Source organism: Eubalaena glacialis, chromosome 1 (genome assembly GCF_028564815.1).
Source record: "Eubalaena glacialis isolate mEubGla1 chromosome 1, mEubGla1.1.hap2.+ XY, whole genome shotgun sequence".
NCBI classification, from domain to species: Eukaryota; Metazoa; Chordata; class Mammalia; order Artiodactyla; family Balaenidae; genus Eubalaena; species Eubalaena glacialis.
The window spans coordinates 25515503-26090004 of NC_083716.1; the positions used below are offsets into that span (position 1 = coordinate 25515503).

A 574502-nucleotide genomic window follows, 5' to 3' on the forward strand; every position below is an offset into this window, starting at 1 on the left:
GATAGGAAGGCAGATCCCATGAATGAATGAATGAATGAATGCATGCATCCATGCTATCTGGAGCAGAGGCCATTTTGCTATCTAGGTACCCCTACCAAATCATTTTGTCCTCCAGCCCCAAAATGACATAACAAAACCCCTCTTGTAGTAAGAGGGATATGATGATCTTGTTTCTCAAGACTCTCTATTTTTTAATAGTTTTATTGAGGTATAACTGATATACAATAAAATGTACATATTTAAAATATATACTTTTAGGTAACTATACTCAGTATCTTGTAATAACCTATAATGGAAAAGAATCTAAAAAAGAATATGTATATATATGGTCTGAATCACTTTCCTGTACACCTGAAACTAACACAACATTGTAAATCAACTACGTTTCAATAAAAATTAAAATTTTTTAAATGAGAAAATAAGTTATTGTAAAAATAAATAAAATAAAATATATACTTTTATGTTTTGACGAATGGAAACACCTGTGGAAACAATACCATAGTTAATCTATTTTTAATTAGTATCATTTATGTAGTTGGCTTTAGATGTAAAGATAATACATACTCATTGTGGAAAATGAAGAAATGCACAAAAAAATTTAAAGTGCTATAATTCCACCATCCAGAGATAACCATTGGCAAGATTTCATTATATTTCCAAACAGGACTTTCTGGCTGTGCATTAACTTTTTTTACATGGATAAATTATAAAGATTGCATATAAATGTTTGCATCCTGTACCTTTCATATTTCAGTGTGATTAGTAATTGTTTTCTTCCATCATGAGATATTTAGATTGCTTAACAACTTTTCTCTGTTTCAGATAAAACATTGATAAATATCTTTGTTCACAGATCCTTTTCCACATATTTGATTATTTCCTTAGGATAAATTACCAGAAGTAGATTTGGGTCAAAGGGTATAAGTCTGTTTCCTTTTTTTGTTCTTCTCAAAATAGAAAAACCTTTACTGTTTTCTCAATTAAAAGATAGTATATCCTTGTCGTAAATTAATTCAAATGAGACAGAAATGATAAACTAGGAAGCTGTCTATAATTCTCCCCTCCTGCCTTCACCCTCCCAGACTTCACCCCCAACCTAACCACTGTTAAGAGTTAAGCCTTAATGAGCAGGCGGGAACTTTGGATGGTAACAAAAAAGTTCTAAAACTGGATTGTGGTAATGCTTGCAAAACTGTATGCATTTACCAAAAGTCATTGGATTGTAGACTTACAATGGGTGAATTATATGGTATGTAAATTATACCACAATAAAGCTGCTTTTAAAAAGTTATAGGTGACCAAATTTTTTTCTATGCATATACCTTTTCAATATAAAAATGGTATCTGATATGGATCATGGACATCTTTCATGTCAACACAAATAGATCTTATCTTTTTAATAGCTGCATAGAGTCCCAGTGTATAGCTCTACCATCATTTATTTAAGCATTTCTCTACTGGCAGGCATTTAAGTGGTTTCCAATTTTTTGTCATCATAAACAACACTGCAGTGAGCATGCATATACAAGCATTTTTGTGTATTTGTCTGATTATATTCCTTCAAGATAAAATTCAAGAAGTGGAACTGCTGAATCAAAGAACATATTTTTAAATGTTTTTACTTGTATTGCCAAATTGGCCTCTAGAAAGGTTGTACTAATCTCTGCTCCTACTAACAATGTATGTATGAGAATGCCAGTGTCACCAGCCCCTCAATAGCACCCTATCCATCTTTTTAAACTTTGCCAAAATAGTCCAAAATAATCTCTCATTTACAATTCTCTGATTGTTGGTGATGTAACACCTTTTCAGATGTATACTGGCCACCTTTATTTCTTATTTTATAAATTGCCTCATCATATCAATGAATAATAACAAATGACATTGTCAGTAGTGTATAAATGAGGTGATCAAGTCCAACATACTTTGGTGAAATGACTGTGGAGTTAATAATAGCTTATATAGTTTTTCCATGAAGTTACAGCCACAGAAATTACTTAATAATACCAGGTGAGATGATATATAGTCAGATTCAGATTTTCCCAATAATGACCATGATATCTAGATGTTTGTGTTATATGTAAATAATAGTTTGCCTTCCTTGAATTTTTAATCCTTTAAAAATTAAGTTTAAACAGTGGCCACGTAAAGTATTCATTTAATACACAATGTTTTGTCTCCACTCACTAACAGATTGGTGAGGGGATAACTGTCTTCACAATTTACCAGATCACTAACCTTCACTGATAATAATAAGGATATCATTAAAAATTAAAAACTGAATATGTATGGAGTGCTTACTACATGCCAGGCACTGTGCTAAGTGGTTTACATGTATCATCTCATTTAAACCTCATATAAACCCTTTGAGGTAGGTTCTGTGATAGCTCCCAAGTAAAAGTGAGGAAAACTGAGACAGCATTAAATATAAATAACATACTCATGACCTCAGAGATAGTAATGGAGGATCTGAACTTGAATCTAGATCTTGGTAAACCAGTTCCTTAGCATTTGACAACTCCACTATGACTAGCTCCTTAGCCGTACTGAACTTCTGTAATAGCTGTCTCACAGGATTGTTGCCACTGTTATTTCTTTCTCCCTCCCTTTGTAACTTGAAAACATACTCCACTCATGGTCTCCACTTTGTGAGCTCCCAAATGTATGTGTGTGTGTATGTGTAAACATGTTTATACGTGAATGTGTGTGAGTGTGTGAAAGTGTATGGGTGTTGGGTGTGTTTGTGTATGAGCAATGAATATATATGTGAATATATGTGTATGGGGGTATATGTGGGTCTGTTTGTGTGTGTGAGCATGTGTATATCTGAGCATGTGTCTGACAGTATGTGTATGTTTCTCCCTCTAGACTTTGAGGGCAGGGACTGTGTCTTGCTCATCCTTACACCCCCTGCATCTAGCCCAATGTCTTTGTCGTAGTCCATAAATTTTTGTTGGATAATGAATGAAAATAAAAGAATTTTATACCTAGTGAAATCAAATTACATGTCAATTCCTTTTCCCTTCCATATTTCTAATTTAGGCAGTAAATTTGCTAATAAGTTCTTTAAATGCTACTGTGGAGGTTACATGGAAGGAGCAAATTCCTTTGGTGTACGAGCACCCTGTGGTGTAAATATATTTTTCTATCCTTGTGAAGTTACATTTTTAGGAAGGAATTTTTTCAGGTATTTTAAGAAAGTAACCTGCAATTATGACAATTATTCTCCTGAAATAGGATTTGTGTGTCATTCAGGAAACTACAGATTTTTGGTCATTTTCTCCTGTTTTAAAAGTAAACAAATTACTTGATTTAAGCTATTTTTGATTCAAAAAGGGAATCCAAAAATATCCTCCCTTCTACTTCATCTCCCTTTCTGCGTCATACAGAACTGTTACACTCACACTCCCACCCTCTCCTCACCCCTAGCTGCTTCTGTTCAAATGAATCATAAGCATTTCACAGTGTAATGACAAGTCTTAACATACTCAGATCTTAGGAAATTAAAAAGAACAAAACTGTACAGACATACTTCTTTTATAAGTTGTATTCAAATTCCAGTTTAAAAATCTAGACGCCATAACATCTTTTGAACTTTAAGGATTTGAATGATCCAGATCAAATTTATTTCATTCAGACACTAACTAGCCACAGCATTCAGGCAACCAAGCCTGTGAAGTTGATAGAAACCTTTGTGCTAATATGGCTCCATAGAGTTGTATGTATTATATTTCTTCTGTCTTTGTTACATAAGACATATGTTGGATGTGATCGTTTTGAGCACTGGCTCAAAATTACTTGTCCTGTGATTAACCAGCTCTGTGGGCAAGTCACTATTCTACACCCTGAGGATTACACATGAGTTTCACTTTTAACAGAGGTGTCTTCAAGGAGATGAAACAATTCAGAATGACCCAGAAAACAGGATAACTGCTAAGGTAAAATTTTTGTAGTAGTTTGCCCTTTCAGAATGATCGTATGATCTCTAAGAGTCCTGGCAACTATAAAATTCTGTTTTCATGGTGCCCCTGACTTTAGTTGCCTTATCTACTAGTAACTGTGTCCATTTTTCTGACACAGTTTTGACTGAAGAGTAATAAATGCAGTTAGGAATTTCAAAAAGAAGGGCATGTCTGCTGAAATTCATTGATAATCCCGTTTCCACTGAAAACTATTCTTGGGATAACCCTTAAAAAATCTACCTAGTGAGATGTCACACTGTCACATGTGCTGGGGGGAGGGAGGGATATTTTCAGAGTAAGGTCAGTGGCTATCTTCCAAAAGAAATTTTTAGATTTCTTTTCCAAGCCCTTGTTACCATCTTGTACTTCTTCCTCCTCCCCTTCTAATCTTTTAGAACCTAGTGCCTCACCCAGGTTTTTAACGAAAACTTTATTACTGCAAATTCCTGTTTCACGAAGCTGTCACAGCAATTACAAACCACAGTTTGTGGCTTATTACAGTAAATCATTAACACTATCATGGGATACTTCCTATTTGTCTGGGTGATCACAGTTTTTTTTCTATTTCCGTGGCTTGTATTTTACGTTGCTGCAGGAAGAAATTAACCAATATATATTTCTATTTACACGCATATATATTCTCGAGTTTTTAAATCCATGTGAACTTCATAAAATGGCATTTCTCACAAAAACGAACAAATTATTTGTGATTGAGGGTTCAGCTGCGTAATTATATAGAGAGTTGAGTCTTTAAATACCTATTTAGAATTGCTACCTTTCATTCACTCCTTCATTCAATAGATAGTCTCAATTTGCTACTATATGCCAGTCATATATTCTAGGAACTTATATTCTAGATGGTTAAGTGGGATTTAGACAAACAATAAAGGAGAGATATTATCTTCTAACCCAGTGATTCTCAGCTGGGGGTGATCTTGCTTGCCCCCGTCCCAGATATTTGGCAATTTTTGCAGACATTTTTGGTTGTCAAAACTAGGGGAGAGGGTGCTTCTGGCATCTGGTGGGTAGAGGCCAGAGATTCTGCTAAACATCCTGCAATGCACAGGGCAGTTCCCCACCTAACCTCCAACAAGGAATTATCCAGCTGAGGTTGAGAAACCCTGTACTAACCTTTAGTATTATAGTCCTGGATGTTGGTTACCCTTGAGGGAGTAGTGACTGGAAGAGGACAATGGGGTGGGAGCAGAGCGGGGGTGGAGGGAGGTTTCTGGATGCTGATTACATGGGTGCATTTATTATGCAAAATTTCTCTAAACTCTGCTATTATGGTTTGTGCATTTTTCTATGTGTATAATTTTAACATATATCCACTACATTTTTTGAAACTCCTTCCACCAAGAGAAGTATCTATGTTCCCTCCCCATGAATCTTAGATCTGTGACTGCTTAACCAATATAATACAGCAGAAGTGACACTGTGCCAGTTTCCAGACCCAGACTTTAAGAAATTGGCAATTTCCACTTCCTGTCATTTGGAACGCTCACTCTTGGAACCCAGCCATCATGCTCTAAGGGAGCCCAAAATAACCCACGGAGAGGCCCATGTGGAGGAAACTGTGTGGAAGGAAACAGAGGCCCCAGGCCCTCAGTCCTGGTTGAGCTCCCACCTGACAGCCAGCATCAACCTGCCAGCCAGGCGAGTGAACCATCTTGAAGTAGATCCTCCTGCCTTTATTCAAACTACCCCAGCTGACATCCAGTGGAGAAGAGCCAAACCTTCCCCACTGAGCCCTGCCCAAATTGCAGATTCATGAACTAAATAAACAACTGCTGTTAATTTAAGTGACTACATTTTAGAAAAGTTTGTTAAGCAGCAATCTGTAACTGGAACAAGGTTAAGTAAATCAAAACGTTACTTTAAAAAGGAGTACTACAGCCATATAACTTTGGGAAACTCTTGGTTAAATCAAGTTTTAAAATTTCTCTTACTGCAGAACTTTTAATGGGCTAACGTGTTTTGTGTTTCCGCACAAGATTATCCAGTGTTTCTCAAACATTTTTAACCGTAGAATCTGTATTTTAAAGTGCCATCTTGCAAGAAAGGTGCTCAATAGACCAGACTTTAAGAAAACCAGACTAACCTTTCAGTAATTCAGTAATTGAAATGCTAACCCTTAAAATTGAAGAGTTAATATCAAGATAGTTTTAACTAGAAAATTCATATGTAATCCAGTTAATTCTGGTAATAAAGTGAAATACCTTAAATTTGCCTAACAAAATTTTAAATTATTTTAATGGCAGTTAAAATGTGTAGATGGCATCTCAGTAGCTATTTCAAAGTCCCTGGGGTCATAATCAAAGGCTACATAAGTTTTAAAAAGAAATAACTCTACATTCTGTTTCTGCTTGGAAAGTAATAGTAGCAATGTGTACTTCAATTTATTTTTTTTTTAATTGAAGTATAGTTGATTTACAATGTTGTGTTAGTTTCAGGTGTATCTATACTTCAATTTAGGTGTTGAATGTTATAGAGTGCTTTCCAGGTTTCCTAAAATTCTCACCTGATCTTTTTTTTTTTTTAATCAGTCATCAATTTTATACACATCAGTGTATACATGTCAATCCCAATCGTCCAATTCTCACCTGATCTTAAATTGAACTACACAACATACTTCTAATATACTGATACAAAGTTCTCTATTTATTTGTCCTTAAAGACAACATTGGGGACTTCCCTGGTGGCGCAGTGGTTGAGAATCTGCCTGCCAATGCAGGGGACACGGGTTCGAGCCCTGGTCGGGGAAGATCCCACATGCCACGGAGCAACTAAGCCCGTGTGCTGCAAATACTGAGCCCGCGTGCCACAACTACTGAGCCCGCGTGCCACAACTACTGAAGCCCGCACACCTAGAGCCCGTGCTCCGCAACAAGAGAAGCCACTGCAATGAGAAGCCCACGCACCGCAACGAAGAGTAGCCCCTGCTCGCCGCAACTAGAAAAGGCCCGCGCGCAGCAACGAAGACCCAACACGGCCAAAAATACATGAATTAATTAATTTTTTTAAAAAAGAAAACATTGGACTGAAGTGGATAAATTTAGAAATTATATCCTGTTTCATGTCTAGTGGAACTCAAGTTTATTCATTATTGTCATCATCCAAAATCAAATGGAGGTTTTGTTTTGGTTTTCTTATCAAAGACCAATTCACAGTCCCCACACACATTCAGTTTCCCCATGTCTCAGCTCAGATGTATCACTTCAGCATGAGGGAACTTTGGAATAAAAACTAGAGCATCAAAGTATAGCATTGTACCTAGTAGGATATTGACCAACTTCACAAATACCCCTGTCATCATTCTCCTTTAGCCTTTCAGATCCTCCACTAGAACCTGACCTCTGCAGATAGAGTTCTCCAATCAGTCCTTAGTCCCCTCTTATCCTGGATCCACAGCGCCTTGATTTCCATCCCCTGGCCTTATTATTAATTCTTAGCCACCCTGATCTATACTTGATTGCCGGAAAAGTTATTTTGTTTGAACCTTCGTGTTCAAACTGTGCTGACTCTAATCAGCTCCTTCTCAAACCAACTGAGTTAGAAATTCTGGTTTCTAGATTCCTCTCTGGCTTGGGGAAAGACACTTGTTTGGCTTTTGTGCCAAAACACAAAAGCACACCGCCAAAGGGGTCTGGGAAGGCTGAAATCCAGCACACGTTTCATTAATCAGGCTGAGAGCCTGTGAGTCTGTCAGCCCAAAGGGACATCTTTTCTGGTTTTAACAAAGGCGATTCATAAAGTGGTGGTACCACTGGCCTCTAACATAGACCTCAGTGTCATCATTTAAACCTCTGGGATATTCTCTTTCCATCTTTTCTATTGCCTTAGGCTCTGTGCTATTCCATGGCATTTCAGCAAGGTCTTTTAAATATGAGACATTCGACGGGGTGACCTCTAAAGAATTTTGTGCCCTCAAGTTCTATGACTCTATATTCTGTTCTTCCTGTCTCCCCTCTTCTTATGGACTTAGTGCCCTGTCCCTCCACCTGAGAAGCTGTCATCTACCTACTGCTGAAGCAGAAGTTTCGGTTCTTCCAAACCCACCCCAAATTATCCCTTTTTCCAGCAGCCTTACGTATAGATATGCAGACATCCGATTAAATTGTAAAGGTAAATCCTATTGACTTCTATTACAACTTTTAAAATAATTGAAAACTATGGTTACTTTTTTTTTTTAAACATCTTTATTGAAGTATAATTGCTTTACAATGGTGTGTTAGCTTCTGCTTTATAACAAAGTGAATCAGTTATACATATACATATGTCCCCATATCTCTTCCCTCTTGCATCTCCCTCCCTCCCACCCTCCCTATCCCACCCCTCTAGGTGGTCACAAAGCACCGAGCTGATCTCCCTGTGCTATGCGGCTGCTTCCCACTAGCTATCTATTTTACATTTGGTAGTGTATATATGTCCATGACACTCTCTCACCCTGTCACATCTCACCCCTCCCCCTCCCCATATCCTCAAGTCCATTCTCTAGTAGGTCTGTATCTTTATTCCCATCTTGCCACTAGGTTCTTCATGACCTTTTTTTTTTTTTTTTCCTTAGATTCCATATATATGTGTTAGCATACTGTATTTCTTTTTCTCTTTCTGACTTACTTCACTCTGTATGACAGACTCTAACTCCATCCACCTCATTACAAACACCTCCATTTCATTTCTTTTTATGGCTGAGTAATATTCCATTGTATATATGTGCCACATCTTCTTTATCCATTCATCCGATGATGGACACCTAGGTTGCTTCCATGTCCTGGCTATTGTAAACAGAGCTGCAATGAATATTTTGGTACATGACTCTTTCTGAATTATGGTTTTCTCAGGGTATATGCCCAGTAGTGGGATTGCTGGGTCGCATGGTAGTTCTATTTTTAGTTTTTTAAGGAACCTCCATACTGTTCTCCATAGTGGCTGTATCAATTTACATTCCCACCAACAGTGCAAGAGTGTTCCCTTTTCTCCACACCCTCTCCAGCATTTATTGTTTCTAGATTTTTTGATGATGGCCATTCTGACCGGTGTGAGATGATACCTCATTGTAGTTTTGATTTGCATTTCTCTAATGATTAATGATGTTGAGCATTCTTTCATGTGTCTGTTGGCAATCTGTATATCTTCTTTGGAGAAATGTCTATTTAGGTCTTCTGCCCATTTTTGGATTGGGTTGTTTGTTTTTTTGTTATTGAGCTGCATGAGCTGCTTGTAAATCTTGGAGATGAATCCTTTGTCCGTTGCTTCATTTGCAAATATTTTCTCCCATTCTGAGGGTTGTCTTTTGGTCTTGTTTATGGTTTCCTTTGCTGTGCAAAAGCTTTTAAGTTTCATTAGGTCCCATTTGTTTATTTGTGTTTTTATTTCCATTTCTCTGGGACCTGCGTCAAAAAGGATCTTGCTGTGATTTATGTCATAGAGTGTTCTGCCTATGTTTTCCTCTAAGAGTTTGATAGTGTCTGGCCTTACACTTAGGTCTTTAATCCATTTTGAGTTTATTTTTGTGTATGGTGTCAGGGAGTGTTCTAATTTCATACTTTTACATGTAGCTGTCCAATTTTCCCAGCACCACTTATTGAAGAGGCTGTCTTTTCTCCACTGTATATGTTTGCCTCCTTTATCAAAGCTATGGTTACTTTTTAATGGGTTTTTTTTTTTTCAGAGAAAACCAAAAATAATTGTAACATGTTGTGTTCCTTACCGAGGGCAGGAGAATATGCATGTCCTTGCTCAGAGAGCAAATTCACCCTTGCTTTGCCTTTTAGTTCTATTCAGGCCCTTTACAGATGGATGATACCCACCTACACTGGTGAGAGTGGATCTTCTTAACTCAGTCTACCAATTCAAATGCTAATCTCTTCTGAAACACCCCTACAGACATATACCCAGAAACGATGTTTTACCAGCTTTCTGGGCATCCCTTAGCCCAGTCAAGTTGACACATAAAATCAACCATCACACCATACAATGGAACACTACTTAGCAACAAAAAGGAATGAACTATTAGATGTGCGCAATAACATGGATGAATCTCAAAAACCGTGTTGAGTGAAAGAAGCCAGACAAAAAGGAGTACATGGAAACTAAAAGGCAAACTAAACTATAATGATAAAAATCATGCCAATGGTTGCTGGGAATGAAGAGGGAGAGGACTTAGTGGCACATGGAAACTTGGAGGGGTGGTGATAAATGTGTTCATTATTTTGATTATGGTGATGGATTCATAGGTGAATATTTATGTCAAAACTTACCAAATTGTACACTTTATTTTTTTTTAATTTTTAATTAATTTATTTATTTTTATTTTTGGCTGCGTTGGGTCTTCGTTGCGGTGCGCGGGCTTCTCATTGCGGCGTCTTCTCTTGTTGCGGAGCACGGGCTCTAGGCATGCGGGCTTCAGTAGTTGTGGCTCGCGGACTGTAGAGCACAGGCTCAGTAGTCGTGGCGCACGGGCTTAGTTGCTCCACGACATGTGGGATCTTCCCAGACCAGGGATCGAACCTGTGTCCCCTGCAGTGGCAGGCAGATTCTTATCCACTGTGCCACCAGGGAAGCCCAAATTGTACACTTTAAATACGTGCTATTTACTGTGTTAATTACACCTCAGTGAAACTGAAAAATACATTTTAATGATGTTATCTAATCAATTAATAGTTATAATCAATTATTGTGACCTTGTATCTTATTCAAAGGCAACTCATAGGCTTCTCCTTAGTAATTGGTAATAATAAATCCAGGTTTATATTACGGATATGCAGCTAACTTAAGTTTACAGTCAGGGTCCCTAAGCAAAACATTAAGAAATGGTCCTTTGATAACTTTGTTTATTGAAAATTTATTTTCATAGGAAAGAAAAATGGTAGTATGCAGGGGTGACCTGAGTGGGCTTTGGCCCCCCCATCATCTCTGTTGGCAATGACCCCCTCCATTCTTTGAGATGGACCAATATTATAGACATAGTTTTTCTCAATGTTATGTAAATGGTTAGAGGTAAATCCAAACCAATAAGCTTCCAGACATACAAGTCTGGGCCACCACTGGGAGAGATCTCCCATTTAAGTGACTCTTCCTACAATGTGGAAGCCACTTTTGTGGTTTTTATGCCTGTGATTAGCACCAATAATTATACTGAGATTTGTAGAACATTTTGTTTCTAATTGGTATTCACTGAATTTCTCAAAATGTAGACTTCCAGTGGAAACCTGCAAGTTCTTTGCTCCCCTTTAACCTTTCTGCCTCATTCAGGAAACCATCTTAATTCCATTCTACAGCTTTGCCTTTCAAACGTTTGCTGGTTCACATAACAACAAGGATTAGGGAATTATTAAAGGATAAAGACTGCTTTGAAGCCAGTATTATTGCCATCCAACCCCAGAACCGATCTTGCTAAACCCACAAACTCAGAAGCACAAGCTCTCTTCCAGAGCTTTCCTTTGTCTTCCTCTCAAGCCACATGATTTACTTTCCCAAAGGGAGGTTATGTTCCATTATGTTTTGATAGCATCCAGATTCTCCAGATAAACTCATTTACAAGGTGGTACACTCCTGTAAACCAGGCCAACTTAATTATTTTCAAATTACTCACCCCTTTATTAAACTGGCAAAAGAAGCTAGCTTGATTATTAATATAAAAGCACTGTAAGTGCACTGATGTGCTTCTTCAGCTTCAATAAAACATCATTTTTATTAAAGAATGAGGGTTTCTGTGTAGTTAAAGTATTACTTATATATGTACTACACAGAAGGAAAAATTCAGTGTTCCCTTAATTCCCGAGAGCAGGTAGCAAATTCACCAGAGGATTTAAAACCACTGCAATAAGAGTCAAACAATGAGTGAGTGGAAGTAGGGTTTAAAAAAAGAAAAAATGATGTTTCTGATATAGAAGACATTTCATCTTTTACAATTTGCTTAATATGAGAAGTTAAGAGCTCAAGACCAGCAATTAAATGGTGTTGGTTGATATTTTAATATGAGGAGGCAATGTTTTAGGATCAATAGCCAAAAGCCAATGCTGTTCTTAGCTGTATCAGCTGTCTTTTTTTTTTTTTTTGGCTGTGTTGGGTGTTCGTTGCTGTGCGCGGGCTTTCTTTAGTTGTAGCGAGCGCGGGGCTACTCTTCGTTGTGGTGTGCGGGCTTCTCATTGCAGTGGCTTCTCTTTTTGCGGAGCACAGGCTCTATGTGCGCAGGCTTCAGTAGTTGTGGCACACGGACTCAGTAGTTGTGGCTCGCGGGCTCTAGAGCACAGGCTCAGTAGTTGTGGTGCATGGGCTTAGTTGCTCCGCAGCGTGTGGGACCTTCCCGGACCAGGGCTCGAACCCGGGACCCTGCATTGGCAGGTGGATTCTTAACCACTGTGCCACCAGGGAAGCCCTCAGCTGTCTTTTAAAGGGCTAACCATGTGGGGTTCTCCTGACAAATTTAAAATGTTATTGAGCCTGCAGGAAAATGGGCTTTGCAACAGAAGTGGTGTTAAATAGGCCACCCAGTTCCCTCTTCAGAACTGAAGGACTTATTCCTTTTGGGGGATGGGAGACCAGAACTGACTAGCTCAATAGTCTCCTCCCCCGAGGTCACATCTTCCTGTGACAGCCTCACCCATTGACTGGTTGATGCCAGGGTACATCAAGACCTGGCCCTCTCACCCCGATGCAGGACAGCTCTGAAGAGCCATCCCAGCTCCAGAGATCTCAATAGGCTTCACTGAGGCCATTGTTGAGACTACTTCACAGCCCACCTTCTTCCTGCCCAATCCTGCTTCCTTCCCTTCCCTTCCACAGGTGTTGAACCCAAGCATGCGCAAGTAATAAACTTGCAGCACAGTTATCTCTGTCTCAGAGCTGGGTTCCCTCAAATCCCCTGTTATTCCCAGCTGTAGTGAGATATAATTGACATACGGTGTAAATCTGAGGTGTACAACGTATTGATTTGTTACATTTATATATTGCAAAATGATTACCATCATAGCATTAGCTAACACTTCCATCATGCAACATAATTACCATTTCTTTGTTTGTGGTGAGAACATTTAAGATCTATTCTCTTAGCAAGTTTCAAGTATATAATATAGTATTATTAACTATAATCACAATGCTGTACATTAGGTCCTCAGAACTTATTCATCCTATAGCTGAAAGTGTGCACACTGACCAATATCTCCCATTTCCCCACACACCCCCAACCCCTGGTAACAATCATTCTAGTCTCTTTTTCTGTGAGTTCAGCTTTTCTAGATTCCATTTGTAAGTGATATCATACAGTATTTGTCTTTCTCTGACTTGTTTCACTTAGCTTAATACCCTCAAGGTCTATCCACAAACGGCAGAATGTCTTTTCTCATAGCTGAATAATATTCCATTGTGTGTATGTAAGTGTGTGTATTTAAGTATGTGTATATGTATCTCATCTTCTTTATCCATTCATCCAATTATGGACACCTAGATTGTTTCCATATCTTGACTGTTGTAAATAATGCTACGATGAACGTGGGATCCAAAACCCCTCTTGTTTGTTTTCATCTTATTTTTTAGAAAAATAGTTAAACAACAAAACAGGATATAAAATGGAAGATTAAAATCATACCCCTACTCTCCTAGCTTCCCAGAAGGAACCACTGTTAACTATTGCTTGTATACCCTTCCAGAGATGTCCTATAAATCCATAACCCTATACACATGTATGTCCCTTTTTTCACACAAATGAGAGCATAATATCTAAAATGTTGTGCAATCTGATTGGTTTCATTTAGATATATTCTGTATATCTTTTCATATGAGTACATACAGATTTCCTCCTAGTGGCTCCATATTATACCATTATATAGGTACACCATAATTTTTTAATCAGACTTTCCTACACAAATATGTAGGTAGTTTTTTGGTTTTTCTTTTCACAAATAATATTGCAAGGAGCATCCTGTAATGTTACCTTTGCCTATTTGTGTAGTATATCTAAAGCATAGATTCACAGAAGTAGAATTCTTAGATCAAATGCTGTGAGAATTTAAAAAAAAAAAAAAATTTAAGGTATTGCTAAATTGTTTCCCTAAAAGGCAGTCCCAAGTTAAATTCCAAAAATTCCCAAAATCAATGCAAGAGAGTGCCTCTTTCCCTTGTACTCTCACCAGTTGTGAGCTTAACAAAAAGGTTTTCATCTTTGCCAATAATAATAGGTGAGAAATATTACTTCACACCCCTGCGAACCTATAGAATGCCTTTGTTTAAATTTTTTAAAGGTGTCCCCTCTGGGTGAATGAATTTTAAAAGTTCCCTCCCCACTCCCAACTTTCTAGATGGACACAGACCATGCCAGAATGTGGAATTTTCCATTCAGAACTCCATTTCCACACTGCTCTTCCCTTGGCCAGTCACCTTTGCACGTTGCCCAAGCTGAACAACTCCACATGGCAGCCCTGGAACCTCACTGTTTGAAATTGCATTTCTTTAACTATGCATTATGGCCATACAACCGTTGGTACTTTTCTTGGTCTTTTTTTTTTTTTCATTTTTCTTTACAGAGAAAACTGTTCTAAGTAGCTCAAAACCCATCAAGGTGATATTTTCATGAATCTGTATAATACCCCAACAGAACAGATGAATTGTAAATAATGATATCATTTGGTACCTTATTTACTGTACTGAAACCAGTTGACTTTATTTTCATTTTATTTATTTATTTTTAAAGTTTTGGCCTCACCACATGGCATGAGGGATCTTAGTTCCCCAACCAGGGATTGAACCTGTGCCCCCTTCCATGGGAGCACAGAGTCTTAACCACTGGACCACCAGGGAAGTCCCAAATTGTCTTTAAATTTAGTGATTCTGGGCCATTAGCTCATCTGCCTCAACTAAAATTATATATATCCAAATGTATGAAGCAATTCCTAGACCCTTGTCCTCTTTTAAGAGCACTAGAGCAGCTCTATTTACAATAGCCAGGACATGGAAGCAACCTAAGTGTCCATCATCGGATGAATGGATAAAGAGGATGTGGCACATATATATGATGGAATATTACTCAGCCATAAAAAGAAACGAAATGGAGTTATTTGTAGTGAGGTGGATGGAGTTAGAGTCTGTCATACAGAGTGAAGTAAGTCTGAAAGAGAAAAACAAATACAGTATGCTAACACATATATATGGAATCTAAGGAAAAAAAAAAAAAGGTCATGAGGAACCTAGTGGCAAGACGGGAATAAAGACACAGATCTACTAGAGAATGGACTTGAGGATATGGGGAGGGGGAAGGGTAAGATGTGACAAAGAGAGAGAGTGGCATGGACATATATACACTACTAAACGTAAAATAGATAGCTAGTGGGAAGCAACCGCATAGCACAGGGAGATCAGCTCGGTGCTTTGTGACCACCTAGAGGGGTGGGATAGGGAGGGTGGGAGGGAGGGAGATGCAAGAGGGAAGAGATATGGGGACATATGTATATGTATAACTGATTCACTTTGTTATAAAGCAGAAACTAACACACCATTGTAAAGCAATTATACTCCAATAAAGATGTTAAAAAAAAAAAAAGAGCACTAGAAATAATGATAATACTAATAGATACCATTAATCAAGTGTCTGGTATGAGCTGAGCAGATTAGAAGGCAGTATAGCTTAGAGGCTTCACACCCTCCCAGCCGTGCCTAACCTATGACACAGACTCTGAGGTCTCATTGACTCCACTCTGGCCACTGTACACCTTGGATAATTTACCTAATCTCTCTGAAAACACCCCTCCCCTCTAAAACGGGAATAATAATAATAATAATAGTACCAACCTGATGTTCGAAAACACTTAATATGATACTTGCTTCCTAGTAATTGCTCAACAATTGTGATCTATTTTGACTGGACGTCTTACATACATTATGTGACTCTCCTGATTTTAACCAAAAAGCTTCAATAAGCCCCTATTGCCAGCACAATAATATTGTTTTTGAAACTGTGTTCTCTGGGACTGTAGAGGAACCCTGGGGCTGCCATAGGGAAAAGGACTGAGAGAGAATAGTTCCATTCTTATCTGTCTATTATACTGTTCCAAAGAAAGCTTAATATGAAAAAATTTTTTTTTCTTTTTTTTTTTAAAGTGGAAATTTCTCTGAACCATACGGGGGAAATCTTGGCTTTCAAGGTCTTCCAATAGTTTGGCCTCAACCTACTTTTCCAGACTTATCTTCCTTGATACTCAGCCACAAACTTATCATCCTATCCACTACAATGGTGTATTTGCTGCCGGCACACTAGATTACTCATTCCTTAGAAATGGGTCCTCTGTCATTTATCTCAATATTTTCGGAGACTAGCAGAGAGTCTGACACCCAGCAGGCATTCAGAAAATATTTGTTTCATTTATTTCAGTAAATGAACCCTCCACTTCAGTTAAATTTGTCTCCTGGACACCTCTCAAATGTGTCTTGTATCTCCTTCCTGCCCTTTGTTCATGAATATTCCCTTGTCCGGATGGCCTTTCACCATCTCACCTCCACCAAATGCTTAATTCAATCTTTAAGGCTAAAATCAAATTGCGTGTTTCCTATAAACCCAATCCTGACCCTTCTAATTGGAAGGCCTTCTTCCCCTAAACTCATTTGGTTTATGAGTTGTCCGGAATTCACTCAGTGACTTAGCATGGATTACTTTCTATTGACGTTATCTGCATGTCTTATCTTCCTGTCTTGGAGAGCAGTGACCATGTCTTAAAGTCATCTGCTTTCTTTTATTGCTTAGCCCGGTCTCAATAAACATTTAAGAAGCAGATTAACGAATGAATGAATGTTTTGTCCCTTGATGTCCCAACCAGGGTAGCCCCAGAAAATGGGGGACACACAATAGGTAAATAAGAGTGAGACAATGCTTCTCAAAAGTTTCAAACAGGGACTCCTGGAAATGAGCACTCTTGCCCCTGGGGTAGGTGATTGAGGAAATCCTCAATTCCATATCCACCAAGGGACAACTGTATAGATTTACAACAGCGTAAGGTTAAGTTCAGGTAACAAAGCAAAGATAAAAAGAAGACTTTTTTTACTCTCTACAACTGTACAATAAATTAATATGTTTGGAGAGAAATCCCTTCTTTCTGCAGCATCCCCTGTGAAGTTGAAGCTGTTTGGACAGTCTAGGTATTTATGAAGTGCAGTGTTTCAGATATCCATTGCTGTGTAACAAACCAACCCAACACATGGTAATTTAAAATATCAATGTTATATTATGTCTCACAATCTTGTGTATTGAACCTCTAGGCATCTCCTTTGCAGGCTCAGCTGGGGTCACTTATGTGGCTGTAGTCATCTTACCACTTGCCTGGAGCTGGAGGGTCCAAGATGGTCTCACTCACATGTCTGGCAGCTGGTGCTGGCTGTCTTTTGGGACCCAAAAGCTATCCTTCAGGTATGCTAAACTGGGCTTCCACACAGCATGAAGCATCTCAGGATTGCAAGATGGCAAAAGCAGAAGCTGCAAGGTCTCTTTTTTTTTTTTTAATTTATTTATTTATTTATTTTTGGCTGCATTGAGTCTTTGTTGCTGCGCACGGGATTTCTCTAGTTGTGGCGAGTGGGGGATACTCTTCGCTCAGTAATTGCGGCTCACGGTCTCTAGAGCGCAGGCTCAGTAGTTGTGGCGCACGGGCTTAGTTGCTCCATGGCATGTGGGATCTTCCTGAACCAGGGCTCAAACCCATGTCTCCTGCATTGGCAGGCGGATTTTTAACCACTGCACTAACAGGGAAGTGCAGAAGCTGCAAGATCTCTTACGGTCTAGGTCCTGAAATTCACATAGCATCACTTCTGTCACATTCTATTAGTCAAAGCAAGTCACAAAGCCAGCCCAGTTTCAAGTGGTGGAAAATTAGACTCTGTTTGTTGATGGGAGGAGTGGCAAAGTCACATTTCAAAGGGGCGTGGACACTGGGAGCTGGGATTCATTGGGGACCATTATCATGACCTAACACAGGCAGCTCCAGACATTCATTTATATGCCCCATGATTCTGGTGAGTGAGAACCACCTGACTACTTTTGGTCAAGGGACACTGACTTCTTACTGAAGAAAAAAGTAATATAGAGACTTCCCTGGTGGCGCAGTGGTTAAGAATCCACCTGCCAATGCAGCGGGCACAGATTCGATCCCTGGTCCAGGAAGATCCCACATGCCACGGAACAACTAAGCCTGTGTGCCACAACTACTGAGCCTGCGTGCCACAACTACTGAAGCTCGTGCGCCTAGAGCCTGTGCTCCGCAACAAGAGAAAGCAAGACAATGAAAAGACCACACACTGCAATGAAGAGTAGCCCCTGCTCACCGCAACTAGAGAAAGCCCATGCGCAGCAACAAAGACCCAAAGCAGCCAAAACTAAAAATAAATAAAATAAAATAAATTTATTTTTAAAAAAAGTAATATAGACTCATGGGAGAAAATTTAGAAATACTGTCAAAGCAAAGGAAAGAAAAAAGCAATCACCTATAATACCACCACCCCAAAATAACCATTGTTAAGATTTAGGTTTATATCCATCCAACCTTTGTTTTAAAATATGGATAATAATACATAGTCTACATAAGCTATATATTATTGTACACATTCTTACCAGGTGCTGTGCTATGTACTTTGCATAGATTATCTTATTTAACACTTACCATAATCCTATGAGATAGATACTATTATCTCCATTTTTCAGAAGAGGAAATTTGAGGACTTAGCTAACTTGCCTAATGTCATATATATACACATATTTATGTATATATATCAACCATACTACTGTGAACTCTCTTTTTTCCTATAATATTTTATCATGCAAATTTCCTTACTTGTTAGCTTTTGTATGGGCTACATCAAAATTGAAAAGCAACAATGACTTTACAATATCTGAAATCTGGTTCCTGGCCATGATTGCTTCTTGAGCCTGTCAGGTGGCTGCAGATTAGAACGAAATAATGATGTATGCCCTTCTCTACAAAGTACTAGCTTTGAAATTTTAATCTTTCATAAGAGCCTCAAGGCTTGATTTAGGCAAAGTTGGTTAGTAGAGAAAATAGCATCTGAATTTTTTTGAATGTTATGACACATTTCTTAAAAGCTCAGCAGCAGGAGTGCAAAGTTGGAACACGTTCATTTCCCCAGGAAGCCAAGAAGTGAGAAATGACAGGCATCAGGGACCACAGGGAAATCACAGATCTTCCCAGGTGTAAGGTGTTTGTGGTTTGATACAAGATACTATGTTTCATTGATCACCTACCTCTCAGTAAATGAACGTGTCCTTCCAGTGCGCACACCTTACATTTCTATTTTTAATCACTAAATTTTGTACATTCTAGGGCAAAAATTGGCAGGTGTTTGTGATAAGTGGGAGGGAAGTGACAGGTGGAAATGTTTGGGAAGAGAAACACACAAGGTCCCTTTTTACATGAAAACTGCAGATTAATAACATGAGAAGATGTGAAAATGGCAAATGTAATATGAGAAGCAATATAAACGTACAAAATAAAATTATGTTCTTAACAATTACTTTGGAAATTTAATGCTTATTTGTTCTTGTATGTGAGAGGATGACTTATTATGATTCACCTCAATTTTTACCTATCAGAAATAGAAGATTCAGTAAGCTTTGCTGGAAAAAAATCTTTTTTAAATTAAGCCCTTTAACCAATTATTAAAATCATGCTCACAATTCATTTCCAGCTAGCAATATAATAATAAAGATAAATTTATGAACGAAGCATTTTACTAATAAAAAGGAAAATTTTGTGTAGGCCTAATGTTGCTTTTAACTTAACAGATATCTTTTTGTTTTCAACTTTTGAAGAACTATATGAGAAAAATAAGCCAACTAAACAGAATGGAATTTCTATGTGCCGGTTGTTATGTAACGCTCCTGTGGATATTTACCTTTGTAAATACTAAGCTCTCAATTTCAAACAGTACCATATGCCCAATCAAGTAGAGATTAAATGATATTGGTTTGGTTAAATTTTAAGGCACATTGGTAAACAAGTTCTTTTTCATATGCCAACTACAATAAGTTGCAAATGGCTGACTAGAACACTGAGTTGAAAAAGGTTCTGAGTTTGAGCGTTCAAGTTCAGAAGGGGTTCTGAGATAATTTAGTGGCTTCTGCCACTGGTAGGTGATACAGGGAATGGCAGCATGCATGCCCTTGTTGTCATCTCTGCTAAGATGTAAGGAAATATTACTTTACATGAAACATTTGTTTATTATTAGTACTCTCTTCACAGTCATTTGACACATATTTATTGAGCACCAACTTTGTCCCAGAAAATGTTTTAGGTACTGAGGATACAGCAGTGAACAAAAAAATATACACACACACAAACTGACATTTGAATATAGTACTTTGCTATTTTCAGAGGTTTTTCTAGAAGATATCTCATTTAATCCTCACTATAGCCTAGCAAAATAGGTTAAACAGGTGGTGATATCTACATACTACAAATGAGGAGAATGAAGCATAAAAAGTTTGAATATACTTCTTTAGCTTAAGTATATTCACCAGAAAAGCATAGAGAGAAAAAACAAGAGCAAACAAATACTTAATGGTGAATCTTTAAAGGCATTTTTATTAAAATAAAGAGTAAGATTAACCATTTCCTTTTAACACTGTACAGGAGCAATATAAGATTTGGAAAGGAAGAACCAAAGCTGTTCTTATTTACAGTCTATAGGTTATCTATAAATTCCAAAAAGTCTACATACAATTAATATTAGGGCACAAGATTTCTGGGTACAAAATCAAAATATGAAAATCAATAGAATTTCTATGCATCATTAGTACTAACCAGAAAATGTAATAGTAAAAAATCTCAGCTTTAGCTATTTGTAGAGTTTGACAAGCTCAACCCAAAGTTTTCATTGAAATACAAAGGGTCAGCAGTACACGAGACGATAATGAAAATCAAGATAGAGGAATATTCATACTACCAGATATCAAGACCTATAAAATTATAGCAATTAAGACAGCATAGCTTTGACCCAGGGACAGAAAAATAACCAATGAAACAGATTAAAGAACCTATAAACAGAACCCAGCATAAATGGAAATTTGATATATGGCAAAGTGCTATTACCATCAATTGAAAAGATAGGGCTTCCCTGGTGGTGCAGTGGTTGAGAGTCTGCCTGCCAATGCAGGGGACACGGGTTCGAGCCCTGGTCTGGGAAGATCCCGCATGCCGCGGAGCAACTGAGCCCGTGAGCCACAGTTGCTGAGCCTGCGCGTCTGGAGCCTGTGCTCCGCAACAAGAGAGGCCGCGATGGTGAGAGGTCCGCGCACCGCGATGAAGGTGGCCCCTACTTGCCGCAACTGGAGAAAGCCCTCGCGCAGAAAAGAAGACCCAACACAGCCATAAATAAAAAAATAAATTTAAAAAAAAAGAAAAAAAAAGAAAAGACAGACTAGTCAGTAAATGGTCTTGGAGGGAGTTCCCTGTTTGCCTAGTGGTTAGGATTCCAGGCTTTCAGTGCCGTGGCCCGGGTTCAATCCCTGGTCGGGGAACTAGTTCCCACAAGTCGTGTGTCTTGGCCAAAAAATAAATAAATAATAAATGGTCTTGGGACATTGACTGTTTTTATGGAAAAAAATAACATTCATACCGTACTACACACACACACACACACATGCATACACACACGCATACACACATGCACACACACGCATACACACATGCATACACACACGCATACACACACGCATACACACACGCATACACACATGCATACGGGCTCAGAAACTTTTACAGATGGATTAAAGACTTAAAATGAGAAGTTTTTAAAACTTTCAAAAAGAAATACAGAAAAATATCTTTACGACCATGAGATAGGAAAGAATTCTTACACAAAGCAGAAGAAGGAGAATAATAAATTAAACTTCTTTCTTTTTTAATTTTTATTTTATAATAAATTAAACTTCTATCTAACAAAGATACTTTAAACAAAGTAAAAAAGATAAGCTACAGATTTGGAGAAAGTATTATAGTGAACGTAACTGACAAAAGATTAATTTCCAAAATAAAAAAGTATTCCTACAAAACACTAGGATAAGGAAACCCACCACCATCATGGGTGAAGGGACAGGCACTCACAGAACTCAGTGACAAACAAGCATTTGAAAAGATGCTCAGGATCACTCATAATCAGCAAAACAAAAATTAAGGACTTCCCTGGTGGCTCAGCGGTTAAGAATCTGCCTGCCGATGCAGGGGACACGGGTTTGTGCCCTGGTCCGGGAAGATCCCACATACCACAGAGTAACTAAGCCCGTGAGTCACAACTACTGAGCCTGCACGCTGCAACTACTGAAGCCCACGTGCTTAGAGCCGGTGCTCCACAACAAGAGAAGCCATGCAATGAGAAGCCCGCGCATGTCAAGGAAGAGTATCCCGCGCTCGCCGCAACTAGAGAAAGCCCGCGTGCAGCAACGAAGACCCAACACAGCCAAAAAATAAACAAATAAAATAAGGAAAGAAATAGAAAAATATTTTAAACACACACACACACACACAAATTAAAACACTGATTTCACACCTTCAAACTGGCAGAAAAGTTTTAAAAGCTAACAAAATTCAGTGTTGATGAAGATGTAGAGCAAGGGATATTCTCAAACACTGATCCATATAGTCATTCAGGGATACATCAGTCGTTCAGGCTGATGGAGGTTCCAGATCTTCCAATACCGCCATTTTAAAACATGCTTCCATGGTCTCTGCAGCAGGGAAGAGATCCCAGAGAATTCATTCTTCTATGCTTACTTTGGAACTTACACACACACACCACATCTGCTTACAGCCCATTGACACAACTAGTCTCATGGTACCAACCTGCCTGCAAAGGAGGCTGGGGGATGCAATCATTTTGTGTGCCCAGGGAAGAGGGAAATGAAATAGGATTTGATGAACACATGGCATTCTCTCTGCCATAATTGATGAAATATTAAAATTTTATAAAACTGGGTGGTAGGTAGATGTTAATTTTATTATTCTTTATGTTTACATTTTTCATAATTATTTAAAAGGGAGGAAAATGAAGAAAGATTAAATGATCTGTCCAGAGTTACAGTGCTAGTAAGTGGTGAACTGCACTAGAACTGTTCTCTCTCTAATAAAATTTTCCTCCAAGAGGCAAATCCAGGTACTGAATTCAGATTATTCATTTAAGACGTATTTATTGAGTTCCGATTATATTCCTGTCCTTGAGAAGGGCACATTACAAAGGCAGAAGAAACAGACACATAAATTATTGCAATACATTAGAATTATCACAATGGAACATGAAAAAAAAGTATGTACAGAGTACTTTTGGTCATTAAAACCTGGTAACATAATCACTGGAAACTTCTTCATAGTGGTCTTGATTCCCACGAAATTTTTAAATGTGCACTAGCAGTGCATGAGGTCAATGTAATCTTCAATTATGAGAGCCGAACTTTTGTGGAGAGTTATTTCAGGAAATTCCTGAAGCAAAACTTTGCCATGAACTCCATCCAGTTCATACTCAGCCTGTACAGACTTGCTAGGGAGGTGCTGCTAAAACAATATATAGTCTTCTTTGACCTCACGTCTTCAAATAAGAAGCTCTTTGCTCTACACAAAAGTAGAGTGAAACAGTGAAAAAGAGAATTGTTCAATTTACTAGTATTGAAGTCTTATGCCTTGCTGAAGCATCTAGGAAGACAGCTCTCAAAGCATGGCACACTTGTGGAGGTCAGAGACTGAAAAAACCTAGTGTATTTTCTAGACCATCCTCCATGACCAAGTACATAGCTGCTTCTGATAATTTATCTCCTTATATTCTCCTCAATACAGTTTTAAACTATTCTCCTTATGTATACAGCTATGTTTATCAAACGAATTCCATAATCTAGTTCATTCATGTATTCAACACAAAGTTTGGAGTTGGGGATATAGTGATTAGCAAAACAGACATGGTCTCTGACTTCTTGGAGCTTATCGTCCAGTTGGGGAAAGAGACATTAATCAAACAAGTACACCAATAAGTATTCTCATATATGGACAAGACTTATGAAGACAAATAAAGGGTTCTGTGAAAGAGAATAGAGACTACTAAGGATTCTAATTTAGAATGAAGGGATTCAGGACTGCCAGTCTGGGGTAGGGACTAGAGGCAGATTAGACTAGGGAAGTGGTAGAGGAAAGCTGAGATATTTGTGATATCTTTTAGTGGTTAAATTGCTAGGATTTGATGATTCATAGATATGTAGATGGAGGGAGAGGGAAGGTCCAGGATGACTCTCAGGACCAATCCTCAATATAAAAATTCCCCTCATATTCTCAGAATGCTTTTTCTCATCCAGTTTTACAAAAACACTCATATTCATCTATGTACTATTGCATTCCTTGCATAAGCATTTTATCCTTAGATACAGATGTTTTCTTATCTGGCAGGGGAATCACTGCGATACTGGCCACATTTAAGCCTGCTGCACTCAATGCCATTCATCTTCTTTCTTTTTTCTGTCACCAAGATGATGCTAAATCCAGAGCTATAGGCTCTCACTCCCCTACTACTCTCTGCAGTTATTTTATACTCTTCAAGGATTTTTAATTCACATTTAATTTATTATATCACATTTACATGTACATTAACATGGTACAAGTTTTACAAGGACAAAGGGTACACAATGAAAAGTAGGTCTCCTTCCACCCTGCAGCCCAGTTGTCTACCTTCTCTCCCTCAAATCAGCCACCATTACAAATTTCTTGAGTATCCTTCAAGAGATAAGCTTTGTATATGCAAGCAAATGTTTTGTAAATAAATGGAAGGATACTATGATGGTTAATTTTATGTGTCAACTTGACTGGGCTAAGGATGCCCCAAATAGATAATAAACATTATTTCTGGGTGTGTCTGTGAGGGTGTTTGTGGAAGAGATTAGCATTTGAATCAGTAGACTGAGTAAAGGAGTAGACTGAGTAAAGGATGCCCAATTCAGGTGGGCATCATCCAATCCTCTGAGGGCCTGAATAGAACAGAAAGGCTGGAAAAGGGTAAATCTTCAAAAAAAGGTAAAGCTGGGAGAGACATCCATCTTCTCCTGCGCTCAGACTTTGGTGCTCTTGGTTCTCAGGCTTTCAGACTCAGACTGGGCCTTACATCGTCAGCCCCAGATTCTAGGGCCTTTGGACTTGGACTTACATCATCAGCTCCCATGGTTCTCAGGCCTCTGTTCTCAGACTGAATCACACCACTGGCTTTCCTGGTTCTCCAGGTTACAGATGGCAGATTGTAGGACTTCATGCCCTCCATAAGCCCATGAGTCAATTCCTATAATCTTCTCCTATCTATCTATCTGTCTATCTATCTATCTGTCTATCTATCCATCCATCCATTAATCCTATTTGTTCTGTTTCTCTAAAAAGCCCTAATACAGATACTATACTCACTGCTCTGTACCTTGCATTCTTCACTTATTATATCTTTTCACATAGGCTTTTTAATGACAGTGTACAATTTAAATTGACTTGATTTAATTTGATTAATCTGTCCTTTATTGATGGACATTTATGTTGTTTCTAATTACAGGCCATTACAAACAATGCTGCAGTAAATAATCTTTACATACCTCATTTCACACATATGTAAGCTCCTCTACAGAAAAAAATCCTGTAAGTAGAATGCAGAACCAAAAGGCATGCGCATTTGTAATTTTTATAGCTATTGCCATAATTTTAAAGGATACTCCAATTTACACTTCTATCTGCAATATATTGGAGTTCCTCCTATCTCACATTCTCATCCACATATCATGTCATCAAACTCTTTGATCTTTGACAAAATAAGTGTAAATATTACTGCATAATTCTAATTTGCATTTCTCTTAGAGTGAAATTGAACATCTTTTCCTACAGCTCTAACAGTGGTAAGGTTTTACTGTGAAATTTGCACATCTGTTACTTCATGTGAAAGAAACTTTTCAAAGTTAAAATGAATAAAAAGCATTCTTTGATCAACTATGAGTAGATTGTCAAATCTGGTTATACTGTCCTTTAAATATGAAGATGCACAGATCAATTTTGATGAAGTCATTAACTAATTTGCAGACATTAAGTCTTGAAATGTTATTACTCATTATTGAGATTGAAATAAAATTGGCATATGTTCTTTCCATTTTTTCAAAAGGAACAAGCATTCATCCATGTAACAACATGGGTGAATCTTAAATGCATATTGCAAAGTGAAAGAAGGCAGAAAGATAGTCTACATTCTGGGAAAGGCAAAACTCATTAGAGATGGAGAACTGATCAGCCAGTCATTGCTAGGGATTTGGGGAGAGAGAAGGACTGACTAGGTTAAGCACAGGGGACTTATAGGGCCATGAAACTATTCTGCATATTACTGTAGCGGTAGCTACACAACATTATCCATTTGTAGAAACCCATAGAACTTTACAGAACATGTGTGAACCTTAATTATGCAAAATTTTTAAAAAATCAACTAGGAGGGTGGGGGAATCCTGGGATGGAATACAGCCTGTGACAAAAGAATCTAACTATATTATTAATGTGCAACATGACCTCACTAAGGGAAATAGGGAAAAGAGATGCTGACCTACCTAACTCTGGAAATGTCTGGAAACTGTAAGACTAAAGACAAAAGAAAGAGTACATCAGACTATACTCTGGTTGGTAAAGGTGTTTCTCCAGGGGGACAAGTTAACAATTCTGAAATATGTGTATGCCAGGAGTGAGCAAATAAGTAAATGGCTGGTGGATAGCCAGGTTTCCTACTATCAGTGAGAGAGGTTACAGATCAGCAAAAGGAAGAGGCTAGAATGAGCCTTGTGGTTCTGGATTAGAATGGAAGAACTAGTATGAACTCATGTTAATCTTAATGCAGATATTGATGGATATAGACATAATCTGCATCCTTACATAGATATAGATTACATAACCTATAAAAATCTATATCTAAGTATCTATATATGTTCTTATACACAGGTTAGTATACATGCATATATTTCTTAGCTCTATCTGCTGAGAGGGCTTGGAAACAACAATACTCTAGTAGCAACAAGCACCCCTTGTGCCCAGATCTTGGTTTCTGACACCATTGTCCAATAAAAGGAACCAGGGCTCCTTGGAGAAATGGCTGATTCTAGGACTGGGTCTGGGAATATACAAGATGAATCTGGAGCATCTTGTAGTGCTAGAAAGTAAGGAAGTGCTCAAAAAATAAAACTATGAGGTATATCAAAGGGATACCAGAGCTAATTGGAAGAGCTCCCAAACGCCAAAGCCGGAAATATTGGGGCAAAAAAAAAGACTGGATTTTAGTCCAAAGTATAAAATAAATACCCAAGAGTCTATTTTGATATAAATAAATGATTAAATAAATAAATAAATGGATGAGAAGAGACAAATCTCCCCATATAAAAGAACCCCAAATAATCCCCCCTCCACTACCTAAGGGTGGGTTACACTTAGTGATTTGCTTCCAAAGAGCACAGTATGAAAAGGAGAGGGAAAGGTAGCCTTTACAATGAAGAAACCTGGCAAACACTACCTTGGCGAGGTGACCAAGGTGAACATCCTCAGTAATAAATCATGTGGATAGCATGGACCTTTGATAATTATGCGTTGAAAATGGCTTAATTTCTGTGGTCTTCTTCCCCAGAACCTGTAACACCAGGATAACCGTGAGAAAAACATCAAATGAAGGGACATTCTACAAAATACCTGACCAGTACTCCTCAAAACTGTCAAGGTCATCAAAAACGAGGAAAGTCTGAGAAACTGTTATATCCCAGAGGAGCCTAGGGAGACATGGCAACTAAATGTAATGTGATATCCTGGAGAAGATCTTGGAACAGAGAAAGGATATTATGAAAAAACTACAGAAATCTGAATAAAGTATGAGTTTAGTTTAAAAAGATGTATCAATATTGTTTCATTAGTTGTAACAAATGTACCACACTAATGTAAGCTGTTAATAATAGGGAAAACTAGGTGCAGGGTATGTGGGAAAGCTCTGTACTTATCTTTGCAACTTTTCTATAAATCTAACACCATTTTAAAATAGTTTATTTAAATATGAAAGATAAGATTGACAGGTAGATAGAGGAATGGATAGGTGGGTAATTATCTGATAAGGCAACTATAGTAAAATATTACTGGTAAAATCTACGTGCTGGGCATATGTTATCATTAAAACTTCTTCAACTTTGCTGTATGCGAGAAAAATTCATAATAAAATGGCAAAAATACATTCATGGAATTAAAAGCAATTTTATTAACTTCTTCCTTTTTGTACTACAAGCTTTCCTTCTGCTTTCCTTTCTTATTTATTTACAGGCCTGATTACCCATACAAAATTCAAAAAAAGAAAATTTTCACTGCTGCATTTCTCTTCTGGCCATTCTCACTATTCATTTTTTCATGATTATTACGGAAAATAATTTATCAGATGGAAGTGTGTTTAAAAATTATCCCTGGGCTTCCCTGGTGGCGCAGTGGTTGAGAATCTGCTTGCCAATGCAGGGGACATGGGTTCGAGCCCTGGTCTGGGAGGATCCCACATGCCACGGAGCAACTAGTCCCGTGAGCCACAACTACTGAGCCTGCGCGTCTGGAGCCTGTGCTCCGCAACAAGAGAGGCCGTGACAGTGAGAGGCCCGCGCACCGCGATGAAGAGTGGCCCCCACTCGCCATAACTAGAGAAAGCCCTCGCACAGAAACGAAGACCCAACACAGCCAAAAATAAATAAATAAATAAAATAAATTTATAAAAATTATCCCTTCTGGGTATCAAATCACTAAATATGGCACTGCTGAGTACAAGTGAGAGTGGGTTACCCATGGTATCCCCCCGCCCAGCTCTGGTTTTGGGGAAAGGCAGTGATGGAGGGAGGTCAAGGCCATGAAGGCAATTTGGCTGGGTTGTCTGTGGGGCACTGAGAGCCCAAAGGGCAGCACCTGCAGTGGTCGTGTGGGGACTGGCAGCCTGGCAGGGGACAGCAAGGGCATCTGTAGGAGAAATCGGGCACTTTTGGCCCAGGCATTGGCTGCCTTGGCCACAGACAGAATCCCAGGGAGCTGGAACAGAGTCAGAGGAGGGAAATGGTGATGCCACCTGGTATCTGGGGGAAGAGCCAGAGAAACATGATTTTATATCGGGATCCCAATTTTATCCCCTAGTCAGGAAACATGGGTTAAAGCTTCAGCAGCACCTTTCTATTTTCTATGCAAATTGTTGGAGAACAATTGTGGAAAGCATTAATATTTTGCTGCCTTTTATAACTCATTTGGCTCCTTTTTAACAGTTCCTCCCCACCTTCCTAATTTGTATAACGATGAATTAGATGTGCAACGCAGTTGTCAGCTGGGGTCTCTCTGCCAATCCATTTTTGGCTCAATTTCCCTGGTTTTCTGAAAATTTCCAGGGTAATTAGGTTCTCTGTTGCCTGGGGTTTTAACTTCCATATTAGAGTCTCTGTTTTGCAGCAAAAGAATCTGAACGTGAAACTCCACTGCCTCTCACACCCACGGTGGGAGGTACCACTTCACTGAAGACTTTAGGGGGTGATGGAGAGGGAGTTTACAAGGCAATGCAAACGACTTCAAATGCACTGGTCTGCTGGCTAGAAAGGCCCAACTGGCAGGGCTGCTGTCACCACATCCTGGACTTACTTCAAAACCCCATTCAAAGCTAGAAGTCTTCTTAGTTACCAGCAAAAGGACCAAAGCAGTATTCACAAGTGTGGAAAATGCTGACTGCAGAACCCTAAGGGCCTACCACACATTGTGCTCCCTTCTTAGTAGTGGAAGGCATGAAATGCAAATTTGTCCTTTACTTTGGAGGGGATGTCCCAGTATAGGCCAGCCTCTACACCCCTAAAAACTTCACTGATGTACAAGAGCCCTGGACTTTTGTAGGGTTTAACTCCCACCCTCTGATGCACAAGTATCTCACCAAAGCCTTCAACTTATTGGCACTTCCCGCTCACCTAATGTGATTAATATGATATCATTGATACAGCAGACCGATTTGATATGATGTTTTCTCCAAGCTTCCAAGAGTCATCTTAGCAGTGTGATGGCAACATCTCCTGAGGTCCTTGCCAGGGTGAACTCCTATATCATAGGTGAATGCTCTCTTAGAAATGAGTTCTTCCTTATCCAGCTTTACGTTCTTCCCTGCCTTGACCACGTATACCCAAGATCTACATGTACTCTTCCAGCTTCCGCCAACACAGCTTTTCTGAGACACAGTCTCTTTTTTTCCCATTGCTTATGTTGTGACTTAAACCTAGTTGTTGGTTTTGGGGTTGGGGAGTGGAGGTGGCAGAGTACCTTAAGATCCTTTGAGGAAAGGAAGTATTTTTTAAAAATTTTATTTATTAAACTTTAGTTGATTTCAAGTATTGTGTTAGTTTCAGGTGTACAGCTTCAGATTCTTTTCCATTATAGGTTATTACAAGATACTGAATATAGTTCCATGTGCTATATAGTACATTTTTATTGTTTATCTATTTTATATAAAGTGGTGTGTATCTATAGGAAGTGTTTTCTTATAAGGCAAAAATCTCTGTATAAACTTCAAAAGCGAAGAGTGCTAACTTTTAACCTGGAGAGTAGGTCCCTTCTATAGCCCAAAGGATTCAGAGGAAATCTGGAGAGATTTACGAGGACATCGACCCACGTGTCCTCATCCCATATCTCAGGATCTCGTTCTTTCTCAATTAAGGCCATGATTTTGACATAGCCGACTTGTTAGGATTGAGAATTCTGTCTTCACTGGAGCTCTGCTACCTTATGATTTAAGTTCTGGGCCTCAACCTCAGGAGGTTCAGCCTCTCAAATTGGTGATTAATCACTGTCAGCCTTTCTTGTCTCTCCCCAATACATAGACAGTGGCCAGTAATACCCATTCCGTTGTCCTTAAATTACTACTCTCCCTGAACCTCTGGGTGCCCAGGATGCTGCACCCTCCAGTACATTCCCTTACGCTGGCATCCCGCCCCAGTTTGCTGCTGGTGAATGTTTTACAATTGCACTGCTACTTTGTCAGGGCCTCCACCTACCACTAGTGAGGAGTTTTCATTACCAGCCAGTCAGCAGGTAACCCAGCTCCAAAATCTTATTCCAGAATCTCTTTCCTAGGACCACCCCAATTCTGTGCCAGCTATTGGAGGGCAGATTTCTCCAGACTCTCAAACTCTGAGATTTGCCTGTAGGGGTATATTAGGGAGTGCCCTCAGGAGCTGCCTCTGCGAGGGAGCAAGGGAAGCAGGATTGGGTAGTGGGAGAAGTTGAATTGCAAGGCAGTTGTAACAGAGGCCTCAGCTGTCCCCACGGGGAGCTCTATGGCTGGGATGGCCAATCAGAGACATCCTGAATTGAGGATTGGGGCTACATCAATGGCTTACAGCTCCTGGAAGCAGGGCATAATTTGGAGTGAGGCAGTTGCCTGAGTAGGGTCTCAACTGTGAGCTGACACTACCAGCAGCTGGTGAAAAGAGTGCCTTGGTCCTGAAGTGGGGATCTGGGTGGTTTACCGAGAACATTTACTACAGGTAGGGCGGCCCGGGCAACCAGGACTGAGGGACAGCACAAGACATATGAATATCAGTGCTGAAACTGGAACAGTCTCAAGCAAATCAGGATGTTTTGTTACCCTAAAATCCCTTAAAATACTAAAGGGAGCTGCAAATTTGCCAACTACTACTTCTCATAACAATGAATAAATATTAGTACAATATAAATTAGTAGTTAAGATGCTGGGCTATTGGATGAATATTCAAGGGGGAACTTTTACTACAAAAGGCAAATAGAATATTTGTGACAGTATTTGACTTGTAAACTTTAGTGGGTGAGTCGTGGAACAAGAATATTTACATCTCTTCAGTGAAGTCTCTGATATAAAAACAGAGTAGAAGTTGCTTAAATAAGGCCACCATAAGGAAATAAAAGATCATATCAGAAAAACTAAAAACATAGACATCAGGTTGGCTAGCAACAGCATCAGAATCATCTGGGATCTTGTTGCAAGTGCAGAGTCCCACCAGCAGAAATACTGATTTGGCACCTCTGGGGCAGAGTAGGGGAGCATAGGAAGCTGCCTTTTTAACAGGTAAGTGACACCAGATCACACTCTAAGAGAAAAGGCACTGTTTCTACCATCTACTTTCTCTGAGCCCATGGATTAATCACCAATTATGTTTTTAAGTTTCTAGCAAGTCAGGTTGCTAGATAAAATACAGGACACCCAGTTAAATTTGCATTTCAGATAAATAAGAAATAATGTTTTGGTAAAAATATGTCCCATAGGAACATAAAATAGTAATACAAAAATATAATATAATATTAATATAATGTTTTAATAAAATATATACATGAATATATTATTATAAATTATATGATTAAATTAAATGGTATGAAAAATTATGGGTGATATATCAAAATATAATACAAATTATTAATAATAAGAAATTATTCATTGTTTATCTGAAATTCAAATTTAACAGGGCATCCCCTGCATGATTATTTGCTAAATCTGCCAACCCTGCTATCAACGGAATTTCCAAGCACACAAAAGTAGAAAGAATAGTAGCAGAAACCCACATGTAACCATTCCTCTGCTTGAACAATTATCAATATTTTGCCCCAATTATTTTTTATTTAAATTTTGTGCCTACCATTAGGTTCTATGCAGTGAGAGATACAGAAAAAATTATGTCCTTAGTAGCTTCTGGTCAAGTTGAAGGTACATGATAAACATTCAAGAAGTAAGTGCTAAAGCATATAATTCTGACTGTAAGTTCCACAGGAGTTCATGGAAGGGAGCATCAGTGTTGACCGAAGTGGTTTTGGATAAAGTGAGCCTGGAGTTGAGGCTGTGTTAAGCCTGGTAAAATCTGTATACATAAGGAAGAAGTGAGCAGGCTTTCTAGGTAGGGTAACCAGCATGACCAGGTTTATTCACTTGGCTCTATAAAAGTCTCTCTCCATTTGAAAGCACTCACCCCTCATGCTTCACACTTTAATCCTCGGGGCCCACAGCAGCTGTCACACATCAGGCGAATAGACATCAAGCACTACTGCAAATTACATCATCAGAACCGATTAGCTCTTGAACATGTCAGCACAATGGCTGTTCAGTCTTCTCTGGGTGATTCGTTAGTTAACCTCTGCAATATGCTGTCTTTGACATCATTGGGGAGTTCAATTTTTCCTTGATTGAAAGTAGCCCTGGGGAGAATTATAAATTGGTAAGAGAAATAAAATTCTATTCCATTGGCCAGCTTTATGCTAATGCTTGTGAAATGCTATGGCTACTTGAGCCTATAGGCACATGTCAAATAATTAAGAAAAATGAAGGATGATGCTGTATCTTATCTCTTGAATTACATTAACATTAAAATGGTCTATGCAAGTGACAATAACACAAAATGTGGGGTCTTATAATTTAATAAGTTTTCAATTTTTAATTCCTCTCAACTTTAAATGCAACTAATTCAAATACTAAGGATGAAAAAAATTTAAATATTTTATTGAAATAAAATATAGATACAGATGAAGAAACATTAAATGACCAGTATCCTCAGAAACCCCCTTCATGCTCCCTTCTGGAAAGTCACCACCCCCAACAAAAAAGTAACCAGTATCCTGACTTCAAACACCATAGAATACTTTTGCCTGGTTTGCATTTTATGTAAACACAGTCATACAGTATGTACTCTCTTCTGTGTATGGCTTGTTTCACTCAACATCACATTTGTGAAATTCAAGGGATGCTAATTTTAAAATGACTTTTGTTATTAAATAAGTAATATCTAGTCAACATTAAAAAATTGGAAAACACACCATCATTTTTAATTAGTTTAATGTCTGTACATAATTTATTTGATCAAGATTATAAGCTTTTACAAAGGTCCTGCATAAAAAGTTCTCATCTTTTTTTTAATTCTAAAGAGAGCAAATATCCATTTCTTTTTTTTTTAATTGAAGTATAGTTGATTTACAGTGTTGTTTTAGTTTCAGGTATACAGCAAAGTAATTCAGTTATATATATAATAAATACATTCTTTTTCAGATACTTTTCCATTATAGATTATTACAAGATATAGAATATATCATTAATTCCCTGTGCTATACAGTAGGTCCTTGTTGTTTATCTATTTTATATATAGTAGTGTGTATCTGTTAATCCCAATTCCTAATTTACCCCTCCCTCCCGCCTCCTTCCCCAGAAAAGTTCTCATTCCTTTTTGACCTTTTTATTAATCCTTTTATCCTGGCCTATTATTATGACTATTAATCTCATTTCTCCAAAACTTAATCCTTAGTCAGCTCCTAGGGCTTTACAATCCTTGCAGCATGTTTATAATAAGAAGAGGAATATAAGAATAAGACACAGAAGTTTATTTTCCAGCTGGTGTGCTCACTGGTAGCTGGTAGCCACTAGGGAAGCAGTTGTGTTGCCAGCTCTGCCCCTGTAAGGACATCTGTCATCTGTCAGAGTAACACTCTAGGGCTTGCTCAGAAGAGTGGGTGTGCATCTAAGACTTAAAGTCAAGAATCAAGGTTTGATTGTGTCCACTCACCTCATTATAAGCATTACTCCAATTCAAAATTGTCCATCTATCTCATAAACTACCCAGTAAGCACAGGAACCTCCACCCTTGGCAAGACATTGTGTAGATTTGTGGCTTAATTGACCAGGCATAATGTAGTGCACAGGTGCCTGTCACATAAGTTAACTCACCGTGAACCACAACCGTGCCCAGCATTGCCCTAAGATACAAGTTTTTTTTCCAATTTTTAAAATTGTGGTAACATACACATATAAAATTTACCATCTTAATCATTTTTAAATGGTACTAAGTGGTACTAAGTGGTACTAAGTACATTCATGTTGTTGTGCAACCATCACCACCATCTATCCCCAGAACACTTTTCATCTTGCAAAACTGAAACACTGTGCTCGCTGACTAATAACTCCCCATTTGCTCCTCACCCCAGCTCCTGGAAACCACCATTCTTCTTTCTTTGAGATACGGACTTTTAAAATATAAAATGCAAAATTCTTTCTCATGCACTCAAGCCAGGCTCCTGGGACACAAGTTTTCCTTATGGGAAGTTGCTCTCTGCCCTCCAGGATGAACCCCAGCTCATTACCTCCTGCTGTCTTCACCTTTACAGAGGTCATCATCCTAATGTCTGGATCCCCTTTAGTGAGATCAGACCACTTAGGCAGGAAGGAGAGGTTACTTCATTTAAATTTAAGGACCTAGACAGTATCTCACCCTCAGCCATCTCTTAATGTCCATTCCAGTTCTTCCCATTCCAGAAAGTGCTCCAGTGGATTGCACTGGTTCACAGAGTGCCTTCTGCTGACTTAGGAATCTTCTCAAACTCCATGTGGCAGGATGGGCTGTGAGTAACTGCTTTCTCCAACTAGGTAATTTCTGACCTTGTTCTAAGATTCAGTCCTTTACTTCTTATTTCTTGGCTACCTTATCCTGCCTGACCCAATGGATCTGCTGTTAACTAAAAGCCCTGCCATCAGAGACTTCCAGCCATAGCTGGTTGAGAAGATCAGCAATGATCTCCCCAAAATGCAATCATAAAACTGGACAAAACTGACCAAAATGCAACTTCCCTGGCGGTCCAGTGGTTAAGACTCTGCGTTCCCAATGCAGGGGGCACAGGTTCAATCCCTGGCCAGGGAACTAAGATCCCGCATGCTGCAGGTCTTAAAAAAAAAAAGACCAAAATAACCATTTCAGCCTTCTGAGAATAGATCAAAGACACACAACAATCTGAAAAGTGCTCATGCTTGAACTTCAGGTAAGAACAGTGGGAGTCTGTGGCATTCTGGCCCCTCCCATTCTCCACCCTGCCCCTGCCCCAGGTTGGCCAATGTAGCTGTTCTGTCAGGGCAGAGCAGGCTGTCAGTACCAACAGTACCTCTGCCACAGTTGAAGGGGCTCATTCAATTTGGAGTGCCCATACCAACAGGGAGAAATGAAGATTACCAGAGATGATAATTATATGGGCTAGTATAAAAGACTGCAGTTATCTATTTCTCATTTCTTAACTTCTTTAAATACATACAATTATTTAAAGCAATAATCACAACATTGTGTTGTTGGTTTTATAGCATATATAGATGTCATATACGACAATAATAGCACGAAAGGGGAGAAGGGAATAGAAGGGAATAGAGATATATTGAAGCAAAGTTTCTATATTTTTCTAGAATTAAATTAGTATTAATCTGAAGTAAATTGTGATAAATTAAGATGCATATTGCAGGGGCTTCCCTGGTGGCACAGTGGTTGAGAATCTGCCTGCCAGTGCAGGGGACACGGGTTCGAGCCCTGGTCTGGGAAGATCCCACATGCCGCGGAGCAACTAGGCCCGTGAGCCACAACTACTGAGCCTGCACGTCTGGAGCTTGTGCTCGGCAACAAGAGAGGCCGCGATAGTGAGAGGCCCGCGCACTGCGATGAAGAGTGGCCCCCGCTTGCCACAGCTAGAGAAAGCCCTCGCACAGAAACGAAGACCCAACACAGCCAAAAAAAAAAAAAAAAAGATGCATATTGTAATCCTTAGATTATAATCCCTAAAAAAAACTAAATTATTTTTCAAAATTAACAGAATAATTTAAATGTTACACTGAAAATATTTAACACAAAAGAAGCCAGTCAAGGCAGAGAAGAAGAATGAAAAAGAGAATTGAGCTATAGAAAACAAAGAGATAAATGGCAAATATAAGTCCAACCATATCAATAATTACATTAAATGTGAAGAGTCTAAACACCCCAATCAAAATGCGGAGATTGTCAGACTGGATAAAATGGCAAGATCCAACTATATGCTGTCTACAAGAGACACATCTTAGATTCAAAGACGTAAATAGGTTGAAAGTGAAAGGATGGAAAAAGATATTCCATTCAAACAGTAACCATTAGAGAACTGAAGTGGTTATATTAATATTAGACAAAACAGACTTTAAGACAAGAAATATTACTAGAGACTAAGAGGGACATTTCATAAAGATAAGAGTCAATAAATCAGGAAAATTTAACAATTATAAATATATGTGCACTTAACAACTAGGACTCAAAATACACAAAGTGAAAACTGACACCTATCTCAGGGATAACCCAGGTGAAAAAAGGGGAGGTAAAGTTACTGTTTCCTGATCCCACCAACTCTGTCAGGTCCCCCACCTTATTCTGCCAAGTTACATAGCATTTATCGTGACATGTTGTAATCATGGGTTTACTTATTTAGCTTACTTAGAGCCTTTTTGCCATTTGTATTCCCAGTATATTGCACTCTTTAGGACATACAGTTTGTTTTTAAAAATTAATTGATTAAAAAAAAAATTAATTGATTAATAAGCGAATGACAACCCAGGCAGAGTGGGGAGAAATGAAAGAGAGTATGGCATATTCCAGGAACTCTGATGCCTTCAGTAGCATTTCCCAAATTGAATTCCTTGAGATATTAATAGAGTTTGGTGCTCAAACTTGACCCACTCTGTTCATTTCTTAGACATTCTCAATGCATATTACTGTATTGAAATGTGTTTTCATCCTTTCTCAAACTCATTTGCCCAGACTTTTATTAATATCTTGAGGAAGTGCAGCTCAGAACAGCACTGGGGATGCTGACCTAGAGAGTAGGATAGCTATGAGGGGTTGGTGGGAGAAGAGCCCACAGAGTTGGGTCGTGGCCAGGCCATGAGGAACCTGGTATGAAATACAAGGAAACTTGAACTTTATTTTGCAGACTACATATAGTCATTGAAAGATTTTAGACAAGGGAGTAACATTGTCTAAATTACATTTTATAAGGATCATCCTGGCAGTAACATAGATGATAAATTGGAGAGAGGCCCAACTAGAGGCAGAAGGACTGGTTGGAAGGTGACGGCAGTGATCCAGGCAATAAATGATGAAAGTCTGGACTATGGCAAATGGGAGCAGGGAGGAGGGACTAAACTAAGAAAACATATTTAGGAAGCAGAGTTGACAGGTCTTTGTGATTAATTGTATCTAAGGGTGAGAGAGAGAGGGAGATATCCGTGAAACATTCCAGTTTTCTGACTTGGCGGGTGGTGGTAATGTTCACGAGACAGGGAAGAGAGGGACAGAACTATGGAGGAAGAGGTTTAGTTTGCAGTACCCAGGAGTGTCCAGCTGGAACTTCAGATGTGGAGCTCAGGGGAAAGTTCTGGGCTAAATGTGAAGAGGGGAGAGTCCCTGGAATATTGGTTCAGTTGAAGCCATAGGTTTGGATTAGGCTACTCAGTAACAGTACATGGGATGAGAAGGAAGTGGGCAGGAGATTGAACTTTGGGGAACATCAATATGTAAGAGATTAACAGAGGAAGAGGACATTGCAAAGGAAGAAATGGAAAGTTAGAAGGGAAACCCAAAAGGATAACAGGAAACCAAGGTGGGTAGGAAGAGAATATGATCAGATCAACATCTAAAGCTAGAAAATCAGAAAAAAAGATGAAGCATGATAAGGAAAGGAAAGTACCATTGTATTTGAGACTTTGAATGTAATTGTTAACTTTAGGAGAGAAGTTTCAGTGGAGTCGTGGACTGGGGTAGAGATAGTTGAAAGTTAAGTTAGGGTGAGCCAAATGATGATAGATCGAATTAGAGATGAGGAAGTGTGGATGAGGAATGCATATAACTCTTCCAAGAAATTTAACTTTGAACAAAGAGCAAGAGAGCGAAAGAACAGTAGTTCAAGGGCTGGGGTTTTCAGAGACGCTGTTTTCTTAAAGTTGAATGACATTTAAAAAGAGGGGGGGCTTCCCTGGTGGCGCAGTGGTTGGGAGTCTGCCTGTCAATGCAGGGGACATGGGTTTGAGCCCTGGTCTGGGAGGATTCCACATGCCGCAGAGCAGGTGGGCCCGTGAGCCACAACTACTGAGCCTGCACGTCTGGAGCTTGTGCTCTGCAACAAGAGAGGCCGCAACAGTGAGAGGCCCGCGCACCGCGATGAAGAGTGGCCCCTGCTCGCCGCAACTGGAGAAAGCCCTCGCACAGAAACGAAGACCCAACACAGCCAAAAATAAATAAATAAATAAATAAATAAATAAGCTTTCATTTTAAAAAAAAAAGAAAAAAAGAAAGAAGGGGGTCTTCCCTGGTGGCGCAGTGGTTGGGAATCTGCCTGCTAATGCAGGGGACACGGGTTCGAGTCCTGGTCTGGGAAGATCCTACATGCCGCAGAGCAGCTAGGCCCGTGAGCCACAATTACTGAGCCTGTGCGTCTGGAGCCTGTGCTCCGCAACAAGAGAGGCCGCGATAGTGAGAGGCCTGCGCACCGCGATGAAGAGTGGCCCTCGCTTGCCACAACTAGAGAAAGCCCTCGCACAGAAACGAAGACCCAACACAGCCATAAATAAATAAATTAATTAATTAATTTAAAAAAAAAAAAAAAAAGAGGGGAAAGCCTGCAGATATGCCCAGGGGAAGCCAGAGAGTGGGAGCGGGTGACATCGCAGGGGACAGAGCAACACCGCTGAGGCAGGAGAAGTGGTACAGGTGAGGCCCCTGCAATAGACCCAGCAGTATTTTCTTACACTAGTCTTTTCACCGTCATTTGGTGAATATCCCTAGACACAATTTTTAGAATAGATTCAGTAAATTGGGTAGAGAAGTCTTCTTATATATTTTTGGATTCCCTACCATAGTATGTTAGATGCAGCAGGTATCCCTGAAATTTTTTAAATTCATTAAATCATTCCTCTGATCAGTAATCAACAACGCCCTATTGCTTACAGGGAATAAAAATAAAAACTAATTCAAGCCATTCAGAATCTAGCTAAAATCTTGGTCTCCAGCCTGCTTCTGCTGCAGCTGCCCTCCCCAGCCAGGCCGCTGTGTTGGCTTGCCCACAGACATGCCTTGCTCATCCTGCTCCTTTGCCCTGCTCTCACCCCATCACAATATTATCCCTCTCTTTACTTATAGGGAGACTGAGAATAAAATTCCAACCTGTCATGGCCTACGAGGTCCTCTGGGATCTGCCTTCTGCTTATGTCTCCAATTACGAACGCAACCACTCTCGCCTTGCTCTCTTCTGTTCCTCCAATAGGGAAGTATTTTCTTGCCTCCAGATATTCACGCTTACTCTGACCGCTGCCTGGAATGCTCTTTCCTTAGCACTTTTCGTGGCTGGCTCCTTCCCATCTTCGGGTCTCATCTCATCCGATCAAAGTAGATCTGTATAAAGTAGATCCCCCACCCCATTATGAGTGATCATAATATACTTTTAATTCCTTCAAAGCACTAAGAACAATCTGTACTTATTTTATTCATTTATTTGTCTACTGTCTTTTCTCTTTCCCCCCAACAGAATGGAAGCTCCATGAGGGCTGTACTTGATCTGTCTTATCTCCTCTTTACCCCGCAGTGTCCAGTACAGCGTTTGACAAGTGCTTGACAAATACGTTTCATGAATGAACGAATGAATGAATGAATAGTTCCTCCATAGTTTCAAACTCCAGCTTAAATCCCCACTCCATAGTGAATGATGATAATAGCTTATATGTACTGAGTGCTTACCTTGTTCCAGTGGTTACATATATTATCTTACTTGATGAGCCCCCTTCTCTTCCCTCCCAACTTACCTCCTGTAATCCACATAGTTATTATTCAGGCCATGCAATTTAGCCTCTTGTTTTGTTATTTAATATATTCCTCTTTTTGCTCCAGTGAAATAAAAATTCTTAGTGCTCCCCCATAGCATACAGAGAGTGCCCAAAGTATGCTGAGCAGCTGAAAATGGCCCCCCAGGGTTATAACATTAACATAATAAGAATGTTGATAAGTTGTCTTTATTATAAACTTCAAACTACTCATCCCCTAATTTAAACTTCAAATCTAACTCAGCTTGCAAGTGGACAAACTCTATCCTACCTGTAAAATGTCAAAAATGGTTAAGGCAAGACAGCTTGCGTTTTGAGGTAGAAGATATGCAGTTCAACACCTCATTTTCCAGAAGAATTTCCTAAAGTCTTAACGTTCTAGAAAGGATTGTCTAGTCTGTCAAAAATGCTTGCAAAACCAAGTTATTTCACATTGAGAAGCCATAAGAAAGGTTCCTAGCATTGTGTTGACTGCTGGGTTTTGAAATACCTGCTTTGCAGTGTTGTGGAATCCCCAGCTGAAAAGCCCTCCAGTCCTTTGCACATCTAGGCAGTGGCCTGGGGAGACTGGAATCTATCCTGATGGAGATGACAGGGAAGAAGATCCTCCCAAACGCCTCTAGATGCTTCAGCAGTCTAGAAAATTCCATTCCACACCCTACTCCACATTTTGAGCTCAGATCAAAAGGAGCATCCCGGGCTTCCCTGGTGGCGCAGTGGTTGGGAATCCGCCTGCCAATGCAGGGGACACGGGTTCGTGCCCCGGTCCGGGAAGATCCCACATGCCACGGAGCGGCTGGGCCCGTGAGCCACAACTACTGAGCCTGCGCGTCTGGACCCTGTGCTCCGCAACAGGAGAGGCCGCGACAGTGAGAGGCCCGCGCACCGCGATGAAGAGTGGCCCCCGCTCGCCGCAACTAGAGAAAGCCCTCGCACAGAAACGAAGACCCAACACAGCCAAAAATAAATAAATAAATTTATAAAAAAAAGGAGCATCCCTAGACTCCAAAGAGTCCTCCCTTCACTGTAAATGATGACTTCAGGGGCAGTCTGCTCTGGTCACCCCAACTGGGTGTGACCCTCCCCAAGGCCAGCAGTAAGCTTGGAGTCCCCAAGGGCCCTTGTTTCTAGCACTCTACCATTGAGAGTCGTAAGAGTCATTGCTGAAAACTTCTCAGGTTCTGCGTACACCCAGTAGTGATTTTCTTCTTGAGTTCCACCCTGGAGCAGATGTGTACAGTCAAAAAATGTCACCCAACCTGTCTTCCCCCATCTTACAAGTCAGCTGGAAGCACTCATCCTACTGGGTGTCATACTGGGTGTCCTTCCTTGAAGAGAACCTCCCCCTATTAGAAAGGTGTCTTCTCTTAATTAAATCTTAAACTTGACAGATCCAACTGTTCATCGCAGCAGAGTCTGGGCAATGCTTTACCAAGGATTCTGTTTTTTAGCTTCTTCAGTGGCCAGAGATGTAATTAAATGCCATCGTTCTAATGACATACATTTTCTGTTCCAGCTGCTTGGAGTTCCTTCTCTGCTAAATAGTTTAGCAATTATCTCTTTGGCCACCACTTACCTCCCCTGGGAATGGCCTGCCAGCATGACCTGTACTCCTTCTGCAATTTTACAGAGTCCCTGTAAATTAGGAAGAACTCCTGCCATCTCAAGTAATGTCATGATGTGGCTTATTTATTTATTTATGAGAGTGCAACATGGCTATCTCTTCTCACTTTAAATTAGGACTACTGGGGACAGGCACCATCAAGGTGGCCATAATTTACCAGAATGCCAGTTTTCAAAATTCTTAAATGTACAACATTCCGTAGTATAGACAGAGTAAGAGGAAAGGAGACAAACTTTGTCATCATCTTGCAAAGAAGGCTAGTCTTGGGCAGAGCAAAGGCCTCGCATTCCCTCAAGGGCTCAAATTTAGATGCTGACATTATCTAAAGTGAGACTGTACAGTACCAGAGATTGTGTGTGTTAATAAATCATTTATCAAGTGTAAATAAACATTTAAAATACGCCACAATGTAATCCTGCTTTTGTATTGCTTTGTTTATTTGTTCATTTACAATATCAGGGACGGAAAAAAAAAAAGTCTGAACCAGTCCCAACCTCTCGGAGGTCATGGCTCAGGGTCCCACGACTAGTAGGGTCCGGATGAAAGGGGGATTTGGAAGGCGCGGTTTGGGCAGCAGGAGTTTCAGGGCCAGCTCCCAGGCCTCGGTGATTTGGGCTCTGCGCTCCCGCGGAGGCTCAGGGAGGGCGCTGCTAGAGTCAAACGGACCCCGCGTAGCCCCGCCAACCCCCCCAACCCCGCCACCACCTGGAACAGAGCACCCGGCGAAGCCGCTGCAAGACGCAAAATGGGGCGTGGCCGCGGGCGGAGTGGGGCGTGGCCTCGTGGGGATGGGGCGGGGCCGCGGGCGGCGCGAAGGAAAGGCTGGGGTGGGGACACAGTGGTTGGTCTGGCGCGAGGGATGGTGTCAGGCCCTACCCCCACCCCCCGCTGGGAGCACCAGAGGTGACCTCGGCCTAGCGCTCCTGCTCCGGGCGGGGCCGGCGGCGGCGCCTCCAGGCCGTGGGCGCCAGTGGCCTCCTAGAGCCGGAAGGGCCGGGCCTGCGCGCTCCGGTGACTTGCGGGCCGACGGCGCGGGCGCGGACCCGGCGGGAGGGGCTACGGCTGATCTGTTTTTCGTTTCCTTTTCCACCCTTTCTCAGTGTCATCCTGAACACCGGAAGGTGCAGCGGCAGGGCTACGGACAGACCCACCCACTCTGCCCCTCTGTTGTGTGGCCACGAGGACGCCCATTCCTCTCTGGACTCCACCCATTAAAGCGGTTTCAGGGTACGCATATATGGCCATCTGTCCCCAGAGTGAAAAGTTGGTGTTTAACCGTTTAGAAATTGGTACTTTTGGAGAAGGAGAAACACTCCCGTGGGGCAGAGGAGTTTCCTGGGAAGAGCCATAAGGAACTCACGGGTCGTCACTCGAGAGACACCTCTTCCCAGGCCCCCGGAGCGCGCAGGCCCGGCCCTTCTGGCGCTAGGAGGCCACCGGCTCTAGGAGGCCCCTGACGTGCAGTTTGACAGGCCCCGGACCCCTGGATTTACCCCTTCCCGAGTTCGGGATGCCCGTCCGGGAACAGCTTAGGGGCCGTGCGGATTTCATCCACTTTAACAGCTTTGCGTCCTGATTTTTGTCTCCCATCTAGCTCTTCGGCTCTAGATGCAGAGCTTTTCAGGGTTGGCTGGAAGCCACAGCCCAGCCTCCTGATGCAGTCTGAATCCAGCCGGTGTGAAGAGGAAACTCCTTCCCTCTTGTGGGGTTTGGATCCTGTGTTTCTAGCCTTCGCAAAACTCTACATCAGGGATATCCTGGACTTGAAGGAGTCCCGCCAGGTGCCAGGTATGTGGCTGGTCGGCCTGGTGACTGCTCTGTGCTGCATCTGCACCCCACCCTCCCTTCCCCAAAGCTACAGAAATCTGGGGCTTAGGGGCTTAGCAGAGCCTTTCCAGCTGCAGGCTTTGAAATTGACATAACGTGGATCCTAAAACAAGTTCATTTCTGTGCAAGTTAAAAACAGTCTCTTTTTTATTTTTATTTTTTAAATAGATGCTTGGGGGAGTAACTTTGTACTGAAGAATGTTTTTTACCTGGGTTTGAGGTCTTTCATATTTAAAAATACTCAGTTTTTCTCTGGGCCTGCTTGTGGTGGAAAGCTCAGGCCTTGCTCCCTTTCCTAACTTCACCACTTACCTGGCCTGGGCATGTGACTCACCTGTAAAGTTTAGGTGTCTTCTTTGTAAAATGAGGATTAACCGTGCCTGATTTTCTTGTGGGGTTTGGTTTTATTTTGAATAGATGAGAATCAAAATAAAATAAACTCCCTGAGAGGAAGGACATCATGTGCCTTGTTCATCTATGTAATCCCAGCACTTAAACAGTGCCTGGCCTCTGGTGGGCTCTCAAGTAGTAGTAATTGGGGCAACAAAGCATTATAAATGTAAAGTTAAAGAAATCATTTTTTTAAATTAGAGTGATGGTCACTAAAGATAGGATCTTCATACCCCCAAATATAGCAAATATAGTTTAGGGTAAATTTAAGTAATTTACATAGTTGTGGATGGATCTTCATGTGTTTACTGTGCTATATGAGAAGTATGGTTAAACTCTCTTTGCTATTTTGAATGAATAGAAAGCTATGAGTCAGAAGTAGTTAAGAATCTCAAGCATGCAGTTTTAATGAGACCACGTTTTGTGTGTTTCCCGTTCTATGTACAGATATATTTGGATGACCTTATACTAAAGCCTTTTGTACAGATTTTTCACCACACCTTCATTTTCTAAGTATTGTTGGAAATGATCTGGTTTTTTCCTTGGAAGGCAGCCATCCTCCCCCACTGTTGTCTGTTTTCCAGAACAGTCTGGTAGTCTTCATAGCTCATCTCCTCAGGAAGAAATTAATTCACACCAAATGCCAGGCTTGCTTAAAGATCTTCTGTAGGTACTCAAGGAAGTATCAGGGATGCTATAGGAGCTTAACTCTTCCTGTGGGTGAAGAACTGTATAATGTATTAACAACAAACCAAGGAAAACTTCTCCCAGTGATCTTTGTTATGTCACTGGTGGTAATGTTTCAGATGTAGTTTTTAAAATGAAAGTGTTGTCAAACCCAAGTTTGTGTGCCTGACACACAGTGAGACCAAACAAACCAAAACGTTGGAGTTTGGAGCAGAGAGAGGTTTATTGCAAGGGCCAAGCAAGGAGAACAGGCAGCTCAGGCTCAAAAAACCCAAACTCCCTCATGGTTTTCAGGGAAGAGTTTTTATTTATTTATTTATTTATTTATTTATGGCTGCGTTGGGTCTTCATTGCTGTGCGTGGGCTTTCTCTAGTTGCAGCAAGCGGGGGCTACTCTTTGTTGCGTTGCACAGGCTCCTCATTGTGGTGGCTTTTCTTGTTGCGGAGCATGGGCTCTAGGCGCACGGGCTTCAGTAGTTGTGGCACGTGGGCTTGGTAGTTGTGGCACACAGGCTTAGTTACTCCACGGCATGTGGGATCTTCCTGGACCAGGGCTCGAACCCATGTCCCCTGCATTGGCAGGCGGATTCTTAACCACTGCGCCACCAGGGAAGTCCCCTCAGGGAAGAGTTTTTAAAAGCAACATTTGGGGTGAGGGCTACAGGGTTTATGACTTTCTGCTGATTGGTTGGTGGTGAGGTAACAGGGTGGTATTCCAGGAATCTCAATCATCAACCTGGTTCTGACCAGTCTGGGGTCTCAGCTTGTAGTTGCCATCCTCCACCTGGGTGAGGGTCTTAGTTCCTGCAGAACAACTCAAAGATGTATATCAGATTATTAGGTATATCCCTTGAGGGGGAACTAGGACTCTGTTTTATTGCTGCACTATTGTTTCTTGACTGCTTTTTCTTTGTTTCTGCATTCCCTCACTCCCCTAATTAGTAACTACTTGAATCTGCCCTTTGGAACTCAGGGAAGGTCTAGGATCCTGAAGCCTTTTTCCTACAAAAAAGAAACGAGGGACACGGAAATGCTTTTGTATCCAGGAGGGCCCTGCTTGGTTTCAAAACCTCATGGTTGAAGAAGACATTAACCATAATTTCATAGAGTGATCTTCTTTAGGCTATACTCTATGGTTCTGAGGGGTGGGAAATGCTACTAGTCTAGGTTTTTATTTTTGTATTGTTTTGTTGTTTTGTTTGGTTTGGTTGTCATAAAAAAATAAATAAACCTTTTATTTTGACTGCATAAAATTTAGAAATGTTTAAACAGCAAAGAATATCTTACACACACAAAAAGAAACAAATGTGTAATGAAGAATTTGGCTGGCCTGTGTTCGAGGTTCCTGGAAGATCTTTGGATTTCTGGAATGATAGGAGTGTTTTTGTTATTCATGGTGGACCCCTTGAACCACATCTGAGTTTATGCTGATGAGGTGCCTCATGCTGGGCCCCTAGGTAGTTTCAGGGTTGGGGCCTTTCAGGCCTGAAAAACTAACCATGTGATTAGAGGGTTGGTTTTGAGCCAGCTGACATCAACCCAACCCCACAGGAGGGGAGGGGGACTGGAGATTGAATTGTCAAGTGGGCAGTGATTCAGTCAATTTTGCCTATGTAATGAAACCCTAATTAAAACTCTGGACATTGAGGCTTAGATGAGCTTTCCTGGTTGGTAATCATACTTGATGTGTGAGGGTGATGTGTCCTGAGGACATGGCAGCTTTATGCTTAGACTCTCCTAGACCTTGTCCTATGCATCTCTTCATTTGGCTAGTCCTGGTTTGTCCTCTTCATTATAAAACTGTAATCTTAAGTATAACACCTTCCTGAGTTCTGTGTGTCATTCTATTAAAGTATCAAACCTGAGGTTGTTGTGGAGGGTGTTTGTAGCCAGTTGCTCAGAAGTGTGCATGGCCCGAGGACCCTCAAACTTGGGGCTGATGCTTGAAGTGAGAGTCTCTTGTGAGAGACAGTGTCCTTAACCTGTGAAATTCAACCTTACTCTGGCTGGTTAGTGTCTGAATTGCCTTGCAAAGTGGTTGTAGAATGTCAACTCCCTGAAATTAACCTGTGAATTTAGAGTTAAACTAATAGAATATCATGAAGTTTGACTGTGGTGGTTTGGTTTGGGATGTGTCTCCCGTGTCCCCTGCACTAGCAGGCGGATTCTTAACCACCTCGCCACCAGGAAAGTCCCAAAAGTACTTTTAAAAAAGAGAAAAAAGGCAGATGTCTTGCTGTGGGTGTGGCTGTCACTGCTGTGAAAGCTGAATCAAAGCTACCTGTGACCCTGGGTCCCTGAGCCCTTCCAGAGTGACCCTCCTCCTTCCTGGGGACCTGATGATCCAGGGGATGGATCCCCTGATATGGTTGGAGCTCTGTGGGCTACATGTAGAACAAAGGCAGCAGGAGTGAAAGGACCACTTGGGAAAGGCTGCAAGTTAAACTCAGCATTAGCCAGTATCTGTTGTTGTTATTTTCTTTTCTTAGCTCATCAAGCTTTCTCTCAGTTGATAGAGCTGCCATCCAGCTTTCTCAAGTTCTTTTCTCATAGAGGAGATTCTAGTGTTAATAGAAGGAAGTGGTTCTCTCCATTGCTTTTTCCATGTCCTCCTTCTTTTTTATTTTTATTTTTTTTACTTTTTGGCCACACTGTGCAGCATGTGGGATCTCAGTTCCCTGACCAGGGATCAAACCTGCACCCCCTGCATTGGAAGCGTGGAGTCTTAATCAGTGGACCACCAGGGAAGTCCCATCCATGTCCTCCTTCTTCTCGTTGAGGTTGTGCTTCTGACATGTATAGTTCAAGTTTCTATACACTGGGGCAACTTTCTTCTCTATTTCCAAGCAGTTTATATCCTCCTCAATCAATTTTCTCTTTGTGATTTTATTCAAACCATCTGTTATTTTCTGCTAATTTGTCCTCCATTGTTCTTTTTGTGTTGCTTTTATGATGTTTTTCCTTGTTTTTTTGCATCTTTGAGCGACTCTGTCCTTGAAGACGAGCATTGTCAGTCTATGAGATGAAAGTTTAGGGACTTCCTTGGTGGCGCAGTGGTTAAGAATCTGCCTGCCAATGCAAGGCACACAGGTTCGAGCCCTGGTCCGGGAGGATCCCACATGCCGCAGAGCAACTACGGCCGTGTGCCACGACTACTGAGCCTGTGCTCTGGAGCCCGTGAGCCACAACTACTGAGCCCACATGCCACAACTACTGAAGCCTATGTGCCTAGAGCCCATGCTCCACAGCAAGGGAAGCCACCACAATGAGAAGCCTGTGCACCGCAACGAGGAGTGGCCCCCGCTCGCCGCAGCTAGAGAAAGCCCGCACGCAGCAGTGAAGACCCAATGCAGCCAAAAATAAATAAATAAATAATAAAATAAATTAAAAAAAAAAAAAGAAAGAAAGTTTAGGGGGCTCCCTTTTCTGTCTTTTTTCAAGAAAGTCTACTGTGTCCTCCAGTGGAGACCTGTCCAGGTTTTTTCAAGTGTTGCCCAGTGCAGAGTTGGTAATGTTGGAGGACCGGCATCTACCACAGGTGACTTGAGGACTTTGTTGGCTTGTGTCATCAGTCCAGTCTTCTCTGTATACTTGCCTTTTCTGTATACTTCAGCCCAGGCAGAACACCTTTTGGCTGGCTCTGTTCCCCTTCTTAAAGTGTGTCGGCTCTTCATTATAAAAACCACCATAGCGGCACATACCAGGGTGTCCCAGGAAGACCCAAAGAATCCTGGGGCTTGTCTCAAGCTTTCAACATCACCAGCAGAGCACCCCACAGTGGCTTCTGGACCAGCTGGAAAGACTCTTCAGGGGCAGGCAGCAGGCCCTCCATGGGTCCACAGGGCCTCCCACTGCCGGTGTCCTGGGAGCCACACCAACCACGCAGAGCCCTGGGGGGTGTACCGTCTCTGATGGCACCAGGAGCACACTGACTCTAATGCCCGGCAACCAGGACAGACCATCAGTTAGGCTGGGGGAGACAGAGGCCAGTCAGGTTCTAGGAAAGAGCTCTCTCTAACTTGGCTCTGCTCAGCGCACAGATAGAAAGTCCAGCGCATTTGGGGAAGCAGAAAGGGCTGACTGCAGCCAGAGACCAGTCTGGAGCTCAGGCCACCCTCATCCCCCTGCCCCAGCCCTACAGCAAAGCTGGACGAAAGCAGGGCCATACCATAGCCCGTCTCTGCACACAAGCGTGTCAGGGCATGATGGTGGGGCACACTTCAGCAGAGGATGCCATGCCCCTGACCCTGGGGTAGGCTCATTCTCCCCATTTAAACTTCCCTTCTGCTGCAGGAAGCCCGAGTCTGCCAGCAAAGGTCCTATGGGGGTCACCCTCCTCTGAAGGTGCCCTCTCTCCTTTGTGTCTGATCGGTGCAGGCAGGCAGGGCTGGAGGACTGAGGGTCTTCACACAGGTCATCACTGGGTTTCCATGGTAAGAACTCAGGAGAAGTCAGTCAGAACTGTCCTGCTCTTAAGATTTCATGGATCTTCTGTGGAGCCAGTTTGACCCTATTCAGGCCAAGTGTTCCTGGAGGGAAGCGACTCTGCTCCGGGGATGACACAGGGACCCAGGCTCCTTCCCTCATGTGGCCCTGCCATTTCAGCTCTTGGCCCCCAAGGTTGCCCTCTGCACGGTCTCCAGTCCACTGAGTCATCTTTAGGAGTATGCCTCTGCTAGGGGGAGGGCCCTTCTTTTGGCTGAATTTGACATCTTCAAACCACATCTCACTCCCCTGGAATCTCTGGCTAACTGAGGCTCAGAAGCTCCTTGTCCATCCCCTGGGGACTCGGCCATGGGCGATTGGTCCCCAGCCCCCTTATCCACATGGGAAACAAGAGAACCATCAGTGGAGGCCATTCTGGGGGTTCTGAAGGGCTTCAGGGTTCAGGCTGTGGGGTCCCCTCCCCCCATGGATGTGGAGAAGACAGACTCTGACCAGGCTTGGCGAGGACCAGAGAGGGTGAGGGTGGCCAAATGCCTGAAGTGACGACTGATTCTTTGTTTACAATTCTTGTATTTATTTGAAAAGGAAGTCTCCATTTAAAAGTTTATAGCCTCTTTCTGAAAGTAAAGAATTCGGTCATCGTAGGGAGAAAAAAAAAGGCTGGAGAGGATTTTAGTCCAGACTCTTTAGCTGCAGGTGACAGGAACACAATGCAAGTAGCTTAAGCCCAAATAGGCAGTTCAGATAAGGATGTTGGGGGCCCCACAGGAGCAGGGACAGCGCTGGGGTCTCGGGTGGGAATCAAGGGCTCACCGCTGCCAGGAGTCCCTCTCTCTGTTCCATCTCCATCACGGAGACCAAAAAAGGCCTCTGGGTGTCGGTGGGTAGGGTTCTTCCTCTCACGCTTCTCCTCTGGCGGGAACCTGCCTGCTGGCGTCTGTTGCCTAGACTTTGAAAATAGAATTTTAAAAAGAGAAGTTTTTGAGTTGTAATCTGCTGGCCCCAAAGGTTAGTGTTTTGTAACCTAATTATCTTCTCTTTTTCTTAAAGAAAAAAAAAGTGCTACTGCTAATTCGTAGAAATGATGACTGGTTTCCTAGAAAAGCCAGAGAAGACTTTCTCGTGGTTTCCTCTCTCTTTCCTTTTCCAGTCCCTCAAAATATAGTACTGTGTTGTGTCTCATAATACTGCGGCTGTTTTTAGGCCCCTTTTGAGAGTTCTACAGGCAGGTGCATTTCATTCTCACAAGTGAAAAGAAGATTAACCAGATCTAGTTGGACAATACTGGTTTTCTCTTTTCTGTGCTAGCACAAGCTTCTTTAAAGCCACACTTTCTACTTATAACCCTCGAGGAAAAGACATCTGAATTTCTTGGGGCTTGGCATTTGTCAAGAGCTGATTCTTAAGTCTGAAATTTTAGCAAGCAGCATGCCACTGATTTTTGACACAGTTAACATTTACTGAAGCAGAAAACGTCATCATACGTTATATGGACTTTGCCTTTTTTTCCCTTTAATTTCAGGTGTATTTTTTTACAGTGGGCATCCAATAAAACAGGTAGATATCTTGGGAACTGTAATTGGAGTGAGAGAAAGAGATGCTTTCTACAGTTATGGAGGTAAGAACAATTGTGTCTGACGTTGAGTTTATGTGGAAGGACCCCACTTAGCTGGACATTGAATTTGAAGCAACCCCAGCCTTTCAGAGCAGCTGGGGCCTCTCATAACCCCCATGCACTTCCCCCATGTCCTCTATTGGGAACCATTTGCAGCCACCAACATGGACTAAGTGTAAAATGAGGCAACGGGTGGGAATGATACTGATGAATATTGTCAGGTGACAGCTGCTGGGGAGCTAGGAGGCAGAAGAATTAAACTACAGTCTAGGGTCACTGGTTGATCAGGGACAGATACCTGATACCTAGGGCATAGCTATAAATAGCAAAGGATGGTAATATATGTTTATATTGATACCTTTAAAATAAAAAGGCCAGATTAACATTAAAGTAGACTCTTTAAGAAGACAGGGAGATATGAAAAATAATTCATAAGATTTATATCCAGAACAGTTAAAAAAAATGCTTTTTGGTACCCAAAGGGGTAAATATCCATTATCAGAAAATTTCCCTTCCCGTATGATGATAGAAACTAAATAAAGGGTTTCTGTAGTTTGGACACCAGCGAACTGTTAGAATATGATTTTAGTGTCATGGGTCTTGACTTTTTCTTTTGCATTGAGCTTAATGTAATCATTTTGATATATTGCCTAAGATTCTCTGTAGTTAAGAGGCCAAGCTGGATATTTAGTGGGAAGCTTAACTTTGAATTCCAACCTTTGCTATAATTGACATTGTCACTTTTTGTTGTATTCACTTGGATTTGTATTCTTGTTCTACTTGGGGAAAAACAGAAGGCATTTGAACTAGGTGACCAAGAACATTTCATTGGCAGTCTGTGCATGATTGATAATTTACAGATGCAATTTCTTCAACATATATTCATTTTCCTGGGGCTGATTGTCTTGTGCTTATAAAATAACATGTGAGAGATGAGATTTCTCATGCCCTCTGCTTTTTCCCAGCTTATATTTTTTTAAAACTCTGAAATAGATCATCTTGTCATGCATCCCCATACTGGATCTCTTCTCTGCTTTATTTTACCAAAGATACTAGTTCTCTTTTTCTCCAGACAGTTCAACAAACATTCACTAAGTTCCTACAGCATACCCAGCTGCTGGCAAGTACGTTATCTGTAGTACATTATAGTACTTCCTCTCCAAGTACCAGTGATGAAATGATAGTATCCGTCAGTTTACAGAGCACTTCTGCATGCATAATTTCATGTTATTCTCCTCCTAATCTTTTGAAATGGAAAAGACAGATATTATTTCCATTTTATAGATGAGAAAACTAAGGCTCAGTTACTTGCTCAAAGTTCCACTGATGGGTCCGATCTCTTTACTGACTCCAGTGTGCTGTGTAGTTCTCCATATAACTCAAATTCTAAAAGAAAAAGAGATTTTTCTATCAGTGTTAATCAGGGGCTAGGGGGCAGGGAGGGATGAATAGGTGGAGCACAGAGGAATTTTAGGGCAATGAAACTATTCTGTATGATTCTATAATGGTGGATGTATGTCATTATACGTTTGACCAAACCCACAGGATATACAACACAAAGCGTGAACCCTAATGTAAACTATGGACTTTGAGTGAGAATGATGTGTCAATGTAGATTCATCAATTGAAACCAATGTACCACTCTGGTGGGGATGTTGGTAATGCGGAAGCTATATGTGTGAGGGGGCAGGGGATGATGGGAAACCTCGCTATCTTCTGCTCACTTTTGCTGTGAACCTAAAGCTGCTCTAAAAATAAAGTCTATTAAAAAATTTAAAAAAAAAAAAGAAAAAGAGATTTTTCTCTGTCCCATGCCCCTCTTCCCACCCCCCCAAAAATCAGCTGCATCTGGTTTTTAATTTTCTGGTTTTTAGATCAGAATGAGGCTATTTGAGGACATCAGTCCTGGCTGTAGAACCAGGCCAGATATAATGCCTCTGACCTAAAGGGGTTTCATTTAACCCCTTTTCCCATCATAAAGAGATGAAGGCAATATGGCTGACTCTTCCCCAATAAACATTTCTCTTAGACTGGATGTCGTGAGAGCATGGCACATCTGTGGTTTGTGGGGAAATGAAAATCATCTGAAGGCTGAAGTAATTGAGAGTATAAACACTTGGGACTTTAATTCCTGTGAGACCTGTTCAAGGGAGAGCTGCACATATCCTGATGTTCTCAGGCCCAGCTTGGCTCTCGGGCCACCTGCCAGGTGGCTACTCCTGCTGTCCCAGGTCCTGTTCCTCCTGACTCACTACAGGCCTATATGCTGGGGTTGCTTCCTGCTCACCCTGATTCGTCCCATGGCTGAAACAAAAGGCCGGCAGCCCAGGCCATGCTGCCCAGCTAGGGAGGACACTGCCCAGCACGGCAAGGACTCTCCCCTTCCAGGGCCTTCCAGTAGCCAGGCCTCAGGATGCCAGGGCGGTGTCTGCTGGGAGAGGTTACCAACCAGGAAGTCAGAGAGTTTGGTGGCAGTGCCCTGAGCACACAGAGCACCTGGCAGCAACTCAAGCTCAGACCTAGAATCCTGGGAGACTACAGTCAAGACCAGAATGACCTCACGTTTTCTAGAACAAATGCTCATGTGCTAATATTTTTTGACTTAGAATTATAAGGCAAAATTTTAAACTGGCCAGAGAAGTAGTGTGCCTAGAAGTGTCATACATTATTTTTTAACTCAAAATGTCCTTACTGATTTTTTTTTTTTGCTTCTTAAAATGATACTCACTATAAAATAAAATTTAAAGCTAGAGAAAATTTTAATGAAGTACATAAAGCTCATGTGAAATGCTGTAAATCAGATAAAAACAATATCAGTGTTTAGGTGAACATCCTTCCTAGTTTTTCTAACATGTTCCTAATATGAAGAAATATAGATATGCCTATTTCTTTCTGTTTTTAATGTTTCTGGAATTAGGCTTACAGTCAATGTATACATTGAATATGGGGTTCCTTCTACATACTCCAAAAGAAACTGTTATTAGCATTTTAATGTCTTAAGAGCATTTCTGTCAAAACACACTGTTTAATGTTTTACATAAATTAGATTATATATAAGATATATATGACTATATATATACAGTTTCTGTTTTACAATGAGATTAATAGCAATGACCGTGGATCTTCATTATAACTTTGTATTCTCATATGCCATGCCATTGTAATTTATTTAACCACTTATATATTTATAAACATTTAGGTTATTTCCAACTTCCAGTACTATAAACAATATTACAATGAACAGCCTTATACAAAATGTATATATCTGTGCATTTGTTCCGTTTTTCTCTTTAGGATAAATTACTGGAAGTAAATACTAAGTCAAAGGATATAAACATTTCAAAATTTGATACACATTTCCAAACTTCATCTTTAGAAATTTGGTATGAATTTACACTCCTGCTAACAGCATATGAGGGTATCAGTATTTTTAATATTTGTCATTCTAGTAGTTAAGAAGTTATTTAAATTTGCTTCTTTTTTTCTGGTAACTAGTGATTTAGCATACTGACATATGTCTGCTGGTCATTTTTATACCTTCCATGAATGGCGTATTCTTTTTCTTTGCCACTTTTTCTCTTATAGTTTTGGTCTTTTCCTTATTAATTTGTATGAGTTCTTTATATATTAAGTTATTAACTCCATTATTTGGAAAATTGCTATACAGTGTTAGTTTTTAGTTGGTCAAATATATCAAACTTTTAGAATGAGTTGTGATTTTCAGGTCTGTTTAAAGAAGTCTCCCCCCACCAACTCTAAGCCCAGGATTGAAAGTACTCACCCATATTTTTTTATCATCTTCTTAAGTTTACCTATATTGTATTTAATAAAATAAAATTCATCTAGAATTTATTTTAGTATAAGAAGTATTCTTCTCAGTTTCTGCTTTAAACACAGATTTAAACAAGCAATAAAGAAATTTTGCCATATGTTTCTTCTATATTACATGTGTTTTTACAACAGTCTGGCTGATGATTTTTTAAAAATCATTAAGCCCACTGAACCCATGTTGATCAACCTCTGTTCTGAGAGTGTCAGAAATTAGGCAAAGAGAAACACCTCTCATCCTTGATCCTATCATCCTTGAAACATCTGCAAATTTTTCTGCAGTTATAAATCCAAGTACAATGGAAATTCTTTTTTTTTTTCTTGCACTGCAGCTAAAATAAGCCAGACCAGTACTGCTTGTGTGACCAAGGTATAATTATTTTTTATCATGAAAATAAAACTTTGCCCTTCTGTGATATGCCTAGCTTTCCTTACATCCCCTGCAGTGGTAAGGACTGGGCAGAAGCTCTTTCAAAGAGAAGCCCAGGCCAAAAGACTTGGGATGCTTTGTCTTGGTAAGTCAGCAAGCTAGCGAGAGAGCACATGGTGACAGATGGCTGTGCTCTGAGTGCCTCTAACCACAGATCAGGCAATGGTCTCTGGTTGCAGGGTAGGAGGAGTACAAGGCTGATTTTACATGTTAGCAGATATTGAGATCTTCGCACTTAACTTCCTGAGGACACCATTTTTAGGAGAGGTTAATACCCTTGAGATAGGGTAAGAGAAACGCTGACTACATTCTGCTGGGCTCATGTATTACACTGACATTGCAGACAAGCAATTCCCACTGGAGTGAGGTGAGAGATTATTTCTAAGGGTGGAAGAAAAGTTTGGTCAGGGATTTGCCCAACCAGGCTATTGAAAATGTCATCTTCCAGTTAGGCTGAATGCAATGGCAATGTGCTAATTCACCTGTAATGCCCATATCTCTGTTCTACACTTTTACACTTCTCTTGCAGTGGATGATAGCACTGGAGTTATAAACTGCATCTGCTGGAAGAAATTGAATAATAGCAAATCCTCATCAGGTAATTTTATTTGCCACGCTTCTTTACCTTTACAGCTAACCAGTAGATTTTACTCAGGGTAGCTCAGCAGAGCAGCTGTAGTACTAATTTTCACATTTATTCATTGGTGAATTACATTGATCAACTTGAAGCACTACACCCAGAACTTTGGCTGCTCTGCAAACTGATATTAGTGGGGAACCAGTTGCTTTTCTTGCTCTCATTTCTTTGGTGCTCACTTCCTCCTAAGCCTACAGGAATGTGAATAGGTTACTAGAAGTTTCAGCGTTTCATTTTTACCATGCCAGTTATTCCACAAGTCAAGATAGTTTAGCCTAATTGCTGGTCAGGTGAGAATCCCCTTGCTCTGGGCATATCACTTGACCAAAGCTTTTTTAAATTTTTTTTAATTTTTTTATTTTTTTATTTTTTTATTTTTTTTTGGCTGTGTTGGGTCTTCGTTGCTGTGCGAGGGCTTTCTCTAGTTGTGGCAAACGAGGGCCACTCTTCATCGCGGTGCACGGGCCTCTCACTGTCGCGGCCTCTCTTGTTGTGGAGCACAGGCTCCAGACGCGCAGGCTCAGTAGTTGTGGCACACGGGCCTAGTTGCTCTGCGGCATGTGGGATCTTCCCAGACCAGGGCTCGAACCCGTGTCCCCTGCATCGGCAGGCAGACTTTCAACCACTGCGCCACCAGGGAAGCCCCCCAAAGCTTTTTTGAAAGCTTTTGCCCTGACATGGTTGCCACTAACATCTATGCTTCCATGATCTAAATTTTCTGAAATCTCTAGCTTGTTCAAACAAATATGCCACGAGTTCTAAGACTGATGAGAAGGTAAGATAGGATTCCCTTGAAGTTAGCCATTAAATAATATAAACTAAAAAAGAACTTTAAAATAGTATATTGAACTCATTGACTATAACTGAAACAGCATTTGGAATTTCTTGAGTCTGTTTTAATAGTCCTTAGGTAGTTTTTTGAGTTGCATAAGTTCATAATATTAAAAATATATATATTGTGCAATAGTGGTGATCATTTTTGGTTCTAGAGAAGCTATGGAAACTGGGGCCTTGTTTTTCTCTGTTTTATAGCATATGCATTATGATGCCATATACACTGGGGTTATTCGGTAAATATTACCTGCTCTGATATCTAACATCTACTATCTATGTCCTCCTGTTATACACGTGGTAAGAATGTGTAACACTTGGAGTAGTTTCTTCTTTTTTTTTTTTGACATTACCTGTCAGAATCTCAACTTCCTACTTTGACTCTACTGACCAGTGAGATGCTCCTTTGCTTAAGTTTCTGATGTATTTATATTTAGAATTTGGCCATCACTTTCATATAACTTCGGTATTCCTATTTCCTAATTTGGGAACATCTATATCAGTGGTACTACTTAGCTTAGGAAGCTTTGTAGATTAGAAAAAACTTAAGGCAGACAACAGGTTTTTGTGCAGATATCGCAGAGGTAAGAAATAAACCTATAAGACAATCAGATATTTGAACTTTCATATATGTCCAGGGTATTAAAATTATTTTCAGATTTATGGTTGTGGTATTGTCACAATCTTCAATCAGAAGGTGTAGTTTCAATATGCATACTTGTTTTAAACCAAGGGTCAGCGGACTTTTTCTGTACAGGGCCAGACAATAATTGTCTTCTGGTTTGTGGGCCATATGGTCTGCATCTCAGCTATTCAACACTACCATTGTTAACACCAAAGCAACTATAGACAGTACCTAAACAAACAAGCATGGTTGTGTTCCAATAAAACTTTATTTACAAAAACAGATTGTGGGTAGATTTGGTCCATGGGCTGTAGCTTATCGACTGTTGTTTTCGACATTGTTTTAATTTTCAAAATCAGCTTTTTTTTAAAATAAATAGCAGCAGGCATATTATATGGCTCAGTAATTTTTTAGATAAAATGTCTATTAATACTAAAAGTGAGATTTTTAAAATATCTGTAAGTAGATGAATAGATGAACAGTCACAGTTGGTAGCCTTAATCAGAAATTGCTTTGAGAATAAAAAGTGAGGGTAAGGGTACAAGGAGAAAGCCTGAAAGTGATTCTCATCATGTTATCTATGAAGTGATATTTTAAAATTGTTCCCAGCTAGCCCATTCTCTCCTTTTAATTTAATCGCCCTCGGTTTTAAAACTTTCCACTGGAAAGTGGCCATTGAAGACTAATTTTTTTAAACAAAATTTAGTCTGAGTCAAAATCATGTTCTAGTCAGTTACAGTATAAAAATATAATATTAACTCCTATAAATGTCACACTGAATGTACCATTTGGACTTAGCTTATGAGAAAAGTTAAGAAAGCTTGGAGCTTAATATTAGAATTTTAAAGAGGATTTATCTTTCAGCGTGGAATAGGCTACTTAAAATGAAATTCTGTCAGGCTCCAACTATCTCATTATACTCATTAAATTACACAGCTTGAGCCCTTCTTTTGGCAGTTTGGTTCACCCTTTAAATGAAAGCTGAGCCTCTTTTTCTCAGACCAGCCCTCAGTCTGATCATTTCAGCAGTGCTATATGAAGTATTTATTATCACCTATAATGTCTGAATTATGGCAGTGAAATTTATAAATACTTTTAAAATTCAGCCTAAATGGAAGAGGACTTAGGGATAGGAACCCAGACAGAATAACCTTCTAAAAAGTAATACTTGGGTATTTTCTGAAGAAACCCAGTAAGTTGAGTAACATTAATGCTGATTGTGTCTAGATTCCAAGCTATTGGTCACTGGTCTATGCAAAGTTCTCCGAGCTCCTTAGGTTGCTGTTTCCCTTACTATAGTCAGTGTGTTAAAAGTAATAATGCCTTTGCACATTACAGAGCCATGGTTATCTAAGTTGTATTACATTAAGAAGCACAAAATTTGATCAATAGACCATTATTCATTCCATTATAGGAACCCTAGTATATGACAAAGCAGAAATAATACAACGGCAGGAAATAAGTAAGCATTTAACAGATGTTGTTGGCTCAAGTAGATAACAATATTAAAAAAGAGGTAACTGTGATCACTGTCTTGCAACTTACATAAAATAACCCAAAGAAGATAGAGTTGTGTATTTATCACAATAAATATGGGGGTATCTATGTTAAGCTCTTATATGTTAAGCTGTTAAAGAAATGAAAGCTATCATCAGTGACAAGAGGGATAAACTAAAACATTTTTTTCAAACGTTTATGTGTTAAAATGAAATCAAATAAACATAAAAAAGAATGGAATGGGGAGTGGAATGGGGAGAGTGGATGTTATAAGCATAACTGATAAAGCTTCCCTGCATTTTTTTCAGAAATGAACATAAAGTGTTCAAAAGAGATGAAGGGCTTATACATAAAGAAATGCAGAGAGCAGATCATCTTATATAAAAACACATGGTCTCTCTGGCAATTTAAAAGCAAAAATAAAACATTATAGAATCATTATGTATTTTTTAAGGTGTTAAAAATCCAAATGACTGAAGCCAGTATAGGAGCTGCAAGCCTACACACATTGCTGGTGACACCTTGTAAAAAGAGAATGGTTTGATTGGGGTTTTTTGGCAAACATTCTGATAATATGTAAGGAACTCTAAACCTGTTTGTACTTTTCTATCCAGTAATCCCCAATGAAAGACCCCAAAGAAAACAAAATTTTTGTCTTGAGGGCTTAATTGTTCATTTTCACAAGTAGCTGACATTTATTGAATGTTTCCTCTAGATCTGGTATTGCACTAAGCTCATGATGTAAGGGTTAACTAAGTTCATACACAACAGCTCCATATGTGAGGCGACTGTTAAATCCGCATCATAACTGAGGAAACAGGCACAGCGAGGTTAAGCAGTCTGCCCAAGGTCACACAGCTAATAAGAAGTGACCTGACATTCAAGCCAGGTCTGTCTGACTCCCATTACCCAAGTGCTGACCTCTCAGCCCCATACAGTGCTAGTGATAAAAACCAAAATAAAAAATTATGAAAGAAGGAAGAAATATTTAACGAGACTAGCTAGACAAACTGTGGCATATGAACATGACAGAATGCTATTTTGTTATTTAAAATGCTGAGTTGTATAGATTCTGTGGACACATATGTGTATTTGAAGTGATGCTAGACAGAAAAACAACACAAAATTGTTTATACACATGAGCTATAACCATGGAAAATATAAGTATACTCATGGGGCAGGCAGCAGAGAATAAAGAATAAGCAGGAAGGCTCTGGAGTCAGAGACTGCCAGGGTTTGAACTCCAGCTTTGTTGCTAACTAGTTGTTTTACTGTGGGCAAGTTGCTTGACCTCTCTGTGACTCAGTTTCCTCATCTGAAAAATGGGGCTAATAATAAATAAGAGTGGTTGTGAGGATTAGATGCACTGATAGGTTATAAAGTCCTTAGAACAGAGAGAGAGAGAAAGAGGTTAGCCTAGTTACTCAACAAAGAAAAGTGAGAGAGATTAGGGTGTTGAGCACCTTGGTGGAAAATCAACCTCTGGCCAATTTGCCTTCCCCATAAACAACCACAAATGGAGACTCTTGGGCACCTTTCCCCTCCGGCCAGGCCTCTATCTCCAGCAAGGACACTTTAAAGGGTTGTTTAGAGCTATTGCCACCAAACCCGGCTGAACTCACACAGAATTCAGCTCAGGCAGGCGTAGAGCCCTTTGCACAGGCAATGCAGGGGTAGGAGAGAAGACATTGGAACTCACCCACTGGGTTGTCAAGCCTTATGCCTTTTATCCAGTAGAGGATTTCGAAAGATTACGCAGATTTCCTACAGTAGAGCAACCAATCAGAAGTAGAATAAATAAATGTCTCATGTCTGTCTTACCACAGACTCTCTCTCAAATGTGGTGGAGTGATTGTGTTATGCATTTCTCTCCTTCCTTCTGGCCCCAACAACTACAGCTGCTCCGAGTGCAAGAGAGCTGAGCTTAACCTCACAGCTTAAGAAGCTGCAAGAGACCATTGCGCAGAGAACAAAGGTAGAAATTGGGGACATTATCCGGATCAGAGGTCACGTCCGCATGTACAGAGGAGAGCGAGAAATTCATGCCACTGCTTATTGTAAGCACAAGATATCTCTGCCAAATTGGTTGTTATTCTGTGCGTGTGTCCAGTAAACTCATTTAGTGAAAAGTCGAACTTCTAAAAAGTTCAAATAAAAAGATTTAACTCTAATGAAGGAACAACATACTTTCTTTAGGAAAGTAGCATTTCTTAATTTTATTTTGAAGAGAGGTAACTATAAATAAATTGGGAAAGAAAACAAGTGATTTATTGTATATGGCTGACAAATTTTATTCAATATTTGGACAACATAGTAGAGTCTCTGAGTGTGAATCCATTTAGGGAAGAGTGTTCATAGTCTTCAAAATGATGGAAATTTCTTGAACACCATTGAGTCCATTAACTTTGAAAGAAAACAGCTAATCAAAAGTGTGACAGTTCTCTGTCATCTGAGTGGTGGCCTTTGCACCACTCTGGCTGGTTTGCACTTGGAAATCTCAAGGAGAGCCCAGTTGTCCACCATTGTACCAGATCAGTGAATACACTCATGCGCTTTCCCTAGCCCTGGTCTACTCTGTCCATGCCTGTGTCACTTAGGGTAGCGCATCCCCTCTCGCAGGATGACTGGGAACCATTCAGTGCATTTAGACTGTGATCCTGGGCATCCATGAAGAAGGAGACCCACCAAGTGCTCCGTTTACTGTTGTCCTAGCAGCAATCTGGACATGGGAATGAACTAATCTCAGTGTAATTTCTGTGGCATGTTTTCCCCTGTGGCTTGTTAGATAAAGTGGATGATCCAGTGTGCAACATTCAAATCGCAAGGATGCTTGAGCTGCCCACCATCTACAGGAAAGTTTATGACCAGCCTTTCCGCAGCCCAGCCCTAGAGAAAGAAGAGACACTGAGGTAAGTTCTGGACTATGACTGCCGAGGATGCGACCACAGCAATGAGGCCAACCAGTGGGATCCCAGATTCTGGGGTGGGCCTGGGTCCGAATCCTGAACCGTCCACTCACCCACTGTGGGGCTCCGGGCAAGTCTGTCCCCCTCTGGGTGCCTCAGTGTCCTCACCTGTAAAGTGAAGGTGTTAATAGTGCAGGTGTTCTAAGGTTTGGTAAGGAAGATATATGTGTAATTGGAGTCTCTGAAGGAGTGGAGGGGGGAGCAGAGAAAAAATATTTGAAGAAATCATGGGTGAAAATTTTCCAAGTTTGACGAGAACTGTAAACTCACAGATCCAAGAAGCTCAATGAACCCCAAGGCAAGAAACCTGAAGAAAACTGCACCAAGGCACATCATAATCAAAGAAACAATACCAGTCGCTCTCAACCAGGGATGATTTTATTCTCTTTCAGGGATGGAAAAATAAACAGGAGGAGTAAGAATATATGTATATTTGTTACTATATGCCTCAAATAACTCAGAGGAGACAGAAATAATCATAGCGGCTGCCGGGGGGGTGGGGTGGGAGGGGGACTGGAAGGAGGATAGAAAGGAGACTCTTCACCATGTACCCTTTCATTTTTTAAACATATTCAATATTTATAGATTACATATTCCAAAAAATTATATTTAAAAAACCCCAAACTGTAGACCTGTATAAAGTAAAAAGTGGAAGTTCTCCATTTTCCTGTCTCCCGCCTCAGTACCATTCCCCAGAGGTTACCACTGTGCAGAGGTTGATGTGTGTATCCTGTTAGACGTTTTTCTTCGGTTGCATACACAAGCATGAATATCCACCCGCATATTTTGTGGCTTGTCATTTGCTTCCTTACAAAAATGGCACCATCCCTTACATACTATTCTGCAGCTTGACTTTTTTCTAAATCTATCACGAGTATCAGTTCCTGTAGTTCTGCCTCATCCTTTTAAACAACCACACAGTGTTCACTGGGTGAATTGCTCCTTATGTCAAAAACCTGCATCAGTATAGTATTGCACTTGCTAGCTGTTGCAGTTTTACATGCGTCCAAAAGGAACAAAAGTAATAGTTTTCTGCAGGGCTTGTTAAAACTCTCCCCCAGCAGCAATCCAGGCGCCCTGGACCTTGACAGTCTCACGTATCTGCTGAGTGAAAAAGTCAAAGAATTCCTTGTGGAGAACAGAGTGCAAACCTTTTACCAGCAGGAGTTGGAAACGGTGGAGTCCCTGCTGTCCCTTGCCAACCAGCCTGTGATTCACAGCGCCTGCTCCGGGCGAGTAAGTGCGGCATGCCCATGTGAGAATTCGAGGCCCCTGCCCCAAATCTGCAGCTGGAGGGTGTGGGTGGACATGACTGTGGCATTGAGACTCACAGGGTGTACCCGGGGTGTAGAGGTTATGTTGATTCTATTCTGGAAAAGTCACTGACCACTGAGAATTTGAAAGGAGAATGGACATGCCCTTTTCCCCTCCTTAATCTCATAAAGCTTAATCTTCGGGTAGAAAAAAAAATAGTCTAAGGTTCATAGCACTTAGTACTCACTGAGATGGGTATTTAATGTCAGCAGGAACCAACTGAGGGGGAAATAGATGAGAAGAGCTAAAATTATCCTTCCAAGATTATTTTTTGATCAGCAAGATGATTCTTGAACTCGAACCAAGGTTTTTAATGACTTGTTCTGTCTTCTCCAGAATAAGGTTGATCTATCGTGTCTTAGGAGTTTGAATAAAGATCAAGTTGTATTCAGTCTGGTTTATAAGTAAAAATTGCAGGGCATACTCAAGTAATTTTTTATTCACCCTAGAAAGAGCTGTCCTCATTTTTTAACACCCATAGTGTTAGAGGTGAACTTAAGTTGTTTGGTGTTTACTTATTTGCTTGGAATGAAGAATTATCTGAGACTTTGGTTTTAGGCTTTCCTTTTCATTGCAATTCCTTAGTTTTTTTGTTGCTGTAACACGACTCGTATTTATTTATTTCATTTATTCCACTGGGAGTGATCTCTGCTTGAATGTCACCTTCTTGCCCTCCCTGACCTTCTGCTCTGATAGCCACCATCTTCCTCACTGTGTTATCGCTCTGTTTCCACATTTCATGATAGCACTGGTATTATTTGTTTGTGTGCCTATTCCCCCCACCAGAATTTAAGTTCTCTAAGAGCAGAGGCTTTGTCTGTCTCATTCTTTGCTCTCTAGAACAGGGCCTAGAACAGGGTTGGCATAAAGTATGCTCTCCACAGTTATTTGTTGATTGAAGGAATGAATGGTTTTAAAAATTCAAATAGTCCGGGAGTTCCCTGGTGGTCCAGTGGTTAGGACTCGGTGCTTTCAGTGCTTTCGGGGAACTAAGATCGTGCAAGCTGTGCGGCACAGCCAAAAAACAAAACGAGAAAACAAAAATAGGTAAATAAAAAATAAAAATTCGAATAGTCCAGGAAACTGTCTAGTTTTTAAGTTTCCTTCCCATCCTCCTTCCTCCTCCCCTTTCTACAGAGTCGAGCACCATTACTAGTCTCATGAGTAGCCTTCTGGAGATAATTTGCATATATAAACTAGAAGTAGTTGTATCCCCTTTTTTACACAAATGGTATCATACTAAACACTATATCTACCTAGGTTTTCATGGGACAGCATGTCTTATAGGTCCTTTCCTAGCCATACTTACATATTTGCCACTCTATAATAATCTTTTACTGTGTGTATCATAATTTCCTTAAGGGGTCTCTCCATTCCTGGACTGTTGAGATGTTTTCTAGTCTTTTGCCATTACCACCAGGGCTGCCATGAGTACGCTTGTGAGGTAACATGATTATTCTTTGTGATTCTGGTGGAACAGATTCCAGGTCCCTGTCCCGACCTCTTAAGCATGACCACTGCTTCTCAGTTTCGTTCGTGAACTTGATTATCTCTTCCTGTCACCAGGCTGTGAGCCCAGTGACCCGCAATTTCATACATGGAGATGAGGGATATTGTTTCAGGAAACACCGAGGTGGGGAGGGTCAGGACTGGCCGCTTTGTTCTGTGCCACCGTTGTTTCTGCACAGTTGTAGCTCCCCAGCTGTCCACTGACAGCAGGAGTGACCTTCTTCCCATTTAATCATTTAGAGGAGGCTCAATGCCAACTTGGCCTCCCAGGACTTCTGACCACTCTCTTGGCATGTTTAGAAGGAAACTTTGAAGCTTAGCAAAGACCACATTCTTCCTGTGAGCCAGCTCTTCTGCGATAATTAAGTAGGGAGAATTGAGGACTAAAAGGCCCCTCCATTCAGAACATTCCAGGGAGGACTTTTGGTGTGATATCTTTTTGAGAATGCTTAGAGCAGAAATTTGTGTCTGCCCGGTGCTATATGTTTAAAAAGAAATGAATATGGCAGTATATCTGTTTTGTCTTTGGAAACTACTTTTCCATCAGTTATGAATTATTCCCTCACATGGCTCTGGTTGGGGAGGTCAGTGTCATTAAGTTGAATTCTGTTTAATAGAGCCTGGGAGACCCAGGATGCTTTACAATGATGGTGAAACCTTAGATCCTTTGGCACTTTCTGTAGTCATACAGATGAAAGCTTAACAAAAAAAATCATTGTGATGGTGTCTTAGCTTAGAGGCTGGGGAGAGTGGGTTTGAATGTCTTCCCCCTTTCTTTTTTTCCACGGTGGCCCTTTTTAGCAAATCCAGGAACATGATAAACAAACCTTGCAAAACCATTGTTTCTTTGACAGCTCGATAAATGCTGAGTTTGTTTGGGAATGAAGACTATATATATATTGCAGAGATCCACCCAGTTCCTGACGTGCCACAGGGAGAGGCCTGCTAAGGCTCAGCCTGTTCAGCCGGTCACTGTTTTCGTTTCTGAACAGTTTCGGTTTCCTGAATGGGATGAGTCTGCCGTTGCTCTTTAGAAAAAGACAAGAAAGACACACATGTCAGGCCAGGAAAAGCTGCTAGCTAGAGGGACGATTGGAGGCTTTGTCCTTGAGACTGGGTCTTTATAACCAGCAGGGAATTATGTCCTGAGGTCAGCTGAGGCAAATGTTTTTGGAAAGGAAGCTTCACATACTGTTTATATTTACAGAGAGCCTTTTCGGCTGGGTCCTCCTTGTTCACAGCTGAAACTGCTTTTACTCTCCCAGGCCTCACACCCTGTCTTCCTGCTGCTTGATCTGACTGTAATCTGGGAGGAGGAACCGGGCTTTCTGTATGGTCTGAGGATAACCGAGAGTCATTTTTAATGACAGGAATAATCGTGCAACAACATTTCTAGTCAGTTTCCAATTTATTTCTATATTGGTAAGGGACATAATAAACCCGCCCCTTAGGATCCTTATGTTAAATTGACCAGAGAAGACGAATCTCCTGAGAATTATGAAGATGAAGTAGTTATAAAGTCATGTAGGGGAGCCTGTGTTGGGTTGAGCGTTCTTTTCCTAAGTGAGAGCACTCACGTATGAAATTAAAAACAGCTTTGCCTCAAGCCCCCCTGAATAAAAAGATATGTGGCTGAGGATCGCTGGGTGAGGTGTTTATTCTAAACACACCCAGATAGCTTTTCTGCCCGTGGGAGTCATCAAATATTTCTCAACTTATTCTCCCTTCAGAGAATGGGTGCTGTCGTAACCTCGAGTGCTTGTCGACTCTCAGGCCCTCCTGTTCTACTGGCCAGGTTCTCCAGGCCTGTTCTGTTGAGGAAAAACCTAGGCTATTAATTAAGAATGTTAGTCTCTCCTGTTCAGCTCAGGAGAGCACATTTGTGAAACATCACCAATCTGTTAGATTCAAACAGTGCCTGTCTGGGAGGCCTCGTCTAGAAAGCGAAGGTTTCTTTTGGGATGGAATTGTCAATACTTGAGGCCATTTGGGAGTTCCTTTCCTCTCCCTGTCACTTTGTGGGAATGTCATCAGCAAATCCAAGGCCCGCTCTCTGTTTCAGCATCTGTGGGTGCTGCCCCAGACAGCCTCCATAAGGGCCTTCCATTAGAGAAGTAGGACTGTGCCTTCAAACACTCTTTTGGAAGCTTTGCCACGTTTCTTTGGCACTCTGATCTTGATATATTTCTGTCACATTATAAATGGATCTGTACCTTGAAGGACAATTATTACTTACCACTTCCTTTGTTTTAGGAATGAACTGAAAATCCCTAATGGAATAATTAGAAGGATACCGCCTACCTATGTGGGGTATTTCCCCTGATTGCACACATATTTTCTCCGTCACCCACTATATGTCAGGGAGCAGGTGGCCGATATGAGTCCCCAACTCAAGAAGCACACAGTCTGGTTAAGCATGGTAGGACATAGCTGAAAACCTGGCCTCCTTGAAATAAGAAGTAGGATGACCTGGTAACCTCTCTAGGCAAACTTGACTCTTAGAGAAGGGAAGGGATACTGAAATTGAGGAGAGAGCAAAGTGACAGCAGCAGAAGGTCCTTCCTCATGGTGTTCTTGCTTCCCCTAGGGCCCGGTCCACCTTCAGCCCATGGACCCTCCCCTTTGACAGATCTCTGCACAGCTGTTTGTCTCCACTGCCCTCCATTTAAAATAAGGAGTCTATTTAATACTCTCTATGTGCTGGAATCCCCAACTTATTATTTCAATGTGTGTAAAATTCTTTGATGTCCGTAGGAAGAAGTTGTATATATGGCCACAATTTTAATGAAAAAAGGGAGCCAGTAGGTATAGAATTTTTGGCTCTGTATAAAAAATAAATCAAAGATTGTCATTTTTATATTTCCATTTTATATCATTGAGTTAAATGAATTAAACAAACAAAAAATCATAACCAAGGTGTGGAACAGTTATCGAGTGTGATTCTGCCAGAGCAAACTTCCCAATCCTCCTTAAATACCATTCTGCTAGGCCCATGCATACCTGAATCTTTTTGACTCAGCAGATAAAAAGCCTGTTGGGTGAATTTATAACCAGTTGGTCTAGGGAGTTGCCCTCAAGTGCTGTAAGATAGGACTTATTTCTTTTCTTCTTTTTTTTTTTCCTTTTTTTCTTCCTACAGGTGGATTTTAAGAATGACACCACTTCCAAGGCAATTCATAGTATATTTAGGAATGCTATAAAGCTGCTGCAGGAAAAAGGACTTGTTTTCCAGAAAGATGGTGGTTTTGATAACCTATTCTATGTAAGAGACCTGCAACTTAATTTTTTTTCTTAGCTTCAATTGCAAATATATTCATTACTTAGGATTGTTTATTTACTGTTTTTTAAAAATCAATCATTATGAGGTACATAAAGGAGTGAAAGTTGGCCCTTATCTTTCCTCAAGATACCGCTTTTAACAGTACAGCCTTCTGCACACATATAAATATATGCTTCTGTTACCAAAAAAATGTGATCATCCTCTAAATCAGGATTTCTCAACTTCAGCACTGTTTGAGCCAGATGATTCTGTGTTGTGGGGTGTTGTCCTTTGCATTGTAGGATGTTTGGCACATCCTTGGCCTTCACCTACTAGATGCCGGTAGCAGCACCCCCAATTGTGGCAACCTAAACGTCTCCAGACATTGCCAAGTGTTCCCTGGCACAGTTGAGAACCACTGCTCTAAATAGTGCTCAGCAACTTTTTGGGATACCAAAATAGCACATCACAGTCATCTTTCCATATTAGTCCTTATAAATCTATCTCATTCTTTTTGACATCTGCATGGTTTTCCATATTGTGGGAACTTGCCATAAATTGTTTAACCACTTATCTCTGATGGACATTTATATTGTTTCCAACTCTTGTCCTCACATATAGTGTTGCTGAGTCTGTTTTTTTGTGGACTTATGTATTTCCGTAAGATTGACTCTTAAAAGAGGAATTGCTGGAGTAAAGGGCATGTACCTTTAAGCTTTTGATTGCCTCCTCCAAAGGTGGTACCAATTAACATTCCCACCAGGGGTACAAGTGCTTGCCTACCTCATACTTTGAGTTAAAAGTTCACCTCTCAGTGCCTACCTTTAATATTGGAGGAACCAAGCTGATACTGATGTTGTTATCGATATTGATGTCCACTTTAGTAGCATAGATGTAGCTTCAGCTGCGAGCGATTCTCCTGAAGACAGATCAGAACTCTGAGAGATCCCAGAAGCCTCATTCTTTACAGGCATGATTCCTGAGGGGAAGCTTTCCTTAATAGGACATTTTCTTGATGTTGATTAGTGATTCCCCATTTTAGAACATTTTAAAAAATTAAGATTTGTTTTAAATACTATTTAAATAACTTCTGAAAAGGGTATTCCATTCTGTATAAGGGTGAGGGCAGCCCACCCCCTCCCAGGATGGGCAGGCCTGGTGGAAGTTGGTTGCTTCTTGGGGGTTGGAGAAGCTCATGCTGGGCAACTCACCGTAACACCCTCCCACCCCCACCCACACCCTCACATCCCTCCCCCCGGGAGGCTCTGCATGGCCTCCTGGGTCAGTAGGAAGCCGCTCTTCCTGAGGAACAGCAGACTATGGGCAGCAGTCCAGGGATGAGGTGTGGCAGGGCTGGGGCACTTCCTCCTGTGAATCAGTCTGAGCTGGAATGGGGTGATCCAGCTCTAATAGCTCTGTTTTCCTCAGCAGAGCCACCCCCCTTCTCTGACTTCACTCCCCCCTCTACCTCAACCCTGGCTCCTAGGTTTCTGTTTTCCTGAGGGCATTGCCTCGGGGACATAGTTATCTTCTCTCTGTATAGTGCTTTCCAGCTTTCAGCAGCTCTCCCACATCACCTTACTTAATCTTCCCTACACCCTGTTAAGTCCAGAGAAGGGTCCGTATCAGAATCCCCATTCTTAAATCTGCTCATTCCAAGTCGTCAGTCCAAGGAGCGTTCCTGACATATGTGTTTGTTTGCATACTTTTTTTTTCTCCTTCCGTTCTTCCTTTTCTCCCCTTCCTTTCTTCCTCTTTTTTCCTTTCTTTCTCTTTGATTTTAGATTTACTGTTGAACATGAAGGTGAAACCCATTTGATGGCTGCTTCCCTCTTACCGGAGCTGGCTGAGAAAGGAACCTTGGTTATGTTTGCCTTTGAGAACAGACAGTGTTTCCATTTATAAGCTAGATTTACTCTCTTGCTAGCTTTGCCTTACAGTTTTATTTCTTTTGTTTTTTTTCCCTGTGGTTGGGTGAAGGAATGTGAAACCCAAGACAGAAAAGAAGAAACACAAGAGGAAAGAGTCCTCGGGTTTGATCACTTGTGCCTCCCTCAAGAATATAATGAATAAGAGAAATTTTATGAATGTGTTATGAATATTTAAGAAGAAAGTTGCTCCTTGAAAGCAAGGGATTCCAGCTTTTCTTTCTATCATGGCCCCAGTAAACCACCTCCCGAGGGAATATGCCTGTGGGTGGACTTCAGAGCAGTGAGCTACTTAGGGACAGAACTGGTTTGACAACTGGCCAGGTATCAAAAACGACGCTCATTGTTGGTGTAGGGATGAGGATTGTTATGAAATCTTTAGAAACTATCCTAAAGACTAATTTGGGAGTCTGGATGACACAACCTCTGTTTTACTTAACATTTCTTTCCGAACTGTTTTTCCTATTTAGGTAACCAGAGAAGACAAGGAATTGCACAGAAAGATCCACCAGATCATTCAAGAAGACTGCCAGAAACCAAATCGTAAGTGGTGTAATGTACATGTGTCTCAGTGCCCTGGAGGGGGCTGTTCCCTCCCGGAGAGCACTAGATGGAGAGTCAGGAAACCTGGGGCCTTTCCCAGTAACGACCTGGAAGCATGACTGGTCAAGATACCTGCCCTCTCTGAGCCTCAAGACTCCTCCTTTCTAAAGTGAGCGTTAGCCTTGCACAGTTGTTCTGACATGGGCCACACGTAAGAGTCAACCTTGGAGCTTTTTTGAACATACAACACTCAGGTCCCACCCCTAGGGATTCTGATTCACTAGGGGCTGGGATGGGGGCTAGACAGGTGAGCTCCTCAAGTGATTCTGATACAGCAAGGTAAGCTGTTAGGCTAGGACTTTTTAACATCCTTCTGGTTTTGTGTCCTCTGTAATTTGTGTTATTTCTTGTTCCACTCTTCCTTCTTGTCTCTGAACCGAAACCTGACATTTTCCTCTCTTCTAACATCAAGCCCTTCAAGGTTGGGAGGAATGGTTCTAGACATTACAGTTTGTGAACAGTGTAATTCAGTCATCTTGAAACCTGATAATTTGCAAAAGAAATGGTTGAGAAAATAGTTGGTTTTAGTGGAGTTAGGTCAGCCCCTAGTGGTTAGAAACTCAAACTGTAGATAGTCTGACACAGACATTACCATTTTCATAATAGTTATAGAAAGAGAAGAAAGCATTAGTCCTATGTTTAAATCCTGTGTAAAGGTGACTTTTCAAAGTCTACCTTTTGCAAACATGCGCTATTAACTCTTAAAGGTGACTTTTCAAAGTCTACCTTTTGCAAACATGTGCTATTAACAAATGTTGGCATATGTCAACAAATGACGCCAGAAGAAAATTGGAAAGGCTTGTTAATGAGCACAGGCCTCCTCATTCTGCTTTCTTTCTCTCCCGGGAGGTGCACCTCCAGTCCTTAAAGCCCATATGTCCCTGGGGCCTGGAACTGTTCCAGGCTGAGTCAGCAGGTGGAGCTGGACCAGATCTCCAGCCCTGGTGTTTATGGTATGCAGCCCTATTTAGCTTTTAAGGACCCATGAAGTCACCTCCCAGAGTGGTGTGACAACAGCTCTTAAAATAAACTGAAAGCAATCTATTATTTTAATGCAAGGTTTCTAACTATTGTTCACTTCATTCAGAACAAGAAGGATAAATATCCTTTAGTTGGGGGAAAAACCACCTCTCCACAATTTAAGGAGCTTTTTAGAGCTGTGAAATGTGGGATTCTTCAACCAAGAAGGGATGAGAGGAGAGGCTGGTCCCCAGGTGACATTCCTGCACTCATGCTAGTCCCACGCCATCTGGCTAGATTCTTATTTTGATGTGTATTAGGAACAGGGTGGATTAAAGTAATCCTAGGTCCTGCTGAAGCAAATGAAAGCAATTCACACTTCATTTCTTAGGAGAACCAAACAGCCTTGGTGACCTGAAGGTCTATAAAGTGGCAGGTTTTATATCCACTTCTAATCCACAGGCCAGCTCCTGCTTTGGTGAGTGTGTGTGTCAAGGTGGACAGGCTCTGCTACTCAGTCTGTAAACGGGAGCCTCTAAAAAGCATAAGCCAATTCCCTGGAACTAGTAAACTCCCAGGAGACAAATTCTGGAGCATGAGTAACTGAGAATACCAGTAAACATACCTTGTAGGAACTGTCAGAGTCTGTTGCAACCACCCCTTTTCATAAGAAATACCTATGACATTAAAAAATTATTGTGAGTAATGTATGCACAGGGTAAAAAGTCAAAAAGTACAAAAACACACACAGAAAAAGTGAGACTCCCTCCCAACACTGAGCCCCAGGCTCTGTGTTCCACTTTCCAAAGGCAGTGGATGTTACTAGTTTCTGGCATATCCTTCTAGAGATGTTATATGCACTTATAAACATGTTTGTATAGTTTATCCTTTCTAAAAAACGTAAGTAAAGCTTAGCATACAATACTCAGTGTTTTATACCTTGTATTTTAAATCTAACATTGGCTTCTAGCGGTCATTCAGCAACAGTATGTGTAAAAGTACCTGTCTTTTTAATGGCTGCACAGTATTCCACTATATGTATTGGTACATATTCGACCATTTATTTAATTATTCCTACTGAACCTTTAGTTTGTTTCTAACCTTTCAGTACGAAACATAGCATTGAGTTTTCCTTGGCAGGATGATTGGTAGGAGAACTTAAAACCTTTAGTCACTTATGAATATTTCAGCAGAGGGTAAACCTACAATAATGAAAGGATTATAAACATGGGCCAGTTTTAGGTCCCTAAAGCACTGATACAGGGTTTGTCTGAAGATGGGCCGCATGGCATAGTTGTGAAGAGCTGGGCTCTGGAGCCACCTTGCTTGGGTTTAAATCCCAGCTCTGCCACTTTGTAGCTGTGTGGCCTTGAGCAAGTCTGTGCCTCAGTTTCTTTACACGCAAAGCAGGGATAATAATTGTACCTACATCGTGGGTTGTTATGAGGATGGAATAAATTGGTGTTTTATGAAACTCTTAGGAATATGGCAGAGTAAGAACACCAAGAATCCTTCCCTCCACTTAGACAACAATTGCATCTGTCTGATGTAGCTGTTTTGGAACTCTGGAGTCTATCAAGGCTAGCAACTTCCAGAGGAAGGTTTGGACAATAAATTGGGGTTAATTTCAGTCAATTTTCAGATCTTAGTAGCAGCTACTCATCCCCTATCCCCAGCTACATGGCAGGAGGCTGTGCATGTGTTTCTGGAGCAGCTTGTACAGAGCTTGTGGGAGCTAGCGGGGGCAAAAAGGACCCAGTCCTCCATGTATCAGGGATTTGTGCTCTGATCACCAATTGCTGCTTCTGATCACAGAGGTACAGGCAGAGAGGTGGGTGGCCATTGTTGTACCTCCTCCCATTGTTGTAAGCTCCTCACCCAACAGCTGAAGTGACCTCCAGGGGATTTAAAAGACTGGCACTCTTTTTTTTTTTAAACCCCTTCATTTCTCTTTTTTACCCCTTTTGGAGCCAGAAAAGAAAGTCTAGAACATTCAAAAGCAACTGCATATATGGGGAAAATTAGAAAGCTACCACACATGCCCAGGGAAAGGCACAGGCTCAGAAATAGACCTGAGAAGACCTTAGGTTTCCATCTCAGGCTGCTCCTTGGCACAGAGACAGCCTACAACAACCAAAAATAAAAATAAAAACAATAACAAAAAGCAGCAAACACCACAGAAGGTGAAGAATCTAATCTCCAGAGTTACCACATTATTAGATTCAAATGTCCAGTTTTCAACTAAAAACGAAAGACATTCAAAGAGACAGGAAACTATGGCCCATTCAAAGGAAAAAAAAAGCAACAGAAACTGTCCCTGAAAAAGACCTGATGGCAGATTTATTACCCAAAGACTTTGAAACAGTTGTCTTAAAGATGCTCAAGAAAATGATGGGTGAACAAAATAGAAAATATCAATAAAGAGATACAAAAACTAAAAAGAAACCAAAAAGAAATTCTGAAAAGTACAGTAACTGAAGTGAAAAGTTTACCAGTGATTCAAAGGCAGATTTGAGCAGGAAGAATCTGAAGAAAAGTGAACAGAACCTAAAGAACCTATGGGACATCATCAAATGGACCAACATATGCATTGTGGGAGTCCCAGAAGAAGAGAGAAAGGGGCAGAGAGAATATTTGAAGAAATAATGGCTGAAAACGTCCCTAATAGGATGAAGGACATGAATATAAACATCCAAGAAGCTCAGTGAACTCCAATTAAGATGAACTCAAAGAGACCACACCAAGACACATTATAATCAAACTTTTGAGAGTCAAAAACAAAGAAAGAATCTTGAAAGCTACAAGAGTAAAACAACTTGTCACATCAGTAAGATGATCAGATTTCTTATCTGAAACTTTGGAGGCTGGAAGGCAGTAGGCTGATATATTCAAAATGCTAAAAGAAAAAAAACCTGTAAACCAAGAATCTTAGGAGCCTAATACATTTAAAAGAATTATTAGTCTGTGTTCTTGGGCACAGTGTATAAAGTTGTGGTTTTGTGATATCAACAACTGAAAGGGGTGGGGACAGAGCTGCAAAGGAGAAGGAACAGAGGTTTTATATATTATTGAAGTTAAACTAGAATAAATTCAAATTAGAGTGTTATAACTATAGGATGCTAAATGTAATCCCTGTGGTAACCACAAAGAAAATAGCTCTAGAATATACACAAAAGGAAATTTTAAACATTTCACTATTAAAAAAATCAACTAAACACAAAAGAAGACAGTAATGCAGGAATTGAGGGACCAAAAGCTATAAGGCATATAGAAAACAAATAGCAAAATGACAGAAGCAAGTCCCTCTTATCAGTAATTAGGTTAAATGTAAATGGATTGAACTCTCCAATCAAAAGACAGAGATTGGCAGAATGGATTGAAAAAAAAAACCCGAGAACTCCAACTATATGCCAACTACAAGAAACTCACTTTAGATCCAAAAGCACAGAAAGGTTGAAAGTGAAAAGACAGAAAAATATATCCCATGCAAATAGTAACCAAAAGAGAACAGGGGCAGTTATACTAATATCAGACAAAATAAACTTTAAATCAAAAATGTTGCAAGAGGGCTTCCTTGGTGGCGCAGTGGTTAAGAATCCGCCTGCCAATGCAGGGGACACGGGTTCGATCCCTGGTCTGGGAAGATCCCACATGCCGTGGAGCAACTAAGCCCGTGCACCACAACTACTGAGCCTGCGCTCTAGAGCCCACGAGCCACAACTACTGAGGCTGCAAGCCACAACTACTGAGGCTGCAAGCCACAACTACTGAGCCCACGTGCCACAACTACTGAAGCCCACGCGGCTAGAGCCCATGCTCTGCAACAAGAGAAGCCACGACAATGAGAAGCTTGCACACCCCAACGAAGAGTAGCCCCCGCTCACCGCAACTAGAGAAAGCCGGCGCACAGCAACGAAGACCCAACACAGCCAATAAATAAATAAATAAATTTTAAAAAAAATGTTGCAGGAGACAAAGAAGGACATTATATATTAATAAAAGGTTCAATACAGCCAGAAGACATAGTAATTTTAAACATTTTGTACCTAATGACAGACCATCAAAATATATGAAGCAAAAACTGATGGAATTGAAAGAAGTAAATGGTTCTATGATAATAGTTGGAGATTTCAGTATCCCACTGTCAATAATGGATAGAACAACTAGACAGAAGATAAGGAAATAAAGGACTTAAATAACACAACAAATCAGCTAGATCTAACAGACGCACACAGAAGACTACCTGACAACAGCATACATACAGCATACAACATGTACATGGGACCTTTTCCAGGATAGACCACTAATTAAGTCTCAATAGATTTTAAAAGGTAGATATCATACAAAGTATCTTCTCCGACCAGCATCTTCTGAAGTTAAAAGTCAATAACAGAAGTAAAACTGAAAAATTAACAAATTTGTGGGAATTAAACAACACACTCTTCACCAGTAGACTAAAGAAGAAATCATATGGGAAATTAGAAAATACTTAGAGATGAATGAAAACAAAAACACAAAGTACCAAAACTTCTAGGACACAGAAAAGCTTTGTATGAAGGGGAACTTTATAGCTAAGAACACTTATATAACTTTACAATTTAAGGAACTAGAAAAAGAAGAAGAAAGTAACTCAAAGCTAGCAGAAGGAAGGAAATAATAAAGATTAGAGCACAAATAAATGAAATAGAGAATAGAAAAACAATAGAGAAAATCAATGAAACCAAAAGTTGGTTCTTTTAGGAAAAGATCCCTAAAATTGCCAAACATTTAGCTAGGTAGACCAAGAAAAAAGAGAGAAAACTCCAGTTACTAAAATCAGAAATGAAAATGAGGACATTAGTACTGATCCTACAGAAATAAAAAGGATTATAACAAAGTACTGTAAACAATTGTATGCCAACAAATTGGATAACCAGGTGAAGTGGAAATTCCTAGAAACACAAAACCTACCAAGACTAAATCCTGAAGAAATAGAAAATCTGAATAGATATATAGTAAGGAGATTGAATCAATAATCAAAAATCTCCCAACAAAGAAAAGCCTTGGACCTGATGGCTTCACTGGTGAATTCCAAACATTTAAAGAACTAACACCTGTCCTTCTCCCCACGTGAATGGAAGGTCACTTTGTGAACAGCCTTACCAGACAACCCTCGGACGGCAGAATGGCCTTTGTGAAGAAGTAGTTTAAGGCCTTTGGGGCAGTCAGCACTGCTGACCACATACGCCTGTAAGTCACCTTGAGCCCTGAGCCTGAGCACCCAGGTCTTAAAAGAACTAAGATCACAAGCCGAGCAGTGCGGAAATTCCCAGTGCTTCCTCTCTGCCGTGTGCAAGCCCAGTTTGGTCGGAGTCCTTCACCCTCCGTCGCCAACCCTTCCTCTCAGGAAGAGCCAAAGCTTCTTTAGAGCAGGGACAAGTTTATGTGCATCTTCTTAGGTTATGGAGATGACGATAGAATCATAGTAATTCTCCATGGAAGAAGCCCCCACCATGGGTCTCCTTTCACCCACACAACCACGAGTGAAGTGGGTGCTTTTCTTCCCATTTAACAGATGATGCGGACTGAGAGACCTGGACCACTTTGCCCCAGTCATAGAGCCAGCATTTTTATTCGGGTCCTTTGGACTCCAGAGTCAGCTCTCTGTCTGCACTCTGTACTTGCTCCTCCTTGCTCAGCGCTGCACATGTAGTAGGTGTTCAGGAAATCTTGATCGAATGAATGTTGAAGAAATAGCCTGGAAGTGTGGAGACCAGGGGAGGTGGCGAGTTTCCCAACAGTAACCCAGTCGGGTGGAATAATGAGTTGACTAGCCACTAGAGGTCAGAATTTGCAAGTCTTTGTTAGCCCAGGACCACTGCCTGTGAGCATCCCTGACCCTTAGCGCTGGGAAGGACCTCAGAGGTGCCCCCCAGCCCCACTCCCCATGGGTCAGAAAACTGAGGCTTAAAGATGCAGTGACTTGCCCAAAGCCACAAAGGTGCACAGAATCCCAACCATGCTTTGCCCATCACCACAACCCCTCTTTGAGGACTTTCCTGGAGCCTAAAGCATTTTATCATCTGAAAACAACATTCAGTGACTGTGCAGAGCACTAGTGGGCCAGATGCTGGGGATACGGCGGTGAGAGGCCTGGCCCTGTCAATGGGGCTTTGGTGGAAACTGAGGAGGGTTTGTTTCCAGGAATGAGGTTTGACTTTGACTCGATGTTACAGATAAATTTTACATCATCACCTAGTAAATTATATAATTTTATTATAAATTTTATTTCAACTATACATATACATATGTAGTTGAATATAAAGTTTCTCAATATTTATCGTACCTAAAATGCAATACATTCTGTAATCTCATACTCTAGTCTGTTTGGTAAGAAAAGAATGCTAACCACAACCCACTAAATTGATTTCATGATCCTCTAATGGTCATAACTTCAGTGTGAATACCACTACTCCAAATCATTGATTTCAACTAGGAGAGCGGTCACTCGTCCTGAACTGCTACGAATGGTCTCATTTGTTTTGGATAGAGGGTGAGAGGTTCCTAGAATACAGCCGTCACAGGCAGACTTTTTGGAAGCCTAGGCAGAGAGGAGTGAGAACAGGCCAAAGGTCACCACCGCAGTCCCACCGTCCAGGATTTACAGAAGGAATATGGAGGCTGCTGCAAGCCGGCTCTGCTGTCAGCCACAAGAGGGCTCTGCTGTCAGCCACAAGAGGGCTCCCGCCTGGGAAGCTAGGGGGTTAGAACTGAATGCATGCGCTCGTGCATGTAACTTCATTAGAGAAAAAAGCCTATCAAGCACTAAATCCCCACTGGGTTATGAGTATAAAATTATTGATTGGGAATCCTGGAAGGTTGAAGGCCTGCATCCCCGAGCAGTGGTCCATGGCACAGACCTGAGAACCAGTGTTTTGGTTCGTTCTCACTGATAAGCTAGGCCAGTGCGTCTCCTGCTTTAATGTGCATAAGAATCATCTGGGGCTCTTATTAAGCTGCAGGTTCTGACCCAGGAAATATGAAGAAGGACTTCCATTTAGAGGAGAGGACAGGAGAGAGAGAGGAGGGTCTGACAGGTGTGTCCAAGCTTAGCCAACTCCCTTTTTCCTGCAGACGTGGAGAAGGGCTGCCACTTCCTGCACATCCTGGCCTGTGCTCACCTGAGCCTCAGCCCAGGCCTGAGTGAAACTGTGCTGCGGCAGGTGCTGGAGCTCTTGGAGGACCAGAGTGACATCGTCAGCACCACAGAGAACTACTACACTGCGTTCTGAGGAGAGGCCGGCAGGCAGCACGAGTGGAGCGGGGGAGGAGGAGAAAACAGGTGGCGTTCACTCCCGGGCTCTGATCTTAACATCGTGCTGAGGCTTATAGGTCTGGTGGCAATTATCTCATAATAAACTATGAAATATGGTAATTTGAAGAATGGAATTTGGCATGAATTCTGGAGGCTGCCTTCTGCCTGCTGTATCCTGGGATAAAAGACTTATCTCAGCCATGACATACAAGAAAACCCTCCTCATTGGCCTCCTGGCTGGACCAAGCATCACTCACAGAGCAGAAGAGGAAGAAACAGTGTTGATAGCTGAACTGGTTGGAGGCTCTGTTGTGGTAAAGGGGCATCCTGTGGAAAAGGCGCTTGTACTGCGGGAGCTGAAGAGCATACAGATCACCAGTTCAGACACTTTTTAAAACTTCAGACTATCAGGTACTTTCTTGGTGTATCTTGATGGTTAAGAACCTGGTGTAGAGGACTAGTTTTCCCTGGATGAGTGTCGCTGACCTACAATTTCTGTGGGTCAAACACTAGTGATGGGTCCAGAGTCTTGGGTTGAATTCTGTCTACAGACCAACGCATCGATGGGAATAAACAGGATCCAAGGCATGGCTCTGTATTTGTCGTTTTCCTTATTTTCCTTCTGAATCAAAAGGTGTTTCAGTACATTTCCCTGTGCTTGAGGACACTGTGACTAAATACATTGTCCCTTAATACCCTGAAGTTCTTGGCAGAGGCTGCTGACCAATTACTTGGCAGTGGTAGATGTTATTGTCAAGGTTACCATTGAACGTGCAGGACGTCCTGACACCATCCAAACACTCGGTATTTGCCCAGACAGGTGATGGGTCATGCTTTTGCTCGGAATGACAAGGTAAAGGGAAAAAATCTGAGGTATGTAATAGGCTTGTTCTTACAGGACGATGACAAATCCAGCCAGCGAAAAGAAAGTTCGGAGAAAGATTTGGCATTAATTACAGTCATTTCACAAAAGGCACATCTGCCTTTGGCTGCTGCATTTGCACTTGATGTAATAAGCTTTTAGTGGCTCTGCTGGAGAGCCTGCAGGCCTGGCACATTGTTCTGCTCTGTGTGGAAATGGAGTGGCTTTACACTTAGAGATTGGCTGTAGCTCCATATGTCAGACCAAAAGCTAGTACCGACAGATTGCTTCCTGTCTTGGACTTTTCTGACTTGACCTAAACCTCTGTGCCTTGTTGCTAACAGCGATTATCCAGAAAGCTGCCCCGTGTTGAGAAGGGTCCCTGTAGAACAGAGTTTACCTGGAATGACATCCCAGTAGTTCTTCCGTAAGGTCGGCAGCTGATCCATATTGAACACATCTCAGATGACTGGAGCTGCCCGGAAGGAGTCTTGCATCAGAACATAAAAAGGGCACATCCTTGCCCACAGCCACCCCACTTCTAGGGTTTATCCCAAGGAGATGATCATATAGGTGGGAGAGGATGAATGCACATGATGCCCATTGCTGTGTAATTTAAAATTCTGTAATTGGGAAAAATATTTATCTATGGAGGAAAATTAATTTTGGTAATGTATACTATGAAATACTATGCAGCCACTAATTTAATGGAGCAGACAGATATTTTCACCATGGAGCAGTATTCCCAGTAGATTTAGTGGGAAGAAAATTGAGTTTTAGTGGGAAGAAAATTGAGATCTGTTTATATTATACCACTGATCTGAAACTACCTGTGTGTGTATGTATATATCTAAACAGAGAGCGTGTTTCTGCATATCCATCTGTATAAATGTAGTGTGTATACACGTACGTACAATTGACCACTCCACTCCTAGGGTTTGGTCCCAGGCCTCTTTTCTGTTTAGCTTGCTCCCATGGGGATCTCAACCAGTCTCAGATCATCTGTACGCTGACAAACTCCCCAGTTTACATCCAGTTCGGACCTCTTCGAACTTCTGGCCTACACTCAGCCTTCTGCTGAAAGTTCCACTTAGGTGTCCAACAGACATGACAAACATAAGATGCCCAAAGCCAGGCCCCCAACCACCCCTGACCCCACATGTGCTGCTTCTGAAGTTTTCCCTGATTCAGGAAAAGGCAGCTCCATTTTTCAAGCTGCTCAGGCCAAACCTGTGGACTCCTTTCTCTCACATCCCACATCCGACCTGCGCACGATGGCGGCAGCATCTCACTCCTCCACCGCCACCACCTGGAGTATTGTGGGGCCTCCTACTGCCCTCCCTGCTCCCCTGGCCCCTCTTCAGTTCACTGTCAGCACAGCTTGACTCAGACTCTGCCGTCCTCTGCTTCCGGCACCTGAGGCAGCACAGTGTCACCAGGGCTCTGCTCTGCAGGGCCTCCCCTCCTGCCATTTCCCCTTCACCTCTGCTCAGCTTCTCAGGCCCTGCTGTTCCTCACACACACCAGGGACATTCCTGACTCAGGGCCTTTGGACTTGCTGTTTCCTCTGCCTGGAATGTTTTTCACCTGGATAACCATGTGGTGGGCTTCCCCCTCCCCTCCTTTGGGTCATTCCATGAGTGTCACCTTTTCAGTGAGGCCTGCCCTGATCCCTCTTTTGCTGATTGCAGCCAACCCATTCTCCCTCCTCCCCAGAACTCCACAGTACTTATTTTTCTCCACATTCCTTGTCACCGTGGAACACACTCTGTATGTTTCTTACTTACCCTGCTTATTATTCAATATTTATTCTCCCCAATAGAAAAAATACTCCATGAGGGCAGGACTTTTTCTCTGTTTTGTTTCCTGCTGTGTCCCAGCACCTAGAACAGTGCCTGGCACATCTTCCAAGCAATACCACTTCTATATGTGTGTCTGGCTGCCCTCCACCTGCTAATAGCTGCCTGTCTTTCCTGGGGGACTTTCTCCAATGTCTTGGAAGGCTGTTCAGGCTGGAAGTACTCAGAATTAACACCCACCAGGGGCAGCCTCAGCCAGTGGAACCTGGGGTATAAATACTTCTGCTCCCTCACACTTCCATTGAGATATCTCTGAGGCTCGTGTTCTGGAGCACTTTCCAGAGTTTCTCTGTGGGATTAAGCTCCATCCACCCACAGCAGCAGCTAACTTGATAATCACCCTTAATTGGCTACCTTACCCTCCTGTCTTACTTTCCCACTCTCCATTACCTTTTACTGCACCTTGCAAATGAATTGCTTCCTTTCTGATCCTTGTCTCAGGGTCAGCTTCTGGATGAACACAACACTATGTTCACAAATATATTTGATAAATTCTTATGAATAGTGACTTCCCTGGTGGCGCAGTGGTTGAGAATCTGCCTGCCAATGCAGGGGACACGGGTTCGAGCCCTGGTCTGGGAAGATCCCACATGCCGCGGAGCAACTGGGCCCGTGAGCCACAACTACTGAGCCTGCGCGTCTGGAGCCTGTGCTCCGCAACAAGAGAGGCCGCGATAGTGAGAGGCCCGCGCACCGCGATGAAGAGTGGCCCCCGCTTGCCGCAACTAGAGAAAGCCCTTGCACAGAAACGAAGACCCAACACAGCCAAAAATAAATAAATAAATAAATAAATTAATTAATTTTTAAAAATTCTTATGAATAATTATGCACATCAAACAGAGATTACCAGAAATGCTCACCAAAGTGACACACTTGTTACCCCTGAAAGGTGAGATGTCAGATGCTTTTTAAGCTACATATCTATACTTTGATAGTTTTGCAATTAGCAAGTGTCATTATACAGAAATAACAAAGCCGTCTCTCACTTCCCACCCCCCACTCACATAACCTAAATCATGAGTGAACCAAGAACGCGATGAGACTCTTTCCTCCACAGCAACAGAAGAACTATAAGAAGTTGAGGGAAGCTCTTGGAAAACTCTCTGGGGCTACAGTTGGGTCACTGCTCATGTACCGAAGAGCAACCAAGGGGTCCCCCTGAAAAGGAGGGAAACTGAGCAGACATCCTCCCCCTCTCTTGGTGTGTACATGTTTCAGGAGCTGTGAACACTGTGTATAGTTAATGTAGGCGAGAAGACAAATAGTGCTCTGTCTGGTCGAGGGTCTGTTTGAAGATCCATGATTATCCCCATCTGGTAAGCTACCAGTGCTTCTCATCCCTATAAGACACTTCTTTCTAATTACTTCCCCCTCTGATAGTGTGCCAGGACCCTGGCTGGGAGAAAGCCGAGCGGAAAGGAGTCTATTCCGTGATGAGGAACCCAAGACTTGGTGCCAAGGATGAAAACCAAGCAAACTTGTAATTTTCCACTGGAGAAAACATCCACACTTTTTTATTAGCTTGGTCTCTTCTCTACAAGTGGCCTCTAGAGCAACTGCCCCCAGAAAAGCACCTCATTGTTTCCTTACTAGATTTACATGAAGCACACAGGCAAACTCAGGAAGACGATGGTGAGGCTTGCTGGAGAAACCAGCCGCAGGCACCGGGAAGAGAGGCAGGACCAACCTGAAGGGAAATCATGTCTGTGGACGAAGAACCTTGCAATAGAGTTTTTGTTTGCATAACAGTCTACTGATTGAAGCTCTAAATGTGATCCCAAACTCCCACATAAGTGAGCTTTTATTTAATCCAGAATTTAAAAACAAAAACAAAAAACAGCCTATTTTTATTGAACTTTTATTAGGTAAACCCAAACAGATCAGTCCCAGGTTTTACGTGTTCACAAGAATTCTAAATCAAACCCCAAATTCCTGAAGAGACTCCAGCCTCTCCCTGTATGTCAAATTAAAAAGATAGGTTTTACTTTGAAACATCAAAAGAGGAATTTTGAAGACTGCATAATAGCCCTAGTTTTTTTTTTAGATAGAAACAGTAAAGTGGTGTCTCATTAATTCAGACTGATGTGGTGAAAGGTTTGTGTAAACTAGTGAAAGACCTGGGTTTGAAATAGTGCCATTTTATGACTTTCCGTCTACCCAGTGTTTCATATTATGTCTGAATTACTATAAGGGAAGAGGTTTGCTGCTCTGAGGAAAGCTGCTTTAATGAATAAGAATTATTTAAATTATATATCATTTGTTATTTAGTATCATTTAATTTTTATGTATTATGTACCATTTAATATTAATAGGTGATTTTAAAATACTTGAATTTAAGAGATTTGAAAACATACATCCATACAAAAACTTGTACACAAATGTTCACAGCAGTATTATTCCTAATAACCAAAAAGTGGAAACTACCCAAATGTCCAACTACTAATGAACGGATAAAGAGATGTGGTATATTCATACAATGGAACATTATTCAGCCATAAAAAGGAATGAGGTACTGATACATGTTACAGCATGGATGAACCTTGAAAACAGTATGCTAAGTGAAAGAAGTCAGATACAAGAGGCCACATATTGTGTGATTCCATTTATATGAAATGTGCAGAATAGGCAAATCCATGAAGACAAAAAATAGACTAGTAGGGGCAGGAGGAGAGTTGGTGGTACAGGGTTTCTTTTTGGGGTGACAGAAATTTTCTGGAATTAGGTAGTGATGATGTATGCACGACCCTGAATATACCCAAAACCACTGAAATGTGGGTTAGGTTGGGATTCCTCACAGTGTGCCCTGTTCCCAGGGCGGGCATCCCAAGGAAGAGCACACCCCGGACGGAAGCTGCATGGCCATTTTGTGCAGAGCCCCAGAAGCCACGCAGTGTCACTTCCATGGCATTCTGATTGTCAGGGCTGTCACAAAGTTACAAGCTCACCCACACTTTGTGTTATCAACAGTTTTCATCAGTGTCCATCTGATAGGTAAAAACAATTTCTGGGTTTTGTTTACATTTTTACTTCTTTAGGTATGAGTGGCGTCAAGCATCAGTTCATTCCAGGCAACCTTTGGACAGATGCATTATGCCCTGGACATTAGCCGTTGCTTCCAGCAGAGGCTGAGGGAGGCCCGGGTCATATGTTCTAGCAGCGGTGTCAGCTGCAGAAACAGTCCAAGGCCGGACACTGAGGTCCTAGCTAATACACAGCTGGAATAAACATCCTGAAGAACTCAAACCTCAGTGTTCCCAATTTGCTACTTCAAGTGCTTGGACACATGCCTGCCCAAATGTTATATAATACACGAAGGCAGCAATCTTTTAAAAACCAATCACCATATTATTAACTGAGACCTCTCATAAACCAGACGCCATTCAGCTCTGGTTCAGTGACTCTGTCCCCAGTCAGATAAATGTGAAAAACTAAGGATGTTTTTAAGAAAGTGCTAATTAAGTGGAGAAGATAGTTTTAGTAATAGAAATGGTCTTAACGCTGCTTCCACTTTAATCAACATAGCCTAATTATCATAATAAGGCGATGCTTGCATTTTCATCATTGACTGGGGTTTGGTACAGTTAATTGGGGCATTGGGCAACACCCATTTTGATAATCTTCTTGGCTAGAAATTGCATCCTCAGGGAGAAGCTTTTTCATTTTTGTTCTGAGGACAATCAGTGAATGGAGGAAGTAAAGTAGGGGTGAGGACAGAGCATCCTTCCATTTTTTTTAGCTCTACTTTAGAGCAAAGCAACAGCAGTGTCACATAAGCTGTGATACATGGTGCAGTTAACTTGTGATAAGTACTAAGTTTTCTCATGTACTGAAATTTGTGAATGATTAGTCTATTCTAATATAAATTTGGTGGCAGAATAATATATTGAGCTGTTAGCATGGGATTTGTTTTTCCTGTCTTTTACTTCTTCCGAGCAAGAAGCCAGCCTTGCCTCCGGGAGGTTTGGTTTGGAGGCCAAATCCAGAAGTTGTTTGTGCAGACAAGCTGGCTTATGTTTTCTGGAAGCCTGGAGCCTGGGAGGGATTGGAGATTAGTGGGCTTCAGGCATTGCAGACCAGAATGTGCTGCCCATGGTGCCTGCAGCAGGTGGGAGGTTGGCAGGACTTCTGTGGAGAGGTTTTGCAGTGTCTCTTGCAGACTTAAAGCCTTGGCCTATGATCCCCAGCTTCAGCCGAGATTCCCAAGCTTGGAACGGAAGCTTCTGCAAGCCTCCTTCTCTAAAGGGACACACTGGGGATATCAGCAGAAGACTTGGTCTCAGAAGAGTGGACACATCACCCATTTTCCAGGCACCACGTACCCTCTTATGTGATGGTTTTTCACGCATCTCTAGAGAAGGGGAGAGCCTGCTGCACCCAACTACTACCAAAATTATTTTCTTTCCAGCACAGAGAATGAAGGCACCAAGCCCCAGCTAACTTGAAATAAAAAAAGGAATATGGGGCTTCCCTGGTGGTGCAGTGGTTGAGAATCTGCCTGCTAATGCAGGGGACACGGGTTCGAGCCCTGGTCTGGGAAGATCCCACATGCCGCGGAGCAGCTGGGCCCGTGAGCCACAATTACTGAGCTTGCGCATCTGGAGCCTGTGCTCCGCAACAAGAGAGGCCACGATAGTGAGAGGCCACGATAGTGAGAGGCCCGCGCACCGTGATGAAGAGTGGCCCCCGCTTGCCGCAACTAGAGAAAGCCCTCGCACAGAAACGAAGACCCAACACAGCCAAAAATAAATAAATAAATAAAATTAAAAAAAAAAAAAAAAGGAATATGATGTCTCACCCATCTGAGTTTTGGGAGTAGGATTCATATCACTACAATGAGAATCAAGTCAAGGTGAATTTTTGAACAAGGTCACATTCCCACCCACTTGCATTCCAGAATGGTCTCTTAGTGGTAAAGAAAGGTACAGTGTCACGGTAAGGTTCCAGGGAAATTGCTCATGACCCTCCCACAGAGCACACTACGCACGAAAACCACCAGTCCTGCGTCACTGTGGAAACAATTGGAAATCACCGCCTCAGTGGATGGGGGAGGGCAATGTGATAAGAATTTGTTATGCTTCCTCAGTGAGGCCCACCTTATCATGAACTGAAAATATCACCGTGTCCTGCAACACGTATGCTGATCAGCCAGAGGTGACCTGGACCACAGGCAAGTGAGCAAAGAGGATCTAACTTAGGAGAAAGCTCCAAACCACCTGAACAGTGAGTCTTCTCCCAACATGAAGAAGCTTGAAAAGACCTGACTCATCCAGCAGCCAGCCCAGCCCAGCCCAGCCCAGCCCAGCCCAGCCCAGCCCAGCACCTCAGGAAGAGTCAGCAAGCAGCCTGTGTGGTTTCCGTCCAGTCCCAGCTTGCCTTGACCTGGTGGAGGGCAAGAAATAGAAACGCCGCTCCTGAGCATGGCAGCCGGCTTGAGAATGCTGGTATCAGCACTCTGTCGGGGGCTGGGCTGTCAGCCCAAGCACACACCCCGTTGGGGTGAGCCTGAGAGTGGGAATGATCTGCCTTTTCTGTCCATTTCTTGTGGACCCAGGTAACCAGGAAAAATGGGAGGTGGGCGTGTTCTGAACCTATAGCCAGCTGAGTTCTGGGACTTAGCTAGACTTAACTAGCTGTTCCCATGTGTTCCCTCAGAGGTTGCCCACATCACAGTTCACCTGGAATTCTGTGACGGACCCAGCAGTAGGCACAGAGCGGTGCTTGATAAATGTTTCAGAGGATGGGCAGTGTACTTATTGAGTGCCAACTGTGTGCAAGGCATTGTGCCAGGTGTAGAGGGGATGCCAAGACAAAGCTCCAACCCTGTCTCCAGGGAACTTTCAGTCAAGTGGATCATAAGCACATGCCTACATGACTTAAAACCCATGGATGCACATGGTCTTGTTTGACCCTTGGAGTTTAAAAATCTTAAAACTATTATGGTTAAAAATATTAAACCAACATAAAAAAAATTAGCTACCATCTGTATTTTTTTAAAAAATGTAGTGTGCGTGTGTGTTTGAAAGACCACAGAAGAAACTGGTATCAGGGTTGGCCTCTTCAGATAGGGAATTGGGAGCAGGGAGTGGGTAGCAGATTTATTGCAATGTTTTGTAATTTTTTTACTGTGTAAAATGCTATACCTCTACAAATAAACAAACAAAAAAGGGATGGGGAATTCACACCAAAATCCAGCTTTCTGGATTTTTTTTTAGAGCATTTTTTAAATGTTTTATTTATTTTATTATACTTTTGGCTGTGCTGGGTCTTCGTTGCTGCGCGTGGGGTTTCTCTAGTTGCGGCGAGCGGGGGCTACTCTTCATTGCGGTGTGCGGGCTTCTCATTGCAGTGGCTTCTCTTGTCGTGGAGCACAGGCTCTAGGCGCACGGGCTTCAGTAGTTGTGGCATGTGGGCTCAGTAGTTGTGGCTCACAGGCTCTAGAATGCAGGCTCAGTAGTTGTGGCGCATGGGCTTAGTTGCTCCGCAGCGTGTGGGATATTCCTGGACCAGGGCTCGAACCCATGTCCCCTGCATTGGCAGGCAGATTCTTAACCACTGTGCCACCAGGGAAGTCCTGGATTTTTCTTGGCAACTCAGAATTCTGACAGTACTGGGAACATTTAGTCTGGAAACAGTGTGTAGGCGGGCAGAAGGGCAGCATTAAAAGATTTTAAGCTGAAAGCTGGCATCAGATTTACATTTTGGAAAGAATATTTTGGCAGCAGAGTAGAGGAGCATGGCTCAGGGGCAGGTAGACTAGAGAGACGTGACTGCAGTGATCCGGGGAAGGGTAGTGAGGACCTAAACTGGGACGGTGGCAGGGAGACAGATGACAGAGACATTAATGAAACAGACCTGAGGTGGGTAACTGATTTAGGAGTGAAGGAGTGTGGAAAAGGCCAGGGTAACTCCCAGGTCTGCAAGACACACCATGGTGACTGCCACAGCAGCCTTAAACTAATGGAAGGGAGAGAGGGCTCAGGAGATCTGTGGGCCTTCTCAACTGGACTCAGGAGAAATCCTGAAAGAGCGCACCTCCTGAAATGCAAGGAAAAGCCCACATAGGAAGCGCACTCTCAGAGGCAAATAGCTCCTGTCCCCCATTCCAGGCACCAGTAGTGTCTCAGTGATTTTCCAGAGAAAACAGCATCTCTGGAGAACGCAGCATGGGAGAACTAGAATTTCAAACAGAGGAACTTAATGCTTGTGGTTAACAAGACAAAGAAGCACCAACTGAGAAGTAGTTTAAATCATATTCCTTCAGGGAATGGATTTTCTTGGATCTGTGTGCATCCTTTACAGCTTTATTAGTCACTGCTAAAGCCCTTTTTGGGTCACAGAGCCACCGGCAGGGTGCTGTTCCTGCGAGGATTATCTTGAGCAACCAGCCCCAAACAGCACCCCTGCAAGTCAACAAGCCGGGTTGCCCTGGCAACATCACCATCCAAGAGGAGGGGCAAGTGCCCCAGCCCTGAGGTTTGAGGCAACCAGTAAATGAACTCGCCTAGAGCCTCTGTGATTCTCTTTCCCTATGCATGACAAAATTTTATCTCATTTGCTACTTGAATCAGAGTTGAAAATATTTTCCCTTTGAGACTCTGCGGTCAGATATCAATTTATTAACACTGTGGCCTCACCTCAGACTTAGTCCAAGAGGTTTAAAGTAAAATCAGGGGCTTCCCTGGTGGCGCAGTGGTTAAGAATCTGCCTGCCAGTGCAAGGGACATGGGTTCGATCCCTGGTCCGGGAAGATCCCACATGCGGCGGAGCAACTAAGCCCGTGAGCCACAACTACTGAGCCTGCGCTCTAGAGCCCGCAAGCCACAACTACTGAAGCCCACGCCTAGAGCCCGTGCTCTGCAACAAGAAAAGCCACCACAATGAGAAGCCCGCGCACCGCAACAGAGTAGCCCCCGCTCACCGCAACTAGAGAAAGCCTGCGCACAGCAACAAAGACCCAACACAGCAATAAATAAATAAATAAATAAATTTATTTTTAAAAAAAAGTAAAATCTCACTAATGTTAAGTACTTAATAATATCTAATGATTATTGAACAGTTATGTACCAATCACCCAACCAACTTAAATCTTCACATAAACCTAAATAGGTAGGTACTATTATCATTCCCACTCTACAGATGAAGAAATTGAGGCCAAGACTATCTTGCCCAAGTATATGCGACTAGTAAGTGGAAGAGCCAGGTTTCTACCCAGTGAGCTTAACCACTAGGCTGTATTGCTTTCATGATCAGAGAAGCCTATTCTCTGGTGCCTCTGAACTGTGAACTCAACACAGTGTCTTCAAATTTAGGCTGATGTATAGATTTTATTTTTGCTACAGCTGAGCCTGCACTAAGAACACCACTTCTGATGATAAAGGTTATATGGGACGCTGGGCTGAGTGGGTGGGGTGATATCATGTCACACTGGTGGCAAGGAGGGAGCAGGTATTTACTGAAGCATGTAGGAAATCTGGGGCAAGGCAGCAAACATTCCTATCTAAACAGCAATATGGTCCCAGAGGAAGACCAAGAGAATATGGTTCAGTAACCTCCAAGGTATTTGGTTTAGCCCATGCAGTATTGGTATTCTCAGGTTTTGTTTTGTTTTTTTTTTAAATATTAAAGATGTTTAATGATGAAATATTTCAAACATACAGAAAATAATGAAACAGAAAACCTAGATACCACTGAGATGAGGCAGCTGATTAATGCTTTCCCATCTCTGCTTCAGTTCTCTCTCTTGAAAGAAACATAATGTTAGAGATACAGATAAAGCCAAACCCATTCCTTCCTTGCCTCCACTCCCACAGGTAACAACTACCTTGAGGTTGATGTGCATCATTCCAATGCAGGTATTTTATTGTGGCATAGCTTACAAGTAGTAAATTGTACAAGTCTTAATCATACAGCTTGATGAATTTTTACACATGTAAATAAGACAAGACCCAACACAAGATCTAGATCAATAACATGTCCAGGACCTCAGGGGACTTCTTTGCCTCACATTTCAAAAATAAATTGACAGAGTTGCCAACATTAAAAAAAATTTTTTAAATCCTTGTAAAGCAACTATACTCCAATAAAAATTAATTTTAAAAATAAAATAAAATTCATTTACTCAAAATAAATGAATAAATAAAAGTTTAAAAATCTAGAGATTTAATATAGAAATCCAAATTTCTAGCTTCTCTTGAAATTTTGGGAAATCTGACCACATTAAGCTCATATTCTGGCTTGCAGACAGAGTAGATCTGCCCACTTTAGATGAGGTGTGAGCTCCCTAGTTTACCTACTGCATCCATCATGTCTTATTGTTTATCCAGCCCACTTCATTCGTTTGCATAAGCTAACCTGAGACTCATCCCCTGAAAGGTGCCACCATATTTATATTTCAAAAATACTGCAAATATAAAAAGGCTGAGAACAATTGCCTCATCCATCCTAAAGAAAGCAGAGTTAGAGAAAAAGTGTCCTCCTCTCCAACCTGCTAGGTGATTTGGGAAGCTGCTGACCATGCCATAAAACAAAAAGGAATCTGGTTCTCCAGTTCTTTGCTACTCAAAGTGTGGTCCTTGGACCAGCAGCGTCGGCATCATCCAGGAGCATGTTAGAAATACGAAATCTCAGTTCCCTCCCCAGAGCTACTATATTAGTCTGCTAGGGCTGCCATAACAAAGTACCACAGACTGGGTGGCTTAAACAATGGAAATTTATTTTTCATAGTTCTGGAGGCCTGAAGTCCAAGATCAAGGTGTCATCAGGCTCGGTTTCTTCTGAGGTCTCTCTCTTTGATTTCTCCCTGTGTCTTCACATGGTCTTTCCTCTGTCTGTCTGTGTTCTCTTCTTACAAGTCATATTAGATTAGAGCCCACTTCAGTGACCTCATTTTACCTTAATTACCTCTTTAAAGACTGTATCTCCAAATGCAGTCACATTCTAAGGTAATGGGGGTTAGGACTTCGACATATGAAATTTGAGGAGACACAGTTCAGCCCATAATACCTACTAAATCAGGATTTATATTTTAACAAGATCCCCAGGGCACCTGTGTACACATTAAAGTTGGAAAAGTACTAACCAGTGCCTGCTCCCCAGTGGATAAAACACAAGTGGGTCTGTCGGGGTGGAGGCAGGGAAAGGAGGAGAAGCTGGGGTGAGTTTTTAGATGAACTTTCTCTCCATTCTACACGTCTGGTAGGGTGAGAATACTGTAAAGGTATTCCCTCTTCTTGAAGTTGAAAGAAGTCAATTCGCTCTTGAGGGGGAGTCCCTTCCTCTCATTGAGGAACAGAGACCCTCTGCACTTTGGGGAAGGTGAGCAGGTAAGGTTAACATGTGAGGCTTGATGAATCAAAGCTGATATGAATCTGACCCATGGGAGTTTAGAAGAGCCTCATTCTGAAAACAGGTTGGAATGCTGGAAATGTGACTGCTCTTAGTAGAGAGGTCATTTTCATCTGGTCATTACCTGCAGGCTTCCTCTATCAAGGTGCAAGACATGTCTTTGGGATTTCCTGGAAGGGGGACCAGGAAGATACCACACTGCATTCCTCCCCACTCTGTACAAGTTCATTTACCACCTCTGTCATAGGCCTGATGCTATGGTGACAGTTGCCATGGAGACACTGCTATGCATGGTTGAAGCTAATCCTGACCCATACTGTCAATCACATGGTTTAAACTAGAGATTTTCAAGCTGTGTTCCATAAAACTATAAGGTGCTTTCAGGGTTTCACAAATATTTTATTCAAATCTCAATTTAAAATAATTTAAATTTATTTTTTAAATTACAAAGAGTTTATATGCTTGGGTGGGGGGGATCAAACAGTATATAGAATGAAATATATACTACAAAGTGAATGCCCAAATTCCCATCTGACAGAGTAGCTCTTTTAAGGCTAATCCTTTCTACAAATAATAATAATAAATTCTGGACCCCCTCCTCAAAAAAAACCCTACTTAATGGCACTGAAAGGCATCCAGACAGTAAAGGAAGGGAACCACTCTGGTGAGACCCACATTTTTATAGCTTTACCGCTAAGGCAGTCAGTCTCAAACTAGAGTTTGTTAAAATACAGATTGCTAGTTTCCACCTTGAGTTTCTAATTCACTAGGTCTGGGATGGGGCCCCAAATTTTGCATTTCTAACCATTCCCCATGTGATGCTAATTACTGGTCCAAGGACCACACTTTGAGAACCACTGTCAGCTCACACAGGGTAGAGGTCATTGAAGGACTAAAGCCACAGACTTAGTGGCCTGATGATTCTAAGAAGGAGTTTGCAAATAGAGTGGCTGAAAACTATGGTGAAAATTCTGGAGAGGAGAGAGTCACAGAGGGGGAAACCCCAAAATATGTGTATAAATTCTCCTCAAATCCTTGGCTGACTCTTGAACTGTACATGTCCAAGTGAGACTCCAGGGGATCCATGGAAAAAACAACAGCTGATGGCTGAAAGAGATTGAGCAGAGATTTCAGCCATTGCCCATCACGGGGGTGACAAAGTTTGGATGTGAAAGTCTCACCAAGTGATAGGGGTTTGGTAAACAACTGCAGCTTTCAACTGAAACCATGGAAGGGCTACACTCTAAGAGTAAAAGCTACATCTCTGACTATGTTGACCAAGAAGGCTGCAAGTAAGAAAATAATTTATTTGGGGTCTTATGAATTGCAATTCAGGAGACACTGATTTGGGTAAAACAGTAAGAGTGTTCCAGAGAAGAGAAGGAGTCTGGGGCTTATACAGGCAAAAGCCACAAGGTTGTTAAAGTTGCTTGGCAAGAATTATGATTGATCCTGATGCAAGAAAGGAAACATTTGTCCTCAAGGGATAGGTTGTGCACAAGTTATTTAGGGTCGAATAAGTAGGTAGGCTGTCATGAGTTATCTTAGGGTAGGGGTCCAATAAGTATCTTGAGTTTCTGGAACATTGGGCAGACATTCTGGAAGCCTTCATTAAGACAATAAGTGGTCAAAGTTCACATTCCACCTGGGCTGAGAGATGCATCAGTCACACTTCTTCAGTGGCCTCCCAGCTCCATTTTAGAGAGCTCTCTTAACAATACCATTCCATTTTGATTTTTTTTTCCACAACTAAGTCATTAACCCTAGCACTAAGGTTAAAACTAAAATAGACCCATCCTAACCAAACCTACAAGCAAGTTTCAAGTGATGTGATCCACCACTCGAAGAAAATGCTCATCAGAGGAAGATAACAGAATCCAGTCTCTAGAACATGTTCACAATGTTCACTCTACAAAAATTATTAGACATGTGAAGAAAAAGAAAAATGTGACCCATAACCAAGAGATAAATCAGTCAATAGAAACAGACTCACACAACCCAGATGTCAGAATTAGCAGACAAGGACTTTATAATAGTTTTGATTAATATGTTAAAGAGTCTACAGTAAAAGATGCATATACTTGGTGAAGAGATGAGAAATTCCAGAGAGATCTGGAAACTGTATAAAAGAGTCAAATGGAAATTGTAGACCTGAAAAGCACAGGATCTGAAAAATGATCCTCCTGTTCCACATCCTCATTCCCAATCCAACTTTCTGCCCCAGAGTTAAACATCCACAGCAGGGTTCTTTGCTTATACGTGATAAAGACTTTAGCTAGCTTATGCCCATGTGATGAGGTGTAGGGCAGCCTACATAGCCAAACTGTGGTGAGGGGCAGAGTGGAGCTGGTTTAGGATCATCTACCCTAAGGATTCAAATGCCATGAAGATGCTCTTGTCACTCATCCCTCGCCTCTGCCTGAGAATTAGCTCTATACATTCTCACTGTGAGCAGACTTCTCTATGTGGTGACAGAGATGGCTGAAGTGAGCTGTGGGCTCATAGCTTCTAGCTCTGAGAAGAAGGGGGATCTCTTCCCATAGCACCAGTTAGAAAATCTCAGGAGAGGTCTCTGATTTGTCCAGTGTGGGTTACATTCTCTCCATAGACCAATCACAGTTGCCAGGTATTGGGTATTGTTAATAGCTTCGGTCAGATCCCCAACCCCAACCAATAACTATGGCCAAAGGAGACAGTTCCCTTTGGAAGGAGAACAATTCTTCAAAAGGAAAGAGGTAGCATATATGTGGTAAGTGGAACAACTATTGTGAGCTGGACAGCCATTTCAAATTGTGCTGACTACACCGTTATCAGTTAGGTGTGACTCCACATCATTTAATATGTATTACATAGTGTCTCACTGTGGGTTCCCCTCAAAGCAGCCCATGTCGGTGATCTGGATGCAAGTAATTTTGGAGGGACATGATCCACAGAGCATGGTGAGGAAGTGGGAAAGTGAGACAGGAAAGGGAGAAAGCCAATGAAGGTGTGTTAATGAACAGATTAGCACTTTGGGCAAGTGGTCTCAATTCCACTATGCCCCTTGAGAGACTGTGTAGAACACACCGCAGAACTGTCCAAGGGACAAGGAAGTTAGGGAATTTACCCACCACTCCCATCCCTCATGGTTGTAAGTTGCTCCTGTGGGGCTAGAGTTTCTGGAGCATACAGCCAGAGAAAGCTCTCAAACAGAGAGACACAGGTGCTTGAAGGCGGAGGCTGCAATTGTATGAGGAAAGTCCGCTGAAGCTGCACATCTCTGCAGTGGCTGAGGGGAAATGGGCAGGGCACTGATAGTGCCTGATACACATCTATAAATCCCTTTACATAAACAGGATTCTGTTACACATGATTCTGTAAAAATTGAAACTTCAAAACTATGTTTTAACTATGTTTAAAACTCACACAACAATATCCACATCCCAATGAGCTATAATTCCACATGGGAATCCTGGTGACCACAGGGCTAATGCCTTCATTATAGTTCAATAGTCAGTCCTGCAATAACTAGTTTATATGTTACACCTCTCACGGAGGCACTATCCTACTCTAGCTATTAGATATGAGTACCTGAGTAACTAATGTATATTAATGTAAGATTTTCTTCAAGCAGACTTAAACAACTACCCTAAAACTGAAAATGGATTTCACAGGTGAAAAACAGGACATTTAAGAAGAAAATTTGGTTGTGATGAGTTCAGTCAGGACCAAGATACCAAATATCCCACCTTAGACCAATTCTTCAAAGCATCAGCCTCACTGACAATAGCTGATGAAAGCAACATGCTGAAAATGCTCATGCAAAAAAAAAAAAAAAAAAAAAGCCACTCGAAGACAAGAGAGAATGTTAATATTTAGTTGTTTGGGAAAGTCACCTTTTTTGGCAGTAAAAATTACCCAAGTCCTAAATATGTTTTGTGTAGTAAATTTTGCACATTAGTTTTATAGACCCTGCCAAGCAGCAATGCCATTTTGAGACTAAACACAGTGGAACATAAAAACAAAGCTTTCCGTTTCATTCCACGGAAAATGAACAGCTTAATGTTTTTGTAAAAACATACACAAAGTCTGGCGATGAAAATGCACGTACAGTGCCACACATAAACAACACATTGCACATGAAGGAGAAGAACATAACCGTTAAGGAAAAGCTTAGGAAATCTCGAGCTCTTGTTAATAAGACCTATTAGTAATCAGGCAACAAGAACATGGAAAGAGCAGACTGCTGGGAAAGAGCGATAACTGCTGCCAGATCATTCTGCCCAGAGAGAAATTTGCAAATGCACAAATTGCACTAGAAATGCAAGTTCCCTGAGGGCAGGGCTCTGGTCTATCTTATTCACAGAGTAAATACTATGGTCCCTCGTTATCCATGAGGAATTGGTTTCAGGACACCCAGATGATACCAAAATCCACAGATGCTCAAGTGCTGTATGTAAAATGGCGCACTAGAGTCGGCCCTCTGTCCCTGTGGATGCGGAACCCCGACTGTACTCAATGTTGAATGAATGAACGAATCCAACTTGCTTGATGTTTGAAGATTAAAGTTATGTACGATCTGTACAGACCAGCAGGACCAGAGAACAAATGGTGCTTCTTTTAGTAAGTGATGATAATAATAGTAATGATAATGACTAACAGTTACCGAGGATTTACCATGTGCCCACAGTGTGCTGACCATTCTATGTGACTGACCTCATGTTCACCTGACAATGACTCCATAAGGTAAGCATTATTATCTCCACTTTACAGACAAGAAACAGAAGCTTAGAAAGGTGAAACAGCTTTCAAAGTTGCACAAAAAATAACAGTAGAGCAAGAATCCAAACCTAGACTCACACTTTCTCCTCACCTCACTTCTCTGCCATATATGCAATTCAGAAAAGCTATCAAGGGCTTCCCTGGTGGCGCAGTGGTTAAGAATCCGCCTGCCAGTGCAGGAGACATGGGTTCGAGCCCTGGTCTGGGAAGATCCCACATGCCACGGAGCAACCAAGCCCGTGCGCCACAACTACTGAAGCCCGCGCCTAGAGCCCGTGCTCCGCAACAAGAGAAGCCACCGCAATGAGAAGACCACACACCGCAACAAAGAGTAGCCCCCGCTCGCCACAACTAGAGAAAGCCCGCACGCAGCAACAAAGACCCAATGCAGCCAAAAATAAATAAATAAATTTAAAAGAAAGAAAGAAAGCTATCAAGAGAAATATGTTTGTTTTTTTTTTAACCTGCCATGAAATGTTGGCAAAAATGTAGTAGTGACATTCAGATGGGGAGAAAACAATGATGGGGGGAAAGTGAGGAAGCAGTGGCTTCTATGAAGTTGTGCCTGTACCAGGGCTAAGCCATCATTATATGATGCACACATCAAGCGTTAACCATCATCAAGAATACAGCATCTTAATATGCATTTCATGTGGCATCTCAGTGATGCTGAGGTGCTGTCTTCACACTGAAAACTTTTCAGACATTTCTGGGTTACTGTAATAAAATGGGTGGTGAGATCCAGAATTTACTTTTTACTTTTCAGGCCAGAGCAAGATGCTGGTATGACCGTTTCAATTGAGAAAAGAAATTACTGCAAGAAATTACTCTCTATCTGATTCAAGAAAAGCTGTTATTAGCTAAATCCTTCTTTTATTTAAATGAACATATGAACTTGGCGGGGACACAAACAGTCAGTCCATAGCAAGCTGTAACATACATACACTGAAGTGCACAACTCTGGTGCACAGCTAAAACTTCCACTCAGATCAAGATAGAAACCACTGCCAGCACCCCACAGTTCTCTGTGCCCCCTCTCAGTTCGTACTTCTCGGAGGCAACCACTAATATAGCCTCTAGCACTATAAATTAATTTGGGCTGTTTTGAACTTTATGTAAATGAAATCATACAGTATGTACCCTTTGTGTCTGCCTTTATTTGCTCAACATTGTGTCTGTGAGCTTCAACCAGTTTGCTGCAGGAAGCTGTTGTTTGCTCTTTATCATTGGTATATAGTATTCTATCGTATGAATGCAACACCACTACTGACCCACTCAGCATTGGTGGACATTAGGGTGGCTTTCAGTTTTGAGTTATTATGAATAGTGCTGCTATAAATACTTTCACACATTTTTTTTTGGTGGACGTATGTACTGATTTCTCTTGGATCTATATCTAGGAAGGAAATTGCCAGGTCATAGTATAGGTATACTAGACAGAGTTGAGTAGTTGCAACAGAGATTATATGGCCCCCAAAGTTGAAAATATTTACTGTTATTCGTTTAACAAATATTTAGTGAAAACTTGTCATGTGTCAGCCGTTGTTCTCAGCTCTGGGGGTGCGTCATGGTGAGAAAACAGACCAACATCCCTGTGCTTATAGAGCTGGCATTTTTATATTTCAGTAATATCATGAATTAATATTCAGACATTATGGAGACTTCCCTGGCGGTCCAGTGGTTAAGAATCTGCACTTCCACTGCAGGGGGCACAGGTTCGATCCCTAAATCGGGGAACTAAGATCCCACATGCCTTGCAGTGCAGCCACACAAAAAAAGAAATCAGACATTATCTACATGGTTTCTTAATTGTCCATAGGTGAGATTTTTCTGTTTTGTTTTTAAAGGTCTGAGCAGTGATGATCCCTCATGTGTTAGGCAGGGTAGACAAACTGGCCTGAAAGAGTGGGATTTTCCAAGGCTCTCCTGGCACAAATGGTCCAGTTCCTACCACAGTAAACAGCATCCTCAAGTGGAAATTCGAAATCCCTCCTCACTAGCACGTCCCATCTCTGTGGAGTATTCCTGCAGGGTGCTGGTGCAGGATGCTTTGCCCTTGTGGGCTGGGCTGGGCCAGCTCTGACTCCGGCCAGCAGACAGCCCAGTGTGTCAGCAGTAGTCACCCCCAGCTGCAAGGTCAAGGTCAACGTGCAGTAGTGCAGGCCTAGTGCTGTTTTCTTGGAAGGAATGATTTGTTTTAAGTAACTTCAAACCTTTTAATATGCTTCCCAAGAAGTTAACTATTCATAAACTTCCTCCTCTTCCCCCCACCCCCCCCAGATTAAAGGGAAAACAAGAACTCCAGAAAAATAGGAAACATCTGACCTCCATTAAAGTGAAAACAAACAAGCAAACTCTTAAAACATCTCTTAAGAGTTTAAAGCTGTATCCACGTAAGTTACTTTTACTCATAGCAAGCATGTGAGTGACATTATCCAGGTATGAAAAAACCATGAAATAAAAGACGGCTTAGAAAATACTGCTTTCAGCCCATGTAATAAATACCTTACTTTGAATGTAGGGAAAGAAGTGCACACTTAATAAAAAATTTATTTCTTCCAGCCCTCATTAAATAAATGCTGAACAAATATTTTAAAAATACTAGAGAGTCGAAGGGGCCCAAAGTCTTGTGGTTTTTTGTTTTTTTTTTCTTATCTAATTCATCATTTCTTCCACCTAGACTGTGAGCTCCACAAGGGAGGGCATTCTTGTTTGTGACTAAATTCCCATTTATGGAATAAATGCACGAACATAGTGCTTACTCTGCACAATGCCTGGTACAACACATAAGGGCTTAATAAACAATTGCTGATATCACTATTGTTATTGTTACTATTATTATGATGATGATCATTATTATAGCTAAAGGGAACTTTTAATATTGACTAGAAAAGCTCCCGTATATTACAGGCTAAAAAAAATTAGAAAACTAAGTAGCACCATCATCCCTCCAGGTATGCAGGCCAAGAAACTATGATTGTCCTTAGCACCTCCATCTACCTCATCCCTGACACACATCACCAAACAGAAGCCACTTCACCTTCTAAAGTTCCCTTCGCTCTACCCAGGACCATCAGCCTAGTCTAAGCTATCGTCACCTCTTTTTTTTTTTTTTTTTAAATTAGGTCAACACTTTATTTTATTTTTTTAATTATTTAAAAAAATTTTTATTGGAGTATAGTTGATTTACAGTGTTGTATTACTTTCTGCTGTCCAGCAAAGTGAATCAGTTATACATATACATATATCCACTCTCTTTTAGATTCTTTTCCCATATAGGTTATTACAGAGTATTGAGTAGAGTTCCCTGTGCTATACAGTAGGTCCTTATTAGTTACCTATTTTATATATAGTAGTGTGTATACATCAATGTCGTCACCTCTTGTATCCTACTGCAGATCTACTAAATGCCCCCCCTCATCCTCCAGGCAGGCCCCTTCACCAGGGGACCATCCTGATCCTTTTAAAATACAAATTAAAAAAAACCCCAAACAATCCTTTTATGATTACAGAAGGACATGTATACAGTACTATAGAATTTTTTAAGATTTAAATAAATTAATCTTAAAAATTTTTAAACTTATATCTCTACCCCCAGAGATTACCACCATTCATACTTTAGTATATGTTTGCTCCACCTTGACAATATTGGTCACAATTATAATTTTACATTTATTTGGATGATTTGTAAAGCAATGTGTATCTTCCCCAAAGGTGATAAAACTACCTAAGGACAAGAACCTTGTCTGGTTTGCCCCAAGTGTAGCCCCAGTTCCTAATAAAGTGGGTGACACAGGTTGGTAACTTAACAAATAGTCATTGAGTGGATAAATAAATGAATAATGTCCTTGAAAAAGTAAACAATAATTTGGTAGGTGTGTTTTGGGGTGTGTAAGCCACTCACACCAGCCCTCTTTCTTAGAATTAATTCCCCAGCCCAGTGAGTTAGCTCTGATAGTCACCTTTGTGCTACATGACTCCACCCCCTGATAATTGACTGGATCAGGGTGGACACATGACCCAAGCTGGGCCAATCAGATTGTTTTTCCTGGGAACTGGGATCTAGACTGCAGAGGCAACCAGTCTCAGGTGTGTCTGGAATTGAGGGACTGGTAGACATTTGGGCAGAAGGGGACTCCTGCTATGTGGGTGAAGAAGCAGAGAAAAACAATCTGCAGATCGAGAAGAATAAAACAGAAACATAATGCTAAGCAGAGATAAGAGATGGAGAAAAGCATCATGTTCTCAAAGATTTGCTACTTCCTGGTTCTGCTCTGAGAAGCCCAAGTATCCATGGATAATGAGACACCACGGTACATTGGAAATAGAGCCCCTTCTCTTTTTTTCCAGCTGGCTCAGCTCCATTTCTAGCACTTGTAAACCAAAGAGTCTCAACTGAAACGTGCTATTTATATATTAGGCAGTAAGATTAATCAAAGTGATCATAGTAATCTGCCTAGGGCCACACCTTATGGATGACAGTCAGAATCCCAGTCAGATTCACCGAGGTGGGAAAACCCAGCCTACTAAATCTTCCTCTACCTGCCCTAGCCTATTGGGTAAGAAATGAACCAACTATGGGGATATCTTCTGCTTGAGACAGAGAGAGCAGGACGTGAGCTGGAGCCAGACTTGACTTTTGAGAGTCTTGACTCTTTCACCTGAAATAGACATGTGGATTCAAACAGGATGAAGAACAGTAATTTCTAACATTTCTGAATAGAGAACTGGGGGAAAAAAAAAAAAAGCGATCAAACCAAAACCAGACTCATAATTTTGGTTATTGGTGGCTTCAGGCTATTTTAAGAAACTGCCTTTGAATTCCCCAAGGGATTTTTTTTTCCTGTTCTTTTTGTCATCCAGTGGACAACTCAGGGTTTACTGGCTCCTGGAAAATCCAGGGGATTTTGCAAAAGAAAATCTGTGGCGGCTTATGGTTAAAATGGAACTATGCACACTGATCTTTTGTACCAAAATGATCTTGGTAAGCCCCTACCAGGCAGAAATACACTTGAAGGCATGTTCAGTAGTTGAGATAGATGTGTGAAACCATCCACACCCTCATCCTTGAAGTTCTTAAAGCACAGTGTGCTAGTTTGGGGACCAGATGTCCCATCAGTGTTAGGGATGCAGCCTGGAATTATGGAATAATATATTTTTTGCTCTGTGACTCTAATTGTGTCCTTGGCTTCTTTGGCCATGCACGTTAGCAGATTTCCCTCTGGTATTCCAGGGCCATGGTCATTTGCTAAGGCTGGAACTTGACATGGTTCTATCAAAAAGTTCTGCTGCATAAGGACCCTCACCAGAGTCAAGGCTAAGACAGGAGGCTAAGACTCTCAATGGCGTCTTGTATAGAAGCCCGTTGAGATTTTGCTGATGAACTTACTGTGTTGGGAGTCAGAGAAAGGTGGTTTCCACCACCTGGTGGTTTGGCAAGCAGAGGGACCTGTTATTATGGCTGCAATTAGCAAACAATGGGGCTAAGCAGACAGGGCAATTCTGGTGTCTCATCCTGGTCCCATTCCCCAGCAATCAAGGAGAGGAGAAGTCTGGCCAGTAATTTACTTCCCTCTGGAGAAAACGGAAGTTGATCTTACTGTCTACTCCAAATTCAGGAAAGACCATTCTCAAGACACTCGCCAAACATTTGTTTATTAGGGCTGATTTGAAAGAGAGAGAAAGGAGAAGAAAGAGAGATGCATGTACACCCTGGACTGCTTATAATCTGTAAACTGGCAGGTTATTGGTACCAGGCCCTCCTGCTTTTTCCTGCCAGAGGTCAGCCAGGGATGGAAAGGGATACAAAGCAGGGCCAGCTGCTTTGAGTTAAAGGTGCTAAAACAACTTTGGCCAGGAGGGGGCTCCAAATCTCATGCAAATTTGTACATTTCTGGGTAACAGACCCATTAGACTTCATTATATATAATAGTTATCCAGTATCTTAGAGCGTGCATGGGACCAGAAAATCACCAGAGACCCAGAGATGGGAAGTGACTTCAAGATCACAAGGCTGGGTTGTGGTTGAGCGGGACTAGAACCTAGGTTGGGTAACTCTCCAACTCTTAGGCATCACTTTCGTCAGCAGCATCAACAAATATCTAATTTTAAAAGACAATCATTTATTGAATGCCTGGCATGTATAAAGCTCTGTGCTGGGTGGGGTGTGTGTGGCAGGTGGTCGAGGTGCTATGGTCAGGGTGGGGAGGGAAAGGGTGGTGCCAGAGTCCAAGTTCATGGTCCTCAAGACCTTCACCAGCTTCTTACTGGTTTAGAAGGCACAACCTAAGCACAGCAAAGTTAAAAAAACAATAAAGATGTAAATAAGCGTTCAATACAGTAGCGGCTGAACTGTCATAGGGCAATGTATGATTAGTAACCAAATGAATGTTTAGTAATCTGTTTTCACTGCTTTCCTGTATGCTGTTGTCTTTGAGGTGGTCATGAAGACTACATGGGAGAGGAGGTGAGGTGGGCTCTGCATATGGGAGCTGATAGGATTTGCATGTGCACAGAGGGACTGTGGAGACACACGCGGTCCCTGCCCTTGAGGAGCATCCTGCCTGGGTGGGGTGGGGGGTTGTTTGTAGGCAGCCTGTGATGCTTATGTGAATGGAGAATTGGAACAAGGGACTCTGAGGGTCAATGGAGAGCAACATTCTGGATCTGCAGGTATCTGTAATGCTCTTTAAATGAACTCTTCTCATGTGGGAATAGGCTCATACAAGTAGTGGAGGACAAAGATGGCAAGTCTAGGACTCCCTAGCTGTGTGGCATTGGGCAGCTTGCTTAGTTTCTCTTGGCCTCGGTTTGCTCCTCTGTAAAATTAAGTAATAAATAACCTCTCTGGTCCCTTCCAGTTGGAAAATTCTATGGTTCTAAGTATGCTACAATTCTCTGTTTTTGAAAAATCAGATTTCCAGGTATCAGTCAGTTTGCATCTTTATTTTAGGTCCTCTTTCCCTTATTTATCCTAAACTTAAAAAAAAATTGCAATTATATTTTGTCATTCGAACTAACACAGTGTCCTTGGATTAGAGTCGCCTGCAATTCATGGATGGAGGTGGCAAAATAGGGGTTTACCTAATCCTCTCCAGCACTACTAGCTCCTTGATCAGATGTTTTCAATATAGGCCACCCAATGTACCTACTATGTGCCAGGCATGCTGGGTACTGAACAAATGAGACACAGTCGTGTCTCCAAGGAGCCTTCAGCCAGTTTCAGTCATTGCTGGGAAAGTGCCAGGCACATGTGAGGCACTCAGTAAATGTGTGTAGAGCAGAAAGGCATGCCTAAGGCACTGTTGGGAAGGAAATCTGCATGAGGTTGAAATGTACCCAGGGAAGAAGGGAGAGCCTGTACCATTTTATACTTAAAGTCTCTTGGCTACATGGCCCCAGGAGAGAAAGGAGACTTTCTCCCATAGGTATTAATAACTTCTACCCAACTAATTCCCAGACACCTTGGCACCATGGGGTTGGGTGGGGGCTGGTGCTCGGTTGCTCCCTCCAACTGAGGTAATTCGGGAGCGCAGGGGAAGTTGGGGATCCTCGAGTTGTGCTTCAAGACCCTGAATTTAGGAGATGTCAGGTTGTCTGGGGTTTCTTAGACCAGAAGAAGGCCATCAGCTTGTAGGCAATCACCCTCCCTCTCTCCTCCGGATCTCTTATCCTCAGGTCCATGTTCAGATCCTGATCCAGAAGAAGGAGGGTGAGTGGGAAACCACCGGTGCCTATTGGGCGAGTGCTCTGACTCATAAGGTGACCCAGTGCAAGCCAACCCCCTTCCTCTTCTTTCTCTCCAACAGCTAAACCCCGGCTCCCCTCACCAGGGGTTTCTCCGGCTTAATTAGCACTTCCAGAACACCTTGCAGCCCACAGAGGAAGAGTGGGCGAGTGCCATTAGGAATCTTCTTGCCATGAACCCACAGCCTGTCTTGATTTTTCACCAAAGGTGCTCCCAGATTCCCACAGCCCAGCCCTTCCCTGAGGAGCTCAGTGCTGAGGGTCTATCCAGGTCTTCCTCCTACTCCCACGAGGAACAGGCCTTGCTCAAGGCAGTGATGCCCTGTCTCCTCCTTTTCGCATCACTGAGCATCACTCTCAGATCATCTTCTCCCAGGACAATGGTTTTCTGTAATCTTCTCTGATAGAGAAGCCCTGTGCCTAGTGTCAAGATCTCTCACAGTCTGGACCCCCAACACCCATCCTTCTCCTTATTTCCTTTTCCTGTGTCTCACCCCCTTGCCTGACTCTTCCCCAGGTGGACACTGTCCTCCTGGCCCTCTGCCTGTCACCTGCAGGTTCAGGCTTCAGTGTCCTCACTCCACCTTTTCTTTTCCCCCGATCATTCATTCAACAGATTCTCATACAGTGAGTGACTACTACTGTGGATAAGGTACGGTATTTGCTATATGAGGAGTGCAAAGAAGTATAAGATAACTTAAGCCAGTCCTTGTGTACCAGGTGCTCTCAGGGGAGAGGAACTGTGTTATGGACAAATACACACAAGTCAAAGCAGCTCAGGGCAAAAGCACCTGGCTTGGAGGAGTTCAGAGGAGGCAGAGTGTTCCAAGGTACTCCACTCAGCCCATCCTCCAGTCCCTAGCAGAGGGACAGCCTCCTCCAGGAAGTTCTCCTGGATTACTCCAGGCCTCCATTTTTCTGGAATCCTAATGCCTATTTTATTAGATACAGTCTTAATGGTGTCTCTGTTTCTCAACTGTACTCTCTTCTGGAAGGGAAGAGACAAGCATTTGTCAATTGGATTCAGTTTTCAGGTCCACATCAACTGAATTCTCTCTCTCTTCTGTTCCTTAAAGCCTTGTAAATGAGCATAGATTAGGTGCTCAATCAAGCCTAAAATTCTAGAGTTTTAGAGAAGAAAATTTTTAAAATATTTTTTAAATGTCAATATCCATACATGCTAATTATGAAAAACAAAGAACTCAAAATTGTCTCCAACAGGAGTAACTACTGCTAGGAGTTTGGAATGTATGTAGGGAGGAATCTTTTTTTTTTTAATAAATTTTTATTTATTTTATTTATTTTTGGCGGCGTTGGGTCTTTGTTGCCACGGGCCGGCTTTCTCTAGTTGCAGTGAGCGGGGGCTACTCTTGGTTGCGGTGCGTGGGCTTCTCTTGTTGTGAAGCGTGGGCTCTAGGCACACAGGCTTCAGTAGTCGTGGCACGAGGGCTCAGTAATTGTGGCGCATGGGCTTAGTTGCTCCGCAGCATGTGGGATCTTCCCGGACCAGGGCTCGAACCTGTGTCCCCTCCTTTGGCAGGTGTATTCTTAACCACTGCACCACCACGGAAGCCCCTATAGGGAGGAATCTTAAAAGACCATCTAGTTCAGCACCCACATTTCACAGAGAACTTTAAGGTGATTCTAATGCCTATGGTATTAAGTGATTTGCGGCAGGTCAAATATTTAGATAGCAGCAGCATTTGGTGTTCTAGCATCCTTCTCCAAGAAAGTTGGAGGGGTTAGTATGGTACTCTGTACCAGGCAAATGTGTGAACAGCCTTAGATAGCTACATGGGTTCTGACAGTGCAGAGAAAAAAAGTATTAACACAATTAGATTGTAAAACTCTTGGCCTCCATTTCACATGCTTCACGTTGGTCCACAGTCACAAAGCTTATTGTGACTGTGAAACAATAGGATTAATTGTGAAAACAGTACTTCTTTAAATATTTGAAATTAGAATGGAAAATACGTTGAAATAGATGAGGGGGTGTAAATTGAATTAAATAGTAACTGTGTTCCAAGTCCAGGGACAGACAAGTGGCTTGGAAAGTCGGTTTTCCATATCAGAGGGACAGGTGGTGAGAAAGCCAGAGCCTGGGCCAGTGATGAGACAGTCCCCAACCCAGTGGTGGATTTTCTCACCATTGTGTGCTCCCTTCCCTCCTAGCCTGCCTGGGGAGGGTCCCAGGGAAGCCCTAGGCTTAAGGCAGTGGTGTTACAATCTTGAAACCTCACTGGTAAATGATATCACAGGTTGGTTACCCAGACCCAGATCGATAAACGACTCAGGCAGCGGATCGATCACATTTCCGGGGAGGATTTACCCTTTGTAACCCGCAGGGGGGCAGGTGGTTTATCAAAAGATAAGGCTCTGGCTTGAAGGATTTAATGCCGGCTCTTTGCCCATTCCTGTCTCCTGCTCGGTGGGCCTGGGCCGTAACAGCGGGGTAATAAACTACTTTTCATTAAAGAGATCTGGGGGATAGGAGTGGGAGGGGGCCGTAAAGGTGGGGACAGAAGGCACAAATCCGCTCCAAGACGGAAAGCCAGGGTGAGGGCGCGCTGGGTTCACTTCCCCCCGCCCCTCCCCCTTCCGAAGCCAGCCTTAGTTTCCGTGCCCGGCGAAGCGGCCCAGCGCCGCGCCAGGCCGCTGGCCGAGCTCTTGGCGCTCCGGCCGGGCTGCAGCCCCCTCCCCGTCGCCCCGGGCCCGGAGCCCCTCCCAGCGCGCTTCCCCTCTTTCCCTTCCCTTCCCTTCCCTTCCCTTCCCGGCCCGGCCCTGCCTCCGCCTCCTGCGCCCACAGCCTCCGCCAGCGCCGAGCCCCTCAGAGCCGGAGCGCGGCGAAGGGGCGCCGCCGGCCCCTCCCCAGCGCGCTGACAGCAGGCTCCGGGGCCCCCGCCCCGTCCCCTCGCCGGCGGGACACACCCCCGCCCCTCCTCTGCTCCGCCAGTTCCCGCCGGACCCACCGGGCGGCGGAGAGAGCTGGCGGGCGAGCCGGAGAGCGGCGGAGGCGGCGCTGGAGGGAAGGGGCGCGCGGCAGGCCCACGGGGAGCCGCCCGGGCGCACGGAGTCCGCGTCCCCTCCGGACCGTCCCCGCTCCGCGGCCGTACCTGAGGGCGCCGGGAGCCCGGGCAGCGGCGCGCCGGACCGGGGTGGCGGGGGGGCCGGGGACCTGGGAAGCGGGTGAAGGAGCCGGAGCTCGACCAGGATGAGAAGGTGACGCCGCCGGGGGGCGCCACTCGCTTTGTGGGGGAAGATGCTCGCCTACTGCGTGCAAGATGCCACCGTGGTGGACGTGGAGAAACGGAGGAACCCCTCCAAGCACTATGTGAGTATCGCCCCTAAGACCCCCGCGGGGGGGCTGGCCAGGAACCCCCGAGGGCCCTGGGTGGCCCCTTGCCCTACCCGCGCTGTTGAGTCCCGGGGCTAAGTGCCCACAGGGCAGCCCTCGGCGGTGGAGTTTCTTCGCAGGGCTGTGATCTCCAGGGAAGCCTTTTCTGACCTTCCTCCACTCCCCCCACGCCCGTTTTCTTTTTTTGGCATTGGAATTGGCAAGTGGCTGCCCTTGTCTGTTACAACGGTGAAGTCATCTGTCCGCCTAAGCTTTGAAGGATGGTGGGGGAAGCGTTCGTCAAACCCTCGCTGGGAAGCTCCGTTGGGAAAGAGCATCTTCCCGGCCCTCCCTGGGGACTCGGGTCGCTCACGCTCACACAGACCGAGATGCTTTCAGAGGCTTGACCTGGGGAAGGAAGCCTCACGCGAGCCTCCCACTTTTGCTCCGTTCTCTGCCTCCATAGGCCTGGGTCTGGGGGCAGAGGGATGACGCCGCACCCCTGCCCCACCTCCACCTTCAGCCCTGAGCTTTGATTTCCTTCTTAAAGTCCTTGTGTCCGTCGGTGTGAGGAGAATTGTGGCTTTTCCTTTTATCCCTCCTCTGGACATGACCCTTAACTGGGTTCATTTCCTCTTAAGAGATGCTCCATCTCCAGACACGAGGAGGCAAATGTTTGCTGTGGTCTCCGAGGAACAGCCCGCTGCCCCTCCCCCTTCCTTCTCCAAACTTAATGAGAAGGGGCTAAGGTTGATTGAGCCGAGCTCCTGGCCTGTGGGACGCGTCCCCCTTTCATCTCAGCCCCTCCTGTCTTCCCATCCTTCCCACCTTAGGAAGTAAACTGTGTCCTTGATGCCTGAGAATGCCAGTCCTAGCGGCTTTGCTCCTGTTCTTGAGATAGGAGAGACAGACAGCAGGGCATCCAAAGCTGGAGGACTGCATCTTATTTGCAAATTAGTCATTTAAAGGAGCATTTAGAATGCTCAAAGCATTCATTTTAACAATTAAAACAGGCTGTTGGTTGCTGCCCTGGACAGCACATTGATCTCTGAAATTCCTTTTATTTCCTTGTTGGAAGGGGACTGGGATTTGTGCAAATGTCAGCCTCAGGCTACTCTTTCTGTCTTTATCCGCAATAGCTCTGATCTTTGGGTTTCTTTATAGTAGAATAAATGGGCCTGGGCTCAGGTTGGGGAGGAGGTAAACCAAGGAGTCTGGTTCCTGACGGGACAGAGACGTGGGTGCTGGTGGGAGAGCTGTTCCTTTTGTGTTACTGGCTCAGCAAGCATCTTGCCCTGCCATTTCAAGAAAGCTCTTTTTGGAGGACTTGGGTCACCATGTGGTCACCCTCCCCTGGGGACAGATGTCCATTTGCATATCCCAGCACTTATTACGAAGACAGCCTTCCTAAGTTCTTTTCTCAAATGTTGCAGGCTAAGTTTTAGGGGTTCTTTTCTAGTCCTCAGTTAAGGTAGGCACTGCTTTCAACAGATGGCACTCTGTTCTGAGACCCAGGCAGGTGCCGGCTCTGGATTTTAGGTGAAACATCAAACTTAGCTTTGACCAACGATGTCCAAGATTACAGATGTAGGATGCACTCCTGGTCAGGAGCGCTGCTAAAGCGACCGGGGGCCCGCTGCAGACAGTATTGAGAGGTGGTTAGTGCTGAGGCTCTGAGTTACAGGCTCTTGTTCAAAGCCTGGCTCAGATACTGACTAGCTATGCAACTTTGGGCAAATTATTTAACCTCCGTGGGCCTCAATTTCCTCATTTTTAAAGTGAGTATAATAATAGTATCTACTTCATAGGGTTGTCTGGAGAATTAAATGAGATCATACTTGCAAAGCACTTAGCACAGTTCCTGGCACAAAACAAGCACTCATTAAATGGTAGCTTGGCGTGATTCTGACTAAGAAAGCACTTTTGAAAAGCAGCTATTAATGGTCTGGCAAGAAGGAAGAAAGGTTTGGGGTTTTAAGATTGATAATAACTTGTTCTGTGTGAAAAATACAAAAGAAGTCCTGTCCAATTCCCTCGAAATGATCATTTCCTCCCTTTTTATGGACGTCCCCTTTTCTGGGACGTCTCCACTTCCCGTGTAAGAATCAATGACATTATGTTTGGGGCCGGGAGTGATGTCACTGAGCAGATGGGGCCATACAGAGCCCTGAACCCAGGTTGTGGAAAACAGTTAAAGGAGAGAGTATTGTGTGTTATGGAATTGTGGAGCTGGCAGGGACCTGAGGACTCATGAGGCTCCACCCCCTAATTTTAACCGATGAGGAAACTGAGAACCAGATGGGGTAAAGTCACTTGTGACACAGCTAGTCACAGCACCTGGGTCTAACTGGCCTTCTGCCCATGTCATGGGTTGGGTTCATCGAAATACCGTAAAAGGCTGGTTGGAGTTGACGAGCCCAAATATCTGGTGATAGCAAGAGTTTCCTGCACATTCGGGGCATCAGTGCATAACATAAGGAGAGGGAGCCAATAATAGAAGGTATCGGCAGGGCCAACAGGGCAGGAGGAGCATGCTGGGGAGGCTGTGCCTCTGAAGTTTAGGATCGCCTCCTCTCTTGGCCTTTACGTGGCGGACACCACACACCAGAAGGTCAGGTGTTCTGGGCAAGGTGTGCTGGTGTGGGTAGCTGGCAGGACACACTGCACCCAAGTCACGTATGTTCTGGAAGCCCTCTATGCTGCAGAAGCATGCCTTCTTCCCGCCTTTCCTCCACTGATGGTGAATTCTGAGTCTGCGGTTTGGCAAATTGCAGAGCAGAGCAGCTTTATGGGACGTGCACGTTAGCTGGAGCTAGCTGATGAGAGGCCTTGGGCCCAAGCAGGAGGGGCCCTGCTGGCCCCAGAATGCTGGGAACATACTGCAAAGGTCTTCTCAGGACATCCAGCCAAAGGCATGCTTGTCCCCGTGATGAGGGGGAGCTGCCTGGACACTGAGGGTCTTGTGTTTTGGTCTGTTTATGAAAGGCAGGCAAGTGACCTCCATCATTTGAGTGGTGCTGTCAGCCCTTGGCTTCCTTCCCCTCTGTCAAGCCCCTGCTTGGGGTGGGTTTGGGGAAGATGGGCAGCTGCTGCTTAGGCCAGGCTCCCTGCATGGAGTTGGGCTCCTCTCTTAGCTTTTATGAGCTGCCCCTGGGGAGACCTTTAGGTAAACTGTCTTTGGCCTCAGACCACTTGTCTTTCAAATGATCCTGATGATGCTGGTTGCAAACTGCAGATAGCTTTGAAAACTTTCCATAAGGATGTGAGTTCCAGTTCCCATAATCCTTTGTACCCACAAGCATGTGTAGGTGTATGTCAAGTCATTTGGTGTTGGAGAGGAGCTCGTGCATCTAAAACAAACAAGAAATTACTTGTTTGGATTTGGGAGGCGTTGTGCTTTCACAGTCTTTTCCTTTCCTGATTGTTTATTTCAGACAAATACCAGTCATGAATGTTCTGATCCTCTACAGGACTCTTCAGGGAATGCAAATAATAGCCAGTGTTAGCAGTTACCATCAATGGTGCCAAATGCTTAACGTGCATGATTTCATGTAATTCCTACAGTTCATCGAATGTCTTTGATTCCTTTATACAGATGGGTGAACTGAGAGATTAGAGGTTGCTCAAGGTCTCCCAGTTAGTACAAGGCAGATCTGGGTCAACTCAGGTCACTTTACCTCCAGAGGAAGCTATGAACCTACAGTGAGGCCCTTCTCCTCCACTGGAGTCTGGTTGGGGAGACCAGGCTCAGGTTTACATGATGAGAGAGCAATGCCACGTGGTATTTGAGGACTGGCTCGCTGTGTGGGACGTTCACCTTGTGTCCTGGAGGTGAGTGTGTGACGGGTGATGGAGGAGGTCACTGTGAGGCAGGAGGAGTGGAACAAATCCAAGATGATATGTGCTCCCCAGTGATGCTTGAGGTGATAGATGAAGGAGCCACCCTGTAGAAATAATACATTCTCCTGTGTGTTTAGAGCATTGCAGATTTTGGTCTTGGTCCTGGGAGCTACATTTTTAGGAATTGGCCCCAGACCCATTCTTTTCTCTGCCCCTCATTTTTTCTTAAGCCCTTAGACTGTGGATCCAGCCCCATGAGAGGAAGGGTGTGCAGCTGCAGTACGGAAAGGATCTTCTCAGGCCAGTCCCACTGTGGAATGAGTGGTGGTGGGCAGATCAGGGTTTGAATCCCACCTCTGACTCTTCCTAGGTGTGCAACCTGCAGCCAGTCACTGTGGGTCTCAGTTTCCTCACCTGTAACGTCGCAGGGATTTGGGGAAATTGAGATAATTTTGGGCAAAGCTTCTACTTAGTACCTGGCCTCCATCATGGGTACTCAACATATACTAGCTTCCATGTGGTGCTCCTTATCACCAAAACACTTGAGTACATTTAGGATCTAATAGGTGAAGCTGTGAGAGAAGGAAAGACTAAGGCAAAAAAGGAAGGCCCAGCTGTTCATAGTCTGATGGGAAAGTGGGCTACATGCCTCGTGGAAAACACCCAACATACGAGAGAAACACATAAACAAGGAGCAGCTGTTCAGACCTGGAGAGCTTCCTGGAGCTGCCCTAGTGATGGCTTCCTGGTAGGCTGGGAAGGAGAAGGGAAGGAACATGTGTTGGGGGAGAAGAGTAGAGAGGTGCTGCAGGTAAGGGCAAGGTCAAATAGTATCCCAAGGTCAGTGCCACACATGGGTTAGCACTCTTGCCTGCTTTCTTTCTCTCTGTCTCTGTCTGCCTCTCACACGCAAGAACAGTTTCTTCTTCTCCAAGGAGGGAAGTGATCTAGGGGTGATTCACAGGTCTGACAAGGATTCCTGCTTATTGAACAACCGACCACATCCTTCAAGGCTGTTGGAAGAGGGAGCACAGCCAGCCATTTATCATGGCCCTCTTTAGAGCCAAGTGAGGGTTTGGGGGGACAAATCAGGATTGGAATCACCATGTGTGGTGGCAGGCAGAGGGGAGGCGAAGGGAAGGGAAAAATAAACCTATTTGATGTCATAGGAGACCGGTTCCAGCTCCAGAAATATAAGCGCCAGCTGCTGCATTTTCCAAAGAGATATTCCGAGGCCAGCATGAGTTAATCGCCAATGGAGACAGTGAATTAGAGCAGTGTTGTTAGGACTTCTGACTTGGGGGTTTGCACAGCGGTCCCTGGAAATTGCCTTCTGATTTCCTCAGCCTGAGTCACTGACCAGACTATTTCTTGGCCAGAAAAAGTCTAACAGGCAACTCTGTTCTCTTTTGCCTCTTTATTAAATAAAATAAAACAAATAATAGAGTTATACATACGGTAGTCACACTTCTTTTGAGTTCTGAGAATCCAGGAAAGGGATCATGGGTTAGGACAGGGAGCCAGGGAGAAGGAAGGACAAGGGGTGTGTGTGGGAAACGAGGTGGAGATACTGGCTTTGGAAAGAGGTTCTGAGCCAGGGCCAGAGGTGCTCTCTGCCATGGCCATTGCCAAAAATAATGCAAGAGTCCAGGAGAGTGATGAGCGTTTGAAGTGGCGATTCCCAGAGCTGTGAGTGACTTCTTGCCCGGGCCGGGCTGCTGCTACCTGTAGTGGAGTCAGGGGGGGAAGGGGGGACTGGGGGAGGGGAGGGGGAGGGGAGACTGGGGGAGGGGGAGGAGACGGGGAGGGGGAGGGGGGACGGGGGAGGGGGGACGGTGAGCCACAAGAAAGCCCCTCTCATGCCCCCGAGTAACCTCCAGGCAGGTCACATCAGCAGCAGGTGCTGAGCAGAGTCCAGCGAGGATGTCGAGGTGCAGGGAGAAGGCGAAGAACCCATCTGTGAGTACCTACTGTGTGCCAGGCAGTGCAGAAGAGACCCTTCAGAGGGGATTTTACTTAAGCGTCATAGCAATCCCATGAAGTAGGTAGGTGTTTTTATCCCCACTTTACAGGTGTGGAAATTGAGGCCCAGAGAGTTTATGTGACTCTCACTCGGAGTAATTCAGTGGCAAGGCTGGGATTCTTACCCTGGCCTCTGACACCCGAGTCTGTGAGCTTGTCACTTTCTTCCCCATTAGAGCTGGGTCAGTGAGAGAGGGGCATGAAAATAACTGAGGAGTCCGGGCAGCACCTCCTGAGAGGATGACGTGTATCTGGAAGGCTGTGTTGTTGGAGAGACCCTGGGCTCTGGTATCCCTGGGCCAGAATCCTGTCTCTACCACTTACTACGTGGGACCCGGTGCAAGTTACTTCTCTCTCTGTGCCTCAGTTTCCTCGTCTGTTAAAAACAAACAAAACAAAATGAGGGGAAAATAGGACCTAGCTCAAAGGGTTGTGCCGAAGGGTAAATGAGTTAATAAATGTCAAGACCTTAGAACAGTACCTGGCACATATTAGGTGCAACATAGGGATTTGTTCTAATACTGATTAAGTCCTAAAGCTTCAGAAGGGGGGGCTCTCTGTGAACTGGAGTTTTCAGGGAAGACTGGCTGGCGAAGGCAGGCTTCATGCTAGGCCTTGAGGAGTAATTAGGATTTGGATGGGAAAGAGTAGGATTTAGGTGGGAAAAAGAGGAGAAGGGCATTCCAAGAAAGGGAAAAGCAAAGGTGCCGGAGGCGGGACGTGCAAAGAAAACGCTGACAAAACCCAGGTGGGGCAGAAGGATGGGGAGGAAGGGTGGGCCGGCTTCTGAGGGTCTCACGTGCCAGCCGAGGGAATTCAGAGTTTATTGTTACACCTCCGCACTTCTGCTCCTGCCAAGGATCGCAGGGGAAGGGGGGCTGCTTGTCACTGTGGGTCCCTTCTGGTGGGCCCCAGAGCTGGCTCTAGGATTGTTGTTGCAGCCGTGGTGGGAACAGAGCTACATGGAACCGTTTCTGTAGCTCTGCATTGGGGACTCTTTTTTTTTTTTTAACATCTTCATTGGAGTATAATTGCTTTACAATGGTGTGTTAGTTTCTGCTTTATAACAAAGTGAATCAGTTATACATATACATATGTTCCCATATCTCTTCCCTCTTGCGTCTCCCTCCCTCCCACCCTCCCTATCCCACCCCTCTAGGTGGTCACAAAGCCCATTTGCACTGGGGACTCTTTAGCTGCAGGCCGAGCCCAGCCCCTCTCTGTTTATAGCTCTTACTCCGAGGGGTCAGGCTGCCTCATAAAAGTTGATTGCACCCCAGAGGTCTTGGGGAGGGAGGGTGGAGGAGGGGGAGGGGAATGGCAAGGAGTGAGGCGTCAGCTGCTTTGGCCCGCATCCGTGGAGGGCCCCGCCGGCAGGGCCTGAGGTCACGGTGCAGTCATTTCCATCCCCAACCGCAGCGCTGCTGCTGAAGCACCCCAGTGGCAAGAGAGAGGAGACCCTGTCCTTGGAGGGTCTGGAGGCTAATACTAAACAGCTTGCTGGGAGCCCCGGATGAAGTCTCAGTGTTACCTGAAACTTTCAGGCCAACGTTGTCTTCTATTTCAGCATCTCTCTGAACCTGTTTTAGTTATAAAGACAGTGCTTCAAACTACCTCTTCATTTATTTAACCCTCACCCCGCTGCCAGATATTCCAGTAAGCCTGATTCTTTAGGGAAAATGTAATAATAAAAATAACAGCTGACAGTTCTGAATGCTTTCTACGTGCTGAGTTTTACACGGAAACTCTCAAAGCAGCCCGCCGAAGCGTGTAGTTACTGCTGGCATCTATGTCGTGCACGTGAGGACGCTGAGGCCCAGAGAGCTTAAGGGAGTTGCCAGACACCACACAGCTAAGAAGCTGCGTGTGGAGAGGCGCCTGCAATGACCCAGGCCTGCTGACTCCAAAGCTGGCCTTGTCCCCATAGAAGCCTCGCAGCCAGCCCTCCATCACATGCCACACCTGGGGAGACTGGGCCCCAAGGAGATTCCACCTGAGGCCTGGCTGGTTGGCTTCTCAAGATGTGAGACCTTCCACATGTCACCTTCCCCACTTGATCTCCATTTGCCCATCTAGTAAATGGGCTGACTGCTTCCTTTCTGCCTTGTAGAGGGGAGGGTGTATAGGAAAGCTGCTTTGGAAAACGCTGAGCCCAGAGAAAATAGCTACGTGAAGGGGTCCTAGGTCCCTCAGTCTGGTTTCTTAATCGTTTGTGAAGGGGATGCTTTACAAAAAGAAGCTTTTCCTGATGCCAGGGAATTTTTAAACAAGGTTTCCTTGCCATACTACCTCCCCTGAGAAGCCTATAGCCAGGGTTGACTCAGGACCACTTTAGGCCCTCAGTGAAGATGTTTTTCTAGAAAACCACCTCTGGGAACTACGCTTTGCTTCTTTCCAAGCCTATCACTTTTGTGAATGGAAGAGACAGAGCTATTTCCAGTCCCATCTCTCCCGGCTGTTACCTGAGGGGAGGAAGTGACATCCAGGGGGCTGAGCTAGCAAAGGGGAAACAGCTGTGCTTTCTGCCCCTCCCTCGGCTGCTTTCTCTGGCCCTTTGCTGTCATTTCCCTTTGCCTGTGAGGAAGCCACCCTCCCTAGGCCTGGGTGGAGGCGCGCGGTAGGGTTGGGGCAGGATTCTTTCCTCTGTGTGTGTCAGTGCAGCATAAATTATGCAGTGGGACGTTTTGGGCCCTCCGGTCTGTCTCTGGACTCCCTGGAGTGTGAACCAGACCTGACAGAAATTGATCACTCAGGGAGTGGGGGTGGGGTGCTGCCCAATGCTGATAGTGAACTTGCAGGGTCAGGGATGGCGTGGGTGTGGGCCAGTCTGTATTTCTGCCTATCACTGCGTGGTCCCCAGTAGAGAGCCCTGGCTGTTTTCCTTTTTCCAGGACTATTCTCACTCAGTAACAAAGGAGACCTTGACCTCTATTACATGGGCACCGTCATCATAACAGCTACCACGTATTGAATCCCTATTTTGTGCCAGGCACTGCCAGGCCTCTTGCTTATAATCTCTGGTCCTGACACAGCCCTGAAGGTATGCATTTTTAACCCCATTTTACGCATATGGAGACTGAGGTTCAGAAAGTTGAGGTTGCATTGTTAGTCAAGCACAAAGCCAGGTGTGTTTGGGCCCCTACCCCCAGGCGGTGCCTGTTTCACACTGTCACTGTGACTTGCACATTGGTCCCTCTCCTGGGCTGCCCCAGGTTGGGGGTTGGGGAGCTTCTGCCGGCCCAGCGCATTGTCCTCCTGGGGAATAGTGTTCTTTGTGGAGAGAGCCTGCCTTGCTGGCTTTGCCCACCTAAGGGTTCTGAGCGTGAAGGGATTGTCTCTGCTGTTTGAAGCGGCTGCTTTGTAAACTCTTTCATGGTAGGCCCCATTCTGACCCAGCTTTATTCCATTTCCTGATGGCCCAGACCCAAAGGGCTATTTTAAGGGCCTTGCCTGTGTGGGAGAATTTCTCTTTGTAGCAACAGAGAGGGAGGCCTGGCTGGCCTGGCATGGTGCTGGCAGTGGGGCTCCGAGAGAGCGAAACTCTTTCCTGAATTCTGCCTCCTGGGCAGAATTCATCGGGCTCTCAGCACAGGGCCTGGCACCCGGAAGGGACACGGTCACTTGTCAGTGAGGGTAGGGCTTCCAGAGGTGGCTGCCCAGGGATTTCTGCTGGTCTAAGCCCCGGTGGCGTGGCAAACTGATCCTTCTCTCGCAGAGTTAAGGCCTGTAATAGGACAATGTCTGGACTTCGGTTTCAAGCCGGGGTTAATTATTTACTTTAGTCATCGCTCATTGGCAACTGGAGAAAAGCAGCCTCATTTTCCCCATGATTGCTGGATGTGGCAGCTCCTGGGCAGGGATAGTGGGGAAGTTGAGTCAGAGAATGTGTGAGTAGAGCCCTTCTAGGTGCAGGCACGGGGCTAGGGCTTCTCATCCACCGTCTTCTTTAATCCCCACTGCCACCCTGAGCATCACCCCTGTTGCACAGCCAAAGAAGCAGGGGCTCAGGGAGGTGCAGCATCTTGCCCTGCATCACATGGCCATGAACGGTGAAAGCCAGGGTTTGAACCCAGATCTCTGCAGTGATGAAAGCCCGTGATGGTTCCACTGTGGTCCCTGCAGATTTGATGGATTACCCACCCCACAAAGGTTAGGTTGCTAGGTAGGAGTACTTCTCTTTTTTCCCTGCCCTCAGCTGGAGGCATCCACACATATCAAAACTAGCTGCACTGGGTTTTTCTCTACACCCTCTGCCCTCCCTCAGACTCTGGTCTCCGCGGCTGTATTTCTCCCTCTGCTGCACGCGCCCATGGGAGTCTCGTCCCTGATCTGTGGCTGTGCTAGGGTATGGAACGCTGAGAGCACTGCCCTGGGCTTAAGAAAGGAAGTCAGCCCAAAAGGCATATGCACAGTGGGCCTTCCCTTGGAAGGCTGGGGCCCTGCAGCTTTATAGTGGCTTTGTCTCCCGAGAGCTTCCCGAGAGGCTGGGAGACTAGGAAGCACATCACGTGGGTCCCTGATAAAACTTCAAGGGTCTGGATTAAACCCTGGTCATCTGCCCACTCTGACCTTCCCCCAGAGCCCCTCCATTAACATGTGATGTGGTTGGAGCTGGTATTTGGGATCAGATAACAAACCTCTTGCTACCTAGAATGGACCCCTAGCAAGGTCTGGCCTCTATTTTGGGATTCAAATTTTTATTCCCCTTGAACTCATGTCCGGAGGCACTTTTAAAAGCCTGGTCCTTCAGAAGCTCCAGCTGCTAGGGGTTCTACATCCTGTCCTCAAGGATGGCGGCTAGCATGGCACTGTGGTTGGGAGCAGGGAGCAGTTTATTTCCCAGGCACTTTCAGCCTGCTGCTTGCTCAGGCTGAACTAGGCTCTGGCAACTGGAGCTAGCCCCAGAGAGGGCCTCAGGTGGCAGCAGTTGGAAGTTGAGGGCAAGAGGATGGGGGCAGAGCACCGACTCCCCTGATACATGGGCTCAGGCTCTGAAGCCCTTACTACCTTGTTTCACTTGTTCAAATTTCTTCCCTGCCATGGGCCTCAACTTTCTAATCTGTAAAATGAGAATAATAGTAGTAATAATAACAACACTCAGCCCATTTGGTTGTCACTCCACATAGTGCTGGGGACATGACTGTTGTTCAATAGATGGCAGCTGTTGTTATTATTATCTTGGTCATCCTTCATGGTTTTGCTTAGTTTCTGCCACCTCCCAGAAGCTTCCAAGACTTCTCATCTTACAATGTTTTCTGTCTGTGAATTTTTGCAAAGTTTATTGTTTTAACCTCTCCTGTAACTCTTACCAAGAATGGCCTTGGGTTGCTCAGCTTGGGGCAAGCCTATGTATGTCTCCTGTGCCTGATTGATGGAAAAGTCCATTGTGGGGTGGACCTTAACCTGATGCTTATTTGTATTCATTCATTCATTCATTCAATCAATCAATCAACATTTGAATGTTTACTATGTGCCAGGCACTGGGAACACAGCAGGACAGATAAAAATCCCTGCCCTTTTGGAGCTCACATTCTGATAGGGGGAGGGAAATAATAAACAAAACTGGTGAAATATGTAGTGTGCTAGATGGGGGATAAATGCTGTAGAGAAAACTAAGCGAGGTGAGGGAGACAGGGAATCGCAGTGGTGATGGGAGTTGCTGTGCTATTTTATAGAGTGTGGCCAGAGACAGCTCCCCTGTATAGTGACTTTTAAGTAAGATCTGAAGGAGGAGAGGGAGTGAGGCCTGTGGATATTTGGAGCAAAAATGGTTGAGAGAGAGGGAACAGCAAGTGCTAAGGCCCTGAGGTAGGACTATGCCTAGCCTTTTCAGAGAAGAGCAAGAGGCTGGTGTGGCCCAGTGGCATGAGCAAGAGGGAGAGCAGTGGGCAGTGAGGTCAGACAGCTGAAGAGCTCAAGTTGTGCCTGTATCCCTCCCAGCACCAAGCCGGGGGCTCTGCTCAGCAATGAGGCATCCTCTTGACTTGCTGAAGCCAGAAACTGGTCAAACCACGGCTGGAGAGCTCACTCTGGGGACTGTTTGGGGTTTGACCCTGACCCCCCAAGAGGGATTCTGTGGGGAAATACAGCCTCCGTCAGCAACGTCTTGGATAGCAACTCAGAACCCCGAAGGTAGTGCACGTCTTAGGGAGTTTCACTAACTGAACATTAGTTTTGTACCTACTGTGTGCAAGGCACCATGCTGAAAGCAATCCCTCCAGCTGGGAGCTAGAGGCTGGGGAGCTCCTGCAAAGGCAGCAGCCTCCACATCCTTTCATCTTTAAACTCCCTCCCTCATGCTAGCTGATGGTCTGGATCACAGCAGGTCCTTGAGCAGTGAAATAAATCTGTAGATGAAGGCTTTATCCTATTAAACCCCCTTCCTCCTACCCCACTCCTATTTTTTAAAGAACCACAGCTTTTAACTTACAATTGTGGCTATCGGTCATTTGAAATGTAGAATATATATTCCTATCGTTATAATACTGTAAATGGTGGTAAGATTCTCAGGCCATTCCACCAAAACCTTACTCATCCATGGAGTAGATGGAATTATAGCACCAAGAACCAGATGTCTCTAGTTCACCTATATCACGGGCCAGCCTGGGAACTTAAATTCCATGTGTATTAGCCAGGGGAACTGTCCTCCAGTGTCCATAGTGACAAGGAAACTTCCAGGCTAACTGATGATGGTGATGATGATGATGATAGTAATAATATTAGGAGCACGAATTATGTGCCAGCCATTCTTCTAAGCGCTTTAGTCTTTACAACAACCTGATGAGAAGAGCACTCTTATGGTCCTTACTTTATTGATGAGAGAACAGAGACACAGAGAGGTTAATTTACCAATGGTCATAAGCTAGGAGGAGGCAGGGCTGGGGTTCAGAGCCAGGCAATGGGGCTCCGAAGTCCTTCGGGAAACCTCTTATGTCCTGGCCTTCCAGGGAGTCCTGCCAGCCAGGCTGCCACAGCCTAGCCTGGCCGTCCAGAGACCTTAGTTAACAAGTGTCAGAGTTGGGAACCGAAGCCACTGGTGGCAGGCAGGAGCAGCCCCTCTTTGTTCCTGAGACAGGAAAAGCCATTTGTTCCTGGAGCCTGACACTGCAGGGGGTGGGTTTGCTGGGCATGGTTGTCTTCCTGGGCCATTTACAAGTCCAGCACTTGGGGCTGGGGTGGGGAGCACTGTATCTGTTGGTGGAGAGGCCAGATTAGAGCGTCTGGCAAGAGGTTTCTGACACCTAGGCCATTCAGCTCAGCCAAGCTCAGCAGGTGACCAGGGATGTTGCTTTAGCTGGGAGGGGGCACCCTCCCCATTCTGCCCTGTTCAGTTTATTGTTAGAATGAGCTGGGCCTTAAGCAGTCCTTCCTCTCTCCCTGGGCCCCAAAATAAACAGCAGCTGTTGGCTGCATCGTCTCTGTCGGCTGCCAGTCTGTCAACAGCCCCTAGCTCTCGTTTGCTCCCCTCTTTGGGTTTAATGCCACGGGGCATTGGGGACCCTACAGAGCCTGCCTTGCTGGCCAGCTGGTGTGCCCTGGCATGCCCTCTCCCAGGCAGTGCTGGCCTGTTGGCCGCACACTGGCATTGTCGCCTCGTGCCCTGCAGGGAGGCAGGTCCTCATGGTGGTCACAAACTCAGGCTTCAGAGTCTGACATCGGTTCTGCTCCTGGCTCTGCCATTTAGCTGGTGACCTTGGGCAGGTAGCCTAACTCTGAGCCTGTTTCCTTCTCTGTAAAATCCGGCCATGGGTTCTAGATCCTAGTATCCTGTGAGGATTGAGACCAGTGCTATCAAGGCAGTGCTGTCTGGCTTCTGCCGTTGAAGCCAGACTGGCTGATCTGAGTCCTTGCTTTGGCACTCAGGAGCTTTGTGCCCTCGGGGCAGGTGCTGGAGTTCTCCTCACCTAGGTTTTCTCATCTGTACAACGTGGATAATAAAAGCATCTCCCAGGCTGGTGGTGAGGATTAAATGAGCTGTGCCAAGCACAGGGTAGGAGCTCAATGAATGGAATAACATGTGCTCCCTTTGACAGATAAGGCAGCATCCCCTAAAAGAGTCGTCCACAGGCGCACATCCGAGCGCTAACAGGATTACTCCTCCCCTAACCGTTGTATCTGCGTGGCTGTGCCGATTTGCTTGGCTTTGTTTCTACCCTGCGTTCAGAACTTCCACTTGAGGGGCTGGGGGTTGGGGGGCGGTGCGGTAGAACTGGTTATAAAGCAGGACGGAGGCATGAGAAAGGAGAGCTGGGATTTCTGTTCTACTTGGCAGTGGTTCTGCTGATGTAACATAAGAAATGGGAAGTAGACCGGGTCCGAGGCCATGGACTGCCTTCAGCTGCTGGGCAGATCCCCCGTGGTGTTGACCAGTTTTCTCTGCTGACGTGCGAGCCCCAAGATGTTCTTTCATGTGATCTCCGCAACCTCCCCGTGGGCCAGCCTGCCTTGGCTCCGTACTCTGGGAAACTCTTGTGTTCTTTGGCTGTTCCTTGCAATTACCCTCCCTTGTGGAAAGCTTGTACTGGGAACCCCCATTAGAGCATCCAGACCCAAAAGTCATCATTCTCAAAAAGAAACAAAAAGGCACTTGACCCCAATTGTGTTGAGCTTCAGTGCTACGTGCCGCTGTGGGCACACCAACCCCCCAGTAAAGAGACCCTCACTCAGCGGGGAGCATTTGCACTGTCTCCCCAGGAGCCTGGTCCTTAAAGAGGTGGCTGGGCCGGCTGTCTTGTCTCCTCCATGCTGCTCTTGCCAGTTCTCGTCCCAGGAGAGAGGTCAATGGCAGTTCCATTCCCAACATTCAGGGATGACCCTTTCTGATAGACTGGTGAGGAGAATGAGTCTGCACTTTCGAGAGGAATGTGGCAAAGTAGTTTAGAGCAGGGGCTCTGGGACCAGATTGCCTAAATCCAAGTTTCTCCTCTCCCATTTACTTCTGTGTGACCTTGGGCAAGTTACTTAACCTCTCTGTGCTTCAGTTTCCTGTTCTGTAAAATGGGGATAATAATAGTACCTTCCTCATAGGATTGTTGGGAGGATTAAATGAGATAATGATGATAAAAGCACTTATAACAGTGCCTGGGGCAGAGTTAGTGCTACCTAAGGGTTACTGTTGTTATCTGAGCTGGCAGGGCAGGTGCAGTCTGCTTCCTATCAGCCCAGGCCTGACGGATATATATATAGAAGCCTTGAGAAGATGCCTGGGGTTTGTGACAGAGGCATCTGGAATGGAGCTTATGGCATGTTCTAGAAGAAGAGGGTGTAAAGATTCAGACAAGTGTTCCAAAGCTGACTCCACCATTTCCTAGCTGAGTGCCACCAGCGAGTTGCTCACCCCTCTCAGCTCAGTTTTCTCAGCTGACTGTGCCCACGCCTTCCTCGCAGGGTCATTGTAAGAACCCAAGACAGGGTAAAGCATCTAGTAGTCACTCTCCTTTCCTTTAAATGGTGGCCATTTAAACACCTTTGTGGTTTTGCAAGGGGACCAGGGGGATGGTCAGTGGGCTCCAGCCTGACCTTTCTGGCTGGGAGCCTTGAATTACACTCTTTCCACACCTCTCCCCTCATGAGCAGCCTCTGGGTGTTTATTGCAGCAGGGCTGCCCATGCAGAAGGTGACGGTGCCTCCTGCCGGTACCGTCAGTATCCCAGGTTGTCAATCTCCTCGCAAACAGTCTTGCTGCCTCTGAGGGACCTGCTAGGAAGGGCTGTAGGTCTCCTTCCTGTTTCACAGATAGGAAAGGATCAGAGAGGCACATGACTTCTGTGATTGTGGAGGACACCGTTGATGCCCCGCCCCATATGCCCTGGGCTCACCTGAGTTCACCTGCAGCGGTTTCCAGTGTGCTGGCAGCTCCCCTCCTCGAGTTTTCCCCGCTGTCGCCTCTCCCCGCCTCACTTCTCTGGGCGAGGGCTCCCTCCAGCAAGGACACCACGGGAACTTGCTCTACCCAAGCAGGTGCAGCTGAGGAAGGCCAGGGGAGGGGGCGGAGGCGAGGTGTCATTCCGTCATCCCATCATCCCAGGGAGTTGATATCTCAGCTGCCTGCTCTCCACTGGGACAATTCGGAGGCGATTTCCAGCCAGAACCTCAGAGGATCCTCAGCAGGACTGAGCCCCAATGCCCACAGCAGTAAATTGGCCATTAAGTACCCTTTATCGGCCTTTATCCTTTCCTGGTCTCGCTCTCCATACTTCCTCACTTGGGATTCCGGGAATCATCTCCCTAATAAACAGCCTGTACCCAAGGCCTTGTCTCAGGGTCTGCTTTGGAATGAACCCAAACTATGAGAGCAAACTCCTCCTTCTAGCAAATGGTGGAGCGAGGACTGAGAACCTCTGTCCGTGACTCAGTTCCCCAGGCCGTGCTGTCTTTCTGGAGGTTCCTGGGGTTCTTGTTATAGAGGAGTCAGGATCCTTGTTTGATACAGGTTTTTTTAAGCTAATAAGAGGCAGTGAGTCATTGTGGACAGGGCTGAAGAATACTTGATCAATACAGCAGCTTCTGGGGGCCTCATCAGAGAAGGAGCCCAGTCAATGCAAACATGACCGAGAGAAGCTGGGCCTTGGACACGTGGGAATCTGACCTTGTATAAACTTGCCTCAGGAAAGAAATAAACAAACAAGGGACTTATGGATAAATAGAAATCTAGTATCTTTATCCATCATAGGTCAGGCTGGGAGGAGCAGTGTAAGTGTCTGAGGAAATGAGGTCGGGGGCTGCTGACCTCTGTGCCCAGGTACAAGGTGACATAATGTGAGCAAGACACTCTGTCATTTGTATCTGCTGTAATCTGGCTAGTTGGCGGGGAGTTAGGCATTACGAACATTAAAGCTTCTTGTGATAGTGTTTGAAATTGTGGTGAGACTGGGTGTCCTGATAGAGGGTGAAAGCATCTTTAAGAAAATAGAAAAAAGGAGGAGAGAGAGTGTGTGTGTGTGTTTGAGTGTGGAATGCATGTGTATTTGGGGATGTGTAATGTCTGTGTGTGTGTTTGGGTGTGGTATGTTATGGGGGTGTATTTGGGGATATCTTGTGTATATGTTGCAGGGTGTTTGGGGATTATGCCTGGGTGGTGTATTAGCATATGTCTGTTTGGGAGTGTGTGTTTATGTGTGTGCATTTTGTGTGTGGTATGTTTGTGTGTGTGTGTGTGTGTGTGTGTAGTACAAGCTGTTGGGTCATTGTCCATCAGGCATATTCCTGGGGCCATCTTTTATCCTTGAGAACTCCTTACGGTCAGGCTAGAGGGTCCCAAAATACTTAGATTTTAGTATAAAATGGAATCATAGACCCTCACATATACTTACCCTAACTCCCTTTTCTCCTTTTCTCCAGTGCCTCTTCTGAGTCAGGCAGGTTTACACAGACCTCATTTCACTCTCACAAAAGAAAGATGGTATTACTCCCATTGTTATAGGCAAGGAAACCGGGAATTGGGAAGGTTAAGTCACTCGCTCCAGGTGACACAGCTAGGAAGTAGCAGAACTGGGATCTGACCGACCTCTGAACTTCCACCCCCCCGCCCCCTCCACCCGTGTGGGGTGAGCTGGTGGGTGGGATTCTGCCGTGACTTTGCACGTGCAGAAAGGGCCCTCTTCTCCATCCAGGGCACTTGCTCTAGAAACATGACTTCTAGCTTCAGAGGAGGCCCCGGAAGAAGACTTGCGGGAGCAGGAAGGCTGTGAGGCAGGGCTGTGTGAACTAGGCTGGTGTAGACGTGCCAGAGGACCTGATCCCAGGAAAGAGTTGTGACCCAGAGCAGGGGGGAGATGGAGGAGAGACTCTAGAAGCAACGGGGGAATTGAGAAGGGAAGCTAGAAGAGGCCTTGAGTTCCTCCCCAGGGCCTCAAGGAGAGGGTATGTACACATTTTTGCTGGGTAAGGAATCTTATGCCTGGTTTTATCCTCCAAGAGCAAACGTCCATCTCTCTCCTGTTTTACCGTGAGCCGGTTACGTGTCCAGGTGTGTGGGGCTGGGGCAATGCGGACCTGTCCGTGTTATCTGTTATGTGGCCTAACCCCTAATAAGGGGACACACAGAGAAACAGGCCTTCCCTACCTGGATTCCTGGAAGGAAGAGAGGGTGGCCATTTCGTCAGTGTGCGTTCTTGGCAGACAGAGGCAGTGGGGCCCCTGGGCTTGCCTGGCTGCTCCCACCCACAGGAGCTCACATCAGACAGTAGGGAATCCCATGGAAGCTTCGGTCCCAGATGTGAGTCTGGGTGGGGCATTTGGGACTTATTCATGGGGTTCAGATACCCTTGGGTTCCCAGAGCTGCTGGGAGAGGGCCCCCTGGTACCCAGCCAGCTCAGTGACTCCAAACAACTCCTCAGGAGCAGACAGTTCCTGCCACTGTCCCTGAGAACCTTAAAGGGCCACCTCTGCCCCACCCACATCCCCCGAACATCAGCCAGGATGAACCCAGGGAAGCAGGTGCATTCACGCAAGGCAGCCTGAGCAGCCCAAATTTTCAAAAGCCATCCTCTAATAAGTTCCCAGCCCCAATGCTATTAATATTAGGCGTTAACCTAATACAGTGTTAACCCTGTGGACTTGTTTGGCTCTCTGCTGACGTGGATTAGGATGGGTTAGAGTGCAGCGGTTACAGGCAAGGCCGAGTCCCTCACAAGCCACGTGACTTTGGGCAAATTATTTAATCTCCCCGAGCCTCAGTTTCCTTATCTGTAAAATAGGGATAATAAAAGTACCACAAACTCATAGAGCTGGTGGCTGGCATCGAAGCATTATGAATGATAAAAATATAGGAACCAGTGGGAGCTGGGCATCCTCGTGTAGCTCCCCGCGTTAAGGCAGTAGAGAGCCCACATTGATGCTCTTAGCCCCCCTCCCTTTTTGGGAACAGCTTTATTGAGATATAATTCTCATACCATACAACCAACCCATTTAAAGTATACATTTTAGTATATTCATAGAATTGTGCAACCACTACCACAGTCAATTTTAGAACATTTTTATTACTCCAAGAAGCAAGTATGCTTTAGCCATCACTTCCAACCTCCCTACCCACACCCCCACTGGTCCCAAGCCCTTGGAAACCACTAATTTTCTTTCTATCCTTATGGATTTACCTATTCTGGACATTTTATATAAATGGAACCATCAACTACGTGGTCTTTTGTGACTGGCTTTCTTTCACTAATATAACGTTTTCAAAGTTCATCCACCATCAGCCCTTTTGATGGCTTATAGCGTGAGCTTGATTCATTCCCTGTGCTGGCCCAGGAGCCCTGGACACAAACCCTCACCGTGACTTTGGCAGGGCTGGCCTGTGGTCCTGAGTGCAGGTTCCACTGGAGCATTTCCTCTCTCTGCCCTTTGGAGCATGTGGATTTTTCTCTCCTACTCTACTGTTTTGAAACTGGTCGAGGCTGGATCTGGTAGGAAATGTTGAATGCGCCTGCAGTTTATTACCATTACTTCCTCTGGCCTGGTCAGCAACTTGGGGGCAGGGTGGAAACTGTGCAAAGTCTTTACTCATCTGTTCCCCGGGGACTCTCTTTCCGGGAGGGGATGGGGAGAGAGACAACAAAGCGTCTTTATTTGTTTTTAGTGTTGACTAACTTCCCAGCCCCCTTACCAAGTTCTGGTGAAAGTTGCTGGGTTCCTGGTCAGGCTCTCTTCCCTAGAGACACAGGGTCATGGGACTTCTCTCTTGGGGGCAGCTGATGGGGAAGTCGCCAAGTGTTTTGGAGTTCTCTGTGTGTGGAGTCAGACTGCATTTGTTTCTCCTCTAGCTAGAGCTGGTCCAGTGCAAAACTGGGAATCCGTTAGGAGGCAAGTAACAAAATCCCATCTAAAACTATCTTAAACCATACGGAAATTTATCATCTTACTTTGATGTAAGATGTAGATAGAAAGTAGAAGTAGATATTAAAAAATTATAATTAAAAATACTATCCTATTAATGAACATTTAGATTGTTTTCAACTTTTTTATTTTTGCCATTATAAACAGTGCTGCCCTAAACATCCATATATATATGTGTGTATATATATATATATATATATATATATGGGCTACTATTTTTGTAGGATAAATTATCAAAGCGACATTGATAGGTTAAGAGTGTCTGGGGTTTATGTTAGGTAGGTCAGTCCACATTTAATCCATTTTCCTATTCCGTCTGTGTCTAAATCCATACAATGAGAACTGATACTTCCAATGAAGACCCTTGTGAATCCCTGATGTTTGTGGAATCAATTTAGGAACACTGTATTATCTTGCATCCCCGTCCTTCCCAATCTATGGCTGAGCATCAGGCTAAAGTAATGTTTAAAAGCAAAAGACACAACGTAAAGGACTTTTTGGTCAACAAGAGTATTTCATATATTCTATACCCTTGAGTATACTACTTAGCAGTTTTGTTCAAGAGATTATGTGATTCCCCATTGGAACGCACAGGGTGAAATGTCTTAACAATGCCAAGTGTTGGTTAGACTATGAGGAAGTGGGGAACCTCATATGCTGCTGATGGAAGCACAGTCCTACCATGTGCCTGAGAAGGAAGAGAACTGGAATATTCTGTGAACTATGGCTACCACTTGGAATAATACAAATGCCCAGGAGAAGAAGATGGATAAATAAATACGGTATATTCATATGATGGAATTCTGTGCAGTTAAGGTGAATAAGATTTATAAGTTTCAACCTGGAATGATCCCCAAAACAACATTGAGTGAAAAAGGCAAGCAATAGAATATTATCTATTATACCATTTATGTAATTATTATTTATCTAAATTTCATACTGTTTCTATAAATTAAAAATTATTCACAAAATAATAGTGTATTATATATATTTACATACGTTTGTGGAAAAAGTATAAAAACACAGACCAGAAGGATACACACAAAAAATTCATGACACTGGCTGCTTCTGGATGGAGAGAGAGAAATGGGCCTGGGAGGAGAATAAGGGATTTAAACTTTATCCATAATGTTTCTGTTTCTCTTATTTAAAAAATGATAGAATTTTAGCATTTATTTATTTTGAATGGAGTGTGGAAGGATTTGTTACATGTTACATGTAGTCTTCATTTGTTCATTTATTCATTCAGCAAAGATTTGTTAAATGCCTTCTACATGCCAGGCATTGTTCTAGGTTTGAGACTGTATTAGTACACAAAAACAGACAAAAATCCTTGTCCTGGGGAGTTTATATTCTGGTGAAACGTATTGATAAAAAAACAAAATAGAACTTCCCTGGCGGTCCAGTGATTAAGACTTCACCTTCCAATGAAGGGGGTGCGAGTTTGATCCCTGGTTGGGGAGCTGAGATCCCACATGCCTCTCTGCCAGAAAACCAAAACATAAAACGAAGCAATATTGTAACAAATTCAATAAAGACTTTAAAAATGGTCCACGTAAAAAAAAAAAAACTTAAAACAAAATTTCAAAGTAAAAAATGATACAATTCCCAAATTAAAAAGTAAGTTAATAAAAATTTAAAAAATTTTAATGTTTAAATGTTTGCATTCCTTCCTTATATGTTTATTTAATGATTTTGCAAATTTAGAGTAAAGCAGTAATTCATATCAATAAAAATTCATTTTATATTTATTGAGATATGTAAAAAGGAGGCTCAGGATGAGGTGCCTTGGTTCATTGGTACAGAAGTTGGGTCTAAATCTGAATTTTAAAAGGCAAGAAAGACAGGGGCATCTTAACATAGGTTTGAGTCCAGCACAGAATTTGACTGAGTGACTCTTGAAAGAGCAAAAGTAACAATTAGATGCAAATTAGCCCAGAGCCCACCACACTGGGTGAGCCCCACCTGGGAGTAGAGCTTATCTGTTCAGTGCCTTGGGTGGGATTTATCATGTATTAGGAAGAGCAGAGCCTCGAGCATGAAATGAATGCTTTACGGAGATACAATAGCAGACGTGCACATGAGTGCGTGTGCATGCGTGTGTACCCATGAGCACCATGTATATATCTGATGGACTGTTTACTCTGCCCCGCACTGTTGAGGGCTTTCTGAGTGTTATCTCATTTAATCCTCACAACCCTGTGAGGTAGGTGCGTTAACTCATCCCCATCTTACCGAAGAGGAAAGAGACTTAGCCAGGGTGGCAGAGCCAGTGATTGGTGCACTGGGAATCAGAGTCAGGCGCCCTGGCCTCTGTAGCTTGTGCTCTTAATTTTAGGTCACTAGAGGGGGAACGAGAGAAAGACAGGTCCTCCCCGGGAGAGGCAGCGGTAGAGCAGCCGACAGATGATGGGGAGCCATGAGGAGACCAGAAGTGGGAACTTGGGGTGTGAAGAGAAACTGGGGTCTGGGGCTGGAACATCACACTTGGGAGTTCAGACTTCCCTGCAAGCAAGAGAAGCCCCTGGAGGTGTTGCTTGACACGACCCAGTGTGTGTTTAAAGATGTAACCGTGCACGTGGTGTGAAGGATTGATTGGACTCCAGAGACCGGAGGAGCTGGAAGACCAGTTGGGAGGGGACGGCAGTGTGGTGTAACCTCATCCGATGTCCGGGTCAGGCTCTCAAGCCAACAAGGAGGGTCAAAATTACCTTTGAACATCCGTTAAATTGCCCATCCAATTCAGTGTCGAGGGCACTTTGTACGCAATTTGTGCAGCGTCAGAACCACTGAACTAGAGTAAAAGAAACAAAAGGCAAATCAATAGCCCTTGTTGGGCGTCCAGACCAGTCACCTGTAACATAAGGGCGGTGGGAGGTGGCTGCAGGCTGTCCGCAAGGCTGACTCCATTCTGCTTTAAGATTAAGCCTCTATAACCTACAGCCTCTTTAGGGGATTTGTAGTCAGGAAGATGGACCCAGAGAGTGAAGGTAGCACCAGAGGGCTGTGATTCCACCGCTGCTGCTGGCTTCGTGGTCTTTCTCTGTCCTGGTTTTCCTTACTTTTCATCATTCCTCTTATCTCCTGCGATAATCCCTTTCCACTTCCTAAACAAAGGTGTTTCCCTAGATTCTGTCCAGTTACTAAGCCTTGTGCTTCCATTTTCTTCTCTCCATACTCTTTGGTTCTGGACCTTCTTTTCCACTTAATCTATGACCTCTGGGCAGATCTGTGTCCGCAGGAGGACCTTCTCCTGTCCCCAGCCAGCCAGCACCTACTCACCTGTCCTCCGCCACCCACCTTATCCTACTCCCTGACTGCCTAGTACTTAAATTAATGGCACCACCATTTTTCTAGTCCCCATAGTCAAAATCTGGGAGTGACATTTGACTTCTCCTCCCCTGACATCCAGATTCTGTGATCTGCTGATGAGTGGTTCCCAGATCTGCCTGGGAAGCTGGTGAAGAATTTCTTCCTTCGGGATCACCCGCTACAAGCCCGGAGGCTGATTCAGTATTCAGGTAGCCTGGCGCAAGGGCAGGACCCAAAGTTCATGTCTTTTTCAAAGCTCCACAGGAGCATCTGATGATGAGCCAAGTGCTGGAACTACTGCCCTGGGTCTGCTTCTGCCCTGTCTCATCGATTCATTAGCCTTTCACTTCCATCTTGCACTCCTCTCTCTATCACCCTAATTCTAGGCCACATGGCAGCTTAGATGGGCTTCTGCAGGTCACTGCAGCCAGCCTAGACCAGAGTGGTCACCTTGCGGTCACCCAGCATCTCTCTCTGCACCCTTGCCCCAAAGCCATGTTCATTGCCTGGAACTTGCCCCCTCCCCTGCTGAAATCCTTTAAGGCTCATCTCAGATGTGTCTTCTAAAGGGCCTTCCAGGTCCACCTGAGACAGATGGGCTTCCTCCACTCCTAGCTTGTAATAATTACTGGTTTACATATTTCTTTCCTCTGCAGGATTAATTGAACAAGCATATGTGAAGCACTGACCCAGACACTTAGGATGAGGAGGGACAGATAGGGGCCCATCCTTAAGCTCCAGGCTACTTACCAGATGCTAAACTCCTTAGGGCCAGGGCTCTGGTGGACCTCGAGTGTGCACTCCACAATATTTGTTGATGCTGCTCTGTATCATGCATTTCCCTCCCAAAAGAGTAGGTCACATGCTGGTTTTTCTACCCTCAGGTGCAGCAAGTTAAGTTAATCATATTTTTCAGTTCATTGTACATTATCACATTGCAAAGGCCTCCTCCTGCTTTATTTTTATTTTTCCCCTTCAATCCTATTCTTCACTCCTATCCCTTTTCCCCTTATGCATCCCCTCTAACCTGTTTAACATAAACCCATGTATCCTCAGAAAATAAGTTGTGCTGTTCGTGAGCGTGGTTCGTAATCTACATAAATGGTATTGTGCTATAGGTTTGGTTTGGTGATTTCCCTTTTTACTCAATACTGTGTTTATAAGATCTATTTACGTTGTTGTATGCAGCCACTTTATTGCTTCTGACTGTTGCATGGTGTTCCATGCTGGCAGCCACCACATTTTACTTATTTGCTGCCCACTGTTAATGGGCCCTGAAGTTGCCTCCAAGACTTTCTCCTGCAAACATTGTTGCAGAAAAACGTCCCTGTAGGCTGCAGCCCTTACAGTCTGCAGCGATTTCCCCAGTACGTACACCCAGGAGTGGGATCACTAGGGCACAGGGCTTATACAGACTGAGTTTAAGTAAATACTACCCTATTGCTTTTCAGAAGAGCTGTACAATTTATAAGCCTACGAGCAGTGAACCACGGTTCTCATCTCCCTACACCGTCACCAACACTTGGTGTTATCCAGAAGAGTAGGTCATTTTCCTCTCTCCTTTCCAGAGAGGGCCTTCTAGGCTGTTGGCATTTCTCCCCATGGACCAATCCAACCAAGATTGGAAGACGTAGTGAGTTTTATTGTCTTCATACCATTCCTTCCTGGCCCGTCTCCCTTGCCTGTAATGAAAGTTCTTTTTGTAATTCCCCACCCAGTTCTCACTAATGGGACCAGAAACCTAAAACCTTTCTCCATTATCTTAAAAACTCAGCCAGCTTTTCAAAGCTAAACCTCCTTTGTTTTTCAAGTTAATCTGAAATAAGCGCTTCTTATCTTGTTTTCCCCCTTTGCTCAGTGCCTCCGAGCCTCACCGGCCATTCTTGTGAATGCCCCAGAAATGGCCTCTGAAAGGTACTGCTTCACCTGTGTGTGCCCATGGTTGGAGGTGGGCTGCAGACCCTCCCCGGATGTTGCTCTCTTCACAGAAGCCAGGTTTGGGATTTAACTCTGTTTAAATGCCTGCAGCCTTGTTTGCAAACGGAAATGAGTTGGGCTTATTTGCTGGGGATAATTATAGGGAAAAGACTCCTACCTGATACTATCCAACTTCTGGCCTGAACGTTTCAATGGGTAATTAATCATAACTGTTCTTTGACATCTTATCTTTTTTTTTTTTTTGGCCACGCTGCACGGCTTGTGAGATCTTAGTTCCCTGACCTGGGATGGAACCCGGGCCCTCAGCGGTGAGAGTGCCGAGTCTTAACCACTGGACCACCGGGGAATTCCCTGTTCTGTGACATCTTAGGTCGCTGGAGTGGACTATTACTGAAGTCTTAAACCTTGCCTGGTTCCAGCAGAGCATAAATGTGGCTTTAGGTCCTATGTTAGATACGCGTTATATGCTTGCCTGATTTCTCCAAGTACACTGTGAGGGTAGTGATTAGGGTCTTCCTTACCCTTCTACCTAGAGCCTGCCCCCCACTGCCCCTCCCCACCCCTGCCTTTTTCCCCGCTTTGCACTTAGCAGGTGCTCAGTAAATACTTGTTGGGTGGTTGACACAGGATTACATGTTAATCCATCTTTTTTTTTTTTTGAAGAATCTTTTTATTTATTTATGAATTTATTTATTTATTTTTGGCTGCGTTGGGTCTTCGTTGCTGCGTGCAGGCTTTCTCTAGTTGCGGTGAGCGGGGGCTGCTCTTCGTTGCGGCGCGCGGGCTTCTCACTGTGGTGGCTTCTCTTGTTGCGGAGCACGGGCTCTAGGCCCGTGGGCTTCAGTAGTCATGGCACGCGGGCTCAGTAGTTGTGGCTCACGGGCTTCGTTGCTCCGCGGCATGTGGGATCTTCCCGGACCAGGGCTCAAACCCGTGTCCCCTGCATTGGCAGGCGGATTCTTAACCACTGCGCCACCAGGGAACTCCCTAATCCATCATTTTCAAAGTCTAGATCCAGACCTATTTTAAAAAACAAACAGAATCCTTCCTTTAAAAAGTGGCATTACCTTCTTACCCTCACACATGTTCATTTTAGTCTCATTTATTGCTCTTTGGAGTGGGGGGTCTTGGAGAAGCGACTCTGAGAGCCTCTTAAACTTAAAAGAGACATAATAAATTACACTCTTTAGAGAAGCTTGGATAGCTGCTTGTGTCCCAGAAGTGGGATGGGAGCACAACATTCTAGATGGTTCCTCTGCTCACACCCCCCGCCCCTCCCCCCGCCTACAGGGCTTACCTCCCAGAGCAGTGTGTGGTACCCTACAGATCGCCATTAAGTAAACAGTCCCTTGAAAACACAACGTAAAAAAAAGTGCTGTCTATGTATTGCATCAGGAGAGCTAACTATTATGGAAAAGGCCAAATATTTCCACTGTGTTAAGAAAATAAGAACCCGGCAGCGTGGAACGTCCCAGTCAGTGGGCAAAAGATGTGGAGACTTCAAAAGGAAGAACTGTCAAGACAGCATGAAGGGCAACGGGCGACTGCCCCGTTGAGAAAAGAAAGCGTGCTAGGGTGTGTGTGTGTGTGTGTTTCCATATACAGCGGCAGAAGTCGCGACAGTGCCTTTCACCTGGGAAATAAATTAACGAATGCACCAGTGTCTGTATCACGGCTCACCCAAGCAGTGGGCCAACTGTGACTCGGCCTGGGGGTGAGGTTAGGAGGAGGAGGGCAGAAGTGCAGAACAGAAACAGTCTTTGTTCTCACAAGACCCAAAAGGCAGATTTGCAGGAAGAGACTCCTCATCGTGGGTCTGAAATGAAGATGGACACTCGAAGATAGTGCTGATGGCTCTAGCAGAGGCCCTGCCCTGGGGCTCTCAGCCAGGGAGGGCCCCCGACCCTGAAGTGGAATATCTGAGTGATGAGATTCCTGCTAGCTTCTCCAGCCCACCTCCCTTCGCCAGCTTGCGCTTGTGGAGCTGGGGGAACGCCGTAGGGCCAGGCGGCCTGACTTTAATTGGAAAGAGACCAGGAATCATCTTGCTTTTATTAAAAAGTTAGGCTGGGTTATCTCAGGGCCGCCCCCAGGGTGGGAGATCCTTCAAAGCTGACCAAGTTCTGAGCTGCTGGCCTGCCTACTTTAATGAGCTGGGGGAAGCTCATTTGAGGAGTGGCAATAAAGTCGCTCACCGGACTTGCGACATGAGAATGTTGTTCTTAAACCTGAGAATGTCGTCCCTGAATCATCGGGAAGAACTCCCAGGTGTGAAGAATGGACTCTTGTTCCTTAGGCTGATTTGGGACCTGGCACTCTCACTAGCTTCCTGGCTCCCTCTCCTGAGCACAAGCCTCCCCTCCCCGGCCAGGTGTGGCCACCTAGATGAACCTGTCCGCCTAGATGACGATACATCAGCTCAGCGGGCCCCTCCCTTACTCGAAACGGAGAATCATAACAACATCTTGTTACAAAGTCTTCCCTCCCTCCCTCCCCAAAGATGCCAGTGCCCTGTGCCACCATGCTGGGCCCTGCCCGGCTGATATCACTATCTCCAGCCCTTGTTGAATTCTATGCCAAGGACTGTGTAAAACTCAGTACACATAGGCCCTCCTGTAAGCCTCACACCAGCCCTCTACAAAGGCAGAACTATTACCATCCACTCTTGTTACCCCCATTTTACAGATGAGGAAACAGAGGCTCCAGCAGGCATAGGACTATTTGCCTGTGGTCACGCGGACAGTACGTGGCAGGGCTGAAATCTACACCAAGGCCCATGCTTTTCAACACTGCCCTCTCTCTCTGAGGACTGTGCAGAGGTGGCCAGGACACAGCCTTGCCCTCAAAAAACCTTACAGTTTAGGTGGAAAGAGAACACTTCCTCCTGTGGAAAGATAATTAGCTACCAAAAACTCCAGGGGAGTTCTAGGGAGAGGCTGCAAGGAATTCAAGGTGCATACAGCGTGCCAGGCTTTGTGCTATGGGCCTTGTGTCCATGACCTCTTTAATTTTCACAGCAACCCAGTGAGGTTCACTTTACAAACACAAGACCAAGGCTCAGAGAAGTTTTGTTACTTGCCCAACAACACACAGCTCATGGGTAGTGGATCTGGGCTCAAACTCACATGTTAATATTTTATAATAACTATAAACAGAGTATAACTGTAAAAAATTATGAATCACCATTGTACACCTGTACCTTATATAATATTGTACAGCAACTATACTTCAATTAAAAAACCCTCACATGTTGAACTCCAAAGCACATTCTCTTTGCCTGATACTGTGGTAGAGACTCAGTTTTAGTAGGGTTGTCAGGGAGGGAGGGCCTGGGAGGGAAGGGGGAGGTGGGGAGGGAGATGGGAGGGGGTGAGCACTCCAGGCTGCGGGAGCAGAAGAGAAGGAGGGCCCGGGAACAGCAGGAATTCCACCAGCCCCTCCTGAGAGCGAGCCAGCGACCCAGTCTTCATCACTGCCCCAAAGCCATGGCCCCCGGGTCACAGCTAATGACATGTAGTGACCGCTGAGGGCCAAGTTTCCTTGGTTCCATGGAGGCAACGTCCCCTACCCATCCCTCCTCCACCTCGAGCTCCCAGGGTGATTCATTAGTGTGGTCACCACAATGGGTGTGGACCTGTCAGGATAATGGATTACCTGAGGGACATCCTTGTTTGGAAGGAAATGGATTCATCCCTTGATCACGTCCGTGCTCTCTGCTTCTCCTCCCATCCTGCCCAAATGGAAACACACCTTTCCTTGGCTCCCAGCCCCCTCCAGGCAGCATCTTCTAGTTCCCTAAGGTGGGCCATGCAGAACCCTTGCACTGGTTCAGCCATGCTGGCCTTGAGAAAAGCAGGCCTGTGTCTATTTTCTCATCTGACCTTTCATTCATCAACAAGCATTTATTAGATGCCAGCTGTGTGCCAGGCACCATGTCAGATGCTGCAGATTCCTGGTTGAATCAAAATGATTACAAGTCAGAAGAGGAGGGAGCTTACAGACTGGCTGGGATGACCAACTTTCACCAGTCTTGTGCGTGGATGTGCAGCGACAGACTGAGATCAGGAAAGGAACAGGACACGCTGAAGCATGAACAGGACGCCTCTCTGTAAATTTGGAAGGAAGGAGAAGGGTGTTCCGAGCAGAGGGTAAAGGCTCAGTGGTGGGAGGGAGGGAGGTGTTTCAGGATCCTCACGACAACCCTGTGAAGGCAGTTCCCTGTTACCGTTGTGATACCCATTTTATAGGTAGTTAGGTGAGGCCCAGGAATGCCATTTTCTCCTAACCTAGGGCTGGACCTGGGTTGCTGCCAGGTTCTAAATTGTGCCTGGGGCACCAGAAAGAATTGGGCTCACTAAGAAGAAAATCCCAGCATTGGGAGACAGTTCCACCCAAATCATGGGCTCCTGTTTCCCAAGGCCGGCCATGTTCCCAGTAGGTCTGAAGCTCTCTGATCACAGGAAGGAGTTGGAGAGCACACTGAGGGCCTGGGATGGGGGGTTCTGGGCTCAGTCCAGAGGAAGGACAGAACCAAGTGGAGCCTTCTTTAGGGAAACCTGAGAGACAGCATCACTCAGTGGAAAGAGGAGAAGTTTTAGAGTTCAACAGACATGGCCGGGCATCCGGGTTTCCATCTGTGTGACCTTAGGTGAGTCATGTGACCTCTTAGAGCCCTTGCTTGCAAAATGGGAGTGATGATGCCACTGACAGGCCTTCGTGCCTGAAATGCTCAGCCGGGAGTCCGGCACGTGGTGAGCACCGTGCACGTGCAGGTGTCTTTATCAGCTGGAGTTCATGAAATGCTGGATGTGCACAAGAGGTCAGTTTGTGATTTATTTAATTTACAAGAGGACTTCTTGTTTTATGTACAAACTTGCTGACGAATCTTTTGTATAGGGAGTTCCTCTTATGGTTTGAAAAATAAAAGAATTTGTTACATACAACTGTGGTTTATCTGGGAGCCCCCCTGTTCTCAGCTTCATACAGAACTGAGCTAAGCGTTGACCTGAAGGAGGGTCTCTAGGGATGTGCCACAGGGCTCTGTTCTCTGTCTCTGACCAAAAATGTTTGTCGATGACTTCAGTGGGATTTTGAGGTCATCCTGCTCACATTCACAGGTGACACAGGGAGGAAGGAGAAAGAGTGTGTTAGGCAACAAGCCAGCTTCCAAAAATGCCTTGAAGAAGATTGGGATTGCCTAGGCATAAATGTAATGTGTTTTTATTCAAGAGACCAGTGACCCAAGTGTTGGCAGCAGCAGGTTTGGTTTTCGTGGAAGCGGGAGTGTAAGGTGTCAGGGTTTGGGTCTCTTGGGAGGTCAGCAGACGTCAGCAGTATGACTCTCCAACCCTGGGTATGCGTTCACAGAATTCACAGTTCTTAGGCTGTGCTCAGAAAGTCAGGGTTTAGAACGTTTAGAGGAGGGAGGTGGTAAGAATCTGCTTCTGTTCTGCCCTGTCAGTCTGTCTGCACCTGGGAGGCCCAGTGCACGCTGTTTGAGGGCAGAGTACACGGAGGACAGCATGGTGGAGGAAGATGCAAGACTGGTCATGGCAGCAACAAGAGGAAGTGGGGAGGTTAGCCCGCAGCAGAGGAGACGCCTGGAGAGGGGTCGTGCGAAATGCCCTCCTTCAGGAGAGGAGTTTGGTCTGTGCTCTGTGGCCTCAGGGGCGGAACTAGTGGGTATGGATAGCAGTTAGCAGGAAGGAGATTCAGCTCAGTATAAGGAAGAACGTTCTGATGGTCAGATGCCCAGAGGTTGCACGGACTGCCTTGCGTGCAGCCTCCCCATCGCCGCTGGACCTATGCAAACACAGGGCAGGGCTCAGTGACCTTTCAGGTCCCCTTCTGGTCCTGAGAGTCCAATTCTCTGATTGGTTGACCCTGGCCCTTTCCAGGTGTGGTCAGAACTCAGGGAACATGGCTCTTGCTCCCTCGGTTCCTCTCTTGAGACTCCCATTTGTGTCCGTGAAAGTGATGGTGTCAGGGCCTCAGGGCCTGGGGCTGCAGACAGGGTGGGTGGTCGTCCCCCACACTAGCAGCCTGTTCTCAGCCTCGCTGAATGTTCGCTTGATACCCAGAACCTCCTCCAGAACCTGAGCACTTCTGGACCCAAGGTCACAGAGCCCATGGTGACCAAGCTGGACGCTAACCCCAGCCTCCGACTCCAGGTCCCCTTCCCCTCGCACTTGACCCAGCCTATGCACTGGCAGCCTCCCCCAGCCATGGAAGAGCCCAGAGAACAGAGAATGTTAGAAGCTGGACGGGGGACACCAACAGTCATATCCCAACTCTGCCCTTTTTCTTGTCTTCCCATTTCAAAGACAAGGAAACTGAGGCCCACGGGGGGTGAAATGAGTTGGCCAAAGCCACTGACAGAACCAAACTCCACCCCTTCCCTCTGTGCCCTCGGCACCTGCTGGATGTCTCCTCTGTCTCTGCAGGATACCACAGAAGGAGGCGGGAGTCTGGTCCTTGAGGGTCAATGGGAGAGGGCCATAGTAGGCACATTCCACAGGCTTCAGGCTTTCAAAATAGCCTGGCAGGCCTGTGAGCTTCCTCCTAGGGGCCAGGGGGTGGCCACCAGCTGGCAGGGGACAGCCTGGGGTAGCAGTCCCATGTAGAGGGTGGTGGTGTGGTACTGAGATGCCTTTTCTCATCAGCAAGGAGTAAGGCCTTGGCAAGCTGACTGGCCTGACTTGGCTGTCCCAGCCCAGGCCTGGCCCCTGCCCGCTGGCCCTCCTTCCCTCAGCTCAGCTGCTTCTGCAGGCTCCTCCCTGCCTCCCATCCCCAAACTCCATCAACTTTCTAAGAGTCCCATGAGTTGTAGTGTAAGGCCTGAGGCTGTCACAAGGTGGGAAAGAACACAGGGGTTGGAATCCAACCCTAGTACATGCTGGCTGTGTGACCTTGGACAAGTCACTTACCCTCTCGGAACCTTAGCATCTTCTTCTGTAAGATGGGGACACTACTCGTGCCCATCCCCAGGGTTGGTGTATGGGTCCCCTGAGCTTGTGTATGTATGGCTGCCTCCAGCATAGAGCCTGCTTGGAACTTGCTAGTGTGGCTCCTGTCCCTTCCTTGGGTGCCATGAAAGTTGCAGTGCTCTGTGACTTGGCTGACCGGGACCAGGCTTTCAGTTCACTGGAAGGGAAGTGCTTAAAGCCAGGCCAGTAAAGGCAGAGTAAGGAATGACACCTTCTTAGACAAAGCCAGCACTGCCTTAAAGAGTATTTATGCAAAAGGATTGATTCTTCCAGAGCTTTCTCTTACTTCTTTCATGGCATAACCTCCCTGTGGGCAAAACTAGAAGACCTTACTCTTGGGATAGTTGCAAACTATTTAATTCTGAGGATGTCCTGGAACAATTTGACGGATATTGCCCAAAACATCCTTGAACATAAAACTTGACACACTTCTGTGAGTTTATCCCCAGGATAAATTTCTAGCAGGGGAATTGGTAAGTCAAAGAATTTGCATTTCTCATTTTGATATATACTGGCAAATGGCCCTCCTAAAAGAATTCACATCCCTCCTACAGTGTGTGAGACATGTCTGTTTCCTCATACCTTCATCAGCACTGGGACCTACCAAACTTGAATGTTTTGCCAGTCAGCTAAAGAAAAAGAGCTCTGATTTCTTTTTTAGTTATGCATGAGTTTGAGTGTCTTTCCATGGATGGATTGGTCACTTGTATTTCTTTTTTGGTAAATGCCTTTTTACATTCTTGGCCCATTAAATATTTTTCTGTTGGGTGGTTCAACTCATTAGTTTGGATTTAGAGGGTTGTTCTCCAGGCAGGTGGGTGGGAAGTCTCCAAGGGGGCTTGGTGGTGTTTAGATCACTTTCCTCTGGGGCTGTGAGTTGGAAGTGAGCTTCTTTGCTGCCTACACCCAAGGGGCTGCTCTGGGCTTGCTCTGAGCTTCCTGGGGTTCTCATTGTTAACAGGCATGAAAGTGCTATTCCCCTCTTCATCCCAATGCCAGGCAGTACATCAGGGCAGAACTTGTGATTGGACAGCTGTGGGGGGGGCTTGATGTTGGACACACAGCTTCTGGGATTAGGGGAGTAGAGGGCAAGGCGGGATGCCAAGGAAGAACCTACGTGTGTGTGCGCGTGTGCGCGCAGCTGTGAGAGTGTGTGTGTGTGTGCCTGCGTGCAGCTGTGAGAGAGCCCCAGGATTTCTGTGGGGGCTTCGGCTGCTAGGGGTTATATCTGTGTAGGAAGCATCCTATTAGAGAGTGTATTCCAAATAACAAATTTACTAAAGTTGCTTTTGTGCACAGTATGTAAAACACCCAGAAAAGGTCAGTTTTCTATTTCCCAGGATAAGTAGCTATCAAAATAAATAAGAAAGATGAAGTCAATAATAATATAACAATTATTGGAAGTCCGTTAATTTTGGACTTCCCTGGTGGCGCAGTGGTTAAGAATCCGCCTGCCAATGCAGGGGACATGGGTTCGAGCCCTGGTCTGGGAAGATCCCACATGCCGTGAAGCAACTAAGCCCGTGCGCCACAACTACTGAGCCTGTGCTCTAGAGCCCGCGAGCCACAACTACTGAGCCTGAGTGCCACCACTACTGAAGCCCGCATGCCCTAGAGCCCGTGCTCCGCAACAAGAGAAGCCACCACAGTGAGAAGCCCGCGCGCCGCAACGAAGAGTAGCCCCCGCTTGCCACAACTAGAGAAAGCCTGCGCACAGCAACGGAGACCCAACGCAGCCAAAAATAAATAAATAAATAAATAAATATTTTTTAAAAAAAATAATAATATAACAATAACAGATTTACCACTTGTATTTGGAGCTGGCCACTGGCAGTTGTGCAGGTGGGACTGAGCCTTCTCTGGCACTGCCACTGGAGGAAGCCAGGAAATAAAAGAGCGACCATACGCTGGGTGTTTGCTGAGGGCCAGGCACGTGCTAAGCACTTTGCATACATTTTAGTCATCACTCAAACTGTCCAAGGCCTGTCCTCTTATTACCCTCAGTTTACAGGCAAGGAAATGGAGGCTCAGAGAAATGAGATAATTTGTCCACCAAATTTTCTTACACCACACAAGAGGCAAAGCTAGGATTTAGTACTGGAAGCTGTTGGACACCACCCATTGGACTTGCCTGTCTTTTCTTGCCAGCCTGACCCCCCCTTGGTTAAAGCTGGAGGGAGATTCCACGTAGAGGCTGGAAGAGGACAAGCCCGCAGTGTTCTGGCCGAGCGTCCCAGCCCCCCGGCCCCCCTCTGCAGCCCAGCTGGCATCTCGGAAGACAGGGCTGGGAGGGGTGGGTCCTTATTTGGGGCTTTGGTGTGCGGCCTGGGAGGGCTGGAATCTATAGCTCACGCCTTTCCCTGCATGGGCCTGGGTGTGAGCTAGGGTGTGTGGGGGGGGGCCTGCTCTCCGGGGGTGGGCTCTGGCCAAGTGAAACAGGCTGAGGTCACAGGGAGGGGGCAGCCCTCCCGGAGGGAATGCCTGGATGACGTGACTTTGGGGGCGCTGGGGGAGGAGGCCGGTTGTGTGTTTCTCGTCTCACCTCCATGCCTCGGCCAGATGGGAATCGGTGCGGGAAGCCAAGCCAGATGCAGCCTCTGGCAGTCTACCCTGGCCGCGTGCGCGGCTCTTCTCCAGCCGCCTTGGCAGTCCTCTCCACCGCCTCCCCGAGGGGCCCAGCCAGCAAATGACGTCCTGCAGTCGGCTGTGGCAGAGCAGGGGTCTCCTCTGGCCATGCAGCTTGCAGAGGCAGGGAGAAGCGGGTCAGGGGCCCAAAAGACGTGACCTGGTACCCCCTTCCCTCATCCCAAATGGCTCTGTCTTCTGAGCCAAGTTTTGGGGAGGGAGGGGATGTTTATAAGGTTTGCTGTCAGATCTGGAGCCTGGGAGCTAAGAGAACATAAAACAAAGCCTCTGACTTCGACTGCTTGGTCCCTCTCCTTTTGCAAAGCTGCTTATGCTTTCTCTGCATCGACAGTCTCTAGGTGACAGTCATTCTTTGCACTGTCCACCAGTGAGCAGCAAAGCACCCAGTGCCCTGCCAGGGCCTGGGGTCTACCCGCTCCCAATTCTAAGCTCTGTCCCAGTCATCCCATGTCATCCTGACTGTGGGCCATCTGGGGTCCCAGAAGCTTTGGGGCGGGATTTCTCAGTCTCCAAGTGTCCCTTCCCAGACCCCATTTCCCTGCCCTGGTTCTCATCACCAACCTGCTGGTGCCTGCCCCTGGTTCAGGGACCCCTCTGCTCTCCTGGCCTCCTCCATCCTCATCTCTTCCTCCCTCCCTCCTTAGATCTCCCCACACCTGTCCTTCCGTCCTTCTCCAATCCCCAAACCATTCCAAGTTTCTCACCCAAAAAACACTTCAGCTTGCCCTCCGTTTCTCTGCCTTCCTCCCTTCCGATGCTCTCCCGCCCCCATCTTTCCCTCCAGCCTCAGAGCCAGGGACTCTTCACTCATGTCCTGCCATCACTGCCTTGGACTTCAGGCTGCAGCCACCCCTGCTGCTCCTGGTTCTCTACCCAGCTCAGGCCATTGTACACCACCCCTCCCAACTTTTGTCTGTGCCCTTTCTTCTGCTTAAGATTCCCTTCCGCCACCACCGCCCTTGCCCTCACCTCTTTGCTCAGCTTACCTTCTTCATCTTTCACTCTTCACCCCACCTTCAGGATCACCTCCTCCAGGAAGCTGGCTTGGCTTGTTGCCTCTCCTCTGCGTTCCCCCAGGGTCATGTACATTTCTCAGTCTAGCCTCCATAGCAAATTAGCCATTAGTGCCGCTCTTTCTCACAGTCCGGGAGCTTTCTGGGGCCAGGACAATATTTTATTTGACTTTGGGTTGCCAGTGTCTAGTGAGGAGCTTAGCACACAGTAAGCACTTGATACTTCCTTACAGGACTGAACAGAATTTTATCAGACAGAAACGACGTCTTTATTGAGGATCTCCCACGTGCCCAATATCCTCAGGTATTATAGGGAAAACAAGGGAAGTCAGGATAAAACACTTGCTTTCAAGGAGTTTGTGACCCAGTTGAGGGCAGATCTGGGAACAGGTTCGGGGAATGGCCACATATGAAATTGGCAATCTGGGCCTCTGGTGCTGAAGTGGACGCTGTAGCTACGGGGTGCCCTTAAGAGTTTTGGAAAAGGGGGAGAAGACTGTGGGCAGAGAGGCTATGAGGCCTGGAGTGGGGCAAGGGCTGGGTGGGATCAGATGAAAGGAGGCTGGGCCAAACTCTGGGGTCAGGACCGTGAGCAAACGGAGAAACATGTTCCTAGAGAAGGTGAGCAGATTCACCTAGTTCTGCGATTACTCTCTGTGGGCGCTTCCAACGTCGGAGTTTAAGTGCAGTTTTAAGCGCAGTTTCCTTATTCTGGAAGCCAAACAGGAGCTGATGGCGTTCCCAGTTTTGCTGCTTGACTGGGAAAGTTTTACTGCACGCCAGGCTCTGCTGGGGCCAGCGAACTCTCCAGGCAAAGAGAGGAGGATGTTTCTGGCTTTGGGTCTATCTAGTCGTCATTGGAAGAGAACTCAGTCTCTTCTTGCTGAGCCTGGGAAACCAGGTGCATTTTAAACTAGACTTTCTCCTTAATCAGCCAGGTACACCTACTATGTGCCAGTGTTGGTGATCTGCACCATGGGGGTCACAGAGGCCCAGGATTCGTTTCCTCCAAGACTAATGGATGTGACATGACCCCTACCTACGCAAGCCTGCTGTGTGCCAGATGAAGGGGCAGAGGGGGCACCAGGGCTGAGGCAGTCCAGGGAGGCTTCTAGGAGATGGTGGGTCTTAATTGAACCTTGGAGAAATTAGACAGGCTGAAAGGATAGAGAGATGGAGCCTTTTCTGGCAAGATCTTCTTAACTGAGAGTGACATCTTTTCCCTTCTAATATTTTAAAAACTGCTTTATTGAGATATAATTCGCATACCATACAATTTACCCATTTAAAGCATACAATTCAGTGGTTTTTAGTATATTCCCAGATAATGGGTAACCATCACCACAGTCAACTTTAGAACATTTTCACCATCCCCAAAAGTAACCCCATTAGCAGTTACTCCCCATTTCCCCCAGTGTTGCCACCCCCAGCCCTCAGCAACCACTAATCTAGTTCTGTCTCTATAGATTTGTCTATTCTGGGAATTTCGTATAAATGGAATCATATAATACGTGGTCTTTTGTGTCTGGCTTCTTTCACTTAGTGTGATGTTTTCAAGGTTCATCCATGTTGTAGCATATATTGGTACTTTATTCCTTTTTATTATTGAATAATATTTCATCGTATGGCTATAATACATCATTTTGTTTATCCATTCATTAGTCGCAGAACATTTGGGTTGTTTCCACTTTTGGGTTATTATGTAATATATATACGTATAATATTTTGTAATACAATGCTGCTATGAACATTCACGTAGAAGTTTTGGTGTGGACGTGAGTTTTCATTTCTCTTGGGTACATACTTTGGAATACAATTGCTGGGTCATATGGTAACTCTATGTTTAACCATTTGAGGAACTGCCAGACTGTTTTCCAAAGCAGCTGCACTATTTTACATTCCCACCAGCAATGTATGGAGGTTTTAATTTCTCTACATCCTTGCCAACACTTACTATTATCTGTCTGTTTGATTATAGCCATCCTAGTGGATGTGAAATGGTACTTCGTTATAGTTTTGATTTGCATTTCCCTGATGGCTAACGCTGTTGAGCATCTCTTCTTGTGCTTATTGGCCATTTGTATATCTTCTTTGGAGAAAAGTCTATTTGGATCCTTTGCACATTTTTAAGTTGTGTTATTTGTCTTTTATAGTTAAAAGAGTTCTTTATATATTCTAGACACAAGTCCCTTATCATATACATGGATTGCAAATATTTTCTCCCATTCTGTAGACTGTCTTTTCACTTTCTTGCTGGTGTCTTTTGAAGCACAAAAGTATTTAATCTTGATGAAGTCCAATTTATCTATTTCTTTTTTTTTTTTTTGATTGCTATAATTTTAGTGTCATATCTTAGAAACCATTGACTAGTCCAAGGTCATAAAGATTTGCACCTATGTTTTCTTCTAAGGCTTTTATAGTTTTATCACTCACATTGAGGTATTTGATCCATTTTGGGTTAATTTTTGTATATGATGTGAGGTAGGGCTCCTTTCCAATTTTGGACTGAGTCAAACTGAGATCCCACCCACCTCCCCAGCTGGTGAGTAGTACTTTGCTCTTTGCATTTAGATCTCAGCTCAAACATTTTCTCCGGAGAGAAGCCTTCCCTGACCATCTGTCTGAATTAGCCACCTCCCCTGCAGTTAGTTTTGGTCACTGCACTCCATTTTATTGGACCATCAGAAACAATCATATGTGTGTCTGATGCTCCATGAAGACAGACTGTCTGGCTCACTGCTGGTGTGTCCAGCACCTAGTGCAGAGCCTGACACTCAGCTGGTGCTCAGGACGATTTTTTGTGAGTGGAAGACTTTTTGGTAAAGGAGCTGTATTCCCAGTGGATTTTGCTAACTTTCTAAGTGTTTCTGGCCTCCTGGAGTTGGAAGTTAGAGGGCTGAGTGGAAACGGGTTTCCCAGCAATATCACAGCAGACAGGTGGTCACTCATCTCCTGTCCTGATGGTCCCATTACTTCACAAGACAGCCCCTTCCATCCTTGGGCAGCTCTGGTTGACAAGTTCTTCCTGACTTTGGGCAAGACCTGCTTTTCCATCATTTACACTCACTGTCCGCTACCTTCCTTTGGGTACAACTGGAGCTGACCCTCCCGTCAGCTGATAGTCCTTTAAATATTTGAAACCAGCTGTAGTGTGTCCCTTAAATGCCTTCTCTGGGTTCAGCACCTCTAATTCTTTCCGCTCTTCCTCCTGGAGGTGAAAAGGGCTGGACTCTGACCCCTGAGTCACTGATATAGTCCCCATGGAGGTGGGGACAGCCACAGGCTGCCGAAGAAAGTGAAGGCACAGCCACAGCTCACAACAAATGAACCCCCGTCTCCTTGTTTTCTTTTCCCCATTTGAGCTGGTGAATTCCAAAACTGGAGGCAGAATTTTGAGAAAAAGCACTGAATACAAACTCCCTAACCAGACCTCTTGAAGGCAGAGCTGACTCTTACTAGCACAAATTACACTATAATACTGCTTTCTACTTAAAGAGTATTTTTTTCAGCTAGTCCAGTGGTCTTTTTGGTATTGGTCCACCTTGAGTGGTTCTCAACCTGTAACAACCTGTACACTTACCTGGGAGCTCTGAAAACTACCAATGTCCACCCCAACTTCCTGGATTCTAATTTAAATGGTATACAGTAGGGTTGGCAGGCAGTATTTTTTTTATATATAAATTTATTTATCTATTTTTGGCTGCATTTGGTCTTCGTTGCTGCTCGCAGGCTTTCTCTCTAGTTCTGTGAGCAGGGGCTACTCTTCGTTGCGGTGCGCGGGCTCTAGGTGCACGGGCTTCAGTAGTTGTGGCTCGCGGGCTCTAGAGCGCAGGCTCAGTAGTTGCGGCACGCGGGCTTAGTTGCTTCGCGGCATGTGGGATCTTCCCGGACCAGGGCTTGAACCTCTGTCCCCTGCATTGACAGGCAGATTCTTAACCACTGCACCACCAGGGAAGTCCCAGCTGGCAGTATTTTTAAAGCACTCCAGGTGATGGTATATGTAGACAGAGTTGCAGACCTTGGCTTCAAGAGCTCAACATTGAACTTGAAATCCCCTACAGCTACCCAAGAATGAGCACATATTGGATGTTGGCGGAATATCTAGGAGCTGGCACTAGCCAGAGAACAGGCTAAGAGAACACAATTGTTTTGTAAGATGGAAATCTTATTTTAAATTTTGAAAGCCAGGGCTCCCCTGGTGGCTCAGTGGTTAAGCCAATGCAGGGGACACAGGTTCAAGCCCTGGTCTGGGAAGATCCTACATGCCGTGGAGCAACTAAGCCCATGCGCCACAACTACTGAGCCTGTGCTCTAGAGCCCGCGAGCCACAACTACTGAGCCCGTGTGCCACAACTACTGAAGCCCGCATGCCTAGAGCCCGTGCTCCACAGCAAGAGAAGCCACCACAATGAGCAGCTCGTGCACCACAACGAAGAGTAGCCCCCACTCGCTGCAACTAGAGAAAGCCCGCGCGCAGCAACGAAGACCCAACACAGCCAAAAATAAATAAATAAAACAGATACAACATTAAAGAAATAAAAAATGTTTAAAAAAAAAAAATTCTGAAAGCCAGACATAGTCAAAAGAAATAAAATAATAGAGAAATGTATAAAGTGAAACTATTCGGTTTCTCCTTAACCCAAGTAACCACGATTATCAGTCTGTTACATTTTTCCAGATATGTAAAATGTACACGTATGTGCTCATGCACAAACCCCCATACACACCTCCCCCGAAATCTAATTGTATTGTATACATACTGTTTTGTAATCTGTTTTTTTCTTTTCTCGATATACTGTGAACATTTTCCCTTAATGACACAGAAAGAGCCCCCTTATCTTTAACAGGTGTATGAATCATAATTTATTTGACCATTTTTTAAATCGATAGACAGTCAACATTCCTTATTTTTTGCTGTTCCAAACAGCACTGCATGAACATCTTTATGTATATAAACACACACACACACACATAGACACACACATCCACACACACACATAGACACACATATCCACACACTTGTGTGGATAAATTCTTAGAGGTAAAATTGCTGAGTCAAAGGGAATGCTGGTTTGGGGCAGATATTGCCAAAATGCTCTCCAAAAAGATTGTTCCAGTCTACCCCATGCAACAAAATTCCTAGTGACAGCAATTCTCCTTGTGTCAAAAGTCGAGCTTTGCTGAGCACAGCAGAGAGGAAGGTGTGAGTGTGTCTGATGGCGGGGAGGAAAAGGTGGGGTCACTTCCCCTGCAGGCTGTGTGTGAAGGAGGCCGCTGGCCTCTGGCCTTGCCTGCCTGCTGTGTTTCCCAGGAAGAGGAAACCAAGCTGTGTGTGTTAACCTTTGCCTTGCTCCCCAGGGTGTGACGGGGGAACGGGGCATGGTCACAGGATGTGTGTGTCCAGGTCAGCAGGCCTGGGTCAGTCATTGATTTGGGAGTGTGTGGGGCTAGAATCCTTCTTTCCAACCCTTTCCTAGATCCGCTGGGCTGCGTCCATGCCCCCTTGGAAGCCCAGGAGCGTGATCCTTTCTGTGGTTCGGGAGAGCATACGTTTGTTTAAGGTTTCCAGGACTCTAGCTCCTGAATGTCAATATGCATCTAGAGTTTTTCTCAATTTCCACAGTAGGGAGAGCCTCCTTCCTCTAGCCTGGACACCCCGCCACCCTCTCTGGGCTCCCGGGCATTACCCAAGACATCCATGCCCACCGATTGCTGGGCCTCTCCATTGGAGCACCTGCTGATTCAAGGTGGTCAGACACATTTTCTCTGATAAGCTGGCTTGGGAACAGAGGGAGGTGGCAGGGCTGGAGGGAGGGAGGTACAGAGGTTCAACCACATGCCCTCAGGTACTCTAGAGAGCGAGCAGTGGGGACCACACCCAGAGCCCTAGAAACCACAATGCCTTCCTTTCTTGACTCTGGGCTCATTGGTGTCTCCAGAAACTTCTAGGGAAGAGGCTAAAACTCCAAGAGCGCAGAAGACTGTGCTAGGCACTTTGAAGGCGATGGTGGGAAAGAGAGGTGACGTTTATTGAGCAGCTACAGTGTCCCAGGCACCGTGGTTGTGCTTTGCTTGTGTTCTCATTAATCTTCACAGTGAAGCAGGTGTTACCACCCCCATTTTATAGATGGCGAGTGGAGGCTCAGACAGAGTAACAGCTTTTCATGTAGTCAATCGGATTTTTTTTTTTTTTTTTTTTTGGCCACACCATGAGGCATGTGGGATCTTAGTTCCCCCACCAGGGATCAAACCCATGCCCCCTGCAGTGGAAGGGCGGAGTCTTAACCACTGGACCGCCAAGGAAGTCCCTAGCCAATCAGATTGATTCTAAACTGTGCAAAATAGAGTGCTGGTCCCCGTAGAGGGCTCCTTACCCCCCTGCCTCAGGGTGGCCTCAGTACTGACTGATGGGTCACCTACACGTGGAGCAGCCAACTGACAGAGCAAATCCTTGTGGCAGGGGCTCTGCCTGGCTCCAGGCAGTCTGGTGTAGTTATCAAAGAGGACGAAGTGGTCAGGCTACAGCAGTCAACACTGCATTTGGACCTGAGCTCCATCACCTGCCATGGGACCTCAGGTAGATGAGTTATTTCTCGAGGTCTCTTCATTTGTCAACTGGAGACAATAACAACACTTTCCTCACAGAATCAATGTAAAGATTAAGTGAGATCATCTGGATAAAGTGCTTAGCAAGGCCTGGAATGCAATAAGTGATCAATAAAGGGACGTGGCTATTATTTTTGTTCCTAATGAAACCACTAGTTCCTGCATTTAAGAAAAAGGTTTGTAAAAAACTGGCTCTTCCTGCTGTTTCTGTCCTAGTTCTGGTGACTGTAAGGACAGAGCTTCGACAGCTGAATCTTTTTTAAGGTCCACATAGGGTTTGTAAATCCTGGGAGCTCCTACTTTGCACATTCATTTCCTGTCCAGGAAACATGAAAAAAAAAAAAGAAGAAAAAAAGCCTCCGACCCCGAGGGGCTTGCTACAGCCCGTCCATCCTTTCAGCGGGGTGCTCCTGAGGATGGCCATTGTTTTCCCAGCCCTGGGCAGCACAGTTATTTTTGCTCTTCTACTTTCCCAGGCCAGGCTTGTTATTAGTAGTGGGATGTGTGTGTGTGTGTGTGTGTGTGTGTGTGTGTGTTACCCTGCCCGTCTGTGTCCCTGTTTCTCACATCCTGCTCCCCTCCTACTCCTATTCCTGGTGTCATGATCCAAGTCTCAGGGCAAATGGAAAGAAGTCAGTTCACCCCCTCCCTCTTCCTGAGTATCTAAATAGCAAAGGTCCACTGGGCGCTTCCCATGTGCCAGGCCCTGTGCTGGGCGCCCCCATGTGCTTCATCACATTTAACGGGAAGATCCCTTTATAAACCACACTTTGCAGCTAAGGAGACCCTGACTCAGAAAGGCTAAGACACATGCCCAAGCCCACACAGCAGAGAACTGTTGAAGCTAAAATTTAAATCCATCAAATGCTTTCAAAGCCATCTTCCTCCTCCACGATGCCAATGCTGCCTTTGGTCCTTTCTGAGCCTCACTTTTTGGCATCCCATCACTCCATCTTATACTATTTCCCTACTTGGTTTGTCAGTGTGAGTCTGGCTGCCGCAGCTGAGCTGTAAGGGCCTGGAGGTCGAGGACTTTGCCTCATCTTTAGAGTGGCACAAAACCAGGCACCAGGCAAGCACTCACTCGACATTAGCTGGTTACTTCGTTCCTTCACTTACTTAGGGGACATTAAATGAGTGCGTCTTAGGTGTAAAGTGTCTTGCTGGGTGTTAGGATGCCATAATCTGCCTTCAGGGAGCTTGTGTTCTAATGGGGAGATACAGGGTTAGATCACAAATCCTCACAACAGCCCCAAAGTGAAGTAACCACTGTTATCCCCATCTTGCAGAGGAATAAATGGAGACACCAGCAATATGGAAGCTTCCTCCAAACCCTCTTGCCTATGCATTGCCCTCCAAATTAAATCGAGGCCCATGATTCATGCAAACGATGGCAGGCACTGAGTGTGATGAGACTAACACTCTTGAAGGTGTTTGATACAGTTTAAGAGCCTGCTGAGTATCCCCTCCTCCAAATCCCCTTAAAAGCCCTTTTTCCAAATGCAAATCAGAACCACAATGAGGTATCACTTCACACCTGTCAGAATGGCTATTATCAAAAAGACAACAAATAAGTGTTGGCGAGGATGTGGAGAAAAGGGAACACCTCATGCATCGTTGGTGGGGATGTAAATTGGTGCAGACACTTTGGAAAGCAGTGTGGAGGTTCCTCAAAATATTAAAAATAGAGCTACCATATGATCCAGCAATTCCACTTCTGGGTATTTATCTGAAGAAAACGAAAACAGTAATTAGAAAAGATACATGCACCCTTATGTTCATTGCAGCATTATTTACAATAGCCAAGATAGGGAAGCAACCTAAGTGCCTATCAACAGATGACTAGATAAAGAATATGTTTTATATATAAATACACACACACACACACATATATATAAAATGGAATGTTACTCAGCCATAAAGAGAATGAAAAAATATATAATATATAAATATAATATATAATATAAATAAATATATAATGTAAATTAATGTAATATATATTGGATTTCCATATGATGTTATGGAAGAACCCGAACGAACCCTTTGGCCAACCCAGTATTTACTCAGCCATAAAGAGGATGAAAATGAAATCTTACCATTCGTGACAACATGGATGGACCTAGTGGGTATTATGCTAAGTGAAATAAGATGGAGAAAGACAAATACTGTATGATTTCACTTATATGTGGAATCTAAAAAACAAACAAAACAATGAACAAACAACAGAAACAGAGTCATAGATACAGAAAACAAACAGGTGGTTGCCAGAGGGGAGGGGATGGGGGGAGGAGAAAAATAGGTGAGAGAGATTAAGAAGTACAAACTTTCAGCTACAAAATAAATGAGTCACAGGTATGAAATTACAGCATAGTAAATATAGTCAATAATTGTGTAATACCTTTGTATGCTGACAGATGGTAACTAGACTTATCGTGGTGATAATTTTGAAATGTGTAGAAATATCGAATCACTGTACTGTGTACCAGGAAGTAAAATAGTGTTGTAGGTCAATTATACTTCATAAACAAACAAACTCATAGAAAAAGAGATCAGATTTCTGGTTACCAGAGGAGGGTAGGTGGAGGGGGAATTGGATGAAAGGTACAAATTCCCAGTTATAAGATAAATAAGTACTAGTGAAATAATGTGCAACATGATAAATATAATTAACACAGCTGTACGTTTTATATGAAGGTTGTTAAGAATAAATCCTAAGAGTTCTCATCACAAGGAAAAGCATTTTCTATTTCTTTGATGTTATATCCATATTACATGATGGATGTTCACTACACTTACTGTGGCAGTCATTTCATGATGTATCTAAGTCAAATCATTAGGCCGTACACCTTAAATTTATACCGTGTTGTATGTCCATTACATCTCAATGAAACTGGAAGGAAAAAAGCTCTTTTCCCAGATGAGAACCATTTGACGCAGACCTGCAGTGACGGCATCTGTGTTTGGAGGTGATTGGTGGATCGTGGTTCTGGGAGGAGCCCTCTGCTGGCCACACACCCTGTCTCTGGCAGAGCCTTTCTGAGGTTTGCTTCTGCTGTGTTTGCTGTGACTGCTCCATAAACATGAGGTCCAGAGGGAGCCTGAATGGGGTGCTCTGAGGTCTGAAAGGCTCTATCTACCACCTGGTCATTAACCCTGTAGTGAATCTGTGTGTGTGTGTGCTGGGGTGGAGGTTACCCCCCAAGTCCAGACTTCTAAGTGCTGCTTGTTCCCCAAATTTGCAGTGTCACTACCCTTCCCACCCCAAGAACAATCACCCACCCCAGAGGAAGTGTCAGAATTTTAAAGGACCACACCCCGAGGGTGCTCAGAAACTTTATCCAGGTGGCCACAGGCCATTGAACTTAATTTTGCTGGCAGGGTTTTGGGTTGGCAAAGACCTTTGCACTGAACCGGATGTATTTTATATTCTGCCCCTTGGCCACTGGGGGTTTGCTTCTGGAGTGGGGCTCAGTCCCCAAGTGTTGCTGCTAGCGACATCTTTGGTTCTTCAAACCCAATGGATTTTCACTCATTAGCCAGCCAGTCGTATTTCAGTGTGCCCAGCGGACGGGCAGGCCCAGGGCACCTCAGGGGGTCGGGGAACACAGTTGCTGCCCATGGGGAGACCTGGGAGGACATAGTCACCCATGTGAAATAGACAGGGACACAGCATGTGTCCAGTGCTGGGTCATTCTGAGCCAACAATTAGTAAACAAAGGCAGATCTAATAACTGGCTAGTTGTGAAAAACAGACTATGAGCACCACAAGAGATGGCCCCAGACTTGCTAGGCTGGTGGGCCCAGGTCAGATGATGAAATCTGGGGAGCTTTCAATTTGGGTGCAGCCAAGTGTTGTCAAGATGGGTCTTTGATACCGGGGCCCCTGCTGCTTATCAGTGGGGGGTCAGTGGGCCCCAGCAGGGAGGAGAAGGGGCATCAGCCCAGCATTTGGTGGAGCCACTTGCTCTGGGAGCAGCAGCCCTGGGATCCTCTGCCCTGCTGGGTGGTCTGCATCTTGAGGATCAGCCCAGCCTAATTTGGGACTCCCCTGCCCGTGATAGGACTTAGTACATGGGGCCCTTTGAATAGAAGGTTAGAGCCTATTGGTACCTTAGGGCTGCCATCATCTTCTTGGGGAAGAACGTGATGAACTTCTCTAGTAGGAAGCCAGAGCAGAGATCATGTCCCTAAATGTAAACTCCCCTTTACTGGCTGTTGGAATGTGTTCATTCAGACTTCTGAACAGTCCATCTCAAACATTAAGCATCCCTCCATCTAGAAGATTTGGGGAAGTTGAGGAGCTGGGTCCTGAGAAGATACCGTAACCTCAAGGGCCCTGGAAAGCACTGACAACCTACCCAGGGGACAAGGTGCTGTGTCCTGGCCAGAAACATTCTGTATGCATTAGAAGGAGGTGCTCCTTTATCTGTGTGCCTGCAGCCTGGAGCCAGGGTGCACGGTTTGGGATGCAGAGGATAGGCTAGATTTCGACCCCCTACTTGTCCCGGGCAGTCTTTGGACAGTGAGCAACTTATACAACTGTACGCGATGGCCCTAGTCCTAGCCAACTGGTCCCACCCTGTGTTGCTGTGAGCCGGTGAAGGAAGATTGTCATTGAGTTTCCATTTAGCCTGGGGCCAGGGGCAGCTGGCAGGTGTCCAGGGGAAAAAGGCCTCCTTAGTAAACTGAGCCACAGTGCCACCAAGATAGAGGATTTCCCCCACGGTTCCTAACTCCTTGTCTCTAACTGTACTTTTCATCAGTACAGGGAGCAATGGGTACTTACTGGCACTTTCTAATTAAACAGGGGCAGGTCCCAGGCCTTCTAGGAATGATTAGGCAGTAACTCTGGGTCGTTAATTGGTCACAGCCCAGGTCTGATCATGGACCTCCCTCCATGGAAACTGGGCTGGGCTTCATTTTCAGTGCTCTGGCGTTGAGCTGCGGGTCTGATTTGCATCAAGGCCATTTCCTTGTTGAAAGGAGCAGGACTTGGAAGTCTCAGAAGCCTCAGACATTTCTGGGCCTAATGAGCTGAGCAGTTGGAAGGCAGCCCAAGATGGCCTTGGGGTGGGTGGGCTGGCGGGACCGAGGCGTCGTGGAGTTTCTGTAGTTGTGTCTGTGGTGGAGATCCTCCTCGGAAGAGGGTGAGCGTGGCAGGTGAACTTGAGACTCGGGGGCTTCCTCTCCGGGGGAGGCTGGATGCAATTTCTAGATGCTTGCCATCTGCCTGAAATGACCAGAGATGGGGTAATAGAATCCATGAGTTTTTAAAATCCAGAAGGAAGGGAAACTCCACCCGGGAAACATAACTCCAAGTAACGTGTGTGGAAGCAGGATGTTTAATTGCAAACCTTTCTTGGAACCAGCTGCTGGGTAACGTTATCTTGGTCGCTCCTGCAGCCAGAGGAGAGTTTATCTGGGCCCCTGACGTAGCCCGGTAAACAGAGCTGGCTTTCTCCAGTGACCTCTGCCCTGTCCCCCTTGCCCTCCACCTGCTCTTTCTCTGCGGTTTATCGCTAGGGGCTCCAGCACAGCCAGCTCAGGGAGGCTTGAGAAACTCTGATGTGGGGATGGGGGAGTGTGAGTCGAGCTGGAATTTTGTGTATCCATTGCTCATCTGGAGTGATCATCTAGGATGGTCAAGGTTTGGAAGAAAGCAGACAAGCGTACAGCCCAGATGAGGGAAAGGGGCCTGGAGGTTGTCCACAGATCCTCTGGGCTTACCTCCGGGGAAGTCTCTGACCGTTTCCTCAGCTCAGGCTTTACACTGTTTTTCCAGGAGGGTAGGCTGGGGGTGGGGCTGGGGGTGGGAGGCTCTGGCAAGTCGCAGAGGTTTGGGAGAACCAGGGGGTGGAGGCTCATTTCCCCACCCCCACATGTAAGTCACCAGAGGCCTGTCTTCCTTGTGGGTTCAGGTCAAGTGTTAGATAGCGACAATGCCCCGTTGTGACTCTTCAACTGTTTTGAATAGTAAAGGAAGAAGGACTTTTCTAGGGCAGGTGTACGCTGGTCATGTGCTGATTAGTCCTAGACTAGGAATTAGGAGGTCTGGGTTCCTGTCTCAGCTCCACCACTAACGGGGTGAGCACACCTGCAATGAAACCAACATAGTGGATCAGGCCCGGTAGCCCTGAAGGCTGTGCCTGTAGAATAGAGGAAGAGCCTGAGGGTCTGAGAGGCTGGGCTGAGGTCTCACAGCCAATGATAAGGAAGGTCCTAAGAGTGAAACCCGGGAGTGGCTGACTCCAGGCTCTGTGCCTTTTCCTTGGCAAATTGCCATCCTCGGTCCTAGGTTCCTCCTCTGCAAAAGGAGAGGCCTCCCAGCTGCCAGAGGCAGTGAGCCTGTGATTAATTCTCCCTGGGAGGTGAAGGGAAGCCCCTAATTACTAGAGAGGATGGAGCATGGGTCATGTTAAGCCCCAGTTAAGCCCTTCCTCTGGGTCCCACTTGGTTGGCCAGGGAGAAAGACTGCTGTCTAATGGCCTGCGAGCGAGTGCAGGCTCTCTCCCGAGAGGGCCCGGTCACTTGGGGCCTCCCTACGGTGCATCTGCCTGGGCAGAGGTCAGGAAGGCAGCACCTGTCGTGCACAGCATCTGTGGGAAGGGGAGATGCAGGTGGGAGGGGAGATGTAGCTGGCAGGAGCTGGGGGTCAGCAGGGGGGATGGGGTGGGCTATAACCCCTGTGAGAAACCCCAGAGCATCCTGCCACAGTCGGTGAAGCCAGTTGTGTATGAGAGTTTCCTCTGTGCCTGTCTGGTTTTGTAGCATTCTTAACCGTTGACCTCTGTCTGGGACAAGTTCTGTCTCTTCTTGGTCTCAGGCTCTCAGAATTAGCCTTCCTCCCCCATGTTCCTCAAGGGTTGTACAGACTTTTCAGATTACCCAAAACTTTATTTAAAAAATTGCCATTTAGTCCTCATCAAGTAGTTTGATTAAATATCCCCACTCCTGAATTTACATATAGGGAGACAGTCCAGTGTGGTTAAGAGCATAGGGATTAGACTCAGCTGGACCTAGGTTCAATCCTTTGCTCTGTATTTTCCTAGCTGTGTGACTTTGGGCAAGTTATTTGGCTTCTCTGAACCTCAACTTCCTCTTGTGCAAAATGGGGATCACAATGGTAGCTACCTCTTGGGCTGAAGATTAAATGAGCTAATGCATATGAGTGCTTTACACTGTGCTGGCACATAGTAACCATTACCTAAATGGTTTCTACAATTTATTGTGTGGGATATATGTTTATATATGATATAAAGCAAAGCATATCCCTATGTATTTATTTATGTCAGTTTATTTTGGGCTTGTGAGGATAGGGATGGCCTTTTCACTTTATGGTCTTTCTTAATTGGGATCACATAAAACATGTCATATCGTAAATACCCCATTTCAGGGTGGCAACATTCAGCTGTATTTGCTTTGCTTTATGGCGCTCTCCTTGGGTGTGTTTCAGAACAAACACTCCACACGGCAAGAGGCTGACTCTGTGATTTAGAGATCGGAGGGGAGAAGGGACTAGATTCAGAGCTCATTTCTTTGGCTGTTAACTGAGCAGCCAAACATAAAGCCTCATACTTCTGTGTGCAGAACACTTGCTATGAAGTAAATGTTTGTGCCTTCCCCCTCCCCTCTCCCCAAATCCACATGTTAAAGCCCAGATCCCCAGTATGATGGTGTCTGAGGTGGGGCCTTTGGGAAGTAATTAGGTTCAGGTGAGGTCACAAGGATGGAGCCCCAATGATGGGATTAGTGCCCTTATAAGAAGAGGAAGGGACTAGAGTTCACTCTGTCTTCAGCATGTGAAGACACAATAGAAGGCAGCCATCTGCAAGCCAGGAGGAAGGTTCCATCAGGAACCTTGATCTGGGACTTCCAGCTTCCATGACTGTGGGAAATAAATGTTGTTGTCTAAGTCACCCATCTATGGAATTATGTTTTAGCAGCCTGAGCAGACCAAGAGAGCCCTGCTCCAGGCATGTGGTGAAGTCAGCCACTCTGATGCCAAGGTGTCCAAATGCTCCTTCTCTTTGCTAATAATATTCCCTCCTTCTCACAGTGGCTGCGACCCTGACCTCTCTGGCCACTTTGTTCTCGTCTCTGATGGAGTCCCCTCAGACCTCCTGAATCAGAATTGCTAGGCAGAGTCCCGGGAATATGGGTTTTTAGGGAGGTCCGCAGGTAATTCTGGTGGACGGGGCATCCTGGCCGGGGAACCAGTGCTGTGACCTACAGCAGCTCATTCTCCTCTGAGGGAGGAAGCAGGTGGAGGTCTCGCCCACGTCTTAACCCTGGGTCGCCCTCCCTTAACGCTGTGCTTGGAGACATCACAACAGGCACTGTGGGGAATTTCAGCGGAGTAGCCCTGAGGTTGTGTGAGGGGACCCTCCCTCTAACTGAAGCCTCTCCCAGGAAGGCATGTCTTTGGTGTGGGTTCAGATAAGAGGGACAGAAATGGTGGGAAAAATAGGACAGATTGTGTGGGCCTGGGACTTTCTCTCCTTCTCCAGTTTGGAGTCCCACCCACCTCCTGGGCTAGGTGAGCCTTCCAGAGTGGCCTGAGGCAGTAGTCCAGAGCCTGATTGAGTACTGGGAACTGGGGTGACATTGGGAATGGGGTCCTGAAATGCCTTCATTTCAAAAAAGTTTACAAATCTTCCATATGCTAATTTCTCTCCTGTAAGTCTACCTCTCATCCAGAAGGTCAGTTTGGTTGTTCAATGGAGCAGAATGGTTTCTGAGCACCCACTCAGTGCCAGACACAGAGCTAAGACTTAGGGATACTGGGATGAACCACACATCTCTGAAATGCTTACAGTCTCCTGAAGTGGGTTCAGAGTGTGTTCTGAGGATCAACTGTGGCAGAATAACCTGGAGTGGTTTGTTTAAAACATAGATGCCCAATTTCAACAAATGTACCACTCTGGTGAGGGATCTTAGTAATGGGAGAGGCTGTGCATGTGTGGGGGCAGGGATATATGGGAACCCTCTGTACCTTCTGCTCAGTTTTTCTGTGAACCTAAAACTGCTCTATAAAAATTGTTAAAAAAAATAAAATGTAGATGCCTGATCCTCCAAAACCCAGGTCTACTTATGCAGAATTTCAGAGGGTGGGGTCCTGACATCTGCAGTTTTGGAAGGCCTTTTGCAGAATCTCATTCACCGTAAAGTTTGAGAACCAGTGGAAAAAAGCTACTTACATTTTTAAACAACCCCAAATTTATGTTCATTGTATAAAATACACATAAACAAGAAGAAGAAAATTAAAACCACTTGTAACCCTACCCTCCTAAGATAATCATCCTTAGCATTTTATTGAATACCCTTCTAGATGTGTGTGTGTGTGTGTGTGTGTGTATTTAGACACATGTGTAGCATCCATGTGTACCTGACACTGTGCTAAAGCCCTGGGGACAACGATGAGAAAAAGAATGGTCCTGGCGTGGAACACCCACAGTCATGTTAAATGATGCCTGGCACAGCTTGAGGCCCTGCTTTAGTCACCCACTCACCTGCTCTTACCTTTTCCCCACAGGTATACATCATTAACGTGACCTGGTCCGACTCCACGTCCCAGACCATCTACCGGAGGTACAGCAAGTTCTTTGACCTGCAGGTGAGTGGGTCTGAGCTCAGATGGTGCCTGGTTCCACATGAAGTGGCCTGAGTGTCTGGTGGGTTGTCCCCTCTCATGTCCTCACTCATCCAGAGAATCCCCTTCCCAAGCTCTCAGGGTCAGAGTCTAGGCAGAGCAGAGGGACAGAGGAGGGAACCTCGGTGGTCAAGCTGGGTTGGGCTCAGTCTTGGATGATGCAGGCAGATACTTGGGGCTTTGTTGGCTTCCTCAGATGGTCTTAACAGTCATGCTTTGTCACCCTCCTTCATCTGGAGGGTGGGAAACCAGGGCGGAAAGATGGGAGGTTGGCCGTGGGTGCTGTGTACTTGAGCAGACATGTGTCTATAAACATCCAGGGTGAGACACAAGCCACCACATCATTGCAGACAAAGAAAAGCAAACACACAGAAAAGACTGAAACAGAAAATAAGCAGTTTCTTGAACTACAGACACAAATGGGGCATACCACTGTGTCTGTCTAACCAAATAAGGCTCTTATCTCCCTGTTTGTACAAGTGTATGATATGTGTGTCTCTCTAACATACCCAGGCATGTCAAACAGGGGGATGGTAGCATGGACCCACAACTCCATTGTAGACACCTCCCTTGATGCCAACTAATTTGATTAGGCCTCTTTAGGTTACAAGTAATAGTTTTACACTCATACGGGCTTAGACAAAAAGGAGACTTGGTTGGAAGGATATACCAGGGAAGCTTATGCAGTCAACCAGATGGTGGAAAGGGGAGAGAGGCAGTGGCTTCAGGAACACCTGAAACCAGGGCTGCTCTCCCTCTATCTTGTCTTGGCATCTCTCTGGGTACTGTCATCAGTAGTTTGGCTGTCAGTAGCTCCCAAATTTCATATCTTGTGGTTCCCAACAGCAGAGAGACTGACTCTCTCCCAGGTCCAAATTGAAAAATCCCAGGCAAGACTCTGATAGGCCTGACTTGGGTCAGGTGCCCTCTCTGTACTAATCACTACGGTCTAGGGTAGACAGACATGAACACAGACATGGCCACTAGGGGGCTCACCCCTGTTTATCAGAGGCAGGCACCAGACAAGGCAGAATCATTGAGAGTTGGGCAGCAACCCTTCCTATACCAGGAAGGGAAAGCTGAGAGGTTCTAGATTCTTCCTTAGGGCTATGAGCCTGGTTTAGGCCTATAAAAACACAAAGAAGAGACATCCACTGCTGGCCCTCACAACCAAGGTCCACTCCTTCCTTTGCAGGCCTCTGGTGGTGAGTCATCTTGGAGAGGCCAGGCTAGCATGTTTGCCTCCAAGTACCTGACTTTATCCCACTGTCCTTATGGCTCTATCTATGAGATGAGCCAAAGGTGAGCCAGCTCCCTGCATTACAGATCCTCTCTTAATCTAACGATATGGGATTGAAAGCCACACCTTACCCTCCTGCCTTCTTCCTCTTCCCCCATCAACTCCTGTCCAGTCTCCTCGTGTCCTTCCGGCGTAAACTGTTGGGATTTGCTGATACCCCATCAATGAGTGTAGTGTGCTGGACAGGAAATTATCACTTAGTTGGGGAGAGGGAACCCTGAAAGGGCTCATTGATGAGCCAGAGGGAAACTCTCAAATCAGAACTTTTCTCCCCCCTCTTTTCTGTTCTATTCCCCTACCCCCTCCCTAGTTACAGAATCTCACAGGAAAGGAATGCTGCTCCCCCAACTTCTCCCTTGCCTGGAGGGCTCATTTCCTGTGTGTTGAGAGGGGACACATGGCATGAAGCAGCTTGTACGATGCGCTGGCCCTAGTCATGAGCATGGCCAGGCCTGTCCATGTGGGTCATTGTTACCCTGTAGAGGCAGTTTGGAAAGGGGTTGGGATGGTTCTTTGGAATTTAACCTTTCAACCAAGCATTTTTGGGAACCCATTTTTCAGAACTTGACATGATGACTTGTAGTGGCCTTCATTTTAGAAAGCCTTTCTTATTTATCAGGATCTCTGATTTTAATATGGCATTCCTATAGAGGAAGAACAAATGGCATTGCTAATTCAGTCTCTGGTCACTGGTGGCCCTCAGAACTCAGCTTGGAGCTTAGGCACTGGGGACTCATTGCCTGGGACCAGTTACTGGCTCTGTCACTCTGTAACTCCAGAGAGGTTCCTTCCTTAGCGTCTCCATTTTCTCATCTGTAGAATGAAGGTTCAAATGGTACCCACCCAGTAGGGTTGTTGTGAGGATGAAATGAGCAAATCCATGTTTTCCCCGACACATGGTTGTCTAGTGAGTTACTTGGTGTTAACAGGTGACAAGGATGCTGGGCTGCCTGGCTGAAGGGTCTGGGGGCTTAGTACCGTCTGTCATGGTGTTGCTTTCTTGTTTTCATCCCTTGGCTTCACTCTGCTGAGTTGCTGCTCAGTACCCAGGCCTGTGTCAGAGTGTTCAGAGTCCCACCGGCTCTCTCTGGAGCTTGCCACTGGGACAGGACGGAGTGAGTTGGGAGTAGGGGTGTGACCCGTAGAGCGCTATTCTCAGAATCCTTTTGCTCCTCCCGTTTCGGGCTGAGGCCCACCTTGGAACCCTGGAAGTACTGCGCCGACTAAGCCAGCCCGGGGAAAGCTGCCTAACTGGCTTTACTAACTCATGGTTCTGGGCTTTCTGGGGACTGTATACTTTTTTAAAGTATAAGTATATCCTACATATTGCAGGAGATATACTAAAAAGTTATTCATTCGGACTTCCTTGGCAGTCCAGTGGTTAAGAATCTGCACTTCCACTGCAGGGAGCACGGGTTTGATCCCTGGTCAGGGGAACTAAGATCCCGTATGCCACATGGTGCAGCCAAAAACAAATTTTTTTAAGTTATTCATTGTTTATTTGAAATTCATGTTTTATTCTTTGTTCTGTATTTTTCACTTGCTAAATCTGGCAGCCTTAGCCTGGCTGTGCATGGCAAGGGTGGAAGTATAAAGATGAGGAAGCCAGGCTGGCTCGCAGTAAGAGTGAACTGGCCTTTGCCAAGGCCTCCACCACATTTGCACTTTTGCAGGGCAGAAGTGGCACAGGCTGAGGGACACTCATTTGAGAAGGACAAGGTCCCTTCCTCCTAGGAGTCTGTATCTAGTGGGGAAAATAGACTTTTAAGCAATTTAGTCCACTGTAGATGAAATAAATACTAGATTGAGGTACAAGTAACATGCCAGGGGATGAAGAGGAAGGAAAGAGCATCCTTCTTGGGAGGGGGCAACTAAGAAGATGCCCATATGGTTTTTTTAAATTAATTAAGTTATTTATTTTTATTTATTTTTGGCTGCACTGGATCTTTGTTACTGCGCACGGGCTTTCTCTAGTTGCGGCGAGTGGGGGCTCCTCTTCGTTGCAGAGCGCGGGCTTCTCATTGCGGTGGCTTCTCTTGTTGCGGAGCACGGGCTCTAGGCACATGGGCTTCAGTAGTTGTGGCACGCGGGCTCAGTAGTTGTGGCTCGCGGGCTCTTGAGCGCAGGCTCAGTAGTTGTGAGGCACGGGCTTAGTTGCTCTGCGGCATGTGGGATCTTCCCGGACCAGGGCTCGAACCCGTGTCCCCAGCCTTGGCAGGTGTATTCTTAACCACTGCGCCACCAGGGAAGCCCTGCCCATATGGTTTTGATTGGTGACAGCGGCCTAGAGTGATATAGCCACCACCCCCACTCCAGTTTGAGGGGATTTGGTTGCTTTTTGAGATTTATAGTTATCAAGGTAAAGTATGTCCCTAACTTATTTCTTAGTTTGTTCGTTCATTTATGCGTGCTTGTCTGCCTCCTCTCCATCTGTCCATCCATCTGTCCATCTGCCCATCTATCCATCCATCCATCTATCCCAATCTATCCAGTCTTAAGTGCCTGCCTTCTGTGTCCCAGGAAGGATGCCAGGCTCTGGGTGGGGATTTATTGGTGAGCAAAAGCAGATCTGGTTACTGCTTTTATGGGACTTACAGCTTAATGAGGAAAGACAGATTTTAGTTTAAAAATGTATATGCATATTATTTTATATGATTCCAAATGCTACAGAGAGAAGCACCATAGACATATTATAGGAAAACGTTATACTCTGGTATCAGAGCAGACTTCCCTGAAGAAGTAAGTTTATCTGACAGACCAATGAGTTATTGTGTTTTATTTTGGGGGCTCAGGGTTTCTTTTGTGCATCTTTCCAGACAAGCATGAATGTACATATACAATTCTAATAACCCGCTTGGTCATTCACACCCCCCTGAAATCCTTCCAAGGGCACTAGGATAAGACCCTCTACTCCGCCCAAAACCTTCTTCTCTCCCCATGTTTCTTCCTTGAGCCTTCAGACCCAGTGGTTCTGCCACCTTCTCATTCAAGGGGCTGTGAACCCAGCCCCTCTTCCCACCCACTGGGAAGCACCAGGTATGGAACCTTTAGACTTGTGCTGTCCAGTGCAGTAAGCCACCAGCCACATGCGGCTAGTTACATTTAAATTTAAGTTAATTTAAAAGCTTAAAGATTAAATTTTAAAATTCAATTAAGTTCAATTAATTTTTTTTAAATGAAATGAAATTTAGTTTCTTGGTCATACTTGCTGCATTGCAAGTGCCCAAGAGCCACAGTGGCTAATGGCTACATACTGAGCAGATACAGAACATTTCTACCATCACAGGAAGTTCTATTGGACTGTGCTGCCTCTGACCACCGGGGACACACAGCAGGCTCGATCTGGCTTTATGCCCACCCCAGTGCGCTCTGCTACCTCCCAGGCCCTCCCCAGGTGTCCTCTAACATCTTCCAGGGCCCCTGCGGCAGGAGGGGGACTGTATTCCACCATGATTTGCCCCATCCATAGAGCAATTCAAATTCAACAGCTCTTCCAAACACCTCTTCCGGAAACCAGGTCAGTTACTAGAAAGGGCTTCTAAGGGCATTTCAGATGTCAAGCTGGGAACAGGGAAAGGAGAGGCTCTAGGTCTTCAAGTGGAAATTGGTTTCTTCTAAAAATAATCCACCACTCAGCCCTATCTGACCAAGAAAGGGACCTATCCCAGAGGGAGCTGGCAGGGACAAGGCCTGATATTGAGGCCTGTTTAGTTATAAAGAGCTTGGATTACTTGGAGGTGGAGTTAAGGGGAGAAGGAGCAGGGAAAAGGACCACAGATGCTCTTAAGTTGCCTTCTCTTTGGCGCTGGACCACATTTCCAGCCTCTGTAAATTTCCTTGCACAGGTCCTTCACTGTTAAGTGTCTCCCCCAAGGCCTGGCCCCACCAAGGAAGGACCGGAAGGCTCTCTGAAGCTCCAGCTCCATCAAAGGTTGTTTCACAATCTGACCTACAAGGCGCTGGGATGCAGTAATTGCTCTGCAAACATTGGCTCCATAGTGCTGCTGGCCCTTTAGTCTGAACTCTGGCCAGTGAGTGCACAGGGTCAATATTTGATCAGAGCTGGGAGAGGCCCTTTAGCCTCCCCCATGCTGCTTGGAAGATAGAGTTAAGAAGGCTGTTCAGGTTTGCTCATTTGTTCTAAAGGGCTTAACCTATTTTGAAGAGCTTTTATCTCTCTTCCTTATTCATCTCTCCAGCATCTCCACCCACTTACCCACCCAGAGTCACACTCACTTTTCAGCTCTCAAATAGCCGGGCTTATGATGGGTGAACAAAACTATAATCTGTGAATTGTTAATAACCAACCTTAGGAGGGATGTGTATGTGTATGTGGGCGTGTTCTAATGTAATATATGGAGAGTTACAGGATCACAGCATTTTTATAATTAGAAGAGTTCTACTCCCAGTCCCTCATTGCAGGTAAACATCTGTGTTCATTTTTCTATTCCTTAAATTTATATGAGCTTTAGTTTGGTTTGATGTCCAGAGCAGGCCTCGGCTCAGGTCAAACTGGGGTGATCCTGGTGTGTGCAGGGATCAACCTGAGAGTAGAAGAGGGGTCTGGGGGAGGTGTCTTTCCTGCAAGGTCTGTCTTTTAATCATCAAGGCAAGCTCTGTGTTGTTTGAGATCATTGACTAAAGCCTGGGGGAGGTAACTTGCCAAGTTCGAAGAACGATTTTGTACCAAGGATTCTAGAGTCCCAGCACATGGTGTGGCAGTTCTAGTGCCAGCAGTGCGATAAGCTGAGGGTCACTGTGATTGCTCACATGCCCTGGACAGACAAGAACATTGGCCTTAACTGAGGTCAGTCCCCAGTCCCAGGAAGCCTCCTATTGTTTGCCGTGGCAAAAATGGGAAACATAGAGGATGGCTAAGTAAGCTGTTGTCTCATACCGCTTTGTACAACAGTCAAAACCATAGAGACTGATCTGTCCCATGGATGGAGCACTAAGAAATGTTAATGAATGGCCAATGCGAGTTTCAAAAAATTGTATGATAGCAATTATGCAAAAACAACAAGATACATCTTTTATAAGTACATGCACAGCATAAGTACATAATTATTTTTAAAAGGTCTGGAAGGATACACTCCAAATTGGTAAAAGAGTTATCTCTGGAAGAGGGTTGGGGACATGGATGGGAGGGAGGGCTTGGTCAAAGGGGGACCTTAGCCTTATTTGTAATGCCTTACTTTTTTTAAAAAGGAGAATGTATTCATGTATTATTTACAACATTTATATATAATAATTAAAAGATACCTGTGGGAGGAGGTGGGAAAAGTGGGAGGTCTAAAATAAACTGTGCTCCTCCCGGTCATTACAGCATAATGGGACAGAAAACACACAGGTTAAAAAAATAGACATTAATAACATATCTAACAAGAGAAAGAAAATGAAAATGATTATTAAAATCACATTACCTCATATTTCCTGAATCACCATTCTAGATCATTCCTACGGAATGTAACTGGTTAGAATCCATTACAGCAAACCCCAGAGACCTGTCCAAATTATCTTGTCAAACTGGAATCTTATATTCCAATATTGCCTACAACACATGAACTGTGTATTGGGCCAAGAAGCACTTGGGTGGTGGTTCTTGTGTCATGATGAACCACGCTGAGAGCTTCTTGGCTGTGGAGTGCAGTGGTTAAGGGCAGGTACTCCAGGGTCAGGATGATTGGATTCCAAGACCAGCTCCGGCACTTACTAGCTGTATATAACCTTTGGTGAGTTCTTTAACCTCTCTGTACCTCGGTTTTCTCATCTGTGTAATGGGGATAATAAAAATACCTGCCTCATGGGGTGATAGTAAGAATGAAATGAGACAATCCATGTAAAGAAAGCCCTGAGAATAGTGACTGGCGTGGAGTCCCTAGACAGGGAAGCTGAGAACTCACCAGTTAGGTCCTCAGAAACTTAACTTCAAGAGAAAATAGCTGGACATCCCTACTCCAGCTGGAGGCCGAGGTTTCTTCCTGTGCCCCATTTATACAGACTTCACTTTCACCACATAGCTCTGTCTGCCCCAGGTGGGAGAGGCAGGTGGTGGTGGTTAGGTCTTCCCAGATAAACTGTTTCACCTCCAAAGTGTAATTACCAATCCACCATCCTCTGTTAGGAAAACACTGCTGTTTAGAAAGTTGCTATTTGTTGACAGTTTTTCCTTGCTCTTGGAAAGAAACATCTTTCAGATTCCTGATGGAACACAGGGGGATTCCAGGGGAGCCCTGTGGGGATTCCAGTAGCTCCTGGGAATTCTGTGGCTGGCTTCCCCTCCCCCAGGAGCTGGCTCTGCCTCAGCCGCTCCCTTTCATCTGCCCCCATGGCCTGAGGGTGAACTCCAGTTTCCTCTCTGTCTACTGATATCCCCTCTGGCAGGTTCTGCCTAGCATTGGAGTGAGGAGGGGAGAGGGCCGTGGGGTGTCTGTTCTCCAGGGAGTGTTGGGTGGGGAAGGCCTGGGGAAATGGTACCTCCAGGTCGGCTCAGGTTGGAAAGCTGTTCACTGAGTTGGAATCCTGAGTTGCTTGGTGCCCGGCTAGCGTGCACTTGAAGGTGGGTTTATTTTTTTTCCGCTCCAAGCAGATGAAGTTTGCAGTTTGTACAGTGACTCCTTCTTGTGCAGTTTCCCCAGCCCCACGGGCTTAGGAATGACCTTGTACATGAGGGGTTTTGCAGGTCCAGAATAGATGGAGAGAGGTGACCATGGGCATCGCACACGGGGCAGGGTCTCCACACGTCTGTGCCAGATGCATACTGTGGCAGGGTCTGCTGTCAGCCATCCCCACCGTCTGCCCCGGGCAGAGCTTAAGGATGCAAAGAGAGTAGAGGAGCTTGTCCGACGGTCTGAAGCAGCCAGAGCTGTGGGATCCTTGTCATGCTGCAGGTGCACTTGGGAAATTAATCTTTTCCTATACAGATGAGTACCTGGTCTGTGAGCACCTGTTTTGGTACCTGCGTGCATTTGGTGCATGTGGTCTTCCTGGCAAATGGTCTGTAGGTGATCCTGGCACACATCTCCCAAGGAGTTCCTCAGGGACCAAGCCGTGTCTGACGAGACCCTCACTTGTGACCACCAGGAAGTCAGGAGCCACCTCTGCCTTTTTCTGCTCGCTCATCCTCCCTCAGGGGCAAGGTGGGATTGTCACACAGTGGGGGAAGCCCCTTTGTAGACATTGGGGAAAATTGTAAGAAAAGGTGGAATGTCCTCTGGGTAGTAAACCTTGGCACTATTCATTGGCTCTAAGCTTCTGGGTGAAGTCTGGTGGGTGTGGGCACTGGGGACTTAGCGGCCTGCCTGCTCCCCCAGTAACTGTCCTGCAGGGCGGACGAGAGCACATCTTTCAGGGAGAGAAATCAGCTGTGTGCAAATATCTCAATATGGGAGGTACATGCTTGCCGACCAGCATTAACCAGATCTGCTGGAGAATTGGGGTGGAATTGTGAGTTTCACGACCAGAAGGCCCTTAGAAATCATCTATCAGGACGATAACATATCTGGCACTCATGCTGCCACTATCTGGTCTTGTGTCCACAACAGGCATCACTAATTGATCACAGCACATTCCCATCCCATGCCCGTGGCTGACACTGTTCCATGGGTCCTGAGCCCAGACATGGTCTCAGAGTCTTTCTGAAAAAACAAACCCAGATATCTTCAGGAAGACACTACCTATCAATTGGCAATGGTACCTTGAGATAAAACTTATTGGCCACCCTCTGATGTAGTCCATTTCCTTTATTTGACAGATGAGGAAACGAGGCCCTAAGAGGGGAAGTGACTCGTCTACATTACAGGGCCAGCAAGTGACAGCAGAACTAGAACTCAGGCACTCTAGCTTTAGTTTATTCCGATCTGGAATTCTAGCCTCCCCTCCAGAAGTCTTCTTTCTGTTTTTGGTTGAGGAGGGCAGGAAGCCCCTGTTGCATCACCAAGAGAGCTCCTGGGGGGAGGGGGCAATCATTCACCCTTCCTGGAGAGAAGGGGCCTGTGCAGAGCAGAAGACTTCTCTCCGGCTCCCAGAAAGGTCTGCCCAGCTGCTGCCTGCAGCTCAGCCCAAGTGTCCTGCTTACCACTGCCCACTTCTCTCATTGGATAATAAATCTCAGCTTTGCCAGAGGTGGCATCTGAGTCAGGCCACACCACCTGCCTGACTGCTCCGAGCTGCACACCTTGTTTTCCCGGCATGAGGGTGTCACATCAGGGTGTGTTTGGGTGTTAGGTCAGTGAGGCCCTGCTGCCGTCACCTCGCTCTTCCTCTGGTCTCAGGCCCCAAGGTCCGACCTAGCAAACTCAGCTCTGCCCCCACCGGGCCCCCATCTACCCCTCTTTGGATAACAAATGGAAAGTTGGCTGCAAAGTGCATGGGGGCACAGTGTCCCCTCCAAACTGGAGAATGAAGGGAAGGAAGATCTATGGTGGTGGCCAGGTGAGTGGTGTGTGTGTGTGCGTGTGTGTGTGTGTGTGTGTGTGTGTGTGTATGCTCCGTGAAGCCTTCAACTGTGACCAAGTCACTCCCTTCCCACAGGAAGGAATTTCAAGTCAATCCTGGCACCTTGGAGGAGTGCCAGCTACATGCCTGGCACTAGGCTTGGTAATGGGGACCCCGAGGGGAGAAGTCAGGGTCATCCTGGGCGGAAAAGCCAGGCTGACAGCCTTGGCCTGAGCCAGAGCCGCCAACTGGTGGGAGAATCAGGGTAGGGGCAGAAGGCATAGAATGGGTGAGCAATCAGGGCATAGACCACTGCCATCAGCCCTGCTGCTTGGGCATCCCAGCCTGCTTGTTGAGGTCTTGGCATCCTTGCATCCCCTCCCCCACAGCAGCAACAATTGGTTTTGCTTTTGACTCTTGTAGACCTGAGACAGCCAGGGTGAACTGTGGGAGCCTGAGTTGTGGGCTTGTTTGAAGGAAGACAGCCACAAGCCAGGTGACCCGGAGATGCAGTGATTTCCCTCACTGGCACCCCGCCACCCCTGGGCATCAGCCCCCATGTGATTTTGGGGGCTGCAATTACTGCATCTCCGAGACATTTCCTCAGGCCAGGCCGTTGTAGGAGTTATCGGAGAAGTGTAGTTCTTTCCTTTATATCCAAAATTTAGCTAGAGCCAAGGAAAAAAGATTTTAGATTCCTCAGAGACCTCCACAGTTGGGTGACAGCAGGCTTTCCAAAAGAGCTTGTGGGATTCCTGGTACCAACTTCCCAACTTTCCGAGTGGAGTAGTTTGCTCTCGGTGATGGGAAGCTCAAGCTTTGTTGTCAGGCAGACTTACATGAATGTGACCTCCTCCCTACTACCTCTTATCAGCTGTGTGACCCTGGGCCATTACCTAACCTCCAAGAGACTCAGCCTTATCATCTGCTAAATGACTCTAATTGCAGAAGCTGCTTCATAGAGTCCTTGTGAGATTTCTAGGAGACAAGGCACAGGAAACCTTTCCCACTGAGACTAAAGCAGCTATGGAGAGTCATTAGGATGGCGATCACTGCCCTGTGGACACGGTGTCTGTCCAGCCTGAACTAGGGAAACATTCCCAGCCACGAAAGGGTCTTAGGCACCCCCAAGCTGCAGTAAATGAATGCTCCAGGGCTGGCCAGGAGACAGCCCCAAATGCCAGCCAGGGTTTGGCTCCGTCTGCTAATTAGGGAGCATTTATCTGGTGCCCAGCAGAACAAAGTGGCCAGTTCAGCCATGCTGGAAGGCTGAGCTCAGTGCTGGCTGGGGGCTGGGGAGGAGGCTCGGAATGGGGCGGGCATGGGGGCATCCCTGGGGCTAAATGGACCACATTCAGAAATGGCTTAAAAAAAAACCCACCCAAACAGGAAGCATGAGGCTGGTGTACAGGCTGGAGCTGCGATGCTGGCAGAGAGGGTGGCTCTGGTGCACAACAAGCAGCCATTCTTCCCACTGAGACAGTGCCGACCCGGTCTCCTCGGGGCATCTCTGGTGAAGGCCGGCCTGGCTGGCTCCCCAAGGAAACGAGCTTGTTTCTATCCTGAGATTCCCAGGGCTCCACCCCTCATCTTGGAAGCTTGTGAGGAGGATCCCCCAGTGGGAGGGCAGAAAGGAACCCCTCTCTGTGTGCCCCCCCGGGGTGCTGGGCCCCACCTGCTGCTCCCTCCATCCTACAGTGCAGTGGGGTGGGGACCCGGATGGCACGGGGGGTGGAGGGGAGGGATGGGCTGAGAAATCGACCACATGTAGGAGGGCTCAAAACTGAGATTTTATCCATCGTATTATGTACTTGGGGGACACTTTGGGCCAGTTTGGAATACGTAGGTTTCTTGGCTGTGTAGTTGAGAAACGAGGTGAGGGAGGGTAGAGCTGCAGAAGCACCCTTTCTGCAGGTGGGGGGCCAGGATCCAGACCGGCCGTCTGGCTCTGGAATCCACAGGCTAAACCCTTCTGTTCACTCTCACCTGTAACTTTGATGTGGCCCCTGCATGGGCCAGAGCACTGCAGAGCCAGCCTGGGAGATCCCAGCACCTCAGAGAGGAGGGGGGTCCTTTCCCTCCCTTGCCAGGAAGGCGTCAGCTGCAGAGCAGGTGGGGCTGGGCTGGCCACTGGAGGCGGGTACTGCCCTGACCCACTGCGCAGGCTGGGGAGGGTTTGGGCTGGGCTGATAGAGAAATTGTCAGTTTCTGTATGTTCATTTCCTTTTCTCTGCCCTTGAGTCTTGGATTCTCCCTATGATGTTCTCTCTGTGTCTCTCTCTTTCCCCAGTTTCTTGTTATCTCTATCTCCCAAGGGTCTCTGAGTCTGGGCCTGTCTCTGGGCATAGCTCTGTTCATTCCTGTGGCCTTTCCCCAGCCTCCTTTCTGGAGGTGTTTTCTCTGGCTCTGCTATGTCTTTGTCAGCCTCTGGGTCTCTTTTGTCTGTATGTCTTCCCCCGGGATGCTGCTATGTCCCTAGCAGGAGTCTGGGAGAAGGGCAGGTGAGGGCCTGAATGTGACCTGTATGGAGGGTCGCTGACTGTGATGAGCGAGGGGCTTGGCAAGTCTGCACCCTCAAAGGCAAAAGCCCCGATGGGGAGTGGGGCTGCTTCCCCTTCTCAGGGGAAATTAACCTTTTTCCTGACAATGGCTTATGTGTAGAGATTCCTTTTGGAATCCAGTGACGGTCTTGGCACCCTGGTGGGGAGCCTGCCCTGCCTCCAGAGGGCACCCATGTTGGCCAGCCGTTGGCTCTTCCCCCTCCCAGAAGAGACGTGACTGCAGTCCCCCTGCCCCGGGCCTGGCAGTGCTCTCAGCCCTTACCCAGGCTGCCCCAGAGAGTCGGGCTCGGGGCTCCTGTGGGTAAGGTGGGGACAGCAGGCTGGCTCTTCCCCTTCTGTAGCTGGACAGAGGGTCTCATCTATCTGTTCCATCACCTAATCCCTTCCTGCCCCATGCTAGCTGTTCCTCCAGGGCCACGCCTGCCCCGCTGCTGTCCCCACTAGAAATAGCTGAGCAGTAAGCTTTCGCCCAGATGAGGGAGTGGCCCTTGCAGGGTAGGCTAGCCCCCAAAATATGCCACCAGCTGTCGGGGATCTGGGTCAGGTAGGGCACCAGGAATAGACTTGGGGTGGGGTTCTGTTCTCCTTGGGCATCTTCTCAATGGGGGCTAGTTCTCTGGGCCCAGACTCTGTCGTCAGCTAGAAGGCGGGTGGGGGTGAGCACCTGACCATGTTTGTTGAACACCTGCTATGGGCGAGTCACTGGGTCTAGGGTGGGGCTGAGCGGTGGAGACAGATGCACCATGAACTGACCGCAGGCTGACCCTTCAAGGCATCTCCACTTAAAAGTCACACGTATGCCTGCACCTCAACGTGTTCCAAACCCGGCCCCTATCTAGACCCTCCCTCCTCCTTCCCCTCCTCCCTCCTTCCCTCTCTCAGTCACTACACCATCTCTTACCCCTGCAGATCCCTCCCCTCTGCCCCAGGCCCCTTGGCCAAGCCCTCCTGATTCCTCCCTTGCATCTACTGCCTTGTTACCAGGCCTCCCAATGCTCCAGTCCGGCCCCTTCCAGCTGCTTCTGTGCATTGCAGCCAGTCAGCTTTCCTTTTCTAGTGTTTATTTTGAATTATGAATTTTTTTAATCCTACAGAAAATAATATAATGCATCTGTAGACCTACTGATTTAACAAATGTTCACATTTTGCTACACTTTATTCACATGCTTATTTTAAAGTGAAGTATAATTGACATCAGAGAATTTTTTTTTAAGAAATAAATGGATGCCGATAGAGGAGGTGTCTGATAAATGCTAGATTCCCTTCCTCCTGCCTCAGGTTTTACCGAGAAGGTGGAACTGGAGGTGGGCCTAGGGGAAGGGCTGGGTTTGGTGGACTGAGAAGGCGCCCAGGCAGGGAGACTGCATGTGTGAAGGTGTGGAGGCAGGACTGCCTGGCACGGCCAAGGTCAGGGGATCCCTGCTTCTGTGGATGATGGAGCCCCGCAGGGAGGAGCACAGGTGCCGGCGGTCCTCCAGCGGCCAAGCCCTTTCCCGCCTTGCCCTTCCTCCTCCTCCCGCACCTCGTCCTAGGTGGGTAGCTGCCGTGTTTATGGGGTCGCGAGGGGAAGCCATCACCTGGGTCTGCATCAGTGCTGTCACCTGGACAGGCAACCTGCAGCTGGGCGCCAGGGTGGGCTCCGCGGGGAGCTTTTCCGCTTGTGTTCCCTGCTTCCCTGGCAGGAGTCAGGTTCTCCCCTCCAGGAAAGCCTCGTGAAACCAGCTGGCCTGGCCGCAGAGCCTGGGGAGGGGGAGGGTGGCCAGCCTCACTGCATGGGCTGCTTGACTAGGCTCCCCTGGCAACTCTGCCTGAGTTTTAGTTTTTGCTTCAGGGATTTTTCTCTTTTTCTTCTGGGCTCCACCTTGCCTTCCCCGTCCATGAATTGTGAACAGACACTGGGACACCCTTGGCCTAAAGGGCTTCCAGAAAGCAGAAATTACAAGAAAAGCCTCCTGTGGGCCAAATGGCTGACCTCAGTGACCAGGAAGGGAGCCATCAAGGCAGGGATGCAGTGTCAGCCCTTGATGTCATCAGGCCAGGTCGGGGCACTTGGGCTGCCCAGGTCAGCTGTTAGGAACGCCTGAGGTGCCAAAGGGATTCAAACCCTTTGAATGCAGCCAAGCTCTGCCCTCTTCCTCTCCATCTGCTCTGCCCCCACCCTGGTCCAGCCCCATCACCTCCCACCTGGGCAGCTGAGCAGGCCTCCTGGGGGACCTCCCCTCACATTCTTGTCTTCCCACCAACCAGTGATCCTTCTAAAAATAAATCAGGTTGTATCACACCCCCCTTTTATAACCTTTCTGAAAGCCTTCCTTTCTTTTGGGAATGAACCCCCAGTTCCTTACCCCACCCCCAGGCCCTGTGTGGTGGGTCCCCACCTGCCCTTCTAGACCTGTCCCCTGCCATCCTCCTTTCCTGTCTCTCAGCTCACCCCCTTGACCCTGGGGCACCAAATGCAGTACTCTCTCAGTGCCTTTGCCATTGCTGTCCCCTCTGCCTGGAACTCCATTCCGCCAGGTCTTCAAGCAGCTGGCTCCTTCTGGGCACTCGGGCCTCACGTGACACCTCCCAGAGAGGCCTTCCTTGATCACTTCCTCAGAGAGCCCCCCAGCCCTGTCACATTGTCACATTCTGTTGTCTTCCTCAATCTATCATTATCTTATTTAACTCTTTGTCTATTGGTTATGTCTGATCCCTGCTGGAATGTGAGCTTTAGGAGAGCAAAATCTTGCTTGTTCATTAACTTCTGTTTTCCCAGTGCCTAGAACAGTGCCTGACAGAGCAGGTGCTCAGCAAATTGTTTTCGAATGAATGGATGGGTGCATGGCGAGCTGGCACTGAGTGTAGGAAATGGGGAGAGAGAGGCCCACAACCTCCTTCTCCACGCCAAAGACAAGGTCTGCTGCGTAGCTCCTGTTCCTCCTCCTGGATGCCCATCTTTGCTTATAGGCTGGACTTGCCATTAGGGACACTTGTAAGGATTAGCTGGAATAGAAAGTAACTTTCAACTTTAAAAATATTAGAGAACGAGGTGCATCTGGAAAACAAGAATACAATGCTGAGAAAAATATGCAAAGAACACTAAAAGTTATGAGAAATTAAAAATGCCATTGCAAAATAAGAAATTCAATAGACGGTCTGGGGGAAAAATAAAGAAATCTTCTAAAAGATTAAAAAACAGAACTTGAAAGAAAAGTTAAGACAAAGAAGATCAACCCAGAGGGTTCAATATCTGTTGAACAGGAGCTCCTACATGAGAGAACAGAAAATATAGCAGAATATAACAGAGAGGGAGAGAAATTAATGAAAGCAAATTTTCTAATAATGAAAATAATATGTCTTTGGATTGAAAATTCTTATAAATGCTTCAGGTTGATTATTTCCAAAGATGGCCACAACATCTCCTGTACCACGTGACTTTTGCAATAAGACTTTATTACTTCTTTCATTAAAAAGAGTTTCCTCAGTCTAAAGGTCTCCCAACTGAGCTGTTTCAGCAATTATACTCCAATAAGGATGTTAAAAACAAGACAAAACAAAACAATATGATTGTTATCCATTTGGGCCAGATTAATAAGAAAAACAGAAACCACATTGTTTCAACAGAAAGATTACGATGTAGGTAATTGGTGATCTAACTCTGGCCAACTAGGAAGCAACTAGTCACTCACTGGCAGTGAAAAAACCCCTAGAGTCTTGGCCACTGGACTAGCCCCTCCACTCGGCCCCTGTACTAGGTTGTCTCCCCTGTAGTATTTGTTGTATTGTCATCTCCCACCACGATCACAGTGGTGGCATCCATGGCAGCTCTGTTGGTTCACTCTCAACTCAGTGTGTTCTGTAACCCCTTTCCTCTGGGATAGTCAGATATGTGATTCCCTTCGTACCTCATAGAAGCCAAGAGAAGCTTAGGTGCACTTAAGTCCTTCTTATGCCTAACCATAATGGGTGCATAGTTTCCCAACATGCATCTCCTAATGAGTGTGAAACCATCCTGTTAAACAGTCTCCATTTAGATTCCCAAATGTGATTGTGGAACAAGTTCCTCACTGCCATTTCAAGCCGCTTCAATCAAATTCACCTCCTACCTCTGGGCATCTGTCTAGAGAGGAGATCAAGACATACATTCTACTGGCAGCCTCACTTATCTGCTGTCTTCCTTATCATTGAAATCCCTCAAGACTCTGAGGGGCAGGCTTCTGTTTTGCTCTGTACCTCTCTATGTTGAATTCTATGATATAGCTCACCAGGTCTGTAGGTCAATATATTCAATGTATGCAAGCCAGTATTTAGGAAAGTATTCCTAGATAAAGCTTTGTTGGTTTTTGTTTTTGGTTTTTGTTTTTGTTTTTTTTTTTTGCTTCCAATACTTTAATTCTTTTAAAAGGCATTTCTTTTTTCTTTTTTTTTTTCTGTTTTAAGTATAGTTGTCTGTCTTTAAAAAATAAGAAATATCCTATTATGAAGATCAGAAAAAAAAAAAAGTTTCCTCTATTCTTAATCCTGTGCTTATCCTGAATCACAGGCTCCAACGAGAATATCTTCCCCTTGAAAATATTCTTATTTGTAAGAAATAGATGATTAAATAGCTAATTATCTTTGTAAAAGAGACAAAATTATGCTCTAATAAAGAGAGGATGAGAATGAGGTTTGAAGTACCTCTTTCTCTCTTTCCCTTCTTGTTTTTAGTAACATTTTCTTTGGGATAGCACAAATTTAGTGACATAAGAATACATGTCATATTTTTCAGGGGAAAATTTTATTTTCCATTTTGAACTCTCCTATATTGTTTGAAATTTTGTTACCATGTATGTATGTTACTTACACAAAATGTTTTTGTATATTGCTGTAAAATATTTATAATTATTGCTATAGAAGAAGATTTTTATCTTGGGAGAAATATACCATTTTTTAATGAAAGAAAAGTCTATGCATAGAAGTAAAGAATTTTACTGTGCACACGAACTACTTAGCATCTTGTTAAAAAGCAGATTCTGATTCAGCAGGTCTGCCTGGGGCTTGAGATTTTGCCTTTCCACCACACTCTCAGGTGATGATATGGTTAGTCTCAGGATCATACCTTGAGTAGTGAGGGCATAGAGTACTGGAAAGATACATTTGAAGCCCTTCTCCATTCCTTTCTTTTTCTTCCTTCTGTCCAAATGTGATCTTTCTCCCCTTTGGCCATGGCCCTTTGTGACCAGGTGGGAATCTGGCCTGGTGACTCCGGTGAGGAACGCTGTTCCAGCACTTCCCAGAAGCTGCCAAGGGTAGTGCGGGCTGCCTCAGAGGGATGGTATGCTCTGTCATTGGAGGTGTTCCTGTGAGCTTGAATGGTCATGTGTCAGGGGTGTTGATCCCTGTGTGGGGAGGAGGAGGCGCCTCGCTACAATTCCACCTTGTGCCTCTGTGTGCCTTCTACAAACTTGTGGAACCAGGATCTCAGGTTGGGGCTCATTCACCTGTGCTGACTTTTATGGGTCATCTGGTAAATCCTCAATCCCCACCCTTCTCAGTCCTTCCAGGGGAACACTTGGTATTCTAAATACTGTGTGTGTGATTTGGTGGATAGGACGGGGATGGGGAGGAGGGGTGATGGCTTGGCTTTAGAAATAGTTCAATCACGTAGGAATGTGATGCCTGACTTGATTGGATCTCGGGATGGAGGGTTCTGCCTTTTAGATTGTCTTCCCTCTTTCAATTTGGTTCAACAGACCTTGACTAAGAGCTCCTTTGTATTAGTCAGGACAGGTTAATTGCCGTGTAACAAACTCTCAGGGACTCAATACAATAGAGGTTTAATTCCTGCTCATGTCATAGACCAAAACAAGTTACTAGAGAGCTCTACTCCAGGTAGTCATTCAGGGAACCCAGACTCTCCCATCTGGTGACTCCATTCCCCATGAACCTCTGTTTCCACCCAGCAAGGGAGGGAAGAGAGAATGTGAAAGATTGCAGGGAGATTTTATGGGTTGCCTGGAGGAGGCACACATCACCCCTGCTCATATTCCATTGGTCAGAATTCAGTCACACGACTGCACCTCCCAGCAAAGGAGGCTAGGAAATGTAGTCTAGCTGTGTGCCCAGCTACATGTCAGACACTGTGATGGACGTTGGGCGTACTGAGACACAGTTGCTTACAAGAGGCTCACAGGCTTTTGAAAGGAGGCAGGTGTATAAACAAATAATTATGATATAGTAGTAAGTGTGGTTCTAGAAGTGTGACCAAACCACAGAAGCGATCTAGAGAAGGGAGTCAATGAGGGCTAAACCTGTGCAAAGGCCTCAGAGGTGGTGGCAGCAAGAGATCGCATGGGGTGGGGCATTCCAAGTAAAAGGAACAGAATGTGCAAAGGCACAGAGCTGTGGAACAGCATGTGATGTCCAGGGAGGATGCAGGCAGGCTGTGCAGTACGTGGGGACATGCAGTAGTGGCAGGACATGCGACTGCAGAGGTCAGTCGGGGCAGAGGTCATGAATGGGCTTGTGTCCCGTGGGAGGCAGAGAGCCAACAAAAGGCTCGAAGCCGAAATGAAACCATCAGATGGGGGCAGATTGCAGCAGCGTCAGAGATGGTACGTACTTAGTGCTCTCCTCACCAGTACCTTCAAAGAGGTTTCAAGTGTGTTTTGGTCTCTTGTGCTGTGGAGTGTCTGACAGGGGACGATGTGGGAGGGTGGGCAGGTGACCTACCCAAGTCACCTGCTGCAGCAGCGCTCCCGGTGGGAACTCCCTGGGCCTGTGTGGCTTTTGCCAGTTTCACCTGACAGTCAGGTCTCACTAGCAACTTCCAGCAGCTCCCAAGCAGGGGAGAGGCAAGATACAGGAGACAGGAAGATACATACCACCGGAGCCTCTTCACCTTGAAAAAGGTGACCCCATTTATCAAGCACTTAGGTAAGCCAAGCACCGTGCTCACCTGTGTAAACTCATTCAATCCATACACCACCATGGGGAGGCTCTTCTCACTTACTGCCGCCTTACAGATGAGAAAACTGGATCCCAGAGAGGTTAAGTGACTTGGCCAAGGTCACATAGCCAGGAGGGAATAAACTGGGATTCTGACTTCAGAGCCCAGGCATTCCATCACTAACCAGAGTTCTAAAATAATGGTAGAACAGTGCTAAGAGAGGTGACTGCTTCTGATGGCTCCCTCCACTCCTGGCATGCTTTAAAGCGCTTTACGTGTACATTTTCTCTTTTCAACTTTGCGTTAGCCCTCAGAGAGGAGAAAAACAGGCTTGACACCATTTCACAGATGAGCAGACTGAGGCTCAGAGAAATTACACAGGAATCATTGCATCTCGCAGTTGGTAGCACTTTCTCACGCGTCTTCTCCTTGGGTCTTCGACACCCACGGAGGCAGGAGCAGTATTTCGCAGATGAGGCCACTGCCACTCAGAGAGGCCAAGTCTCCTGCCCCAGTTGCCTAGCAAGCCTTGGCAGGCTGGAACTGGAACCCTCCGCTCTTGACTCCCACCCAGTGCGCTTTCTCCAAAGGCTGTGGGTCTGCATGGTGGGGGGGTGTATGGAATGAGCCCCCTAGGGAGTTTCAGGGGGAGGCAGGGTAGCCACTGGTTTGGACGCCTTCTAGGCTTGAGGAGGTCCCCTGGGATAAGGCCATCCTGCACATCCCTGCTTTCTTCCTTCTACATCTCACTGCGGGTGTTGCAGGCTCCACCACGTTAATGTCACTCATGTCCCAGCCAGCTCCCACACACCTAATGAGCTGCTGGGAAAGCCAGAGGCCTCCTCCCCAAGCCCAGCCCATGAACACCAGCTGGGCAGCTCCCCCGGGGCCCCTAGACACTCACAGCGGGGCGGGGCCTGGCCAAGGCACCTCCCAGACCCGTCCGTCCCTCATGGTCTCCCTGCCTTTCTGACCTCAGGGCTGTGGGTTCCCAAGCACTTTCCCTGGCCCTGGGGGCACAGGCTAGTGCCATAGCAAGAGTGATGCTGATGACAGCAGTGACAATAATAGCTCACGTGTGGGGCACTTAGTCTGTGCCAAGCACTTTATACCCGTTATCTCACTGAATCCTCTCACCCATCCTATCAGGCAGGTTCTATCACTGTCCTCATTTTGCAGACGAGGACACTGTTGAATCCAGATCTGACTAGCTATTATCCAAAATGTTGTGCAGGCACCGCTGTGAGTTCAGGAAGAGGCTTTTGGGTGGTATATGGGCAAATACTTTATCTTTTAATAGTGATGTATTGTTTCAGTGTGTGTCGGTGTTAGGGGTTGAAGTCTTATGTTTCCCCCAAATGCATATGTTGAAGCTCTAATCCCCAGTACCTCAGAATGTGACCTTATTTGGAAATAGGGTTGTTGTAGATGTAATTAGTTAAGATGAGGTCATACTGGTGGGCCCCTAATCCAGTGACTGATATCCTTATAAAAAGGAGAAATCTGGACACAGACATGCACACAGGGAGAACACCATGTGAAGATGAAGCGAGGGATGGGGTGATGCTTCCACAAGCCAAGGAACACTGAAGATTGCCAGCAAATCACAGAAACTAGGAGAGAGGCATGGAACAGATTCTTCCTCACAGACCTCAGAAGGAACCAACCCTGCCAACACCTTGTTCTCAGACTTCTGGACTCCAGAACTGGGAGACAGTATATTTCCATTGTGTAAGCCATTCAGTTTGTGGTCTTTTGTTATGGCGACCCTAGCAAATTAACACAGTTAGAATATGTGTATATATAATGTGTGTATACACACACACCAATACACTTATGATTTCATAGATATTATTGCTTTGGATGTGGCGTTTGATAGGCTGAATAATGCTCTGCCACAGAGATAGCCACAATCTAATTCCTGGAACCTGAGATTGTTACTTTATGTGGTGAAAGGGGCTTTTTAGATTTGATTAAGGATCTTAAAAAGGGGAGATTATCCTGGATTATCCAGGTGAGCCTAATGTGATCACTAGGATCCCTTATAAGAAGGAGGCAGGAGAGTCAGAGAAGCAATGAGAGAGTCAATGGAAGCAGAGATTAATGTGCTTTGAAGATGGAGGAGGAGGCCATGAGCCAAGGAGTATGGGTGGCCTCTGGAAGCTGAAAACGGCAAGGAAACCAAGTCTCCCCCAGAGCTTCAGGAAGGAAATGGCTCTGCTGACACCTGGAATTTTAGTCCCTTAGGACTCGTTTTGGACTTCTGACCCCCGGCATGCTAAGAAAATTAATTTGTGTTGTTTTAAGGCACCAAGCTGTAGTAATTTGTTATAGCAGTAATAGGAAACTAATAATCAACAAAAATAAGTATTTAAGTTTTTCCAGAAAGGGACTCAAAGAAAAGTAATAGATAAATCATAGTAGTGATATTGATACCATGTAGGTAAGGGGGCTTGTACATATATTTGGGGGACCCTGTCTGTACTGCCCTGCCTTCAAGGGGGAATTGCATCATTTTGGGAAGCCCTGTGTGACCTGAGCTTCACTCTTGCCTGTCACTCCCTTGCTCTGTGTTGTTGAGCAGGTTACCTAACTTCTCTGTGTACCTGCCTCCTCGTCTATAAAACACAGGGCGAATCACACCTACCTTGTGGGCAGCACATAGTAATTGCTCAGTTTTTGCCTCAATCATTGCTCAATATTCTAATCCTCTTTGATTCTCTTAATAGCCCTGAGAGGCAGGCAGGGGAGGATCAATTCACTGATCTTTTTTGAGTGCCCATCTCCTGCTAGTCACTTGTCTCTGCGTGGTTGGTCATGGTGGGTGCAGAGGCCGGGGCACTTGTGAGCGTGTGACCCATCCCACCCTCGGGTCTCCTTAGTCATGAGATCTCGGCTCTGAGAGGGCAGGAACGCTCCTAGCACAGGGGTTGCAGAGTCAGACTCAGAGTCAAGGAACCCTTGCTCGAAAGTATGTGCCCTGATTGCATTTGTGCACAAGATGCCAGGCTGGTGCTTCCTGGAGAGGTGCCCTTGGGATAAGCAAGGCCAAACTGAGGTGCATGGGCTCCCTGGGGAGGATAATAATTTGTTTGACGTTCCCTTCAAACCAGTGGTTTTTAAATATGTGTTCAGAATGTCTTCAGCATCTGTGGCAGGGTGTCGGGGGAGAGTGGAGAAGGACCCTGGTGGTACCCAAAGCCTCCTCTGTTGCCCTGAGTTGTTCATCTCAGACCCTCAGCAAAGCAAAGCACCCACCCATCACCGGACCCAGCACTTAGACAGCAGTTTAGAGAGTAAAGGTTATTACTCGAGCAGGCATCTGAGGCATCTCACCTGCCATCCCCCACCCCAGAGACTCCATCCACACGCAGTGCCATCCTTGAGCTGAGCTCTGGAACTGACTCTTTCTCCATGTTGTCACATTTCCGGTGATGCTTTAGGATGCCCTAACTCCCCCTGTGGAGCGGCACATCAGGCCTCTGCCCTTCTCCTGCTCTGGTGCCAACTGCGTGGTCATCCCCAAATCACTGGAATAAATGATCAGGGGCCTCCACCCTGGATCCCACCACTTTCTCCAACACATGGCAGCGTTTCATGGAATTCATAAGCAAGTCAATTCACTCCAATCTGTTTCATCTAGCAGGCCTAACACTCCCGCTGCCGAGCCTTTGTATTCACCATTCCACCCTCTGGAATGCCCTCTTCCCCTTTCTCCAGCTCTCCTTTACGCAAGGCCCACATGTAACGTGACCTCCTCTGAGAAGTCTGCTTTGCTTACGCCAGCCACACCAATCTTGTCCTTTCCTGAACCCCCATCACATGCTTTTTATGCCTCTCAGCAGACTGACCCTCAAACTAACACTACTACGTAAACCCCTTGTGCCCATTGGCTCTCCCAGCTCCCAGTCACGTCATGGACCATGACTTACACTCTCCCTGAATCCCACTCATTCAGTGCGTGGAACATCATAGCAATGGCTTGATTGGGAAGGGATTGGAAGTAGTGAAAGCTTGCATGTTTTCCAGAAAATAGTCAAGGAAGACTTCTTTGGCTTGTTAAGGACTTAGGAACCCAGGATGGGCTCCCTCACAAAGCTAGAATATATACCAGCACCGTGAGTCAGCTTCAGTATGGCGTGTGCCCATGCCCCAGCCACCAAATGCATCCAAGGCAGGAAGCTCCTTGCCAGGATGGACGGGTCCTCTCTACCCTCTGTCTCTCTCCTCAGCTGCTGCTTCAGGGACACTTAGGGTGTTGAGTCTGTTCCCTGAAGCTTCTAGTGGTTTTGGCAAGAGAGCCTGTATCCCTCCTGTCCAGCCACCCTCAACCTCGCCTCATCCTGGGAACTCTCTGAGCAGCTGCCCTGCTGCCTCATGGCTGCGCTGCCCTGTTCTGTGTACAGAACACATCCACCGCAGCATCTTCTCTGGGTCTCCTATCTTCCCTGTGAGTTGCATCATCTTCCCCCAATGTGCAGACGAGAATAAGTGCCTTGCAAAGGGTCACTGGTCAGCCAGTGCAGCTTGGAGCCCAGGCTCCAGACTCGAGTGCTCTGCTCAGTGCTCTTTGAATGGCTGCTCCCGTGGTGACAAGGAGAGAATTGCAGTGACTCCTCTCTAATCCATGTCCCTGCTCCGCAGGTTCTCCATACTGTAGAGCCCTAGTATCTTATTCTCTCTTTTTTTATTGTGCTAAAAAATGCATAACATCAAACTTACCATTTTGTATTGTGGTAAAATGCACGTAACATAAAATTTACTATTTTAACCTTTTTTAACTGTACAGTTCATTGGCATCAAGTACATTCACACTGATGTGCAACCATCACCACCACCCTTGTCCACAACTTTTTCATCTTATTTTCTCCTTTAAAGCCTAGTGTCTTATACCTTCTAGGGGTTAATTCCTTTTTAATAAAGGTGTCAGAACCCTTCAAGGGCCAAAGGTGTGCATCTCTTGAGGGTTCCCTTTTTCTGAAAAAATTTTGAATTGAAGTCTAGTTGATTTACAATGTTGTGTTAGTTTCAAGTGTGTAACAAAGTGACTCAGTTATATAGATATATATAGATATGTATATATTCTTTTTCAGATTCTTTTCCATTATAGTTTATTATAAGATATTGAAGATAGTTCCCTGTGCTATATAATAGGTCCTTGTTGTTTACCTATTTTATATATAGTAGTGTGCATCTGTTAATCCCAAACTCCTAATTTATCCCTCCCCCACCCCCCCTTTCCCCTTTGGTAACCATAAGTTTGTTTTCTATGTCTGTGAGTCTGTTTCTGTTTTGTAAATAAGTTCATTTGTATCATATTTTAGATTCCACATATAAGTGGTATCATATGATATTTGTCTTTCTCTGACTTACTTTAGTTAGTATGATAATCTCTAGGTCCATCCATGTTACTGCAAATGGCATTATTTCAGTCTTCTTTATGGCTGAGTAGTATTCCATGGTATATATGTATATATATATATATATATATATATACCACACCTTCTTTATCCATTCATCTGTTGATGGACATTTAGGTTGCTTCCATGTCTTGGCTATTGTAAACAGCGCTGCAATGAACATTGGGGTGCATGTATCCTTTTGAATTAGAGTTTTCATCTTTTCCGGCTATATACCCAGGAATGGAATTGCTGGATCTTATGGTAACTCTCTATTTTTTTTTTTTTAAGGAACCTCCATACTGTTTTCCATAGTGTCTGCGCCAATTTACATTTCCACCAACAGTGTAAGAGGGTTCCCTTTTCTCCACAATTGAGGGTTCTTTTTGATTCTGTACATAACTTGCTATTGGTTGTGAATACTGACTTTTTTTTTCCTTCTGTCTTTATGCCTTTCATTTCTTTCTCTTGTGTTAATACCTTGGGAAGGATCATTAATACAATAATGGATGGAAGTAGTGACAGTGGGCAGCGTCCTTGTTTTGTTCCAGTGTTTCTTCACTGAGGTTTGCTATGGGTAAACATTTTCAGGTTAAGAAAGTTTACTCCTATTTCTTGTTTGCTAAATTTTTAAAAAATCGTAAATAGGTGTTGAGTTTTATCAAATACTTCATCTGCCTATGTGAGAATGATCATATAGTTTTTATCCTTTATTTGATAATGTGCTAAATTACATTAATAGATTGTCTAGTGATGCACCATTCTTACACCTTGAATGAAATTTAATAGAAATGTAACCCTAATGGTAGAATGTCTTTCATTCATTTTATTCATTCAGACTGTGGTAGTCAAGAGACCAGGGTCTGGAGCCAGATTACCTGGGTTCGAATCCCAGTTCCACACCTTGATTGTGTGGGCAAGTTATTTAATCTCTCTGTATGTTGGTTTCTTTCTCTGGAAAATAGGGTATTAATAGTACCTACTTCAAAGAGTTGATATGAGAATTAATTGAGATAAGCCAGTGCCTAACACAAACTAAGTTCTCAGTAAATGTTATTTTCACCATCAAACATTTATTGAGCACCTGTTTTATACCAGGACCTGTGCTAGGTGCTGGGAACTCATGGTTAGGGTAACCACATGACCCCATTAACCAGTACAGTCCTGGAAGTCCTGTTTTGTACCTTTTATCCTGATGGAATTATTACCAGCACTCCCTTTCACTCTTAGTAGTTTCCCAATTTAGATGATAAATTATTTGATCACCAACTGATAGATGAAGAGATCTATATAATGTGGATGTGGAGGACCTGGCTGGACTTGATTCATAGCTGAGGTTCACTAATGTAAAGCATAATTGTGGTTGGGGTCAAGGTAGAAGATCTTCAGGGCCCCACAGGCATCATAAGCCTTTCCCCTGTCTTCTTGTTTGCATTTTTTTCCAACAGGAAATCTGCTGTCATCATTGTCTTTGTTCCTCTGAATGTAAAAACGTCTTTTTCCTATGGCTGCTTTTAAGATTTTTTTCTTTCTTACTGATTTTGAGTAACCTGCTTATGATGTGCCTTGGTATAGATTTCTTTATGTTTCTAGTCTTTGGAGTTGAATTTTGGGGGTCTGCGGGTCCATAGAAGAAATCACAAATGGAATTTAAAAAAAATTTTTTTGAGCATTGAACATAGTGAAAACGCAGCATATGAAAATTTGCGGGTCACGCTAAAGCACTGTTTAGAGAGCAAAGTATATCATTACATGCCTAAATTTTAAAAGAAGGTTTAAAATCAATAATCTAAATTTTCACTTTAAGGAAAAACCCCCTAAGCCTAAATTAAGTAGAAGGAAAGAAATTATACAGAAACAATAACGTAAAAAGCAGAAAACAGTAAAGAAAACTAACAGAACCAAAAGTTGGCTGTTTGAAAAGATTGATAAAATTGATAAACTCCTACTAAGAATAACCAAAGAGAGAGAGAGAAAACACAAATTACCCATATCAGGAGAAAGAGAAGATATTACTTCAGGTAAAATAATAATAAGGGAGTGTTAGTAACAATTTTCTGTCAATAAATTCAATAAGACAACATGGACAAATTCTTTGAAAAACTCAGCTTTCCAAAGCTGACTCAAGGAGAAAAAGAAAAATGTTAAGTGCCTTTACACCTATTAAAGAAATTGAATCCATAATCAAATACCTTCCTGCAAGGAAAGCTCCAAACCCAAATAGTTTCTCTGGTGAATTCTATCCAACATTCAGGGATGAAATAATACCGTTCTTACACACAGGGGGAAGGAATAGTTTCCAACTCACTGCATGAAATCAGCATAATCCTGATATCAAAACCTGATGAGGACATTATAAGAAAGGAAAATATCAGAATACCATGAACATGGATGCAAAATTTTTCATAAAAATATTAGCAAATCAAGTCTAGCAGTATATAAAAAGGATAATACACCAGAACCAAGTAGGATTTATCTAAAAAATGCAACTTGGTTCAACATTTCAAAACTAATGAGTGTATTTCACCACATTAGCAGAATATAGGAGAAAAAAAATGCATCAATAGATTCAGTAAAAGCATTTGACAAAATTCAGCACTGTTTATAATAATAATTTTTTTTAAATCCTCAGTAAACTAGAAATCAAAGGAAACTTTCTCATCTTGAGCATCTACATAAAACCTACCACTATCATCATAGTTCATGGTGAAAGTCTGAATACTTTGCTCTTAAGATTGGAATAAAGCAAGAATGTTCTCTCTTACCTCTTTTCTTCAACATTGTATTGGACATTCTAGCTAGTGAAATAAGGAAAGAAAAGGCATACTTATTGGAAAAAGGAAGATGTATAATGACCTTTTTTTTTTCTGACGTTATTGTCTATGTAGAGAATACTAAGAAATCTGCAAAAGACAAAAATACCTACTAGAATTAATAAGTAATTTTAACAAAGTTGCAGGATACAAATTCAACATACAAAAACCAATTGTATTTCTGTATACTAGCAGCAAACAATTGGAAAATGAAGATTTAAAACACCATTAATAATAGCTTCAAAACACATAAAACACGAATGAATTCAATGAAAAATGTGTAAGACCTCTACATTGAAAACTATAATGCATTGCTGAGTGAATTAAAAGAAGGTCTAACTAAACAGAAAGATTTACCATGTTCATGGATTGAAAGTCTCAATATTGTTAAGGTAGCTTCTCTCCCTAAATTGATCTATCAAGTCAATGCAATCTCAATTTTAAAAAAATCCCAGGAGGCTTTTAATGTAGAAATTAACCACTTCATTCTAAACCGGGTCTGAAAGTGCAAGGGATCTAGAATGACCAAAACAGTTTTGAAAAAGAAGAAAAATTTTGATTTTAAGACGTAACTAAAAACCTACAGTAATCAAGAAAGGATGGTGTTTGTGTCAGGAGATATCTATCTATCAGTGGAACAACACAGAGGGTCCAGAAATAGTAAATCCACACATACGTAGTTAATTTATTTTTGACAAAGGAGTTAATGTAATTCAATGGGAAAAGAATAGTCTTTTCAACAAGTTGTTCTGGAATGATAGGCTATCTACACCCCCAAAAATTATGAATGGAAGTTTGATATTAAATTTCATTTGAACAGAGAATTCTGCTGAACCCCTCCCCCAAAAAAGATCTACTAATAAGTGTTTTAGAGGTGCTGTCCAGTCACTCCCAAATCTATTATTTTTATGTCTTCATGGGAAAGTTCAGAGTTGTGCCACCATTCTGAGAATCACTAGACCCCAAAGGTATGATGACCCCTGACCGAGGTGGGCAACTAGCACATGGGCCGGGTACATGCGCAAGGTTGAGAGGCCCATGGAACATAAAAAATAACTTCATTAGGGACTAGGGTACATGATGGTGAATCCTCTCACACAGATCATGACTATGTTCTTAGCTGTACTTTATTTAATTTATTAATTTATTTATTTTTGGCTGCATTGGGTCGTCATTACTGCGCGCGGGCTTTTCTCTAGTTGTGGCGAGTGGGGGCTACTCTTCGTTGTGGTGCGCTGGCTTCTCATTGCGGTGGCTTCTCTTGTTGCGGAGCACGGGCTCTTGGCACGCGGGCTTGAGTAGTTGTGGCACGTGGGCTCAGTATTTGTGGCTTGCAGGCTCTAGAGCACAGGCTCAGTAGTTGTGGCTCGTGGGCTCTAGAGCACAGGCTCAGTAGTTGTGGTGCACGGGCTTAGTTGCTCCGAGGCATGTGGGATCTTCCTGGACCACGGCTCGAACCCGTGTCCCCTGCATTGGCAGGCGGATTCTTAACCACTGCACCACCAGGGAAGCCCCGGTACAGCCACTTTGGAAGACAGTTTGGCAGTTTTTTACAAAACTAAACGTACTCCAACCATACAATTCAGCAATCATCCTCCTTGGTGTTTAACCAAATGAGTTGAAAACTATGTCTACACAAAAACTTGCACATGGATGTTTACAACAGCATTATTCATAATTGCCAAAACTTGGATGCAACCAAGATGTCCTTCAGTAGGTGAATAGATAAATAAGCTGTAGCACATCTACATAATGGAATATTATTCAGTGCTAAAAAGAAGTGAGCTATCAAGCCATGAAAAGACATGGAGGAACCTTAAATGCATATTGTGCATTTTAAAAAGTAAAGAGTCTATTTTGAAAAGGCTATATACTGTATGATTCCAACTATATGATATTCTAGTAAAGGCAAAACTAGTAAAGTATCAGTGGTTACTCAGGTTAGTGGGAAGAGGACAAATAGGTGGAACACAGAGGTTTTTTAGGGCAGTGAAACTATTTTGTGTGATACTGTCATGGTGGACACATGTGATACATTTGTCCAAACCCCTAGAATGTACAATACCAAACATGAACCTTAATGTAAACTATGGACTTTGGGTGATAGTTATCTGTCAATGTAGCTTCATCAGTTGCAACAAAGTGCTGGTTTGGGATTCTGATCGGGGGAGACCAGGAATGTGTGGGTTCAGGGAGTATATGAGAACTCTCTGTACTCTCTGCTCAATTTTGCTGTGAACCTAAAACTTCTCTTTAAAAAGTCTATTAAAGAAAAGAAAACAACTTATACAAAGCTACAGTAATCAAGATGGCATCCTACAGACCTAGGATAGACATATAGACCAAAGGAATAGAATTGAGAGTCCAGGAATAAACCCGTACATTTATCCTGAACTGGTTTTCTGCAAGGGCACCAAGACCATTCAAAGGGAAGGATGCCTCCTCTTGTGGGCAATGAGATGAACATGTACAAAAAATTTTCAAAAGACTATGTGAAATACTGAAATAGGGATACCAACCAGGAGTGCTGTTGGAATTCAAAGAGAGGTGGTGTGACCTTAGGCTGGGACAGTCAAAGGCTTCCCAGAGTAGATGTCGCCTGATAAGGCCATCAAAGAAGGAAGGGAATGGGGAAGTACATTTCAGACCACAAAGGATGAGAACTTTAAGAAAAGTCACATGTATCGTTATTGTCCCTCTCTGTTTCTGTGATTCTCCCTGCTGTGTCCCCGCATCTAACACAGGGCCTGGTGAGCCCTAAGTCAGTAGGATGGACAAACCAATTCTGAGGTTTCCCATGATCTCTCAGAGTTCTCAGGGAGATGGAGTGACCTTGCCTCTTTGTAAGGGGAATCTCTAGATCAGGGAACCCACCAGCCTCTTGTAGTAACTAACGTTCCCTTTGTTCCTGAGCTGGAAATGGTCACAAGCATTGGGGCCCCAAAACTGGAGTTGCTGGGAACTCCACCCTCTCAGAAGGGCGAGGAGTTGGCCTCTTGGGTTACAGATGTGCCGCAGCTGGGCCCGGGGTCCACCCTTCTCTCTCCCCAGTGTTTATTGCTGCTCAGCCCTGCCCACGAAGAGCTGCCGAATCAGCTTTCTCTGGCTGGGGCCAGCTCTTGAAGCCGAGCTGTCCTGTATCTCTTGCACTATCCACCCCTTAGATAAACAGCCTGGCGTCCTCCACACGCTGCAGAGTTCTCATGTGCTTGCCGAGGGCTCCCTTAGCCAAATGCCTCTCACTCTAAGAAGGACCCTGGCAATGGGCCCTGCTTTTCCTCCAGCCTGACTCAGGCCCTTGCTGGAGTGACAGGAGAATCCACTTCCTGCCCAAAAATGTGGCTGCAGCAGAATTCTCTGCGGGGCGGAGCTTCCTTCCTCACTGCCCACACACCCAGGCTTCCTCCTCAGGGAAGGCCTGGGCAGCCTCTTCATCAGACAGCCTCCCTGAGCCTTTCATGTGACTTTTCTCTATCAGACCCAGTCCTGCAAATTAGGTGCCCACCAGGTTACAGAACCCACTTCACAGCCTGCCTGGCCTCCCAGGTGGGGTGACACTTGGACTGTGTATCACACGTGGCCACATATGTTTATCCCACCGCCCACCACTCTGCCATACTGCGCTCGGGCCACTTCGCTGAATGGGGCAGATTTGCGAGCCCCCCGACTGAGTAAACTCAGCTGGCCGCCTGTATTTGGTTTGCTCTGGAGTCTGAGCCAGGGGATTGGCTTTTTTTGAAATGTCACCTGTGGGCAGAGAAAATGTCACCAACATCTGGTTAGCAGTGCATCGTCTTCCTGTGGCCAGTGGGCCCTGGAGATAACAGGGAAGACAGATGCCGAGGCTCGGCGGTAGCGGGGGGGATCAGGTGACAGGTGTGCTGAGATCAGCACCTGAAGGCCCAGGGGGGAGGGTGGCAGGTCAGCTGGGCGCTCACGGCTCTGGAGAGAGCCCGTTGACCCAGTACTTTTAGCAGATGGGCTTGTCGTGGCCTCAGGGGGCCCAGACTAAGGCAGAGGTGGGAGAAGAGGAATATCTGTTACAGAAGGAGGAGGTGGGAGAGAGCCCAGCTGCAAACCATCCTCAAAAGGCCTTTTGAGGAAAAACTCAAATCCACAGGGCTATCAGATAACCCTTGCCTTCCAGGAGGCACGTGAACCCACGGAGAGGGTTCAGACTGCTCTTGGCAGGGAAGGTACAGGGAACGTGACCGTCCCTCTGCCAAGACAGAGCTAGCTTCACCTCCTACAGGAAGTCTTCCCAGACCTCTCCCTTCAGGTCCCACAGAATCCTTTTCATACAGCCTCACCATTCCCCAACACTCTGAAACTTGCTTGTCAGTCTCTAGCACCAAAACAAAGCTTCACAGACTTCTGGGTAGGGCCCAGGAAACTGCATTTTTAACAAACACCTCCCCTCCCCCAAGGTGTCAGGTATGGGCAGACTTAAAACTACATTTTGAGAACCATCTTGCTCTAGAGCAGCCTGTCCAATAGAAATATAATATGAACCATATATATAATTTAAATTCTTCTAGTAGCTACATAAAAACATAAAACAGGTAAAATTATTTTTAAAGTATTTTTACTTAACCTGATATATCCAAAATATTATCATTCCAACATGCAATCAATACAAAAATTGTTAATGAGATGTTTCACTTTTTTTGGTTTGTACTAAGTCTTCAACACCTGGTGCATATTTTAAACTTACAGCACATCTCTGTTTGGACAGGCCACATTTCAAGTGCTTAATAGCCACGTGTGGGTAGTGACTGCCATATGAGACAGCTCTAGGGCTTTGCTACTGTGGTCCATAGACCAGCGGTTTAAATTATTTCTAGCCCCTAACAGAGGGCTGACATCTAGAAGGCACATAGCAAATGTTTTGGGAGGAAAGGAAGGAATGCATGAATCTTACGTGCCCCTGTCCACTTCTCTGGGCACCACCATCCCTATGCACTGTTAGAATCTCAGAATCTTATGTCAGAAAAGGAATTCAGGAGTCAGAGAACAAATGCATGTCAGAGCTGATAAGAAACTTAAAGTTTCTTTTTTTATATAACTTTTTTTAAAAAGGCTTACCATTTATTTATTTATATATATATTATATATATGTATTTTGGCTGAGTCGGGTCTTAGTTGCGGCACGCGGGGTCTTCGTTGAGGCATGCGGGATCTGTCATTGCAGCACACGGGCTCTTCATTGCGGCACGCGGGCTTCTCTCTAGCTGTGGCGCACGAGCTCCACGGTGCATGGGCTCTGTAGTTTGCAACACGCGGGTTCTGTCGTTGAGGCAGGTGAGTTCAGTAGTTGTGGCGCGCAGGCTTATTTGCCCCGCAGCATGTGGGATCTTAGTTCCCCGACCAGGGATCAAACCCGCATCCCCTGCATTGGAAGGCGGATTCTTTACCACTGGACCACCAGGAAAGCCCCAGAAACTTAAAGTTTCTATAGCCTAACTCCTGCCAGCCCCAAAGAGATAGGGCAATTTGGGTAAGTCCCTCAGCTTGCCGGGCACAGCAAGCCACTTTCTTTCAGGAGAAAAGGGATCTGATGAGGGCAGATCACTCTACACGGGGCATGAGCTGGGCCTGCCTTTCTCCTCATCGTCTCTGTGTTCTTCCTCAGAAATTCTATGAAGCTGCTTCTCCAAGGCCTCAGGCCTGGCCTTCAACGTATTAGTTATATCCATGTATTTGTCTTCAATCTTCTTCCAGAAAAGATTTAAGACACCTATAAATTTGCATAGGTTTCAATGAGATGAAACAAAAAATAGAAAAAATGTTAAGAAAGGTTCATAGGTACATGGAAAGGGTGTTCACTCTGATATTACATGTAGTAGCGAATATCCAACAGTAGAGAGTAGGTAAATCAACCATGACCCATTCAAACCTTGAAACATTCTGCCTCACAGTTAAGAATGCTGATATGGATCAGTGGCTGTTCATTGACCACAGAAGGAACTAAATCTTTGGGGGATGACATACAAGGCTCCCCACAATTCATCCCAACCCACCTTTGTAGCTTGGTCTTCCACAAGTCCCCCCAACTCTCCACACTGAAGCTCTTATGTTTCCTAAGCAGGAGAACATCTCACATATTTGTGATTTTATATGAGCTGTTCTTGAGCTTCAAATGCTTTCTTCATCCAGTCTCCTGGTGAATTCATATCCATTCCTTAAGATCGACTTCAAGTGTCACCTCCTCTGTGAAGTCTGCCCAGATATTCTCAGGCAGAGTTGGACATTCACCTTGCCTAGAACTCCCTGCTAGTTTGGCTATCATAGGTCATTAGTATTATTGTTCATGACTCTGCCTCCTGCCTCAGTCTGTGACTACCCCAGGGGCAATGGCTCTGCCTAATTCATCTTTCATTCCCTTTGGGATAAGATGTGGGACAGGACGCAAATGTTCCTTGAATGAATGGATAATGAATTAATGAACAGACCCCTCTTGTGGCACCTATCGCTTTCTACCTTGTATTGTCTTTGTTTGGATACCTCATCTCTGTTCCTGGATTGACAAATCTTCCAGGACAAGAACAATGTGATCCATTTTTGCATCCTCTACCACAGCCTGCCCTAATGCCTACTGTTTGAATAAATGAGCAAAACTCTCGTTAAAAAAAAACAAACAAAAAAACAGTGCCAATATGGAAGTAGTCACTGACGTGGGACAATGTCATTACACACTGTAATGAGAGTACTTGATGAGCTTATTTTATCTACATACATGTAAGAACATCTGGAAAGGATATATATCCCAAATATTAATGCTTCTTTTTCAGGGGGAAGGATTATGAGTGATTCTTGCTCTCTTTTTGACCACCTACTGCTTCTATAATTTCTAGTTTTTCCCCTCAATGAACATCAATTTCTTACGTAATATAGAAATAAAATTTACAAAATAGAATATGGGTGAGGAAAATGGGGAGAGGAGAAAATAAGAGTTCTACTCCATGTAGAATTTATTTGAAAATCTATTGATTAAAAAAAAATCCTAAGTACAGGTTTATAGTGCTATGGCCCATTGTCCATATTTACACGTAGCAGGCAATTATTAAAGGTTGGAGAGGTGGACTTATAACATTGGGGTTTGAAAACTCATGAGCCAGCTTTTGCTGAATCTTAGACTGTGTTCAGGGAAGTGAAAGTTAATAACAGTGCAGTCACTGTCTTGTTTTGAACGGAATCTGACAATGACCCGCCCTTCACGTGTGGGCTGTAAATAGCTTGTGTATGTTGGATCTTGATTGTGCAAGAGAGGATCCTAAAATCATGCTGTAGAGCTGGGTGAGTGGGTGGGTAGATGGGAATATGCACACGTGTGCACACGTACATACACTACACGTGTCAAATCTAGTGTAGGACCACATTTCACCACCTCCAAGTCAGCACTTTGGTCCAAGCCAATAAATAGGCTCCTGACTGGTCTCCCTGCTTCTTCGCTGTGGCCCAGTCACTTCCCTGTAGCTTGAGCCATCCTCTCCATGACCCGGGCCCCACCTGGATCTCATTGCCTATACCCCGGCCCCTGCTTACTCGACTCCAGCCTCCACTCCACCGGCCCTTCCCCTGCCTGGAACATTCTCCCCCTCCACTGTGGCTCGCTTCCTCACCTCCTGCCGGTCTCTGCCGAATTGCCATTGATTTGTGAGGCCTTCCACACCACTCTATATAAAATAACTGTTCCTTCCTGTTCTGCCCCACCACCTTATCCTACTTCATTTTTCTTCATAGCATGTATCCCCCCAACACAGTACATATTTGTTTACTGTGTGTCTCCCCGCAACTAGAATGTAAACTCCCTGAGGGCAGGGACTTCGTCTCTTCTCTTTACTGCTATTTTCTTAGTGCTGTATGTAGATGCTCAATTAGTATTAATTAATATTCAGAAGAAGGAATGGACTGCAGATGTCATGTGATGGATCTTCCTCATTTTACTGATGAGGCGCCTGAAGCCCAACTGAGAAAGCTTGCAGCCCGGCCCAGGGTCACACAGCTGGGTCCGCGGGGCTAGATCCCACTCTCCATTCCGCTCCACCTCCTGCCCGCCCACTCCTTGGAAGGGAGACTAACCACACACACACACAGGGGCTGTGGCTTCGTCCATCCTGTCTCCTGTGTGTTTTTCCAGTTTATACAGAATTTCAGCCCAGAATAGCAGAAGAAAAAACAGCTGTTCTTCCAGAACCCTGGAAACTCTTCCAATGGGTCTGTCCCTGGAAAAACAGCAGCAATCTCAGGGTGGGAAGGTAGGAAACGGAGGAGGGGGTCTTCCAGCAGTGGGGGCAATGGGCTGGATTTGGTTTTGCAATTAAAATAACATCTGGGTCTGTTTCCGCAGAGCGGTTCTGGAAGGTGGGTGGTCTGTCTGAAGCATCAGGTGGGGCCTTCCCCATCCTGGCCCCGGGAGGGATTAGGATGGCGGGTGACTGAAGGGCTCACCCAGCATATGACGTATGAAAACAACTGGGTCCGGAGAAGTCTCTGGAAACCCCACCTGCAGCCTGGCCTGAAATCTTGCTGGTCCCTACCCTGGCCTCACTCCGGGTCATCTCTGGACACCTCCCTCTACACCCTCAGGCCTCCTTGAGATTGTTCAGACTCCCCCTTTGATGCGTAGAGAGCTCCGGCATCCTCCCACTCATGCCCCATGTGGTTTGTTAATTGTCTGTGAAATGAGGGATTTGAGGCGTCGCTCATCCGTGTGAGGACAGTGGGGCCCTGGAGCAGTGGAGCGGAGTGGGGAAGGGACACTGAGGGCCGTTCCAGTCTCCTGAATCCTGTTCCTCTGTCTGGCTCCTCAGATGCAGCTTTTGGATAAGTTTCCCATCGAAGGTGGCCAGAAGGACCCCAAGCAGAGAATCATCCCCTTCCTCCCAGGTAAGCTTTTCATAGCCTCACTAATGGGATGGGGGACACCCTGAAGAGGGACATTCTGTAGGCCAAGAAAAGGCTGACTACTACACCAGAAATTCTGGGCCAGGTGGGCCTAGCAATCTGCATGTTAACAACTCCCAGGGGATCGGAAGCCCCTGATTTTGAAGGCCATTGTCTTCGTAGGGGCCTCTCCCACCACTCCAGGGCCACCTCTGCTCACCCCGGGCCGTGTAACTTAGGAGGAGTTTCTCAGGCTCTGGGACTTTGGTTTCCTTTTTACAAAAAGCATGGAGAGATCAAGTTCTCCTATGAAAGGATGAAAAACTGCAGGCTGAACTCCTTCCACTGGCTACCGTTGTAATCACAGGTAACCTTAAATCAAGCACACTTCCCCCTCAACCTGCTCGAGTCCTCCTGGCACCATTATCCAGCTGAGGCTCTGACAGCTTAGGTAACACGGCCTGTGAGTTGGCAGAGTTAGGATTTGAACCCGGGTCTGTCTGGTCATAAAGGCCATTAACTATCACACCATTTTGGAACATGTTTAAGGCAATTGATTATGTTGTGTAATCTAGAGGGAATCTTCTCAGGTGTGTCATAACCTGCTATTACTGTGACGTCTTCAATCGGTGTTGGAATTTATAGCTTACAAAGTGCTTTTTAATTTGTGATCGTATACAAATCTCCACACTGAGGCATGCATTATGATTTCTGCTTGAGGGATAAAGATGTTGAGGTTCAGAGATGTTAAGTAACTGCCCATAAAAGTGGCAGAGCCGAGGTGTGAACTTGGTCTCCTGCTCCAGACTGGGCTCTTTGCCCTGAGCCATGTGGGTGGTGCTGCTTCCTGGGTCGCCGCATCCCCTACCTTTCCCCAGGCTAGTGATTTGGGCTGGTTCCCAGGGGACCTTCCCTCACAGTGGTGTTCACCCTCCATTCCTGCTGGGCCTGGACCTCCCCGGACTTCAGCTATCAGTGGGACCATCGCAAGAAGCAGGTCTGCATCTCATTAATCCCTGGCATGCAGCCAGCGCATGGTTAGTACCTGCTTGTTGACTTGCAAACCTACCTACGGGCAGCCCCCCCAGAGAGTGGTTCTTCTCTGAAAGGTACTCCTCGTGCACCCCCATCCTCAAAAACAGTGAAAGACAAGAGAAGGCATTGCCGCCTGCCCTCCGAGTCTTATGCTAAAGTTGGAGAGAATCAATTTAGCTACAAAGAACTTCTAAATCCTCCAGTTTAGATAAGACCAGAATGAGTCAGTGAGGGTGTAGGGAATCTCGGCCCTGGACCCCTTCCATGGAGGCAGAGGACTGCCTCTCTGTTCCTGGCCTAGGAGTTAACGTGGGGGACTTTTGCACCCCTGCCTGGCTTTTTGCTGAGTCTCAAGGGAATTTGGAACGACCAACACCCAGGTTTGTAATGACCTTAGATGTTGCTCCAGTACAGTCCAGATGGTCCTCCACCAAGGACCCGGGAGCCCAGCTAGGATGCTGTGGACACAAGTGTCCGAGAGCCAAGGACGCCAGTGCCCGGCCCTGGGTGGACTTGGCCTCGGGGTGTGAAGGCTGCCTGTTGCTCTAAAAGAACCAGCTTTCCCCCCATTCGTGGCCAGCGCTCCAGGGAGAGACTGCCTCACTATCATTCACTCAGCAGGTGTTTATGAGGGGCTCAGCCTGTGCCAGGCCCAGGAATAAGTGCCCGGGGCCAGGGACTGTGGTGGCCTGGAGAGTCCAGGGAGATCTGGATTTGTTTCCTTCATCTAAAGGAACCCTCGGGCTAGTGAGAGAGACAAGACCTACTCCCTAATCAGAGAAGCTCTTAAGGCAAAATGTGACCTGCTCTACCACTGTGAAATTCCAATTTTGATGGAGAAGGAGCTCATTGTGAGCCCAAGGCAACAAAAGCCTCCTGAATGAGGGGGACCTGGAGCTGACCTCGAAAGATGGGTGGGGTTGGGTGGGGTGAAGTGCAAGGCTCATGTCCTGCTGCTACCACAGTCCAAAGTCACAAGAGTCAGACTGTATGGCTTCACCCCGGAAACTCTGACTCTGTTGGTTACCAATTGTATTGCCTTCTCTGTGCCTCAGTTTTCTCATCTGGAAAATAAGGATGAAAACATATCTGCTTCATGAGGCAGGACTGAGACCTCTCTGAACTTCAGTTTCCTCTTCTAGGATTGTGGTGGGGATTAAAAGAGTTCATGTAAAGTGCTTTGCACAGTGCCTGTCCCATAGTAAAAGCTCAATAAATGGCAGGTGTTAATAAAGAAAGTGCCGCCCCACCCTGCCATCCCTAACTCCTGGGAAAAGGCACAGGACCCTGCCCCCATAGAGATGTGATATTGTGCATAGTGGGTGATATTGTCTAGAGGACTGCCCCCCCTCCAGTCCCATCCTAAAGGAGGTTTCCTTTTCCCCTGCTTTTCTGTGTTTCTCCCCTTCCTTCAGTGGGGCTCTCTCTCCAAAGCTTCCCTTTTGATCACTTGCTCTCCAAGACTTCAGAATGGACATTGCTGGCCATTTGGAATCCTACCCTGAGACTCCCAGGCCCTGTTCCTGGCTTTCCCCTCACCCACTAGGAAATACCAAACCCTTTCATACTTTAGTCCTTAGCTTGGACAAGAAGGAAAAATATTGAAGAAAAACAACCCAATATAAGCAGAGCCAAGCAAGCAAGGGCTGAGTGAGCATGAGGGTTCCCAAGCCACCCCACAACCCTGAATCAAAGGGGCTCCCCCAGGAGGGGAGGGTTTTAGAGAAGGGCAGTGATGAATGTTGCCTGTCTTAGGTCGGGTTCCAAAAAGCAGAGCCTGAGACAAGGACTCTTAGGCAAGTTGACTTTTGAGGGCTGCTCTCCAGTGAACATCCTAGGGCAGTGAGGGACGCAGCACAGGGAAGGGGAAGACACTGGGCCGAGATGTGGGTTCACCTAAGTCTGGCCTCAGCCTGACCCCATGAGGAGCTCTGGAGGGCAGACGGCACCACAGAGTTGTCCCTTCTTAGGGGACAACTTTTATACTCCCCATAGCAGTATGATCTGTGATCAGCCCCCTCTCCCAGAAGTGTGAAATATGGGCAGGTGCTCCTGAGGGCTGAGGGCGTGTCCCTGGAGAAGGGGCAGCTGTGACCCCTTAGTAGCCAACACCCACAGAGCACGGGGTGGGAGCGTCAATGGTAAGGGGCTCCAGACAGGGCACCTACAGGTATACTGTATTACCTAACACCAGCTTGAGTCTCTGTTTCCACCTCCCTGCCTTTGGAGAGGCTGTCTGCAGGCACCTGCTGATTCCCCTAGGCTAAGCCCTGGCAGCAATGACTTTGGCAGAACCTCAGAGAGCTCAAAGGCACTGAGGTAATCCAGCAGCCTTTGCTCCTGCAACCCGGGGAGGTTAGCAGCCAGCCTCAGGAACAGCTCTGCCAGCCCTTTGCCTGGCCTGGAATTTCCGAGCAAGGGAAACCGAAGGGGAGGAAGCGGAGAGCGCCTGTTGTCTCCAGAGGGGCCTCAGTTTTTAGCTTTGGAGGTGACGGGACATGATGTGCATTTCTGCTGCCCGGGCATGGGGTCTGAGGGTATCTTTGGAGCATTAGGCCAGCTGCTTTGCTTTGGCTCACCTGGCTGCGGGCTCCTGATTGGGAGCTCATGGATGTTTAGCTGGTGGAAATGACAGAGAAAGCAGAGGAATTGAGAGAAGAGAGGGAATCTGAGGCTCACATGGTTACGTGCTTGCTCATCTGACAGAGTCCTGACTGTCTTCATTTAATTATGAATCTAAAAAGATTGGTTATTTAAGTCACAGTATTTTTTTAAACTTTACTTTGAAATAATTATAGATTCATAGGATGTTGCAAAACTCCTAGGCACTCTGTATTCCTCCCCTCCAATTCCACTACCAAAGTACAGGGTAGGTGGCATTATTCCCAATTTAAAGACAGGTCAAATCACTTTCCACCATCATGTAGCCACTGAGCTGTGTACCCATTGCCCAGCTTCCCCCGGTGGTGATACCTTATGTAACAACCGTACATTATCAAATCCAGGAAATTGATGTTGGCACAACTCAGTTAACTACAATTACAGACCCAAGGAATTGAATTTCATTGTAAGGAGGTAGAGAGGGCCAGTAAGCAAGCATGCCAGCTGGTCTTTAGGAAGGAGACGGTGGTTTGACAATAGTCCCTGAGAAGTTCCACTCCCAGGCCTGACCTCTTGGCATTCCCACCTCCAACAGAAAAGCAGGGGTGAACCTTGTTTTACATTAAGGCTTATTCCTGAAAACTTCCGTGAAATTTTGCTCTTTGGGACAAATCACATCATCTTTTAGGTGTCCTAAATGCTATTCTTTTTTAAAGAGGTACGTGAGAAGTCCTTTTGCAAAGTAGAGCATTCTTTTTTTTTTAAGTAATTCTTTTTTTGGTTTATGTATATTTTCATAATTGGGGGCTTCTTCTGAGTTTGCTGGAAACAGGGCAGACCTGGAGCTCAGAGATTGGGCAGTGGTGTTGACCCCAGTGGGAGCACAGCTAGTCCACCAACTGGGAAAGATCTGAGATTTTACCCTATTTGTAAGCCAGTTAAGTTAGCTTACTCCAGTTTCATGGATGCCAGCTGAAAACGCGAGACTCCTGGGTCAAAGACAAAAGACTTCATGATGGCACAGCAAGCAGCATGAGTATTGCCTCCAAGTCCCATAGGGCATGACCTCATGGGCCCAGAGCAATGCCTGCACATGCAATGGGTTGCAATATAGGAGAGGAACCAGATCTTAAGGAGCCCACATCTTTTATAATGGGCGGTAAGCAAACCTACCCCTTTTGCTCTGGAGAGAGACTATCCCAGTCTCCCAAGGCTCCATGCAAACCTGCTGTTTGCTCCAGAGCAAGAGGCTCCCTGCCTCTGTCTTCTAAAGCTGTTTGCTATACAAACACCTTTGAAAAGATAATCCAGAACAAAAGGCGGTTAGTGCTTTGTTGACAAGACATGCAGAAATGCAAGAGAGCCAGAGAGACTTGTCTTACAACAAGTGTATCTGGTGCTTTTTGGGGTCTCCTGCTTTGGGGAGAGGTGGACAGAAGTGAAGTCTTTAGGACACTGGGCCAAGCATGATGGGGTCAGCAGCCTCTCAAGGCAGCCTACTGTTTACATGGAACTTTCTGCCTTGTTTTAGAAGACTGTTGTGGAAAATCCATCTCCTGTTGCCCATCCTGGGATTGGAGTAGATTTCCTGTATATCTTGACTTTGCCAGCCCAAGGAGGCTCCCTGGGAGGAAATGGTCATTACGGAGTGAAGAAGAGTGTGTAGCTGCTGATGTAAAAAGCAACCCACTGCGACCAGGGACCAAAGGGCTTCAGAAGCCAGGCAGCGGAGCAGAAAGAGGTGAACTCACTTGGCAAAGGCTGCGCGAGGTCTCCCCCCACTCGCAAGCCATCTGTGTCTCTCTGCTGACTGGTACTGGGCCTCTGAGCTTCCAGAAAGCCCCTTCAGCCTAATAGCAGTCAGTCCCACCCACAGGTATACATACTCCTGGGTTGGTGAGGCGTGGAGAAGCTAGATTGCTTAGGAAGAAAAGTGAACCTATCACCTTAATCAAAGAGGTGCTGCCAGCCTGCAGGCAGCCTCGTGACCTCACAAGCTTAGAGGGGTGTATTTTTAGAAAGCAAGCATGCTTCGTTCTTTGGTACCAGCTCACCAGTTTACGTACCGGCCCCTTAGTGAAGAGGCAGTCTGGAGCCCCAGCGCAGGAGGGTGCTGGGTGAATTGCAAGCACGGTCTCCAGGTCCTTCCTCTCTCTGCCCCCCAGAGCCCTGTGCAGCAGATCCGGTGTTTGTTCCAGCACAGAAGGAAGCAGTGGGGGAGGGATGTCTTTAGCTAGAGCTGGTCCATGGCGCTGGGGAGAGCTGGCCGTCTCCCTGGGCTGTAGGCAGTTCTGCTTGTCCCCACCAGGCGTCAGCCTGAGAAAGCCCTCCCCAAAGTGCCTGGGAGGCTGTAAGGGAATCAGTGGCTCAGAGATGCTGGCAGGTGCTACAGTCCCCAAGGGAGAGGACCTGAGAGGTTTCTGAGCCCCACTGATGACCTGGGATGGCAAGAAAAGGCAAACCTACGTGATGAAAGAGAAAAAATAGGGTCTGCTGGTAATGCCAGGGTTTTCAAAAGATCAACAAGATTACAGGCCTGAGAGGTACCGTGTGCTGTTTTAAAAGCAACTTGCCTGTAACCTCCTCTGGAAGTGCTGGGTCTTCTCTTGCTGTAATTACTGCCCCCCCTCCCCAAATCATTCTCTCACTCTGTAATCTGGGGCGGGTGGTTCCCAGGGCCTGTTCTTGGCATCCGAATGCTACATGGAAGAGCTGCATGTGTTCGTGCCTGCCGCAGGTATTAATTGAGCACCTGCTACACGCCAGGCCCAGCTGTAGGCACTGGTGATGTAGCTGAGAACAAGGTAAACTGGGCCACTCTTCTCAGGAAGTTCACCTTCCAGTGGGGGAGTCAGGAAGCAAACGAACAAGTAAGCAATTTCCAATAGTGCTAAGAGCCAGAAAGAAAAATAGCCAGGTCATGTGGCTGGGGCATCTGAGATTAGGTGGTCCCAAAAGGCCGCTTTACAGAGGTGACACCTGAACTGAGCCAGGTGTGGGCAGATCAGCGCTCGGGGTGCCAGGCTGAGGAGCCAGCAAGCTAAGTGTGACTGAGCATGGATGTTTAAGAACAGCAAGAAGTGTGTGAAGCAGGTGGGGAGTGTAGGGGATGAGTGGCCACAGCGAGCCGGGCGGACAGGAGTTGTGGAACCAAGGAACTCCAAAGCATGTCTTCTGCGGCAAAGAGACGGCTCCACACGCGTGTGTAAGCTGTGCCACTCAGCCCAGTCACAGGCATCCGGGGTCGGTTTCCTCGTCTACCAAATGGGTTAATCATGGTTTGGGACGGTGGTCCAAGCGTGTTATGCCTGCAACGCGCCGTGTGAACTGCAAAGGGAGAGGCGCCAGTGCTGCAAGCCTGGTGGCTCGGCTGCAGGACACGTGGGTTTCCGTTGCGCTGCCCTGTGCCTGCCCGCACTCTCTGTGCTGAGGCTGCTCCACAGTTCAGCCCTGACTGCACTTCCTGCTGCTCCTTCCTTCCCTGTGGTAACTTGCGAAGCTGCAAGGAGATTCTGTCTGAAGGGCTGATGATGCAGATGGTTGATTGGGGCTGAAAGATGGGAGGAAGCTGAGCGTCCCTGGACCCGACGCTGTGGTAACAGAGCAGGGTCACGAGCTTTGCAGCTCTCAGCTCCAGAGCTGCCAGGTCTCGCTGGGAATAAGGAGCTTTGCTGGAGGCAGCCACTCAAGGGCCCCTTTTACTTTTGAAAGTCAGTGTGGATCAGGCCCCCTAGTCCTTCCCCCGTGTCATCCCCCGAGTTCAAGACCAGGGAAAGAGTCAGGTCACTTCGTTACCACATGCTATGTGTCTTCATTGTCCAGAGATAATTCTAGAAGGGAATCAGCCTCCTGCACGCCCACCCCAAACCCTCAGCCCCGAATGAAGTGTATCCTGGGGTATCTTCCACAAGAAGCCTCTGATCTAAGCAGAAATGTGTTCTTTTCATGGTCTCAGTCAGTCTGCCTAATTTAATGTGCAGAAAAATGTGCCCTGGATGGGGAGCCAGAATGCTGGATTCTAGCGTAACTCTTGCTAATCACTGTGGCACAACACTGCATACGTTAAACTAGAAGTTCGATAGAGCAACCAGGGATCTTCTTGCATGTTGGCAAAGTCACCAGAGGCCAGTGATTTCAAGTCTCTGTGACATTCCTGATCTCCCCTACCCTCTCTCCCCTGGAAATAAATTGTTTGCTTACCTGATGCCCAAACATCCTTTTTCAAGGGTCAAATCCTTTCACTCCTGCTTAGCGGGCACTCAGGTGTGCCCCAGGAGTGGCACTGTCAGTGAATTCACACTCAGGTGTAGATGACTGTCAGGTCAGTTACCTGAGCTCAGGTGTGATAGAGGTGAGACAGCAAGAGGGCAGCTGGGAGAAGGAAGCAGGGACTGGGCCCCTGGGGGCACCTTGAGAAGCCTGGTCGATGAGGCTGTGTGAGCTTTCAGCATGGCTGTCACACAGGACCAGGCTGTGCCATTGTCATGGGCCAAGCTGAGGGGTGAGGACTTGTCCTAGGTGTGGTGAGAGGTTTCTTGAAGGTTTTAGGCTGAGGCCCCGTGATCGGATTTCTGTTTCTAAAGGATCCCTCAGCTGAGCTTGTGGGATAGACTGGAAGGGAAAGGGAGCAAGCGTGGGGCAGGGAGACCCATGGAGGCTGGACAGGGCATGACAAGAGAGGAGGGTGGCTTGACCCGGGCTGGGCAATGGTGTGGAGGGAACTAGATCTGAGATGTATTTTAGAGGAACAGCCAGGAGGCCTCGCTGATGGATTGGAGCTGGGGGTGAGGGAGGGGTTGAGAATGACAATGCCCAGGTTCTGTTGGGGGCAGCCCGGCCCAAGATGCAGACCCAGTTTTCCCAGGACCTCTCCCCCAACTCCAGCCTTGGACTTCACCCTGGGGGTGAAAGGAAACTTCCTCCCTCCTCCCTGAGGTAGCTGAAGCCTTTGGCACATATGAAAGATGCTTTGTGGTGGGGAGTCCCGCCACCAGCCGCCCTCCCCAGGAGCCTGTGGGCACTAGGCGCTCTGGCTTCTGGGTCCAGGGGGGTAGGAGGGGTGGCAGGGGTAGTGGTGGTGCAGGAAGAACACTGAGGTCCATTGAGAGGGAGCTCGGGGCCCCCCTTCTTAGGAGGTAAGGGGCGCTGGTGGCAAATCTCTACAGTGTCCCTGGCCTGACCGCTCCACTGCTCTCCAAGGTCACCCCAACTGGACCCAGCCCAAGGACAGAGCCCCAAGCCAGAGCTCTTCCCTGGCGGGAACTGAGCTGACTCTTGGAGATGCCCCAGGCCCATATGAACTGATGCACCATTCATCCAGAGGCCGCCTGGCTTCGAGCAGTACAGTTGCTGTGAGCCCTGAAAACACCCCTCCCCCTTCACCTCCACAGCTCCAAGAACTGACATCCACCGAGGAGGCCCCAGGACGCCAGGCCACCGGCCTCCAGACCACAGTGGGCCTGAGGGACTGGCACGGCCTGAAGGTAGAGTCTGCTCACCTGAATGCACCTTCCGAAGGCAGGGCTGGCAGCACAGGCCCTCTCTACCCTTCAGGGGCAGGGAGTCAGGGGAAAGGGCCACGCTCCTGTTTCCCCGCAGGCCAGAGCCCAAGGGCTGGATTTCCCCTTAGTGAGAACGAACGGGGCAGATCTCAGGGAGAATTTCTAAAGCTGCGTTGCCGAAGGAAGCTGTGTGACCCAGCTCTACCAGCCCCAGAGCATGGTGGTTCCAAAAACGCCGGCTTTGGGCTCAAACACCTCTGGGTTCACACCTGGGTGCTAATTGTCCGAAACTCTGCTTTTTCCATGGCGAAGGCAGTTAAGTGTTGCATTTCAACAGTGGAGGCCTCAGAGCTTGATCCCACCTCAGCCTCTCAATAGCCTAGCCGTGTGACCCAAGGCCAGCCTTACTCAGCATCTCTGCACGTCCATCGTGACCCTCATCTGTGCAGTACCCCCAGGGCTGTTGAGAGCATCAAATGAAATGTTATCTGTGAAGCACACAGCAAGCACTCAATACTTGATGGTGATCTGGTGAGTCTTAGTGCAGGGCTCGACACAAAAGGTGGAACTGTCTCTCTGGGCTCCTTTCCAAGAGTGAGGTCTTGCAGGCAGTCTTGTGCATTTCAAGGTCTGCTGCTCAAAATGTAGCTCACAGATCAGCAGCACAAGCATCGTCTGAGAGCTTGTTAGAAATAGAGTCTTGGCCCCCACCTCAGGCCCACTAAGTTACAGTCTGCATTTTAATGACATGCACAGGTGATTTGTATGTGCAGGAAAGCTTGAGAAGCACCGTTTTAAGGTCCAGTGAAGCCCTTCGGTAGGCTGGCTGATTGCGTTCAGCACTTCCTGAGTGTTTGATTACGTTCAGGCCATTCACATAATATAAACCACTGAACCTGCGTCGGTAAGTCAGTTTCTGACCTAAAGCAGAGGTGCATGGGAGACGAGGCTTCCCACAGGTAATGTGAGGGCCGGTTCGTTGGTCTCACATCCCTACACACACCTGAGTTGCCTGCCTGTTTTGGGGTGGGGGGGGTAAGTCACAGGACAGCCCTCTATCCCCCGTCACCAGCCTAACCAGGAGGATGCCCAGGCCCCAGCCACACTCCATCGTCAGCTGTAAGTCAGAACACTCTCCCCTCCCTTCCAAGACAGAATGAAGTTTGGGGCCAAGGTGATTGCTAAGCTTGTTGTTTCAAAAGTCTGGAGATGAGAGAAACTGGCCTAGGAACCGCTGCTGGTTTTGAAGTTAACATGGCAGGAATGTGTCTAAAGTCTGTGTGTCCAGTTGTGTTGTACTGTTAGGAGGGGGAAAGCCTTGGGTCTCTTTTAAGGAGCCTCCAGCAAAAAGGTAAACACAAAAAAATAAACTGAGATTTTAAAGTAGTATCTTTTGCTCTTCTGTATAAAACAATTATTGCAGACCTAAGTTTCAAAACAAGCCAAAGGAAGAGAGTTGAGACAAGCCAGTGACTGGTAATTTGGTGCCTTCTCTGATTGGCAAGTTTTTTTACTTCTCAGCTTCTTGTTTCTGATCTGGTAACTTTACCAGATTATTACCAACTTTAATAGCTGGTAATTGGTGAAGATGCCTTAAGTAAGACCTGTGTTGGCAGAGCCCTTCTCTTTCAATAGAAAGACTTGCTTTAGAAAAAGAGTTCACACGTGAGCTGAGTGGTCCAGAGATACCTTACTGTTAAATTGGCTACAGGGGAAAAGTTGCAAACAGCTTCCTGAGGAACTGTGTGTGAGGCTTGGAACTTTTAACAGATTAAACAGTTATAAGTGAAAGAAGATTTCTACTTAAGGATTATAGCTACATTTATTAAGTACATACTTTAGCCAGATATTGTGCAAAGGGTTTCATGTGCTTATAGTAATCTCTTTTAATGACAGCAACCACACTTTATAGATGAAGACTCAGGCTAGCAGGGGTATGCCACCCGCACCAGAGTGTTTGCATTTCTTTAAATTTTGTTTCAAGTTTCATGTTATGGTTTTTTTACTATGTCAATTAGAGGTTGGTCAATGTTGTCCTTTTACTAAAGTGTCGTGTTCTGACAGTAAAGGTCTTGTCTAGATGACAGTATTTTCTCAGTTGCCTTTCACTTAACCTACTCAACTTTTAACCAGCCACCTCGTGTTAGATGCTGGAATTGCAGGCATAGTGCCCAAAAGGAATGACTTTTGCCAGCTGGCTTTGTAAACACTAATTTATAAACTAACCATGCAGTGACAATCATCACAGATACTGTTTCCTAAACCACAGTTCAACAAGGGACTAAAAATAAGAAAGAAGTCCCACTTTACCTTTATTTCTCTGTGTGACCCTAAAACCAGGAAGTTTTCATTTGGGGCACCGAACAGAACCTTAGGAAACGTCATGTGGTTTTACTTGTTCGTTCCTAAGACCAGGTGAGAGAGGAATTCTGAGCCTGCTTTATTGTCCCCAGTTTCTTTTGCTGTGCCTGACAGCTCTTCCAACATAGGGATGGTCTCCTGTGTATGGTAATAGATTTCCATTTATTCAGAAAGGAATCAGACCTGGCTTTAGTCCCAGCAGTGTGTGACTTGGGGAAAGTTAGAAAATACCTCTGAGCTTCAGTTTCTTCCTCCCTGATCATGGGGACTTTGAAAACTGGAGTTTTTGAAGAGCAGGAACCATGTCTTATTCATTCAGATCCCCCCATGAGGACAGGTCCTAGCCCCTCAGCGAGCCTGAGTTTCCCCACCTGTGAAACACAAGGATTGGACTTGATACTGTCTAGGTTTTCTCACACACAGTCCCAACATTTTGTCATATAATACTATTAAGACCAAAGGAATAAATGCCTAATGATGAAATATGCAAAAGGGAAAACATTTTAGGGGAAAAGAGGTCTTCTAGGCCCACCTCAAATCCCACCGTGTTGGCAGAATGTGGCTGCCTCTGTATAAGGCCAGCTTTGTGTCCTCCCCCAGCCCCCATTTCCTTTGGAAAGTGTAGAAAGCCCCCTTGTCTTGAACGCTTCCCCACGAAGGGCTCCTGCTGAAAGGCTGCACACACAGCCAAGGCTTTGACCTTCACCTTTGCCCTGACACACTTGGTAAAAAAGAGTTCTTATCCTCTCCTCTCTAGGTTCTGGGAGGGAGGGAAATCTAGCTAGGGTGAGCAGGAATTCAATGAAAATATAAATAGAAATGTGGCCTATAAATAACACTGCCCCCAAATATCTGGAGGCATGAATACTGCCTGGCAGTAGACCGTCACAAGCACAATGGCCTGGGCAGTGAACGAGCCTTGCTCGTCTGCTTTGGTGTCTCGGGATACTTCAGACTTACTGGTGGGGCCTCCTCTCTCTTTCTGGGCTCTAGAAATGCCCACATTCGCCGCCCTGGCACCCATCTTCTGCTAAATTTTTTTTGCGAACAGACACATTCAATGAAGCAAAGTAACACTGCCTTTAGTCCCAGGAGTGTGTGACTTGGGGAGAGTCAGAAGATAGCTCTGAGCTTCAGTTTCTTCCTCTGTGGTCATGGAGATTTTGAAAACTGGAGTTTTTGAAGAGCGGGAACCATGTCTTACTTTATTTTGGTTAAGAGGGTGGAGTCTAGGGCCAGATTGCCTCGGTTCCAATCCCCATATTGCCCCTTACTAGCTGTTTGGTCTTGGGAAAGTTACTTAACCTCTCTGGTGCTTCAGTGCCCTTGTTGAATGGGAAGAAGAATGATATCTGCTTTGTTGGGCGGTTGTGAGGATTAAGTGAGTTAAGATTTGTAAAGTGCTTAAACCAGTGCCTGGCTCATAGTAAACATATATAAGTGTTTATTAAGTAAAGAAACAAATCCATATATCCCCTGTGCCTAGTGTGTTACCTGGCACATAGTAGCTGTTCAACAAATGTGCCAAGTGAATGACTGAATGGGTCTCGGAGCTACCTATCTTGCCATCTGCAAAGGTAATTCAATAAGATTGTGCACGAGTTCTTTCTAAGCACCTAAGTGCTATGCAAATGAAAGTGGGATTATCATTCTCACCCACTGGGGTGACAGTTTGGCAGGGGTTAAGGTAGACTCCCATCATGTCTTTGTTCATTGTCTCTGCCTTGTACACGCTGAGTTTTGTTTGCCTGGGAAAAAAGCCTGGAACTGAGGCATCTAGGTAAGTAGAATAGGTGCCTTTTCCTTTTTTATAAATTTATTTTATTTATTTATTTATTTTTGGCTGTATTGGGTCTTTGTTGCTGCACGCAGGCTTCCTCTAGTTGCGGCGAGCCGGGGCTACTCTTTGTTGCGGCGCACGTGCTTCTCATTGCTGTGACTTCTCTTGTTGCGGAGCACGGACTTTAGGTGCGGGCTCAGTAGTTGTGGCGCGCGGGTTCTAGAGCGCAGGCTCAGTAGTTGTGGTGCATAGGCTTAGTTGCTCCGCGGTATGCGGGATCTTCCCGGACCAGGGATGGAACCCGTGTCCCCTGCAGTGGCAGGCGGATTCATAACCACTGTACCACCAGGGAAGTCCCAAAGGTGCCTTTTCTGGCACAGTGTTCTATAGCAGCACCAGCCCCTCTGCATGACCTAGTACCCCTACTCCTTTTAGCGTTAGGCCCACATTTTGGGTGGTGCTGAAAAGTTCTTCCCGGGCAAAGCAAGCTCTTCAGCAGACAAACGATCGATGGTATAGCATTTTGCTTTGTGCATGTTTTTAACATAAATGAAAAAAAAGAAAACAAAGCCTACACTTCTCAAAAAAGCAAATTGAAATGGACAAAGGAGGAAATAAGTAGAAAGAGCAATGAACCAGAAATCCAGTACTAATTCTAGGCCCCGCCTGCCTCAGCTTGGATGTGTGATAAGGCTCAAACCACCAGCTCTCTGAGCCTCTTTAGATCTGTAAAGTAAGTTAGATTCGCTCAGTACTTCTAGGCCTAAAAGGTACATGAGATTCACTTGGGGGAACTTTATTAAATATGCAGACTCTCACCCTTCTATCTAATTCAGGGGGTCTGGGTAAATCCCAGGAATCTATATTTGTAGTCAATACCCCACATATCTCTGGTTCAGGTAACCCAGGGGCCCTCATTCTCTCAAGAGCTCTGCTGGGCCCTGTATCAGTCGCCTATTGCTGGGCACCCCCCCCAATTTAGCAGCTTAAAACAACAGTAAATGTTTATTATCTCACACAGTTTCTTTGGGCCAGGAATTCAGGAATGGCTTAGGTGCATGGTTTTGAGTTGGGATCTCTTGTGACATTGTAGTCAATGTCATCTAAAGACTTGACTGTGGCTGGAGGATCCACTGGCAAGATGGCTCACTTACGTGGCTTGCAGATTGGTGCTGGCTGTTGGCAGGAGGCCTCAGTTCCTTCCTAAGTGGGCCTCTCCATAGGGCTGCTTAAGTGTCCTTACAACTCAGCAGCTGGCTTTCCACAGTGTGAGTGACCCCAGAGGAAGATCAAGAAGGAAGCTGCGATATCTTTTCTAACCTAGTCTTGGAAGTCACACCATCATTTCCAAAATATCCTACTGGCTCCCCAGGTCAGCCCTATCCGGTATGGGAGGGAACTATGTAAGGCATGAGGAGCAGGAGGCCAGAGTCACCAGGGACCACCTTGGAGGCAGACTACCACAGGCTCCTTTGAGTCCTCAGTTCTGTGAGACGGTGTCAGTGGTGGCAGCTCTTGTTGGGTTAGGATTGGGGTAGAAATTGGAAGTAAGAAAAACAGCTGAGTTGGGGACCCTGGGGAATGTAACTCGTAAGTGCAGAAGCTGCAAAGTCCACCTCAGAACTAGGCTGCCAGACCAAGTCCTGCTGAGTCCCATCCTGGCTGCTAAATTGCTGTGCAAAGTTGAGCAATACATGGTCCTCTCTGAGCTCAGCCTCGACCTCAGAAAGTGAGGGGGCTGGACACAATGACCTCCAGGGTCTCCTGGTTTTACCCCCGGGATCCATTTGGATTGTGGTAGGTGTAGACACTGGTGAGAACACAGTTTTGAGCTTGTGCTGTGCGTTCCTGACCAGTGACCAGGCCCAAGTGTGCCCCGCTTGGGGTTCAAACTTGAGAGAGAAGGACTTCAGAAGGGTCTGAAGGTGCCTGTGTCTCCCCAGGTAAAAACTATGGTCCTTGGCGTTTAAGGTTCAGGAACGTGTGTTTCTGAAATGTATAATGTTAATGGCTCTGTTATGCTGTGTGGTCCATGTGACTGAACCCCTGTTACCCACTGTCTGTTTGAGCACCTCATAACTTCCCAACACACTTACACACACACACACACACCCCCCTCCAGCCACACTGACCTTACTCTACTCTAGCTGGCTTCTTTTATCTCTGGACCTTCGCTCAGGCTCTTCCCTCCTCCTGGAACATTCTTTTCCCTTCCCGTAGCCTGGCTTATTCCTACCACTTTTCAGGCCTCTCTCCCTCCTGTGTGTCCCCATCGTAACCGATCACACCGCGGCACAGTGCCAACCCAGACCGTGTCCTCTTGAGAGCAGCGGCCATGTCTGTACTGTTCACCATCACATTTCAGCCCCCAGTTCAGCACAGGCACTGGGGAGAGCTGAATGATTAGTGAGTGAGTGAAGGATGCATGCTGACCTTGTTTATGGGGTGGGGGGAGGGTTGAGATGTGCCGCCTGGGGAAAGGTACACACAAAGAAAGGAACATAGCAAAAGAATTAAGAGGCCAGGCACTTTCAGACCGCCAAAGACAGAAAACATGGCACATCCAATCTCAGCTCTACCACTTACTGGCTGTGTGACCTTGGGCAGGTCGCTCAACTTTTCTGACCTTCAGTTTACCTATCTGTAAAATGGGAGTAACAATAGTACCCAGGTACCCATATCATGGTTGTTGTGAAGATCAAATAACAGAATAAATATAAAGTATCAATACATAGCACAGTGCTTGCACACACCAAGTACTCAATGAATATGATCTATTATTTATATCATTCTCACCTCCCTTGCAGGAGCGGGTGGAATCATGGAAAATACTGGTAGGAAGTTGCTGAAGAGAGTTGATTGTCTGGGCTCAGTTCTACCAACAGAGCCAAAGCTCAAGAAAAGCAGGCTTTGGGGAACAGTGTCTACCCCAAGAGAGCCAGGCAAGCACCGCTCTGGCTGGCGTGGCCAGGCCTGTGGTTATGGGGCAGTTTTCCAATGGGCTTCTGCATCCTGGGGATTTTCCTCTGCTTCAGAGCATCGATAGTGAACTGGGCCTTTCAGCCTCACCCCCTGAACCAGGACTGCCCCTGCCTGCCCCAGAGCCTCCTCATCTGACTGGGCCTTCCTGTTGTGTCTCTTCGAGCCCCGAGCCCCGGAGGCCCTGTACCCTTGGCTGCCCCTCCCCCACAAATCAGCCATCCCTGCTGTGGGTCACGCCCCAGGGAGAGCCTGGCGGGAAGCACTGCCCAGCGTCCCACCGTCCCCTTTCCTGAGGGCAGCCTCCCCTGGCGGGGATGGAGCTGAGGCTGCAAGGGCTGAATAGGGCCCTTTATTCCCAGGCTCCCACAGGGATGGGGCTGAGCCACTGCTCACCATGCCCGCCACACCCACACGGAGTGGGGACAGCCTGGCCCTGATGCTGGGCTCTGAGTTAACCACACTCTCTGGCCCCGCTCTGTCTGGGTCCTGGAGGGTGAGTCCATCCCCGCTGCAGCCCTGGTCTGGTGCAGCAGGCCCCAGTGTTTGCGTGGCGAGCCACGTTTGTGTGGCTCGCCACGTTTGTGTGGCTCGCCACGTTTGTGTAGTTCCCTCAGGGATACGCATGTGAAAAATAAGACAGTCTGGAGCAAGGGTGTGTCAACACACACACTCACACTTATCCATTCAGCAGATGTCAACCAGGGGCCATGGCCTGCCTGTCCTTATGCTGGGCCCTAAAGATATCGTAGTAAAGGAGACATCATATAAGATATAAGATCTCATATAAAGAGGTCATTACAAATCACAGTGAAATCTAGGAGGGAAACAATCAAGGCCTGGGAGAGGGAGGCATAGTGGTGCGCCAAGGCCTCCCCGATGAGGTGACCCGAAGGATGGAAGGCATTAGCCATGTAAAGGGCATCGGGAACAGTGTCCCAGTAGAGAGGGAGGCATGCACGCAGACCCCAAGGTGGGAAGGTGCTAATTGAAGCCCAGCATGCCTGGTGCTGGCCTGATGAGATGAGATGAGATGGAGAGGGAGGCATGAGTCAGATCCTGCTGGGTCACGGCAAGGAGTTTAGGTTTTCTTCTCAGTGTGCTGGGAAGTCACTGAAAGGTTTAAGGAAAAGTTTCTTTCTTTCTTTCTTTCTTTCTTTTTTTTTTTTTTTTTTTGGCCACACCTCACCGCTTGTGGGATCTTACTTAGTTCCCCAACCAGGGATCAAACCCATGCCGCTGGCAGTGAAAGCACAGAGTCCTAACCACTGGACCGCCAGGGAAGTCCCAGGAAAGCCTTCATTTTAAAAATATTTGAGCTGCTGGGTGGAAAATGGCCTAGGAGCGGGGGTGGGGGAAGGATTGGAAATCAGACAAATTCAAGGTCACCATACAACTTTATGGACAATGGCCAAACATCAAGTGATTTGTCCTCATCCTTCTCTGTAACAGCAGGCATCTTGTGTCACTCGTCTCCCGTGTGGCCAGCACTGTGTGCTGTGTTTGTCTCAGGTACTGTTTCTAATCCACATCCCAGCCCTATCATCCCATTTGCCATATGAGAAGGCTGATGTTCAGGCAGTTTAAGGTGCCCAGGACACAGAGGTTTTAAAGACCTGGGGCCTTTCAGCTCTACAACCCACACTCTGATCCTGCTTCTGGCAGCTCAACAGTCCTAGATTTTGATTTTTTTTGTAACCTTCCTGCCAGACCAAGAAAAGAAAAACACAGCTGAAAGGTAAAACCTGACTAATGTGATGGCGGTTGGGAAGGCCAGTGCCCTCGGCCTTTGCCACCTGTCCCACCATTAGAGTAGGTATTACATGGGTTTCCCAAGCACCTTCAAGGGTGTGCTCAGCCCTGTCGAAGCTCAGCTCTGAATGAGGCCACAGCCCGTGCCCTAAGGAGCCCCAGTGGTACCCAAGTGACATTTGTCCTCAGCGTGGCCACTTTAAGTACTGTTATATTTAATACAAAGCCTCTTCCTTCCCTGAGGCTAAGGACCACCTTGGAGGTCAACTGTGGTGTTCTCTCTACCTCCCAGAGTCAGGCTGGGGCAGCTTTCATTGCCCACCAACCCACAGTGCCATCATGGCCAACATCCTTCTCGGATTTGATATCATTGGAAATCCCTAGATGCTGGCTACCTTACAGGCAATTCATAAGACCTGGACTGCCCTAAAGTAAGATCTTATAGCTAATGAAATATCTCCAGTCTATGTCAGGGATGAGACCAACCCTGGGCATTCTCCAGCACAAGGGAGAACAAGTCAGCAAATTCAGGGTGTTTGTTTCTGTTTCCACTGTTCTTCCCACAGCTAACCTTGTAGGTAACCATTTGTTCCTTGTCTAATTAATGACAGTTAACAAATCGAACATGTGTTCACATTTCACAAAAAAAGGGTCCTCATTCCAGGGATCTACATTCACTATGCATTTAAATTTGCTGCAACTTGAATCAAATGATAAAGCACGTATTTTTAAATAAAAGAAAATAAAAGTAAATATCACTAAAATCAATAAATGTGTTAATGTCCCCTCTCTGCAATAGATATCACCCAGTCAGTCTAGAGATTTCACATCCATACCAGCACAAAATGTCATGAGAATAAGATAGTTATGGAGCTTCAGAGAACCACCCCCACTTAAAATCTGTGCAGCGAAGGTCTTCTGGGGTGTAGGCAATGCTCCGTTTCTTGGCCTGGGTGCTGGTAATATAGGTGAGTTCAGTTTGTGAAATTCATTGAGTTTTACATATGCATGTGCACTTTTCTGTATGTATATTATATTCCCCCCCACCAAAGTGTTTTTTTAGAAAATAAAGAAAAAATTGTTCTGGTCCCATAGCTCTGTAAGGCCATTCAAAAAGCCTTCAATTCCATCTGGTTCAGTAAAGATGTATTAAAACCTCTGATATGCCAGGGCTTGGTGCTTTATTTCTGGCAGACACCCACATTTATTTATTTATTTATTTATTTATTTATTTATTTATTTATTTGGCTGCGTTGGGTCTTCGTTGCTGCGTGCAGGCTTTCTCTAGTTGTGGCGAGTGGGGGCTACTCTTCATTGCGGTGCGCAGGCTTCTCATTGCAGTGGCTTCTCTTGTTGCGGAGCATAGGCTCTAGACATGCAGGCTTCAGTAGTTGCGGTGCGTGGGCTCAGGAGTTGTGGCTCTTGGGCTCTAGAGCACAGGCTCAGTAGTTGTGGTACACGAGCTTAGTTGCTTCGTGGCATGTGGGGTCTTCCTGGACCAGGGCTCGAACCCGCGTCCCCTGCATTGGCAGGCGGATTCTTAACCACTGCGCCACCAGGGGAGTCCTGGCAGACACCCATAAATCCCCCCTGGTCCCACTAAGGATGGGGGAATGAAAGATTTTTTTCCCTTAAGCCTGGCCTGCACTGGGTATGGGAACTTCCAAACCAGAACTTGGGAGATGACTTTTCCCTCCTAGGTGTGCCAGTTCTTACTGTAAGCATGCTGTGGCTGCAAGAGGGTTAAGGTTTCAATTGATGGCGAAACCCCAGTGGATTTTTGTAAGTCTGTTTCCCTGAGTGTGTGGGGCAGGGGGTGGAGTGTGCCGAGGGGGAGCCGCACCTGTGTGAGTCATCCCAGAGTGCCCCAAGGTGGGCGGATGGAGTGAGTAATCCTGACTCCACTGTGTCCCTCTCCTCTTTGAATTGGGCAGATGGAGGAAGAGGAGAAATGGGAGCTGTGTGAGAGACGTGTGTTTAGGGGGCAGGGTTTGAATCGGGAAAGGTTCTGCAGGCTGAAGGGAGTTAGTATCTGGCCTTGGGTGGGGAGGCCAGGTGGAAGGGTATACAAGGAGCACCACAGTGCCTGGACCCCATGTGCCCCGTGAGGAGGTGGGCTGGGCCAGGTTGTGCCCCCGCCCCCATCCCACCCCACCTACTTGACCTAGAGTTGTCAGCTCATAAGAGATCCCATTTGTTCAACATTTATTATGGGCTGGGCTCTGTGTTAAATGCTTTTACACACCTGTTCATTGACTCCTCGTGATAATCCTTTGAGTTAGGTAATACTGTGCCCATTTTGCAGTTTGAGGAAACTGAGATTCAATACGTTGTGACTTGTCTCATATCACACAATAGTAAATGGCAGAACTAGATATACTTACTAGTCAGGAGCCTCTTGTGACAAAGACTAGACCCATCTCGATCTGGTTTAAGAAAAAAGAGGAAATGTATTGACTCACATAACTGAAAACTTCAGGGATAATGGTTTCAGGCATGGCTGGATCTAGGTGACCAAGTCATATGTCTCTCTAGCTCTCAGCTTTGCTTTCCTCTCTGGTGACTTCATTCTCAGATAGGCTTTCCCCAAATGGTGATGGGAATGTGCAAAGATGCTTCCTAGCAAGTTGGGACTTACAGTTTATGAGTTAGCAGGCCCTGTAGAAAGAGCACTTCTCTTTCTGGTGGTTCCACCAAAAGTCCCAAACTGATTCTCACTGGACCAAATTGGGTCACATGCCCATGGCTGGCCTATACTGACTGGTAACTCCAGGAGTCTGGGGTAAGATGAGCCCTCCTAAAATCATACAGACTAAGAATGAAGGGGGGATTGTTCCTCAAAAGAAAATTCGGATACTGTAATACAAATGCTGACCGGCAAAACCCACAAATGCTTACCATGCTAGACTCTAAGCCAAGGCGGGGCCTTGGCATGTATTTGGAAGAGAGAGATTCGTGGGAGCCAGAACTCAGGGCATGGAGTCAGGACGCCCTGGGCTGTGGACCTTCCCCATCGGGACCATGTCCTTCCAGAACCTGCATGTGCCTACTGTTTCCAGCCTCAGCATCTGGGCTTCACCCCAGCCTTCCCCCAGCCCAAATGGCCCCTTGTCTCTACTGGTCCGGGTCAAGCGCAAGCAAGGCCAGGTGTAGCAGGTGAGAAGCAGGATTGGGTGGCCGAGTGCAGACTGAGCCAGGCACAAGGCCACAGATAGTGGGGATGTCATCTCAGCCACATCAGAGGCTGAAAGCAGGTGAGCCGGTGGCCTGCTGTCCCCAGACTGCATCAGGGCAGAGGTGGCTTACTGGCTTCAGGGGCAGCTCTGGAGAGACAAGCAGGGGCCTGCCCCCAAGCCACAGTCAGGAGACAACTGAACATGGAGGGCAGGACCAGCTTGCAGGAAACTGGGAAGCCAGCAAAGGCTGACTTTGTTTCTCCATTCTTCTCCTTCCCACCCGTCGTGTTACCTTCCCTCAAGGCCTCTGTGCTCTGTCCCCTAACCAGACCCTGCTGTCCAGTGAAAAGCTGACGCTTGTTCATACTCAGGTCTGAATGATTAACAAGGCTCCCTGTCATTCTCCAGGGAGAAGTTTCTACATCTTAACCAAAATCTTACATCAAAGAAACTAAATTCTGACTCTATAACCTGAGGCATCAGAGAAGTGGGCTGTGAGGTTGGTTGGTTGTTTTTTGAGGGGGGTATTCTGAGGGCCCAGAGTGTACCCTTCAGGTAGCTGCATGCTCTAAACCATCAAAAGTCCCAGGATGATTCTCACTGGAGCAACTTGGGTCCCTGCCTACTGGGGTTACTCCTGGAATTGGGGTTTGCTATCAGCCACTCTGAATTTAAAGGGATGAAAATGAAGGAAGGACGTTTGTTTTTGCTTTTCATGGTGAAGGAACAGCCATGAGCAGGTTCATGCATTAGGTTCTCTTGGTCCTCCTACGCCCAAGCCTCTTCATGTAAGCGCGTCTGTCTTCATCAGTCTGTCAGCACCACAACAGTCTGAGGCACCCGATCCGGGCAGTCGAACACAGGGTTCGTTTGCTGGCCTGACCCACTTCACACAAGGACCCACGCCAGGTTGTAAGCCTGCAGAGAACTGGGGGAGTAGAAGATTAATTATTCCTTTTTCCTCCCCACAGGCATTGCCTGTGTCATGTCACCCTGTCTTAGTCTGTTCAGGCTGCTGTCACAAAATACCACAGCCTGGGTAGCTTATAAACAACAGAAATGTATTTCTCACAGTTCTGGAGGCTGGAAGTCTGAGATCAGGTTTGCCAGCGTGGTCAGGTGAGGACCCTCTTCCAGGTTGCCAACTTCTCGCTGTATCCTCACATGTCAGAGAGGCTAGCTCTGTGGGGCCCCTTTTATAAGAGCACTAATCCCATTCATGAGAGCCCCACCCTCATGACCTGATCACCTCCCAAAGGCTCTACCTCCTAATTACCATCACAGTGGGCATTAGGGTTTCAACATGAATTTTGAGGGGCACAAACATTCAGCCCATAGCATACATGTTGGTTTGGGTAGGGTGGGGGGTCCCTCTAGTAACCCTCCCATCTTCTTTCCTTTCATTGCTTTGGGAAATTTGTCTCTTCTCCCCTGGGTGCCACATCAGCCCGCAGAGCCAGAAAGGACCCCTCTCCCCCATTCACTCAGCTTTCAGATCCTCACAGCTTGTCTCTCCCATCTTGGGCTCCAGAGACCCTTGACCCACTCTCTCCAGACACTGCCCCATCCCTCCCGAGGGAATCAGGCAACACCCACATTCATTACACCCAGCTCCATGCCACGTATTGCCAGGGCTGAAGGGAGTGTAGAAAGTCATCCCTTCCCCTCAGGGTGATTGCAATCCAGTTAGGGATCCAAGACTCTCTCAGGTGTCTGGTCAGCCCTGTGGACTCTCCCATAACCTCTGTAGTGGGTTGAAGAGTGGCCCCAAAAAGATATGTCCACATCCTAACCCCTGCAACCTGTGAATATGACCTTATTTGGAAAAAGGGTTTTTGCAGATATAATTAAGTTAAGGATGGTGACATGAGGTCATCCTGAATTTAGGGTGGGCACCCAACCCAAAGACAGATGTCCTTACAAAAGAAAGGCAGAGGGAGATTTGAGACAGGCTGGGGGATGGGGTGGGGGGTATGTGAAGGCAGAGGCAGAGATGGAGTGATGCTGCTGCAAGCCTAGGAATGCCTAGAGCTGCCAGAAGCTGGAAGAGTCAAGGAAGGATTGTTCCCTAGAGCCTTCAGATGCAGCATGGCCTGCTGACACTTTGATTTCAGATTTCTGGCCTCAGAACTGGGAGAGAATAAATTTCTGTTGTTTTGAGCCACCAAGTTGGTGGTCATTTGCTATGGCAGCCCTGGGAGCCGGATACACTCCCCTTTCCTTTTTGTCCTCAGATCCAATTAGATGGGCAGGAGTGTTGTTCGTGGAGAGCAAGGCCTCTGCGCCATGCGGTCTGTGCGCCTCGGGGCCTCCTGTGGTCTCCCTGTACCTTAGGCGAGTCCCTGTGATGCTCCAGGCTCTCTGGACTGCACTGAAGGGAGAGGGGTGGGAGCATCTGTGTCCTTGGAGGCCAGGGTGGCTGGGGGAGCTGGCCTGTGCATCAGGGGACCCCCCTGGGAAGGTGAGAGGGGGCCCTGAGGATGGTAGCTCCCTGACAAATTCTCCACGACAGCAGGAGAGGGAGGGTGAGAGTGGGGTGACTGCCAGCGGTCCAGGAGGCTGGCAAAGGAGGGCAAGGCAGGCATTCAAGGAAGGCTTCATGGAGAAGGCCTGAGGATATGGAAAATGAGCCTTAAGATGGGGAGGGATTTGGGTCAGTAGGCCCAAGCGTGCTTAGAAAAAAACCAAACTCCTTTCTGTTGCTTATAAGACTGCTACATGGCCTCTTTTCCACCTTCCAGCTTTGCTCTGTGGTTGCCTCTGGCTGAGCCCTCTTGCGCCAGAGCTTTGCGTGGCTGGCTTTTCTCCTCCTCCGAGACTCCACTGAAATCAGAGACTTCCCTGACCACTAGCTGAATTCCCCCACCCCCCAGGCACACCCCTTCCCATTACCTTGTTATATTCTCTTTATAGAGGTGGGGGGAGACATATGTATGAAACCACACTATTTACTAGATATGAACATTGTGTACTGTATCCCTTCCATACACATCCCCTCCCCAGTTAGAAAGTAAACAAACACCTTGAGGGCAGGGCCCCTCACCTGTCTTGTCCACTGCGGTGTTCTTAAGACTGGAGCAGGCCCTCCATCAAGACAGTGATGGATGGATGGATGGATGGATGGATGGCATTCCAGGTGGCAAAAAAAGCAAGGAAGAGAGAGTTATATGAGGACGTATACATGCATATATGCTGTGAATTTTGAAGAGAAGAGGCTGCCAAGAATAGATCAGCCTGGAGAGACCAAAAGAGGTCAGCCCTCTCCTATTTCCCCTGTAGCCAGTGCCCTCTATTGCCCCGTACAGTGGGTACTTGCCCATTTGTCAGAACATGTGCCTGTCTCCTGGAGGTTGCTACAGGCTCTTCATGGCTAGGGTGGGGGCTTCCTAGGTAGGTGGGCTCTTCCTGTGCCCCTGGCCCCCTGACTCCTGCTTAAGGAATCCCCCATGGGTACCACATTTTACAAGGAGGAACCTGGGGTCGTGGCTGGCCTAGGGCGTTAACTGCTCTCAGAAGTTTCTGTCTTTTCTTTAACCACTTCTCCCTACCAGTGAGAAGGAGCCATGTCCTCATCTCTCACCTTCTTGAAATAATTCATTCTCTAGAAGCAAATGCCGACTACTAAGACCCCTCAAGTGCCACTAAGATGCTTCATTAAGTGCCTGGTATCCTGCGTAGGAGAGAGAAATGCCTCTGCCACTCAAGCATGGGGACCTTCCCGAGTCAGTGCCCCACCTATGTGTCCTGGCCCAGAGTGGACACTCATGGTGAGAAGGTTAGGCCAGATTAGGGTGTGGGGCAGAGCCGGCCTCCCCCAGGTGATGCCCTTCTGCTTCTGAGGGTGAGCTTCCCGCTGATCCCGCTGGGCTGGCACCTGCTCAGCCAGGGCAGGGATGGGGGTGGGGCAGGAAGGGCCCTTTAAAGGACAGGGAGGTTTGCTGTTTCGGGGAGCTCTTTCTCCCCAAGTCCACTAGACACTGGGTCACCTCTCCTTCCCTGCTTTGTTGGTCCATTGGTCCTTTCACTCTCATTCCCCCGTTCACTCTCGTCCATTCACTCACTCATTCATTCGCTTGTATCTGGTCGGCAGAGACCTCGGGGGGCTGCGTGCATCTCACTCACCCTGGCATGTCCCGTCCTCCACGATTATTGCTTGCTTCATTCTCAGTCAGCCCTCAAGACAGTTGCTCCCCAGACCTCAGCCCAGCACCTGGTGTGGAGGAGATGTTAATCATACTCCCATCACACCCACAAGAAAATCCTAAGTGGTTCTCACGGCCTTACGTGATCCGAGCCCAAAGAACTCTCTCCCTCTCACTATCTGAACTCCAAAACCACAGGTTGAAATCCCAGCTCAGCCACTTAATAGCTGTGTGACTTTGGACAAGTCCTTTAACCTCTCTGAGCCACCAACTCCTCCTGGGCATAGTGGGGACAATAAAAGCACTTGCTTTAAAGTTGTGGTGAGGATAAAGCCAGAGAACCCAGTGGAAAGCTCCTAGCCTGTGCCTGGCAGGAGTAAACACTTAGCTACGGTTACCCGTTGTCTCACTCCTCCTCTGCCCCTCTCAATAACCCCACCCCCAAATGCATCTTAGGACTCCCGGGGGGAGCAGCCACGGATGCCTGGCCCTTCAGTCTCCAGATGAGAATGCAGAGGCCCCGTGGAGGCTCACACAGCCAGCCTGTGGCCAAGGCAGGACTTGAACCCAGGACTCCAGCCAAGGATCCTGCTGGTCCCACCCTCTCAGCCCAGCCCAGAATGGCAGGAAGAGGAGCCTCCACTTACGTGCTCAGACCCTGTCAGGCTCAACAGCTCTCTTCTCTGCTTTCAGGAAGGAGTTAATCCTGAGGTCTGTCTCATGCCCCGTGTGTAATCTTCCTTATGATGCTTATCATATTTCTGGGGCTGCATCTACATGGCTTTGAAGGCTCTGGCAGGAGTCTCGCCTGGCCTTGCCGTGAACGGGCTGAATTACATTTACAAGAGACCTTTAATGCCCTGTGGTCCTGGCTTCCTTCATGGGGTTGTTCCTCCTCCTCCCTTTTCTCTCTCTCCCTTTTAATATGGTCACCGGTTTGGCTTGCAGAGTGCGGTTGGGATCCCTAAGAGAGAAGTCAAGACCATAGAATACCTTCCAGATCTTCCCTGCCTCCCCTTCCCCCTGCCCCACTCCCAGCAGCCTCTGTGCCAAAAGGACCCAAGGAAAGAAAACGTTGCTCCTGCCAGGATTTCAGCGCAGAGGAGAGAAGCCCTGCTGGGATTCCAAAAACTCAACTGGCAAATGGCTCATACAGAAATTCTCCTCTGACTTTGTACCTGAGCAACAGACCCACGAGCCTAGTGGAGGAGATGGGAGGTGTCCAGCCTGGAGGCATGGCCGCCTCACCTGCAGAGGTTGGGCTTGAGGGGCAGGGCGGAGGTCCCGTGCCAACTGGGTGAGGAGCCCTCCCACCTCTCTCCCCATCTCCACCACCCCAGCCTGCCCTTCAAAGCTTCTGCACCTCTGGAGGCCTTAATCGTTCCTTAACTATTTGTTTTTTGCTAGTTCTGTCTCTGCAACTGGATCAAGTCCTATCTGGTATATCTATATCTGTATCTATATCTGTATCTGTGTCAATATCTATATCTGTATCTATGTCTATATCTGTATCTATATCTGTATCTATATATCTCATGAATATCAAACCCAGTCAAGAGGTTTGGCCAGCCTTGAGATGGGGGTCTGGGAGGGGCGACCTAGTTTGTCTCCCCATCTCTCTGCTTTCTTTTTTGTCCTCTGACGGGATGAGAAAGGGCAGGAGTGCTATTTTTGGGGAGTGGATAAGTCACATTTTCCTCCTTTGAAAGAAGCACAGAGCAGAGCCAGGTCTGGGGGCCACCACCCCACCCCCCGATCCCGGTCCCTCCTAGGTTCTTTACCTCCGAGCAAGTCCTCCAGGTTCTTGTAAGATACAGCTTAGCTACTGGCGTCACTGGGCCTGGGTGGCCCCCAGCTCCTGACAGCTACCTGGCTCAGGTAGAAGGCCCAGAACCCCACCCCAGGTCCTCCTGTCATTTCTTCAGTCCAGAGAGTGGGTGTCCTCCCACCACGTGTTTATTTCACACACCGTCCCCTTGGCTGCACATACGTGCTCCTGTGTCCCGCAGGCAATAGAGCAACAGGCAACCAAAAAAGGGTAGGAAGCGAAGAGGCCAAGAATACCAAATCTGTGACATCTTCCCCCAAGGAAAGGCGGCTGTCTCCCATGTCTTTTTTTTTTTTTTTTTGACTGTGTTGGGTCTTCATTGCTGTGCGCGGGCTTTCTCTAGTTGCGGCGAGTGGGAGCTACTCTTCATTGCGGTGCGTGGGCTTCTCATTGCGGTGGCTTCTCTTGTTGCAGAGCACAGGCTCTAGGCGCGTGGGCTTCAGTAGTTGTGGCACGCGGGCTCAGTAGTTGTGGCGCATGGGCTTAGCTGCTCCGCGGCACATGGGATCTTCCCGGACCAGGGCTCAAACCCATGTCCCCTGCATTGGCAGGCAGATTCTTAACCACTGCGCCACCAGGGAAGTCCCTCCTGTGTCTTGATAACTCATGTTTTATCTCCTTTCAAAAGGAACATGTGGAAGAGCCCATTTATCTTTGATGACACTGTCCAGTCTGTGCAGTGTCATCCCTCTGCCGGGGACACAGCCCCTCTACCAGGCTTGGGTGAGAAAGGGAGGAAGGAGAGCTTGACGGAGCATCTGGGAGAGGGAGGGAGATGCACGGACCAGCAAGTGCCTATTGGGCGTCTGCTGTATGCAAAGCCTTGTGCTGAGTGCAGCGAGAGTTGCCAAGGGGAAGAAGCAGCTGCAGGAGGGGCCTCTGGTTCACACTGAGTGCAGGGGGATGAGAGACACGAATGCGCAACAAGTCACACACAACTTGATGAGTTAGATGCTCCATGGTCTGGCTGGAACAGGACTGGTGACCAGTACCTGTGGTGACGGGGAAGTCAGGGATGGCTGTAGCAGCTGCTTCCAGGGCTCCCCAGGTCCCCTTTCCATTCTCCTCTACCTGCCAAAGTCTGCTTACAGGAAAACTGGGGGCTTTGTTCTAGCCACGGGAGCGTACTCTGACAGAAGCTCCCAAGAAGCAGTGCTCTCAGAAGCTCAACAACAAGCAGGGAGTTGGTGATAAATACCCCAGCCTCCTCGCCCTTGGCTGGGATACCTCTGCAGTCTGTTCTACATGATCCCCCGAGTTCCTCAACAGAAATGAGCTGCCGCCACCCACCACGATTAACTGGCTGGAGGCCACTTCCTCGCCTGCCCTGCCTTACTTCCCCACTCCCCTACTGGTACTTCCCAGATCACTTCCCAAATAAACAACTTGCACTCACTTCAACAACCTAAACCAAGGCAATGCTTAGTACTTCCCTTGGACCTTGATAGAAGAAGCTTAAGTAGATTAACATGCAGTCTACATATTTGTTCACTTGCAATGGGAATCATCTCATTTAGGACTCCATTAATGCAAGTGATGAAAATCCATCTCCAACAAGTTTCAATAAAAAAAATTTGTATTATTTTATGTAAGTGAAAAGTACCAGGTAGACCCTGGGTTCAGGAACGACTACATCCAGCTGCTCAAGTGATGTCAAAGGAATCTGCCCTTCGCCATCTCTCAGCTCTGCTTTTCAATCATTCAAGAAACATTTATTGAAGGAATTCCCTGGTGGTCCAGTTGTTAGGGCTCTGCGCTTTCACTGCTGAGGGCGCGGGTTCAATCTGTGGTCAGGGAACTAAGTTCCCACAAGCTGAATGGGGCAGCCAAAAAAAAGGAAGAAGAAGAGAGAAGAAACATTTATTGAGCACCTACTCTGTGCCAGGTTCAAATCCTTTCTCTTGGTTGGTTTCCTTCTTAGGCAATAATAAAGATGGTCACTAGGCGCTCCAGGCTTTCATCCTGCCAGCTTAGCAACTGTAGGAGAAAACTGTGGGAGGAAGAGGACACCCGCGGAAGTCTCAGGGCTGACCCTCATTGGCCCAGATCGGGTCCCCTGCCCATCTCTGAGCCCATCGCTGTGACTCTGGGTGGCTACGCTGGGTCACATGCATACCATTGTTGCCAAGGGGTGTGGTCGGCCCCATTTGAACCCACAAGGGAATGGATGAGGGAGGCTCTCCAGAGGGGAATGGGTGGTCTTGGACAATAGATGCCTGTTGTAGCTGTGAGGTGAGTACCTCACCACGTGCTGTGCTCCGTGGGCCCTAAGATGAGACAGACAGGCTTCTTCTTGTGGAAGGGGCTCACAAATGTTTGTAATACACCTCAGAATGTGTTGAGTGTCTTAGGAATGAACAAAATGTGTGGGTGTTCTGGAAAGAGGGTGATTACTCCCAGCTCGGCAATCAAGCTTCTAAAAAGGAGGCATTGGCCTAGACATTGGTGGCCACTGGGCACAGAAACATCAGCTGTGTTAGGCATTGAATGTCAGACCAAGGAGTTCAGATTCTAAATGTAACCAATTGTAAAAGGACTATGCTTTAATCTATTTCTTATAATTGAATCTGGCTGGTTCAGAAGAGCCTCCTGGGAAGGTTTGGGGGCTGGCATTTTCCATAAGCCTTGCCCATACCTGTAGAGGGGTACACCAGCCCAGCTGCAGGGGCCCGTATGGCTGGAGGCCAGTCAGGCTGGGGCAGCCATGCTCCCTTGTATTGGCCTGAGCCTGCCCTGGAAATAGCCACCCAACTTAACTAAGAATAGGAATTCCTATCAGGCTGTCAGGAATGAATGCCGATTTCTCAAGGAGGGATGGGCTTGGAAACAAAACACAGGGGTGGGTTGGGCCATCCTTTATATTTATTTGCGAGGTCACTTGAGAGGTGCACCCACATCGGGGCATGGATCCTGCCTTTAGACCCAGACAAGGTGATTTGGCCAAGATGGCAGCCTCCGGGGCTCCTCATCTGCCCCAGAAGTCCTGGGCCCTCAGCCTGGGGCACCTCCTGCCCCCCGGGGAGAGGTGACCACTCCTCTCTTGTTTCCTTGGCAACGGGCAGAGGTGGTGGTGTTTGGTGGCCAGCTAAGATGCTGAGAAGCCGAGGGAGAGGGAATGAGAGGATAGCGTCCCAGGTCCCTATGGCAGCTTTACACAGAGTCACCCAGCTCACGAGCATCTCTCTTCCAGGCAAAATCCTCTTCCGGAGAAGCCACATCCGGGACGTAGCTGTGAGGAGGCTGAAGCCCATCGATGAGTACTGCCGGGTAAGAGTGTGTCTGGGGCAGGGGAGGGGGTGGTCCATCTGCCAGAGAGTCTGTCCATCTGTGAAGGAAGGTTGTCTGTACAAAACCCTCTGCTGTGGTCTAGCAGACGCATCCTGGGGCCTGGCGTCTCCTGGCCAGACGGGTGGGTGTGGGTGTCCCTCAGGGAGGGGTCACCCCATGACTAGGCCGCCTCTGGGGCATGAGGACTGCCAGGGTCACAGCTGAAGCCTCTATTCCTTTCATGATGGGTCCGTGTTTACAAAACACTCCTTTAAATCACTTCCACCAGCTTGGGAGCTCTGTGAAGGGGCCTCTGCTGAAGGGATTCTGTGTGTGGCATTTTGCTGGATACAGGAGAACTCTTCTTTGAATTCCCTTTGGGACATTTTTGGAATCAGTCCTGAGTTTAGTAGCATCCAAAATGCATATTTGTTTATTCACAGAAGTCTTGATAGATACAAATATTCGTGTATACATCTTTATAGATGCAAATGCTCAACACACACACACACACACACACGCAGGCACGCGCACGTACATGCATTAGAACAGTCAATGCCGAAGAGCAGACTGGCAGCAACTGCAGGGTCATGAAGCAGAGCCTGTTTGACTTTCCACTTTGTCTGGAGCCTGGGACCCCCTGGAGCCCCTGCAGTGAGGATGAGAGGCTCCCACTTTAGTGGCCTTGGCACATGGCCTCCAGATGGCCAGACCGCCTGGGTGTGAAACCCTGCTGGCTTTGTGAACTTGGGCAAATTACTGAACTTCCCAGAGCCTCAGTTTCCACATCCGTACAACAGGAAGGAGAGTAGTACCTCCTCAGAGGGTGGTCATGAGGATGCAGTGACCTGGCAGGCATAAGGCAGCAGCACATAGTGTCTGCACAGAGGAAACATTCAGTGGACGCTAGCTTTTTGTTATTATTATTACAAGGCATAAACAATTTAATGTTACCACTGGGCACCACTGGCTTTAATGGAGACGGAATTTCCTAGTTAAGTGAAAACGACTGTGGAGTCTGACTCAAGAATCTTGAGGAGAGGCAAGTGGGGGATGTTTTGTTGTGAGTGCTGGTATTAGACTGAGAAGAGCTGGGGTCAAATCCCAGCGCCCCACCAACTAGCTGTGTGACCTTGGCAAGTTGCTTTACCTCTCTGAGCCCCAGTTTCCTGATCCGTAAAACGAGGGTAAAAATAACTGTCTCACAAAAAAAAAAAAAAAAATAACTGTCTCACAGGGGTCATGAAAGGGGTTGAGCAGGAGAATATATGTCACAGTGTTTGTAACTTCTGAAATGTTCTGTCCCTACATGGAGTTATTACCATAAGGTTCCTTTCTGAACAAATATTTTATAATCTGGAATCATTATGCTTGTTTAAATAAGAACCAAATTGCTCAATTTCGTAACTGGTGTTCCCAAGACTATGGGGAGAAAGCACTCCCAAATACTCTTCATTAACCCAAGTTTGAATTTCGTGGCTATGCAGATCATACTTGGTCACGTTTTCTGCCTTAATGTAAAAGGATGCCCTGAGGATGAATTTCCTGAAGGTAGAAGCTTCTCTTCTTCAGATCAATATTCATTTTTCTCTTTAAAGGGCATTTGCCGTTTCTAGTTAAATTGATGGCTGCAGCCTGGGCTTTTATTTCTCTTTATTCCTTTCCCAAGCAGTTAAACAAATTGGCAAAGCTAATGGAGGAGGGGCAAAGGGCAGGGGGGAGCCTCTTGCAGCTGGGATTTATGGTTCCTTCAGCCTTGGCCTCCCTGAGCTGGTGGAGCCCAAGGCATCTGCAGTTGGACTCTGTGGAAATGCCGTCTTCTGGGTCATCTGGAGCAGGAAACTGATAACATCTTATCTCCTGGGATCAGGCTTTGAACAAGACTCTTGATTCGGGATGAGGGCTCCGGAGCCCCAGTGGTGCTCCTGGTGGCTGAGGAGCCGTTTAAGTGGGGTCTGCAAGAGGAGGGGCCTCCTAACCTGATTAGCACAAATGAGAACTACTCAGAGCCAGGCAACAAGGAGCAATGTCATGGGTTCACCAAGCAGCCAGGCAGCTTGCAGGCCGTAATTTACTCTGAGAATGGCAGGGGTGGGCAGGGCAGTACAGAAGTGACCTTTAATTCTGCTGAACTAGAAAGCTGGGATCTGTGGTCTAATTGTCTGAGACCTTGAAATAACCTTGGAATGGTCATTAGGGATAAGTTCAGCTGCAGTCCACGGTCACTGCCGCCCAGCATTGCACTTCACAGCCCTGCCGCCCACTGGTCCAGTCTGTGCGACTCAGGATCCAACCTTCCACTCAGCATCACTGCCCCCGACAGCCAACTTCATGGTCAGGGCCACGTGCAGTCCACTCCACGGCCAGCCCTCCCTTGTCTCTACCTGTCCTCGGACACACTGCTTGGAACCTCTGGAGTTGTATTTCCAGGACCCTGCCCATGCAGCTCTGCTTGGCTGGCCAGAATCTTCCTTGGACCTGGTGGACAGTATGGGCTCCAAGTCTGGGATTTGCTGGGGATTCAAATGCACCCAAAATTGTGAAACCGGCTTTGTGCACGGAGTAGCCAGCTCCTCTGCCAGGACTCAGATATAGAAAGTCTGACCGTGCAGCGGACCCTCCCAGACTTCAGGCTCCCTGCCCTCGCCGGCCAGCCAGTCCCGCCGCCTGATGGCAGTTTCACAGCCCAGATCTCAGTGTTAATTTTAAACATATATGGAGCAGATTGGATGAGTGTCACGGAAAATTTACCAAGTGCTAGCCAGGTGATTGTCTTATGTGGCTCTTGCGGGCCAGTGTCTACCAAGAAGGGTTCCAAACCCTTTTCTGTAACTCCATAAGTTAATTTAATGGGCAACATGGTTATGCGGTTAATTTTTTTTTTTTTTTTTTTTTTTTTTGGCTGTGTTGGGTCTTCGTTTCTGTGCGAGGGCTTTCTCTAGTTGCAGCAAGCGGGGGCCACTCTTCATCGTGGTGCGCGGGCCTCTCACTATCGCGGCCTCTCTTGTTGCGGAGCACAGGCTCCAGACGCGCAGGCTCAGTAGTTGTGGCTCACGGGCCCAGTTGCTCCGCGGCATGTGGGATCTTCCCAGACCAGGGCTCGAACCCGTGTCCCCTGCATTGGCAGGCAGATTCTCAACCACTGCGCCACCAGGGAAGCCCTGCGGTTAATATTTAATGGTTCTGTGGTCTCAACAATTTGAAGACTTTCATCTCACTAACAAGTGTGAGCTATACTTTCGGGGCTCAGACAAACAATCTACCCCATAGATGACTCCATCTACCCCATTCCTGCGTGTGAAATACATGTTTGCAGTGTTTGTCTATGGGATAAAATAAATATCCGGGGGTAGGGGGCAGTGAGAAAGAGTGTTTGAGAATAATCAGCCTACCCTCCGCCACGTGACAACGTTTATACAAGTCTCCATTTCCTGGTGGGTGCAACTAGAATCTTTTTGTTACCCAAAAAGCCAAGCTCGCTTCTATTATTCTGCTGTCCACGATAGACTTGCTTTCAGAATCAAAGGCTCTCTTTGTAGGTGGGATGAGGGGTTGGCTGGAGTTAGACTGGGGGAGGGACTCCAAGCCTAACAAGGATGTCGGCCCTGAAGGGGTAAGGATCTCCCCTCCCCACCCTCTGCATCTCCCAGACTCATTAATTTTTAGCCCCACTTCCCATATTCGAAAACTTTGGCGATTACTTCGTGGAGGTTCTTAGCCCCAGCCGTTCTCCCTCCCACCCTGGGAGTTTCCACCATGGCCCATTATTGTCTCTCACCTTAATAAAGAAAAAAGGTTCATGTTGCAACAAAAATAGACTCCTTTAAGAAGCACCAGGGCTCCCTGGCATGATCAGTCCTAGATACGGGGAGAGTAACTTTGTTCTTGTGCCCCTTATTCTAAGGCAGGCCTGGGCCAGATGTGTTGCTAATGGGGGAGACTGAGGCAGAGAGCCAAGACTGATGTGTTCATGCCTCCTGAGTGGTCTGGTGCTCGGAGGAAACCCAGTTGGCAGAATCTCTCCATCTCCTCTGGTCCAGACAGACCCAGGAAGAAAGCATTTGCAGCCTGGGATAAAGCTGATAGTGTCCATTTTCTACTTAAAGGCCTTCAGAGGAGCCTCATCGGCTCCACAAGAACCTCTGACCGGCTGAGCCGGGCCGGCTGTGGGGTTGTTCCATGGGCTGCTTCAGCCTCAGCTCCCGCCCTGCAGCCCAGTCTGCAGAAGTGCAGCCACCCCCAGCTAGCCAGACTCCCTTAGACTTCCACCCCTTGGCCTGTGCTAATCCCTTTCCTGGGGATGCATTCGGCTCCCACAATGCCCCTCCCAGAAGCCTTCCACCTCCCTGGAGGAAGCTAGCCACCCCTGCTGTCCAGAATACTCCGTGCACGCCTCCATGCTGCACACTTACCCTCCATAGGAGGGTAATTTCTGTGTGTCCATCTTCTCCAGACCAAGAGCTCCTTGAAGGCCCCATCTGTTATCTTTGTGTCTTCACTAACAAGCAGGAAGCCTGGTCCCACGCGGGAGGCCAGGCAGTATCTGACGACACAATGCAAAGATCACACATAAGCAGAGGAAACCTCCAAGGAGGGTGACATGTCCCCAAGGCCCCAATTACTAGGCTCCCTTGTGAAATGGCTTAAACTGCAATTGCGAATTAAGCACTATTTCCATTACAAAAGAATTTGCTGCTTAGATCCTTCAAAAAGAGAACTCATGTGTTTGAAATACTCTGATTTATAAAAGTTCGGTGAGCCCCCAGCTTCCTAGATGCTGATCTAGGAGGAATAGTCCGGAGCAGGTTAGAAGCAGCCCCGGGGGGTGAGAGTGGAGGCCAAATGGGTAGGACTTCAGCTCCCTCAGCCCATTCACCCCCCACCACATACCCCTACCCCACCCAGAGTCGCTGGGCTTTTACTCTAAGATGCCCATTGATTAGAAACCAAAATGATGCTGCTAAAAATAGGACAATGTTTGATCCTGTGGAAAGAGCAGGACACCCCCAGTTGCTTTGACAAATGCAGAACTTTGCTTTTTGTCCTGGGATAGACATAACCCAGCATGGTGGGCTTTGTGGAGGGAGATCATTTCGAAGCAGAGGGTCTGAGCACAGTCTGCCTGGGGCCCCCTCCCATGCCACTGCTGTACTTGCAAAGACCGGGCTGGTGATAGATTGGACACTGAATTCACTGATAATAGTGCTGTTTGCAGTCCTGGAGCCATTGACTGTTAGAGCTGGAAGAAACTTCAGAATGTCTCTGGCCTGGATTTGCCTAGCTGTGTTCCATGGGCTGTCAATAGGAATTGTTTGGAAAACCAGCTCCACAGTCAGAGACTTGTGGGTAATGCTGGAGGAAGTACAGAGTTGCAGATCAGACAGAGCATAGGCTCTGGACTCAGACACCTCATTCAAAATCTCGCCACTTATTAGCTGTATGGCCTTGAGAAATGATTTAACCTCTCTGTGCCTTCGTTTCTTCTTCTGTTAAACTGGAATCATAGTCATACTCATCTCTTAGAGTTAATGTGATGATTAAATGAGTCAACTTCCCAGGATGTCGTTATTATTAATAAGTACTGGCCTGAACACAGCTCTGTAGGTTTCTTGCCTGCAGGACTCCTCAGAGCCTTTGCTGTGCTAATGAACATGATGCCTACCAAGACCAAGATGGGGATCTACAAGGCACCATTTCACATGTGCCCACAGAACTCATTTTATCTCATCAGACAGGTGTTCTATGAGATACGGTTTGAGATTCTGAAGCTAGTCTATTTTATCCTAGAAGAAACAACAACCAGAGAGGTGAGGTGGCTGCCCAAGGTCATGGAGCAAGTATATAACGGCAGAATTGGACCTATTGTAGAACTGAAGTCTCCTGACTCCCATTCTTTCTAGTATATCTCACTGCTTTCACCTAAAGGATAATGATAATGAAGACAATAGTATAACTAAATTTCACTATTTACTCAGTGCCAGGCACTGTGCTAGGCTCCTCATATTCATGATCTCATTGAATCTCCTAAAAGATAGGTGCCATATGAGATCTATCGTACTGAGCTCAGAGAGGGCAAGCAAGGCATTCAGCATCACACAGCCTGTGAACGGTAGACCTAGGACTCAGACTCCCATCTGCCTAGCCCTGACTTAACCACCCCATGGCATACATCCTGAATGTCCAATGGCAGAGTTTTAGGCCTGAGCCGGCGGTGGTGGCCCTGAAAATGCCCATGTATTGGTCGCTACCTGCTCCTCCAAGAATAGCTAGGTTTGGGGGTTCCCCGGCTCTGGCTGTCATTGCCAGCCCAGGCCGTGGGGACTGACTGCTCAGCACCCAGCTCTCCTGCCAAATGATTTTGGCCAGAGCTGAGTTTGGCGGCAGCTCTGATGGAAGCTGCTCTGAGCCAAGAGCCTCTTGTCAGCCTGAAATCAGGACGAGCCCTCAACGCGGCTCCCCTCGGGGCTCCCTGTTAAATAAAGATGCCGCAGCGGTTCGCCCAAAAGGCCTCTTTGTCTGAGGCCCTTCCAGCCCACGCGTCCTCTGCCCCCGGAATGCTGGTCTCTGTCGGCATGAAGAGCCCCTGTGTTCACCGCTGCTGTGGGGGGAGCTGGCCAGCAGCTCTGCGCCTGAGTGGGAGGGCGCCTGCCCCGCTCCCCCCCCACCGACCCCCTCCTCCTGCCGGTCAGGGAGGTCACCCTGGCAGCGACTCTGCACACAGCTTGGGCCCCTGGTAACACTTCCCTCCTGCCTCCTGCCCATCCCAGCCCATTAGTGCTCCCTCCTGCCACTCTCCTGCTTCCTGCCAGCAGCCCTTGCTCTCTGCACATGCCTGAGCTCCGCTTCTCTCTGTCTCTCTCTGTATGTCTCTCCCTCTCCCTCTCAGTCTCCCTGTCCCTCTCCATCTCTCTGTATATCTGTCTGTTTCTCTGTCTCTGTCTCTCTCTGCTTCTATCTCTCTGTCTCTGCCTCTCTCTCCCTCCATCTGTGTCTCTGTCTCTCTCTGTCTTTCTCTCCCTCCCTCCATCTCTTTGCCTCTGTCTCTCTCTTTCTCTCTTCTTCCTCACTTTTTCTTTCCTTCTGCCCTTCTCTCCTGGGGGAGAAAACAGCACATACCATGTGCGTTAAATGAAAACTTGAACACTCTGGGGGTAAGTTCCACCCAGCCTACGTCTGAGCACAGGGCTTCGTTCTGCCACTTTAGTTGTGGCTTCACCCCCCAGGAGCCTCAGCGTCCCCACCATAAATGGGAGCAATGATGGGCACCTCCAGGACAAAATTGGGCGGCACATCATCAGATGTGCACTTGTGAGGGCAGGGGCTGTGTCTGGCTCATCCCTGTACCACCAGGGCACACACTGAAAGCTCCATGCTTGTTGGATGGTTGGAGAGTCCGGGAGCTGAAGATAGTGCCTGACACGTGGTATTTGCTCGTTGAATGTTAATTTCCTTTCTTTTTTTATCTCTCTCCTGGTCATGGGGATGGGATCTGTTGGAGACCCTTGGAAAGCCACAGGCTCTGGAAGGAACAGCAGGGAGTTACACAGTGTGTCTTACCTGCTAAGGTCAGGTCTTGTCCCATCTTGCCCAGGTGTAGGTTTGGCTTCGGGAAGGGCCGTCTTGCTCAACGCCACACTTAAATTGTTACCTGAGCAGCTCAGAGAAGTAAGTGATCACTCCTCCCTTCCTCAACACTGTACTTCTGTCATTGCAACCCAAGACCACATGTGCTTTTTCTGCCCCATTATCATGTCCCACCACTACTGGACAGTGGTTCTGCACACCAAACTCTTACTCATTCATTCATTTTTAACAAATACTTACTGAGTGCCAGGCACTCTTCTAAGATCTTGGGACATAGCAGTCAACAGAACAGACTAAAGTCTCTGCCCGCATGGAGCTTACCTTCTAGCAGGGTCTTTCCCACCTGTGTGCAGGCCACGTGGCCTCCCTGACCCCTCTGTCTCCTCAGTAACACGAGAATAAGATCTGCTCTCACAAGGACCATCGTGAGGCTCCCGGTGGCCACACTCATGGAGGCCCAGCACGGTTGGCACAGGGGAGCTGCCAGGTCGGGTCACTGTACCTGAAGCAGCCCTGGTGCAGGGGGCCTGGAGAGGCACAGGCTCAAGACAGGCTCCCGTCTGACCACCGCCCCGAGCCTCCTTATCAGCAGTTCCTCCTCACACTTCCGTAGCCCAGGGTTTGCCTCTTCCTTCTCCTGGCTCTAGCCCAGTGTTCCCTTGGCCCCGTTCCGCAGCCCTGCTTTGACGGTGACCTCTCCTGTCTATCTGTACTAAAGGATCAACCCTCTCCCCACCGCTCCACGCTGCACTGAGCCGAGACAGTGGTCCAGGTGCCCAGGCTGCAAGGTGTGGAGTCCGTGCTGGTGCAGAGCGGGAAACTGATCACCTCTGACCCTCATCCCTCACTTTCCAGCGGCGCACTCTCACCCCTCCTGGATGCAAGCTCACAGCTGCCCTCACCCCTGACTGCACAGTTACCCCCTCAGGACGCTCACCTCCTCCCGCCTGTCGGAATCCTGCACACCCCTCTGGCCGAGCTCCTGCCACTCTCCTAAGAAGCCTTTCCACACCCTGAAGCTTATTCTGCTCCTCCAGGCTCAGCTCAGCTTGGCCTAAGCAAGGCCCTGCTAGACCAGGCCACGCCAACCTCATTCAGCTCCTAGAACCACCATGCTTGGTCCCCACCCCCGCCCTCACCTTGACCAGTTAATTCTTACCCACCCTCAGAACTCAGCTTCAAAGAGACTTTCCTAAAACCACCTCCTTTCCCAATCTTCCCAGGTCCTATCAGACTCTGCCGTAGCACCCTGTTGTCCTTGATAGAATTATCAGCTTGTCATTAAATAATCGTGCAGTGAGTATTTAGAGACTGTGGATATCTGGTGCAGCTGGAGTGTGGCTAGTGGGAGACGAGGCCAGGAGGAAACGACATTGGATTGTCAGGCTAAGGATCTTGGACTTATTCTGTGGCCAAGAGAGAATTCTTTCAGGGTTCCTGCAGAATAATTCGTTCTTGAGGGCCCTGAGACCTAGGGTTTAATGGCCTCCCCCTTTTTTTTCACTTGTTTGGCTGGTTGTTTAGTTGGTTAACTGGCTAGTTAGAAAGTTGCTTGGTTGAATTGTTGGCTGGATGGTTGAAAAGTTGATTGGTTGACGGATAAGTTATTTTATTAGTTGACTGGTTGGTTAGTTCATTAATTGGGTGGTTGGTTAGTTGATGGGAGGGATGGGTGGATGGACAGATGGAGAGTTGTTTCATTAGTTAGCTGATTAGTTAATTCCTTGATTAGTTGTCTGGTTGGGTGGGTGGGTAGCTGATTGATTGTGTCTTCCTCGGCACAGTCCTCACGCCTCCCCCATCACTGTTGGCCCAAGCTGGCCCTGCTTTTGGTTTTCCTGTTCCCAGTTTCATCAGGCCTAATGCCCTTTCTTCCTGTCTTTCCACAGGCACTTGTCCGGCTGCCACCCCACATTTCACAGTGTGATGAAGTCTTTCGGTTCTTTGAGGCCCGACCGGAGGATGTCAACCCCCCGAAAGAGTAAGTGGTAGCTCAAGCCTCTCCCGTGTGCTTGTGGGGAGAGCTGGCAAGGCCAACGAGGCTAAGCAAAGATGGACCAAAGGAAGGCGGACCATCTTCCCCAGACTCCTGTTGCCAAGGCTTGTTCCTCATTTCTCTTGACCCCAGAGCTGGCAAGGGGAGGGTATCTTTGCATCTGGGGAGCAGGTTTTCCTGCAAACTCTTTATAGTGCACAGGTTATCGTCAGGAGCAGATGAGATAACAGAAAATATAATGGTCATGCAGTTCAGATGCCCAGGGTTAGCAGTCATTGCTCTTAATCGTTGACGCTACCAAGCTCCCAGCTGAAACGCAGAACCAGGAGGGCACGTGCTGCCCAGGTGAACCTCACCTGCTGAATAACCCAGTGGTCCTGGGCTGCTGCAACAGATCTTATAATCATCATCAAAAACAACTATGAGTGTGCACAGAGCGTTTACTAAATGGCTTTTACCTGTAGCATTTTACTGGGTTGGCCAAAAAAGTTCGTTCGGGTTTTTCCATAACATCTTACAGAAAATCCCGAATGAACTTTTTGGCCAACCAAATCCAATAGACTAATGTAGCCCGGTTTACAGAGGAGGAAACTGAGGGGCGTGAAGTTAGGTGAATTTTCCCGAAGTCATGTAGCTGGTTGGGTATGTGACAGGTATGTGACTTTAATGAATCCAAATCTTGAACCCATGAGACCTGAACCCAGGGCTGGCTGATTTTCCATGTTGGGGAGAAATGGGGAGCCAAGCATGTCTTTTTTCCTCTCTGGAAGCAGGATACTCTGGGCCTGGTGGTCAAGACGACCTATCCGGTCTTGCTGGTCTCTCACACACATGCCCAAACTCCATCCTCATGGCTACCTTCTCTTGCTCAGAACACTACCCTCGCCCACACTCCCCAGAGTAGCTTCTCAATGGAGAGGAAAGTCCAGGGGCTGATGAGCAGAAGAAGGCAGCCAGGGAAGAGGGTCGAGTAGGGGAGAGGGTTGGGGGAGAGGACTGAAGGGGATGCAAATTGATTACCTCACTCCATACATCTGTTCCCCTGAAATCTTAAAGTGCCAGAGTGGACAAGAGAGAGGCAGATGGGATGGGTACTACAGAGGGAAGGGAAAGAATAGTACAAAGGAATTGTCTGGGACAGGTGGGGAGAGGCAGGAGGCCATTTGATGATGGGGAGGAGAAAGCCTACAGACAAGGGTGTGTTGCACAGCTCCAGGGGCGCCGTTGTAAACGGTACACTCTCTGTGAACGGTGCCCATAGAGGTAGTAGAGTGCACAACCTGCACACCCATACATGGCAGTCCTGCCTAAACGAGCCCTTCTCTTTTCACGCATGCTGTAAGACTAAGAGCCTAAAGTGGCCTAGGCCCTCTGGCGGAGGAAAGCATTACTCAGCTCAGAGGCTCACCTGGCCCAACAAAAGCCATCTCCTTTACTGGCTACCAAAGGATTAAGAAACAAGCAAATGCTGTGAACCATCAGAAACTCATCACAGTGTGGTTCACAGTGTGGAGCAATTGAAAGCCACAGGGAGTGGGAGGTGTGGTGTTGAGCTCACACCCCAACTCTGCTGCTTACTAGGCACACGACTGGCTACACTCAGGTACTTTCCCCTTCTCTTTCTCATCTGTAAAAAAAGGAAGAGTGATTAATCCGTGATCTTGCTAGGATTGTCTTGGAAACTTAGATGACACATGGGCTGGGCAAGAGCTTTGTAAACAACAAAATGAGATACAAATGTGTGTTCTCACCAGCGGGAAAAACATCGCTCTCACTGTACCTACTATGCGTCAGGCTTGTGAGAGAGGTTTGCACCGGGAGTTACATATTCTTGTCCCCATGTCACAGATGAGGAAACAGGTTCACAGCTGGAGCCAGGACTTGAACCCAGATTTTTCTGGTTCCGGAGGCTGGTACCCTTGCCACATCTCCTGCCCACCCTCCCTGGTTTGGGGAGGAATCGGGGGACCAGGACTGTGGTCCTGACACCTCTCAGTGCATCCTCTCTGTCCCCCCTCCTCTGTGTTCCCGCCCCAGCCTTCCTCACTCTCCCAAGGCAGAGGAAGGCTCTTGAGAGCGGCAGCAGTGTACCGGGTCCTCCTGGCCCTGCCACTCCCCAGCTGTGATGGCCTCTCAGAGCCTCTTGTTCTCCTTCCTTCCACGGGGAGAGAGGAGATGCCCCTCCCCAGGCGGGTTGTCGTTGGAGTCACACATGATCGTGTGCCCAGAGGAGGGGAGAGGAATTGCTGCTTGTGGGTGAAATAGCAGGTGCATCGCCACAAAATCAACTGACCCCGCCTTTGGTTCGTGCCTCTAAACCCGCTCTCTGCCAGGCAGCTAAATAAGTTGGTCCTATTTCACCTGTTGACCTGGGCACCAGTAGCAGTAGGTTAGCCTCTTGCCTGTCCCTGGAAGGCCCTCGAGGATGGTGGAAACCAGGCTCGGGGAGACAGTTGTGTGTTGGTGAGGCAGCAGGCATGGCTTTGCGGGGCCGGCTCTGGGGTCCAGGCCCACCACTCAAGGCTCTGTGATCTCTGACCATTTGCCCAGCCTCTCTGCCTTTCTGTGTCCCCACGCCTGAAAAGAGAGAATGCAGGACTCCTGGAGTGGTCCAGAGGGCTTACGGAGATGACATGTGCTCTGAGATAACCCGGCTGGTGCTATTGGCCCATTGGAAGCACACAGCAGTTTTGTTCGTGGGAGGTTGTGGAACGGAATGGAATGTGGCCCTGTGCGTGCTCCAACCCTGCAGATCACAGCCTGGCTTTTGCAGGGAGGAGTCATAAAGCATTTAGCCTCTGAGTCACCATGGCCGCGGGGGTTATCTGCCTCTTTCTTGAGGTGGTACCGCACACCTGGGCCAGTTCACATCTCATCTGGCAAGAGAAGGCCTGAGAATAGGAACCCCTCCAGCATGAGACGGGCCTGAGGCTCAGGAGGTGGGGTCAGCTGTGGCCACACAGTTCCAAAGGGCTCCTCCGCCCTGGCCCCTCTCAGCCTCCAGAACCTGCCACGAGAGACCTGTGTTCCATGCAGAGTGCTCGCCATAGAGCCCAGACCCATGGTGACCTGGGCTGACGGGCTGACCCTCTGTCAGCCAAGTGCCTGCAGCCCCTCCCTCTCAGGGCTCTGTCCCAGGCCACCGAACACCTCCCCCCTCCATCCTGAAACATAAACACAGGATCGAGGAACAGCGTTATTTTGACTCTGGGGCGACTGTGGAGTGGCTTAGCAAATTGTCAAAGCCTGTGGATTTAACTGGAATTTTGCAGATAACCCTGGCCCCTTTCAAGTGTGCTGCTGCGGGACCTCTGCGTGCTCACGGGGGCTGCTGTGGGGGGACCGTGGCCCTTTCCATCTTGCAGGGAAGACAAGGCCTGCAACAGGCTCGGCCCCTCGGCTTTGATCCCAGGCCGCTCGCTGGCTTCCGTGGGTGGAGAGCGGGGCCCACCTCTGGGCTGCTAGTGGCTGCGCTAGACCACCGTCCCTGCACAGAAAGGATGTTCTTTACAGAGACGTTTGGTGAGCCTGGCACTGCAGCCTTGGTGGTTTCGCCTCCTCAGGCGGCCGCCCCAGGAAGGTTGCTCGAGGGCCCTGCCCTCCCCTCCTTGAACTACTGGCCGACGGGTACTGCTGCTGTGTGGGAGCAGCGCTGAGCTCCCCTGGGGCCCCTGGCTCAGGCCCCAAACCCTGGCATTGTTCTAGATTCACCTCTTTCCTTCACACCCCTCCATGCAGCTCGTCAGCACATCCTGTGTGCGCTGCCTTCGGCATATACCCAGACCCTGCCCACAGCTCGCCACCTCCCTGCTATTACCCCAGGGGCGCCGAGCCTCCTCTCGCCCCTGGATTCTGGCCTGACTGGTCTCCCTGCTTCTGCCCTCGCCCACTATGGTCTCTTTTCAACACAGGGGAAGGAATAATCTTTTAAAAATATAGGTCAGATCATGTCCCTCCTCTGCTCAAAATCCTCCGTGCCTCTCTTGTGGCTCAGAGTCGAGGCCCTTCCGCCTGCCCCTCCCGTCGCCCCTGGTGGCACCTCCTGCCTCTCCCTCCTGGCTCTGCTCCAGCCACTTCTCACACCTTCCAGCCACGTTCTGCCTTGAGGGCTTCGCGCCGGCTCTTCCCTCCGCCTGGAACACTTCTCCCCTCCCCAGGAGAGCCCCAGCCTGGCCCCTCACCTCCTGGCAGCCTTGACTCAAATAGCTGCCTGTGCCTGGCTGGCCTCCCTGTTTAAAATCCCCAGCACTGGCTCTCCCCGTCCTGGCTTCATCTTCCTTCACGGAACTTATCACCACCTCCCATGTGACCTGTTCCCTCCCCATGTTATTGTCGGTCTGGGAGAGCAGGAACTTGTACGTGTTCTGATCACACCGTAATCCCAGTGCCCAGAGCAGGCACTCAGGAGATTTGCCAGATGGATGACTAACGTCATTCAGGCTTTCTGTTAGTCCCCCACAGGCGGTAGGCTGTGATGTGACCCTTCGGAGAGATGAAGTGGCTCCCCGGAGGTCACCCAGCTGGCAAGGGGCGGGCAAGAGAAGCTGGGGATGACGCATCCTAGCCTCTCCTGTGTGGATTCTGGGGCAGCCGTGAGGCTGGCTTGGGGTGGAGAGAGCGCTGATCACCGGATCTGGAAGGAGGGGGATAAGGACACATCCCTGGAACTCAATGGGATTCAGCGCAGAACGAGTCCTGGGCGGTCCTGAGTGTCAGCTCTGACAAGCAGATGAGCCTGGCCTCGTGTAGGCCACACCCAGCACCGCTGCGGCACCCAAGGCGACCCCCTGGGCTATGCACATGACCCATCCGGTCCTGGGGCCACACCTGCTGGCCCAGCTCTCCCTGGCTTACCCGTGTTTGAGCGCTTGAGACCCACATCCTGGACCACTGGACCGGGGAGGCAGGCGTCCCCTGGCCTGGCTTCCACAAGGAGCCCCCGAGCAGCCGGCCCCTCAGCTCTGATTCCCCCGTGATGAGAGTGATGGAAATGGGAGCTCAGGCTGCCGGGCAGGACGCCAGTCAACCACGTGACCCAGCAAATGCCTCTTTTAGTTCCAGTTTAAATTTGCATCATTGAAACAGTGAACCTAAAGGTTCTCAAAGGGCCCTCCAGGAGCCCTGTCCTCAGCACCGCCCCCGCATGATGCACGTTCCTCAGAGAAGGGTTAGGGGAGGTGCAGCACCATGAGGCCCGAGGGCCTGAGACCGGCCTTCTCACCTGTCCAGCCTCCTGGCCCACGGACACCACCCTCATCCTTAGGTGCCTGCACAGGGCTGCAGCCGGCTGTCGCCAGCCTCCACGCCCAGGCCCAGCCGTTTCCTCCACCTGGAGCGCTCCTATCCCCTCTCCCCACCCACCCCGGGCGGAGTCCTACTCAGCCCTCAGACTTTGCAGCAAGCCTCTCCAAAGCCCGTAACCTTGGCCATGGCACCAGCCACACCACACTGTTTATGGTCTCTCCCCACCACATCTCTGGCCCCCCAGGGCCTGGCACCTGATAAGCGTTGACTGAACCCAGGTTGGGGCCGTTTAACAAGGTTAAAAATTGCACTGCCCGCTGTCAGGGTTTCAGAGTGAACAGCACCCTCGACCCCTCTGGAGTTAGGTGGTCTGGGCTCCCTGGCCCCTCTGTGCCTCGATTTCCGTATCTGTAGAGTGTGAATAACGAAAGCGCCTGCCACCAAGGGCTGTTGGGAGGATGGTGCGTGGACGGCACAGAACAGACCCAGCACGCGGTCAGCACTGCCCGAGGCCAGGCTCGCTGTCGTCATCGTGGCAGTCCTGGGCGGGAGGAGCTGCGGCAAGAGACCCCCCCACGCCGCAACAGCTCTGCCACTTGTGGGCACTGCAGCCTCCTTTCGCCGCCCGACATTCGTGGCCCTCTGCTCTCGGCCCGAGCCCGTGGGCAGGTGGGCACACACGCATTTGGCCCCCATGTCGCAGAGGGGAAAAACAGAGGCCAGGGCTGGCGGGGGTGCCCCCTCCATCACCTCCCACTCGTGGACCTGCCGCTGGTTCACCAGCCTGGGAGCTCGCGGCCAGCAGGGCCCACACACACACCTGCAGAGCAGAGTGGGCTCACATAGCGACTGAGGGTCTCCCACTCCCTGCCGCCCCTCTCGGCTCTAGGCCTGGTCCTGCCCCCTTGGCCCATTTCTTCCCACTGAAGCCAGCCAGATCCTGGTTAAATTCTCGAAATTGCACGGGAGGAACAGGGCCTTGCTAAACACGTTTTTGTTCCTCAGCCCCAGGGCCACAGAGCCACCCTCTGTTGTGGCCTGAAACAATGGCCCAATGTTCAGAGGGACCATCCATCCCTGCCCCAGCCTGTCCCAATGGCCGGCTTCCATCTGGCCCGGGGTCCACACCCCTGCCACCGCCGTGTCCATGCCTGGGCAGGCCAGCGAGAGAGGGAGGCTGTCCTACCTGATCCAGACGGAGAGCCAGGTTTGGATCTGGGCCTGGGCCTCGTGAAGGTGGCCCAGCGGCTGATGCGGAGGCTTCCAGAGACGGAGGCCCCAGGCAGAGGACAGGCAGCTGTTCTGGGGCTGGGGTGGCATGAGTTCATACCCCCCGGAACAGGCGCTCTTTACAAGGTCTCCCAGCCTCCCTCCCCATTGATGCTTCTGAAGGGAGTGGAGGCTGGGGCTGCCCTCCCTGGGGGAAAGCAGAGCCCAGGAGGACAGAGGGGACGTTGCCAGCCCTGCCCCAGGACCCAGCAGGAAGACGGGGCGTGGGCGCGGCCGTGCAGCCAGGATAGCCCCGAGAATTTGGGGAGCCTCCTCCAGGAGCTCCCACAGCCTCGATCCTGGCCAAACTCCAGGTCAGGCCTGCTCGGGAGCCTGACTCTGGATTTCAGGATCCAGGCTTCCGCTGACAGCAGCGTGACCTTCTCCATAAGTCACACCTACCTGCCCGGAGCCGAGGAGAATGAAATAGAGGCTGTGTGTGGAGCACTTAGTAGGTGCTGAGGCAGGTTGCTCTCTTCTTCCCTCCCTCTGCTTCTCTGGGCAGCAAATAGAAGGTCCTGGGAAGAGCCCTGGAGAGCATCTCTGCTTCGGCCTTCACCCAGCAGGTGTTCATGGAGCATCTACTATGTGCCAGGGACCGGGTAGGCTGACAAACTCAGGGCTCAAGGCTACCACTACTAGGTGGAAATTTTGAATTGAATTAAACTCACTGCAGAGACAACAGTCAGAACTCCCAGCTCTGCTTGTGGCCTTGAATGAGTCACTTCACCGCTGAAATCTCTGTAAAAGAGGCCAACAGTAGTACCCTCTTGGCAGGATAGTTGTGAGGTTCGAGGACACTGGTGCCTGTAAATGCCTCGAGGGTGCCTGGCCATCACAGATGCTCAGTAAACGGGAACTTTCTCTTCTCCCCCTTTCCTCTTCACCCCTCCTGGGTGCACAGTGGCCACTCAGAAAAGGCTAGGGGAATGGAATCGGGTCAAGCTGAAGACAGGAGCTGCGCTGACCTTTCCTGAGCCCCTCTCTGCTCCGGGATTGCTCGCCAGGGTTGGTGCCGACTGGGGGTGAAGCTGCCCCTTCCACCACCAGGCACCCCACTGGCTATCAGGACCTCTGAGGCATCCCTGTTCCTGGCACTCCCCAAGGGACAGGTGGCGTGGGAATTGGAGTGGGCAGCCCACCCACCCGCTTCCTGCTTTGCTGAGTCTTGGTCCGACCCTCGTCAGTGGGACGGCTCTCCGCACCCGGCAGGCCCTACCACCACCCGTTTGGCCAGGGACATGGGCCGTACTGTCCTTCCAGCCCCTCTGCCACTGGCAGCTGCACAAATAGCCTCTTTATGCTGATGGGTGAGAGAGCCAGCTGGACCTAGGGACTGTGGATCCGCAGGAGGCTGGGGGCTGGAACAGCACAGAAGCCCTTGCCCTGCTCCCGCCGTGGCCCCCTTTAACCTGGGTGGGCAGGTGGGAGGAAGGGGGCCACAGGAAGCTGTGTCCAACCCACTTGAAAGGGGCGTCAGCTCCAGGGAACGAGGACTTCCGCGGGCCCAGCTGTTGTGCTGGTTGGGCACGCCGGCGGGAGGCCGGCTCTAAAGCAGCCGGCCCAGAGCAAGGGCGTGTGTGGGCCACATCCAGGTTGGGAGGGTTCCTCTGTGTTCAGTCCTGGCACAGGACTTTCAGCTCTCAAAGCCAGGATGGAAAGGAGGCGGCAGGGTGGGGAAGGGTATCCTGGTACTGGGAGGAGTGAGGGGGGTCCCAGTTATTTTCTCAGTCTTGTGCTTTCTGTGTCTCCCTGAAACTTCAGCACCGGGAGGACGGTCCTGGTGTGCAGGTGCCCGAGGCCCCACGTGCCCACTCCCTTGCTCCCAGGGCAGTGGCATCCTTTGGAGGCTCCAGCTGGGGGAGTGCGCCCCCGACAGAGCCCCTGAGGCCCGCTCCGCTATTAGGTCCTGTTTGAGGGGCGTCTTCGTTCCCCTGCCTTGTAATTACTGCTGCTGCGTTGTAACTAGTCCCCTGGCTAGCTGCCCCTCCACAGGGAGTCCGTGGCGGAGCTGAACCTCGGACCCAGGTCTTCAGCCCTGTAGACCGGGTCTTCTTCTGGTGGCATCGGGCGGGAAGCATTGGTCCACTCAAGCATTTTTCATCATCTTCCTGGTGTGAGGCACAGGGCCACAGACGTGGGCGAGGCTCAGCCCTGCCCCTGGGGAGCTCATGGTCTGCGGGGGGAGATGGCACAGGCAGGGCCTGGCCCGCCGCTGTGGGAAGCGGCTGAGCACAGGAGCCAGGACTGGGGCAGTTTCAAGGAATTGAAAGAAAGTCTGTCTGCCTGGAGAGTGAGAGTGTTGGCTTGAGCTGGGCCAGAGGAGATCGGCCTGGGGCATCCAGTGTCCAGCTGGTGATTTGGGACAGTCGTTAACCCCTTCCACACTTTGGCATCAGGTGAGGGGACAGAATTTGGGGGTCTTTGGTCCAAGCATGTAACAGCCAGGGTCTGGAGTAGGGGCCGAGGGCTGTGAGCAGGGAGGACATTCACAGCAAGTCGGATGTGAAAGAGGCAAGCGTTCTGGAGATCACGTGACCCTTCCCCCCTTCGCAGGCCCTGGTAAATTGGGTCTTAATGTAGATTGGAGGGTAGGCACCAGTCAGTTCAGGCGCCTTAGTTCATGGGATCTGTGTGTGTTTGGCTCCCCCTTGTGGCAACATTGGATATTACACCAGCCGGCATTGTGGCCGGCGGTTGCAGACTAGGCTGAAGCTGTGCTGGACACTTGAGTATGATCTATCTTGTTTAACCATCCATATAATCCTGTGAGGTTCATGCCTCCTTTTAGCAGATGAGAAATCTCAGGCTCAGATTGGTTGAGTTACCTCTCAGCTAGTAAGTGTCAGAGGCTGGATCCAAACCCTTCCCAACTCCAGGTGTGCACCCCCCTGACGACACAGGGGTGTGTAATGAAGAGCAGCACAGGGGCCACGGCCAGGGGAACTTGCTTCAAATTGCAAGGTGGGACCTTTCATCTGACCATAGGGCTGAATAGAATCAGCACCCCATGGTTGCCCTGGTCACACAGTAGGAAGCAGCTGAAGGTACAGTTGAGGGCACTTTCCACATCTGGGGACTCTTTAAGGGGACTCCAGGCTTTTCACCAGGTGAGAAGGTGCAAGGCTCAGGAGCACCAGGGCCAGTCCAGCCCGTGTTCACTGAGGGCCTCCTGCTGTGGGATCAGACCTCCGAGAAGGGGGCTGCCCAGCTCGCCTTTCAGAACGGACACAGTGAGGCTGGTTCAGAAAGCACCCAAAAAAGCTGGTCTCCCTTCCCCCCTACCAAACTGAGACCTGACTTTGGCCTTGGGCGCAGCTGTGACTCCACCCCCAGACCGAGCCTCTCTAACACGTGGCCCACTTGTCACATGGGCAATCCAAAATCAATGTGAACCCCCACCCCCCAACCCAGGACACACAGCCTGAGGCTCTGGCTACCTGAGGCTATTTGGGCGAGGCCTGCCCCATTGCTTAGGACAGGAGGGAGATTTTGTTTTTCAAACAGGCTGATGGGGGTATAATTTACATAATAAGGAATTCACTCATTTTAAGTATACAGTTAATCCAGCGATTATTAGTAAATTTACAGAGTTGCGAAACCATCGGCAATCCAATTTTAGAAAATTTCCATCACCCTGAAAAGATCCCAGAGGGCGGTCTTCAATCCTTCCCAGGCTCCAGGGATTAGGAGCCCCACTAGCATCCCTTCCCGCTGCTCCTGTCTGGGAAGAGGAAATGCGTGTTCCTGGGGACTGAGTTCTTCCCCTACCCGTGTCCTGCTCTGATTTCTAGACCTTCCTGTAGTTGCAGCTGCTTTGGCCCTTGCACGAACTGCTCAATAGCCCAGGGGTGAGGCCCGCCTGGCCTTCTTGGTGCAGCTCTGAGGTGGACTTGCTGCTGAGTGGGGGCCCAGGGCAGAGGGGCAAGGGTACCCATTCCAGTGGGCACCTTCCCTGCCTATTGATTCTAGTGGCCCGCTGGGTGCCCACCTTAAACTCCATCCCCACCCCCAGGAAGTACATACACAGTGGGCTCCGCCACTCGGAAGGCCAGTGGGCGCAGGCAACAGATCTAGGGGCCAAGCCACAAGATGCCCAACTTTCTACCAGGGCACGTTCCAGGCAGCCCAGGGGTTTAGCAGAAAGTAACGAACATGTTTAACTCATTTAATTTTTTGCATCCATCCGTGAGGTGGGTACAGTTATTTTCCCCAGTTTACAGATTGTGCCACTAAGAAACAGAGGGGTCACATGACTGGCAAAGCTGCTAAGTGGCAGAGATGGCTAGAACCCAGGCAGTCCAGAGGGAGAGCCTGGCTCTTACCTGTCCTGCTCCTCAATAAAGCCTGCAAGTGTTTAGACGCTGCATGGCACGAGCTCAGAATAAACGGGACCTATTATCACTAGCGCTACTGTTGAGGGGCTAACATGCTGGAGCAGAAGCCAGAGGCCTGGCTACCCACGGCCCACCCAACACGCACAGCTCAGCTTGCAGCTGCAGGGGTTTGCAGCCATCAAACAGCCTCTCCCATCCTGGCTGCATCCACGCAGCCCCAGCCTTCAGAGCCCAGCATTCCCCAGACACCCTCCAGCCCATCCGCCACATTGCATTGTCAGGTTCTACAGCCCAGAGGAGGAAAGTGATTTGCTCGAGGTCACCCTGAGAAACTGGATTTGCACCAGGTTTTTCGACTCAGAGCTCAGTGCTCTTTCCAGTGCAGGGAAGCTCTCCCAGCTGATTTCCAGAGCATCCTGAGTGCTGGTGCGGAGAAGGGCACCTGGAGGCCCTTATGGAGACTTGAATCAGGGCCTGGCTGAGGGGCAGGGAGGAGGGGCCGGCTGCTGGCTGCTGTGAATGGCTGGGGAAGTGGGAGCTGGGCTGGGGTCATGTCTGATTCAATTAGGCAGAGGCAGGCTCCTGATTAGAGAAGGCTGCGCCTGCCAAGTCGAAGAATTCAAGGTTAATAGCCGGGAGTGCCCCAGCTCCCACCCCAAGCAGGAGGGGGCACCCATGAGGCCTACAGAGCCCTGCGACGTGGTTATCCCACGTTGGCCGCCACCCGGCATGTCTGGGTGGCGCCCTCGCTGTGCAGGTTTGTGGCCACGAGAATCTTGGTGGGCAGGTGGGGGGCACTTCATGCCAGGGACAGGGAGAGATGGTGTCTTGTTTCGGAATCCTCCAGAAGCAGATCTGGGGTAGAGGATTGAGCTCAGGCGGCCTACTGGGGAGAAGATACCAGTGAGGGAGCGAAGGAAGGTGCGGGAGGCAAGGCAGCCTGCTTATCAACCAGCTACCTGGGGGGCGAGCGGGGCTGACCAGGGCCCCACCTCCCAAGGAACCTGTGGGGAGCCTGCGAAGAGCTCTCAGCCATGGGGCGGCCTCACCTGAGGGCAGGGGTGCTGGGACCTCCCCACCCTCCTTTTCCTCCCGCCCCCCTCTTCTTCCTTTGCCCACCTCCAAATAGCAGGGGAGGGAGCTTTCCAAAAAGCCTGTCTGAGCTGACACCCACATGGCTTTCCCCTGTGCTTAGGAAGACTTCCGGGAGCTTCCCTGTGGCCTGCGCCTGGGAAGGCCTGGTCCCTGCCCCTGCCCCTGCCCCTGCCTCAGCCCTGGCCTCTGCCTTTCCATCTGCCCCTCAGGCTCTCCCTTAATCCTCTCTTCCTGAGAGCCCTCCCTTTCTTTCTCCACTTCAGCATCCTGATTCTTTTCTTCACAGCTCTTAACCCAGTTTATCAACTGGCTTTATCCGGTTGTTTGCTGTCCTCCTCCGGGCAGGGGTGGGTCCTGTCTTACTCAGTGCTGTGACCGCAGGGCCTGGCACGTAATAGGTGCTTGTTAAGGACAGAGGAGCCCCTGGTGGTGCTGCAGGGGATCAGAGGAGAGAGCTGGCAGCTGCAGGGAAGGTGGGCCAGCGCTACCCCTCCGCGGCCTGGGGCTCCGGGACTGCGGGCCTTTTGTCACTAAGCACTGAGTTTCTGTAAGCAGAGTGGAGACAACTGTGGTTGAGTCTGTTCAAGGCCTGAGGGCTGCTCTGGCTAAAACCCTGAGGAGGGCCTGCGTGGAGGGGCCAGTCCCCTGCGGTCCTCTTCCTGGGAGGGCGGGCCCGGCCAGTGCACCAGGGTCAGTCATTGAGTATGAGATGGTCAAGCAGGCCCGGTGGAGATGCTCAGACCAGGAGGGCAGGGGGGCCTTGGAGAGGGAGCCAGACCCCTGGGGGCCGAAGGTGGGCAGGGAAGGCAGCCTGGGGGAGCCAGGCCTCCACCTGGACTTGGATGCTGAGGGAGACAGAGACAGATAGGGAGGGAGAGGCCTGGACAGACGGAGGCTTCCAAGCAGGGGCATCAGGGCAGGGGCGGGGGTTTTGGGGGCTGGGGCATGAGAAGGCCAGAAGGCCAAGAGCCTGAAAAGATGGTGATGGTTCTCAGCACAGGCTTAGGAGTCAGCTGACACCCACTTTAAATCTGAGCTCTGCCACTGGGCTAGCAACTTAAGCATTTTGTGCCTCGATTTCCCCATCTGAAAAATGGCGATAATGATAGCACTTTCTTTTTGGAGTGGTCAAGAGAATTGCAGTAATATATATGAAGCACATCTTGCTGTGCCCAGCACATAGTCAACACCTCTTGAGCACACACGTGCCCTTGTTCTCAGACTTGGGCTCACAGGGGACATGGGCAAAGGAGGCAGTAAGGCACTGTGGTCCAGCTGGGGGAGCAGAGAGACACACTTGCCAGGGTGATGTCCCAGACAGAGGATGGAGCACAGGAGACCCAGGCCATCCTCACAAATGGACAGGGAATGCACCGAGCCATGAGGGTGGACTCTGCCCATCGAGACTGCTCAAGCCTTCTCATATTTTACACAAATTAGCACCCACACTTGCTGACCCATCTATAATTATCAGGGAAGACCTCCTGGAGGAAGTAGCATTTCCACTGGGCTTTACTGGGGGGGAAAGGAGGGGAGGGCTGCCTGGGGGACAGCTCAGGATAGTACCGCCGCTCTGGCCAGCCCCTTGGAACCACCTGGCAGCCCTGAGCCTGGTTGCCAGGAGTCAGGGCTTTCGTGCACTCACTCAGCAAACACCAGTGGTGCCCAGCCCTATGCGAGGCCTGGGGAGACATCACAGTTCCGGCCTCACGGAGCCCACAGTGGAGAGGAGGAAGCAGCAAAGACGCAATAGTAAGAACTATGAAGGAAAAGACAGGGTGCTGTGGCAGGCCCAGTTTGGGAGTGTTGGGGGTCAGCACTGGGCCGGGAGCTGAAGGAAGGGAAGGAGAGAAAGTCAGAGGGAGGCAGAGCCCAGGACAGCATCAACCCAGCGTCACTGTCCCCAGAATTTATGAAAACTCCCCTGGGAGAGACAGCCTCTGGAGACTGTAAACCTGCCCCGGACAAAGCCGGGCCGTCCTCGGGCTGCAGACCCATGAAGGGTCACTTCAGCTGCAGAGCCTCCGAGAAGCAGCCAGAAGACCCGTTGGCCTCAGCGCTCTGGACGAGGGGCCGTTAGAACCAGAAGCCACAGTGCCTCTAAGTACAGGTGGTCGTGGACACTTGCCACGTGTCACAGCCAGGCTTCCTCTTCCCCGCAGCTGTGCTCACACCAGAGCTGATGCTGTGAAAAGGAAGTGTCTAGAACTCGGTGTCCTTTTGGTATTTCTGGCCCTGAGTCTTTGCCTTTGTTTTATCTTCCTCTTCCCCACCTACTCCTAATTTAGCTTATCTGTCTGAACTTTACAGGTGTCCTTATCAGCCACAAGATGGTAAATGATTTGAGCGCTAGACTAAGGCAGTTTGGGCTCACATGTTGTGTTACTTTGGGCAAGTGACATGCCCTCTCTGATCCTCTATTGCTCTTCTGTAAAATGGGGAAAATAAAACAACTTACTACGTAGGAATGTTATGAGGATAAAATGAGCTGATACGTGTCAAGGGCTTAGTTTGGTCCCCAGCATAATGTAAATGCTTGAAAAAATACACCATTCTTGTCAGTTATGATATTAGTGATAATAACAATAGCAGTAGCAATAATAGTAGCATGCCTCAGTCCCCCCCAGCTTTGGAAAAGGAGGGCACAGTCAGAGTGCGGTGGCCTGGCCCACTCCCTCCATCCCCCCGCCCCCAGTTCCCACCATGCTCTGGGGTCCAAGGGCTCACACCCGCTCCAGGGCCTCTGGGAACTTCTTGGTGACGTCATTACGTGGCGGAGGCTGAAGGCAGTGGCCCAGGGCTGGCCCGCTGGGATCTGTAATGGGTGTCCTGGTAAACAGTGACTTCGCTGTAGTTGGAGCCAGGCTGACCCAGAGGAAAGAGAGAGCAGGTCCAGTGCTGACAGGATGGCTGCTTGGAGGAGGGCTGGGGCAGGAAGCTGTTACCCAGGGCTCCCAGGCTGCCCCTCCTGCAGCAAGTAGGACACAGGCCTACCTGGGGCCTGGAGCTGGAAGCCTCTTTGCAAAAGTCACATGGGGCCCAGTCTAATGCCCTGATTATTTCAGTCAAGGAAACTGAGGCACAGAGAGGACTGCCATTCCCCAGGTCTCGTGAACCCCACGCTGGGTGGCTCGGTCTTTGAGGACCCCCCTTAGACCCTGTCTCTCACGTGCTGCTCAGGGAGCCAGTGGGCAGACCCTTGGGAAGCCTCCAGCTGCCCTGGGCCCAGGCTGGCCTGGGAGCGTCCCAAGTTTGCTGGGTACACTGGCCTGGTCAGAGAGCCCCTCTGCCCTGTATTTCCTCCTGCTGCGTGGAGTGCAGTAGCCACTTGCCCCTTCATGGAGCAGCTTCACTCTGTTGGCCACTTGGTCCGGCAGTGAGGGGGATCCAGGCTTGGCTGTCACTCCTTCCGCCTGGGATCAGTGGGGCCAAGGCCCCTGGGAAGCCTGGCAGCCACGAGGATTCCTGGGGCACATGAAAGGAATACAGCCATTTAGATGGGGCTTGAACCACTCAGCTCTGCCACCCCTGCACATGGTCTTGGTGAAGTGGCTTTACACCTCTGAGCCTGGGTTTCTTCATCTCTAATCGGATATCCCAAGCCTTGGCCCTCCCCACTGGGGCCAGCCAGGCCAGTCTTCCCACATCCTTCCCGAGCTGATCCTCCAGAAGCCCCCCAACCCTCACCAGGGTTAACTGCTGGGCCTGTGCAGAGCCCCATGACTGCAGTGAGGGATGGAGGCGTGAGCTAGAGGCTCACCTTTATCGAGTCTCGCTGTGCACCAGGTACTTACTATGTGTTAACTTGTTTTATCCTCCAGCAATCCAATTAGATGGGTGGAAATGAAGACAGAGAGACCCTAAATCTGTCTGGCAGAGCTGGGATTTTAACCCAGGCAGCTACACACACATCCCCATGTGAGCCAAATAAACCTACCTGCCAGTGCCTGATTCAGGCCATTGGTCTAGGCCGCGCTGCTGAGTACACTGTGGCGATTTACATTACAATTTTAATTAAGATTTAAAATTTAGTTCTTGGGGCGTTCCCTGGTGGCCTAGTGGTTAGGATTCCGGGCTCTCACTGCCAGGGCCTGGGTTCAATCCCTGGTGGGGGTCTTGGGTCACACTAGCCATCACTTAAGTGCTTGACAGCCCAGTGGCTGGTGGCCACCACACTGGACAGTGCAGATAGAGGCCATTTCCGCCGATGATCACAGAGAATTCTATTGGGCAGCTCCAGGTAGGGCACTACTAGGTGCTGGGGGCCAAACTGGGACACTCAGTGCCATTGGAGGTCAAAATCAGTGGGCTTTCTGGACAAGGTGCCCCTCCTCAGGCCTTAGAATGTTGTGAGACACTAGAGAGGGCGGGAGGGTGCATGCGGTGGCCATAAGCACAGATAACCCTGAGTTTGCAGCCTTGCTTTCTCATTGCTAGCTGTGTGGCACCAGGCAAGTTACTTAACCTGTCTAAGCCTCATCTGTAAAATGGGCCTAAGGCACCTGCGTCAGAGACAACATAAAGCAGGTGTCAAGGGGCCTGGCATTTCTGGGTGCTCTGTGTTTTCGCATTTGTGATGTAGAGTTTGGGAAAATCTGGGAGACGGTTCTCTCGCTGTCACAGGCGACCACACAAGCTCCAAGAGTCCAGGCCCTCCCAGGCAGTGCAAGTGGGCTAGGCGCCTGGGAGAAGCTTGGGGCCATGCTCTGAGCACACTTTCCCACAGAGGCTGAGGTAGGAACAAGCATAGCTGGGCCTTGGACAGGCTCCTGGGCCTCCGTGGGAAGCAGGAAGCCATTGGCCCAAGCTCCCAACTTTCCAACCCCAGCTCAAAATTAGGCCAGGGCTGGGGAGTGTCGGGCCCACAGCCAAGAAGCAAGCCGGAGGTCTACTCAGCAGTAGGACCCTGGTGTCTGTCATACACACACACACACACACACACACACACACACACACACAAACACACACACACACACAGAGATGAGACACACCTCTGCAGACAGGGCCACTGTAGCTTGGGGAGCAAAGCAGTCTTCTGTCTCCTGAAACAAGTCCCTATCCTGCACCCTGAACAGGGAAAACCAGAACCAGATGGGAACCTGATTCTCAGTCACAGAGCTGGTGTTGCCACTTTCCAGGGGAAAATCTTTAGTCACGAATATCGCCACTGGGTTTCTCCTTCTAAAATCTGAGCCATTTTCCTTTGCTTGCAGTCCAGCCCCAGCTGCATGTCCTGCCCCCCCAGGCATACAGCCTCCTGGAGGCATCACACACACACACACACACACACACACACACACACACACACCATCCCGCATTCGTTCCTGCCCCTGCACCTTTGCTCACATCATCCCTTCCATCCCAACTCTCCTTCCTGCCTCTGCTCTTTCTAAATATCCATCTTTCAAGGGTAGGTCTGCTGCCCCCCCCTTTCCAGGCAGCCCTCTCCAACCGCCCCAGACCACTCTGACCACCCCTTCTGGGGAATGCCTCTACAGCATATCCTTTTGACCAGGCTTTGGGGCACCTGATCACAAGGTGACTTGTATGGTTTCTTCTCCTGGGTGTTTGTCTTGTGTCTCCAACTAGACAGTGTGCTGTGTGAGAGCAGAACTGTGTTTCCCACCACTTCTGCCCAGACACAAGGCTGGTTCTATAGCAGAGCCTCAGTTAAGACACAGATGGATGCATGGATGCATGGATGGACGGACAGACAAATGCACTTGGAGAGAGACAGGGAAGGCCTCCAAACCTGGAACACCCTCCTTGCCCTTCTCTACGGGGATTTCATGGTGGAACCCCATCACAGCACTTTGTCACTCCCTCTTCCACGGTTCCCCACCTTCCCTCTCCTCCATGGACTGCTTGTCAGTCACATCTGGGTGGGATGCCTTGGAGCACACAGGTGGGAACCCAGGCCTGAGCTGGCACCCTGCGCAAGAGAGCCAGGGATTTATGAAGCCATGCTGGTGGGGGGCCAGTCAACACTCCCCCCACTCTGGCCGCCGTCCACGCTCCAAACCTAGCCCCTCTTGGGAACCCAGGCTGTTGGCCAGGGAGCCTCTCCACGTGCCCGATGCCATTCTAAGAGCTTCGCGCGTTATCCCAGGTAAACCCCACAACAACGGCAAAGGTAGGAACTAATTTTATCCCTTTGACAAATGAAGGTACAGAGAGGTTAAGAAACTTGCCTCTGTCACAAAGTGGTAAGTGGCTGAAGCAGGCTCGACCCCGCTCTTAACCCTCTGCCGGAGGCCTGGACACGGTGGAGCCGTCCCCGGGCTGGAGACACGCTCAGGACCTTTGCCATAGTGGTGAGTCCAGTCATGGTGAGGAGACAGACAGACAGACGGAGCTTTGTCCTTTTGCTGTGGACGGAGCAGCAGCAGAGACCCTCTGGGATGTTCAGGAGACCAGCACGAGGCCTGGGAGGTTTCTGGGTCTGTGATCACCCTGGCTTGGGCCTCTCTGGGACACAGCTTGGGGGGTGTGCGGGAGGCGGGAGGAAACTCTTTCCTCCCCAGGAATTCAGCTTTTTCGCCCCGGGGCAGGAATTTCGGCCTCTCTGGACTGTCCACATGGTCACAATGGGGCCCATTCTCAGAACCCTGGAGAAAACAGCCCCTGCGGAGAAAGGACGGATTCTTGTTGGACACAAGGGCCCTCAGTGCCACAATTTAGATCAGGGCACAAATGGGGGCAAAGAACAGATTCATGCCCCCTCTGTCTGTCTTCCCTAGAGGTTGCTGCCCCTTGAGACCATTCCGTGCAAAGGCTCTCAAAAACCAGAACAAAAACCCAGCTAGGGGCTAAGGGGGGTGAAAAACTGCTCCAGATTCTCCCACCCTCAGCCCACCTGAAGCCTCTGCCCTCAGAGCCTCCCTGCTCGGCTTCTGGAGCGACATGCTGTCTCACTGTTTTGGTTTCACAGAGAGTGAACAGCCCGTGAGGACACTCAGAGGGCCCCCCTTATAGGGATGGGGAAACTGAGGGCTCGAGAATTTGTTGGTGTTTCTAAACCTTTTGCTGCCATGGTGAGAAATTTCACATCACAACCCAATACAGACAGACAGGTAGATAGACATCAGAAACCCAAGTTTCGCAAAACAGTATTTAAACTTAACTATGGGTGACTCGATCATTTTGTTCCTTCTACCTGTTAAAAATGCTTGTTGGAACCCACCAAGTTGATTTCAGAACTCACTAATGGGTCACAACCTGGCATTCAGAAAGCACTAGTTTGAAGTGACTTGCGCAGGTCCACCAGCCGTTGAGGGGCAGAGCCAGGCCCAGAACCCTGGTGGCTCTGTTGACATTTCAGGCTCAGCGTTGTCACAGCTTCTCTCCTGCCCTGCCCCCCTAGCTGTCCATCTCACCTCTTAACAAAAAACCTTTCTCCAGCCAGGCTCTGACCCCATCACTCCCTAATTCTGAAAACTTCCAGATTTCACAGCAGGACATCAAAGCCCCACCCTTCCCCCCTCCCCTCCCCCAGCCTGGCCTTTCCCTGCCTGTTCCTCTGCTCACCAACGCTCCCCAGTAGTTCAACTCCTCCTCTTTGGAGCTACTTGTTCCTGCTTCTAGAACTTTCCCCTCTCTACCCTCTCCATGGACCCAAACCCCTCTGATCCTTCAAGACTCAGCTCAAGGCTTCCTCCTCTAGGAAGCCACCTTGCATGTCCTGCAGCCCTGGGATCTCTCTTTTCTCTGCACCTGGAGTGTAACCTCTCCTGTGACTCTCAGCATAGATTATCTTAGAATCTTACCTTTCTCACTGTGCTATATAGTTTCATTCCCCTAATTTAACCCCAAACTTGCAGGCCTTCTGCATGTCACATATTTCTCCCATGCCTGCACAGGCCCTCATGAGGCAGCCTCCAGCAAGAGCTAGAAAGTGCTTATTGGTTAATAACAGCAGTCAAAACCATCACTACATCACTATGTGAAGGGCTCCACATCACTCTCTTGGCCAAGGTTGCATACCATCGCCCCCAGCCCCCATATTTTAGGTACCGCCCATGTCCCCAAGACCACTTGGCTCTCAAGGTCACCCACAGCCATCTGGCAACCCGCGGTTCCCAGCGGCCGCAGCCCTGCAGACAGGCATCCTGGGCCAAGCAGCCAATGTCAGCCAGCAGACAGGAGGGTGAGAACATCAAGCTGGCAGTGCGTGCCTGTCCTCTTCTGCCAGGACACTCACTGATGGGAATGACAGTGGGGGGGGGGGGGAGGAGAGGGACGGCAGGCAGCCGAGGGCATGGCCCTGTAGCACTCAGAATTACACCTGGTGGGCACTCAGCCTCCTTCCACAGAGCAGCCCGGCCAGACTGGGCTTCCTTTCCTGGTCTCTCCTCTACCTCAGGGGGTCTTCCTGGCTTTCCTCTCACTCCGGGAACCGTGACCGGCAGGATGGCCACCTCCTTTCCCCAGTGAGAGCCTGCTTCTCCGGCCTGTGTGTCCTCTCCTTGCACCGCATTGCCTGGTGGACCTCGGCGTGGGGAGCCCTCTGGGTCAGGATGTCAGTGGAGCTTCACAAGCCTGGGCAAGCCACTTAAGCCCTCAGGACCTCAGTCTCCTCATCCATAAAATGGGTTAACACCACCTCTGCCTACTTCAGAGCACTGAAGGGCAAATGTCTGTTCAAGAAAGGGCAGAGGGAGGGGAAACGTGTAAAAACAGGTGGTCCAGACACAGGAACTGTTAAATGCCTTTCCTGCCCCCTCCCTCCAGCCTCTCCCTCTTTTCTGTCTCCAGCACCAGCCCCTTCGCTGGAATGTCCGGGGAAGGAGCACAGCATGTCTCACCAAGAGAAAAGAAAGGGAAAAAAATAAAAAAGAAAAGAAAAGGGAAGCTGACCCTTCTGGGTGCCATTAGCATGAACATCTCTTGGTTCGGGGCTCTGAGCATTTGCCGCTCCTTGGAGGTTAAATGAATCCCAATAAATGAGTCCAGAGCTTGCCAGTTCCTGTGGGTCAGTGTCACCCTGAAAACATGATTGTTTCCAGATGAGCCCTGTTCTAACATTGTGTGTACAAACAGGCTTTCCCTGGGTGGACGGCACTAGACAGAGACCAATGCTGGTTTGGTGTCTGAAAGCCCAAAACTCTGCATAGGGGGGCTGGACTCACGCCTGTGTGGCACTCTGCTGCCAGCATCATGGTGGGGTCCTTAAGAAGAAGCCCCTTCCTTTGGTTTTAGGGGGTTCTACAGGGTCCGAGTTCAAACGGGCCTTTGGCATTTGGGTAACAACAGAGATGGGGTCTGGTCCAGGTGTGAAAGAATAATCATTTCTATAGCATTTTCTGTGCTGGGCACTCTGAACCCCTTTATGAGTGCTGTATGTTTCATCTTCCCCAAATCCTAATGGGTTGGTAGAGTTATTATCCTCTTTCTACAGACAGAGAAATAGAGGCTCGAGAGGTAAAGGAAGTAGCTCAAGATGACCACCCAGCTAGCAAGTAGCAGAGAGTTGAACTGGAGGCTGTCTGCTTCCAGCACCTGTCCTCACCCCGCAGACAGCATCGTCCTAAGAGGAAGGGCCAAGAGATGAACTGTTTATATCACGTGGGGGAGGGGGAGGCCTCAGGAGTCCCTGTTTAAGTGGGGGAAGGGTGTGATGCTGGGTTGGAGGAACCCCGTCCCTTTCCCCCAGCCAGGCCTGACCTGTGGACCATCTGGTGACCAACTATCCTGGTTTGTCTGCGACCTTGCCAATTTGAGCCCTGAACGTCCCATGTCCCAGTTTGCCCAGGATGGTTGGTCACTGTGGTCTTGGTCACCCCCGGACCAGTTGCAGAGAAGGCTGAGTGGCCTGATGGAGCTGTGTCAGGACAGCCTGGGAGGCCTTTCCAATTACATTAGCTTCTGGTAGCGCTAGAGGGAGACGCTAGCCCTTGCTTCCCTTTCTCCTTCCTGTGACTCCCTGGGAGATAGTGATTCAGCAGCAAGTCGGAAGCAGGCTACACTGTGACCTACCAGGAGTGGAATCACCAGCAGTATAGGGGCTGTCAGCACCACCTCCAGGCAAGAACTGAGCAAGGAGGGGAGGTGGGAAGGGGGTCTTGAATGGTTCAGGAACTGGACTCTGACAGAGGGCCTGCTATCCTGCCCAGGCCAGGACTGATTGCAGGGCAGCGGGAGGTGGGCATGCCAGAAGGGAGAGCCCTGCCTTTTTCCCCATCACCATGCCCTGGTATGTGAGGGATGGGGGGAGTCCCAGCCACTGGATACCTAAGCTGCTTCTCATATTCAGCGGCTAAAAATACGCAATGGCTTTGCTAAAAGGTGCCCAACGGAAACCTACAAGAGGTTTCCTATTAGGGCCGCACCTGCTCGGGCTGGAGGCCAGATGCCATGTGAAGGATTCCTATGCCTGCCATTCCGACCATCCAGTCCCAGCCTGGCACCCCCCCCTGCCAGGGCCTCAGCCTCCACTCCATTAACCCATGTGCTTCTCAGGCCCCCAGGGCCTTGCGTTGCCCTCCCTCCCCTGCACCCACTGGTGGCAGCATTTGGGGTTTGGTCTTGAACCCCAGAGCAAGGCCCGGGTCCTCGGCCACCCAATCGCAGCCTCACCTACTCACTGTGTGACCTTGAACCGGTTGTCTAGCTTCTCTAAGCTTCGCTGTCCTCACCTGCAAAACAAGGAGACCACAGGATCCAGAAGTCCTTGGTGGGAAGGGCTCGCGCTCTGGTTGAAGAAGAGGCCGGCCAGGGGATTTGTCTGGAAGCTCAAGCTCACTGTGCTTACTGAGCGTAAATGTTTCTTAGGGGTGGCTGGGGTCCTGCTGGAGATTATGGTACAGTGACTGCAGTGCCCCTTGGTACAACTCCTGCCTACCTGTCAGGGTTGTAGTGACTGGGCAGAGACTCTGCTGGGCCCCAGGTTCTCAGCCAACACTGGCCCAGCCTCGGAACCCCCAGCGGGTAGATGCAGACACTGTGTTAGGTCAGGTCGCGATGGGGCCCCACGTGTGAATTTGTAACTGGCTCCCCAGGTGATCCTGTTGAATGACCAGGTTGAGGGTCGCTGACGGGGCCTGGCACAGAGCGGGCCCTCGGCCCCTGTGAACTATGTCCCTCTCCTACTCCTGAGCCTCAGTGGGCTTCCCTGTCACACGGTAATGACCTGCCCGTCTCCCCTCTGGGGCTGTTGACAAGCTCAAAGAGAATCCTGGGCAGCTGCAGCTGCACAAACAGGGAGAGGATGGCCATCAATGCGAGGAAGCCACCCCCCGTCTGACTGCTGGCAGCCAGGGGTTGGGCAGTGAGGCTTTGTGGTCCCCGGCCCAGAGGCTTCTCCTGCAAGACCAGAAGGAAAATGGTGGGGCAGGGGAGGGCAGTTCCCCCTTGCCCTCCACTCTCTGCCCTTCCCCAGGCCCCACTCTGCAAAAAAGCCTGAGAAACAAATTCTCTCCTTGGGAGATGCAAGTCTGCTAGGCAGGACGTAGCCTCCATATAATGTTCTCCTCCTCCTCACTGGGAATTCTCCCCACAGTAGAGCTTCAACCGGCTCAGCCAGGCACTCCGGACGGTCTCTCCCCGTCTCCCTTCTGCCACAGGGAGGTGACCCTGGCTCAGGCTTTCCTGGACTGCCAGGTCGAGGTTGGGGGCAAATGGGAACTCTCCCACCTGCCTTTTGGAGGCAACAGATTCAACAGGTTCCCCTTTCCCCCCATCCTTGTTACAGTATCATTTGGGCAGGTGGGCTTATAAACCACAGCCCTTGCCCAGCTTGGATGACCTTGGGCAGTGGCTGAACCTCTGTTTCCTCATCCGTAAAACGGGGATGATAGGACCTCCATAGTGTGGATGTGAGGATTGAAAGAGGCTTGCAATACCAAGGAGGTTCTCAAACAGGAGGGCTGGTAAGGGGAAGGTACCAGAAATGCACGTTCCGGGCCTCAGCCCCAGCATTCCGACTCACTGGTTTCTGAGTCCAAACTTTGGGAAACATAGAAGCCTCAGAGAGGGGGATCCCCTCATCCTTGGCTGTGGAGGCAGATCACCTTGGAGCTTAACAAATGCCCCCAAAGCCCAGGCCACCCCCCAGATTCATAGGATCGGAATCTCGGTGAGTGTCCATGAGGGTGACTCCCTTCCCTGTGAACCTGCTGTCCTTTCCTCCAAGAGACCCCCTCTTTCCAGCCAGCAGACCTAGCTGGCCGGTTGGCATATTTTCTTTGATCCCAGGGGAAACGGAAGGCATTTCCTCTAGTCTCCACATTGATCACCAGCCAGCCCCACCTGAGCACTTAACAGACCTCCAGCGTCGTAGAGGCTCCCCTGAGGATTGGTGGATGAAGGGGTGCTGGGAGGGGCCAAAGGCAGGAGCAAGGGCAGGAGGGCAGGATTTGGGAAGTAGCCTGCTGCTGAGTCTGGCTTAAATCGTTGCTGCAGGGCAGGGAAGGCTCCAGGCTGGGGCAGCTCAGGGCAGGTAAAGCTGTCAAGTGCCTCAGGTCACCAAACAGTTATTGTCAGTGACAGGATCTGAATCCAGCGCTCACTTACTCAGAAGCTCAACCATTGTTCCTGGCCATGCAGTATGCTCTGTCTCACCCCTACTGAATCCCAGGTTCCCAGCCTGAGCTTTTCTGGTCAACATTCAACCTACAGCCCCTATTTATCCATCACTTATGCCAGGCCAAGGGATGCAGTGGGAGGGAACAAGCCACAGTGTGACCTCAGGGAGCCTTGGGTCTAGGATGGGGGCAGACTTTAATCAAAGGGTCACACAAATCAGTAGTTACGCAGAGGCCAGCAGGGAAGACAGGTTGAGGAGGTGACATTTCAGTCGTGACTTTAAAGGCTGAGTGGGCAAGAGCAGGCAACGTTAAGAACTGGGAGGGGAAGCGCTGCAGGGGAGGGGAGCGGGCTCCCAGCGCGGGGCAGGGCCTGGGTTCTAGCGACCACCCCCGGGGCCTCAGTTTCCCTATTAACGAAGTGGGTGGGAACGTGCCTCACCCTCCCCCATCGGAGGACGGACGGGGGAAGGTGCCTGGCAAAGGGCACGAGCGGCCCACCGAGCCCGTCCAGTTGGGCCGGGGCGGGGCGGGGCAGGGGTGCTCGCTGCGGGCGGCGGGGAGGGGCGTGGAGGGGCAGGCGGACCGCGCCTGGAGGCCGGGCTGGCTGGGACCCGCGGGCAGGCGCGGCGCGCAGTGCGTGCGGCTGCGGAGCGCGCGGCTCGCCGGCAGCCGGGATCACATGAGCATCCGGCCCGTGGGTGCCCGGCAGCCGCAGCCCTGCAGCCCAGCGGCCGCGCGCCTCCGCACGACCCTAACCATGTCTGTCTGTTGTTGCTTCTTTTTCAGGGACTATGGCAGTTCCAAGAGGAAATCAGGTAAGGGAACCTCCGGGCGTTCTTCCTTCCAACCTCCCCTCCCGCTTCGTGCACGCGCCGCTCCGACCCTGCGGAGGACTTTCTGGGGGCTTGTCCTCGCCCGCCTGCCCTGTGGTCCTGTGTTGCCCCCCTCCTCAGTTCACGCCCCCTAAGACCTCTGGTACTCGCGCCTCCTCCTCCCACCGCGTCCCTCGGGCTCTCCCGGTGGGGATGGGAGCGGGTGCAGGGGAGTGTGGGGATGCCTTGAGAAGGGCCCAAGCCCCCGCGACGTGTGCAGCCGGATCCTCCTGTGTCTGCGGGGCCAACTTCTGCGCACCGCTGTGGTTTCTCCCTCGGTCCTTCCCGCGGTGCGGCAGCGATGGAAGGGTTAATAGAGATGAGATGCTGGGTTTTCGCCGTGGGAAGGTGAGATCCAGGACCGAAAAGGGGCGGGTGGGGGAAGGGAGGGGAATTGTGCTGGAGAGACTGGGTTTTTAACGGCTGCAGCGCAGACCTTCCCCTCCTTCCCCAACTCTGCGCGCGTTCTCCACGCTGCCGGGTTGGAGGCTCTGCGTGGTGGTCCTCAGAGACACCCGATGGTAGGGCACCGACCCACCCTGGCATTGGCCCGGCAGGTGCCGGGCTCACTCCGAGTTTGCGAAGGGGGTGGAGACAGGGAGCGTCGGGGCAGGTCCTTGGACGCTGGACGCTGTGTGCTGGGCGCAGTCGGCTGGGGTCTGAGAAGGATTCTCTCCGGGTGGGGGAGGAGGGACTAGGCAAATGCCAGCACGTGGGCGGGGGTGCAGTTAATTGGGAGAGGGTGGTCCCTTGTACTTAGGGCTGTGTGCACTGGGAGTTGGGGCGGGCAAGGGAATGCAGCGATCTGTGTGGGCTTGTGTGTTGTCCGTATTTATGGGGGTGGTGAGCTATGGGGGTGCGCAACCATCTGGGGCTCTGGCCTTGGGGATGTGGGAAGTGCGTATGAACACGTGGCTTACATTAATGGCTCACGTTGTAGGGAGATACTTGTGTCCAGGTGCTTTGAACTGTGGATCAGAAGAGGTATGTGTGCCTGTGTGTGATGGATGGGCTGTGAATTTGGATAGTTGTGATTGCATGGTGCGTTTCTGAGTGTGGGTTCGTATGTTTTGTGTGTATAAGTGCTTGCTTATATATTCACTGGGATGAGGAAAGATGTGTCCTGGTTTACATATGGGGGGGGTATGTGTGTACGTGGGGTTGTGTGTGTTCATGTGGGGCTTCATAGTTGTGTGCTCTTGAGGGTATGTTTACTTGTTTGGGTGTGTGTGCCAGTGTGTTGGGATGTATCCAGTTGTGGGTTGGCGTGTGTTTGTGTCTAGCTGTGGGATGAGACTGCGTGTGCACACATGCCTGTCACCTGGGGAGGGGTGCTTCAGGTATGCCCACCCCTGGTGCAGAACAGCATTACCTCCATGAACAGGGGGGTGAGGCTGCCTCATGAACTTGAGGAATTGCAGCATCTCCTCAGCTGTCACTTGCAGCCAGAGCCATAGGTGGGGGAACCTGGAAGGAGAGGCAAACATGGGATTGCGTTCTGTCACACCCCTCTCCCCAAGAAACTTGCCCTGGGCCTCAGAGATGTAGTGGCTGGTTGAGCCTGGGCTCAGATTCTTTTTTTTATAAATTTATTTATTTTTGGCTGCGTTGGGTCTTCGCTGCTGCGCGCAGGCTTTCTCTAGTTGCAGTGAGGGAGGCTACTCTTCGTTGCGGTGCACAGGCTTCTCATTGCAGTGGCTTCTCTTGTTGCGGAGCACGGGCTCTAGGCGCGCCAGCCTCAGTAGTTGTGGCGCACAGTCTCAGTAGTTGTGGCTCACGGGCTCTAGAGCACAGGCTCAGTAGTTGTGGCGCATGGGCTTAGTTGCTCCGCGGCACGTGGGATCTTCCCGGACCAGGGCTCGAACCCATGTCCCCTGCATTGGCAGGCAGATTCTTAACCACTGTACCACCAGGGAAGCCCTGGGCTCAGATTCTGGCTCTGTGTGACCTCAGGCAATTTTCATAACCTCTCTGCCTCGGTTTTCTCTTCCTAAAAAAACACAGATAATGATAGTCTCTACCTCACATGTAGAAGATTCAATAAGTTAATGTGGAAAAGTCCCTAGGACCCAATAACTGCTGTAGAAGTGTCAGTTTATTATCATCAGCGTTACTTTCTGAAGCCCTGGGACCCTGGGTGAGTCACTTCTCTACTCTAGGCCTCAGTTTCCAACTGTAAAGTCAAGGGCTGGGCCTCATAACCTCCCAGCTGCCCCACCCTCAAATCTCTAAGGCTCAGGTTCTGTGCTGCTTCCTAAGCAAGACAGGGCCCCACCCAGGGAAAGCTTCCCTGGTTTCTCTGACTTCCACTCTCCAGCCAGGAAAGGGATGGATGGAAAAATTTAATTTACGCTGGTGTGCTTATGATAATGGCCACTTAGTGTCATGGTTAAAAGTGCCAGCTCTGGAGCCAGACTGCAGGAGTTCAGAGTCTGGCTTTTCAGACCTTGGGCAGACTTCCAACCCTCTCTGTGCCTGTCCTCTCTTCTGTAAATTGGGGATAATATTCTTACCCATCTGGTAAGGTTAATTTTATGTGTCAACTTGGCTGTGCCCAGATATTTTGTCAAGCATCTTTCTGGATATTTCTGTGAAGGCGTTTTTTTTTGAATGAGATTAACTTTTAAATCAGTGGACTTTGAGTAAAGCAGATTACCCTCCCTAATGTGGGTTGGCCTCATCCAATCAGTTGAAGACCTTAAGAGAAAGACTGACCTCCCCCAAGCAAGAAGGAATTCTGCCAGCACCTTTGGACTTGAACTGCAACTCTTCCTTGCGTCTCCAGCCTGTCAGCCTACACCGTCAGATTGTGGGCTCACCAAGCCCCCACAATCACGTGAGCCAGTTCCTCTCTCTCTCTCTCTCCCCCCTCCCTCTCTCTCTCGCTCTCGCTCTCTCTCTCTCTCTCTCTCTCAATATTGTGTTCTGTTTCTCTGGAGAACCCTGACTAATACACACCTCATATGGTTATAATGAAATTACATAAACTTCTGTATGTAAGTGTGCTTAGACCACTGCCTACAGCCTGGACAGTTCTCCCAAAGTGCTAGCTACTGTTATTATTTAGTGAGCATCTACTATGTGCTGGCAACTTTACATATATTTCTTCATTTGCTGCCCAGAGCCATGTTGCATGGTGGCTGGTGGGATTCGCATTTCACAAATGAGAAGCTGTGTCTCCGAGGGTGGCTGCCCGGAGTCTGTGGCAAAGTGAGCATTTGAGTTCATGTTTTGGGCTTCACTCTGCTCTGTGATGAAGCGCCTGAAGCTTCCCAAGGTCGCTCCAGTCAGGGATGCTTGCATGGAGAACATGAATGCTTGTTCCCTGGTCATTTCTTGTCACATTTTAGTCCCCGAAGCCCCAGCTCATCCTTGGAGGATCTCTTGGAGGGATCTCCTATTGATCACAGAGCCAAGACTACAAGGCAGGCCTGGGGAGGGTGGAGTCAACAGGAAGAAAGTTCTCAGGCGGCTGACAGCCTCACAGAGGAGGCAGGACTGGCGATCTTGAGACCCCAAAGACAGTGTAGCCTCAAATTTACTTCAGCTCCTTCCCTCCACAGAACCTGCTCCTTCCCGCATCTTCCTTCTCGCTCCATCCACCCCGTTGCTCAAGCCCAGCATCGAGAGGTCATCCTTGACTCCTTCCTTCCTCTCACTTGCCCACCTGACCTCCAGATCCATCCCCTTCTCCCACCTCCACCGTCACACCTGTTGGAAGCTCCCTTCGTCTCTCAGGAGGACCCCAGCTTCTTCCTCAGCCTGTCTGCTCCCACCCCAGCCCCTCCACACCGCAGCTAGAGTGAGCTCTTCCACACATGGATCAAATAATGTGCCTTTCTGCCTAAATTCCAAGATTTCCCATCCCACCCAGAAAAACTCCTTATCCCAGGCTTGCAGAGCCATGTGTGCTTTGGCCCCTGCCTGCCATCCTGCCCCAGGCTCTGCCCTCATCCCCGTACCCCATTCCCACCCCAGCACTCTGCTCAGCTGCGCCCATTACCTTCCATTCCTTAAACACTTGAGATTCGTTCTCTCCACACAGTCTTTGCATTTGCTGTTCCCTCTGCCTGAATACTGTTCCCCATTCTTCCACATGGCTAGCTCCTTAAGATTTCTGCTTGTCACCTCAGAGAAGCTTCCCCCACCTCCGCTGTCTAGCTGCCCCTTTAGGTCTCCCTGCTTCTTGCACATCACTAACCGCACTCTAATTACCTTGTGGGTTTTCTTGTTTGTTATCTGTGTCCCACCACCTTGAAAGCAGAGACCTTGCGGCAGGGCTCGCACCAGTAACAGGGTCCCCTGGTGCTTGTTGAATGGGAGGGTGGATGGAAGAAGGCGTGGGTGCATGAATGACGCTGCAGGTCAGGAAAGAGGTCGCTGCAGCCTCAAGTCAGGAACATTATCTGGGAAAAGGAGGAGTTTTTCTGATTGGGGGTGGAGAGCGGGGGCTTTGCTAATCAAGAGACAGCACTTGTGCAAAGGTGGGGGAGCAGGACCAAGTGCAGCTTGTTTGGAGACCAGATACTGCAGCTGACCTTACTGAGCACCAGCTGTATGCCAGTACTGTGTAAAGTGTTGAGGTTATAGGAATGTGCCTTTCTGCCCTCGAGGGGTTTGCAGTCCGCTCTGGGTGATGAACTGTGCAGACAAGAATGTACTGTTGGACAGGGAAGCAAGGAAGTGGCATGGTTACCTGAGGAAGAGCAGTCCAGACCAAGGGCACAGCCAGTACAAGGGCCCAGGGGTGGGAGGTCTGTGGCTGGGTGGAACGTAGGGCAGGTCAAGGTGTTAGGAGGGGAGAGCAGCGATGTAGTGGGGATGGGGCAGCAGCAAAGACCGTGTCGGGCCTTGCCAGCCATTTTAAGGGTTTTGGCTTTCACTGTGAGTGAGATGAAGAGCCCCTACGGGGTTCTGAGGAGAGGGGGACATAATCTGACTTAGATCCCAGAAGGATTTTTCTGACCGGTGAGTGGAGATGGTTAAGGGGAGGAGACGGGTGATGAGAGGGTGCGGACTCTGGCAGCAATGGAGGGACGAGATGGATTTCCATGATCGGGTGTGGGCCGTGGGGGGTAGTTTATGTCAGATTGCCTGGGCTCCCATTCTCAGCCGCACGACCTTGGGCAGATCACCTGAGCTCCGCGACCTCACTTGTTCTGTTGTATCAGTCAGGTTCAACTAGAGAAACAGACCCAGCAGGAGCTATCAAATTTCCGGCAAGGAACTGGCTGATGTGATTGGGGGCAGGCGAGGCAAGTCTGAAACCCAGGAGCCGACTGGGGTTGCGGTCCACAGGTGAAATTTCTCCTGCAGGGAAGCCTCAGCTCTGCCCTTAAAGCGTTTCAGCTGATGGACCCAGGGCCCCCTCGGAGTATCAAGTATAATCTCACTGAAAGTCAACTAATTATGAACCTGATCCCACCTGCAGAATACCTCCCCAGCAATGCCTGGATTAGTGTGTGGTTGAATAACTGGGGATTGTAGCCTAGCCAAGGTGACGCATAAAAGTGATGGACACGCCCATGAAAATGGAGTAGCAGCCACCTGCAGGAAGGTGCAGATGATTCAAGGATGTGATGCAGTTAGAGGGCTTTGTGCCGGGCCTGACAGTAGCAAGAGCCTGTTGCTGTTAGCTATGATTGGCCGTCCCCCCGGTGAGCACTGCTGCGGGAGCTCAGAGGTGGGCTGGAGGAGGCCCCCCCCAGAGCAGGGGCTTCTCTTCAAACCTGAAAAGATGGGCTGGGGCGCCCAGAGTTCTGGGAAGCTGCCTGCCTCCGGCGCTGGTGGCTGGGGAGTTCTGACTTGCACCACGAGGGGGCGCAGGTGGCCACGGATCCTGTGAGGTCATCCTGGCCCTGGGACTGTGTCTGAGGCCCCATCCCACCCAGGAGTCCTGTGGTGAGCTGTAGCTCGTTTAAATGCAAATGAGGTTGCTCAAGAGTGTTGCAAGTTTGTTCTTTTGGGCCAGTGTTGATGTTCCTCGTGAAATCCTGTTTACTTTATACTTTTCCTTGGAAACTTGGTGAGTTCTGCCTGCTTCCATTTTAGTACCATACAGTCTGCATCATTGGATGGAGTTAATGAGATCAGCATTACTGTAGTTTCACTGCGGAGAAGCATGCTGCTTGGAGTTCAGAGTTTAGGTTTTGGCATCAGACAGGGTTTGAACTCCTTCTCTGCCATGTGTTTGCTCTATGACCGGCAGCTGCTTAACCTCTGACCTTCATGCCCCCATATGGAAAACAGAGGTAGAAATAGTGCCTGCCTCTATTAAAGGTAAGGATTGAATTAGCAGGGGGCCCAGCACATAGCAACTCCCAATGATAGCAGCTGCCATTGTTGTTATTTTAAGTATTGATAGGTTCGGAAAGGAGGGGAGAAGTTGGTCCTACCTTGGATTTGAGAGTAAAAAGACATGCTTGAAGCATTATTTTCATTCTTTGAGCCCAGGGCCTGGCCCCAGAGGAGACAGAACCTAGACTCAGAATATTCTGTAGAGTTAAGAACACAGGCTCTGGAGCCAGAATGCCTAGTTTTGTGTCCCAGCTCTGCCAGCTGTGTGGTCTTGGGCAAGTCCTTACCTTTCCTGTGCCTCAGTTTCCTCATCTGTGAAATGGGTATAATGATAGCACTTCACCAGGTTGCTTGAGGCTTGAATATGTGTTAATACGTGTGAAGTGTCTGGTGCAGGAAACACTAAGGGTTAAGCCTCTTCTATTATGAGTAGGAGGCAGCACCGTGGATGTCTAGCAGAGGGCCACCGTGGAGGTCCCGCAGCAGAAGGGACCACTGGCTTTGGCATTTGCCCTCCTGCAGGAGAGACTCCTCTCAACCAGAGGGGGAAGGCAGAGTGTGCACCATCTCATAGTTGCCAGTCAGCCTCCCAATAACCTGGGCAGGTGGTCTTGTTCCCCCTTTTATAGACCAGAAGAGGTAGGTTCAGGAACCTGCCCGAGGTTGCCTAGCCAGGTAGATGCAGGATTCGAATCTGGTCCTTCTGATCCAAACCTCTTTCCACTGAAGTCTGTTCCCTCCTAAGCTAAGACCCAAGGGATCCACAGGTGAACAGGACTGGGCTCTGGAGACCTCTAGCAGGAGGTTCCACAGACTGAGAGAGGGACTGCCCCAGGAGAGCCCCCCACTGCGGTTTCTAGAAGGAACCCATTGGTCACGAGGGTTTCTTAATTGGGTAAAGGGTCCCTTTACAGGGTGTGAATAATATCCCCTTAATTTCTCTTTGTATGAATTTGGTCTTTAATAAAGTGTATTTGTTTTAAAGCAAAACGTGCCCATAGGTTCTGGCTACTATAAAAAGTTAGTCTACCCTCCTCGTTTTATAGAGGAAGTAACTAAGAGAGGGCCTGCCACCTGCCCAAGGTGAGGGGGTGGGCAGAACCTGGCTTCCTGCTCATCACACTCCCACCAAACCCTGGAATGAGGCAGAGGTGTGAGGAGGGCCATGGTGAAGCAGAGAGAGCAGGTCTGTAAAGCCTCTGGTGCCTCGTCTTCCCACAGGATGAATGCCCCAGTAGGACAGAGAGCAGGGCCAGGCTCTCTCTTGACCCCCGGCCTGCCCTGCTCACCAGCCACAGAGGGAGAAGGGCAGAGACAAAGCAGACGGCAGCAGCCTGAAAGCAGGGGGCTTTCATTTCTCTTAAGCGATTGCTGGTCTCCGGTCTCCGGCCTCACGGAGGTCACAGCTCAATTGAGAAAGCAGGATGCTCTCAGTGATTCATTGATGAATGCAGGGCAGGATGGGTTGTGATCCACAAGCAGCGGGCGTCAAATAGAAGGGGCTGGGTGGGGGGGGTGGGTACTAGCCAAGATGGGAGGGGCTGGAGATGCGTCCTGGAGGATGGAAGGGGTTGGGATGAGCAGAGAGGTGGGCGGACGCCCCTGGTAGAAGGGCCGGGCCTGAGCAAGGACTTGGAGTCTGGGATGTGATTGAGAAGTTTGAGGGAAGAAGAGATGTCTAGCCTGGCAGAAGTGAAGGGCTAGGGAAGGGGAGGGCAGGAGATGTGTCTGGAAAGGAAACCTGGGAGAGTGTATCAGCAAGACTTTTTTTTTTTATAAATTTATTTTATTTTATTTTTGGCTGCATTGGGTCTTCGTTGCTGCGTGGGCTTTCTCTAGTTGCGGCGAGTGGGGGGGCTACTCCTCGTTGTGGTGCATGGGCTTCTCATTGCGGTGGCTTCTCTTGTTGCGGAGCACGGGCTCTAGGTGCACGGTCTTTAGTAGTTGCGGCACGCGGGCTCAGTAGCTGTGGCTTGCAGGCTCAGTAGTTGCCACGCAAGGGCTCAAGAGCGCAGGCTCAGTAGTTGTGGTGCACGGGCTTAGTTGCTCCGCGGCATGTGGGATCTTCCCGGACCAGGGCTCGAACCCGTGTCCCCTGCATCGGCAGGCGGATTCTTAACCACTGCTCCACCAGGGAAGTCCCAGCAAGACTTTTTCAGAGCTTTCTTTTCTGCCCGAGCCATCCATCCTCAGGGAGAAAGGCCCAGGCTGCTTAGAGAACACGGCCGAGACATTCCTGGCACCCTCCAACGGCCTGTTCCAAAAGTGAACGTGTCTTGTGAAGGCATTGTCTTCTGGCACATCTCACCCGGGTTGGTGTTTTTAAATAATTTTTGTTTCGTGGCTCTGGGTCCTCAGCCTGATGTCACCCCTGGAGTTCAAAGCCAACTAATTGGAAGTGAAAGGAGGCTGATTGATTTGGCAGCTCCACAGCCAACCAATGTGGCAGCAATGTGATGGAGAAAGTGTGTGTCTGTGCCACGACTCCCCTGGCACTGACCTACTGGCCTGGACACACAAAGCAGGGGGCGAGGGAGGTGAGGGCTCCCCAAATCCTGGAATCACATATCTCACTCCCGGGAAGGAGGCAGCTAGCTGGTATGTAGCCTTGATTGCCTTTGCCCTGCTTGCTTAGCTTCTTTCTGCTCCCTCATTCCTATCACCCGACCTCTCCTGCTGGGGTAATGGGAAGATGGTGTGGAAGGGGACAGCATGGGGAAAGGCCCGGAGGTATGCTGAGAGTCCTGAGTCTGCTTGTTGAAATGCAGATTCCCAGGCCCTGCCCAGACCTACTGAATGAGCATCTCTGGGGGTGGCGGCCAGGAACACCAGGCAGTTTTGATGGGCTCCCCAGGGATCCTGAGATAGAGGCGGGGTTGAATGTGGGATGGGTCGTCCACGTGGGTTGATGGCAGTGTTCAGGGTAGGCAGGCAGTGAGGAGGCAGCAGGATCGGACCCCCAGGACAGACTGTGACTAGACAGGGCTGCTCCTGGAGGGTGCATTTAGTTGTGTCCCAAGTTGGGGGTTGGGGGCAGAACCAATATGGGAAGGGGAGGGCAGTTAGAGGACAGAGAACACTGGCCCGGCATTCAGGGCCTTGGAGAATGGCTATCCACTGGGCCTGCCCAGCCACTAGCTTCCCTTCTGCCCTCATCAGGAGGCTGTGACGAGACCCCCGTCTGCCTTTTATTTCCACAAGGTTTTCTTCTTCAGAGGAGGAGACACCCACATTGTGGTCCAGCAAAGAAATGCTTCCCACCACGGCCCTCAGCCAGAAAATAACTTGTTCCTCACTTGGGCTTTTTGGTTTATAAACATGTGACAAAAGAGGCAACATTTCCAGTAATAACAAAGCCAATGGAAAAACAAAGATTGGGGGGAAATGTGCATTATTTATTGTTTTAGCACCTTTTTCTGATCTAAAATTACGTTGTTTAGAAATAGAAATGTGGCGTGTGTAACTCAGTTGGCTTGTGACATTTTTATAATTGGTCAGTTTTGAAATATGACGGCAAAGAAAAATTTTCCAAAGTTTCAATGAAACTTAGAAGTTTGCGGGGAAAAAACTGTTTTTCCCCAACTCTTTCTGCTTTGCCTTCGGGATCTTGTCATTGTCACGTGTGACCCAAGCAGCTGGTATGAAGATGGATTTTCTTAATGTTAGAACTGGATTCTTGTACCAAGAAAACTGGGCCGTGTTAGAAAGTCCCTTCACTTCCCTGTGCTCAGAAGGAAGAGCCACCACCTCTTCGAGATGCTTCCTCCCAATGTTGCATCTGGCCAGTGGATGCTGTGTTGTAGAAAAAGGCCCCCCGCAGGTGTCTAGGAGCTGCCTTTCCTGTTAGACAGGGTCTCCCCCTGGGCCCTGGACCACCTTAGGCTCCCTGAGTGTTGGGTCAGGGTCAGAGCTGGGTACATAACTGTTCCCGGAAGGAAGGTGAGGTCCTTGCAAAGCTGTGATGACAAGCTAGTGATAAGAGGCCAAATTAGGACTATCTTTGTTGGCAATAGCCCCCCGGGGAAACCTTGCAAACATGGCAGATTTTAACATCTCTTGTCCGAGATCTGTCTGGGTGGGGCAGTTTCTCCTGGTCCGTCACCTCTTGGCCATATACCGTCCCTCCCTGGAACCTAGTGGCTCTGAGAGCCCTCTGTCAGTTCCTCATTTGCATTTGGTCACAGGGTTCTGAGTAAGAGGGCCCTTTCCCCACCTTCTTCAGTGACCTCGGTTTCTCTCTCTGCTCTAAGCCTGGGGCTCAGTTGACACTAGTGGCAGCTCTCCCAGGGGTGAGGGTATGGCCAAACTGACAAGAAGCAAGTTTCCAAATGGATGCTGGTACCAGACTCTGCTAGGATTAGGTGGTTCCTGCCAGACCTAGAGCTGACTCACTGGCACTGGCCATGGCTGTCATGTAGATTTGTTCAGTGAACATCTGAGTACCTCCTCTGTGCCAGGCCCTGTGGTCCAAGCCCAGGGATACCAAGGGGGATACAGTGAGGTCCGTGTCCTCAGGACTGTCAGTTGGGTCGGGGAGGTGGGAAAGTAAACAGCAGTTATGATGTGACGTCCAAGTGCTACCATGGCGGAGGCGCAGCGGGCGGGATGTGAGGGAGCCTCCCCAGGGGAGGCATAGATCTGCCTGTGGGTGGGGTGCCAAGTGAGACCTTCTACCCCCGGTTCCCTGAGGTTTTAAGTGAGTCAGCCCAGAGAAGAGGGAGAGCAGCCTGCAGAGGCATCTGGTCAGTCTTAGCGTTGGCTGTGCAAGCATGTCACATCCTCTAAACCGGGCTGGGGCACGTCCTCCGCATCCCCCAGGTACCTGCTGGGCAGTGCTGTTTCAGAGATACCACTGCAGATGGTCACTCATTCACTAAAGTTGTTGAAGCTTAAAAAGTTCTAATTATAAAATTAATACATGTGCCTGGGTTGGAGAGAACTTGCCCCAAAGGTCGCCTCTGACCTGTTGCTTATTGTTAGGAGGACTCTGGCTTCCACTGGTCTCCTAGGGGACACATGCCCTGCCTGTGACAGGAGGGCATGAATCCTGATTCCATACCGCTGCAGGGCTGTGGCCCGCCCAGCCAGGTGCCTGGCACTCGGAAGTGTTCATTAAGTATCTGACAACAGACGGGTCTCCATTGGGGAAATCTTCATCCAGTGGGTCTCCCTCGTGGTTGATGATTGACCGGGATTGACAGGACAGAGAGAGAGCAGCCCTTTCAAGGCACAGGTAAAGACCAGGGGAACCCAGAAAAGTGGTCCCAGCTTCTCACACTTGTGCAGCGAGCCAGGACAGGGCCCTCTGAGCACCGGTCTCCTTCCTGGCTTCTCCCCAGGGTGGAAACTCAGTATTAGCCAGAGTCCCTGAGCTGTGGTGCCAAAGGGTTAACTTCATGCTCCCCAGAGAGCTCGCACACTCCTGACCCTCCCCTGTCCTCCAGGCCCTCCCAGCTGCGGCCTCCTGGGCATAGCTCAGTCACATGAGAGCCAGATGTGGGGATTTCCCAAGCAGTGATGTGTGTGTGTGTGTGTGTGTGTGTGTGTGTGTGTGTGAGCGTGCATGCACACACACACACACACACACACTCACTCACACTGCTCTGTTTACGTGGCATCCGAGAGCTCAGGGGATTGGTCCAAACGCACACAGAGCAGGAGCGGGATGGGGGTGAGGAGAGGCCCCAGGCTCCAGCCACACACCCTGGGAGGCTGCACCGAGCCCTGCTGAGCCCTGCTCCCACCAGACATCATAGATAAGCCAGTTGTTTTTGCTCAGACTCCCATTTCCTGCAGCATCCATCTTGCCATAGACCATATTGCTTATGGATAAAATTTTTTTTAATCTCTTTGAAGGGCTTTACCGCAGATGCTGGAAGCCCGCAGCCTTCCAGGGATGTTCTGCCGGGCTTGGGGGCCTGCCTGTGAGTTACTCTGCACAGCACCAGCTAGGCTCAGAGCCTTTCCTGGCCTGAGGATGCCCGTATGTACCTCAGGCCACCCCAGCGAAAACCTAGACTATAGGAAGTGCAGGGCCCTGGGGGCCAAGAAGGCCCTGGAGCAGTGGTATCAGCTGGACCTCAGTTTTCCCGTGAAACCCTTGGGACTGAGGGCATTGAGTGTGTGTCCTTCCATCAGCCACCATGGACTTTCTGGGTACCACCTACTGTGTTCGATGTGCCATGAGGATGCTGACAGGGTTAAGACCCTGAAGGAACTTCAGATCTGATTGGAGAGATAATAACAAATTTTGATTAAGTGCCTACTACGTGCCAGACACTTGCTAGGACTACAACACTATCCAGACATTCTGGAGCCAGTTGACACAGAGACCAGTTGAACAATACAGAGACCCTGCCCAGGGCAAGATAAGGGCAGCCTGCAAACCTTGAAAAGGGGGTCACCCTCAACCTCAGTTCGCAAGTGAACTCTGCCCCTGGCCCCTGCCCCCTTATCCCCACCCCCATCCTCCTCTGGCAGTGTCCAGCCAGATGTCAGCTGAAGTATTGTGAGCCCTGCTCCAAAGGTGGGGTCCAGTTACAGATGCGAGGCCTCCAGGTCTCAGCCCTGCTGCATCCCCCCTTCCCCCCATGAGCCCGCGCCCCGGGGCCCTGCCTGCTATGTTTGGCTCCAGCCTGCTTTCCGGTAGGGTCTGGGCAGCCTGGGGCAATGAGGACACATTTGAGTGGCAGCCCTGACGGCACCAGGCAGGTGGATGAGGGAGCCACGCAGCCTCCCCCAAACCTACACGACCCCCGAAGCAGTCAGGAGTGCCTGGGAGAGTGTCTTTGATTGTAAATATCTGTGCCCCGTCCCTGAGGCTAGAGAGTCAGTTGGTCATAGCCGGGAGCCTCCAGCTGTGCATGTGGTAGATGCTCATTAGATAACTGGCGGTTGATTATTGATAATCTGTTAGTGCAAGTCCAGTCCGGGGAAAATAAAACATTGCTTTTTTTGTGGCCCTGGGGTGGGATTGTCAGTCCTGGGTCCATTGCTGTTGACTCCATCTCTCAGGGCTCTTGTGGAGACTGAGCTGGGGTGGGGGGGGGTGGGGCGGGGTGTGGTGGACTGTCGGGCTGGGGGCTGGAGACCCAGCGGCTGCTTACTTCGTCCTGCACCACTGGCCTCTGTTTCTGCTGCTGCCGCTGCCTCATCCTCACGGGCTTTGGCTGGGGGAGCTGGTGGGTGGGGGAATGGGAGGGGGGTGGCTGGGATCCGGGAACTCTGAACAGCGTTGAGTTTGTCTCTTCTGTACACACCAGCACCCTGGCATGGGGAGAGGTGAGAGCCCGAGAGCGGAGGGGGAGGCCGCCACCCAAGGGGCTACTATGGGGTCACGCAGCAGCTGCGGGAGCAGAGGCTCAGAACCCTGCTGGCCTCCCCACACAGCGCCCCTCTGTCCGCCCACTGCACCTGTGTTTAACCAGAAGCTGAGGGTTTTTGAGCAGGGTGGGAGAAGGAGGCAGACCTGCCTGCCAGGGCAGCCCCCCTGGGCAGCTGCGGTGCTCCCGGGGGCAGCCTGGGCCTCTCTGCCCACACCCACTTGGGCTGGGCTGTCTCTGCTGGCCCGCCTTGGCCTAGGTGGGTGTCCTTGGACTTAGTCCCTAAGGGGCTGTGGAGTGGCTCCAGCCCTCACCCACCCCGTTCCCCACCTGAGCCGGGAGACTGACTGTGCTCTGACTGCATTGTCTCAGCGGTCAGAGGGTCAGCGGTGCATTCCTGCCCCGGGTTGGGCTGCCCCGACATGGACTCTGGATTCTGGGAAAGGCAGCTCCTGGAGAAGGAGGCAGGCCCCTTCCTACTGGGAGTAAAATGAAAGGAGTATGGCTGCATTTACAAAGGCAAGCCCAACAGAAATAAGTGAGCCTCCCTTGGCCAATGGCTGGGGAGGATCCAGAGAATGAAGTCCCCTGGTTTTAGGCCCCTTTGTTCCCCATTCCCAACCAGCTTGCCTGGGCTCAAGTCTGACCCATCACTCCCTTGCTGTGGGGCCTTGGGAAAAAGCTTAACTTTCCTGAGCCTTACTTTCTGCATCTGTAAAATACATATTGTTAAAAGGATTAAATGTTTAGTCAAACGTTTAACCCAGTACCTAGCATGCACGTTAAGAAAGTGGGAACTGGGGGCTTCCCTGGTGGCGCAGTGGTTAGGAATCCGCCTGCCAATGCAGGGGACTCGGGTTCGAGCCCTGGTCTGGGAAGATCCCACATGCCGCGGAGCAACTAAGTCCGTGCGCCACAACTACTGAGCCTGCGCTCTAGAGCCTGTGAACCACAACTAGAGCCCGTGAGCCACAACTACTGAAGCCCTCGCACCTAGAGCCCGTGCTCCACAACAAGAGAAGCCACCACAATGAGAAGCCCGCGCACCGCAACAAAGAGTAGCCCCCGCTCGCCGCAACTAGAGAAAGCCCGCGCGCAGCAACGAAGACCCAACGCAGCCAAAAATAATTAATTAATTAATTAAAAGAAAGTGGGAACTGGTATGCTTGTTCTAGCCTCAGCCCTGCCACTAACTTGCTGTGTGATCTTAGGCAAACTTCTCCTCTCTGGTCCTAAGTCCCCACATGCTCCTTCCAGCCTTTATTTAGCTCAGAATCCTGTGGCCCAGAACCCTCAGGCCTTGGGCAGGACCAGCTACATGATTTACGGGACCTCTTGTTCATAAATGATTAAAGATTTCAAATTGGGGACAGAGGGTATTAAACCAAGAGCAGGGCCCTGCTCAGTATGGGTCCCCGTGCGCCTGCGCAGATCACACCGCCTGAAGCCAACCCTGCCTTGGAGGCTGTGAGCGTAGAAGGCAGGGCCAGGGGTCTGGGCTGCTGGTGTAGCAGCACTGACCCCTCACCTCCCCAGTCCAAGGGCATGATTTTTTCATGCCGTAGGTATTGATGATGAGCTGGAGGCAGCTGCTCACCCTGGAGCAGGCTGCAGAGAGCTGCCCCTGTGGGTAGGTAGCAGCTCACACACCTTACAGCAGGACGCTCCCCAGCTTCCACCCGTGTGACTGTGGACTGGAAGTCGTGTTTGAGTTGTTGCTTGTTCTCTGTCTTGACCATCTTAATTCACGCCATGCTTTTTCCGGATGCCGTTTGTATACTTTCACTGTTTCTGCTGCTCTGAGCATGATGACCTATTTCAGGCCCTATGTATCATGTAGGTCAAGCTGCTCCTTCTTGGTGAAGCACTGTTAGCCCTCGAGGGCTCGGGTAAAGATTTGAGCTACTTCATGCCTATGACAGTACAGTGCCTGCCACGAGGGATGTGCTCTCGTGAAAAAGTAGCTCCTTCTCCTTCTACTGTTAAATAAAATAACAGGGCTAGCAGCTGTCAAGCCCTAATTAGCTGACGACCTGAAAGCAGTGGCTGAGTTCCCTGGTGGCCTAGTCAAAAAGGAAAAGAAACATGTGGAGTCTAGGAAATTTAAGAAATCTAGCCCTATGTAAGGTTCAGTTGTACAAAAGGAGAGAAAAGACTAGAATACAACAGATATTTAGAAACCAGTTCAAGGCTGCAGTGAGGTAAGAACAATAGAATTCCCAAAGAGAGAGAGGTCTTGAGTGTTCAAGTACGCTGAGATATTGAAGAATGGAAGGACACAGAGACAACAGGGGGGTATTCATTCCTGGCAGGGGCCCTGCTCCTCCTCCCCTCCCAGGAGCCCAGGGCGGGGGCTGTGTAAGCCGATAAGGCGGGTGACCCTGCCCTGGTCCCCCTGAGCCCTTGGTTTGCTTTCATTCTCCGAGGAGTTTATGCTGTTGGCTGTTCTCCTGTCTCTCCCACCTGGGCTTTCAGCCCACTCTGGATTTATTAGTTTGGATGGGTGGAACTCGCTTTACACCAGGGAAGAATTTCTGGAAGCATGGTTTGAGACTAGATTTGGGTAAATTGAACCCAATTCTCACTGCTCTGGAGTTACTCAACATGAAAAGAAACATTACAGAGCAATAGGAGTCCCTCTCCTAACTTAAGTCTATCCAGTTGTTTGTTACGTAGTCCTTGGGTGTATATGTGTTTGGGGGAAACGTCCTTAAAGTCAGGGGCCCCTGTAATATTGTTCTTTGATTTCTCATAATCACCTGGACTTGACAAGAGTCAGGTTCAGCACCTAAGTGTCATCAGGACTTGCAGGCACCTGGTTTTCTTTGGGCCTGGATTCTTGCTGGTCCAGCAAGCCAGGAGGAGTGGCTGTAGCAGGAACATGAGTCCTGTGGGATGGCCATGGGAGGGACCCTGTCTCCGTGCCTCCCGTCTCCCAGGCACACACTGCTTTAGTCATCAGCTTTGTCCCTGTCACCCGCTCCCCTTCTGTGTTCCAGGGGCCTAATTCCTACCCCTCCAAAACCTTTCACAGCACTAGGCCATTTCACTCTTAAAGCAGACCTACAACAAAAAAGACGTGGTAGATATTTTTATCCCCATTTCACAGAAGGAAAAGGGGCTCAGAGATTTGCTAAATGCCCCAGAATCAGTGAGCTAAGTGAGAGAGTAAGCGCAAGAACCAAGATTTTAAAACAATTCTGGCTCCAGTTCCTCTCTGTCTTATGTGCCTCCCGAACTGTTGGACTTCTTCACTTGAGTTTCCTATATTGAGCATGTGTTCAAGTGGTTTTCCCTGGAAAGGTGGTCTGTTTCTCTGGAAAGATTTGTTTCAGCTGCGGTGTACTTGCGTTATGAAGACTAGCAGGTTACTGCTGGAAGAGTCTAGAACATGAAACAAGTATCTTGGAGATCAGTGGGCCCAAAATGCTTGATTTTACAGATGTGGCCCAGAGAAGTCAAGCCATTTGCCCAAGGTCACACAGCCAGTTCTCAGCAAAACCAGTTGTGCAGATTCCCAGTCTCACGCCCATTGCTTTCCACCAGGCCCCGTGACTCTGCTCGGTAGGGCCCTTGGTTCTGTCACCAGAGAGAGGGGGGTAGAGACAGCAGGGAGGGCAGGAAGCAGTTGGTTTGTGTCACTCACAGCTGCTCATTTGGCTGCGCCTGCCTTTTGCTCCTTTGCCCCGTCTCTCCTTCTCACCATTTTCCCAGCCCTGAGCCAGCAGCCATGTCTGCCTCCTGGCTGGGGGGCCAGGGTTTGTGAGCCAGGGGGCCACTCCTCTGTTCATCACAATGAGGCGGAGGGGGGTCTTTCCCGCCCTGGGAGAGGGCTTGCTCGGGTGGGCTGGAGAGAAGGCACTCCAAAGGGGGGAAATTTGGGGTGGGAGCCATGGAACTGGATTAATTCTGTGGATCCAGGGGACTGGGAAATAAATCATGTTTTAAAAAGGCTTTTTTTTTAAAGACAGGCTCGTTTCTGGTCTGCTTCCCATTTTCCTTTGGAAAGAGGGAAGGCCTGCTTATTGGGGGGGAAGGGGGTGGGCATGAGTTCAGGTTGTTCCACATTTAGGAGTGGGGGCTCGGTTTCCAGAGGCTGAGGGATCTTTTCCTGTCTGCCCTCCCTGGCCTGCCCAAATGCCCACACCCCAAAGGCGCAGAAGGGCATCGGACCCTTCAAGATGACTGTTGAAAAAACCAACCAAGCAGCAAAGGCCTCGGGAGCATTTAGTCCACATGGGCCAACAGCCTCCACTTCTCTCCCCTGGGGATTTGGAGCAGCTCCCCTTCTCTGACAACCTCATCTCCCAGCCTTGGGTCTGGCAAACCACTGCCCACAGGCCAAGCCCAGCCCACCATGTGGTTTTTTTAAAATTTATTTAATTAATTTATTTATTTTTGGCTGCGTTGGGTCTCCGTTGCTGCGCGCGGGCTTTCTCTAGTTGCGGCGAGTGGGGGCTACTCTTCGTTGGGGTGCGCGGGCTTCTCATTGCGGCGGCTTCTCTTGTTGCGGAGCACGGGTGCATGGGCTTCAGTAGTTGTGGCACGCAGGCTCAGTAGTTGTGGTGCACGGGCTTAGTTGCTCCACGGCGTGTGGGCTCTTCCCGGACCAGGGCTCGAACCCGTGTCCCCTGCATTGGCAGGCGGATTCTTAACCACTGCGCCACCAGGGAAGCCCCCCACCATGTGGTTTTGTAAGTAAAGTTTTATTGGCACACAGCTCATTCATTCCTCTACGGATTGTAACAGCAGAGGTAAGTAGTCTCGACAGAGACCACGTGGCCCACAAAGGCTAAAATATTGACTCTCTGGCCCTTCACAGAAAGTCCGTCGACCCCTGTTTTAGCAGAACACATCTTCCTGGGTCCTCCAGGCCCAGGCCAAATGAATTCCCTTGGCTCACTGACGGACATTAGCACTTCCCAAAACATTTCCTTCCGAAGAACCCGAAGCAAAGTGTACAAAGTAACGAAGCCAGCAGAGATGGAGAGAGGTGTGGGCGACCTCTTAAGTTGGCTCAGCCCAAGGCTGGGTGGGGCCAGATGGTGTTGGGATGGGTCTGGCGTTAGGCCTGCCCAGGGGCGTTAGGATGGCCTTGCTGGGTGGCAGCCACTTGGCCGCATTTGGGGCACAGCATCAAGAAGTCATAACCCCAGCAAGATCTGGCACCAGACAATGAAGCCCCGCATTCTGAACTGAGACCCCCTCAACCACAGCAGTTGAAAGCCTCGGAGTGTGTCTGCTTTGTCTCGGCCCTGCCAGGGCATGAAAGCTGGGCCAGCATGGCTCCTGCTGTCCCAGGAGGCTTCTGGCTGCTAGGCCTGATCAGAGACTCTGGCCACAGGATGCTTGTCTGTGGGTGTAGTCCCCCAGAGTCCCTTTACCCCCAATTCCAGCTGACCCAGTGTCTGTGGGAAGCATCTCTGTGTGCCAGCATTTTCTTGATGCATCTAGTATTGAAATGCCATCTGGTTCTCGTCCTTGCAACTCCAGGAGCCTGATTTTCCTGCTGCCCCCCAGAGCTGATTGAACCAAGCTCGTGGGATATGCCCAGGGAAGAGGTTCAGAGAGGTTAAGTAACTTTATCAAAGGGGCAGAGCCTGGATTTGAATCCAGACAGACTCCGGAGGCCGCGCCACACCTCTCCAGCAGATCCCCACTGTTGGTTTACAGTGAGCACTGGAAGGGCCAGGCTTCCCAGGTCTACATGGTGAGCCAGCCTGCAATTGGAAGGTGGCTTGCTGAGCGAGGGACAGTTAGGTGCTTTAAATGGTGAGCGGCATCAGACTGAGGCCTGAAGCCTGTGTCACCACAAGAGATGAACACTGTACTAGCTGCGTGACCTGGACCAAGTTACTTAACCTCTGGTTCATAGTCTTCGCCTGCAAAGTGGGGGGAGTTCCTTATCACTGTAGGTTTATTATGAAAAACAGATGAGTTACTATATGTAAGTGCTCAGTACAATGCTTGGTGTACAGTAGATGCTGTATAAATGTTGCTGCTGTGATGATTACCATTACTATCTATCAGGCCGCTCTCCTGGCCAACACCAGGCAAGCAGCCCAAGGGTTTGCCTCTCAGACTTGCATCTCCACGTTTCCTTCTCGCTGTAGCCACTGTAGCCAACGCTGTTCTCCTTTGGAGGCAGTGAGCAGTTCAGCAGAGGAAGCACCAGTTGGGGTGTCCCAGACCTCGTTCCATTTCTGGCTCTGCTACTCTGGCCTCTTGGGAACTTGGGCCAGTTCCTTCCCCTGTCTAAGCTCAGATTCCACCCGTGTAAAATGGGGCAAAAGGTGTGTACCCAGCTCAAGGACCTGGGTGTAAATGAGCCACTGTTCACTGTAGGTAAACTGTCAGCATTACGTGTTGACCCTCTGATATTCTAGAAATGTCCACACCATAGATTAGTCTAAGAGCTTTTTGCCTCATAATGTTACTATATCACATCTCATGATCTTAAGTTGTTTTAGGTGCTTTGACATTGTTCCTCCCTCTCGGCAGGAAGGCACCCTCATTTCACAGATGAGGAACCTGAGGCCCAGATCACACATGGCTGTCTGAGCCTGGACGAGAGCCCTCATTTCTTCTGGTCACTAAAGGTCCCCGTTCTTCTGGGTTGGAGTTGGGGTGTGAGACTTTTTAAAATGAGGCTTCCTTCCATTTTGCCAGGGCCTGTCTGTCTGCCTCAGTGCTTAGGGCTGGGGTAAGGGCTGGACAAGACATTGAGGCCCAGTGGTGCGGTGGCTGGAGACTGGCCTTGGGCTCTCCAACCTGACGTTTAAGGTTCCAGGCCCAGGCTGCTGAGCGTGCTGGCCTGGTGAGGATCAGGGCCAGCCACCCACGTGGCCAGAGAGGAAGGTCCAGGCTGCCTTCTCCAGGGCAGCGATAACCCACGGGCCCTGTTCCAGGCCCGGATCGTGTAGGATTCTCTGTGCTCCAGAGGATTCCTGCGTTTTGCAGACACCTCATTATCCCCGTCCTGGCCAGCAGTGTCCCAGCTCCTCTGTAATCACTCAGGCCCACGCCCAGCAGCACTTCCAGGGCCAGGAAATCACTCGCCTCCCCTCCCCTCCCTTCCCCTCCCCTCCCGTCCCCTCCCCCGCCTTCCGCCCGGCGGCCCGACTCCGAGCCGCGCCGGCAACCAGGCAACCACTCGGCCTGTGGACCTCCTGCCTGCCTAACGGTTCTCTCTTCTCCTCTGATTCTCTTCTCTCCTGCTGCTGCTTGCTCTCGGGGGACTCGGAAGTGTGGCTCTCCAGCTGGGCTGAGTGTCCTAAGAAGAACGTGACAGGTACTGCCTGGTGTGCATGTGAGTGCATGTGTGTGAACATGTGTGTCCCTGGCATTCAGGCCCACGGAGCCGGTGCCCTGTGATGTGTAGCAGCTCTTTGTCAGCATGTTGGCGTCTTCTCAGCCGTCCCCTCTGCCTTCCTTTCAACCCTTTTTAGGTCCCACATCCAGCCTTGGAGCCCTTTGATGGGTGATGACCACATAGCACAGTGTGTCAACAAATGCACCCTGGACCCGGAATGTGTGGGTTTAAATCCCGGCTGTGCCACGTCCTGGTCTCGGGTTACGTAACCTCTCTAGCCTCCCTAAGCGGATGCGGTAGCATCTCCCCGGGAGCCTGGCGCACAGAAAGTGCTCAGGTGGTGGTGAGACTCCCATCACCTTCCACCCCTGTGAGATGGGCCAGCTGAAGATGATTAGTCTCCCTTCAGGCTGCTAACCCGAGGCAGAGAGCTGAAGTCTCCAACACCCCAGCTGAGGCAGTGGCCGGTAGGGGGGTGGGGAGTCTTGTAACTGCGATGAAGTCACAGCCCCCATGCCCCAGGGATCCAGAGCTTGGACCTGCCTCTGGTCTCCGGGGCTTCTGGACCTTAGGCTGCCTGGGCACCCATAGCCCTCAGGGACTTGGGCTTGTGCTCTGTGTCTGGGCAGAGCTGGGACAGAGGTCAGAGGCTTACCTTTAGCCTTGGTGTTACTGGACAATGGTGGAAAAACCTGGATAGCAGTGTTCTCAGCTGGTAGATGGAGATGGTGTCAGGTAGAGGGAAGGGATTTCCAGAAGGGTCTTCTAGAAGCCCCTCCATTTTTGCGAGTGCCACCTGGCCCTCCTTCCCCAGCCCAAACCTGAGAGCAGAGGTGAGGGTCGGGGTTGGGGGACAAAACAGAAAGGTCAGAGGTTGAGGGGAGGGGGTTGGACCAGCCCCTCCCCTCACAGCCGTAGGCAGGGAACGGGAGGTGAACAGCCTGGGCGGGCGGGCAGAGGAGAAGGCCGCAGGCAGAGGACCTCTTGCCTGTCCCAAGCCCCTCGCAGTCATCCTTCTCGTGTTGCCTGTGACGAGGGCCTCGGCCTGAGCTAATCACTGGGCTCCCGTCCCTTTTTTCCCTCTCCCGAGACAGTGAGCCAGAGCCCACTTGGCCCACAACAATACATTTTATTCATCAAACGTATAGCCTGGCTGCCCGAGGGCCTATGGAGAGGCCGGCAGGCTGAGGCTGGCCTGGGAGGAATCAGTTGTGAGAGACTAAAGGGACCTTGGTGGGACACCCAGGGTTTGGGGGGTCATGGAGAGCATGGGGAGCCTGGGATGGGGGCCACCGTAGGGCTTGGCTTCTCAGGATGAGCCCAGCTGTTTGGAGAGAGAGGCTGAGGGGAGGCCATGTGGGCTGGGGGAAACCGCCAGACCAGGGCCGGAGTCTTGGGCAAGTCGCCACGTCTCTCTGGGCCGGCCTTGGTTTCCCCATCTGGAATGTTGGCAAGTTCAGTGAGACTGGAAACTCAGAGGTAAGGGGCTGATGCTGGGGATCCTTGTAGATAAGGGGCCTCAGGCTGCTTGGGCTGGCATCCATCCATAAGTGGGCCCTGGGGGTTCTGATATGGCTCTCCAGCTGGCAAATGCTCGCTGCCTGCCAGGAGGTGGGGTCTGAGAAAGGCATGAGAAGGAACAGAGCCATGGCCGCTTCTCCTGGTGACTGTGGCCCTTGCCCTGACCTGCGTGCTGGTTTTTTTGTTTTGTTTTTTTTTATAAATTTATTTATTTATTTTGGCTGCATTGGGTCTTCGTTGCTGCACGCGGGCTTTCTCTAGTTGCGGCAAGTGGGGGCTACTCTTTGTTGCAGTGCGCGGGCTTCTTATTGCGGTGGCTTCTCTTGTCGTGGAGCACGGGCTCTAGGCGCGCGGGCTTCCGTAGTTGTAGCACGCAGCGTCAGTAGCACGGCTTCCGTAGTCGTAGCATGCAGCCTCAGCCTCTCGCGGGCTCTAGAGCGCAGGCTCAGTAGTTGTGGCGCAGGGGCTTAGTTGCTCCGCAGCATGTGGGATCTTCCCGGACCAGGGCTTGAACCCATGTTCCCTGCACTGGCAGGCAGATTCTTAACCACTGCGCCACCAGGGAAGCCCCTGCATGCTGGTTTTGAGGCTTCAGAGGAACCTAAGCCCTTCCTCTCCTCCCCAAATCTCCCATTTCCTGTTTGCTTTATAAACAGTCTACAGTTTACATAGGGCATTAACCCCATCACCTTATACCATGCTCAGAACAACCCCACAAAGTAGGTACTGTTATTGTTCCTGTTTATGGATGACGAAGCTAAAGCTCAGAGAGATTAAGTGTCCTCTGCAGGGTCACAGAGCTAATAAGGACAAGGCAGGACTGGACTTCAGACCCTCAGACTCCAGTTTGATGCTTTCGCATCACGACTGTCAGGCAATTATTGTGTCCAGTGCCATGTCCTGTGGCACCAGTCCTGAGGCGTCTGTCTATCCTCATCAGGGAGACTCTTGTCTAAAGCACATGATCTGGTTGGGGAGCAGTGCCCCACAAGAAAATCCAGTGCATGACAGGAGCAAGCACTATAGCTGAGTGATTGGATGGTTCCTGGAGGGGCAGAGATGGTTGGGTAGAATTGGGGTTGGTAAAGGGGAAGGCATTCCAAGCAGGGGGAACAGCTAAAGCAGAGGCTTGGACATAAGAACCAGCATAGAAGAGTGTGACTGGCACACAGTGGGTGCTTGATATATGTGTGTTGGATAAATGAATGTTGCCTGGATCAGAGGAGTTGTGTGTCAGGGAACTTGGGGAGCTCAGGTTGTCAAGAAAGACTGAGCTTGAATTTGGCCTTTCTTCTTTAGGCAGCAGAGACCCAGTGAAGGTGCTGGAGCAGTGGATTGACTTAGCAAAAGCCTCATTTAGAAGCCTAAGTTGGCAGCCAGATCAGGCAGGAGCCAGGGGTCCATCCAGTTGGTAGCTAGAGGAATGCAGGTGTGAGGCAAGCGTGGGGCAGGGCTCTGGGGCACTGCCAGAGCCCCAGCAGATCCAGCCACGGGCTCTGAGAAAGGCACAAAGATGAGATGGATGAGACCCTGACAAAAAGTCCCTTTCCAATCTGGGAGAGACTCTTCTCTCTATAAGGAGTACTCCCCTTCTCCATGCCACTGCCAAACGCTTCCTATCTGAAGATAGGAGGCTCGCTCCACTGCATCTCCCCCTCCCTTGGGCTGACTCCTTCAGCCCCCAATTTTCCAGGCCTTGGCTGGGAGGGGAACCAGAGCAGCCTCTGTGGGATGACATCACCCACCGGCCTGCCTGACGAGTGGTTTCTCATCTGGATACCTGCTCCCAGCTCACACCCGTCCGAGCAGCCCTGGGCAGGCAACACCCTAAGAGGTAGATGCCAGAGAGCGTGAGCTTGTGCTGGGGGAGGGGAGGGCAGTGATGAAGACAGAGTGTCTGTCTGTGTGTCCATCTGTCCGTCCCCTAGGCTGTGTGCTACTACCTGTCTTCTGTGCTCTGGAATGCCTGGAGAACATTTTCTTAACTTTTCTACCTGTGTCCCAGAGTGTCAGTCTTCAGAAAGCTCAGGCCAATTTCCAAGGGGTGGCGTGGAGGTGGGAGCAGTATGTGGGTTTTTCCCCTTTAAAATCTTGCCTCAGATTTCCTTGGCTTGGATTAAAATGAGCTGATGTCTCTCCATTCCCCAGCACCCCGCTTATCCTCTCGAGCAGCTTTTGGCCACAAACCCATCACTCCTTGTTTCTCCCTGCCTCTGTTTCCCCATCTCCCCTTTCTCCCTTCCAGAATTTAGTTGTCTAGTTTTCCCAGATTTCGGAGGTGAGGCCCTGCCTGGTGTATCCGTATTGGCTCAAAGCAAGCCGTTAAATCACTGTTCATCTATCTGTCCATTCATTCATTCATTTCACCAACAGTTGCAGAGTGCACACCCCCAGTGGGCACTGTGGTCTGGTCAACAGATGCTACAAGAGTCGAGAAGAAACCCACGCTCCAGTCTTTATTAAGCAGCAACTATTTGCCAGATGTGGGGTGGGTAGGATGAGGCAGGGCCCCTCCTCGGGATCAGTGGCTCTCTATAGGCCACATACAGGGCACGAGTCAGGACACAAGCAGCGGTGTCAGGCGGACATGGGTTCAATCCCAGCTGTGTGACCTTAGGAAAATTGCCTCATGAGCCTTACTTAGTCTGCCTGTGTGTGAAATGGGGCTATAACAAGGGCCTACACCTGGGTTGTTCTGAGGATCAGATATGGTCTGCATTAGGTAGTGCTGTCCCGAGTGAGCACTAATGAAAGCTTGCTATTAATTGTCAGCATCATCTGGGCTCTCAGGATTTGGAAGCTCTCTAACCAGCTGGAGAACTCCTGTCTTCTGTTTGTATCTTGAGTTTTCCTTTCCCACAAACTGGAAAGGGAGCCCCTGTGTCCCACAAGGGCAGGGGCTGGCCCTTTTTGTGCTGGGTGCACTCACTGCCAGCCCCCCAGGGACACAGTGGGAGGTAGTCTCTGTCAGCTCCGTGCCCAGCGCTGCCTCTGTGCAGCTAGCAGGGGTAGGCACGGAAGCTGGCCCAATCTGAGTGCAGAGCCAGGCCCGCCCTGCTGCCTAGGTATTGGTTGCATTTTGGCCTGAAATACAATCTTGGCTTCAGATGGGCTGCCTGGGGCAGTGCATGTGCACATCCATGTGGCAGGCCTCAGCTGGGACAGGGTCCCTCCTGGGTCTCCAAAGGACTGAGCTGGGGCTGCAGGGTCCACACCTCATGGGAGAAAATTGCCAGGGGCAGTGGGTTTCTTTCCCTTCCATTGCCCCCGCTCTAGGTTGGATGGAGCCTCCCACACAGAAAGACCCAAAGATCTAAGCAGCGTTTCTCACCCTGGCTATGTATGAGAACCATGGGAGAGGAGGGGGTGTCTAAAAAATACCTGAGACCAATTCAGTCTGCATCTCTGGGTGTGGGGCTCAGGCATCAGTGTACTTTAGAAGCTCCCCATATCTTGTGGGACCAATTTGAGGATCATCGTGCTAGGAGAATGGGATGTCTGGAAACAGAAGTCAGAGGCAGTTCTGTAATGGAAAGAGAGATGGGCTTGAACCTAAAACACTGAGTGAATTTGGTTCTCTCCATAGCAACTGTGTGAGCTGGGGCAAGCCTCTTGTCTTCTCTGGGTCTCTGAGGTGTCTTTTGTGAAGTGGGAAGGTAACAAGGTTGTTGTGGGGATAAAATGGGAGAGTGTATGAGCCTGGCATAGAACATTTGCCAAGTTAGACTCAGGCATGTGGGGAATGTAGCTGCAGGCTGAAGCACCAAGGGGGCCATGTGGAGCCTGGGGACCCTCTCAGCCATTTCTATAGCCAGGCTGGTGGTGTGAAGCCCCCAGCCTTTCAGGAGACTGGTAGATGTATAGGGTGATAGACACAGTTTAAGAAGTATGCTAGGAATTCCTTTTGCCGGGGAGATGGAGAGGGGGGTCTGGGAAGGCTTCCTGTAGGAGGTGACCAGTGGGTCTCTGGTTCATGGATCCTTTCAGCTCCCAGCCGGCCATGTGTTATCTTAGGTGCTCTGTCCCCACTGCACCCTAGTGATGGTAATAGTGAGGCGCAGAGAGCTTTCAGCAGCACATTCAATGCTGCACAGCCAGTAAGCCGAGATGGGCACCCAATCTGTCTACCTTCCAGCCTGGCGTTTGCTTAATAAATGTTGCACTGGTCCAGTGGCTAAAGAGGACAGAGAGGCTGCTCGCTCCCTGCCCTCTTCCTGCTTAGCCCCACCTTTTGACCCCTCAAGCTCCTGAAACTGCCAGGAGAGGGCAGCTGGTGGCTTCCGGGAGGCTGACCACAAGCCCCAGCAGAGCTTAAAGGCAGAGGGAGGCTGAGTCGGTCTCCATGTGGCCGGAGGGCAGCAGCCAGGCCGGACGATGCCCCGTCGGGAAGCGGGCCTGGGGGCACGGGCCTGAGGCTGGTCCCCGGGGGACCAGGCCCATGGGCTCAGTGGCTGCGCCTTGGTGAGCCCGAGGGGCAGCAATGGAGCCGAACTTGAGGAAAAGTTGGCGGGGGGCGGGCTGGGCTCTCCAGCGCTGGCGCTGGGACTTTCTTCTTGGGTTTCAAGTAAACAGTCTCGGCCCTCCTCCCCCTCCCCTGCCTCCACCCCCGGCTCCTCATTCGATGGGTCTCATGTGTTTCTATTTAAGGGCTGCGAGTAAACCCCAGTGATTGGCGGCCTCAAACCCTCTTGACTTCTCGCCTGGGCCCAGCCTGCCGTGGAGCCGTCCTCTCCCGCTCTCTCCCTCTCCCGCCCAAGGGGAGGACTGCTGACTCTCTTTCTCTGGGTTTACAGGGCTTGGGGGAGAGGCCCGAGCCCTCCTCCTCGCCTGGCCTTTCCTCTCTCCTCTGCTCCGGCCTCAGCCCCCATGGGCCGCCCGCCCGCCCACCCGCCTGTGGCCCTCCCCTCGCACCCCTGCGGCCGAGGGGTCCGGAGAGACCACGTCCGCCCCAGGCCTCTCCTCCGACTCCCTCTCCCTCGTGCCGGGCTGTGATTAATTCATCGCGGCCGCAGGCTTTTTCCTCTGAGTCCCCTCGGCCTCTGTCTCGTCTCTGTCTCTCCCTCCGCGCCCCCCCACCGCTGGCCCCCCGCTCCCCATGTCCCCCGGTCCCCGCGGCACAGCGGGCCGGTGTGGGGCCCTGCTATATGGCCTGTCCTCGGGGCCCGGCGAGCTGCGAGCCCTGGCTGCGGGCGGCCCCTCCGAGCGGCGCTGGCGACCGAGCAGCCTCCCCCGAGGCCGATGGACAGGGGGCGCCCCGGCCGCGGGGCCATGGCTGGCCGCTGGCTCACCGCATGCTTTCTGCCCTCGCCAGGTGCCGACACCCACGCCGAGCCCATGATCCTGGAACAGTACGTGGTGGTGTCCAACTATAAGAAGCAGGAGAACTCGGAGCTGAGCCTCCAGGCCGGGGAGGTGGTGGATGTCATCGAGAAGAACGAGAGCGGTGAGTGCCCAGCTGGCTGGCCGGCCGCTCGGGCGAGGAGCCCGGCTGGTTTTTGTTCCCCTCCTCCTCCCCCACCTCTGCAGCTATACGTTATTTCCATCTGGCGGGGAGAGGGCCGAGGAGGCTGAAGTTTCCCCTGTTGGTTTGGGCTGCAGGCCAGCAGTTTGCCTGATGGTGGAAGAATGTCTCCACCACTCGGGGTAATTAACTGGCTTGTGTTAATGCAAGGCCAGGGTGGCAGCATGGGCACGAGTGTCCAGCCCATGTTCAGGGTCCCTGTGCCCTCTGAGGCCCGGGGGAGGTTGCTCCCAGCTCAGGGGCATCCTACAGCGGCTTCCCCCTTGGGGCCATATTCCAAGCTGGGGACGAGGCAGGGGTGGGAGGACCCGGCTGGCTGGTGGGGAAGTCAGGCCATGATGTCACTGTGGGGTCCCGGGTCCTCAGGCGGGTTGTCTGAGGAAAGGCCAGGCCTGTGGAGGTTGGCTAGTGTCTGGGCGGTGAGTTGACTGCCCCCTGCTGAGCTGAAGGCCGCCAGGCCCTGGGAAGAGGGCCCAGACAGGGGGATGAAGTCAGGTCCTGGGGCCAGGGAGGGTCCTGCAGCAGCCGCCCTGTCATTGGGAACTGAGGCTTTGTCTTGGCTGTCCAGGGACCTGCCAGTTCCAAGGTTCTCACCGAGTAGGCCTCAGTGCCCTTGGCAGCAGGGGACTCTCAGGTGGAGAGAGGAGGGCCCGAGTCCGTCAGTCTGAGGTGCAGGCGTGTGTGACCCCTGCAGAGCCAGGGATGAACTCTGGCCCAGGACATCCATCATCAGTTTGCTCATGACCTGCTGGCGCTTGAATTGGTTCCTGGGGTGTTCTGTTTTGGTTTCGGTTTGCTGTGGGGGAAGGCCCCCGTGCGGGCGGGCGAGTTGGAGCCTCTCTGAGCTGTGTTTGGAGGACACTCCCGGAGGGGAGGGGCCTGTTCTTCTTTTCCTGTTCCACTCTATTCCCCTCCAGTATTTTAAGCTCTGACAGGAAGACAGATCAAAGGCTGTCTGTGCCCATTCTATAGATAGAATAACTGAGGCACAGAAAAATTGAGGGGAAGTGAGTCACCTGAAGTCAACAACAGAACAGAACAGTTCTTGGGCCCCTGATTCCTATGCCTGTGGGCAGCAAGTAGCTGTAGAGATACTGAGGAAATCCCAGTGGGCCTCCTGGGGGAGGTGAGATTAGGTTCCTGCTGCAGGAGTCTCAGGAACTGTGCTCTCTGAGAACAGGGCTGTGATGCCAACATAGACCTGACTCATGGTCCTCTTGGGTCTGGAGTCTTCAAAGCTTGTTCCCCTCAGAGGTGTCAGGCTCTGCCCTTGTGCCTGGTTGGCAGTGGCTGTCGCTAGCATAAAGGCCTGGGCCCTTCACCCCAGGTGCCCACACTGGTCTCCTTCCTGCACCGCTTGGCTTTCAGCCTTTGTCACAGTACCAGCCCAACCTCCCCGCCCCCACCCAAGCTGCATTGTCAAAGGGGCCTGGCCCTAGGAACCCTAAGCACCTCAAGACCCAAAGGAAGGGCTCTCTAATGGTGGGATTGGAGACACCCACTGAGGAGAGAGAGAGATGTTTGTTTTGGGGCTTGCTCCAAAGGAAGGCGTGTCAGCTTTTCCATATAAGGTCAGGGCTGCTCAGAAGTAGACTTCTGGCTTAGGGACCCTCTGCCTTGTGTCACCAGCACAGCTATATAGCCCTAAAGCAGCAGGAGGAGTGAGCCCCCATGTCTCTGGGTACCAGCCACTGGCCAGGATGGCTGAAGAGGAGACCCCACACAAAAGGCAGTCAGCCTGTTATCAGACTCCCTGCTTCCCTTTGCCTCCCACCTCACATCCAGGACCCTGCCTAGGAGTGGCGGAGGGAGAGCCTTGACAAAGTGGGGCTTTTGTGGCAGGCCTGGAAAGTATTAGGCACCTCCTTCTCCTGAGGAGTCCCCGATGGCTGTTTGAGGGGGCTCAGGTAGCCTGAATCCCCAGAGCAGCCCAGTCTGGTACACTGATCCTCTGAGGGAGCTGCTGTCTCTAGAAGCAGGATTCTGCCCACTACCATGTACCGGCTGGGTGACTTCAAGTCCCTTGCTCCCTCTGGGCCTCAGCTCTCCTTTCTGTAAAATGGAGACAGTCTCGTGGCTGCTTGGAAACAGGGCCTGGAGTAGATGACCTCCCCAAGCCCCCTCCCAGATCTGGGCTCCGTGGCTGGGAGACTCCTTAGGGCCCTGGATGTTGGATAGACAGAGCCCTGAATGTGGCCTTCCCACTTCTCTGGGCTTTGTGTCTCTCCCCTTGACGGAAACAGCTGCTCAGCAGCAGATATGTACACGGGGACCTTGGAGTGCTGTGTCCACGGTGCAAACCCACACCGTCTGTTGCTGTCAGAAACAAGGAGGCCTCCTAGAGTGTACAACCCGCGTAACCAGAGAAACTAAGTGGGTGGAGGGGAGCAAGGAAGAGGGCCAACTGCAGATCCTTGGGAGGGTGGTTTCCCAGTTCAAGGAAGCTGGATGGCTGACGGTGGGGGAGGGGAGGTGTGTTGGGCATCCTGCAAGCTGGCTTTGGAAGGAGTGGTGAGTGAGGCTTTTGAACTCTGGAACAAAGACCCAATTGTGATGCCTTTGACCTTAGGACTTGGTGGGCGTGTTGAGGCATTTCCACTTAAATTGTTGGGGCAGTAGCCCCAGTTAGCACCACCCTGCCCCCTGGGGCCTTGCCTTGCCCGCTGGGAGCCAGGACTCTGCCTGTGTCCCCTTCTCGCTTGGCTGAAAGTCCCTCGAGTAGAATGTTCGAAGAGGGACCCAGCCATCTCTGGCTCTGCTTGCTCATCAAAGCCCTCTGGCAGGGACCACAGCCCCTGAGGGATTTGGAAGTGTGCTTGTGCCAGTGCTCTGTAATCTCATTGGTCTAAAGAGAGATGTGTCTGATGAAAGGCAATTCAGAGTCAGTAAACAGTAAACACCAGGTCCAGGCCATGCACTTCACATGCATCATCTTACTGGCATCATGGAACAACCCCATGTGGTAGAAGGCACGCTAATCATTTTGTGGCTGAAGTAACAGGCTAAGAGGTTAAGTCATTTCCCTAAAGTCCCAACAGCTGAGATCTCTCCCTTCTACAGAGGAAGTGTGGGGAGGGTGAGAATGCGCTGATCCTGGGAGGGATCATCACTGAGCTGGTGATGCTGTGGGTCAGGGACAGACATGGGCTACCTGAGGGTGGTGTATACCCAACACCAAGGACAAGCCTATTCTAGGGAATGTAAGTGGATAGACGTCAAAGACACCCACAGTGTTGGGACCTGAGTGGCTTCAGGGAAAGCATTTTTGATCAAACAGTGGGCCTGGGGCCCAGCCAGAAAAGGACTCTTTTCCTTCATTGATCAGGGACAAATCTAGCAGAAAGATTAGTAACTTTGTTAGCTTTGCCAACCATTTTTGTCTTGTCCTTGAAAACCCCTCCACCCTGACATAAACAACAATGCCTGAGATACCACCTTTGTAGGACATTCTTACACCTCAAAGACCACATTGGCTTTACCTTCCAGGAGGCAAAATCTGGTCTAACTTCTGGCAGAATGGTGATGGCAGGGTCCCAGTTGCTCTGATTTCTGTGTTAAGCAAAGCTGCTTCCAACTTTCCAGGATGGTTTCCTTCTCTCAGGGTTAGGAGCCAGGGGAGGATGTGGGGATATGAGTCAGCAGATGCTCATTCTTTTCCTGCCCCAGCTTTCCTTCTCTGAGTCTTTGCGTCTTTCCTGGCACTAGTGTGATAACCCTGGGAGATCTTATACTTCCTTGGAGGCACATAGCTATCGGACTAAGGTAAAAGCATTGTGTTGGCAAGAAGTTTTGAGCTCCTGGTCCATCCAGGTGAGAAATTGTACAGGCGAGAAAACTAAGCCTTGGGGAGTTTGAGAATCTTCAGTCCCCTCCAAAGTCAATGCTTTAGTCCCAGTTGAGTTGTGAGCAGAGGACAAATACCCACTTAGACTTGCTCAAGAGTTTACTGAAAGGATTCGGGAAAATCTCACCAGAATCCCAAGGGTGGGAAGTACATCCCAGCCGCACAAGGACTGGGAACCAGAAAGCTGGCACGAGACAAAGCAGCTACTCTTCTTGGGTACCATGTGGATTTAAAGTCCAGCTCTCATCTTCTCCTAACTGCAGACCAACCTTCCTTGTCTTCCTGTTCACTTGTAACAGTGGCCTGTTCACCTGCTGTTGGTTTGTTGAGATAACTGCCACCAACTGACAATGGTCTCTGGTTCTCTGAGTTCAAAATTTGAAGTTTGAATCTGATTAGTTTCTGGCCAGCCAATGGATGGGCAGACCTTAGGTCAGGTGTCCAACCATGGGCCAATCAGCTGTGTCCGGGAGAAGGGTCATGGGGTATAAACATGGCTACCTCGCCAACCTCTTCAGCAGTGGCTGCTGGAGCACAGGTTTTAAAGACAGGAGGTATGGGGGGTAAGCTACCCCAAAACATGTTGGCTGCATCTGTTTTACTTATTTAGCAGCTGTGTGTAGTGAAGAGAACAAAGAATCAGGAGTCTATTAGGTTTAAGATCTAATGCTACCCTAACTGTGTGATATAAGCAGGAATCCATTTCCTCATGAGTCTTAAGAGAATAGTGATATATCCTACATGGGCTTTTTTTTTTCCTTCAATGAAATGTAACTATTTATTATTTGACGAATATCTTTATCAAGAAGACAAACTAATAAGCTTTCCCCTCAGACTTGTGTGTCATAATGATTATTTTGTGTTGTCAAAGATGACGCATTCTTCAGCCATGTATTTTGTGAGTTGGAATCTTCTTAACACTGAAGATGTATCTATTCTGTTACTTAAGTATTTCTTCATGAACATTGTTATAACTGGTTCTACACGGACTTTTTGTAAGTGAGAAATACACTGTATATACTCATCGTTTATTCACTCTTACATTTATTTCTCAAGTCTTGAATACCTCTTTTGTCCCAGGCTCTATGCTGATTGGGTGCATACCCATACGATTCCTGCCTTTATGGAGTTTAAACTCTAATTAATGTGAGCATGCTGAGTACTTAATGGGTGGGCTGTCTTGTGAGACTGGGATAGCTCTGCAGATTTTCTGCTGTCTTTTTTTTTTTTTTTTTATAAATACATACCTATCAATAATTACTTTAAATTTATTTATTTATTTATTTTTGGCTGTGTTGGGTCTTCGTTTCTGTGCGAGGGCTTTCTCTAGTTGCGGCAAGCGGGGGCCACTCTTCATCGCGGTGCGCAGGCCTCTCACTATCGCGGCCTCTCTTGTTGCGGAGCACAGGCTCCAGACGCGCAGGCTCAGTAGTTGTGGCTCACGGGCCTAGTTGCTCCGCGGCATGTGGGATCTTCCCAGACCAGGGCTCGAACCGGTGTCCCCTGCATTAGGGGGCAGATTCTCAACCACTGCGCCACCAGGGAAGCCCCTCTGCTGTCTTAAATGGACTTCTCCTATATATCTTCTATGTCTTTTACTTAGATTCTGTGCTTACTAAGGAACCTGCTGATGGTAATTCAGATTGCCAATCTGCTCTTGAAAAGACATGTCCCAATAAAGATAGGATAGGCTCTTTCTAGAAGGGCAGGTTTGTTGCAGTCTGCATTACAGATAAGTGAACTAACACTCTTAACTCTGTAACAGCTTTTTAAGTGTTTGGTTCCAGTGGGCCAGCCCCATTTAGATGTGGTGACTGGTCCCCGCGAGGTCCTATCCCAACTGACAGAAAGCCTTGATCTGACACCCTTCTCTCTCTAAGTACAGCACATGTATGGTCCTGCTGTGTCAGGCTAATCAGCAATTTCAAAGTCCATTCTGGTCCAAGACGGTCTCTGGTGTGCAGTTGTTGCCCACTTCATGAAGCTGCCTGGAAGGGAAGGGGCCATCGAGTATAAATCTAGGAACAGAAGTGAGCATCCAAATCCAGCCTTGGGCCCCTCAGCCCAGCTTTAGTCACCTGGGCTGGAGATGGTTTTGAGAATGAGATTGCACGATAGCCTAGCAATTAAAAATATGGGTTCAACTTAGATAAGCCTGGTTTTAATATTGATTTGGCACTTACTAGTGGTGACCCTGGGAAGTTACTTGAATCCTCTAAGCATCAGTTTCCTTACCTGCAAAAAGGAGATAACTGTACCCACAGCTGTAGGGTTAGTATCAATATATGCTGGTTCAACAGGAATTCAATGCTCAGTATGTGACAGTTGCTAGTAAGACCGCTGGACTGGGGCAGCTCTACCACAAACTGACTTTGGAACTCACCTCTGGTTAGATGCCCTCTTGTGTCCTCAGTTTCCCCATCTGGCTGGAAAATGGATTGCACTTCATGGTGTCTGAAGATCCTCTCAGCCCTGATGGTTTGTGAGGTGGGTAGGGCATGGAGGGAGCTTACTCCAGGGTAGTGACAGCAGGAGACCATGCTGGGGACCAGAGTCGCCCCCCTGGAGCCTTTGCTTGGCAGCTATCCTTGGCCCAGCCTATGACAGAAAGAAGAGTTAGAGTCAGATTCCCCTTGGTGACCCAGGAGTAGACCTCGTGGGATCAGGAGCTTCATGCAAGGCCAGGAAGAGGAGAGGCCCACCTGTGATACCCTCATGCTGGCTGTCACTCAGTGGCTCTGTTGCATGGCACAAAACTGAAGTGCTGGGGGCAAGGGGACTAGCATAGTTGGGAAAGGCTGCCTGGAGGAGTTGGAGACATTGAGCTCGGCCTTGGAGAGAGGGGGTAGATAGGAGAGAGGGGGGTAGATAGGAGAGAGGGGGGTAGATAGGAGAGAGGGGGTAGATAGGAGAGAGGGGAAGGAATTCCAGTTCCATGTGAGTGGAGTGCCAGGTGGAAGGCTGGGCCCACTGAGGCTAAGACAGGAAGGCAGGTGTGTGGTTGGTTGCCTCAGGAGGTGTGTCCTGGTGAAGAAAGCGGAAGTTGGGCAGCAGTGGATGGAGAGGAAGAATGGGGCCGTGGAAAATAGGTGAGCAGGAGAGGGATCTGAGAATAGTAGTATTTGAAGCAAGTGATCCTGGCTGTGGGGAGGAGGATGTCAGGGGAAGGTGTGTCCGGGACAGGCAATAGCTCTTCCCTCGAGCTAGAGCTAGATCTGCACGGACAGTTGTCAGGAAGACATCCAAGGGCTTGTCAGCACTGAGTGCCGCCAGCCACCTGCCTGGAGCCAGCTGCCAGGCGGCCGGGTGGGGCAGTGGGCCCCCAGGCGCTCCCTCTGTCTCACCTCCACCTGTTCAGGTGGGGCGAGTGGAGTGGCCTGTCACACTGACCTCACATTGGCTGTATGGACCTATCGTGTCCCACGGCCTTTGCTTGAATAGACATTTCTGAACAAAAGATGTGGTTCCATGGTGACCTTGGAAATCCATCCAGCTGAAGTGCCAGAGTGACACCAGCTCATCCCAGCCTCAGCCCTAGAGCAACACGTGGCTGCCTCCCCTGTTTTGGGGGAGGGGGGCAAGCAAGATTGCACTGAGTCCTTTCACAAGCATCTCAAATGCTGCTTTTCTGGATTTGAACGCCAGGGGGCCAGTTGAACCACACACTGCCCAGACCCCAGCAAGGCCAATCTTCAGGTGATCAGTCGTCACTAAGTCCATATTACTTGACTAAGTGCCAGGCTGATGCCCAGAGGTGACAGAAGCCAACAAAGTCCTACACTTATGGGGCTCACATGTGGTAGAGAAACAGCCGTATGTAAACAAGGAAGATAAGTCTAGATTTTGAAACGTGCAATGCAGGGAATAAACGGGCACTATGATAGAGATTAAGCAGAGGAAGGAGGTGATAGAGTGTGGCCGGGAAAGGCCTCTCTGGAGAGGTGCCAGTGAAGCTGAGAATGCTTGGAGCTTGGTGAATAGAGGAAGAACCAGAGGCTAGTTGCTCTGGGGGAGAGGTGGTGAGGACAGAGAAGTAGGAGAGGCCACGTGGTACCAGGCCAGGGCGTGCTGTTCTAGGGGTAATGACCACCGCACACCAGGTGGGAGTCTTATAGTGTAGCGAACTGGTGACCCCACTCCCCTCCCCAGACATATCCTGGCCCAGGTGCCCCGGGAATGGGCAACACCAGAGACCCCTCCACCTGCCCCCAACACTCACTCACACACACACACACACACACACACACACACAGGCTTTGTCCCCAGGAAAAGTGACAGACCTGCTGAAGTGCAGGGAAAAGATCTCTCCGCACATTTCCTGCACTCTTACATAACAGATTTCACCCTGGGACTGTAGCACTTTCTGGGATATAATTTGTCAGGACCTCGGGGAATTTGGGTTGAAAAATTGCTACCCCTTGTTCTTTCCCCAGATCATCCCACAGCTGTGTGATATTACACCCCTCAGCAGTTGGGTTTTCAGTAATCGCTCTGGTGGATATGGGGTTTGCCCCGGGTGACTGCCCTCATCTCTATCAGCATCTTTTCAGATTCCGTAACCTCATCCTCTGGGTTCCCGGGGCTGACCTGGACTCCCTGGCCTCATTGTGGGGGAACAGCCAGCGTGACTCAGTCGTGAAGCCTGGTGTTCACTGGGGTCTCCATCCTGGGAGCTGAGCTGTCGAATCCCAGGAAGTGGAGGGAAGCTTCTGGCTCATGTAACCCCGAACTTCATTTCTATCTATGTTTGGAATATGCTGCATGGAATTATTGGGGGGGGGGGAGGGGTTGTTATTTCATTTAATTGTCTCAGCCCCAGCTCTACATTCCCTTCTAAGTCAGGGACCTCTCAGCCTCATGCTAAAATGCATCTGCCTGTGTAAGCTTTTATTGGACTGGATTGTGGGGGAGTGGCCCAGGCACCATGGGAGGTGATAGAAAGCCAGACTCAGAGAAGGAATCAGCCAGGGACTGGCCACAAAGTGAGTGAACCATGAGTGGGTTTCTGAGCCTGGTGTGCTGTGATAGCAGGGCCCTCTCTCCTGTTGTATCTGGCCCATTGGCATTGCCACTGGCCACCCTTGGATCACTGTGTCCCAGAACCTTGTGTTTTAAGGGATGTTCTAAGCCCAGTGGCCTGAAGCCTGCATGTCTATTCTCTGAAGACTCGTGCTAGGGGGATTACTGGGGAGGTCAAAGCCACCGGGGGAGCAAGTGCCTGCTTATGCCAGCTAGTAGGGGATTTGGGACATTTTTCAAGGTGACCTGTTTCTGAATCAGAATAGTTTGTTTTACAAGATATAAAACCATGTGGTTTCTACAACATCTTGGTAAGAAGAACGGCAGATGTTGGCATTCTCTCCTTTCCAGGCAGAAATTGAAACCCAGAGTGGTTAAGTGACCTGCCCAGAGGTTGCACAGCTGGGAGGTGGGGCATTTGTACAGTTTGTACAGTTTGGAAATCTGTAATGCAATCAGTGTTTGCATTTCTCTTCCTTGTGGATTTTACTTCTTTGAAAAGCCAAACCCCAGAGCGCTCTGCTGTGTGAATTCTCCAGGCCACAGAGAGCAGGAGAGCGGAGGTCAGTCCCGCTGAAGCCCCAGCTGGGGTAGGAGCAAGGCCAAGGGGTAGGGCAGAGGGAATATGAAAGGGAAGGGGAGTTCGCTAGCTCAGTTTCCTGCAGAAGAGTTGTGAGTGTTCCAGTGTTTGGCTCAGCCAGGTCCACGGGGCAGGGCTACACTGGATGGGTGGATGGGTCAAGGGCACTTGGGATCTCACCAGAGATCCACTCACCAGGACTGAGGGTGTGAGAGCAGAGCCTGGGCTGTGCCTGGGTCATGCCGGTCAGGACGCCTTCCCCTTTGTCCAAATAAATAAGGCCTGTCCTGGCCCCGCCCCAAACCCCACAGGACCCAATGAAGAGCTCCATTGAAGTAATCGCCCCTATCTTCCCATTGCTGGAGGTGACGATATTCTAGGGCTCTCTCTTACCTGCAGGGTAAAGGCCCAGATGCAGTGAGTCCATCGCACTCACAGCGCACCTACCATGCGCAAGGCAGAAAGCACAGTGCTGCTGGGGCCAGATGGTATTACTGAGGGGGCGGGAGGGTGGGACCTGAAGACACAGTCTGTTCCCGGTGCCTTGGGCTTTCATGAATACTGTCAGGTCCAGAGATGGGGCAGTGGCTGGGTTGGGTGGTCAGGGAAGTCTTCTGGAGAAAGTAGGCCTTGAACAAGGATCTGAAGGAGGAAAGTGCTCCAAGCTAAGTGAATGACATGTGCAAAGGTGTGGCATGGCACAGATGAGGGGGATCCAGCCAGGTGCCGGGGCTGCCCGAGAGGAGACGTACCCCTAGCAATAAACAGGCCGGAGGGGCGCTTTGAGTGCCTCAAATGTCAGGGGCAGGAGACAAGCTGCAGGAGACATTTCTGACCATCTGCCCGAACCCCCCTTTGATAGAGGAGGAATGGAGGTCTGAAGTCACTTGCCCAGTGTCCCACAGAGTTTGTGGCAGGGCTGCCACATGGCTGGGGACCATTGGTGCAGAGGTGCCGTCTCCGAGGCATGCTGGTATCTCCTCTGAGGCCGCACTGCCCGCCCAGGGCTGGATGCACCCCATCTCCCCTGACTGAGGCCCAGCCTGTCCCCCAGGTGAGGGGTGGAGGTGAGCTGGCTCTTCAGCTCCCCACCTTGGGCCCCTCAGCCTGCTGCTACAGCTGGAGCCTGGACACAGAGAGCAGAGGCAGACTCAAGAGAGAGCCGCTCCCTGTGTGTCCTCCCCCGTCCCCTGCACTCAAACAGGCTCGTTTTTCAGACAAGGTGCCTTCCCCCACAGTGAGGTCATCTTCAGACACCCCAACTTGAACGCAGACTCCCCCCTTTCAGCAACACCACTTCTCAGGGCTTAAGTGGGGCTATCCCACTGGCTAGCTGTCCCCCAACCAGTCCAAAGCACTGCCTTCTCCACCTCTTATGTTCCTCCCTCCCCCCGAGGAAGGCGGTGGGGTCGCTGTGGAGGTTGGCCGGGCCTCCAGGCCTGGTGTTTCTGGACACTCTGTCTTCTCTTGTTTGTTTTCTGTACTTCTAACTGGTGCCCTCACAAAGCCCTGGCCTCCTCTCCGCTCAGCGTGCTCACCGTCTTTTGACTGAGGCAGAATTCTGCGCTGCTGCCATCAGGATGCACCCGCAGCAAGGCCTGGGATCTTGGCCCTGCCCCAGTGCCTGCAGTGTTGGCTATAGGCTTCTCCGTAGCCTGGCCAAGTGACCTCCTTGTGCCCTGGGGGGCTTTCTGCCAGTTCCAGCCACCTACTTCTTGCTCAAGGCATTGGGTCAATGGGTTGCCACTTGGCACCGTGCTCGGGGTGTCATCTGAATGGGCAGAGTGGCCGTGTGCCCTCGTGGGAGGAATGACAAGCTTTGCATGAGAGAATCTCAGTCAATCTAGGTTCCAGGCTCAGCCACCCACTAACCAGTGATGGCTTGATCTCAGGCAAGTCTCTTTACCTCCTGAGCATCAACTTTCCTCACCTGTAGAGGGGAGGTGTGATTCAGAGTGAAGACAGTGGCCACGGCTGCTTTCCAGATACCAAGCTCTGCCATTCCCCTGACCATCATGCTTTTATCAAGCCAGGCAAGAAGCAGGCCTTTCATCTCCATAGTTCCAGAATTCCTAAGATCCCCTCTAACCCCTCGGGGCTCCAAGAAAAAGCCAGTTTCAGCTTAGAGGGAGCAGACAAGGGGAATCTGACCATGCTGACAACTTTCAGCCAGCTCTCCAAGCAGCCAAATGGGTCACTGGCTACAAACATCCCTAGGTTTGTAATGATCACAGGGCCTGTGGGCTCCTGGACACCTTTGGAATGGGCTTTGTGAGGCCAGATGCTCCACAGATTAAATTTCCAGGGAGGGAACAGCTGAGAAATAGTCTTGAGCTTTGCTAAGCCACTTCTGTGCTATGACAGCAAAAGGGGTGTGTGTGTGTGTGTGTGTGTGTGTGTTCTCCACTAATAAAAGGGAGGGGATAGGCAAAAGTGGGCGATTGTCCAATCCTGAGCCTCCCTCTCTCCTTCAATTTGCATCAGCCAATGGGACAGCTGGTGCTGCTGTGTTTTCCAGGATGGTGCTGGTAACAGAAGGAATATGATTAGTGTTGTGGAATTTTATGGTAGGGATTGGGGGTGGCTTTTTTTCCCCTCCTTTTAAAATAAAGTGATGTTTTGAAGAGTTGCCCTGGAGAACTGCTGAAAGCAGAGAGGCTGACAGATGTTTTTTGGTCATGTCAGACGAGGACAAGATTATTCAAGTGAGCGAGGGGTGTCTCTCCCCGTCAGCCGTGCTGTGGGGTTCCAGGGCTGTTCTGCCAGAAAGCGAGCAAGGGGCTGTAATCACAAACAGGCCAGGATCAGTTACAACCAGAAGTATTACTTTGGACTCTTGGCTTTGATGGGGAAGAATGCAGTTTTCCTTGCCCCTCCTCCCCCGTCCTTCTCAAGTTAAACAAGGTCTGTGAAAGCAATCACTCTGGGACTTAAAGAAAGGCCAAAATTCAAGCCAGCGCAGGGTCCCGAAGGCCCAGCATAGGAGAGTTCCACCAACATCCCCTCATTTGGGGGCAGGGGTTTGCCCGGCCCGTTTGCTGTTCCTCCTTGAAGTGAACTGGAGAAGCCCATTTTCCCTGAGTCTTTTTCGTCTACCTGGGGTATCCTCACCTCCGTCTTGCCCGCCAACCAAGCGTCTTGACCCTTCTGCATATTTAAGCTGGCATTTTCTGCATGTCTGCCATGTACTTAGCACAGTGGGGTGGGGATATAATGAAAATGGCTTAGCATATTGGAGCAGACCCTGACCAGCCTGTAAAGATAACAAAATAATGGGACTCTCACCCCTCCTAGCCCCAACCCAGCCCTGGGAGGCCTGCTTCTTATCCCCTTCCCCTTGCCTCGACCAGCACCTCCTCAGCAAGCATCAGATCAACTCCTTCACACTTGGGTGTACATAATACTGCTCCTGGAGTATTGACACTGTGAGGGGCATGCTTCCCCCTAGCCTTGGTAATGGGAGCAAAACCAGAGGTGGTGAATGCCTGGACCTCCTTGCCCAACAGAGCCAGATTGTAACTGACTGTTCTTTGGAGGACAGAGAGGAAGCTGACCTCTTCATCGGGGCTTTGCAAAGGGGGATGGAGCATCCAGGGCTCCTGCCGCAGTGCCTCCCTGATGAGTGCTTCACCCCGTTCTTCTGCTTCCACGCCAGCCCTGTGTCCCAGTCCTCACTGCACAGCTGACACAAACTCGCCTCCTTGGACTTAAAAAGCCTCCACTTTTGGTGGGGCCAGAGCGTCTTGTTGGTGCTGATGTGGCAGCTGGGAGGAGGATTCTAGCCTGCCCTCCATGCCCTGATCTCTTAGCCCCTTTGGGGCTGTCCCCCTACCTCAGGGGCCTAGATGGTGTCAGAGCCAGGTTTGGTAGGAACTCTGATCCAGAGACCAGGACAGAGAGAGGGGATGGAGACATCCACATCCTAGGCTAAGGGGCAGGCCAGGGTCGGGGAACAGGAGCTGATGACGATATTGCTCACTTCCGGGGAAGTGAATTAGAGCCTGCCATCGCTGAGGGATGGGACTCTGCTGCGGTGTGTTGGGCCTGTCACTGCAAAGGCATATTTAAAGGGGGGAACTCTTCAAGACCCACCTCGATTCCCAGACATCTGTTATCTTATTCCACCCAGGCCTCCCCACCTTAGAACCACTTCTAGAACAGAGTCTCTCCTCCAAGGGCCCTGTGGTGGTGGGATGACCCCATGGAGGCCAGGAGATGGGGTTCTGGAGGGCAGGCTAGGTCAGTGACTTCCCAGCTTCCTACCCTCTCTCTCTGCCATCAGGTACCAGGATCTTCCTGCTGACCCTGGTGTGGTGTTGATCACAGGCTGGCTCTCATTCAGAGTGGAGAAAACCAAACCATGCGATTAAGTGAGTGTGTAGTCAGGGGCTAGAAATGAGGCACTCATTCATTTCCCAACTTTTGTCTCCTGCTATGCACCAGACATCGAGGCACAGGGATGAGCAAGGACGGCTTGATCCCCATGTCATGGAGCCTTCAGTCTCATGGGGAAGGAGGGGACTGCAATTGCTGGTGTGCCAGAAGGCGGGGTGATGACTCTGCAGACCCTTCTCCTTTGAGTGTTGGGGGCAGGGTCACCAGAGATTGACAGGGCAAAGGTGGAAGGAGCTCTTTGATTGGTGTCCATGGGTGTCAGTCACTCCTGCCTGACCAATCATTGTAACTGTGGTGAGACTAGAATGAGACACCTGGCCACAGGCAGTCTCTGGGGCAACTGGACCAGGGGTGTGACCTTTTCTCCTTGGATTGGGGTAGGAGCTGTATTAGACCACATCTTAGGAACTAAGAAGACAAGATGTTGCCCAGAGGCAGGAGAAGCCCAGGGAGAGAACCTTCCTAAATCATACAAACCCAGCTGGGCTCCAGGATGGTCATCCCACGCTCAGGGTATTCCGGCCTCAACTTAACCCATTTGCTGCTTTCTGGATACCACTGATAGCAGAAACTCTGGAAAAGGCAAGAAAGGGATTGTTGAAGCCCCTCCTACATATCACGTGGTGAGCCAGACACCTCTGTGCTGTAATCACCGCCCCTGCCCTGTAAAGCACAGGTAGCATGACTTCCATTTTACAGGTGGGAAATTGAGGCCCAGAGAGTTAAGGTAGTTTGCCAGCTTCTTCCCCGCACACTCTGCTGCCTCTTGGTGAATCCTCTGTGGTTCCCTAGGACAGAAGCACCATGGTGGGAGAAGCTGTTTCTTCTGTGTAGCTTTTTCCCCACCCACCCTCTGGGGCTTGGAGGCAGCAGGGCTCTGGGGCTGCTCTTTCCGGAGGCCCCTCCATGAGTTGCACGCACCATGGAGGAGGGCTTCGTGTTCCCCGTATGAGACACCGTGGCTCCAAGAGTCCCAGTGGAGGTCTGCAGCCGGCCCATGAGGCTGCTTTGAGTGGGCTTGGGGAGGGGCCGCTAGTGCATAGAATCCCTCTGCATTCTTTCAGAAGCCTCACCCAGGGCATGGGCTTGTCCCTGGCGCTTGGCCTGTGGGACCTCCCTGAGCGTTGCTTTTCCATTCCTGTGAGGGGAGAGGCCCAAATGAAAATGGCCCAGTCAGGTGTGTGAGCAGACTGTGAGAGCTCACGGGTGGCAGCATTAGCTTACTGGGTGATCTTGGGCGAGTTAGGCAGCAAGCAACAGAAATCTCCCGGTCTCAGGTTCCTGTGGGCAAATCCCTCCAGGTGAGCTGAGGGTGCTGTGAATCAGAGATACCTCCCCAATTTAGGGGACTGGAGGAGGGAACACTGCCCAGGGGCTGAAGAGCTGTGCTGGACTCTAGCCCGGCAGAAGGCCCCGGGGCCAGAGGAATGGGAGCTGTAGAGCAGATGCCCAGCGCTGACCCCAGGGGCTGGAATCAGAGATAACTGAGGCCAGGGGAAGCAGGAGGGACTGTGGTGTGGATGGAGAAGCCAGGCAAGGTGGAGGAAGCCTTGTGCCCATCTGTCATTGCATTTTGTGTTCAACAGCTGCTCACTGAGTCTTCTTTGTCAAACACTGAGCCAGGCAGGAGCTCAACAGGATGCCAAGATGAGCAAGACTTGGCCTTTGTCCTCAAAGAGCTCTTGGTCTAGCTGGGGTGACAGCCAACCCAAGCCTAAGGTCAGGGTGTCAGGGGAACATAAGGGCACGAGAGCAGAAGGGCAGCTTATGGGGAGACACTGGAACTTCGCAAAGGTAATGGTTTTGAAAGATGAGGCCCGGGCACAGTGATGGATCAGAAAGACCAACATATTTGGGGCTTCTGAGCTCTGCTGAGTGTGCACAAAAAAGCAAGATAGAGGGCGTGTTTGTTTGTTTGTTTTTTAAAGAAAACACTAGTACAGGTGCTACTCAGACTGTTTAATTGCATGCCTGCTGCTTTATAATGCCTGAGGTTTGGGAAACACAGTTACAGGACCCCAGGCGGGACACTCCCGGGTACCATTCTTCTCCCACAGTCTCCTAGGGTGACACCAATGGCTCCCAAATCCCAACTGGGAAAGAAGCCTGGAAAAGCATCAGCATTCATGGTGGCTGCTCCCCACACCACGTGGAAGAATCCACGTTGTCAGAGAGCTGTTGACGTCAGGCGGTGCAGGTTTTTGCAAGACCTCTATTTAAAATTCCCCAGAAATTAAAGAAGGAGGGTTTGGAGGGAGGAATGCCCTAGACAAATTGTGGAGTGGGTTTGTCTTGTTTATGGACGTGGTCTTTAAAGTTGCAATTGCCCCTGTTTATTTTTGCGCCAATTGAAGAGGGGCTGAACTCAGCTAGAAGGGAGGGGACGGTTGTCAGTCTAAGGCTTTTAGTTGAAACCACCTCAATTCTGGGACCAAGAAGCCTCCGTTTTTAGCAAAGAGAGAAAAGGGGAAAAATATACAAACTCATCCACGTGTACTTCTTAGGCACTGGAGTAAGCTAGTTGAAAGGATAAGGATAACCCCTTATATTTCAAATGACTGGTAACAGCTACAGAGGGTTCCCTCAGCTCTTTTCTCCAGACTGGATATACTCATATAAGACACCAAAAACGTTGCTAGGGGGCCCCCATTCTTTTCTTTTCTTTTTTTTTTTAAATGTTATTTATTTATTTATTTATGGCTGCGTTGGGTCTTCGTTTCTGTGCGAGGGCTTTCTCTAGTTGTGGCAAGCGGGGGCCACTCCTCATCGCGCTGCGCGGGCCTCTCACTATCGCGGCCTCTCTTGTTGCGGAGCACAGGCTCCAGACGCGCAGGCTCAGTAGTTGTGGCTCACGGGCCTAGTTGCTCCGCGGCATGTGGGATCTTCCCAGACCAGGGCTCGAACCCGTGTCCCCTGCATTGGCAGGCAGACTCTCAACCACTGCGCCACCAGGGAAGCCCCCCATTCTTTTCTTTTTGATTTCTCAGCATAACCCTGGTAAGTACATGCTACTTAATATCCTCATCTCACTAGGGAGGATACTTCATCCTCTTTTGTCAGCCATTTTGGATGACCAAGTATTGTTCTAGCTCAAAATCGGTTTCCTAAAAAGGTCACCCGCGCAACACTGTGGTACACGGGGTGCTTTTAGATGGTACAGAGAGGCAGTATTAAACATTTCCGCAACACACGGTGAAAAAAAACTTTGTCCTGTCCTGTTTCAGTTCTCTTCCAAGCCTGATTTATCTCCGCCTGATGGTCGACTCTCTCTGACCGCTCTCTAATAAATCTCCCTCTGTAACAAAAAGGAAGCAGGCTACAGACGTAGCCTCTTCGGTCACAGCACAGCTCGAATTTACTCTGTTGCTTTGTTCTCTGTAATTTTATGGTTGGGGCTGGTGGTCCTAATTGTTTATTCACGATGGCAATCCGAAGTTTCCTCAACAAATTATTTTCTTGAAGTTAAAAAACAAAGGGAGATTGCTTTAAACATATATTTACTATGTGAACCACAGTATATGTAGTTCAAGGATATGGCAAAAGTCATCCATGGTGTGGAAATATCTGAGGTTTCAGAAATGCTGATCCAAAGTCACTCTCTCCCGGCAGAGCCCTCGGGGGAGATCTCGTGCCAGAAAACTCTGTCAGCCAGGGTGCCCCTGCCTCGCCCTGCTATGTGGGCTCGGAGAGGGTGAGGGAGAGGCTACCTAGAGATGGGGGCAGAAATCACCCGTTAGCCCCTTCCTGGGGGAGCATGGCAAGAGGGGGAAAGGCCATGCCCACGACTCTCCTGAGAACTGGGTCTGCTTTGTGGACACTGGCCGAATGGAGGAGAAGCAGGTGAGGGACTGGTTCCCCGGCTCACTGGTCAGATGGAAATTCAGGGAACCTAACAGAGAGAGCAGGCGGTGTTGGTCTCTTTCTGCGAAGGTAGCAACAGCTGGAGTCGTTTTTAAGCGGAGCTGCGTGGCTGCTGTACTGGGAGCCAGACGCGGGTGCCCGTCCCGGCCCTGCTCCATTTTAGCCAGCACCTGGGTAAGTCACCCAGTCCGGGTGCTTCCTAACGCAGCCTAAGATTTCGCCGGCTTATGGTCCACCCCCCAAACTCCAGGAACTTTCTCATCCTTGCTGCCAAGTAGGGTGACCCATGCAACCCAAATGCCTGAGACACTCCCAGCTGGCACCTAGTATTTTGGCATAAATATGAATAATGCCCCCATAGACTCCAAAAAGTTTAGACAGTGACGTATAACACCGCTGTCCTGATCCATGTCCTTTTGTCTCTCTGTTTACTCCTTTTCTCTTGTCAGATTTGACCTGTCATTACCATCTGTTCAGATCTTTTTTTTTTTTTTTTTTTGGCTCCTGGTCCTGGCACAGCTTTTACTAAATGAGATGGTGCGGCCAACACAGCTTCCGTCCTTGTACTATGTCTGATTAAAACATCCAACGGCACAGGTTCCCAGTGGGTGTAACCAGTGAGTTGTCACGCCCTCTTTGGATGTGACCTCTGTGGTCGGCCATCAGCTGCGAATCTATTGCTGCAGCCCTGCAGCCCCCAGCAGGATCATGAGAGCCCCAGGTCCAGGTGGCTCAGCTGTGACACATCCCAGACCCGCCGGGCCAGCTGTTCATGTCTTACCAGAATCCTACATGGTCTGGCCCCCTTCCTTCCTGTTGTCTCTACTCAGGGCTGCCTTGGTCATGCTCAGAACCGCTTTCCAGGCTCTCCAGCCACCCCTCAGGGAACCCAGGTTTCCCTTCATCAGGACCCATATTGAGGTCACCTCTCTACTCTGGAATCTACCTTCTGCTTTGAAAGTTGGGACTGTGGCCCATTCTGCATCCTCTGGCCTCGCTCCCACCTCCGTGTCTTTCAGGGCTGCTCACGGTGGCCTGGCAGGCTCTCGATCAAGTGCTCTCTGGCCTTTTCTCACGCCAGCTAGTGAGAGCTCGCGGAGGGCAGCTGTCCGTGCCACCTCCATCTCCGCCTTCCGGCCATTTGCCCACCACCCTCCCGGTCAGTGCCCTCCAGTGTGAGCCCCTGACTCCGGAGGGGAAACGCCGAGCTTCGGACAGGTGCCCCGCAGGCCCCCTTCCCCATAGAGCCACACAGTCTGCGCCCGCGCTCAGTCTCTTCCAACTTCCCTCTTTCTTACTCTCCCTCTTGCCTGGAACATCAGGGGAAACACCCTTTTGTTGCCCTGAACATTTTTTCAGGGATCCACATGTGAGACTTTAACCTTCCTGTGATTCTGAGAGGTCCACACCTTCCTTCTCTGTTTTTCTCGCTGCTGCCCCTCCCTCCATCTGAATGCCTCACTCACCCTGCAGAACCACATCTCGCCCACCGTTTGCATCCTTTACAATCATGGCAGAAAATACCTTTTTGCAATCCTACCCTCCTGAGCCACCTTCTGTTCAGGGTAGTTGGAGGACAGTGACATTGAAGGTGATTGCCCCTCTCACCGTCATCTGGAAGAATCCCCACCGTGAAGCGTGGTGAGCATTACTGATTAGGGCTGCATGTACTCCCATCACCTGCCCATCCTGTTCCTCCTGCCAGATTGCCGTCTCCCCTCCTTCCTTCCCTCCAGATTTAATCTGAGGTTCAGTTCAGGTCTCCTCTCTTCTAAGAGTTCTTCCCTGACTACTCAGTTTCATCTCTGATGTCTGCAGTTTTCTCAAATGTTGCATCAACAATCACTGTGTCTATGGCATGAGGCTGCCTGGGTCACCCTGTCCCCGCCCCCAACCTGTGCCAAGCACAGAACCAGATCTTCAGTAGAGACCTTCTAAGGTCAAGGCCAAGTAACAGTGACACCAAGAGGCTTTCTCTCCAAGAAACTCCAGATACCTAAGACCGCCTGCCTCCCTGCCCAGCCCTGACACCAGTCATTGAGAGGCATTGAGGTCTTGGTTCCTTCTTTAAAATTCGCTGTGGTTTGCACTTAAACTTTAGTGATAGCTCTTTGGTGCGCCTTGCTAGGAACCAGGCACTATTCCGAACGCTTTTCATAGATTTACTCATCCACCAATACAGTGAGATGTAGGCATACTATAGGTCCATTTTACAGTCAAGGAAATTGAGGCGATTGCTCAAAATCATGCAGCTCTAGTAAGCAGCAGAGCTGGGATTTAAACCCAGGCAACCTCACTCGAGAGCCCTTGCTTAAAGACATGATTCTCCTCTACCCATCATTTTCACATGTGCCCCCTCTCTGCCTTCTGCTGGGTGCCTCGCTCATGACCTTGGCCTGCCCAGACCCAGTGCTGGACTTCTGGGCTCATCCAGTGTGGTGGGCAGGCTGGAGCAGGGTTGGGGGAGGAGTGGCAGTGGCCCAGTTCTTGCTGTCTTCTTGCCACGGATCTACAGAGCCTTCCAAACTGTGACGTAACAGCCTGTGCTAATGGTCTTGGAATTCAGGCCTCAGGCGCCCAGGGAAGGTTCTGGGGCCCTGGTGGCCTGAGAGCCCCATCTGGGGGAAGGGGAGGCTGTGGGCAACAGAGAGGAGGGTAGGGGCCAGAGGTGGGACCAGAGGAATGGGTCAGGCAGGAAGGCAGGGAGGTACTTTGAGAGGGGCTAGGGGAGCCTCTCCGAGGAGGCCGGTGACTAGGAGGGACCGTCACCCGCTCCTGTTTGCTTTGGACTGTAGAGGCCACGTGCTGTGAGCTGGAGTGTGTCTTGGCAAGAGGCCGCAGTGACAGAGCCTTCTGACCAGGGGAGGCCTGGCCCAGGGTGGCCTCCTTTCATTGTTCTTAAAGGCACAGCATGCCGTGGACGGCCTGCATTTCCCACATCTCTGGCCGCTCTCGGGTAGAAGCCTCAGATCTGCCCCAAGGTTATGGGAAGGGGATCAGGGCAGAAGCAGTCCCTTAAGGCTCAGCCTTGTGCCAGGTGTAGTGTGGCCAGGTGGGCAGGGCTGGTGACATGTGCCTGGCCAGGCCCCCTTCAGCCCCCTTCATCCTCAGCATCTCCCCTCCATCCACCATTCGGTGCCCGCAAATTCTTCATCCCCTTCTCCAAACCACTCCAAGGAAAGGACACGAGAATGCCTGGACATTTCACTCTCACGAAGGGGCCAAAGCCTGAGCCAAGCGTACATGGAGAATGGGGGCAGGTATTCGAGGCCTGGGACTGTGCCTCTGCTCCTGGCTCCATCACCCCTTGCCCGCCTGCACATGGAAACCCTCGCATAAGCCTGGGCATACAGTAGCACTGCACACAGAGATACCCTGGGTTAGACCATGTGAAGGACCAGGCGGGGAAGAAAAGGCAGGCTCGGAGGTTACCTCAAGGCTGCTGTGTTCCAAACTCCGCCCAGTCTCTCTCATCCTGCCCGATATCCTCTGGGTAGGTGCCCAGGGCTAGTGGGAGGCAGCCCCGCCTTCTCGCTGGCCCCAGCGCCAGTGCACAGGTTGTGTCTGCGCCCATCTTGGGTGCTGTGCAGGGAGAGAGAGAGGAGGAGAGCCTGCATCCTGACTGTGGGTTGTTCTCTGCAGCATCCCGATGCCTAGAACAGGGCTTGGCACATGCCAGGTGCTCAGTAAAGGTTGGTTGTTGAGTACACCATGTGTCTTCAATGCACCAGCCCAAGTGCACCACAGGATGCCAGGCAACCCTATGGGCAGCTCATACTATTTTCTAATTAATTAATTAATTAATTAATTTTTTTTTTTTTTTTTTTTTTTGGCTGTGTTGGGTCTTCGTTTCTGTGCAAGGGCTTTCTCTAGTTGCGGCGAGCGGGGGCCACTCTTCATCGCGGTGCGCGGGCCTCTCACTATCGCGGCCTCTCTTGTTGCAGAGCACAGGCTCCAGAAGCGCAGGCTCAGTAGTTGTGGCTCACGGGCCTAGTTGCTCCGCGGCATGTGGGATCTTCCTGGACCAGGGCTCGAACCCGTGTCCCCTGCATTGGCAGGTGGATTCTCAACCACTGTGCCACCAGGGAAGCCCCCAGCTTATACTATTGCGATAGGGAGGTCAGACCTGTTCCCGGTCACCAGTGAGTACGTGGTGAAGCCAGGATCCAAACTGAGGTCTATCTTGGAAGAGGGGCTAAGAGGTGCCTGCGGGCTGAGTCCTGGGGTGAGCAGGGTGGGGAGACCTCATGGAGGACAGCACCTCGAAGGACGGGGGGAGTTTCAGAGGGAGAGGGAGGAGCAGGGTCCCCCTCCCCCACCAGCTGTCTTGTTCTAGTCTGAGCCGTGACCTCAGAAGACTTTATTAACATGCTGATTGCATGCAGCTGGCCTCCTCTGGCCCTAATGAGCTCATTATCCACTCTCATTAAGGAGGCCATTGTGGCCTGGTCACCCTAGGGACAGCAGTGGCCTGGGAGTGCCCCTCGCTTCCTGCCACCCTTGGCCAGGCTCAGCCCCCTTCTAGAGAGGCTAAGGCCCCCAGTCCCTCTCCCAAGTCCTCCCATCCCCTCCCTCTGTCTGTCTCCATCTCTGACTCCCTCCGTGTTTGTGTGTGTGTGTGTGTGTGTGTGTGTGTGTGTCTGTCTGTATGTGTATCCGTGCCTCACTCTGTTTCTAGCTCCACCCTTTCCACCCCAGTGTCAGCACTGGGAAGCCCCAGTTAGAGTCAGTTTGAAAGGGCTTTGAAATTGGCCAAACAGCTAAAGACTATGCTCAGCCTGGACAGAGGGAGAGCCTGCCTTCTGGGCCTGAGCTTTTGCCTGTTGTGGCTGAGGGGCTCCCTGCCCCACCTGGCATGGGTAGTCCTCCAGCGCTGCCCTGAGCTGGAGGTGCTGGCCAGGCCACCCGGTGCTGCCTTCTCCCACCCTCGGCCCCTGAGCCATCGTGAAGTGGGTTTTAGTGAGTCCCACTGAGCGGGTCGGATGCTATGACAGGTGACATTGCTGTTCTTTCTGGGCCTTTGCCTCCTGGAGAGGGCTGGGCCCTGGCCTATAGGCCAGCCTCGCTGAATTCTGTTCTTCCCTGGCACTGTGGACACGCGGTCCTCACAGAAGGAGAGGCCAGGGTGAGGCGGCTCTCGGACACTTGGCCAGTTCAGCTCCCAGATGATGTCCCCAGCCTGGGGGCTTAGCCTGGAGCCGCCAGAAGGAAGCCTCCTGTACGTCCAGCATCTGAGTGCTCCTGGACATCAGCTTGCAGTTTCCCATTCAAAAGAATGGACATGGTAGCCCTCTCGTGCCCCATCTGGGGGGCATCTCAGCATAAGGCACTCCAGCTGGGAAGACCTACCTGAGCAGTGGCCTGGCTGGCACTGGTAGAGCATGGCTGCCAGGCTGGGGTGCCGGGGTGTGTAAGGGGCCTCCCAGCTAGCCCAGGCCCCTTGGGGGCTCCCCACCAACTCCTGTTCCACTAAGTCCTCTGCCCCCACAACAAAAAAGAGCCTGCTCCCCTCTTGCCTGGGAACCAGGGTTGGCTTCTTGGGAAAAGGCCAAGTCTGACAGCCTGTCGGGGAACAACTGCCCCCAACTGGGCACAGGTGTGGCCACTTCATGAGTCCAAAGCTCAGTCCTTTAGTAAAACCTTGCTGAATTTCCTTTCCCAAGAACGGAGGCTAGGAGGATAGAAGAGGAAGGCTAGCAGAGGCCAGCTTGGAGTTTGGATCCATCTTCCGAGGACATGAGACATTGTGAGACATTGTGGCTCAGGCCGGTCCCTGGGCATCCATGAGTGCTGGCCACCTTACCTCCCACGTCCTATGGCTTTAGTCCTTCGTTCAGTAAAGCTCATGGCTTCCATTTAATGGGCGCCTGCTGGTGTGCCAGGCCCCACGCGGTGTTCTTTATCTCATCCTCACGCTAGCCTGTGTGGTAATCTTACCATTTTACAGATGAGGAAACCAAGGCTCAGAAAGGTTAAGTCACTTTCTTGAGGCCACAGAGCATGGAAGTGGCAAAGATGGGATTCAGAGTCAGATCTTTGGCTCCAGCACTTAGGCTCTGTGCCTCAGTTTCCTCATCTGCTGTTGTGCTTGCTGCAAGCTCGGCTCTGCCCTAGAGACAAAATAGACGCGATACTTAGAGTCCCAACAAGACTTATTCTCAGAGTGCACAAGCTGCTGTGAATTGTGGGGGTGATGCTTTGGACGCTATTGGGACTTGGGGGTCAGTCAGGGAGGGCTTCCTAAAGGAGAAAGGAGGCTGCAGGACCTCTGTGCTGGGGAGCTGTGTGAGCTGAAGGACAGGAGCCAGGCCGAGGGGGCCCTGAGACATGTAGGGCAAGGAGGAAAACCCCAGGGACATCTCCCCCTGGCCCCATTTCTCACCATGCTTGCTATCATGCATTGCATCAGCTGAGAAAAGAGCAAGCCATATTGCAAAAGATAGCGCCTTCCATTCTTCTGAAACCCCTGAAGACAGCCCCCAAGTTCCATAGATAGCAGTAAACGCACACACACATCAGTTAACCAAGCTGTATTGAGTACCTCCTGACATACTCCTTGGGCACACACACCACCTGGCCACCCATGGGTGCTGACTCTGTTAGTCTAGAATACCAAATACCCACCACCACCCTGATCAGAGCTCAGGGTTTTCAGCTCCTGCTCTGTGCTAGGCCCCAAGCTAAGCTACTTATGTCTCATCTGTTCATTTCAACAACCTTGGGAGGTGGCCTCAATTTACTACTCCTATATCAGAGAGGAGAGACTGAGGCTCAGAAAGGTCTAGTAATTTTCCCCAAATCACACAGCTAGGAAGTTGCATGCCAGGACCTGAATTTGAGTCTTTCTGACCCTAGATTCCTAATTATTACCCTCTACCCCCAGAGGATCCTCACCTGTAGACATAGACTCTCAAACCTGCAACTCGACTCATGGTGTACGCACAGAAAGCAAACACTCAGCGACGTGGACATACCCACTCACAGGTGGCACATATATAAAGCACCAGTATTCAGGGACACTCGTTCTCAGGGAGTCACCTCTGCGCACTTGCATACCACAGATGTGCACCTAATCCACTTCTGTGGTGGTTAAGAATATGGGTTGTGAAGGTAGACTGCTTGGTTTTGAGTCCAGCTCTGCGTCTTCCTAATTGTGATCTATTCTGCCTCAGTTGCCACATCTGTCAAGTGGGGATGATGACGATAGTAAAACATAAGGTTCTTGAAGATTAAATCAAGTAATGTGTGTAATGTTAGCTCCTGACAGAGCGCCCTTCTCAGCGTCTGACCGTAATCATCATCATGTGATGCATGTACAGACACACCTCTGTTGCAGGTGCACAGGCAGCCATCCACGCATGTGTGTGTGGACATAACCTACCTCCCACTATGTGCCTCTGCAGGAACGAGGACACGGTGTGTGCTGGAGGGGAGCCTGGGAGCCCCGAGGGCTGGCTGACGTCTAAGTCCTCTTGGCCAGCTGGGCTGCCCCCACGGTGGTTCAGGCTCTAATTGCTCCTTGGTGGAGCGGCAGTGACCTTGGTCAGGAGCCCCAGTTGCAGCATTTGACGTCTGAGCTGCTGGCATCTGGGAGAGGCCTGTCAGCAGCTGTGGGTGGGTGCGGGCCCCGGGAGCCTCCCCCAGAGGCCCAACTGTGTAACTCGTGCCAGGGCTCCCAGGAGGTCTGCGTGTAGCTGGGTAGGCACCTCTGCCCCTGTTCAGCCACGCCTGCCTGGGCGGTGACTGAACCTGTCCACCTTTGCTTCGCGGAGGTGCCTACAGCCCAGCCAGTGGCAAGGTCTTCTCTGCAGGGCCTGGTGCAGGAGGGACCTGAGACTTAAAGCCACACAGCCCAGCTCTGTGTGTGTCAGGGCTGGAGTGGAAGTCCAGGCCAGTGTTCTTGGGCAAGGTCGGCAGGTCCACAAAGCCGTGAGGGTGGTGAGAGTCTCAGCCCCAAGTCTTGGGAGTGCAGCAGGAGAATAGGATCCTAAGTTGCTGCCCTGGGGTGCGATGATCACAGTCAGCCAGTAATGTGGCCCACGCTCCATAGAAACTTGTGGTGCAACAGAGATCTTGAGGTGGGAAGGACTCAGAGACAGCCCTGGCACCTCCAAGGGGCACCCAGGTGTTGTGAGGCGCAGACCATCGTGCCGCCCTGCCCATTGGGCACCTCGGCCACACTCTCGGCCCCTCGGCAAGTCCCTGCCCAGGTCACCCTGAGTGCCAGGCCTATGCAGTAGAGGTAGGAGGAGGGCCAGCCCTGCCCTGCCCCTGAGAGATTCTCTGCACAGACAAGTCCAGATCCATCCCTCCATCACCGATCTCTGGCTCCTGGGGGGAGGGAGGGAGCAGAAAGTACATGGAAGGTTCCCAAAGGGTGAAGTTAGGAGGGAGGGGAAACAATGCCACCAGCAGAAAAGAGCCCTAAATCCTGGGATTATGAGGCCCTTGGAGCCAAGGAGAAAGGTCCATGCAGGGCCCTGGTCTGGAGATGGCCATGGGAAGAGGTCAGGAGAGGGGACAGCAAGAGGTCAGCAGGCTGGTGGTCTTGCTTCACATATGTGAGGACACAGACAAACTTGGATGGGACTGATGGAGAAATCCCCTGCAAGCCCTCCTGGTACCCATGGAGGGGCTTACCTCATTCACCTCTGCTGAGGATGACTTTGGAGCCCAGATTCCAGAAGTAGAGAGAGGGCTTAGGAGACAGTCAGCCCAGCCATCCAGGAGATCACCAAGTCACCTTCTTTCCTGGGAAGCCATGGGGTCACACAAGGAAAGGAGAGACTATGCTCCCACTGAGACAGCAAGTAGGTTGTTTCAGAGGATGGAGTTGGCGGTGGACACACCTTGGTGTAGAAAGAGAGGCTGAGAGGGGCTGGGCATGGGAGAGATCTTGGCAAATCCTCCACGAGACACATGCATCCAAGCTCCGCTGTTTCTCCAGGCACATCCCTGTTCTGTCTGATGACAATAAGGTCCCTGGCCCCAGCCCAGGCCCATCCTGGGGAAACCGTCTCCTGGGAAGAAGAGCTTCCCTTTGAGACTAGGCCTTCAGGGCACTTCCTTGGCCTACTGGGACTTGGCTTGGCTTTGGAGGCTGGAACTGGTCTTTCATCTCCCCGGACACAGTTTGGTGAGGGTCTGGAGGATGTGGTAACCAAAACCTTTGAGCTTTTGGCATTGGGACCTGGACTTGGGCAGGCATGTGAGAGCCTCAGCCTTCCAGACCCTCGCAAAAGTGACTCCAAGTTGGGAATTGTGATGCCTGCTCTTTGGGGCTCTTGGAGCTTATCCTGTGAGCGGGAGGTCGGGGAGGTACCGCTTACCCAGAGTGGCTCAGAGGGCTTCATCCTTACATGCCAAAATCTGTGGTGGCAGGTGCCCAGTGGGCTTGGGTTTTGTTCTCCAGACTTGATTCATGATGGTGGACCTTTGATTATGAACCTTGCTGATTGCTGGGTAGGGATGGCATTAGTGAGTGAGTGAAACCCACTCTGGCTCAGTGGAACAGCCCAGGAAGGTCACTGGCTCACTGTAATTAGCAAGTCCAACAGGGCAGTCTGGCTTTAGCGCACCTGCGCCCCAGGGTCAAGTGATGGTCATCAGGACTGACTTTCTCCATCTCCTGACTTTGTTTTATTGACTTAACTCTCAGGACATCTCTTCCCACACACCCCTGCGATTCCTGGTTAACGTGGGATTTAGGGTTCAGGTCGCCAGAGCACCCATGTCAGTTCCTGGAAAAGCCCTGAACCATTAGTGTCCGGGGAAGTGGCAGACCAGTCAGAACGACTCCTGTGGTCTAGGTGGCAGGGCCGCAGGGCAGGAGCCTCTATGAGGTCGGGAGCTCTGTCCCATGACCTCCAGTCGGGCTCTGTGGAAGAACACTGGGCCCGGGGCCTCTTGGCAGAGACTGTTGGGGTTCCTGAGAGTGTTCCCCCAGAGCCTGCGAGAAGGGGAGAAGACATCCCAGGCAGAGACCCCTCTGGCTTCTTTGGGGTCTCTCGGCCACAGCCTCCTGAGCAGCTGCGGTGCTGTGGCCTGGGCGTCAGGGAGGATGGCGGTGCTGCCCCAGGCAGGTAGGCCCAGAGGGTGCACGTGGCCATGGGTGTTGTGAAGGTGGCCCACACCCATCCCACTTGGGGGAAGGACAAGGGAATTGACCTGAATCTGGCAGAGGGAGGGAAAGAAGGCATCTATCCCAGGTTCCGGAGGGGCAGTGACCCAGCTAAGGGCTGGACCGCAGAAGTCCAGACGGTTGTCTGAGACTTTAACTTTTTTTTTTTTTTTTTTAAAGACTTTGGTTTTTTTAGAGCAGTTTAAGTTCCCAGGAAAATTGAGTGGAAGGTACCGAGGTGTCTCATATACACCTGCCCCCGCGCACGCACAGCCTGCCCCATCCTCAGCCTCCCGCACCAGAGTGGTGCATTTGTTACAACTGATGAACCTGCACTGACACATCCTAGTCACCCAGAGTCCCTAGTTTACATTAGGGTTCGCTCTTGGTGCTAGACGTTCTGTGGGTGTGGACAAACGTATAAGGACATGTATCCAACATTATGGTATCATACAGCTGTCATGGTGTTTCATAGGTTTTGCAGAGCTGCACGCAGAGTGTTGTGGAACTTCCTGGAAAGGGTGGGGTGCAGTGAGCATTCAAGACTAGACCACAGGCTGTTTGCTCTCCCAGGCCTGTGACATGGAGCATCGGAAGTTGAAGACCTAGGTGCTGACCCTGGGTGCTGAGGTCCTGTGCAGTGGTGGGGCTTCTGTCCTCTGTCCCTCTCCACTGCTGTCACAGCAGCACCCAGGCAGCCTCCTCCACCTCCCAGGGCTAAGCCCAGCTGGGAGCGCCTGGAGGTCCCCTTGTGCCCCCTCCTCGGGCAGCCACTCACTGCTGTGGCCACGTGGTGATGGGGCCTCAGTGCTGGCCAGGGAGGAACCCTGGGGTCTCCTGACAGGCTACAGTCCAGGTTTGGAAATGCTGAGCTCTGTCACGGATAGAAAAGAGAACTGGTACCAAAATGGCTTTGGAGGCAAGTAGTGGAGTCCCAAGGCTCCCAAGTTTGGAGTACTTTGCTCAGCGTTTGTTTGAATGATGAATGAACGAGCCAACAAAGGGGAAAGAAAATGAATGAGCCGTTATCACTTGGCCACAACCCTCAAGGGTCACTCAAGGGTGCAGTGCCCACTTACTGTGATTGAGTTGTCAACATACTGAAGGGCAGCTGTGAGTAGCACCGATGTGAAAATACCACTGACCCGAGGTGGGAAGCAGGAGCAGTGACCATTAGAACGTATCTGTGAGGCCTTTACCCCCAGGTGCCTTTAAAAGCAGAGAAAGTGGTCCAACTCCAGGTCACACCGGTGGTCCTAGTGGGCTTGAAAGACCCTACACCATCTCTGTGTTTGGTCGGAGCTCCCTTGACCTTTCCTGCAAGGTAACTTTCACGTGTTGGGCATATCATTGTGTCAATTTCATTTTCCATTTTTTTTGTTATCAGATGTCTGTGTGAGTGGATTGCGGTCCATCAGGCCCTCTTCTCAGGGAGCATGTTGGTTTCTTCTTTCTCAACGAGGAGCCTGGGCTCCAGGAGGCTGGACGTGGGCAAGACGTTTGCCAGGCACCCAGGCTGTGTGGCTCTGTGCCCTCCCCTCCATGCTGCTCCTTCCCTCCTCGTCCTGGCCCCATCCACCTCTGCCATCTGCTGGGCTCTCATGGCTGCCCTCTTGTCCCCACTGCAGGCTGGTGGTTCGTGAGCACCTCTGAGGAACAGGGCTGGGTCCCTGCCACCTACCTGGAGGCCCAGAATGGTACTCGGGACGACTCAGATATCAACACCTCCAAGACTGGAGAAGGTAAGCGCCTGCGGGTTCAAGGGGTCGGGGAGATGACGCAGCTTTCCCACCCTTCTCCCTAAAACCATCAGAAACTCTAAAATGATATGCATCATGTTTCCCCCCTGCTTCTCCCAGGATCCCATGTCACTGAGGCCAACCCACAAGCTCACCTCCTATGCCAGGTCTGTCCTTACTGGTCCCACATGGGGCTAAAATTAGAGGGGAGATTCCCTTGGGGTGTGGATCTCAGGCTTTGGCAACTTTGGGGCATAGATTGGGGAGAACGGTCTTAGGGCTGGTCCCTCTCCCCACTAGCAGGCCTGGGTTCCTCTGGGGGTCCCCACAGAGATCCACCTTTGCCCGCCTCACCCCACACTGTGCTCTCTGCGACAGGGACGACCCCAAAGGGACTGTGTGCACACAACTTCCTGCCGTGCACAGTCTGTTCAGAGGCCTCTCTTCCAGGTGCCTGTTATCCCGGTCAGGGGTGCAGACATGGAAGGCAGGTCTGTGAATCATTTCTCAGTGTTGCAGGAACCCAGGGATGGCTCCAGCCCCTGCACCGTTAGCCTCTCTCATTAGCTCTGACCTGGTGAGGTTTTTCTGGGGTTTTCTCCAATGCATTTCAAGGAGCCTGCCCCTCCTCCCAACCCCGGCCAGCACTGGCCTGGTCAGCCTATCCGTGGACTTGGGTATTCCCCAGAGCAGGCTGCCAGAGCCCAGCGAGTCTGAGCCACCCCGTTCCCGGCTGCCTGCTCCTAGTGACTTCCAAACCTCCCTTATTCTGGCAGCAGGAACGCTTGCCCTAACGGTCAGTGGGGACCATCCAAATGGGCACATCTGAGAGCCAGGGGGATGCATGCCTGCCACCCAGGGCTCAGGCCACCTCCAGGCCTGCCCCTGCCCCACCCCCCATTCCACACTGCCCAGGCCAAAATAAGCGGCCTGCCAAGCCCCAGCTCCATATTCATCCTTCCCCCAAATGTCGGTTACTCGGCAGGCAGTTGGAGCCCCGCCCTTCCTCCCATGTAAATGCTGTATTTCAGTCCCTTGACCAGTACTGCAGCCCCTGCAGTGCATGTCTGCCTTGTGACAGGTTTCCAGAGACCAGGCCCCATTGAGAAGGGCTGGCATGTTCAGGCCAGGTACTCGGTCTTTCCCGGCTGCTCCCCGAGCCCAGGGGCTGAGCCTGGCCCCCATCTCATCTCTGGTTCCCTCGCACCTCTGCAGCGGTGCAGGGTCGTAGCGCCTGAGCTGGGGCCGGTCTGTTTTGCCTGCAGTCACCAGGCCTCGCCTCCTATCCAGTTCCACATTCTGGGGGGTATCCCAGGGCTTTTCAGAAATAACAATCCCTAGAGTGTACTGAGGTCTCACTCACTCCTAGGTGTCTGCCCTGGTACTTGACATGCCCTCACCGCCCTGGGAGGGCTCTGTCACCATCTCCATTTTCCAGATGCAGGAACTGAGGCTGCAAATATTTAGATATGTATTTGTCTTCATAAGGCTTGAGCCCTGGTCAGCCTCCTCTGCCAGTGGTCTTCCCACCGTGCCGCATGCCTCTCCGTGAAGCATTTTCTTGTGAGCAATTCTAGGAGGGTGTATGGGTGTCTGTGTGTGTGGGATTGGAGCCCCACCTGAAAAGGTGACACCAAGAGAGTCAGAGTGGAGACGTCAGGTAGATGCTGGAGGACCAGGACACCAAGTGGGCAGGAAAGAGCCTGAGAGGTGCGTGGGCACTGATGCCAGGCTGGTTTGAAGAGAGATTGGGTCCTTTGCACAGAACAAGCAGTAACAGGTTATAGAGAATTTTGACCTCGATGGAGTAAGAACCAGCCGGCCAGTGGAGGTTCTGCATTCAAGCAGGGGCGGGAGCGGGTGTGTATGTGGGTGTGTGTGTGTATGCTCAGGGCGAACCTCCTGATAATAGGTTCCTCTGCACACTTTGATAGGACCTGTGTGCCTGCACCCCTGGCAACACTTGGGCAGCTGTGAGTTCCATCATCACATCGTGGGCATCTCCCCGCAGCTGTACGGAAGGGCTCAGGACTCAGTACCCCAGACAAGGCCCAACAGCTGTGGTGTGTCTGCCAGTCTCTGCACTGGCAGCCATGTGGCTAAGAGATCAGCCCACCCTGGTGCCCTCTCTGGCCATCTCTACCCCAGCCCTGTTGCCATCCCATTGTAGGTCCCCTGAGCTCTATAGGCAGAAATTGGAAGGCTTCATCCCATCAGAGCTTCCCTAACAGCTCATGTTCCATTGCTTCAGAAAGAAAAGAGACCATTGGCTGTTTTGGTTTATTTCTATTATCAGATATTCTGGCATATGTTCATGTTTCTCCTGAAGCCAGGTGTGCTGTGGAGAATGCAGAAATGTTTCAGTAGGGGGCAGGAGGGCCGAGGTGGAGGCTGAGACCCTCTTGTCCGCTGCTGATGAGGAGGGTCCCGGCCCGACGTTGGCAGGGTGCTTCAGTGAGGCGCATCACCTCAGAGGTGAGGAAGTGGAGGCCTAGAGAGGTGTCACCTCCACAGAGTCCCCAGATCAGTTAGTGGCAGAGCCAGGACCCGAACCTGGGTCTCTGCCTGTGCCCTGCGCCCTGCAGCCACCGGCAATGACCTGCCTTTCTCCCTGGGCTGGCACTGGCCCCAGGGTCCAGGCCTTCTCCACTGTTGGCGCCTAAAGGGCGCAGGGTCTAGAGTCCAGGCTCCAGAGCCAGACTGCGTGGATTTGCGTGCCGCCTTGACGCTCAGGTGTGTGACTCGGAGGGTTCCTGAACATCCCTGTGCCTCTGGCCTCCCATTTCTAGAATGGGGAGAGTGCCCGCTACGTGGGGCTTTTGTGAGGCTCCAGTGAGATGGTCTTGGTACCTGGTTTAAACCGGGTAAATGTCACCTACTGCTAAGGTGGCCCCAGGCTGGGCATCAGCTGAAGTGAAGCTCCTCTGCCCACAGAGAAACCAGGTGGACACACCCCCAGGAGGTCAGCTGTCCAGGTTCCTCCCGGTCTGACCTCACACAGGACCTCATCTCCATTCCACAGAGCCCGTCCAGTCCCTGTCTTATTTCACGCCAGGGCAGGTGGTGTCAACCCCAAAGACAGATGAGGAAACAGAGGTTTGGGGAGGGATGGCAGCCTGCCAGGGTGACACAGTAACCTGGCAGTGCAGCCTGGACTGAATCCATACCCCTAACCTTTTGTCCAGGCCTCCTGCTTACAAGAAGCAGGTCAAACAGGCTACTCTTCTCCCTCTGGAAAAGTAAGTACTTCCCAGGAGGCCCTGGTGGGGTGTGGCTCAGGTGTGTCTGGACAGTTTGACTCTTAAGTACTGGCCTCCCTCCCCTAGACCTGGGCAGCCTGGCACCCTCCTTCTGCAGTGCCAGGAGGTGGGGGCCCCTGATCCACCTGGGCGTCCCATAGGAAGGCGGGGGGCATGTGGAGCTGGTCCATAGCAGCCAGAGGACCTGTGCAGATGAAAGGAGTGTGGAGCAGTGAAAAGCTGGGAGGCAGGTCCTCCGTTGTCAGAAATCCAGTGGGTTGCATGTGGGGAAGGAACAGACCAAGGCCTGTGGCATCCTACTGTGTGTGCTTCACTCGGCAACATTTCTGAGGGATCAGCCCCGTGCCAGGCCCTGGGGACGCAGAGGTGCAGAGTCTTAGCCCTCAACAGACTTGATCCATTGGGGGTGACTGAAAAAGCAAAGACATAAACCAACCCAGGATGGTGAGAGTTATAAGCGCCCCAAGGAAGAGACCCCAAGTCTCTGCTGGGCACATTTATTCTTCCACCCGCAGTGCCTGGCTCGTGGTGGCAGGTTCACAAGCAGGACTTGCTGAGTGAGTGGGGGCAGGGGAACAGGTGGATGTGAGCCCTGGTGGAGAGTGGGGCACGGCCTCCTGGGAACCATCCCTGCCCAGCAATGGTGGGAGCCGTGTCCTCCCCTTAGGGCCGCAACCAAGGGTCGTCCTTGCACTGGGCTGGAGCCAAGGCTCCTCTTGCCCTCTCAGGTGCTGGGATTCTAAATTCCTAGCCCCTCCCAGGCTCGGGGGCATAACCCATGCAATTTGGCTTTGGTTGAGTTATTCCCCACCTTCCAGCGCCGCCACTGGTCAGATCCGCGCCCCTCCAGCAGGCATGTGCCACCGGGGCTCGGTCCAGGCGGTGAAGCCCTGGGGGTGCGAACCTTCCCTCCCTCCATCCCTTCCCCACCCATCCCATCTCATCCTCATGTCCATTCTCTCCGCCGGTTCCCGTCGGCCGCGTGTTCCATCGCCATCTCCCACACCAGTGTCCAAGAGACGCAAGGCCCATCTGCGGCGCCTGGATCGCCGGTGGACCCTGGGCGGGATGGTCAACAGGCAGCACAGCCGAGGTGACGATGGGAGCCAGCTTCTCCTCACCCACAGCTGCTGTCTCTCTTTCACTAACACTTCTCCTCCTTCCTGGGCTCTGCTGCTCTCTGCCCTGTGGCCTCCTTACCCAGATTCACCAGCCAGACTTTCCTCTCACCTACTCTAGCTGGCGGGGGGGAGGCGGGAGGGGGGCGCAGGGGCCGCTTGGGAATCGGGGTGACAATGGGCGCGGCTCTGTCTTTGGCCAGCATCCTGGGGGCAGGGGTCATGGGACTTAGGACAGGATTATTTGGGCAGCGGGACTCTAAGAAAGGCCACATTTACCCTGAAGCTTCAGATTGAGAGAACTGAGCGTGTATGGGTCTCTGCCTGGGCCGTGCCCCTCACCCCTGCCCTTCATTGCCTCCTTCCTCTGAGAAAGGGTTCCCTTAGCCAGAGCTATCCTAGCAATTACTTAGGGACAGAGTAGGAAGAAGGAGCCGCTCACAATCTCCTCATTCAGCCAGCTCCAGGGAAACTAGAGGAGGAGCAAAATCCAGACACAGCCTGGCCCCAGGGCACAGCCTCAACAAGTTCTGATGGTGGGGTCAGGTCCAGCTGGGGGCCCCAGCAGCCCCAGCACTAGCTGTTGGGCTTGAGCCTGATCAAGACTATTCCAGGGAAGCCCCTGGCCTGCCATACAGGCTGATTAGGAACCAAGACGTTTGCCAGTCCAGGGCCTTTCCAACATCCAAGAGCTTGTGAGGCAGGCAAATTAGGGGCAGGCCTCTGAACAAACCTCTAAACACCTCCAGAGCCCCAAGGCCAGTGGGTGGCCCATTTCTCCTGCCTCAAGGAGAGTGGAGGGTATGTGTTCCGGACGGTGACGGCACAGCCAGAAGGGTGTGTAATAAGCATTGGCTTTTCCAGAATTAGCAGGGATGCCCCATGACTCGCACCCTACCCCCAAAGCTTGTTCCTGAACGACTGTGAGACCCTGTTTTGGTATCTGCCCCAAGCCCCAGGCAGCAGCAAGCCTGGACTCAGGGGTGGCCACCACCTGTGGCTGGCTCAGCATCAGGCTCAGAGCACTGGCTGCGAGGAGCCCAGCTTGTCCTGAGGGTGGAGTGTGGGTTGGACCCTGGGTGCTGGCGCAGGACAGGGGGCCAAGTCGTGGAAGCAGAGAGAACAGGCTGAATGTGAAGCAAAGGCACCCTAGAGGTAGGATGGATGGGGCAGCATAGCTGGGGGGCCAGGCGGGGAAGCAGCCCTGAGCCTTGGCAGCAAAGGAGAGTGGGACACTGGCCTGGAAAAAGAGCAGGGTGGAAGGTTTGGCCTGTCCCCATCCCCTCCCACAGCTGCTCCAAACACCATCACACACTGAACCCCAAACACACCTCTGTCTCCACAACCACATGGACTCTCGGACACTTCAGTCGGTGAAGCATGACCGCCGGCACACAACCCCGAGAGCCACGGGCGTGGCCACAGTACACTGTCCCATCCAGGCCCTACACAGCTGCCCATCTGCGGTCCCGTGCACACAGCCACGCACAGTACACACTTATGCAACCTCACGTAGACCATTCCACGTTTGCATTATTTACACAGTCACAGATGCATTATCCACACAACAACATCATAGGTACACCTCTGCAGCTACCCCCCAAGTACACGTATAGCTTCGTATGCGGTCTCATATACATAACTCCTATACCACGTGTATATCGGCAACAGTATTTACAATTATAACACGATGTAAGTAGACACAGATACCCAACTAAATGCATAATTCTATGGCCAGCCACACATATGCAAATATGTAAGCAAATGCAGGCCCACGACTTCTCTCTCTTGAATAAGAGACCTAAACAACATCATTTCCCAGTCTTAGCCCTAAGTTAAATTAGGGCTAAGTTAAATCAGGCAGCCAAGAAAAACTTGCAGGAAGTTGGCTGGGAGAAACTTCGCTGCAAACAGCCGAGCTGACGAGGGGGGAACAGGCAGTGGGTCGTATATAACTAGACAAGAGAAAAGCAGTGCTTCCCTGGGGCCTCCACTCCCCCAGTCCCAGAGCCAACCAGGCCTTTGGAATCAAAAGGCCTCTTGCATCGGGGTTGGGTAAGTTGTAGGGACTGGGAGGGGAGCCAGGGAGACTGCTGACGGAGGGGAAAGTGTTTGGAAAGAGGAGGCGTCTGTGGTTTGGAAACTGCAGGGCCCTCCAGCCCCTGCTTCCAAAACCAGAACAGGCCTGTCCACCTTCCCCCGGCCACCTACCCACCCCGTGGGCAGCCTGGCCAGCCCTCCCTGGGGTGAGGTGGCAAACGTCCTTCGAGGGCATATCAGAGTGACCATGGCGTCAGCGCCTCCCAGAAGCCCAGAGGTGCCCCCCAGAGCTCCCAGGCCCCTTCCCTCAACTTGATTCCTAAGGGGCATCTCTCCTAGAGACCCCAAGCAACGCAAATGACTCAGCCCCCTCCCCCCCACCAAGGTCATTTCCATCAGTCTGGCCATCCTCCTGTCTGGCCCCCTAAGGTGGGGTTTGTGGCCCCTCTTCAGTGGAGGGACTGCCTCTGCTTTCCCCCAGGGAAACCTGTGAGGAAGGAGCTGAGACCCACAGGGCACGGGGCCACACAGAGGTAACCCACACCTTCGTCATCCAAGCCAAACGTGGCGGAAAACCGAGCCCCCAAACAGACCAATTGGAAGAGTTGCCCTGCCTGGGACCAGGGCTCTGAATTCTCACCTCCTGGAACCTACAGTGCCAGGGTAGGACAAGCCTCCAAGCCAGCCAGGTCTCTTCCTGGGAGCGTAAACTTCCAGACATCTGTGTTCACATCAGTCCCAGGGCCACCACGAAGAGGGCTTTGTGCAGGAGCAACTCAGCTTTCCTGAGTAAAACGGACATCCCTGGTTCTGCCCTCCAGGAGGGGCAGGGGAAAGCAGGATGCTTACACGGCCCTCGGGGCTCTGTCCTCAGCACGCACACTGGGGACTGGGGAGGCTGGTGCTGGGGCCTGGCCCCCATGATGCAGTCTAGGCCCTGTCCTCTGCCGTGAGGCAGAGAAGGGCTCCTCTGATCTGCCCAAGGGAAAGGCTGTAATTTTTCTCTGCAAAAGTAACTTTGCCTAGGGAAACTTTAATGATGGCTTCCTGCACGAACCACAGGCTTTCAAAAATAGCGCAACTGAGCAAAGGCAAAATGTGGAGCCCAGGCCTCGGCTCACCCGAGCCTCAGAACCCTGGGTCCCTGGGGCCTGGCGCTGCCGCTCCGGCCACCGCCCGGGCCAGGATTTACAGTGTCCCACTGGAAAATGGAGCGAGACCAGGAACAGGCGGGAGCGCAGGGGGCTGGACTATAAAACACGGACCTTCTCAAAGGCCCGAGTCAGAATCTGGCAGGGCCAGGTTCTCAGGCGGTCTTGGCGGCTCTCCCCAGCATGGCTGGATTGGAATCCGAAAGCTTCCAGGAGCGAGTTGACGCTGAGAAAGGCTTGCATTTGAGAAGAGCGTGCTGAACTGTGGAGGCTCCCGTGGGGCATCACCTACCTTTTGCCCTTTGGCAGCCTTTCAGATTCGGCCAGCAGCCTGCCAGCTCTGTCCTTGCGGCCTGGCAGGGCAGCTGCCTCCATCCCGCAGGGAGCTGCTATCTCCGCCCGGCACAGGGCCGCAGACAGGGCCCTGATAATCCAGGGAAGAATGAACAGATGGCCCTCCTGAGCAGGAGGTTAGGGTGGCAGCTGCCCTCTCCCCCACTACTGCCAGGGGCTCAGGCAGGCTGCCTGGCAGGGTCCAGCTGAGGGGGTGGGGAGTGCCTGTCTCAGAGCCAGCTGTTCTGTGCCAGCATCCTGCTATTTTGAGCTCAGAGAGTCTCCCACTTGGTGCCCCGGCTCAACACACCTTTGTCCTCATCAATGTACTCCATAGTCCCTTTGCAGCGCCTACTGTGTGCCAGGCACTGTCTCAGCCCCCAGGGAGAATCCAGGTCGGAGAGGACAGCACAGGTTCGGGGTGACCCTCCCAGAGTGTGTGCCAATCTCTGCCGCTCATCCTCCTCTGAGGGGATGGGTGGGGTTGGGTGTTCCTTCCCAAGCCATTCCTCTGGGGAGACTCTCGCCCCAGGAGGCAGGGTGTCTGTGGCTGGCCAGCTGTGCGTCTGCCGGTCCCCAGCAGACAGGAGGCCTGAGCAGGGACTCCTGTGGAGGCACAGGGTCCCTGCCAGGAGAGAGGCCCAAGGGAATCCAGGAAGACACAAACTGCCCAGGCCCCCCCCAACACTTGCCCCCACGCTCCTGCTCAGCTCCCCACGGTGCCTGGGGAGCACAGAACAGGGTGTGCAGTCCTACCGTGAGACCAGAGTAGGCAGCTCCCAGAGGGGCTTCACCAAACTGTGTGGTCAACTCAGCCCCCTCAGGGCTCCTGCCTGACTGTGCCGCACTCGTTTGGCCCCTGGACCCTTAACAGGGCACATAACCATGCCCATAGCATCCTCTCGGGGAAATTATGTGATCAAGTGATCAGATGAGTGGTCAGGGGAGGCTGAGGTGTCCCTGGAGCTGTCAGAAGGTTGGACAGAGGAGGGGTTTAAGGGTTTGAGGTGGGAGACAGGCTGGGAGAGCAGGTCTGGGGCATAGATGGACGCATGGCATGTTCAGGAAGGAGAGGGCTTGCCTTGAGGCCTCCAGACATTGAGGGGACACCTGGATTTTTTTCTCGGACTCCCTGACTCAGGCCCCAGGAAGGCCAGGTTCCTCGTGGCCCTGCCCTCAGCCCAGGGAGTTTCTGGGACCCTGAGGACTCCAGGCCCCGGCAACTTGGCTGCAGTTATGGGACTGGGAGGCTGGGAGAGCCAGCTCTATGCTGCCTGGGGCTTGCAAGGCCACCTGGGGCCCTGGCCAGCTTTGGCACATGCAGGGCACAGCTGTGAGGCCTGATCCCTTCTCTTCCCTTTCCTGGAAAAGCCAGAGGCTGATGCAGTACACCTTGGCCACCAACTAAGTGAGGCCAGGCCAGAGGGAGAAGGAGGCAGGACAGAGGACCTGTACCCTGTCCTCAAATCGTTGTGCTTTCTTGCTTCACCCACCACCCACAGAGGAGAAGTATGTCACTGTGCAGCCTTACACCAGCCAAAGCAAGGACGAGATTGGCTTTGAGAAGGGTGTCACCGTGGAGGTGATCCGGAAGAATCTGGAGGGCTGGTGGTACATCAGGTAAGAGCCCCAGCGGAGGAGCAAGGTGCCTCTCTGCCACCCTGGCCCCCATGCTGGCCCTGGGCAGCAGAGTGGCTGAGGGCACCAGCTGGCAGGTAAATCCTGACAGCAGCTTTGCACCCACGGCCTGGCTTGACTGCTTTAGCACCGCGAGGCTGAATGGCCGTAACAGAGAGTGCTCATCTTGCACAAACCCTCCCGGGACACATAAAGCAGGGCCTGAGCCACAGCCAGCGGGGCACAGGGGCCCCGGCTCGGCTTGCAGGCAGTGGTGCAATCCCTTCCCATGCATCCGCCAAGAGGGTCCAGCACATCTGAATTTGGTTTTCTGTGTCCGGCTTGGGCTGCTTGGCGTGCTGTGCAGCTCAGGCCGCCTGCAGTGCTGGCGTCCACGGGCCTTGCCGAGGTCCCAGCAGGCAGCCCCTGCTGCCCACAGATGCAGGCTCGGGCCGGGCTGTTCCGCTCCGCAGGGCTGGCTCCCGTGGTTGAGAGAGCTGGGGCGGAAGTGAGGCCTGAGCCCAGGCCTAGTTCAGAGGCCTCTTGCTCTGCCCTTCCCTCTCCTTGGGCCTGATCACACTTCCCAGCTGAGAAACCCATTCGGGGGTGTGAGTAGGGGAGTGGGGAGCTTCCTGACGCTCCTGGAAGCAAACTAAACCCTGTGGGTTTCACTCACCTCTCCCCTACCGAGTCCTGCCCCCCAGGCCCCTCTGCCTTGTGGCTCCCAGGCTAGCTAGCACCCCCCGCAAGGAGGGGCTCGTTCCCAGGAAATGTTCCTGGGTCCTTTAGAAGCAGCTGCGCTGTGATGATTTACCCAGTTTCTCTTCTCTGCCTGTAACCCGGATGACAGAGAGAGTCCCTGTCATGGGCTCTGGGGACCGCCTCTCCAGCCCATCACACCTGGGAACCCCAGACCCACTGTGGGTAGGATGCGTGTTCTGAGCTGTCCCCCACCGAGGGCACAGATGGCCGAGGCGGCAGGGGCACTCACAAGACAGTTGCTCAGAACACAGCACGCCGCGTGGTGTTCAGATTGGTCTGTGCTGACGGGTAGGATGAAGGTTGTTGGCCACATGGGATTGAACCTTAGTGTGACCTGCCAGGACATAGTCGCCCCTGCCCCCGGCCCTGTGCACACCAGTCAGCGGGCTGAGGTGTCCCTTTCTGTCCCGTTAGGTGGGACAGGACTGTGTGCCTGGACGTGTTTGCCCAAATCCACTGCCCCTAGACTTTGATGTTCTCTAAACAATGGAAACTAGAGCCAAGCCCACAATCCAGCCACCATGAGTCTGCGTGGGAAGGCCAGAGAACATTCTGGCAGGCTGCTAACCTAAACCACTCACCCAGAGGTTTTCTACAAGGCTGCTGGGTGTTTTAGTTTTCTAAAATGACCAATAAAATCACTCCGAGTTGGTTCATCTAGTCAGCTCTTGTCCCCATGGCCTGGCCATTCAGCCAGTGGGAGCTGCAACCGAGAAAACCCTGCTGAAAAGGTTCCACCTTAAGAAGGCTGCCAGACACCCCCTTAAATATGCCATTTCCCAGCATCCCAGGCTCTTTGTTGATCCTTACTTCCCGTCTTTCTTCTCCAACCACCACCCCCCCTGCCAAACACACACACACACACACACACACACACACACACACACATACACGCCCTCCCTCTCTCCCCATCCTCCTTTTCCAGTTTGCTTCCCTCTGGAGTCATTCCGTGCTCCAGAGCTGGAAAGCAGATGTGAGCAGAGTTGGACCCAAACACACACAGCCTCTCCTGATTCACTTGCATCTCCCTGCCTGGAATCTAATTTTATCCATGTAACACCGAAGGAGCACATCAAGGTTTAGAATGGGAGCCCTCAGGACAATGAGCAGTCCTGACCATCACTCCCAGGAGACCTCGCTCCCCATCTCCGCACAGGTGCTCCCAGTGGCTGGCAGGTTCATCATCTTTCTTCCAAGATGAAGGGCACCAAGTTCTGGGCCAGATGCTGCCAAAAGCTAGCTGTGTGACCCTCTGCTACTTGCTTTGCTTTTCTGAGCCTTGGTTGTTGATATATGTAAGATTAGTTATCTCTACTAGTTGCTTCCATCCACCCCTGAAATTCTGTGCTTCTGTCTGCCAGCTCCCTGACTTCCATCCATTTCTTCCCTGATGTCTGCCTTCCAAGCCCCAAAACAGGGATAGACGGGTGAGCTTGGGTCAGCCTGCCTGCACATTCATGTGACGTGAACATAAGAAGCCGCCTCCTACCTGAACTTTCCAGCAAAGCTCAAACACGTTAGAAACTTGAACTTTCACATTTCCTTTCCTCCTACCTAATGAGCCCCCAAGAACAAGGTCAGATCAGGGAGGCAGGGGGGCCGGGGATTATCAGACATCTGGCATGGAGGAGCCATTCCAGAGAGCCAGATGTGTGCCAGGGAGCAGGTGGGGACATTGCACCCCAGACTGCAGGGCATTGGCCAGGAATTGCTGGACCAGGAAGTAAGTTCTCAGTGGGTTTGGGTAGAAGCTCAACACCATGAGGGAAAAAGGGAAAAACTTGTTTTCAGAAGTCAGCAAATCCCCTAAAATTAAGTCGGCCCTGTCATTTGCCTTTTGCTCTGTTTATGGGTTTTTGGTTTTGTTTCGTTTTGTTTTGTTTCATTTTGTTTTTGTTTTGCCATACCAAAGGCTTTAATTTTATCCAGTCATGTGCTTTATTTAGTCTTTTCATTTATGGTTTCTGCTTTTGGAGTTCCACTTAGATTTTCTCAGCCCCCAAGATTAAGCAAATATTCACGACTTGCATTTTTAAGTTTGCTATATGGTTGTAAGGCCAGAGTCTCACTTGTTTTTCCTAACTGGATCATCAGTCATCCCCCAATCACTCATTCAATAATCCATCCTTACCCCACTGCGTTGAAACGTCACCTTGAGCGTTGGTCTGTCTGTGGACTTGTTCTGTCTGCTCCTCCTGCAGTGGTGCCGATACTTTTCCCACTTGGTCACTCACTCTTTATACACGTCTTCCTAGTTGGTCTCAATATGTCTATCCTTCTGGATAAATGTTTGCAGCTACTCTATCCCAGCATTTTGCAGAAGAGAAAAAATTGAGCTCCAGGGTAGGGACTTGTCCGAAGTACCATAGACCAGAACTCGGGTTTCCTAACTCTCACCTATGCTGCCTCTTCACCTCTCTGATCATACTTCCCTTTCTGACTGGGCATTTAACTCTATACACCTTCTCATTTCTTATCTCTAGAATTGCCCTCTGCTGTGGTGAGGTAGTAGGCCATGGCAAAGTCTACCTTTTAGGCAACCCCAAATCTGAGGAATCTTCTCATCTCAATGTCCCATGTTTGCCTGATGTTACAAACAATGAGGGCCCACACCAAGAGGGATCAGGCAAAGAACTAGGAGACAGAGAGGAAGAAGTGGTGTTCCCGATGTCTTTCCACTGGCCCTCGTTCCAGTTCTCTCCAGAGTAGTGGCTTTGCCAAGTGTCTTACAGAGTGCAGCAGAGAAAGCTCAGCTGGGCAAGGCCTGATGGAGCCTGGGGCCTGGACAGGGTGCTCTCATGATGCCATGTCCCACTCCTCCCTGCAGATACCTGGGCAAAGAGGGCTGGGCACCAGCATCCTACCTGAAGAAAGCCAAGGATGACCTGCCAGCACGGAAGAAGAATCTGGCAGGCCCGGTGGAGATCATCGGGAACATCATGGAGATCAGCAACCTGCTGAACAAAAAGGCGTCCGGGGACAAGGAGACCACCCCAGCTGAAGGCGAGGGCCCAGAGGCCCCCATCACCAAGAAGGAGATCAGCCTGCCCATCCTCTGCAACGCTTCCAACGGCAGTGCCCTGGGTGTCCCCGAGAGGACCGTCTCCAAGCTGGCCCAGGGCTCCCCCGCCGTGGCCAGGATTGCCCCTCAGAGGGCCCAGATCAGTAAGAGCCTCGCTGATCCCCGGGTCCTTGCCACACAGCTCTTTAGAGAAGGGGCGTGAGGTGCAAGGAAAGCCTGGCGGGGGGGGGGTGGGGTGTGGGGGGTGTGTGCATGATCCCCGTATTATTCTCTTCCTGAGATGTAGGCTGACCCCTGACCCCAGGCTCGCTTTGCCAGCTTGTCTTATGCTAATCACAAGCATGGACAAGGCAATTCCTTCCAACTCCTCCACCGAAGATAAATTGCATGCATATATAAGCTGGTAGCATCCCCTCCTCCTCTAGTGGGGAGCCATGAATGGTCACTCTGCAGATAAGTCACCTGGGCTGTGAAATGGGTCCCTCGATGCAAGGCTGCTCTATGAGTGACAGCCGATAGAAGATCATCTTGCTGAGCCTTACTGCTTCTTCCCTATTGTCTTCCTCCAGTTACCAGAAATCTAAGACACTTGGAAGGGTGACTGTACCTCCCTCCACAAGCACTTTTAAGCAGCATTCTTCCGGAATCTCCTCCTTTTGTACAGGAGAAACCCAGCTGCTGGCCCCTCCAAATCTCTAGCATCTCTGGGGCAAGGATGCCTGTGGTTGAGGGTTAAACTGTTCTGTATTATGAGACCAGCTTCTGTTTGTGTCCAGCCATTCTTAAAATCTGGAGGAAAGCTGTTTTTTAGTTCAGTTCTGAACTTAGTTAACATTAGCTTTATGCCTGAAGCCTTCTGAGCAGTCAGTCGGGAGCTGTTTTGGGGGTACTTCCTCTTGCCTAGCACTGTGCTAGCTTCCAAGGATTTGGTAGTGAGCAAAAAATAGATATGGTCTCTTCTCCTAACTTTGGAAATCTCATAAAGCTATCTACCCTTTCCCCTGAAAAAAGCCCCTATGTCTGTACATTTTGAAATGTGCACATCATCTTAGGGGGTTCACAGATCCCCTTGAAACACAGCTAAGGAAGCTTAAAGATCTCTCACTTCCACTGAAGAAGCCCAGCTATCGTGCCTGTGGTGACCGAGAGCATGGGTTCCTCATAAATGCGGGAGAAGAGCAGGAACTTCCCAGCATCAGGAGGTCACACCCAGGGAAGGCAGGGAAGGCACTGTGTCTGGCTGCGATTTCTGAAGCCCTGTTTCTTCTTCTAGGCTCCCCGAACCTCAGGACAAGGCCTCCACCTCGCAGAGAGTCCAGCTTGGTATGTGTGCTCAGTTTCTTCTCTCTTTCTCATTCCCTTTCCTGGGTGCACTGTAGCAGCTCCCAGTAATTGGCTGTCTCAGTGCAGAGTCTGCTGGTCCAGAGCTTCCCCAGGGCCATGCTGGAGCTTCCAGCTTTGTGGGGCTGGAGGCAGGGAGGAAAGCCTGGGGAACCCACCCTTCCTGGGGCCTAGCTGGACAGTTTTTAATCGAAAACACACTGCACTCCAAAGCTAAATAAATCCATCCCAGCCACGGCACTGGCAGACATAAACATTTAGACTGGCTGGCGAGAGTGTCCAGCCGGGGCATTGCCAGGGGCGGGAGATAGGGCTGCTGTCCATGTGAGCCTGGAAGACTTTCAGCTTTGCCTTCCTTGCCCGGGAGTGCCCAGTGGATGCCAGAACCTGGGAGGGCACAGGGCAGACCAGTGAGCATCCTCTCTGGGGAGGAGGGTGGTAAATGGCAGGGACTGGTTTATGCTGAAGCTCAAGGAGGCTCAATGCTGCTGGGGTCTGTGGCGCCTGTAGGTGAGGTTTCCTGGCATCCAGACCACCACGGAGGTGGATGTGCATTCAGGGTGCTGGGGCTTTGGGTGAGAGGTGGCAGACCGAGAGCCCTAGAACCAAGAACTGTCATCTGGGGCAGTGGGATGCAGTGGAAAGAATGGGGCTTCAGGCCTGCCGGGCATGGATTCATACTCCATTTCTGACACTGAGAAACAGCAAGCCCCTGGCCAGGTTGCTTACCCTCCACAGGCCTCAGTTTCCTTATTTATAAGAGGGGGACAGTGCCAGCCATCTCCTAGGGCTGTTGTAAGGATGGGATGAGATGGTGTATGCAGAGGGCTGGCCGTCGACTTTCCACTTCCTCTGTCAGCTCTCTGTGCACTGTGTGTGGACAAGGATTCTGAAGTCACATCTGGGCTTAGCAGCGAGATTTACTGTGGTCAGTGACATCCGCCCCAGGGGGGCGGACAGCAGCAGTCACTGGAAGAGTTGGCCTTCCATAAACAGGATTTTTGAAGATTTGGCCCCTGGAGATGGGACTGTCCTGGCCCTGGCCATCAGCCCCAGTGGAGTTTCTATCTCGTTTCCCCTCCCGTTTTACACAACTGAACGAGTTCTCCCCTCCCCCCATCTCTCTCAGCCCCAGCTGATTATTTTCAGGCAGACTTGATTTTGGCAAGAATGGGGTAATTCTTTCCACACCTGCCAAAAGCAGGGCTTGCTAGGACAGAGCTGCTCTTTCCAGCTAGGTCCGTCCGACTCCCACCTGGCCGCGGGGGTCCAGGCAGGGCTGGGACCTGGGCCACATCTGTGCGCATGCACGGCTGCAGAGCCAGCCACCAGGGCAGGGAAAGTTGACCTGGTCCCTCAAAACCAGCCTCCCCCCACCCTTCACTCACTCTGACCTGAGGCAGCTCAGCTGTGAGTGGCAGGATTAGAACATGCTGAGCCTTGAAGGACGAGGCAGGTTAAGAGGAATAGGATGGCGTTTCAGGAAGAGCGTTCGGCTTCAGCTTATGTTTATAGAGCTTTTCCTGTGCCGTTGGCTGGACCAGAAGCTATGTTCATTATCTCATGACCCTGTTATTAGTTCCATTTTACAGATGAGGGAACTGAGGCTCAGAGAGGGCAAGGGCCTTGCCCAGGGCCACACAACTGGTGAATTGCTGAGCTGGGATTGGAGTCCACATGCGTCCACCTGCAGGCAGAGATCTTTTGAGGTCTTCCTGCTACATTGTAGCTGCTTCCCCCCTCTAGCCTCCCAAAGACATGTACCTTTTTTATAAGATTGTTTTATTTTAACTCCTTTGTTTGATACCAGGCCATACTGGGAGTGATAGGGAGGCACCAAGGCCATGTTGGCTGGAGTAGAGACTGGCTGAAGCTGGAATGTCCTCTCCACGAGGGCAAGGGGGTTGTCCTGTCCCTTTGGTTCACTCTTGGATGCCTGGTGCCTTGGACCAGAGTCTGGCACCCAGTAGACACACAACAAACATTTGTCAAGTGAATGAATGAGGCTCACAACTCATGGACTGTGGCCACATTCTAAATTTCCTTGCATGTCAGGCTTAGTTATCGACGTGCCAGCATCTAGGAAGCATTTGCTGCCCAGCGTGTTCTACCCAACCCCAGAGCAAAGGATCCTGAGTTTATTCCGTGCTTGCCTAACCATTTGGTATCATCATGATGACCGACCAAGGGGTTTTCCGACCAACCCCACACCCCCTTACACCCACCCCACCTCTGCAGTCAGGTGTCACCCCGGTGGCCCTTCACCTGAGACTCAAGGACATGGCTCTCCTCTCCCAGGGGGCAGTGTGCACGGGCTTTGTTACAACAATTTCTCTGCTTTTTGACTTTCATTTTGGGACCTAGCTGTTGAGGCTTCTGAAAACTGGAATCCAAAGATGTAAGGGTGGAAATTTACTTAGATGATCATTTTCATAGCTCAGACAAGTCTCAAGCGAATCCTAGGTATTCTTAGAGAGCCTGGTCAGGAGAGTGGTCTCTTGGTGAGACACCCTGAGACTCAGGTGATTGATACATCCTCAAGTCAGCTGCTCTCCACCTGGTGTAACCACCACACTCACCTTACGGCTCTGATCAGGTGGGTCTTGCTGACTGAGTCCTTCTCTGCCTCAGGGGTTCCAGCTGCCTAAGCCGCCAGAGCCCCCTTCTGTTGAGGTGGAGTACTACACCATTGCCGAATTCCAGTCGTGCATTTCTGATGGGATCAGTTTTCGAGGTGGACAGAAGGCAGAGGTGAGCCTTGGGCCATGGGGCTAAGGGTTATAATTCATGATGGTCAGATACCTCCCGTGTTTCCCATTTATGTCTTGCTGGCGACATTCCTGAGGGGCGGGCAGGAAAGGTGCAGAAACAGGACCCACAGGGATTAGAATTTGCCTAAAGCCAGTAGGTGCCACAGCCAGGACTAGAACCCACGGCTCATGTCTCCACCCAGCTCCCGTCACAGCAGCGTTTCCCAAAGCATATTATAGGAGCTTGTGATGGGGGCACTTTGAAGCAAAGGGTCTCTGGGGTTGAATGAGTTTGGAGGACAGTGAGTTAAACAAAACCCAACCAGCTTTGTCGTTTTAATTGCAGAACTTCTCAGAGCCTAGATATGGGGGTGTCGCTGTGTGTCTCTAAGAGGGGACTGGAATAGGCAGTATCACCTAGATTCCTCTCCCAGGAGCTCCTGGGGGCCAGGGTTCCACAAGACCCATATTAGGAAGTGCTGCTGTTGGGAGAATGTGGTCCAGGCAGCCGGAGTAAGGCACTGAGGAGCCCAGTTCTGGCCATGTCCACACCACAGGCACCTCTGACATTTGATGCAGTCACTTCTCCCCCAGGTTTTGATGATTTCTCTCTGCAAATGGGTAGTAGACCCTCTCCTGCTCCCTCCCAGCCGGTCTCCTAGCATTTATGAAACCCCACTTTGTGGCCAGCGCTGAACATGGCATTCCAGGGGCCAGAGAAGATCTGTGACTCAGATCTTTCTCTTGAGTGGCTCTGTGTAGTAATGGAGTTAAGTCCAATTAATACCTGTAAAACCATCAGAAGAGTAATTGGGCAGTCTCTGCCCATTGAAGAGGTGATATCCCCAATGTGAACGTTTTAAACCACATGCCTGGAACTTAGAACTAAATTTCTAAAAGAAATCATTCTCTCAGTGGTGCTTATGCTTCCAGAAGAGCCTACGAAGCTCATAATGTAAGAGAACTGACATACTTAGGATCTACCCATGCATGCATTTTGAGTATGGAGTGGGCAGAGTGAAGGATGGAATATAGCACCCAAGGCAGGGCGGGGGCTGCAGAGGGCTGGCCTCAGGCAGACCTTGCCTTTGGTGGTCTCTATCCTCCCTTCCTTCCTTGCCCCTCTTCCCCCAGTGCCGGTGCTTTCAAGCTTCCCTTCCCCTCCCTGGGACCTCTTCCTCCAGCAGTGTTCCACAATTCAAAATTACAGTTGTTCCTCGGGATCCGTGGGGGATTGGTTCCATGACCCCCAATGGACACCCAAATCCTGGGATGCTCAAGGCCCTTATATAAAATCGTAGTGCAGTTGGCCCTCCATATCCAGGGATGCGGAACCTGCGCACATGGAAGGACAACTGCCTCTTCCATTTGTACTCCCCGATCCAAACGGACCTCAGTACAGCCAGCAACCGCACTCCTGGGCTCTCTCCAGTCTCAAGTAGCAGTTAAGAAAGAAGCTCCTTGAACGAGTTTATACTAACAGGGAAATGACTGAGAGGCCCTAGCCTTCCCCCAGGAAACCATTCAACTCAAAGAAATCTCCTCAGCTGGTAGGATTTCAGTGGGATTCCACATGTAGTGAAATGACCATGAGCAATGGGGAAACCAGGGAGGTCCGGCCTCAGCCTTACCTCCAGGTTCCACTCACCTGCACCCTCCTATTCTCTTCTGCCCTGAGAGACCCTTTCCAGGGTCACCGAGGGAGGGCCTAGCAGTATGGTGGTGAGAGGATGGAAGTGGTGGAATGGCAGTCTTTTGTACGTATGGGTCCGTGGTGAGTGGGGTTTTGTAGGGACTGGGAACAGTGCATCTTCCAAGTGTAGTAGTTCAGCGGGAGGAGAAGTGAGGGTCTGGAGAGGAGGCCAGCTCGACCAGGGTGTTGGAGGAGACTTGGAAGAGCAGGAGAGGGGGCCTTGGAGAGTGGGAGCCCCCCCATCCAGGAGATGATAGAGACCTGGGTTTGAATGCCAGCCCATCACTTCCTACGTTGGGTCCTGGGCCACTTACTCAGTGGCTCAGTTCACTCATCTGGGAAATGGAGATAATGTCTCCTAGAGCCAAAGTGTGAAGCTCCCATCCTGGCACATGGTAGGGCCCCAGCGATCCTCCCAGCTCACTGGCCTGTCTGCCCCTTCCCCCAGGTCATCGACAAGAACTCGGGTGGCTGGTGGTATGTGCAGATTGGTGAGAAGGAGGGCTGGGCCCCCGCGTCGTACATCGATAAGCGCAAGAAGCCCAACCTGAGCCGCCGCACGAGCACTCTGACGCGGCCCAAGGTGCCCCCACCGGCACCACCCAGCAAGCCCAAGGAGGCCGAGGAGGGTCTGGCGGGCGCTGGTGAGAGCCAGGACTCCCCGCTGAGGCTCAAGTACGAGGAGCCCGAGTATGACATCCCTGCCTTTGGCTTCGACTCAGAGCCAGAGCTGAGTGAGGAGCCCGCAGAGGACGGTGGCTCGGGGGACAGGCGGCCCGGCCAGCCCCGCAGGCCCTCGCCCGCCTTCTCGCTGCAGCGCGCCCGCTTCAAGGTGGGCGGATCTGCAGAGGACGTGGCCCTAGAGGAGGAGACCATCTATGAGAACGAGGGCTTCCGGGCGTGTGCAGAGGACGCCCTGTCGGCCAGGCTCTCCTCCCGGGACAGTGACTCCCCAGGCGGCTCCCCGCTGTCCCTTGCCAGGAAAAACTCCCCCAAATCGGGCTCCCCCAAATCGTCGTCACTCTTGAAGCTCAAGGCAGAGAAGAACGCCCAGGCGGAATTGGGGAAGAACCACTCCTCGGCCTCCTTTTCCTCGTCCATCACCATCAACACCACCTGCTCTTCCTCTTCCTCCTCTTCCTCCTCATCCTTGTCCAAGAACAGTGGGGACCTGAAGCCCCGTTCTGCCTCGGACGCAGGCATCCGCGGCACTCCCAAGGTCGGAGCGAGGAAGGATGCTGACCTGAAGACTGGGCTGACCTCCTGTGCCCGGGCCAAGCCATCAGTCCGGCCCAAGCCGTTCCTGAACCGCACAGAGTCCCAGAGCCAAGAGAAGATGGACATCAGCACTTTACGGCGCCAGCTGAGGCCCACTGGCCAGCTCCGGGGTGGCCTCAAGGGCTCCAAGAGCGAGGATTCGGAGCTGCCCCCCCAGATGGCCTTCGAGGGTCCCAGTGAGGGGTCCAGGAGAGGCTCGGCCGACCTCATCACCCTCCCTGCTGCCACGCCCCCATGTCCCACCAAGAAGGGGTGGGAAGGGCAGGCCACCTCCTACATGACATGTAGTGCCTACCAAAAGGTCCAGGACTCGGAGATCAGCTTCCCAGCAGGCGTGGAGGTGCAGGTGCTTGAGAAACTGGAAAGTGGCTGGTGGTACGTGAGGTTTGGGGAGCTGGAGGGCTGGGCCCCCTCCCACTATTTGGTGCTCGGTGAGAATGAGCAATTCGACCCCCCTGGCAGAGAGCTGGACACAGTGGCCACCAAGAGCAAGCAGAACGAGGGCAAGTCAGACAGCCTGGAAAAGATCGAGAAGCGGGTCCAAGCGCTCAACACTGTCAACCAGAGCAAGAGGGCCACGCCGCCCATCCCCTCCAAGCCTCCCGGGGGCTTCGTCAAGACCTCGGGTGCCGGGGCGGTGAAGATGAGGAATGGCGTGCGGCAGGTGGCCGTGAGGCCCCAGTCGGTGTTCGTGTCCCCACCGCCCAAGGACAGCAACCTGTCCTGTGCCCTGAGGAGGAATGAGTCGCTGACGGCCACCGACGGCCTCCGAGGCGTCCGCCGGAACTCCTCCTTCAGCACCGCCCGCTCGGCAGCCGCAGAAGCCAAGGGCCGCCTGGTCGAACGGGCCGCCAGCCAGGGCTCGGACCCTCCTCTGCTGCCCACTCAGCGCAATGGCATCCCGGTGTCCCCTGTGCGCCCCAAGCCCATTGAGAAGTCCCAGTTCATCCACAACAACCTCAAAGATGTGTACGTCTCGATCGCGGACTACGAGGGGGACGAGGAGACGGCGGGCTTCCAGGAGGGCGTGTCCATGGAGGTCCTGGAGAGGAACCCCAACGGCTGGTGGTACTGCCAGATTCTGGACGGGGTGAAGCCCTTCAAAGGCTGGGTGCCCTCCAACTACCTGGAGAAAAAGAACTAATGAGGGGTAGTGGGGGGCATCAGTCCTTCCAGCCTCAGTATGGGGGAGCTGTGAGATAAGACAAAAGGGAAAGGGAAAATGGGAGGGGGTGGGGAGGACAACGTTAAACCTGCAGAATGTGTGACCTCGAAGATACTCCCCTCCAGGCTGTCCCCCAGCTGGAAGGTAGGGTCTGGCGGGGGCCCACATTGAGCAGGGAGTGGAAGGGGCAGGGGTGTCCTGGGCCTGGGACCGGAGGCAAGAAAGCTGAGCCTCACATGTGCACCTTGGGGACTTTGCTGATGGACTCGGCACCATTTGGGACAGGCCATGTAGGAAACCCCAATTTGTGCCTTGGCTGCAAATCTGGAAAAGGTGTGGTTGTGCGGGCCTCCTGTGCCCTGCCCCTGCCTAGCCTGGTTTCCGTTGCTGGCATCTTGTACCCCGGAAGTAGCCCTTGTATCATCCTAATCTAGGTTTGTGAGTTATGCTGGTTTCCCAGGAATCGCTGCCGCCTGCCGTGGGTGAGTGTGGTAGGAGATACCACTGGCTCTGGGGCTTGGAGGCATCTCCTGTGAGCTCAGGCTGTCCCTGGGCCAGGCCACTGTGTCTTGTTAGTTGAAGAAAAAGCAGTTCCCCAGCTGCCAGCAAGGACCGCCATTCTTAGCCGTCACTGCTGCTGGCCTTGAGAAGAGAGCCTGCCCTGCCTGGGGCACCCCCGTGGAGGACCACCAGCCCCAGTGTTTACAGAGAGGGCAGGCAGAGCCGTCGGTCTTTTCACAGTCTGCACAGACTTTATTTTGGATATTTCTGGGTGGGCAGTTCTTTGCAAGTTTTGGGAGAGGTGTATTGCTTTGGGCCTTCTATGTCAGGCCTTGGGTTTTGGTCTTATTTTAGGAGTTGTTTGGGGACCCAGGGGCGGTCAGCCTCACGGGACGGGTTGGGTAGTGGATGGCCTTTCTATCATACTCTTGTGGGGAGGTTGTTTGGTTTGTGTTTTGCATTCTTCCCTCCACAAGCCGAAGTCGCTTCATTTGGTTTCCACTGTGTGGACAGTACCGGTGCTTGCCAAAGGGATCTCAGGCTGGAGGAGCCCTGGTCCCAGCCGTGGCAAAGCGGAGACGCTGTTCTCCTGCTTCTTGCGCAACCTCAGCAGGGCAGAACCCTCAGCAGGGAGGAGGGTGGTGTTCAGGAGAGGGGCAGCGTGCGTTCTCCTGCCTGGGCAGGGCCCGAAGCCTTATGTGAAGGCTGTGGAGAAGCAACCGTCACCCTCACCCTGGGCCAAGGGGAACCTGCTGGGCGGACACCACCAGCCACCCCCTGGCCTACAAGCAATGCCGCAGGTGCCCGAGGAGACAAAGATCCCTGGGCCAGGAGCCAGCCTGGTCTTTCCGAGGGGCGGTGCCCCTGCAAAGAGAGAAGGGAGAGAATGACGTCCCCGTCAACTCTGGGTGGTGTCTTTCAGTCGACACTTCAGAGGCCAGACTGGCTTCCCCAAGGACTCACTCTTCACTGGGAGTGGATTTCCACACGTGCCTTTGATTGTGGACAGATCAGGCTTCACAGCCCCTGATTCAGCTGCCAGATCCTGGACTAAGGAGGAAAGGCCCTCCCTCCGCCCACACTCCCCACCCAGGCAGCGTATGATGCCTGAAGAACAGCAGGGGACCCGCGCCTCGTGCCCTCAGCCCCCAGCCGCCCCACCCTCCTCCTTCGCCGTACACTGACGCCTGGCAGCTCTAGCAAACTGCTCCCGTTCTATGTTGCAAGGGCCGTGGTGAGATTTTGCTTCCTTTTGTTTTGTTTGTTTAAAATTAAAATTAGTTATTATTTTCTTCTGCTGGACAGTATTAAATAGAGCAGGATGTTGAGTTATCTGCTAGATTGCAGTACTAATGGTAGTGTTGTAGTGTCTTCATATTAATATTATTTGGACTTATTTGAACAATAATGATAAAGAAGTGGTTCATTATTTTTTAATTAATGCACTTTAATACGGTGGAATGGAAAGAAACCCAGAGAGCAAAGTGCATTACTTAAAGATGCAGTATATACTTTTCTCATTTTTAAGCAGCACATATTTATTAAAAGAAAAAAAAAGTAATTTATGATTATTTAAAATAAAATTTAAAAGTAGAGTGATTGTCGGGTTAAAGGACCTTCCACGTAGCTATCTTCCAGGGGGAAGGCCCCAGCGGCCTCACTCCTCAATGTCTGCACTGAGCCAGTTCAATCAGTAACACGCCAGCCAGGCCAGGAAGGAGTGCAGGACGCATCTGCCAAGCACAGAGCATCTCAGTCGGATTGGACCACAGTGCTCCCCAGAGCCTGCCTTTCCCTGCCCTTCCTCACTGCACTGCCTTGTGGGACTCTCCACCACCCACAAGGCAGATGTTCTCCCAGCCCCCCAAGGACCCTCTCTCCTTAATCCCCAGTGCTCTTAAGTGATAGAGTCATTATAAGTGACCTTCAGGGTCACTCCATCCTATACCCTCCTGTTACTGCAGCCCAAAGACAGGAATTAGCTTTCCCCAAATCACATAGCTAGTTAACGGCAGACCTCCCCATTGCATCCACCCCTGCACTCCTCCCCACCCCCGCTAGAGTTTATAGTGTGGTCATCATGTTTACATTGTGACATCCAGCCCTAAGGATGGCTGGGGGTTGCTCAGGCATCCAGGAAAAGTAGAGAATGCTGCCACCTGGTGACAGCATGCAGCTTTGGGCAGTGAACAGGGATTGCCATGCCCCGTCTTCGCCCCTTGCCCCTCACCATCACCCCCTTACTCACAGCACAGCACAAACCCTGCAAACCCAAAGAGAATATTAATACTTGAAGCAAGAAGGGTGCATGCCAGCCCCTCTCAGACACGGCCAGGGGATGCCAGACCTTGTGCCCCTGGACTCCTAGCCCGGCCCAGGGCAAGAGGGCTTTTCCCTAGAGCTACTGAGCTGCTTTGTGATGTTGGAGGGTACTTCTGGCAACAGGTAGAGGAGGGAGGGGCCTGTGGCTCTGACCCATCTGGAGGAAAACCAGATCGGACTTTAAAAGGTTAAAAAAAAAAAAAAAAAAAAATCTCAGCAGTGTCCAAACCTAGTTTTCCATTAGTTGCGACTGAAAATGTGAAATGACGTTGTATTGCTGTATACTGCAACTTTAATCAAAATGAGCCCTTCTGAGGTCATTATTGAGGTTTATATAATGCCCGAAGATGCATCATTTGGTGCTTTTTCTTTCAGTTTAAAGACTTTTTTCTTTTATTACAAGGGAAAAAGATGTCTTCATCTCTCTCCCACTTTGTAACAGGGGCCTGGCTGGGCTCCCTGGCCCCATCATGCTGTTCCCACTAGGCCAAGGGACCCCGAGGGTGGCAAGAGGGAGCTGGAGGGGGCAGCCTGAACAGCAGGTGTGCCATCTGCCCCAGCTGTGGCTGGGCCCTCTGGCCAGCCCTCAGCCCCGTTCACCCCCAGCCTAGCCCCACAGGGTCCTCTTTCTTCCTCCTCCATTCTCCATCTTGACGAAGGCATTATATAGAATCGTTTTAATCACTTTCAGATGTTAGAGCAGCATATTTTACTGGCATTTATATCCATTGCTTTCCTCAGCAAGGCATGTTACTATTATCATCTAAGGAAAAAAGACAAGGGAATTTCGGTCAAGCATTATTTTCATATTACTAGTATTTGCAGAATAGGTGTAGAACTATTTAAGTTTAGACCTTGGTTTGGTAGTTTGTTTTGTTTTTATGGAAAAAAAAGATAAAGTAACCCCTACTTTTCCTGTTTTTGTATTTAACTAATATATTATTTCTTTAAGGTTACTCACTTCCCCTACCCGCTCCAAATACTTTGCATTCTCAATCGAAAATGAAAACAATCTGAGAGACAGGAAAAGTGCAATATTATCAAGAGGGATGCCAGGGCTTGTTGGGGCAGTGGCGGGAGAGCCAGCAACCCCGTCTCTCGCTAGGGGAGGTGGGGCTCCTGGAAGGAGTCGTAGCTGTGGAGCCTATAGATGACCTGGGTATTGATTTTTCTTACACCTCCTCCCCTTCCCCCTTCCCTGGCAAGATGGCAGGGGTCCCCGCCAGAGGGCATCCCCTTCTGCTGGGTGTTGTCCACCCAGAAGAGAGGGATTCAGGGAAGTGGCATGGGGCACTTGGCCTCCCCGGGGCCCCAGCCCTAGGCACAGAGCAAGGACCTCCAGGAACCGCTCCTTGTTTTCATTTCCGTTGTTTTTCAGCCAGCTGCTCAGAAAGACCTGTCCCAAAAATAACCCTCAGCAGCCTTCTCACCCCAATCTCTTGATGTTTGGGCCATGATCCTTTTGATGAATGTTTGAGTCTTTCTAAAACTACGTAACCTCAAGTTCAGTTTATGGGCAGGAACCCTCGATGTAATCAAACCCTTTTGGAGGGATGTGGGTGCCTTGAGCCCAGCATCCCCCAGTGATGCACCAATTCCCACAAGCCTGCAGCTGGGCCTGGTGCTGAGCCAGGGCCACCCATTCATCTCAATGACTTCAGCCCGAGTGAGGCGTGAGCCCTGCCTCTGCTCAACACCCCGACAGTCCCCAGAAGGTCTTGGAGAAGCGTCGGAGGAGCCTGCTGAGGTCCCTGCAGACCCAACTTCCCACAACAGGTACCAAGCCGCCGCCTCCTACCTGGGTGCCAGTAGAGAGGGGACAGGACGGGAAGTCTCTGGGTCCAAGCCCTCTCTGGGTCCAAGCCCTGGGAGCTCTGCCCCTCAGGGCGACAGGGACATCCTTGCAGGCTTATCCCCTCCACCTCCAGTACTGTACACTTGCTGCTCCATCCCGTTCGGTGAATTTCTGTACAAATAGGAACCTGGCGCCCAGAGTGGGACCGTGCCCCCGTGTGGGGGTGGCTCTCCTTGGAGCGTATACGTCTATAGGTCCAATCTTCAAGAATCCCGATGCAGAGCTCTCTGGAAAGAGAACCATCCACAGTGCTAAAGAATCAAGATTCCCTCACTTTTTTTGAGGGCTGTGTGTTGTTGAGGAAGTGTGTGTGTGTGTGTGTGTGTGTGCATTCGAGTGCGTATGTGAGAGTGTTGGTCATTTCCCACTTGAACTAAAGAACATGGGGTTAGAGGAAAAAAAATACTGGGCAAGCTGTCTCCATTGAACAAGTCCTTGGCATTGGGCAGGCCCCAAAGGACTCGCAGCTTCTGGCAGCAAGTGTATGTGTTATTCACACGTGTAATTCTGGCTGGAGAGTGCAATGTGTCTTTTTTTTTTTTTTTTTTTGGTAATTATTTTATTAAGTATTTAGTTGGAAACTTCACACTGGCATTAACAGATCTAGCAGAAGCAGCCTAGGCCATCGTCCCGGACTCCAAAATGAAGATGTGGAAAGGTGCCGCCACTGGGTGTGGAAGTGCCGAGGCGGTCAGCTGGGGCTGCCACCTGCACAGTGTCTCTAGTAGGCTGACCCCCAGCCTTTGCCATGCATGTCACCACTGTGGGATCCCCATGTCATGAGAGCAGCTGGCCCTCAGTTCTTATGTTGCTGAGGGTGGATCAGGCTGGTCGGGGCGAGAAATTGCTCACAGCGAGCTCAGTGAACCTACCCGTGCGTGTACGTCAGCACCCCTGGTCTAGACTGCAGGCCTGACTGAACGCTTCATGGGAATCATGTGGAGGGCTCCCCCTTGACATTACTGAGCTTTTTGTCTAAATCAGGATCTCTGGTTGGGGCAGCCCCTGGTTCTCAAGCTCTGTGATCAGAGCCAGTGACAGAACAGGGTCAGTGACCTATAGCTGCACTTCAGGAAGAACAGCCCCACTGATATTAGTTAGCATCCCTCCTGTTTTGTCCTGTGCACCTGGGTCCTCAGGCCAGAAGTTGGGCACACTGGTGCTTATAGACTGGGTAGAGGACTCTGTCTTCCTGGGCCTTGGTCCCAAGCTGCCTATAATGTTGGTTTTACCATGCGATCCCCCTTCCCGGAGCCTATCTTTTTAATATTGAGTTTGCACTTGACCTTGACAATCAGCCCCCTCTCCCATCCCAGAACTTAGTGGCCTTAGAGAATGGGTCCCTACGATGAAGGTCCCTCCTTTGCTCCCATTTCCATCCTAGCTAATGGGCTGGCCCTCAGGAGGCAAGAGAGAAAGGAAGAATTATCGTTTTAAAGCAAAAGTATGGATCGAGCACGTTGGAGGTGAGTGAGAGGCACGTCGGCAAGATGAGTGTGCGCGTTTGGGGTGGCTGGGGCTTACCGCCCCTTCCCCAAGAAGGAGGTTTCCGGAAGAGGAGGTCTGCTAGGCAGAAAGGGAAGAGTATGAGGAGGTTGAGAGAGGGTTTGGAGTCTGGAGTTTTGTCTTTATTAGAAAGGAGGAGGAAGTCTATTCTGAGTGTTTCAGGAAGAAGAGAGCAGGTAGGGAGGGAATTTAGTGATTCAACACCCAAGGGTCCAGCCAGAACAGGTTGGGAAAGCCCCAAGATTTGGCTGTAGAAGAAGCTGGCCTCAGGAAACAGCTACTTGCTGGGCCACAAGCTGGGTCCCCCGCGGGTTCTTAATGGTCATTGATTTACCTAGTGGAAAGCAGAAGTTGCCAGCAACAAACCAGTCTTTGAGTTTGAGGCCCTGGCTCCAGAACATTCATCCATCTCTCAGGTTCCAGGCTGGGTTTGCCCACCTCCCTTTGTCCAATCCAGAGCTAGCCTCTCAAATTGCTTGAATCAGAGACCAGTGACCATAATGGGTCATGTAGTAGGGACCCACCACCCCCAAACTGGAACCTTGGGGTCCACACACCATCAAGCATATCTGGGAGGAAGACAACTTCGTTTGCTCTTCTGTTGACACCAATTATTCTTGAGTATCTCTAACGATGCCTGTGGCGGTTCAGTTTGCTGAGCCTGCCTCAGTGGTGTGACTGACTTAGAAGATGGAGTGCGATGCATTCATCATGTTTAGTGGCCTGTGACCAAGGCATACTGCTCTTAAGCATTTCAGAGAAAGAACGGTAAACAGAGCCACCATTCTTGAATCTACAGCTTGTTCTCTGCAACAGGTTTTCTTTAAATCCAGGATACAGGATGGCAAAAGGGTTTCAGGGCCAGTTTACAGGAGGTCTGCATGAAGGTGACTTCTGAACAAGGCAGCTGTCAGTGGCAGGTTTGTGAAGCGTGGGTTTGTGGACTGCATGTTGCATGTGAACTGCTGGATGTCTCTGGGGCACTCCTCACGGTGTCCACTCAACCCCTCCCAGCTCCTAGTGGGATCTGTGGGGTCTGAAGGAGGTTGTTCCCTCTTCCCCCTCAGCAGAGAAATTTAAGAAAAGGACAGTGAATCCAGTGCTGTCCATTTGAGTGCTAAAAAATTTCCAGGCTCAATGGTGGTGCTAAACTCTCTCCATGTTTCTAATATTTTTAATAGTGGGTTTTGTTTTTGAATTGTTCTCATCACAAAAATGCAGCGTCCTTGGGGAAGGGACCCAGCCCCTTGACCTGCCGCTTTCCAGGTGTCCTTTATCATTTTGACGGGATTCTTTGGTCTGCAGAAAATACTGTCTTGGCATGCTTCTAGACTGTAAGATTTGGGTTGTTTTGTATTTTGTTTATGTTTACATGCATCTTGTATTTCCCTGAAAACTAAATAAAGTTTTTGCCTTTTTAACTGAACAGAATCACCTCCTGATTCTCCCTGCCACAAGAAAACATACCCAGCTGAGTGGCAAAGGCCACATCACCCCAAATGAAACATGAACTGCAGGGTCCGGGCCCTCTGAGGACACTGGAGGGGTGGGGGGACAGGTAAGTTCCCACTGTTGCTGGTGAGAAGCATGCTCAAGCCCCCTCACCCCTCCCCCGCCTTTGGGAGGCTTTCTGGGCAGTGGCCAAGGCTTTCAGAGAGAGAGATACAGATCTTGGGGCCAAAGAGCCACATTCAGTGGGCCTACATGGCACCTCAGCTTAGAGCCCCTGACCCTCCCCTACTTTTGCTGGACTCCAGTAAGCAGGGCTGGGCAGTCCTGGTGTGGGGAGTAGCCCGTGGCTGGTCAAGGCCAAGCAGAGGCTGGGCAGCTAGAGCATCCTCCCAGGAGAGAGGAAGGCAAGCATCCCATGTCCCTCTGAGGCCCAGCCTGCCAAATGAGTTCAACTCCCACATTGTGCCCGGACCCCATCCAGCACTCCAGCTTCTACAGCCACCCAGAGGTACTCAGCCCATCTAGAAAGTTTTTCCGAAGGTCCCTGACCGAGGCCTCCCTTTTCTGCCTAGCTGTGCCACTCATTTGGCATAGGCCTCCGCACCGGCCAGTGGGAGCGGCAGCTGAGCTTCCAGGTCTGGGCTTCGGGTGAGAGACGGGCAGGCCCTGTTCTGGGGAGCTCAGCACAGCGCCTGCCATCCTTTAGCCCCTAGGTGGCGCTGCCCCTCCACAAAGGTTGCACACCAGATTTAGACCCGGCTCAGCCTTAGGAGCGTCATGGACTCCTGCTGCTCCTCACAGATCCAGGGACCCGAGGCCGGGAGGCCGGCGAGGGGCAGTAGCTTCTCCCTTTCAGCTTACGGTGAGGCTCACCTGGCATTCTGGCCCCTGCCATCCAAGCCCCAGGTCACGCTCCAGCCACCTCCCCCTCCCCTGCTCTCTCCAGGGAGTCTTTCCTGATTGTTGACTCCCCTCCTGCACACCCACCAGCCCGCCTGCCCTCCGTCCCCAGCCCGCCAGACTGCACAGCACAGCCCTCAGGCTGGTACGAAATCACCTTTATTCACAATCAGTCAATCACGGTGACCCAAGTTCACAGAGGAGGCAGCAGCTACCTCCAGGCTAGCAGAGACAACAGGACGGTGGCTTCCTCTCCCCGACGCTCAGGCTGCACAGCCCCTGCACGTAAGAACTCTCCTTGCCTGAGAGGGGACCCCTGACTGGATGGGGCCACACCAGCCCCACCTCACCCCACTCCCACAGAAGGGGTCTACAGGGTCAGTGGGGAGGGGAGACCCACGGTAGAACTGTGGCTTCCCTGTAAGGCAGGTACAGACAGGGCCCGCCTGGCATCCTGTGCTGTCCCACCACACCACCCCATAGCAGCCCCCACCAGAGAACCCCCGAGGGTCACAAGGAAAGTCCCTCCCCGACCCCAAAAATCACTTCACAGAGGTGGCAGCTGAGGCTCAGAGAGGCTACGACCTGGTCAGGGCCACACAACTGGTCAGTGGCCAGGTCCAGAATCCCACGCTCTGCCAGCCATATGGCAAAGCAGTCTCCGACAGGCGTAAAAAACTATCTGAGGGGGACGAGGGCTGGGAGGCTCGGGGGAGACTAGGCCAGGACTCAGAGCGGGCCCCAGCCATGGCCTATCAGGACAGGGCGTGCAGGGCTGAGATGACTATAACCTAAGAGCAGCTGCGGGGGCACTCCCTCACCCCAGAATCAGGACTAAGAACCTAGAGGTGCTGGGACCCATCCCCTTCCCTTCTCCTCTTTCCTGGGACCGGAGAGCCTAAGAACAGGCTCCCTACCCCTACAATGATGAGGCCAGCTGGCCTTCCCTCCCTCAGCCTGCCCAGAACTTTTTATGTCCTTATGGAGGAGGGAACTGCTGGGCCTCATGATGTATAATGAGCCAATTATGATAACCCTGCTCCAGCCCAAGAAGAAGGGCATTTTGTGGCTCTGGGGTGATCCCCTAGTCCCAGGGCACTGCAGAGGCTCTGCTGCCCTCTCTATAAAATGGATACAATTTGTCAGAAGGCCTCCCACTTCAGCCCCTTTGGAGTTCTACTTCATGGTAAGCAAAGCTGGCTATGGACTTCTGGGCTGCAGTCTGGGGAAGCTATTGAGTGATGACTACCTCTGCTGACCCCTCTAACCAGGCACCCCGCCCACCAGGACAGCATTTCTAGGGGTCTGGGGGATGGGAATTCAGTCCCCCCCCCCAACAAATAACCCCTACAAACCCAATAAATAAATAAATTAAAATACGGAAAAAGCCTGTTCTTACTCCAGGGAACCCCCTACTCCCAACCCAGGGCCCTGCCCTCTCCTGGGGATGCTACAGCCTCTATGAGTATCAGCCCGGCCCAGAATAGCACTAAAATGGGGGAGGAAAAGTCACAGAGGGTAGCTGCAAACCTGTTCTTCAGAGAGCCTGACAGAAGACAAACCCTGCTCTCCAGCCCACACCAAGGGGCCGCCCCTGGGCAGCAGCATCCAGCAAGATGACTGGGGCAGACAGGCTATGATCAGAAAGGGGCCCTCCACATCTCAACCAGGCCAGGGGTCTAGGGACCTAGAACCTGGAGGCTTCTGTAGCCTGTCTGTCCACCCATCCAGGGTGAGTGGGAGACAGACATGGCATGGAGGCTGCAGCCTGCCCAGGATGAGAGGTATCCACTGGCCTTCTTACCCCTGGCTTCCAGGCCCAAGGGGCAGGGAAGAAAGGACGGAGAAGTTAGATGTAGGTTAGAGAGTAAGGCAGCAGCTCAGGAGCTGCCTGCCTAGGGCTGCTGTTGCGCAGGTTGTACACTGCTCAAGGGCAGTTGACTGAGGGAGAAAACGGAGGCTGAAGTCCAAGTCCACACTCCACTAGCCAAGCCACATGTCTGGGCTCAGAGCCACATCTGCCCAGAGGAAGGGACACACTTTCTAATTCTCACAAAGGTGCCACACGGGCTAGAAGGACCTCCTGGGAATCTACCCCGGATGGGGAAGGATCAGGAGAAGCTGAGACCCTAGTTTAGCCCCTCAGCGTGCAGGGAAGAGCAGGCGATTTGCTTCTGCCCCCACCTCCCTGCCTGATACCCCTTCCTCCCCAAACCTTTAGGGGCTGTTTCCCATGTTTAATGAGAAGGGAAAAGAATTTCCAAAATGAGGAAGAAGAGAAGGGCCCCTGTTGACTTGCCCCTCAGGTGGAGCTGGGCCGGAGTCTGAGGAGGTCGGCGTGAGGGGTAGGGCACCACGACGGGCTAGGAGCTGCGGTAGGTCTTGATGATGTCCTTGATGGGGCGGCGGCAGATGGGGCAGCAGGCGTGTAGAGCCTTCTTGAGGCGCAGGCCACAGGCATAGCAGAGGCACATGTGGCCGCACGTGTAGATGACTGTGTCCACCGCGTGCTCATAGCAAATGGTGCACTCATCGCTCCACGGGCCCCCGCCTGGAGTCACTGGCGACTCTGGCAGGCTCACCGGTGAGTTGGGGGCCGTCCCTGGGGGCAAGGGGACACCAGTCAGGAGGAGACATGGCCCAGCCTGGTCCCAGGTTCATGAAGAGAGCCCCCTGGCCTCTCCCCCTCCATTTATCAGGATCGGCCTGTCTAACCTACCACCCAACTTCCTGGGCACAAGAGAGGAGAGGATACACTCTGGACAGCCCCACTTTGGCCCCTCAGTGCCCAGACCAGGGGCCAGGGTGTCCATGAGGCATTGAGAGGAGAAGGGAGGGATGGAGGAAGGAAGGGGGCCCAAAACCATTTGAGGAAGGCCCCTCCTGAGTTACCCTTTGGTGTTCTTTGTGCTAAATAAGTCCTTTGGAGAAAGCTGCCCAGCTGGGGGACAGGATGGGATACACCCCGGAAATCACCACTCAACCAGGGTTCACTGGGCCCATCTCCAGCTCCTCCAGGGCCCAGTCCTGATACAGAGGCTGCATGCCTGCCTCAGCCAGGGTGAGGGTGGGGATGGGGTCCTCAGGGTGGGAGGTCTGGCATGGTCACCATGGAACTGGAGGGGCCAGCCTACTTACCGCCAGCAGAGTTCCCCAGAGGTCCAGAGCTGCATGTGCTGAGCAAGGGGTCAGAGAGGCGGATGCCCAGGGCGCTGGGCGAGGTTGGTGTGGAGGCAGGGGAGCAGGGGAGTGATGGGGTGCCCCGCTCTGCCAGGATGGTGGAGCCTGCAGAAAGGGTGGGAAGGAGGGAGGGACACACTAGCCACTCAGAGGCCCACTGGGAGAAAGCTCGAATCTCCACCCCTCTATTAGGTTCCCAGGAGAGAAATGGGTGGTACAGCCTGACCACACGGCCCAGCCATAAGGCTCAGGGTGGGACTCCACCAACTGGCTCGCACCCTGCCCCAGCTCTCTGTTCCCGCCTACAAATTGGAGGGCCACACGCATGATGCTCTGGTGTTACTGCATCTGCCATCTCCAAACAAGCCCCCTGCCTAGAATCCCACCTCCACCCTTCCCCATGCTTCCCTCACCTTCAAGGTTTCCCATGCCAGAGAACAAAGTCGCCTTCCTCCCACCTAGCATGGCCCTTCAAGCCCTGGCCTCACCATCCTAGTCAGAGCCCCGTGCCATCACCCCCCTTCTCCTCTGCATTGGCACCTTCGAAATACTCCACACCATCTCCCACACTTGTTCTGCCCAACCTTCTTTCCTTCCTTTCTTCCCTCGCTTTCCTCTTCCCTTCCATCCCTCCCTCCCTCCTCCCTTCAACAAGTACTTGTTGAGAGCCTACCAGGTACCAGACACTGTGTATATATAAAACTGGGAATGAGACAGACAGAGCCTTTACCTTCAAAGAGCTAACTGTCCAGGGAGTCTCTTGGGGCTATCCTCAACCCCCTCGTCTGGACAGCCTTGACCCCACCCCCCGACAACCACATATCTCTATCTAGCACTGACCAGCCACACACGCCATGCACGGAAATAAAAAACCACAGAGGATAGGAAATTATTTGTTCTTTGCCCAGGAACATAACTTTGTTTCCCTACTTAAACCTTGCGCTTCCTGAAAGCAGGAAGTCTGATTCACCTGTAAGTCTCCCACAGGCCCTAACATAATGCCCTACACATAAATAAGTGCTCAGTGAGATATTTTTTATTACTAGTTATTCATTCTAATTCATTTACTAGTCACTGTTTCTAAGAATATTCATTAGCTGTCCATAGGATTTCTCTTATTAGTGTTAACCAGGTTTCAAGTTAATTATCATCTCCTTTCAGAAATTCATACCTCCTATTTGCTTTTCTTGCTTTATTGCACTGGTTAGCATTTTCAGAACAATACTATAAGGCATCTCTACCATATTCCAGACTTTAATAAGAATATTTCTAATGTTTCACCATTAAGCATGAAATTGTAGTTTTGGAGTGAAGGAAATATCTTTCCACTCTTAGTTCACTTAGGCCTTCAACAAAGCAAAGCATTCCTCTATAAGGTAAATAATTATCCTTCATACATTGTCACTGATTTGTTTTTCCTTTAGAGTCAGTCAGGATCCCCTAACACCAGTTTGTTAGTTGAGATGCCGAATTCTCCAAACAGCTCAGGAGCACTCTGTTTAGCCTATATTAAATTTTGAATGATTATTCTTCAACACCCACCTTGACCTACTTCCCTTTGGGGACATTTAAGTCCTGGGTTGTTTTTGCTTGTCTGTTTTTAAGCTTCTCCTTTGCTCCAGTCTAGTAAGCCTCTTTGGGCAACAGAAGCTTCACTGGAAAGCTACTTATCTATTATTGGATGGTGCTGAGGCAAGAGGGTACCCTGCCGTTATGTTATTTCCTTCATCTGAGGAACAGTGTCTTCTGGTGAATGTAGCCAAATATCTTTGTACCTCAACCTGATTTTTTTTTTCTGCACCCCAGTCCGATTTGTTTTTATTCCATCCTGAATTTTCACCCCAATTTCTTTCCTTACTGATTGATGGCTTTTCATCTAGCCTGATTTCTTTTCACCTCCTTCCTGACTTATTTTCCCCCAATCCTAACTTCTTAGCACCCCAGCCCCATTTCTTTTTATTCCTTTTTAAATTTATTTTACACTCCATCTTCATTTGGTCTCTCTCCAGAGGAGGAAGTCTCCACTGATTTTATCTGATTTCACAAAACTCTCACACACTCTCACAATCACCAACAGCATTACATACACAAATACGCACACATTTAGTTACTCACGTGTGCCTAGACACAGTATGCCAATCTTATAGCGTAAACTCATGCTCACTCACATACACACATTATCTTGTCTATGAAGCCTCTTGGGATGAGGTCTAGGTCAGGGCCTGTGAGACCCAGGGGTCTCCAAATGTGTCTAAGCAAACTTGCTGAAGGAAAAAAAAAAAATCACATGCCCAGGACCTAATCCGAGATCTACAGAATCAAAATCTCTGGAGGTGGGATTCAAGAATCTGCACTGTAGTAGGTTCTCCGAGTGAGTCTAATGCTGCTGCAGAGCAGACCAGCACTTGGAAAGCATGAACACCTGCTCACTCTGGGGTACCAGAGGTTCCTGAAGATACACGTAAAAAGAGATTTCTGGTCAAACGAGCTTGGAAAAGCTGGACACCATAACCACCACCACCCTCTCCTAAAGGTTCACATTGTATATTAAAGGCTCTGAGAAGTTCTACAGTAAAGAATCGCCTTCTTTTTAAAAACTCAGTATTTCCCAAACATTTTGGACCCAAGGACCCGTTTTCAATGGACACCTATCCTGCAGAACACTCTGGAAAACCTGGCTTACACAAGTCTGCATCACCCAGTCCATTCAAACTCTGTCCATTCAAACCCAGGAAGGCCCAGACATCTGCAACCCCATTTCCTCCAAGGCCCTCTGCTCGGAGATTCCCCACAGACCCCCAATCTAGGCACCACTCTGCAGAGATACCTGGCTACTGACATACCAACCTCTTTTTCTTATTTAGACACACAACCATCCTTAGAGGCAGAGACCTTTATTCCCATTTTAGGAGAAATGGAAACTGAGCCTCAAAAAGTTCGCTGCTGGTGGAAACAATTTTATTTTTTCCCATTTTTAAATGGCCACTGGGCAATGTGTAAGAGAACTGTTTACGTATCTGTGGGAATGTGGGTGAATCAGATTCTGGGCGTGAAACTCAATGTTTCCCGCTTTTCTCCCCCTCTCCAGGGTTTATCTGGTGAGATCTGAGAACTATGGACTAGATAATTGAGTCCCACCCAGAACTCATCTTCGGTGTCTGTGACTCTTTGACTAGACCCCATGAAGGGCGGGGTGGGCGCTCTTTCCCCCTACCCAGACACGCCCCTCCTCCAGGGAAGGCTGGGTCTGGAGGCGCCAGCCTCCGGGTGCACCTCGGGGAAGGCGGGCACGTGGCCGGGGGCACTCACCGAGGATGCGGATCTGCGTGATGGCCCCGTGCAGGCCGAAGAGCATCCAGAGCGGCTGCGAGGCGTCCACGCACAGCTGCATGCCCGCCGCGGAGCCATTGTGGCTGAGGTGCAGCTCACCGTCGGGGTTGACCACCAGGCCCAGGATGTCACCGCTGTGCAGGGGCCCGGGCACGCGGCACACGGCCCAGAACTCCTTACGGTCCACCAGTGCCTCGGGGCTGAAAGGCAGGTCGGCTGGCCGCAGCGTGCCGGGGTCGCACGTGGTGACGCCGAAGGACAGCGCGCCAGGCCGCGCGCCGCCCGAGCGCGTGACCTTGACGAAGATGGTCTCGGCCACGCGCACGGGCCGGCTGGTGAAGACGAGCGCGCGCTCGTCGCGCCCGTGCTCCAGGCGCGCCACCGTCTGCTCGTCCAGGATGCGGACGTGTGCGCCGGCGCGCAGCGCGTGGAAGCGCAGGTCGCCGTCGAGCTGCGCTGGCAGAGCGCGGCTGTGCTGGGAGTTGAGCGAGTTCTGCGGGATGGGGCAGCCGGCGGCCGGCGCGGTCTCGTCGCCGTCGGCGCCCGGCACGTTGAGGTCGCACAGGCTCACGGAGAGGCGCGCTTCCTCGGCCTCACGTCGCAGCGACGGCCGCCGCAGGGCGGTGAAGGAGCGCGGCCGCAGGCAGTCCGGGAGCACCAGCTCGCTGTCTGCGGCGGGGAGGGAGACAGGGCAACCATCACGCGGGCCACAGCGCCCAGTCCCCATCGCCTGCGCACCTCCTCCCACTGGTCTTTAAAGCGCGCACCAGTAAGACGCACCGGGTTTCTAATGGCACAGAAAATGCTAGGACATAACGTTGTGCAGGACTTCTAACTACGTATTTGTTTAAGCAAAGGATCAAGGCCGGCAGGAAGGACACCAAAACTAAAAACATGATTACTTCTAAATAGTATGCTTATTAAAATTGGATTTTTTTTCCTAACTCCTGGGGCCCCTCCCTTTTTAATCCCAGCAGCCAGAAGAGCACCCAGCACTTAGAAGGCAGCAGTAAATAATATTTGTTGAATGCATGCTGACATCCTACACGTCTGGGAGGCCAGAGGGAACCCCCCCACCCTAGAACGCCTCTCTGCACAAATTGCAGAGAGACGTTCTTACCCCAACAATTACCTTGTGAAGTTATTGCCATGGAAGGACACTGAGGCTGAGAAGTTAAGTGAATTTATCCAAGCTATCCTTTCAAAACTGACAACTGGAAATCAAACCCTTTCTCTTTTTAATCATACAAGTAATACAGACTGTATTTTGTAGAAAAGACAGTTCAGCAAAAAGAAAAAGTAATCTCCTGTCAGCCCACCATCCAGAGGAAAATACTATTAATATTTGGATGTATGAGTTTCCAGCCTTTTTTCAATATATTTTAGTTATTTCTTTTTTTAAAAACAAAAATTGAATCATGCTATATAAACGCCAGTAGTTTTAAACTAACTCTAACGGGTAACAAATCTCTTTGAAAATGTGGCAACTTTTATCTATCTTCTCAGAAAAATGCGCGTTCTCCCTAAATTCCGTGGATAATTTCAGGGCATCGACTCCAGGCGAAGAACTCTGCTATACAAATTTTTTTTCAAAACTAGCTTTTCCATTTACTGTGTCCTGAATACCTTTCTACACTAATAACCATGTTTCTGACACCATACTTTTTTAATGGCTGATTATCTCTGCTTTATGGAGTCCTATAATTCGTAATAAAAGTCATCAGGTGCGATGAATTACCCCTGCATTTCATCCTTAAAGCATCCCATGAAGCTGTTCCCATTGTACAGGGGATAAAGCTCAGAGATGTTACGTGACAGCCACGAAGTGGCAGATCCAGGATTAAAGCAAGATCTGTCCAACTCCCAACGCCACATTCTCCACTTTTGGGCCCTCCTCGTTTACTGAACACGTTCTGTGGGAGTCCCTAAATTTGGCTAGTACCACCGCAGCTCACATATGGGCCAGTCCCTTCTCAGGAGGCTTTTCTCTGAGCCTCCCCCAGGGAGAATCTGTGCTTTCTCTCCAGGAACTGAGTAAGGGCTGCTGGAGTGCTTGGTGTGAGAGCAAAGCTTGGGGGACTGGACTGGTAGGGGCCACAGAGGCCAGAATTCAGCTCCAGCTGAATCTAGAGATGCTCTCTAAAGCCTCTCTATCTTTGTTCTCCCCCAGCTCCCCTGCCCCTCCCAGGAACAGTGTTGTTTGGACCCCAGCAAGGAGAGGGTGCTGGGCCGGCCCTCCCCCCAAGGCTCCTGCTTCTCTGGAGAAGCCTCTTGGGGCCTGGCTGGTCAGGATTCCCAGCATCGTGTTTGGCAAGGAGGAGGGAGCCGACTGGAAAATGTGATTATTCCAGGGAATTGACTCTGTGACAGTAATGGTGCAGAGAGGCTGGGGGGCTGCGGAGAGGCAGAGGCGAGGAGGGCAAGACACGGGAGACAATAGTGGCGGGCTGAGGAGGGCTGTGGGCTGACCTGGACCCCAGGGAACAGCCCCTGCTCCCCCACCCCTTAGGGATTCCAGGCAGCGGCCCTTGAGGAGTCCAGAGGGTTGGGGACAGAGAGGAGAAGGGATGGGGAAACAGGGTGAGGAGGAAACAAGTGGCTCAGAGATGCCCAGCCGGGCCTGTGGGAACAAGGCTGTCATGGGGGCCCACACACACACACCCCCCACACTCCTCTCTCCAGCCCACCCGACACGCTCAGGACAATCAGGCCAGAGCCCATGGAGCTGGGCAGACCCTCAGAACAGATTCCTGAATGGGGCTGGAATGTGAGCTCTCCTGCTCTCTGCCCCTTCAGGAGTCCCCTTCTGCTTGAATATACCCGCTACCTCCCAGTAGTGCCACTGCTGAGCTACTCTGTCTTAAGGAGAATGTTTCCTACTCTTAAACTGAAATCTACCTCCCTGTATTTTTTTTTTTTTTGAACTCTTCATTTTATTGATCCTTTACCATACAAAATTTATTCAAATTACACCCATTTGAAGTGGTAAGATCACAGCTAGAAAACAGGTTACCCTGTAACAAATTTACAAAATCCACCATAAAAGCTTTTTTTTTTTTTACATTATATTACATATTATCTTTTTTAAACTAGCATACACACAAAGCTTAACTGATTGGTAGTTTGCCTACTCCCAATTTTGGGAGAAATACTTCCTTTTGACAAAATCACATACCCCATAGGAAAAGAAATTCCCACAACTGACAACTGCCACCCAACTCACTCTTCAAGGCATCTTCCTTGAAATCCCTCCTCTCATACACACAAGGTGTCATGCTGAAGCTTTAAATACTGCCATTGAATTTACAGATCTACACTTACAATAAAAATCAACACAAGAACCGCCACCACCACAACAAACACAAACAAAGTAACTCTTAAAAAATTACAAACCAGCTAGAAAATATTCTGGCAGTGTTTACAAATAACTTGCTATTTTTATACAAAATTGCTAGATAATGAAAATGAGCAGCCTGTGTATCAACCCAAATAAAATGATCACTCCACACAAATCTGTACATATAAACACACACCTATCATGTGTTGCTCTTTATACAGTTTACTTTCTAGGGCTCACTCATAACCTCCCTGTATTTATACCTACTACCTCTGGGGCTGCCTCTCAGCCCCACATTGAGGACAGCTTTCCTCAGGGAATACTCAGACTCCCCACACACCTTCCCACCTCTTAGACAATGAACACAACCAGACTCAGTATTCCAGATGTGCCCTGACCAGCTCAAGGCACAATGTGGCCATCACACCTCCCCTGATAAGTGCACTATACTTCTAATAATGCAACCTAAAAGTATTTTAGGTTTTTTGGTTAACAAAATCCATATACTGGTAGGCAAGACAGGAGCATAGTTAAGTGCAAGGACTCAGAAGTCATCAGCTTGGGTTCAAATCCTAGCTCTGCCATTTCCTGGCTGTATGACCTTGGACAAATAGCTTAACCCCTCTGGGACTCTCTTCTTCAGCAGTGAAATCAGCATTTACTTATTGGTATAAAATATGGACTCTAGTACTCCCCTCGGAAGGGATGCTGAGAAGATGAGGTGGAATACAGTACCTAGGGCACCTAGTAGAGTACCTGGCACAATAATAATCACGAGGTTAATATGAGTCATTGTTATTGTTTTCATGCTACATGGTTCAGAAGAATATGCATGGGCTTGGGTTTAAATGTCTGATCCAGCACTTGGCTGGTGGCCTGTGGGTAAGCAACTGTCCTCCAGCCCCCGATCGCTCTCCATGAGAACAGGGGTACTAATACCTGCTTTGCGATGTTGTCGCAGGGATCAAAGGTAGATTGAGAAGCCCCTGGCACCTGGATACTTGATAACTTCAGTTATTACCATTTGCTCAGGTTGAGTTTATCAACCAAAGTCAGGTCCACCTGCACTCAGACAACTAACTTTTTGAACCTAGGACTTTCCATCAGTCATGATAAGCACCCAGGACAAAATCATTGAATGACATTACTGACTAAAGACCAGGAAGGAGAAGCTACAAATGGTGATTAGAGATGAAAGAAGAGAAAGAAGGAGAAACAGTGGGCCAAGAGAGAGAGAGGGGAAGGGGTAGGAAAGAGATCCCTTTGGCCTTTGTTGAAATATCACAGGAGTTAGGAGAGGAGGTACAGGAGATGCTGGGAAACAGCTAAAAATGGAATCTCTGGGGCCAGTGCCCAGCCCAAGTATGTCTTCTCTCCCATCCCCTCCACCCCTCGGGGTCAGGAGCAGCTGCAGGCCACCAGCAAGCTCCAAAATAACCATCCCATCAGTGTGCCCGGCTGCGCGGGGCCCTGAAATAGATGAAACCTGAGATGGAGGAACTGGTCAGAGCACCCTCCACAGAGGGGAAGGCAAAGGTCACATCACCTTGATGTGAGTCCACATCAAGCTGGAGGTCAGGGAAGGGTCCGGGCCCCCGAAGCCAGGGAAGAACAACCATGGGCCGAACCTCAGCCCAGGACTGCACCCTGGGGTACAGCTTGGAAAACCCAGAGGGCCAGCCTGTGACCCCCAAGCAGTGGGGTGGCCCCATGTTTGAAGCAACAAGTTATTTAATCCGTGCCTGGGACACACAGCTGCCCACTTGGAGGTGTTTATGATAGGGGAGGGGTGGCACAGGGCCATGGGAGGAGCTGCAAAGCTGGCTCCCCTCTCGTGTCCCATCTTTCAGGAGAGAACTTGTCAGTCTTCAGCTCCTGCCTAATCTGGTGCCTGGTGCTGGCTTTGCAGATCCCCTGGGCCCGGGCAGAAAGAGCCAGACCCTGCAAAGGGCAGGGAGGCCTGGGCCAGGGTTTCCTCCCCTCAGGGTGGCACTCAGGGCACCCACTCATTGACCCCCTGTGTGCCCAGCCCTGGGCAGGGGTTAAGGAGAGGGAGAGCCAGGACCTGGGCCCTGGGGAGCCAGTAGCCCTTGGGAGATTGGAAGCTTGGAGGCATGAAAATATTTGAGTACAATTTTGTTACAAAATTCTTAGTGTCTCAGGTAAGACAGGACCTCAGAGGAGAATGAGGAAATCTGTTTATCTCTGCCAAGTTCTCACCCAGCCTTGGCTAGAATGCCCCTGGGGACAAGAAGCTCACCACTTCTCAAGGCCATCTATCCTCTACTTTGACTCACTCTGAAACAGAAGTTCTTAGCCTCAATTGGACAGCATTATCCTAAAAGGGAGATTTATCCTAAAGAAGAGAAGGCTCAGAGGGGGCCCCAAGGAGTGGGTACAGGACACTTGGATCCATGCAAGGAAAGTTTTTCTAACAGTCACAGTTGTTCAGAGATGGCATCTCAGGAAAAACAAGATTTGACCCAGGCCCTGAAGGACAAGAGGGTCTGGACTGACAGAAGTGAGAGCCACTCGGGTGGGAAAACTGCATTAGCAAATGTCTGGGGAGAACAGTCTGAGCAAAACCAGTGAGGAGAAAGGAAAGGAGTGGAGGAAGAGGCGCCAGGCGGAGGGCACCAGGGCCAGCTCCCACCCAGAGACCCACTCAGCCCCCCACGTTGCCGGCCAGTGCGGGGTAACCAAGGCAGGGCCTGGGAACTGGAGCAGAGGCTCCTTTGAAGCAGGGCCTGCCATCAGCCCAAGTCTTGTTTGTTTAGATTCGCACATCCGCAGCGCTGGATAATCTTTAACCACAGGTCAGCCTGCAGCCGCCCAGCCTGCTGGCAGATCTCTGCCGGCCCCTGTTTGGAAGGCGCGCCAACCCATTTACTGTGTCCATAAACATCCTTCTGCCGGTCCGCAGCTGGCACGGAGCAGGAGAAGGAGCCAGGAGGACGGGTACATGGCTTGGATGGGCGAGGGGTTTCTCCACCCTTCTGGGCAGTGCCCTGAGCCCACACCACCTCCACCCTCTCCATGTAAACCCGACCACGGGAAAGCTAGGAGAAACAAACACACTTTCTGAGGCTCACGGAGGGAAGGGCAGAATGTCCCAGAATCACTCAGAGTCATAGACTCTTAGAGTTATAGAATCTTCAAGCCACAGGATCTTAGATGTATAGATTCTCAGAATCATCTGGTCTGGTGGTTCTCAAACTTTTTTTTCAAGCAGTGGAATCATTCATCCAATGGAACGGAAAACTCTGCTTGAAGTCTAAGAGGTGGCCACAGAGCCCTGCCACGCAGCTGCCTCAGAGATGCCTCTGTGGAATCCCAGTGCTCCAAGGAACCCAGCTGGAGAACCATAGATCTCGTCCCAAGAAACAGTTTAGATCGCATGGTTTGACTTTCATCCAGACACAGGGACTTGGTTTTAAGGCTCCCTCTTCCAATGAGAGGACTGGCAGGGGAATGTCTATTTTGGTGGTGTTTTTAGATATTCCTTTTTAACCTAAAAAGACAGCCCTTCCCATTTGTATAAACACTTTTACATATGTGAGCCTCACAGAATATCTGTGAGGTACATGGTGCATGTATAATTATGTCCAAATAACAGACAAGGCGGTTGAGGCATAGAGACGCTGAGAGACTTGCCCAAAGCTAGTGAATGGCCAAGTGGAGTCGATTCAGTCAGGTCTCCTGCTTCTGAAATGACAGCTTTGTCCCCAATACTACAAGGCCCCAGCTCCTCCCCTAAACACACCCCACTCTGGGCCACCAGGTCTCTCCAAGGTCCCCAGAACTATATCTTGGGCCAAAGAGATACTAGATGGAAACACATAAAATTGCCATTTCTGGACATTACAAACAGCCAAATATTGGCAATTATATATGGTTGTATTTTATATATATTCATTCTGGTAGAAAACTAGAGCACGCTGTGAACAACAGAATCAAACAAAACCCTCAAGAGCCTTCAGGGAACTACAAGGCAGGCAGACCTACCCTCACCACTGAAACAGGATGCTGGGCACCCACTGCCCCTCTTCGACTCTGCCGGGGCCCTGGTGGCCTATCTGTGCCCAACACATATGGCTGATCCCTGAGGCCTGAAGCTCTCACAAGCTCTATTCTGGAAGACATAAGGGGGCCAAAATCCCCACCCTTGAGGGGGTATCTAGACATTATAGGGAGACCAGAGAGACTCATATTTAGAGAAGCTGGGAATTAATGTAGCCCACACTTCTGGGCTCAAGTCCCAGCTTCACCAAGCTGTGTGACCATGGACAAGTTATCAGACCTCTCTGAGCCTCTGTTTCCTTATCTGCAAAATAGGTACAGTAATAACTTTCTTTATAATATAGACAAAGAGGATTTCTACTGTATTCTTAAAGAGGACAATATATGATGCAGAACTGCTGATACTGCTTAGACCTCCACTCGCTTCAGGAAGAGGAAGGGTCACGAAGAACACGGGAGGTCAGGGAAGGCTCCCTGGTGGAGGGGAGGGTTTGGTACTGGGCCTTGATATAACTGGCAGAATTTGAGGTGAGCAAAAAAGAAGCACGTGGAAGAGTCTCCGAAGCAGAAAGAACAGCAAGATTTTTTTTTTTTTAACTAAGAAGAAATGAAGGGCTTCCCTGGTGGCGCAGTGGTTAAGAATCCGCCTGCCAATGCAGGGGACACGGGTTCGAGCCCTGGTCCGGGAAGATCCCACATGCTGCAGAGCAACTAAGCCTGTGAGCCACAACTCCTGAGCCTGCGCTCTAGAGCCCGCGAACCACAACTACTGAAGCCTGCGTGCCTAGAGCCCGTGCTCCGCAACAAGAGAAGCCACCGCAGTGAGAAGCCCACGCACCACAACAAAGAGTAGCCCCCGCTTGCCGCAACTAGAGAAAAGCCCACGCGCAGCAATGAAGACCCAACGCAGCCAAAAATAAATAAATAAATAAAATTTAAAAAAAAAGAAATGAAAACCATCAAAAAGGAAGAAATGACTATCAGCATCCTCAGCTCTTTCTCCATCCCAAGAGCTTGGCTCGGGCTCCTTAAGCCAATATTTGCCTCTCGGCCCCTGGCAGCCACAGCTGAAGATAAATATTGGTTTAGCCTGGGAAGCGGAAGCCCCAGATGGCACTGTGGTCCTCAGCCGGCCAGGATGCCTCACGCTCTGTACCACAAGCTGAGGCACACCCGGGACAGAGACCTGACCCCAGGCCTTATCTACGGAGAGGCCCAGGCCTCTCAATGCTGAGCAGCCACGCTGGCCCACCACCCCAGAAACTGGTGCAGCAGCAGCCTGGCCCCCAGAAAGCTACCCTGAGAGTCTCTGTACATCTTTCTCCTCAGTAGGCAGGTGGGGTCTTTTACCAAGACCTAGGATGACACCATGAGTCCTTGGGAGCCCCCCTAATGGCCTCCTAACACCCTCCTGGGCTCAGCCACAGACATCTTGATGTGGCAATAAGTCTTCTCACACTGACCTTGTGCCCACATCAGCTGGGAGGTCTGAATTCCAGGCCCAGCCTGGCTTCTGACTAGTTGGGAGAATTTGGGTAGGCCCCTCCCCATCTCTGGGCCACATTTCCTCTTACTGAAAAACTTGACAGCAAGAAGCTGCTGGAAGCTCTCTACTCTCTTGGCTCTCTCCTCTGTGATGCATGAGCATACCCACACCCGTACACACCTGCTCTCCGCAAGTCATCCACTATCTTCCCACTTCATCCCATCCCCTGAAGGATCTGCTCCCCGACTGACCGCCAATTCCCCACCTCTGTGCCAATGCACACCCCTCCTGTCTGGCCTAAATTGTTCCTCCTCAACCAGTCCATTCTTTTCACCTCCCCTGGTTTCTGACTTGAAACTCATCTCCTACAGGAAGTCCTTCTGGATTGCTCCCCAGCTGCACCCCCCGGCCCCGTTTTATTCTTCAGCCACACTTTTTTGCAGTATTGGATTTAGATCACCTCAGAGCAGTCATATGGCATGCCCCCCAATATAAACACTCTTTAAGGAGAGGGGCTGGGTTTCCAATTCTAGTGTCTCCTCCGACCCCTGCACAGCACCTAGGCTGTGGTGGGCACAGCGGGGTGCGCAGGAACACCCTACAAATGGATTCCTGGCTCACCAGCTTTCTGCCAGGATCCACAGCTGCTCTTCCTGAACCAACACTTCTGAGAGGAGGAGGGAGACCTTGAAAACTGGGATAGGAACTTATCTCTCCAAGTATTAATCACCCCATAAAACTTGTATTTATTTAGTTGCTGGCAGGTCCTTCTTCCTGGAGGTAGGAAGCTGTTATTCTTGGAGATACCAGCCTGGGCTTGGGCCAGGGTGCCCAGAGGGAAGAGGGTGATCTGCTGTGAACTCCAGCGTAACAGGGAGCCTGGAAGGCCTGAAGCAGGTCTGCTGGGGCCATGGCACGGGCATCAGGGGGCCTAGGTGATGGTTAGGGCAGTGGGGGGTGGGGATGGGGACCCCACCTGGAGGTGTCAATCAGGGAGAGACACCTGCCCTTGCCTCCACTCTGGCGGGAAGACGGCCAATCTGTCCATGGCCTGACTTGTGGACCTACTATGTGCCAGGGAGCCCAGGATGTCTCTGGGCTGAGGAGCTTGGAGGGCTTTGGCCACAGGTTCCAGGTGGAGGCAAGAGGCGAGGGGGCAGGCCTGGCAGGTAATCTCTAAAGATGAGCCATGGTTTTGGGGGACAATCACCCCAGGAAAGACAGGCCCATCCTCAGAGCCCCCAAGACAGAGAGTGACTTCTTCAGAGGAGAAACTCAGCTGAGGAGGAAGACAAGGGAAAGCAGAGGAGCCAGCGGGATCTGGGTAGAGGGAGAGAGAGGCCCAGAAAGACACAGGTGCAGTGACGTGGCAGGTGAGGAGAGAGGGGGAGATGAGAAGTGGGGAGGATAGGGAGGGAAATGGACCCTGAGACTATACAGGGCAGCAGGTGTGTCCCAGGGGCAGGGGCAGGGGCATGGAATGAGGGCATAGAGCAGCAGGCCCACCTCCGAAGATAACTTGGGTGGGTCTCTCCTTTCTTCACAAAAAAAATCAATTTAGGAAGAACAAATCGAGGAGCTATTTTAATCTGCTAATTCATTTTAGGGGCCATAATCAGTGTTTTAAAATGCCCAGGGATTATAGTGATTTACAGCTGTGACGGGAATCAGCTGGGGCCTTGGCCTTATTGGGTATACAGAGAGGAGGCTGACAGGAAATCCAAATGCAACTGAAAATACTGCGTGAAAACCCATTTATAGTCAAAGAGGCTGGGCCAGGTCAGTGCCTGGGCTCTGCCCCAGGGTGGGGCCCTTCAAGATTACTCTCCAAGCCCCTCCCTCGGCCCCTGAGATTTGGAAGCCCCATCTCACCCAGTATGTCCCCTTCATCCTCACCCCCATCCCAACCCTCCTGGAACTTGTAGGCCCAGCCTAAGCCTCCTCCACCAAGAAGCCTTCCTAGACTCCATCCTCCCACACTGACTTCAGCCTCCTCTGACTTACTGCTTAAACCCACCGCGGCAGCTGGGGGGGTGGGTGCAGATGGGGAGGGGGCAGGTAATGCGAAAGGTACTACTTTTGGCATCAGAACAGCCAGTTCAAGTCCCAGCTCTGCCACACCCATACACGGACAGGACAGGCCTTCCATGGGCCTCAATTTTCTCCCTGACAAATGGGGATAATAATCACTCCCTCCAGGGCCAGCTGCTGAGAGGTTAAAGGTTAAATGAGATAACTGGATGTAAACCATCTTGGCAAATGGATGAGATCCTATGACCACAGTGTTCAGCGATTTACTGTTGTCTCTTGGGTTATGCCCTGATTGTTCTGGAGTGTTTGCTTTGTCTCCCAGTGAGCCTGTGGCTGTCTGTGAGCAGGGCTGGGTCTACCTCAGCCACGCCCCCAACCCTTTCCTTCATCTAACAAGTCATCCATCCATCCCACCACTCTCCCCTACCCACCCTGCAAATATTCCTCAGGGTCCTGTACACACCAGGCACAAGATTCCACCCTGGAGAGGAAACTAGCTGGGTAAGACATGGATCCCTCCTTCACACAGAAAGACTTCTAACGATTACTCATTTCTTTGTTTTTACTTTCACTGTCTTTTTTTCTTTTTATCTATCTTTTTTACTCAAATAAAAGTGTTTTGAAAAAAAAGAGCTTCACTGTTCCTAGGCTCTGAAGTCAGAAAGGACAAAAAGAAAAAACGTTTTTCCACCACCTCCATGGCAGTTTTCTCTGCAGGGACGGGGGGCAGGGATGGGAGATGGGAAGAGCAAGCATTGGCTTGAGCATCGACTTGGTACCCAGGACTATGCTGGGCACTTTACTCATAGCCTCTTTAGTTGGATTTAATTTTCCTACCAACCCATTTTACAGATGGAAAAGCTGAGGTTCATCCAGGATCCTCCTGGAGACACAGCCAATTTGCCAATGGGTTGACCTGTACCCAGTCTATGTGTGCACATGCACATGCACACACACTTGCCTACACATGCTCAAGTGCAGCAAAGTGGGATTCCTGGACTGGGAGTCGGGTGACCTGGATTCCAGCCCCACCTCAGCCACCAACTCGCTGTGAGACCCAAGGAAGTCTGAGACTCTGAGGCCCCTGCCAGCTCTGGCATTTTAGGGTCTGTGTGTGCCCTTGCCAGGAAGCCTGGTACTTTAGCAGCCCTAGAATACTTTCTAATGCCCCTCCTCCTCACCTCCCACAGGATGTCTGCCCTCTCACTCCCCTGAAGTAGCCTTACTCACACTGGGGGCCCAGAAGCAGCCAGAAGAGTCTTAGCCCCCCTAGTGCCTTCTGCTGTCCCCTCCTACCCCTTTCACCCATATCCCTGCAGAAAGGACTAAGTTGGGGTTGGACCTCCTGGAAGGCTGCAGAGCCCAGGGGCCAGGGCTCACCTGGGGCTGAGCCTTGCAGCACCTCCTAGGGCCAATGACTACTTCCCTGAGCTTGAGGCTCACCTCCACGGGCCCAGTGAGGGAGTGTGCCTCCCAGGGTTGCTACGAGAACGGCAATAACAACGTGCCTGGCACACAGTAAGTGCTCTGTAAACTATAGTTACGATGATTAATATTAATTACTTCCTGGGGGTGAGGGGGTCTTTGAGGCTGCCATACATGATCATGAAGGTCGCACACTGCTCAAAGGCACAACCTGAGGGACCACAGAGGGCAGAAATCTCGCCAGGCTCCACTTGCGACAGCTGTGGGCCTGGAAGAAGGGATGCTCTGCAGTTCACATCAAGGCTCCCAGAGCTGTCCCAGTGCCCACTCAGCCCCAGGGCTGCTACCAGTGGGGGAGGGAGCCCCATGCCTGATAGAACCAAGCCGAGTCAGACCACAGCACCAGAAGTGTGCCCTGCACCTAAGGGGCCAGAGGGAGTGGGCACTCACCGAGTAGCTGGACGCCCCGTGTGAGGCCGTAGACGTCCACCAGGGCCCAGAGCGGGTCGGCTGTGCGGACCCCATTGAAGAAGAGCATGGCGGCCGAGTCGTTGATGCGGTAGAAAACACGGCCCTTCTTGTCCACCCAGAAGGCGATGATGTTGCCCTCATTGGCAAACTCCTCAGGCAGCGCCTTGGCCCAGAAGCCGCTCTGGGACACCAGGTCGGGGCAGGCGTACTTGGGCAGTGAGTCAGGGTGGATACGGGATGGGTCCTTGCTCGTGAAGCCTAGCCGCAGCGCCCCGCTCCAGCAACACTGCTTCTTGGTGATCTGGGCGGCAGGGGGTTGGCCTCAGACAGCCCCCAGCCCAGCCTCTCCCCCACCGTCAGTGAGCCCAAGGGGAAGGGGCTGTGCCCTTCTCTGCAGACCACCCCCAGACAGACTCCTATGGAGAGTCACACCGCCCAGCTCACCCGCTATTTGGGCTCCTCTCCCTCCCCCAGGAGCCCCCACCAGTCAAGTGAGAGCTAGTTCTCACCTCCCACCATCATCTCCCATCACCTCACCATGGCCACTCCCCTCTCCCATTCCTTCTCTGTCACACAGGGAAGGTTGAGAAAGGAGAAAGGAGAAAGGAGGAAGGAGGAAGGAGGAAGGAGGAAGGAGGAAGGAGGAAGGAGGAAGGAGGAAGGAGGAAGGAGGAAGGAGGAAGGAGGAAGGAGGAAGGAGGAAGGAGGAAGGAGGAAGGAGGAAGGAGGAAGGAGGAAGGAGGAAGGAGGAAGGAGGAAGGAGAAAGGAGGAGGAGAGAGAAAGAGGAGGGATGAGGAAGAGTAGAAGCGTGGTAGAGAGGAAAGAGAAGGGGCAGGGGGTAGTGATGGCCGTTAGCAGAAGGCAGTGCCTGGCAGGAAAGTCCAGAGGCCCCAGGGGGACGCAGTGACGGGAACAGGGAGGGAGGTCCCACCTTCAGCCTGACTTGCTCATAGATGAGGACCGGGCGGTTACTGAAGGTGATGGCATTGCAGAAGCTGGCCTGCCTCTTGACGGCCTTGTGGCTGAGGTCCATGAGGATCTGGGAGCCCTTGGTATGTGGGTGGAAGAGCAGTGGCGTGGCCGGGAGCCCCCCGCCGGGCAGCACCGGCGGGCAGTACTTCTGCTTGTGGTGGCATCGGTGAGAGGTGACAGGGAAGGGGCCCCCGATGGAGTCTGCAAAGGAACAAGCCACAGCGTCAGAGAATTTGACAGTCCAAGAGCTGGACCAGGGTCCCCTAGGGAAGGGCAGAGGGCTGGGGCATAAGCAGAAGTCACCACTGCCCAGGATTTCCACCATCATTGCCCCTTAGCACCACTGCCCCTTTTTGCCACCTTCCTTCTCCTGCTACCATCTACTGCTATTTCCCACTTCACCACCTACCACCATTTACTATCCACCACCATCTACTCTCACCCTTCAGCCGTCACCTCCCACCACCATCTGCCCCCACCCTTCACCCGTCACCTCTCACCACCATCTACTCCCACCCTTCACCCGTCACCTCCCACCATCTGCCCCCACCCTTCACCCATCACCTCCCACCACCATCTACTCCCACCCTTCATCTGTCACCTCCCACCATCTGCCCCTACCCTTCACCCATCACCTCCCACCACCATCTACTCCCACCCTTCACCCGTCACCTCCCCACGTCCCACCACCATCTACTCCCACCCTTCACCCGTCACCTCCTACCATCTGCCCCTACCCTTCACTCATCACCTCCCACCACCGTCTGCCCCACCCTTCACCCATCACCTTCCACCACCACCATCTACCCCCATCTGTCACAGACCACCACCACCACCAACTACCATCTACTGCTCCTCACCAGTATTTACCACCATTCACTTTCCGCCCTCCAGCATTGTGATAAGCCACCATTTACAACCAACATCCACCACCATTCACTGTCACTCACTACCACCACCATTTATTTTACTCAACAAATATTCATTATGTATCTGCTGAATACCAAGCCCTGTCCTAGGCACTGAAGATAAGGCGTGAAACATACATGGATCCTGTCCTCAAGCAGCCAACAGTCCAGGAAGGGAGATAAGACAGGGACAGAAACTGCAATACAAATGGCAGACAGTGATAAGCACCAAAAGGTAGGTCACTTCCCAGGAAGGCCTCCTGGAGGAGGGGAGGAGGAGGAGAAGGCTTTGGAGCTGGACTGACAAGGCTGGGCTGCAGTGAACACATGACCATGGGGCTGCCATTGGAGACCAGGAAGGTGAGTGAGGCAGCCTCTGCAGCGTCAGCCCCAGGAGCATGCCCATCTCTTCCCTCCTCCGGGGCCACCTCCCTCCTCCCTCCTCCCTCCTCCCCAGGCTGCCTTCCTTCTTTACACTGCCCATGCCCACAACATCTTGGACACAGGCAGGCCTCTTCGCTCAGGCTTCCTAGGAACTCGGATCTGCTTCAAGAACCCCTAGCCAGGGAGGCACTGTGCTTTCTTCCATAAACAGGGCTTGGTTCATAAGGCACTTTACAAACATGTGAGGTTGGCATCCAGGAGACAGGGCAGAGAGAGGAAAGAACATGGGATGTGGTGCCAGGTGGCTTGTGTCTGTCACTAACTGGACATGTGACCTTGGGGAAGTCACTTCCCCTCTCTGGCACAATAAGTGGCCTCCACTCCATGACTCTAAGCCATGTATCAGCAGCATTGGTAGCATTAACGCACAGCCTTGGCAGCTGGGGGCTCGGAGTGGGGGGTTCATTTCTTCCCCAAGATCTGTGTCTCATCCATCAGGAAGGGCAGCTCCTGCCCATCCGGTCATCTTGAGAAGAGACACAGAGGATGGGGAAGATGGGGTGGGGAAGTAGAAAACCACAGAATGTGACTGAGGCCATCTGGGATGTTTCAAATTTTGGTCCCTCCAAGGCAAGAATTTAATAATACAGAAAGCTTGGTTAGCCCAGAGGCCTTCCCCTCCCTAAAGGGAGGGGAGGGGTTTCCAGGAAGGGGATGGAAGACAGGCAGAGAGGAGAGAAGGAGGGGAGAATCCCAGGAGGCAGGAAGGCCAGACTTTGGTCCAGTATTTGCACTGGTTTGCATCACTTTGCATCTTTGCTTCCTCCTTCCCAAAGGGCCCCAGACACCAGCATCTACAGTCCAGAGCCAGCCAGATACCCTGAGCATCAGCCTCCTGGCCTCTCTGGAGTTGCTTCCTGCATGCCAGACCCACGAGTTGAGGGCAGCACAAGGCAGGGCTCACCTTGCTCTCACTAAGGAACCAAGAATGGTGCTCAAGGGCTCTGAAAGCCGCCAAGCAGTGAAGGCTGGAATTGCTCAGAGGAGACCCAGACAGTCTGGGAAGGCCACCCGAAGAAGCTGAGTGACCCCTGAATAGCACAGAGCAGGGGAGGTCATTCCACGGAAGGGGACAGTTGAGGTGAGAGCAAAGTGTGGCACTGGATATAGGTGCCCCACCTAGAAGAGGTACCCACTGGGCTCAGGCCAGCCTCAGAAAGAGCTTGCCTCTTGCTTTCAAAAAATACTACTGGTGAAAGGTAACATCACACACTGTTTAGGGCTGTGTACATACGCAGAAATGAAAGCATCAAAGAAGAAATACCTGCTGGGTGAATGGATAACAAATGTGGTACGTCTATACAACAGAATACTACTCAGCAGTGAAAAAGGAATGAACTACTGACAGTAGCAGCAACACGGATGAATCACAAAATCATCACGCTGAGCGAAGCCAGTTTTTTACAAAAATGCAGACACAGTCCACGGAGCAACTGCAGGGCCTCCACCCCTTTTAAAACCCTTCCTCTCCTTCCACCCTGTCCCACTGGTACCAATTCTATGAAACAGAAACTAAGCTAGAGTGATAATAAGCAGACTGGTGGACACCTGGGGATGGTGGGGGCAGGAGGGAATACTTGGGGTGAGAGGTGACAGATGTGTTCACCGTCTTGATTGTGGTGATGGCTTCATGGGTATGTGCATATGTCAAAATCTATCCAGTCATACACCTTAAACACCTGTGGTTTAGTGTGTGTCAATTATATTTCAATAAAGCAGTTTTTAAACCTGCTGAGCCCGGCAGCTGATGAGAGCCTCTCCTATGGGGCCCCCGCTGCAGCCTCCGCTCAGAATCCATGGACGAACTGCAGGGCCGCAACTTCCTTCAAAACACTTCCTCTCCTTCCTGCCTATCCCAGTTGGGATCCCGGGGCCCTGGATAAAGATCCAGGAAACACTGGTTCAGGGCAAATATGGTGAAGACACCCAGGGACTAGAGACCCAGGCTCTGGAAGGACCATTCCCCAGGGCCTCCCACCCACAGGGAGGGTACTGCGTGGGCGAGGGCAGCACAGGCCCAGCCTCCCTGGCTGACAGCCGAACAGATGGAGAATGGGAATGGGGGAACCTTGGTCCCTGGGGGTACAGTGTGCATCCAGATGTGTGACCTCAAAAAAAGGCATGCTCACGGGTACACACATACACCTGTGAGCACGTGAGGGTAGCCCAGAACCTAGGAGACAGAGGAGGGAAAGAGACTTATTCCTGCCCTCACCCGTTAGACCAAGAATCGCACATTTACACGTGTAGTGCGTGCACGCACATGTAGTCATATACACATGGATGCACAAGGCAGTACACACAAAACACACATCTACTACATATGGGCCATACATCTAATAATAATGGCAGCCATTCACCAAGTGCTAACACGTGCCAGGCTCTGAACTGAGAGTTTTACATATACTTACTGGTTTCACCCTCACAGCAAACTGATGAGGTAGGAGGGACAGTATAAGCCCATTTACCTGATGATGAATCAGCCTCAGAGAGATTGAGTGGCTTGCCCAAGGTCACACAGCCAGCAGGATGGGGCTTTCGGAGCCAAACCCAGGCAATCTGACTGCAGGGCAAGGGTCTTAGCTATTCAGCATTAATAGCCAAGAAAGCATGGGTTTGGATACATTTTTTTAATGCACTTTTAAATATGGTCATAACTGATAAAATATGAAAAAAATATTCATCCGTGTCCCACCTAAAATCATCTCATGTAGCACACAGGGGGATACCTGGCATTCTATTATGTTGCCTCCACGATACATGTGTGTATGCCGCCAGACAAGGAAATGCAAACCGTGTTTTCATACACGGCCCTCACCCATCACTGATAGGATGCAGAATGGTGCAGCCAATGTGGAAGATGGCTTGGCAGTTTCTTATAAGTTAAACACCTACCATATGACCCAGCAATCACACTCGTGGGCACTTACCCAAGAGAAATGAAGACATCTGTACGATGACCTGTACGCAAATGGACAGCAACTTTATTCATAATAACCCAAAACTGGAGACAACTCAAATGCCCTCCAACTGATGAATGGATAAATAAAACATGGTACATCCACACAATCAATACTACTCTGCAGTAAAAATGAACAGAACTATGATACAACAAGAAGGAACCTCAAAAGCATGTTAAGTGAAGGAAGCCAGACTCAAAAGGCTACATACAGTCTGATTCCATTTGTATGACAGTCTGGAAAAGGCAGAAGTGCAGACGTAGAAAGATCAGTGGGTATCGGAGTTTGGGGAAGAGGAAAGCAACACAAAGATGTTTTTACGGCGACAGAAATGTTCTATACCGTCATCGTGGTAGTGGTTATACAAATTATACATTTATCAAAACTCACCAAAATATACACTTGAAAAGGGTGAATGTTAGTGTCCATAAATTATACCTCAAAAGCAGCAACAATGACTAACAAACCAGGTCTTTATGAAGATGGGAGGAAAGGGAGGCTGGAATCTCTGACCTACAGCCCCCAGCATCCCACCACAGGCAGATCCTAGGATTGGACCATCTGACAGGAGACCCCAAAGCCTGGTCGGGCCTGCCACTCTCAGCCTTAAGTTCCTTCCACTTCTGTGAAGTGGCGGTGCTGTTCCCTGTCCCCTGTGGGTCTGGAGAGAGCACTTTGGCAGCTGCAAAGCACCTTCACCGATTCCTGGGCCTGCTAAGTCTTGTGCTGGCCTCTTCCTGCCCACAGTGTGGTCTCTGCCCACTGAGCCACCTCTGTGGGAGCGACGTGAAAACCCTTTCTGACTTGCTGGGCATCTCCTGCCCATGGACCATGGTCACTTGCTGCTCAGCAGGCCCCCGTTGAATTCCTGACCCTAACCCGCCAGCCCCACCATGTTCCCAGGCCCCAGTGGAGTCCAATCACCCCACATCCAACCTGCCAATCCCACCTCAGAAATAAACATCCCTGGGCCCCACACCCTCCTCTCCTCCCCACCGCCGTGGCCCTAGCCCAGTCCTCATCACTCCTCTTTGAACAAGGGCCAGGGCCGCCACATACAGCCACATAGGTTCTGCCCTGCATGCCTCCAGGGGGGCCATTCTCGTGGGCTACAGTAAGAAATACAACCCTCACAGGTATCCAACGTGGCAGCCCTGACCAGGGTGATCACCCCCTCCCCAACCCCTGCTGTCCCTGCTTCTGCTACCTCCCTCCTCCATCTCAGCTGGTATTATGATCCTGGGTGAGGAAGGAGAGAAAGCAAAGTGAGAATTAATCCTGAGCACAGCTCTGATGCCAAGGGCCAGAGGGACAGCTGGGGGCAGGGCTCCCTCCCTATACTTTAACATACACTATGACCCCTTAAAATCCCCATTCTATGGATGAGTTGCAATTCAGACTGGTTAACCAACTTGCCTGAGGTCACACAGCAATTAAGTGGCAGAGCTGGGACCTGAACCCTGATCTTCCAAAGCCACATCCAGGGTCCTTTGCCCTACTCAGCAGCTAACACTAGAGCTCATTTTCCCCAGGAGCCCAAGATGGCAGGCATAGTGGGGAAAGGCTGTGTGGAGGAGGTGTTGGCCACTCCCAGCCAGGGGAGCAGCCACAGCAAAGGGCCTGAAGATGCTGGGCCTGTGAGCTGCACAACTGCTCTCCCAGTGGCCAGCAGTCCTGGGTAGAGCCCCAATCTCGCCATCTGCTCCCAGCAGAGCTCCCAGGGAGGCTCCCCTTAGTGACAGGTTTACAAGCGTTTCGGGAGCCACAGTGGGAGCACCCCGTCAGGCGAGGCTGCTGCTGACACAATGGAAGCTCCCCCACCCCACCCCGGGAGCCCATTCCTCCTGGGCATTTATGAGCTGCCAGACACAAGCCTGGTCAGCCCTCCGGGTGACCCTCAGCCAGCTCCGGACCACGTTCCTGCCTCTCGGTGGGGTCCCAGGCAGAGATGCCAAGATACAATGTAGCCTCCGGAGTGACCTTCCTACTGCCCCTGCCCACACTCTGCCCCAGAACCATCCTGGCAGAGCCCCGGGTGTCCAGGCTGCGTTGAGCTGGGCTGCCAAGGAGAGAGGGAGGGAGCAATGACAGGTGACAATAACCAACCTCTATGTGGCTTAACAGGCAGTATCTTCATTACACCCCCAATGACACAGGTCCTCAGAAGTGAAGTTACTCGCCAAGGTCACCCAGCCAGAGTAAAGAGCCCAGATGTGAACCCAGGCCTGCTGCCTCCAAACACAGCTCTGAGACCCCATTTCTCTCATCTGTAAAATAGGGACCATGGCAGACCTTCCTGGTATTCTTGCAAGGATTAAAGAGATGCTGTATTTAAAACTAATCTAGTAAGTAGCAGCTATAATAATAGTTACTAATAATTATTAATAATAGTTGCTAATAATTATATTATTATTGTTGCAATTGACAGCAATCTGTGCTCTCCTACACCTTTGCTCAAGCTATTTCCCCTGCCCCGCATATCTTCTCTCCCTGCCCCACCCACACCTCTCCAAATCCCACCCATCTTTCAAGGCCCAGCTGGATCCCACTATGTTCAGGATCCCACTATGTTCTGAGCCTGTGGACCTGAATACCGGTGCTGACATGATCATTTGCATCTCCAATGAGGGAGGCTTACCTCACTTTCTGGACAGTACAGGACAGGGCAAAGAGCACGAGCCCTGGAGGCAGGAGACCGTGGTTTCAAAAGCTGGCCATGCCACAGACTTGCTGTGTGACTCTGGGCAAGGTGCTTCACCTCTCTGGACCTTAATTTCTTTCTCTGTAAAACACGGTCATCATAGCTGCCCTGCCCACCTCTCCAGGCCATTGTGAGAACCCAGTGAGTTCACAGATGTGAAAGAATGTTTCAGACTTTAACACCTGATTCCAACATAAGGTCTTATTATTTCTTATAAAAGCAACAACCACCACCACAGGAAATGATCTGTTGATTTACGCCCAGTGGGAGGCCACACACTTCTATTTTAATTTATCCCAAACACCCTAATCCCGGATTGCCAGGGTGGTCCTGACTTGGGGCTAGTTTACACACAGTCACTGAACAGGGCTCCCTCTGGGGGAAAAACTTGGGAGATGCGGGAGAGCAGGTGGGGGAGGGCGCTGAGTAAGAGAGATGAATGTAAAACTACACAGATGTGAATTTCTCTGGGTTCCCTCAAGGGGCCCACCTCCCTCACCTGCCTCTAGCCTCAAGGGCTGGCCCAAGCCCCTTTCTCTGCTGGGAACCATTCCTTCCTCCTTCCTGCCTATAAACCTGCCTTTCTCTCATTCTTCCTTCAGACCTTGATTTTAAAGCCCACTTTCTCGCAGAAGTCTCTCTGATCCCCAGACCAGGTCCAAGGATCCCATATGCCCCTAAGAGAGCATCCATCACCCAAGCAGCCTTTCTCAACTCTGGATCCTCCACAGAATTAAGCCCAAATGCCTTGAAGCACACACTGTATGTAATGCACTGACTTGTCTTCTTCACACCCAGAATGGTTCTGGGCATGTGCCATCCTTGGTAGAGGTCGAGTCACTCAGACCATTTTCTGTGTTCTGTGGTGCCGCTCTCTGGCTAGGAAAGGCTTCAGGGTTATTTGCTTGTCTCCCTGATGGGCTGTGAGCCTCCCGAGGGCAGAGACCATTGTCTTTTTTTTTTTTTATTGCTGTTTCCCCAGGGCCTAGCTCAGAGCACACAGCAGGTGCTCAATAAAAGCCATTGACTGCACTGCTACTGTTCAGTTCTTCAATCCACTGATAACTGGCAAGTGTCCAAGGAGCACCTACTTGGTGCCTTGCCCTTTCTGGTGTCCTGTGGAGAAATTAGAGAAAGTGGGGACCAAAGGGACAGCCTCCTTTACTGCCCAGCACCAAGATCCCACACTCCATGTCTGACTACAGCCCTGCCTGCTCCAGAACCTTCCAGCACTCCCCACTTGCCTGCAGGAAGGAGGAGAAAAATCGCGAGAGTTGGTTTTTTTTTTTCTATATCAGGCACCAGATTCCTTTCTTGTACAACCTTGTCTCATTCTCCCAAGCCCTGAAAGTTAGGGATCTGTGGGAAGCAGCCTCGAAGATGGCCCCAGTGATCCCCACCTGCACCTCCTGGCAGTCCCCTTGTAATCCTGTAAGCCCATTTGTAATCCTCTCCCCTTGGGTGTGGAGTAGATCTAGCAACTAGCTTCTAACAGCTGAAGTAATGGGACGGGACTCCCAAGACTGGGTTATAAAAAAACCTTTGGCCTGGGCTTCCCTGGTGGCGCAGTGGTTAAGAATCCGCCTACCAATGCAGGGGACACGGGTTCTATCCCTGGTCCAGGAAGATCCCACATGCCGCGGAGCAACTAACCCCGTGCGCCACAACTACTGAGCCTGAGCTCTAGAGCCCGCGAGCCACAACTACTGAAGCCCGTGCGCCTAGAGCCCGTGCTTCGCAACAAGAGAAGCCACGACAATGAGAAGCCCGCACACCGCGACAAAGAGTAGCCCCAGCTCACAGCAACTAGAGAAAGCCCGTGCACAGCAATGAAGACCCAACACAGACAAAAATAAATAAATTTAATTAATTAATTAATTAATTAAAAAAAAAAATCCTTTGGCCTCTCTCTTGGTTACTTTCTCTTACCTCTCTCGGGTCGCTCCCTCTGGGGAAGCCAGCCATGTAAGGTAGCCCTGTGGAGAGGCCCACGTGGGAGGGACCGGGGACCACCAGTCACCATGTGAGTAAGCCTAGATGTGGCTCCGCCTCCAGGCAAGCCTTCAGGTGAGCCTGCAGCCCCAGCCAACAACTTGACCGTAACTTCACAAGGGACATTAAGCTGGAGGCACCTAACTAAACCGTGTCAAGATTCCTGACCCACAGAAAATGTGAGATAATTAAATGTTTGTTTGCTGTTTTAAGCCACTAACTTTTGGGGTAATTTGTTATGCAGCAGTACAGATCACTTAGTTCCATTTTATAGATAAGGACACAGAGGCTCTGAGAGGTAATAACTTGCCCAGGGTCACACAGTTAGTAAGTGGTGGAGCTGGGCTCTGAACTCAGATCTGTCTGGCTGTGCAGCCATCCTCACTGGGCCACAGCTAGCTGGCCAGCATGCTTGGTCCCCTCTGCCCTACATGAACGCTCCACTCCACCCTGGTCAGTTTCTCCATCTCTGCAGCCCCCAAGAACACGCCTTTGTCATTTAGGGTCAGGGGCCACGTCAGCACCCGGTCATCTGTCCCAGAGAGCTCGGCTACGCGTACAGAAGGTCCTGCTCCTTCCTGGAAGACCGAATGAATCCACAGTGACGAGGTGGGCAAAGGAGAGTGGCAGGGAGTGGGCAGGATGGGCACCCTCACGGCCAAGTTAATCTCCACATGGAGCCTCCTGCTCTCATTCACTCCACGGCATCCCAGTCTCTGACGTTTCCAGCAACCAGATGTGCATAGAGATGTGTCTCCCAATATCCTCACTTCACGGAGGGAACCAGCCCTCCTCCTCCCCCTCCCCTATCCCACCCCAAGATTCCAGAAGGGGATTCCAGATGATAACCATTCTGAGTTCAGCTCCTGGTCCCTGTCTTCCCAGCGCCCCCCCGCAAAGCCCCCAAGTCAGGCCTGAGAGAATGAGGGGGAGCATGGCTCAGTCACATAAATCCACACACCACGCAGACCATCACCCTCAGTTCCCCTGACACAAATCCACACTCACTCGCGTGCACATGTGTGCATATACACACAGTGGGTGTGCGCCTAATGTGGACACAGCACCCAGGGAACGCTCTGTGCCGGGGGCCTGCCAGGGCTGGAGGAGACAGAAGATGCAGTCTTGGTCCTTAAAGGCAGACAGACGCTTGTGTGTACACACTTACGAGCACACACGGGCCTGGAGGAACCTTCGGGGAAACCTTCGCATCCGTTTACAGAGTGCTTGCTGTGTACCCGGCGGGCTGCCCTTTATGCCAGTTAGCTGACTTACTCTTTCTACAGCCCTTCCAGGTAAACCTTCCCACCCCCAATTTATGAAAGTGGACGCTGAGACTCAGACAAAGGCACTGACCCAAAGTCACACAGCCAGTAAGAGCAGAACAGGATTCAAACTCTCACCAAGAACACGCGTCTCACTCTCTCTCCAGCCCTACCTGGCCTGTCACCCAGCTCAGGGCTCACATCTTCCACCCCATCTGCCCCCCGCCCAGGCCACCTGCAGCTCCAACTGCGATGTGGTCCAGCAGCCCAGGGCCCGTACCCCACACTCTTCCCTCTTACTCAGTGACCAAGCATCTGCTGGGTGCCACTGGGTGCCAGACACTGGGCTGGGTGAAGAGAACACAGAGATGGATCAACCTGATTCCTCCCCCCCCCCGACCGCCCCTGGAGCCTACAGGCACAAGTGGGGTGTGGGTGTGTGTGTCACATATGTTCAAGACACACCTGCCAGGCTCTGGGGAGCTCACCTTGGCCTAAAACTCCAGAGCTGCTGCCGGGAGAGAGGAGGCGCCTTCTGTGCTAATCCCAGATCTCCTAAGTCCATGTGATGGCCTGTCCCCTGCTGCCTGAGTGAGAATTAGGAACCCAAGGAGGGGAAGCAGGAAGTTAGCTGCGGAAGGGATGAGGTCTGGATTCCCTCTGAGCCGCTAACTACGCGACCTCAGTCAGCCATTTCCCTTTCTGAGCCACAGCATCCCCTTCTGTAAAAGGACAGCGGGAACCAATCTCTCAGGTCCCTATACCCCAGCATCTAGGATTTGTTGGTCCAGAGACCTGGGGGTGACATGTATGTCTGGGCGCATGTGTGTGTGTCATCCGCATATCAGCCCCTCAGCAAAGGGCCCATCCCTTGCCCTGAGGCGGGGGGAGGAGCATTAAAGAAGGCAAAGGAGGAGGGGAGGGAAGAGGAGGGGAGGGGTGGGAAGGAGAGGGGAGGGGGGCTTCCCAGGATCAGGGCTGCCTCCCTCTGTGCTCTCCCCACCCCCATCCTGCCCTAAAGACAGGGAGCAGCTCTGGAAATCTGCCTGATGAAAAAGATCAAGCATGTAACTGCTGAAACCATTTTCCAAATGAGAATTAATCTCTCCCAAGGGTCCCCTGCCAGGCTGGTCCCAGAGGAGCCGGACTCCTCACCACCAGTGTGCACAGCGCGCGCACACACACACACACACACACACACGACTCACGCAGAAACACTGACCTCTACAGAATAACAGAGTTTCACAAATGTGAAACTGTGTGGCTGCTCACACATGAAACGCAGACACAAAATATTCAGTCTCTTAAATACGGCACAGATAGTTACACATTACGCGGGTATACACAGAAAAAGACCTAAAACACAGATACACACGATCTGTAGTCACCAGAAACATAAACAGCCAGGACACGCCCACAAACACACGACTAGATATGCCCACACAACCCCTCACCTCTCACTGTAACCCAGCAACCCAAAATCTTCAGCTCGAACCAAATCAAACCCCCAAGGCTCATGTGAAAATACCATCAGGAGCCATGTAACTATGTCCTCAGGAGTCAGGCTGCTGAGAGCACCCCTAAGGAGTGAACCCCCTGCATCTCCCACTTCCCCCAACTCACCTCCCAGAAGGGGGTGAAACCAAAGCCACCAGGGCAGCCAGTGAACAGGTGTGGGGACACGTAGGTACGGACAAGGGTGAGGACATGTGTGGACACGCATGCAGGGTCCTAAGGGGCCATGTGGGCACAGGCAAACACCCCCTCGCCACAACTCCCAACTCCCATCGCCTATTCGTGTTGATGGCGGGCTGAGGCCGGGGCCAGGGCCAGCTTACAGGGGACCGAGGCTGAGGAAGGTGGTCCAGGTAAGCGGGTGGAGGCCAAGGCAGATGGGGCATTTGATTAGCACTCACCCAATGGCCCAACTCCTGCAGTTCTCAGTGCACCCCAGGCTATCCTCCTGTCCCCATTGGGAGAGGAAGGAATAGGACCCTGGCCTCAGAATGCCTCTCCGCTTTGGCTTTCCCCTGTGTTAAGTCCTTATTCACACGGTCTCCTGTAGTCCTCACAATACTCCTATGAGGACGCTACTATCATTAGCCCCATTGACAGATGAGAAAACCAAGGCTCAGGGAGACACTTGCCCTTGCTACCACCCATGTGTATCTACTCCAGAGCATGAGCTCTTGACGGCCATAGGCCATCTCGGGTCCTGGGGTCCTCAATCCCCTCTGAATCCTGCATTCTAAGGCAGCTGGAGGATAGTGTGCTGCGTCCTGAGCCTGTTCTGAGGGCCTCTCTGTCCTTCCCAGGCCACTGGTCTGCCCAAATCTGACTCCAGTGGAAAATGCCAGTCGGCTCCAGACCCTCTGCCAACAGGCTTCACTGGAGCCAATGAGCCCAAAGAGGTGCCCCCACCCCACAGACGGGCAGGGCCAGGCCCAGGTCAGCCCAGTCCGAGTCTCAGGCCAAGGCCCAGGCCACTGGCACTGCCTCTGGCCAGCTCCGGATTATGTGTCTTCCAGGGCCTTCCATCTGTCACTTGGCCCTCTGGGCCCAGGACGAAATTCACTGCCTTTTAAGAGAGACAATGATTTGCTTTTCCCATGTCTCCTTCCCTGCCTTTTTCTTTTTTAATTAGAAATTACTCTTTCAAAGTCCAGGGCCTGGAAAGGGGAAGTCACCTGGTCACCAGTCCTGGCCACAGCTTCCCATTCACTCCTGCCACCACCCTTCTTCCTTCCCGGCCCTTTCCCGATTCCTCGGTGCCCACTGAACCCAGCAGACGGAGACTGCCCCACCTCCTAATGCCCTGCCTGAGGAGGGGAGGAGGGCACACAGGGGAGTGTGGCAGGGACCCCCCAGGGTCAGCCCACACTGTCCCGGCGCCAGCCAGTTTGCACAGGAACCTCAACTACGGGGGCCCAGTGATGACAAAACAAGTCCCTGGGAAGGCCTTCCCTTCTGGGTCTGGTGCCACATCGGCCATGTTACTCCCAAGACCACAGTACTGGGGCCAGGCAGATGAGGCGACAGGAGCAGGCGCAAGCAGGAGCCACCCAGCGCTCCTTCCTTTCACCGCTTCATCTGCCTGCCTGTCGGTCTGTCTGAGCACAGATGTGAACCCCAGGAGTCAGAAGTTCATTGACCTCCTCGGCAGAGCACGCGCTTTGAGAACTGAGGTCAGGCAATGTGGTTTGCACCCCTGCGTGCTTAGGCACAAGCCAGCACAGGTACCTACCCACAGACACCTCCAATGCACACTCATGAACACAGACACACGCACACACACACTCTTGCATATACGCGTGTACCCACACATCTCTCCATGGCTCCGTCATGGAGCACAGCGCTGACCTCCACGGCCCGCATCCCAGAACCCACAAACAGGTCCCCCCAGCTGCCTAACTGTGGTTTGCCTCAGTTCGAGGAGAGGGGAGTATGGACACTGGGACCTCACATCCCACCTGGAGGCTGATCAGCACCCTGGGGAGGCAGGAGGACAAGGAGACTTTGTGGGGAGACTCAGCTGTCTGACCTCCTGCTGTCTGCCAGGGAAGGACCTCTCTTCCTGCTCGTCCCGGCCCCCCTTGCCTTCCCCCCGACCCCAGTACCTGTCACCCAAAGGCACCCACTCCCACGGCCCCGGAGCCCACCAAGGAGTGAAGAGGCAGGCGGAATGGCCATGCCCTCAGCCCCAGTGCCCTTCGGCCCCAGCCTCCCCAGGTGGTCCCCAGGCTGTGGATGGGCAGACCCTCAGGCATTAGCTAGGGTCTTACCGTGGAAGGTGCTCCGGGTGATCTGTCCCCCCATCGTGGGCAGCGGGTAGCACGGCCACCTCCGTTTGGCTGGCTGGCCTCGTCACCGAGCCGCCCTGGCGGCCAGCTCCCCTCCTCCTGCCCCCCACCCTCCTCCGTGGCCAGCAGCAGCCGGCATGGCAGAGCCGAGCCCGCCCCTCCCGCACGCAGCCCGCCGCCCGCAAGGCCGGCCACACACGCACACACGCCCCTCTGGCCCCGCTCACGGCTGCCTCCCAGCTCCCACCCACTCCCAGAGCCTCCCCCACCTCCCTGCACTGGTACAGGCGATGGGATCTGTCATGTTTATTTACATAAGGAGGAGGAGACTGGAGGCTTCCTGAAATAGCCGAGCTCCAGAAAGCACTGGAGATGCCCCAGCCAGAGCAGGCAGACACACACACGGACACACACACGGACGCACACATGCACATTCCCTATCACACACCTCATCACACACACACGCACACAACCTCACCATTCACCCAGGCTACAGTCATTCACATGCCATTATGTACCTACTACATGCAGACACTGGGGGAGACGACAGGATGCCATGGTAAGCAAGACAGACCTCGTCTCTGCCCTCAAGGGGCTTACAATCTGGCTAGTGCAGCTTAATAACAAAGAGCTGACATCACTCCTATCTTCTTCCAGGCTCTACTGCAAGTGCTTTACGAGTATTAACCCCTTTGGTCCTCACAGGCTGAATGATGAGGTCAGCATATGGTTATTATCAATAGGTACCATTATTATTACTATCTGAGAAATGAGATGAGAAAACTGAGACAAAGAGGTTACCCACCTAGAAGGTGGCAGGGCTGGGCTGCAAACCCAGGCAGTCTGGTACTGGAATCTACACTTTTACCTCCACACTAAACCATTCCTTTAATCACAGACATACAAAACACACACCAATATACACTGACCGCACTACCCGTCTATACTACATCACAGGTATATGCACAAACACAGGCTCATGAGCACTTGAAAGCATTCACCACTGTGCACACAGCCACCTACTGCCCACCAGCACACATACCTACACATACACACCTCACAATGTACACCCACAGCACACGCTCACCCCCACAGACTCACAAAGCCTCTGGAGAAATCCTGAGGTGCAGAACCCGGCACCTCACACTCGGCGGAGAGGGAGAGGTGCAGAGAGGGCAGAGGGTGGTGGGAGGGCAGGCCCCTCTAGCCCTAAGCAAGCATGCTGGGATCCCAAGGCATCACCAAGAGAGCGGCCGCCACGTATTGAGCGCTCAGGATGCAGCACACACTGCGTGCGCTGTCTGATTTTTATTCCAGGTGGCAGGGGCTTCTGTTATGTCCATTTTACAGACAAGAAAGTGGAGGTTCTGAGATGCTCAGGTTACCCAGCAGGTCAGAGGCAGAGCCAGGACTCAAGCAGACAATCTCCCAGACGTCACCCATCAGAGTCTCTCCCAGGAGAACAGGACAGCTCCCTCCTCCCAGGCCCTGGCTCGGCCCCAGCTCCTGTCCCCAGGGCCAGGGATCTAGTTTCCCAAGGAAAGATCTGGGTGGGACAAGATGAATTTGGAGAGATGGGCAAGAACCAGATAATAAGAATCTTGTAGGCCATGGTAGGAAGCTTAGATTTTGTCTAAGTGCAATAGAAGTAACTAATGAGAAAAGAGGAGAGTGATATGATAGATGTTTTTTTAAAAAAAATCAGTCTTACTCCTTTCGTAGAAAATAGGTTGTGGGAGGGTTTAAGAGTGAAATAGGGATATCTGTGGAGGGAAGGCTAGTGGGCAAAGGGGTGGGGCTGGGGAAGGAGCCGTGGGAAAGGCAGGGGCCGTCCTGTACCAGATGGAACTCAGAGACCGGCACACTGTGACGGGTTGTGCTGGGCCCCGCGCGCTCAGCTCAGAACCCTGCTGCCGCTGTCATCCTGAGTGGGTCTGGGGGAGGGGTAGACGGGGGAGGGGCATTCGGGACTGACCTAGGGTCACCAGCCAGAGGGCTGGGCAGGCCTGGGGTGGGAGAGTCTCCAAGCCCACAGTGCCACACCCCCTCAGACCAGAGGCCTGCCTGAGACTCCTCTCTGGGAGAAGCTTCGACACCCGATTCCACACAGTGTGGTTCCTTTCTACAGGTACATGCTTACTCATGGCTGTGTGCGGCCACACGTACACACACGTACACACTCAGTGGCACACGTACCCAGTTCCTCCGGGAGAGGGAGGCTAAGTCAAAACCTGACCGAGAGGAAATAACCCAAACGCTTTTTCTGGGGTAAATAATCACAGAAATGGCAAACACAAGGCCTTATTGTGTGCCAGACAGTTCTAAGCATGTTACACATATTAACTTGTTCAATCCCCACAACAACCCTAAGAGATCAATTGCAGTCTTATGCCCATTTTACGGATGAGGAAACTGAGGCAAAGAGGCTGCTCTGGAGGCTGTTCCTACAGCAGCAGAGTCAACCCCCCTCAACCTGTCTGCTTTTAAATGTACCAGCTAGGCCCTTCCTCACCAACCCCTCCCACTTGGCCAGCCTGGTCATCCCACCTACACCCAGCAATGGGAATCCCTCTTCTGGGAAGCCCCGCTAGGGCCCCCGGGGCAGACTGAGTCCCCCTTCTTGGAGCCTGTCTCTCCTCTGAAGCCGAGCTATGCCTCTCCCAACCCCCTGTCTTACTCTACCTTACACAGGGACAGCCATAGCCTAGCTGTGGCCTTACCTCCTTGCCCTGGCTTTTTGGATGCATCTCAGCAATTCAACATGACCAACATTTATTGAGCACCTACTGTGTGCCAGACACTAAGCTATGCACCGGGGACACCATGGTGATCGACAGCAGACAGGCCCTGGCTCTCGTGGACTTCCAGCCCAGAAGGAAACAGACACTTATCAAGTAGTATAGTGAGGAAGATACAATCACAATTCTAGAAAAGTGCTCTGAAAGAAAGCGGGGCTCGGGGCAGGCTTTCCTGAAAAGCAATAGTGAAGGGTAAGTAGGCACGTCCCTGTGTTGCAGAGGTAGGTTAGGGAGAGGGTGCTCCGGGGAGTGAACATAACATGTGCAAAGGCCCTGTGGCTGGAGGGAGCCCAGCCCATTCAAGAAGCAAGGTTTGTATGTCTGGAGCAGAGACAGCAGCAGGAGCCTGAGGAAATTTTCTGGGGGCAAGCCAAGGGGGCAAGGGACAAACCAGAAGGGCCTCAAAGAGCAGGGTGAAGAATCTGGCCTTTTTTCTGAGGGCAATAGGGAACCCCTGACAGGTTTCATCGGGGGGCAACAAGACCAGGCCTACATTGCTGAAAGGTCACTCTGCCATCCAGCGTGCAGAATGCACGGGAGGGGGCAGAAGGCACCAGGCGAGAAAACAGCAGCAGTCACAGGGTCAGGCCTGTCCCTGACTCACCCTGGCTCCTCGGGCCTAGCGTCATGCCTGTACAGCGCTGCCTCTCAGAAAATACCTCACCCATGGAACTGAATCTGCATAATGCTCTGGAGACAGGAGAAGGGGGAAGTAACCCAGCAGGGATGGATGGGGGCAGGGTGAGTCCTTCAGGTGAGCGGTGGTCCTCACTCTGGTCACATGAGTGAGAATGGAGAAGAGAATTGAGACACGGCCTGGGCGGCCCCTGAGCCTTCACGGCACCATTGTCCGAGGGGTTTTCTAGCAGATTTCCATGGGTCCTGTTTCCTACAAATCCACTTCCGCAATTTAAGTGGGAAGTGGCAATGTCCTGTGTCTGAGGGTTTCCCCCTGCTGTCTCCCCAGGGCAGTGTCCAGGCCTTTACAGATGACGTGGCAGCCAGCACTGCACCTCTTCTCTGTTTTATTCATTGGTACATCACAAATTTTCATTTGGCCAAAGCATTCTGTCACTAAAAGGGGCGAGAGAACCATTGACCTATATCACTCATTCATTCATCTCGCATTCACTGAGTGCCAACTACGGACCCACTAGTGAGCGAGACCCAACTTCTGCCCTTCAGAAGCCAAGCAGGAGCTACGCTGGGATCAAGGAATGAGGTTCCTTTGGCTCTAGCTGAATGTTTGCACTGCTTTGTTCTGTAGCCAGAAAGGATGTTAAAAGGGGATGTGAAAGGGAAATCTACAAGCAAATCTATGGACGTGACTACAAATGCCACCATTTATGGAACAGTTACTGTGTGCCAGGCACTGTGCTAAGTATTTCACACACATAATCACACCTACCCCCACCACATCCCCGCAGGATTATAATCATCCCCATCTTGCAGGCTACAAAACTGAGACAGAGAGGTTACACTGACATGGAGTTCAAAGTCTACTTGAAGTGGAGTTCAGCTGGGTAACACTCAAGGCAGAGTTTAAACCCAGATCTGCCTGACATCAAAATTCACGCTTTATGCAGAACAGGTCAAAGGGCAGGGGCTCTTCTTGCTTGGGGAAGAGAAGACAAGGTGACAATGACCTTCTCCTTGAGGAATCAGAAGGGTTCTAGGTGGAGGCAGAAACTAGGAATTTTCCAGTAGACAGAGGGTGACCTCCCAGGAATGGAGCTTAAATGAAGGCAAGGGAGACTGTGGACTCGCACAAGACTGGACTTCCCACCTGCTAACAGGAGAACCCAGCCTGGAAACCTTGGAGAAAGTAGACCCGTCTGTGACCTGGGCGGCTGTAGTCCCTCAAAGTGCACAGGCCGAAGGCAGGCCTGGGTGTGCCCTTGGGGAGCAACCTGGTCTGACAGAAACCCTGCCCAGGCTTCAGAGAGAGCCCCTCCCTCTCTGGCTAGCCCCCGCTGCCTCTGCCCTCTGGCCCCGTCCAGGGAACCCTCGCCCCCTTGGCTCTCTGGGCCCATGCAGCTCCTGAGACCCTACCCCCCTTAGGACCCCCCTCCCCTCCCTGCCATCTCCTGTCTCCTGAGCCCTTTCTGGCTGCTCCTCTTCCCTCCCGGGTCCCATCATGGTCTCCGTGGCGAGCTCCCCACCTCAACCCTCCCCTCACCACATCCTTTCTCATCGACATCTCCCAAGGCCCAGCACCTCTCAGAACGTAAAATCTAGTACAGACCCAGCAACTGCAGAATAAAACCTGAGGGAATTCCCTGGAGGTCCAGTGGTTAGGACTCCACGTTTTCACAGCCAGAGGCCCGGGTTTCATCCCTAGTCGGGGAACTAAGATCCCACAAGCCTCGCAACGTGACCATAAATACATAAACAAACACACAAACACAATAAAACCTGGAACAAGTTCCCCGGACAACAGAAACCATCCAAATCGCAGACTCCAAGCTCTCTGCGGAGGAGGAGCCTCGAGAGTGTTGGGTCCAGCCACTGCCTTCGGGTGCAGCAAAGGAGGCCTAGCAAGTTGTGGATTTTCCCGTGGTCGCACAGCAGGTGGAGGGTAGGAGGACTGAACTCAGGTTTAATGTCTTCTGGTGTTTAACGTGACATACAGGTCAGGGCATCGGAAGGCACGGAAGACTGGACAAGGAGAGGGGATAACTTCTCTTTATGAGGGGGTCAGAGGGCCCTGGTAGAAAGAGAGGTCAGGGAGGGGAGGCACCCCTGCTGGGAGGAGCTGGGAGGCCCCCCTGGTTGCTATAGTGTCTTCTTTTTTTTTTTTTTAATCAAGAACAAGGGATAATTTGATTGAGCTGATGAGTCACCTGGCATATGGGGCTTAAGGCCATTGTCCCTGCCTGATTAGACTGGGCTTGGTGCTGGAGAATGGGGAGCAGGGAACCCACACACACACAAGCTTCCTGCCACGCCCAGAACCAGGATGAGAGTGGAGGCCGCTGCCTAGAGCCCGGGAGAGCGAGAGCGCGCACGGAGATGAGGACAAAGCCGCACAGGGACAGACAGCAGAGCGGGAGCTGTGGCTGCAGGGAAACCGGAGCCAGGGCGCCCACGGGGCATCCTCGGGGGCTGGGTCAGGTGCCCCAGCAGTGACAGCTGCCAGCTGCCCAGGATGATGGGAACACAACAGGTGCAGAGGCGGGGGCTGGGGACTGAAAGGGAATATGAGCAAACAGCCTGGAGTTGGGCGCCCCTCCCAGGCCCCAGGCCCAGCGCCAAGCAGCCCTTTCTCAGATCCTCCGAGACTCGTCTTGGGCCCCAGGTCTTAGGCCAGCCTGGACTAGACAGAGGGGTCACCGTCCATGCCAGGCAGAAAGGACAGAACAAGGAAGAACAAGGTTTCGATTCCCAGGACAGGGTGTGCCAGATGGAGCCCACACCCACAGAAACCCCAGCTGGAAACAAACATTTGCCTGTGATAAGATCTATGTCCCTGGTCAGATAGGGTAGGTGATGTGCCACCCACCTGTGTGGAGGCTGGGAGCTCTGGTATGGAGGTCAGTCAGGCAAGCTCCACTGCCATGTGACTGGGCAAGCTACAAAGTTTTTCTGAGGCTTGGTGCTTGGCTCAACAAATAATAGTAACTATGGCTGTTGATGTGTTGTTCAGAGACCCAGAGAACTCAGGAATCCAAGTAGAACCTGGAGGAGCTAAGATCTTCACCCCAACCTCAGAGAGGAGTGACCTAGGATACAGAATGTGAATACAGCACCGAGTATATATGTTACACCAAGGAGAAGAAAGGGAGGACCTGCCTCCATAGGTAATGACCTTCATCATCGCCATCATGTACCATTTACTTAGCACTACTCCCCTTGCCCCAGTCACCGTTCTAAGCTTTGCATGTTATTGCACGCATGCCTGTCACGCAAAAGTCATCAGAGTGCTAGGTAAGAGTGGGTTCTTCTAAGTAAGCAGAATAAACCGTCCTTTGTCACGCGGTTAGCACTCTATTTTTGTTCGGGTGGAATAAATTTCAAATTTGAAGCCATCCCAGTGATCACAAGTGATAAATTAGCAGGGTCTGAACTCATAAGATTTGCTCCCTAAATTATAACCTTGCTGAGGAAGGTGGGGAAGGGCAGACAATGAGACATTGAAGGGGGAGGTGAGGCAGAGAGATGGGGAGACCCAAGGTGACGCAGGAGACGGGACACATGCGCCGGAGCAAGACAAGAGCCTCGTCCGCCGGAGACGCGTAAACACACTCGACTGATCCTGCTGCGCCTGCTGGATTATGAGGAAAGCTGGCAGCTAATAGCAGGAGGTTAAATCCCTCCTCCGCAGTCAGAGACCACCCTCCCCCACCCCAGCCACCTCCCTCCCCACCCTCTTCCCCTGCCACACACACTCACACACACACACCTCCAGGGCTCATGGTTCAGCCAGGTCTCCGGGTGCCCACCCTTTCTGGTCTCAGCACCCAGACAGCTGAAGCCACCCCAAGGCAGGGAGGCTCCCCTCCCCCGGGGCCTCCTTCGGCCCACGCTCCTGCCTCTGAGAGTCTACTTCCTCAGGCTCTCTCCTGCTTCCTTCCCCTCCCAGATCCGGTCTACTGAGGGATGGCAGAGTCCAGGACCAGCCGACTTGGCCCCCAGCTCTACTCCTGTGCCTTGACCCTGCCTCCTGCCCACTGCCAGGGCCTCTCCCTCCAGCACTCGGGCTTAGCCATCAGGCACTAGTGGGCATGAGAGAGTGATGGTGCAGGACCCCACAGGGGCCAGGCTCTGGGGCGCTGCCAGAAAGGCCACTGGCAGCCAGACCCCTAGGCTCTGACAACACCAAATACTACTCATTGCCGCCACTTACATGTGTCTACACCAGGTGCTTCACAGGCGATGGTGAAGAGCGGGCTCCGGAGTCAGACGACCTGGGTTCAAATCCCAGATCTAACACCTACTTGGTGCCTGTTTTCTCAATTGAAAACTGGGTTGACAATAATAGTGCCTACCTCATAGGGCTACTGGGGTATGAACCGAGTTCCCATGTGTGGTGTGCTCAGAACAGAGTGGCTGCACAGGAAGTACCATGGCCGTGGGAGTGCTACTGATGAGACACTTACACACCTGAAGTCGATACAAAGGCACTATCATTGCCCCACCTTATGGATAAGAAACTGGGACATGGAAAGGGGAGAGTTGGGATCTGACCTCAGGTCAGTTGGCCTCCAGAGCCTGCACTCAGGCAGTGCATGGTGCCCCTCCCAGGAGGGCAGGCGGTGGCTACTGGCCAAGCGAATGATCACGGGTAGAGCCTCGGTGAGGACCAGTGACCATACAGGGCCCAGGCCAGATCAGGGTACAGGGGAGGGGCTGGTACTCAGGAAGCCTCAGCAAAGCAGAGAGGCTGAGCTGTGAGTCCCAGGGGCTGTCGGAGGGCAGGTGGGCCCTGAAGTCCCGGAATCCCCAGTCCAAGGAAGAGGCCTCTGCCCAGAGCTGCTCTGCCAGCCGCCTGAGGGCTTCTGCCTCTCATAAGTCCTTAGTCCCACTGGGCCTGTCTGCCTCTCCCTCCTCACCATGGCCTCTGACCTGGTTCCCCATTACCCATCAGTGGGAGTCCCAGCACCTCCTCCTCCTCCTGCAAAAACTAGGCAGAAACTAAAACAAATAAGTAGCCAGATCAATTAAGAAAATTACATTTGCTGCCGGCACCTTGAAACACCTGCTCTGGGTCCACAGAAAGAAAGGGTAGCACTGGGAACTCAGCACCTAGATGAGGAAATGGAGGCTCGGGAAGTGGAATACTGCATCCAGGTCACACGCAGCTAAGCTGGGATTTGGACACACATCTACCAAATATCAGAGCACAAGCGCCGGCCTCTCTGCTGTGTGGCCTCTTGGAATAACAACCCAGCTCTTAAAAGCTATAGAACACTTTCACAAAAACCTTATTGGATTTGCAGAAGCCCCTGTTAGGTATGCCACAGGGCAGGTGTTCATCCCTTTCAACGGATGAGAGAAACAGAAGCTCAGGGAGATAGAAATGAATTGCAAAAGGTATACAGTGCCAGAGTGGGTCCAGAACCCAGATCTCAGACTCAGGAGTCCAGGGTCCTGGGCTTTGTCTACTACACAATGCTGCCCTGAGAAAAGCCACTTTCAATTAAATAAACACAGCATCAGTCAGAGGGGCCCAGGGTTGCCGCAGGTGCAAATGTAAAACTTGCCGATCCCGATATTAGCTGGCTCTGGGCTTCGGCTGTGCTGTACCCACAGTCACTGTCCTGCCCTGCCTGGGTCCCTGCACCACCCACAGACCTCGCCCCAGCCAAGCTCTGGGCCCACTCCCATGCTGGGGGGTGAACAGGGGCTCTGATTGGCTCTGAAACAGGGGCTTCTGTGCACACAGAGCCAAAGTGAGTGGCTGACCTGTGGTCCAGCCACTGAACTATGCCAGCTCTGCGCCCACCACTCAGGGGCCATGACTGGAACACACTGGACCTTGGCCACTCTGGCTGCAGAGCCGAGGGCAGGACGCCCAGGCACAGAGGCACCTGTGAGTACTTGGGTCTATTCAAGGCCTGTCAAGAGAGGCCTGTGGCTTTCATGCCCACTGAGCCCACAAAGGGACTCAATTTCCTGCCACTACACCTCCAGCCCTACACCCTCACTCCAAACCCAGACAATCCCACATCACATCATCGGTCAGCCCCACAAACAGGGGCTCTTGTCCCTAAAGGCCTGGGGAGACCACGAGCACGAAGCTGGCTCGGTGCTGGCTGCTCCTCCCGCTGGAACCAGAGCTCAGGTGTTGCTGATGGAAGGCGACTGTCGGGACTGTGGTCTTCCTGCCTAAAGGACTGCCCAAAAAGGGTGGCCACCGCAGGGTGCATGCAATGACAGAAAACCCATTTTCCTCCCTGCACCTGTTTCCTGCAGCTGCCCCATCTCCCAGTTTGTACCTTCATCCATTGCTCCACCTTCCTTTCCTCTGTCTCCAGTAACATCTTCAGGCTCCTCTTCCAAGATGCCACACGCTCCCTCCCTCCTTCCAGCTGCTGGAGCCCCAGGTCAGACAATCCACCAGCGACCCCAGCAATACACAGGGTGGATTCTCCAGCATCAAAGTTTAGAGGACAAAGCTTTCCCTGGGAGCCAGGACTCCTGGGTTCCAGGACTCCTGTGGCCCATGCTAAAACTTGACCAAGGCTTAGGAAGGTCTGCAGAAGCCTGCGTGGGTTTGGGGAGACTCAGGGAGGGCAGCCTCTTTTAATGTCTGCACAGGTTCCTTCCTCCTGCTGGGGGTGAGGGCTCCAGGAGGTGGGTTAATGCTGCTCCTGAGTTGGGTCCCACTACTAGGCGAATAGGAGCAAGGATCTCTCCCCAGAAAGCCCCCTTCCCTCTCTAAAACAATGCCCCACCCAACACAGCCTCAACCCTGCTTAGCTGAACCCACTTCTGCCCAGAGAACAGGTGTTCTCAGCACCAATTAAGGGAGGTGGGCTGCATTAGCCTTTGTTTGGAGGTCTGTTTTTACTAGTCATAATACCACCTCCATAGTTGCTGTGTGACCTGGAACAAACCAATCTCCTCTATGGGCCACAGTTTTCACATCTGTAAAATGGATGCATTAGACTTATATATCTTTAACTCTAAACCAGGAGTTCCCTGAAGCAGGGATATGGGAGGGGAATCATTTGGGGAAAGGCAATCAAGAATTCCCCTCCCTCACCCCTCACCCCTGCTTTCCACCAGGGTCTGGTGGAAAACCAAGGATGGGCCAGCATGCTCAAACTTACTGCTTCTCAGTCCCCTTCCTGACCCCACCCAACACAGGTACCTCCCCAAGGTTCCGTGGCCTGGTTTACCCCTTGAGTTCTACTAGCCAGGCCACAAGTCTGGTGTCAGCCTCAATTCCCCCATCGGGGAAGTCACGGTGTCCTTCTATAATCCATGCCCTGGCTTTTCCCACAGTTCGGGCCACCAGCATCATCCTGATCTGGACAATTCTTCCAATAGCCTTTCCCCACCTCAGGGCTGCCAGGCTGACCTTTCTGCCTGACTGATCAGCTGAGTCACTGCCCAGCTCAGAGCCCACAGTGGATAAGTTCAACCCTCCTTTGGGGAGCATTCAAGGTCCTCTGTGAACCGACCCCAGCCCATGCACCTGGTCTCACCTCAGGCTGTGACGTCCCCCAGCCTCGAGGACCCACACTCTGTGCACTCGAACCATGTGTGTCCCAGAACGTAGCTGCATCACACAGGTCCATGGCTCTTTGAACACAGTTCTTCTACCTGGAGCGCCCCACACCACACCGATCACTCAAAAACTCCTACCCTGCCTTCATGTCTCAGCTGGGAGGGCTCCTTCCTCTGAGGTCATCCGACGCCCCGGGGCAGACTAGGCCTTCCACCTCCAAGGCATACCCGTGCGTTTGTGCAGCCCGGGCCCCGCAGTGATGCCAAGGGTCCCCCTTCCCATACTGGGAGCAACCTAAGAGCAGACAGGTGTCTTTTTAGCTCTGGATCCCCAGCACCTAACATGGTGGGCACTGGGTATGCTTAAACTATATTTTATGAAGGAAACAAGAAAAGAAGAGGAATTGGAATAGGGAATGAAGAGAGGCCAGGGCTAATGGTGAGTGGTTCTACTTGGCCCCATCTGACCCTTCTCCAGGCTCCAGGCCTGAGGCCACCCTCCCAGCCACAATGCCCTAGGTGGACCCAGTGGTACCAGAAGGCAACAAACTGCCTGCCCCATGACCTCACAGCCCCCCGGGTGGCCCTCTTTGTTCCCTGAGTTCTACTGGCAGCACTAGCCGGTGTTCACTTTGGTAGAAACAGCCAAGAAGCCAAGCAGCCAAGTGTGTCCTGGAACACTGAGGAACCAGAGCCTTATCTGACCATCTTCCCTGGAGGCAGGGGGAGAGTATCCACTAGCCCCTAACTGCCCACTGCAGGACTGCACGGAGAAGACGCTGAAATCCACGCACCTGACTCCTTCCCAGCCTCTCCTGGATTAAGGCAGCATGGGGATGAGCCCCTCCAGCTCGTTTGCATAAACCATTTATAGCAGCGCATTCAAAACCCACGCCATCCAAGAAGGAAAAAAGCCCGCTGCAATTGCCCGTGGCTCCCCAGTCTGTCGTTTTCCCTTCTCTTTTGTTTTCCACTTTAATGGCAGGAAGCTGTGCTCCGGAGCAATCTTACCCTGGCTGCTCCTGGCAGCAGAGGAGCTGAATTTTCCTTTCAAGTTGAAGGAAGGCGATGCGCAAACATCCCTCAGCTGTCAGTGACTTACAGTTTGCAGTTACGAGCATCCATGAGCTCATTCAGTCTTCTCAGTAACTGCAGGAGGCAGTTCTTGCCAGCCCCACTTTACAGATGAGGAAACTAAGGTTCAGAGAGGTTGACTTGCCCAAGCCACACAAAACTACTAAGTGACTGGAATGGACATTGTGGCTGATTCCCCAGCATCTATTCTACTCCAAGATGACAGGGGTTCTCCACCCTGGCTATACATTAGCATCACCTAAGGAGGTTATAAAACTACTGATGCCCAACTCCTGATTCCAGACCAATCAATACAGAAACTCTGAGGGTGGGACCCAGGCATGCATGTTTCTAAAAGCTCTCCAGGTGGTTCTAATGTGAAGCCAGAGCTGAAATCCGCTGGTATAAACCAATCACAATGGTTCCATTCCCCTTGCCAGTGATTGGGTCAAGTATGGCCAGGTGACCCACATCTGGCCCATGAAGCATACTGGGAAATCTGCAAAACCCCTCTGAGAAAGGTTTGCTTGCTCCTCAGAAAGAAACACAAGAGGGGTCGTTCTTCCTCCTTTAGATATTGTGTCTGGTTGTGATTCCTGGGACTGCTATGGCCATGCTGCTACCAGCCCAAAAGGATGCCAACCCACAGACGGCAGAGCAGAGAGATGGAAAGTCCATCATCCGTGGCCTCATCTTAGAGCCCAGGCTCCACCAACCCTGACACCCACCCACCTCTGGGCCTCCTGTGATCTGAGATAGTACAGCTCCTCATTGTTTAAGCCAATCCAGGTCCACATTTGTTACTAGCAACCACGGCCCCGAGACAGCAGCAGTCACCTTCCCCGCACCCCCCATCGCCGTCATCCCCTCTCAGACCATCCACCACAGGAAGCATAACTGACTGAGGGCCCCAGCTCTGGAGCTCTGAAATCCATCCCAGAGCTTGCTCCAAGGCCTTGCTTCCCACAGCGGCTCCCAGCCAGTGACTGAGTGGGGCAGGGAAAGTAAGGCAGGCCCATTCCTGGGGAACATGGGATTCCTCTGACCAGTGACTATGGCTCGGGCTTGAGGACTCCCCAAGGGCCTTGAAGAACTTTCCTTAGACTTGCACTGTCACCTAAAATGCTTCCACCAAACTTTCTTCATTACCTCTCTCCTTCACGCAGGCTTACTTGCACTGAGGTCTAATGGCTCATCCAGCCTCTCCTCATTTCCTCCCTATTTTTCCTCACACAGGCATTTCCTCTATTTTAAAAATTATTTTTGCATGTTTACTCCTCTCTTGATGTCCACTTAATAATACCTGACCCGCATAACAATGGACCTTCACCACTTCATGACTGGACCACCGTGAGAGCCTCCTAAGTGGCCAACCCACCTTTGAGTCCCCTCCAGCCCATCCCCAATCCTTCCTACACAAACCATGCTACTCCCCTACTCAAAAAACTTCAATCATTTGGGAGTTCCCTGGTGGGAGTCTAGTGGTTAGGATTCTGCACTTTCACTGCCATGGTCCGGGTTCAATCCCTGGTCAGGGAACTGAGATCCCGCCAGGCATGCAGCTCAGCCAAGAAAAAAGAAAACCTTCAATCATTTCTCATTTCTTACACCATCAAGTTTAATATCCTCTGCCTTTCTTTATAGGTAACTGCTGACTCAGACCTGCCCCACCAGACAATCCTGTTGTTTCATTTACACACCTGGAGGGCTTCCCCATGTGGGAGCTATTTGCAGGGCAGAAATGATTGACACAGCCCATTCCCAATGAACACCGAAACTGCCCAAGATCTGAGTACCAATTCTACCTATTTCCACAGATGTTCTCAATGGCAAAGTCTCCCTCAGACTCCCTCCCATTTCTTTACCGCCCCCCCACCCATGGGATATTTAACAAGAGAAACACATTTTACACACAAACAGTCCTCCATCAACAAGAAGCAAATCCTCTCAAAGACTGTTACAATAATGAAAATGACTATTATTCAAAATAATAACAATATGAAGAGGAGGATGATAAAGCTGAAGATGGTTGTGATGATGAAGAAAACAGTAGTAATGATAATGTATGAAAAGCAGGGATAAAAAGTATTCTAACAATATGATCTCGATGATATAAATATATATGCAGTAGAACTGACTTCCCCTTGACCCCTTGCCATATTAACCAAATTCCTTTAGAAACTGGATTTGCTAGTAACAAAAAACAGAGATAACACAGACTTTTTTTTTTTAATTTTTTATTTATTTTATTTATTTATTTATGACTGTGTTGGGTCTTTCATTTCTGTGCGAGGGCTTTCTCCAGTTGCGGCAAGCGGGGCCACTCTTCATCGCGGTGCGCGGGCCTCTCACTATCACGGCCTCTCTTGTTGCGGAGCACAGGCTCCAGATGCGCAGGCTCAGTAATTGTGGCTCACGGGCCTAGTTGCTCCGCGGCATGTGGGATCTTCCCAGACCAGGGCTTGAACCCGTGTCCCCTGCATTAGCAGGCAGATTCTCAACCACTGCACCACCAGGGAAGCCCAACATAGACTTTTAAACACATAAGGTGTTTCCTCTCACATAAGAGTCTGCACGCATGCAGCCCAAGGCTAGTGTGGCAGCTCTGCAGTCATCAGGGACGAGGCTTCTTCTATCTTTCTACCCCACCATTCCACATGACACTTCAAGGTTGCCTCATGGTCCAAGTTAGCTGCTGAAGCTCCAGCCACCTTGTCCATATTCCAGGTAGGAAGCAGGAGTAACACAGAAAACCAAAATCAAAGGACCTACACCAGCTATCTGTCCCTCTTTAAAGGAGCCTTACTCAAAGTCCACCCAACAATTCTAATTTACATTTCATTAACCAGAATGTAGTCACATGGCTAAACCAAGCTGTAAGGGAAGGTGGAACATTTACTCTTTTCACTGGACACATTGCCACCCCAAATAAAAACTGGGACCTCAGCTGTAATGGTGAGCTCCATTCCCTCTGGAACACATGACTGATGCCACAGCACATAGACTTCAAAACTGGTGAGGTCTTCCCTGGTGTCACTGTGCACCTGCTGCTCCCTCCAGCTGAACTGTATGCTCAATACAAGAAGTTGTTTATGAACTTGCTTATGACAGGTTGAGATGCCAGAAAACTATGTAATTTATTTAAATATTACATAAAACGTATCAAAAGTCTCTTTTAAGAGAATGAAAAGAATGAATGAAAAGAAAAGCCACAGGGAAAAAATTACTACAAAGTACATATCTAATGCAGAATCTAGAATATATAAAGAACTCTCAAAACTCAAAAATAAGAAGACAACCCAATAAAAAATAATAGGCCAATGAGAAAGAAGGAAATCCTGCTGTTTGTGACAAGTTGGATGAACCTTGAAAGCATTATCCTAAGTGAAAGAAGTCAGAGAGAGAAAGACAAATACTGTATGATCCCACTTAAATGTGGAATCTAAAATAGTCAAACTCAGAGAAACAGAGAAGAGAGTGGTGGTTACCAGGTGTTGGGGGTGGGGGAAATGGGGAGATGTCAGTCACAGGGTACAAACTTCCGTTATGAGATTAACAAGTTTGGGGATCTAATAAACAGCATGGTGATTATAGCTAAAAATACTGCATGATATACTTGAATGTTGCTAAGAGGGTAGATCTTAAATGTTCTCACCACAGAAAAGAAATGGCACCTGTGTGACCACCACAAAAACAAAATGGTAACTATATGTTGGGATGGAGGTCACAGCTAATGCTATGGAGGCAATCAATTCTCAGTATATAAATGTATCAAATCAACACGTTGAATACCTTAAACTACACAATATTATGTGTCAATTATATTTTAAAAGCTGGAAAAAATAGTGGACAAAAATTTCAATAGACACTTCACCAAAGTAGATATACAGATGGTAAATAAGCATATGAAAAAAAATGTTCAATATCATCAGTCACTAGGGAAATGCAAATTAAAACCCTGGTGAGGTACCACTACACACCTATTAGAATGGCCCAAACTAAAATGACTGAGCATACCAAGTGTTGGTGAGAAGGTGGAGAAATTAGAGCTCTCAAAATCTGCTGGTGAAAATATAAATGGTACAACCATTTTAGAGAACAGTTTGACAGTTTCTTTTAAGTTAAACATACACGTACCATATGATCAATCCATTCCACTTCTAGGTGTTTACCCAAAAGATCAGGAAATACATGTCCATACATAGATCTGTACACAAATGTTCTTAGCAACATTATTTGTAATGGCATAAAATTGAAAAGAGGCCAAATGCCCATCAACGGGTATACAGATAAACAAATTGTACATCCATACCATGGAATACCACTAAGCTATAAAAAGGAATGAACTATGAATACACATCACAACATGGATGAATCTCAAAATAAGTATACTGAGTGGAAGAAGCCAGAGGAAAAGCAGGTACGTTCTATATCATTCCATTTACACTGAACTCTCAAAAAATGCAAACTAATCTTTAATGACAGAAAGCAGATCATGGTTACTTGAGTATGGGGGCAAGGGGCAGGGAGGAGTAGAAGAGAGGGATTACTAAAGGCACAGGAAACTTATGAGGGTGATGGAGATGTTCATTAACTTGATGGTGCTAATGAATATATATGTATGTCAAAACACATCAAATTGTACATTATAAACATGTGCAGTATGCGTATTGTAGTCAATTATGTTTCGATAAAGCTGCTTTTTACAATCCATTAAATATGGAAGTGAGAGGAGGGGTGGGGAAAGAAAATTGTTGTTTCTGTTAAAAATAAGTTGAATCAGTTCCTCAAAAAATGAAAAACAGAATTACCATATGATCCAACAATTCCACTTCTGGTTTCATACGCAAAAGAATTAAAAGTGAGGTCTCAAATGAATACTTGTACACCTATGTTCACAGCAGCATTTTTCACAATAGCTAAAAGATAGAAACAATGCAACAGATGAATGAATGAACAAAATAATAATTGAAATATTATTCAGCTTTCAAAAGGAAGAAAATTCTGACATATGCTACAACATGGATGAACTTGGCAGACATTATGCTAAGTGAAATGAACCAGTCACAAAAGGACAAATACTGTATGATTCCAATTATATGAGGCACCTGGAGTAGTCAAATCCATAGAGACAGAAAGTAGAATGGTGATTGCCAGGGCCTGGGGGCAAGAGGGAATGAGGAATTATTGTTTAATGAGTATAGAGTTTCAGTTGGGGAAGATGAAAAAGTTCTGGAGACGACTGGTGGTAATAGTTGCAAAACAATGTGAATGTACTTAATGCCACTGAACTGTACACCTAAAAATGGTTAAGATGGCAAATTTTACCTTATGTGTATTTTACTACAATTATTTTAAAAATATAAACAAAAAACAAATAAGTTGAATGCTTTGAAAGCGTTCTCTAAATGCTGGACCCCGCACACACAAAAAATGCTTTAAAATTATATATAGGCAAGACAACTGCGAGATACTATCTGAAAAAGAAATTAAGAAAGTAATCCCATTTACAATGGCATCAAAAAGAACAAAATACTCAGGGATATATTTAACCAAGGAGGTGAAAAATCTGTACACTGAAAACTGTAAAACATTGATGAAAGACATTAAATAAGACACAAAAAAATGGAAAGATATCTAGTGCTCATGAATTGGAAGAATTAATATTGTTAAAACGTCCATACCACCCAAAGCAATCCTTATCAAAATTCCAATGGAGGGACTTCCCTGGTGGTGCAGTGGTTAAGAATCCGCCTGCCAATGCAGGCGACACGGGTTCGAGCCCTGGTCCGGGGAGATCCCACATGCCGCGGAGCAACTAAGCCTGTGTGCCACAACTACTGAAGCCCACGCGCCTAGAGCCCGTGCTCTGCAACAAGAGAAGCCACTGCAATGAGAAGCCCGCACACTGCAACGAAGAGTAGCCCCTGCTCGCCGCAACTAGAGAAAGCCCGCACGTAGCAACAAAGACCCAATGCAGCCAAAAATAAATAAATAAAAATAAATAAATAAATTTAAAATTCCAATGGAATTTTTCACAAAAATAGAAAAACAGTCCTAAAATTCATGTGGAACCACAAAAGACCCCGAAGAGCTAAAGCAGTCTTGAGCAAGAAGAGCAAAGCTAGAGGCATCACACTTCCTGATTTCAAACCATAACAAAGCTAAAGTAATCAAAACAGTACGATACTGGCATAAAAACAGACATACAGACCAACAGAACGGAATAGAGAGCCAACAAATAAATCCAAGCACTTACAGCCAACTGATCTTCAACAAGGGTGACAAGAACACAAGATGGAGAAAGGATAGTCTCTAAATAAATAGTATTGGGAAAACCGGATATCCATGTGCAGAATTATGAAATTGGACCCCTATCACACACCATATACAAAAATCAACTCAAAATGGATTAAAGACTTAAACATAAGATCTGAAACTGTAAGAAAACACAGGGGAAAAGCTTGACATTGGTCTTGACAATGTTTTTTGGGGTATGATCCAAAAGCCCAGGCAACAAAAGCAAAAATAAATAAGTGGGATTGTATCAAACTAAAAAGCTTCTGCACAGCAAAGGAAGGAATCAACAGAGTGCAGAGACAACCTACAGAATGGGAGAAAATACTTGCAAGCCACACATCTGATAAGAGGTTAATATCTAAAATATATAAGGAACTCAAATAACTCAGTAACAAAAAACAACCCGATTTTTTAAAAATGATCAAAGGACCTGAATAGACACTTTTCCAAAGAAGACATACTAATGGCCAGCAGGTACACAAAAAGGTGCTCAACATCACTAATCATCAGGGACATGCAAATCAAAACCATGAGATATCACCCCACACCTGTTAGAATGGCTGTCATCAAAAGACAAGAAACAGCAGGAATTCCCTGGAGGTCCAGTGGTTAGGACTTGGCGCTCTCACTGTGGGGCCCTGGGGTCGCTCCCTGGTCAGGGAACTAGGATCCCTCCGGTCACGCAGTGCGCCCCCCCCCAAAAAAAGACAAGAAACAGCAAATATTGATGAAGATGTGGAGAAAAGGGAACCCTTGTACACTGTTGGTGGGAATGTAAATTGATACAACCTCTACAGAAAACAGCAAGGAGGTTCCTCAAAAAATTAAAAAGAGAACCACGATATGATCCAGTAATCCCACTTCTGCGTACATATCCAAAGGAAATAAAATCACTATATCAAAGAGTTATCTGCACCCCCATGTTCATTGCAGCAGTATTCACAATAGCCAAGATATGGAAACAACTTAAGTGTCCATCTACAGATGAATCAATAAAGAAAATGTGGTACATATACACAATGCAATATTACCCCATTATATTATACTCCTTTTTTAAGAATATTGTCCTGCCATTTGGGACAACATACAAGAATCTAGAGGACATTATGCTAGATAAAATAAGCCAGACAAAGACAAGTCCTGTGTGATCTCACTTATATGTGAAATCTAAAAAAGTCAAACCCATAAAAGCAGAAAGTAGAATGGTGGTTGCCAGAGACTGAGGGGTGGGAGAACCAAGGAGATGTTAGTCAAACGGTATTACTTTTTTTTTTTTTTTTTTTTTTTAATTTATTTATTTATTTTTGGCTGCATTGGCTCTTCGTTGCTGCGCACGGACTTTCTCTAGTTGTGGCGAGCAGGGGCCACTCTTCATTGCGGTGCGCGGGCTTCTCATTGCCGGGGCTTGTCTTGTTGCAGAGCACAGGCTCTAGGCGTGCAGGCCTCAGAAGATGTGGCACTTGAGCTCAGTAGTTGTGGCTCATGGGCTCCAGAGAGCAGGCTCAGTAGTTGTGGCACACGGGCTTAGTTGCTCCGTGGCATGTGGGATCTTCCCAGACCAGGGCTCAAACCCGTGTCCCCTGCACTGGCAGGCAGATTCTTAACCACTGCACCACCAGGGAAGCCCCAAAGAGTATTACTCTTATAACTTAAGCAATAAACTGTTTTTAAAGCATCTGTTGCTGGTGATGGTGGTAGAGTTTAAAACGGTGACAAAAATGATGAGGAGGATGCAGTGTGATGTCCGCGACAGGGGGGTCCAAAACCACACACAGGTTCAGGAGGAGGATTGGGGGTCTTCTAGAGAAGTCCTTAAGGGGTTCCTTAATTTCTATGGAGGGTAACCAGACCCAAACAGCCCCCAGAGGTATGAGAGGCGCCATCATTGACTCAACTCACTCCCTCCTTCTTGAAATGCTGTATGGGCAGTAAGTGGAGAGGAGGCCACAGTGAGGTGGCCCCCATGGCACTTGGCAATAAGCTTTCCCCAAGTTTTTTTTGTTTTTTTTAAATTAATTAATTAATTAATTTATTTCTTTATTTGTTTATTTTTGGCTGTGTTGGGTCTTCATCTCTGCGCGAGGGCCCTCTCCAGCTGCGGAGCACAGGCTCCAGACGCACAGGCTCAGCAGTTGTGGCCCACGGGCCCAGCCGCTCCGCGGCACGTGGGATCCTCCCAGTCCAGGGCTCGAACCCGTGTCCCCTGTACTGGCAGGCAGATTCTCAACCACTGCGCCACCAGGGAAGCCCCTTCCCGGAGTTTTAGTCTAAGAAATTGACTGGTCATGGATCAGAGCATGCAAAGTTACCCTCAAGAGACAAAACAGCCCCAGACCTGGTGGGACTTACAGGAGACTTGACCGGAGGTATTAATAAACCCAAAGCAAAGACATATTCATTGGCTGCCGAGGAGTCAGGAGAAAGGGGGTGTCACCGAGGCAAACCGTGATGGGGGCCATGGAGCACAGCCAGGGAGATGATGTCCTGCCAAGCTGGTCCAAGTGTTGGGTCCACCTGGCAGGCATTTCTCTGTTGGTGAAGTGGCCTGGGCAGGGTTCAGAGCCCAAGGTCATTCAATCCTCAGATTGTGTCCCCAGCTCTCTGTCGGATGCCAGGTTCACCCAGCATTAGAGTAGCTTCCTGCAAGGGGAAAAGGTGCCAATAGTCGACACACTGTCCAGTCCATCTGACAGTCCATTTCTCACTGAGAAGTAGTAAATTGACATCTGATTTGATTCATGAGTTTTTGTGAACTTGATGAGATGAGCCAGGAGCCCCCAGTCCCATCAACTCAGGCAAGACACAATGGAGATGGAAATTGGGGTCAGCTCAACCAAGAGGCAGATTCTGGGCAGACTCTGGGCAGGGGAGTACTCCCCTGGGACTGACCCATCTGTGTGGTCAGCAGCCTGCCCTGTCCAATTGCTCACCATCTTCAAACTTCTAGTAATAAACAAGAAATGCCTACTCCTTACTGAGCTCTTACTAGGCACCAGGTCCTTAGCCACATGACCTACAGCTATGACTTCATTTAATTCACACGATAGCCCTGCGAGGTGGGAACTAGTATGCCTACTAACTGACAAAGAAATCCAGGTTTGGAAGATCAAGAGATTTGTCCAAAGTCAAGACCCAAGAGTCAACATTTGAACCCAGATCTGACTGACCCCCAGACGAGTGTTTCACAACGGATGGTCCATGGATCCTTCACACTAGTATTGCCTGATTTTCTTGTTTTAAGAAGCAGATCCCATGGACTTCCCTAGTGGCGCAGTGGTTAAGAATCCACCTGCCAGTGCAAGGCACACAGGTTCAATCCCTGGTCCAGGGAGACCCCACATGCCACAGAGCAACTAAGCCCATGTGCGACAACTACTAAGCTTGCACTCTAGAGCCTGTGAGCTACAACTACTGAGCCCACGTGCCACAACTACTGAAGCCCGTGCGCCTAGAGCCCGTGCTCTGCAACAAGAGAAGCCACCTCAATGAGAAGCCTGTGCACCGCAACGAAGAGTAGCCCCCGCTCACCGCAACTAGAGAAAGGCCGCGTGCAGCAACGAAGACCCAATGAAGCCAAAAATAAATAAATAAATAAATAAATTTATTTAAAAAAAAAAAAAAAGCAGCAGTAGATCCCAGGAACACTCCCCTCCCCGCCAGATTTACTAAACCAGATTAACTGGAGGGGGGGCCCAGGAACCTGTAGTTTTTCAAGCTTCCAGGCAATCCATAGGCCAATTAAGGTCTGAGAACCATGGCGCTGTGCCATATCACAACGTCTAAACCCCACTGCCATGACCTCCCTCAGCCTCTCTGGCCCTCTGCGCTTTCTTGGCTCTCCTCCTACTGCAGCCACAAACTCTCCCCTGAGCTTCAAGCTCACACGTGGAGCTGCCGACACAACGACTCCCCCAGAATGCCTCAGGGCTCCTCTGACACATCCCCAAACTCTGACACATCCCCACCATCTTCCCCTCCAATCCTCCTCTCCTGCCCGGCGTACTGTGGAATCACCATCCTCCCAGCTACCTGAAAACCTGGGCACTGTCTTGGATTCTTTTTTTGTTTGTTTGTTTTAAAGACACCAATTGTACTTGAACATTTGTTTTTTTTTTTTTAATTAATTAATTTATTTATTTTTGGCTCTGTTGGGTCTTCGTTTCTGTGCGAGGGCTTTCTCTAGTTGTGGCAAGTGGGGGCCACTCTTCATCGCGGTGCGCGGGCCTCTCACTATCGCGGCCTCTCTTGTTGAGGAGCACAGGATCCAGACGCACAGGCTCAGTAGTTGTGGCTCACGGGCCCAGTTGCTCCGCGGCATGTGGGATCTTCCCAGACCAGGGCTCGAACCCGTGTCCCCTGCATTAGCAGGCAGATTCTCAACCACTGTGCCACCAGGGAAGCCCCTGTCTTGGATTCTTCCCTCTTCCTTACCCCCACACCCCGCCCCCATTCATGTACCAGTGATGCCAAGCACACCTCCTAAATGTGTCTCAAACGTGTCCCTTCCTCTCTTTCACCAAAACTGCAGTTCAGGTTTTGGCATCCTTCCCCCATAACAGCTACACTCCCATCATAACTGGTCTCCCTGCTCCCATTGTGTCCCTCTTAAATCCACCCTCCACAGGGCAACTAGACTGAGCTATCCAGAAAGTGAATCTAAAATCTTCACTGGCTCCCACTGCCCAGAGACGCCCCAGGCCTGTGCGGACATTGGTCCATACATCATCTCCTTTTACTTTTAATGCTGAGTTAATGTTTCACCTGGTGACGGTTTGCTCTTGGCAACGAGATGATCTTTTGTAAATGAGTGCCTCACTAACCACGCAGAAGCAGATGTTCAACGTACCTTTATAAACAGCCTTGGATACTAGCACTAGCGTCACTGCTAAGAGAGCAGTGAACGGAATGCTCATAGTAAACAATACAAGGTCTCTCACCCTTTGTTCCCCAGCACCAGGGGCTTCTGGTTAGGATTTCTCAGGCCTGCACTTTCTAACATCTCTCTTTCCTCCTCCAGTCTCGGGAATTCCTACACTGGTCAGTCACAGCTCCCTATGTCCCAGCTGTGTGTTCTCTGTGAAAAGAATCAGTGAATAAATGAGAAGTTCTTTTTAAATGATGTCAAATGGGGTTGGGGGGAGCTTCCTGTAGAAAGAATATCTAAACATGCACTTGCTGGTTTTGAGTAGGGACCTGGGATTGAGCAAAGGAAGCAGGGCCACAGAGCCCCAAGGCTGGCCCGGGTGCACTGTGCAGCTCGGAGGTCAATGGCTGTCCCCCACTCTGGTTATTGGGCACTCGGTATAGACATATGATATACATGAGTTCATGTCATCCTTGCAAAGACCCTCACTGCTCCCTCTAGAGCCCTGGGTTTTGAAATCTCTGTCCATAATTAGTAGCCCAGCCAATAAGCATCAGAGTCAAGAATGGAACCCAAGTTCTGGCTCTAAAGCTCATGCTCTTGCAGAGAAATCATAAAGAGGCCGCACCCCTCTTACACGGAGGGGCCCCCGGGCATAGGGAGGGATAGTAACCCGCCCGATGAGCTGGCTCCCACGGCCCATCACAGGTAAGGAACGCCCCCTGACCTCTGTTCATCCAAGGCACACCCTGGGAGATGCACACAGAAAGGCTGAGTCTCCAGGACAGGTGGGAGCCCAAAGTCACAGTGACGGCAGCAGAGTCGGGACCAGAGCCCAGCTCTCCGAGACGCCTCCGCCACCCCTCCCTTTACTCTCATCACCCCTCCTTTTCTTCCCCTGCCGCCTCTCCATGCCCCCTCCCCTCGGCTCACTGCCCCGGCCTCTGCAGTTAGCTGCTTCCCCAGAAGCCTTGGGAGATCCCCAGACCGTAGGCCACTTCCAGCCACATTCATCAGCCCTCACCCCAGCTCGCAGCCCCACCTCCACCAGCTCCTAGGCCCAAGGAGCCCCAGCACAGCAGAGCGATCTGAGAGCCAGGGAGCCAGGAGCCCTGCATGCTACACCTCCAGCTGCTTCGATCCGCCCTGTGGCTCTGGGCAGGTGCCCTCTCCTATCCGAGCCTCAGTTCCTTCCCGTAAAAGGGCAGGATTGAACAATACGACTCCAAACCGTCTCCATCCCTGAGGCACTGGGTGTGGCTGGTGTCCTAGGGCCAACCTCTGCGCCACAGACACCTTGGTGACCTTCGGAGGGGCCACTCAGGCCACACCCTGGGGAGGGGGTACAGCGGGGCCTCCCCAAAACCCCACTGCCTCCCAGTGAAAAACAATGAATTTCATTCCAAATAAGGGAACTTAGAGCAAAGTTCCCTGCCACGGCCCAGTTCCGGCTGGTTTATGTTAGCTGGACAAGACTAAACAGACCTTCACAGTCTCAGTATTAAGCACTAAAAATGAAAAAACGACTGTTTGTCTCTGTACCATGGAGTGAGGGAGAGGTCAGTGCTCCCCTGAGAGGCTCGGCAGACTTGGGGGTGCCGGCCTCCTGGAGGTGTGGGTGTTTGAGGAGAGGCCCTGGGGAGGACAAGGGTTTCAACAGGCAGCGATGTGCAGCAGGCGCAGGGGGACGGCGCCGAGGGGCCTGGGGTAGAGGGGGCGCGAGGCCCTGCGTTTCTGCAGAGGTGGGACTGTAGAGGGGAACCAGACAATGAGAACGTGGAGAGGGGGAGAGAGAGAGAGAAATGAGGAGAAGGAGTGATGCGGTCAGCGACAAGAAGACCCTGGAAGACTCCTCCTTACCCCCACGTCCCCTGCCATGACCAGGAGACCGGGGCGGGGAGGGGGGCGGGGGGACTCCACCACTTTCTGGATAATGCAGCACCTGATCCCAGAGGCTCCACCTGCGTCCTGCAGTGTGGACACCACAAACCTGAGATAAGAATTTAATTATTTACCAAACAGAGAAGCCTGAAGCAGGACTGCCTTCCTGTTTTCCCACAGGCTCCCTCCAGACACACATGCCTTTTAGCCTAACTCGGCAGGGCCTGCCCCTCCATCCCTCCATTACTGGGGCCAGCTCCTTTTACAAAGTGCCTTGCCACTGCAGTCTGACAACCCCGGGCGTCACAGTTCCCATCTTAGAACTAGCACTCGGGGAGTGACGTGTCCTGCTCAAGGTCTTTCGTCTGTGGATGGCAGAGCTAGGATCAGCGGTACCCACAGCTTCTGAATCCATCTTCAGCCCGATAGTCAAGGCCTCTGCATGCACGGGCCACACTGTCACTGGCCAGCCTTGCTTTATTGCCCATACACAGGCAGCTCTGTCTGCTCTATCTGACCCCTGCCCACCCCCCAAGATCTAGCCCGTCTCTATCCACACTTCCCTGCCATTCTTCAAAGCAAATCCCTCCTTCTGGAAGCCCTCCCTGACTCCACTCAGCCTAACTGACCACCCTCCTCTCCTGTGACCTACCTCAGCCCCCGTGAACAGCACCACAAGCACAAGGAGGGCAGGGACCGTGTCTGTCCCCAGAGGCTGGCACGAGGCCTGGTACCTGGGAGGCACCCAAAGAACATCTGTGCCATCAGGGAACGAACGAATGAACCAACGGTTCCATAGTGCTCTCACCTTCTCTTGCCTTTGCCCGAGAGCCTGGTTTGCGGGAAATGTCATTTCGACAAAGAAACGAAAGTGGGGCTGTAGCAGCCCTGAAGAGCCCATAGAAGAAAAGTCTGAATTCCCGAGAATCAGTCCATTCTTGCATTCATTTCAAAGTATTTGTCAAGTGCCCACTGTGTGAGCCAGGCACTGGTGGCAGTGATACAATGGTGAGTAAGCCAGGCAGTAATAGATGCTAACAAGGAAACAGGCCCTGACAGCCAGTGTGGTCAGTGCCATGAGGGGAACACAGGCCAGCAGTAGGAGAGGATACAGAGGCTATCTAATCTAGTCGGAGTGTTCAGGGAAGGCTTCCTGGTAGAAGGGATGTCTAAGCTGGGAACTGATGACTGAGCCTAATGATGGCAACAATAACTAATATTTATTGTGCATTTATTACTAGTCAAGCTTTACCTCCAATAAAGAACTGGGGTGTGGAGAAGTGAAGCATCTGGCTCCAGGTGGCTCAGGAAGCAAAGTCTGACCCCAGAACCCGAGCCTCAACCAACCTGCCTGCCTCCCCTCCCTCCTCACATCTGAGGTATGACCGACTGGCCCAGGTCCCCCCAGATGCCCTGAGGGAACTCCAGAGGCCTGCTGGATGGCACCAGAGTTCAATGTCTGGGTTGGGATTCCACAGCCCAGTGGGACCCCCAGGCCTCTAAGCTTTCCATGTACCTTGGCCAGGCCCAGAGAGTGGGGCTTGAGGGTCCCTGCAGACCAGATAGAGCCACCCCTACATCCCTGGGACATACTTGGTGGTAGAGAAAACTCCATCTTCTCAGGTTTTCTGAGTTTCCTGGCCACAGGAAAAGGGCTCCTTCCCAAAGGACAATTTCTTCTGGAACACTAGAGAATTTGCCCCTAAGCTGGAAACTCCCTGCTGGCCTTACCCTGACAGCTCTGCACCATTCACCGCTGGCCCCCATTGGACAGAAAAGAGGAGGACCTCTAAGACCAGAAAGCCCACCTGCAACGGGGCAGATGGGGGCTAGGAGGTCACCAGCAACAACCCCTCTGCATCCCAGCCATCCTGCAGAGCACAAGGGAGAGAGCAAGGCCCCTTCAGATCACAGTTACATCATGTCTCCCCGCACTGGCCAGGATGCGTGACAGCTGGTCCGCTAGGGAGGGAAGCCGCTGGCCCAGCCCAGCCTCGCTCCTGCCTGCCAGAGCTACACACCAAGCCCCCGGGACCCAGATTTAACATATCCCACTCCATGTGTGCTCCCTCTCCCCAGGGGCTCCTCAGCACAAGTTAAGATCCGATTGGCACTAACTGGACCAAGCTGGCAGTGCCCAGGGTGGCTTGAGTGCTGTCATCATGGATTTGACTCACAGAGCGATGGCTGTCGGTGCCTCTGAGGCCACCATTAGTGTCATTTTGGGAGGATCAAGCAAGCTTGGATGGTGCTTTGTGAGTCAACACCACTGCCTGGCCAAGCTTTCAGCTAGAGACCTCGAGCTTACAAGTGATTTATTCTCTGTCTCACATCCAGGCAAGGGCTGGAATCCAGCCTCCTGATCATCAGTGCATTGGTCCATTCCTCTGCTTGTGGTCCCAGAAAGTCTTCCCTGGAAACAAAAGTGGGTTCGAGTTCTTCCTTTCCTCCCAAGGGCAAAAGACTTCCCATCTGTTAGTAAATAAAACCCCAAGCCCAGGAAGGGAACCTCAACCCAGTCGTAGAATATGGAGCCCCCAAATGGACTCTTGGCCCCAAAACTCAATGCTCAACTGCAATCAAGAATCCTGGACCCTGAAGTGAAAACTCCTCCTAGGAATAAGATTCTCACCCCAGCATGGAACTCAGACCCCCAAAACAGATGCATCAATACCAAGCCAAAATCTTGTCTGCAGAAACGGCAGCTTCACCCCTAAAATAGAACCTTTTATCCTGGGAACTAACCCTTAGCACCAGACAGCAAATCCCCACTTTCAAAACAGGCCCTGAATCTTAGGAAATTCTGTTCTCAAAGCCAATCCAGACTCCTCTTATATTTTGTTTCTTTAACACAACCTCAACTTGAGACCAGACAAGGAAACCCAAACTCCCTAAAACGGTTTCCTTCACATTTTGCAGTAGAAGAACCTGAGGACTCTCATGCAACGGGAGCCCCCATTTTCAGGAGGGCTGCCCTCTGATGCAGAAACTTCCATGTAAGTGGCATCCTGGTCACTCACAGCCTCGTCTCACCACTTCCTCCATCCTCTTGGCTCCAAACCAGGGTCTGCGTGTCTGGCTGTCCTCCTCAGCTCCAGAGGATCTGCCGGGCCCGGCCCGGGAAAGCGGAACCCCCCTATGCATCTCTCAGGCACTGGTTAGGTTCTCTCTGCCCTGAAAAGAGGAGTTTTCCTTATTCATTATTGGTCTGTTCAGATTTTTTTTCTTCATGATTCAATCTTGGTAGGTTGTATGTTTCTAGGAATTAATCCATTTCTTCTAGGTTATCCAACTTGTTGGCATATCATTGGTCACAGTGTTCTCTTATGATTCTTTGTATTTATGTGGTATCAGTTGCAATGTCTCCTCTTTCATAAATGGTTCAATTTATTTGAGACTTCTCTCTTTTTTTTCTTAGTCTAGCTAAAGGTTTGTCAATTTTGTTTATCTTTTTTAAAAAACAACACTTAGTTTTGTTGATCTTTTCTATTGTCTTTCCAGTCTTTCATTTATTTTCTTCCTTCTATTAACTTGGCGCTTAGTTTGTTCTTTCTCTAGTTCCTTGAGGTATAAAATTAGGTTGTTTATTTGAGATCATTCTTTTTTCTTAATGTGAACATTTATCACTATAAACTTCCCTCTTAGAACTGCTTGTGCTGCATCCCATAACATTCCACTGGTATGTTGTGTTTCCATTTTCATTTGTCTCAAGATTTTTTAAATTTCCCTTTTGATTGTTCAGGAGCACGCTGTTCAACCTCCACATATTTGTGAATTTTCCCAATTTCCTCCTGTAATTGATTTCTAGTTTCATACCATTGTGGTCAGAAAAGATAATTGATATAATTTCAGTCTTCTTCAATATGTTAAGACTTGTTTTGTGGCTAACATATGATCTATCCTAGAGAATTTTCTGTGTGCACATAAGAAGAAGAATGTTTAGTTTGCTACTTTTGATGGAATATTCTGTATGTCTGTTAGGTCCATTTGGTCTAAAGTGTAGTTCAAGCCCAATATGTCCACATTGATTTTCTGTCTGGATGATCTACCCATTGTTGAAAGTGGAGAGGACTTCCCTAGTGGTCCACTGGTTAAGACTCCATGCTTCCAATACAGGAGGCGTGGGTTCGATCCCTGGTCGGGGAACTAAGATCCCACATGCTACGCAGCAAGGCCAAAAAAAAAAAGGAAGTGGAGAATTGAAGTCCCCTATTATAGTATTGCTAACTATTTCTCCCTTCAGATCTCCTTCAGAGTATTTGCTTTACATATTTATGTGCTCTGATGTTGGGTATATATATATTTACTATAGTTATTTCCTCTTGATGAATTGATCCCTTTTATTATCTGATATAAGTACAACTACCCCTGCACTCTTTTGGTTTCCATTTGCCTGAAATATCTTTTTCTACCTCTTCACTTACAGCTTATGTGTCCTTAGAGCTGAAGTGAGTCTCTTAGAGTTGGGTAATTTGTTGGGCCTTGTTTTTTTTTTTTGATCCATTCAGTTACTCTATGTCTTTTGATTGGATAATTTAGACTATGTTTAAAGTAATTATTGATAGATAAGGACTTATTGCCATTTTATTAATTGTTTTCTGGATATTTTGCACATCCTTTGTTCTTTTCTTCTTCTATTACTGTCTTCCTTTGTGACTGGATGCCAAAGTGGTATGTTTTGATCCTTTTCTCTTTATCTTTTGTGTATCTACTATTGGTTTTTGCTTTGTAGTTACAATGAGGTTTACATAAAACATAGTTACAACCATCTATTTTAAGCTGATAACAACTTAATTTTGTTAACATACAAAAGCTCAACACCTTTACTCCCTCTCCCAACATTTTATGTTTTTGATGTCACAGTTTACATCTTTTTATATTATATATCCACTAACCAATTATTGTAGTTATAGCTACTTTTAATTCTTTTGTCTTTTAACCTTTATATTAGAGTTATAAGTGATTTACACACCACCATTACAATACTAGAGTATCCTGGATTAGACCATATATTTACATTTACCAGGAAGTTTTACACTTTCATATGTTTTCATGTTACTAGTTAGTATCCTTTCTTTACAGCATAAAGAACTCCTTAAGCATTTCTTGTGAGGTAGGTTTAGTAGTTATGAACTCCTTCAGCTTTTGTTTGTCTGGGAATGTCTGTATCTCACCTTCAACTCTGAAGGACAGCTTTTCTGGGTAAAGTATTCTTATATCTCCTAAAAATAAAAGTCCAGGACCAGATGGCTTCACTAGTGAATTCTACCAAACATTTAAAGAATTAATTCTTATTAAAGAATTAATACCAATCCTTCTCAAACTCCTCCCAAAAAATGAAGAGGAGAGAACAGTTCCAAATTCATTTTATAAGGTCAGCATTACCCTGTTACCAAGGCCATACAAGGATACTACAAGAAAAGAAAATTACAGGCCAATATCCCTGGTGAAGATAGATGCAAAAATCCTCAACAGAATATTAGCAAACCAAATTCAACAACACATTAGAAGTATCATACACCATGATCAAGTGAGATTTATCCCTAGGATGCAAGGATGGTTCAACATATGTAAATTAATAAATGTGATATAACATATTAACAAAATAAAGGCTAAAATCATATGATCATCAATCACAGATGCATAAAGAGCATTTGATAAAATTCAACATCTTTTCATGATAAACACTCTCCACAAATTAGGTATAGATGGAATGTACCGCAACATAATAAAGGTCAAATATAACAAGCCCACAGCTAACATCATACTAATAGTGATCAGAGGCAAGAGAAGGATGCCCTCTGTTGCCACTTCAACATATTCAACATAGTACTGGAAGTCCTAGCCAGAGCAATTAGGCAAGAAAAAGAACTAAAAGGCATCCAAATCAGAAAGGACAAAGCAAAATTGTCTCTGTTTGCAGATGACACAATCTTGTATACAGAAAACTCTAATAGACTCCATCAAAAAACTGTTAGAATTGATAAATGAACTCAGTAAAGTTGCAGGATACAAAATCAACATACAAAAGTCAGTTGTGTTTCTATACACTAACAACAAACTATCTGAAAAAGAAATTAAGAAACCAAACCCATTTACAAGAGCATCAGAAAGAATAAAACACTTAGGGGTAAATTTAGCCAAATCTTTACATCTGTACAAGGAAAACTATAAACTATTGATGAAAGAAATTGAAGAAGATAAAAATAAATGCAAAGATATCCCATGTCCATGGATTGAAAGAATTAATATTGTTAAAATGTCTATACCAACCAAAGCAATCTACAGATTCAATGCAATCCCTGTAAAAATTCCAATGGCATTTTTCACAAATATTTTAAAAATCTCAAAATTTGTATGAAACCACAAAAGACCCTGAATGGCTAAAGTATTCTTGAGCAAGTAGAACAAAGCTGGAGGCATCACATTTCCTGATTTCAGACTATACTACAAAGCTATAATAATCAAAACAGTATGCTATTAGCATAAAAAACAGACATATAGATCAATGGAGTAGAATAGACAGCACAGAAATAAACCCACAGATATATGGTCACCTAATTTTCAACAAAGGTGCCAAGAATATACAATGGGTAAAGGTGCCAAGAATATAATTTTCAACAAAGGTGCCAAGAATATACAATGGGTAAAGTATAGTCTCTTCAATAAAAGGTGCTGGAAAAACTGGATATCCACATGCAAAATAATTAAATGGACCCTCATCGCACACCATGTACAAATATCAACTCAAAATGAATTAAAGATCTAAATGTAAGACCTGAAACCATAAAATTCTTAGAAGAAAACATAAGCGGAAAGCTCCTTGCTGTTGATCTTAGCAATGATTTTTGGGGTTTCACACTCAAAGCAGAAGCAACAAAAGAAAAAATAAACAAGTGAGACTACATCAAACTAAAAAGGTTTTGCACAGCAAGGGAAAAAAATCAACAAAATGAAAAAGCACCCGATGGAATGGGAGAAAATATTTGCAAGCCATATAGCTGATAAGGGGCTAATTTCCAAAAAAAAAAAAAAAAAAACTCTTAAAACTCAAGAGCAATAAATAAATAAATAAATAACTCAATTGAAAAGTGGGCAAGGGACCTGAATAGTCATTTTTCCAAAGAAGAAATACAAATGGCCAGCAGGTACATGAAAAGATGCTCAACATCACTAATCATCAGGGAAATGCAAATCAAAACCACAATGAGATATCACCTAACACTTGTTAGGACGTCTATAATCAAAAAGACAAGAGATAACAAATATTGATGAGGATGTGGAGAAAAGGGAACCCTTGTCATTCTTGGTGGGAATGTAAATTGATACAGTCATTTTGGAAAATAGTATGGAGAGTCCTCAAGAAATTAAAAATAGAACTACCATATGATCCAGCAGTCCCACTTCTGGGTATATACCCAAAGGAAATGAAATCACTATCTTGAGGAGATATTTATACATCCATGTTCATTGCCACATTATTCACAACAGCCAAGATATGGTAACAACCTAAGTGTCTGCTGATAGATGAATGGATAAAGAAAATACGGTATATATATACAATGGAATATTATTCAGTCATAAAAAGAAGGAAATCTTGCTATTTGGGGCAACATGAATGAATGTGGAGGGCCTTATACTAAGTGAAATAAGCCAGAGAAAAGACATAGAAAGATAAATACCATACAGTATCACTTACACGTGGAATCCAAAAAAATGAGGGGGTGTTGAATTAAAAGAAATAGAGAGTAGAATGGTGGTTGACAAGGAGTAGGGGTGGGGGAAATGGGGAAATGTTGGTTAAAAGATACAAACTTTCAGTTATAAGATAAATAAGTTCTGAGTATATAATATACAGCATGGTGACTATGGTTCATAATACTTGTATACTTGAAATTTGTTAAGAGTAGATCTTAGGCATTCTCAACAACAACAACAAAAAAAGTAACTATGTGAGGCGATGAATGTGTTAATTAACTTGGTTGCAGGAATCATTTCACTATATATATATATACCTAATCATCACATTGTACACTTTAAGTGCATTACAATTTTATTTGTCAATTATACCACAATAAAGATGGTGGGGGAAAAAAGGCTGTTTCCTGCAAACAACTGGAGTGGGGGGCCAGGGATAGAACCTGTTGCCTCAGGCAGAGATGGGCAATCTATTGGGTCCAAGCTCTGCCTTCATGCCTGGAAGCTAAAGGAGAGTCCAGTGGGCTCCAGGCAGGAAGAGGCCCTGGCTGGTCCTACTGGGATCAGGATGGGGTTCTTCACACACTCCAGTCTAGCCTGAGAGCCAGGGTCAAGAATGGGTATTAACCTAATGTTGATTCTGGGCCCATGAAGAGGCCCAGAAAGAGGCTGGAACAGGACTCAGAAGTACAGACTTTCATAATCCTGTGACAATCTGGGCCTCAGTTTCTCCTCTGTAAAGTGGGGCTATGAATCCTGGTCATGGGACCCCAATGAGATCCCAGAGGAGGAAGCAAGAGGGAACTGTTTGCGGATATTCAAATGCAAGGTTCACAGTTCTGTGAAGTCTCCAAGCTCAGGGCAAAGACAAAGAGCTTTTTTTTCTCTCCTCTCTTCCCCTTTCCCACCCGCTGCCTCATTTCTCAGCCATTTTTCCTCATTCTCTTTTACTCTGTGGCCATCTATCCAGTCCTTCCTGCTTTCCCTTCCCTTGACAGTTTAATAATTTAATAAGTACTGAGCCCCAGGGTGAGGGTCTGGGGCTTTGATCTTAACTGTGGGAAAACCAGAGCAGCCTTGGCCTGTCTGGGCTGATTTATGGCCACCTGTTATGGTTTGTGTGTGTATGCTGGGGGAATTGGCACCCACGGGGAGCGAGGAGCCACCTGAGAAAGCTTGGCTAGGTTGGGACTGAAGGCCCTGGCTCGGAGGCCTGCAGAAGCCAGATGCACATCACAACACAGGTGTCAGGGCCCCACCTCTGTCCACCTGGGAGCCACCTGTGACAGGCAGAGGGGACATTAATTATCAATGATGTCCCAGGGGGTAGGGTGGATTCAAGAGCTCAGGGCCAGCCCTGCCCTGCTCACCTGTCCCTCCTCCTGGCTCTAAGACCTCAAGGCCCTGGGTGGGACACAGCTCTCAAGGGAACACTCACACATCAGCATGCTCACCCCCGACCACCCAAGAGGCCCACCCTCCCAGTGTGTAGCCAAGCTCTTCTAAGCCAAGCCACCTGGGTGCCTCACTGACCACTGCCCCAGAAGTCAGAATCCTCTGACACGTGTCAACACAAGTAGTCCCTCTACATCTCCCTCTCCACCTCCAAATCTTCAAGTCAACCTTCTAAAGGATCTCCCAAATCAATCTACTTGCCTGGCTGCTCACTGCCCTGCCCTGGTAGAAGCCACTCCTCTCCTCCACTGGAAGACTGCAGCAGCCTCCTGCCTGGCCCTCCCCTGCCCCTCTCTTGCCCCAGAGCTTTCTAAGGCATCTAAAAGATCTTGTCACTCTTCTGTTTAAAGCCTTTCAATAGTTCCCCTCGGGACAGCACACATCACAGTTGGCACGATCATTTGTCCCCCTCGGGTGTCCCTCTGGAATTAACTTCTGCCAAATCCTGAGAGCATCATCCAGCAAGGTCAGAGCCTTGAAACCTCATTAGCACCTGGTCCAATCCAGCTGTATGACCTTGGACAAGTCACTTCCCCTCTCCAGAGCTGAGCACTCCAGATCTGGGCTGAGAAAGGAGGTAGGACAAAATGACCTCTGATTTGGGTCTGATGTTGGAAGTCAGTGGCCACCACCCCTTCCACCAGCCCCATGCACACACCTGACCACCTGCCAGTCCTCTCCCTTCACGGAGAATGTATTCAAACGGAGCATTTGCTGGGAAGATCAGGGTAAAAAAAGAAAAGGAAAGCAGACACAGAGAAGAAAGGCTCCAAGACCCTTCTGCCGCTACAGACTGATGTCTGAATTGGATGAGCGATTCATGGGCCATGAGCACCTCAAGGGCAGAGACGATGCCCAGTACTCACCTCCCAATTCTCCATGCCCAGCACCAGGCCCAGCACAGAGGGCACTGACACATGAAGTGAATCAGCTGGAGCATCCTCTCAGTTTCACTCAACTCTGATCAGGGCAAAGTGCCTCCTCTCCTCACTCTCAGGGGCACCTGGACACCCCCACCTGGACACACACACTGTCCCATTCCGTGGAGAAGATCAGCCTTTCAGTAGATGCCAGGCAGAGGCTGGGGCAAGCCAAGGGGAAAGATGAAGGTGAAAGTCAGGAGCGTGTGGAAGTGCCACGACCCTAATCATAAGACAGCACCTTCCCCTGGCAATGTTCTCCCTTTCCTGTCCCCACCCCAACCTCTGGAGCAGCCAGCATGGCATTCTGGGGCGAGAGAGGCCAAGAAGGCCATCCAGAAAAGCCAGTAGACATACTTCCCTCCCCTCTCCCATCATCCCAAGAGGGTTCTCTCTCCTCCTCCTGCCTCCCCCCGACACAGACAGCCTTTGGGACCAGCAACTTGCCTCCATGGACAGAGAGGCAAGGGAGCGGCCACTTAATGATTTTCTGCTGAAAGTTCCGTGGCCTGGAAGGCTGGGATGACACAGCCGGGACTCAGCCCCCGAGTCAGCAGCAGCGGTGAGCCAACACCCAGCTCCGTCCTCCACAGGGGATTGTGCCAGGCCCCTTCCAGGAACAACCTTCACTGCGCCCTCCACACCCAGCTCAGTGCTCTCAACTAGGAGTGGTACTGCCCCCTCTGGGGTGCTTTTAAAAATATGGGAAGAGTTATTTATTTTTTTAATGATAGTGACATTTAAGCTGGTCAGTGACATTTAATAGTCAGGGATGCTACAGGGAGATCAGCTCGGTGCTTTGTGACCACCTACAGGGGTGGGATCGGGAGGGTGGGAGGGAGGCGCAAGAGGGAGGAGATATGGGGATATATGTTTATGTATAGCTGATTCACTTTGTTATACAGCAGAAACTAACACACCATTGTAAAGCAATTATACTCCAATAAAGATGTTAAAAAAAAAAAAGAGTGGATATATGTATATGTATAACTGATTCACTTTGCTGTACTCCTGAAACTAACACAACATTGTAAATCAACTATACTCCAATAAAAAAATGTTTTAAAGGAATTAAAAAAAATAAAAATAATTTTTAAAAAGTCAGGGATGCTAAATGAATAGTTCCACACCCAACATGGCAGGAGCACCCCCAGGAACATGAAGCCAACCCCTACTCATTTTCAGATCACTTCCCTGGTCATTTCACTTCCCAGACAACCAAGACCAGGTCAAGTTCCCCCAAGTTCCCTGGTCTTCTGTTGCACAGCCCTTATTCAGATGTAACTGCTTGGGTAAGGAACTAAAGAAAGAGTTGACAGCACAGTTAAAGTAGTGCCCCCGCCTCAAGGAGGTAGAGCATAACGCTCTGCCCCTTAGTGTGGGCTGCACATAGGACTTCCTTTCAAAGAGCGCAATATGGGGAGAAAAGTGCACCTTTAACTTTACAGTGGAGAAACCTGACAAGCACTACCTCAGCCTGTGATCAAGGTCAGCAGCCACCGTGATAAATCATGTTGAGAACACACACCGTTGATACGATGCAACTAAAACGGCACTTCACCTCTATGGTCTTTCTCTCCAAAACCTATAACCACAGTCTAATCATGAGAATAGCAGAAAAATCCCAGTGAAAGGACAGTCTACAAAATACCTAACCAACACTCCTCAAAACTGTCAAGGTCATCAAAAACAAGGAACGTGTGAGAAATTGTCACAACCAAGAGGAGCGTAAGAAAACACAACTATATATATATATATATATATATAATGTGGTAGCTAAAAATATACTGTGGTATCCTGGATGGGATCCTAGTACAGAAAAAGAACATGAAGGAAAACTGAGGAAATCGGAGTAAAGTATAGACATTAGTTAATAACCACGTTATCAGTATTGGTACGTTAATGTCACAAATGTTCCATACACATGTAAGATGTTAATAATGGAGGAAACTGGGCATGGGCTATGTGGAAACTCTCTGCTATTTTGCAATAATTCCGTAAATCTAAAACTGTTCTAAATGAAAAGGGTTTTTTTGGGTTTTTTTAGTGGTAGCACCAAAGTCAGAGAGATCTTGGCTAGAATCCCAGCTCTGACTCATACCAGCCACGTGACCTTGGGCAAGTTACTTAACCTCACTAAGCCTCAGTTTATAAATGGGGTTAATAATCATACTTACTTCACATGGTTGTTTTAAAGGTTAAATGAGATAATAGGTGAAAAGAGCTTAGCACAGTCTCTATCTAGCACATAACATGTTAGTAATTATTATCATACTCCGATTCATTTGTTCATTTGCCATTTTTGTTCCCAGCTCCATGGAGGGAAAGCTCCATGGCAGCGAGCCCTCATCTTTTTGTGTTCCACCGTATCCTCACGCCTAGGAGAACGGCTGGCTCATCGTTGATGTTTAGCATGTTTGTTAAACAACAGAATGAGCCTCCACATCAGAGCATCCCTGGAACCCCAACTCTCACCCTGGGAGAACTTCAGTTCTGGAGCCCAGCGCAGAGCCCAGCCTACTCCAGAGCTGCAGCTAGAGCAGAGAGAAAGCCAAAGACTCCCACCTGCCTGCCTGTGACTCTTCCTCTTCTTCTAGCCCTGCTTTTCTCTTTGCCCTGCCCCCCACAGGCATCAGCACCTGCTCATTTCCCAAAGCAGCAGGATCTGGGTAATGACCTCTGATAAACATCTTTTAATAAACCCTGTAGCTGGATCTGTCATCCAGAAGCTATATTCTCCCCCCTTCCCACCCTCACCCCCATCTCCTCCCACTTCCTGGGCTGGCCCATTAGTGCCTCTGGTCTCACCAGGCAGGCCCCCAGGCCCCCAGGGCCTCTGGACTCTGGCTTGCTGGGGAATGGCCAACAGGCTGCCTGGGCTATTCCATAAGCCTGACCTTCACCACAGGCCTGCAGTCTCAGTGGCCTGGTCTGGCCTGGCTCTGCCTGTGCCACCCAGCCTGACTGCTGGCCAGTCCACTTCCCTCCAGCCCTGCAGGCAGTTTTCCCAGGCGTTACCAAGGAGACCACTCGCATCCTGCCCAGGGTTGCCAAAGCAACCAGATCAGGGAGAAGCAGCCCCTCAGCCTCCAGCCCCTGGGTGTGCAGGACCAGGAGTGAGAGAGTCACAAACCAACAGGAAATAGGCCCAGGCAGCTGGCATACCCAGATGAAGGCATCTCTGGCATCCCCTGGGCAGTGCCCCACTCCTGTCCTCCTTCCTCCTGCCTTTTCCTCCTTTTGTTACTGCCCTTGCCCGTACTGTCACCATCTTGCACTCTGTGATTTAGAGCCAATGCCTGGGCCTCAATGTGCACATCTTGGAAGTGGGCACATGCCATCTCGGAAGTGGGCACATGCCATCTCAGAGGGTCAGGGAAAAGAAAGCCCCAATATGCAGAAATTCCCCCCAAGGCCAATTTTCTCCCTCATGGGCTTTGGTGTCCTAGATAGAAATCTCAGCTCTGCCATTTCCTAGTTTATTGTTTCTGGACAGCATTCGTAATATACATGAGTCTCAGTTTTTGCACCTATAAAATGGGAACAATAATACCTACTTCACATTTATTGAGAGATTAAATGAATTAATCTATGTGAATGAACCTAGCATAGTGCCCAGCATCAGGACTCGTACTTCTTAAAAATCCTTTTTTTTTCTTGATGTGCAATAGCCCTGCTGACCATAGCCATTGGTCAGAAATGCTTCCAGATTCACCCATGGGAAAGCCTAGATGAGGTCGTCAACTTGGCTGTCCCACCCAGCCCTTTCAGCTTGGCCTAGGACAGAAGCCCTGTAGCTCCATTAACCTCCCAGCAGCTCAAGATGCTTCATTCCCTCCTCCCCCCTCCTCTGCTGATGCTGCTGTTTAAAGAAAATCACTACACTCCTCTGCTCAAAAGCCACCCATAGCTCCCACTGCCCACAGGATCAATCTAAACTCATCCTGGAATCCAAGGCCCTGCAAGATCTGGCCTCAGTCTATCTTCAAAGATTGATCCGTTCATCTCCCCACTGGGGGGGGTCTCACATCCCAGGTGGGAGGGACCGCTCACTGTCTCTGCCAACACCTTGCATTTTCCTGCCTCTGTGCCTTTGCTGCCATGCCCTCACCAAGATGCCCTTGAAAAGGTCCATTCCAAATCTCCATCCAACTTCAGGCTCCCCTCCTCTGAGAAGCCTGATCTCACCAACTCCAAGAGTGCCAGAGTGCGTCTGTTCTGAGGCCCCAAAGCCTTGATAATTCTCAGACTTTGAGGTATATCAGAATGAGCTAGGGCTCTTGTTAAACATGCAGGTTTGGGAGCCCCATCCCCAAGGTATTCTGAAACAGTAGGTCTGGCCTAGGGGCTGGGAACCTGTATTTTAGATGTGCTTTCAAGCTGATGCTAATGCTGATGCAGGCAGTAGAAAAACCTCACTGTGAGAAACACTGGCCCAAAGGAACAGAAAGTTCCCTTGAAAGTGTCTGATGACTGGCTGATGGGTCTACATGGCTAAAAACCCTACAGAGGAGGTGGAAGGGGCAGGGGTTGGGAAGGAGCATCAAGAACCCCATGGTACTCCCTTTCCCTCCTTTGGGGCCCTGTCCAGAGGCCAGGAGATTGCTCCCCAGTTCCTTTCCGACAATGGAAGACAGAGCCCACCAAGAGTGAATTCTATAAGGGCAAGATGTATAGTGGTCACAAGAGTGAACTCTGAAGTCAGAGAGACCTGGGTTTGCATCCCAGCTCCATCAGTTACTAACTGTGTGGTCTGGGATTAGTTACTTAACCTCTCTGAGCCTTTCCTTCCCCATATATAAAATGGTGACAATGATACCTCCCCCTCAGCAGGTTGTCAGTAGGATATTAATAGAAATAATCTACATGGAAGTACTTGGCACACAGTAACCACCCAACACATGGTGGCTGTTATAAATATTATTTTTTATGATTAACAATATAGGGTTCAAAGGTCAGACTGAATGAAAACCCAACAGGGTGTGCAGGACAGATGCTCCGGGTTCAACATGGGGGCTGTCTCAGCCCAGCTTCTCTGAAGTCTTGGGGGGGCAGGGAAGGCCATCTGCCCCCACCCCTTCACCGTGCCAGGTCTGTCTGCTGCATTGCTGGGAGCAGAGAGATGGATGAGCTCACCTAACCTGCAAGTGTCATGACACCAAGGAAGGAGCCCAGACAAGGGCTGTGGGAATATCTGTGGGTTGGCCAAAGAATGGAGGCCTTGAATTTCCGATTATGGCAGGCTGGGTCATGACACTGAAGACTGTTGATAGGGGACGGGTGAGATGAAAGGCATACTTTAGGAGGATCCCTCTGGCATCAAAGGAGGAATGGGAGGCAAAGAGGCCAGCTACTGCAAGACCTGGGAGGAGGACCCAGGTCAGGAAAGTAGCAGCAAGGTTGTGAAGGCTGGAAAATGGCCAGGACCTTGTCCTAGGAGAATGCGTCCCCCACCCCCGGCCTCAGAGAGCAGTGAGGAGGTTCAGGGTCTGCAGAAAGTTCCAGTAGCTCACTCCGGTCCACCTCAAAGAATCAAAGCTCCTTGGCCAACCTGAGAAGCTCCTCCCTCTGCCTGCCGGGAGCCTCAGCCACCATGGAAAAGAGACTCTGAAGACAACAGGCTGGTGTCACACCCAACCAAAGCTGGACGGAGATAGCCTCCCTACATCTGTCACAACCAGTGGCTCTGTGAAATGTCCAATTCAAAAGCACCAGCTTTGAAAAGATGGAAGGTTCACTCCTTTGTATATACCCCAAAGAACTGAAAACAGGTGTTCAAACAAAAACTTATACACAGATCTTCAGAGCACAAAATTCCCAATCACCAAAAGGTGGAACAATCCAAATATCCATCAAAAATATCCATCAACTGGCAAGTGGATCAACAAAATGTGGCATATCTATATAATGGAACATTAGTCAGCCACAGAAAGGAAAGAAGATACATGTTACAACACGGATGAACCTTGAAAACATTAGGCTAAGTGAAAGAAATCAGACTCAAAAGAACAAATATAGTATGATTCCATCTATATGAAATGTCCAGTATAGGCAAATGCCTAGAGGCCGAAAGTAGATTAGTGGTTGCCAGGGATTCAGGGGAGGGAGTAATAAGGAGTGACTGCTTAATGGGTACAGCCTTCCCTTTTGGGGTGATGAAAATATTCCGGAACTAGACAGAGGTGGTGGTTGCACAACATTGTGAATGTACTAAATGCCAGTTAATTGTACACTTTAAAACGTTAAAATTGTAAATTTTATGTTATGTGAATTTTACCACAATAAAAAAAAAAATGATAGGAGGTGGCCTATCCAACCCCCATCTATGGGTGACCACTGGGACTGAGCTGTCCTCCCCATAGGCTTTCCTAGTTACCTTTCCCCCAACACTTAGCACCAAGCAGGCAGGCACTCAGAAAGAGATGGGGAAGGAGGAAGATCTTCATTCTCTGTATTTGTCTCCATGACGCATGAATCCCCTGCCCCAGTCACCCTGTGCCCATCACTGAGAATATATACACACACTCACTCCTCCCACCTCCAAGCCTTTGCTGCACGTCCCTTGCCCTACCCTCCTCTCCACACCCTCGGACTCCCGCTGCACCCCTTGCCATCGATCCAACTTCTACAGTTCCTTCCATGTCCAGCTCAAATTCTTCCCTGACCCCCCATTTCTGACCTCTGCCCACACATATCTGGGATTTCAACAATCCAACGAAGCATCTGATTCCATTCCTTCCCTCAGCGCTACCTTATCAAGTAGATCTTCAGTCTGTGAATCTACAGGGATGTCATGAGCCCTCACCTCTGACCCAGGCACATGGCAGCTCCTCATAACTGTCTGTTGGTCCTAATCCCAGAGCTATACCTTGGACCTCTCCCGTGGACACTCCTAGACCAACACTGTTCAGACCCCAGTGGGAATCACCAGCAGTGGAGTGAGGTCAGTGTGTCTTCAGGGAGAAGACCAAAGTCTACCACCTGACAGGTGATGGACGAGCCTCATTTCATGTCAGCCTGACAGCCAGACCAATCTTAGATCTCTAATGAGTCTCAGGGTCCCTGTTAAGCCAGGTCCTTTGCAGTTGTTTTAATTAAAATGGTGAGAAATCAATAGATTGCAATTATGGAAGGAGAAAAAGAATCGAGAGTTCCCTGCCTCCCACCAGCAAATTTCTGGATGGACACTGATAAGAATCAGAGCTGAATTCTGGGTGAGTACAAAGCTGTCCCAGCAGAACTCAGGGTGGACAGTCTTAGAATCACAGCCAGTATCAAGGTCATACCAATAAAATGGGGATGGAACTCTGGATGACCACTGATGTATCAGAGAAGACTCCTAGGTCAATGCTGATACAGTTAGAAAGGAACTTGGAGTGAACATTAAAACAATCACAGAAGAAAATTGATGACTCTGTTAGGATGGGGAAAAGTCAGGCTAAGAAGCAGGATCAGGGGACCCTGGATGAAGGAACTCATAGGCAGCCTTCACGGCATGCTCTGATCCTTCATCTCAGGCTTGGAAGGAGCAGAACCAAAATTCTCATGGCCACCTAGGTGTGTGGTTAGGGACAGAGGAGAGTGGATTCTGGTAAGTTGAGCCTGAAGGGAGATGGGCAGTGGGAGGGAGACTGCTGGCAGGGAGGATTTCTCCACCATTTACTCCCACTGAATAAGAACTGATCTCTGTAAACCAGGGAGGCAGCAAAAAGGGGCTTTCCCAGGCCAGATAGGTGGGGATTCAGGTAGAGGAGGAGGCTAGGGTGGGAGCAGGGACATGGGAGGGCCTCAGACCCTCTCCTGCTCACCCTCCCTTGCCAAAGACCCCAGCCACAGAGACCTCACATCCCCACAATCCCAAACTTTAAGTTAAAAGGGGTGCAATTATGGAGGCCTTCTCTGGGCTTCCCTAGGGTCATGGATGGAGCACAGCCTTCTTGGGGCAGTTGGTGAGCATTCAAGCACCAAGTCAACTCACTGGTCCCCAGCTAACCCCTGCCCTTGAAGGACTTAGTCTGGCTTTGCCACCTTCTCTTGACTGACCCACTGAGTAACTGGTAAAATCACTCTCCCTTTCCCTCATTCTTCTCCCTTGTAAGGGAGGACATTGAACTAGATGACAACCACAGGTTCCTCCATCATTAGAAATCTGTTTTCAACGCTCAGAAACAGTCTTCATACATCTAATACTTACAGCTGATTTCTGATTGTAAAAAGTAATACTTGCATAGCACAGGGAGATCAGCTCGGTGCTTTGTGACCACCTAGAGGGGTGGGATAGGGAGGGTGGGAGGGAGGGAGATGCAAGAGGGAAGAGATATGGCAACATATGTATATGTGTAACTGATTCACTTTGTTGTAAAGCAGAAGCTAGCACACCATTGTAAAGCAATTATACTTCAATGAAGATATTTAAAAAAAAAAAAAAAAAAGTAATACTTGTTTATTGTAGAAATTTTAGAAAACAGCAGAATATAAAAAAGAAAAGAAAAAATCTTATGTGATCTCATTACCCAGAGGAAACCATTGTTAATCTTCCAGAAACTTTCTTTCAAGGGCTGTTTGATTTTTTTTTTTTTTTTTTGCATTCATAACATTTTAACAAAATTGGGCTCTTACAGTCTACACAACTTTGTATGTTGCTTTTTACAACTGTCATTATGCTGCTGTGAGCATTTTCCCAAGTGATCAAATATTCTTCAAAAATACTATTTTAAAGATTGCATAATACTCCACCAAGAGGATCCACCACGATTTCAGGGCATTTAGGTTGTTTTCCTAGTATAAGCAACACTACCATGGGCATCCTAGCCTAGCACATAAGTATTTGCCTGCATTTCCATTTTCTTAGGATCATTTCCTCAGGTGGAATCACAAGGCCAATGAAAGTGATATTTTAAAAGGTCTTGACAGGTACCACCATATTAATTTCCAGAAGGACACAAGAAACCCATTGATTTTCCTGAGCCAAGTGAGAGCTGAAGTTCTGAAAGGGTTGGAGTTAGAATGCAGGACGGTGGTTCCGTCTCTCCTCCTCTCCCCCACTCCTGAAGGTTAACCGTCCAGCAAAAGAGAGGACAGAATTCCAAGTCAGAAGATACAGGTCTGGGGCTTCCCTGGTGGCGCAGTGGTTAAGAGTCCGCCTGCCAATGCAGAGGACACGGGTTCGTGCCCCGGTCCGGGAAGATCCCACATGCCGCGGAGCGGCTAGGCCCGTGAGCCACAACTGCTGAGCCTGCGCGTCTGGAGCCTGTGCTCCGCAACGGGAGAGGCCGCGACAGTGAGAGGCCCGCGCACCGCGATGAAGAGTGGCCCCCGCTCGCAGCAACTGGAGAAAGCCCTCGCACAGAAACGAAGACCCACCACAGCCTAAATAAATAAATAAATAAATAAATAAATAAATAAATTTAAATTTCTTAAAAAAAATAATAATAATGACTCTTGAGTCTCCTGTGAGACAAGGGGAGTCTTAAATTATAAAAAAAAAAAAAAAAGAAGAAGATACAGGTCTGCAGCCTAGTTCTGCCTCTCTGGCTTTGGGAACGTGAAACAAGCATTGGTTCTCCTCAACTGTAACATGGGCATGATTAGCTCTGAGGACTCCCCAGAGCAGTTTCCTTGCCCACTTGAAAAGGTATTTGTGAAAGTTCTTTGTAAACTTCAATGCTTTGTGAAAGGGCTTACTGGTATCCTTCTCATAACCTGGGGGTCAGTGGGGGTGGGTCTCAAGAAGTCGGTTGTTCTTTGTGAAAGCCCAAGGGCTTCCCTTCCTGACTCTTAGCCATCAGAATGCCCAGCCAGTGCTGGCTGGTTTTGAGGGTGATAGAAAAGGGACTTCCCGAAGGGAATCTGTGGGCTCTGAGGGCCGGGGAAGACCCAGGTGTGTCTCCCAAAGGTCAGAGACAGCACTGAAGAGTTAAAGCCAAGAACAGGGCTTGGGGCCTCCCTGAGGGTGCTGGGTGGGTCGAGGGACTTGGAGGGCAAAGACCTTCTCGGTAAATGTTACTCTGTCTCAAGGCTCCCAGCCCCTCCTTTCTAGAGTTCCAACTGGACATCTAGCCTTTGGGGAACCAGAAACCAACCTGATTCAGTGGATAGAAAAAGTCAGTAGCTGCAGAGGACTCCAGAGGCCACCGACTCTGGCCCCTTCTTCCAGGCTGCTGTTAATCTGTCCTGGATTTTTAAGACCCTCCAATCGGAAATGCAACTAGTGCTTCCAGCATCACCTCTCCAGCCATGGGCAGATGAAGAAGGAGACAATGGTGCTTCCCTTGGGAAGCACAGCTGGCCGGCCTGAGCATCCTGCCACACTCCCCTACCCACCTGGCAAATGCCCTTCCTCACCCCTGCACGCTCGCCTAGCATCATGGCCTGAGGGGACTCCAGTGACGTTTCTGGTGCTGGCTGGGAGAACTGCGTAGACCCCAGGCAACACCATCCTCCCTGATTTTCACCGTCATCACCAGCAGCCCCCCACCTCCAGCGCACCTCCATGGCCGAGGTGCATCTCCCATCTCCAAATACGCACAACAGGTGGCACCTGCCCGGCCTCGCCAGCCACACCTCTCCACCTCTCCCTGCCCCTCCGCCTGCGCCCCAGTCCTCCAGCTGCGACCGGCCCCGGCAGAGCCTTACCTTTGAGGTTTTGGGGGTGGCCCCGCGGCGCCCGGCTCGGGTTTCCTCGGGGCAGAGAGGGGATACTGGAGAAGTTGTTACCCATGGCATCCGGCCCCAGGGGGTTCGGCGCTCGTGGGGGGCAGGCGAGGCTGAGCAGCAGAGGAGGTACGGTGTGCCAGTGTGTGCGCGCGCGGGCGCGCGCGCCGCCGGGGGAGGGCCCTGGTGGGGCTGCGGCAGGGGGCGGGCAGGCCGCTCCTCTCTTCCCTGTTTCTGGGCTGCTCGGTCCTCGGCGGGGCCTGCCCGCCGCGGGGGCCCTCTACCTGCCTGCCATTTTCCGCGGCGGGCGCGCCCCTGGGCCGGGGCCGGCGGCGCCCGGGGCTCCCCTCTTCCTCCCGCTGGCGCTCGGGTTCTGGCTGGTGGCGGGCGGCGCTGTGGCTCCGGCGCGCTCCCCCGGGGCCATAGAGTCAGGGCTCCCGGCGCGGGGGCTCAGCGGCTCGGCCTGCCCGGAGTCTCGGCGGCTCGGCGCCGGCTGGGTCCCCGCCCGCGGGGACGGCCGAGGCTGCGACGTGAGTGGCGCCCTCCCGCCGGCGGCTCGGCATGGAGCGGGGCTCCGAGGAGCGCGGAGTGTGCTGGGCGCTGCCGCGGTGGTGGGTCTCCCAGGGCCGCCACGCTCCAGCCCCCGCGGGGTCCCTCGCGCAACCGCCGCCCCCGCCCCCAGCAGTCGCCAGGATTCCCTCGCTCCGGTTGTTATGGTGACAGCTGTGCCGGTGAATGAGCGTCTTAGTGACACGCGCGCGCCCGCTCAGCCAGATGTGGCCCCCGGTGCGCCGCGTTCCCGGCTGCCACTAGTCCTCCGCGGCCCGAGGCGGGGGGGGGGGGGGGGGGGGGGGCGGACCCTGGGCCCGAGTTGGGGTCAAATATCCGGCAGAGATTGAGGCTCCAGGGGTTGGGTTTATTCCTCTCACAGACAGTGAAACTTGGTCCTGAAAACAAGAGAAACCGTACAGCAAGAACGGTGAGCTCCCTGGGTGCCAGGCCCGGGGCGAGGTAGCCCTAAGTTCCAATTTCTCTAGCACCAGGTTCAGCACCCGGCACATAGTAAAACTCCAGAAAAAAAAATTTTTTATAGAGTGATGGATGACTGAATAAATGAAGTGAGATGAGGAATCCCAGCGCTTGACCCTTTGCTCTCAGTCAGATCCAAGGGGCGCTGGGACAAAGGCTCAGAACAAGAACACCAGGCTGTTCAGTTACTGGACACATAGCGTTGGGGGGGGCCTTTAGATGACTGGACCTAGGAGGTGGGATGGAGGGCCAAGGTGCGGGAACAAATCTCAGGGACAAACCGTCAGAGAACCACCAAATCTGAACCAAGTGGCTCTGTCAGCTCTAAGAGGTGACCCTAGGAGACCTAGGAGATGGGATGGAGGGCCAAGGTGTGGGAACATATCTCAGGGACAAACCGTCAGAGAACTACCAAATCTGAACCAAGTGGCTCTGTCAGCTCTAAGAGGTGAGGGCCTCTGTGGCCTGCAGCAGTCAAAGAAGGCTTCCTGAAGGAAGGGGCCTTCAGCATGTCACCTGTTCACATGACTCATCCATCCTGGAGCTCAGCACTGCTACCAGGACCTGCAGGAAGGGAAAGGGAGTCATTCTCCTCCTACCTAGACATGGGGGCATCTCCTTCTGCCTGTCTTATCAGGGCTCGAAGGTGAGCCAGGTTCCCCCCAGGAGAGAGAATCTGCCTTCCTGTTCCTCTAGATCACCTCTAGCTCCCTGACTGGCTACAGCAACTCTGATCCAGAATCCAGCGAGGACGTGGGCTGGCATCAGGCATCTCGTCCATCCTCTTCTGGAAGGTTCTTTCCTCAAGTCTCCATATGACAGCTCCTCAATATTCAGGCACAGTTCTTGTGTCACCTCCTGACCTTCCCTGACTGCCCGCCCCAGCTAGAGAACCCCCACCACTCTCAGTCATGTTCCATAGCACTACTCTATGTTATCTTCTGGAATTAGTTTGAAAGTAGCCTCTCCCCTTGGTTTCTGTTGTGCCTCCCCCACTAGAACATAAGCTCTGTGAGAGGAGAGAACAGGCCAACTCCATTCACCATGATGTCACCAGTCCCCAGGATTATGCCTAGCATATGACAGACTGTCCAAAAATGCTTGTGGAATGGGTGAACCGCCCTGCCTGCCAGCAGAATTCCACCGAGAGCACTGGGAGGAAAGCCTCTGAACCACCATTTTCTCCCTCCCCCGCCCTCCACCCTCACCCCATTGCAGGCATCACATCCTTAAATGCCTGGGACTCCAGGCGAGCTAGAAATATCCTTGACAGCTGCTCTCTGGGGTCTGGAGGGAAAGACAGCCCCCACCCCCGCCCCCAGCCTCTTAGATGCCCAGGATCATGTGCCCAGCCAGCTGCAGAATGGACGTGGCAGGTCAGGGGTGCTGTCTTTTTATGGGCGTATCTCCCCGAGGCTCACTCCAGCCTATGACTCATGCATCAGAAATCCATGGGCTCTGAATGGCAGCACACTCACACATTTGCACACACACCTCTACACTCTCTCACTCGCTTCTACACAAGCGCGCACACACTCTCTTGCACTCATATACCCCCTGAAGTCTGCTGGAATGAGGTCACTGTGGGCTACTGCTGGCATCGGAATAAATCTGAAAACTCTGTGTAGATGAGACTAATTCCCCCGGAGTGTGGGCCAAGTTCAAGCCCTTGGTAGGATTTGCCGTCAGTGGCTTGCGGGGAGGCTCATCGCCTCCTTCCCTTCCTCAGGGGGAGGGGCTGGGGCATAGGCCAGGGATGGGGGTGGGGTGAGGCCCCGAAGGTAGAGGATGACAGGGAGGTCACAGGCCCCATGTGGTCTAAACTTGGGGCTGTGGGCCAAGCAGGGGAGAGATGAGAAGGCCAAAGGGAAGGGGAAATGAGGAGACCAGACACCGGTGCCTGCCTGAAGAGTCCAGAGGTTCTGCAGCTCAGGACAGGCTGATCCTGGGGAGCCGCACAGGAAGGTGAGAGGCATTAGGGACCAAGGCAGGGAACTGAGGGCAGGACAGAAATGTCCCCTGATCCCAGAGGGTTGAGGAGATAATGAGAGTATCAACGGGGCTGGGATCAGGATGAGACAAGGGAGGCCTCCCTGGTGTGAAATGTATGGAAGCACTCGCTTTCAGCATCATGCAACACCAGCCCTGTACTTGCTCGAGCTTAAGCGTGATGCCTCTGAAATCTTGTACCCCATGTCACCTCCCTAGACTGGCCCTCGTTTTTCCAAGGAGTTCTGTGCTGTGGGAGGGGACACCACTGTCAAGTGGCAACTGGCTTGAAGTCTCTGGCCAGGCAGGGACCTAGAGGAGGTGGGTGTGGCTGCATGGGACCCAGAGCAGCTGAGGGTGACCCCTCTGACAGGTCCTGGGCCTCAGAAGCCCTTTCCTGGCAGGGGCGGTGGTTAGACCCAGCTCAGAGGAGCAAAGAACCGCAGCACACCCTTCCCCCTGGACCTTGGATGGAATCCCTGAGGCCTTCAAGCCATCCTTCACCAAGGCGGCTGCCAGGAGGCAGGGAAGTGGCCTGTGCAGCCCGAGGGCCCTTCCCAACCCCAATCAAGAAGGGAGGAGGGAGAAGGAACCAGCCAGGGAAATGGCTGGATGAAGTCACTGTTTTGGTGGCTTCAATGGAAGCTATTAATACCCGTAAGGTGGTGCTCCAGCACCTGTCACCGTGGCAACCCCACCTCCCCAGCAGTGTAGATTCTGAAGGTGCTGCCCAAGGGGGTGGGTGTCAGTGCGTATGTGTTTGGCTGTGTGTACACGTGTGTCCGTGTGGGTGCTGTGAGCGCTCACACCAACGCGCAGGAGAGGAAGGACCCCAGGCAGGGACTCAGTGTGGAACCGGGGCTGTTTCAGCAGCAGCTCTGGCCCCCAGTCCCCCCTTCTCTCTCCCTCGTTTCTGTCCCTTCTGGCTGGCTCCTTTCTCTCTCTCCCTCTTCCTCGCCCCTCCCCCTCTCCCTCCCTCCTTTTGTCTTTCTCCCCTTCTCCCTGCCCTTCCCTGCTTCTCTCCATCCCCGTCACTTTCTCTCCTGCTGTCTCTCTGCCCTTGTTGCTCCTTGCTTCCTCTCCTCCTGCTGGCTCACCTCTCCCTTCCCCTTCTTTCTCACTCTCCACAGCTCCCAGATCAGTTCAAGTCTTGAAGCATCTCCATGGTGATAAAATAATAAAATATTTGACTGAGAACCTCCTTTCTTCCTTCCCCGAGCCCCTTCCTTCCCCGAGACTGAGCCCAGAACGAGCCACAGGGATGGTCCCCCACCAGGCAGGCAAGAGTGGAGTTCATCTAGGCCAAGCCAGGCTCCCCTAAACTCGAGACCACCTTCGTCAACAGCATGACACTTCCCTCCCTGTTGAGAAACTAGCCTTAAAACAGGAAACAGCCACAGCCATCCCTGGCTGGGATACAAGGCCCCTCTACCATCCTCTGAGGCCCAGCCCATAGTTATCAGGCCATCAGAAAACATGTACAGAAGTTGTCCTGCTTGAACTGCAGCGGGCAGCTGGACGTCTTAGATGGGGAGATCCCTGAGTGCATAGCAGATTCTTAACAAATATTTATTCAACAAATCAATGAATCAATAAGTCAGTGAATTAACCTATCAATACAGCCACCCAGTAAGCCCAAGAGCCTTGTCCAGAGCAGTCTTTCTGGCCAGTGTCCTTCTCAACAGTACCTTTGCCACAAAGTTTTCCCTGAGGCCAGGCCTTTCCTCTGAAGGATGGGAGTCTTTGCTAACCATCATAGCATGGAATGGCCACCTTACTGCCCTGTTCCCAGGCGCTTTGGGATTCAGCTTCATTCATCGCTCCAGTGACCATACTGAGCACTGCCTGTATGCCTAGAACTGTGCAAGGTGCAGTTTCATTGCCAACACTATGGGGGAGCCTGTCCTGTGCTCTTGTGTACTCCAGTCCAGTTTCCTACCTCCCAGGACTAAGTTTAGGGCTGAACACACTAGTAGTTCTCAATATTGTCAAGATGTCAATTCTTCCCAACTTGATCTATAGATTCAATGCATCCCAAGCAAAATCCCAGCAAGTTATTTTGTGGATATCAACAAACTGATTTTAAAGTGTATAGGGAGAGGTAAAAGACCCAGAATAACCGACACAATATTGAAGGAGAAGAACAAAGTTGGAGGACTGACACTACCCAACTTCAAAGTTTACTATAAAGCTACAGTAATTGAGACAGTGTGGTATTGGTGAGAGAACAGACAAATAGATCAATGCAACAGAATAAAGAGCCTGGAAATGAACATAGCCAACTGATCTTTGATGAAGGAGCAAAGGAATATAATGGAGCAAAGGTAGTCTTTTCAACAAATGGTACATGAACAACTAGACATCCACATGCAAAAAAGTGAATCTAGACACAGACCTTACACCCCCACTCACAAAAATTAACCCCAAATGGATCACAGCACTAAATGTAAAATGCAAAACTATAAAACTCCTAGAAGATAACATAGGAGAAAATCTAGATGGCCTTAGGTTTGGTGATGACTCTTTAGATACAACACCAAAGGCATGAACTATGAAAGAAATCACTGATAAGCTGGACTTCATTAAAATTAAATTTTCTGCTCTGCAAAAGACACTGTCAAGAGAATAAAAAGACAGACCACAGACTGGGAGAAAATATTTGCAAAAGACATATCTAAAACAGGCCTATTCTCCAAAATATACAAAGAACACTTAAAATCCAACAAGAAGACAACTCAATTTTTTAAATGAGCCAAAAGACCTTAACAGACACCTCACCAAAGAAAACATACACATGGCAAATAAGCATTTGAAAAGATGTTCCGTATCTTATGTCATCATGAAAATGTAAATCAAAACAATGATGCCAGGACTTCCCTGGTGGCGCAGTGGTTAAAAATCCGCCTGCCAATGCAGGGGGCACAGGTTTGAGTCCTGGTTCGGGAAGATCCCACATTCCTTGGAGCAACTAAGCCCGTGCTCCACGACTACTGAAGCCTGCGCGCCTAGAGCCCGTGCTCTGCAACAAGAGAAGCCACCGCAATGAGAAGCCCGCGCACCGCAACAAAGAGTAGCCCCCGCTCTCCGCAACTAGAGAAAAGCCCAGGCGCAGCAACGAAGACCCAACGCAGCCAAAAATAAATAAATAAATAAATAATTTTTTAAAAAAACAACAATGATGCCACAGCACAACTATCAGAATGGCCAAAATCCAGAACACTGACAACGCCAAGTGCTGGTGAGGATGCAGAGCAACGGGAACTCTCGTTCACTGCTGACAGGAATAAAAACAGTAGAGCCGCTTTGGAAGACATTTTGGTGGTTTATTACAAAATGAAACATTCTCTTACCATATGATCCACCAATTGCACTCGTTGGTACTTACCCAAAGGAGCTGAAAACTTATGTCCACACAAAAACCTGCACGTGGATGTTTATAGCCACTTTATTCATAATTGCCAAAAGTTGGAGGCAGCCAAGATGTCCTTCTGTAGGTGAATGGATAAATAAACTGTGGTACATCCAGACAGTAGAATATTATTCAGCGCTAAAAAGAAATGAGCTATCAAGCCATGAAAAGACACGGAGGAACTTTAAATGCACACTACTAAGTGGAATAAGTCAATCTGAAAAGACTACATACTGTATGAAAAGCATAACTATGGCAGGAAAAAGATCAGTGGTTGCCAAGGGTTGGGGGGAGGGAAGGATGAATGGGTGGAACACGAAGGATTCTTAGGGCTGTGAAAATACTCTGTGTGATGCCATAATGTGGATACATGACATTATACGTTTGTCTAAACCCATGGAATGTACATCACCAAGAATGAACCCTCATGAAAACTCTGGACTCTGGGGTATAATGATGTGTCAATGTAGGTTCATCAATTGTAACAAATGTACCACTCTGGTGGAGGATGTTGATAATGGGGGGGACTACACATGTGTTGGGGCAGAGAGTATATGGGAAATCTCTGTACCTTCCACTCAATTTTGCTGTGAATCTAAAACTGCTCTAAAAAATAAAATCCGTTTTTTGTAACTGGATCATTTTGCCCCCCTCCTGTAGTGCACACACACTGTAGACTGATGAGTCTCAAACTCAGCATGCATCAGAATCATCTACAGGGGGAGGGACAGGGGAAGAACGTCTAAAAAAATGCAGATTCAAGGGCCTTGCCCCAAGAGATTCTGGTTCAGTAGAATCTCATGCAGATCATTAACTGATCACCCTTTGGGAAACTGTGAACATGGATGTGTGTTCTAGGTGAGAGGATAATGTTTAAAGAATGCCTGCAGGCTTTCCTGGGGAAAGCTGAACACCATATGGGGCCAGACCAGCACAGGCTGCCACCCAGGCAGGGCTAGTCATGTTGGAAGGTAGGGCAGGAGGTGGCTGTACAGGGAGGGGGAACACCTGCTCCCGCCTCTGCTCCACAGACAGACTTGCCTCCTGGGAGGCAACCCCTAGGTCCGGGGTTGTAAGATCTTCACAGACCCCTAAACTCTTATCTTTGGTGCCTAACTGTATAAGGTCAAACAGAGTAAAATATACTACACCCCACGTTAAACATAATTTTCCTGTCTTAAACATTTTGAAAGGATTTTTGTAAATTTGGCTTTTGAAATCACTGGACTAAAAGGAACTCACTGAATTTACAATTGGTTTTATTTCTAAACAATCTTGCATGTGTTGGAGTTCTTGCCAAGTGAGAAAAACCTACAATTGTCTTCAAATATAATGAAATATTTATGAGTACTCATTTAACAGTTAATGAAGTTGATACAACATTGTTTTATAGACATTTAGGTAAACATTTCTTAATTTTGATTTTGAAGTTCTCCTTTCATAGTTTGGAGCCAGTAATATTTTTTTCCAGTCTTAAGCAGATCCTTAGAAAGCACCTAGGCCTAAGTCCTGGGCCTATAGTGCCTATGGATAAAATCCAGGCCTGAGATCAAGCATTCTTAAGATTGCATCTAAAAGGACAGATGGAGATCCCTGCAAGAAGCTGAAAGAAAAATGTGCAACACCAGAAAGAGGGCCACATGTATCCCTGTTTGGGAAACTTGTTTAGTAATTTCAAACAGCATCCCTTGACCTATCTCAGGGCCACTGGCTTAGGTAATACTGACAGGTGATATTTATGGAGCACATAGACATACATACCAGGCCTTGGTCTAAGCAATTCATCTGTATTAATTCATTTAAGCCTGGTAATAACCCTATGAAGTAGCTACTATTATTATTATTAGCAGCAGCAGCAGCAACAGCATCCCCATTTTACAAATGAAAATCCTGAGGCTTAGGAAAGTTAAGATACTTGACTAGGAGCTGATAAGTGAAGCACTGAGGTTCAGCCCTAGGACGGTCTGAGTCCAAATCCCTGCGATACTATGCCTGCCCCAGGATGGGATTCCTTTAGGTGCCAGCCTGAGGAAGACACCTGTTGCAGGGGAGGTGTCCTCCCTGAGTTCCTGAGCCAGCCTCCTCCCACCGTAGAGACCCTGAAGACTCCCAGGGGCTTTGGCTCAGCTCTCTGGAAGTTAGCCAGGAAGCACATAGCCACTAATGAACACGAAATAGATTTAAAAATAACAAAACTGAACTCCAAAAAAAATGCTCAAAGTGAATGTAATACCCCAGCATCCTCTTTCTCTCACAGATGTTTTAAATGACCTTTACTTGGCAGGAAAGCTTTTCTAAGAACGTTACAAAGATCAGAGAATCATAAAAAAAAGTATGATAACTAGGACCACATAAAAATTTAAAACTCCTTCATAGTAAAAGTTGAAAGACACATAGGAGCCAGGAGGCACATCTCCAGTAAGTCAACAGCCTTCAGTCAGTTCAAATGCCCTTCATCCCTAGACCCAGAATAGGCAACAGACGTTTCTCCACTAGTGCTGCCAGGGTAGCCTCCCACTTCTATCCTCCTTTCCCAAGAGACGCCCCAGAGGCGCTCGCTTGTTCCGACCTTCACCCTTCACCCAAAGGCGCCTCAGGGGGACCTCTTTCCAATGAGAGCAGCCTGTGGAAAGTTTTCTCTCAGCCAGGTGAGCGGGCTTGTGTGTCCCACTGTCTCTTCCCTCCTGTCCCTCTCAAGTTGTCTCTCTAGCCACCACTAGGTGGCGCTAGACCTCCATTAGACTCCCCTTTGTCTCTGGCAAACTTTGGTAGGGGGTCCTCGAGTCAATCAAAACACCTGTAAAATATTTACAGGTTGCTCTTTTCCTGTTTCAAAACGGGAAGAGAATTTGGGGGGGCAAATATGTCTTTATAGCTTCCATTAACCACTTCATTATAAAGAAAATATGTCAATGAAGAATTAGCCCTACTCTTTAGCCACCCAGATGCTACCCTCTGGGCATGTTTGCTTCACTGAAGCCACTCTCTCATCTTTCATCCTGAGACTGGATCTCCAGCAGAAGAGCCCTCCCCATCACCGACACCCTCTCCCAGGACAGAGAGAAACTCCCCAAACTTCAGGCAAGTGGAGGTCCTCTTCAGAGAGCCCCAGCTCGCACTGCGATGCCCCACTGCCTGCGTCTGGTACCTGAGGTAGGTACCTGTGCGTGCCCAGCACCAGCACAGCACCTAGCTGTGGGCTCTGCAGATGCCCAGTGAACAGCTGTTGTCATGTGGCCAGAGCTTGAGGGTGTGCAGCCAATGCACCCAATTACCCTCAGAACTGGGACTTGCCACTCCTGGCCCAGGGCTCTCCCAAACACGTCTCAGAAGTCTCATGAGCTTGTGGGCGCAGGCAACAGGGAAAAGGGGGGTGCCCAGGGTTACTCTGACTTTCGTATTTATGGAATAAGAGTAGAATTCAGAAACTGCAACTGGATGGGTGTCCCCTCCCCCAAGAGCACCTCACCTGTTTTTGCCCCCAAGTCTCTGCATTTGGCCCGACATCCATGTCTGACGCCACTGCTGGCAGGACCTCCACACCAGAAAACCCGCCCCCCTCACAGGGTCTGGAAACCACTTTGTTTCACTTTGGTCAGAAAATCCATTTTTATAGATTGTTAGTCATGTTTAAAAGAAGAAGGTGAGGGCTTCCCTGGTGGCGCAGTGGTTGAGAATCCGCCTGCCATGCAGGGGACACGGGTTCAAGCCCTGGTCTGGGAAGATCCCACATGCCGTGGAGCAACTAGGCCCGTGAGTCACAACTACTGAGCCTGCGCGTCTGGAGCCTGTGCTCCGCAACAAGAGAGGCCGCAACAGTGAGAGGCCCGCGCACCGCGATGAAGAGTGGCCCCACTCGCCGCAACTAGAGAAAGCCCTCACACAGAAACGAAGACCCAACACAGCTAAAAATAAATAAATAAATAAATAAATAAAATTAAAAAAAAAAAAAAAGAAGATGAAAATATTATAAAACCAGGCTTATCTGTTTCTTCTTCTGAGAAAGGAGTTTAAAATGTATTGTGAACCAATGCAACTGTTCCATATTCTGTAACCTGTAGGGTGAGAAACAAAAATTAAAGTGTAGAAGAATGTTAAGGTTTGAACTTGGTTATTTTATTTTGTGTGAGTCATATATTTCAATCCTATTTTTTTTAAATGTTTATCTATTTACATATTGAAACATATTTTAAAATCCATAAATCTCCTGCCCAGAATACTTCTGTTGATCTTTTAAAAATAAAGTTCATATGTACATTGTCTGAAAAGTCAAACAGCACAGAAAGGTATAAACTGGAAAGAAAATAAAGGTCTCCCCTGTGCTACCACCCGATAGTATTAACTGTCTACATTTTTTATATATCCTTCCAGCAAAAAGTGTATGCACAATACCAAAACTTTTACATATTTATATCATTTTTACTCAGAAGGGATTATGCTATGCACAGTGTACTAAACTACATTTTTTTTAAAAAACTTAGACTCTATTAGAGTTCTTTTCATATGAACACACATAGATTTGCTTCATTTTTTTTTTTAAATTATTATTATTATTATTATTAATTTATTTATTTATTTTTGGCTGTGTTGGGTCTTCGTTTCTGTGCGAGGGCTTTCTCTAGTTGCGGCAAGCAGGGGCCACTCTTCATCGCGGTGCGCGGGCCTCTCACTATCGCGGCCTCTCTCGTTGCGGAGCACAGGCTCCAGACGCGCAAGCTCAGTAATTGTGGCTCACGGGCCCAGCTGCTCCGCGGCATGTGGGATCCTCCCAGACCAGGGCTCGAACCCATGTCCCCTGCATTGGCAGGAAGACTCTCAACCACTGCGCCACCAGGGAAGCCCCCATGCTTCATTCTTTTAATGACTGCATAGATCCCACTTTATGGCTGTGCCATAATTTATTTAAACAAATTATTAAACATCCCCTATTGATGAAATTCAGGTTGTTTCCAGTTTTATTGCTATTAAAACAAAGCTATCATGAACATCCTTGCTTGTTTATCTTGGCTATTTCTGCAAATCTATCCATAGGGCAAATACAGAGCTATGTAATTGTTAGGTCAAAGGGCACGTATATTTAAATTTTTGCTTTAAATATATTGCCAAATTGTTCTAGGAAAATTCGTACAAATTTGTACTCCAACCATCAGTGTATGAAAGTGACTATTTCCCTAAGCCCTCATCAACATTGGGTAATATCTATCTTTTAGCTTCTAAAAACTTAGTTTAAAAAGGCACCTGCTTGTTCAGATACATATTTAATTAAGAATGAGGACTACAATCTTCACAGGATTTGGGGCCACTTGTCTTTCCTTTTCTGTGAATAGCCTGTTCACATCTTTTGCCCATTTTTTCATAGGATTGATCATCATTTTTTATTGATTTATATGATTCCTCTGCAAATTAAGGAAATAGGGCTTTGTGTGGCTTGTGTGTGGAAAATGCCTTTTTTCAGTTTTTTGTTATTTTCACTTTGCTGATTGACATTTTGCCCACAGAAGTTATGAGGCCCACTTCATCCATCTTCTCCTTCACAGCTACTGAATTCTGTGCTCTGATCACAAAGGCCTTCCCTAGCCTCTGATTGTGAAGAAATTCACCTACATTTTCCCAAATGATTAGCCAGTTGTTCCAATGCCATGTGTCAGAGTTCCCCCCTTTTTTTTCATTCTCTTATCAGTCCCTCAGAGTGGAGCCCACAGAAGTGCCATGTTGCTTTCAGCCAGGTCTGCCAGAGAAGACCAGAAAGGCCTGTCCCCTGGATCCCACAGAGGCCTCTGTCATTTGGTAGAAGAGAGAAAGTTCTCTCAGGGACAGAGAGGGCACCACAGCTCAGAGATGCGAGGGAACAATAGCCTCCCAGTCCTGAGAGAGAAGTGGGACACGCACCCAGTGTCTTCCTTCTGAAGAAACCCCAGGGGAGAGTGTGCTCTCTATACAGAAAGAAGAAACACAGCCACGCCTGTATTTCTGAGGACACACACGCTACACACCACACACACACACACACACACACATCAGACACACTGAGTCCTCCAGTAGGGGGCACCCTGTCCTAAGGAGCCCTCTCCATCACAGGAATTCCAAGAACAGTCAAGCCAGTATCTCTCAAATACCCAGATTCCTTTCGAAGGAAATAAAAATATGGAGGACCCCCAAGAATATATCTCCAAGACCCCAAGTTGAGAAAAAAAGAAACCAAAGACTTGCTGTATAAAGATCTTCCAATTGCAAGTTAACACGTGTTTTAAACTGCTAAATAGATTTAAGTCAGCATTAAAATGAAAATCTGACTTTTTAAAAATTTCCCAGAATTAAAAGATCTGGAAGAACACAGCTGCAGAGCCCCGAGGTAGGGTAGGGAGTTGAGAAAATCTGATCTGTGGCATTATTCTGCAGCAGATCTACAAGTTAATATTCTTTCCACACACATGAGTAACATAAATCTTTCTCCTATTTTTCTTCGATTTCTGCCTCTCCTTGTATATCAGGCCCGGCCTCCGGGCAACAAAGGTGATCTTCCTTCCTTTTGCCTTGTCCCTTAATCCCTGTGAGTTTTTCCAGTAAAAATATTTATGATTTTTATTGGGAAATTTTAAAAATCATTATTATAAAATAGGCAATTTAGAAAATACAGAATTTTTGTTTAATGTAAAGCCACCTGCTCACCCCGAGAGGTAATAGCCCTTTAAGTCGTGGTGGGCTTCCTTCTTGCCTTTTTCTTTGCTTGAATGTTTTCCAGTAAATACCCAGCAAGGGCCGGCGCAGTCACACGACGCAGGCTGACCTGGCAGGGCCATCTCGCCTCCCAGAGGCTGGAGCTGTGAGCAGGCTGGCCTGGGAGAGACCTTGTCCCAGTTTCCTGCAGTGTTCCCCCAGAAATACTGTCCATTCTCTTCTGGAAAAATCCCTAGGTTAGAAGCAGCTGGGGGTCCTTTGGCCACCCACCCCTCCCTGAGAGTAGAATGGGAGAGAGGGGTGCTCAGACCCACCCAGCCCATTTCTCTCCCCTCCGTGCTCGGTGCGGGGCCCAGCCCTGGGGTTCAGGGTTGAGAAGCAGGGGTCTTGGGCGGGACAGCTCCCTCTCCTGCCAGCAGCCCAGAGGGTGACTAGGGCTGGAAGGCACAGAGGAGGAGCCCAGCTTCCTTCCTGGCCCTGTCCCCACCAGGCTGTGTGACCTGGGACAAACACCCCGCCTCTCAGGCCCCGCGCCAGGACTGTGCTGGTGCTGGCGGTTCTCTGCTAGCTAGGAGCCCAGGACAAGGAGCAGCTTGAAGGGCTTCTCCAGTACGCGCCCCCCTCCTCCCCGCAGAGTCACACTCGCTGCCTCTGACGGCGCTCCCGCCCTCTCCCGCTCCCTCCCCGCTTTCCCGCACACACGTCATCCTGTTTCACAGGACCTGGCCTAGCACACGGACTGGGTAAAATACAGATAAGATCTAAGACCCGGGTTTCCGGGTTTCGTCTGTCGCTACCTCGTCGGAGGTGGAGACTGCACAGATACTTAGGAAGTTTGCAGGACATATTGGGGATGGTCTGACTTAAAATACAGGCTAAGTGATCTACACAAAATTCATTTGCACCTCCCACGGGTCCCTCAAGCTGCTGGGCTGTCATTTCTCAGAGAAATGTAGACACAGTGAGTCCTGTGTCATGAAGGTTTAGAGAAGAGAGAGACTGGCCTCAGATGGGAGTCCCAGAGGCAGCCTGAGCTGCCTCTCCCCAGCAACCCCAGGGCTCCTGGGCGAGCAGGGCACCCAGTGCTTCGCTCACAGCGTCCCTGGCAGTCTCCCGAGGATTCCCAGGCGGGCCAGCCAGCACGTGCCCGTGTGGGCAGCAACAAGTCTGGAAGGACACACACTGATGCAGTGACAGGGAGACTTGGGAGGTTGCAGTCATGGGGATACTTTTATATTAGATATTTTTTCATGTTTCATAATGGTGTGTTTAATCAGAAAAAAGAGATGGCGACATTTCCATTTTCTACAAGTTGTTTGAGAATACGGGAAGAAGGGTGGTCAGTGCAGCTGCTGCAGTCCAGGCGGGCTCCGTGGAGACCGGAGGGCATTGCTGGGCCTCTGGGCCGGGAAGGATCCAGAAGGATGCTTACCTCACATGCTCCAGAGGGCTGGGGGTGGGGAGTGGCACTCATGACTGTGAGGACCAGGGGTCTGAGGAATTGCTGATGGCATCACTGGGAGTCCCAGGTGCCCACTGGTCCAGGCCGGATGGAGCAGGGCAGGGGCCAGCAGGGTCAAGGCCATCCCAGTCCCTGAGGTTTTCCTGTGTTCAAGGGTAGCGCTGGGCTAGGAGTGAGGGAGCCGGAGGGATGAAGATTGAGGAGGAGCCCGAGCCTCACCCACCCCCAGCCCAGGCTCCAGGCCAAGCCCATGGATCTGTGACCCAGGAACAGAGCCCTAGGCTCCTGTGGCTGCTTCCACTCTGCTCCCCAAGTCAGGCTGCCAGTGTCAGGACCGGGGGCCAGTAAGACAAGGGTGCTACGGTGTGGGCTGCAGGTGAGAGGAGGGAAAGATAGACAGGAAGAGGCCACCGCACAGAGAGAGGGACAGAGACAGAGGGACACACAGAAAGACTCAGAAACACACAATGAGGGACACAGAGAGTCACACACACAGAGAAAGGTAGAGTTAGAGATGGAAAGAGGGACAGAATAAGAGAGAGACAGAGATAAGAGCAGGACCTACATTCCATTCACCTCCTAGGAGCAGACAGGGAGGCAGGTACAGGTCAAGGAGTGGGCAGAGAGGACAGAGCTAGAGATGAAAAAAGGGGGTCTGAGTGTCAACGTCACAGAGAACAAACATCTGCCTGTCTGCTTGGCACCCTGCTGGAGGCTGCAGGGACGGGCAGGTGTGGGTGCAGGTCCCGTCCTAGCTGGGAGATCCACCTCCACACCTAGGAGAGAGGAGCAGCGGGCTGGGGCAGCCTTTTCAAGGGCCAAATGGGAGGAGAGGTTCCCACGGAGCTGAGGTCACCAGGGGCGTCTTGGTGAAAGAGCTGCATCTGAGCTGCCTCCTGAAGAGCAGGTGGGAGGAAGCGGCAAGGGTTCTCCAGCGGGGAGGATGCATCAGCAGAGGCATGGAGGTGGGAGGACATGTCTGGGTATGGCTAGGAGGGCCTTGAACGCCAGGCTAAGGAAGCTGAGGGGGCCCTGGTCGCACTTGAGCAGAGGAGTGATGTAGTGGGAGCTGTGCTTTAGGGAGACCTGGGCCAGTCGGTGGCCAGAGCTGAAGGGCAGCAGAATGAAGTGGAGGAAAGTGTTGCAGGCGCCCGCTGAGCACCCCCGTGCCCCCTCCCGACACCCCGTCTGGCACTACATTCAAGCAACCCCAAACTGCCTGCCCACACCTGGCTGCTTCTCACCTCCACGCCCTTGCCCAGACGGTACCCTCTGTCTGGAAGCCCTTCCATTCCACGACCCTGGCAAACACTGAAACATGGTTTCAACTCTCCTCAAGAGACTTCTCTTCTGGGAAGGCTTCGGGTAGGGTAAGGCGCCCCTCGTGGTTCCTCCCAGCATGAAAGCCAACGTGAAATCTCCCTGGGCTCAGCTGAGTCAGGTCATGTTTTTAACCAAGACAAGAAAATGTAATTGGCTCCATCAGCGCCGTGGCCTTACCACACCCAGAATTTGCCTGTCCCCCCCATGGGAAGCCCCACCAGCTGTCAGGCATCAGTATCCAAATCCTGAAGAGGGGAGGGATGGAGGAACAGGGTGGAGACCATCTGCCTAGAGGTGCTTTGGGCTGGCTGGTCCCAGAGCAGTGACTCATCCCCCCAGAGAGGAGGGGAGTGGCAGTGGGGGGCAGTCGGGCTGGCCAGGAGGCCTTCGTGGAGAAAGCCTGCTCTGCCCTACATTCCTTGGCTAGACACCGCCTCCTCCTTGTCCCCTCAGGCCCTTGGAAGACAGGGAAGAACTTCCCGCAGCCCCGGGCTCACCCCCAGCAGGGTTGGCATTGACCAGGAAGGCAGCTGAAACCTCCCGCCAGCCACCCGCAGCTGCCCTCTACCCAGGCCCGGCCATGGATCAATTCCGCACGCTCTTCCAGCACTTCCAGCCCAGCTCCGAGTCGGTGATGAACGGCATCTGCCTGCTGCTGGCCGCGGTCACAGTCAAGCTGTACTCCTCCTTCGACTTCAACTGCCCCTGCCTGGCGCACTACAATGCCCTCTATGGCCTGGGCCTGCGGCTCACGCCCCCAGTTGCCCTTTTCCTCTGCAGCCTCCTGGCCAACCGGCAGTCCGTGGTGATGGTGGAGGAGTGGCGCCGGCCTGCGGGGCACCGAAGGAAGGACCCAGGCATCATCAGGGGCGGTCCCACCCCACCCAGGTCCCCGTGGGCATTGTCAGGGGCTCTCCCAACCACACAGGCACTGCCAGGTGCCAAAATCCCAGTGACCCCCGTGGGTATTGTTGGAACTCCCCCACCCACCCCCATAGGCACCCTAATTTCCCCTAGGAGATGATACCAAGGCATCATCAGTTCACAGAGACCGATCTGCCAGTTTCCACTCTGGAAACAGATATTTCTGATCCTGCCATCTGTCACCTTTCCATGCCCAGTGCTGGAGACGCATGAATGATACAGGATTCCCAAGAATTATCCAGGTCACATCTGTCATGCTGGCCATGGATTATAACTCCCCACATGCATGAAGGACCATCCCATGACGTGCATGGCCGTGTTGCCGTACGAGAGGCATCGTTGGCTTGAAGGCTGCATCCCCTCTCCTGCAAGCTCCCCGAGGGCAAGGACCTCATCTGCTGTATCACAGTGTCCTCAGAGCCTCGCGCCTGGTCGGTGCCCTGATCAGCTGATTGAGTTTAGCGATTCATAATGCTCCCTGGCCCACAGGGAGCCAAGCTCTGTGCCAAGTGCTGTGTGTGCACCACCTCTGAATTCTCACCTCGGCCCTGGGTCGGCTCCCGTCTTGGACCCATTTTTAAGGATGGGGGACCTGAGGCACAGAGAGGATGATTCACTAGGCTGAGCTCCCACAGCGAAGAAGAGGCTCAGATTCAAACACAGCCCAAGCCAGAACTGCTGCCCTGACTGTTTTAGACAAAATAAGTGCTCTAGATCCATGGGCAGTGGCAGGAGGGGCTTGGTGGGTTTTAGCTCACTCATGATCTCCTCCTCTCCCCTATTCTTTGATATGGACAACTGAGGTGTTCTCAAGGGTATGTAATGTAACTTCCTAACAAGTCCTGGGTTCCACCTTCTAACCACATTGCCCGCATAGAAAATGCTGGATCCACCCCTGCCTACAACGTATTTATAATTCGTTGGCCATGCACACACACACCCAGCCAGCACACACCATCTTATGTTTTGTATACAACCCAAGTTAAAAACATCTGCATTCTGTGCACAAGCGGCCTCTGTTTCACGTTCCCCAGGGGTTCCATGCTCCCTGTGATTCAGCCACACAGGAAGGGTCACATTCACTAAGTGTGCCCTTTACCTTTTCCTCTGGGGTCTAGTGGGTACAGCTCCACTGGGCTCCTGTCCTGTGACCAACACCCAATCCAGGCCACTAGACGGGCAGAGCTGGTCAAGAGTGGCACCTGGGGACAGTCAGAGGGCGGGCTCCCGGACACTGTGGGGAGGTGTTTGAGGTGCTGTCTCTGGGAGGGTTATTCCACGGGACCCTCTTAGTTTAGGGTCCCCCCAAAAGCAGCCTCTGGGAAGAATGTGATAATTATGTAGGCAACTAGGGCTCAGTCCTTCTAGGGACCCTCTAAGAAAGTGGGTAGAACACACCTCAGAATCGTCCCACCGAGGGTCCTGGAAGCTGGGGTTCTTATCCACCAGGCCCTGCCCTCTTGGATTGAAGGTTGATTTGGGGACATGAACCCTCCAGCGCTTCCAGCCTGCGCCTCTGAGAGCAGAAACTCCTCCAAAGCCCCAGGCAGAGCCATGCAGGTGGTTGAGGTCAGAAGCTCTCAGGCCCTCCGTATGAATAGGAACTACCCACCAAAGCTCTAGATGCTTCTGGCCGGGGCAGGGCACCAACAGAGTCTGCTACAAAGCTAGAGCAGGAAGATTACCAGCTCCCCAGTGTTCCAGTCCTGAGACTCCCGAGACCCTCAGCCCTGCTTCTTCCCTGCCCTCTGCTGCTCGGACCTGTAGCCCTTCCTTTGGTGTAATCACACCTGGGATATCCCCCCTCCTGGGAAGTCCGTCCTTGCACCTCCCCTGTAGCCTTCCTGCTGCAGCTGAATTCTGGCTGCCCTTTGTGCCCCCTTCCTTCCTCTGCTCCCAGGTATATGTTCTCCTCTGTGCTGCAGAGAGCACTGGCCGCCCCCCTTGTCTGGATCCTGCTGGCTTTCCTCGATGGGAAGTGTTTTGTGTGTGCCTTCAGCAGCTCCGTGGACCCCGATAAGTTTCTAGACTTTGCCAACATGACCCCCAGCCAGGTGCAGCTCTTTCTGGCCAAGGTGCCCTGCAAGGAAGATGAGCTGGTCAGGGACAGCCCCGCTCAGAAGGCAGTGTCTCGCTACCTGCGGTGCCTGTCACAGGTAATTCGGGTGGTCCTCTCCCAGCCCTGGGAAATGTCCTGCATTGGTTCCAAGGGGCCTGGGGTGAGGAGATACAAATGGTTTCCTGAGGCCCCTCCCAATGCTGCAGGCACAACCATGGCGCTTGTGGTCCCTGGGGGGATCAGGAGTGTGACCCATACACAGGACAGTGTTGGGCCTTAGGACGTGGGGACTCTGCCATCAACGCTGACTCACCCCAGGGTGGATGCCAGGTGCTCATACCCTCCGGGAGTCCACTAGGCTCATCCCCAAGTTGGATGGCAGGAAAACACTGGAGATAGACTGCTCTACCCTGCCACCACCCCATACGCACATTCTGCCCACTCCTCAGAAATATGATACTAATTACCATTTATTAAGCACATATGTGTCAGGCACTGTGTTAAGCATTTCATATACATTACTTCATTTAATTCTCAAAACAGTCCTATGAGGTGGATGCAATCATGATCATCCCATTTTGCAGATGAGGAAACTGAGTCTCTGAGAGTTTAGTTCACAAGGCCAAAGTCACAGTTTGTAAGAGGCCAGGCAGGGATCTGAAGTGCCATTCCTCCAAACCCCCTCATCCACCTCCCTACAATGCAGGCTCCCCAAATGTCCGGCTCCCCACAGGGCACAGAATCCATTATCCTGGGGACAAACCCCAGCCCCATCCCCAGCCCAGGCTCCAGATTCCACCTCCACCACTCCCAGAGCCCAGCCTGGGCTGTGTCCCCCAAAAAGTGTTTACATGAACCCACCACATGCAGAGCATCACTGGAGCTACAACCCAGCACTTTGGGGTGCCAGGACAGGCTTGTGGCAGATGCAGGCCCGTGGAGTGGCAGAGAGAGGACCAGTGCTCAGGATGCTTCAGACTGTGACCTTGGCCATGTTCCTTCCCCTCTGGGCCTCAGTTTCTCCTGCAAAGTAAATGGAGGTTTGGTCTCCTCACCTTGATGTTTCCTACGGATGTAAACACTGTAGGCTCTCACTAGTTCCCTGGAAAGAGTGTAGAATTCTCAGTCAGACCAGGGTTTAAGTCCTGACTCAGCTGTAAATGATCAGTCACACTAAATGCTCCTCCAGGTAAAATACTCACACAAGTATTTTAAATTTGGAGTGGGGGGAGGGGAGGACCTTGTAAGAGGCCAAATAAGAGAACTTTGTTAATCACATCTGCAAATGATAAGGATTCAAATATGTCTGTGGGTTAGAGGAGTGATATCTCTGCTCCAGGTCCACACAGTTGCTCGGGTCTTAAGAGATGTCGCAATACCCTTGGCTGGGCAGAGGGGAGGGCGAGGAGCTGGCCAGGTGGGGTCTCCAGCCTCAGAGAACTGTAAGGACCCTGGCCGTGTCCCCACGTAAAATGCCCGCTCTGACAAGGGTCTGAGGGCTTTCCAGGCTATGGGGAGCCCAAGGCGTGGCAACCTAACCCCTGTTGGCCTCCTTCCCCAAAATAGCCCAATCTCTGGCCGAGTTTCTGGGTGTGGCCCCCTGTGTGCTCTAAAGCTGTGCTTCGCAAACTACAGTGTGCTCACCGTTCACCTGGGCTCTTGTTAAATGCAGATTCTGATTCAGTCCATCCAGGACTGGGGCTAAGACTGCATTTCTAACAAGCTCTCAGGTGATACTGATGCTTCTGGTCAGTGGACCAAATTTTGAGTAGCAAGAGTCTAAATAGATCTGCTATGGGTTCTGGGTCCTAGATGTCCAGATTCTACATTTAAAATAATAATAACGACAATACCACATGCTTGTATGGTGCTTATTATGTGCCAGGCATTATTCTAAATTCTTTCCATATATAATTCATTTGATCTTTATGATAATCTAATGAAGTAGGATGATTATAGTCCCATTTTTTCGAGGAGAAAACTGAGGCATAAAAGGTTAAGCTGCCTGAGGTAACCCGTGTAAGAGCTGGAATTTTATCCCAGGACGTCGGCTCTAGAGTCTGCTCTGAGCTACTACATTAGTCTCCCCTCTAGACTGTTGGTGTGTGTGTTTGTTTTCAGTGCTCTGGTTGGGTTTCCTGCAGCCTCCAGCAAGGTTTTCTGAGCGAGCTCAGCAAGCCCCGCCTGTTGAGTTCCTCTTAACAGTACTAATTAGTGCCTCTTGCTGACTACTGCAGATGAATAGTTTTATATCTTCCTGGCAAGGGGATTTTTCTGTTTTTGAATGTCAATGGGGCTGACCCTTCCAGCTCCCATCTTCCCAAGTCCCAGCAATTCTACTCCTAGCCCACCAAGGCTGAGCAGCCCTTCAAGATGCAGTTGCATTGTCAGCCCAGCCTTCTTCTCACCTCCAGCTAGCAGATGCTTCCTCCCTCACCCCTCTACTCGCCACCCTCCCCACCACCTGCAGCCTGACCCCTGAGCTTAGCCTCTCTTTCTAAGGCTGCCTCGTTCACCAGGCATTCCAGGGGTATCTACCCACTGCCCTCAGCAAGAAGCTGGCATCCTGGTAAGGATTTCCCCAGGGATATGGTGTATGGACCAGATCTGCAAATCAGGGTGCAGATTAGGTGTCTCGGCAGCCCTAGACATCTCCACACTGAACAGGAACCCCAGGTGGCTCTGCAGATTCCAATGTTTAAGAACCTCTGGGCCAAGTGTGGGTGAAGACCCTTGAAACACCAGGGTTAAATCTTGCTGGAAGAACCGCCACTCAAGCTCTAGCAGCCCAAACCGGAAGGGCTGGGGGAGATCTAGCCTGTGAGCTCCTCTGGGTCTCTGCCCCTCCCTGATGACTCACTCACCACACACACACACACACACACACACACACACACACACACGCATCCTGTTATTGCCACCATCAGCAGAGTAGTGCTTGGTGGCCACAGACACGCACAGACTTGGGTTCACCCCACGCTTTTCTGGTCCTCAGGGCATGGGGGCAGCACAGGGGCCCCTGGATGCCCTCCTGGAGCCCAGCCCCCTCCATATCGGGCAATCTCTGTTCTCCTGGGTGCTTGCCAAGGGACCTTGTAGGATGGACAATCCCTGCAGCTCAGCATTTCCCCTCCCACCCTGCTGTGGTCAGGCCATGCAAATGTCTGAAATAGTACTGGCGTGGGGAAAGATTTAGGCAAAGTGTTAGCAGGGATTGGGGGAAGGGGGGGAAGGGAGGAGGGAGACCTTGGACATGGCCCAGTCAGCAGGGGTGAACTCCAGCCCAGGGAAAGGAGGCTCAGGGCCCCTACCTTGGGCTGCAAGAAAGCAGCATCTGGACCAGTAAAAAGCCACTGACTGCAATCTATACTCTTGCCTTCTTATACTGAGCACTTATAGGTGCCTACTGCATAGAAAGCACTATGCCAGGGAGTAGGGAAGAGAGGATACACAGATGATATGCCCCGCCGTCAAGGAGCTCACTGTCTACTAGAGGGACAGAGATGGGTATAGACATCATTATAGGGACTTCCTTGGTGGCACCGTGGTCAAGAATCTGCCTGCCAATGCAGGGGACATGGGTTTGAGCCCTGGTCCAGGAATATCCCACATGTCGCGGAGCAACTAAGCCCGTGAGCCACAACTACTGAGCCCGCGTGCCACAGCTACTGACACCTGCGTGCCTAGAGCCCATGCTCTGCAACAAGAGAAGCCACCGCAGTGAGAAACCCCCGCGCACCGCAACAAAGAGTAGCCCCCACTCGCCACAACTAGAGAAAGCCCGCGCGCAGCAATGATGACCCAACACAGCCAAAAATAAATAAATAAATTTATTTATTTTTAAATCATTATAATCCAAAGCAAAAGGTGTGATATGATAGAGGTTAGCCAGGTGCCACAGAGATTCAGCATGGAGAATAATGGCGCCAAGCTGGGGGATCCAGGAAGGCTTCATTGGAATGGGCCTTAAAGGATGGGGAGGGTTTTGACAAGTGGAGTGAGAGATGGGGGTCGGGGAGCAGAGCACCTACAAGGAGGAAACAGAAAGAACAAAGGCAAAGAGTTGGGAAAGGGGCAGTGTATGATTCATTGGTTCACTCAACAAACATTGATGGAATGCCTAGAGTGCCAGAAAGCAGGACAGACATCGTCCAATCTTAGTGGAGCTTCCAGTCTGAAAGGAAGATAAGACATGACCTGGTGAACAAACAACCAAATGCAGGGCGTGTGGTCCAGCCTGGCGAAAGTGAAGGACCTTGGCCAGAGGGCTGAGGAGCCTACTCCAGAAGAGTCCCACCAAGAGATGCTCCCTGAGCCTTGCATCCAGTGACACATTCTTGGATCCTTAGCCTTCGACAGTCCTCAAATTCGTCCTTACCCTCTTTAGTCCCCAAATGACATGGTTTCAAACCCCAAACCTCTTTGCCGTCATCCCTTCATACCACCATTTATTCATATCCTGTGAGAGAGAGATGCCTGGTACAGTTCATGCCACCCTGCCCGGGGGTGAGGGACACAGGTGGGAGGCTGCCACCTGCTCCCCTCCCAGGACAGCAGCCCTCGTGGGTGCCCAAACTCATTCCCCTAGCCTCATCCAACTCTGGGAGATAGTCCTCCTGACCACACACTATACACAGGGCCTATCTTCTGGGAGACACAGTGGGCAGCTGGGCAAGGCAGAAATGTACTGGAAGAGTGGCTTTGGCTGCGTAAGTCCCCTGTCTCGTACAGCCTGGGCAGCTGCGGCTCTGCATGAGAAGGGGAAGATGGTGGCAGCCTTGAGGGTTTTGCTCAGGACTTTGAGTTTATCCTACAGGCAAGTACTTGTGGGAAGTCAGGAGGAGGGATGATACTTGGGATTCAGCCACATGGCAGTGATGCCTGAAGCTGCCGGAATGGTAGGGCCAGCAAGAGAGAGAGAGGCTGAGTGAGAAGAGGAAGGACCGAGACCTTCAGAGTTTTGGAGGAGAAAGAGGAGGCAGCAAATGGGAGAAAGGGAAGGAATCACAGAGGCAAAGTGTCCAGAATAATGCCAGGGAGAGTGAATTTCAAGATGTGGGGAGGATGAGCAGTAAATCCAGAGCTTCAGAGGAACCCAGGAGGTAGGGGACCAGGAGAAAAGCATAGGTTCTTGGTAACTGTCCAGGGCAGGAGACTGATCATCCAGGGAGGTGGTCCCGGCAAAGCAGATGGGTGGGAGTCAGATAAATCCCTGGATACCTACTCCACCCAGCATTATAAAGGAAGAGTGGGAGGTTTGGAGCCTGCCCCAGTTTAGGATATTGATATGGAGGATGGCACCAGGACCCAAAGACTATGATGGGAGTAAAGGAATCCACACTTCTCTGCCAAGAGGCCACCTCTGCCCAACTCTTTGAGGCCAAATGAAATGACCTCTCCTTGCGCCTTGATCAGCTCTCACACGGGGAGAGCAGAGGGGCTACGGGAAGGGGAGAGTGGCCCTGAGGGTCCAGAGAAGAGCAGTGGGAGATGGCCTAGGGTGGCCAATGGTAGCAGAGTGGAGGTGGCTGTTGCCATGGCAGTGAGCTTTGAACGTGCACCAGCCCTTCCTGCCCACCGCCCCCTGCACATAAAGGAGGAACTGCTCTTCAGCCCTCCCCACTATGCTCACAGAAGCCAACCCTGAAGGCAAGCCCAGAGCCAGAGTGGCGAGGGCTGTAATATCCTATTTGTGTCCGAATTCCTGCTTCTCCCAAGTTTACCTTGGTCCAAGGCACACTTTTCTCCTTTATTCTCTTACTCATGCATTCATTCATTCCGCACTTACTAACTGAGCACCTACCAAACCAGGCACACTGTGCTGAGCCCTAGGAACATAACAGTAAAACAAAACAGTTGTTGGCCTTCAGCCTTTATGGTCCAGTGGGAGCCCCATATATTAAACACACCCTCCAAAACAAGTAATTAACTGAAATTGGTGCTGTGAAGAGGAAGTACATGACTGGGGTGGGGGGCATGAAAGCCTGTATCAGGGAATTCCCTGGCGGTCCAGTGGTTGGGACTCTGCGCTTCCACCACAAGGGGCCCAGGTTCAATCCCTTGTCAGGGAACTAGGAAACTAGGATCCCACAAGCCACGCGGTGCGGCCAAAAAAACCCAAAAAAGCAAAACCTGTATCAGCAGGACTCAACTAAGCTGAGTGTTCAGGAACTTCTCTCAAGAAGAGCCATTAAGCTGAGATGGTAAGGATGAACAGGAATTTCTCAGATGAAGAGTAGACGGAGAAGCATTCTAGGAATGTGCAAAGCAAGTGCAGAAGTCCTGAGATGGAAGGGGTTGATCCTGTTTGAGGAACTGAAATCAAGCATGTGAGCTGGAGAGTAGACATTGGGAGGAGAGTGGCCCCGGGGCCAGCTCTCACACGGCCATATAGGCCCTGTTAAGGACTGTTGGACTTCAACCGTTGAAGGGAATTAAGTATGCACTAATTTAATCAGATGTGTAAAAAGATCACACTGTCCACAGTCTGGGAACAGTTTGATAGGGGCCTGGTATGCACTGTAGAAGGCAGGAAGAGCTGACGGAGCCTGGGTGAGGGTAGGAGAGAAATGACAGATTAGAGATATTTGGGAGGTGGGATGGACTCTGGGTGCTCTTGTTTGTCGCTGTCCTGCTTAAAATAAACGCTTAGAGCAGACCACCCTGTATTTGTCAGATTAAACCAAGATGTAAAAATAAAATGCAGTCAAAACCAAAATGTCAGTGCATTAACACAACAAAGACATATTTCTCACTCAGGCAAAGTCTGAGGCAGGTAAACAGGGGAGGGAGGTGGGGAGGAGGGAGACTCCCCTGCTCACCTGGGGACCCAGATGATGGAAGCTCCCCCATCTTGGGATGCCGCCATCCAGACACATGGCATTCCCCAGATCTTGAGACAAGGAGGTGAGTGGAAGCCATTTATGTGGAAGTTGCTCCCAAGAAACACCAGGAACAGGGAAAATGATACAGGAAAGGGAAGAAAGCCTGCAACGGGTGTGGAGCTGGTCAGTCACCGCTGTGGGAAACTCTGGGAGCCCATGCCCCACAGTCATCCCAACCCAGGGGGGAGGAAGGTAGAGGGTTTATTGTCATTGCTGGGGACCCTAACTGCGGCACCTCCAGCTTGCTTTGGGTCAAATGTCTCAGGTGTGTCATGAGCAGCCTTCAAAAGTAGAGGTGAGTGCTGACAAAAATAGGTAGGTGCAAATAAACAAAGGGACTACATCAAACTAAAACTCTTTTGCACAGAGAAGGAAACTACCAACAAAATGAAAAGGTAACCTACTTAATAGAAGATATTTGCAAATGATATATCTGATAAGGGGTTAATATCCAAAATATACAAAGAATTCATACAACTCAATGTCAAAAAAACAAACAATCTGATTAAAAAATGGGCAGAGGACCTGAATAGACATTTTTCCAGAGAATGCATACAGATGGCCAACAGGCACATGAAAAGGCGCTCAACATTACTAATCATCAAGGGAAAGGCAAATCAAACCCACAGTGAGATGTCACCTCACACCTGTCAGAATGGCTATGATCAAAAAGACAATAACAAGTGTTCGTGAGGATATAGAGAAAAGGGAACACGTGTGCACCGTTGGTGAGAATATAAATTGGTGCAGCCACTATGGAAAACAGTAGGGAGATTGCTCAAAAAATTAAAAATAGAACTATCATATGATCCAGCAATTCCACTCCTGGACATTTATCTGAAAAAAACAAAAACACTAATTTGAAAATATATATGCTTCCCTATATTCATTGCAACATTATTTGCAATAGCCAAGATATGGAAGCAACCTAAGTGCCCATCAACAGATGAACGGATAAAGAAGATGTGAGAGATATACATATGTATGTATATATATATAATGGAATACTAGCCATAAAAAAGTATGAAATCTTGCCATTTGTGATAACATGGATGGACCTAGAGAGTATATAAGTCAGATAGAGAAAGGCAAATACAGTATGATTTCACTTATATGCGGAATCTAAAAACCAAAACAAATCAACAAATGTAACAAACAGAAACAGAGTCATTGATATAGGAAACAAATAGGTGGATGCCAGAGGGGAGAGGGCTTGGGGGAGGAGAGAAATAGGTGAGGGAGATTAAGAGGTACAAACTTTCAATTACAAAATAAATGAGTCACAGGTATGATACGTACAGTATGGGAAATATAGTAATTGTGTAATATCTTTTTATGGTGACGGATGGTAACAACTTCTGGTGATTGTTTTGAAATGTGTAGAAATATCGAATCACTATGCTGTGTACAGGAACTAACATAGTGTTGTAGTTCAATTATTCTTCAAAAACAAACAGAATGGGTGGGGTTCAGAGGCACCTGTTGCACTGGTGTCCAGGGTCCGAGAGACGGGAATGAAAAAGAGCGGGGACAATAGTCAGAGGTGAGGGGCCTATGCCAGAACTCAATCTCATGGCCCCAACCTACATGGAACAGGGGCTGGGAATTGTAAGGAAGCACATGAAATATTTGGGGAACACTACCATTTTTCGGCCACAATATGCAACCTCCAATATAGGTTGGCTGATGCAGAAGAGAATAGCATTGTATCCTTCTTAGTCAAAGCCCTCATACCTCGGATAACACAGCCTGACAGTACTTGAGCTGTCCCGGCAGCCCCATCTGGCTGATGGCTCCTGCCTCCTGCCCCACCCTGTTCTCTGGGCACTCCCACAGTTGCTGGAAGACGTCAGTGCCCACTTGAGCACCACACACTCATGCCGTCCTACGCAAATCAGGCGTTTTCCTAAGGGTACAGCGTCCGCTCTCCAGAGGCCCCCTTTGCATGCTGCTTTTCATGACACTTAACTCTTCCAAGGAGGAGAGGACTCACCAGTGGGGTTGGTGCCCAGACAACACTCCTGAGGGCAGGAGGTGAAGGGGGTGGTGCACATCCCACAGCAGTGGCTGCGGTTGGGTTTGCCACCAATGCATCGAAAAGCCTGAGCAGGGTTGTGACATCCTGTTTTCCTTTTACACGCAGTCGTGCTCTAGGATTTACGGGGAGAGGTGGAGAAGACACGAAGCACTGCTAAGTACACTACCAAACACCCCTACCACAGTAGGCAGAATAACGGGCCCCCAGGGTCCACCAAGGGGCCCCAATTTCTGGAAGCTGTGAATGTGGTACCTGCAAAAGGGACTTTGCAGATGTGATTCTGTTAAAAAGCTTGAGATGGGGAGACTATCCTGGATTAGCCAGGTGGGAGCTTCCTAACCTTCTTCACATCCTGGTGCATCGTGACATTGGTAACCTTGGTACATGACACTGGGGCAAACCGAGGGGATTTGTAGACATCTATAGAGAGTCTGTTGGGAAAAAAAGCAATTACATCTTCTTGATCTTCTATAATTACGAGACTAAGAGGGAAGATGTAATACAAAGTATTAGGAAAGACATTAAATACTGAATTGGTATAAAACATCCAAATGGAATCTCCCAGACTTCTTAAAATGAGAAACTTGAGCTTGCTTTGGTGAGCACAGCTTTTTAACATCAGACTTTTTGCATGAAATGACCACAGGCAATTCTTATTCAAAGATCTTTTTTTATTGACAGATAAAATTATATTAGTTTCAAAAAAATGGATCTGAAGAACCTAGGGGCGAGACAGGAATAAAGACACAGACGTAGAGAATAGACTTGAGGACACGGGGAGGGGGAAGGGTAAGCAGGGACGAAGTGAGAGAGTGGCATGGACATACATACACTACCAAATGTAAAATAGATAGCTAGTGGGAAGCAGCCACATAGCACAGGGATATCAGCTCGTGCTTTGTGACCACCTAGAGGGGTGGGATAGGGAGGGTGGGAGGGAGACGCAAGAGGGAGGGGATATGGGGATATATGTATACATGTAGCTGGTTCACTTTGTTATATAGCAGCAACTAACAAAACAATGTAAAGCAATTATACACCAATAAAGATGTTAAAATAATTATATTAGTTTCAGGTGCACAACATAATGGTTAGCTATTTGTATATACTGTTAAATGCTCCCCACAGTAAGTCTAGTTAATATCCATCAGCATGCATAGTTACAATTTTTTCTTGTGTTGAGAACTTTTAAGATCTACTCTGGCAGCAACTTTCAAACATGCAACACAGTCTTATTAACTATAATCACCAGGCTGTACATTACATCCCTAGGACTTATTTATTTTATAACTGAAAGTTTGTACCTTTTGACCCCCTTCACCCATTTCACTCACCCCATACCCCTCAAGGCTCTTTAGCGATGATCTCGTCAAATGTTTGATAAACACCACCCACAAAAATCTTGATCCAAGGAGGTGATCAACTTAAAACTAATTTTTACAGCCATTCAAAAACTTATGGGACTTCCCTGGTGGTTAAAAATCCACCTGCCAATGCAGGGGACATGGGTTCGATCCCTGGTCCAGGAAGATCCCACATGCCGCGGAGCAACTAAGCCCTTATGCCACATCTACTGAGCCTGCGCTCTAGAGCCCACGAGCCACAACTACTGAGCCCTCATGCCACAACTACTGAAGCCCAGGCGCCTAGAGCCCATGCTCTGCAACAAGAGAAGCCACCTTAATGAGAGGCCTACGCACCACAACAAAGAGTAGCCCCCGCTCGCCGCAACTAAAAAGAAAGCCGGCGCGCAGCAACAAAGACCCAATGCAGCCAAAAATTAATTAATTAATTAATTAATTAATTAATTAAAAAATAACTGTAATCAAAATTCTAGTGATAATGAGAATAATGGGTTTAGAATCCAATCAAGCTGTTTTATTCCACGTATTTTAAAATAACACTGAATTTAGAATTTGCAGAGAGTGTATATGTGGTTAGAGCAGACACCTGAAGCCAATTTGGGCACCACGAAAAGGGCACATCAGCTACAAACAGGGAGCCGTGTCCACTATAGATGGAAGACAGAGTCCAGACAGCCTTTTGGAGCCACACTCCTCCTGGACTCCTGGCCTCATTTGCTGGGTCTCTCTCATCCTGCTCTCCACCTGTGGCTGTGCCCCTTGGGAGCCCCCAACAGGGTCCTCCAGGGGCCACCAGCCTGGGTGCTCCAGTTACCCAAGGCCCAGGTTGAGGGCTAAGGGGAGCAATATCCTTCCCCACCTGTATCCTACTTGTGACACGCTAGCATTTCTACCCAGACTCGTAGAGCAGGAGAACCTCATTCACCTGGAGGAGAAAGGCAAAAAGCAAAAAACAAAAAACACTTCCCTGCCTCCTCCTCCACCCACCCCCCTACTCCCCACTCCCACCTGGTCTGGGTTCAAATCCCACTCTTTCACCAACAAGTTGTGTAACCTTTAGCTGGTGTTGGGGAGGAAGCAAACGTTCCTCTACCCTTCTAGGTTCTTCTGGCTTGTCTAAGAATTAAATTGAAACAAGGCAGATGAACAGGAGGAAATCAAATTTAATTTCGTACGTATGGGAGTCTCACATACATGAGAGTGTCAGAGACAGAAATGTAAAATGAGGTACTTACGCCATCCTGAGCTAAGGAATGGAATAGGGGCCTGGGGCTTCCAAGGACAGGAGGCTCATTCACAGGACGATAAGTGTTACCAAAGCAGGTCTGTTTACCCCACACACAGCAAACCAAACTCTGAGATGCCAAGATTTGCGGCAGAGGAAGAGTTTGTTCACAGGAAGGCAATTGAGGAGACAGGAGGACAAGCCTCAGATCCGCCTCCCCTAAGGCGAGGGGGTTGGGATAGCTATGGAACAAGCAGGTGGGCTTGGCAGGGGGAAAGGTGATTGGAGGCAGGAAAAACGTGAGGTAACTGGTGTTCTGCACAGGTGTATTTGGGTTACATGCTTCTGCCTATTCAAAAATACAGGCACTTATCGTGATCTGAGGGTAAAGTTTTCCAGTCCTCTGACGTCAAAAGGCCATTCATCATACACCTCTGCAGGCCCAGTTTTAGGGTTGGTGGTCCCAACCAGCCTTAGCTGGCTTGCACTGGACAAGAACTGACTCCAAGTTCCTGTAAGACAGTCGGGTTACGTGAAGCTGGGAAGGTATGCAATTAAAGAGGAAAAAAGGGAAAGACAGAAAAAATAACTAAAGCAAGCTTAGTCAGTGAAGGCAGCTTACAAGCACAGGGGTTTTTACAAGCTGTTTCCCTGTCTGTTGCTCTGAAAGACAAGCTCAAGAATTCCTCTGAGCTAGCCATCAGCTTTCATTAACTCTATGGGGTACGGTTCCACAAGAAGATGAGCAGATGTTTGGTAATTAGGTGTTTGCCCTGCCATATAGATGGTGCCGCTTAGATAAAATTTACCTCTGGGAATAACTCTTTCTCTGGGAAAAATCCCCAATTTAAATTCTTGTAGTTAGTTAAGGGAGGAGCAGTAGTTTCTCTCAAGCCCACAGGGTCTCTACTGCCTTTAGCTCAAAATAACCCACTTGCCAAAGTAGCACATCTTGGGGAGGTCTGTTCTGAACCCTACACTTGTAACTTAACTTCCCTGAGCCTCAGTCTCAACCTCTGTGAAATGGGGACAATAACACCTACCCCATGGCGCTGTATGAGGATCCCATGAGGTGATGCGTGTGGAGTGCTGGCATAGGGCCTGACCCAGGGGAAGCCCCGGTCAGTGCCAGTTCTTGTCAGTCACACAGAGACACACAGACACAAAGACTACTCACGTGGTTACGTAAGAGGATGAGGCCAGTACTGAACCCAAGTTCCGCTGCTTGCCACTCAAAAGGCCAATACTAGGGGGACAAGTGTTGGTGGGAAAGGAACATCTGCTTGATTCAGCAGTCTTCATCTGGCAGGGGTCGGCTTCCTGTAAAAAGAACTTAGGAACGTGTGTCAAGCCTTTATCTGTGTCTTCAGGGAACTGGGAGTTCGGTGCCTCTGCTCTGTGGCTGGTCTGTCATCTAAACTGTTACCAGTTTCCCAGCACAACAGCTAGTCTTTGTTTTTACATCTTCATGTTTCCTAACCATTAACTCTTGAGGCAGCCTTCTGAGTCTCAGGGGAGGCCTGGGAGACTAAAGCTTCGCTACAAACAAGAGGCAGGTGGAGGACATGGGTTGGGGCGGGTGGGGGGGCGGGGAGGTCTGTCCCAGGAAGGCCCCACAGGACCCTGCTTGGTTACAGTTACACTCACACACCGCAGAGCCACAAACACTGAAGCCCAAAGCCACAGCAAGTTCACACACAAACACACACAGAGGCGCACAGATCTGAGGGTCCCAGGCAGCTGCCCTGTCCAGGCTCTGGCTCAGCCTCAGCCCCAACCTCACCCTCTCGCCCCAGACAGAAGCCATCTGGCTGGAGCTGGGTCTGACCCACTCTTCTGAGAGAGCTGGCGACATCAAAGGGAGCCCTTTAAGCCCCTTTCCACTTTGCTATGCTGGTGGAGGGGTCCCTGCCTTGGTTCCTGCAGACACTCTGGAGTCCCCAGCCCCAGGCATGAAACCCTACCGCCCACTCCTTTATTTTTTGATCTGGCGGAGTAGAGGTAGGAGGTAGAGCCAGGAAAGGATTTTTCATCTGTAATCCACAAAGACACAGACACAACCACCGGAGACACAAGCAGACAGGACATAAAAGCACCTGCATTATGCTTATAGGCCACAGCTCTCTGCCTGGCAGGGAGGGGACCCAGCACCCTCTCAGATCCAAATCCACTGACTCCAAATTCAGGGCTTTTTACTTTATTCATTTAGCACTATCTCCACCACCATCCCCATCCCCACTGTGACCACCATCACCACCATCATCACGATTATTACTGCAATCACCACCACCACCAGCAACAACAGCATTGCCATCACCACTATCACCATCATACCCGCCATCACCACCACCATCACCACCATTAGCACCATCCTCACCACCACCATTATCACCCTATTATAGCCACCACCACTGCCATCACTACATCATCATACCATCCTTGTCTGAACAGACAGAGGAGCCCTCTTGGATCCTGACACAGCATGGAGGAAAGACCCAATGAGAAGGGCAGAAGGAGGGCGACATGCTTCCTAGGAGCCCAGGGGACAAGGTCCAGAAGCTCAGGCCTCTGCAGCAGCCCTAGTTTCTCCCAAACTTCAACCCTGCTGGAGACAGTGTCTTCCCGGCCGAGTCTGAGCCTCCTTCCCTGCCCTCCTCCCAACCCACAGAGAACTGGTCCCCATGAGGCATGGTCCTCCTGGTTTCCCAGTGCCAGAGCCAGCCGTGGAGAGAGAGAAACCCAGCAGGGGCGGGGCAGGGAGGGGCGGCACCCTGGCTGCACCCACGGGATTGGCCAACCTGTGCCCTCTCGGCCAACACCTGACTTAGAAGGTTCCTCAACGAGACAGTGGCCTCAGCCTCCGCCCTGAGCTCTGCCCATCTCAGCCATGAGACAGGCACCCAGTGGGCAGAGTGGGCCTCAGGGGCCATCCTGAGGCAGCGGTGAGCTGGGAGGAGGCCAGCAGGCCCCGTGCGGGGCACCATGGACAAGTTCCGGATGATCTTCCAGTTCCTGCAGTCCAACCAGGAGCCCTTCATGAACGGCATCTGCAGCATCATGGCCCTGGCAGCGCCCAGATGTACTCCGCCTTCGACTTCAACTGCCCCTGCCTGCCGGGCTGCAACGTGGCCTACAGCGCCGGCATTCTGCTGGCGCCACCACTGGTGCCCTTTCTGCTCGGTCTGGTCATGAACAACAACGTGTCCATGCCGGCTGAAGAGTGGAAGCAGCCACCGGGCCGCCGGGCCAAGGACCCCGCCGTGCTGCGCTACACGTTCTGCTCCATGGCTCAGCGCGCCCTCATCGCACCCGTCGTCTGGGTGGCCGTCACACTGCTGGATGGCAAGTGCTTCCCCTGTGCCTTCTGCACTGCTGTGCCCGTGACCATGCTGGGCAACGGCAGCCTGGCCCCCTGCCTGCCCCCGCCCGAGCTCGCCCGCCTGCTGGCCCGGGTGCCCTGCCCCGAGGTCTGTGACGGCGACTGGCTGCTGGCCCACGAGGTGGCCGTGCGCTACTTGCGCTGCATCTCGCAGGTAAGGGGCCAGATGGCCTTGGGCTGAGTCTCCCCTCACAGACCGGGTCCCTCGGAAAGGACCCCATCCCCCATCTCGAAATGGGGCTTCCTCAGGACGTGGTCATGTTTCCCCAAATAGATGTGGGCCCCCAGCCAGGGCTGGGTCTCCCTCCTCAGACGGACCTCCATGGGGCAGGGGCATATTTCCCCAAAGGATGCCAGGGCCTCCGAACGCAGAACCATGTGTCTTCCCTCAGGTCAGTGCCACCTGCGGAAGGAGCACTGTGCCCTGTGCTGAGGTCCCCAGAGGGGACCCAACTGCTCAGCCAGCCCCTCATCCTCCACCCTGAGCTCCAGTTTGGAAATCTGGGGGAATTTGCATCCATTTCCTCTTCCAGGCTGGGGCAGTGGTGAGGCCAGTGTGTGGCCGGGCCATTTGGGTACATTTCCCTGGCAAATGTCCCCAGCTGGCGCTCCCTGCTCAGGGAGTGGGAGCTGAGGGGCCGGTGCCCCTGGGAGGGAGGCCTGAGTGAGGGGGACACACTGTTGGGATGTGCCCCAAAGGAAGGGATGGAGGACCCACTGATGGGGAAATCTAGAGCTCAGGTCCCTCAGCCTTGCTCCCACGCGCTCTGCCCCTCTGGACCCTCAACCGTCTGAGCCCCTCAGACCTCCTCTGCAGTTATTGTGCGTGGGGAGGAAGACCCAGGCAGGGACCCAGGCTGTCAGGGAGGGGACAGGGGGCTGGGCCTGCCCTGCAAGCCTGGAGAAACATGCACACTCTGCTCCCGCGAATCCAGACACCCCCGCTCCCCCTCCAGCCTGGACTCTCCCCTGTGGGCTTGCATCGCCACCAGGCACCCATGTGAACCTCACGCTCCGAGCGTACAGTCTGAACTCTGCTTCCCTCCCAGCCTGCACCTCCTCTCCTGTGGGTACTTGTCCATCATCCCGGGCCTCAGTGCCTGGGGCAGCTGTCCCTCCACCTGACCTTTAAACCATCAACTCATAAACTAAAAGGGCCCCCAGAGGGCAGGCTGCCTGGCCTATAGACATGTTTCATTTGGCCTTCAGGGGTTGAATTCGAAATTCAATTTTAGAATTAGTTGGCATCATCTAAAACCCAGAAATTTTCACATGAAAATGAGATTTTCCAGCTTTACTTGAAACTTCAGGAGATTCAGCCGAGCAGGGCCCACATTTCCTCATCCAGCACATGCTCTGCAGCTCCCCACCTGAGGACTACTCTGCCATAACCCACTGACCCCACTACAGGCATTTGGTTTGCCCTGCTTCCCCATCCTGATCTGGCCGAATGCTTCTCTGTGCAACTGGGGTTGACCCTGAAGCTCAAACTGGGGGAGCAGCCTTCCCCACAGTGAGTTACTGGAAGAACAGAACTAGCACCCAAGCATCCGGGGCTCTTCGGCATGGAGTTTGAGCAATTGTCCAGTTTGTCTCTGTGACCCCTGAGCCCAGCTCAGAGCCCACACAGAGGAGGCGCTGACTGAGTGCTGCTGCCTGAAAGGCAGACACTAGCAGGACCCGGAGGAGAGATACAGGACTCAGAGGAGGAAGCGTCACTATGGGAGGTCAAAGAAGGCTTCCTGAAGGAAGAGGCATGGTTACTGAGGGCTGGTTGGCCTAATAAGAGTGGCTAACAGTTACTGAACACTAACTAGGTACCAGGCACTGTGCTAAGTTTATTATCACATTTAGTCCTCAGAACAACCCAATGGGATAGGTACTATCAACAGCCCCATTTTGCGGGTGGGAGATACTTTGCTCCTAGTCAACCGTTAAGGACAGGCATACTTCATTTTATTGCACTTCACTTTATTAGGCTTTGTAGACATTGAATTTTTCACAAGTTGAAGTTTCGTGGCAACCCTGCATCGAGCAAGTCTATTGGCTCCATTTTTCCAACAGCTTTTGCTCACCTCGGGTCTCTGTGTCACATTTTGTTAATTCTCATAATATTTCAAATTTTTCATTATTATATTGTTATGGTGATCTGTGATCAATGATCTTTGATGTTACTACTATAACTCACTGAAGGCTCAAATGATGGTTAGCATTTTGTAGCAATAAAGTATTTTTTAATTCAGGTATGTATATGGTTTTTTACACATAATGCTATTGCACACTTAATAGACTACAGTATAGTATAGACATAACTTTTATATGCATTGGGCAACCAAAAACTTCGTGTGACTCACTTTATTGCAATACTTGCTTTATTGTAATGGCCTGGAGCAGAACCCACCATATCTCTGGGATACGCCTGTAGTGGAGACAGGCAAACCCATGCAGCTTATTTCCAGGGTCTGCCCAGCTAACTCCTGTGTACTGAGTGCCAGGCCTACATACAGGGCATTTTACTCACGTGGTCTCATTTCCATGAGATGGGTACGTATATGCCCATTTTACAGAACAGGAACTGGAGGCCAAGAGGTGCTCTTTGTTGTCAGTGCTCTTTTCCCTAAAGGCCCTGACATGGAGTGTGCTTTGGGGGGTTGGACAGGTTTGGGAGGCTAGAGGGCAGTGCCCGGCTGACTCTCTCTTCTCTCCCCTGCAGGCACTGGGCTGGTCCTTCGTGCTGCTGACCACACTGCTGGCATTCGTCGTGCGCTCTGTGCGGCCCTGCTTCACTCAGGCCACCTTCCTCAAAAGCAAGTACTGGTCCCACTACATCGACATTGAGCACAAGCTCTTCGATGAGACATGCACGGAGCACGCAAAGGCCTTTGCCAAGGTCTGTATCCAGCAGTTCTTCAAGGCCATGATCCATGACCTGGAGCTGGGTCACGGCCATGGGGCGTTGGCTGCAGTCCCTGCTGGCTCGGCTGCCCCCACTGCCACAGACGGTGCCAACGAGAAGAGGGAGAAGCTGCGCGGCATCACCGATCAAGGCACCACGAACAGGCTGCTCACGCGCTGGTACGAGTGCAAGCCGCCCCTGAGGCTGAGCCAGGAGGAGCCACTGGTGGGCAATGGCTGGGCTGGGGGCGGGTCCTGGCCTTCACGCAAGGAGGTGGCCACCTACTTCAGCAAAGTGTGAGCCACAGCCAGGTGAAGAGGCAGGAATGCGGGTCTGAGGCCACAGCTCCTCAGACCCCCAAACCAGATGGAGAAATGAAGGCTGCAAGTGCTGGCAGTAGGCCCCAGAGCACTCACCTCGTGCCCAGGCACTCACCTGCCCATTTGGGGCAGGAAATTTGGAGCTGGAAGGGGACCTCACTCCTCCAACTGCGACACTACCCTGGGTGGCCCTGGAGTAATAGGGCCATGAGCAGTATTAGTCAGAAGGGTTCAGAACTGGCTTGGGGGGACAAGCTCCTACCTGCCCAGCCCCTCCCAGGCCACTCCACCCCTGGTTCACTATCTCCTTTCAGGTCCTACGAGCATCCTTGCCCCAGCATCCACTCATCTGTGATTTTTTAGGATCTGTGTTCCCTTATGCTCAAGGCTCAGGGAGTGGGAGGGTGTCCAGCCATCTCATGAAGCAGGAATCCTCTGATTTTGGCCAATCTCCTGAGTGAGGCTGAACGGGCCAAGGTGGGCCATAACGACATGACACATCCTCATATGGTCACAGGTGATAAGACAAGATGCCAGAAGCTACATACACTCAGGAGAAGCCAGGGTGTGTCTCACCATGGAGTTCACGCAACATCATCAAGGTGGACTGCACATTTACTTAGCACTGGGCACGAAAGGCCCTCTGTCTTAGTCTGTTTGAATTGCTATAACAAATACGGCAGACTGGGTAGCTTATAAACAACAGAGACCTCTCTCACAATTCTGGAGACTGGAAGTCCAAGATCATGACGCTGCCATGGTCGTGTTCTGATGGAGGCCCTCACTGGTTGGTAGCCAGTGCCTCCTCACTCTGTCCTCACGTGGCGGAAGGGGCTAGGGGGCTCTCTGGAGCCTCTTTTATAAGGCATCAATCCCATGCCTTAAGCACCTCAAAGTCCCCACTCCCTAATACCATCACCTTTGGGGGTCAAGATTCAACATATGAATTTGGGGGGACACATTCAGACCATAGCACATCCCACGGAGATGTCCTTGCAGACTGCCCTGACACATCCCTCACATCAGAAATCAGACCATCCCCAGAGCTTCAGCATTTAGAAAAAGAAGCTGATGCCTTCCCATTTTCTCAGAGACTACCCCCCCGCCCCGGGGGAGGGGGGTCTAAAGTGCTGAGAGGCTCTGCCCTGAGGTGGGGATGAGGGTAGAGGGGTGGGAGGGGAGCTGCCTAGGGTGGAAACAGCTCAGACTCCAGAGTGAGAGAGAACTGGGTCAAATGCTGGGTCCACCACTTACAAACTGTGTCCCTTGGGTCAGTTGCTTCATTTTTCTGTGCCTCAGTTTCCTCATCTGTACAGTGGGGATGAGGCACCTACTTCATGGGCTTGTGTGAGCATTAAGTAGGTGAGGTGTGTAAAGTGCATGGCACGTGGTAGGCACTCAGTTTCTGGCGGATAATGTATGTTTCCAAACCTGAGCCCTTATCCTCCTCCTCCTCCTCCTGGACGTAGGGGGAGGGGACGTAAGGAACTGGAGCTACCTTTGTCGAGGGGGAAGCTGAGGGCCGAGAAGATGAGCTTCTTGCCGCCCCCCACCCCCCAGACATCTTTGAGACTAAGTCCCACTCATCTAAGAATTCATTTTGATCTTGATCCCTATAACATTGTGTTAATAATTTCCATTCTTTCTTAGGCATCCTTCCCTCTAGTCCCACTTCTGAGACCCAGTCTCCCTCCCTTTAATTATTTGGGAAGAGGGCGAGACCTGGAAGCCAAGGTGGGCTGGAGGGCTCCTCCAGGAGGTGGGACTTGCTCTAGGGGAAGAGTCAGATGAGTAAAGAGCAGGGGTGTGTTGGCAGCTGCGGGGTGGTGGGCTCCAGTGGGAAAAGCCAGCCCAGAGGTATTGGGAGGTACAAAATATGAAGAAAAGAGTAAAGTTTTGCGTCGGACAGACCTGGGTTCAAATACTGGGGCTGTAGGACCTGCAGTTACCCAATCCCTCTGACCCCCAGTTGTCTGTCTATAAGACGGATGTTACAAAGACCTGCTTTTTAGGGTTATAGTGAGGTTAAAGGATGACTTTTGAGGAAGAATTGGGAACTTTGTTTGGCACATGGTAGGATGTGAAAAAATAAACACTGGTCCTTTTCTCTTTATTCCTGCATGTGAACAAGCCCAGCTCAGGGAGGCCAGCATGTCACTCAGCAGTTCCATGCTCCCAGAACCACAAGCAGTGCAGAGCAGACAGGGGTCTGAGGGAGGGGGGGGGTGTCTCTCCCTTGATCCTGGGGGTCATCTAGACTGTCCTTGGACAGGGCTCTCCCTTTCAGCATTCCTGACTCATGGCTTTTCAGCCTCAGCTTGCATACTCCCCCAGACGGGGGGCTCATTATCATTTTCTAGGACAGGCTGGGCAGCTCTGATTGTTACAAAGGGCTTCCTTGAGAAACCTGCCTCCTCGTAATTTCCACCTACCAGTCAGAGCTCTACCCACAGAGCCTTAGAAAATCCCTAGAGCCCAGAATTTCCTCATCAGTGCTCCTGAGATTTGAAGCAGCACCTGGGGAGCTAGCTGAAGTACAGACAGAAGAGCCAGCAGGGGGAGGGTTTGCTCAGAGAGGGGCAGGACGGCTCTGAGGGAGAAGGGCCAGAACAGGGGAGGGGTACCCCTGGCTTTGCACACCCCGCTAGGAGGCAGCGTCAGTCTGGTGGCACCTCTCCCCTAACCCTGCTTGGGACTCGGTTCCGGCAGCTTCTGTCAGTGGAGGTCAAGCAGGGGATGTTCCCGAAACCGGCCTGGAGGGCAGGCCCGGGCCAGATCTGGCTGAGGCCCCCTGCCTGGCCCGGAACTGGTCCCACTGGCGTGGAGCCTCAGAAGGCAGGCGAGCCGCCGCAGGCCCCTCCACTTCCTCTCCTCTCCCCGCGCCGCCCTCGCGCCCTCCCCCCCCCCCCCACGCCGGCCCCACTGCCTGGCGCCCGCCCGGAGGCGGTTTTTCCACTGGCTGGCGTGAACCATCCATCTCACGGGTTCTGCCTCTTTTCTGGAGTTAAACTTTTCTGAAGACACCACCAGCCCCAGGCCCTGCTGGTCTCTCCGGAGCAGAAGCAAAGCGGGAGGGAGCCCGCCGAGGGCACGGGCTGGCCCATGCCCGGGAGCTCCAATGTCCTCAGGTCACTTGGAGAGCCCAGCTCCGTGGAGGCCAAGGCCACCGGTGCCCGCAGCTGACCCCAGGTAAGGAAGGGGAACATGGCAGGGCCCCTCCGAGGCTGCCCAGAGGGATTGTCCCGGGGAGCCAGGCCCCTTGCTGAGGCCCCCAGTCCCCAGCCACCTGTTTCCTGTCCTGACTGTTGCTGGTGGAGGTCCCATCCCGGGCCTGGGGGCCAGGGGCAGTAGTCTCAGAAGATAGCCTGTTCCCTCCTCTGCTCACCATCCACCAGTGTTCAGGCATCTTGTACCCCACTTTGGGTGGTTTCTGAACCCAGGGGAGCATATTAGGAGCCCTGAAGCCAAGAGGGGAGAAGGAAGAGGGAGAGGGGGCTGCCTTTAACCCGTTCATCCCCAGCAATATCACAAACTCTCTTTCCCGAGGAGTTAGGCTGGAGCCCCTGGGCCCCCAGGCAGTGAGTTAGGGAAGTCAGGTCTCCTCCTCCTCCTGGAAACCAGCCCATCTGGCCTCCTCGTGGCCACCTAGCTCTGCACCAGCCCATCTGGCCACCTTGGCAGTGATTAGGAGGGGTGGTGGTCTAGAGAAGAGGCGTAGAAGGAAATATGGGCAGGTCTCCCCACCTTTGTTTGCTCCATCCCTCTACTCCCCAGCTGCCTCTGGCCTGAGGACTTTTTTCACTCCCGGGATGGAGAGAAGAACATGGGGCCACACCCTGGCCTGTGTGGGTGGAGCCTGGGAAGGGAGTTGGGGCAGAACATGGCTGGAGCCCGAGGCCATGGCCACTTCCTGGCAGGCTGCCAGCGCATCTGCTGCCCAGACCAAGGCAAAGCAGGCTCGAGAGAGGGTGGTGGGTATGGCCAAGCCTTAGCCTTCATCAAGGCTTCCAGTTGCTGGCCGGCTGGGCGGTCCCCAGGCCTAGGGACCTCGGTGGAACAGAGCTGCTGGATAAGGAAAGGGTAACGGGTGGGGAAGGGGAGGTTTGCCAGGGCTCTTGCGGATGGGCGCAGAGCAATGTCAGTAGGAAACCAGGAAAATAGAGGGCTCACTTAGCTTGACCCACCCTTGTCCACTTCCCAGGCCTCCTTACGTCATGTTCAAAAGTCCTGTCCAGGCACCTCCATATTTGAATAGCTTTGAGCAGAGCACTTTATCCTCTTGAGGCCTTAGTCTCCTGATCTTTGCCAGAAGGACAATCATCCCCCATCTGCCTCGCCTCTGGGAGGCACCCTCAGGACTGGACAGGGTGAGATGGAGGGTTTCACATATAGGGCAACTATCAGGCACTGTTTCTTCCCTTTCGTTTTCCTCCAGCATTCCTAAGAGGAGAGCAAGGACCAGATGACTTATCCTCTTTCCACAGATGAGGACACTGAGGTCCAGAGAAAGGTCATGAAGTGTGCTGAGAGCCAGCATCTCCTAAACCAGTCCAGAGCCTGAGGTCTCCAACATGAATAGGTTCTTATGAACTCCAGGGCTGCTGCACCAGGCTCACCACTGACTGGAGGCCCCTTCCTCCACCCCCCACCCCCCCATATCACAGGATCAAGTCCAAGTCCCTTATCCACCAGGACACCTACTCCGGCTTTTATACCCATGGGCTAGACACCTTGAGGACACACCCTCCAAATAGTTCTAGGTCCCCCAGCACATTAGCAGTACCTGGAATCCCAAAGGGAAAGCCAGTCAACAGCCCACAGTCCCCAATGCCACAGGGCCAGTCCTAGTCCCCACCTCAAGGGAAGCTTGTGCTGATGACAAGAACCTAAGTGTCTGAGGCAGATAGAGCTGAGCTTGAATCTCAGCTCTGCCATTCATATGTGAGCCTGGTAAGCACTCACCCCAAGGAAGCCTCCACCTTCCCTACGTGCACTGGGATATCAGAGCTCAGTGCAGGATCTTGACGATGGGCAATGACGGACGTAAAGCGCCCGACATAGTAAGAGCTCAGTGAACGGTGGCTATTCTCACTCCACCCAGGCCCTGGGGCTCCCCAAGTCTCCTTCCTTTCTCACCAGCCTGACTACACAAGATCCCCTCGGTCCCTGTTTTTAGAGGCAAATACTGATCAGTCATCTACGGTCCCACAGGAAGCACCAGGCCAGCCACTGCAGGGGATCAAATGGCAAGACTGTGCCCTGCCTTCAGGGGCCCGTAGCCTGTGCGCTTTCCTAGTCCCACCAGGAGCCACCGTCCCAGTGTCCTCCTGCCTCCACCCTTGCCATCGGTCCCCCAGCTGACCCGTCACCATGGCAGCCCTGATCACAGAGAACTTCCGCTTCTTATCACTCTTCTTCAAGAGCAAGGATGTGATGATTTTCAACGGGCTGGTGGCACTGGGCACGGTGGGCAGCCAGGAGCTGTTCAGTGTGGTGGCTTTCCACTGCCCTTGCTCACCAGCCCGAAACTACCTGTATGGGCTGACAGCCATCGGTGTGCCCGCCCTGGTGCTCTTCCTCATCGGCGTCATCCTCAACAACCACACCTGGAACCTGGTTGCCGAGTGCCAGTACCGGAGGACCAAGAACTGCTCGGCCGCCCCCAACTTCCTCCTTCTAAGCTCCATTGTGGGCCGCGCAGCCGTGGCCCCCATCACCTGGTCTGTCATCTCTCTGCTGCGCGGTGAGGCCTATGTCTGTGCTCTCAGCGAATTCGTGGACCCCTCTTCGCTCACAGCTGGGGAAGACAGTTTCCCACTGGGCCAGGCCACAGAAATCCTGGCCAGGTTCCCGTGTGGGGAGGGCCCTGCCCACCTGTCAGGTTGCCGGGAAGAGGTCAGCCGCAGGCTCAAGTACGAGTCCCAGGTAAGCCTGTGCCAAGGGAAGCTCCTCTTCTTTCTCTCCTACATGGTGGCTGGTGGGGAGGTGCCGGGATGACCCAGTATTAACGCTGGAGTCAGTCCTCAGGGGCTGAGCTCTCCAGGAAGTCACTAGATTATCAGAGTCAGGCATCAGAGTTGGGTAACTATGCGTCAGCGCTTGGTGGGGCAAGGGTGAATGCCATCCCCAATAAGAGAGTTTTAAACATTAAAGGAACATTCTTCTTGCTCAGACCAAGCCTTGATCCCAGTCACAGATTAAGCCCTTCGCTCCAGCCAGATTGAGCACGAACCCCTGCCGTCTTATGAAACGTTTGCTGTCGACCGTGAGCTGATGGTGGAGTGTGGCTGGCTCGAGGGATGAGCATATGCTCCTATCCCAGGAAAGGCCCCTGCCCAGCACCGAGTCAGCCGCAGGCACTGCTGACAGGAGGCGAGTCCCTTGAGACAGGAAAGGGTGTCCAGTCGGGAGGCAGCAGCTGCCGCCCTGATCCTAGTCTCAGCCTTGGCTTAGTTCTGAAGGAGCGGAGTTGGTCAGGGAGAGAGGGCAAGGGCAGAGACCTGGGCAGAAGCAGAAAAACAGCTGAAGTATTCACTTAAGAGAAGCAGGGCATGAGGGAGAGATGGGAAAGAGCAAAGATTTTCTAAAGGGCTCCTCTTGGGTACAGAAGAAACACAAGTAGAAGCAGGGCTGGAGACAGCACCAAAGGAGATGGAAGGTGGTAGACAGAGAGAAATAAAATGTATTTGATGATGCTCAAATGCTCACAGCTCTCTGTACAGGCTTAAATGGGGAAACAAAGATGACCTTGACTGTCCTAGCCCTCAACAGGCTCATAGCCAAGAGAGACAAACACATGGGTAATTTCAAAACAAGGCAGAGAATGGTGATATAAGAGGAACCAGGCCATGAGGACTTAGGGAAGGCAAAATTGCTCCCAGAAGGGATTTTTGAAGGCTTCCTGGAAGTGGTATCTGGGCTGAGCCTGGTAGATTGAGCTGGATTTTGGTGGGCTCAGATGATGTGGAGGGGGCCCTTAGGGCTGCAGGAATGGCAGCTGAAATCGCAGGAGGCTAAGTCTAAGTACAGAGACGGCGTGAGCTCAAGGGAGTGAGGGCAAAGAGGAGGAATTACAGTCAGAAGGGCCTGCCACCCTCAGAGGAGCAGAAAATGCGGCCAGGGAAGTGACAGCTCTCAGGCGGTTGTGACGTCAGGTTCAGCCCAGCCCACATGCTCTGACCAGCTCCCGCTACTTCTTACTGGGGCGCTGGCGGTCCAGACAGCTCCTTGCCTGCCCTCAACCCTGCCCCTTCTCTGGCCAGCTCTTCGGGTGGCTGCTCATCGGTGTGGTGGCCATCCTGGTGTTCCTGACCAAGTGCCTCAAGCACTACTGCTCACCACTCAGCTACCACCAGGAGGCCTACTGGGCGCAGTACCGGGCCAACGAGGACCAGCTCTTCCAGCGCACGGCCGAGGTGCACTCACGGGTGCTGGCTGCCAACAACGTGCACCGCTTCTTCGGCTTCGTGGCACTCAACGAGGATGACGAGAAGCTGGTTGCCAAGTTCCCGGTGGAAGGCACACAGCCACGGCCACAGTGGAACGCCATCACCGGCGTCTATTTGTACCGCGAGAACCAGGGCCTTCCACTCTACAGCCGCCTGCACAAGTGGGCCCAGGGTCTGGTGGGCAACGGCACGGCCCAAGACAACATAGAGATGGCCCTGCTCGCCTCCTAAGGGTCCTGTTCCCACACTCTTTGCCAATGACACTACCTGGTCCCAAACAAAACCCCATGGTCTGTTCACATCAGCATCAGAGGGGAATTTTTTTTTTGGGGGGTGGGGTGGGGCGCTTTGTGGGATCTTAGTTCCCCAACCAGGGACTAAACCTGCACCCTCGGCAGTGAAAGTGCGGAGTCCCAACTACCTGACTACTAGGGAATTCCCCAGAGGGGATTTTTTTTTTTTTTTTTTTTTTTTTAACCATAGCTTTTGGGGGAAACAGGCCAGGAAAAAGGAACACAAAGTAAAACTGGGGAACAGATGTGAGAGCTAGTAGACAACATGGTCAGCTCTGGCAGGAAGGCTCTCAGACCTGAAGAAATTCCTTCTCCTGTTGCCACCAGCCACATGGTCAACAGCTTTGGAGAAAAGACCCTCCCAGAACTGGTCCTTAATTAACTATGATGTGGATGACCTTCGACTGGTAGGACCCAGTCCCACCGGTCTGGGAAGCCCCGGACAGCAGAGCCAGGTGACAATGAAACTCACCAGCAGGCTCCTTGTGCAGAACATTATGTGTAACTGCATATGGACACCTGGCCCGGTGCTGCTCAGCTGGGAAGCAGCCCCCAATGTACGCCTCTAGCTTTATTTTCTATAAATTTTTGATAAAGCTTGTCTTAGTATAAAGGACTAGCTTGGTGTCCGCACGATTGGATGGGCCATGCCACAGCAGGCTGGAGGTCATGGGGACAGGCCCAAATCCCATTCCTGGGGAGGGAAGAGGACAGAGACTCTGGGCAAGACTGAAATGGATGGAAGGGAAGCCTGGGGCACAGGGAGAGCCAGGTGTTCCCACACGCAGGAAGGCCCTGGCATTGATGATGTCTTAACTGGGTTCAGTTTTCTGATTTGATCTGGGAAACAGATGGAACCCGGCCTTTCTCAGAGGGAAGCTCGGCTAAAATTTCACGAGTCAGCAGATCCTGCCCTTGCACTCAGTAGGGCAGTCTAGCTCTCGTAACCTAGAGCTAGTGACCAACAACCAGGCCAAGCCCTGCTCTGCCTCCTTCCCATGCCCGCCCCTGCCTGAGCCCCTCCACCGCCTCTTAAATCTCTGATGCTCTCTCCCTTGTCCCTGTCCTGCTTTCTGGCATATGACTCAGTCACTTCCCAAGGAAAAGCTCTCCAGCTCTCAGGACACTTAAAGCTCTGCCCAAGAAAACTTTAATTCCCTTAAGACCAAGCCAAAAATGAACTGGCTTCAACAACTAGCTGGGTCTGTGCTGGCCTCGAGGAACTCTAGAACATACAGGATTATTACTTATCAAGGAGGAGGAGAGACAGTCTTTCTGTGAACTTTACAGGGAGGTGGGGGTATAGCGGGCCCGTCATGTCCCCTCTCCCTCAGGACTCAAGGAACAACCAGCAAGTCAATCAAGGCCCTCCGCCCAGCAAGCTCTCCTCAGGGGAGCTACAGGGAGCCAGAGAAACTGTGCAGCTCTCCCAAAGCCACACAGCATGTGGATCTACGTCCCAGCCTCACAGTCTCCACAAAGGGGCACGAGGTACTAGCTGAGCTGAGGCTGAGGGAATGCCCAGAGACTCTGCGATCTAGGAGAGCGACCCGCTTTCCGGACCCTGCTGACCCCCACTAGCTGGACCAAGAGCCTGCTAGGGCCAAAGTGGGATCCTGACCACAGAGTCCCCGGGAGGCGGCCCTCCATTCCTGCTCCCCGGGGACCTCCCATGAAGGAGAGACTCTCAGCTTTTCTGGGAGCCCAGGAGCCTACTGCCTGCAACCACTGAGCAGCCCCAGAAAAGGAGAAAGATGAAATAAATTGGTTCTTAAAACAAAAAGGAATTATGAGAAATCTTAAATCCTTTTTTACCTTGATAGGATTACCCCACGATGCTGCAGAAAAAGCAACACTTAAACAGAGTCCTCAGGCAACACAGTTTCTCAACTGCCCAGGCGCCTGAGGGTCGGCCTGGCTGGCCCACTGCCACCAGTGCCCTCGGAGCCAGCTGGCCACTAGTCCTCCCACATGGAGCTCTTAGCCTCCACGTATTCCAGGGCCTTCGCCTTTACCGCCTGCACATCCTTCTCAGTGCCGTGTTGCTTCTCGTAGTCCAGGTAGCGCTTGAAGAAGAATTTCATTCGCTTGGGGGCCAGGCTCAGGTGAATGACCCGCTCGAAGATGTCCCTGGGAGGGAGAGCAGCCAGTGTCTGCCTCTTGGTCCCCGGCCACACGATTCCTAGCTAGCCTTCACCCACTTGCTCTAAGGCTCTGGAGCCGGGCCCTCTGTTATCCAGCACTACCATTTCTACCTTTATTTTTATTTCCTTTATAAACTCCCATCATGTCTGTGGAGAGGGAGACCACCACCCTCACTTTCCAGAGGAACAGAGATGTTAAAGGACTTACTGGCCTGAAGTCACACAGTGAATCAGGACAAAGCTGATGGGATGGGGACAGGCAACGAGGTGTGGCTCTGTGAGGAAAGCTCTGCTTAAAACTCACTGATGGGCTTGGGTGAGGCATCAGTTCTTTCTGGACCGAAGTCCACCGGTCTCTAATCCTCCCTGCCCTGAGGGGATGCTGGCAGTTATCAGTGAGATCATGCCTATGAACATTCTCTACAATGAGAGCCAGGCTCAGCATTAATTATGAGGAAAACCCAAGTCTCCTGATTCCCAGGCCTGGGGCTAGCCTACCTCCCACCCAAGGTTCCAGCCAGACCAGAGGCTAGCTGCTGAGGCAGAAAAGAAACTGGAAACGTGAATGTCATAGGACATGTCATGTCAAAGCCATTTTTCCAGACAGAGTAAGAGAACTGGGGTTCCGGGAGCTGCTGGGGGGCTAAAACTCCTCCAAGTGGCCAATGTTCCCAACCCCCCAACAGGCAATTAGGCCTCAGCCTGTCCTCCCCTCTCACCGGACTTCCTTCTGGCTGCCACGCTTGATGATCATGTCGATGTAGACCGACCAGACATCCGTGCGCTTAGGGTAGGTGCTCAGCGTGTTCTCGAAAATGGCTTTGGCGCGCTCTACATCCCCCAGCTGGAACTCAAGCTGGGCAAACTTGGCAATCACATCCACGTCTGCAGGGAGAGGACAATTCAGACACAGAAAGCAGATTCCCTCATCACAACACACTACACTACAGGGACGGAGTCTGATGCCTGATTCCCTGCTCTTGGGTCCTAAGAGCTAGATGATGACAAGAGGGACAGTGGGGCGGGTTTAGGGCCAAATACACAGATGGGCACTGATCTATGACTCCCAAAAGCAGGCATCCTACTCTCTGGACCAAGAAGGGGGAATCAGGGGATGAGAGGTGGGCCATGGGGCAGGCAGAGGCAAAAGAATTAGTGCTAATTCCTTTCTGTTCCTCTATCTTCGGAGTTTAGAATTTAAAATGCAACACGAGCTATGTTCATGAGCATACGATCAAGAGAGAGATAGCCACGTATGCTCCACAAGGCTTTCCTAACACCAGCCCTTGGATGAGGAGACCCCCAGCCCTCTGCCCAGATGGGAGACAGCCCACTGAGCCCTGGAATTGGGCCGGTGGGTGGGAACAAGCACTCACGCTCTTTCTTAGGTAGGCACTCAAGGGCTCGCTGCATCATGCGGTGACTGGCCCCAGCCTGGCCCCTCCGCAGAAGAAAGGCGCCGTATTTGATCCAGACAGCTTTCTCCTGCCTGAAACGTTTCAGCATCCGGTTGTAAAGTTCACCAGCTTCCTGTGGGAAAGACGACATAAGCTGAGGAGAGTGATTAAGACGGAGGGGGCAACAGCAGAGACAGGCAGCTACACTCGTGGGAAGCTAGACCTGGGCTCACAGACTCCATCAGTATCCAGGCCCAGTGTCAGGTATGCGGGGGGGTGGGGGGGGGGTGGGGGGGGTAGGGAGAAGGCAGGCGCACAGGATGAGGAGAGCGCATGATGGGGAGTCTCCCTCCTAAGCCTGTGCCGTGAGGAGGTCCTAAGACTAGAATAGAGAACGTGAGCATGACGAGGGTGAGAAGGAGAGATGAAAAAGGGCTACTGGGGTATGTCGCCTCCTGTCGGTGACACCCGTTGGCATCCCAAGGGATAGACCCCGGGGTCTGCTATCCCTTCCCTTCCCTCATCCCGGCCCCACATTCCCAGAGCGGAGGTGGGGGAAACGACTTCTCCCACCCGGAAGGTGAGCAAGCCTGGGGCACGACTGGGTCCAGATGCAGCTGTTCTCCCCTGAGACTTCCCGGCTGCCTCTGGGACTCCCAGGAGCTCGTTTCTAAGTGGCTGAGGTCCCCCTGGCAACCGGCCGCCTGGCCCAGACTCCTACCTGGAATTTCTCTGACTTGGTGTAGATGTCGGCCAGATGGAGAAAGACCTTGAGAGGCTCGTTGTACTGCACGGCCCGCTCGAAGACCTTGGTCAGTGACCCCTGGGAGCCGTACATGTTTTCTAGGTTCAGCAGGGCCACCCACACGTTCAGCTTCTCCTGCTCCTCTCTGGAGGGAGAGCAGTCAGCACGTGAGCTCCATCATCTTGGCCCAACGAGCCCCCCACTGCCATCGGGGTACCGGAACTACATCCTCCTCCCCAGGCTCCACCCACGTCCTCAGTTCCCACCCCCAAGTGCAGGCCCCGAGAGGCCCTGTCCCCACTGCAGCTCACACAGAAGCAGGGACCCCGACCCCATGGCTGTGGGGTCTGGGGCTCCCCTGGTTTCTGCCTCCACTCCTGGGAAGGAAACCTACCAAATCTCAAACCGACCTGAGGTCTGGACTGGAAGGAATCTGTGGTCTGACTCTCCCCCCAAACTAAGAGGATGATGCAAAGGAGCGCCATCCCTCTTCACTAGCATCTGGGAAACCCGCTCTACCCTCTGCCTGGAAAATGGTCCCCGACAGCGTTTACGCCCAGGTGTGTGGAGAGGTGTTTTCCCTCTTGTACTTCTGCTCCAAGTGGGGCACCTAACTGAGGGCCCATGCCTCGTGTAAATGTTACCCTTAGCTAGCTCGGTGAAGAGGACTATAAAATATAAATGAGCAGATCTATTTCACAGACGGCACATCTCTGAGAGAAAGCCTGTGAACCCACGGGCGCCCGGTGGCAGCCGCCCAAACTGCCGCCAGCCTGCCGAGGAGACACAGCCCCCCCTGGAGAAAGACAGGGCCCCAAGGCAGGAGGGCGTAGCGAGACCTGAAGGAGATGGTCTTGAGCGCCCTCTCGGCCACGGCCCGGGCCTTCTCGATCTCCGTGGCCTGCAGGTGGAAGGCCATGTACTGCAGCCACAGGATGGAGCTGTTGGGGGAGCTCAGCACGAGTCGGTCAAAGTCATCTGCCGACTCCGGCTGCCGCCCGGGATCCATCAGCGCCTCCTCAATGCGGGACAGCTCTTTCTCTGCCTTCTGCTTCTCCAGCTCCCTTTCCTTCTTGCTTTTCTTCTTCTGCTGTGGAAGGCAGAACAACAAGTGAGTAATCTGCTCCTCAGCCCCGGGGAAGTCTGTGGTGGAAGTCAGGAGCTGGCAGGGCAGCCTCCGAGCTCCGCAAATACTCCCAGCCTGAAATGGCCCCACTCCTCGGAAAAGACACCCAGGGTAGGACAGAGCACAGGAGACCGGCGCCAAGGGTCCCTGCAGAAAGGACGAAGCCCTGGAAAATACGGCACCGTGGCTTGCTCTGGCTTCTCGTCCTCTTCGCTGTCGGAGCTCTCTCCATGAGGTGGCAAGGCCGGGGTCAGAGTGTCCAGCTCCACATCCCAAACGAAGCCGGAAGACAGCTGCAGCCGGGGTGCTTCTGCCGGCCTGGTCTGCTTCTCCTGGAGGATCACAGGCACATGTGAAAAAAGCACTGAGCCCAGGCTGCCCCTGTTCCGCAGTCCCTTTCCACCCGGAGAGGCAGGGACTCCCACAGTGCCCAGAGACCTTTTCTCTCCTCCCACGGCCAGGCTAGGCCCCGGTCCACTGGGGACACTTTTAGGAGTGACATGAAAGCTTCCTTTGTAAATAAGTAGATTTAAGTAATATTTTTAAAAAGCTACATAGGCAAACACATATAAACGTGCAGGCATAAAACAGCAGTAGAGCTAGGACAGAGGTGTGACAGATGTTCCGAGGGTGGCAGGGATGCGACACCTGAAGTCTGGGAAGCCCTTCCACACCTGCCCTCAGTCCCAGGAGTGCTGTCCTCATTTCTCAGAGCAGGACACAGGCTCAGACGGACAAGCCTCCTTTCCTTTGCCCGTCCCCCCACCCCCACTAATTCAATTCCGCTCCAGCTAATAAACGACTAGAACTGACTTTCACAGCCCACTCAACAGGTGAAGCAGCGGCCCTGTTCTCAGGAGCTGATGACCAACTGAGGAAACTAGACACCCCACCTCCTCACATTTTACAGAAAGTGAAGACAGGAGGGTGGTGCTGAGGACAGCCCAGCACCCAGGCCAGGGAGCAGGGACTCCCTCCTGGGGCGGCTCTTCCCCCGCATCCGGCCGCCGCTCACCTGGGGCCGCACATCCGTCTCCTCCACCTCCTCTTCTCCTTCCCTGTAGTACACTTCCACACCGCTGTCATCCTCCTCGGATGGGGCAGCTCTCCTCTGCTTCTTGTTCCCGCTTTCCTGGGATGACAGGCGGGGACGACGCTGAGCCTGGCTTCTCCCCCCCCCCGCTCCGCGGCCCCGGGCGGTACCCTCTCCCCACCCAAACTCAGCCTCTCTCGGTCCACGAGGCTGAGGCGAGGCGGCTGCCGGGCGGATTCTGGAAGGCTCTCCTTTTCCTGTGAAGGAGGCCATCCTCCCCGAGGGCCCTACCTGCTCACTGCCAGACTCCAGGCGCGGCCGCTTGCCCAGCTTCTTCGCCTGGGGCTGCCGGGGCTCTTTCTTCCCCTTGCTGGGCAGCTGTGCCCCCTCCTGCCCCTTCCCAATCCTCTTCTCTTTCTGTTTCTGATTCTTCCTCTCCTCCTTCTCTTCTTCTCCTTTGTAGTCTCTCTCCTCTGCCTCTGTTTCCCTCCCCTCTTGCTTCGGAAGTGGCAGTCCCAGGGAGGCAGAAAACACGTCCGGCTTTCCAGTGTCGTCGGCGGGGATTGACAGCTCTACCAGGTTCTCCCGGCGGTTCAGGCTACGACAGGGAGACCAGGCGAGCGGACCATGAGGACAGCATAAGGAGCACAATGGTCACAGCGAGCAGCCCGCAGTTTTCGGGCCCTGCCCCCACCTGCCTTGGAATCCGTGCAGTAATCTCAGGAATGATCTGCACAATTGCTTTGTAGAAAAATACAGAGGGCCGCTGTGCTATCGCTTCCTCCGTCCCCAAAGATGGGTGCCTGTGCAGAGGAAAGTCTCCACAATTGCCTTTAGGAGCTGAGGTAGAAGGCTCCACACAAAGGGAGCTCATCCATCGTTCCTTACCATTGCCTAAGCCATTATGTTTAGAGTTCACCTCTCCATCTCCACCCAGCGTTCCCAGAGAAAGAGGTGAGAAAGAGAGAAGAGCACCTACCTTAGGACCTTGGCTGTGAGCAGCTTGCCTTCGGGGAGATACCTGTCATAAGGGGCATTCTTGGACAGGCTGTACTGGGAGACATGTGGGTATTGGGCCAAACCTGTAACTGAGGGGCCGAGGCTGACAGGAGAGAGAGACAAGGGTCCTGTGGTCAGAAACACGGCAACAGAGTCCCCAGCCAAGCCTAATGCCTCCACTCTCCCAGAGACTCAACTTGTGATGAGGATTTAGGACAGACATGAGGTTCCTGGCACTCAACAAAATAAAGAGAGTTTTGTAAACTGGAAAAATCATCAAGCGTAATGAAGACATAATTGAAAGATATTCTTTACCCCATATCAGAGCATCACAATGCACTCACAAGCTGCTAGAAAGACCAGAAGAAAATGAGGAAACATAATTACAGCAGGGAAGGCTGTAACATCTGCGGGTCCATGGAACATTTACAAATCATGACCATGGACATGCCATATTCTTTGTCAAAAAACCCAAACAAGAGTAATTCAAAACTTTTTTGAAAGTATAAAAAGACTTGGAATTTAAAACACTGGTGGGAACACAGACTCTCCTTCCTTCATGTTCCCTCCAGAGATGGTGACCAGGGAGAGCAGCGGGCCAATCAAGACAGGCCCCGGGAGAACACTCGGGGCTGGTCCACGTCCCCGGGCTCCACCTCACTCACGCTAAGAGCACACCGGACGGCTGGACAGACTTCACGTAGCCCCTCAGGAGCTGCCCTTCCTTAATGTCCTGGATGGAGTTAATCTCAGGATCTGTTATTTTGCTTTTCGTCTCCGGGTTCGTCCTAAAGGAATAAAAGGCTTACTACACGTGTACCTCTGACCTCATTTCCCGACCCTCACCCCCAAATCTCCTGTGATAATCACACTTTGTAAGAATACGACTCTAGACCTGTCAGTAGGACATCACCGTCAGAGCCCAGCCCTACCCTCTCCTGAACTCCTGTCAGCTGGGGACAGCTTTAATAGTAACAGGGAGAGGCTGAGCAAGCCAGAGGGAGGTTAAACCTCATATATCCATTTCAAACCGTGACTTCAGGCCAATCCACTTCACGGCACACTTGCCCCTACTATGCAGCCCTCGGGGCTCCATCACCTCCCCTCACTAGAACCGCCATCTGGCAACTTTGAACACCACTACGGATGTTTGAACCTTTCTTTGGGAAACAACAGCCTGAGCAGACAGGTTCTTCTACAATCTGAATGTCCTCAGCTTTTCTGGATGAAAAACGGGGCCGGGCATAAAGGGGATGAGCAGAGAAGCAAGCTGGGAGGCCCAAAGCTCTGTGTCAGATCCACGCAGCCTCTCCTCAGTCCTCTGGGGCCGGGGGGGAGTTCTCCCCCATTTCTTCCCCCAACAACACAGACACTCACCTGGACGATCGCAGTGACAAAGTCAATACAGGGCCTGTAGTGGACAGGACATAACACCTGGAGTGAGAGCAAAAGAGAAGGAAACGCTGATGCCAGCCAGCACCTCGGGGGACGGGAGAGGGCTTCGGCTTCCTCTCCACGAGGCTGAGCAACAGGCGAGAGCGAGGGCTCTGTCCATCCTGCTGACAACCTGCTGAGGGACTCGGGACAGGTCCCCTCTCTGGGCCTCAGTTTCCTAGTTCGTCAAGTAAAAATACCGCTACTTTCTCTCCTCACCCAAGAACGGTGCTGGGAGGAGGAAACAAGAGGATACATGCAAGCCTTCTGGAAGGCGCACAGAGCCACGCGGTGAGTACTTAGGAGGTGAGACCAGCCCTGCATCAGGGGCTGGGAGGGTCTGGTCTCGTGGAGAGACAGACTCAGGACAGGAAACCATGACAGGGGACGGCCTGATACCACTGCCGACTCAGAGCAGCAGGTCAGAGGAGCCCATGAGGGAGGCCTCAGCAGGGGAGGCTTCTGGGAGGGAAACAGGGTTTACTCTTCGGGGTGGTTTCCAAACCCACCACGCAATGGTGGTGTCATTTATACCACGACGCAAGGTATAGAATCTTATCAGTAGAAAGGATCTCAGCAACAATATAGTCCAAATTCTCCCATGACAGGCGTGTGCCTTTTCTACCAGGGAATCACAGCCCTTAAAGCAGGAAAGGACCTGAAGGGATCTATCTTTAGGCATTTAACTTATTATTCACATTGACAGATGAAGGAATTACAACTGAATGCTACTCATACATTTAACTACAATAATGTTATTTTTAAAAAATATTTTGCTAAAAAAAATCACACCTGTATTCTGTAAGTCTAAATAAGCAAAGCAGAGATGATCCTGGATTTCCCTCTGACTCATTCTTTTTCTTCTCCTAGGCCCTGGGCATTTTTGTGCTGTTTAGCCCTGACAAGTGGTTGAGAATTTACGCAGGTGCTGGTGGCTAGGGGAGGACAATTACTACTTTCCAGTCTGCCTCCTGAAGGTGTCTGCTCCACTGTTGGATAACTGTGGTTGTCAGACAAGTCTGTATTGTACAAGGCTGAAATATGCCTCTCCATGCTAGTTTATTCAGGCTACAAAATAATTTTAAAACTCTGAGGTAGGTTCATTTTTGTGCATCCAAAATAGTTCATAAAGCACCCCCCAACTGCAAAAGGTTACTGCCATCCTCTTGCAGAGAACACATACAGATCAATTTTTTTTTAATTAAAAAGATGAATGGGTTCAATAGTAAGATGAGGAAGCAACTTGGCCAAGCAAAGCACAGAACAAATGTAAACAGCCAATAAACATGAAAAATGACCAGTAAGAGAAATTCAAATTAAAATGCGAGATCAATTTCAGCCTATTCAATGGCAAAGATTAAAAATTAAGAATATCCAGTGCTGACAGGGGTGTGAGGAATGAACAGTCATATTTATTGTTAATTGAGATAAAAATTAGCAAAGTCCTTTTGGAAGACACTTTGGCAAAATGTATAACATTGTTTGACCCATCAATTTTACTCCTAGGAATTTATTTCACAGTTATACTTTCACTAGTATCCAAACATATGTGCAAAGATATTCACTTCAACATTATTGTCCATCAACAGAACTGTTTAAATAAACTGTGATTTTTAAAAAAACACATAATGCAATACTAAAAAAAAATGTTAAAAATAAGGTAAAAGAACAAGGCTGTTGTTGTTCAATATACTAGCATAGGAAAAGAAAAAGTGTATGATAAACTGCCATGATAAAAAAGCAAGTTGCAGAATAGCACATAAAATGCAATTCTACTATTACGTACGAGCAAATTATACCTATATATGTTAGAGTCTTGAAAGATAGAGATCAAAGTATCTAATGGCAAAAAGTGGTGGAGAAAGAGAGGAGCAACAGCAATTTTCATTTTCCATTTTATATACTATTTTTTTCTGGTACAAAATCACACACCTATAATTAAAAGAAAAACAAAAACAAAAAAAACCCCACCGATCCCACAGAGAGCTGAAAAGGGGAAGAAAACTCAGCCTACCTGACAATCTTCTGTGGGGTAAAGTTTTCCAGGGGCGTCTCTGAGTAGGAGTCACTCACGTGAAAAATACTGACTCTTCCGATCTTCCCGAAGGGGAAGGAGACGGTCAGTCCCTCCTTGGGAAGCACCTTCACCACGCGGCCCATGGCCACTTCCCCTTTCTCGAGCTTGTGAGGACCTGGCAGGAGAATGAACCAGATTCAGGGAAGAGGAAATGAGCCAAGAAAGAAGCCGAGACACTGGCCAACCAGAGTCCGGGGGAGGTGGAGGCGTCCAGACTCAGGCTGTCTAGGCTGAGTGGACCTGAATGATCACACAGACCCACATCACCATGCCATGTGGTCAAGAATGCCAGGGCCATGTGGTGAACAAGCCTTTCTGAGAGACCTAAGAAAAACAACTGTGTAGGTAAAGGTGACTCAGACACAAGCCACAGAGCAAAGCCCCGAGAGAAAAACTGTTCCAAGAACATAGCCACCACACTAGGCTTTCTGAGGACTCCGAAACCCACGGCATCCTTCAACCTGGGCAATGACTGAAGACCTCTTCCCGCTCCCTTCCACCCCCTCCCTTCCCTGACCAGGTCCCATTTCATCACCACACCTATGAGTGAAAGACACAAGAAGGCCTTGGAGGAATCTGGGCCAACCACGGTGGCCTTCAGGGCCTGGCCAATCCGGAACTTCTTATCTGGATGTTTCAGAACCTGGAAGGGCAAGAAAATTCTTCTGATGTTTGAAAAAAGGCCTGTCATTTATCCAAAACCACAGCATTTAAGTCTGCACAGTAAGTATCTCCCACGGTACAGTTCCCTGTACCCACTGTGAGCACACACCAGACACTAAGTTGAGCTCAGGGAGCTGGGGTTTCCTCTCCAGGGATCTCAGGCACACTGACCTTGAAGCTAAGAGAAGTGAGCAGTAAGGGAATTCTCCCCCGGATGTCTGGAGCGATGTCCACCTCAAGCCATTTCTTAACCACGTTGTACTGGGGGGAAAAAAAAAAACAGGAGGAGAAATGGAATGGGCAGATACAAGCGTCTCTTCTCTTCCCTTCACTAAAACAGGCTCCCCTAAAATCACAGGGCTCAAAGGGCCCAAAGCCTACATTTTCCCAAGGAACAGGAATGCACCCCTACGTCCCAATGCCCCTGTCCAACCTCCACTTCTCGCAGGCTTCACTCAGAGTCTAGCTCAGAGCCTTCGCCAGCCCAGCAGAACATGCATCTCTCCTGGTGCCTCAGCTGATTAGGAAGCAAAAAAGGCCTCAGAGATATCCTCAAGCAGTAGGACCAATCCCACTGACCTCTGTCGCCTCCCCCAAACTCAGTTGTGCCCAGTGACTGTTAACCATCTTCAGGGACTAACATCTTATTTCTAAATCAATTTAGATTTTGCTATTGACACAGTGCTCTGCCCTAAATACACACCCCAATTTTCAGGTCAACTCAACAAAACATTTATCAAGCAGCCACTATGTATACGGCATGAGAGTGATAAGTAAAAGCCAGGCCCTGCCTTCAAAGAGATTACGGTCTGCAAAGAGTAAGTCAAATGAGTATGCAGGAGCAAGAAACAAGTAAGAGCACAATATGTTAAGGGACCCTGTAGGAGAACTAGTAAGAAGGGAGGGTTATCTGTGCTGGACCTTGAAGGGTTGTAGGCAATAAGAATAGACAGTACCCCCAGTGTAGAAATAAAGACAAGAAGGGAAAAAGATAGAGGAGGTTTTCAGCATGACTGGTGTACCAGATTCATAAGGTCAGATTATGAAGAGCTTAAACACCACTCTAAGGCATCTTGGGTTTATGAATGTCTACAGACAGTAGGTAACTAAAAGGATCGAGCACCACAGACATACTCAGATACATGCTCATGGAGGAAGAATCTGGCAGCAATGAAGAGGAATTATCCCTCAGGGTCAAGCCCAGACCAACCTTCTCTCTGATGTATTCCAACTGGTATAGTTCTCACTGATCTCTTCCCTTTACTCAACTCCTGTTCCACTTGGGGTTAGAACACATAATCTGGCACCCAATTACATACTGTTTTGCACTGTTCCCGAACTTTATAAAAGGCAAGAATCTAAAATCCAACATTTTATTTTATTTTAAATAAAACATTTTTATTTTTATTTAAAATATTTGTGTGTGTGTGTGTCTTCTGACAAAACTTTATTTGTGGACACTGAAATTTGAATTTTACATTATTTAAAATAAAATAAAGAACTGGATTTAAAATCTTGCTCTATGATATATTTTTCTTTCCATTTTATACAATTAATCTATAAATATGTGGAACTGTGGGTTGCTTGCTAGCTGTTTTGTAAGCCGTAAATTTAGCTCCTTGATTAGACCAGAAGTTTTCTAGGAGCAGAGGCCTTCTACTGTCTTCTACAAACCAGCATGGCAGCAAACACAGAAGCAAAGCCTAGTGCAAATGGTCGCTGTCAGTTTCTCCCTGTTTTCTTCTGTAAGAGGGACAGCATCGCATTGCAGGGCATGCACTACTCACCTTCTTCAAGAAGCAAGTCACAGTCTGACCAGCCTGGTACTGTTTAATCTTCTCCAAGGGGCTAACAGAATGAGTGTTGAGAGCAGTGTGGCCATCCTTCTCCAGCTCTCTGGTTGCAGAAAGGCAATGGAAAGAGTAAACCAACCTCTGGATAAGCTTCTAGCTTGAAACCATCTCCCCCGAGCGGCCACGGATTGATTTTACAGGACTCCGCTAACTCATACAAACCCACCATGCACCACCACCCCCCCCCGCCATTTCTCTCCTTAAAGGGGAATGAATGTTCACAATACCTGCGTAAAAATTAATCCTTTCCAATTCACTCACCTAGGTGTGAACAAGCTGTAAAGTAGGTAGCCAACAATAATCTTTATAAGTATAGGAAACAAAACTATTTTACTTCTTTCAATGCTTTAGCTACTGCTTTACAGTTTGCAGAACTGCTTTCACAAATAATCTCTCACTGAATGTGACAACACTCTCATGTGTGAATCAAGTAGGACAGATATTATTAAACTCATTTTATGCTACAGACCCAGGAAGGAGTTGAAGTCAGAGTTCCTGATTTAAAAATCCAGTGCTCTGTCCCCTACGCTACCTTGGCATTATCACTTTCTTGATTCTCTTTTTCTTCTCAGAAAAGCAACAAGGAGATGCGGTCTGAAAGTTATCAGTCCACAAATCACTTCAAAGGAAGCACAGAATTCCCACCATTCCAACCAGCCCAGCTTACCAATTCAAATTTCTAAAACAAAACAGAACTCATCAGTAAAATGGTACAAGTAATACTGGTAAAACTGTAACGTATAATAGCAAGTACTGGTGAATATAGGAACACAGGAAACTCATATACTAATAAAGCTGAAACACACCCAGCAATTCCACCCTAGAGAAATCCCTGCACAGGCGCACGATGGAACGAGTTCAAGGATGTGCACTGTGGCATTGTGGAAACAACCGTAAACGTCCTCCATCAGCCTGAAAATACATACAGTTTGGCACAGGCACAGGATGGGTTACTGTTTTAACTCTAGACCCCGAAATGGAGAGATCGCAAAAAAACAAAATTTTGAGTGAAGAAAACAAGCTGCAGGATATTAAGCACAGCATACTATTTATGTAAAATTTGAAAACCATACAAAATAATTTTTTGTAGATATATATATACGTATATATAACGAAAGTATAAAAGCAAGAGCTGGATATATGTCAAATAATAGAGAATTTATCCTCTGGGGGTGAAGGGAGAAGCCTGGGAAGGGAACATCTGTAAAATGTTATTTCTTAAAACACACACAGAACATCCATGTGCCTGGCACTCTAACGGATAACTAACAGATAATTTACATTCATTATCTATAATGTATTTATACATATATATAATATATATATATGTATAGTTAGGATAAAAAAATTTATTCACTCAATCGCTGATACGGGAATGCCTCTGTTATGAGCTGAATTGTCTCGCCCAGCCCCCCAAATTCGTATGTTGAAGCACCAACTTCCAATACCTCAGAATGTGACTGCGTTTGGAGATAGGGAATTTAAAGAGGCAATTAAGTTAAAATGAGGTCGTTAGGGTGGGCCTTAATCCAACATGACTGATGTCCTTATAAGAAATTAAGCTACAACTCAATAATAAAAAAACAAATAACCTGACTGAAAAACAGAACTGGAACAGACATTTCCCCAAAGAAGATAATACAAATGTCCAAGAAGCACAGGAAAAGGTGCTCAACATCACTAATAGTCAGGGAAATATAAATCAAAACCACAGTGAGATATTAACCTCACATCTGTAAGGACGGCCATTATCAAACAGAAAATAACAAGCATTGGCAAGGATGTGGGAAAAGGGAATCCTTCCCTGCACACTGTTGGTAGGACTGTAAAATGGTGCAGCCACTATGGAGAACAGTATGGAAGTTCCTCAAAAAACTACCATATGATCCAGCACTCCTACCTCTGGGTATGTATCTAAAAGAATTAAAAACAAGATCTCAAAGAGATATCTGTATATCCATGTTCATTGCAGCACTATTCATAATAGCCAAGGTGTGGAAACAACCTAAATGTCCACTGATGGATGAATGGATAAAGACAACATATATACACACAATGGAATATTACTCAGCTTAAAAGAGAAGGAAATCTTGCTGTATGTTACCACACGGATGAAGCTTGAGGATGTTGTGCTGAGTGAAATAAGCCAGTCACAGAAGGACTGTGCAGGACTCCACTTATATGAGGTATCTCAAGTAATCAAACTCAAAGAAACAGAAAGTAGAATGATGGTTGCGAGAGGCTGGGGGGGTCAGGGGGAAATGAATGGCTATAGAGTTTCAGTCACGCAAGATGAAAAAGTTTAGAGATCTGTTACATAACAATATGCATATAGTTAACAATACCATAATGTATACCTAAAAAGTGTTGAGGGCAAATTTATGTTATTTATGTTATGTTTTTACCACAATAAAAAAATTTGAAAAAAGAGGAGATTAGGACATAGATAAATACAAAGAGAAGACCATATGAAGACACTGGAGAAGATAGCCACCTGCAAGCTAAGGAGACAGGCCTCAGAAGAACAAACCCTGCTGATACCTTCATCTCAGACTGAAAGCCTCCAGAATTGTGAGAAAATAGATGTCTAAGTTAAAAAAAAAATTAAAAATAAAATACAAACACACATAACAAGTATGTGTTATCTTTTTCTTTTTCCAAAATGATTTTAAACTGCCTCTCTTAAAAAAAAAAAAAAAAAGGTGGGCATAACTACATTAATGGCAAGAGAAAACTCAGTGACTAGCAGGAATTCCAGAGATACATGTAATGACTTCTGAACTGCTCTGCTCTCTTAACTACCCCCCAACCCCACAAACGGGTAAATGAGCAGGTACCGTTTTATCTAGCTTGAGTGTCCCTCACCAACCCTGAACTCAACTCGAAGACACACGACATTCTCTTTGTGCACAAGAGCTCCATATACAAGTGGGAATGAAAATATGATGGCATTTCATAAGTAAGTCAACACCGTCAATTAAATAAATGTTTTTCCTCCTGACTTTGAAATATGTATTTTAAAGCATAAAGCATTTGAGAAATATAGCAACAATAGCATTATGTTTATACTAAGTTTCTCAGGGGCCTTGATTAAAATAAAATAATTAACAATACAACATAGGTGCGCGGAGGAGGTGGGAGATGTGCTAGAGTTTTTTTATCTGTCTATCTGTCTATCTGTCGTTATAACTCTCCATCCTCCATCTCCTCTATGGAATGACCTCATTTCCTGGCTTGGCCCACACTGCCACTACCAAGGACCACCGCTATGGCTCACACCAGTCTCCATAGACAGGAGGGTGGACCAGCACAGCAGTGATAGTTCATGAGAGGCTCCAGACTCTGAGGGTCAAGAACCATTCAGGATGTTAGTAAGTCTTCCCACAATGCTCACTGACTCGCCCCTTGCAGTATTCATTAATTTAACATACCTACCCTTAGCCTGGATAAACTACTTGACCTTAACCCTTAATTAAACAAGACGTCCAGCCTCACAGGTGAAGACACCGCAGACTAAAACAACGAATATGAGGAGGTCTCTGTTTTCACGACAAAGGGACACAATCAAATCTACAAAACTAAGGAAACCACCGATTAAGCAAGTAGGAACGTGTGCATCTGCCAAATCTCATCATTCTGGAACTAAACGGCTTACTTTCACATCCTTCAAAGTAAGCGTTGTTAGCGTCTGGTACTTCAAGGTTCCAGGAATATTTCCCTACCTCAGACACAAGCCTTCTCAGAACTATTCCACTTCTATTCTGATCCCTTCAGGATGCTGACCAAACCTCATCCTCGGAAAGCTGCTTAAGAGGTCTTTCCATGACATCCTAGGCACGTAAGACTTACAACCTGGATGGATCTGGGCCTGACCCTGCAGAGGCACTGGCACAGTCACGTGTATCTAACTTCATTCGCTGATGGCCTATCAGTTCCTAGAGGCTGGGTTTTTTTTAATGGGGGAAGCAGAAGCAGATAGGCCCATAGATCAACATGGATCCCCTGCTTAAGATCCTCTGCAAGAACGACCCCAGACAAACTGGATCCACCACTTCCTGGAACTACTAGCTCTACCAGTACGCCTAGAATCCCTCGTGGAACATCCCTCTGCAGAATCCACCAGAACATGACCTAAAATTTCAGTCACCAAGCAGTAGTCTATTATCAAAGAACAGGCATTCTTGGCTACGTGGTGTTTATTTAGGGAATTACTGAGTTCTAGAAAATAGGTTGAGAGCAAAAATGTTTCTTTTTGCTACATACCAACAAACAGAACTGCAATCAGCCTTTAAATTGATACTTAAACCCTGAATACAGCTTTCACATTAGTTCTCATATAATCCCTCTAACCAGCTGTATGAGAACCAGACAAACATCCCTCCTGGAGAAAAAAAGACAACCTGGACAGAGAGAGGCAAAATAAGTCACAACCCTGGCTGAATCAAGACCAGAACTCAGGGCTTCCCTGGTGGCTCAGTGGTTGAGAATCCGCCTGCCAATGCAGGGCACACAGGTTCGAGCCCTGGTTTGGGAAGATCCCAATGCCCTGGAGCAACTGGGCCCGTGAGCCACAATTACTGAGCCTGCGCGTCTGGAGCCTGTGCTCCGCAATGAGAGAGGCCGCAACAGTGAGAGGCCCGCGCACCGCGATGTAGAGTGGCCCCCGCTCTGCGATGAAGAGTGGCCCCCACTTGCCGCAACTAGAGAAAGCCCTCGCACAGAAACGAAGACCCAACACAGCCAAAAATAAATAAATAAATAAATAAAATTAAAAAAACAAACAAACAAACAAACTTATGACTTTAAAAAAAAAAAAGACCAGAACTCAGGCTCCTGACTCCAGCCCAGCACTCTTTCCATGAGACCACCGGAGTTGCCCTCACCTTGGCCGAACACTCAGCTCCGGGATGGTTCGAATAAATCTGGGATGACTTATTGGGAGAAACCTGCAGAAACAAATAATGTCAAATCATTTCTCTTATTCTCTGTAACACCATAATCGGGAGACCAGAATTTCTAACTGCCCACCAAACCGAGCTTAAAAAACCGCCCACTCCGCTGCCACACCACCCACTAGTAATACCAGGCCCGAGGGCTTCCATTCTCATCGTTTGAGTAAATGTTACAGAACTGGCTCATCTGATCTTTTACAGTTGTCATACTAAACCCTGAAAAGAATTTTCCTTATGGACGATATACTCCAACTCTTTCATTCTAAAAATAAGGAAATTGAGGTCTAGAGAGAACAAATGACTTACTGAAGATCCCACAGTTACTGAAATTAATATGCAAATCATTGGCTAGACTTTGAATTCTCTTTTTGGTTTTCTTATAGCAAGGACTTCTGCTGCAATAACATACTGTAACTAGATTGAAAGTAAACGAGTATAATTAAGGTATGCTGTGGAGGATGGATTATAGTAACTGCTGACATATACGGAGCAATAACTATGTGTCAGACAACCCACCAGGCACACTCCGTGCTAGGTGTTCTCTCTTCCAATCTTTGCAATGGCCCTGCAAGGTGGTCACTACCATTACTCTCACTTTACAAATTAGGAAAATAAAACTCAGAGGGCTGAGTAACTACTTAACTCCTGGTCGCATTATTTTAAGTGGGAAATCTGGAATTCGCCCCAGATCTGACTCTAAATCAACGCTCTTAACCACTACATTATACACCATTAAAAAATAAAGACATACAAAAGGATTATTTGGTGAATATTTTGGTTAACTAAAAGAAAATCTAACGTATGCCCAACTTTTTGGAAACTGCCTCAGTTCCCATGCCTTCTCCCACGATTACCACCATCTCCCCTCAAAGCCAGTCCCTCCCCCAAAGCCTCCATACTTGAATGTCTTCATGTCTCTCCCGCCAATCACTCGGGCAGTGACCTTCTTCCCAACTTTCAGCTTGGCAGTAGGAGATGTGCCCACTGGAACATCATCTAGAATGTGGGAGGCATGGATGCAGCCAATGATGCCATCTTCCAGGGTCACAACCACATGGGTGGGCTTAATGGACTTGACGGTCCCTGTGACCACGTCCCCAATGGACAGGGTGTGCTTCCTTACAGTCCCTACAACCAGAGCTGGATCTACTTCCTCATCCTCGTCGACCGTCTCAGAGTCCTTCCGGGTCTGCCTCATGGTCCTCTTAGCAGCTGGCCCCTCAACGGCCAAAAGAAGACCCGTCACTCCTGGTTCTGTGGTCTGGAGGGTTAGGGAGACACCCTGTCCCACCTGCAACTTCTCTGAATCAAAGCGGAAGGTGTCATTGAGGTGAGAGGTCAGGGAGAAAGCTGCTAGCTGGCCAGTCTCTACCAAGGAGGCCAGGGCAAAGGACTCCTCCAAGTGCTGCACAATCGCCTGGTGCTCACTGCCTTTCTTCAGCTGGAAGACAGAAAACCCACCATCCCTGCTTCTTACAGAGCACAAGGGCTTGTTCCTCACCCACTGGGCAGGGTAGGTCTGGGGAAGTCCTCTGAGTCCAGGGGGCTCAAGGCTAATCTGAGCTGTAACAAAGTAGCCTCCACTCCCTGGACCCAGCTTTCCCCTCCGGTACACTGAGGCGATGTGACCACACTCAAGGCGCCACAGCAGGATCACCTGGAGTTAGCCTCTGTTTTGAATTCAGATTCCGAGATCCTATCCTGGAACTAGTGAAAGCAGAACTTTAAAGGTGACTCTGATGCACAGCCAAGTGACCTCTAATGGTTCTCCAGCTTTAAGACACTGTGGTTCCTCCTCTCTTAGTCCTGCAGCTCTCCACCCAATTTATTCACTCACTCAACAAAGACAGTCATTACTGAGAGCTTATTGTGTGCAAGGCATGTAGCCTGTCTTTCCCCAACACCCAACCTGTGCTCATGCCCTTACGTGCACTAGCTTCACTCGGATGACAAAATGGGACAGGGACCTGCTAGAAAGCTTAGTGAGGGGTTAATACTGTTTTCTATTTCTCTTTGTCTCTCAAAGTCTTAAAATTATAAGCAACTGGAGGTTAAGGATTACATCTATATAATTCTCTGTAACACACCCTATGCGATTAGGGGATTAATAAGTACTTTAGACAATGACGAAATATACACGTCATCCGGAGAAAAATACCACTCATTTTAAGATTTCCCTTGAACCCATTCTTTGCCCACACAAAAGTGGACAGAAGAGGGTGTTAGATGAGCAGCCTGGAGGTCAGAACTACCCACAGACATGTTTTGTTTGGTTCACATGATGTTTAAAAAGAAGAAGAGTTTCCAACGTTTCCTACATTTATTTCAAATAAAAAATCCAAATTCTGCCTTCTCTTAAAATTCAAAGACTTCCCAACACTAGACCCAGATGTTCTCATGGGGCAACAGTGAGATGGAACCGAGTAGTCTCTGCTCCTCTGTGGCAGTGCGTGCACTCCGCAGTCTGTCAGAGTCCTACTGTCGAGTCCTACTGTCACCACCCCCTAACACACCTGGCCCGCTTCACTCATCCAAGCACCTGCTTGGCCCTAATCAGGGTGACCACGTGATTTACAGCCCGAACCAGAGTGAAAGTCACTGCAACGAACAAGCACACCAGGGGAATTCCCTGGCGGCCCAGTGGTTAGGACTCAGTGCTGTCACTGCCAGGGCCCGGGTTCAATCCTTGGTCGGGGAACTAAGATCCTGCAAGCCGCATGGCTTGGCCAAAAAAAAAAAAAAAAAAAAAAAGCACACCAGGATGAGAGGTACACCTGGGAATGACCCAGACAAATCCAGGCACACAGCCACCCTGTCTACAGGTATCTGCGAACCATGTGGGGTTGAAGGGGTGTGTAACACCTTTGAAACCATGGGAATGGAAGTCCTCAAGCAGCAAGCTTACCTTTTTAGCTCTTCTATTCACCAAATCGTGGCAGAGGGAAACATGTACTTCCAACTTCAACATATCAACATTTAAGATTACAACCTTCTTTTTCTGCCCAGATTCCACCTCCTGCCCTGCAGTGCAGAACCAAACACAATGTGATCACCCTCCTGGAGCAGGGGCGAAGGGAGACAGCATCTCTCCAACAGCCCTGCAGCCCAAAGGCACAAAAAGAAGTGGACCTATGTCCTAGGTTTATATGCGCTAGGGAAGCCAAGGGTCTAGCTCCCATAATTCACATTCAGGTTGTGTCAACTTATGCAACCTGGTATATAAAAATCTAGATTTATCCAAATACAACAATAAAGGGATTCATACCTAAACCTTCTTTAGTATGCTGCTGTCTTGATTTGCGTTTACACAAGATAAGCATGCCAAAAATTTCTGCTGGATCAGCTCATCTATGTATTTGGAAATTCTGTACCCAGAAGAGGAAGCAACGGGCAAGGGGTTTCCCCTACAAACCATGATGGGCGAGAGAGATGCACTCACCTGCCCGATGATACTTGCTGGCTCTTAGGACCAGGCCGGGCACTGGGCCCTCACTGAACAGTACAGAGCCATCTCCCAACACCTCCTGCACCTCTAGGTCAAGGACCATCCCTGGGGTCATCTCAGCCAGCGTCTGGATCAACACAGAGTCTGCCAGAGACCCAAAGGAAATAGGGATTAACAAGATGAAATGACACTCACCATTCTTTTCCTTTGGAAATATGCTGACACATGGAGGACATTTCCAACATGGAGCGTTGGAACCACTATGAAGGCAAAATCACTCTTGGTAAAAATGTCTGATATCCATGAAAATTCCCAGTACAGGCAGAGACCTATGCCCCTTGCTAATCCCACATGGCCATAATTCATGGAATAGCCAACGAATGCCAGAAACACATGCTTTCCTTTGATTTCGGAATTTTCACTCTTTCTGTTTGGAATCTACCCTCTCAAGGTTCTTATTCCCAAATCCCATCAGGGTTCCAACAAATCTACACAATGGTTCAAAGCTTAGTAGGGTCAGACTAATAACCCCCCACAAAGTCTTCCAGCAGGTCCCTGTTCCATTTTATCATCCACTACACATCTGATGAATAAAGGAACAAAAAGTGAAGAAGTGAGTGGATTCACAACAAATGCAAACCTGAGGCCACAGAACTCAGGGAAATTTTGATTCTGGACTGGGAGGGAGCCCAAGGGGAACTTCTGGGATACCAAGTAATGATCTTTTATCTGAATCTGGATGACAGTTAAACAGGGATGTTCACTTTATAAATGTTTACTGAGCTGTACTCTAAAAGATTTGTGCACTTTATGGAGATCCTACTCCCATTAACAAAAGTTTACCCATTTCTTTCTTCTTTTTTTTTAAATTAATTAATTAATTTATTTATTTATTTATTTTTGGCTGTGTTGGGTCTTCGTTTCTGTGCGAGGGCTTTCTCTAGTTGCGGCAAGCGGTGGCCACTCTTCATCGCGGTGCGCGGGCCTCTCACTGTCGCGGCCTCTCTTGTTGCAGAGCACAAGCTCCAGATGCACAGGCTCAGTAGTTATGGCTCACGGGCCTAGTTGCTCCGCGGCATGTGGGATCTTCCCAGACCAGGGCTCGAACCCGTGTCCCCTGCATTGGCAGGCAGATTCTCAACCACTGCGCCACCAGGGAAGCCCTACCCATTTCTTTTTAACATCAGAGAAGACCAACAACTCATCGGAACAGACTGAAGACGCACACGCCCCACCCTGGCCCTCATCCTCCGCCCTCCTGCCCCCACCTCGGTTGCTCATGAGGCTACGGACGCCCTGCCGCTCCTCCAGGCACTGGCTCAGGAGGAGGAGGCTGGTGGTGGCCAGGTCCCCCAGAGCGCAGTCCGACAGCCGCAGCGACAGCAGCATCCGCTGCTTCTCCTCGTCCACGTTGGTCACCTTAGCAACCACCGTCTGCCCCTCGACAAAGTGGTCACTTGTGGAGGTCACAAACTTGTCACTCATGATCTAAAAGGGAAGAGCGGGTGCAAAATGAAGAAAGGAAAGGAAGTCTCTATTAAGACAACCCACTTGAAACACCCAGAAAGAAGTGTGTGAGGCAGGAGGTGGACCCCAGGAAGGTCCCCCCAGCCCTCTGAGCACAGCTCACCTCCCCTTTCGTAAAAACACAGGAGGCGCCCTGGCTGCCAACCCAGCCGAGAAGGCCCCAGAGCAACTCTCTGCCCCTCACTGTGCATGTTTCTGGGGCCCTCCCCCCTCTCCCATTTTTAAAATTGTTCTGGCAGGGGATGCAAAATGTTCTGCCCAGGCAAAACATCAGGGGAACACACCTACGGAAAGGAAGAAACACTTATGAATTGTCTGTGGCAGGAATGAGCGATGAGCCGTTTGCTCACCACCGTCTTACACGGGCTTTGGTAAGACTCCTCCCCGCTCTGGGTGTCAGTTTATGCAGCAGGCCTGAGAGGGGGTTCAACGACGGGATCGCTAGGATCTTTTCCAGTCTGAAAAGTCTGCTATCCAATGACCTACCCAATGCTGTAGCATGAAGTAGAAAAGGTGCCCCTTCCTCCAGGACACAGCCCTGAGCCAGGACACAGGCTGGGCAAGAGGACTGCAGACTGAGCCTCAGCTCCACTGCCCCTCAGCCAGGTGCCTCTGTGTCATGCCCCTGAAAATCTTTCAAGAGAATAGATTCTTTCCCACCAACCCTCAGGTTCCACGTCCCTGTTGTCTCCCCTCAAAGGCCCTTGTGCAGGGAGGTGAACTTACAGCTTTGGGAGCCAGTCCACTAAGGCCTGACGGGAACTGGACGAACACACCATAGTCCTTGATGTTCTTCACAAAACCAATGAGCAGCATTCCAGGATGGATTTCTGAGAAGCTCTTGGGATCCTTGCCGCCCTCTACTGCGGACACCAAAGCCGGCTTCCTGCAAAGGAGCTAGTGGCACTTCGTCAAGAAATGTTCCAGAAAGGGCAGATGAACTGTCCATCTCTCCCACTCTACACCCTACCACAGTGATTCTCTAAGTGTGCAGACCAGCAGCATTAGCATCACCGGGAACTAGTTAGAGAGGCCAATTCTTAAGCACCAGCCCAGACCTACTGAATCAGACACTTGGGGGGCACGGGGAGCAGGCTGTGTTGGACCAAGCCCTCCAGGGGATTCTGATTCACACTGAAGTTTGGGAATCACTGTTTTGTTCCTGCCCTTATTAACACACCTCCAGATTACCGGAGGGGACCTAAGGGGAAGGCTCATCCCTGTGGTTTGGCAGCTGGATCGGCCGTGACACCAACCTCCTGCCTATCTTCACACTAACCAACCCTATTTCCCCTCCTCTGCCTATCTCCACTCTAAGGAGAATCGATTTTACATTCTGCAAGAAAGGAGGCAGTGTCTTTCTTCTAAGCGCCCACACGAAGACCGAAAGCTATATTCTGAGACCTATATCCCAGCAGGGGGAGGCGGAGGAGAGAAAAGAGGACAGCAGGTACTTATTAACTGTTCCAACTCAGGGGTGAGCACTGAGTGCCCCAAGAAGGCTGGATGTGCCACTGGGAGTGTCCTGCTGGGCCTGGAGTGCCACGTGGCCCTCTCCCCAACACCCTGGGCTCCCCCTCTGCCCTGACCACCAGCATCTGCCAGCAGCACCTCGATCCCGCTCTAACGCCCACCAGGGGAACAGAGGCAAAGTGTAGGCTTGCCCACTGGTTTGGTCTGTGGAGGTATCTCTGCAGTCAGAGGGCCGACTTCTTTCCCATGGAGTTTCCAACTAAGAGCAGAGGCTGGCCTGGAGTTCCCCAGCGCCCCCTCCCGCCGAGGGCCCACAGCTCCCACACCTCCAGCTCCGCGGCTCCCTGAGACCAGTAAAGGATACAATACGCTCCTCACCCTCGCTCAGACACAGGACTCTGTGCAGGGTGTCGCCCGCCTGGAGCCAGCAATGCAACAGTGGGCCGTGGGGGACGTGGTCTGACAGGTGAGGCGTGGGAAGGAAGCCGGGGACGTTGTGAGGCAGGACAGCCACCTGCAGCCCATCTTTGGTCTTCTCCAGAACCTTCACATCCACCAACTACCCAGGGAAAAGGAAGACAAAACAGAGCGCTTGTCTTGAGCAGAGAGCAACTCGTGTGGGTCAGGCAGAGATCAGAGGCATCGAATATCCAGCACCAGGGATGACTGGGAGGTCGAGATCAGAGAGGCAGCTTTCTCCCACTCCCCACCCCACGCTCCCGAAGACCCAACAGGCACACACCCCCGCACACACAGCAGGACCCATCTGGTGCTCCCATCACGCCTCTCCCAGGTCCCTCCACTGGGTCCCAAAGGAAAGACAGTTTTGCAGGCTGGTCCCAGGGACCAGAGAGGAAAGAGGGCAGCAGCACACTGCTGACAAGCCACACCGTAACAGCACTTTCCTTCCTAGACGGTCCAACTGCTGTGACACACAGCCCCAGAATCTTATCTAGCTGCCTTGATCTTCCCCCTGCATGGTTTCCAGCACCCCAGGTGTCAGTGGCGCTCTGCTCTCTACCACTGTCACTAAAATAATTTGTCTGGAGGAGTCCAGGTACCTGCCCAGCGTTAATGGCTTTTTTTTTCTTCTGACTCTGTCCCGCACATTCTTTCTTCGGATCACTTGACAGCTTGAAGGACAAGAGCATCCTCTCTTTGGATGGCTCACAGTTCAGCACTGCAACCTTCACCACCTGGTGAGAAACCACACCTGCTTGGCCCTGGAGAGAGGTGCCCCCCAGCAGCACCACAGAGGCCTTGGGTGATTCACCAAGACCCTGGATCAGATCAGAAGGCAGTGAAGAGAAACGTACTGAGAGCTACACAGAATCCCCACAAGTCAGCCTTTCGGGTGACAAAAGACATGAATGAATTTTGGGGTATAATCCCAAGTTTTAAAAAATCATTTTTTCCTAGACAGACCCAGACTCATCAGATTTAGGGCAGTGCCCCCTTGTGGTGATAGTGGCCTCAGAACAATTTCTGATGTGAGGGACGCTAGTGTATTACAGGTGAAGATTAATTTCTTCTAGGTTGAGGGCCTAAGGTCCGTTAGTTTGCTAGCATCCATTGAGCCCCCTTGAGGGTTTCTCTCTGTTCTGTTCCATCTCCTCCACTTAGCTGGCTCAGGTCCGCTACCCCACATGCTCTCTTCTGTAACCCTTAAAAAGTAGCCTTCCTACTCCTCCAAATCTGTGTTCATGGGGTCACCAACGGCAGGAGCCTATCCAGGGGAAGGGTTACCTGGCCAGTGTAAAAGACACTCTCTGGGTCAGGGATATACTCGGCACTGAGCTCGTGCCTGGGCACCAGTCCCTGCACGTCATTGTAGAACTTCACAATGCAGCCGTAGTCCTTGACCCTGAGGATAAAGCCGTGTGTCTGCAGACCAGGCTTAGCATCGGCATAGCAGGTAATGGCAGGAAGTTTGGACTCAACCAGGGTTTTCTTCAGGGTCATCATCAGCTTCCTGGCTTCAGGGTCACAAAGCAAAACCTAGGGAAAGGATACTGGCCATGACCAAGTCATCCATTACCAAGAGACCAACTGAGCTGGTCTCTGCAACCCCCTTAGAGCCAGGGTCAGTCCCTAAAAACCTGCTGTCTCTTTGCCTCTGAGAATAATAGCTGCAGACCGTCCCTGCTTCCTGCTGGATGACGACCTCGGGAGCGTTCATCTCTATTTCAAATGTACTACCTCCCAAAAGTCCCCTCCTGGGCCTAGAGCAACACTCACCAACCCAGTGCACCTCCAGGGAGTCCTGTGTCGGTTACTCCTACTCTGCCTCCGCTCCCTCTCCCTCCTGGACCACCGCATCTCGTCTAACAGAATGAATGACTGAACCAGTTTACCCCTCAACAGTGTTGTGGACTAGCTATAAACTTAAGACTGAGTGCGCCAACCACCTCTCATTCCTCAAAAAGTCATCTCCTCGAGGGCAGAGAAATTCCTCTATTTCTAACTTCCTGACCCCACCACTGTAAAACTTTGTACCAATGGGTAATCAATATCTTTGTTGAGTCCATAATGAAATAAAATGAGAATAAGAAAATCCAACATTCTAAGTGTCTGCACACACCAGGCCCTAAGCACTGTGTATTATCATGTTTCATCTTCACAACTCTGTGAAGCGTCTCTCAGGATCCAAGCCTTTCTTATAAAACACTCAAGTTTTGGCAGCTTTGGTTGGGCTATTTCTGTGCCTGACACAACCCCTGCTCCTCCTCAACCTTCCAAATCCTACCCATCCTTTCCAGTTCAAGCCCCACCTCTGCCAGAAATCTAGAAGACATTATTGTCAAATAGAGCTCAATTCGAAAACTGGTTCTGCCATTTATTAGCTGTGTGACTTTGGGCAAGATACTCTGCTTTCCTAAGCTTTCATTTCCCCATCTGCAAAATGAGGATAACAGTACTTCCTTCATAGGGCCATTTTAAGGATGAAATGAAGTAAGGCGTGTTATGATGTGCCTAGCACAGCAATTGGCACAGAATACATGTTACATGGTAGTTGCTATTGATCATATTGATCATCATTGATTATCAATGATTCTTGCTGCCCCAGCCTACCCTCACCTCCCCGTTCTGAGATATGACCACAGCATACAGCCTGCACCAAACCACCTGGCCTGCTCTCTTCATGTATGGATATTTTAACTACCAATTATACCATACAATTATCAAGGGCAGGGACCCAGTTTTCTCTTCCCAATGCCAAGCGCAGGACTGCAGATATTATGTGGTCACTTTGTGGAAAAAGGCAGAAACTTCAGCTGAGAAGCATCATTCTCTTCCCATGTGGCCAAAACCCCACCAGTGACCCTTCAGGAGGCTCACCCGGCACTTGACCTCATCCCCAGCGTGGTACTTCTTCTCCGGATTCTTCATAAGGATGTCGGCCAGATGCATGGGAGGTACCAGGCCCCTTATTTGCTTGCCCACCTTCACCAGCATCCCGTATGGCTTTATGGTCATCACTTTGCCCTAGGAAAAGATGCCATGATGCCTCAAGAATATCTTTCCTATACTTCTTACAACAAAGCATCTCACACCTCTCTTTCAAAGCTCAGCTTCCTGAGGTAACTGTGCCTGTTATTCCAGATCTCATAGGGACAAAGTACATACCCCACAGTGATCTGGATGCAGTAGGGTTTATTTATGAGAAACTTCACATCTTTTTGTGTGAGGATCTTCTTTCTATCTGCCTTACAAATTCATTATCCAACAGAGAGGACTATGTCTCCTAAGGAATGAACTCTACATGTAAAGGGGAGCTGCTCAATTGGGGCTAAGTGGTTGGACAGGAGCAGCAACTGGCTTCTTACTAATATCCCAGCTGGCTCAATTATCAAAGAACTAACTTTTGACCTGGTCTAATCAACACCATCAAATCCCAGGACTGATGACCTACTGCCTCTGTGTAGTGGGGTGGTACTAGCAAGACCTTACCTTGAAATTAATTACAAGTTACCCAAGGGAAGAAAAAGAAATCCCAGTTAGCAGGCAAAGAGAAGGAATATGACTTTAAACATGTTCACATGGGGACTAATGAGCTGACAGTTAACCTGTGAACTAAAGACTATCTGAAGGTGGTGAAGTATCTAATTATATGCTTGAGGTCTTACCTTTACCAAGGCCCCAGGTTTGATGTCATGATAACTAAGGAACTGAGCTTCAATAACAGACCTAGAACAAAAGGCAAATACAAGATTAAATAAATTAGGACAGAGGCTGCCTAAAATTCAGGGCTACCAAAATCATGTAGGCAAGAAAGGAAACCCTCACCAAGCAAGGCCAGGAGACACTGTGGGCGTGCGCTGCACAGGAGCACACCTCTACACCCCGCACAAGTTAGTGACAGACTTACGTCCGCAGAGAGAGCAAAGCCAGTTCATCCATTTGGCTGTAGTCGATGATTCTACACTTGTGAGTGTTCCCTGGCTTGAAGGTCTCAGGTTTGAAGACTTTCTTAGAATTGGAGAGATGGCTGAGCTACAAAGTACCAAGTGATTAAGGACCAGCCAGAAGCAACAGATCTGAGGCAATCAGACATTAAATCAGACATGGAGATGACTCAGTACATTTGTCACCTACCATAAAAACAGCACTCTGATTACCTGTTAAAATAATTGCTCTAACTAAAGAACTGCTTTGTACTATCACAGAATCTCTATAAAGTCAGAGAAGAGTCTAGATCATGGGTCGATAAATTACAGCTCACGATTAAGTGCCTATATTTCTAAGTAAAAGTTTGACTGGACCACAGCCGTGCCCTTTCATTTACATACTGTCCTTGCTGCTTTCAGGCTATAACAACAAAACTGAGTAGTTAGGACAGAGTCTATATGATCCATAAGCCTAAAATATTTACTATCTGGCCCTTTAAAATAACTTTCCCAAGCCCTGGTGTAGATCCTAACTCATTCTTGTACCTACCATCAACCAGGTATCAATTAAGGCAAGTCAATTTTAAGGCACTCTAATATAACAAACAGACCTTGTTCTAGTCCTTATGAACTGTCTGCCACGTTTGGGGAAATTCAAAAATAGGAAACTAATACCCAGGGATGAAGGAAGCAGAAAAGAACTTGTGTCCCCAAAGTCCTTCTGGTGATAAGATCGTGATGAAACAAAGAGCCTCCTTACCCGGGCATAGGCCAGAGCCCCATCCGTCAGCCTGAAGGTGGCCCCGGCACTGCCGAAAAAGCCCTGGACAGGAACATCATCCAGTACAGCTCCCAGCTGCTGGCAAGAGAGCCGGGTGAGTGGACGCCCGGGCTGCAGGAAGACAGCGCGCAGGCTCAGCCGCACAGCTCTGGTCCGAGGATGGACGCAGAGGACACAGGCCCGTACCTAGACAAGGGAAAGGGCATAATGAGCAAGACAAGGCTCACCAGAGACAAGGCACCCTGGAGCAGACTTTCAGGCGTCAAGACTCTCCATGTGTTGACCAAGCTACAGATGTAAGTACTAAAATCAGCTTGTGCAATCAAACAGAATGTCCCAGAGGAACTATGTCCGACTGAATCAACGCTTACACAAGGCCAGGAAAACATATACCAGGGTCCCCTCAACACCATGAGGCTAAAAATACATATGCAAAAGGAGCCATGTACTGGCATCACTATATCAGAAGCTCATCTGAAACACACCAGAAACAGCCTGCTCTGATCACAAGGCCATAGCATATAAAATGTCTCAACTCTGCAGACAAATATGGCTACAAGGAGAAAAATATTACTAGAAAGAGGTTCACCAAAAAATTAACAATATTATTACTAGGTGGTGGGAAAACCTACTTTTACTTAAAAAAATAAAACAAACAACAACAGAAAAAACCAACGAAGTCTCTACAGCTTCCATTAGTATGTGTTACTGTTAAAAACAAAAAATAAATCATTTTAGGATTTTTAATAAAAAACAATGATTACCATATATTGGGATTTTCTTCCCAAATATCCATGTTCATTGCAGAAAATTTGAATATTTAGACAAGGGTAGAAAAATCACCCAGATTTAATCACTAACACCTGATTGCATAATCAGCCAGCATTTTGACCAGATGTACTTTTTAAGACTTTTTTTCCCCAAAATTGAATCTATATTATAGCACTTTGTAAAGAACATTTGTCTATTTAAACATATACCTTGTTCTATGTTAAACACTCTACTAGAACACTTTAAATTATAAAAGCAAAAGATTTACTACCAAGAAAAAACAATCAAAGAGTGTGAAATAAAAACTACAAGTTGCCTTCCTCTCCACAGGCTCCTTCTCTAATCTCAATCCCCAGAAATAACCACTGGCAGTCTCTTGTGGTCCTTCCAAGACACTTTCATTCCCCTCACCACCCCTCTGACACCTGTACACATGCAGTCCTAGGACCTGCCTGTAGCAGCTGTGACACTGGATGGCTGGTTGGGACACAACTGAAATCCAGAAAAGATAAGTGCAACATTTCTTACTGGCTGATTTGAGAAATACGTTCTCGCTTTCTTAGGGTCCAGGTGCATGAAGTCAACCAGGCCAGTGAAGAACGAGAGGAATTTTAGCGTAAGGCCAAATGGAGTCACCTAGAAATCAACAGAATCAGTTATGAAAAACATCTCTCTGAAGGAACCAGGAATGAGACTGCTCATAAAGCCACATTATCCATGATAATGATAACTGTGTGTCTCTCCTCCCCCAGCTAACCCTTATCATCGTTCTTCCCATAAAATGAAATGGCAGCACATCTCCTGGCACTGGCTGTTCCTTAATTCAGTAAGCTCATTGCCCCCGGGCCTGAGAGGACATCAGTCCTCCACCCTCGGGATTTCCCAATGGGATGGAAGGCGCTTTACACAAGGATCCTCGGGCAACTGCCAGCCTGACAACTTGGACAAATTGTTGCTAACTTGGCGATGGGCTCAGACTAAGAAGTTAAAAACCCATATGCTTGCCAGAGGGAGATACTGGCCATGAGCAATTCACCCTACAGAGCCCTGCAAAGCTAAGAAAGTAGAGGTGACAAGCCTCTCAAAAGAGAGCAGGGAGGCAGGTGACTGAAATGAGGGAAACTAAGTCAGATCCCCAGGTCCTCTCCTCAAACTATAGGGTCCACCCTTCTCCCATCTCCACAGAAAATGGGAGAGGTATTCTCTGGGAAACTGTACCAGACTCAAAACACAGGAACAGTGCAAACCATGAAAATGTGAATTAAGAAAAATTCTGAATATCATATATAGATATGGAGACCGCCAGCCCCTTTCTGCCATCTAGCTCTTAGGCAGCCAGGCTTATATGCTCCTGAATCGGGTGTTAGCAGATCCTTTCCAGAGAAATCTAACATGCCAGAGAAGACTTCTAACAGTGACATCTGGAGGTTGCTACTAGTTCCTGACGCTGACAGGGAAGTCAGCCAGTCAGCAAGTCCCACCCAGGCACACAGACTTCCCAGCAGTTTTTTAGTGCCTCTCTCATAACATGGCAGTCAAAGCAAAAACTCAATAGAGAATGGGAAGTTTAAGTTGAGAGACTTCCCAGAGGTAGGATATAGACAAATACATGCATGTACCAAACCAAAGAAGAGAGGAAAAAATAAGAAAATTAGAACTGATCCATTAATTCCAACATCATACTAACAGGAGTTCTAGAAAAAGAAAAGAAAATTATATTAAAAATTTTAAAAGATCTGATAAGGGGCTAGTATCCAGAAGATACAAAGAACCCTTACACCATAACAATAAAAAGATAATCTAACTTTTAAATGGATAAAGACTTCTGATTCGATATTTCTCCAAGGAAGATTTATAAATGGCCAATAAGCACATGAAAAGATGCTCAACATCACTAATCATTAGAGAAATGTAAATCAAAATCACAAGATACCACTTCACACCCACACCCACTAGAGTGGCTATAATAAAAAGAATAAGTGTTTGTGAGAATGTGGCGAAATTGGAACCCTTATATTGCTGGTGGGGATGTAAAATGTTGCAGCCACTTTGGCTGTTCCTCAGAAAGTTAAAACACAGAGTTACCATATGACCCAGCAAGTCCATTCCTAGATATACACTCAAGAGAAATGAAAACATATGTCCCTACAAAAACTTATATACAAATTTCGTAGCAGCATTACCCATAACAAGCCAAAAGTGGAAACAACCCAAATGTCTACCAACTCCATATGATGGAGTATTATTCAGCCATAAAAAGGAATGAATCACTGATAAATGCTACAACATGGATGAACTTTGAAAACATGCTAAGTGCAAGAAACCAGACATAAAAGGCTACATACTGTATGGTTCAATTTATATGAAATATCCACAACAGGCAAATCTAGAGATACAAAGTAGATTCGTGGTTGCCAGGGGCTTGAGGGAGGGAATGAATGGAGAGTGACAACCAATGGGTACAGGGTTTCTCACTGGGGTGATGAAAATGTTCTGGAATTAAATAGTGATGACAGCTGTACACCCTTGTGAATACACTGAAAAACCACTAAACTGTACACTTTAAAAGGGTGAATCTTACTATATGTGAATTATATCTCAACTTAAAAATTAGAAAAAAAAAAAAAAAACCACAGTGATACAGAAAACTTTCCCAGAACTTAAGGATCTACATTTCTGGATTACAGGAGGTCAGCACAAATAAATGGAAAGAGAGTCATACAAAAGCACATCAGTGTGAAATTTTAAAACGAAAGGGATAAAGACAAGATCCTTGAACATACAAAGAAAAGGAAATCAAAATAACATCAGACTTTTCAACAGCAGTAGAGGCCAGGTGACAATGGGAACAAGAACTTCAAAATTCTGAGGTATTTTTTACCTAGAATTCTAACCCCAGATTAACTACCAATCACACGTTAGAGCAGAATAAAGATATTTTCAGATATACTAGGTGTGCAGAAAAGAGTTAACATAGCAGGCCTGCGACTGCGATCCTTGGAAAAGGATGCTTGCGGGGTTGGCCCTGGCCCGGTGTCTGGGAACTTAGACTTCAAGAGGGTTCCCACCACTCTCAGAACTGAGTGGCTCACTGTACCTAAACTATTTGTGCAAACAATATGGTTTATGCTAAACACTCGAATTCCTTAGGAGAGTCAGGAATTTTGGTACATGCCAGGCAGCGGATGCCTATGTGACCAGCCGCAAATAAAAACCCTCAGTGAGCTTTGCTGGTAGACAACATTCACCCATGTTGTCATAACTTGCTGCTGGAGGAATTAAATACACCCTTTGTGACTCCACTGGAAGAGGATTCTTGGAGGCCTGTGCCTGGTTTCTTTCAGACTTCACTCCATGGGTCTTTTCCCTTTGCTGATTTTGCTTTGCCTCCTTTCACTGCAATAAATCACAGCCGTGAGGACCACCATATGCTGATGGTGAGTCTTCCTAGTGAATCATCGAACCTGGGAGTGGTCTTGGGAATTTCAAGACAAATGAGGGAAAGAAATTAACCTCCCATGTGCTTTTCTGAGGATGCTTCTGGTGAATGTGACACATTAAAATGAGTGAGTAAACCAAAAAAGAGGAATACATGGAATCAAAGAAGGTTCTATCCAATACAGAAGAGTGGGGTAGGATCCGGGATGACAGGGAAGGGAGCTCTACAGAGCAACCAGTCCAGACTGGAGCCGGATGACAGTAAAAGGGGCTCCGGGTAGGGGAAAAAAGTAGCAAAGATTATTTAAAGGGTTTGAAAACAGAAAATAGTGAGAGAAAAATAACTACAGGATGTATGAAGAAATAGTGAAAGGTAGGAAGAGAATTCAGCAAATGACAAAAACAAAGCTGATTAGCAACTCCAGGAAAAAAAGCTGTTCAAGAAACAAATTATATTATCTAGCCCAGCAAATAAATAATATTTATGTAGTCATATAATTTAAACACTGAATACTGATTTAGCCAAAATTGTAATATACCTTTGTTGAAAGGTTGGGAGAAGGGAAGGATAAGAGAGCCAAAACTTCATCTACCTTGATAAGCAGTTAAAACTCAATGCCTCAAAGTGATAAGATGCAGCAGAAGCTTATTATTATACTTCGAAACACAGAGGTAAATTTCAAAAGATAAGCTAAGAGTTAAAGATGGGGGTTAGAAGGGATGAGAGTTCTTCATCATAAGCCTTTTAATACCATTTGATCTTTTAGATCAGCACTATCCAAGAGAAATATAAGTCACATATGTAATTTTAAGTTTCCTAGCAGTCACATTGTAAAAATTACAAAGAAACAGCTGAAATTTATTTTAGTAGTTTATTTAGCCCAATATAGGCAAAATATTATCATTTCAACACGTGGTACTGGCTACATTTCCAGTGCTTAATGGTCACACGGGACCAGGGGCTACCCTACTGGACAGCACTATTTTAGATTGTGTGCACGTACTACTTCAATAAAAATTATTTTTATTTTAGAAAACAGTAGTAACAATGAACGGCTTACCTTCTGTACCTGGGCTTTGACTACCAGTCCTGGCAGCAAGCTGTTGAGGGTCCAGTTTTGCTCCTCAGTAGCAATGGCAGCAGAAACTTCTGAGTAACCAACAGACAGACTAACGACTCCTCCACTGCCTTTCACCTCTTCAATAAGGCAGTTCAGGTACTGACCTACCTTCAATTTAGCACCTGCAAGTCCAGCCCCCAAAAGGAAAAATACCTATTATGAGAAGGACTTTTAACTTGGGCTCGAGTGATAGACCTGAAAGATCCATGGCCTACTTGCCCAGTTACCATGCAATACTCCCCATATTCCCAATTTCTCAGGGACCAACTACAAGAAGGGCGTGAAACGACCCTAACTGATTTGGAATCAACTACCACACAAAAATATGAAAACCTCAACAAGGCAGGAGAGTACTGGTTCAGAGGCTCTGGGGGCCCAAATTTCAGTGGAATCTTCTAAGTGAGAAAAAGTGAAACTGGTCCATCAGATCTTAATGAGACTGCCACTCCCTGACCCTTCACACATCTCCCCTTTTCTATCACCTAAGATTAACAGTTGATTTCAGCAAAGCCACACATGCTTCAGGGTCAGCATTCTGCATTTTACTCAACAAAGTGGCATTTAAATATAATCCCCCCATATACCACCTCACTACCATGGACTGGTCCCTCTTCTTCCTCTCACCTTTGTTCTTCTGTTGGATGTACTCCTGGGCTTTCTGCAGTGGCAGAAAAGCTCTGGCCCCACTAACACCAATGTCCACTAGATAGCCATGGTCTTCCAGGCTGGACACAGTGCCCGTGAGCAGCTGGAGGAAGGCAAAGCATTCCCAGAAGTTCAAAAGTCAAAGGTCATGGGACACATAACAAACATCCACTACCAAACATGACTGTTCCCACCATCCCATAATCCCACACATCCTCTCACTTTTAACTTTAAACCTCAATCCCTACGACACAGGGAATATAGCCAATACTCTATTATAACTATAAATGGAGAATAACCTTTAAAAATTGTGAATCACTATAATGTACACGTGTAACTTGTATAACATTGTACATTAATTATACTTAAAAAAAATTTTTTTTTTAAAGAAAAGAAAAAAAACCTCAGTCCTACTACAGGATAGAAGAGGGAAAGACATCAACTTTAATTCTCCCAGGGTTTGAAGGATCTTATGGTTTCCAGACAGTGAGGCGTTGAATAATGGAATGACAGAGAGGGGTTTCTCCCCTGGAGGATTTTCAAAAGATAGGAAAGACTTTCATGTTATGCAAAGAGATAAACCAGATGGCCTTGCAGTGCCAGCGCTCTCAGCACCATGACTAATGAGAATCCAGAACTACCCTTCTAGCTGTCATCATGTCTTTTCTAAGCACCTCCAAGATGTCTCCCCCCAGAATCCTGCCAACCTCCTTTACCTTTCACGGGAAGCACTGTGGCATTCAAATCTGGCTCTGACACTTACTAGCTATTTGGTGTTTGGCCACTTAAGTCACTTAAACCTTTTTCAGTCTGTTTTCTCAAATGTACAAGAGGGATGCCTATCAGCCTCACAGGGTTGCTATGAAAATTTCTTCAGAGAAAGTGTCTAAAACAGCACCTGTCAAACAGCGGTCTCTCAATACCTGTCAATTTCCTACAACTTGGCTTACTGTTATTCCCCACTCGACCCAACGTTCAGGGCCTGGTCCAAACTCCACCGCTTCTAACCAAACGTTCCAAGATCATACTGATCTCCTTCCTCTTAAGTGAGTATAGTTTATATGAGTGTGTTTTGTACCTACTTGAGTTGGAGGCACTGAGTGGGGATACATTCCTCCTGAACCTGCATAGGACTGGGAGATTCAGTAGTGGATCATCCATTAGTGCGGCTGACAGTCTAATTGCCCTGTCTACCCTGTCTCTCGCTCTCAGAGAGCAGCCCTCAATCTCTCCCCACAAACGCCAGTGGCCTCTGAAAAAGACTTAATCTGTGAAGAAGTCTCGGTAAAGAAGGCACTTCAAGGAACTCCTTCTTACCCTCGCTAAGATTCCTTGGAAGCATTTTTTTTCCCCTACCAGCAAATCTTGGACTTGCTTTCCCTTTCTCCCCTCCAGGGTAATGTGATTAGGTTCAAGTCTTCAGTTTCCATTAAGTACCCAAAGTACCCTGGCGACCTTCCCCCCAGGAAAAGATGCACCCCCATGTGTAACAGTTAAGCTGAAAATGAAAGGTAGTCTAGACACACCCCAGGAGGCAGGACAGGGAGAAGGCATGTTGCCTGCTCCTCTGCCCTGGCCCGAGAGACATACCATGCCGGGTTTCAGGGCCTCAGCACTCAGCACTTTGTTGACATTTCTGGGGTTCAGAGACAGCTTGACATTCTTTTTGCCCCTCTTTGTGATGCCCAGACTGCTCACCACACATCTCACCAGCATCCCAGGTGAGAAGAGCTCAGGCAAGCTGACCAGGTCCTGCAGAATACAAATGAGAAAAACCTGATACGTACCCTTCCCCTGCACTGAGAATTCATTGCCTGGTCCTGGCTCAGCGGTTTCTCATCCTCAGATCCCAAAGAGCCCAAAAGGCAGATGAAGAGAGTAACTGCTCACCCACAAAGGAAGCGGCCTGTGGCCATGTCACAGTCTTGGATTACAGCTTAAGGTCTCCAAGCATCTCCACGCAATGGGCAGATGTAAAATGACGTGTTAAAAGAATCGTCTACAATTACTGTCTCTACTTCCTCATCTTCTCCTCACTCTTCGGCTCACTGCAATCTGAGTTCCACCCCCACCACTCCATACTTGATCTCCCAACAAAATCTCCAATGACTTCCACGTTGCTAAACCCAACAGTCCACTTTACAGTCCTTCTCTCACGTGACCTTTACAAAGCATTGAACTCTGGTGCTGCTTCCAACCCTTCGTTCACCTTTTTTCTTCTCTGTGTCTCTGGTCCCACCTTCTTCTGACAGCAACTCTCCTTTTATTCAGCAACTAAAATATAGTATTTGCCCCAGGCTCGGTCTTTCAGTCTCTTCTCCCTCTATGTGCTCCCTCTAAGCAACTTCTTCCCCCTCCATAGCTTCAATTACCACCTATACAAAGAAGTCTCACACATTCATGTTTCTAACCCAAACGTCCCTGAGCTCCAGCATCACCTATCTACTGGTTGTCTCAACTGTACCTCAAACTCAACATCACAGAAAATCAAATCATGATCATCTCTCCTAATCCAGGTCCCCTTTCAGGGTTTCCTGTCTCAGGATGGTATGGCCAACTGTCAAGCCGTGCTCAACAGAAACCTAGGACTCACCTCTGACACGTCTCTCGGCCTTGCCACCCATATGGAATTCGTCACTAAGCACTGACTTTACCTCCTCAGCCCTCAGTAAATCCATCAATCTCAGAGCCTAGACTACGGCAACAGCCTCCTAACTGGTCTCTAAGCAGCTACGCATGCCTCTTCAATTCATTCTCTGTGCTGTCCACATGGCACCCACCCCAGTGAGAACATTTCAAGGGCTTCCCACTGATTCTAGAAAAACGATCCTAAACATGGTCTGGCCTCCACCCAGCCCTCCAGCCCCATCCCACTCCACTCTCCCCGGCTCTCTCTGCTCTAGCCACACTAGCCTTCTGCTGCTGCATATCGGGCTCCTTCTGCCTGAACTCCCTTCCTTCCTTCTCTAGCATACCCTCATCCTTCCTACCTCAGCTCAGGCATCCCTTCCTCAGGCAAGTCTTCCAGGTTCCCTGGGCTAAGTCAAAATCCCCTTATTTAAAAAAAAAAAAAAAGAAGAAAAGAAAAAAATTTCCCTATTATAAACTCTCTTGGTATCTAGTACCCTTCCTTCTTAACACTTAGCAAAGTTGTCATTTTACATCTGTTGGTGTACTACTTATTTCCAGTTACGGATTTCATCCGGGTTTCCCTTACCTGCAGGGGTTCTTCTTGTGCCACCTGCTCATTCAGCTTTTCAGTGTAGGCATCACAGATTTCAGTCACTTGCACACACCCCTGGAGGCCGTTGGGGAGACTAATCACCAGTTCCAGTTCATTTACCTCTTTCACGCAACCCAAAATCCGCATCCCCTCACACAGGGACTAGGAGAGAAAAAGTGAAATGTATACAACAGAGAAGAGAACAATGATTGGGGAGGTTGGGGGGGGTTCTGGCTTCTAGTCCCAACTCTGACATATAAAAGCTACAAGACACATATGTGTACATGTCAGTACACTCATCACACATCTGACTGAGCACCATGAAAGATCGAAATTATACAACAGTGTTTCCAGCAGGGTGCTGGAGGGCACTCTCGCCTTTTCCTTTATTCCAAGCAGCCCAAACTCAAAGGTCTAGCAGGCAACACAATGCAGGACACAAGTCAGTGGAGACAATGGCAGTCTGGAGGGTGCATGCCAGGTCTAAAGGGCGCAACCACTATTCAGCTCTGTGTGCCTACAAACATGAGGGAGTGCAAGCTTGTATTGTCAGCACTTTCAAATTTTTACAAAAAAGCCGGAAATCACATTTTTATGGAAAATTTTTTAGTTTTCTAATGTTGGCACGAAGTTAAACAATAATTTTTTTAAGTAGCACACAGGACAAAGAAAATAATTCTGCAGGCTGAATCTATATCTTTCCCTTCACTATCATTTGACTTTTTTTTTCTTTTAAAATTTAAGGAACATAATAAGACTGCTTCACTTCTCTGAGATAATTTCCACATCTATGAAATGAAAGGGTAGAATTAGAGTGATTGCTAAAGTTATTGCCAGTTCTAACCTATGATTCTACTAAAACACAAGTTCCATGAGGGCATCGGCGGGATGAGGGACTCAGCAGCTAAAAAGAAAAACTAAAAAAACAACACATGATCACAGGCACCAATTAATAATTGAAGGAAATAATGCTCAATTCTGAACAAAACTGGAAGAAGTTCTAGAGACATAAGCTACACACACATATTTATATGAAAAGAATGAAGGAAAAAAGGAAAGAGGAAAGGAAGAAGAACATATACAGAATTAAGCAACTCAGAGTTTGTTTAAAACAAAACCAGTTATAAAGCAGAAACTAACACACCATTGTAAAGCAATTATACTCCAATAAAGCTGTTAAAAATAAACAAAAAACTTTGACAAACCTCCACACTAAGGATTTCAAACTTCTCTCTTACAAACTTGCTGCTTTCTCTCTTTTCAACTTTCAACTTTTTTGTTTTTGCTGGCTCTTTCTGGATCTTTTTCCTTTTGGTGGATTCCTCTTCAGTAGAAATCTAAAGGGGGCAAAAGATCCAAAAGAATAAAAACCAGTACTCCTGGCCTTTCCCTCCAACTTCGGGTCTTCTGTCACCTTGCTTTGTTACCCTTCTACTACACGCCACTCCCAATTGTTCCTTTAATTCCTGCCTCAACGTCAATCTCCTGTTCTGACACCAATTCTCCCTTTGACCAAAATCTGAGCTCTGTTCTCAAAGCCTCTTCTCTCCTGTGTTCTTCCTCCCTTGACTGGGATGAGCACTGGGGTTCCCCGCTGGGAGAAGCAATTTGGAACAGTGCAAGAAAATAAAAGGTGGAGTCACGAAGACCCGAGTTAAATTCCTATCTCCACCATTATAAGCTGTGTGATTTCAGTTAAATTATATAACCTCTCTGGGCCTCAGTTCCTCATCATGGAATGATGACCTCTACTACACAGTACAGTTGGAAAGATTACATAAAATAGAGGAGACCATACAATCAAATGTTAGTTACCGTCCCTCTAGCATTTGGAGCACAACCTACTCTAGGTGAAGATTTCAAATTCTACTGCAAATTATGATCACTTTATACAGCAAGGACCTCATTCAAAAATGCAGTGATCAAACTGTTTTCTCTCCATCCTTAATCAACATGGTAAGTTTCTAAGAATAAGAAACAGGGAATTCCCTGGCGGTCCAGTGGTTAGGACTCCGTGCTTTCACTGCCAAGGGTGCGGGTTGGATCCCTGGTCAGGGAATTAAGATCCCACAAGCCGGGCGACGTGGCCAAAGAAAGGAAAGAAAGAAAGAAACAACGGCACTGCAAACTCAAATACTAAATGCCATGCTTCAAAAGATATAGCCTTGTGGTGGCATGGACTCTCTAACAAGTTTAATTTATAAAAGTAGACTTCAACAAGAATCCAATCTGGAAAACCACACATTCTCAAACAAGGCTCATTCTCCATAAGGACACTAGAGAGAAAGTGTTCAGTGAGTCTTATCAAAAAAGCACACCACTTACATCAAATAAGTTGTCTTGTTCAAAGGACTGCTGGAAAGCTTTCTCTTTCTCTGATTTGTGGGTCTTTCTTGTACCCCCTCGGGGGAAGCTTTCTTCCATGGTTGCCGTGTTTGGGTGTCCTAAAAACAAAGCAAAGAATTGGTGAGTTGTATCTTTAGTGTCAAGGTTGTGATCAATGGGCAAGAGATAGAGCCTTCTAGCACCAATGTGCTGGACAGCATTCAGGACTAAGAAATGGATGGTTTGATGCCAGGCAACAGATAATCCATAATTCATCTTTCCAAAGGTCTTTGCTTCAAAACCACAAGTCCACACATTTTTCTCCAGAAGTTAGTTTCAATGTAGTAAATATCATTAAGCAGCTTCAGTTAAGTCACAGATACACAGATGAATACATAACTCCCTACCTTCAGAGAATACGCACACTTTTTAAGAAGATAAAACAATTACACAAATGATCTAAAATACAAATCAGATTATAAACTATCAACGAGGTAGGAAATAATGAGGCTTCAGCAAAGGAGGAAAGCTTCCTTAAAAAGATGCTTTTGAGCTTAATGTTAAAAGATGAATAAGATTTTGACAGGTGGAAAGGGAAAAACAGAAGGAATATGAGAAAAAGCATGGAAATAGGAAAAAACCAATTATTTCGATAAGCACCAGCAATATGTCCGTCAAGCTGCTCAAAAGCTTGCTCTTGCCTTTCTTTGAAGAATTGTTCAACTAGATTACAAGGTGAATAAAGCATAATAATTGGAGTTAAATTTTAAGACACGTTGGGCTTTTTGTGTCAGATCTTTCATCAGGTGTGAATAGATTAACGTTCACTTCGGCAAGTCAGAGCCTTAAGAAGAGGGAAAGATAGAACAGTAACCAAAAAATATATATACTGCAGGCTATAGATTGGACAGGGAGATAGGACTGAAGGAAGGTACACCGGGTACAAGGATTCAACTGCAGTACAACAGAGAAATCATGAGAACCAGAACTACTGAATAGGTATAAGTGAGAATAGAAGATAGGAGGGGTTGGTTCTGAGAGACACTTGGGAATAGGAATCTAAAAAGGCTTGAGACTGTGAAAGAGGTGAAGACCTAGAGGGAGCCTAGGAGTTGGAATCAGGAATGGATGTGTTTGGTAGAAACAGAACAAGCAATGCGGTCCAGTTTGCTAGGAATTTGACCCTTAATCTCATTTCAGACAAGGGGAAACTGAAGCTTCAAAGAGTAAAGCGATCCCGCGACAAAGAAGGGCCTTGAGCTACTTCCTGGGGACATATTCTGACGTTACAGGGACCACTCCAGCAGAGCCGGCTTCGGAGCCCAACCACTCACCCGGCACTGCGGGTGCATGGCAGGGATCCAGAGGACCTAGTCCTGGGACAGACCTGGAAGCCACGAAGTTTCCACCCTTGTCGCCTTTTCCCCCACTCACCAGCCCCGGGACGCCAGCACTTCTACTTCGGAGGCCGCGCCACTGTAATCACACACGCGGAGTCTAAAACACCGGCAGCCCAACGCTGCTCTTCCGGAAGCGTGGGCAGACTCAAAGCCTACTTCCGTTAGTATGCTGTACCGCGTCCTACAGGGCGGGGGTGGGGGGTGGGGGGGGGGGGGTGGGTGGGTGGAAATTTAGAGACAGGAAGCGGAAGGGCGGGACTTAGAGCCGTAGCCAGTCGGCGCAGAGGGCCGAATCCGTAAGGTCCGTTGAATGTTTGCGGGGGAGGCGGCTTCTTCCGGCTAGGCAGAGGGGCAGCTTCGTCAGTTGAAGGACACCTGCAGCGAGGTCTGTGCGTTTTGGAAGGTGGGTGTGGAGGGGAACCGGGGCTCGGACCTCGCGGCTCCGCTTTGTGGGACTGGTCTAGAATCCGACCGTTTCCTGGTCCGGGCACACCGCGAGGTCTTCGCTTTGGGTGGGGGGCGTGGGGGGGTGGGAGAGTGATGGTGAATGGAAAAGAAATTAGAGAAAATGAGGGCCGGGCGTGAGGGTTCGGACAGTGGCTGGGAAGCCTTGGTGCGAGGTAAAGGCCCCCTTCCCCCAGCTCATAAAGGCCCTTAGAATGCATTTTCCAGTGGAGAAAAATGAGGCCCCCAGAGAAGGGAGTGTCCCAAGGTCACACAGTGACGTAATATTGGATGAGAACTCGGGCTTCTGACCCCCTCTGGTCATGTTAACCTCTTTCCCACTGTATGCCCAGAGCAGTTTGTTTGCACTGAGCTGTGCTTAGGAAGCTGTCCAGCCAGGCCTCCTTTAGCTGCGCTGCAGCCTTTGTCAAGCGGGAGTGAGTGTAGCCCGCCCTCTGCGCTTCGCCGGGCCCGCGATAAGCGGGTTAGATTTCAATCTGTGTTCGATCAGTGGGGAAGGCCTTTCCTGGGAGGTAGCCAGAACAGAGAGCTGTAAACTCCTTGAAGTGCAAGAGGCTGCTTCTGGAGCGGCTCTCCCTCGTCTTTGCCTCCTTTACCGCGTCATCTCACCAATCCAGGTAGGTGTCCGGTCCGACACAACAGCAGTACCGAGAAACAGAAAGTAGCGAGGGTAGTTTCTGAAGTGCCCATTTTACAGGTAAAGAGAGGCATGGAAAGATTAATTATATTTAATAGCAGTTCGCCGCTTAATTAGAAACAAGCGAAGACCCCATCGCTTAGACTTTGCCATAGGCTACAGTTCAGCAGTAGTACGGTTTAGTCTAGGTATTTTTCATTAATGTCTTTCTAAACTGAAGTATGACTCAGAAGGAAAGCAAGTTTCAGTTCAATTATTCCACAAAGTACCGTCTAACACAAGGATTCCTCATGTTTGCCCAAAAGTAACCTGCAGTTTGCTGAGGATGCAGACCTCAGCAAAGTGCTTGCAGGCTTTGCTCCAGTTGTTTATCGGCAACATCTCAGTTTCCCCTCCCATCTCAGCGTTTTTTAAGAGTCTTTCTTTACAACCTAGACTAAATTGCAGTTCCTGTACTGTGCCTTTCCCTGCAGTCAGAATTAGTCCTCTGTGTAATATTGCAAACATCAGCCTTCCTTCTATATTGTGTGGAGAGAAGTTTAAAGTACCTTAATATTGTTTCAGTTGGACACCATTTCACCTTCTGAAAATGTCTGTTAAACACAAGGTAGTGGGAATTATCAGTTAATAATTGGACAAAGTTAAGCCCTTGTTTTCTGTAGGGTTTCTCCGAGAATCCAAAAATCTGTCCTGAAGATGAATGGGAAAGCATGTGTTTAATAAGTTTACTAAAATAAAACAATTAATATGAAAGCTATATCATAAAGATTTCTTTTAATGGAGATTTTCCTACTTGGCCTGAACTGGCCAAGGCCCCTAAAGTGGCCCAAGGAAGTTGGGAATCCTTCATTGCTCCAAGAACTTTCTTGAAACAGTTTTCAAAATTAAGGTCATTTGTCCAAAGTTTCATTGCCAATTCTATGCACGTGAATGCCTCTGAAGGCCTTTGAATGGTACACTGGAGAGTGCCAGTTTCCATAGCAACAACTTCCTCGCAGGTCTCTCCTGCTTCCATTTCATCAAGAGCCAACTGAGTCACTGCCACTGCCTACCAATCTCGACCGGACCTCGACCGGCTCGTTTATATTGCCAATCGACTCGGCGTGGCGTCGGTCGTGGTAGATAGGCGGTCATACAGACGAATTTTCGAGTGTTGTTCTGGTGACCTTTGAATGTGCCTCTACTATTTTTTATTATAAAAGAAATACACGCCTTTGTGAAATACATAGGTTTTATAGCTGTAACCCCGTTTTAAAGTTTGCTATGTATTCTTCCAGGGTTTTTTCCCCAATGTAATTACTAATAAGCATGTCGTTTTCTGTTTCTGTTCCTGGAGTGTTTTTCAAACTTTTAACATACATCAGAATCACCTAGAGGGCATATTAAAACAGATTGTTGGGACTCAGGGTTTCTGATTCAATAGGCCTGAGAATGTGCATTTCTAACAAGTTTCCATGAATAGTGACAGTGTGGGGAACCAGACTTTGAGAACCATTGATGTGCTCTATAATGTCCAGAAATAGGATTTTTTTAATATTTAGCATGACATTGGGACGTGTTTCCATGTAAGTACATAAAGATCTGCGAGCATGGGGACATCATTCCATGTCTATATATAAAGATCTCCATGCATTCTGTTTCCTTCAATGGAAACCATCACTTATCAGTCTCCTGTAGATGGACTTCTAGTTCTTCTTTATTTTCATAAACTATATTTCATTTACCATCCTTGAACCATACTATACGTTTCTACTTTGTAATATTTCTATAAGGATAAATTCCTGGCAAACAAATGAACCAGCTAGGTAAAAGGGTATGCTAATTTTTTAATTTCATAGCTATTGCAGAAGAATTGCATATTAGGAAGGTTGTACCAGTTTACACTCCCTCCAGGCAACAGAGAGAATCCTTATTTTCCCACATTCCCACTACTACTGCTAATTATCATAAATTTATCTTTGTAGTCTGATGGCTAAATATTGGTCTCATTTTACATTTCTTTTTTTTTTTTTTTTTTAATTTTATTTATTTATTTATTTTTGGCTGTGTTGGGTCTTCGTTTCTGTGCGAGGGCTTTCTCTAGTTGTGGCAAGTGGGGGCCACTCTTCATCGCGGTGCGCGGGCCTCTCACTGTCGCGGCCTCTCTTACTGCGGAGCACAGGCTCCAGACGCGCAGGCTCAGTAGCTGTGGCACACGGGCCCAGTTGCTCCGCGGCATGTGGGATCTTCCCAGACCAGGGCGCGAACCTGTGTCCCCTGCATTGGCAGGCAGATTCTCAACCACTGCGCCACCAGGGAAGCCCTACATTTCTTTGATCATTAGGTTATCTATGTTTCACCTTTTTGCGTTTGGCCACCTTTATATTTTCCCTTCCCTAAGGTGATTAAAATATTTGCCCACGTTTTCTTCAGGATATTTTGGCTTCACTTTTACATTTAAAGCTTTTGATCTGTTTTGGTGTAAGGAGTAAGGATTTCAGCTCCCCCCGCCCCCCACTAATAGTTCGTATGTATCAATTCCATTTAGTAAATGATCCCTTCTCCCCCTTCCCATGGAGGTCCTAAATTTATAAGAAAAACTGTAAAAAGAGGGATTGCAAGGTGAGCTGTTTAGTTGGTGGCTACCCCTCTGAGGAACTTTGAAAAGTATCACAAGCTCCAGCTTTCAGCTAGTCTTAAAACTGATTAATTCCAGGTACAGTGTACTGTGGTATAGATAGAGCCAGAAATGAAAACATCAACCAATATTGAGTCAGAGGATGGACTTAAAGACTACTGTGTTCTCTTCCTGTGCCGAGTGATTTGATATATATTCTGGAGTGTTGTGTGATAACAACCAAGATAAAGTCCTCCTTCCAAATGTTTTCTCTTATCAGCAAGGTTTTTTCCACCATTTTGCTGCTGCTTTGTTGGGTGAGGCATACATAAAATTTACAACATTTATATGCAATGAATTTTTTTGAATTTTTTAATTTAAAAAAATTTTTCTTTTAAATTGCATCCAAACCAACTTGTTGCTTTCTTTCTTTTTTTAAAAGATTGAAATCATGGCAGGTCCAGAAACTGATGCCCAGTACCAATTCACTGGTATCAAAAAATATTTCAACTCTTACACTCTCACAGGGAGAATGAATGTAAGTATTAACGATACCTTTAAGCAGTTGTTTTAGAATAAAATAGATGTGACAACAACTCTTGTTTACTTTTTCCTTTCTTTTTCAGTGTGTACTGGCCACATACGGAGGTATTGCTTTGATAGTTTTATACTTTAAGTTAAGGTCTAAAAAAACTCCAGCTGTGAAAGCAACATAAATGGTAAGAAATTAACATTTAAAACTTTATATAACTTTGCCATTTTGATCTTAGGGGGTTTTCCCCCCCACTATACAAGTATATTGTTCAAAATTTATTACATTCAAGAAAAAAAAAAGAAAGAAAAATATTGTCCATGTCCCCATTACCCTGACAATTTTCGTTAACATTGCAGTTTAGCTCTTTTTTAATGTATTTGTTTGGTTTCCAGTGGCTGTGATCCGTATCTGTAATTTTGTCTTATGCATGTTCTCTATAATTTGAATGCATGAGTGCTCATGGGTATATGATTTATTTCACAGAGGAAATGTCTCCTACTAGAATTTTTTTTTTAATATAAATAACATTATAATGAATGCCTTTGAGCATGAAGTGTTTGTATCTGTGATTGTTTTCTTAAGGTGAAGTGCTTTCTCAGAGGGTTGTGGGCGCCTAGCTTTCTTCCCCAGGCAGTGTTGAATAACATCAGTTTCTGATTTTTGTTAATTTGAGGAGTAAAAATAATTTCTTTTTGATAAAGTTGTATATTTTTTCCATTTGTTTACCACTTGTATTTTTCTTAACATTCTCTTTGTGTTCTTCTCATTTAACATTTGGGACTTTCTCTTTGTGAAGACCTTCTCTCTCTTGTATAAGCTCTTAATAGTTATTAACCAGCCTTTTAAATCAGTTGCAAATATATCTTGGTTTTTGCTAGTTTCAATTTTTATGTCAGCCATTCTGTCTTTTCCTTAAATCCCCCTAGACTTCATTTTCTTCTTATAGTGCCACCCAACCCCCATTTGCCCTTGTTTGAGTAAATATTTGTTGTGTTGGCGGTAGATGAGGTGCAGAAAACCCAAAACCCAGATCTTTATCTAATGTAGCCCTCCATGACAGAAAATTTTTTCCTCTCCTCTTAAAAACTTTTCCAATCCCAAAACTATTGACCTTAAGGGACTGACTGCATATCCCAGAATGCAGTGGTCCATGGCTTGTTCCTGACAAACAGGTAGTTTTTTGCCCAATTTTTCATGTTAGGTTCCTCCTTTGTTTTTATAATGGGGATAATACCACCCTCCCTGTTTTCTACTGTTTAAAATACTACTTTATGAAAAAAGATGTTATTTTATGTACTAGGCTTTTCTAATGGTATACATTTAGCATCATACTGAATTATTGGCAGCTCTTTTGTTAAAGGGGGAGTGTTAAATTGTATTAAGCAGAGAGACACCTAAATTTTGGGGGGTTACTGACTCCTTTGAGAATCTAATGAATTTGCATTCAATTTCAGGGGGGTTCATGGATAGTCTTGTACTAGTAATTACTGAATGTCTTAAAAGTAGAGTTGAACACATTGGTGTCTAAGCAATTTTTGTTTTGTTTATAGGATTCTCAACTGTACCTCATCTGTTAAGTTCCCATGCCTAAAGAAGCTAATGTCAACTCATCATGTGATACTCAATTTGTACAATAAATTATGAACCTGGAAAAGCTGGTTGTCTTTATTTACAAGATATCAAAAATATAAAAACTGTACAAAATGCAACAAAGGCAAAAAACTGGCAGTGACTTGGTCTAATAAATCTTTTAGTTTCCCAAAGCAAGGCTCAGTACTGGAGGTAAGCAATTGAAATGTCTGACTTCAAGTGTGCTAGGTTCTATGTAGCATTTTAGCTGAAGTAGAACATGGAAGTTAATTTCTTCACCTGGTTTATAGAGTGTTTGCGTGCACTCAATCCAACCGGTATAAATTCAGATATCGATGGATGGTTGTACTTCATCTATTTCTCAAAAAGGAATTGTAGTTCACCCTACCCAGTTAACGTACATTCCACTAATCATGAGCCAAGCAAAAATGCTAGTGGATCATTTAACATAGTACTTGAGTGCCATACAGTAACTACATTTTTACAGCAGGAACATACATGCTCATAGAATTCTTCAGCTAAAATTCAGGATGGTATTATATTACTCAATTTGAATCTTGAAGCAGGATGAATTACTGAAATCAACTGATTTTTTTCTAAACAAAATAAATTAAAATAGCATTTGAACAGGCAATGCATAGTTTCCACAAAATCCAAAGCACCATAAATGTCCCCTCCATGAACATAATACCTCTTATTCAACTAACGGAAATTAGTTAAATGTGGTTGCTATAGAAATGTGGAACTATCCTGTTCAGATTTTCCAAGCAGCATACTTCCAGATCCATATAGACAAAACATTCTTTGTAGCTTAAATATTAATCACTGAGGTATTTGCTTTTAGTCTCCCTTTTTCAAACAGTAGCTTCCAAAGGTCTTTAATACCGATGGTTTATTGCGGACTATAAGCTCCTGCAGCTAGAACCAAGTTTCTTCTAGTAAAATGGAGGTGTACAACTGGTGTTGATTTGGTCATATATGTTCCCAACAATAACTCCTGTGAATTCTCAGGTAAATTTATATGCCCAGTGGCTGTAGTAAAGTCATCAGTCTCTAAATCTTCAAATGCTTTGATAGCATCCCATAACCGTACTGTATTATCCATTGAACCTAAGAGGAAATCAAAGGAAACCATTTAGTAGCATCTGCCTTATTTAGATTCTGAGATTCTGTGAAGTATGCTTTACGCATTTACTTTTTATTTCTGGTGAAAAAAATCTGAACTTGATTAATAACTCTATTCCCTCTAAAGAAGCACTTCAAGCAGTAGTTTTAACCTGAGAAGTCAACATACATATAGGGTAACAATCTGGAATCATGGCTAAGGAGAAGCAAAACTTAAAAAACAGCAGGACTTAATTTTGCAATGGTCAACATTCAGTGCTTCCTTTAAATATACCATTGACCCTTTACCGCAAAGCCATTTCTAGTCATTTACCTGATGCCAAAATTTCACCATCTCTACTAAATCTAAGTGAACAAACTGTATCACTGTGGCCTTTTAATTCTCCAACCATCAAACCATGTCCAATATCCCAAAGGAGTACTCTGCCATCTGTTGCTCCTGTAGCCAGGAATCTCCCATTGGGAGAAAATGTCAAGGAATGAATTGGTCCCTAGAAAAGAAGTCCATGGAAAGAATCAAAAATAGGGTTAAAAATACCTAAGAAAATAAGACACAAGTTAGAATTATAAAGTTTAGTGGTGCGAATAGTATCTTTAAAATGTGTCACTGGTTAATTTTTTTTTAACATCTTTATTGGAGTATAATTGCTTTACAATGTTGTGTTAGTTTCTGCTGTATAACAAAGTGAATCAGCTATATGTATATATATATCCCCATGTCCCCTCCCTCTTGTGCCTCCCTCCCACCACTCTAGGTGGTCACAAAGCACCGAGCTGATCTCCCTGTGCTGTGCAGCTGCTTCCCACTACCTATTTTACATTTGGTAGTGTATATATGTCAATGCTACTCTCTCACTCCGTCCCAGCTTACCCTTACCCCTCCCCATGTCCTCAAGTCCATTCCCTACGTCTGCATCTTTATTCCTGTCCTGCCCCTAGGTTCATCAGAACCATTTTTTTTTAGATTCCATATATATGTGTTAGCATATGGTATTTGTTTTTCTCTTTCGGACTTCCTTCACTCTGTAAGACAGACTCTAGGTCCATCCATCTGGTTAATTTTTTTTTTTTTTTAACATCTTTATTGGAGTATAACTGCTTTACAATGGTGTGTCATCTGGTTAATTTTTAAACTATTTTTATCTCAAAAGAACCTTGTGTGCTGGAATAATGAAGGTATAAAATACCTTGTGTCCAGTGAAGATCCTTACACAGTTCCCATTCAGGACATCCCAGAGCCGCACAGTTCTGTCTGCAGAGCCCGTAGCAACATAATTAGAATTGGGATGGAATCTGGTACAATTCACATCAGCAAGATGGCCAGCAAATATCCTTAAAGGCTGATAGTGATCTGTAGCCCAGAGCCTTTTAAAAAAAATTATTGAAAATAAAAGAAGGTAATTAGTTAACTGTGAAATGCCAAAATTCTATCCAAAATAAATATAGAAACAACCATGTGAAATGTTAGCTCCAAATGGGTCCCACTCACTAGTTACCTGAGGGAAAGAAGATGGAATGACTGAGACTAAACACTTTTTTTTTTGGCCGCAGTGCAGCTTGCGGGATCTTACTTCCCTGACCAGGGACTGAACTCGTGCCCTCGGCAGTGAAAGCGCAGAGTCCCAACCACTGGACCGCCAGGGAATTCCCTAAACATTCTTAAGAAAAACTAATTGATACGGTACAAAAATTTTTAAATTCTATAATCCTTTAGTTCTCTGTATGTACACCTCCCACTCCAACTCCTAGTCTAACTTATAGAAGAGTATTTTTCCCTAGTTTTGGCCACCACATAATTAGTTTCTAACCCAAGACACCTCATCCTGAACTTCTAAGGAGATGACAGGGAAATAAACGTGCTCACAGTGGTTGTAAAAGACAAGGTTTAGCATCCGGTTGGGGAAGGGGAGGGCATGGACTCTTGGTATAGACATAATTGCAGACATAGTAATATTCCTGTCCCAAATTCGTTTTCAAATAAGGACCTATAAATGCTGACGTTCTCAAAATGTTGATCCTGAATAATAGAAGCAAAAATGAGTTTGGCTGGAGTTTCTAATTCCCAACAAGAAACCATTCTGTTCCTTGAATAGGCCCCGTCCTAAGCTCATAATGTTCTTACCGAGCTACTCGGTCGTGGCCCCCTGACACAAAATAATATCCATATGGAGAAAACTGTGTGTCCCACACTGGATAGTTGTGTCCTTTATATCCCACCAAGCAGGTAAATGTTTGAAGACTCCACAATCTAACAGTTCCATCTTCTGAAGAGGAAAGCAGGTAGTTCCTGAGAGAAGAGAAGGTAGTACATTCGATTCCTAGAATAACTTAGTTACCTGTCCAGTTTCTCTGTACATTTGTATATATTAAACATAGCTAACTGACATGCTACATCTCACTTTTAATTTATACATGAAATTCACAGTAGATAACAAGAGTTGAAAGTACTAACTAATGTTAGCCGTGACACTCTACATCTACCGAGCACCTACTGAATGAGGTTAGATTATTTTTAAAACATTATCTATTAAGAGGAAAATCACAGTTCTTCGAAAAAAAAAAAAATACCAAGAGGTAATGACAAAAAGTATGATCAAATAAGGTCACCTGAGAAAGGCTTCTAAGAAATGGGATATGTCACTTAAAACTTAATTTTTTACTTTAAAATGGAGATGCTATTTTCATATCCTGTAAAAGTTGTGTAAGAATTTACAAGTAAACATCTTTTGGACCAAAAAAAAAAAAAAAAAGCCAAAACAAAAAACACTATAGATGCGAGAATAATACTCTACCTTCTTCAGGAATGAACAGAAAAGCTGAACTACTCAGAAAGTACTATGGTTTTCAATGATATCAGAAGTTTCCCTCAAGTAAAAATATACCATCTGGCTAAATCCTATAAAATAACAAAAATCCTCATTCTCAAAGTTTCATAAGGATGAAAATCTTGATGGATTGAAAGCTATTATCTATCAAATAAGATACAGATGGTATTATGATAACAAAATACCCTCCCTGCATTTCTACAGAATGTTAGAGATCATGAAAAATAGGCAAACCCCTATTTGTGGGTTTCAAATTCCCTTTTCAGTATTCTCTTAGTTCTTTTGATTATACAAAGATAAATCTTCAATTGATAGGTAATATGCCTTTAATATCAGTAATCTGTTGTGAATTTGGAGATGACAGAAGACAGCAGTAGCCACAAAACCCAAAGCAAGAACCCAAAGAAGCAATTCAACCCCTACTGGAGTTACACAAAACTAAAGCTGATTTTTATAACCAGCAAACCCTGAAGCTATGTATCCTGATTCTGTAAATTTGGGTATTATACACCAGTACCCCAAGATAAATCAGCAGAGGGCAAGATTCTAAAAGATAACGCACTACTATGTATAAAATAGATAACTAATGAGAACCTACTGTATAGCACAGGGAACTCTACTCAGTGCTCTGTGGTGACCTAAATAGGAAGGAAATCCAAAAAAGAGGGGATACATGTATACATATAGCTGATTCACTTTGCTGTACAGCAGAAACTAACACAACAATGTAAAGCAACTATACTCCAATAAAAATGAATTTAAAAAAATTTTTAAAGGATAATAAAATAATTCTCTACAAAAAAATAGTAATAATAAAAGATAATGAATGATAGGCAACCACGAGATTTTTCTAAAGGAATTTTCCCCAACATTTTCATAATGTTCCCAGCAGTTAACTTTCATATAATCTCAATGTAATACAGCAGTATTTAATTTTTTTGTTTGTATTTTACCTATCTGGACTGAAGCTGGCTCCATAGACGGGCCCACTGTGACCATACAAAATCTTCAACTCACTTGCTGTTTTCTCATCCATGATTCTTTCTAAGACATCATCAGATTCTTTATCTATGAGGCTAAGATCTAAAATGGTCCAGAAATGTTAATTTTTTAAAGTACATTCATTAAAACATTTTAAGGCAATTACATCACAGTTCAGGAGAAGAACATTTGAACTGTTCCTCCTACATACCTACCACTGTGCTAATGCCTCTAAATTAGGTGCTATCATCCCAGTGTATAAGAGAAGAAAGTGAGGTTCAGAACAGTTAATATGCCAGAGTGCACACAGCTACTTAGTGTTGGAACTAGGGCTGAAACTCAAATTTATCCATTATATCACCATGTTTCACAAAAGGAAACTATAGAAATATTAAAATAAATTACTGAAAATGTATTATCTTGTTTAAACAATACAGTTAGCAAGAAACTTTCTTTAAAATGTAACCCTGGTCTTAGTTCATTTTAGCCATTTTTATGGCTAAGACAGAAAGTACTCTCCCACTATTTAAAGGTTTTTTTTTTTTAATTCACAAGCAAACAATCATAAAATGTTAGATTTTTAACCTTAGGGAGTTTTCTAGCCTATGCCCTCATTCTACAGATGAGAAAACTGAGGACCAGTGAAATTAAACCAGGCTAGCCCCCCAGTCTCCTGATTGCCACTCCAATGCACTTTTCACTGTTGGCAATGTTATTAGCCATTTTGACTTAAAGTAAAATCAAGTGAAATTCTGCTAAGATCACAATGTCTTCTGTATATTTCTTGGAATCAAGATTGGTGTAAACTAATGATGAGTTTATATCCTGACAGGTCATCTCAGTTACCTGCTGCTTGTTTGACACTACGAAGCTTTTTGGGTGTCACAGACCACACTCTGACAGTTGAATCTGCAAAACCTCCAGCAATCAAACTAGAATCATCAGTGACATCCACTGCAGTGAGGCCCTGCCAATTAAAAAAAAAAAAAAAATATATATATATATATATATATATACACACACACACACACACACACACACACACACACACTAAACAATACTGTTTTAGGGAAAAAATTATAGTCACATCTTAGAGAATATATGATAGCTATTTTTCTCATATAAAAGATCTTTGAGATTTCATTCTCCTTTGAAATCAACTGTTCAAAAGCACTTACTTTGAGAACATGTCATTTACCCCTTTTTTGCCCTCTGAATTTGGAGTGCATCATATAAAGCAAATGTTAATCATTTTTGTACTTTACTAAATATATCCTCAGCAGCCTATTATAAAGCCTTATGTCTATAGAGGCTTAACAGACACAAAGATATGAAGAATTCTTAATAAAAAATATTAAGTTTACGTAAGTACTTAAGTTCAAGAGAGATGAACCACATAGCTTCCTTTTTCAAAGGCTAGCAGAATTCTGGTCAGTGAAATGAAGGACACATACAAGCAAGATTCTGGTACCCACAAGTCGCTAAAGGTCTTTTAAACATTGCCTTCTATCTATTCTGAGCAATGTCCAATTCTCCTTTCCTAACTGCTGTCTTTAAGCCATATTTATATCAAGAGTTTAAAGAAGAAAACTTCATTTTAGTTAAGACATCTAAGTTACTTTTAATGGTAATCACTGTTTTTCATGACTCCTAATTTTCTCCCAGAAATTGCCAGATCATTTTACCAACCTGGTAAGCATTGAGGAATGTATAGAAACAAATTGAGGGTAAACAATCTGGCCCAAGGCGTACTCGTTTGGTGGTTTCTTTCATATTCATTATCTTATCCAATTTATCTGAATCTTTCAACTCAGGAAGAGGGATTCTGTGAAAGAAAAACAGACTGGAAATTACTCTGAATATTAAATAACTTGAACCATCTATAACTTTGTCTTAAACTTCCACACATGTTCCTGAGGTTTTTTTCCTCACCTGTTTTGAGGTGGAGCATTGGGATCTTGTTTTTTGCTTTTGGATCCGATACTATCTTTTTTAGGCTTCTTCTTTTTAGGTTTTCCTTCTTCATTTTCTCCTTCTTCATCCTCATCATCCAAAGGCACCTCAATTTCTGGCTCTTTTAATAAACCAAAAAATACCTACAAGTCAAAGGAGCCAATTTTTTAAATTACTTTTTTGTTCATTAATACATTCTTTTCATATCTTGATAGGAGGAATCACAATTACAATAGGGTCATGTATATCCTGAAGCAGATTCTGTACTTGTCTACCCAATAGCCAATCTCCCCTTCTTCCTTACTAACAGAACCCTGATTTTGTTGGAGCAGCAGTATGCTCAGTTAAAATCATTTCTGTTCCCGGGCTCCCTTGAAGCCATACAATGGCCATATAATATCGTTCTGGCCAATAGATGTACACACAAATATACTGGGTAGTGTTTTAGAAAAAAAATAGTTTTCCTGATAAAAAGGGAGAGATTCAGCAGGTATGTCTTTCATCCTCCCCCTTCTGCCTTCCTGGAATACAGATGCAAAGCTGGCGCTGCCAAAGCCACCTGTGAGCACAATGAAGAAAGCCACATTCTGAAGATGGCAGAGCAGAAAGTAGAAGGAGCCAGGGTCCTTGATGGCATTGTGGAGCCCTCACACCAGCCTAGGAGGGCCTTCTGCTTTAATTCATTTTATGTGAGAAAAACCCCTTACTTGTTTCTGCCAATGTAGTCAGGGTTCTGTTAAATGCATCCATTCCCAAATTCTCACTAATATATACATCATCCTTAGAACATGAAACTTAGTATACAGTGTAAAATTATTCCCAAACTAGCTATAAGAAAAATGTGTAAATTATGTAGATGGAAATGCTACAATTTTTCATAATCTGCATTATATAGTTCTTAGGTTTATTCCCATACCTTTGATTTGTTTGCCTCTCGTTTAGCCTCTCCTGCCAAACTTCCCACCATCGCATCTATCTGTTGCTTACTACGCGGCATCCCATCAAAGATGTCAATGTAGAGGTGCTCCTGAACTATGTTCCATATCTGATTGTTCTGTTTCTCCTGAAGATGCCTCTTCAAGAGTTGGTACGAGTCTCGGGAAATACGCAGAACAAATTTACTTGTTCGAAAATCCAACATGGTCTCATTCCCTTTCATGTGTTCCTTTTTGGTAAGACTAGATAATACTCGTAGGTCATCCTGGTAATAACATTCCTGATCTCCATGGAACCTGTTTCAGTGATTTTAAAAAGTCATTTTTCAATGTAATCGTTAAGGGATCTGCCTCTCCCCCATATATTTATAAACATCCCAGAATATTTTCAACGTAGTAGTCTGAATAATCGTGGACTAAGCTGTAGGATAAGAAGTAACGCATTTCAAAATGATTACAATTCAGTTCTGAATTCATCCTAAAAATGACCAATTTAATTCTCTAATGAAATAAATGCATCATAAACATTTTAAGAGAATTTGAAATAAATACCATAAATGAATGAAAGATAAGCTATCCACCATTGGCAGACAGTCTCATTTGAATGCCACCATTGGTAGACATTTGAAAATGTTAGAAACTTTGCTCTACTTAATTTTATGTTCTCTCAAAACTCACTTTTTAAAACTTTTTATTATGGGAAATTTCAAACACATACAAAAGTAGAAACTATTATAATGAATTCAGTGTACCTATCACCCAGCCTCTCAACAATAATCAACACATGACACTCTCACAAAACCCATCATTTTTAGTGATTTCGCATATTCTTAATACCAGATATAAAGATTAAACATCCGTACTTTAATAACATGACTAAAGAACAAACGTGTTGATATCAAACAGTGAGCACTCCCATTTACTCACCATTACCAAAGGCAATTAAATAAAGCTTTCAGCCTTGGTGACAATTACTAAATTTAAATGTACTTTTGTTTCTACAAATCTTAATTATCCTAATAAAATAAAATGTAAAGATCATATATTGACACTCACAAAAAGCAGCAAACAATGCAAAAACATTTAGAAAACAAACGGTAAAACATAAGATATTAGGACTCTAGCTCTGACACATAGCCAATAGATTCCTAAACTGTCACCTGTGCTACCCTATTATGACTCATCAAGACATGAATTAAGAGTTTCTGTCTAAGATTTGAATGAAATTAGAAATCTCAGCCTCTTGGTGTTGTATTAGTCGCCGCCAATAAGCTCATCTGAGCATGGGGTCCTGGCAAGGGCTGAGACTGTCCATGACAAGGACACAGAAAATCAGTCCCCTACGATAGTCCAGCTTCCTATGTGAGGAGATGGCTACACCATGAGACTGGAAGAGGAGGTTTTTTGATGACAGTACTGTAAGAAAAATTAGCTTAGAAATTCTGTCACCATCAGCCTTAATCTTTTCTTTCAGAAACACTGAGCTACAGAACATTTGCCTTATATACCTTCTATTAGGCACTGCAGAATAATGAATGAACTTAATGACACAGAAGCCAGGAGTCCTGAGTTCTATTGTTCCTCTATTACCACTACCTGTGTTACCTGACAAGTTCTAGCTTCTGGGTCTATTGCTTGTACTAAAGAGCTCTCATTTAAACTGTTAAGCACTGCCTCCTTCTGAAACACTCCTTTTCTTTGGCTTCTATAACTCAACACTCTCCTGGTTTTCTTCCTGCTTCTCTGGCGTCTCCTTTTATATCTCTTCTACTTGGTCATCTCTTCTACTCCTTTTATTTCTCTTCTACTCCAAATGTTGGAGTTCCTTGAGGCCCAGGCCTAGCCCTCCCATTGACTTATTACATACTCCTTCCTAGACAGTCTCATCCCTATCCATCAATATTGCACACACTCCAATTTATGGCTCCAGTCCCTACCTCTCCTCTAAGCTCAGAGCCTTATATATCCTCCATCTATCAACTTGACATCTCTTAAATAAGTCAAAGGCATAAACAAATCTGAACTCAAGATTATTCTACAACCTGACAAAACCGGTCCTCTTCTAGGGTTTTCTACCTCAGTGAAGAGCACCCCTATCCAGCTAGGGGAGCCAGAAACCTAGGGATTATCAATTATACTTTCATCTCCCTTACACCTCCATATCCAATCACTCACTAAGTGCCCCACGAATATGTCTACTTCCCTTCACCACCACTATCACACCCTAGTCCAGTGTTTCTCAACAGGGTTGCAACTAGTATTTGGGGCAAAACAATTCGTTGCTAAGTGGGACTACCTGCACGTATTGGAACTTTTGGAATCCCTAAGACACCTGATCCTCCAGCCTAGTCATTATGACAACCAAAAACACCTCCAGTTTCAAACAGCCCAGAGGAAGGAGGCATATTACCTTCAGTTGAGAACCAGTACAATAACCTCCAAAATGGTCCATCTATAATCACTCTGTCCCCCACCATCTGTTTTCCCCACTGCATAAAGGTCCTTTCAAAATGTAAATCTAATAATAACATGGTCCTTCAATGACTTCTCTGGCAAAGATGTCTCACTGTCCCCAAATATCCATTTTTTTCTTTCTTCCTCCACAATAAAACACCTGAATACTAGCTGTCACATAGACACCTAGGTAAAGACCATATTTCCTACCTCCCTTGGCCATTGACTAATGACATAAAAAAGGGAGAAATATATGTCACTTCCAGGAAGGATGTGTGCCCTCCCTGCTGACTGTAACACTGATATGATTTCTTAGAGCCAGAGAATCACCTTGTATCACAGGTGGAAAATGCATGACAAGGATGTCAGAGCTACAAAATCAACAGAGCCTGGGTCCTTGATAATCAAGGACTCCATACCAGTCCTAGACTGCCTACATTCATGAGAGAGAGAAATAAACTTTTATCGTATTCAAGCCTCTACTGTTTGGGGTCCAGTCACTCTCAGCCTAATCTAATCCTAACACAGCTTCATATTGCTCTTAGGATAAAAGTAAAAATAAACTTTTATTTATGCCACTATTGTTTTGACTTTTCGGTGAATCTCAGCCAAATCTAATCCCATCCAATACAACCTCCTACTGCTCTGAGGATAAACAAAGACGCTCAGTATGGCCCAAGAACCGCCTGCTCCAGCCCCTAATCAACCGGCCAGCTTCCTGTTGTACTACACCGCACCCTCACACTCTGCTCCAGCCACACTTGCCTTTCATCTCTGTACCTACCGTGATCCTTCCTGCCACAGAGCTGTCACACATGCTTCTCCCTCTTCTCTTCCCCTGGTTAACTCCTGTTCAATCTTCAGATCCTACCTCAAGCATCACTTCCTCTGGGAGCCTTCCCTGACTTCTCCAACTAGATCAAATCCCTCATTTTAGGTTCTCATAGCACCAGGTACCTCTCCTTCATAAAGTACTTTTTGAGTTGCAATCTTACATTTGTGTAGTTACAGATGTGTGTATTCATTATATATATATAGCTATATATACATATTATATATATACATAAATTCACATACTTCTCAAAGAATGATTTTGCTTCATTCTCATGTTGATTGTAGACTAGTTCCAAATACATGTGTACAAATAGGGGATAAAAGAGTTGGGATAACTCTGCCCGATGGCAGTCCAAGGAACATTCAATGAAGTGTTTCAGTCCACTATAGTATTCTTCATACATTGTGGGGTCTCCTTGTTGGTTGTAGGCTGATAGCACGGCACTGACATCCGGCTGGTCTTCCACAGCTACACTTCCAACTGTTTAAAAAACGAAAAATAACTTTCAGGAAAGTGACCTGACATGCACAAAGAGACTAAGGCTGTTTTGCTAAGGTCCAGAGGTGAATTGTTTCTCAGATGTTTGTCCTTCTCCTCTCAAACGCTCTTCCCCAACTCAATCACATAATCTTTTAATGGGATTCACTTTGTTTCAGTCACCCATCCAAAATTCCTTCGGTTTGTCCATATCTTAAAATAAAATTTTCAAATCAATAACAAAAAGATTCAATATTTTTCCTAGAGGTACCTTATTTTAAAGACAAATTTTATAAAGCATGGTATGTGCAAATCAACCAACTATCTTAATCTTCTCTCAAGGCTCAGTGCAAATGGCACCCACCACCACCAAGCTATGCCCTGGAGTAACATTTCCAGCTCTCTGAGCTACCTAAATATTTTGTAACTGTCCAGCAACACATCCTATCCTGTTACCTTCATATATGCACATCTATCACTCCCTATAAAATATAAGCATGTTAACGGTGGGAAGGACTTGCCTTATTTATATTTCCAAAAGACAAATCTATTTTATATGCTTAAAACAATTTCCATAACCATCATTTTAAGGCAAAAAGCATACGCATTTATTTGTAATATTTCAATACCAAACAATGATACATCTGTCAATCGAATCAGAGTTTGTTGGAAATTTTTAAGTTGCAATTATAGTACTGTTATGCTCTTTACTGCACAAATTTTAGAAGTTCTTTAGAAGTTTACTCTGATGGCCTCTTTTCCTCCCTACTGGTTCCTGAGTTACAATCTAAAAAATAGGTCAAGTTTCTGAAGAGATGAGAGATTACAGCAAAATAACCAACATAATTCATCCATCTTATAGTTCATTCACAAAATTCAGCATTCAAAAAAGATTCCTCTCAATCACATTTGCATACATTTCTACTTATGGGTTACAATGCTACATATTCATACTTCACTTCTGGCAATGCTGCAAGGATTAGGTCTCATAAATACAAAAGGGGAGGGGGGGGAAGCCTCAGGTGTCAGGGATGGATACCTAGGCATAAACTTATCAGTGCCAGACATTTTACATATATTATATCTAAATCTCACAATAACCCATTTAATAGAGGGGGGGAAAAAAACTCTCAAACTTAGGAAGAATAACAATCAGCATCACACAAGTAAAAGCAACAGAGACAGAAACTGAACTCAGGTCTGCCCAACGCCTGTTCCTAAGTGAATGATTCTCAAACTTTGCCCTACATCAGTGCCCCTTGGAAGCATTTATTTTAAAACGCAGATTCCCGGACTCCACCTGCACAGGGTCTGATTCACTAAGTCTGAAGTGACGCCCAAGGATCTGCATTCCTCTAAAAGATTTAACACCAATGTTAGTTAGCCTATATTTTGAGAAAGACTGGCTACACTATATTCATCATTCCCTGGCTGTGTGGTTCAAAGCAAGTCCCTTGGCCTTTCTCAGTCTGTTTTCTCATCTCTAAAATAGCGGTACTGTCTCCTCACAGTGGAACTGAGAAAATTAAGATACATAACAAAGTATTTATAGTAAAAGTACGCTAGTACAAAACTGTACAAATATTGCTAGTGTTAATGTATCCCTGCCCAAGGCTCAAGAGCCCAAATGAGAGGAAAGGGACCAAAAGCCTGAAAGTCCCCGCCTCTCCGCGCCCACCGTCCCACTACATCCCTCAGCTCAACAGCTCTCCACCGCCTCTCGCTGGAACTGACAGCTCGGAAGAGGGTTTGACTGCGCAGCCGGCGCACCAGGGAAAGGGGCGGGCATGTGGCCCTAGAGGCGGGCCCAGGAAATTCAAAACAAGCCCGCAGAGGTGCAGGCCTGCCAGCCTCTGCCTTCCCGGCTCGCTCCCCTTCGTGCCGGCCCTGCCTCCCCGGGACCCCGCGGCTCACCTTTCCCCGGAGCCGCAGGACCTGTCGCTAAGCCCGAGACGGCGGCGGACCCCGAAGCACCGCTGACCGGAGGGTCGGGGGCCGCAGGGCCGGGGGCCGAGGCGGTGACCCGACTAAGAAGCGCGCTAGCCGTCTCAGCGCCGGCGCCGTCCGCCTCTCCCGGGGCTCCGGAGCCCGCCACTGCCTCCTCTAGCAGCCGGGCCTCACGGCGCAGCGCCTCTTCGGCCTCGCGGAGGTTGTTCTGCCGTAGAAACTGCAGCACGGCCAGCAGAGTCTGTCGGTCGTGGGGAGCGCCGGCCTCCGGAGCAGCGGCGGGCACCGGGGCCGCCCCCGCCGGGGCAACGGCGGAGACAGCCACCGAGGGTTTGGGGGTCCCACCATCCCCGCCGGCCGACGACGACGCCGCAACGGTCCCACCGCCGCCGTTGGGGCCGTTGTTGGTTGTGCCGCCGCCACCCTCGCCAGTGCCGTCCCCCGCCTGCGGAGGTAGCAGCGTCGGCGGTCCCTCAGGCTCTAACTTGACCGCCACCTCCGTCTGCTCCTCCGCCAGCGCCGCCATCTTGCGGCTGAGCCACCTTGCGCCGTCAAGCGTGATTGCGTTTTCGCCACATGGAGGGCGGGGAGGAGCATTTTACGACAGCTCTGGAGGGCAATTTACGGCAGTAGGAGGGGCGAGAAAGGAGGAGAAAAAGGAATAGGAGCAAGAGCAACTTTCAAAAGTGAGTGACAAAAAGACAGGAAGTGGGAGTTGGGGACCGCCTCGTGCTTTTGCCCGACAATAATTACGTTTATTACAGACCAGATATATTCAGGCACTGCGATAGACATTTTATATTATGTGACCTTTAATTCAACAGTTTTTTAAGGTACTGTTATCTTCACGTTACAGATGACTCAACCAAGACCTAAAGACAATTCAAAAATGCCAGATCAAGATTCGAATCCATGTCTTTAACTTAAAAGCATATACTATTTACCAGAGGGAGGCTTCTGAGATACTGGTAAAGTTTTATGTTTTGATCTGGGTGGCGGTTACTTGTTTTTTTTCAATTTATGCTTTGTAAAAATTAATTGAGCTGCACGCTTACGTTTTGTGAACTTTACAGCACATATGTTATATTTCAATAAAAAGTTTTTAAGGACCTGAATTTTGTGATTGTGAAATGTGTATGTTCTGTATTCGTGCTATGTTACCCATTATTACAAATAGACTGCATTTTAATTGTATATTTTAAAATAGTATGTGCCATTTTGCAATATGCTTCATAGATTTAAAAACCTGCTGCATATTTTATCTCGTTTGAATCTCACAACGCTGTGAGTTAGGTGCAGACAAGAAAAGTGAGCCTAGGGCACGGGGAAAATATAGCAGTTATTCAGGTTGTTGGTTTTGAGGTCTTACTGGCTTCCTTTGACCCTGCTTACTAGCTGAATGACCTGGAGCAAGTTACTTAACTTACACTACCCCAGTTGCCCAACTTCTAAAATAGAATAATAGTACCTACCTCATAGAGTTGTGTGAGGATTAAATGAGATAATGTATATATGATACCTAACACATAATAACTATTGGTTATTTTTACTTAACCTAAAGAGGTGTCCTACAAATGTTTGATAAGAAAGTCCAATCATGATGTTCATGGTTATCTCAAGACTGAAATATAAAACTAATCTAATTTGACATAATGTAAGATTATGAAACATGGGGAGGGGCAGGGAGTGGAGAGTGGCGGGGAGATGAGCAAGAATTGGTTAGCATTTAATCATCAGTGGACAAGAGAAAAACTGAAATCGGATGGTAACACTAAAGAGATGGAGAAATTAATCCTTTTCCTCACGATCATTCAACTAATTTCTCTGATTCAGCATTCACTAACTGATACGTAATTAATTAGTAATTAATTGAGAACTTAGATGAGAAATGCCATGAATAACAAGCCCAGGTGTATTTATAATTCCCTGGAAAGATGTTTTACCCATTATGAATAGTAAATTAACATCTTGATGCATACATCAGTCTCGTGAATCAGGTCCTAGGAACTGGATCCATCTGTACAGCTGAAGCCCAAATACTGGGACTACAAAAGTACAGCCACCCCGTTTCCTTCCGTGGAATCTAACTTTTTACCTGGCTTTGTGTCTTAAGTGCCAAAGAGTCTGGGTTGGGACTTCAGCCGAGGTTTCTTACACCAAGCGGAGTGGTTTTTCTGTTACACCGCAATAGAGAGAAGTTTATTGAATGATTGCGAAGCCCACTTTTAATTTTTGTTTCTCTTTTCCCCTTCCTTCCTGATCCCTGCTTCCTTTCTCCTACTCTCCTTAGAATGCTTTAAGAAGTCTAGTGTCAATCTCTATCTTGTTCCTTCATAGGAAAGCTGCTCTTTCTCTCTGGATGTTGCTCTTTCTCTTTGATGTTCTTTCATTTCACTCTAATGTATCTAAGATTAGATTTTTCCTGTCTCTCCTGATTGGCCCTTTATGTACCCATTCAATCTGAGGATTTTTTTTTTTTAGTTCTAGGAATTTAGCAAACATTGTATCTACAAATATTTCCTCCCCTCTATTTTTCCCCTTCTTATACTCTTTATGATGTAGGTATTGATACTTCTATCCTCCAGGTTTGTTAACTTTCATATTTTCATGTTTACCCCTTCCTGATACCTCCTAGAAGACTTCCTATACCTGATTTTTCAATGCGATAATTCATTCTTGGCCTAGATCCATATTGCTACATAACCCATTTGTTGAGTTATTTACTTCAACCATTATATTTTTCACAGTATTTTGAATTGGTTCTTCATGATTTATTGTTCCTGCTTCATGTAATCCAGTTGGGTGACTTTGTTCCCCCCACCGCCGGAACATTCAGCCATGTCTGGACACTTTTGGTTGTCACAACTTGAGGTAGTGCTACTGGCATCTAGTGGGTAGAAGCCAGAGCTGCTGCTAAACATCCCATAATGTACAGGACAGCCCCACCCCACCACAACAAAGAATTATCTAGCCCAAAATGTCAAGGGTGCCAAGGTTGAGAAACCCTGATGTAACCAATATGAACTCTTTTCACTTTGAGGATATTTACTATTTTATTTAAATTATCTTGCCATATGATGCATTTAACCTGTTTCATCTATTCTAGGTTGTTCAGTTTCTTGCTTTCCTAATAGGTGCACCTCCTTCTATATCTCATTACTTTTCTACATGAATTTGTATTTCCCAGAAGGTATCAGCTACCTTGACTGATATGTATACCCATAGGGAGAGACTGAAGCCCAGCATTGGGAAAAGGTGAAGGATGAACCAAAAACAAGAAAACCTGTGATGTCATTGGCCCCATCACTCCCTGTTTGTCAACATACATGCACACATGTGCACACACACATATCCTCAGGGTTTTCACAGTTTTTACAGATCTATCAATTTCTGTGCCATCTCTAGGGTTGGATGTGATGGGGGATCCAGCCACTGGTGTGAGTTTACAATCTTGTTTAGTTCCTAAGTTTAAATTCACACTGCTAAGAGTGGATTTAGAGTTTGCCGCCTAAGGTAGGTAGTTGCAAAACCTGACCTGCACTACCTACTACAGGAGCCACCAGTGTGGCTCTTGACCACTGCCACTGAATGTGGCTAGTCTGAGCTGAGATGTTCTGTAAGTGTGAAATACGTCCTGGATTTCAAAGACTTAGTATAAAAAGAATGTAAAATGGCTCAATAATTTTTATATTGATAACATGTTAAAAGGATATTATTTTTGATATGAGTTAAATATTTTATTAAAATTAATTTCCTATTTCTTTTTGCTTTTTTCATGTGACTTACGGAAATTTTTCTTTACATATGTGGCTCACCTTATATTTCTGTTGGACAGCACTGATCTAGACCAGTAGCTTTCAAGCATTTTTGGCCATGATTCACAGTAAGAAATATATTTAACATCAGAACCCAGGACTCACATATGTATGTGGATATTTATTATAAGTGAGGCAGAAGTTGTAACAATAATATATATAATTATTACATGAAATGCACTCTGATATTTGATATTCTTTAAATAAAATGTTCAGTATGACTCATTAAATTTATTTTAGTTTAATTAATTTTAAATTGATCTGCAGTTTGAAAACCCCAGACTAGACTAATTATTATTAGCAGTATTAATATTGGAGGAGATGTGAATAAATTCATAAAATATATCGGTTTTGGAAACACAGGACTTCATAGTTGGATTTGGGAGATGAGGGCAAAGTTTGGATTTGGCAGACATCCAGGCATCTGGCTTGGGTGTCTGAGAGGATGGAAATATAATTCCCTGAGAATTGAACCCAGATGGGGAGGAAGATTATAAATTCAATTTTTGACTTGTTGAGTTTGAGATCCCTGGAAGTGTACAAGGGAGCTAGCCAGTAGACAGAAACACATATGGTTTAGGGGTAAGGAAAAAACGTCTGGACAAGAGAGGGAGCTTTGGAAATTAGCATATAGGTGGTAATTGAAGTCATATGAGTGAATAAGATTATCCCAGATAGTGTATAGGGCAAGAAATGAAGATCTAGAATAGAATTCTGAGGAACATCCATACTTAAAGACAAATCCAGGGACCACTCACTCACACATTCTTGAAACTATCTTTTGTCTTGGATTTTGGAACCCAAACCTTTCCATGTTTTCCTCCTTCTTCTGACCACTCCTTGACTTTTCCCTTGCCACTGCCTTCTCTTCTACCTCACTTTAATTTTTTTTTCCAGATTTAATTTATTTTTAAAACTTTTTAAATTAACAATTTCAGATTTATAGGAAAGTTGCAAAAGTAGTACAAAGAATTCCCAATTACCCTTCACCCACATTCCCCAAATGTTAACATTTCCTACATATACTTTATCCTTCGATAGATAAGATAGACAGATGGATAGGTCTCTCTATACATAGATATAGAGTTCAGACTTACTCTCAGTGGTTCAGTTCAGTTCAACTTACTCTTCATAGTTCAGAAAAAAAAAAATATATATATATACACAAAAAGTTGTAGACATGATGTCCCTTTGCCCTTTAAATATCAATACTTCAGTGTGTATTTGCTCAAAACAAGGCATTCTCTTACATGACCACAGGACAATTACCAAAGTTAATAAATAAACATTGATGCAACACTACTGTCTCAATAATTGTCTACACACCTTATTTTGATTTTTCCAGTTGTCCAAATAACATCCTTTATAACAAAAGAAAATCCAAGATAATTGATTACATGCAGTTGTCATATCTCTATAGCCTCCTTTAATTTGAATCTTTGGTTATATTTCAAAAGTTTGACATTTTTTAAGACTATGGGCCAGTTAATTTGTAGATTGATCTTCAGTTAGAGTTTGTCTTATGTTTCCTTATGGATAGATTCAGGTTATGCATCTTTGGCAGGAATATTACAGAAGTCATGCTGAGTTCTAGTGCATCACATCAGGAAGCACGTGCTGTGGATTACTGCCATTACTGTCAATGTTAACTTTAATAATTTGGTTAAAGTGGTGACTGCCAGGTTTCTCCACTGTGAGCATGTTATAGGGAGATATTTTGAAACTATGTAAATATCCTGTTATCTCTCAAAGTTTCACTCACTAGTTTCAGCATCCATTGATGATTCTCAGCTACATAAATTATTAATATGATGGTTACCAAATGGTGATTTTCTAGTTCCATCATTCCTTTTACTTTTTTTTTTTTTTTTTTTTGGCGGCACTGTGCTACTCGGCATATGGGATCCTAGTTCTCTGACCAGGGACGGAACCCACACCCCCTGCATTGGAAGCTCGGAGTCTTAACCACTGGACTGCCAGGGAAATCCCTCCTTTTACATTTATCAGTTGACTTTCTAATATAAGAAAGAGCTTTCCCTTTTCCCATTTATTTAGTTAGTTATATCAATGTTGACTGATAGATTCTTAGTATATTCAGTACATTATCATCTGTTACTGTCATCATTTTTGTTTTGGTGTTCAATTTATTCAAGATTTAACCATTAAAAACTCCTTCGAACTGGTTCCTTTGTTCTTTTGACATAGCCCATCTTACTCTTTAGCACAATAAGAGGTTCTAGGTTCCCTTTGTATTTTCCCTGCTCCAGAGCTGGAATCAGCCATTTCTCCAAGGAAACTTGGTTCCTTTTAGTGGTATTAGAAACCACGAACAGGGTGCTAAGTGTGTCACTGCTTCTAGGCCCTCTCAGTTGACAAAGCTGAGAAATACACGTATGCATGTACATATACCTATACACATATCTATATTCATTTATATCTATATATCCCTGAGTTCACCTGGAATATCTCCAATTCCAATACAACAAAGTAAGGTTTATTCTATTTATGTTCACTTTTCCTTATTTTTAACACTCTTTTCCAATAGTGAGAAATCTGGCTTTCAGCCTTCACAATATATTTGCTTATTTGCTCAGTCCTAGAATATTTAGAAAGCAGCTTCAGAACTGCTAACCCATGGCTCTACCAAAAAGAAGTCTACTAATTAGAGTTCAATAATTTTTAGAATACTGGCAATTCCCGCTTTGCACAGTAGTGTGGGAACACAAAAATAAGTATGCATGTTGAAACCATGCAAATTGATCTTAATAATCCATGGGAAACATTACAATTGTTCCATTACCCTTAAAAATTTCATCAAAATATTAAACACTCTTACTGTTGGCTATAAGTATATGGAGAAATGGAAAACCAGATAAAACTATTAGTTATTTGGTACACTGTCACTTAAAACTTCAGAAATATTAAAAATTAAAGTGCTTTATTTCTTTGTTTAAAAACAAAACAAAACAAATAAACTTTAGTATGAGGGAATTCCCTGGCAATCCAGTGGTTAGGACTTCATGCTTTCACTGCCGAGGGCAGAGGTTCAGTCCCTGGTCTGGGAACTATCATCCCTCAAGCCACGGCAAAAAATAAATAAATAAATAAATAAATATTTTTTAAAAAAACTTTAGTTTGAATAGTGTTTGCCTTCTCTCATATTACTTACAATACAGGGTATCTTTTCTATGCCTTGGCAAATTGTCATTCTCCTTTCGAAGTTTGGATCAGCTTCCAACTTTTTTTTTTTTATCATAAGTAGTCATTTATTAAATGTCAAATCATTCATGCAGAATAGACATCAAGTACTATTCAAAAAAGGGGTTTCAACTCATCAGGAAATTCTTCACGACTAAGCATGGTTTAAGAAAAAGTATAGACTCTGCATCAGACTCTGGGGCCAGAATTCCAACTTTGACATTTACTCCCTGCATGGCTAAGTACTTTAACTTCTCCAAGCCTCCTTTTGCTTACCTGTAGAATGGGAATAATGATACCTACTTTGAAAGGTAAATAGAAAGGATTAAATGAGGTTATGTATGTAAAGTATCTGGGAGAATACCTGGTTCATGGCAGATGTTCAACAGAGTAGCGGTTATCGGTATAAAGGAAGAATAACTTCAGCTGGCCTTTGAAGGATGGCAGGGGTCGGGGAGGGAAGGTAGGCACAGCATGACCAAGGCCTGGAGGCGGAAATATCTATGGTGGGTTTTGCAGTAAACAGTTCAGTGAGTCTGGCAAAGAGGGTGAGAGTGGGAGGCATGATCAGCAAAGTGGGCACATTTAAGAGGGTGCAGCCTTGAATGCGTGGCTAAGGAGGCTAGCATTTATTCTTTTTTTTTAAATTAATTAATTTGGCTGCGTTGGGTCTTCGTTGCTGCGTGCAGGCTTTCTCTAGTTGCAGAGAGTGGGGGCTACTCTTCATTGCGGTGCGCGGGCTTCTCATTGTCATGGCTTCTCTTGTTGCGGAGCATGGGCTCTAGGCACGCGGGCTTCCGTAGTTGCAGCGTATGGGCTCAGTAGTTGTGGCTCATGGGCTCTAGAGCACAGGCTCAGTAGTTGTGGCACACGGGCTTAGTTGCTCTGCGGCATGTGGGATCTTCCTGGACGAGGGCTCAAACCCGTAACCCCTGCATTGGCAGACAGATTCTTAACCACTGCGCCACCAGGGAAGTCCCCTAGCATTTATTCTTGTTGGCTAAGAAGACAATGAACGTGGAGCAGTCCTAGACGCAACCTAGGTTAGAACCGAGTGCAGATGAGCCCAGCAAGAGCTACAGTCCTCACTGCTCTAAAGAGCTGTGTTCTGCACCACGTGTTTCTCACACTGCTCTGTGCCTCAGCTGAGGTGAACTGAGGTGAACTGAGGTTGCCTTGGACTGGAGAGCATCCTGTCTGGTAAGCTGTGACTTATGCTTAAAAAACTTGTTAGCAAAACTGAGCTGTGCCAATCCAGATTCTTCTTTTCGGAACAAGAACAAGACAGTAGCTGCTAGAGCTGAGCAGAAAGGTCTTGAGGCAGACCTGGGGCTGCGGTGTCTGCTTGGGACCATAGGTACCCTGAGGCTAGGAGGATGCCGGGTGATAGAGAGCGAGGAAACTGACATGGACAGATGGTTGGTCAAAACACACAAAAGATCTGCCAAAGGTAGATCCTAGCAAGAGCAGTCCTCGCACCCCTGGCCGCCACAGTGTCCTCCAGCGTCGTGCCCATCCCGGGGACCTTCTCCTGGCCACTGGCCACCCGCGGCAAGCTTCATCGGGGCATGCTGCGTCTAGCCGTGTTCTCCGACGTGCAGTGCAAGGTGCTGGAGAAGATGTTCCAGAAGCAGAAGTACATCAGCAAGCCCGACCGCAAGAAGCTGGCGGCCTAAGTTGGGCTTGAAAGACTCACAGGTCAGCTTCCAACATTTTATCTTTCGATGTGAAATATCTCTGAGAGTTCCTTTAGTGTAAAATTTTATCCTGGTGTCACTTCCTCTGGGATATCACCCTTTTCATCACAACTATATTCCTCATTTCTGTCTATAAGTTTGCATTCACTAACTCCATTTATGGGAATTTCCCTTCTAGCTTTATCACTTTTGCTTTTTTGCTGTACTTTCATCTTTGTTGGCCAATTCCTTCTTTCAATTATCCAGTTTTGTAAACTGTCAAGTTAGTTTATCACTGGCAGACAAGGAGACAAGACACCTACAGCTGATAACAAAAGTGCAGTGACCCAAGACCAGCCGACTTTAAAAGTAGTGAGGTGATGGTCACTGATCACAGTGTACCTCTGTTGTTTACTTAGAAATTTGTGGACTGAAGAATTGTATAGCAAAGCTTATACAATTACTCATGGTTCTTATACTATGATAACTTGAAATTTGAACCTTGTTATTGGGGTACTGGTGTTATTTGACTAAAATATGGTAATTGAAATTCATGGATATCAGAACGGAGCAAATGTGAGGACTTTCTGTGCTTTTTTGTCTTTAGCCTGAAGGCATATAGTCCGAATCCTGTACTCAAAAGTAATCTGATAACCATTCACAGTGGTTATCTTTTTCGTTTGAAATATGCTTTGGTTCATTTATTTGTCTTTGTATTCAGTTTTAAAAGTTTCCCCCATCCTTGTTGATTTCTTTCTTTCTTTTTTTTTTTTTTTTAATTTTATTTATTTATTTATTTATGGCTGTGTTGGGTCTTCGTTTCTGTGCTAGGGCCTTCTCCAGTTGCGGCAAGCGGGGGCCACTCTTCATCGCGGTGCGCGGGCCTCTCACTATCTCTTGTTGCGGAGCACAGGCTCCAGATGTGCAGGCTCAGTAATTGTGGCTCACGGGCCTAGTTGCTCCGCGGCATGTGGGATCCTCCCAGATCAGGGCTCGAACCGGTGTGCCCTGCATTGGCAGGCAGATTCTCAACCACTGCGCCACCAGGGAAGCCCCTTCTTTCTTTCTTTCTTTCTTTCTTTCTTTCTTTCTTTCTTTCTTTCTTTCTTTCTTCCTTCCTTCCTTCCTTCCTTCCTTCCTTCCTTCCTTCCTTCCTTCCTTCCTTCCTTCCTTCCTTCCTTCCTTCCTTCCTTCCTTCCTTCCTTCCTTCCTTCCTTCCTTCCTTCCTTCCTTCCTTCCTTTTTTTTTGATGTGAAAGGCAGGACTATGTGAAAAGGTATATAGAGAGAAGTATTATGTCCACTCCCTCTATCCTTTCCACCCGACTCTTACCAAACCCAGAGGTTCCAACCATAGCCTGAGTGTGATGGTGGTTTTGCAGATCTTTTTTTTAAATATTTATTTATTTATTTGGCTGTGTTGGGTCTTTGTTGCAGCATGTGGGATCTTTCATTGAGGCACGTGGGCTTCTCTCTAGTTGTGGCTTACAGGTTTTCTCTTCTCTAGTTGAGGCTCACGGGCTTAGTTGCCCCGAGGCATGTGGGATCTTAGTTCCCCCGACCAGGGATCGAACCCACGTCTCCTGCATTGGAAGGAGGATTCTTTACCACTAGACCACCAGGGAAGTCTCAGTTATGCAAATCTTAAATCGTAACTGGCTTATCTTTGTTATGTTAATTGTTGCTCAAATATGCAGATAGATGTGTATTTCCTTCTCTCTCTTTTCTTGAACAAAAGGTGGTATGCTATACATACTCTTTGGTATTTTGCTTTTTTCATTTAACAGTGTTTCCTGGAAATCACTCCACAACAGTTTTTAGAGAACTTCCTCATTCTTTTTTTTTTTTAAGAGCTGTATAGTACTCCATCTCAAGGGTGTTCAATTGCTTATTCAGCAACTCTTTTGTATGGGGCATTAGCTGGTTTCCAATATTGTGTAATTACAAACAAAGCTGCAGTGAAAAACCTTTTGTATATGTATTTTTGTATTGTTGGATTATATATTCAGAATAAATTCCTAGAAGACTGAAATTGAACTGTTTTTTTGGCATGCAGTTCTGTGAATTTCCACACATCTTCTAGATTTGTGTAGCTACCACCACACTCAGGATAAAGAACAATTCCATCACTCTAAAAAAACTCTCTCATGCTGGTTCTTTGGAGTCAAATCCTTCCCCCACCTCTAACCCCGGACAACCACTGATCTCTTCTCTGTCCCTATAGTTTTACCCTTTCCAGAATATCATATAAATGGAGTCATGCAGTATGTAGCTTCTTTTTTTTTTTTTTTTAATTCTTTATTTTGGCTGCTCTGGGTCTTCATTGTGGCATGAGGGCTTCTCTAGTTGCAGTGCATGGGCTTAGTTGTGGTACATGGGATCTTAGTTCCCCGACCAGGGATCGAACCGGGCCCCCTGCATTGGGAGCGTGGAGTCTTATCCACTGGACCACCAGGGAAGTCCCTGTAGCTTCTTGATACCAGCTTCTTTCACTTAGCATAATGCCTTTGAGATTCATGCATGTTATTTCATGTTTCAATGTTTCATCTCTTTTTATTGTTAAATAACATTCCATTGTATGGATGTACCACAGTTTATCTTTTTTACCCTTGTGTATTGGTTTCCCAGGGGTGGCATAACAAAATACCAAATTACTAACATATAGCTATATGTTCATTGCTAGTATACAGGAATAATAGTGATTTTGGCATGCTGACCTGGTATCCTATGACTTTTTTTTTTTTTTTTTGGCCATACCATGCTGCATGTAGGATCTTAGTTCCCAGATCAGGGATTGAACCCGAACCCTTAGCAGTGAAAGCAAAGAGTCCTAACCAATGGACCACCAGGGAATTCCCCACAATGTTTTCATTAGAAAGGTTTTATAATGTGTTTAATATTTGTAGAGATTGTCCATTTCTAGTGTTTTTCTGGTTATTCTTGCATGTTTGTTTTTCCATTTGAAGTTTAGCATCAACATATCTATTTCCATGAAGAAACTTGTTTCTACCTAGGGCTTCTTTTCCTTTGATAATTTCTATCTATTTTCTAATCTTTAAACAAATATCATTTTTTTCTACAAAAATAGAAAGCAAGAATGACAGCAAGAATTACAAAGAAAAACCACATTAATCCCAATACTCTAACATAACCATTGATATCATTTTGTTACTATTTCTTCTTACCCAATTGTAATTATACATATTTTAATCATGTTATTAGAGTCTTCATAAACATCATTTTTAATGACTGAGGAGTATTTGAACAAGGAGAGAGTCATAATTTTTTTCATGACATATTTAATCATTCCCTTATGAAGAATATTTGTTATGCCCAAATTTTGGCTATTATAAACAATGCTAAATATTACGTATTCATTTATTTATTTCCTTGGGGTAGAGACGCCCGAGTGGAATTGCTATAAGGTAAAAGGTGTGAGCATTTTCAAGTCTCCTGATAAATGTTAATAAATTGCTTTCTTTAAGGTTGTACTAATTAAACTGCCACCAGCAATAAAAGGACCTATTTTCACTACATTCTTACCTTTCATTGTATACCCTGGCTTAAAATAAAATAAAAACGTGTCCATTTCAATGTGTGACCAAAATGTAAATGTTTCGACCTTCTGACCCACCAATTCCACCTCTAGAATTATGGAAATAATTATCTGATATGCACATACAAGGATGTCCACTGAAGAATATGACAGTGTGATACCAGGTACCCTATAAACATAAGTGTGTTAAAGTCCATGTAGAGGGTGATCATGGGGAAAGACTTCTGTATTTTACTTTATACACTTCTGTGTTATTTTAATTCTTCACAGTGAGAATGTATTACTTTTTTAAAAATTGTGGTAATATGCATAACATGAAATCTACCATTTTAACTATTTTTAAGTGTACAGTACAGTGGCATTTAGTTCATTCACATTGTTGTGCAACCATCTCCATGACTTTTTTCATCTTCCCAAAATGAAACTCCGTAACAATTAAATCATAGTTCCCCATTAGTCCCTCCTCCCCAGCCCCTGGAAGCCACCCTTCTACTTCCTGTGTCTAGGAATTTGACTACTCTAGATACCTCATATTAGTGGAATCATATAATATTTGTCCTTTTGCATCTAGCTATTTCACTTAGCATAATGTTCTCAGGGTTTATCCATGTTGTAGCATGAAGCACATTGAAACAATGTTTAAAAAGCATTCCTTCCTTTTTGAGGCTGCATAATGGTCCGTTGTATATATATATACTACATTTTCTTTATCCATCATCCATCAAAGGACACTTAGGTTGCTCCCACCTTTTGGTTTTGGTGAATAACACTGCTACGAATATGGGTGTACAAAACTCTCTTCGAGATCCTACTTTCAGTTATTCTGGGTATATACCCCCAAGTGTAATTGCTGGATCTATCTGGCTTTTAAACATTGATGTTCTTCACGGCTAGATCCAGGACCCTGTTCGCTCTCTGTGTTTTTCCCCTTACATTATCTCACTGATTTCCATGGGATTTAAATACCAAGGACTATCCAATTTTTATCTCTAGCCCATACCTCTCTCCTGTATCTCTAATACTTTGTTCTATATTTCCTCTTGATGATTATCCAGCATTTTAAACCCAGTGTATCCAAAACTGAACTCCACACTTGCTCCCTCCCTGTCTCCGTAATTGGCATTGCCATCATCCAGGTTCCTCAAGCCAGTACTCATTAACCCATATCCAATCTTCTCCAAGTCCTAGTTTGAAATAGATCTCTATTTTGGCAACATATTTCCCTCTTCACTGCCATCATCCTAGACCAGACCATTAATTAGCAACTGTCATCTGGGTTATTGCAGGAGGCTCCTAAAGGATCTCTTTACTTCTTTTCTTACTCTCTGTATTCGTTTCCTGAGGCTGCTGTAACAAATTATCACAGGGGAATTCCCTGGTGGTCCAGTGGTTAGGACCTGGCTCTCTCATTGCCGTGGCCCCATGTTTGATCCCTGGTCAGAGAACTAAGATCCCACAAGCTGTGCGGCATGGCCAATAAAACCCAAATTATCTCAAACTTGGTGGCTTTAAGCAACAGAAATTTATTCTCTCACGGTTCTGGATGCCAGAAATCTGAAATCAAGGTGTTTTCAAGGCCGCGTTCCCTCTGGAAGTTCTGTGTGTGTGTGTGGGGGGGTGTGAATTGAAACCTGATTTGTCTAGCTTCTGGTATTTGCTGGCATTCCTTGGTGTTCCTTGACGTGTGACCACACTACTCCAATCTCTGCCTCTGTCTTCACATCACCTTCTCTGTGTGTCTGTTTCTTTTCCTCTTCTGTCTGTCTCAAATCTCCCTCTGCCTTTCCTTATGAGAACACGTGTCATTGTATTTAGGGCCCACCTGGATAATCCAGGGTTAGATCCTCATCTCAAGATTTTTTTTTTTTTAATTATTTATTTATTTTTATTTATTTATTTATGGCTGTGCTGGGTCTTCGTTTCTGTGCGAGGGCTTTCTCTAGTTGCGGCAAGCGGGGGCCACTCTTCATTGCGGTGCGCGGGCCTCTCACTATCACGGCCTCTCTTGTTGCGGAGCACAGGCTCCAGATGCGCAGGCTCAGTAATTGTGGCTCACGGGCCTAGTTGCTCCGCGGCACGTGGGATCCTCCCAGACCAGGGCTCGAACCCGTGTCCCCTGCATTGGCAGGCAGATTCTCAACCACTGCGCCACCAGGGAAGCCCTCATCTCAAGATTTTAATTGCATCTGCAAAGATCCTTTTTCCAAATAAGGTAACATTCACAGGTTCCAGGGATTCAATGTGGATATCCTCCTGGGGGCCTTGTTTCAGCCTACCACATCCCCTCTTTTTCACCCATTAGCTAGAGTGATTTTTTGAAATGTAATTTTATTTAAAATTTTACATGCCTATAACCCTTCAGTGCCTTCTCACCCCAGTTATAATAATATACAAATTCTTTCCCTTAGTCCCCAGGCTCCTGCCTAATCTGAAGCCTCTCTCTGCAATCTCATCTCCCATTCATCTGCTACCCACTTTACCTAGGCAGCACTTCCCCCAACCTCCATTTTCATACGGTTTACTCCTATTATATCTTCTCTCTCCGTAGGTTAGCCTATCAGCTGGTGTGGGAGTCCACACCTAATTCTAGGATGTTAGTTGTTCTACAGCAGGAGTCAGCAAACGTGCCTTTTTTTTCTTTTGGCCGTGCCACGCGGCTTGTGGGACCTTAGTTCCCTGATCAGGGATTGAACCCACACGCCCGGGGTGAGGGCATGGAGTCCTAACCAGTGGACTACCAGGGAATTCCCAAACCTGCCTGTTTTTATAAATCAAGTTTTATTGGCACACGGAATTCTTTGTTTATGTATTATCTATGGCTGCTTCTGTGCTACAGTAGCAGAGTTGAGGGGTTGCAACAGAGACTGTATGGCCCACAAAGCCAAACATATTTACTACATATGGACCTTTCCAGAAAAAAAATTTGCCAATCTCTGTTCTAGGGTATTGGTTTCCTATTTAGTGCTCTCAGGTCCACTCTTTGGTTTCCTCAACGTCTTTCCAGGTGCTATTGCTGCCTCCTCTAGTAAATACTCTTAAGTTTTCAATAACTTGTGTTTATTGTAGATTGTGTTGCTTGGTCTATTAATAGGACATGGTGTGACTTGTGGAACAGGCAGCAGACATCAGGCAGCCACTGATCTTCATCCATGCCAACACAGCCCTTCATAATAAAGACAAGGGGTGATCTCGCCCATCATGAGGGAATTTAAATGACTAGCACTTTTTTATCTTATAAAGGAGTGACCATTTCCCCACTTCTCCAGCTCCTGTGCCTGGGTCTGTGACAGGCCCTGACTTATGAAAGAGCATGCCCTGTTTACTATGCCCAGCAGGTGCCTATATCCAAAGCCAATGTTACTGCCCTGAAGACTCGGTACTTGCATCAAACTGTCTCTCTGTCCAGATACACTGTTCTTCATGGAGCTAGATAAGCGTGACCCACTTCTCCTACAACGCTGGAGCCCTGACCTGGCTCTTCTGTGGGAGCCCGTCCTTACTGGGGTGTGTGGCTGACTGATGCTTTGTCCCCTCCTGCCTGAATATCCTGCAGGGCATGGACCACTATGCTCCAAAGTGCAAGCTCTTCTGCCATTTACAAGCATTTATAGGATTTGGCCAAAGCCATGTCTGAAAGGAGGCTATCAGCTCTTCAAGTCTTTTCTGACTCTCACCTGGTAGAGGTTTTTCCTCAGAATTCCAATATTTTCCAGTGGAACAACAGCATATCTTCTTACAAGGGGAAAATGAAGTGAAAACAAACTCCCAAACCTGAGAAACTGCTGCTTGGATGACTTATGCAGGATATGCAAAAGTATTCACTTTCAGCTGTTGGTTAAAGTGTTCTCTACCTATCTGGACCCAAAGTGATCTTAAGGAGATTGTTGCTTTACTTAACTATCTTGCAGTGGTTTGCCACAAACTGGCTCCTTTTCTTTCCTCAGTGGGCCCTTCTGATAGTAGTCTCAACCAAGAAGCCATGGGTTGCTTTATCTTGCAGAGTATCTAAGTATCTTGCAGAGCATCTAAATTAAGCTAAACCAACATTGTGTCTACCAATGTATCCACACACCCACCCCAAATGACGAGACTCTTCCTTATACACTTTAAAATATTTGGATCTCAGAACTATCAGTTGGAGACATTTCATTAGCACACACACACACAAAACCCCCTTTAACTATTTTATTTATTTTTTAAGAACAGGAAGGGGCTATCTAACATTCCTTAACACATGATGATGTGTACCAGACATATATCTGTGGGTTCACAAAAGCATGCTAGAAAAACTGTGCTTAGTCTTATTTAGTCTCTGTTTCTTTGGTCCAGTGTCATCTTATGTGAAGACTTTTTTTAAATTCGGGAATTATTTCTATTACACAATTTTTATGACCTCTTTTTTGTCTTCAAAGTCTTTGAACATGATTTTGAAGAAAAAGTTTAATGTAATCATAATGTACTATTTTCATATTTGCCATTTTACTCTCACTTTTAACTATCTTTATTGAATATAATTCACATACCATACAATTCACCCATTTATAGTGTACAATCCAATTTTTTTTGCAGCCATCATCACATTAAATTTTCATGCTTTTCATCACCCCCAGAAGAAACCCTGTACCCATTAAACATACACACCCCATTTACCCCCATCACGTCAGCCATAGGCAATCACTACTCTATTTTCTGTCTCTATGGATTTGCCTCTTCTGGACATTTCATATAAACAAAGCCATACAATATGTGGTCCTTTATGACTGACTCCTTTCACTTAGCATAACGTTTTCAAAGTTCATCCGTGCTGAAGCATGTATCAGTACTTTATTTCATTTTGTGGCTAAATAATATCCCACTGAACGGATATGCAACATTTTATTTATCCATTATCTTGATGGATATAGGAATGTTTTTTGCTACTGTAAATTATGCTGCTATGAACACTCATGTAAGAGGTGTTGTGGGGACATATATTTTCATTTCTCTTGAGTATATACCTAGGAGTGGAATTGCTAGGTTATACGGTAACTTTATTTTTTGGCATGCATGCGGGATCTTAGTTCCTCAACCAGGGATTGAACCTGTGCCCCCTGCAGTGGAAGCGTGGAATCCTAACCACTGAACGGCCAGGGAATTCCCTATAAGGTAATTCTTAGTTTTTTTTGTTTTTTAATTAATTTATTATTTTTTTAATTTAGTTTTGGCTGTGTTGGGTCTTCGTTGCTGCGCACGGGCTTTCTCTAGTTGCGGTGAGCCAGGGTTACCCTTCGTTGTGGTGCGCGGGCTTCTCATTGCAGTGGCTTCTCTTGTTGCAGAGCATGGGCTCTAGGCGCGCAGGCTTCAGTAGTTGTGGCACGTGGGCTCAGTACTTGTGGCTCGCGGGCTCTAGCGCGCAGGCTCAGTAGTTGTGGTGCACGGGCTTAGTTGCTCCGTGGCATGTGGGATCTTCCCGGACCAGGGATCGAACCCATGTCTCCTGCATTGGCAGGCGGATGCTTAACCACTGAGCCACCAGGGAAGCCCGATAACTCTTAGTTTAACCTTTTGAGAACTGTCAGACTGATTAAAGTCTTTGGTGAATTATTTATTTACAAACAAAGAGTACTGGGAAATCACTCCAAGTCCCAAGGATCATTTATGGATTTCTTGACTCCCCACCCAGCCTACCATGCTGGTCATGGATCTGCTTTAAAATTTTGGTGCTCAGAAGGAGTGGACCTGAAGAGGGTGCTGGCAGCAAGAACAGCAGCTCCAAGAAAAAGAGAGTTCCAAAAGCTATACCAGGAAGATTAGAATGGACATGTCCCTGATGGGGCATAACCCACGGAGATATTTCCCAACCCATCCCCTATATCCCCATAAAAACAAATTCCCAAGAAGAAAAAAATTGGTTTCCAGAGACCCACTGTTCTTTACAGTCAACCAGCCTCTGCTGTCTCTTAAAGGAGATAGAGAATTAGTGTATGAACCTCACATAACAATTTTTATTTTTATTTTTTGGCCACGCCTCATGGATTGCAGGATCTTAGTTCCCCGACCAGGGATTGAACCTGGGCCCTGGGTAGTGAAAGCCTGGAGTCCTAACCACCTGACTACCGGGAAATTCCCAACAATTTTTAGATACGCCTTTCAGTTTGAAATATCAAAGCAAACCCCTCTCCCCCCACAAAACAAACAAACAAACAAAAACGACCTTCTAATACTGATATTTTACCTTTTCTACAACATCTCTCTCAGACTAATCATGATATATGGAGTACAGTTACTGGTTGTGCTAGATCCACTTTTGCTATTTTACATTTACACCATTCTAACAAGTTAGCATCCAGGGTGAGAGTGAAGTTCTGGCTCAATCTAGGGCATGACTCAGTTCTGGTGCCTTTTCAAAACGTAAAGATCCCAGATAAGCGCCCAAAATATAACTTGGATGTGGTAACACACATGATCACAATGGAGATACAAGAAATTCTCATTTGAGGGACTTCCCTGGTGGTACAGTGGTTAAGACTCCATGCTCCCAATGCAGGGGGCCTGGGTCCCATCCCGGCTCAGGGAACTAGGTCCCACATGCAAGCCACAACTAAGGAGCCCGCCTGCTGCAACTAAGACCTGGTACAACCAAATTAATTAATTAATTAATATTTAAAAAAAGAAATTCTCATTTGACAAAAGAGATACATTCTGGAAGGCCTGCATATTATAAATATCACATAATTAAGCCATTTGCCATATGTATCATTCAGAGTTCTACCAGAAATACATAATCAGTAGGATATATATATTGGGTGGGCCAAAAGGTGCGTTCGTTTTTTTCCATAAGATGGTTCTAGTAGCACTTAGTTGTCTTTAACTTCATTCAAAACAATTTTGTTAGATTGTATGTGACAGCTGTCATATCAGCATGTATTTAAAAAAAAGACTTTGGTGAATTTTTGTGTAGCTTTTTTTTTCTTTTTGGCTATGTTGGGTCTTCGTTGCTGCACGCGAGCTTTCTCTAGTTGTGGCGAGCGGGGGCTACTTTTCATTGCAGCGCACGTGCTTCTCATTGCCGTGGCTTCTCTTGTTGCGGAGCACGGGCTCTAGGCACACAGGCTTCAGTAGTTGTGGTACACGGGCTTAGTTGCTCTGCAACATGTGGGATCTTCCCTGACCAGGGCTCGAATCCATGTCCTCTGCATTGGCAGGCGTATTCCTTTTTTTTTTTTTTTAATTAATTTATTTATTTTTATGGCTGTGTTGGGTCTTCGTTTCTGTGCAAGGGCTTTCTCTAGTTGTGGCAAGCGGGGGCCACTCTTCATCGCGGTGCGCGGGCCTCTCACTATCGCGGCCTCTGTTGTTGTGGAGCACAGGCTCCAGACGCGCAGGCTCAGTAGTTGTGGCTCACGGGCCCAGCTGCTCCGCGGCATGTGGGATCTTCCCAGACCAGGGCTCGAACCCGTGTCCCCTGCATTGGCAGGCAGATTCTCAACCACTGCAGCAGGCGTATTCTTAACCACTGCGCAACCAGGGAAGTCCCTGTGTAGCCATTTTAATATTGAAGATGGAAGAAAAAAAGCAAAATTTTCAGCATATTAAGCATTATTATTTCAAGAAAGGTAAAAACACAACTGAAACACAAAAAACGAATTGTGCAGTATGTGGAGAAGGTGCTGTGACTGATTGAACGTGTCAAAAGTGGTTTGGGGCTTCCCTGGTGGTGCAGTGGTTGAGAATCCGCCTGCCAATGCAGAGGACATGGATTCGAGCCCTGGTCCAGGAAGATCCCACATGTCGCAGAGCAACTAAGCCCACCCGTGCACCACAACTACTGAGCCTGCACTCTAGAGTCTGCGAGCCACAACTACTGAGCCTGTGTGCCACAACTACTGAAGCCCGTGCGCCTAGAGCCCGTGCTCTGCAACAAGAGAAGCCACCACAATGAGAAGCCCGCGAACCGCACGAAGAGTAGCCCCCGCTTGCCGCAACTAGAGAAAGCCCAGTCGGCGCGCAGCAACAAAGACCCAACGCAGCCAAAAATAAATAAATAAAATAAATTTGAAAAAAAATAAAAACAAAAACTTGGCTGGGAAGTTCTGATTCATCTGCTGTATTCACCAGACCTTCAGATTTCCGTTTATTTCGGTCGTTACAAAATTCTCTTAATGGAAAAAATTTCAATTCCCTGGAAGACTGTAAAAGGCACCTGGAACAGTTCTTTGCTCAAAAAGGTAAGAAATTTTGGGAAGATGGAATAATGAAGTTGCCTGAAAAATGGCAGAAGGTAGTGGAAAAAAGGGTGACTACGTAGTTCAATAAAGTTCTTGGTGAAAATGAAAAATGTCTTTTATTTTTACTTAAAAATTGAAGGCACTTTTGGGCCCACCCAATGTTTATTAAGAGATTTATTACCAGGAATTGCCTTACACGATTGTGAGGCCTTGCTAAGCAGGTCTGAAATTCGTGGGGCAGGCCAACAGAATGGAAACTCCTGTGCAGGAGCTGATGCTGCAGTAAAGAGGAAGCATTTCTTCCTCAGGGGAACCTCGGTTTTGCTTCTAAGGCTCTTTAACTGATTGGATGAGGTCTATTCAAATTATAAAGGATAGTATCTTTTACTTAAAGTGAACTGATTGTAATGTTAATCACATGTACAAAATACCTTCATAGCAACACCTAGATAAGTGTTTGATTGAATAACTATACTATAGCCTAGCCCAGTTGACACATAAAACTAGTCATCACACCATAGGACTGACAAAGGCTGCAGATATTTCAGTTTACCGACTAAACTGACACCCCCCTGTGGTAGTAATGCAAGTTCATAATTCACTAAGCTTACTAGCTTTGAAAATACTGCAATTCTTGATTGCATTTTTAAAAATTTTAGGGTTTCAATATTTCATATTCTTTACATAAAATAAAACTTTATTAATGTTGTTATTAACATTTTCATATCATACTAATTCAAAATTATATCATTGAAATGCACAATACAAGCAATTCTTTTGTCAGATAGCTCTTACAATATTGATCAAGGTTAAAGCTATGACTTTAATGTAATTATGTGGCGCCTCTTGCAGTTTTAGGCCTTTGAAGGAGAGCATCTCAGGTGTCCAGGTCTGTCTCTTTTAGTCTCTTCAATCATCCTCTTTCGATATCCTCGCCCAGTTCCCATCCCCCTCCCTTGAGGATCTACACTCCTCCATATAGGAGGAGACATTTCCTTCCTTCCATTTCTTCTTGGATTTTGCAAACTTCAGTATCTCAGGCTTGACCAGACTTTGGGGACTTCAGAGGGAGAGGTGAGGCCTAGTCCAGGAGCAATGGGTGGGTACTGAAACAGGAGGGAAGGGGGCAGGGCACAACCTCTAAAAGAATGACATAGCCCCTGAAGATGTGACAAAAACTGGTTAGAACCAACTAGGTCCACGATGGTGGAAGATTAGACTTCCAGTAGGCCTTGAGTCTCATTATACGCTCATTGTAATACATTAGCATGCTAAATGACACACCCACAGGTGCCATGACAGTTCTGAGGCTGACCATAAAAGGCCAAAAAGTGGGCAGTGGCCCAATTCCTGGAAATCTCCACTCCTTCTCCAAAATAGTTGGCATAATCCTCCCACTCAGCCTATGAAATTACCCAGCCCATAAAAACTAACCACCCCATATTTTGAGGCCTTTTGCCTTCTGAGATGGCCCACACTCTGCAGAGTGTGTTTCTCTCTAAATAAATCTACTTCTTACCTATCACTTTGTCTCTCACTGAATTCTTTCTGCAATGAGACATAAAGAACCTGAGCTTCATTAAGCCCTGAGACCAGGTGTGTGATCTCAATTAAAAGACTGTGAGTTCAAGTCCCAACCTGGGTTTTGTCTGGGTTAGAGACCCAGTCCATAGGTTCGAGTCCCAATCTGAGTTGTATGGTTTCAGCACCAAATCTGGTTCAGTTTTCCCCAAATGAGCATAGTGACTTGATATCTTGATATCCAGTTTCCTAATAAGTATGTACACCATTCCCAAATTATCATTAATTTTACTCAGTGACAACACATTCTCTCACAAACGTGATTTCCCCCCAGCATTATTTAATTAAGTAGCATTTGTCTCCTCCCTGAATCTGGCTTCCAAACTTCACGACATTAGTTGGCACTATCTTACCAAGAATACAGTATATCAACTCCAAATCTCTCTCCTAATAAAATTGGGGGTTTGGGGTGCATGTGTAGGTCTCAGTTCCTGCTACAGCAGACTCTTTTTTTTTTAATTTATTTTATTTTTGGCTGCATTGGGTCTTCGTTGCTGCTCGTGGGCTTTAGTTGCGGCGAGCAGGGGCTACTCTTCGTGGCGGTGCAGGGGCTTCTCATTGCGGTGGCTTCTCTTGTTGCAGAGCACGGGCTCTAGGCGCGCGAGCTTCAGTAGTTGTGGCACGTGGGCTCAGGAGTTGTGGCTCTCGGGCTCTAGAGTGCAGGCTCAGTAGTTATGGTGCATGGGATTAGCTGCTCTGCGGCATGTGGGATCTTCCTGGACCAGGGCTGGAACCCGTGTCCCCTGCATTGGCAGGCGGATTCTTAACCACTGTGCTACCAGGGAAGTCCCTACAGCAGACTCTTAAGTGTTTGTTGAATTAAATATAATTGACTTTCCTTTATGTGATGGGGAATTATAGATGGCCTTCAAATTGTGATTAAATTTCCACCCTGTGGCAATACAAGCGTTAATTCCTCCAAATAAATAAACTTACATATTTCAAAATAGAAACTTCATACTTCCTAACGGAAATAATCTTGCATGGAAGAAACGCATAATTGGTACTCAAATTGAAATCATTATTATTCGTAATGCAACATAGTTATAGCACCTATATCAGTGCTCTGTGCATCAGTCAGTGCAAACAGAATATTGTTGTCTGAAAGGTACCAATTCCGTCGTTTTTAGAAGGCAGTGCAGAGAGCGACAACCTTTCAAAGTAAAAAAATGGGTGAGATTTCTCTAAGATGCGGCCTGCAAGCCCCACCCCGTATACCTGACCGGCTCCGCCTGCGCCCCGGCTTAGGTGCGGGGTGGTGAACCACATTTCCCAGCGAGCCTTGCAGGCCTTCCAAGCCTGCGCACTGTCAACTGAGGCAGGCGGGCGGAACTCCCGCGCTATCCAGCCACCTGGTCTCGGTCTCGCCTCGCCTGGTCTTTACCCCCGGCATGGAGGAGGTCCCTGTGATAACGGCAGGCACCGCGGGCGCTGCCAAGGCCGAGGGAGCCGCAGCCATGCCGCCCCCGCCTCCCGTCTCCCCGCCTGCCCTTACCCCGGCGCTCGCAGCGGGTGAGGAGGGCCAGCCGCCACTGCCCGAGGCGGGGGCTCCCGGCTGCTCGGGCTCCCGGCCCCCTGAGCTGGAGCCGGAGCGCAGCCTGGGCCGCTTGAGGGGCCGCTTCGAGGACGAGGACGAGGAGTTGGAAGAGGATGAGGACCTGGAGGAGGAAGAAGAGGAGGAAGAGGAGGAAGAGATGAGCCACTTCTCGCTGAGGCTGGAGGGGGGCCGGCCGGACTCCGAGGACGAGGAGGAGGTATTGATAGCCCGTTTGACCACGCCGGGCCTTCTCAGTTAGGGCCGGGTTCCCCGCTCGCCGCTGAAGCCTTTGGCACTTGCACGGACCCTCACCTCTCCTTGCGCTGCCTGCTTGTGGCGCGGACCGGCCTTCTGTCCCGGCCCGGTTCCCTGCCGACTCATATTGTAACGTTCCTGCAGTCCCTTAAGCTCTCTGGGTCCGACTCACTCATTATTGAAGCTACTGCGTGCCAGGGATGTAGGCGCCAAGGGTACCGGCCTGCTGCCCTCCAGGAGCTTACAGTGGGCCGGGGAAACAGTCCATTTCTACAGGGTGTTGAGAGGATGGGAAACCCTTCCCCGCCTAGTCAGTCTCTAATTGGGAGATTTTTTTTAATGGGGCAGCGCATACTTCATAAAGTTAGACAATATACCTAGCCAGTCAGAATTAATATTAAACACCAGTATCTGGAAAGTTTGTCCATTTCGTGATAATTCATATAGTAAGATGCCCCTCATCTGGCAATATACAGTATCTCCAAAAGAATGAGATCTTTTCGGAACATTGGTTTATATTGTGTTATTGTAACTTTGATGAGAGTGTTTGAAGGGTTGGAGGTACTGTGACATGTTTCCATGTTGCAAAGTAAGCTACACGTTGTTGATAATAAAATTTGGGGATTATCGCTTAAGAATTTGAAAAGGCAAGGACTTGTATTTTAAAACTATTTCCATTGCATTTGCAGCGCCTGATAAATCTCTCTGAGCTGACCCCATACATCTTGTGTTCCATTTGCAAAGGTTACTTAATAGATGCAACTACCATTACAGAATGTCTTCATACATGTAAGCATATAGTTCATCATATTTCCAAATAATATGTTCAATTTTTGAAATGTCTTGAAAGTATCCTAATTTCAACATTTTTTTTCAACAGTTTGTAAAAGCTGCATTGTAAGACACTTTTACTATAGCAACAGGTGTCCAAAATGCAACATAGTAGTACATCAGACACAACCTCTTTACAACATAAGGTAAGAAGAATATATAAGTAAAATTTATATTTTAGGTATACTTTTCCTGAAAGCTTGAAATTGTGTAGTTGGTAATAAATTCTTGACCTATCTCAAAATGACGAGAAAGGGAAATACATATTCTTTAAAGAAATACATAGAAATACATATAGAGCACTTACTGTGTACCAGGCACTGTGATATCCGCTGGGAACTTTAAAAAAAAAAAGGCACAGATGTCTTCTCTTGAAGATTTTAATTTCATCAGTCAAGTTGATGAGGCTAGTTTAGGCTTATCCTTTTCTGTGTATCTAGAATTCTATTTTTAAAACTAATACCTGAAATAACTGGCCTCTTTAGAAAAGCCTGTCTGTCATAGGTCATTGTGGCTTATTAAATTTGCAGTTCATGCTCAGTTTCCTAAGGGAAGAAAAACACTAAAGGTGACCTGCTTTCATTTGTTTAGCAAATACTATTATGTTTTTACTACCTTCATAGAAGAGTGTTTTGCAGATGATACACAGAATTTCAAAATACAATCTCTGCCCTCAAGCTCACATTCTTATTAAGGGAATAAGACCAGTTCACATGGAACAATTTAGCAAATAGTTCAGGAGTCTATAATTACTTGTAATTATGACCACATACAATTACTTGAGGTTCTCTCAGATGAGAACCATGAGTGCTTCCTAAAAGTAACTCAGCTCTGAGAAAGGAGATAGTCACCCCTAAGAGAAAACAGTTACTTACAAAGAGCATCATTCACTCTGTACCAAATGCATTTTTCTGAATTCTGAGGTATTCTCCATCCTTTCCTTTTATTAGGTTGGACCGACAGTTACAAGACATAGTGTACAAATTAGTGATCAATCTAGAGGAAAGTAAGTTTATTTTATTACATAGTTGTGAATCCCAGAATCTCTTCTGACTCTGCTAGTTACATTTTAAGTGTAATTTAGTCTGTGTTTTATCATTTTTTAGGAGAAAAAAAGCAAATGCATGATTTCTATAAAGAAAGAGGTCTAGAAGTACCTAAACCTGGTAAGTTTGGGTGTATACCATAATGTATTTATAGATTAAAGAATACTAACTTAATAAAATTTACTCCCTTTGAGGTTCTTTTTGGTGATAGCTGGTTATTTTATGATCAAAGAGAGAGAAAGATTTTGAAGGTAATGATTTACTGTAATCCAATTTAATTATTTATAGGGATTAAAGAGTACAGGCTCTGGAGCTATATTGAGTGTGATCCTAGATCTGCCACCTTACTAGGTGTATGACTTTGGCAAATTACTTCAATGTCTCAGTTTCCTCTTCTATAAAGCAGGGATAATCATAACACTTTATAAAATTGTTGTAAGGATACATTGAGTAATACAAAGCACTTAAAACAGTGCCTGGAACATAGTAACTGCTCAAATATTAGTTTTTATGATGATGGTAATGTCACAGTATGGAAGTTAGATTTGGGTTTAAATCTTCATTCTTCCACTTACTATGTGGGTGACTTTAGGCAAATTGCCTAATCTCATTAAATTGTAATCTCATTTTCTTTACAGTTAAAGTACACAAAATTGTAAATCAACTATACTCCAATAAAATTTAAAAAAAAAAAGCATTAGTACCTATGTCATGCAATTATAATAAGGGCTAAATGAGATGGTGCATGTAAAGTGCTAAGCATGAGCCCTGAGCCCTGGCACATAGTAGTGCTTATTAAGGGCTACCTACAGCTATTGTTGTTGTTATGCTGAGCTCTCTCTGTGGCCCTGATAAACCAGCCATACATGTCTGCCTTCCACTGTGGAGTGCTCCCCAGGCTTGTCACTAATTTCCCTGGCTTTGACAGATTAACTGATATTATTTAAAAAAGGGAGAGTGAGTGCTTTGTGATATTTTAAATAGTCAACATAGTTAAATTTCTGTAATTATTTTCCAAAGATCTCAGTTTATGATATTTATATTCTAACTCAACTTTTTTGTTTGGCTATCAAATAGCTGTTCCACAGCCAGTCCCTTCGAGCAAAGGAAGATCTAAGAAAGTCTTAGAATCAGTGTTTCGTATTCCACCTGAACTTGACATGTCTTTATTACTAGAGTTTATTGGGTGAGTACCCTAAACCTCTACCTCTAAACTTTAAAATAAAGAATTTTTTAAGTCCCAACAGTTACAAAATCATTCTGAACTAAGGTCATATCGAGTTTTTCTGATATCCTTTTAAAAAATAATTCTGAAATATTTAAGACTTAGAAAAAGGTACTAAAGAGTAGTAAAATAACCACTTGTATCTCCATCATCTGGCTTTTGAAATAAACCATGCTAATATGGCAGAAGGCACTTGACTGCCTCTTCCTGTTCATTCCCCCCTTCCCTTAGAGGTTAATAACTACTCTCCTAAAAGTAATGATTGTCATTCCCATGCATGTTTTTATGTGTTTGCCACATATGTATCTATTTCTAAACAATATGTAGAATTGTTTTTGGCCACTTAAAAACTTTAAATGGTATCATACCATGTTTTCTAACTTGCTTTTCTCACTCAGCATTGTGTGATTCATCCATGCTAAAATGTGTAACTAGTTCACTCATTTTCACCATTGCCTGGTATTCCCTTAAAATAAATATACCATAATTTATCTTTTCTTGTACTGTGGAACACTTTGTTTCCAATTTTTTTGCTATTATAAACACTGTTGCTTTAAGCATTTTTTACATATCTCCTTATGTATATATGAGATATTTCTCTAAGAGTGTAGATTTGCTGTGTCTTGGGATATGTTCGTCTTCAGCTTTACTTGGTTTTGCCAAATTATCTTCCAAAGTAGTTAGATATCTCCCTAATTAATAAAAATTGCTTCTTTCAAACACTGTAGCATATGGTGTACTCCATTATCCTGCAACATTGTTAGGCCGACTGTCATCATAGAGTTGGCCTGTATCAAACTGTAGTTTTCAAAATAATTCCATAGTTTGCAGGATAAACTAAAATGCCTTTCTTGGAAGATCTAGATCTTCCATTTTATGTCACTGATGACTATTTGACTTCTCAGTCACTTCCTCCTTATAACTCTAGCTTGCCTGTATTATTTATTTAGTATCTAGCTTGTACCATGTTGTATTTATCTCTTTATGTATTCATCCTGTGTTCTCAACTGATATTAAGGATCCCTGAGAGGCGAGAAACCTTTCTTATGCCTCCACAGAGCCCACGTAGTAGTGGTTGATGATAATGAAATAAAGATCTCTTTAGAAGAATGAGAAGAAATCATGTAATACCGGACTTTAAACCAGCAATTTCTGTTATTAAAGAATGTGTTCCAACCTAAATGTCCAAAAGGGAACTGGTAAAATAATAGTATATAGCAGTGAATATGTGCTAGTAACGTATGTGCTAATATGGAACAGTTGCCAAAATTCACTTTCTCAAGTGAAAAAAGCGAGATGCGGAAGAGAATATATAGCATGTGCTCTTTATGTTTTTTTTTTTAAAGCAGGTGGTGGACACATATACATATATATATTTTTTCCCCACAGGCACAGACCATTCCTGAAAGGACATGTAAGAAAATGTTGATAGCAGTTGCTTCTAGGAAGGGGCACTGGAGTGTATGAGTATAGGATTGGAAAAAGTCTTACTTTTCATTGTATTTGACTTTTTACCATGTAACTTGATTTTTAGTAAGTCTAGTTAATTAAAATTTGAAAATTGAAAGGAATTTATATTTCTAAAAAAAATATTTTCGGGAAATGTAACCTTTTCCACTAACTGCACAGTTGGAACTGACAGTTTTTTTATACCTTTTTTGAAAAGTGGCAGTAATGCAAAGATGGCAAATATGTGACAAGTGTGCTACATTACCTCTGTCTGTCCAAAGGAGAAATCAATACTTAATCATGGCAGGCTTTCCTAATGAGTGAGACTTGAGTACTGTGGTCAAAGCAGTCATTACCACTTACTGGAGTTGTTACACTGTTAACACATTCCCTGCTGTAGAAAAAAAGAGCCCTCACTTGGAATAAGAACATCTCTATTTAAGTCCTAGCTCCTTTGTTATATAGCTTTGTAAAATTGAGCTAATCGCTTTCTGTTTATTCATAAGATGTTAATTAAGGTCCTGCTGTGTACCAGCACAGCCCTCTGCTAGCTGCTGGGAATGTAATTGGAATAAGTCAGCCATGGCCCTTACCCTCATGGAACTTGTATTTTTAACATCTCAGAGCTTCAGCTTCCCTATATGTAAAACAAGAGAATTGAACCTTATATTTTGATGATTATGATGAGTAGTCTGTCTACGTCATAAAATAGTCTTTTATCTGTTTTCAAATGGTTATGGGGAAGAAAGCTTCCACTGTGGCAAAGAGTCCTTTTGAAGAAGTCGCCAGTCCTCAGAGTTAAATTCCCACATGTTTACTACATTGAAAAGCTTGGTGTTACCACTGAAGTCAGGCTACTGAGGGTAACCCATAGGAAGCTCTTTCATGGCAGGACAAATGGCAGGTGAGTTTTAACCTGATGCAAGTACAAGGGCAAATTTGGTCCAGCTGGTGACCCTGCTTGAATTGGATTAGCAAAAATCCTGAGGTAGGTCCAGCCTGTGGAAGTGATTTTTCAACCACTGGAATGAATATGAGATTCCCCGCCCCCCTAAATTTGGTATGCATGTTTTGTGATCTTAAGATAGTTTTGTATAGTACTTCTCCTTTTTGCTCTTCAGTTTCTATGTGTAAAGTAGAAGATTATAAAAAGAAATAACCTTAGGCAGTATAGTGTATATAGAAAGAGCATAGACTTTGAAGAGTGTAACTCAAGGTATGTAACCCCTAGGATGTAGCTTAACTTCTCTGATCATGAGTTTCCATATTTCTAAATTGGGGATTATAATACTAACTCACAGGATTGTTATAAGAATCAACGTATGGTATTCCTAACATGTCTAAACTATTATCAGTATATGAATATTGAAATAATGCAGGGTCATTCAGAAATAAAGGTTAAAGTAGTCTGTGGTGCTGTAATGTGTACAACATCTGCCTAGTAAAGAAAATGGACTCACATGGAATAAGTGTATGAGAGAAGATATGGCAAAAACTTAATGCAATCTTAAACTCAGTGGTGTTTAGTAAACCAGGGAGGTGCTATCCCACTGTATGCTATGTTATCCAACTGGGGTCTGATGTTCAGCTCTAGGCACTACATTTTAAGAGAGATGTTAGTAAATTGAGGTGTAATCAGAATAGTAAAAGGTGTGAAATCCATGTCATGTGTAGTAGCAGAAAGATTGAATCTAATTCACAAGAATACCAAAAGGCAAAACTAGGACCAATAGGTATAAGTTACAGGGAGAAACATATTTGATTCAGTGCAAGCAAGCAATATCTAACAAAGTTTCCCACAAATGGAATGAACCGACTTGTAAGTTAAGAAGCTATCTCTTTAGATATTCAAGCAGAAGCCAGATGCCCATATATCATGGATTCTATAGAGATAATTCTTATAATGAAAAAGATATTTTATTTATTTATTTATTTTGGCTGCGCAGCTTGCAGGATCTTAGTTCCCCAACCAGGGATCGACTTGCGTCCTTGGCAGTGAAAGCACGGAGTCCTAACCACTGAACCACCAGGGAATTCCCGAGGATATTTTATTTTGTAACTCTTAAGATATTATAATCCTAGATTTACATCTATATATAATGTGTATACATAAATTATGTTTTATGTTTGTCAATATAACATATTCTATAAATAGATATTTATACTATCTATATTGTATATTAATATATTTCTCTATATTTGTATTATAAGAATACTCTAGATGATGCAATCGTGATCTTGCCTGTTCTTCACAACGTGATAGGGAAGAAAGAATGTGAGCTTTGGGAATTCCCTGGCGGTCCAGTGGTTAGGACTCGACGCTTTCACTGCCCTGGCCCAGGTTCAATCTCTGGTCAGGGGAACTAAGATCCAGTGTAGCGTGGCCGAAAAAAACAGAGAATGGGCTTTGATATGTACACCCGTGTTTGAAACCCAGCTTTATTACTTACTAACTGTGTGACCTTAAGCAAGTTATTCAGCCTCTCTGAGCTTAATTTTCCTTATCTGTAGAATGGTGATTCTAATGCCTGACTTAAAGGGCTACTGTGAGAACTGAATGAAAAACGTGCATAATATATGAAGACCTAATATAATGCCTGGTGCATAGTAGATGGTCAAAAAAAGTTTGTTCCTTGTCTCCTCATGATATAAAAGTAATTGATTTAACCAAGAAATCTCTTTGTACTTTTAGGGGAAAAGCAAACTGAGTAAATCATGCCCAGGTGATTATGTTACAAGTAAAACAACAGGAAATGTAGCAGCTTTCTTGTAAGGACTCTATCTTGTAAACGTTGCTATCAAGAAAAAAACACATTAATTATGACAGAAAAAAAAGAAGTTTTACTTTAAGCTAGAAAATGTTAGAATGCTACATGTGGGGGAAATATAAATATTAATAGTATACTTTTAACTCCTGGAAGTAAATATACAAAGCAATGTAAAATACTGTATAAAACTGCCTTTGCCTTACCACTAGGTGGCAGATATGACAATTAACTACATTTGTTTATTTCATAAAGGGTTAGGTGACTGTGTTTTAAAATTGATGTTCCTCAAATATGTGTATTTATATTATTTTTCTGTGTTATATAATTAAACATATAGTTCAAAAATTGATTAATTTTGCTTTCGTTTTTCAGTGCTAATGAAGGCACGGGACATTTTAAGGTATTTTACTTTTATTTTTCATTTACTTTACAAGAGGACCCTGTAGCACACAAATTTAACATTAGCAATCATATGGAGATTGTCTTCAATTACAGTCTATAAAATTTGTTCTATAAATAAAACTTGTTGAAATATGAAGTACATTCAGTAATGCTCTCTTATAATAGGTTTATGAGAAAAGAGTTATTAAGTAGGGATTTGTTATTCAGAACAGTGGTCTAAGGAAAAATAAGTGAGTAATTTTTAGAACTGAAACCAAATGCTGTGTTAATTCAGTGATTAAAAAAATGTTTCAAAGCATTTTTTGCATATTTGGCATTTAGAGTTAAATATGAGCTTAAAATTTCATTTGCATGTAACATCTTTGGTTGAAGTTAGCCTGCCCCAACTTGTTACCTCAATCATTTACTGAAACTTTAAAGGTAAGAATGAACTCTTTTGTAACATACTTAAGTTCAGAGTTGTCTTAAAGGCTTCAGTATCACAGGTGCCATTGTATACAGTGTTGCTCCTATAGTATGAGTCATTCAGGAAAACGTGACTTTTTTAAAAGGGGTAAATCAGGCCTATAGTTACTTGGGATTATAAATATATAAGGAAATAGTTGACTTTGATCATCTGCTTAGATTTTCAGTGACTGTCAAAGTCTATACTAAAATATGGGTGAATTATACCTGGTTGGGCATAGTGTTTTGTTTTGTGACTATAATGGCTTAGGGAACATGAGTTGAAGCATAGGAATAAATGAGTACTTTTCTGGATGAAGTATATTATAGGTTTTTCCCAGAGATCATTGTGATGGAGGGAATGCAGTGTTAGGTTTGGTAACTTTTTACCTCTTCTAAGTTGTAAAATACCAAACTTATGGTGATTAACTTTAGGAAGTACTTTCATAGTGTGCTGGGTGGGAAAGTAGCATATAAGTTTCTATATGGGACAAGTATAGAGTCATATGCTCCTAGAGTTCACTGAAGACACCTGTCCAGTGACCTGTAGTAGCCAGACGAGCCAACAGAGTATAAAAATCTCGTGAAGAAAGAACTAAAAATTAAATTAAAATATTAGCCTATTGCTTCCGCAAAAGCACATATGCGCTTAGAATATTTATGTAGTTCTGATCCTCATACATCAAAAAAATATGACACTACCACCTATGAAGTGTTCTTGCCGAAAGAAATGTGAAGCTGATCATACCCCTAGATTACTAATTTACAGGAAATCCAGTGGACACAGGAACTTATTAAATTTCTCTGTAAGAATATATAATAAGCCAAATCTAGACAGTGGAAAACTGCAGGACAAACAGTTCTGTTTCTTCAGCAAATAAAAGGGAAAGACGTAAAGAGGGAACATGTAGATAGAACATACTGATTAAAAGAGACTCAAGGGACATCAGTGTATGGCGTTTATTTGGATTGGATTTGCAGATAAACTAAAAAATTTATGAGATGATAGCCCCAAACTGTAAGTAACCCAAATATCCATCAACTGATGAATGGGTACACCAAATATGATATATCCATACAATGGAATAGTATTTGGCATTAAAAAAGAATGAAATATTGATACATGCTACAACCTGGATGGACCTTGAAGACATGTTAAGTGAAAGAATCCAGACACCCAAAGACCATGTTATATGATGTCATTTATATGAAATGTCCAATATAGGCAAAAGCATAGAGAAAGGAAGTAGATTAGTGGTTGCCAGAGGCTTGGGGGAGAGGGGAAATTGGGAGTGATTACTAATTGGTATGGGTTTCTTTTTGGGTGATGAAAATGTTCTGAAATTAGATAATGGTGGTAGTTGTACAACTTTATAGATGTACTAAAAACCATTGAATTGTATACTTTAAAATGGTGAATTTAATGATATGTGAATTATATCTCAATAAAGCTGTTAAATTTTAAAAAACAAGCCAAAATCCAATAGAAACTTCAAATAGAAGCATTGTTTGTAGTATATTTAGTGTATACATTTGAGAATACAAAAATATATCTGATAAAAATAATATATGCATAAATTAGAATTTTAGCTTGAGTCCATCACTGGTTATTATATTTTGTGTGTGAAATCTTTGTTTTATTTTTATTCTCTCTGTAATGACAACCCTAAAAATAATAAAATCATTTTCTACTAGGTAAGAAAATTGAGATGGTGAAATTTGTACATTTACTGTCTATTTTCTGATATCAAGGAATTTTAAAGTATGATAGTGTTATTATGTTTTTAAAAAGAGTTCTTATTTTTTAGAGATACATACTGAAGTATTTACAAATGAAATGATGTGTCTGGGGTTTGCTTCAAAACAAAACTGGGGAATGGGGGCCAGGAAGCAGTTGGGGTAGGAAATGGGTGGGGTATATTTAAAACAAGATTGGCTTTGAGTTGATAAAGCTAGGTTTATAGAAGTTTATTATACTGTTCTTATAGTTTTGAGGCATTAAGTTTTCAGTGCTAACTGATGATACTGATGTTAATTTGCAGGCTTATGTTTATAAGAGGTAATGAATATATTGTTTTAGAAACAAATGATCCTATTTCTGCATATTTTGACTATTTTTACTTTGCTAAAACAGTCTTTTTTTAATATTTTCTTAGCTAACACATTGGCAATCTTAACGTTTTTCTTTTAATTCTGTATTTATAAGGGAGTTCTGGTTATAGCTTTTGATATTATAGCTCAGTATTCTCTACTACTTAAAAAGCTGTTTTTATACCTTGTCTTTTATTTATTGTTCAAATAAATATGCCTGACTAGGATGATGCCTAGTTAAACTATTCACCATGTACACTTATGGCATGAAAATCATAAAGTCTGTTTGCTACATTTAATTTAAAAGTGTTTCACTAAGCAGTAATGTAGTTCAGAAAATTTTTTCTTTAACTTTTAATTATGAAAATGTTTAAACATACTGAAGAGTAGACAGAATAGAACCTCCATGCATCCATCACACAGCTTTGCCAATTAACTAATGACCAATTTAATTTCTTTTATACCTCCATCCACTTCCCTTCTTTCTTTTTTTTTTTGGCCTTGCCACACGGCTTGTGGGATCTCACTTCCCCGCCAGGGATTGAACCCGGGCCACAGCAGTGAAAGCGCCAAATCCTAACTACTAGGCCACCAGGGAATTCCCACACTTCCTTTCTTTCTTTCTTTCTTTCTTTTTTTTTTTTTTGATTTATTTTTATTTATTTTTGGCTGTGGTGGGTCTTCTTTGCTGCGTGTGGGCTTTCTCTTTGTGGCGAGTGGGGGCTACTCTTCGTTGCGGTGCACGTGCTTCTCATTGTGGTTGCTTCTCTTGTTGCAGAGCATGGGCTCTAGGTGCATGGGCTTCAGTAGTTGTGGCTCACGGGCTCTAGAGTGCAGGCTCAGTAGTTGTGGTGCATAGGCTTATTTGCTTCCTGGCGTGTGGGATCTTCCCGGACCAGGGGTCGAACCCGTGTCCCCTGCATTGGCAGGCGGATTCTTTTCTTTTTTTTTTTTTAATTTATTTATTTTTTATTTTTATTTTTGGCTGCGTTGGATCTTTGTTGCTGTGCATGGGCTTTCTCTGGTTGTGGCGAGCAGAGGCTACTCTTTGTTGCGTTGCGCGGGCTTCTCATTGCAGTGTCTTCTCTGGTTGCGGAGCACGGGCTCTAGGGGCGCGGGCTTCAGTAGCTGTGGCTCGCAGGCTCAGCAGTTGTGGCACGCGAGCTCTAGAGCGCAGGCTCAGTAGTTGTGGCGCACAGGCTTAGTTGCTCTGCGGCATGTGGGATCTTCCCGGACCAGGGCTCGAACCCGTGTCCCCTGCATTGGCAGGCAGATTCTTAACCACTGTGCCACCAGGGAAGTCCCTTCTTTCTAATATTATTCTGAAAGAAATCCCTGGCGTTTTGCCATTTCATCTGTAAAGTGTTTCAGTACTCTTAAAAGATGAGTCTCTTTTTTTAATGACCACGTAGCATACCAAAAAAAAAGTTACAAAATGTCAGTGTTGAGAAAGATAAAAATAAAGTGACAGACCTATTCTACATTAAAGGAGATTACAGAAACATGACAACAAAATGCAGTGTGTAATCCTTCATTAGATTCTGGATTGAAATAAGAACAACTTGTAAAGGACGTTATTAGGACAACTGGAGAAATTTGAATTTGGACCCATTTAGATAATTGCATTGTATTAATGTTATAAATTTCCTGATAATTATATTGTAGTTATAGAGGAGAGTCCCTTTATTCTGAGATGATAACTGCTGGTATATTTAGGGGTTAAATATCTCAATGTCTGCAAGTAACTTAAATAATAAATGTACACGTATATACACACATATTACATACATTGGAAGAGATGAAGCAAATATAGCAATATGTTAATCACTTGTAAAGTAGGTGAAGGCTATCTGGATCTTCATTTACTAGTCTTGTAACTTCTTTGTAAGTTTGTGATTTTTCAAAAGGTTGAAGGTGGCGAATAAAAAGAAAATAAGTTTCTTACCAAATATCTAGTCAGTGTACAAGTTTTTATCTCAATCGTAGTGGGTGTTTTGTTTTGTTTTGTTTTTTTAGCATCGTAAATCAGGATCCAAATAATGTTCACACATTGTGATTGGTTGATAGGTTTTTAAGTCTGTAAGTTTTCTGTTTCTTTTTTCTTGCAATTCATTGTTGACAAAGCTGGGTCATTTGTACTATAGTTTCCTACAGATTGGGTTTTGATGTTGCATCTCTGTGCTATGATTTAACATGTTCTTCTGTCCTCTGTCTTTCCCATAAACTAGTAGTTAAGTCTGAGTGTTAATCAGACAGGTTTGATTTGAGGGGACCAAGAATACTTCATAGGTGGTGGTGTTTTTGTCCATCTGGAGGCATATTAATGTCTGGTTGTTTGTGTCTTTGTATTATTAGCAACAATTGGTACTCGATGTCTAAGCCCATTAACTTAATAGGGTTTGGAAAATGATGCTGTCATTCCTCCTTTTATTAAAATACTTCAATAATGAGAAACTTCTATTTGATTAGCCAGTGGTACCATTCATATAGGAAAGAAAGAATCAATGCTGATTCTTTCCCTTGACTTACAAGGTTCAAAATAATGAGTTGGTTCATTAGCATGCTCCAGTCATAATCAATTAGGTATTTTTGTTTTTGTTTTTACTTTAATATGAACTCATGCATTTAAATATATTTGTGGTTTAAACCCATTTTAATTATTATCTTTATTGATGTTCAAATTGTCTTATCATAGATAATCATGGTCTGTAATAGCTTCCTTGCTATCTGATATGACAAGATGTTCCATGCTCAACTCGTACATCTCTTGCCCCAGACACAGAATCTGTCATTTCTCCAAGGTGTCTTTTGGTGGTATTTCAAATTCACCATCTGGTTGCTAGGGATTTACCTTGCGACTGGGTTGGTAACTATTTTCAGTTGACAGAGGTAGGAATTTTTTCAAGGTAAAATGAGTTGATACCATCTTTTTAAAAGATATTGGGTTGGCCAAAAAGTTCACTTGGAAAAACACGACCAAACTTTTTGGCCGACCCAATATTTTTAGTGGTATGCATTTTCTATAGTCAGAAAATAACTGAATGTCTCTTAAATCTCCCTATAGATTCTACCTTATTGTTTCAACTTTCTTCTCAAATTGACCTTTTGTGTTATAGATGGTGGGGAAGATTGCTGTGCTTAATTTCAAAGAAGTAAAATTCTTCTGTGGAATTTTTCTTTCCTGTTTATATGCAGATGGTAGGAGGCTATTAGATGCAGCAGGAAAAAAAATGAGTTGACCATTTAGGTGAGAACCTGCTTTGTAGCCTTAAGAAGAAAAAAAAAAAGGCAAAAAACAAAAAAAGCAAATTGTTAAAAAAGCTGGATCTGAATTATATCGGAAAAAAATTCTGTTAACTTGTGAGCCTGGGGTATGAAGACTAAGGTTAACCACGTGAGAACCCAACTTTGAAAGCCAAGACCAATGTTTTTCTTTCAGATACTGGCAGATCTCATAATTCTGTTCTGGGTGGTCTAAAAAGTACAGTATTGATAACTTTAGCTAAGTTGGATTAATCTTAATAAACACTTGGGGGTGAAGTGCTAACCAAGAACTAGAAATGATGAATATTGAATTGTCCTCTGTTGGTATACCTGAAGCCTACTATTGAGATGGTAAGCCCCAGAAATTGACCTTCAGAAATGCACTGGTTGCCAGGCAGGCATCTAGCTAGATTACCCAGAATAGCAGCTTCTCAAGGCACGTGATGGGATTCTCATGGTAATCAGGCAGTGCCACCTACAATGCGGTACCTTCATCAAGACTTCACCTGGAGCACTGCTGTATCTACTCCTTAGTGAGAAAGACTGCCTTAGATTTTCAAGATGATTCTTAAACCTGCGTTAAAAGAATACGAATCTTTGCCATTTTTGTCTAGATTATATCAGTATCCATGATGACAACTAGGTCCTCTAATTAGATTGCTTTACATAACAGAATAAATCAATACACTAGTAATAACTAAGTACTTACTATGTGCCAGGAATTATTAATAGTTATTTACATATATTAACACACTTTCCTTATGATAATTCTATGAGGTAGGTGCTATTAGTATCTCTATTTTAACAATACAAATGGGGAAATGGAGACACAGAAGCGTTTAGCAACTTGTCCAAAGACTTGCAGCTAGAAAATGGCAGAACCAGGGTTTAAACCCAGGCAGTCTGTCTCTGGAATATCTGCACTTAACATGCTATCTGCTGCACTGTGGTAATAAGGGATAGATCTATTGTTAGGAAAGTTCTTAAGAAACCAAATTACAGATAAGAGAGCTGAGTGCTGTTACATGGAAGAAATGTGTGCCTAACCTGCCTGGGTCCTCTTGGTAGCAATTCTGGGCTCCCTCTCTGCTAGTGC

General features: G+C 48.2%; 9 protein-coding genes across 25 annotated transcripts in view; 6 read left to right on the forward strand and 3 right to left on the reverse strand.

Moving 5' to 3' along the window:
- Positions 1–43046: 43046 nt before the first annotated feature.
- On the forward strand, positions 43047–96752 carry STN1 (STN1 subunit of CST complex). 10 transcript variants are annotated; one of them, XM_061193619.1, is made up of 11 exons: positions 43047–43070; positions 43344–43470; positions 43838–44031; positions 51116–51211; positions 55996–56064; positions 60955–61113; positions 61842–61965; positions 63084–63258; positions 67985–68107; positions 70503–70575; positions 78709–79468. In XM_061193619.1, exons 3-11 carry the CDS (start codon positions 43899–43901, stop codon positions 78864–78866), a joined length of 1110 nt encoding a protein of 369 aa, XP_061049602.1. In that variant the 5' UTR covers positions 43047–43070; positions 43344–43470; positions 43838–43898; the 3' UTR covers positions 78867–79468. The 10 variants fall into 10 exon arrangements, with proteins under 10 accessions (XP_061049602.1, XP_061049593.1, XP_061049651.1 ...); XM_061193610.1 differs by lacking the exon at positions 43047–43070 and adding an exon at positions 43077–43254; XM_061193668.1 differs by lacking the exons at positions 43047–43070; positions 78709–79468 and adding an exon at positions 96624–96752 and having other exon boundaries at positions 43077–43470.
- Positions 96753–107675: 10923 nt separating this feature from the next.
- SH3PXD2A (SH3 and PX domains 2A) lies at positions 107676–342143 on the forward strand. 3 transcript variants are annotated; one of them, XM_061198315.1, is made up of 15 exons: positions 107676–107792; positions 159525–159605; positions 195874–195949; positions 226292–226368; positions 235842–235933; positions 261204–261232; positions 282155–282199; positions 289053–289184; positions 318710–318823; positions 323090–323173; positions 328225–328342; positions 331929–332266; positions 333397–333446; positions 336096–336215; positions 338356–342143. In XM_061198315.1, exons 1-15 carry the CDS (start codon positions 107721–107723, stop codon positions 340327–340329), a joined length of 3402 nt encoding a protein of 1133 aa, XP_061054298.1. In that variant the 5' UTR covers positions 107676–107720; the 3' UTR covers positions 340330–342143. The 3 variants fall into 3 exon arrangements, with proteins under 3 accessions (XP_061054298.1, XP_061054201.1, XP_061054244.1); XM_061198218.1 differs by lacking the exon at positions 282155–282199; XM_061198261.1 differs by lacking the exons at positions 282155–282199; positions 336096–336215.
- A 6916-nt stretch (positions 342144–349059) lies between these two features.
- Positions 349060–429605, reverse strand: NEURL1 (neuralized E3 ubiquitin protein ligase 1). The gene is made up of 6 exons (XM_061193685.1): positions 429010–429605; positions 369099–369340; positions 368146–368467; positions 355376–356065; positions 352025–352171; positions 349060–351488 (listed from the first exon to the last, which is right to left on the reverse strand). The coding sequence occupies exons 1-6, from the start codon at positions 429092–429094 to the stop codon at positions 351250–351252; spliced, it is 1725 nt and encodes a 574-aa protein (XP_061049668.1). The 5' UTR covers positions 429095–429605; the 3' UTR covers positions 349060–351249.
- A 32788-nt stretch (positions 429606–462393) lies between these two features.
- Positions 462394–465986, forward strand: LOC133093719 (calcium homeostasis modulator protein 1-like). The gene is given in 3 exon segments (XM_061193693.1): positions 462394–462475; positions 462478–462944; positions 465504–465986. Coding segments are annotated over 3 exon segments (1032 nt in total).
- Positions 465987–468738: 2752 nt separating this feature from the next.
- On the forward strand, positions 468739–475507 carry CALHM2 (calcium homeostasis modulator family member 2). 4 transcript variants are annotated; one of them, XM_061198650.1, is made up of 3 exons: positions 468739–469195; positions 470442–471931; positions 473269–475507. In XM_061198650.1, the coding sequence occupies exons 2-3, from the start codon at positions 471377–471379 to the stop codon at positions 473683–473685; spliced, it is 972 nt and encodes a 323-aa protein (XP_061054633.1). In that variant the 5' UTR covers positions 468739–469195; positions 470442–471376; the 3' UTR covers positions 473686–475507. The 4 variants fall into 4 exon arrangements, with proteins under 4 accessions (XP_061054633.1, XP_061054717.1, XP_061054797.1 ...); XM_061198734.1 differs by having other exon boundaries at positions 470491–471931; XM_061198814.1 differs by having other exon boundaries at positions 471218–471931.
- PDCD11 (programmed cell death 11) lies at positions 474894–516900 on the reverse strand. 2 transcript variants are annotated; one of them, XM_061198530.1, is made up of 36 exons: positions 516742–516900; positions 515308–515426; positions 514188–514319; positions 512977–513144; positions 511350–511511; positions 509739–509862; positions 509055–509236; positions 505084–505191; positions 503764–503970; positions 502985–503109; positions 502743–502803; positions 501955–502101; positions 500362–500613; positions 499677–499811; positions 498980–499174; positions 497869–498039; positions 496884–497103; positions 495610–495759; positions 495076–495191; positions 493070–493611; positions 492102–492164; positions 487153–487261; positions 485537–485626; positions 485243–485345; positions 484640–484817; positions 482569–482625; positions 481857–481979; positions 481172–481294; positions 480484–480790; positions 480175–480291; positions 479342–479491; positions 478873–479120; positions 478010–478178; positions 477268–477421; positions 476611–476776; positions 474894–475877 (listed from the first exon to the last, which is right to left on the reverse strand). In XM_061198530.1, exons 2-36 carry the CDS (start codon positions 515404–515406, stop codon positions 475706–475708), a joined length of 5625 nt encoding a protein of 1874 aa, XP_061054513.1. In that variant the 5' UTR covers positions 515407–515426; positions 516742–516900; the 3' UTR covers positions 474894–475705. The 2 variants fall into 2 exon arrangements, with proteins under 2 accessions (XP_061054513.1, XP_061054430.1); XM_061198447.1 differs by having other exon boundaries at positions 478873–479123.
- Positions 516901–516982: 82 nt separating this feature from the next.
- ATP5MK (ATP synthase membrane subunit k) lies at positions 516983–522586 on the forward strand. Of its 2 annotated transcripts, none has more exons than XM_061193705.1 (4): positions 516983–517110; positions 520848–520943; positions 521032–521124; positions 522491–522586. In XM_061193705.1, exons 2-3 carry the CDS (start codon positions 520857–520859, stop codon positions 521119–521121), a joined length of 177 nt encoding a protein of 58 aa, XP_061049688.1. In that variant the 5' UTR covers positions 516983–517110; positions 520848–520856; the 3' UTR covers positions 521122–521124; positions 522491–522586. The 2 variants fall into 2 exon arrangements, with proteins under 2 accessions (XP_061049688.1, XP_061049695.1); XM_061193712.1 differs by having other exon boundaries at positions 516983–517092.
- A 483-nt stretch (positions 522587–523069) lies between these two features.
- On the reverse strand, positions 523070–536607 carry TAF5 (TATA-box binding protein associated factor 5). The gene is made up of 11 exons (XM_061193722.1): positions 536030–536607; positions 533881–534118; positions 530331–530646; positions 529394–529557; positions 529151–529286; positions 528308–528428; positions 527434–527563; positions 525778–525942; positions 524843–525020; positions 523969–524146; positions 523070–523640 (listed from the first exon to the last, which is right to left on the reverse strand). The coding sequence occupies exons 1-11, from the start codon at positions 536586–536588 to the stop codon at positions 523423–523425; spliced, it is 2403 nt and encodes an 800-aa protein (XP_061049705.1). The 5' UTR covers positions 536589–536607; the 3' UTR covers positions 523070–523422.
- A 22822-nt stretch (positions 536608–559429) lies between these two features.
- PCGF6 (polycomb group ring finger 6) overlaps positions 559430–574502 on the forward strand; it is a 26265-nt gene continuing 11192 nt past the window's right edge. Inside the window, exons 1-7 of the mRNA XM_061193732.1 lie at positions 559430–559848; positions 560576–560675; positions 560767–560863; positions 561668–561723; positions 561824–561883; positions 562841–562949; positions 567578–567605. Of these exons, the coding sequence (XP_061049715.1) occupies positions 559486–559848; positions 560576–560675; positions 560767–560863; positions 561668–561723; positions 561824–561883; positions 562841–562949; positions 567578–567605 (813 nt within the window). The 5' untranslated portion in view covers positions 559430–559485. The remainder of the gene's footprint in view (positions 559849–560575; positions 560676–560766; positions 560864–561667; positions 561724–561823; positions 561884–562840; positions 562950–567577; positions 567606–574502) is intronic.

Coding starts and splice junctions, on each gene's coding strand:
- STN1 (XM_061193619.1), top strand. CDS start 43,899: ATGCAGTCTGAATCCAGCCGGTGTGAAGAGGAAACTCCTTCCCTCTTG. Junction 51,212..55,995: donor TGCTTTCTACAGTTATGGAG/GTAAGAACAATT, acceptor CTTCTCTTGCAG/TGGATGATAGCACTGGAGTT. Junction 56,065..60,954: donor TAATAGCAAATCCTCATCAG/GTAATTTTATTT, acceptor CAACAACTACAG/CTGCTCCGAGTGCAAGAGAG.
- ATP5MK (XM_061193705.1), top strand. CDS start 520,857: ATGGCAGGTCCAGAAACTGATGCCCAGTACCAATTCACTGGTATCAAA. Junction 520,944..521,031: donor CTCTCACAGGGAGAATGAAT/GTAAGTATTAAC, acceptor TTTCTTTTTCAG/TGTGTACTGGCCACATACGG.
- SH3PXD2A (XM_061198315.1), top strand. CDS start 107,721: ATGCTCGCCTACTGCGTGCAAGATGCCACCGTGGTGGACGTGGAGAAA. Junction 159,606..195,873: donor GCAAGTTCTTTGACCTGCAG/GTGAGTGGGTCT, acceptor CTGGCTCCTCAG/ATGCAGCTTTTGGATAAGTT. Junction 226,369..235,841: donor CCATCGATGAGTACTGCCGG/GTAAGAGTGTGT, acceptor GTCTTTCCACAG/GCACTTGTCCGGCTGCCACC.
- TAF5 (XM_061193722.1), bottom strand. CDS start 536,588: ATGGCGGCGCTGGCGGAGGAGCAGACGGAGGTGGCGGTCAAGTTAGAG. Junction 529,558..530,330: donor GAGAGGCAAACAAATCAAAG/GTATGGGAATAA, acceptor TTTGACTTGTAG/GTATTTTTTGGTTTATTAAA. Junction 528,429..529,150: donor CATTCCTCAATGCTTACCAG/GTTGGTAAAATG, acceptor TTTAATTGGCAG/GGCCTCACTGCAGTGGATGT.
- PDCD11 (XM_061198447.1), bottom strand. CDS start 515,406: ATGGAAGAAAGCTTCCCCCGAGGGGGTACAAGAAAGACCCACAAATCA. Junction 505,192..509,054: donor TCAAAGCCCAGGTACAGAAG/GTAAGCCGTTCA, acceptor GTTGATTTCTAG/GTGACTCCATTTGGCCTTAC. Junction 481,295..481,856: donor CCGTCCGGTGTGCTCTTAGC/GTGAGTGAGGTG, acceptor CTCTCCTGTCAG/CCTCGGCCCCTCAGTTACAG.
- NEURL1 (XM_061193685.1), bottom strand. CDS start 429,094: ATGGGTAACAACTTCTCCAGTATCCCCTCTCTGCCCCGAGGAAACCCG. Junction 369,341..429,009: donor CCACCCCCAAAACCTCAAAG/GTAAGGCTCTGC, acceptor GTTCCTTTGCAG/ACTCCATCGGGGGCCCCTTC. Junction 368,468..369,098: donor ATGAGCAAGTCAGGCTGAAG/GTGGGACCTCCC, acceptor CCTGCCGCCCAG/ATCACCAAGAAGCAGTGTTG.
- CALHM2 (XM_061198650.1), top strand. CDS start 471,377: ATGGCAGCCCTGATCACAGAGAACTTCCGCTTCTTATCACTCTTCTTC. Junction 471,932..473,268: donor GGCTCAAGTACGAGTCCCAG/GTAAGCCTGTGC, acceptor TTCTCTGGCCAG/CTCTTCGGGTGGCTGCTCAT.